General features: G+C 43.2%; 2 protein-coding genes, 1 long non-coding RNA gene and 2 pseudogenes across 10 annotated transcripts; 1 reads left to right on the top strand and 4 right to left on the bottom strand.

The window, feature by feature from the left end:
• Nucleotides 1-62869: 62869 nt before the first annotated feature.
• LOC131405028 (phosphatidylinositol N-acetylglucosaminyltransferase subunit P-like) lies at nt 62870-63881 on the bottom strand (annotated as a pseudogene).
• A 16551-nt stretch (nt 63882-80432) lies between these two features.
• PATJ (PATJ crumbs cell polarity complex component) lies at nt 80433-388087 on the bottom strand. 8 transcript variants are annotated; one of them, XM_058538171.1, is made up of 45 exons: nt 388041-388087; nt 376820-376876; nt 376551-376717; nt 374491-374685; nt 372797-372936; nt 368178-368373; nt 366052-366180; nt 359494-359712; nt 357584-357686; nt 355121-355212; nt 353509-353650; nt 350488-350634; nt 347438-347514; nt 345367-345423; nt 334697-334831; nt 329982-330143; nt 325972-326103; nt 300713-300922; nt 296845-296964; nt 294834-295229; nt 291408-291531; nt 286813-286987; nt 277714-277785; nt 275373-275550; nt 272288-272398; nt 268509-268586; nt 258678-258777; nt 216618-216814; nt 192440-192531; nt 173394-173466; nt 162785-162877; nt 146251-146325; nt 142007-142124; nt 138800-138933; nt 119401-119484; nt 114595-114788; nt 111616-111763; nt 110245-110331; nt 106747-106861; nt 105992-106029; nt 102604-102726; nt 101765-101869; nt 88656-88762; nt 84945-85068; nt 80433-80742 (listed from the first exon to the last, which is right to left on the bottom strand). In XM_058538171.1, exons 2-45 carry the CDS (start codon nt 376839-376841, stop codon nt 80596-80598), a joined length of 5733 nt encoding a protein of 1910 aa, XP_058394154.1. In that variant the 5' UTR covers nt 376842-376876; nt 388041-388087; the 3' UTR covers nt 80433-80595. The 8 variants fall into 8 exon arrangements, with proteins under 8 accessions (XP_058394154.1, XP_058394155.1, XP_058394156.1 ...); XM_058538172.1 differs by lacking the exon at nt 388041-388087 and having other exon boundaries at nt 353530-353650; XM_058538173.1 differs by lacking the exons at nt 146251-146325; nt 388041-388087.
• Nucleotides 211454-216256, bottom strand: LOC131404017 (protein orai-2-like; annotated as a pseudogene).
• Nucleotides 388088-394609: 6522 nt separating the features above from the next.
• TM2D1 (TM2 domain containing 1) lies at nt 394610-441251 on the top strand. The gene is made up of 7 exons (XM_058538170.1): nt 394610-394777; nt 396269-396342; nt 406135-406243; nt 411796-411887; nt 419898-419971; nt 439079-439208; nt 440923-441251. The coding sequence occupies exons 1-6, from the start codon at nt 394617-394619 to the stop codon at nt 439187-439189; spliced, it is 621 nt and encodes a 206-aa protein (XP_058394153.1). The 5' UTR covers nt 394610-394616; the 3' UTR covers nt 439190-439208; nt 440923-441251.
• An 85534-nt stretch (nt 441252-526785) lies between these two features.
• Nucleotides 526786-536713, bottom strand: LOC131402043 (uncharacterized). Its single transcript, XR_009218212.1, has 3 exons — nt 536257-536713; nt 527394-527952; nt 526786-526981 (listed from the first exon to the last, which is right to left on the bottom strand). It is a non-coding gene; the product is annotated as an uncharacterized LOC131402043 (long non-coding RNA).
• Nucleotides 536714-556936: the final 20223 nt, after the last annotated feature.

The raw sequence follows: 556936 nt of genomic DNA, 5'->3' as shown, positions 1-556936 counted from the left end.
GAAGCCATTGGGTCATTATCAAGAAGACTTTGTCCATCTTTTCTGAGATTTTTAATAAGTTTCTTTTAATCTTGAGTTGGGAACGTGAGCACGTGATCCCATCGGTAATAACTATTCCGTTGAGCCCGGAGGATGGTAAGATGAACAGCCTGCATCCCTCGTTGTCCTCTAGAATTCAGTCAACAAATAGCCAGCACTGGCTTTTAGAAAGCAGCTGTGGCCCCTCTACAAAAACAGTGTCTAAGGGTACTGTGATCCCAAACCTGGGCTTTCAGGACCCTAAGCCACAGCTCCACTGATGAACACATCTGTCAAGCGCCTGACAACACAGCCTCCAGGCAACATAAATCAGGCTTACTGGGGACAGGGATTAAATCCAGGCCTGGGGAGAGACCCACAGGTATTTTAGCCCCCTCACTGCCCTCCTGGAGTGTACAAGCTGCTTGTGGAAGACAGGACTCGTGTGCCGATAGTAAGGAATGAGACTGGGCAACAGTGCATCCCACAGACGTTTCTGGAACGCCCACTGTGTGCAGGCGCTGGGCTCACCTTAGATATATCATAGTGACACGGTTCAGACTGCCATCTCACCATCTGTTTGGGAAAACAGAATGGTGAGAAAGAGGTCCAGAATACCACAGAGGTACCAATAAAGAGCACTCGAGCTGGTCTCAGGAAGTCGAGGGGGGCTTCCTGGAAGAAGAGGTATCTGAATTGCAAACTGAAAGATTAGTGGATGTTAGCCAGAAAAGGAAGAGGGGTGAGAGGTGAAAATGTGCCAGGCAGAGGGACCAGACTGCCGAGGCTGAGAGGTGGGAGAGCAGGCATTTGGGGACCTTCATTCAGTTCAATAGGACTGTCATGTAGAGTTGAGTGAGATGCTGAGGTCAGAGGGTGGATCTGGAAGAGATGAGACTGAAAATACATGGGGATCGGGTCATAAAGTGCCCTACAGCCGTGGTAAGGCTTTGTTCTAAAGGCAGTGAAAGCTATTGGAAACCAGATTCATGATTGAAAAATTCATTCATCTAACTCTCATTTAACACAGACTTATTAGGTCCCTACTTACCTCCAAGTACTGTGCGTGGGGCTGGGGACATACTGGGGGGCAAGGTGGACGCAGAACCTAGGTTTAGCCAGGGAGGAAGACACAAGGCACTTTGGGTCAGTATGGGGCTTGTCGTGACTGGGAAAGACGAGGTGCTCTGGGGATACCTGGGGGAGCCTCAGCCTGTCTGGGTGTGGAGAGGGGTTCCGAAGTCTTCCTGAGGGATATTCAAGCTAGCTGAAGGATGAGTTGGCCTTAGCCAGGCAAAGAGAGCTGAGGAAGAAGCACGTATAAAGCCTCAAGACGAGGGGAGCACTGACACGGGGCGTGGAAAGATCCTCAGGGCTCCTGGACTGGAAACACAAGCCACTGCCAGAGGTTCAGACCCGAAGGAAACAGGAAGGCAGGGACACTCAGACCTACGTCTAGAGAGAGCGCGCCCACGTTCCAGGCACGAGTGGACAAACATTGGTGGACTGTCTCCTCTGGGTCCTGCGCTCCAGGTTCGTGGTTTGGAGGAGAGACGTTGGCTGACGGTGATGTGTGATGGCGGTCTGCACGGTGCTGTGGACACCAACTCGGCCTCAGGGCGTCAGGCAGTCCTCACAGGAGGCGGCTTTTGAGTCAAGTCATGAGGAAGTGTAGGAGTTTGCTAGGCATTCCAGGTGGAACGCAAGCGTAGAGACCTGGAATGTGCCTGCCTGGGAGACGGGGAGAATCTGGGACTGACTTCTGCTCAGTTACGTGAGGAAAGTGCTGGAGAGGAGATCTGGGGGGATGTCAGCAGACACGTCTCGCTCGTGTGTTCAGAGAAGGAATTTGGACTTCAGCCTGGAATTGAGGGGGAACCACAGGCCCCTTTGAGAATCTGAAGCCCTCTTCAGAAAAATGCACACGTGCAAAATTTGCATGTAATTTCAGGGATTCAGAAATCTGTGGTTAAAACTGTACTGCTCTGGGCGGGGTGGGGGGTGAGGGGGGAGCCATCGCAGAATTTCTAAACAGTGAGCCACATGGTCAGTTTTGCCCCTTAGAATGATCACAGCAGGAGGCTGGAGAGAGAGGGACTGGAGGCAAGGGACCAGCTAGGAGGTTCTTGTGGGACCCTGGGGCTGGAGCTGCGAGGCCCGGACCATGGTGGCATCCGTGGGATGAAGGATAGAGCCCCGTGGGAAGGCATCAGGAATAGGGATGTGCCAGGACATGACGACAAATGGGATGGTGGAGGGGGCAAAGATGAGTGATGGGAAAATGGTGATGCCACTGTCGCCAACACCCACTCTTCCCTCCTCCTTAGTAATAGACTCCGCAACTTTCAGTGTGCACGTGGCCACCCAGGGTAGAGACTCCATCTCCCAGGCCTTCTTGCAGCTTGATGTGGCCTCATAATTAGGTTCTATGGGATTTGAGGCAAGTGATGTGAGCAAACTGTGGCTCCTGCATTCCAAGGAAAGGGAGATGCACTTCCCATTCCCACTGGCTGAAATGTGGTCAAGACCCATCTGGATCCATGAAGATGAGGCCAACACCCCAGGGACCACAGAACAGCAAGTCAGAAGGGGCTCAGGTAGCCAACACCATAAAGCCATCACATCTGCTCTGGACTGTTTATCCCCCACTTCCTATGTGAGCAAGAAATAACCTCTACCACGTGTAAGCCGCTGTACATCTGAGTCTCTGCTCTCTGGGAATTGGACCAATGCGCTCAGCATCCCTTGGCCGTCTCACGGGATCTCAGGGAGGAAAAGGAGGAAGGCTCTGGGAAGGAGCATCCTTTTGGTGGCCAGGTACAATGGCTCTCCTTATGGCACCACCCCTCCTCTACGCCCACACAGAATCACCCAGCCACAGCCGAGAAGAAGGGGGGCCTTGTGTCACCCTAGCTGGTTCCTGAACACAGGCTCTGGGCCACAAGGCAGCCAGTCTGTAAGCGAAACAGTGCCTATGAGCTGGCCTGGTGTGGAAGTAGGGGCAGGACGGTTGAATCATCTGAGAAATTTGAATGAAGAAACATGTAGAGTTTCAGGCAGTAGCGATGGGTTACGGTTCAGGAGTGAGAAGCACGAAGGGAGGAGGAGAGGGGTGGGATCTGCGTGCATGGAGGTGAAGAAGCGTAGAAAGTATGAGGAAAAGGTGGAGAGTAAAGAGAAGAAGCCCGTCGACTAGACACCTCTGGACTGTCTGACAGGTCCTCCTGTCCTAGGAACCCCCCTCTCCAGCCCCATCCAGCACCCACATGACTGCACAGGACCTGCCACGTTCCTAGGAGAAAATGTGGCCCCGGCCATCAAAGGATGGTCACCGGACACTTCCTGGGCCAACTGGGCCCTCCCCCAGGAATTCTGGAGCTGGGATTAGAAAGAGGGAGATTCAGTCCCTTCTGGGTGGCTGGGTTCAGAAGCTGCTAGTGGTCAGATTCAGCCTGCGGACAGAGGAGCAGAAAGACTGAAGTCGACCCCTGGCTTCACCAGACAAGCCTTGTTCCTTCCCTCTGGCCCCAGTAGCAGCTACCCTTCAATTCCATAAACACCCTATTGTTTTCTCTTCCAATCTCTCTCTGGGTTGTGTAGCATAGGGGAGGCAACGAAGGGCATGGGGTCTGGAATCGACTGTCCCAGGAGTCGAGTCCCAGCTGGACCGCTGGGCCACACAGGCTCTTGATCTGTAAACTGGGGGACAATGGTTCCTCCTCTGTTCTTGTAAGCAGTTCATCAGGAAGGCACCACAGAGTCCTCAGCCCCTACGACAGAGCTCAGTATACAGAAGAGCACTTCCCCTCTCCCCTGGAGATTTAATCCTTTTCCCTTGACCTGGCCCCATAACAATAGCAGCTTGCCTTCACTGAGTGCTTAGAACTACCCAGGCATGAGTCTTAAGGGCGTTGTATGAAATCATTTACTCCTCATAATCACCCTAAGAGGTAGGTGCTAATATTATCCCTGTTGTACATCTGAAGAAACTGAAGCACAGAGAGGTTGAGGAACTCACCCAAGGCCACACAGCTAGTAAACAGCAGGTCTGGGATTTCAACCAGGAGATCTGGCTCTGTGACTACACTCCACTGCCTGCCGTACATCCGGGGCTCTTCTTGCTCCCTTGAGTGACCCAGGCTGGGAGGGGTCCCCCGCAGCAGGGGGTGGACACTGCTGAGAACACAGCAGCTCAGGGACTGGCACTAAGTCAGCGGCTGACCTTCAGGTGGCCCAGCACAGAGGAGACAAACAGGCAGAGTGTCTGGGGCTGGAACAGCTGAGAGGTCGGGACCGCCTGTGCTCAGGATTCCTGGGGAAGAAAGCGCCTCTGTCCAGGGCACAGATGGTCTGAGCCCACACTGCCTCCGCTGCCCCCTCAGGGGGGAATTCCTTGCAGTTCCAGATCAGTTCCTTCACCCCCTCTCCCATCCCGGGGAGAAGGGCCTGGAACAGAGGGAGCCCAGCGGTGTCTGGGGGCCCCGCCTGACTTCCCCTCTGCCCGTCTCCGCCCGCTGCACCCCTCCCGAACTCCATCCCGCTCCCCGCCCCGCACCCCGTCCCTCTCCCGGTCCCGCACTCGGTCCCGCACCCCGTCCCGCACCCCGCACCCCATCTCGCTCCCCGTCCCGCTCCCCGTCCCTCTCCCGGTCCCGCACTCGGTCCCGCACTCGGTCCCGCTCCCCGTCCCTCTCCCGGTCCCGCACTGGGTCCCGCACTCGGTCCCGCTCCCCGTCCCTCTCCCGGTCCCGCACTGGGTCCCGCACTCGGTCCCGCTCCCCGTCCCTCTCCCGGTCCCGCACTCGGTCCCGCACCCCGTCCCGCACCCCGCACCCCATCTCGCTCCCCGTCCCGCTCCCCGTCCCTCTCCCGGTCCCGCACTGGGTCCCGCACTCTGTCCCGCTCCCCGTCCCTCTCCCGGTCCCGCACTGGGTCCCGCACCCCGTCCCGCTCCCCGTCCCTCTCCCGGTCCCGCACTGGGTCCCGCACTCGGTCCCGCTCCCCGTCCCTCTCCCGGTCCCGCACTGGGTCCCGCACTCTGTCCCGCTCCCCGTCCCTCTCCCGGTCCCGCACTCGGTCCCGCACCCCGTCCCGCTCCCCGTCCCTCTCCCGGTCCCGCACTCTGTCCCGCTCCCCGTCCCTCTCCCGGTCCCGCACTGGGTCCCGCACTCGGTCCCGCACCCCGTCCCGCTCCCCGTCCCGCACTGGGTCCCGCACTCGGTCCCGCTCCCCGTCCCTCTCCCGGTCCCGCACTGGGTCCCGCACTCTGTCCCGCTCCCCGTCCCTCTCCCGGTCCCGCACTCGGTCCCGCACCCCGTCCCGCTCCCCGTCCCTCTCCCGGTCCCGCACTCTGTCCCGCTCCCCGTCCCTCTCCCGGTCCCGCACTGGGTCCCGCACTCGGTCCCGCACCCCGTCCCGCTCCCCGTCCCGCACTGGGTCCCGCACTCGGTCCCGCTCCCCGTCCCTCTCCCGGTCCCGCACTCGGTCCCGCACTCTGTCCCGCTCCCCGTCCCTCTCCCGGTCCCGCACTCGGTCCCGCACCCCGTCCCGCTCCCCGTCCCTCTCCCGGTCCCGCACTCTGTCCCGCTCCCCGTCCCTCTCCCGGTCCCGCACTCGGTCCCGCACCCCGTCCCGCTCCCCGTCCCGCACTGGGTCCCGCACTCGGTCCCGCTCCCCGTCCCTCTCCCGGTCCCGCACTCGGTCCCGCACCCCGTCCCGCTCCCCGTCCCGCACTGGGTCCCGCACTCGGTCCCGCTCCCCGTCCCTCTCCCGGTCCCGCACTCGGTCCCGCTCCCCGTCCCGCACCCCGCACCCCATCCCGCTCCCCGTCCCGCACTGGGTCCCGCACCCGGGTGCGGGAGGCGCCCTCCCGTCCTCGCGGGGCCGCAGACGTGCGCACATTTGCACGCCTCTCCCGGAAGGGCAAGTTGAGGGAGGACACCGCCCTTCGACGCCTCGCCCACTGCCCAGCGGTCAGACCCCGAGCAGGAAGCCAGCGGCCGGCCCTGCGTGTTCCGCCCGCCCAAGGAGAGGACGCCCCGGGTCTGCCCTGCACCCCGGGCGGCTCCGCGGGCCAGGCCCAGCTCCGGGGCCCTGAGACGCCGACCCCCAGTTCCGGGGGGGTCCCCACAGCCCAGGAGTGCTCTGAAGCCAGCGGGGTGTCCTGCAGTGCAGCTCGGTTCTCACACCACCTGCCCAGAGACAGCGTCAGATCCCCCCCTTCAGCCCAGTCACCAGGCCAGGTCGCCCGTCGTCCGTGCCCCCGACCCACTGGCTGTCCACCCCGACATCTTTTGTCTTAGCTGCAGACGCCATTGAAGGTGGTGGCGTGGCCGCGTCAGCGAGTCACTCGGTTTTCCTGGGTCTCTCCCATGTACGCAGGAGGTATACCTGTTGTTAAACTTCTGTCTGTTTTTCTTCTCTTAATCTTTTGTGTGTGTGTGAGGAAAATAGGCCCTGAGCGAACATCTGCCAATCCTCCTCTCTAGCCTCCTCTCTTTCGCTGAGGAAGACTGGCCCTGGGCGAACATCCATGCCCATCTTCTTGTACTTTATATGGGACGCCGCCACAGCGTGGCCTGACAAGCGGTGCCACATGCGTGCAGGGTATCCCAATGGTTGAACCCCCGCCTCCGCAGCGCAGCGTGCTCACTTAACCGCTCGCGCCACCCGGCGGTCCCTTAATCTGTCTTTTAATTACAGAGGTGTCTCAGCCAAGAATCTAGAAGGGTAGAGGGAAAATTATTTTGAAACAAATAAAATAAAAAATAAAGTAAAATAAAATATTATTAAAAGAAATACAGGGGCCGGCCTGTGGCTTAGCGGTTAAGTGCGCACGCTCCACTGCTGGCGGCCCGGGTTGGGATCCGGGTGCGCACCCACGCACTGCTTCTCTGGCCATGCTGAGGCCACGTCCCACATACAGCAACTAGAAGGGTGTGCAACTATGACATACAACTATCTACTGGGGCTTTGGGGGAAAAAATATGCATCTCAACAACAAAAAAAACTACCAACCCAATTAAAAAATGGGCAAAAGACCTGAATAGACATTTCTCCAAAGAAGATATACAGATGGCCAACAGACACATGAAAAGATGTTCAAAATCACTAACTATCAGGGAAATGCAAATTAAAACTACAATGAGATATCACCTCACGCCCGTCAGAATGGCTATAATTAACAAGACAGGAAACAACATGTGTTGGAGAGGATGTGGAGAGAAGGGAACTCTCATACACTGCTGGTGGGAGTGCAAACTGGTACAGCCACTATGGAAAACAGTATGGAGATTCCTCAAAAAATCAAGGATAGAACTACCATATGATCCAGCTATTCCACTGTTGGGTATTTATCCAAAGAACTTGAAAACACCAACGCATCAAGATACATGCACCCCTGTGTTCATTGCAGCATTATTCACAATAGCCAAGACTTGGAAGCAACCTAAGTGCCCATCAAGGGACGAATGGATAAAGAAGATGTGGTATATATACACAATGGAATACTACTCAGCCATAAGAAACGATGAAATCCAGGCATTTGTGACAACATGGATGGACATTGAGGGTATAATGCAAAGTGAAATAAGTCAGAGGGAGAAGGTCAAATACCGTGTGATTTCCTTCATTAAGTAGTAGATAATAACAACAATAAACAAACACATAGGGACAGAGATTGGATTGGTGGTTACCAGAGGGGAAGGGGGGAGGGAGGAGGGTGAAAGGGATAATTCGGTACATGTGTGTGGTGATGGGTTGTAATTAGCATTTTGGTGGTGAACATGATGTAGTCCATGCAGAAATAGAAGTACAATGATGTACACCTGAAATTTTTACAATGTTATAAACCAATAAAAAAAAAAAAGGAAGGGGTTCAAAAATAAATAAATAAATAAATAAATAAAAAACAAATACAATGATATTTTTACAAAAGTCTGGTCTGCAATGGATTTGGAGGGGAAATTTTTTTTTTTTTTTGGTGAGGAAGACTGGTCCTGGGCTAACATCCATGCCCATCTTCCTCCACTTTATTCTTGTTTGTTTTTTGTTTTTTTGGTGGGGAAGATCAGCCCTGAGCTAACATCCAATGCCAATCCTCTTTTTTTTTTTTGCCGAGGAAGATTGGCCCTGAGCTAACATCTGTGCCCATCTTCCTCTACTTTATGTGGGATGCCGCCACAGCACAGCTTGACAAGTAGTGCGTCGATGCACGCCTGGGCTCCGAACCTGTGAAGCCCAGGCTGCCACAGCGGACCGCACGCACTTAACCACTTGCGCCACTGGGCCAGCCCCTGGAAATTGGTTTTTAACCACAAATTATTTAAGAAGCACTTCTGTATATAACGTCATTGCACATAACACATCGTGTTTTATCTGTTTTGATTTCTCTCTCCCCCACTAAGCTGCGGACTGAGGGCAGGCAGGGAGACCTCAAATTTCTTCAGCTTTTAATTCCCACTGCCTGGCTTCTGACCTGACAAATGGTAGACATAATAAATCAAATTAACATGCAGGCCCAGCCCAGATCACCTAGGGCCATGTGTGTTGAACATGACACTAAGGCCTTTATCCTGCTGGACGAGTCCTTCTAACCCAAATCCCCTTTGTCCACAGTCAGGACAGGCTCCAGAACTGGGGAGAGGCTGAGATGACAGGTGAGATCGTGGAATGCTGCCTTCCCCACAACACCCCCTTAACACCCTGTGATCAGAGGAGGCCGGGTTCTCAGTCAGAGTGAGTCTCAGCGGTGTCACGTGGAGGGAGTATCTACGAGGTTTTGGAGTCTGGTATAAGCAGGTCTTCCAGTGCCGGCTTGACCAGGACCGGGTAAGGACCACAATGGGGATCAGGATTGGTGGCACAGCCAGGGGACCATTTTTAAGGCGAGGGGCTCAGAGTCTTGAGGAGTAAACTGTCATTTGATGTTTTCAGGTGAAGAGTCGAACCATTTGATGATCATTTAAATAGTTTTTTGGAAACTTCTAGGAATAAACTATAGTTATTTCAACTTTCCTCTTCTGGGCCAGTTTCCTGAAATAGTGAATTTATGTTGATGAAGACAGCAGAATGGGAAAGTTGTGTTAACGTAGACGGTAGCTGTGTGGTGTGGATGGTTTCAGTTCTCAGGGCTCAGGTGACCTGACCAAGGGAGGAGAGGGCCAGGGAGGCTTGGGCTGGTGGACCCAGACACCAATCACTGTGTATCAGGACACCTGTTAATTGCTAAAAAATAACCCCGCAGCGGGAATCTCCTGTCCCTCAGACCACAATGCCACTTCAGTGCACAGTCACTGTTCTCTTGACACCGACTTTTGTCACTGGCCCCATGGGAAGCCATTTGTTCTTTCTCCTACACCTTCCCTCTCCCTGTGGCCCTGGTTTAGCCTCAAGCCAATCATCGGGCCAGAAGAGGTACCTAAGATCTGACTGGGCTTCCCCTTCCTCCCAGAGCCCTCCACGGTTTGTGCGAGTATATGCCGGGCAAGTCACATATGCCTGCACCGGTGACCTTTACCACGAGCCTCCCGGTCTGTCTGCACGTGCCTTGGGGTCTGTGCGCAGTCTGGAAGTGGGAGGCCTGCCCTGCAGCCTCCAGAGCGATTATCCTGCTGCAGACATCTGGCACAACGAGCAGACCCAGCGGGAGTGAATGCTGATGACAGTGGAAAGGTCAGTCAGTGCAGGCGGGAGCTGGCGGCCTCTGGTTGGGAGAGCGAAGCATCTGGCCCCGACGAGAAGACCTAATCTAACTTTTAGGCCGGAAGAGCACAGCTCCCTGTGACGGACACCAGGCCTGATGTGCCCAGAAATCGCTGGGTGTGGCGGGTGGGGGTGACTAACGTTTATTGAGGGCCTGCAAGGCATTTTTTACATATTTCAGGGGAAAGCTCAGCATATCCACAATCTTTGTAAATTGAATAATATTTTCGATACCCTAGAAGAGACGTGTTTAAAGGAAACTTGTAGGAAACCGTCTCTCAAGTGAAGGAGACGTTCCCTGTTTTTGTTCTTTTCATCTAGTTGACCTCTCTTGGACGAAATCTGTTATCCGAGAGAAGGCACCAGTCAATATTTTCCATTGAAGACGTGCTACATGCTAGGAAAGGTGAAATTTGACCTCCCAGTCCCAACACCAGCAACAACAGTTCTCTAATATATATATTTGTGTGTGTGTGTGTGTGTGTGTGAGGAAGATCGGTCCTGAGCCAACATCTGCCCATCCTCCTCTCTTTGCCGAGGAAGACAGGCCCTGGGCTAACATCCGTAGCCATCTTCCTCCACTCCACATGGGACTCCGCCACAGCATGGATTGCCTAGCAGTGCATTGGTGCGCGCCCGGGGTCCGAACCGGCGAACCCCAGGCCGCCACAGCCGAGCGCACGCACCCAACCACTTGCGCCACCGGCCCAGCCCCCTACAGTTCTCTAATATTTTGCTTGTTAATTTGAATAAAATGAAAAGATCTGAAGGGGTGAAGAGCCCATTCTTCCCAGGACTTCCCAGGACCTACGTCCCCTCCATGCTTCCGCTCTGCTCCGTGACACTCACGTGCTCGTCAGCACGGGGCCTGCGGGAGCCTCCAGAAAGGGGTCCTCACCAGCCTCCCCCTCCTCACCTTCTTTCCCTCCTCCATCCACCCCAGCTCTGTCCCTCCGCTCCCGTGACTCTGCTCTCTGGTCTCCTCCTCGGGTCTGAGGCTCCTCTCTGCATTCCTTTTCTGACTCTCCTCCTCCCTCCTCTCCCATAAAGCCCCAGCACTTCCGAGGTTACTTTCATCCACAGCACCTCCACTCCCACCGCTCTGCCCCGGCCCTCCGCAGCTCCACTCATCCCGCCCGACTGAGCAGAGCTCGCAGGGGGCCGGCCGTCCCGCCCTGTCCACTGCCTCTGAAGCCCGGTCCCGGCTCATGCCTGAAGCCCTCTGAGCTCCTGGTGCCCTGCCCTAAACAAAACCCGTGGAAGCTCCCCGCTGCCTGCGGAAAGTCTCCACATTCTAGCCTTGGGTTCAAGGTCCAGGGGTCTGGCTTCCAGACAGCTGACGACACCTCCATCCCTTCCCTGCCTCTGAGCACTTGCTGACAGTGGTTCCTCTGCTGTCAGGATCTTCTCGTGCCCAGTCTCTGCGTACTCACATCTCACCCAGAGGTCTCATCTAGTCCTCTAGGTTTAAGGCACCAAAATACGCTGGAAAGGAAGTAAATCCCAAAAGGCCATCTCCAGTGGGGGTGATATCCTGGAAGGCCAACAGGTGGCGCATATCCGCTCCCTCGGAGGAAAATCCGGTTATAGTGCTGCCATTACAGAAAAAATACACGGACTCACCTATTTCAAGAAGTTAGAAAAACAATAAACCCAAAGAAAGTACAATAAAGGAAACAATAAAGTTAAAATCAGAAATTAATGATTAAGAAAACAAAAAAGTTGAACGTATAAATCTAAAACCTGGATCGCTGAACAATGTGGGTGTCAGGAGCCTAAAGAACAAAAGGAGAAAGCAGAAAAACCCAAAACTAGGATAAAGACAGACGTGCCCCATAGACAGAGGGAAGGCAGGAGGGAGGCTGTCACAGCTGCAATCCAATCCCTCTGAAAACCGGGGTAAGACTATGACCTTCTATGGAAATAGGTATTACCAAAATCGGACTGGAAAGAGATGAAAACTTAAACAAATTAATAACATGGAGAAATTAAGAAAATTCTCCTCAAACACTCTAGTCCCAGATCATTTCACATGTGAATCTTTCAAATACTGAATGAACAGATATTTTTGATGATGTTTAAATTATTCAAGAGCATAGAGAAATAAAGGAAATAATTCATTTTACAAAATCAGCAAATCACTAATCTAAGAATCTAATAAAGACAAAACTACAGGGCCGGCCCTGTGGCTTAGCGGTTAAGTGCGCACGCTCCGCTGCTGGCGGCCCGGGTTCGGATCCCGGGCGTGCACTGACGCACCGCTTCTCCGGCCATACTGAGGCGGCGTCCCACATACAGCAACTAGAAGGATGTGCAGCTATGACATACAACTATCTACTGGGGCTTTGGGGGGAAAATAAATAAATAAAATTAAAAAAAAAAAAAAGACAAAATTACAGACCAATTTTACTTGTGAATAGAGACGAAAAAGAAAAATGTTGTATAAATATATATACACATATATACAAACCACATATGAATTGTATATATCAAATCAAACCAGCAATACATTAGAAGAATAACACACCAAGACCAAGTAGGGTTCATTCCAGGAACCAAGGAATCAAGGATGGCTCCATATTAGGAAATTTAGTAATATAAAGTAATTTTAAATGAGTTAAAAGAGAGAAACCATGTGATTACCTTTATTAATGTTTAAAATGCATTTAATAAAATTTATACACCCATTCCTCATAAACCTCTTAATAAAATGAAAACGTAGGGGTATTTCCTTATCTTAATGAAAGCATATTTCTCAAAAGCAAAGCCAGGGTGTGTTTAATGCTAAAACACTAGAAGCATTTCTGGTAAAGTTAGGTACAAGAGAGGGCCTGACAGTACCACTATTATTGAATATTGTTCTAGAAGTTCCTGCCAAGGCAATTAGAGACAAGGACTGAATCAAAGTGTATAATTAGTAGAGAGGAGGTTGCAAAATTGTCACTACTTACAGATCATATGATTGCACATCTAAAAAAACCCAGAATCTGCTTAATTCTACCAGAAAAATGAGAGGTGAGTAAAGAGATTATTTACAAAATTAATATAAAAAAAAATTTTTTTTTTTTGGTGAGGAAGATTAGCCCTGAGCTAACATCTGTTGCCAATCCTCCTCTTTTTGCTGAGGAAGATTGGCCCCGGGCTAACATCTGTGCCCATCTTCCTCTACTTTATATGTGGGATGCCGCCATAGCATGGCTTGACAAGCAGTGCATAGGTCTGCACACGGGATCTGAACCTGTGAACCCTGGGCTGCCGAAGCAGAGCCCTCGAACTTAACCACTACTCCACCCAGCTGGCCCCAACCCCCCCCCAAAATCAATATTTTACTAAAAATAACTTCTAGTTAAAAATTTAGGTCAAGATGTACAGTAGACTGGGCACCTTCTAAAACACTAGCTTCCATGCCTAGTACATAGAAATGCTAGATAGAATATTATTTACAATATTTGAGTATTAAAATATTTTAAGAGTACATGTCTCAAAGGCAAGAAAAGGGGACTCCATAGGCATCAGATATATAGAGCAGTAGGCGAGGTTGTCCAGCCCATGGAAGGACCGGGGACAGATACAGGCTATAGGGGCCAGGGTAAAATGCCCACAGGCCTGGCATTTAAAGAGGAGCTGGAACCAGAGCCAGGATCAAGCTGCCCGTCCACAAATGGGAATCTGAGTGTCCAAGTTCTGAGCTAGAAGATGGAGTCAGCCCTCCTACGCTGGAACCCTGAAATTGGAATCCCGAGTCTGCGTCACACACACGTGGGACTTGCATGCTCAAGGTGGCAAGAGCCTAGCCAATCCACGAACACAAAAAATTATCCAGACTCAGAGAACCCAAAGTAGGACCTGAGCAGAGGCAACCAGTGGAGTGCCCCAATGGAGACAAGTCACCTGAGGAGAATCTGAGCAAGAATTACAACACGTGTGAGGAAGCCCAGTGCCATTGAAGTACAATCTACATACTTAAACAGGAGAACTTGCTCATGAAGAAGCAGAGCTACTAGAACAATCTAAAAGAGAATTAAAATAGATACACTTACAATGTTTGAATAAGGAAGGATAGTACCAAGAAGCGCGAACAGAAGGTGGTGTTCCACCAGCCTGACTCAGGCTTCCAGCCTTAGCCACTTGCCCTGCCAGCACCTGTTCTCCCTGACAATCCCTGAGCCGAGGCCCCGTGGACCCACCTCCACGGCCCCCATCCTGCTGCAAACATGTGCTGTGATTCCCCTGTGGATCCCTGGATGTCCAGGCGCCACGGCCCACTCCAACAGCGCTTCTTACGCATGAATGTTAATAGAAGGGGTTGAGGAGGGGCCTCAATCCATTCCTACTAGAAGGTCCTCATTGCCCTAGGTCACTCTGCCACCTCCATCCAGAGCCCAGCATCGGAAGGGACATCAGGAAGGGGCAGCAGCCTTAATGGACACAGAAAAAGCTCTGTTACACCCTTCCCTCAAGGCTGCCCACAGCCTTCTCCAGGGGGACTTACTTCTGGGTTTTTCTGTTGTTTTAAAATTCCAACTCAACAGCCATCCCTTACATTTCGTACATAAATCCATATACGACTCAGCATGCAGAATAATTTGCATGTGTGAGATTATTTGATTTGGGTACACATTTGCAAGTACCAGGGACTAGGAAGACACAAACTTATTTTAATGTTCTAGAAGAACACACAATGGTAAACCTACTGCCTAAAAGCTAAGAGACTGCCTTCTGAAATCAAGAAGAATGACGTGGTGTTGTCCGCTGACCTGGGGGAGCCACGGCTCTGCTCCAGACGGCACGATGAACTGGCCAAGCGACCTGGGTGGGCCCAAGCCCACTGTGCCGAAGCGCTTTCCCATCCTGTATAACCTGCAGCCAGGCAGAGCTGCCTCCACTGCAAGTGTACCAAACCGGGTTCTTTCTGCTGGAAAATAGTTCATTCAAGCCCGAGGTGTCCAGGGCTCCCACATGACGTGTGCGCTGCGGGGCCAGCGTGGCCTCTCCAGCCTCAGCATTCGCCCCCGCCAGGCCTGCTGGCTCCCTGACGAGCGGCAGGTCTGGGCAAGGTTGCCAGCGTCCTCGCCTGCAGCTGCCTCCTGGGCACATGCGAGCACGCAGACACTCTGCTGGGACGCTCCACTTGGAGCTGGTCTGATTTTAGTTTCTTGTCTTGGCTCCGCAAGACAGAGACAGGGAGTCAAGGCTGAGCAGGGAAGGGGAGGGAGAGGGGCAAAGACACAGGGAAGCCAGGAGGGGACCACACAGTCTCCTGGGTCAGGGAAAAAGTCATTGCCCATAAAACTGAGCACTCCCCAGAAACCTCAGACACTTAGAGTTTTTTCCATGTGGAACTTGGAGAAATCAGATTGGGAGTGCAGTGCAAGTGTGGCCTTCCCATTTTTGCGATCTAATTTTTTAAGTGCTTGTCTAGGAAACTAGTAGCTTGTCACTCTCAGACCCCCTTGGCTGGTGGGCTTTTGGTGGGGACAACTGACTCTCAGCAACTGGCCAGGCTGGGGCCAATCCTACCCTCAGCGCTTAGGAAGGTCCAGCCCAGGACCCTGCTGTCTGTCTGCAAGGGACCTCAATATTCCAGGGCTCGCCAACGTGGTCCAGAGCGCCTACCTGCCTCGGCCTGGGGCTCAAGGAGGGAAAGGGCCTGTTGTCTGGGCACTGAGCTAGCCTGGGGCATCAGAGACAGCCTCCTGACAGCTAAGTGGAAGGAATTTCCAAGTGACACTGGGAGAAGGGCTCAGCGTGTAGTGGGAACAGCACGGGGGCAGGCAGAGGAGTGGGCACAGGACATCCAGGGAACTGCCAGCCCAGGGAGGCTGGCTGGCGAAGTGTGAAGAGGAAAGGGGGAAACCCCTCAGTCTCTTCAAGATCTTTGTTGCCTTGACTTAATTTGTAAACTTGTTTTGGCTGTCTCTTGAGCACATACAATTTTTTAAATTAAAATTTCCCCAATTAGAATATAAATTATGTTTTTTAAATTTTATTTATTTATTTATTTATTCCCCCAAAGCCCCAGTAGATAGCTGTATGTCATAGCTGCACATCCTTCTAGTTGCTGTATGTGGGACGCGGCCTCAGCACAGCTGGAGGTCGGTGCGCGCCCGGGATCCGAACCCGGGCCTCCAGCAGCGGCGCACACACACCCAACCCCTAAGCCTCGGGCCAGCCCATAGAATATAAATTCTTGAATGGCGGAGTTTGTCATGTATCTTTCTTCCCAGCAGAGCCCTATCCTAGTCTGGAGAGACCAACCGCCTGGCAGCCACGCCCAAATCTGGAATCACTGCAAGTGTGGACGGATAATGATTAACGTCTGAAGACCCACAAGATTTCTGCCCCTGGTGCACCCGGCTCTCCTCAGAGCAGAGGCTTCTATTTCGAAGGCCCTGGCAGAGGTGAGGGGCTCTGGGGCTGGAGGGGGCAGAACCCCACACCCTCACCCTGGGTGCCGCAGCAAGGATCTTTCTTTTGAGACTCACGCTTCTGGCATCAAGTTGTTGCTGTGTTAATTTCTTGACAATTTGCTAGCAGAGTTCAGAATTTTTCAAACGATGGATTTTGGGGAGTCCACGTGTTCTCAGGGACAATTTAATTTTGTGTTTTAATTTGGAGAGGATGAGAAAAAAGCTTGAGATAAGCCTCTTCTAGGTGTCTGCCTCACAGCGTCAGAGCGGCTTCTGTCTTGGCACGACAAGGGAAGGAGGGCTTCCCAGTTGGTGAAGAGAAATGCCCCTCGAGTGGGAGGTCTCCCGAAGAGGGCAGAATTCAAGAGCCGTTCTGGAGTGGGTGGGACCACACTCACGCTGTGAGCAACTATTAAATTCCAGAAAAACAATATCCTGGATAAGGTTATATTAATGGTTTTAATTTCGTTGGCTTTGCAACTTGGTGGTTCAGATGTAAGTCTGTTTCCATTTTACAGTTGTATAGGAGCTGTGAGCCCAAGGAGTTTAAATATGCACAAAGGTTGGCATAATAACTTCATAACAAAACATTTTATAACAAAATCTTTTTCTTTAAAAGAAGTCGGGCAGATCTGTGAGGTCTTTGGCCTTCAAGGAGGCAGGTTTGCTGCTGCTGGGACCTCAGGACACCCGGTTGGTTTTGGGGCCTGAGACCTGGCAGCCGCTTGGCCCACTGGCGTTACTTCCATGGGGCCACTCCCCTCGACTGGGGTGTCTGGCCCACCCATTAGTGCGTCCCAGAGACCACTGCTTCCACGGTCTTATTCCTTTACAGCCTGTCCCCAACCGGAGGAGGAGGTGGGCTGCCAATGGTTATCTCCATCACAGGCAACTCAGAGTTTCATATCTAAAGACATTCTGGTAGGCACCCCCTCTCTTCTAAGAAGACCTGGAAACTGTGGCCCCTCTCTCTGACCTGCACAAGTTTTGTTTGGATGGTGTGTAGAGGGAGGGAGAGACCGCTGCCGATCTCACTATTAGCTGCTGATGGGACAGGGCAGCTTTACCGGATGAGCTGTATGTGGACGATTCAGGCGTTTTAGGAAATCATTCACCACCTGTTTTCATTGGACAAAAGACTGAAGAAACCATGAAGGCCAGAAATTTCAGAGAAGTGATGCAGGATTGCCGGTATCCACATGAATGTTCAAAGAATAAGCAGGTTTATTCTAAAACCTGCGGAGCAGAGAGGAGGGCTGCTAACTTAGAGGCGGGTCTATCTGAGGGTGTTCTGACCAATCCTGACGGTCGTCTGGGCGGGCTTGAAACTTCCCTTGCACCTATCAGGTGACAGCCGGGCTTGCTTGTTTCTAGTGTGTTATGGAGCACTCTTATTTTATTCTTGAATCATCTGGTCACCAAACAAGAAAGAATGCTTCACAAGATCTCCACTTCTGGATTGTTTTATTATCTCAAACGTTTAAATAAGATGATCACTGCTGTTGTTCTAGCCGTCCAGGGTATCGGCACTTCCCCTGGGGTGCTTGCAGGGGTGAGGGACTTTCTCAGACCTTCTGCAGGAATTAAGGGTGTCATGACTGAGTGAACAGTAGACTGAGACAAGCTTCATGTGATAATGTCAGGATTTTTTCTATGTCTTTAGCTTTGACGATTAAAAAAACAATTCTGTTTAAAACCAAAAAGGAGGAGGAAGAGGAACAGGAGGAGGAGGAGGAACAGGAGGAGGAGGAGGAGAAGACTTGCAGCACCTTAATCAAGCCTGAGAAACCCCGGGGCAGGAAATCTATCTATCAGGTCAGGGCCCCAAGGTTTCCGGATTTCTGCGGAAGAACTCAAGCTGACACGTTCTGTGGCTCCGACATCATGGACCCAAATAGTCTTTCTTGTCTCCACCTTGGGGCAGCACGTGCCGCAAATCTGTGTGGCTCCTCAAGACTTCCCTGGATCTGGAGCCATCAGCTGGAGCTAAGAAGTTTGGCCTTTGCCCTCAAGATGGAAACCTTAGAAGAAATGCCGGTATGAAGGATCCAGCCAGACGGAGAGGCCTCTCCAGATGTCTTAGACTCGCGTGCGTTTCTTGGCTGGTAGCTCTTTGGGTGGGAGACAGACTCACTCCAGAGACTCTGGAAAGGGCAGTGGGGAGTGGCCAGCAGCCCGAGTCCATCCAACTGACCCACTGAGGGAATCTGTCCCACATGACACCCTGGAGATGGTTGTTTGCCAAACTATCTTAAAGTATCTCAAGTTGCCAAAACAGAGCACAGGGATCACCCAGCTCTACTGAGGCGGCCCCAGCAAAGCAGAGGCAGGTCTCGTGGCAGTGATGTGATCCTGATTACAAACGCTCTGAAGACTGCCTCTTCAGTCTCATTTCACACCCAGGAGAGATAGCAAAGAGACTCTATTATTCTACATTTTGTTTTGGACTTGCATTCTCCCCAGGTCTGGGAGATGCTATTTTCCAAGGCCCAAGGATGAAAAATGTCTCTGGAGGCTGATATGGGAAGTGTGTGCCCATGTTGGGCCCCTCCGAGTGAAGCCACAGTGGGGATCTTGGAGTGGATGGCCTGAGACCCATGGTCTCCTTGAAGCCGGAACCCTGGAAAAGCAGAACCCGACCACACAGAGGGCGGCCCGCACACTGCACCTGATTTCAACTCCATGGTGTTTGTTGGTGAAATAGCTGATAATGGTTTAGTTATAAGCAGCCTAACCTTGAGCAATGATGGAGTCATGGAGACCCCCGAGTCAGGGTCTAATCTTCCGGGATTTGACTATGGGAGAAAAGCCATTTCCCCTTAGAAATAGACCCCTTCTTCTGCAGTTATCTACATTCTGCCGGCTGTCTTCAGTGTTCGCCCTCCTCCCCCATCTGCCCTCGGAAATATTTTAGCATAGAAGCCCTGTAGGTGCAGACTTAGTCCCTCCCAACAGCGGTAGTTTTCTGGTGAATAGGGAAGAGAGTCTTGGGCATCGCAGCCCTCACCCTGTGGGCCTCGGGGGGCAGATCTGGGGCTGGGGACAAGGAAGGCAGCTGGCAAGGAGGCGCACTGGCTCTCTCAGGAGCAACTTGCAACAACTCGCTGCGGCGGACCCCAAGTAGCTGTGGTGAGCGGCACACTAGCTCTCTACCCGCCGAAGGATCACCGACAGCGGTCGTGTGTTTGCTGTGAGAGCCAAGGGCCTTTCTCCTGTTCCCAAAAGATTTTCTGTACTTTGCATCACTGATGAGACAAACTCAAAATCTGGCTAATATCTACCCTCCCCGATGCTGTGTACTAAGTCCTTCCTTATGTCAGCCTCAACCCTGTTGGGTCAGGTCACGCCGTGGCTCGGGGAAAAGCTGGGTAGGTGGTGGATTGACCTCCAGCAAATGAGGACGCTCCACAGTGCAGTACCTTGAGGCCTTCTGCTGTCCTAACTCTATGTTGGTTAAACTTTTTTTTTTTTTACCATTTTCACATCAAAAAATGTTTTTATTGTGATATAATTGACATATAACATTGTGTTTATAGATGTACATCATTTTGTCTTCTTAACCTTTAAATGTCTACCTTTGTTTTTATTCTCGTTTTACCTCTAACTAAAGGTAAAAATAATTTAATTTAATTAAAGGTAAAAAGAGTTTGTATCCTTTTTATGGAGTTGTCTTCTTCCCCTTAAGTTTTAACTATCTCCTTCTTCATCCTGATATCTTCTCATTTAATTCCATTTAAAAAAAAATTCACCACCCAAGTCTTTGAGCATAGCTTTGATTACATTCTCCTGAACTTAACTCTTTGAAAGCCCCCAGGTTCCAGGAAATCAGATAGGCCCACCCCTAACTCTGCAGCAGGAGTACAAACGGAGGCCTACATGTCCCACCTCAACACGGAAAAATTACACACCTAACAAGCTACTAACAATGTGCCTTCATGAGGACAGAGAATGCAAGTTCACATTTGGAATTCTCAGACCCTCTGAGCTCCGCACTAGACCACGGAGACGGAGTCTCCTCTGGCCCACAGCCTGTCCCCACCTCTTCCTACCCACTGGTTGTGCTCCAACTTGGAGGGTTCTCGGAATACACAGGTGGACATCCAGACCTCGTCCACACCTCTCCCCAGGCAGCCACGCCCAATCAGTCAGCCCTCAGCCCCCTGTAGGACCCAGGGGTGCTCGTCCCACTGTCTCTCCTCAGAGGCTGGGGGGCTAAGAGGTGCTGGAACACCCCAGCGTGGGCTCCAAGTTGTCTGGCCAGGAAATTCTGGGAGCTTGGCTGGAAGGTGGCGGAGGGCAGGCTCTCTTGTGGGCTCCTCGCTCAGCTCCCTGGTCTCCTTTTTTGGGGGGAAGAATCCAAGAGGGGAGGGGTTTTGGAGAGCCCAAGTTTTAAGTTTTTAATCAGCATAAATACAAAGATAGAAATTTTTATGGATCAGACAGTTTCCTCTGGTCAGCCCTCCCCCTTCCCCACAGATCCAGGACAATCTGCAGGATTTGGGATTGGGACTGGGATTAGGGTGAGTTTAAGGGCAGTGGTGGCCTCCACGTTTGCTTGTGACCCACCGGGTCCTCACCTACTCCTCCCCTAGGGACCTGCTCTCGCCAGCCCTTGCTCCAAACTCAAAAATGGAAGAGCGAGGGCACACAGACACAACTCCAAAGTGAGGCTACCAGTGAAGAAGTGACTTTAACACGTAAGAATAAGAAGAGGGTAAATATTGGTAAAAGAAACAAAATTTAAAAATAAGTACAAGAAAGTCCCAGGAGATATGATAAAGGATATTTAATTGAAACGATCCAAAGGCTCAAAGTAGTGCAAGAAGCTAAAAACATGAAACTCGAGGGATAAAGGCGGAGTGGGTAGAAAGACGAGCCTGGGGCCCAGGTCTTCAGGCCGGCAAGGAGAGGTGAGATGAAGGGCACTCAGAGACCTAAAACAAAACACACTATCTACACGCAGATGGGTGCAGGGCAGGACACAATCCCTGGGGGGATAATGCAAACGGGGGGGGGGGGGTTGTCGTCTCACAGAAGTCAACACGGAGCCATACAAGAGACCACTTTTTTCCTATTAAAATGTGCTTTTAATCATACCCTTCCATAGCCGCCAGAGGCGAGGAGCTGGCCCTCAGTTGAGGCAGCCTAAATTGCTAACACTGTTTTTGAAAGCAATATGGGTAATATTTAGCAAAAGCCATAAAATGACCATGCTCTTTGATCCATCAATTCCAGAACTGCGGACTGTCCTCTGGGGCGGTCCTGTGCGGAAAGGGGGCAGGGCCAACCAAAGGAAACAGTCCTATCCATGAAAGTTTCTATCTTTGTATTTATGCTGATTAGAAACTTAACCAAAATGTCCAAAGGTAGGGGACAGATTTAACAAATTATGGTACATTTATGTGAGGAATTATGCAGCAATTAAAATGATGGTTACAAACCCTTTTAATGAAAAGATACCAGTTCTTAAGGGACATATACGGAAAGTTTCAGTGTGCTCTAAAATTGTACAAGGTATACAAATCATTCTTTTAAAAATCGGTGGTCTACCAGCTATGGTGTTTCAGTGGTAAATTATGGGTAATTCCCCGTCCCTTCCCTGCCACATTTATGACACAGGTACACTCATCTCTAAATCATCATCCTTTGATTCTGCTTCTGAGTCACCGTCCTTAGGCTTAGAAAACATCCTTCTGTCACCCTGGTGTGTCAGGGAGGCTGCGCCCTCCAGCTCAGAGACTTGAGGCAACAAAGATCAAATTGGCCACTTTTAGCAGCTTGAATTGTTTACTCTTCAGATTCAAGTGGAGTATCTGCACTAATGTGAACCTAAAAACTGACTAAAGTAAAACATTTTCTTATTCTTGTGCAAATTAAGCAAAAAATGGAAACGTGTCTCCTGTTTGATTCCACAATTGGGTGTGGCTGTTACATATGTCTACATTTCTAGACTTCACATCTCACCTTAAGTGTATTTCCTCAGATAAACCTTCTGAGGCTCCTCAGTCTCCTTCCTACAGTATTTCCCCTTTTGTGTAACTCACAATTAAACTCTGTGGGGTCAAGGACTGTCTCTCTCAGCATAAAGAAGGTGCTCGGACCCTCAGCATTGAGTTAACATCCTCCCTGTTGCAGAGAAAAGAGAGATGGACATCACAGCTTCTAAAAGCCTGGCGCTGGCTGTCAGCCTGGGGGAGGTGACCACATGAAAAGTGTAAATGTCTGCATACTCCCAAAGGAAAACTAACAATTAAATAGAAAGTCAGAAATGTGGATTTTTATAAGGTCGCTAAGCCCCAGCCACACTGAAGGAACAAGAATTCTCTGCGTGAGGCAAGTCCTCTCATCTCCAGGTTTTTCCAGGCTTCTCCAACTACCTGGAAACCCTTCTTCCTGTCTTTGCCCAACTAACTCCCAGGACCCTTCAGTGCCTGGTGTGGGTATCACCTCCTTAAAGTCTTCTTTGACTCCCCAGACTGTGCAAATTTACAGGAAGCAGTTAATTTCTGCGAATGGATGCAAACCATCCAATGATGCTCAGAAGCAGAGAATTTGTTGATTCACAGGTACCTCCTAACTCTCTTCACGTGCTGCCTCTAAAGACAAGGATGCCATGCGGCGGGGATTTAGTCCCAAGGTGTTCATATTTCTTTAAAAACCTAGAGGCAGTTGAGAATGTAAAATGGTGCAGCCACTATGTAAAACAGTATCAAGCTTCCTGAAAAAATTAAAAATAGAATTACAATATGATCTAGCAATCCCACTTCTAAGTAGATATCCAAACAAATTCAAAGCAGGATTTCAGAGAGATTTACACCACATGTTCATTGTAGCATTATTCACAATAACCAAGAGGTATAAACAACCCAAATGTCCATCGACAGATTGATAAAGAATATGCGGCATATACGTGTAATGGAATACTATGCAGCCTTAAAAAAACAGATCCTGTCACATGTTACAATATGGATGAACTTCAAGGATTAATACTAAATGAAATAAGCCAGTCACAAAATGACAAATACTGATGATTGCCACTTATCTGAGGGATCTAAAGGAGTCAAAATTGTAGAGACAGAAAGTGGAAAGGTGTTGCTGGGGCAGGAGGAGGGGGAATTAATGGGCATACAGTTTCAAGTTTTGCAAGATGAAAAACTTCTAGAGATCTGTTGCATTATTCACTTAACCCTATTTAACTGTACACTTAAAAATGTTAAAGATGGTGGATTGGAAGAATCAACATAGTTAAAACGTCCATACTTCCTAAAGCAATCTACAGATGCAATGCAATCCCTATCAAAGTTCCAAGAACATTTTTCAAAGAAATAGAACAAAGAATCCTAAAATTTATATGGAACAACAAAGACCCCAAGTAGCCAAAGGAATCCTGAGAAAAAAGAACAAAGCTGGAGATTGCTGGGAAGATGGTGGCGAAGAAGGACTCTGAACTCACCTCCTCCCACAGATACAACAAATTTACAACTACCCTCGGAACAATTACCCCTGAGAGAGAACTGGAAACTGGATAAAAAGAACCCCCACGACAAGAGACAGTGCTGACTGGTGTGGAAGAGGCAGAAACTGCTCAGGAAAAAGCCACATTCTAGTCACGGAGCTTCATGGCCGGGAGCAATCCTAAGGTGCGAAGCCTTCCCTGGAGCAGTGGGGGATCTGAGCGGGAAAGCTATGCCACAATAAGCAACTTTTCAACTCAGCACAACTGAGATGGGTGTCATAATATCCGGCTTTGCTGGCTATTAACAACAACGGAGAATACCCCCAGAAAAGTCACTGAACGTAAGGGAAAGAAAAAGCGTGCTCTTAAAGGGCACATGCACAATTCCACCCTTTTCAGAAAGCAACCTAAAATCACCAGAAAGAAAGGTGCACAGTCCTTTGGTGAAAAAAGACTCACTTGATAGGCTCTGGGTGCATCCTGGTAAGAAGTGAGACCTCCCCAGAGACTGAGACATAGGCAGCAGCCATTACTGTGACCTAGTGCAGGCGTGGTGACACAGATGCTGGCAGACACCATTGGGGTTCTTCCCCTGGGCTGTTAGCGCAGGGGTCTCCCCACCTGCTACAGCACCGATTTAATCCAGCTCAGCCAGGGCAGGCAGCCTGCCCTAGGGACTGGCCCCAGTCAACAGCAAGCCCTTGGGCAACTTGTGGGCCTGCACAGCCAAGGTGTGTGGGACTGTGCAGGGGGGCATGCGCCAGGGATGGGCCTGTGATGGTGGAGTGTGTGGGGCCTCCGCAGGGGGTGAGTGGGTCCACTTCAGTGGGTCGGGGCGTGCACACAGGCAGGACTGTTGAGGGGGTGTGTGGGCCTGCGGGTGGTGGGGCTTGTCAGCTGCAGCAGACTTGTGCTTCTCAAACAGCCACATAATGGGGGTCAGCCTGGTGGCACAAGTGGTTAAGTGTGCGTGCTCCGCTGCGGCGGCCCAGGGTTCACTGGTTCAGATCCAGGGCGCGCACCGACGCACCACTTGTTAAGCCATGCTGTGGCTGTGTCCCATATAAAGTGGAGGAAGATTGGCCCTGAGCTAACGTCCATGCTCATCTTGCTCAGCAAAAAGAGGAGGATTGGCATCAGATGTTAGCTCAGTGCTGATCTTCCTCACCAAACAAAACCAAAAACCAGCCACATAAGGGATCAGCCCCACCTTCCAACGCCTGAAACAATTGTGCGCTGCCACGCCTGGGGCTGGCCCCACCCAGCTGCACTACTGAGACCTGACAACAGCCTTGCAGGCCAGAGGCCCACAGCAATTGTGAGCCCCTGAGCCTAGCAACCAGCCATGCTGGGGGCCTACTCACTTAACAGAAAAACTGCAGCAGGAATGTGCTATTAGACCTTGCAGCCAATTGTGCTGGGGCTTCCCACGCCCGATAAAGTGACTGAACGGTCCACAGCAGCCGTATGCAGCTGAGCATTACAACCAGCCAGCCAGGGGGACAGCCTAGCTTCCCTGGGCACCTGCAGCAAGAGCAACCCTCCCACAACAGGACACACATAGCCCACACAAGGAACACTCCTGGAACCCTTAGAACTGGTGATGAGAGGGAAACCACTGCTGGGCCTCATGAGGCATCTCTTACATAATGCCACCTCTCCAAGAACAGGAGACGTAGCTGACCTGCCTAATACATAGATATAAGCACAGAGAAAGAGACAAAATGAGGAGAGGAGACACAGGAACAAATTCCAAGTGAGGGAACAGGACAAATCCTCAGAAAAGACCTCAACGAAACAGAGATAAGCAATCTACCTGATAAAGAGTACAAACTAATAGTCATAAGGATGCTCACTGATCTTGGGAGAATGGATGAACTCAGTGAGAACTTCAACAAAGAACTGGAAAATATAAAAAAGAATGAATCAGAAATGAAGAATACAGTAATGGAAATGAAAAATTCACTAGAGGGACTCAATGGCAGGGTAGATGATACAGAAGAATGGATCAGCGAGCTAGATGAAAGACTAGAGGAAATCAGCCAAGCTAAACAGATGAAAAAGAATTAAAAAGAACGAGGACAATCTAAGGGACCTCTGGGACAACATCAAGTGCACTAATATCCATGTTATAGGCAGCCCAGAAGGAGAAGAGAGAGACAAAGGGGCAGAGAATTTATTTGAAGAAATAATAGCTGAAAACTTTCCTAACCTAAGGAAGGAAACAGACATCCAGGTACAGGAAGCATAGAGAGCACCAAAGAAGATAAACCCAAAGAGGCCCACACCAAGACACATCATAATTAAAATGTCAAGAATTAAAGATAGGGCCGGCCCCATGGCTTAGCGGTTAAGTGCTCGCGCTCCACTACTGGCGGCCTGGGTTCAGATCCCGAGCGCGCACCGACACACCGCGTTCTCTGGCCATGCTGAGGCCACGTCCCACATACAGCAACTAGAAGGATGTGCAACTATGACATACAACTATCTACTGGGGCTTTGTGGGGGGGGGGGGAAGGAGGAGGATTGGCAATAGACGTTAGCTCAGAGCCAGTCTTCCTCAGCAAAAAGAGGAGGATTAGCATGGATGTTAGCTCAGGGCTGATCTTCCTCACAAAAAAAAAAAAAAAAAAAGAATTAAAGAGAGAATCCTAAAAGCCGCAAGAGAAAGGCAACAAGTTACACATAAAGGAAACTGCATAAGGCTATTAGCTGACTTCTCAGCAGAAACCTTACAAGCTAGAAGGGAGTGGCATGATATATTTAAAGCGCTGAAAGGAAAAAACCTACAGCCAAGAATACCCTACCCGGCAAGGTTATCACTCAGAATGGAAGGAGAGAACCAGTTTTCCAGACAAGCAAAAAAAGGAGTTTATCATTAAGAAACCAGTCTTACAAGAAATGCTAAAGGGACTTATTTAAATGGAAAAGAAAAGACCACAAATAGGAATAAGAAAATTACCAAAAAAAACACAAAAAACCAATAAAATCACTGGTAAAGGCAAATATACAATCAAGGTAGCAGATCAACCAGCTATGAAGCTAATATGAAGGTCAAAAGACAAAAGTACTAAAATTATCTATTTCCATGATAAGAGAGTAATGGATACACATGCACAAAAAAGAGGTTAAATATGATATCAAAAACATAAAATGTAGGAGGAAGGGAGCAAATAGTAGAGCTTTTAGGAAGAGGTCAAACTTAAGAGATCATCAACTTAATATAGATTACTATATACGTAGGTTATTATAGATGAACCTCATGGTAATCACAAACCAGAAATCTATAATAAATATGCAAAAAATTAAGAGAAAGGAACCCAAACATAATACTAAAGAAAGCCATCAAACCGCAAGGGAAGAGAGCAAGAGAGGAAGAAAGGAACAGAGAAGAACTACTAAAACATCCAGAAAAAAAGTAACAAAATGGCAATAAGTACATACTTATCAATAATTACTTTAAATGTCAATGGACTAAATGCTCCAATCAAAAGACAGAGGGTGGCTGATTGCATAAAAAAACAAGACCCATATATATGCTGCATACAAGAGACACTCTTCAGACCTAAAGACACTCAAAAACTGAAAGTGAAAGGATGGAAAAAGATAGTCCATACAAACGGCAATGAAAAGAAAGCTGGAGTAGCAATACGTATATCAGAAAAAATAGACTTTAAAACAAAAACTGTAACAAGAGACAAAGAAGGGCACTACATAATGATAAAGGGAACAATCCAACAAGAGGATATAACACTCATAAATACCTATGCATCCAACATAGGAGCACCTAAATATACAAAGCAATTACTAACAAACATAAAAGGAGAAATAGACAGCAACACAATAATAGGAGGGGTCTTTAACACTCCACTTACATCAGTGGAGAGATCACCCAAACAGAAGATCAACAGGGAAACATCGGCCTTAAATGACACATTAGACCAGATGGACTTAGTAGATATATACAGAACATTCCATCCAAAAACTGCAGAATACACATTCTTTTTGAATGCACATGGAACATTCTCCAAGATTGATCACATATTAGGCCACAAAACAAGTCTCCATAAATTTAAGAAGATTGAAATAATACCAAGCATCTTTTCTGACCCCAACAATATGAAACTAGAAATCAACTACAGGAAGAAAATTGGAAAAGCCACAATTACATGGAGATTAAACAAAATGCTACTGAACAATGATTGGGTCAACGGAGAAATCAAAAAATACCTGGAGACAAATGAAAATGAAAATACGACGTGCCAAAATTTATGGGATACAGCAAAAGCAGTTCTAAGAGGGAAGTTTATAGCAATACAAGCCTACCTCAACAAACAAGAAAAATCTCAAATAAACAGTCTAACAGTGCACCTAAAGGAACTGGAAAAAGAGGAACAAACAAAGCCCCAAATCAATAGAAATAAGGAAATAATAAAAATCAGAGGAGAAATAAATGAAATAGAGACTAAAAAAAAAAAAAGAAAGAAAAAAAATCAATGAAACTAAGAGTTGGTTCTTTGAAAAGATAAACAAAATTGACAAACTTGTAGCTAGACTCACCAACAAAAAAAGAGAGAAGGCTCAAATAAATAAAATCAGGAATGAAAGATGAGAAGTTACAACAGACCATTCAGAAATACAAAATATTATAAGAGACTACTACAAAAAGCTATATGCCAACAAATTGGACAATGTAGAATAAATAGATAAATTCTTAGAATCATACTTCCAAAACTAAGTCAAGAAGAAATAGAGTATTTGAATAGACCAATCACCAGTAAGGAGATCAAAACAGTAATTAAAAACCTTCCAAAAAATAAAAGTCCAGGACCAGACAGCTTCCTTGGTGAATTCTACCAAACATTCGAAGAAGACTTAATAGCTATCCTTCTCAAACTCTTCCAAAAAATTGAAGAGGAGGGGAAGCTTCTCAACTCATTCTACAAAGCCGACATTACCCTGATACGAAAACCAGCCACGGACAACACAAAAAAAGAAAATTACAGGCCAATATCACTGATGAACATCAATGCAAAAATCCTCAACAAAATACTAACAAATAGAATACAACACATTAAAAAGATCATACACCATGATCAGGTGGGATTTATTCCAGGGATGCAGGGATGATTCAACATTCACAAATCAATCAACGTCATACACCACATTAACAAACTGAAGAATAAAAATCACATGATGATGTCAATAGATGCAGAGAAAGCATTTGACAAGATACAGCATCCAATTATGATAAAAACTCTGAATAAAATGGATATAGAAGGAAAGTACCTCAATATAATAAAGGTCATATATGACAAACCCACAGATAATATCATCTTCAATGGTGAACAACTGAAAGATATCCCTCTAAGAACAAGAACCAGACAAGGATGCCTACTTTCAGCACTCTTATTTAACTTTGTATTGGAAGTCCTAGCCAGAGCAATCAGGCAAGAAAAAGAAACAAAGGGATCCAAATTGGAAGGGAAGAAGTGAAACTGTCACTATTTGCAGATGACATGATTTTCTATATAGAAAACCCCAAAGAATCCACCAAAAAACCCAGCAGTGGCAGGCCTCTCCTCAAGAAGGCACAATTAGAGATTTGTTTTTATTTTTCATTATGTATAAAATTTTATATTTTTTGCCTCATGGCAAAAAGAAAAAGACTGGAGCCCATGCTGCCTCTGCCTCCCTCATAGCGCTGGTCCAGGGGACTCGGCCCATAGCCCTTACAGCCTGAAACCCCTTTACCACTTATCATACTTCAAATCATTGGATTTCTTTCTCTCTGGGAAAAAGTGGAAATTATAAACTTCAGAAAAACAGGTCACAGCACAGAATAGAGAACTTAGAAACAGATTTTAAAAAATACAGTCAGAAAAACTGGCTTACTATTTGGCAATAAATAAAGCTGGATTCCTGCCCTAAACCATACACGAAAATGGCTTCTAGATGGACTAGAGAATGTGAACGAGGAAAACGTAAAGCCACACCCAAGGCTGATGAGAGTGCGGAGCAACTGGAATCTCACACCCCATTGGTGGGAAGGCAGACGCTACAGCTACTCTGGAAACCAGTTTAGTACACACTTACCATACAACCCAGCAATCCCACTTCTGGTATACACCCAAGTGAAATCAAAACCCGTGTTCACACAAAAACCTACAAACATTTATGGCAGCTTTATATGAAATCGCCAAAAACTGTCCTTCAACTTGGAAATGGATTAACAAACTGTGATACAACCGTACAACAGAATACCACTCAGTGATAAAGGAATGAACTACTGATACAAGTGACAAGTGTGTTATGCTAAGGGAAACAGGCCATACTCAAAAGGGGGGATTTTAGGGGCTGATGGAACAATTCTATATCTTGATTGTGGTGGTGATTATATACCTGTATCTGTTTATTAAAACTTGCAGCATTGTACACAAAATGGGTGAATTTTACTCTATGTAAATTATGCGTTAATTTAAAAAATGGAAAAAATGTAAAGCAAAAAAAATGAATAGGAGACTGTTTGATGGTAGGGTAGGAAAGGAATTCTAAAAATAAGACTTTAAAAGCACAAACCATAAGGCAAAAACAATTATGGGTTTGAATACATCAAATATTAAGAATTTCTGTTAAAAGAAGATACAATAGACAAAATTAACAAACGAGTAATAATCTGGGAGAAGATATTTGCACTGTTTAAACACAATAAGAGTTTTCTATCCAGATATAAAAAGAACTTTCGTAAATCAGCAAAAACAAGAAAAGAGACGGTTTTTTTAATTGATGAGAGAGCAAAATATATGAATCAGCAATTCACAGATGGTGAACTCTAAATGACTAAAAAATATACAGAGAGATTCTCTACTTCACTAATTAGAGAAGTAGAAATGAAAACAATGGGATACTTACATCCATCATGTTGGTAAACATTAGACAGTGAGTGAGGATGTAAGGAAACAGGAACCCCAGTTGAATATACAAATGACAACAGCCAAACCATATACAACAACAGAACTCTGACCAATAACTTCTGTAGCAATTAGCCCGGGAAGCCAAATCACAACCTTTGCAGTATCTGGCCCAGAAAGGTTAGACTAGGTCAACGACAACCAACTTCCCTACCTTTGATAGTTTCCAACTCAGGACCCACGAGAGAAAGCCAAATATTCTCCCAAACCCATCACGAGATGCCCTGCTTCTGGTTGGCTTCCCCGGGCCAACCACCTCCAATCCAGGCACACCCGAATCTTCTAGTCTATTCCACAATAAAGCTTTCCCATCCTGACTGCCTTCGAGTCTCTGCCAGATACTAGCGATGGCTGGCGGACTCGTTTGCTGTAGCAAAGCCTGAAACAATGATTTGTTTGTTCTCATTTGGGTGGTCTTCGTTTATTTTCACAATACTAGAACCACTCCGAAGAACAAAGTGGCAACATTCAGCGGAATGAAGCATAAGCTTGCTTTAGGAGCCAGCAGAGCCCCCCGCCCCACCCCGACCCTAGGGGACAGGGATGAGGATGTTTAAGAGCAGCATTGTTTATAGTGGTGGGAAGCTGGAGGTAGCTTGGTGTCCACCACTAGACAAAATGATAAATAAAATACAGTAGATGCATACTGTGAAATTCAATTTAGAAACAACGTATTACATGCGCACCAACAAAAGGACATATTTTAGAAAAGCACACATATCCAAGGACTTACACAGCACCTATGACAGTGGGTATCAACCCACTGTCGATACTGGGGGAGGGGAAGCATGCACAAGGACGGGATGGAAGGGAAAAATCAAGGACCTTGTGCAGACTTGATGACAGAGCAGCAGGGACTGAAGAATGTCATCAACTCTGTCTGCTTTCTGCCCTAGAGATTCTCTTCCCCTCCCCCAGCCTTGGGAAAAAGCAGCTTAATTACTACACCCAAGTAAATCTCACGAGAGGGTCTTGACTTCGTGTACATATGTCACGTACTCATCTGTGTCGGAGGATACTGCAGAAGCGCAGGCTTGTCTCGCAGTCTTGTCACTGTAAATAAATCAGTGTCAGCAGAATCCTGTTGCTTGAGATCCTCTAACCCTCCACCCCTGTATCTCTGCACAGATGGGTTATTAGTCCAGGGGACAGCAGTGCTTGGGGGCTGAATTGGGTTCACGACCACTATATGAGGTTTCCTGGGGTTGCTATAACCAAGTAACATACACTAGGTGGCTTAAAACTAGGAACATATTCTCTTACAATTCTGGAGGCTGGAGGTCCTTAGTTGTTTGTTTACTTATTTGAGGACGATCAGCCCTGAACTAACATCCATGCCAATACTCCTCTTCTTGCTGAGGAAGACTGGCCCTGAGCTAACATCTATTGCCAATCTTCCTTTTTTTTCCCTTTTTCTCCCCAAAGCCCCAGTAGATAGTTGTATGTCATAGCTGCACATCCTTCTAGTTGCTGTATGTGGGACGCCGCCTCAGCATGGTCGGACAAGCGGTGCGTCAGTGCACGCCCGGGATCCGAACCTGGGCTGCCAGTAGCAGAGCACACACACTTAACCTCCAAGCCATGGGGCCGGGCCCTGGAAGTCTTCAATCAAGGTATTAGCATGATCATGCTCACGCCAAAGGATCTAGGGAAGAATGCTTCCACGTCTCTTCAGCTTCTAGTGGTGACCAGGAATACGTGCTCTTCCTTGGCTTGTGGATGCCTCCCTGCCATCTCTGCCTTGTCCCCCGTGTGTGTGTGCACTCTTTCCTTTCTTACACAGACACCAGTCATTAGATTAGGGCCCACTGTGATCCAGTTTTGACCTCATCTTAATTTACCTAATTACAACTGCAGTCCCCGTTTCCAGAGGTCACATTCTGAGAGTCCACACGGACAGGAATTTATTCAACCCAGTAAAACCCTCCAGTCCCCTGCAGCTGTACAGGGAGGCGATAGGGAAGAGTGCGGAGAGGGGCCTTGTCAACGCTCCATTTGGCAGTTCTCACAGCAAGAGTTTCCAGTCTCTACCTCCCCTCCACTCCAGGCCCCTTGGGGGGGGGGTGGTAGTCATTCCACCACCTCCCATGGCATCTCTCTCCATCTTTTGCTTCCAGCTACTAGAGATACGGTCATTTGTCTAGTGGTTTCCTAGTAAGTAGTTAATTGGCTCTCAAAAAAAAAAGCACACCCATTTGTAGCATTTCTATGGTAAATACCCCCAGTATGGCCAATTTCAAGGTACCAATGTGGATTTATTGAATGCGGAGCAGGGATGAGGTGTGCCCAAGTCCACCTCAGCCAGTGTGAGCAGCCCAGGTTCCCTTCATTCACCCTCAGCAGTTTCCTCTGGAAGCTCTAAGACCTTGGCCAAAGCCTTATCAAGAAATACTGGACACCTATGGAGACCGAAATGGTCCTCACTTCTTCCTGGGGTAGTGTCATTACCTGGGAGCTAGGGAGACAAGAAAGGGCTTCAATAACCTCAAACTAACAATTAAAATCTCAAGGCATAAAGCGAGTTTAGAAAGCCAATCTCAAAAGGTTACATACTGTTTGACTCCATTTATGTAACATTCTTGAAATGACAGAACTAAATGGAGAACTAGTTCTTGCCAGGGGTTAGGGGCCAGGCACAACCAGGAGCCAGAGTGGCATCTGGGAGCTCCTTGGTGATGAATTGTTCTGATCTTGAGTGTGGTTCCATAAATCTATCCAGGAGATAAAATCACAGAGAACTATACACACATATACATGAGTGTATACTAATGCCTGGAGAGTCTTAGCAAGGCCTGTGGTCTGGTGTGGTGGGCTAAGTAATAGCCCCCCCAAGATATCAAGTCCTAATCTCAGGAACCTTTGCATGTTACCTTATATACGGCAAAAGGGAGTTTGCAGATGCAACCAAGTCAAGGACCTCGAGAGGGGCAGATTCTCCTGGATCCTCTGGGTGGGCTCTAAATGCAGTAATAAGCATCTTTATAAGAGAGAAGCAGAGGGAGATTTCACCAAAGAGAAAAGGCAATGTTACCAGAGGCAGATTGGAGTGATGGAGCCACGAGCCAAGGCAGGCCAGAGCCACCAGAAGCTGAAGAGGCGAGGACGGCTTCTCCCCTAGGGCCTCTGCAGGGAGCACGGCTCTGCCGACACCTTGATTTCAGACCAGTGAAGAGACTTTAGATTTCTGGTCCCCATAACTGGGAGAAAATAAACTCATTTTTCTTAAGCCATCAAGTTTGTGGGAATTTATTATAGTGGCCACATAAACCTAAAACATCTGGTAATGGTATTGTATCAATGTCAATTTCCTGATTTTGAGATTGTGCATAGTTATGTAAGATGTTATCACTGGGGAAGCAGGGTGAAAGGTAAGTGGGACTGCACTGTTTTCTCAAGTTCCTGTATTATTTCACAAGAGCAAAAAGTACTTTTACAAAAGCAAACGGAAAAAAAAAAAACTGGAAAAGAACCACAAACCCTAATAGCAAGGCAGCAGAGTAGAAAGATAATGGGGTAGCTATGATTAATTTCTCCAGGTTTCTAACACACTCACCTCCAACTCATTGCTCATTCTAAAATCTACAACAGTGAGAAGGGCAACAAGCCTTGCTCTGGATCTGTAGGCCAGGAAGCGTACAGTAGATGGATGTCCCATCTACTGAGGATTCTTACATTGAGCACAAACATTACCTCACAGACCCTTTACAAAAAGCCTGTGAGGAAGGAATTACTGAACAAGGAACCTGAGACTCAAGAAGTTAGAACTTGCCTGGGCTCACACAGTGGAATTGGAGCTCAAAGCCAGGTTCTGAGGCCAGGACGTTTAAAGTAGTGATCACTTTGCAGAAGGTCCTTGAAGGCCAGAGTTGGAAGGACTGAATGGAGAACAGGAGAGGCTGGTTTCAAATGCTAGACAGAGATTATATATATTTTTTGTAAACTAAATATACTAAATGAGCCCTTGTAGCAAAAGCCATAAAGTGGTCTCATCATTCTCCCCTCCTTAATTTCTTCTTGGTTATGTATACACTGCAAATAAATTCACTTCATTCTTGAGTAATTAACAATCGAGAACACATTAACGTACAACATTAGGGAAGAGATTTGAGCTCTCCACTGGATAGGTTTATGCAATAAAATGTAAAAGTTATTAACTATATGATGATGAAATACTTTAGAAAATGCAAAACAAAAATATTTAATTAAAATAAGCAAATGAAGCATATTCAAAGGAAAAAGGTTTAATATAAAGATTCAAGATTCACATCATGATAAATGATAAAATTAAATATCCTCCTCTTCATGAGAATTCCACTTTTGCTCTTTTTTCTATTTAACTTATCCCGCCATCTTTTCCCTGTGCTTTTCCATTCCCTTCCCCCACTTCCCCCTCTAACCTTTCTATCGCTGTCTGTTACACTGACGGACTCCCTGCCTCTCCCCAGTAGTTTAGAAAGTTTACTCCTACACAAGCTAGGATGGTTACCATAAAACTTTTTAATATATCTTTAACTTGACCAACATCCAGGTAATATCTTAATCCTCCCGCCCCCATCCCCAAGCACGCTGTTAACTGTCCATCCACCTGGGAAGAAATGCAGCATTTTATTTTCCAGTTTTCCCTGTGGATCTTTGATGTGGAAGAAAAATATATATTGTGCACTTGTGTTTATTATAGTCACCCCAGATTGCTAGAGTATATCCGCCAGTAATTCTTTCAAAGAGGGTATGCAAAAAACAAACTTTCTGAATTCTTCTATATCAAAAAATGCCTTTGTTTTACCCTCAAAATCAAATGCCAGTTTGGCTGGGTATAGGATTCTAGGTTTAAAGCCTTTTGCTTGCAGAACTTGTATGATATTGCTCCATTTACTCCTAGCGTCCAGAGTGTCTAATGATAAATCTGCTGTCAATCTGATCTGTGTTCCTCTGTAGGTTATCTCTTTTCTCTCTCTGGCAGCCATCATGATTTTCTCTCTATCACTGAAATTCCAAAATTTCACCAAGATGTGTCTAGGAGTGAGTCTCTGTTTATCAATCTCACTGGGTACTCGGTAAGCACAGGCAATCTCAAGACTTGACTCTTTCCTTAGCTCTGGAAAGTTTTCTTCAATTATTTCCTTAATTATTTCCTCTGCTCTATTCTCTTTATTATCTTTTTCTGGAATTCCTATCAAACGGATGTTGGAGCTTCTGCATCTATCCTCTATGTATCTTAATCTTTCTTTCTTTATCATCCACTTGGCCATTTCCATTGTATCCTTAGAGAATTCTTCAATTTGATCTTCTAGATGGTTCATTCTCTCTTCAAGTATGTCTACCCTGCTACTCAGAGCATCTACTGAGTTTTTTATTTCCAAGACTTCTGGATGGTAGTTTTTAATATTTCCAATCTCCTCTTGTATCTTTCTGAAGATATTAATTACACTTCTTCTAAAGTTTTCTTCTGTTCCTTGTATTAAGTCTGTTTCTTTAGATGTTAGCTCTTCTGTTTGCAGAGTTCTATGTCTCTCTCTCTCTGTTCTCCCTACAAGTTTGGTAATTCCTGATGGAGTACTCAAATTTGGATGTGCATACTTTCTTTGCTTATCAGAACCTATCTCTAGTGATTTTGTGGGAGAGGCCAAACATAAGGTCGGACAGAGTGTCTCAATTCCTTGATTTCTGGGCAGAGCTGTTTCCTCTTTGTTCTGGGATTTTTGTACCATCTGATGTTTTGTCAACTTTTCCTTCTCAGAGTCCCAAGCCAAATAACTACAGGCAATTTCCTTAAGTGCATGTGAGGCCCTCTTTTTCTCAGTCTGGAAGGTAGTCTTTACCTTTTCTACATCAGAGTCCTTTCCTTCCTCCCATGCTAAGAACATTTCCACTTCCCACTCTGAGCCTTCTTCCTCCTCTGGCTCAGAATCTTCTACCTCTTTAATTAAAAGAACCTCCAAGCCATCACTGGCTATTTCCTCAACTCTAAGTTTTGGATTTACCACAGTATGATGCTGAAAGTTTAAGTCCTCTTCCTCACATACCACTGAGGCCTCTTCTCCCTCCTCCTCCAGCTCTGAGCCCCCTTCCCCCTCCTCCTCCTCCAGCTCTGAGCCCCCTTCCCCCTCCTCCTCCTCCAGCTCTGAGCCCCCTTCCCCCTCCTCCTCCTCCAGCTCTGAGCCCCCTTCCCCCTCCTCCTCCTCCAGCTCTGAGGCCCCTTCCCCCTCCTCCTCCTCCAGCTCTGAGGCCCCTTCCCACTCCTCCTCCTCCAGCTCTGAGGCCCCTTCCCCCTCCTCCTCCCCCTCTGAGGCCCCTTCCCCCTCCTCCTCGCCCTCTGAGGCCCCTTCCCCCTCCTCCTCCCCCTCTGAGGCCCCTTCCCCCTCCTCCTCCAGCTCTGAGGCTCCTTCTCCCTCTTCCTCCAGCTCTGAGGCTCCTTCCCACTCCTCCTGCTCTGAGGCCCCTTCTACCTCCTCTTCCAGCTCTGAGGCCCCTTCCTCCTTGAAGGTTTCTTTTTCTTTCCACTCTGAAGGCTCTTTCTCCTGAGTCTCTAAGTTCTTCACCTCCTCTGGCTCAGCAACCTTCACCTGCTTAATAAATAGAAAACTCAAGCCACCTCTGGTTGCTACCCCAGCTCCATGATTTGAGTCTATTAGAATTTTATCCTGAAAGTTAAAAAAAAAAAAAAAAAAAAAGAGCAAAGTTATTTCTTTAAATCATGTATCTTTTAAAGGAATTAAAGCTTTCCCTCTTAAATTTAATATGACTGTCATTTTGACAATAGCAAATATCTAGAAAATTGTTTAAATACCACTTGTTCTTGAAGGCCTGGGTCCCCAAATAAGCCAACTTTCCCCTATGGTCACCCCGTCAACTCTGTAATTTCTTGGGTAGTACTCGCAAGAAGTTTCTATGAGGTCATAATGTCTGTGTTTCTTCTGTATCCCCAACACTCTGTTCTGTGCATGACCGCCTTTCAATGTTGCCTTGTACTAGTGAATGTCTGCTTACATGCACGACCCTATGGTAAAGAGACCTCGCTATCTAACTTTAAGATGATTACCAAAAACCCCTCAAAATTCACATATACTTTTCCTCAAAAGAAAACAAAAGCAAATTTAATATTTTTTAAAGTTCCCACTTGCAGTTCAAACTCTAGCAATATTACTTAAAAGGAAAACATATTTTGGTTAGGAGAACAGGCTCAACTCAAGAGCTGTTCTAATCCAGCTGCCACATTTGCTACTGGTACCTCAATTTTCCCTCTAAAACAGGTCTGATGATAGCATTACCTCTCACTGTTGTGAGGGTTAAATAAGGTAATAAGGGTGCTGAGCTTCAGGCAATGTCTGCAATATAAACGCTGTTTCCTAATATTTCTTGAAACTCTTTGCTTGCCCCCAAGCTTTTCACTTACTGTTCCCTGTCAGGAAGGACTTTTCTCCACTTATGGCTGGTTGATTGTTATTTGTCCTTTAACCTTCCCAGACCCTCCAGGAGAGGGTAGGTGCCTCATCTGTGTAAATCTCTGGGGAACAGCTCATTTCTGAGATTAAATGCTGATTCTCAAATAAAGAATTTGATGACCCCACTGTATCTTCTAATTCTGGATTCTCATTTTGCACAGAGGTTACACGTGAAAATGCGGGGGGGGGGGGGGCAGCAGAATTAGGTGTTCTTTTGCGAACCTGTCAAAAATACTGGCTTAAGACTTCTGAAGACTCAAATAAATGGAAAGATATTCCATGCTCATGGATCGGAAGAATTGATATTGTTAACAAGTCCATACTACCCAAAGCAATCTACAGATTGAATGCAAGCTCTATCAAAATTCCAACGGCATTTTTCACAGAAATAGAACAAGCAATCCTAAAATTTGTATGGAACCACAAGAGACCCTGAATAGCCAAAGCAATCTTGAGAAAGAAGAACAAAGTGAGAGGTATCACACTTCCTGCTTTCAAACTATCTTACCTAGCTATAGTAATCAAAACAGTATGGTATTGGCACAAAAACAGACACGTATCATTGGAACAGATTTGAGCCCAGAAATAAACTCACCCAGGTATGGTCAATTAATTTATGACAAAGGAGCCAAGAATATAGAATGGGGAAGGATAGTTTCTTCAATACATGGTGTTGGGAAAACTGGACAGTCACATGCAAAAGAATGAAACTGGACCACTATCTTATACCATACACAAACATCAACTCAAAAAAATAAATAAATACATAAAAAGAGAGAGAAAGAGAGAGAATCTCTACAGTATACCAAATTTTAAGATTGGGATAATGAAAAACATTCAGAAAAGAAGATAAAGTGTTTTTAATGAATTGAATAGGTGGGAACATACTCTAATATGATATAAGAAACAAAAACCTTTATACATGGAATGGATAAAAGCTAGATATTAACACTAATCGACAATCTGATGGCTTTAGTAAAATAGTTTTATTTGCATTTCCCTGATTGCTCATAAAGAAGATGTAGCAGGATTACTTTATACATTGAAAATTGAACCTAATTATTTATGCTTGAAATTTTGTTCCTATTCCTATTGCATGCAGGCTTTTAGTTGAATTCATTCAATTCTTTGTTTCTATTCTTCCCTTTAATGATTTAAAAGCCAGTGTTCTAGTGTTTACCCTTAAATATTTAACACAAATTTATTTTTCTATCAATGTCTAGAATGAATATGTACTATCTCCCCTCAAACTCTTAACTCTTTCTCACCTCTCCCAAGCTTCCAACACCATCCATTAAAAAAAAAGCTTTAAATCATTACTTTTAAGGTCATGCTTTTACTTTTAAGGAATTATTTCTTAAAAATTGATTTAATCTTCAAAAAAACTTTCCTATTACTTATACTTTATACATAAGCTCTACATATCTGTATGCTTACCACTTTTTCTTGAATCCCATATTTTCTTCCTCCTTTTTTAATTTTTTCATTTTGTGGGAGTACATCTTTCAGTAATTCTTTCATAAAGGATTTTTGGGTGGTAAATTTGCTGAGGCTTTGCATGTCTGAAAAGGTCCTTATTTCACCATCACATTTAAATGCTAATTTAACTTGGCACAGAAACTTAGGTTCAAAATTGTTTTCCCTCAGAATGTTGAAGATATTACTCCATTGCTTACTAATGTCCAGTGTTGCTGATGAAAAGTCTGCTGCCAATGTGAGTATTGCTCCTTCATCCTCTCTGGCGGTCTTTAGAATTTTGTCTTTAGTCTTGAAGTTTGGAGGGATTTTTTCCTCTCTCATTTCTTTGACTAGTTCATCCTCTCCATTCTCTCTGTTCTCTCCTGTAACTTCTATATGGATGTTGCAGTTTCTACATCTGTGATCTACAATGCTTATGGCTTCTTCCACACTTTCCATGATTTTGTGATTTTGTGATTCATTTTGGGACAATTTCTTACCTTCGTTAGTACTGTACTCTTTAGATTTGTCTAATTTGCTACTTGGCTCATTTATTTCTTTTCTTTTAAAGGTCAAATTTTCAATATCCTCAACTATTTTCGAGTTTTCTCCTTCTATTTTCTCTACCAACCCTGTTTTTTGTGAAGCTAAATGTTTTATTTGTTCCCCCTCTTTTCTGAAACTGGAGTTCTTTGGATTTTTCACGTCAGATATTGTACTTTTTACTCCTAAAATTTCCTTCAGGTTATTTTTAAGAGATTCCCTTATCTCTTCAACCATTAAGTCCAGATTTTCCATCAAGATGTCAAACTTCTTCATAATAACTGCTGACATGTCTTTGTATTTTAAATCCAATATCTGAGCCATCTCCTGGTCAGTTTCAGTCAACTGAATTCTTTCCATATGTGTGATATTTTCCTGTTTCTTTGCAAGTCTAGTGATTTTTGATTGTACACTGGACATTGTGGATATGTTGTCAAGGTTGGATTGTTTTCTTTTCCTGAAGAGCAAGTTTTGTTCTTGCAGGCCTGCTAGACTCCTCAAACTCAAAAATCTTAAAAAATATATCATCTGAAATATAAAAAAAAAAAAAGAAAAATTATTTACTGAAGAATTCTTTATCTTGAGAAACTCAAATCAAGAATGTAGGCTTGGTTATTAAGTAAACTATGCTATGTGTATGGCATAACAATTTAACATAAAGGCCACTAACAAGATGAGTATATGTAAACTAAAACAAAAGGAAAATATCAGAATTCAAAATTCATACAGCATGATCACTAAAACTCCATTCATGTAAAGACTTAAGAATGCAATAAATCAACCAAACAATAGATAAATAATGGTGGAAATTGGCTGATTTTCCACCCTATTAACTTTGCTTTCTATGCTCTCTGTATTAAATAGGTTAATTACAAGAAAATAAACATTATTCTAAAAAGGTGTACCAAATCAAATTTTGAAAGTCTGAGGTGACGTGAGTAGAAACTGCCACAAAATGGAGAAACGGAAGTCCTTGTTTTGATTGCAGAGATGGTTAACATGAACACTTTTTCTCAAAACCAGCTGTCTAGCCAATTCAGAATATCATTTTCCAGAGTGTAAATGTTAAGACACACCCTGAGGGGAGAACTAAACCCCATGCCTCCTCCCACCTCAGGCAGGCCCTAGTTCTGCTTCAGGACACTCACTTAGGGTACTCGCTTTCGGTTTTGGTCACTCCACTATGCTGCTGGCCACCTGAGCTTGCATGGTGGAAAGTGTGAGAACACGCTTTCCCTCATCCCTTAGTTAACAGGGACGAAGGGCGGGAAAGCACAACACACACACTGGACAACTGGAAGGCCGGTTCCAGAATCCTCTCCTCTGCAGAGCCCATAAGTACGTGAGTTTCCCCAGTTGAGTTTACTGTTGATGTGCTAACGATGGTACCACCTGCTGATGCATCACTGTCATGGAGACACAAACTGCTTGAACTGCAGGTCTAAGGAGAACAACTACACCCCTGTTAGGAGGATTCAGTGACTTAAGAGAAGGAGACTAGGGTAAATAATCAAAGCTGGCAGCTATTATGGAAGTAGGCAACAGAGCTCATGAGCACTGTTCCTCATAGCTTCAAGGAACAGAACCAGAAAACCTCCCAAGCAGCTAATGGAAGGAGGATAAAAAACACATAACGTGGTAATAGAAAACCTCCCTGGACTCCAGTCGTCTGATTGAAAAACATCACCAGATCTGGTGCAAGGTTAATAAAAGATGCATTTACACCTACATAAGATCCTGACAAAACTTACAAGGTCCTAGACATTCATATTTACTGAGCACAGACTATATGCTAATTACTGTGCCAAATGCTAACAGAAACAAACGTTGAGCAAAAACAGACATGGAACCTGCCCTCAAGGGGTTAACATCTAGGGAGAAACAAATATCAAACTACAACTGTGCCAGCTTACAAAGGGAGGGTCAAGGGTCATGAGGGCCTACACTAGGCGTTATCTGATGTATTCAGGGAGATCCAGGAAGGCTTCCCTGGGGAAGTGGCTCAAATTGGATCTGAGAAATGAGTAGCAGTTATAGCAAAAAACGGAAGGAAGCACATTCCAGGCAGAGGAAACACTACGTGCAAGGCTGGAGCAAGCATCTGCTGAGGAAAAGGTATATAGAGAGGGAGGAAGTGGGAGGGCTTTGGTGGATCTGTCTTCCCGACTGGATGAATGGTGATGATGGCTATACACCAAAACAGAAAACACCAAGAAAGAACCAGGTTTTAAAGGAAGAGCACAAATTTTGTTTCACTTATCAAGTTTGAGGTGCCCTTGAGATAATCAGAGAATGGGATAAATGAGCCTAGAGCTGAGGCTAGTTTCTGTTCTACAGATATACATTTGTGAATCATCCACTCGTAGGTGGTTAATTCCATCATTAACAAACATTCCAGAAACAAAAATCAAATCAGCATGAGACTCAATAAAATGAGAAGACAAGCCACAGACTGGGAGAAAATATTTGCAAAAGACATATCTGATAAAGGCCTATTATTCAAAATATACAAAGAACTCTTAAAACTCAATAATAAGATAACAAACAACCTGATTTAAAAAATGGAGAAAAGACCCAAACAGACACCTCACCAGAGAAGATATACAGATGGTAATTAAGTAAGCATATGAAAAAGTGCTCCACATCATATGTTATCAGGGAAATCAAATTAAAGCAAAAATGAGACATCACTACACACCTATTAGAATGGCCCAAATCCAAAACACTGGCAACACCAAATGCTCATGAGGATGTGGAACAACAGGAACTGTTGTTCAGTGATGGTGGGAATAAAGATGGTACAGCCACTTTGGAAGACAGCTTGGCAGTTTCTTGCAAAACTGAACATACTCTTAACATACGATCCAGCAATCATGTTACTTGGGTATTTATCCAAAGGAGACGAAAACTTACATCCACACAAAAACCTGCATACCAATGTTTATAGCAGCTTTATTCATAACTGACAAAAGTTGGAAGAACCAAGATGTCCTTCAGTAGGTGAATGGATAAATAAACTGTGGTACATCCAGACAGTGGAATATTATTCAGCCATGAAACAACATGGAGGCACCTAAAATGCATATTAGTAACTGAAAGAAGCCAATCTGAAAAGGCTACATACTGTATTATTCCAACTATATGATATTCTGGAAAAGGCAAAACTATGGAGACAATAAAAAGATCAGTTTTCACAGGGATTGGTGGGGAGAGGGATGAACAGGCAGATCATGGAGGATTTTTAGGATAATGAAACTATTCTGTGTGATACAATGGTGAACATGTGTCACACATTTGTCAAAATTCATAGAATGTACAATGCCAAGAGTGAATCCTAATGTAAACTGTGGACTTTGAGTGATAATCATTTATCAGTGTAGGTTCATTGAGTGTAACAAATGTACCACTCTGGTGGGGGATGTTGATGAGGGATGCTGTGCATGTGTAGGGGCAGGGGGTATATGGGAATTCTCTGTACTTTCCACTGAATTTGCTGTGAACCTAAAAGTGCTCTAAAGAATTAGGTTTATTCATTTAAAAAAAATTAGCATGGGCCATCTTACCTGCAACCCTGAAGTCTAAATATAGAACTTTAGAGACCATTACAAATGACTGTGATGTAAGAATCATACAAGCAGCTAATACATCATTAATGTCAAGGCAAAGAAAGATATATACTTCCAAACAAGAAGTTCAAAAATTTCTCAAATAAAAATACAACCAGGAAAAATTAAGATAGCATAGAATTAAAAGATAAAAATTTCTGTTTGGCAGTTAAATACTAAATGGTACAGTTATTTAAATTCTAAAATAACTCAGTCAAAAACTAAAGGAAATTTGAAAATAACGCCAATAATAACTAGTCATGGTAAAAAGTGAAAGTGGTGTTTTGAAGCAAATTTACAGACTTAAAATATTAGAAAAGTAGAAAGGATGAAAATTGAGTTAAATTGCTAGATAAGAACAAAATGGACACAAAAAATTGGAAACACTGAACCTCTGGTGACACTGACCAAGCTAGAGAGAAAAGGTACAAATAAACGACACTATGAACAAAAAGGGGATACAACTACAGATAAGGAATAGTTCAAAAATGGAACTATTATTAAACTTTCACAATTTAATTTGGACATTGAGAAGCAATTTTTATCTGTGTGTGTGTGTGTGTGTGTGTGTGTGTGTGTGTGTGTGTGTGAGAGGAAGATCAGCCCTGGGCTAACATCCGTGCTAATCCTCCTCTTTCTGCTGAGGAAGACCGGTCCTGAGCTAACATCTATTGCCAATCCTTTTTTTTTTTTTTCCCCCAAAGCCCCAGTAGATAGTTGTATGGTCATAGTTGCACATCCTTCTAGTTGCTGTATGTGGGACGCTGCCTCAGCATGGCCGGAGAAGTGGTGCGTCGGTGCGTGCCTGGGATCCAAACCCGGGCCGCCAGCAGCGGAGCGCGTGCACTTAGCCGCTAAGCCACCGGGCCGGCCCATGATTTTTATCTTAGAGGTACCCAAACTCTTCCAGAACAGCGAAAAGGAAATATTTCAATGCACTCCAGGAGGCTAGATAACTTCAATAACAAACCAGAGGAAAAAGAAAAGTTATTTTCCTCAAACTTATCAATATAGATGCAAAAATCTTAAAGAAAATAGTAGCAAATCAAATCCAACAGTATTTAAAAGGATACAGCAAGATTAAGTTGGTTTATTCAAGAATGCAAGGCTCATGGCTATGGAAAACCATAAGGGGGTTCCTCAAAAAATTAATCATAGAATTACCACATGATCCAACTATTCCTCTTCTGAGTCTATATCCAAAAGAACCGAAAACAGGGACTAGATCATTTGTCCACCTATGTTCACAACAGCATTATTCACAATGGCCAAAAGGTGCAAGCACCCAAGTGTCCTTCAAAGTGAAGTAGCCACTAACCAATAATCATTCTACCGCAAAAGAAGAGAGTTTTATCTGAGCCAAACTGAGGACTATAGCCCAGGAGTCGCAGCCTTCACAAGGTAAGAAAGTGCCCCTGAGAAGAGCATTTTTCAGCACAGTTATATAGCATTTCCAAACAAAGATACATACATCAACACGACAGGGGTACATTCCTTTAAGGGTTCAAGGAGACGTTTGCTACAGATTAGCATGTACACAGCAGGTCTAGAAGACCCTGGTGTCATGGGAAGAGAGACTTATCTTCAAAGAGTACATCATAAGAAGAAATTCTTATCTTCAAAAGAGTACACTCTTTACTTTAGGGTAATGATTAAAGCAGATGGACAATGTATGTTTGACAGGCTGTAAGTCAGGCTTCTTTGGTTCAAACAAAATTCAGGCCAAATCAAGTTCAAAGCGGAATGACTTCCCAATACACTTCAATATAAGAATTTTCTCATGATCATTTTCCCCTTTTGATCAATAACTTTTGATAGAAAGCATCGATGATCAACGTATTATCCCTTGAAGCCAGGGTGGTTGCTTCCTGCCCTGGGACCATCATGTTCCTTGGAGCTGGGCTTTACTCTAATTGATCTGCCCAATTATCCACATTGGGGGGAAATAGCCAGATATAATTGATAACCATAGATGAAGTATTTTTATAGTTTATATATACATTTTCGATTAGGCCGAATTGTCATGCAAACATTGTACATGTGCTCTTGTATGACCTTTTGTGATCACATTGTTTATAACATTTATAGAACAGATATAGCAACAATAATAAGAAACCATCCAGGGGGGGCTGGTCCTATGGCTTAGCGGTTAAGTGCGCATGCTCTGCTACTGGTGGCCCGGGGTCAGATCCAGGGCGTGCACCGATGCACCGCTTCTCCGGCCATGGTGAGGCCGCGTCCCACATACAGCAACCAGAAGGGTGTAGAACTATGACATACAACTACCTACGGGGCTTTGGGGGGGAAAAAAAAAAAGGAGGAGGATTTGCAATAGATGTTAGCTCAGAGCTGGTCTTCCTCAGCAACAAAAGGAAGATTGGCACGGATGCTAGCTCAGGGCTGATCTTCCTCCAAAAAAAAAAAAAAAAAGAAAGAAAAGAAAAAAAAGAAACCATACAATAATATTTGAAGTAGCCAATGTGGAGTAGGCACAGATTTAAAGAGACAAGAGAAGGGGCCGGCCCAGTGGCGCAAGTGGTTAAGTGCGCACACTCTACTGCAGCGGCCTGGGGTTCCCTGGTTCGGATCCCGGGTGTGCACCAATGCACTGCTTGGCAAGCCATGCTGTGGCGGCGTCCCATATAAAGTGGAGGAAGAGGGGCACGGATGTTAGCCCAGGGCCAGTCTTCCTCAGCAAAAAAAAAAAAAAAAAAAAAGAGGAGGATTGGCAGTGTTAGCACAGGGCTGATGTCCTCACAAAAAAAAAAAATAGACAAGAGAAGAAGCCTAAGAATCCGTCACAGGTATTTTGGTCATTTTATACTAATTTAAGTATTTGTCTCCTTTGTCCACTGTTATGTGTATTTTATGATAAATTTGGGCAGACTGGATTAATACAGTAGTAAGATCTTCAGTTGCCACTTGTAAAGATTTTTCAGGCAGTTAGGTTCCATTGAAATTACATCTCATGGTGGGTGCAGTTCCAATTCCCAAAACATTTGATCATCAATATCATTATTAGTATAAGTCTTACTATCTTTAGGTCGTGCTATTGGACTAGCAAAGCCAGTGTTACACCATATAGCAGTAAACTTATGATAAAAAGTACTTTGATTACAATATAGGTCAGAAAGTATCACAGAGGTATTTTGTAAACCTTCTCAACAAAATTTTTCTTTATCCATATACCACATATTTGTTTGCATGGGTGTGGTTGTTATAGGTCAAGCAGAAATAAATTCAGGATTCCATTGCTGTTCAGAGCACAGCCACATAACTTGTCAGTATTTGCAAATTTGAGTGGATATAAGGGTCCAGTAAGCATTATTTGATAATAAGGCCCATCTTCCCCTAACAGGGAGAATTCTAGAAGAATTTAAAACGGTCCCTATTCCTACTAATTGAACAACATACGTGTAGTTTGGTGCAAGTTTCAGTACTACAGCTGTGATCACTTATGTGAATTGTAGGGTCCTTTAAAAAATTTCCATAAATTAGGTGGTCTATATAATTTCCAAAGAAGTACATTTTGGGCTTCTGCTGCAAATAAAGACCATTGGTCCATCACTACTTCAGATTCCATTTGAATTAACATCTCTAAAAGCCCTTGTTGGGTTCAAGTACATGCTCTTTCCCATTGTTGGGTATGGACATTTTCTGCCATAACACACTCAGTTTGTCCCAACCATTTTATTAATGCTTGATTATCAGCCCAAGCAGACTTCCATCCTTTACCTTCTCCTTGAAATAATAATCCTCCTAATTTACCTTTTTGTATTAGAATATTTTTTTCTTCTGAATGTCTTTCTTCATTAAAGGCAAACTCAACTTGTCTAAGAATACCGAACCTGATCCTATAGGCCCTAAAGCTTGCTTTTTCCTTTGGGGCCAGTGCTGATTAATCCACCAAATGTGTTGTTGCCAATGCAGGCTAACAGCCTTGGTACAATTAGGATGAAGGTTTTGGACCCAAAAGTGTTGAGTTCCCTAGACTGAAGTTAAATGAGTAGTAATAACATCTGAGTATAACTTTGTTTGGTATGCCACAAAGCTTCCCATAATCTTCCTGGTCTTACAGTAAGGTGAAATTTAGGAGGGGGTTGAACCCACCAGGTCACCTATAAGGTGGAATTTTCAAGAGATATCCATTGTTTTGTTTTGTTTCAGGCCATTTCATCCACAGAAACATGGTTTATGAGTGCAATGGATCTTTTGCCATACTGGGCAAGCAGCCACTAAATTTCTTCCCATCATACCCAGGAACTTTTCTTAATAATTGATCTGCTAGGTTTATAGATACACAGTGTCAGTTTGTTGGGTATTATATACGATGCAAGTTAGATCTGAATTAGGTAACGGTTCTTGAAAAGTTCTCCCTAATGATGGCCCCTCGTAACACGCATATCCCAAAATAGGTTCCAAGGGGCAAGGTAATATTAGGGTATGTCCAAGAGTCAAAACATCTTATCTAAGTCATCACCATAATATAAAACTAAGGTTGTGTTTGGGGTTATATTCATTAGATTGGTGGGCAGCCATGATATTTCTTTGGGATGTAATAGACGGGAATGGGAGACAAATAAGTGAGTCCAATATTGTCCAAAGTGGCAGATGTAATAAAATGGAGGAAAAGTAAGAACAGAGGCCTGGTCCTGAGTCTTGGGAGGAGCTATCTACCCTGATGTCACCTCCTTCTCACGCTGGCTTGGTAGTGCTTGTCTTAGCCAAATGAAGCTGGGTGTCAGAAACAGGAGTTGAAGTCCACTCAGGTGGAGGGGCCTTTTTTAAATGAGAAATGTGAATCCATGAGTTTATGCCTTTTAATTTTGCAGTGCATGGATTAGTCAATAATACCTGATATCGTCCTTTCCATTGGGATTTCAAGGTGTGTTTTATTTGATGTCTTTTCCAATAAACAAAATCCCCAGGTTGTACTCCATGATCCTTGAGGTCTTTGTCTCCTGGGAATTCATTGTGAACGGAACTAGTTACCAACTTTTCATTTTTTTTTTTTTTTTGTGTGAGGAAGATCAGCCCTGAGCTAACATCTGTGCTAATCCTCCTCTTGTTGCTGAGGAAGACCGGCTCTGAACTAACATCTATTGCCAACCCTCCTCCTTTTTTTTCCCCCAAAGCCCCAGTAGATAGTTGTACGTCATAGTTGCACATCCTTCTAGTTGCTGTATGTGGGACGCGGCCTCAGCATGGCCGTAGAAGCAGTGCATCAGTGCGCGCCTGGGATCCGAACCCGGGCCGCCAGTAGCAGAGCGCGTGCACTTAACCGCTAAGCCACCGGGCCGGCCCAACTTTTCATTTTCTGTAAGTGCCTTAATAAGACCCTGACAATAGGGTCTTGAGTCAAGTTGGTTCATACATTCCTTCATCTCATCACACAGGTTGTCTTGTTATTTCAACAGGAGACAGCCGATGTCTACCAAAAGATTGAGATGGACTAGTGGAAGAGCTTTTGGCCATGAGATATGAAATACTTCTGAACGTTTTGCCAATTGAGTTTTGATTGTGCCATTAGTTTTTCCACCAATCCTGAGGAATGTGGATGATAAGCACAGTGAAAGTGCTGCATTAATGCATTAATGGCCAAATGTCACAAATAGATTTAATTATTTGTCCAATAAAATGAGTTCCCCGGTCATGATGTAATATGGAAGGGATACCCCAAACATAATTATCCTCTCCAATAACAATTTACCTACTGGCAAAGCTGTTGCTCTTCTGCAAGGAAAGGCTTCAATCCACGTGAAAACATACAAAACATTACCAAGATATATTTATATCCTTGAGATGGTGGCATTTGAATGAAGTCCAATTGCCATACCTCAAAAGGTCCTGTAAGAAGGGGAAAGTGGACTTGTGACCTGTGGAGTGGTTCTCAGAATTATATTTAGGGCATATAGTATAACAAGAAGACTTTATAAGCCACTATGGGAGAAAGTTTCCAAAAATATTGTTTCCCCCATAAAATCATCTTTTCAGGTGCCCAATGAGTAACAGCAATTGTGCTCCAACAGGCACTATGGATTTTTTATCAGGTCCAAACCACGTTTGTGTGACGGAGTCAAAAATGCCCCCCTTTTGTTGCCACATTTCTTTTCCTTTTTCAGTAGAAATTTCTTGAGCCAGTGGAAGGAAATCCTTTACTGGGTTAGCAGGGTTAGTAGAGAGCAGTGGGCATTCTTGAGGCTGGACAGGATGAGTACTTAAAGCTGGCTGATTGGCAGCAATGTCAGCAAGTTGATTTCCCTTAGCTTCCATAATGTCAGACTTGGAACGTCCTGGTATTTTCATTATTGTTAATTGCTTTGGCAGTTTGTATAGCATCTAATAACTCTGCAATCTGTTTTCCATTCTTTATAGGTTGCCCTGAGGAGGTTAAGAACCCTCATTGTTTCCAGAGCATTGCAAAGTTTTGTGCCACTCCAAAGGTATAACGTCTATCAGTATAAATGTTTGCTATTTGGTCTTTAGCTAGTTGACAAGCTCGGGTTAAAGCAATTAATTCAGCTTGCTGTGCTCATTTTATCTGTGATAAATAAGGAATTTCAATGATGCCCACTGTGGATGTTACTGCATATCCAACTCGGTAATGTCCTTGCTCATCTTTTAAATTGGACCCATCTGTAAACCAAATTAGATCAGCATTAATCAATAGGAGTCTCTTGTAAGTCATTCCTAGGTGCAAGAAGATGATCTGTTAATATAATACAGTCACAGTCATTTTCCTCCTGTGGTGCTGGAAGCAAGGTTCCAGGGTTAAGACTATTACATTGAGATAAGGTAATACTAGGTGCAGAAAGCAACAGTACTTCAGAAGCGGCTAACCAGTTAACAGAGTAGTGCTGAGTATAATGAGAATTTAGAAGAGATTCAACTGAGTGTGGGATGTAAAAAGTTAAGGGAGACTCCATTACCATTTCTTCAGTAGCCTCACATAAAAGAGCCATTGCCAAAATATCCCTCATACAAGGCAGAAGTCCTTTTGCCACCAGGTCTAATTGTTGACTATAATATCCTATAGGTCGACATTGATCACCATGTTTTTGAGTTAATACACCTAAGGCATTTCTTTTTTCGTGCATAAAGAGGAAAAATGGCAAGGTGTAGTTAGGGTGACCTAAAGCTGGAGTTTGAGCAAGATGGATTTTAAGGTGCTTCCGGCTTTTTCTCCTTCTGGAGTCCATTCAATTTGGTCAGGCCAGTTGGACTAAATAATGCATATAAAGGTTGAGCAGTGAGTGAAAAGTTAGGCACCCAGTTCCTTACAGTATCCAGTTAGTCCTAAAAATCCCCTCAGTTGTTTTTTTGTTTTGGGGAGAGAAAAGGCCAAAATTCCTTTAATCCTTTCAGGATCAATCAATAGCCCATCCTTAGATATTAAGTGCCCCAAATATTTTACAACAGGTAAACAAAATTGGAGTCTACATTTGGACACCTTGTGTCCTTTAGATGCTAGTTGTTGTAATAGGTAGATGGTGTCCTTTTGGGAATCTAATTCAGTTTTAGAGCATAAAAGCAAGTCATCTACATATTGAATTAAAGGGGAGGCATTAGGAAAATCTACATTAGCTAAATCAGCCTTAAGTATTTGAGAAAAGTAAGTGGGACTTGCAGTATAGCCCTGTGGCATGGGTGTCCAGGTATGCTGGTGACCTTCCCATGTAAAGGCAAAAAGATATTGACTGTCTTTTTCTACTGGGACACCAAAAAAGGTGCTGCATAAACCAATTACTGAAAAACAGCAGCTATCAGCTGGAATGGCTGAGAGCAGAGCGTGGATTTGGGACCACAGCATGTTTAAGAATCATAATATTCTTTATAGCTCTCAGATCTTGAACAAATCTCCAGCCCCTTTTCCATCTGGCCTCCTTACTGGTAAGATAGGTGTATTGCAAGGACTAGTACAAGGAATTGTAAGTCCCTCCTCAAGATATTCCTGAACAATAGGTCTTATTCCATTTAATGCCTCTGGTTTACGTGGATATTGTCAAATATTAGGTAGAGCCTTAGCACTGTCAACAGTCACCTTAATAGGAGCAGCTGATTCAATCTTTCTGATGTCAGAAGATGACCACAATTCTTTAGGCACTTGTGATAACAAGTCACCAATTTTTCCTTGATCTATCTGAACCACTGATTTTATAACCATCAACTTTTCGGTAACTAGATTTTGGTCAACATCCAAATCTTATAAATCTAGAAGCATTTCACTCTTGTGAAAAGGCAATCTGAGCGTTATATGCTTCTAAAAGGCCTCATCCTACCAAATGAATTGGGGACAATTTACCAGGAGAAACACGTTTCCCTGTGATACTTCCCAATTGAAAGGTTACTGGCTCAGATTAAAAATTTGCATCGGTAAATTGGAAGACCCTACCATGTGAATTGATTGGGGCAATTCGAGGGAGAGGGCAACAAACATGGTAGGGTTAAGAATGGATAATGTAGCCCCGATATCTACAAGGGCCTTTGATGTTTCCCCTCTGAAAGTTATCTCAATTTCTCCTAAGGTACTGGTGAGAAGGAGAGGAAATGCCCTCTTGTGATGCTCAGAGGACCCCTACCCCTGTTCCCTTTTGATTTTGTCATGTTCTAAATCCCACTTGAGTTTACGGCAATCTCATGTGAAATGACCAGATCTTTTGCAATAGTAGCAAGTGTGGTCATCTCATCTTTGAACAGGTTTTGAAAAAGGTGACTTAATTGGGCCACTAGGCTGTTGCAGTTGCAAATTCATAACCCTAGTGGCCCCTTCTTTTGCAAGGTCTTAGATAGCTGATCTAAGAGAGAGACAAGCATATTAGTGTGTCATGTTGCCCAGCCCAAAACATATCTTTTTACTATTAGTGCCAATTCCTCATCTAATCTTTCTAGAAAGGTCGAATTTAAGAATGGATCATTTTGATGATCTTGCAAGTTTTCAGGGGCCATTCTGGAGTGCTGTTTAAAAGTCTTTTCAAATCTTTCAAAATAATCAGAAATAGTTTCTCTGGGCTTTTGTTTGCACTGTTGTTTTTGTCCAATCCATTTTTCTAGGAAAAACGCAGGGAATGGTTTTGTATAATTTATGAGCAATTTCTCTACATTTGTTAAGATCAGCAGACTCATGTTTAGGAAAATCTTCCTGGCGTGCTTTCCATTCTGCTTTATTCATCCATTCCCTCGCTTTGCTTTCAGATACCAGCAAGTGTACAAGCTGAGATAAATCTGGGAATCCCAGGTTATATGTTCTAACACTTGGATCAAATTCTTGAGCAAACTCTAAAGGGTCTTGTAAAGGGTCTGGAAAGTCTTTAGCTAAATTCACAAGTTCATTTCTAGTCCAAGGAGTACACGTAAGCGCAGGCTTACCCCTCCCAGTCACAAGTTTTTCCTTAAAGGGAGCCATAATGATATTTGGACTTTCAATATTTGTTTCCTGGGATGCAGTTAATGTTTCCTTTGGGGATGGAGGAGAAAGAGGCAGAGCAGACAAGTTGAGGCACAGAAGTTCAGAAAGGAGAGGAGACAAAGGCACTGAAGGAGGAGGAGCTAGTGGAGAAGTGGGGGCATCTTCTCGGAGCTTTTTTCTAATTTAGCAATAGATTCTAACAAATTTCAGTTAATTTCCTGTAAAGCTGTCATTTTATTGTTACCATACTTCAAAGCCTCTAAATACAAATTAAAATGTTTCCCATTTTGCTTATTTTATAGCTGGCTTTTTCCAGTTGTGCACACAAATAAACTAATTTTGGTAAACCAAATGTCCCCATTTTGGCCACCTAAGACCCAAGTTTGACAATTTTCCCATTTTGTTAAGTACTTGGAAGTAAAGGCTCTGTATGTATTACACATGAAGCCAGCCGGAGTTCCAGTGGATGGCTGCCTATCGGGGAGCTTGTCAGCTTTAGAAGCACAATTTCCCATTTTCTTTTGGTTTTGATTTAATATAAAGTCTGAACAATTCCTAAGGGCAGTGTAATGGGTTGTGAGAGCACCTCCTAAGAGGCTGTGAACACTCTTACGTGTCTCGGTTTCTCCTGCCAGAAGTCCAAAACTACCGAGGGGGCTCAGAGCACCGGATGACCACACTTATGTGTGCATCCCCAAAGGAGCCATTAATTGATTAACGTGAACGATGGAGAGGAGTCCCTATGGGACGGCTGCACACAAGGAGGATTGACCTCACACTCTTCCACTAGGTTCTCAGTCACCTGAGAACGCCTTGCGGCTAGAAGGAGCAAGTGTCTCTTTTCTTGAGAGCTAAATGAGTTCAGCCCTCCAGTCTGCTATCACACAAGTTGTTCAGACTTTATAAACATAAATCTTTTCAAATTTAAAGCCAAATTAAAAAGGTCAGCCAACCCAGTTCACTCCAAATTTCCGCCTAGGTTCCCCTTACCTAGGAAAAGTACCAGTACGCCTTTAAGACGTTAAGTCCTAAGACCTAAAACAGCTCAAATAAAAGTCAGGACCATCAATTTAAATCAGGAGGCCCAGATTTCAGGAGAACTAACCTAAAGACCTGAAGAGTACAGTGAAGCCAGGGTGGGGGGCACAAGGGGCCCGTGCTGGTACCAAGCACCAGCTCAAGGTAGGCTCCAGGTGGTCTCAGGTGGGTTTCTCGGAAATCCTGCTAGCTTGCCAAGAAATGTCAATGCAAATAACCAATAATCTTTCTATTGTAACAGAAAAGAAGCGAGTTTTATCTGAGCCAAACTGAGGACTACAGCCTGGGGGGGGGGGGGTTGGGGGGGGGTGATGCAGCCTTTACAAGGGAAGAAAGTGCTCCAGGGAACAGCAATTTCCAGCAGGGTTATATACCATTTCCAAACAAAGATACATACATCAACACGACAGGCGTACATTCCTAAAGGGTTCAAGGAGACGTTTGTTACAGATGAGCATGTACACAGCAGGTCAGCGTGACCCTGGCGTCATGGGAAGAGAGACTTACCTTCAAAAAGTACTAGCACCCTAAGAAGGGAGATCTTCAAAAGAGTACATTCTTTACTTCAGGGTAATGATAAAGCAGATGGACACGTATATTGACAGGCCGTAAGTCAGGCTTCTTTGGTTCAAATAAAATTCAGGCCAAATCAAGTTCAAACTGCAATGACTTCTCCATACACTTCAATATATAAACACCCTTACATCAGAAGGATGAACGGATAAACAAAATGTGGTACACACATACAATGCATTATTCAGCCTTAAAAGGAAGGAAAATCTGACACAGGCTACAACACAGATGAGCCTTGAAGACATGATGCCAAGTGAAATAAGCCAGTCATAAAAGTATTGTCTGATTCCACTTATATGAGGAACCTAAAAGAGTCAAATTCACAGAGAAAGAAAGGAGGATGGTGTTGCCAGGGGCTGGGGGGAGGGGGAATAGGGAGATAGCATTTAATGGGTAGTTTCACTTTGGAAAGACGAAAAAGTTGTGGAAATGGAAGATGGTGACAGTTATACAACAGTGTGATGTACCTAATGCCACTCAACTGTCCACTTAAAGAGAGTTATGGTACATTTTGTTATGTGTATTTTACCACATAAAAAAATGCATGAGCTTAAAAGCAAATAATTTATAAACAATTTGCTACATTAACACTAAAAAAACCCCATGATAGTTGCAAAAAATCTTAAATTTAGAATTCATTGATGATAAAATAACTCAGTGACAGGAGGTGAAGGGAAAAAATGTATACTAAAGATTTCAAGTCAGAGGAGAGGTCAGAAGAGGAAACATAAAATGACTACTAATAAAAGAAGTGATCAGCATTAGTCACACACACACTTCATCCCTCTTCGTGAGATAAACTCAAAACCCCAGCACCAGTTGTTCCTGAAGCTAGCCAAGCAGGCTATGAGGAAGCAACCAGAAAAGTCCCCGGGCAGGACCTTCTGCAGGGCTTCAATTCCTCAGTGACACGGGGTGAGGGGCCTGCTCACGCTCAGGAGACCGAGAGAACGGCGTGCCCCTCATCTGGATCCTGGTTTGAACGAATCAGTTGTAGAAGAGCAGGAAATTTTGTATATGGACTAAGTATTAAATGACATCAAGAAAGAGGAATTTTATTAGCTGTGATAATATTGTGGTTATTTAAGAAAACATCCTCATTTTTTAAGAGCTTGATACTGAGGTTCTGAAGGGTGAAATGACATGAGGTCTGGGATTTACTTTATAATACTTCAGCAAGAAAGGAAAAAGGGGTAGATGAGGCAAACAGGGGAGATGCTCGTTCTTGAATCTGGGTGAGGGGTGTGAGGGTTTGTTCTTTTGTTATACTTGAAAGTGCTCCTAACATTGTAAAAATGGAAAGTTGTTAAGGAAAACCATGGAGCTCTCCTAACCGAAAACAGATGGCTATGTCCTATGAAAGACACTATTAAAGCAAAATGCCAAATAAAACTGAAACTAAGGGCAAAATTGTACAGATAAATGCAGACAAAATGAAAGCACACAAAAAGGCAATAGTGACCAGATAAACACAACTCAGGTCAAATGAGGAAACGGAGCAAAGGCACTTTCCAGTTACAGCAATCCACAAACAAATAGCTTTCTGCCCCAAGCAACATGGCTAAATCAGGACCAGGGAAGGAAAGATAGAGGCTGAGACAAAAGGAGAAATCTGAAAGAAAAGTGTGATGAATAAAACCAAGGACAAGAGGGCCCGCCCCGGGGCTTGGCCGTCAAGTGCGCGCGCTCCGCTGCTGGTGGCCCGGGTTCGGATCCAGGGCGTGCACCGACACACCACTTCTCCTGCCATCCTGAGGCCATGTCCCACATACAGCAACTAGAAGGATGTGCAGCTATGACATACAACTATCTACTGGGGCTTTGGGGGAAAAATAAATAAACAAAATCTTTAAAAAAAAAAAAAACCAAAGACAAGAAAGAATTTTCCTTAAAGAGAAAAAAAAACAATGTGCAAAATTAAGCCTGAGAAAGGACCCAGTGCAAGGTTTAGAAGACGGGTTGCAAATGTACAGGAATAAAGAAAAAAGTCAGGTGACATAAATGCCACCTAGCAAAGCTTCAAATAATCAAACATTGATCCAAAAAGCAAAAACAAAAACACAAAGCCCTCATCAGATCTGTACGACAAAGGAAAACCAATAAAACAACGTTCAACATTTTAAAAGGTTCCATGTCCAGAAGTTTCCATTTACTATATGGAACAATTTTCATTAAATACTTCTTAATTGCAAAAAAGCTAAAACAGGTAAGTAGTTCACAGAAGAGGGAATAACAATTAAATTCTAAACCACCTGGGGCTGGCCCAGTGGTGTAGTATTTAAGTTCAGGCACTCCTCTGCGGCAGCCTGGGGTTCACAGGTTCAGATCCTGGGTGCGCACCGATGCACCACTTGTCAAGCCATGTTGTGGCAGCGTCCCATATAAAGTAGAGGAAGACGGGCACGGATGTTAGCCCAGGGCCAATCTTCCTCAGCAAAAAGAGGAGGATTTGCAACGGATATTAGCTCAAGGCTCATCTTCCTCACCCAAAAAATAAAAAATAAAGGGAAAAGGGCATTCTGACCCTCTTGTCTCTGTCCCCTCTGAAGGCAGGAAATAACTCTCCTGTGTGAAAGGTGCTCTCCCTGCATCTTATCACTAGAGCTGGGGAAGTCAGGGCCCAGAAGCCTGTATAAACAAGTTTTACTAATTTACTACCTCAAGCTGAAACTCTGCTTAAATTGCTCCCTAATTACAAACCTCAAATCTAAGTTTCTTTGTTCTGTCATTCCTCAGAAATTTATCATTTCTTTGTGTAAAAGATACATGTACTGTCTGCTTTGTTCACTCTCTGAGCATCATTTCCCTAGGATCTCCAATATGTATGTATTAAGCTGGGTTTTTCTCTTGTTAATCTGGTCTTTTGTCAATTTTATTATTAGTCCAGCCATGAGAACACAAGAAGGGTAGAAAGGGGATTTTCCCCTGCCCTGACACCAGCAATTGTTTGAGCCGTCAGCAGTGAGCAGGAGAGCGGCCCTCCTGATCACAGACTGAGACTGTGGACTTTCTGAAGATAGAATCAACAGTCAATCAATGTTTAGCCAAGACTAGCTCTCTGCCTCCAACTTCAATTAACAATCTTTGTAATAAAACCTCTCTTCTTTGCCTTTAAAAGCCCCTGACTTTTACTCCCTAGTGGAACACTATTTGGGTTTCTACCTGAATCTGTGTTGCCCAAATTGCAACTCTTTGATTCCAAATAAACGCTGTTCCTCTTAAACTGGTTTCTGGTTTTGCAGGCTGACAGACTGACGCAGTGAAGGTCTATGTACCCTGTGGAACTAGAGGCAACTGGCAGAGAGCACGTAGATTAGAGACACTGTACATTGGTTAGGGCTGTCCTTGAGACAGTGAGGGAAAAACAACTTGCAGGAAACGTAACGAGTCTGATCCATTATTGTGAATACACACAAAACCACAAAAATGAGAATGCACAGGAAACATGAAAATACACTCGGTGCTATTAGTCAGGGGAATGCAAACCAAACAGATTCCAGTGTTTGAAAAAGCTGATTACAGACAGCACTGGGGCAAACACGTGTCCTCTCCAGCTTGAAAGGAACACTAGAAAGTGTTAGAACCTTTTGGGCAATTAAAATGTGAAAAGTATAATGCCACTTAAAAAAAGGATGCTAAACTTAATGTTTTCCTTTATTCTCCTCCCCTGCACTCAGAAAAACCCACCTAGTGGAGAGATGCCACACCCAACCCTGGTGGCCACAGAGGGTGAGGTGGGGAGTAGTAACTGGTCTTCCTCTAGCTAAAAGGAGTCCACAATAGCGCCAGGAAATGCAGAAAAACAGAGCAGGCTGCCTATTTTGTAGTTAATCCACCATACAGGAAATTTAAGTAGATGATAAACATATGAAAGGATGGCATCACCAGCCAAGGAAATGCAAATCAGAACAAGCTTTTTTCCATCCATGAGATTAAGGGGAAATTTAGCTACCCTTCCAACCCCCAATGCCTTGGGCGTGTGAACTGCTAAATGTTTCCGGCCCTTCCTAACTGGTTCCCACCTCCAGCGTTGGCTCTCCTCTTGTATGTTGTTACAGTAAATTCCTCAAAACAAGAATCAGAACGCACGGTCACGCGGATTAAGAGCCTCCGGAGTCTCCCTCTGCTAACCCCCTATGACAGCCGTCAAGCCTGACCTGCAACTCGCCAGGTTTGCCCCACTTGATTAGGGATTCTGAACCCAGAGTGGATCCATATCAGAGGTCTAGGATCTTGGGTGGGAATGAGACCACGTATTTATTTTCATTAATCTGACTGGAATTTAGCATTTGATACAGTTATCAAAATAATAACTTGGAGACATAGAATAACGTGAGCTTCTTAACCTATTATTTAACAAGACTGAGTGGCAGGTCTAAACTACTTGCTAATTCTGACATGACACCGGCAACAACTATAATGTGACATGAAAATACCTGTTTTCTAGCGGTGACAAAGTCGCAGATTCTGCTGACAAGGTCAGACTACCAGAGCTCCGGGCTGAGGATCCCCGCCCTGGATTACCTGCTGCAGGACTCAGGCCCTCACTCCAAAAGGTCAACGCCCTCATCCACTCTAAGCAGGCGCACCTGATGCGCACGCTCGCCCACCGCCCAGCCTCACCGCTTACCCACTGGTCCTTCCCTGGGGGCGGCTCTCTGCAGAGCGGGACTGGTCTCCCGAACAGCGGCGTCCCGGTGCCTGGGTCCAGGCCAGCTCCCTGAGACAGAATCAAAGTTGAAGGCTTAATACGTAGAAAAAGTACCCCATTTTGTACACAGAAAAAAAGGTACTTCTCTAGCTCTGTTTGCCTCAATTTATATGATCGTAGAAATAAGTATGAAGACACTAAGTTATCGGCAGAGGGCCTGGGAGTGGACGTGAGGAGGGGGCCGCAGGGAGGGGGGGACCGACCTAGAGCCGCAACTGCGGAGCAGGAGCCCCGAGAAGAGGGTGGGCTGTGCTAGCTGGGGTCCATTTTCTAAGGCATTGTGGCAGTAAACATGCATGCCTTTTGTGGTCTGAAAAACAGTTTCTCTAATAATGACGGAAAAGCAGAAAAAGTTACTACTTCCGAATCTATTTCCCACTCACACAGAGACACTTGAAGGAACAGGCCGGAGATGGGGCTCAAGGCCTCACACGTGGGGACCGGGGAGACAGAACGCACCCCGGGTCCCCTCCCGAGCTCTCACCGCCCGCTGCTCCCCAAGACGGCGCGACGCCCCCTCCCCGGCCTCCGTCAAAGCTGGTTCTCGAGTACCGCCTGGCCCCGACTCCACCGCGCCCTGCGGCCCCGCTGTGCGAACGGCCCACTTTCGGGGAAGGGCCGGTGGGCGCCAGAGCCGGCTGCAAAGCCGGGGGCCCGGGCGCCTGCACCTGGGCCAGCCTCACCTGGACAGGGTCCGGCCCCACCTGGACAGGGTCCGGCCTCACCTGGACAGGGTCCGGCCCCACCTGGACAGGGTCCGGCCCCACCTGGACAGGGTCCGGCCTCACCTGGACAGAGTCCGGCGCGAGCGGCGGACGCGGAGAGGGAGGAAGGAGGCCGAGGCCGACTCCGCACCTTCAGCGGGCTCCTCCCCTCCTCTTGAGGGCTCTGAAAGCTCCTAGGTCCAATCGCCTCTCAACCCACACTCCCTCCCCCATCCCGAAGCAATCCCCGGCTTCCCATTGCGGGCCCCACCTGCGCTCCGGCTCCAGCCAGCCTCCTCGGCCCTCGGGCTGGGCGTGCCCCTCCCCGCCCACCCCACCCTCCGCACCCGCCCCACGGGTCCCCACACCCGGCTCACGCCTCAATCAGGCACCACTCCTCGCCTCCTTACGCAGCCCATAACCCCAGGGCTCACCCCTGAGTCCCCTGTTTTCTTCAATCCCCGCATTTAATCATCACAAGCCCTTGAATTTGTCCACTTCTCTCCTCCTCTATGGCTCCAGCCCAGTCTAAGACCCTAGTCTCTCACTGGTCTCCTGGCCTCCCCTATGGCCCCTCTGCAATCCTTCCCACTCACCCCTTTCAGTGGCTTCTCATTTCCGGTAAAGTAAAATTATACCTCCTCATGGCATCCTGACTCCCCTTTAACACTGTCTTGGTAACAATCCCGGTAACAGAAACCCTCTCCTTTCTGCTCCTCAGAAAATACTGACATTCCTGGGCCTTTCCACCAGCTGTTTCCTCCAGGAGTTACTTTCCCTTCACAGCTGACTTCCCATTCTCAGCTCTCAGGTCAAATGCTGACTCCTCTAAGAGGCCTCCCAGACCACCCTTTCCTTTCTAAAGGAACCACACGTGCCATCCCATTCCTCTCTCTCACATCACCCTCTTTGTTTGGTTTCCACTTACCAGAATCAGAACTTATCCATTTAATTCAGTTGTTTCCTTATTATGTCTCTCTTCCACTTCCCCACTGGAATGTGGAACAGAACCCCATGTGGGCAAGAATCTTATCTTTCTTGTTCTCTGATTTCTCTACTGTGCCCAGACTTCTGACTAGGACAGGCTAGGCCCTCGTGTTCAATGCAGGGACAAGTGAGGGAGCAAACTCCTCGCCACATCAGAGTACTAGGGGGGTACCCGTTGTACCCCTAAATGCTTCCCAGACTTCCTCTAGAGTTAGGAAAGGCGGGCCAGGCAGCTCAGGAAGCTGCCTGAGACGGAGGTTCTGGGGTCCTGGGTGGTCAGGCTCCCCGGAACCGGCCGACAAGGCTCCAATGGAGGTTGACTTGATCAGGGTTATGCAGCCAATAAGAGTGAAGCCTCGATATCAGGTGGGTGTCCCGTCAATGTATATGGAATACGAGAAGAATATTTAGTCTTTTTCTAGAATCCCTTCTACCTCTCTGGAATTATTAATAAAAATCACTTGAATGAAAAAAAAATCAAACGGCAGTATCAAGTGGCAGAGAAAAAAACATCAGCCTTGCCTGTGAGTGACAGTTTAGTGGGAATACATCAGTCCTTACAAACAGGACATTCTCGTTTTTACTGACTTCTTGGAATGCTGGTGGTTTGGTCCAGTTTGCAAGATAAGACATTCAAGGCAATTCCTCTGAAACAGCTGCTCAAGCCCTATTTTAATAGGGCTCCACTCATGTCATCTTCCACAAATCTTTTAATCATTAAAAGAGACCGAAACGACGTATCAATTACATGAATCAAATGCAGCGTGTGTGGGGCCTATTTGAATCCTGACTCAAACACAGAAGAAACGGGGACAAAAGGCAAAGAGATTGGAGCCTAGGCTCTGGGGATGACCTGCCAATGACTGCCTATTTGTTGTAAGAAATGGAGTTGCTGGTGGTCCCGACAGCAAAAGTCTTCCAACTGGAGCCTGTGGGGATTGGAGACCTCCCCGAGGGCAAGCGGGTGTGGGAGATCAAAATTTGGCCACCCTGAAATATATCTCTTTACCTTGATTGTTTTCTCTGAAGGACATTTGACCTCCCCCACTAACTGCCTAAAGAATTTGACATGGTGGCTCCTTCCTGGAACAGATCTTCCATCTGATGGCTGTAATATAATGTAAAATAGATGTTAGAATAGAAAAAGCACCAACAAGCCCTTCTTATCAGAAGTTCTGTCTCTGGCCACATTCTTTGGATGGCCCTGCAAGGAGTTGCCAGACAGACATTTACATTTATAGGGGAAATCTCCATTTGTAAAGGTATCTCCCTCTCTGTTTGGAGAAGAGAGGGGGATGAGCTCATTTCTAGTGACTTATCAATGTGGAAGGTGATGACTTAAATCTGCATAATAACCTTACTCTTGTTTACTGTGCTTTAGTGGTAATCTCCTGTAACTGACTCCCCCCCCCAACATCCTCTGTCATTAGCTGAACATGGTATTTAAGACGAGAATTTCTGCTATTGTGTAGAGAAACGCAGTGTCCCTGCTTTCTCCCATGTATACATGTTATTAAACTTGGTATTATTTTCTCCTGCTAACCTGTCTTGTTGATTATTTGGCCAGCCAGAAGAACCTTAAGGGAAAGGGCAGAGGGAGATTCTCCCTCTTCCCCTGACACGGGCCTGCACAGTTGGGGATTTTTTATGGTAACGTAGTACTTGATTTATTCCATCCTGTAGGAACTAATATTTGAGAACATTTACAATATTAATGGAACTTAATCTAAGAGAAGTTCAATTTACGTTTTGTTTTACATCTCAATACAAAGAGAGACAGTCAAGATAATTATGGTCAAAATTATGTCAAAAACTTATAAATGCTTACTGTTCGTATGTCTACATTCAGTTTTTGTTGTGAAGTTACTTGGCTGTAAGAAAGAACATTTGGTTCACTCCACTGGTAGGAATATCTCTCAATGCTGGAACGGCTTTTTCTTGGGGTTTCTTCTGTGACTACAAATGGAGCTGAGAGCAGAGGTCCCCATCACTATCAGGGGAATTCCAGAAAAGAATACAGCCGGTTACCAGAGTTACAAGGAGGTAAACAGGTAATTCAGCTGCTCGATATTTTTGAGGCCAATGGGTTAAGCCTAAGAAGTTTAGCCAAAACTCAGGAATAAAGGCCCACACGAGAGATACAGTATGAAGCCAAATTGGAGGGCTAAGAAAAGAAGAGAGGGCGACGGTCAGTCTTCCACCATTTCCCCTGTGGCTGTGGACGGTCTCCTCACTGAGTCCTCTTTCCAGGCACCCAGCAGGAGAGCGAGAGGAAAAACCGAGGGAAAGGCCCTGGTCCCATGGCCCCCAATCCGTGATCAGCAGTGCTTGAATAGTTTTAAGGGGCTTGGTTTCCACAATTGCAGCTTCCATATGTATCTATTCTAAAAGCTGTCTGCCTGAGAAGGTGCCTGAGGAATGCCTTTCTTACCTTCCCTTTCTCTTCCTCAATCTTTCTTTTCTCACTTTACAAAATGATTACTGGACTCACTATGGGGGCATCCCTCCCCCCCCCTTCCCACCCCAGTATAAAAATCTGGTTGAGAGTGCCTACTTCTGAGTAGGAATTCCTAACATGCCCAGCCTGGAGGCTTCCATGAGAAATATTGAAACGAGAAGTACTTCATCTCATCCAGGCAACAAGGCTCTCCATCCATCCACCCGCCTATCCATCCCATCCATCTATCCATCCTCCTACCCACCCACCCACCCATCTATCCATCCATCCACCTACCCATCCATCCATCTATCCATCCAACTATCCATCCACCTACCCACCCACCCACCCGTCTATCCATCCATCCACCAACCCATCCATCCACTTACCCATCCATCCATCATCCATGCCTCCATGCATGCGTGCATCTATCCATCTATCTATCCCTTCATCTATCCATGCACACTTCCCTCTGTTCCTACCTTCCTCCCTCCCTCCCCCCCCATCTCTATTGGATTGAGAATCAGAAGTGAGAGAGATGTCCCCAGGGTATACTTAACACCATTATTTGAACTGAAATGTGAAGTCCAAATTTTCCTGACAGAAAGTATGATTTGTCTGATGGGACTGGCTTTGCCAACTAGGTTATATGGAGAACACTTTCCATAAACTGATTGAACTAAAATCTGTTTTTGACAAAAAAAAAAATACTTAAGGTGTGTTCACAATATAAAAAAACACTAGAAAATATATCCTTTGAAACTATTTAAACTTATGATTTGAAAATTTTGGATGTCAACCTAAAGATGTATTTTGCAAGGACTATGAGCAAAAGTATTTGAAAACCGCTGTCCCTTAGGCTCTACGTGGTCCCAAATGACCCCAGGGAGCAGCCGGGAAGCAGAGGACGAGCCATCCGGGAGGCTCAGGCCGAGCCTCGCAGGGGGCTCCTCGCCTGACACCAGTTTGTCTTGGAGTCTGCCCAGCTCTTCAGAATTGTCTGGCCTGTCGGAATAGAAGATTTTACCTGGGTCCAGTTTGACTGTCAAGTTGACACCCCTGCCACCTGCCAGGACACCCTGCACCCGAGAGGGGAGGCAGTGCTGGACTTGAAGCAGCACAACGATGAAGGGCCAGCATGGAGCCCCGGCTGAGACACACTCTGACGCTCGTTCTGCCTCACCCCAGTTCTACCCTGCCTGCTGGGTTCGTAACTCCTCTGTCGAATATTCATTGTGCACAGTATGTGGCAGGCTCCGTTCTTTCAAAGTTCTGCCTTCACGCCTCCTCCAAGAAGAAGCCTTGTTTGATTCTCTAGCCTGAATTAGGAACTCGTCTGAGCTCCCAGCATCCTGGGACTTCTGCTGTTAAGGTGCTCATCACTCTGCATAGTCATTGTTTCCCTGGAATGCAACAGTGCACACTCATAAGAGAGCTGGCTCCAGATTCAGGCTGTTGGGTTGAAACCACCACTTTACAAGCTGTGTGACCTTGAATAAGTTAGCTAACCTCTCTGTGCTTCCTATTTTTTTGTGTGTGTGTGTGAGGAAGATCAGCCCTGAGCTAACATCTGTTGCCAATCCTCCTCTTTTGCTGAGGAAGACTGGCCCTGGGCTAACATCCATGCCCATCTTCCTCTACTTTATATGGGATGCCGCCACAGCATGGCTTGACAAGCAGTGCATCGGTGTGTGCCCGGGATCCGAACCTGTGAACCCCAGGCCACCGGCGTGGAGTGCACGCATTTAACGGCTGCGCCACTGGGCCGGCCCCTGTGCTTCCATTTTTTAAATCTATAAAGCAGGCAAAATAGTACCTACTTCCTGGTGTTGGGAGAACCTGAGATAACTGAGTTCAAGTGCCTTTCACGGTGCTCGAACTTGAGCACTACATGCACATTGCAACCAGTCTGCTAAATACAAGGAAGCACAAAGAAGCAAAGATTACTCCAACAATCTGAGGCGCAGTCTTTCAGATATTTTCTATGCACATATGTACTTACATAAAATATGAACCTCTTACATCATGAACTTTCCCTCTCTGAGCATCCTGAAGAGATTTCAGTTAAATATAAAAAACAGTTGGGGAAGAATTATTTATTATTCAAGCTTTCCAGCGATGAAGATGAGATCTCATCAGGCAGGTCACTTAACCTCTTTGTACCTGCTTCCTGTAAAATAAGAAACGTTGATGAAATGGAGTAAAACACGGGAAAGTGCTCACTCACAACAGTGCCCAGAGCACGGAGCCTCCTACAACTGTTTGCTTTCGTGTTGTTAATATCAGCATCTGTTTAAACTTCTGGCAGTGTCAACACAAAATAACCAATACCCATTCTATAGACAAGAAAAATAAGGTGAGGGGCCTGCTGGTGGCGCAGCGGTTAAGTGCACTCGCTCCACTGTGGTGGGTGGGGGGGTTGGGGGCGTGATTTGCAGGGGTTCGCAGGTTCTGATCCCGGGCGCACCAATGCACCGCCTGTCAAGCCACGCTGTGGCGGCGTCCCATATAAGGGAGAGGAAGATGGGCACAGATGTTAGCCCAGGGCCAATCTTCCTCGGCAAAAAAAGAGGAGGATTGGCATCGGATGTTAGCTCAGGGCTGATCTTCCTCACCAAAAAAAAAAAAAAGAGAGAAATAAGGTGAGTTTACTTGAGCCAGAGTGAGGATTACAACATGGGAAGGCCTTGGAAAGCGTTCTGGAGAAGCATGGTTTTCAGTAGTCTTATATCTTTTTAGAGCAAAGAACACACATTCAACACACCCAGGATACACACCCAGGATACATTCTCATCAAACATATTCAGTTGCAAATTAGCAGGTCACCGTGACCTGATGTCAGCAAAGAGACTAATCCCATGTTACCATAGGGCGTAGGAGGGGAAGCACGCATTCTTATCTTAAGAGAGTGCATTCTTTAATGGTTAAGCAGATGGACGATGTATGTCTGATAGGCCATGAGTCAGGCTTTTTAGTTTAAGGCGAACCAGTTTTGAACCCAAACAGTTACCCCATATACCTCAATATGTGAGAATCTCTTGTCACCTGGGAGATGCTAGGCATCTACACATCAGCAATAGATAGGGGAAAAAATATCATTCACAATAGCAGTGAAAACTATTACTCAGGAATAATATTAACCAAAAAAAAAAAAAAATGAGTGAGACTTATTGAGGAAAAAAACCTGCTGACAAGAGATTTTCAAAGTTCTGCCTTGATGACACCTTCTCCAGGAAGAAGCCTTGTTTGATTCTCTAGCTTGAATTAGGAACTGCCTGACTCTCCCCCAGTGGAGTGCCAAGGCGGTGGGCTCTGCCTGCAGCCCCTGCTGATGCCAGGGCTCAAAGTAGAAGCGAAGAAAGAGACCTGCCAGGTGCAGTCAGCGGGCAAGGGAGCCTGCTGCACCCACGTCTCCACTGGGCCTGGAGACCTCTCCCCTCCCTTCCCGCTGCTGCTCCTGAATTCCACAGAGACCTGCCTGTCCTAAGAGGTGGCCCTGACTTTGCAGCCGAGGTCAGACGGGAGGGTTAGAGCTTTCCTTCCGGGTGTCCCGCTGCTCCAGCCCAGAGGAATATCCCGTCTACCCATCTTTCTCTAGACAAGAGCGGCTTCTGTGGAGACGGGACGCCTCCTCCCACCCGATATTCAAGATTCTAACCGCCCTATCCCATCACAGTTTTGGAGTGGGGATGCTCCTCTGGATTTCTGTAATGAGACCAAGCACTTTCTTTAGAAGAGGACTTCCTCGTAAGGACACAGGGACCAGGTAAATGGGAAACCTGCGCCATCTCCTGGCCACGAGCGTGAGAAGCGTTCTTAAGACCCATTGTTGGTTAATAAATAATAAAAGCACGGGCTTTTCTCTTCCTTCTCTGCTAGATCTGAGGCTCTGCGATCTTCAGCGTGCTGCAGTGAAGACTCACCTGAGGAGCCAGGTTAAAATGCAGATTCTAATTCCTAAGTGTGCACCTGCCCGCCCCAGGATTCAGATGTCCACTCTTCCTGGACCACACGCTGAGAAACAGCAACAAAATGTGAAACGAATAATGGGCTTTTAAAAATCGTTTTATGATTAAAAAAGAAAACATTTTCATTAAAGTGTAAACGTTTGGGGAGTACAGAAATATTAAAGATGAAAATCAAAATCACATGTAATCCCAGAGAAAAGCACCATTTTATAATCTTGTTTATATGTCTTTTTAGTCTTGTTTTTAGTCTTGTGTCCCCAGTACAAAAATTTCTTAGCTGCATCATTTTCCTCTGGGTGGCGCTGTGCCGTGGGGTATTAATGGTCCCCACGCGGGTTCCGAGAGCACCCTTATGCCATTTTCACTATTATAAATAATAGTGTGGTATTGGTATGATCATCCGCTTACAATAATCTTCGTGTACGACTTGATTATTTCCTTAGGATGTAATGGTAACGATTATGGCACAGATCGATTCTTGATAACATTGCCAGTTCATTGTTTCTCATTTTAATACATTTAATATGTTAGCCAGAACTTCCAAAACATGGAATTGCATAGATGAAAGGAGTCCATTCCTCTACAAACATAACAGTCTCTAGTCAGAATAATAAAGACTATCGTTCCAAACATTTGATGGAATTTTGCAACCCAAGAGATATTTCCTCTCCAGGTGTACCATCCTGCTCCTGCTCTGTTTTGCTTTCTCCTTTTCCCCAAGGTAAAAAAAAAGATCTTGGATTTTGATGATTTGTTATTCATTATTAGCCTAATTTTAATGAAGAGGTTGGAATATTAGGAGTGTGGTAAGAAACTGAGATAACATACATTTTTCATAACTGAATGTTATGTAGTACACCAAGTTCAGCCCGACGCTTAGAGTGCTGACTTGGCTGGGAATGCGTTTGACCCCACGGGCATGAAGCAAGCAATGATCGGATCCATGACCCAGCGAGTGAGCAAGGTATGAAAATCATCCCAAAGAGAAGTGATGCACGCACTAAAGCAAGGTACAGTCCTAACAGCCAATTTCACTCCGCTTTTACACATGTATTAACTCATTCAGTCGTCCTGTGTTATGTTAGCCTATGAAGTGGGTATTATTCTTATCATCATCCTCACTTTACAGATGAGGAGGCTAAGGCACAGAGTAACTTGCGCAGAGTCCCAAGAGCCAGGATTTGAACCTCGGGGTTCCTGCTCCAGAGTCCACGCACATAACTACTAAACAATAACATCTCTCTGTACTACCCAGGAGGGAAGGATTATGACTCTAGAGGATCAAGAAGGATTTAAAAAAATTAATATTTTCGGGCCGGCCCTGTGGCTTATTGGTTAAGTGTGCGCGCTCTGCTGCTGGCAGCCCAGGTTAGGATCCCGCGCACGCACCGACGCACCGACGCACCGCTTCTCTGGCCATGCTGGGGCCGTGTCCCACATACAGCAACTGGAGGGTTGTGCAGCTGTGACATACAACTATCTACTGGGGCTGTGGGGCAAAAAAATAAATAAATAAAAATTTTTAAAAAATTAATATTTTCAATTAATGTTAATTGAGCATCTACCAATTGGCAAGCAATGTGCAAGGAGCTGGATACTCAGTGGTGAAAATGACAGTCACGGTGCCCAAGAGATATTCCCTCTGCAGGTGTACTGTCCAAACTTCTTCATTAAGTGTGTGATCTAGCAGGGGAGCCAGAGAGTAAACAAATAAAAACACAAATGAATACATAATTACATGCTGTAAAAGTGTAACGAAGGCAAAGAACTTAGTACTAATATAAAAATAGTAACAACAGGACGAGGAGGGGCTATTAGATTATGGTGGCATCATGAATGGCCTCTCTGAGGAAGTGACATTCAAATCTGGAGTTAAGGCATGAGGAGGAGTTAGCCAGGTCCTGGGGGCAGGGGCTTGGGGCAAGAGGAACTGAAGGAGAGGTTGCAACAGCAAGGGAGACGTAAGAAAAGATCATTCTGGGCCATGTTCAAGAAATGGATTTACTCCAAGGTCCAGGAAGGCTTTGACGCAGGGGTGAAGAGGAGGTTACATGGTCCTATTAACATCTCAAGATCATTTGATTGCATGGAGTATGAATTGAGGGTTGAGAAAGTGAAAACTGGGAGAGCAGTTAGAAGTAGCTTCAGGCACGAAATGATGGTGGTCTGGCCCAGGCTGGTGGCTCTGGTGATGAAGAAAAGTGGACATCCCACAGACATGCATTATTAGGAGTATAGCCAGCAATTCTGGTGGGTGGCTTAGATGTTGGGGGTGACTTTAAGGTTTTGACTTGGCCAGTTAGGTAGATGTGAAGCTGTTTATTAAGATGGAGAAGACTGGTGGTGAACAGACTTTGAGGGGAGCACAGAAGATCTCTCAAAAATCCAGCTCCCAGAAATGAGTGTCCACCAGAGTTCAACCAGCTTAAATCACATTCCTTTTTTCAGCATAATTCACAGTGCCCTCTCAACTCATCCTCTCTCCCATCTCTAAAAGCAATCATGGGGCCGGCCTGGTGGCGTAGCGGTTAGGTGCACATGCTCTGCTTCAACGGCCTGGGGTTCGAAGGTTCAGATCCCAGGCCCACACCAATGCGCCGTTTGTCAAGCCATGCTGTGGTGGCATCCCACAAAAAGTAGAGGAAGATGGGCATGGATGTTAGCCCAGGGCCAATCTTCCTCAGCAAAAGGAGGAGGATTGGCAACAGATGTTAGCTCAGGGCTAATCTTCCTCACAAAAATAAAATAAAATAAAAGCAATCATACTAGCCTCACAATAATAAGCAATGTGACCTGTGGTCTTGAGAAGTGGGAGGGGTGAGCTCCCAAGCAGGCTCCTTGGCCCTCGCCCATTGGTCTTCCCTTCCTCTTGTAGGTTCTTGCACTGTGACTGTGGAATAGGAACTCTGCGAGGTCAGAGGTCTTATCTGGCTGGTTCATCACTGTGTCCCTTTTCTGAGGGAGCTATTATGATTTCAATCTTACTCCCTGGAGAATTCCCAGCCAGCCCTCCCCATTCACAATTAGTAGGTCTATCACCCTCTACACCCATTTTATTTTTGAATCAATTTCAAAGGGAAGTGCAGGAATAATTTGAACATTGGTGCAGGTATCTGACATCTTCCAGCCCCAGAAATCTTGTTCTTACTCTATTACAGTGATTTCTTTAAAGGGCAAATCTGACCACAAAACCCCACAGATTAAATGATCTCAATGCTGGAAGGGTAATTCCAGGCTCTGTCAGGTGGCCTAGAGGGGTGTCCTGACTTGGACCCTGTCTGCCCAGTCACATCTCTTTGCACTTGTCTTCTCACATCTTACCTTCCAGTCACACTTGAGTCTCGGAAGTTTAGGGAACTCACCATTCTCGATTCTCACTTTGAAAATGTTGCTGTTCTCCCTGGACCCCAAGCCATTCCAGGCCCATCACCCCTTCACCTGGCCACCCTGCTCACTCTCACTGCTCTGCAGCCTCTCCCACAGCGCCCTGTGCTTCCCTCTATCATGACATCTGCTCCCTCATCATCGCATCAGTCTCCCTCCGGCGTAGCACCGTCTCCCTCTATGGCAATCAGTTTCCTTATCCGCCTCCGCTTTCCACTAAGCAAGTCAGGGGCTGTGTCCTCCTCACTTCCGTATCTCCTCAACCCAACATGCTCTTTCTTAGTAAGTGTTACGCGAGTAACTGAAACAGTATTATCGTACCTCATATACGTTTAAATCAATTTTAATGACTGCTAAACCTTCTGGCACTCTCTAAGTGCATCCTACAGTAGCCCTTTTATTGAAAACGCACAGTAAAATGACAAACTCCGGCAACAAGATTCCTCCAGAGCGCGGGTCCTGGAAGGGGGCAGGATGGGGGGGGCCCTAAGGTCTGAAATGCACACGCTGGCCCTGGCACGCTCCCATCTCTAAGTCGTTGCTCATTGTCAAGCGCCAGGCAAACGGATGCGATTTGCTTAACAGAAAAGCGGAGACTGCAAGACAAGAGAAGACGGCCAGAGTCAGGACGCACCCCCGAGGGCTGTGAGGACGCAGCCCACTTGCAGCAGGTGACCGCGCCCGCGGCGCCCGCCCGCACCGCGCGCCCGCCCGCACCGCGCGCCCGCCCGCACCGCGCGCCCGCCCGCACCGCGCGCCCGCCCGCACCGCGCGCCCGCCCGCACCGGGCCCTGCAGGCTCCGCCCGCCGCCCTCCCGGGCCTCAGCCCCCCCACGTGACCTCCCGAGTGCCGCCCCCGGCCCCTCCCATCTCCCCCGGCCCGCCCCCCTCGGTCCCCCCCCGCCCCGGCCCGGGCCCCGCGCGTCCCTCGGGCGCCCCCGCGCGGCCGTCTGCGCCGTCGCGGCCGCGGCCCCGAGTCCTCCCCGAGCCGGCCGGGGCGCGGCCCCGACCCGGATCCGGGTCCATCCTGTGCCGGCAGGACGCGGCGCCCGGCGGGCCGCGGCGGGGCTGGGCGCCGTGACTGCGTCTCGTCCCGGACAGGGGCTCCGGCTGTCCCCGTCCCGCCGGCGGCCACACGTGACGGCCCCGCGCAGCCGCCGGGGGTCCCAGCCCGCCCCCCGCAGCGCCCCAGACGGGTCAGGGACACGGGTCATGACCGGGCGCCTGGCCGGGTCGCATCCTCCCTGCGGCCGAGGACACCTCCGCCCGGGGACCGCGGGCGGGGGTCCGATCCTGTGTCCCCTTCTGTGAACGACGGGACGACTGGGAACAACGCTGTCCCGAAGGGCTGTTGTGAAGACTCCTTGTTCCCCCCGGTGTTTTATTATGCAGAATTGCAATACAGTTTGTAAAAACCTGGATCCGCACAGTGCCTGGCCACGTATTTCAGTGCAGCCAATATCTGAACATTCACGGTGCGCCGGGCACTGTGCCGGGTGCTGGGGGTGCGAGGGTGAGAGACGGTCTCCCTCCTGCAGATGCTCAGAACGTGGCCGGAACAGGAGACCCGTTAACAGACACCCCCTCTCCCACTGTCTAGTTGGCGTGATGGGGGAGCTTGGGGTGACCCGAAGCAGAGGACAGCAGCTTACCCTGCGGGGGTCTGTGGGGTCAGGGAAGGCTTCCCGGAGGAAGTGAGGTTTCAGAGGAGACTGTATTATAGTCTCTATAAATACTGTAATACACATAGTGCGATGTGCACGTGAACTGGCTTCACCCAGCACCCCAGGGGTTGAGAGTTAACTGCAGGTGTACCCAGGAAGGAATCTATGTCCAAAGATGGATAATTAGCAACTGAAGGACCATATGGATGGCTTCAAACATCATCATCCAAAGCGACACTGAAGGGTGCATTAATTACCTTAAGGGGACTTTTTAAATTAGTGAAACGAAATTGTTCAAGATCTGTCCTTGGGAGAAAGATGGGCCAGTACCTGTACGGCAGGTGAGGGACCTGCTTGCTTAAACAGGGCCTAAGGAACCACCAACTCCAGGAGCTTTCCAGGTCTGAACTCTCAGTTCTGCTCCCCCTGCCCCAGCCTCTTCAGGAAGAGTATGTTGTCTGATGGGACAGGTCTGCAAATTGCTGCACTTTCCTGGGTGTGAACCTTTTCAAGCCAGGTGTTTGTGGGAGGACCTCAAACAATGTTCTTAACTCTGGCCCACACTGGAATCTCCTGGGGAGCTTAAAAAAAATTCTTGGCTCTCCCCCTCCTTCCCCCTAATTAGTAGCCTGGGCACTGGGCATTTAAAATACCCCCAGGTGATTTTAATGGACGGCCAAGGTTGAGAACCACGGGCCTAGAGAGAGAGTGGGCAGCGGGCAGAGCTTTCTGGACAGGCGGGGCTGGGGGTTGTGCCTGCTGGATAATAAATGTTGATACAGGCGGCCAGCTGGGTCAGACTTGCTCTCAGTGTAACAGACCTCAGGTAGCAAGGCAGTGGGGGAGCAGGCCTGTATTCCCATCTGTCTCGAGCCACGGGAGGCAGAGGACACAGGTGTTCTCCAAAAAGAACGTGGCAATTGTAGATGACCACAGACCAAAGGAAGAGGAGGAGGCTGCTCTAGCCTAGTGCTTCTCTACCTTTAGTGTGCATCAGAATCAGCTGGAGAGCCTGATTCTCCATTAAAACACAGCTTTCTGGGCTCCAGCCCAGAGATTCTGAGTCAGTTGGTGTGGGGCAGAGCACACGTTTGCTTCTCCCAGGTGACGCTGCTGATGCCTGACTGTGGTTATACCCTCTGTGCCAATGAACAGTGTGTGCAGAGGCCTAAGGCGAGGGAGCTTGGCTTGTCCAGGGCAGCATCTGGTGACACCAGTGTAATACTCCTGCTGGAGACATAGGCGGGAGCTAAATCATGAAGTGCCTGCCACAGAGACATGCTGAGTGTGGGCTTCACCCTTAGTGCAAGGAGAGGCCACCTAATTAGGTATACAAATACCTAGGGGTCCCTGGTGGTGGGAGGGCAGAGGCGAGACCTCAAGCCGTCTGCTCCTGGGGGTCTGGGGAGGTAGTAGTGGTGATGGTGGCTGCACCACAGCTGTGGACACGGGGGAGGGGCGTGGGGGAGCAGGGGGCTGCAAACAGGTTGAGAACAAGGACAGAGAACACTTCTGTGCTTACCCTACAGCAAGGCCATCCCTAGAGGAGTTGCAGTTCCAAGTCCCATGATGTCTGTGATGGTTACTGTTATGTGTTAACTTTGAGGATGTTTTTGGATGAGATTAACATTTAAATCAGTAGACTTTGAGTAAGCAGATTGTCCTCCATGATGTGGGTGGGTCTCATCCAGTCAGTTGAAGACATGAACAGAACAGAAAAGACCAGCCTCCATGAGCAAGAGGGAATTCTCCAGCAGACAGTCTTACAGCCTTCATCTGCACCATTGACTCTCCTGGGTCATGAGACTGCCAGCCCACACTACAGATGTGGGACTTGCCAGCTTCCATAATTGCATGAGCCAATTCCTTATAATATTTATGTACACACACATCCTATTGGTTCTGTTCTCTGGAGAATCCTGGCTAATACAATTCAGACAGGAAATCTCTATCCCCAACCTTTATTTTTATTTTATTTTTTTTTGTGAGGAAGATCAGCCCTGAGCTAACATCCGTGCCAATCCTCCTCTTTTTGCTGAGGAAGACCGGCTTTGAGCTAACATCCATTGCCAATCCTCCTCCTTTTTTTTTTTTCCCCAAAGCCCCAGTAGATAGTTGTATGTCATAGTTGTACATCCTTCTAGTTGCTGTATGTGGGACGCGGCCTGAGCATGGCCGGACAAGTGGTGCATCAGTGCACGCCGGGATCCGAACCCGGGCCGCCAGTAGCGGAGCGCGCGCACTTAACCGCTAAGGCACGGGGCTGGTCCCACTACCCCCAACCTTTAAAAATAAGCAAACCCTATCCCTCAGGGTCTGGGGGCCATTGGGGCCTGTTTTCAGGCAGCTATCCTGACGTTCCCAGGAAGATGAGACATGGCTCTGGAGCTGAGCGGAGCTGAATGGCTGGTACCTTTTATGCCGTCACCATTTCTCCTCTCTCCCACGAGAGCTGGGCACCTGCCGCGTCAAGACATGGGGCAGGAGGAGCAGTTCTCGCACCTGTCAGCAGCTACGGCTACCTCGAGAAGAACACGTAACCAGGAGGGAATCCTGGATGTCCTGCCCTGGGAATTCTTCCCAGAATGTAGAGATGAATGGGGAGTTGATAGACCAGGCCTTCTCTGTCAACATCCAAAAAATGTCAGATTTTCTTTGTTTTCTGGCCTTTATGTTTATCTTGTAAGTGCTTTGTTTGGGGAGCTAAGTTAGGGAGAACTGAGACAAGCTTTTGAAAATTCAGGCTAATTTAGAAGCCACGCGTGGATGCTCTACAGTAGTTTGCTAAGTTGATGAATTTCCACCGAGGTTTATTGAAGACTCCTCTGCTTGCAGATTAGCTGAGCGACTGGGCAGGCCACTCACTCCCCTGGGCAGGTGTCTCCCTCCTGAGAAATGGGGGTGGGGTGGCGGGTGGGACAGACTCCAATGCTGAGGCTGCCACCATTTCTAAAAATCTGATTCTAGAAAGAGGATCAAAGAAATGTTTGCTCCTGTATGGCTCTGCCCAGCATGGGTCCTGACACTTGACAGCGAATCTCAGGGACCCAGGACCAAAGCAGCTTACGTGCTCTGTAAAGTGACCAGAAATGGAAGCACTGCCCAGAACAGGTGTAGCTGAAAGTCTTTTACACACTGTCTCTCACACACACACACACACACGCACACACTGCTCCTCCACATTTCAGTTTATCTCAGTATTGTGCAGTTAGTAAAATGTTTCTTTTTTTGTCTTGACTTAAAGAGATTCTGAAGATTGCGAGTCAAGCTGTCAAAAACTCAACGTTTGCACTAGGGTGACATAAAACTGGAACTATTACCTAAATTTAAAATTTTGTGTCCAAAAATTCTCACTATTCTGATTGACTTTAACAGAAAACTATAAATATTAAATTGGGGGGGAAATTGGGGCAAAAAGCGTCAGTTGCTTATAAAGTTTGGAAACCAACGCTGTGAGGAAAGGCAGGCGATGCTGTGTGACCTCCCGTGACAAGATGGTGGAGGTTCTAATCCTGATAAAGTGAGTACCTGAGAAGGGAGGTCCTTCGTAAGCCCCCCGGGCGGGGGTGGCTGCGGGCAGGGGTGCGGGAAGGACTGAGGCAAATGGGCTGTCAATTCCCGAAGCGGAGAAACCAAGGAGCTTACCGGTATAGTGCTGGTACAGTGCTTTTTAACGTGTAAAATGCTTACAGAAAATCACATCACCACACTGTGAGGAACTGGTTCCCATTAGCATCTTAAACCCTGTTGATTAGATCAAGATAAAGGTCTCTTGCTTCTGTCCATGAAGAATTAAGTGCTACGGGAATTGCCCTCCCGCTGTAGTCAACAACTAGGAAAGAGGACGTAATATATGAAGCAACAGTTTTCACACACCAGGCAAGAGGCAGCCCTGGATTTTGATCCCTAAAAGAAGGGAAACAAGGCAAGGTCTACATTGCCCCAGTTTACTGCCAGGAGGCGGTGTCCAGGCCACAGCTCAGGAAGGGGGAACCAAACAGACCCCATGAGTAGAGGAGACACATCAAAGCTCAGGGAGGCCAAGACAGCCCTTGTGAGGCAGAGGACTGGACAGGAGGGGGCTGCCCAGAGAGCGGCCTGTGGAGACCTGCGCAGGGGCCCCTGCAGTCTGGGGTGGGATGCTAACTGAACATGTGTGAGAGAGAACTCAAGCCAGGAGAGAGCCACCTGGAGCTGAGGCAGGGCCGTGAAGAGTGTCCAACTGCCAGAGCGGCAAGACTCATAACATACAGGCATCGGGTAGAATTCTCAGAATAATGCCGTAAAAGTGGGGCAAAATTAGCCCTAAACTAAAGGCTGCATTAGATCCACCCTAATAAGCCTAAAAACAAGACTCAAAAGGATCAAACTGATCACAAGTAACTTAACTGCACGCACGAACTGTCTACTGCTATTTAACAGAACACAACAGAATCCACCACCCAACAATACAAATTTTACAATGCTTGGCATCCAACAAAAAATTACCAGGCATGCAAAGAAGCAGAAAAATAAGATCCATCCAAAATTAGGAAAGATAAATCAATCAACAGAAACATCCCAAGGAATGTCAAAGATGATGGAATACTATAGCAGACAAGGATCTTAAACTACTACTATAAGTCTTACAATATATTCCGGTCTATAATGCACAAGGTATAGCCTGTGGGCCAAATTTGGCCCCTTGCCTGTGTTTGTAAATAAAGCTTTATTGGAACACAGCCAAGCTCATTCATTTATGCATTGTCCATTGCTGCTCCCATGCCACAATGACAAAGTTGAGTAGCTGTGACAAAGATTGCAAAGGGCTGCAAAGCTGAAAATATTTATTATTTGGTTCTTCACACCAAAGAGGTCTTCACACTGACCTCTGATGTAAAGGAAAACATGAACATGAGCAGGGAGATGGAAGATATAAAAACAGGCCCAAATAAAACTTCTAAGGATAGGACATACAGTATTTGAAAAGCATACTGGATGGAATTAACATGAAGATGAATCTGACTTAATCTCTGTTTTCAAAGCTTATCATCTTGTTGGGGGAGGTTGAACTGACAGCAGATGGGTGTGAAGAAGGGAAGTGTGGCTGGGTTAAAAACCCAGCAGTTTGCAGTTCCAAATTCCTGGAATCAAGGTCCATACCAGGTTAAAATTCCTTGCCAAACGGTTGATGGTAACTGAAGCGCCTTGCCTGGTTCCAGAGGTAGGAGGGTGGGCACTTGGCATTGGCATTACTCCCTACCCCAGGGGCACGGCTGACAAAGGAAGCCCCGGTTTCAGCTCAGCTGTGGCCCTTTGATGGCACAGGCTCTAGTTCCTCAAGCCCACATCTTTATAATCAGCTACACAAGTTGCCACCTGATTCTGGGCAACAGTTCAGAGCTAAGCCACCCTTAGAAATATTTTTTTAAAAGGTCCTTACTGATTGAAACCATGAATCAGCAGCCTAAGTGTCTAATTTCAGGCCATCTCCATGAATGGGGTAAGAGGTTTACTACTACTGTTTATTTATGTCCGACTTACTAGGAGCCAGGCACTAGACTAAGGGTTCTACTTGGATTTTACTCCTTATAGTGCTTAGAACTCCCCAACCCCCACCCCTTTCTAACTGAAGAAACTAGAGCAAAGGGTGATTAAATACCTTGACAAGTCACATGGCTAGTAAGTCCGGCTTCAGACTCAGGTGGTGTGATGCCAAGACGCGCCCCTGGACCACTACACTGGCTCCTCTGTACAGCATCTATTCTAACACCAGACAACACAGTTGGCAATTAATATATGAGACAGCTATTAATGGACCTCAGACTTTAATAGGACACTGGAAAACTTGGTGAAAGCTTGGATTTTTTTTTTCTATTAGGGAACAAAATGTCTAAAGGAAAAACGAAATCAGATCCAGAAATTAAACTTTTTCTTATATAACAAGACTCCATTTGCTCCTTAGGCAACTACATTTATTTAGAATCTTTGGAAACATCTTATACATACAAACATTCAGCAGTTTCATTTTTCCTGGTTTACTTCCCTCTCATGTTAACTCCAGTTAGTGACACCATTACTATACATAAATGGCCCGAACGAGGCCAAAATGATATGCGTGGCTATGAGAGAACCACTCCTTTCACGTATTCCCATCTTCACATCCTCGTAGCTTGTCAGAAAGTTCTGATGCAAAAAAGTGTTTTTGGCAAGGCAATTATTCATGCAAGCAGAGACACAACCAGTTATGAGAAGCACTAGTTCTGTCAATTTATGGCAGCAAGGAATATAAAGCATCACAATTTCTTATCAATAGGCTTTTAGTAGCATGACCTAAAAGGATAATGTGTAAAGAAACACAACAACAATGTATTATTTCAAAATGTGTATTTAATGGCCATTCCGTCAAAATCAAGCAGAATCACATTGCAAAAGTATTTTATATATATATGTATTTTAAGGTGCATTTTCAAGTTTTATTTAGGCTTCATTTCTTCTTGGCTGCCTGAGGTGTTCTTGCAGATACAATTGATATAGAATGTTCTGAGGTTGATAGCTTCTCATGTGTTGAGAGACAAGATCCTAACAACACCGCATATCTTGGATACATTAGAAATCCCAAAAGCCATGTGTAATTTCAGAAAACTTAATACCAGTCATGAAAGACGTTTTCAACACAAAATTTAGGCACTCTAAACTTTGGAACAGCCACAAAATATTCCAACAAGAGTTAATGCACTTCATGATTACATCTACTCAAAGATAATTCTCAATTAAAATCTATTCTGCCCATTACATTTTGATAATTACTGTGCACCATTTGCAGCATTGTGTTTTAGTTAAATAATGCCAAACTACTTCTATTATTGATCCTGGTACTCATCCTTCATGGTACGTTTTTTACAGAAGAGCCTATAGCATTCACAGATAAGCGTCTCCCTCCTTTTCCTGCGAGTACCTGAATAAGAATGCCCCTAACCAACTTTATTCTTGTATTTTCTGCTGTAGTTGCTTTCTTAGCATGCAAAACTTCAACAAATGGGATGCTCCCTGGAGACCAGGAAACGTTATCTAAGTGTTTCCAGCGCTGATTCCTAGGCTCAGTTCATCTGCTCAGTCACTTTGTGGCTAGCACGTCACTCCATCTACGTTCCTGCAGTCTGTGCTGCTAGGCTGATGGGTATGGAGCCAAGGGGAAGCATGCTCAAATTTGTCACTCTACTCTGCACAAGGCCAAGGCCACCTAGACCTCGTCTGACTTGAGGCAAAACTTGCTGATCTCCGGAGCTTCCACCCCGTCGTCTGAAGACCCAGGGGTGGGAATGATGCTTGCCTACTGAGACGCCATCCGCTCCAGGTGAACTTCTTGGAATGGAACATAATTTAGCATTGTCAGAATTCAGAACATGTTCCTGTTGAGAATAAGGTGCATTTCCCAGTGGTATGCATTTATGTAGCTAAGAAAACAATTAGGAAGCCTTTCAGAATTTTTAGATTACAGTCTGCAAATTGACTCATCATAATCACCAATGACTAACGTATAAAGATCTATTCAGAGAAACGAATTTGAGCCTTATTTGACTATAAGTCGTACAGAAGCGAGCACAGTAATTTCCCATAGGCGAATCTGGTATTTCATCACAAGGGTCACTGGTAAGTTAATTACACTGCTAATGTTTCTGGTGTACTTGAGGAGACAATTAGCATAAGTAAATCATGAGCGAGATGACAAGTTGCTTAACATTTTTCTGTTCGCTGCACGAGACTGAGGCTGTCGTTAAGCCTGCATATGAGTAGGGATGAGGAGGGAACGGCATGAGGAACGAGAGGTGGTTAACTTCAGTTTCAGCAAATATAATCAGAACCAATGACTGCTAGTTGATAAACATCGATGTTAAACGCAAAACAGATAAGACTCATTCAAGTTTCAGAAATTACCCTCACCAAGAGGAGACAGAAGCTGGGAAATATTGACTTGGGAAATTTACGTGAAACCTCAGCCATCCCTCCTGAGGAGAGAGGAAGGACGGTAACAAGGAAGGTGGACTTGAGCTGAGGCTGCTTTTCGTCCTCGTTCAGAACTTCATCCTCCTAGGGCTAGTCTACAACATCATCTACCTCGTGATCGGGACCCCGGACTCACGACAGCACAGTTAAGATCACAGTCCCTCTCTGGCGTTTTAGAATGGCCACCGCTTGCTCATGAGTTACACCTTCCAGAGTCTCGCCATTAACAGCTAAAACCTGATCACCCCGCTTCAGCTGGCCGTCGTCTGCAGCTGCTCCCTACAAACAAGAAACATTCCAGTTTAACCCAGGGCGAATCAATTTATATTCAAATAAATATTAAAACCTCTAACCTGTGTCTGGTGTGCATGCTAAAAGAGTAACTTTAAAAGCTACCAACGAAAGTTACTCTAGGCAATGTTTTTAAATTAAGAAAATTAAGAAAAAAGTGGGATGTTATTTGAAAATGGCTGAATGGTAACCATAATTATGCATCGTTTCAACAACAAACTAGTAGAAAAGAAGGGACATTCACTTTTCTTTTAACAAGCAGGACCTTATTTCAATATTCAGTCCTGAATGGAACTTGACTGTCCTATGATGTCACAATCATGACGTCACATTCATGAACATGTAATACACAAAGGCAGGACCGAGTCTGGTGCTAGTCTTACTGGCCAACCCCATCAGTATCTCGGGTTCCCATTGCGCTAGTAAGCCGTCAGCACTGTGGTGGTCTGTCAAAAAGCAGTGCAGCCTCTAGAGGGTGAATTGTATGGCTTGTGAATTATATCTCAATAAAGCTGTTCTCTATATGAACACATAAAAGTGTAGCATCTCTGAAATTTTGCATATCATATTCAAAAACTCCAACTTTATTTATCTTTGATCATCTAAGTAGGTTTCTAAACGACTACTTTCACTCTACACTCAGTCACACATGGCTCCTCAAAAAGCACAAAGCAAGTGAGACTCGGGCTTTTTGTTCCTAAAGCTGAGCATCTAAAAATGCTGTGATATACTAGAAATATTTTGGACCGGTAAGGGAAGACAAGACCTAGAAAATGATTCACAGTCGGCTTTCTCCATCTGTTGGGGTAACTGTGAAAATCCCTTGAAAAGTTAGTGCCAGAGGGTCCTTTAAGTGACGCCCAACTAGAGGGGACACTAAGGCGCACAGGCACCGAGTCCCTGAGGGACTCGCTCAGAGGTGGGGAGAAGAGGTGCTGATGCTCCGGGGACCTGTGTCCCCGCAGTGGGAGGTCCTGCAGTGGCGGGAGAATTATCTAGAATTCCTCTACAGAAGTGTAGTAAAGAATATTCAAAACCATGTCTATACTGGGGGAAAACAGCAAAATTAAATAACTTGCAACTTGACTCAAATCTTCTTTCTTTTAGGAAAGTGTGTTAACTGCACTAAATCAGGACTAAACAACTAACTCTAATGGATAGAATCAGAATCACTAGGTAACTGGATTTTAGTAGACATTTTATACTAAGATTTAAGGGCTTCAGTAAACCTCAGTTATCCGTGGAGTTTTTTTAAAAAGAATGTTAAGCTCTTCAAGTTTTCATTTTCAGTAATGCAAACGCGGATGCTTTTTTCACTTTCTAAGACTCATGCTCTAGCTCAGGCATTGCCGCGCTTATTGACAACGACCTGCCTGTTCTCTCCCGTTTTCTCAACGTGGCATTTGTGGACTACGCAAGGGAAGGAAGAAACAGATGGTTCACAGACAGGCCTCCAACTAACTCGGAAACATGGCCTTGCGCACACCTGCCGTGTGTCCCAGCTTGTCCCTTAGCCTTCCCTGATGCTGTCAAGTAGGCATCTACCATCCGCTTTGCCCGTGCTAAGGATGAACGTACGACAGCAGGTGTTTACTCGGTGATGGGGGTGGTACAGTGAATGAAGCTCCAGGGATGCTCAGACCCGTGCTTCCAGACGTAGAGGCTCTGCAAGACTCGCTAAACTTCCAGGGTGGTTGAGGTCTGGAGGCCAATCTCTTGTTGGCTTATGGTAAAATTTGGCTGCTGAAGGACTAAGAGCTATGGTTCACATTGATTTTGAAGTTTCCAACTAAATACCTGAAAGAAAATGGGAGGTCCTGACATCCTGTTAATCAGATCAACTAAGTCTCGCAAACCCGCACAACCCTAAGTGCCGGGATGTTTCATATTCTGGGGGAAAAACACTGTGATGGGCCAAGTTAACTTCTTCGTTGAGCAAGAGAATTATTAAAGGTTTAGGACACCAAAAAGGTCACATAAAAATCCACACCTGTGGACATCTGAGATCCAGAAATCTGAACAAATATTTTTAAGAATATATTCAGGGTTAAAAAATGTGAAACACACGCACCTACAGTTCTTAGATCTTCAAAGTTCCTATGGGGGAACTGTGTAGCTTAGTGTCAGAATTTGTTTTAGAAAGACTTCACCATTAAAAAAGAAAAATCTCATTTGCTAGTTTTTGGTTTACTGATTCTCTACAGAAAACCTTTAAATTTGGATATATTGGTTTACTCAAACAAAAAAAGAGGGAGCAAAAGTCATCAAACTAAATCTTATTATAATAAACTCTACAGAAATATCTAAATTATAATAATGGTAATAATTATTTGCCTTGGAATATTCCTTTATTGAGACAACTAAGTGGGGCACTAGGTGGGGCTTTAGAACATTTTCTTTTGTTAATTCAGGGCTTTTCATTTTTAGGTGTCCATTCCTTAAAAAAGGTCCATTCCTTAAAAAAGAAAACATCCCAAGGATATTCAGCATTTATGACCATGTTACTACTTACACAGGTGCTTCCTGTGTGAGCACTTCCAGTGGGGACCTTTGCAGAGAGCATGCGGAGTGAGCCGCAGTCCATTCACTACCCCACCGCTCGGGCCCCACTGGGATGTGATGGTGATTTCTTTTCAAAAATCCACCAGCCATGCATGGCCATTTCACTCCCAGCTGTGTGATCTGGCACCCCGACAAAAGGGGCCTAACTCTGGCCCCCCGTCTACATGAACGTGTAGCCAGGTACAGCTGGGCAGCCTGCTGAACTCTGGGCCCCAGGTCAAAAGGCCTCGGGAGCCAATGGGTCCTCTCTCTGGACGGCAGCTGCTCAACCCGCAGTTGTGAAGTGAGCAGTGACTACAAACACTCTGGAGGGGCTTTCCAGGGGCAAAGGCCAGCAGGCAGAACTTGCTAAATCATGGGGGCTGAGTTTGCAGCCTTTCCACTATCCTTACTACATGGCTGCCTCTTTTAAAAGCACAGTCTAATAATGCCCCAATGAATGATCATCACAACTCCTTATGGTGTCGTCTTGGGAAGGGGAGAGTCTGTAGGTGGTTTACCCACCTCGAGAATACAGACGGGCAGCACCACCATCCGGAGTATTCCAGTCTGCCCGCCCACTCCCCGTTAGCCTACCACCGGGTCAGCAGGTGCGTACTGGGATAACGTGCCCTTCTCGCAGGCACCCTTGCAGCACGGACACAGGCGGGCGATCTCAGGGCTCTAACGTGCTCTGAAAGCACATGTGACCCAGGGATCATGTCGGGTCACGGGCAGGCCTGACTGATAGGCGATGGGATCTGCTCAGTAAGAGCCAACTTGTGTGCAGGGTACAGTATGGCTTTCTAGAAAGAGACAGAGTCTATCTTACTTCTTTTGAAGACCTGCATTTCTCTAGGAAAATAAAGCACTAGGAGGCAATTGGGTCAAGAATAAATGACTGTGATAAAACCAATAAGGAATAAAGGTGTAATATCAATACTAGTACTTTTCAGAGATCTTCAAAATGTATAATAAAATTAAATTCCAACTTTAAAAATCACAATGAAGTTAAAAATAATTTATCTAAGAGCCATCTAGAGGCAGCAGTAGGAATGCACACTGTGATCTGGGTATTAATTACATAGGATATACGGAAACGTTTAATTCCTAAAAAACACTCTATCATCCATTGTTAGTGTAGCCTATTGGGCTGATCCTAATGCACTTGGCAGTTCTGGAAAGGAGAAACGGCCGTGAGCTCAACAGCGCCCTGAGGTTTTGGTGCTGGGTGGCCCAGTGCTGCACTGAGCTGGGGCTCGGTCAAAGCTCCACACCACAGCCCTCTGGTGTCTGTTCTCTAAGGAGGCCGCATCTCTGGTCTGGCCCAGGACAAGACTCCCAAGGCCAGTTTCCCAAGAGCTTGGCACTGCTCCTTATACTGTGTTGCCGAAAGAAGACACTCCTTAAGATCCCTTAGCATCTACTTGTGTTATGGGCTCCGAAGAAAATTACACTTCTGCGACTCCACTATTATAAAGCAACAATTCCTTCAGTGTCTGGTGCGGGAATTTCCTAGAAGATTCAAATCAAGTAAGCATACATGCACACACCCAGGTACAGCCAAGGAAAGCACAGCAAAGCACTTTAAAAAAACCTCACCTAGGTTTGATTAAAAAAAAAAAGTACAGTAAAAAGGAAAAAGATACCTTTGCAAATATAGTCTTGACATAAATTGGCAGGTCTCCATGGGGACTTCCATAACCCCCTACAATACTAAACCCCAATCCTTCAGAGCCTTTCTCCAAAGTAATAATCTTAGGTGGAGGTGTTCTGAAAACACAATGCACGCTGTTTAATTCAGGAAGTGATACTGCAGGGAATTTCATTTTAATGGAAGAACACAGATTTGAGAGAGACTTTCATACTGCGAAACTATGGAGGTCACTTTATCAAATCAAACTCTCAGAGAGCAATCTAGAAACTTATTTGTAAATTTCCCATATCACGCTGGACTAATGACCAATATTCATGAAATTTTAGGAGTTTCTCTTTCATAACTTATTGTTTTTTAATTAAAAATAAAGTCATGATGCTGAAATTGTCAAAGCACCCTTCTATATGCTTAGTTTCTAACCTTTTTTTTTTTTGCTTGAAGAAGATTTGCGCTGAGCTAACATCTGTGCCAATCTTCCTCTACTCTGCTCGTGAGCTGCTGTCACAGCACCGCCACTGATAGACGAGTGGTGTAGGTCCGTGCTCAGGAACCAAACCCGGCCGCTGAAGGGGAGCATGCCGAACTTCACCACTAGGCCACGGGGCTGGCCCTAGTTTTTAACCCTTAAGCTTACTGTTTAAAGCTGAGTGAAACTGTCCTGACCGCCTAGAAGGATGTGCATGGAGACAGAGGGGCATGCCATCACCTGAGCTTGGTGCAGACCATCAGTCTGCAGGTGGCCTTCTGTCCACAACAGGCAATGGCAGCCTGACAGCGCAGTAAACTGCTGCTCCTTTTCTGCCCGGATGCCCTCACCACACCTGGGGTGGAACTCCCTCTTTTTTTTTTTTTTTTTTGTGAGGAAGATTGGCCCTGAGCTAACATCTGCCAATCCTCCTCTTTTTGCTGAGGAAGACTGGCCGTGGGCTAACATCCATGCCCATCTTCCTCGACGTTATATGGGATGCCACCACAGCACGGCCTGCCAAGCGGCGTGTCGGTGCGCACCCGGGATCCGAACCGGCGAACCCCGGGCCGCCGCAGCGGAGCACGTGCACTTAACTGCTTGCGCCACTGGGCCAGCCCCTGGAACTCCCTCTTTTAAGCCCCCATCCAATAAGATGCTTTCCTGACCCCCTGGAGAGTGGGCCACATTGTCCTCTGTGCTCCCTGTGCCCCAGGTCCCTATTTCCTTATGGCACTCTCATGGCGTCTCGGGATTGCTGAGCCATCTTTCTCCTCTCCTGGACTAGGGACCCCTCAAATCTCAGCCATCTGAGCATTCCCAGCGCTGTGCCTGTCACAAACTCAGGATCATGACTGTGTAAGGAGAGCTGAAGTCCCGGAGGGAAGAGAGAAACCAAGGTGAGGCAAAATGGATAAAAACCATTGTTCCAAACGTGGAATTTGGATTTTCAGAGCTTCGTCCAGTGTGGAAGTCTTCTCTCTCAGAAACAACATGGCTAAAACGTAAATCACCTACGTGGGCTCAAGTAGTTAGCCTAAGGTCAGCTAAGGCAGAGTCTCATCCAGGTGTGGCTGTCCAAAGGGTGAGGACCTAGGGGAGCTCGGTGCCCCTGACCCTGTCGTCCACGTGTAGGCGGGGGTTCGCGTCTGGGCCTGGCAGACCCCTGGTTGTCTGGCAGCCTGCACATCCGAGGAGCAGAGCCTCCGATATGCACTCATGGTCATGGATTTAGAGAAATTTGCAAAACTGGGACACGAGCAACCCCTGAAGATGCGGTGCTGTCTGACTAGAATATTCCTCACGCCGCCTCCCGCCAGTTTGGCCTGGTGCATTTCAGGCTTGGTTTTCAGCTGGTTCACAGCGGCACCACCTGCCTGACGATGGACTCACCGGCTGTCGAGAGCAGGCACTCACGGCAATCGCTGAATGTCTATGCCATATAAATTCTTAACTGTTTAGAAGCCGCCCTTGCTTTTCCCAATTATTTGAAAACTCAGCGTAGGCACTGGTGCCCCCAGGTACACCCCCTAGTGAGGCGTGCCCCCTCCACGGCCCACAGGCCCTGTGCCTCCTCAGCTCTCAAGAACCTGGCTCTCCTGTACGTATCGACTCTCAGACCGTGGACTGATGGCTCTGTTTCTAGCGCTCTGGCGTTCCCTGAGGACTGGGGCAACGCCTTCACCTACGTCTCTAAGTCTGAATCCTCAGAACCCTGCGGTGCACAGTGTCCAGGCTTCAGAAGGCACTCAGTAAATACCTGCTGACGTAATGAGGAATTGACCCTACAGCGGAGTGGTAATGGCGGCCAGAACGGGCTCTGCCTCTCACCACTTCCTGGCCATGTAAACACTCTCGGTGCTGCCCCGCTGGCTGGACCTGAACTTGATCGTGTTTCCTCTTTCAAACACAACCCCCGTTTCCCAGGATATTGAAATGGGGACCTAGATGTCCAAAGCCCTTGTTGTGGAGCCCCTGGGGGCCACAAACCATGAGACGGTCCCATTGCGCCTGTTCACGGTTAGAGACCTGCTCTCGGGGGAGGGAGGAATGCAGCTCCACCTCAACTGAAGACATGAGATGAAGCTGCCCCACTTATCTCACATTTTCAGTTGGGTTTAATTTACTTTGATACAGAGGACTAGCGAAAAATATATCTCCAAATGTTAACATTTGGATAATAAGTGATTTTTCAATTTTTTATGCTAGTGGTTCCCAACCTGCCAGGAGCTGTGGAATCACAGCAAAGGAACCAGGATTACAAGGGCATCTCTGTATCCCATGGGCACCTCATAGGACGCCAAACATACCCTCTCTTCCTATAAGGGCCCTGAGTTTTTTAAGGGAAGGGCCATTGTGATTTGAAAATGTTATACTTTCATGTATTTGTCATATTTTAATAGCATGCATTCCTTACTTTTATAATTAGAAAAAAGTAAAATGAGCTTAGTTTAACATTCTGCCCTCAAGAAAAACAAACTCAAAGATGTCATTTAAGTTGATGAACTTGCAGGAAAAAGTTGGGACTGGCTGTGATCATCAGATCCTCCAATAAACCCTTCAGATCTGTCACCAAGCATTTACTGAGCACCTACTGGTGACCAGGCCCTGGTGGTACCGAGAGGAATAACTTCAGGCTGCCTTTCTCGCAGGATGCATCCTCTGCCTGTCTGCAGCAAAACTTCCCTGGAGGATCCGCTGTAGACCACCCATCAGAATCTCTGAGAATGGGGCCAGGGGAATCAGCATTTTTAAATATGCTGTTTACATTATTCTCATGCACATTCTAGTTTGAGACACTCTGCTTGAATGAGCAACTTGAACTGCACTGACTGGTCTTAATGAAGAATGCCAGCAAGTTTAACAAGGTTTAACCTCAGAACAAGATTTTGGCTTATAAAACTGAGGAAACCTGGTTCCCTGCATAATAAAGCGGGGTGTCCCTGGGCTCTAAATGTGGGGTTTCTTAGGGGAGAAGTCACAGGCACCGTGTCAGAGTGACCAGATGCAGCGTGTGCAGGCCCTGTGGCAACAGTCTGTCCAGAACTCACACGAGGAACAAAGCCTCGTGAGAAATACGGAAACCCTGGTGCTTTCCTGGGGATCCTCTCGGCATCAGAAGAGGTAATGTGCGCTGTCCCACTCCTCTCCCTCAGAGAGCACACTCCAGGATCTGGAAGAGGGCTCCCTGAGCTTTGCCCACACACGTAACAGGCACCCTGCATCGAGGATACTCACTCTGTGTCTTCCGGATGCTGCTCAGCACTGGGTGAGCTGAGGTGGTAGCCTGTGGATATATTTTCAAGTTGAGTTGCTATGGCGCTTATATTGGTATCTGCTACAACCTGGGGAAGCACAAGACAACGCATCGTAAGTCAGGGGAGAATCCGAGAAACCACGCTGTCTCCAGTGGTCAGTTCAGCTCATCTTATTCGACCATCTGCAGCGTGTGACACACGGGCTACTCCTCTCTTCAACTGTTTCTTCGTTTGGCTTCTGGGACACCACACTAATAAAGCCACAGCTCTCAGCCCTTGAGCTTATCTTCTCCATGTGAACATATCCCCTTGGTCACCTCATCTCACGAATTTAAACACCATCTGTGTAATGATAATTCCTGAATCTGTATCTCCAGCACCACCGCTTACTTAACTCCAGATCCATATGTCCAATCACCAACTTGACGCCTCTACTTGGATGTCCTGTAGGTATCTTGAACCTAACACGTCCCACACTGAGCCCTCCTCCGGCCTTCACTCTGTAGCCTTCCTGACTTCATTCTTTCCGTTTCAGCACATACCTTGGTGTCATCCTCGACTACTTCCACTCACAACCCAGTCAGTCCTTGTAGACTCTGTTGGTCTTTCTACAAAATCTCTTCTTGCCTGGACTTGCACATTAGCCTGCTCCCTGGTCTCCTTGCTTCAGCCCCTGCCCCCCGCAGTCTACAGCAGCTAGAACGGTCCTGCTGAAAGACGGCAGATTATTTCACTGCTCTGCCTAAAACCGCCCAAAGGAACCCCCACTCCTTGGATCACAAGCTGAGTCCTCACTGTGAGCTGCAGGGTCACCCGTAGGTGATCCGCCCCGTCGTGTCTCTGCCTCATCTCCTGGCATCCTCTTGTGTTCTCGCTGTTCCTAACACGCCAAACACCCCTACCTCAGCGCTGTGCCTTCTGCCTGGAAAGCTCTGCTCGGCCAGCTACTCTACTCCCTCAGGTCTTCAGTCACCTTCCCCGGCCACTCTAACTAAAACTGCCACACCAACACGCCGGCCCAACAGCTCACCTCCCCTCCGCCTTCTGTTTCCTTCCTCCTGCCACTACTAAGAGACTGTACGCAGGTCACCCTATTTGTCTCATTTACTGTCTATCACTTCCTCCTGGAATGTGAGGGCAGGCGGTCTGTCTGTCTGTTCACTACGGTACCCCCATCACGCATGCAGAACAGTGCCTGGCATACAGCAGGCATTCAGTAAACATTTGGTGAATGAAAGAATGAATGAATCTCTCTGACTCCCTCTGATTTGCCTTTTTGATGGTCCCAAACAAAAGTATAGTAGAATAATGACATTTAAACATTCACCTTATGTTGATTTTCTGCAAATAACATCTCAAAGCATTCAGAAGAAACATGGTATAGCTCTAACAGCCCAAACTATGACACGGTATGGAGATCTGGAGTTCGGGTTCTGCCACCGAAATGACACCGTGCCTGTTTTGGCTTCCTCCTCTGTTAAGGGCATCATAAAAGCCCGCCTCGCCTGCTCACGCTGGGTTGTCTTCCACCTCAACTAGTGATCAGAGCTCCTTTCTCAAGAGCTCCTGGGACCCCCGCTCTGATCAAGGTGGTAACACTCAGTTACAGGGACAGAGTAGAGGGACTTGCTGCACAGCAGAGCAGAGAGCCTGATCTGACTGCACTTTCAGAACTAGCCAACAGAGGGGGCGGCTGCCTAGACTGCTGGGCTCAGTTGCATCTTTACTGAGTGTTTAGAACAAGGAAAGCAACAGGCCGCCCTGCTGGGTCAGAACACATTTTGGGTGAAGGACCCTGTTCTGGGGGAAAACATCGCTATGCACAAGTTATAGGATCTTCTGGAAATACCATTGTATAAAGAATGACTGAACGAGTTGGGGGAATACTTAGATAAGAAACAAAGAGGAAGGACTGGTTCTCCCTGACTCCAGAGCCTTCCACTTACACAGCTCTCTGCCCTGCCTCATAGCAAGCCTACTAGAGCTGTCTCTGCATGCGACCTCTGTAAGCCTACCCACTGTTGATGCAGAGCGGCCTCATAAACCCACTCCAGCCCAGCTCCCATCCCCATCCCCCGCCTGGAGTTCCAGAACCACACGTTCCTGCTTTCCTCCTGCGGCTGGGGCCCACTTCCCACTTGCACATGGAGGGTCTAGGTGACAGCACATACATTCCCATAGCTTTAAATCCCAACAACATGCTGACATGTCCCAACCTAGTCTGTTATATCCAACTGCCAACTTAACATCTGCACTCTAGTATCTCAAAGGTTTATTAAAATCAACACACCAAACCCTTGATCAAATAACCAAGTCCCTTCGATTCATTTTTCCTCCTCTTAGTGGATGGCACCTCCAGCTGCCTAATTAGAAATCTACTAGGTGTAACATTGAAAATACTTGATTGCTGGCTGGCGACTGTCCAACTGGAAAGGATGCTAGGACGCTAACTGTACAGGTGCTTCCTCTCTGCATATCGACCCAATGCCTCCCTCCCTCCCTCACCTGCTACATGGACTCCACCACCAAGTCCTCCAGATCCCACCTCCAAAACACCTCTCACATCTGTTCACTTCTCATCTCCATGGTGACTGTCCTCATTCGATCCATCCTCATCAGCTGCCCTTTACCTGCAATCCCCTCACCCTCTTCAGTGTCTCTTCTACACAACAGCCAGGTATCTTCATAAATATACAATGGACAATGGCACTTCTCTGCTTAAAACCTTTCAGTGGTCTCTCTTTGTTCTTGGAATGAAATTCAGACTCCCTAATTATACACACACAGGTCCTTCCCTAGGCCAGCCCTCTAACCCCATCTACTCCTCCCCTTCACCCCACGTCCCACAGCTCTCTCTGCCTGGAAGCTCCTCCCACACACCAGTCGGCCTGGTGTCACCTGAGAGTCACTTCCCTTACACGAGCCTTCTTTAACTGCCCATGTTGAAATTAACTTTTCCTGTTTTCCTCTCTGTAGCATTCTCAAAGTTTTTCTCACAAACTGTGACGATACCCATTTGTGTGACTGTTAACTGTCTCTCCCTCCCAGTCACAGGATTCATGAGGATAAGGACTCTCCTCAGTGTTAACGTGCCTGGCACAACACTTGCCTAATGAGTATTTGCGGAGCGAATGAATGAATCTAAAACCTTCCTAAGGAATAGGGATTACGGGACTCAACCTCCTGAATTTCCACAGAACAGAGTGAGACAGATAGAGGTTACAAGGAGATTGGTCGTGGGGTCCTTTCAAGGAAAAAAAAAAATCTAATAACTCAGGTAGGTACAGAACGGCATGGCACAGCTCGTTAGGACGTGAGCACCCAGCAAAAGTGGCGTCCAGAGACTCAAAACCTGTCAGCTTGGGACGTGGGGAAGGGGTTCCTACATGTGGTGGGGATTTGGACACGCACTCTCAGCCGACCGTGGAATAGACCATCCACTATGGGGTTGGGGAAGAAAGTCAGTAAAATATTGCTTCATCTCAGGTACCTTCAAAAGCCAAGATCTGGGGCCGGCCTGGTGGCGCAGCAGTTAAGTGCACATGCTCTACTTTGGCGGCCCGGGGTTCGCAGGTTCGGATCCTGGGGGCACACTGACACACCACTTGTCAAGCCATGCTGTGGCAGCGTCCCATATAAAGTAGAGGAAGATGGGCACAGATGTTAGCCCAGGGCCAATCTTCCTCAGCAAAAAAGAGGAGGATTGGCATCGGATGTTAGCTCAGGGCTGATCTTCCTCACAACAAACAAACAAACAAACAAAAAAGCCAAGATCTGATGGCAACCTGCTCCTTCCTTCACTCCCTCATTTACTCAACGTGTAACAGTGTCACAACCACTGAACAGATGCTGAGCACTCTCCTGGGTCCCTACAGAGGAGGGACCATTATTATTCCCACACTGCAGATGGAGGAACCTGGAGCACGGAGGTTAAGTAACTTTCTCCGAGTCAGCTAAGGAGTGACGGCTGGATTCAAGTCCATGCCGGTCCACTGCAGAACCGTATGTGGTGTGTGGCAGATGGTGCGGTGTGAAGGTATAGACCTGGCGCCTGGTGAGCACAGAGCTTGCAGTCCAGACGTGGAGCAGGGGAGGCAGAGGGGCAGAGAAAGTGAACAAGCAGCCGCGAATAGAGCAGGAGGCGTGTGCTTGGCAACCGGTGGGAAACCTGCCCCTGCCCCTGCCCTCGCCCCCGTATGGTACTAGGAGGAGAGGACCCGGGCGGTGGGAGGTGCACACCCACCGATGTTCTAGGAGGAAAGCTTTTAACGTTTAGAAAGAGAACATATTTTCAAGAGTCCATGAAATCAGCCATATAAGTTGTGAAACCAGTCCAACCTCAATTTGGATGAAAATTAAATTTTTTTAATCTAACTAGAAAAATATAAAAACACTTCTACAGCACTATCTTACAGAAAAACTCACATCTCTCCAAAATACGCCTCTTGCTCACCCCTAACCTTGAAATAAAAAGGGCCTCCCAACCATTGATAATATTAAATCCTAGAGACCCACCTAGGATCCTTGGAGTTGTCCAGGCCCAGGCCCAGGCCCATTTGTAGGAATGGAACCCAAGGGTCAGATGAGAACAGTGATGGATTTTTACCGACAGCTTGGTCTTTTGCAGGAAGACAAGGAGAGCACAAATCTGCCACTCCAGGATGACTTTACAGCCCAAAGGCATTTGTATCAACCATCTTGGTCTCAGGGTTGACTAGTCTCCCAGGGATTGACAGGGGATAATCTGATCTTGGAAGGGTGTGTATGTTCAGCTGGATACAAGTTCAAGGAGATGTGATCTCCGAGTCTTGGCCCCACCTTGCATCTGAGGACTCTCCCCCATCAACACCAGGGACTGAAATGACATGGAGGGAGGGCTGGGAGAGGTCTATTTGTGTGTTTGGAAGAAGAGGGCAGGCAAAAAGGCTAATGAAATGTTCATTCATTTTTTTTAAAGTAAATGAATGCCTGGGCACAGACTTCTGTGGTGGGCTTTGAGGATACAGATGGGAGTAGAGGAAACCAAGGGAAAGACATGTGGTCCCTGCCCTCCAACCAACAGGCTTGCAGCCCACGTCATCCAGTGTAGGGGGCAGATGTGGACACACGTCCTGCAAAGTGGAGGGGTGGGGGACAGGGATTCCCGGGGAAGGCGGGAGGCTTTGAGGTCCTCAGATGATGGCTGTTGATGTCTGTGGAATGTGAACGAGTAGTTCAAGAGCTGGGGTGTCTGGGGTCCTCAGAGCTGGCTGGGACCAGTGCCAGCTCTTAAGGTCTGCAGCCTGTGGTCTGGCTTTTGACATTACTCAGATCAGCAACCTCTCCTCTCATCCCTCATCCCCGGGGACCTGGAGATGTGGCTGATGTCCTCCTTGCTAATGCTCACCCTTCCAAACCACTAACTGGGTTCAAAACCTGCAGGTCCTTCAGATTTATGTTCCTCCTTATTGTTGCACATAGTGCTGCTACAGAATCTTGAGAGTGGTGCTTCAAGGTAGATAACTAGAAATGGAACTGCTGGGTGATGGGTATGTATATATTAAATTTAACAGATCTTCCTCAGCTGCCAAGTGGTTGCACCAGTTTCAACTCGCACCAGGCATTTAATGAAAGTACTTTGTTTCCACACATCCTCCCCAAACCTGCTATGATCAAACATTTAATAAGTGCCTGCCTGAGGAGAGGGAGGCCACTGACCTGAAGGAAGAGGAGGAGGAAATCCATGTTCCTCTGCCTGAGGAGGGGCAGGCATGTGAAGTGAAGGATGCGGAGGAAGCCTACCCGCCGAGCTAAGGAACAGGCAGAGCGCTTTCACCCAGTGGGAGAGAAGAACCGCAAGCAGGTCTCTCCTCACTCTGTGCTCCCCTCTCCGAGAGGGTTTCCCCTTCAATATCCATTTCCTTCTCCAATCTTGTCTGCTCCTCAAACTGCCTGACCGTAGTAAGGTATTCATTGTGATGCACTCTCGCAAGCCTTGGCTCTCTTGTGGCTGTTAATAATTTATGTTAAAAGCAAAAATATAATTCACATTCAGTCAGAATTATATGTTCTATATTAGAACAATGTATGTTTAATAAACTTTCTGAGTAATAAAGCACAGGTCTTTACCGCACGGACCCTAGAGCGACTACCTTTCCTTAAAAACAGGCTCGGGGGATTATGTTTTGGAGAGTTGAAAAGTCAAAATATTTTCCAGATAAGTAGGATATTACCATGCACAAAAGCTTGAGCTCCTCGCTTAGAACTTTCCAGAGCTGCTGACCCTGTAAAGGAGAAAGACTAGCCCTTAGATTTGTTAGGACCCAAATCCTGCGGTACAAAATACAAACTCAGCACTCACAGCCAGCCTGGGCCCTAGATCCCTGGTTCAGACACGCTGAAGACAGGCAGGAAGGCGGTCAAGTTAAGGGGACCCCTGAGAAAGCTGCGTCTTAAGCCAGGGGCACCTCACAGAAGAACAATCAAGAAAGCTTGCCTTGTCCCAGGCCTGGCATTTGGTGTAACCTAATGAAGTAGGAAGCACATCTGCTTAAAGTTTTTATTTAGAATCCAGCGACACTGATTCTAGGGTCATCAGAATATATCAGTTTTAATGTGCCCCCCCCCTTTTTTTTTTTGAGGAAGACCGGCCCTGAGCTGACATCTGTGCCCATCCTCCTCCACTTTATGTGGGACGCCGCCACAGCATGGCCTGACAAGGGGTGCCTTGCTGCGTGCCCGGGATCCGAACCCGGGCCACCAGCAGCTGAGTGCACGCACTTAACCGCTATGCCACGGGGCCGGGCCCCTTAATGTGCCTGTTTTTAAAATACAATGCCTGCAGTGTCAACTGTTTTAAGTTGGGAGTCAATTAAGAAGGGGCAGAGTGACCACTGCCACATTGCCATCTAAGGGCACAGACCTCAAATGCCGCCTGGGATACCACGCCCCCTCCAGGATTGTAAAGGGACTTTTAGCAACCTCTCTCTTCAAGCCTGTTATTACAATGAAAGTAATAAAATACCGTGTATTTAACGCTTACCATTTGCAGCCCACTGTTTTTATTAAACACTACACCTCATTTAATCCTCACAGCAACCGTGGAAGGAGCTATGACCTTATCTAGGGGAAACTGAAGAGTTAAGTAAGAGGATTCAGAATGCACGGCTCTCTGGCAATAAGCCGCCCTGTCCTACAGAACTTCCACTAGATCTTCATTTCAACTTCCGAACCTTCAGCTCTTTAGGGAGTTCACCACCCCCTTCCTGCACCACGTGGCTCTCTCTCCATCATGAACCCCGCAGAGCAGCTGGTCTTACTCCTTGGCTACATAGTAGAGTCACCCGGGAAGCTTTAAAACCTCCCATGGCCATGCCACATCCCAGACCATTTGAATCTCCGGGCTGAGACCCAGGAATGGTTAAGGGAATCAGAGATTTTACTGTGCAGCTGGGTCGAGGACGACTCACAATCATCCCTTTAGTGATACTCACAGGTGCCTTCAGACGCTTGCCCTGCATCCTCTACCACATGTCCTTACAATTCCCAGCCCAATCCTTCCTTCTCCTCCACCGGCGTTTTTCTGGACCAAACTGGTGGCTGTGCTGATTTGCTCTCTATAAGGTCATGTCCTTCAACTTGATCAGCATGGCTCAGCAACCCTCTCAACGTGCCAACACTCACGAGGCATCTGCTCTGGGCCAGGCCCTGTGCTAGAAGCACTGACACCGTCTTAGCTTTGGATAAATTCATGTGGGGGTGGGGGGGAACTGACCCCAGGCACTCTCTGTTCCTGGTTGGAGAGTTTCCAAACAAAGGATTTCACAAGATTTACTCATCAACCTTTACTCATCCCTAAATAATGCACTACTCCAGTGGTCGCAGGTCTCTCTGAACTAGCCGCTTCAGCAGCACCTGGGAGCTTGTCATAAATGCAGATTCTTGGATCCCCCTCCGTCCTACAGAGTCAGAGTCTCGGTGGGGGACACCCCGCAACCTCGTTTAACGAGCCCTCCAGGTGATTCGGGAGCATGCTCAAGTTTGAGAAGCACTTCTCCCAAATATCAAAATCTTTACTTTTTCTTAGAAAATGATCATCCTAGAAGGGAAGCCGCCAGACTCAAACTCCCCTGTAAAATTTCTTTTCTTCTTTTTCAGAGGTAACACCATCCCTACCTTTTCTTCTGTCCCCTTTGCTCCCAACTACTCCCTTGCTCTCTACTGCCTTGCCACCAATGCTGAAAGAAAGAAATCAGTTCAAGATTGCCAGCGATTTATCTGCCAGTTTAGTGACTTGTCCACAGCTCATTGATAAATGTGCTATTCTTGAAATTCTTTTCTCCTTTAGTGTCTAGGGCCTATATTCTTGACTCCTGGTTCTTTTCTATTTTATTTTATTTTTCTAGGCTATTTCTTTTTGTGTGCACATGATAAAAAATTAAATAGTACAGTACATGATAAAAAATTCAACACTCTTACTCCCTAGAGACACACTAAACTTTTCCCTTCTCAATTCTAGAGGTATAAGCTGAGCAATATGCTTATAAGCCTATTTTTTTTTTTTGAGGAAGATTGGCCCTGTGCTAACATCTGTTGCCAATCTTCCTCTTTTTCTTTTTTCCCCCCAAGGCCCCCACCACCCAGTTGTGTATCACAGCTGTAGAGTTGTCGCTCTTCTATGTGGGACGCCGCCTCAGCGTGGCTTGAGGAGCGGTGCGTAGGTCTGCACTGGTGAACCCCGGGCCACCGCCAAAGCAGAGCGCGCGCACTCAACTGCTACACCACCGGGCCCGCCCCCTTGTAGGCCTATTTTGAAATTTACCATCTTCATGATGTCTATCGACTCGCTATTATTCCAACAGATGAAGTTGAGCTTGTCAAACTCTTCCACTTAACTGTTATATTATTGTTAAATTCTACCTGTTTGCTATGTTTCTTTACATACATTTAAACCGCTGTAGTTCTCACAATTTCCAACCACCTCTTTTCTTATTTCAACTTTAAAGATTTAATTCTCTTACATTTTCCTCTCCACTAACACACCCCAAACCCCCATGCTACTAATATTTCATGCATCCTGATGTTTGGTTGTATTGGTTTTATCATTATGACTTATACTGTTTATATAAATGTTATTCATATTGAGCCAAATACTTTACTATAATTGCATTTCCTTTTTTTTGTATAAGTTATATTCCCCAAGGTTAATAATGATCTCATTTTATTTAATTTTTATATACTTAGCACTAATTCAGCCCCAAACTTTCCAAATTGATCTCAAACTTCCAGTTCAGTTAAACATACGAGATCATCTTTCTGTTCCTCTTTTTCCTCTTGAATTCAGAAGCATCTCCCTGGAGCCCTCTTCTCCTCCTGCCCCAGTTTGGACGACAGTTCTCTGTGTCTGCTCCACAGCTGTCCTGGGCTCCCACGTTCTTCAGCATGGGATCTGCTGGCTTCCCTCTTTCTTACTTTGCTCTTTGTTGGAGTACATCCTAAAGTAATTTTCTCAGAAATACATTGCTGAAAAAAAGTCAGGTGCCATTTGAATCTCCTGTTCTTTTGTAAAGTCGTTTATACTTTTCTCTTTGAAAGTTTTAGACTGTATGTAGGTATTATTCATGTTTTATTTATCCTGATCACTGATTAATGGACCTTTAAACTAAATTTATTTCATTCCTTTGTTATTTTTCTGTTTTTGTTTTTGCAACTCCTATTTGCTGGATATTGGATCTCCTGAAGTAATCCCATGTCTTACTTCTTTTTCTCTATATTATCTTAAGAAGTATGACACGCCTCTCTCTTCTATCCAGCATCCGGGCCCTCTTCTATCAGTTTTTTGTGCCCTGGAGGATGCCCTCACAAGGCCTCCCAAACTACAGACCCTTCATTCTCTCCCTGACTGCAGACTCTCTTTTCTGCCCTACACACTTGCAGCTGACCCCAGGTCTTTGTCCCCTGTCTGTGTCTCCACTGTTTTCATCTGTTATTCAACCAATATCATGAAGCGTGACGTGCCAGCAATGGGACGTCAACACCGGAAAGCCTTCGATGGCTCTCTTTACCCCGTTTCCACACGAAGGCTCCCTGAGCACGGGCGGCACACCTCCTCTGCCTGCTGGACTTCTCCACCTGGGCGCCCCGGATGACACCGTCCTCTCCCCTCCCAACACACTCCCCGACATTCCCTAGCTGAGTTAATGTTACCTCAATCCTCTGTTCTCCTATGCTCTAGAATGTTTGGAAAATCTCTTAATGGACCCAGAACAAGACCCACAAGTTCCTGTGGTGATAAAAAATAAAAAATCCCTGATACACTCTTTTTGTCTTGATGTTCTCAAAGAAAGATGTAAAAACAACAACAAAATTTTCTAGCAGAGAGTCTGGGTTGCCTGATTTTGTCCAAAAAAGGTTTTACGATAATTCCATAGACAAAAGAGCTGAACCAGGCAAACTATTAAACTACAGAGGCATATATAATTGGGAACATTTAAATGACCCCAATAGCCAAATCAATCTCCACTGACCAATCTGTAACTGGGAATAAGAAATTTAACCTTATTACACCTAGCGATAGCAATTTAAACTGTGGAGAGAAGCTTCCAGAAGTTTTGTTTGTCTCTTCCACTCTCTTCTCCTTGTCCACCCTGCAGTCTGCTGATCCAGACCTTAATTTTCCCTGTGCAATCTGCAGTTGCTGACTGCCTCACATGATACACCGACAATAAGTCTTTTCCGCATCATCAGACACAATTATCTGACCTTCCCTACTACTCTGCCAATGGGCTGGCTCACCTGATAATAAAAATAATTACCTAATGACAAGTCGGCTGTGATCATTGGATAGCTGGTACTACCCCAGGCACATTGTTGTAATTAAAGCAAATACTCTACGCAACTGAAAGGCTTTTTTTTTTTTTTTTTTTTTTGTGAGGAGATCAGCCCTGAGCTAACATCCGCCAATCCTCCTCTTTTTTTTTGCTGAGGAAGACGGCCCTGGGCTAACATCTGTGCCCATCTTCCTCCACTTCACATGGGACGCCGCCACAGCATGGCTTACCAAGCAGTGCGTTGGTGCGCGCCCGGGATCCGAACCAGCGAACCCCGGGCCGCCGCAGCGGAGCGCGCGCACTTAACCGCTTGCGCCACCGGGCCAGCCCCAACTGAAAGGCTTTTGATGCAGGATATAAGAGTTTCCCGGGGTTTGTGTCTAAAGCCTTTGGCAGCGCACATGTTCCATACCCACAACTGTGTAGGTTACAACTGTCAAAATCCCAGAGGATTCCATTAAGCTTTTAAAAGCGTGTGTTAGAAAATAACACCACCAACTAACATGATTAATGCAAAAGAACATTTTGAAAGGAAATATCATTTTTTTCTTAAAATACAGAAATAGGAAAAACAAGAAACTCCTTCAAAAGTATGTTAATAGTGGCAATTTGGCTGAATGAAGTGTTAATTCAGCATGGGAGAGCATGAGTTCATTTTCGTCTAAGGTATTTTTTTTTTTTTTTTTTGGTGCGGAAGTTGGTCTCTGGGCTAACATCTGTGCCAATCTTCCTCTATTTGTATGTGGGATGCTGCCACAGCAGGGCTTGATGAGTGGTGTGTAGGTCTGTGCCTGGGATCCAAACCCGCAAACCCCAGGCTGCCGAAGCGGAGCACGCGCATTTCACCAGCACGCCACCGGGCGGGCCCCAAGGTACTTTTCATGTCTAGTTCATGTTACACTTTTACACCGTGTCTTCTCATTTTTTGTGAAGAAGGCGGAGCTGAACAAATTATACCCACGTATGAGAACAGCAATAATGCCAGATTTTGCTCAGGGTCACACCTTTTTTCTTGACATGGTTATCATCTGGAATAACTTCCTCTTACAACTTGGTGCAACTGACGGTCCGCGGCTCTGAGACGGAAGAGCTGCATTTGCAGGGCCTCCAGGGGTCACGCGCAGCGCGCGAGAGAAAGGGGGGGCGGGCTCCGGAGACGCTGCAGGAGGCTGGAGGAGGGATGAGGGGCACGGACGTGTCCACTCGAGAGGAGGGGCAGGCCCAGGAAGCCCACCCGCTGCCAGTCCACACGGGGTTTCGGTTTGTGTGCAACAGAAACTCGGGGACCCAAATCACTGAACAATGCGTGGCCTTTCACACAAACTGTCTTGAATCTACTTACAGAATTTTCACGACCCCTCCATTCACGCTGAAAGCCACTCACGTTTTAAATGCCTATCGGGCACTTTGTACCTATCCCTTGAGACGTCAGCCTCAGGCACCGCAAACTGCTTCTTCCAAATGTAACGGGTTTTCGATTCGAACTTAGTATTTTAAGGCTGGAACGATCTGAGGGGCTGGCTAGCCCTCTCTCTAACAAGGTACTAACTGGTGGGTTTTATTTTTTTACCTACAAGCCATTTTACTACCTCTGCAGAAGTAGGGTGGTTATAATCAGACATTTTTGGGGAAACAGGAATGAAACGCACTGCCAGCAGGCTGCCCCTCCCTCGCTGCACGGTCTCAACCTCAGGGACACCTGAAGTGCTGAGATATAAGGAGAGTAATTACGGCACACCTCGTCTTACTCCTGCTACACCTCCCCGTGCCTCTGGACAATACTCCTGGGGACCACAGCCCATAAATAAGTGTCTGCCTTAGTTGACGACCACTCTGCAGCGAGAATTTACCAGTGTTGGCAATCATTTATGCCACAGGAAAAAGAGCGTTGTATTTTTCCCTTCCTTTAAAGGGGGTGGAAGAAACAGCACTTGGGCAGTTCAGTAGCAGTTTTGGGCATAAGAAAAGAAATCATTTCCTATTCCTTGGAAATTTTGATTTACAAAAGAAGGCTGGAAGCTAAAAGCCTTGTTGATTTATCATGTGAAGCAAAGAATAATTTTTCTCCCCTTGTTATGCTTTCATATAATCATGCTCACTGCCTGTATGGGTGGCATTAAAGAATTTCTGAATAAAAATAATAATTTCTTGCTTTCAACCTTCATAATTCACATCAGCGAGCGCCCTGAAGGGCGGTGATGGCTACTGCCAGCGACGCTCAATCTGCTTTGCACAACCCTTATCTGCCTCGCGCAGCTGTGCGTCCCATTGACCACGGTACCTGCAGGATAACGCGCCCGTAGGCGTTCTTCAGCAGACCAACCACATCCGCATGCGACAGCCCATCCAAAGGCTGCCCATTAATGCTGACAATCCGATCTCCAACCTGGAAGTACAAAAGTGGTGGAAAATCGCTATCATTAAGAAAAATTAAATTTGAGAAGAATGCTTAAAATTCTTTGTAAGTCACATTTACCATTTGTGGCCATTGTGACGGTTCTGTGTCTCTACTGTGCATGCATGTTCCAGAAGCATGAGGAATTTTTATGGCTTTCCCCAAATACAGACCAATCAGAGAAACAAGAAGGGGGTCGGATTTGATTATTAAAAGGCACAGCAGGCCACTGTTGTATTTTGGTAATGGTGGTGTTTCATACCTCCAGCACCAGTCATAGTGGGGTTTACAAATTAACTGTTCAATAAAGCTCTGATGAGCAAGCCAATATTTTCTGCTTTAATTCTCTAGCTGAGTTAAGATTAAGGGGCAATGGGGAAAAAATCTTAAGATCGTTGATTCTTTTGGTTGAAGGAAGAGTCTAAGGTCAAATCTCTGAGGTGAAAATCAATTTTGGGTAGAATGAGGGGCTAAAAACGCTATGGGAGGCTTTGCAATTGAGCAGCAATTTCTGCTTCCATTGAGAAGCTCGGATACAAACAATAATATTTTTACATGCCCAGGGACGTAATGCATTTCAGGTGTAAGGTTTCTCCAGTGAAGTTTGCCCTCTGCGGGGCCTCTGATGGCCACTGGAATTCCAACCTTAAACAAGGTGCCCACGGCGGCACCTCTCTCCCACCCCGCCACGTGCTGTCAGTGCCTCGCCGTCCCCTCCTGCTCACCTTTAGCTTCTGTGTACGCGCAGCTACACCGCTGGCCTGAATCATGGCAATGAATATTGGGATGTCTCCCAAGGGACTGCCTTTTCCTCCAGCAATGCTGATTCCCAGGGCATCACTGAGCTCCTGAAGAAGCAGGGAACACAACGCTTACATATCTAACAAAGAGCCACAACCAGTTGTTCCCAGACAGCCATGGAACAGAACCCGCCCGTGACACAGGAGGCCGCGGTGACGGGGGGCCGAGTGCAGCACCTCCACAGTCCGAGATCCTTGACCAGCCGGGGGTCTCGGGGAAGTTCCATCTCTACACATAAAGCGGGAAGAACATCACGAGCTCAGTGCTGGTCTGGGGATTAAATGAGGTGATACAGGGCAGTCCCGGCCGACAGAAAAGCCCAATAAAAGGCAACAGCAGGAGTGAAGACCCCCAAACCCTACGTTCCCGCTCTGATTGGTGGCCGATTATGAGGCAGACTTGGTAGGTCTGTTCTCACATGGTGTTTATGATTAAACTGCCACCACAGCACGCTCCTGTGGGTGTGAACACACACACTCGGCTCTGAGAGAGCCGCACGCCTGCGTGAACACAGAGGATCTCGGAGGACACCCCGAGTGACAACAGAGTCTGGAGAGAGAAGGAAATGTGACCGATTATTAGGTGAGGAACGTGGTTCACTCGGCCCCTAGTGGGGGGACTCTGGCTCTAGTCCAGGTTTCCCCACATTTATGGCCCCAGGTTAATATTCTGAAAATCACTACAAGAGCAAATGACAAGTTCCACTCCAGCGTGGCAGCACACGCATGCTACAGCGCTGCCCTCCTGCTGATTCACACGGAGAACTCCCGTCAAGATGCAAAAACCACCACCCGAGGCTTCTGAAAAGTCAAGAAACTCAAGTTGTGAAGAAAAGCCAGAACTTGGAGAAACGACAGCAGGGGTGAACGTCCCAGCTTTGTCCCGAGGGCGAGACCCGGTCGAGGAGCTGTGAGGGTGGCACATGCTGCTCCAACTTGGGTAGAAACTCCCATCCTTCAGGCCAGGGACCAGGAGGAGGAGCCCCTGGTGGCGGAGGATGAAGGAAGAAAACCAGAGCAGAGAGAGCCGGAGAAGGGCTCCTCTAACTCCCGAGTGAGCCCACAGAATTCGCAGGCTCAGTTCTAAGCTGCACCCGTGCAGGACAGACCCAAACCAGAGAACCAAACTGGGATCTGAACCACTGCTCACAAAGGTGAGACGGACTGTGGGGTCTGGACCTGACTGCGTTGACAGCCTGCTAGAACACCAACATTCTCCAGGGTCTACACAGCACAACACTCACTAGGTCCAGGATAAAATCCTAAATCACTCGACATGTGAAGAACCAGGGAAATGTGACTGATTTTCTTCCTAAGTTCTTTTAAATACGTAGGATAGTCGAAAGCACACATTGTACCACTGTTTGGTGGCTTCTCAATTTATGCAGACATAAATGCCACAGCTGTGGCGGGAACGCCAGTGGCGTGGCTGTGGGGAAGGGACCTGTATGGTTGCGGGGCTTCTACAGTTGAAATCGATCATTTAAAAACACACACAGCTTAGCGTGCTTCAGTTTTACCTCAATAAAGTTGGAAAAAGGAAAAAGAGCAAAATGACAACAAAAACCCCCTGTGAAAGAACTTTAAAACCTTGTGTCACATAAGTGTGACAAATTATTCCCTATTATTAATATGATTACAGTGCTGCCATGTCATGCCTATAAGACAGAATGATGCAAGGCTGACCTCTCCAGGCTCAGGGAGCTTGCATCGTGTTCTCCCAAGTATTTGTGTCCAGCGTATATTCTCTGAATGCATCAACAGTAAAGCCCTGTGTGCAAAATGGCAAGACGTGTTTCATTACAAAGTTCCTGCTGGGACCACGTGTGGAAGAAAAGGGTGGGTAGCAGCAGGCCTTTTTACAAAAGCCTGTAAAAACAAGTGGCTGAAATGACTAAGGAAAGACAAAATGATATTATTTTATAAATCTTGGAATGAGGAGAAATTTATGGAATAATTTGGCTTTGTTAAAATCCACCATGTTGTTTCCTTCATTTATCCATAACTATGCACATGTTGGTACATTTCACTTCCCCATCACAGGGGCATCAGAGTTGCCACTCTGGTGGGGAGATACGGGGAACAGATAAGGCAGATGTAGTCAGAGCTGCAGCCAGTAATAATGATGCCACCCCCGGGCATTCATGACGCACTTGGTACACTACACGCATTACCTCATTTAATCCACAGGATTTGCCTTGTGAGGTAAACAGTGTTGTCACGCCCATTCTACAGATGAGAAAGTTGAGGTTGAGTCACTTGTCAAAGGTCATAGGGCTATAAATGGTGGAGCACCTTTAGACATGACCGACTCCAGAGCACTGAGCAATGCTGGACATCCCTCTACTGCAGTCGAACTATGAGACAACAAGCTCAGATCTTTTTTTCACTACTTCTTGAATCCCAAATATAATGGTCCAAGTGATCACAAGAGAAGTCTACTTTCCAATATTTCGGATATCAGACAGGAGTCTGAAAATCGGGTTGACAAACTTATGAACTGAACTGCATCTTACACAATCTCCTCAGGAGGGCAATTTCACAGCACGTATAAGAGGCCTTAAACAACAAGTGTGGCTTTTGATTCAACAACTTCATTTCTAGGAATTAATCCTCAGGAAATCATCCATGATGTGGGCAGAAAAGAAAATACAAAGATATTTTACTAGAAAATATAGCAGAAGTTGAGAAAGAGGCTAATTGTTTGGTAAGAGGAAGCTGGTTAACAAAGTTGCAGCACATTCACAGGAGCGAATACAATGCAACCAACCAGAATCATGCCAAATGCCGTCAAAAAAATACTCATTGACATGGCAAAAAGTTCATGCTTTTTTCTTTTTTTTAAATTTTATTTATTTTTTCCCCCAAAGCCCCAGTAGATAGTTGTATGTCATAGTTGCACATCCTTCTAGTTGCTGTATGTGGGACACGGCCTCAGCATGGCCGGAGAAGCGGTGCGTCGGTGTGCGCCCGGGATCCGAACCCGGGCCGCCAGCAGCGGAGCGCGCACACCTAACCACTAAGCCACGGGGCCGGCCCAAAAAGTTCATGCTTTAAAGTGAAAAAGATGAGGTACGAAAGCGTCTGATATGACACCAATGCACAAGATGCAGTATATGGGAGGTACCAAAAATCCACAGTGCTCATCTACGCGCTTGACTCTCTTTCTCTAAATCTATGTCCCATAGACCATATACTTACCTCAGTAACTTAAAAGAGCACACTAACAATCCAACAAATTGTATTAAGGGGAAAACATACATTTTATGCAAATCCAACACAAACCAGAAAAATAACAAAATAACTGACTTACCCTGATTATCTCAACGGTCCTGGGTCCCGTATCTGCGCCTATAAATAAAGAAGCAACACAATTAACTTTTCAAAATTAAGAGATAATATATGTAGGCTATAATATTGTCTCATGAGAATGGTATCACTTCCTGGGACTTTAAGAGAGAAAGTGAAGCCATCACCTTTCTCAACATCCAGACCTGTAGCCACTGATCAGGGCTGTGTCCCCTGTTCCAAAGAAATCCTCTCTGTCTGAGACAGACGCGGCCCCAACCACTGGGTCTGACAGAAGCTGCTGGATGGGAGCGGGAGCTGCTGGACTATGCGATCGATCGGATGGCGTGGACGGGGAGCCATTTGCGTTTCAGTGTACATCTTTCTGCCTCGATCAAAGAACCCGCTACCCAAGGAAAGACCTGAAAAGCCCCCATGCCCCCCCAGCCAGAAGTGCATATGCACTTCTGACCTTCCTCGAGTGGCCCGCAATGTTTTAATTTTCTCTTTGTAAATGGTTTTACTTTTGGAAGCACTTTAGACTTCTGCTTTTCTGTTTTTCACGTAATTTGTGTCAAGTTAAAGGCGCATTTCAAAGATGAAGCTCTGTGGCTTTCCTTCCTTCAGAACAGGGCTTTCACGAAGCTTGGGCTTATGTAGCCAAGTTCAAAGAACAAAAAATATTTTAACTGAAGGCAAAAGGATTGTTTTTTAAAAATATTAATACTAAAAAAAATTAGGTAACGGGATGGTTTTCCTGGAGGTGTGCCCAGGTCCTACCTGAGTCCTGGGGGGGAGGATCAGAGGCTCTTTTCGTGCCAACCAGGCCTTGCAGGCTGGTGAGGACAGGAGCCAGGGACGGGTGACAGCTGCTGTGCGTGCTGTGCTGAGCCCCCTGAAAGGAAACTCCTGGTCAGTGGCCGGGACACCGGCGCGTCTTAGAGGTTCAGACTGATGGTCAGTATTGCAACTACTGAAGTGACCATGACCACATAACAGAAGATTCTGAAGACTAAAACACAAGGCTCACCGTACCCACTCTCTCACCACCCTAACACTATCCCCCTTCACATTTCCTCCATTTACGTGCTTTCATACATGGTTTCAGTCGTCAAGGTGGAAAACACCCAATCACTTAAGCTTTCCTTAGTCCACGTGAACTCAAAGACATTGTCCTGGGCTGTCACCTAGTGTTTATATAGGATCTGCTAGCGGCACTACGTGTCATTTGGGGCCACAGTCAACAGTTATTCCTTTATTACCCAAACTATATGACCTATTTTGCTAAAACAAGTATAATAAAGTCTTGATTAACAGAAACTTGACCAAACGGAACCCTCAATTATAGCAGAAAACAGAAAATATCAAAAGAATATGTTGTTTTAGGAATATGTTACATTTTTTTTCTCAAAGATTTTCCTAGAGTCAGTAATAATTCAGCCCAATCTGCTATGCCTCCATTAGTGTCCTTTCATTCATTTAAATAAATATTTGAGGTCTACAATGTACAGTCACGGATGGCTAGTGGCCATTCAATGCAAATCATATACATACAGAAGGACCTTTCCAATGTAGAAAACAACGTCACCAATAATGAATAAAGATTTTTTTCCACCAAACTATCAAGGTTACGCCTCATTGCCTCAAAATTTTAAGCTAAACCTAAGATCACATTATCACCTGATAAATTATCATTTGATCCATTTCCTTAATTCTACGATGTAAGTTGTTCGATATTTTAACATTCCTTAAATATGAAAATTTTCAAATATACAGAAAAGTTAAATTATACAGAAAATATCCATATGTACACCACCTATACTCCACAATTGATATTTTGCTATATTTTCTTTATTACATATCTACTTCTCTATTCCTCAATTTGTCTTTTTAAAAAAATTGATTTCAAAGTAAGTTACAGACATCAATACCCTTTACAATGGATACATACATTTAAAGGAGTGTTTTTATATTTTCCCTGAAAGGACATGATTTAAGTCATTGAGAAGTACAGCATATTATAAATTTTGCCTAAAAAAAAATCTCAGATTGGTATGTTTGCCAGGGCCTTTATAAATATGGACTTTGCCTGGCAGCATTCCCTCAGTTGTCTGAGGAAAAGAATTCTTAGGAGTTATTTCCATTAAACACTTTCCTCTGCAGAGTAGAGAGCTCTTTCCTGGTTGGTAGGAAAAGACATTTTACAAGAAGAGGCTTGGTGGCCCCAAGGCTAGAAGATCTCTCTTAATGAACCCACTTGCTCTAGGCCAAGTCAACAAGTTACAGTTCTCGTTGGCCCTCAAAAGCAGGCATCCATCTCCCTACCTTATAACTGCTCAGAAAGAAATCTGTGCTCCTACAGGCTCCTGACTCTGCTTTAAACAGGTCTGGAGCGGACAAGCTGGGAGACGGAAGCCCTCTTCTCTCCATCTGGGTCATGGGCTGGTCTCAACTCACGATGACGGAGGACATATCTTTTTCAGAGCCAACTAGAAGCTTGCTTCCAATCAGCCAATATCAGTGCAGACTCTCACATCATCTCAGCCATAATTTTAGGGACAAAGTAAGGATAAAATATATTTATCGCTTTTCTTAAAATTGAATTAAACTTCTACCCTCTGAAATAAAAATTCTGTGCAAGAAGGTTAGATAAAAGTATTTGATACTTTGTCCCAGGTTTCCAAAATATGACAACTCACATTTACATACAAGATAAATGGTAATGGTGGGTTTTTTTGACATTTAATGATAGGGCTTGTAAGTTTGTTAGCTCTGTATTTAAGCTGAGTGTGAACTCTATTAATCACTGAGACGCTCAGGTACATTCCTCAAGGATGGACATCCAGTTTCGCCCACCACTCACCTGTCAGTCCACACTCTTCCGAAAACACTGGAGCTCCCAGTACCTCTTTGTGCCTTTGCATACGCCACTCCCTCTGTCTGGGAGGCTTTCTCCCTCTTCCCAACCCATCAAACTCCTTTTGGAGTGAGATCCAGTGGAACCTCCTCTGTGTAGCCTTCCCGTACTCTCCAGGAAGAAAAATTTCATCTCCAGGATTGTTCATTCTGCATTCTACCCTCCTGTGTACAATGAGGCTTTAATGAAATCATTCAACAAGTGAATCTTCCATTAAGGAAGAAGCTGAGACAACTATTTTACATCTCAAGTTCCCACTGTTGATACAAGTCTGGTCAGAACCGTCATCATTTACTCCTGAATCTCACTGAGCACTGCATCTTAGTACACGCGACACTTGCTGCCCATTACAGACACCAGAAATGAAAAAAAAAAAAAAAAAAAAGTGCAAACGTGACATGATGTTTACTGGGTTTGACTGCTTTGAAGATTCGCTAAGACAGGCCAGCTGCGATCCTATCTGAACAATTGCATTTTTCTTCACCCATTTTCTAACACCCATGAGGCAAAGGAGCAGCTAACAGCATTCCAGAAGCACCCATGTGCTAATCACAACACCAGAACATCTTCTGAACAAAGGCCTTGGAGAGGCTTTAAGCCTAAGGCAACCAGAGACAGGACCAAAAGTCATGCTTTTAACCTCAAAACAAAGGCCCATCTATAACCCACAAAGGGGATTATGGGGTCACATGTAAGTTTCCATAGTTTCAATATGTACCACATGGGACTAAACATATAGTCCACCATCTTGATTTTGTCAGCCACTCCAATGAAAAAAAAAATACAGTGAAATATACTTTGTTAAAAAAAGGAAGTAGCACTTACATCAGCCTTGCAAATAAACATAAGATGTTTGCTAACCCACAAAATATCACCCATTAAGGCCTCCCTCCCACAGGAGAAACTCCCACACTTCGCTCTCCTAGGAATATACCATTAATTGCCCTCAGCATGTGTGAGCGGCTATTCACAAGTTAACTTTATAGTAATATTTAATTAAATGAATAGAACAATGTTGTGCTAATGAGGGTCAAATTGCCACCAGATGTTGCTTCTTTCTATTTTTTTTTAAATAAACACAGCTGTGCACATGTATGCACAGGCAATACAGAACTAATAGTGGGAGAGAAAAGTCGTTCTAAGAAAACATTTGCAGGCAATAAAGGAAAGAAAAATCTAGGGATTAATGAATTTCCATCCCACCTTTCATTTTTATTTCAAGCACATTAAAATACACTGAAATTGGTGTTGTGAATATGCTGTATATTACACATTATTTCCAAGCAATCATTTACGAAAGGGGGAGCTTTCTCCCAGTGAGGACAGTGAGTGAGTCAGCCTGATGGGAAGCCAACAACAACCTGACTGATCTGTGATGTCTTCCTCGAGGAGGTCCAGGAGCCAGCTCGGAGTCTTCCAATCTCTAGCTGCACAAGCCCCTGTGCACACTTGGGAAGACAAGAAAAGAAGAGAGGTGAAAAACAGTAGTACTTATGTTCTAAATTGTCATGGCAGGGCCTCCACTCATCTGGGCAGCCAAGAGTTGTAAATGGGTGATGAAGGCACCAGGCAAAAAGGAGATTCAGTAATCAAAACACCACACAAAATAACAAAAACTTATCAATTCAACAGTATTCATCTCACACTTCATGACCTCTTTAAACAAGTAAAAAGGATGACATTTCAATTCACCTCTTTTCTCTTCCTCTTCTCTTCTGATGAAAGTATTAACGAGCAGTGAAATAATTAAGAAGTGGCGAAAAGGAAGACAGAAAAATCAAACATAGACGTAATCCACAAATACAAACCCTCTCCAGTAGTAACCGATGGTATAAGGATTCTAAAATGAACAAAATTCATCTGTCTTTGCAAAAGCTTCCACAGGTATTTGTGAAAAGAATAAGATGCACCTGGTTATAGTTGAATGGAAATTTACAAGAACTTTTATTAACCACTTTCTCCCAAGGGAGGTAGGGTCCATGTGGCAGAGATACTCGGAAGGGAATTCTGAACCTCAGCATCTCTACAGCGTCAGTGAGAGGCAGCGTGGGTGACAGGAAAGCCACTCCAGCAGAGCTCTGTGATCTTGGGCACGCCATGCGACTCTTTCAAGCTTCATCTGTGAAATGGAGGAACTGGTCTAGATAATCTTTAATGTTCCTTCAAGCAATAAAACTTGGATTTGATGAATTCACAATAACACAGCCCTGGAGGGAGGAGGATGCATGTTGCGACTCCAGGAGAACCTAGCCCATCAAATGCCTTTAGAGGACAACTGTGGATTCTCACAAGTATGAAAAACAAGCTTAGAAATCCCCAAACAGGGTTCCTTTCAATGCTGTTAGTGAAATAACAGCTTTCTTTTATTATTATTATTATTATAATTTTGGTGAGAAAGATTCACCCTGAGCTAACATCTGTGGCCAGTCTTCCTCTATTTTGCATGTGGGTTGCCGCCTCAGCATGGCTGACAAGAGGTTTTGGTCCTCGCCTGGGATCCAAACCTGGGAAGCTGAAGTGGAGCGTGTGAACCTAACCACTACGCCATGGGGCCGGGCCCAGCAGCTTTCTTTTAAAGCTATTCCCGATTGGTTAAAACAAGCAGAGATTAGATCTTTAGTAAAAACCACAGTCAACATAAAATCCAACCCATTTTATCATCGAGCTAGATTAGAACCGTTCCCACTGGCCTTCAGTTATCCCAGCCGGGCAGACGCAGCCTGGGGACTCACCTTGAGGACAGTGGCCACTGTCTCCTGTGAGGCACTTCTCATGTCCTCCCCATTCACAGATAGGATCTGGTCTCCCTGAATCAACCTCCCGTCCAGGGCTGCAGCTCCACCTTTCACGATGTCAGAAATAAACACTCCGTTTCCACTTCTGTGAATACCATAAAGCAGTGGGTAATGGCACAACCTAACAATTCTTTATTAAATCTGAGATTACTCACATTCTATATAGATTCACTAAATTCTAAAACTTGGAAGAAGGGTCCTATAGCCCCATCTAATCCAATAATAATCCACTAACTTCCCACATGATAAACCTCAGAGTGCGTGCCTTTTAAATAATTTATGCCTATTTATGCTGCCTATTGTGATATTCATTTTCATTGGCCCAAGGGCATAATTTCTGCAAGAGGATAATTTTAGTGAAATGAAATGGAAATTCACTTTAAAAAGTAGAGAGAAGTACACTTTAAAAAAAATTATTTTATTTTTATTTATTTATTTTTTTGTGAGGAAGATCAGCTCTGAGCTAACATCCATTGCCAATCCTCCTCCTTTTTTTCCCCCAAAGCCCCCCAGTAGATAGTTGTACGTCATAGTTGCACATCCTTCTAGTTGCTGTATGTGGGACGCGGCATCAGCATGGCCGGAGAAACGGTGCGGCAGTGCACGCCCGGGATCCGAACCCAGGCTGCTAGCAGCGGAGCACGCGCACTCAACCGCTAAGCCACAGGGCCGGCCCATAGAGTTAAGTACTCTTAAAATGTACAGGTTATTTCCTTAGAAGTCTGTTTAATTATTACATCTGATCTATTTCTAGTCTCCTTCTTTCACTCTTTTTCCTGACTTTATTACTTTAAGGTTTCAATTATATTTATTCATTTGATGAATAAATAAATGTATGTCTCAAAGTTCAGGAGGTTAAAAAGAGGGGACCTTGAAAAGTCTCCCTCTCACCTCTCTTCCCCATGCCCAAGTCCCTCTCAGAGGCAGCCAAGGTTACCCGTTTCTCGGGTGTCTCAGTGTCTCCAGGAGATATTCTGTGTGGACATAAGCAAATGCCTGTGTGTGTATGCACACACACTCCTTTTCTTTTTCTCTAGTTTTGTTTTAACTTTGCTTTTTTCCACTTAATACTCCTTGAGAACTGGTCTTTATTAGCCCCTAGAGCTTCCTTATTGTTCCTTATGGCTGCATACTATTCTATGGATGTTCCTTACTTTCACTTATCAATAAACTATTGATGGCCATATAGGTTATTTCCATTCTTTAGCTACTGCAGACAATGTGCAATGAATAACATATCTACGAGCACATCATTAGGATAAATTCCTAGTCATGGAATTGCTAGCCAAAGAGTTGTGAATTTTGAGAGCTGACATCTCTGATCCTTTACAATGGAACTTTTTGTGCTAAGCAATATAAATGTTCCTTACAAACTCAATCTGAAATACTGGTGTCATGTGAGGATTATTTCATCAATCCACGATGAGACAATAAAGTAACACTCACTACCCTGAGTGGAATCTCTCCAGGCACATGTACGTGTCTCAGCAAGCAGGCAAGCTTCAACATGGTTTCTGCCAGTGGCTCTGCACCCAGATGTGTGTTAGGTTTGTTTAGAAATTCGAGTCCAGCTTTTCTGTTTCGTAATGCATTTTCAGATTGATGGTTTTATGGTGCTGAAGTAAAAAATGAGATCATGACAGCACAGTACTTGGCACAAAATCAGTCTCAAAAATGGTAGCTAATATTTTTATTTTAATAACAGCTTGGACTGCTGGAAAGAAGCACTATGCTAGTCATCAGAGGGCTGTGAGGGTGCATGACATAATATATATAAAACCAACTTCGATTCTTCCTAAGACACCATTTAAGGCCACATTGGGGCATCACCTGAAAATCCTGCGGTGTTGTTAGAAGCAATACACACTAGACATCTAAAGCCAATGAACCACGGAAGCTAGAATTGCAGTTTCAAGATATTACTTCCTTCTCTAATGTATAACATTGTTTTGGAACACTTGCTGTAATTCCCATCACATGGGTAAGCAGCACGGACTTCAAAAGAGCAGCCTAGGGCCGGCCACTTGGCTTAGCGGTTAAGTGTGCGGAGCTCCGCTACTGGCGGCCCGGGGTCGGATCCCAGGCGTGCACCGATGCACCCCTTCTCCGGCCATGCTGAGGCTGCGTCCCACATACAGCAACTAGAAGGATGTGCAACTATGACATACAACTATCTACTGGGGCTTTGGAGAAAAGAAAAAAAAAAAGAAGGAGGATTGGCAACAGATGTTAGCTCAGAGCCAGTCTTCCTCAGCAAAAAGAGGAGGATTAGCAAGGATGTTAGCTCAGGGCTGATCTTCCTCACAAAAAAAAAAAAAAATAAAGAAAACTGTTTAAAAAAGAGAAAAACTTAAAAAAAAAAAGAGCAGCCTAGCCTCCAGGATCTACCTACGTTTTTGGCGCAGGCTATTATTTTGGGGACAACTTTCTCAAGAGAAAACTACTGTCATGAAGAATTTATGTCTGTCTCTCAACTGTGTCTCCTCAGCTAGTTTTAGTTAACACAGTAGGACATTAACAAGGCACTCCATGGCGGAGTGATTTTCTTAACCCAGCACCATCGTATAGTCCCTCTTGATGTTAGCCGTTTCTCGATGGTAGCCGTTCTTCTACAAGCCTCAGATCTGAGGACTCCAAGTTGAAAGACTCTTGTTGACTGTTCTTACTCTATGTGAGAAGAAGTCCGAAGAGTCTGGGTTGATTTGGCTTAGAGGTCTATCTTCATATGACACGTTTTTGGCTAAGATCTTGCTCAGAAATATGATCTATGTCGTTCAGATATTCAAAAATATGTTAATTTCAGAAATCATATCATCAGTTTACACTAGGTTTTATCTTTTAGTGTTGAGAGGCCTTAGTCCCTAGGACTCTGAAGGAAAAGGCCGATCAGCCCTGACTTGCACAGCATTTCTTTACCGTTTCCCGACGATGCTCAGGCCCAGTCCTCGGCCAGCCTTCTTCTGCAGATCCACAGGGAAAATCTCCAAGTTCTCCTCATCCCTGTAGTGTGCCTCGTCTCTGTACACCACCAGCCGTACCTGCTGGGGGGTCTGCCTCAGGGCTGTGATGGCTTCCTCGTGGCTGGCACTCCTCAGGTCCACCCCGTTAACCTGGAACAAGGGGCATCTGAGATGGGCTGCAACAGCAGAGGCCTCTCTGCCTGCTCTGTCTGCTGAGCTCCTTGATCCAACCAGGGAAAAACCTCTAGAAACTTCCAGCCATTCCCAAAGCTCACAGGTAGTGACCACTAGCAGTGGTAGCTGCTTCAAACATAAAGGAGGGAACCCTTACATTCCCCGTGAGCAGAGCAGGTGGGTTAGTACACGTGACAATGCAATTTCACGTAGCTGTGAACTTCACGATGGAATCAACATGAGAGAGTGTGCAGGGACTAACTGGCTCATTTAATTGAGGTCAAAAGGGAAACAAGAGGTAGCGTTTGGTCAGGATTTTTAGACTCAGTTTGCTTCCTGAATTTGACATCCTCACTCCTAAACGGTGACATGACAACTACTTCAGAACAAGCCAGAAGGAAATGAGGGACTAGTATTTCCAACAGTGTCAAAGGCTGCTGAAGCCCACTCATTTGATTCTGGATCTGAGTGAGCACAGATAGGACCACGCATCAGATGGCAAACTGTCCTGGAAACAGCACTGAGTAAGCCACGGCTCTGCTTCTGCCAAGTCAGGGGAATCTGGGCAAGTTGTGTAACTTCTGTGAGCCTGCTTCCTTGTCTGTTCAAGGGACAGCACAGTCAACTTAGTTCTTTTTACTTAACAAATGCTTGTGTACTAGCCCTTTGTGAATAGTTACTCACTTGACCCTCATACTAACTCTCTGAAATAGACACTATTACCATTTTACAAATGAGGAAACTGAGGCATAGGGAGGTTAAGTGACCAAGGTTACACATCTAGCAGGTGGAGGCCATGACTTGAACCCAGACTATCTTTCCAGCCTGAGTCTTTATACCATGCTGCCTTAACTTACTCTCAGAATGGGTCACTGCAGCCCCTGCCACAGAGAAAGTCAAGTACTGATGCTGGCTGGTGAATCTGAAACAGGGAGAAATTGAGGGGCAGAGCATCCTGGGACTCAAAGGAAGGGAGTCATGGGTCACTCCTTCAAGGTCACAGCCAGGGAAGAGCCATACGAAGGGAAGGAAGGGCCCTGGCCATGGCCTGTGGATGGCAGAATGGAAGAGTTCCCTCAGACGTTGGTTCCACTCTGCATTCTCGTCCATTCCTGGTGTCCTGGGCAGGTCAAGCCGGGCACGTCCAGACCTCTATTCCTTCATCTGTATGGGGAGGGGCTGATATGAGGCTTTCCCAGTTCTAACATTCCAAAGACTAAGGACTCGTGGCATAAAGAACGGTCACAGAGAAGGGAGAGAAGAGGAATGAGCCCTTCTTGGAGAAGGCGACTTTTGAGCTATTATTTAAAGCTCATTCTATGGGCCAAGAAAACGTTTAAAAGCCTAATTGTCAAGCTGCTTTTCTTTTCTGGTGTATCTTGGTGAGTTTGTGGACTCACTTAGGTAACAGGGTGGGGGATGGGTTTTAGATACAGACAGACTTCACCGTGAGTGCTGATTCCAACTTACTGAATGTGAAAACTTACATAAGTTACTCAAGCTTAACTGTGTCATCTACAGATTGGAGAGAATAATAATAACAACAATAGCTACTTGGTGTTGTGAGGATTAAACGACATAAACCCTGACGTGCGTTTGGCACAGGGGTCGGCTCAAGTTAAGCTCGAGGTAAGTTAGGAGTCGGCGTTTTACAGGGAACTGAACCAGCCGCAGTCAGAGCTGTTTTCTCTCAGCGCCAGATCCACTGTTAGTTTGGGCCCAGGAACACATTCTCATTGTTGGTGCGGTAAATCCACAGAACAAAGGGGAAAACTGTCTCTAGAAAATGTGTTCTGAGCTGAGTATCTGCTTGTATTCCAACAGATGGCACACAAGACCACTTCTGTCACTCAGTTGAAAAAAAAGTTACCTCCATGGGTGGAAGGTGAATTCTCTAAGTCTCTAAAATACCTTTTGAAAGGCCCTAACAATTATACTTTTAACTAAGAGCGTTGTCATTAAACTCTAATATTACAAAAGCAACATATAGTAAATTCCAGCATCAAGATGTCTGCTCGAATAAAAATGATCTGCTCTCAGTTCACAGTTTCGTTTCCTCCTCTGCTTATCAAGAGACACCACTAAATGCACCAACAATCATAAGAGAAGCATCGCCATGTGGCTAGAATATTGTGGAGTGATTTATTACCTTAAGAGCCTTACAGAGGCACCTAATGCATTATTTAGAACCTGAGTGCAGAGGAGTGGTAACACAGGGCTCCCTGTTTGGGAAGAAGGGCCCAAAAAGGCCTGTTGTCAGTGGGGGTGTATCACGCCCTGGGGTAGGACGGGCAGGTGAGAAAGCAGGTGACTATCCCTTTGGAAGGAAAGAGGAGCCTGCCTGGGGCAGCAGCTCCTCACTGTTTTATCCCACGGGGAAAACCAGGCAGTAGCCCTCTGCTCGTCTGCTCCTACTTGCACACAAATTGAAGGGGAGAATGGGAGTAGGGATAGGGTAAGAGGAGGGTCTAATCCTCAAAGGAGAACCAGAAAGAGGGCAGTCCATGTTAATCATAGAATCATAAATCTTGCCATGCTAAAACATTATTTGATTCTATCTTTGAAAGCAAAATCTAGCTTGTCCCAATTTTAACATGAGGAGCATTAAGACCACAGAAGGCCAGCTTGCACAATGCAGAGACTCGCGTGAGCAGGAAGGCCGCTGTTTGGAAAGCACTAATGCACAGCTGCCTTGTTCCCTGGTCCCAGAATGTACCACCAAAGCCGGCCCGTGCTCTTCTCCAGGCAACCTGCAGGCATGGGCTGATCACGCAACAGCACGCATCTGCACGCAGCGACCACAACAAGAACAAGTCCAAATGTGGGGTCTCATGCCACTCAGAAAGGAAACGTTACCTGACCCAACTGAGAGCTCTGTTTCTTAACTAAACACACCATCTGCCCTTGTGGACTAGATCCTGTCTGGGGCAAAAGAAGAGCCTGTCCTGACATCTCAAACGAGAAGTGTAGACCATCCATCCACATTGGGTAAGAGAACTCGGCTAGATGCCAGAAAATGGTTCACTTGACCTTTCAAATTCTCCTTCCACTTAAAACAAACCTGCTCTCTTCATGCTAACCTGTCCTGAGTGTTCACTTGTACATGAATATGCTTATGGAAGAGAGCAGCTACAGCTCAGGATCTATCCAATACAAATGAATACAGTTTAAAAAATTTTTATTGAGGTATAACTGCTATGAAATAAACCACACATATTTAAAGAGTACATTTTATACTGTGAATTTATATGAACTTAAACCTATGTGAACATCGCCACAAACAAGATAACGCACATACCTAAATCTGGTATCATTATGGGATAATTTGTGGTCTTACAAATCATGTCAATATCAAGGCATGTGTGCATCTGTACTCTTCTGAATACTCAATCTACTCATCTTAAAGTCAATTATGGTAACACCAGTTAATTAGAAAATCCAGGGAGAAAACCTCCAAACTCCTGACCATAAAAAATGGCGCTGTTGCCACGGCAGGCAGGCCAGTTCCCAGAGGGGCCTCGCTTGCTTTTCTAACCTCACACACTTGTACCCTAATGAACGTACTGGGAATATGTCCTAATCCAATGATGCAGCACAGTCAAGGCCAGCAGAAAACCCCATAACTTGCCCCGAATTTAATTTGCAGTCAGCCTGGCCTCTCCTTTAACTCCTTCTTGCCTATACTTTCTGCACTTAATTATATCTCTGATTTCATCTTGGGATGCAGACTTGAATGACCAAAGGGAAAAATAAAATGCTATGATGTCATTCATAATGTGCTATATTAAAGCTGCAAAGGAAAAATGCACATGCCCACCATAAAATGTTAACTATTCAATTAAATTCATCCAATGAAAGAAATAAATGTTGCCTAAAGGCTTCACACCATCGAAAAAGCTCTTTAGTTCCACCTACCAGATCGCCTGGCACTGCCTTTCCCTCCATTGTTCCCCAGTTCAGACACCACTTGCCTCGGCACTTTTTAAAAGGCTTCAATGCCTTTGCTAAATGAGAGCCCATTTGAAAGAGGCAAGTTAAGCATTTCCATTTTTAACAAGTACTATATACCACCTAAAGGGAGAAGATTCTACATTTTCATCAACTAGAAAACAAAGGGGCCGAGGCACGAACTTCCATCTGACATAACGATTCATCAGGAATAAGAAGATAATACGAGAGCTGCGAAGAAGTCTTTAAACTACCAGGTGTGCATATTTCTGTGTCCATATGCCTGTGTTTTAGGAGGGAACTGAGTAAGATACGATGGAGAGGCAAAACACTCAAACTGCAAAACCATACAGTCTCATTTGATGTTGCGATTATAGAACCATAAGTTGTACTTTTCCTTTTAATTAAAAAAAGTTTTCACAGACAGATTTAGATTGATAATCTGTCATGATTCTAATGACAGGGATTCAACGTACATTAAAAAAGAAAAAAGAACAAGGTGCGTGTTTCGTTAAGGGGGCGAGAAATAAGTGAGGCTGTGGCTGAGGAGAAGATGGTGGAGAGAGAAATGGATCTAGTGGACAGGGGTCAGTGAAGGAACCGTATTCACTGGCACGAAACTGAATCCTCATGCGTGTACCTCCAGTATCTGGTCGCCCGCCCACAGTCGTCCGTCTCTGGCCGCTGCTCCTTCCTCGTAGACTTCGTGTATCACGATAGCATCCTATAAAAACAAACACTCATTGATTTTCAACAACCACCAGTACTTCCTTAAGCAAACAACCAAACCATAGGCAGCAACTCATAATTTGCTATTTGCTAATAACGTCATATTTCATTTGACCTAAAGATAAACAAAAAAGATAGTTATGATATATTCAGAGGTACAATTAATTTTTCCTAGGCTTATTATTTCATTCCTTTAGGACTAGCTTTGCCTAATATTTCAAGTCAAAGTTCCCCCACGTGTTCTCCTGTTAACCCCGTACATCACTGCTGTGTATGAACTTGAGGGGAACCATGTGTCATTCTTATTTACATTATATGGTGTATATAGTTTGAAACATGGTTTTAGGTATTTATTGGTATTTAAGGAATAGATGTGTGGCCCGAAGAAGGGGATGTGTTAGGCCTTGGTACTTGGGCAACGAAAGAATAGAACTTGGTGGAATGAACGGGCCCTGGGGACAAAGCACGGAGCAGGGGAAGAGCATTCGTGGGCCTCAGTGTAAGGCAGCTGTGGGTTCGAATCCCGACTCTGCCGTTGTGTCCTCCTAGGCACATTCACTCCTGAACTCAGCATTCTGAGCCATAAAATCAGGACAATATCTAAGGTAGGCAAACTTTGGTTGAGGAAAGTGTTTCTGGTTAATGAATTTAAAAAATAATTTATATCTCTTCAAATGAATACCCTTAAATTTTTTATCATAAAAATAACATGTACCAACGTAAAGGACTTGAGCAAGACCACAGGGCATGGCAGACACGGATGGAAACCGCCTCCCGCACGGGCCCTCAGTGACTCCCCCACAGACACCACCATCGTCAGTTTCCTAAGGTCCTTCCAGACAATTTCCATAAACTCAAATTTCATACCTTTTGGTGAGACCATTTTAAAAATATTCAATTGAGTTTGTTTACACAATTTTCCCCCTTTCCCCTCACGTTGGGCAAGTAGTCAAGCTTTGCAGTTCCTTGCCTCAGGGGTTTTGTGGAGCTGAAAACTGAAGCAACCAGAAGCCCCTGGTTGTTCCTGTTGTTTATAAAACGGAAGGGCATGTTGCGTGGACTATCCCAGGTGTCCTGGAGGCTGCTGGAGAGGAAAAGAGCTTCTGAGTGGAGACTGGACACGGAGATCTGCGGGTCCCATGAGAAGTGAGGACTTGAGGCCCACACTGCCCCGTGCCCTTCCATTCCTATCCCTCCAGCACACACAGGTGGCAAGACTCTGCAGGCAACGGTCCGGGGGCGGACTCTAGGCATGATGACTCCCCTTGAAGGAAGCCCTGGGTCCCAAGCACTGGGGCCTGGAGGCAGCAGGACTTATGGACTTGAGGAGATCGTGTAAGTAGGGGCTTGATGACGACCAGGGTGCACTGGTGACAATGACTGGGGCCTGCCAGTGTCTGGGAGCTTTCTGCAGAAACTGGAACCCTGAGCGTTCATGAGCCACCAAGACGACCAAGGTTGAATGCTGATGGTCCAGAAGCATGGGGCCTCAGGCCTTAATTGACATTAAGTAAAGAAAGAAAATATTTTTTGCAAAAATATAACAAATAAGATAGAAAAAAAATCCAAACCAAACATAATTCCTTAAAAGAAAAGGTGCCTACACAATTTCTGGAGTAGAGAAGCAACAAAAGAAAATCAGAGGTCTACACCAGACAACCCACCTGGATTCCGATGTCTTTACAGTATTAAACATTCTCATTTTAGCACCACACAGTTCTGAAAACATTCTTTACTATAGCACTTAGAGGGGCAGCCCCCAAGAGCCAGGAAAGGTTCCTCGATCCAGACAATTTATACTTCGGATTCTGTACCAGCAATAGCTTTAGACCTTTCTTCGTTTTAACTCTGACCTATGAAAGTTCCAGACCCAAGGAGCATTTACACTGCCAAGAGATTGTTACTCTGAACTGTTTCAGGGGAATGATTTTGAGGAAACTTGCTGGGTCAGTGGCTGGAGGCGATCCCAGCCACACGGCAGAGATGACCCCCAGGGCCACTTTCCCGCAGGACGTGCAGGGAGAAACTCACACAAGCTCGCAGAACTCCCTGTATAACGATGCTGGTGTGCAGAGTCCGGCGGCCAAACACCCCACTTCACTGGATTGGGAGAATCAGACTGGACTCCGACCACACCTGGTTTTTACAGAGCTTAATTTTCAGCATAAACTCTGTTGATCTTGGAACAATACAAAAGTCAAATGGGAAATTTCTCCTTTCATGCTCCAAAGGAAGAAAAAGCCTCATGGAGTTTTTATTCCATAAAAGTCGCCTCAACCCAAAACTCTTAGCTACTTTCTGGGTGCCAGTGAACTATCATACATAAAAGAAATATATTGTTAATAGTCTCAAATAAATGTCGAACTTACGGCAAAAGATCTGTTTTTGGTCCAGGAGTCTCTGTGTATGAAAAACTCTCCATTTATTTTTTTCCTTTTGCTTCACTACTGCTATAATTTCTCTTAAAGTTATCAGCGAAAATACGAGAAAACATGAGACACTCTGACCTGACATAGAAGAGGCCACATTTCCTACCACGTGCCCTTGTGTGCTGGAAGTGTCCTATGAGGCTGCAGTTCTGCACAGTGGTGTTAACCGGGGTGACAGAGGTGAGAGGTGGGGACCGACAGTTAAATTAGAAATGTGCACTAGTGAATGAAAAGAAAAATGGATTTGATTTGTTTTTCAAAACTAATGTAGTTCATAGGGTAGGAAAGAATAGTAAAAAAGGTACTGGATTGGGATATACTAAGCACCTATTTGATACGGCTCCATTAAAAATTGACTTCTTTCTTGCTTTGAAAAAATTGTGATTAGAGGAAACAATGGGTCATTAATGAAAGACTTATTAAATAAAAAATTTGGAGTTGATGATACGCATGATTCTTATCTCCTCATTGTGTGTTCTCCTAAGTTTTCATGCTCAGGAGCTGTTCAAGCTGAACTGCTTGTTGGCACAACTGAGTGCCTTCTCCCCACGAGCCCACCTGCCCATCTCTGTGTATTAAATAACACTCCTTCACCCCAGAAGACCTCCGTGACTCTGTCTATCAACACCAACGACTTCTAAAGCTCGTTGATTCCAGAAGCAGACTATTCATCATTTCCCTGTGGGTGGGTTGCTGGCTTACGCAGAGCAGAGGCTGTGAGACAAATGATCACGAACGAGGTGGTGGAGGCAGACTTCTTGGTCCAAATCCCTGTTCTGCTACTTCTGGCCAGGGGCCTTGGGAACCTCACTGTTAACCTCTCCAGGCCTTAGTGTCCCCATTTTTATATGGTTTTAACAATATTATCTACACACGAGGCTTTATGCCCAGTGCCAACACACAGGAAGGAAGCAATAACCTCTCATTTATTCAACATCTAGGTGCCAAAGATGCCACACTTCCCCCTTGTGCCATTTAGTTCACATACCAACTAAGCAAGTTCAGCATTATTAGTCTCGTTTACAGCTGGGGAAACAGAGGCTCAGAAGGGTTCACACTTGACCAGGTCTTTGTGGCTTCTAAGTAGGAGAGAAGAAATTCCAGCTCGGGACTGTTTTAACACCAGAGCCTGTGTTCCCATCGCTACAGCAAGCTTCTCATCGGTTTTGAATATTTTATTTTGCACTTGTACAAAAGCCAACTTGTGGGCCGGCCCCGTGGCTTAGCGGTTAAGTGTGCATGTCAGCTAATGGCGGCCCGGGTTCGGATCCCGGACGCGCACTGACATACCGCTTCTCCAGCCATGCTGAGGCCGCGTCCCCCATACAGCAACTAGAAGGATGTAAAACTATGTCCTATGTCATACAACTATCTACCGGGGCTTTGGGGGAAAAAAAGGAGGAAGATTGGCAATAGATGTTAGCTCAGAGCCGGTCTTCCTCAGCAAAAAGAGGAGGATTAGCACGGATGTTAGCTCAGGGCTGATTTTCCTCACACACACACACACACAAAAGCCAACTTGGGATTTTCCATACGGCATCAATTCTCTTGAAATATTGTCTCCTCAACTCCACAGCAAAATCCTTGAAGATATGAGCTGATCTTTTTTTTTTTTAATTTTTGTGAGGAAGATCAGCCCTGAGCTAATATCCACGCCAACCCTCCCCTTTTTGCTGATGAAGACTGGTCCTGAGCTAACATCCATGCGCATCTTCCTCCACCTTATGTGGGACACTGCCACAGCATGGCCTGACAAGTGGTGTGTCAGTGCGCACCAGGGATCCGAACTTGGGCTGCCAGCAGCGGAGCGCGAGCACTTAACTGCTACACCACGGGGCCGGCCCCATGAGCTGATCATTTTATAGAGAATAAACGGACGACTTGTGGAAGTGGACCTTGCAGCCCTTGGCTGAGTGAGGTGGGTTGATGATCCTTGGACCTCCCCTGCTAGTGTCGGTACCTGATCAGGGCTTTGCACTCCACACAGGGGATGGGCAGGCCCTCTCCCCACTGTCTTGACATGAGTGCAGCCATGTTTGGCCACTCCATTGACCTACAGCCACCAGCACACAAAGAAATATAAAGCTGTTTTCTGTGTGGTGGGAACTGGCCTTTTTCCCAGGAACTGGCCTTTCTCCCACGGAGATAGTTGCCATTTGTAAGAATTTCAAGGTCCTTTGGGCATCACAGCCTGGTGGGGCAGACTGGCCATCTGTGCCAGGCTGGGACGATAACCAGAGAAAACAATGCACGTACACAACTGCTGGGCTGGGACGATAGCCAGGAGGCTCAGTGCACGTACGCCACTGATAACCATTTGTGCATGGGAACACTGAATGCCTGCTCTGTAAACTCTGTAACTGCTGATGCTATATAAACTGCTGGAAACCGAGGCCTGGTGAGAGTCTCACCTGTGGAGGGGACGCCTGGCCCAGGACCTCTGATGATCGGATTCCCGCCCAGCTGTGTCAATTGAAGGGACTCTCCTGGCAGTGGGGCGTGGATGTTGTGAGTAACCGATCTGATGTGTTCTCTTTTTGGTCAACCTGGTGTTTCTCTTTCCGGTTGATTTGCGTTATTTCCCTTCAGTCGATGTGGATGTTTTCCCTTTCCAGTCAAGCTGATGTTTTTCCCTCTTATTATATGATCTATTCAAATCTGTTGTGATCTCAGTCGATGTGGATGTTTTCCCTTTCCAGTCGAGCTGATGTTTTCCCCTCTTAATATTTGACCTATTCGGATATGTTTGCAGACTATCGCCTTTACTATCCTCTATATAATAAAATATACCTTCAGTCCATTTATTTGGAGTGGAAAGTTTCTTTTATGTCTCCAATCGAATCCCCGAACCTCTCACAACACCCACCCAACACAGGCTCTCTCTTAATTCCATCCATTATTCTTGTCTCTTTCCTTCTTCCTTCCTTTCATCTTTTCAGTCCTGTTTCTCTGCACCCATGTTATTTATTGAATGATTTTTTTCTACAGGAGCAAATATAAAAAATTATAATAGATACAAGTGATAAATTGATGTTTAAAATAAAAAGTTGTTCAGTCCAAGAAAACAGATTTCTCTGAATTAATGGCATAGACTCGAGAACCATTTATAGATGACCAAGACTGACATACAATCAAAACTAGTTTCCTCTTGGCAGTTGTGTGATTTTCACTGGCACAACAGAAATTTAAATAAGATGTTCTGTTTACTGACTGCCTGAGACAAGACCAACAATTTCCCTCTGGACACTCTAAGCCACTCATTTGACTTGCCAGCTCTAGACCCAGGGAAGAATTTGATCAGTGAGTGGCAGAATCTCTCACGTCTTGGGTTTTCCCTAATCAGAAGGGTCAGGCAGGATTTCAGAGATGTAGAAAAGTCTGCTTAAAAAATTCTTCCTCACCAGCCGACATCTGAAACACGTTTAACTGAAGAAAATTGCCTTATTCCACAATTAGAGACAACATTAAACAAAATGGACACCCAGGAAGAAGCAGCTGACTAGCAAACTCATCATACTGTTTAAGGGACCACCGTCTTAATGTCTCCATTCCTAGAAGAAGTATTTCTTTATTTTAAATATAGAAAACACATGCACACACTACTAGACTCAGAAGAGTCTACACTGAGAACTCTCTCGCCCACATCTGTCCCTCAGCCACCTGGCTCCTGAACTAGAAACAGCAGCACTACATTTCTTGTGTATTTTTACAGAGATATTCTCTTTATCTTTGGAAAGTATGAAGGGCACCAAATGCTTGAAGGTCACGCCCTCTTTTATCCACTACCTCCTTTGTTTCATGAAATTCTACTGCAGTCAGCCAAGCGCCACCTCTTCCACGAAACCCTGTCTGGCCCTCTCCCCAGGTGAAGTTGGTCAGCCCTTCTGTGGGTCACTGCTCCGTCTCCCGGTGTCACTGAACTTATCACAGCACCACAAGAGCTTGTTCATGGATCTAGGTCCTGCACAAACTCCCGCCCTCAGCGGAACCCTTGTGGACGGGGGCTGCTTGCAACTCCTCTGTGCATCCTGGTGCCGAGCCCAGAGCAGGCACTGAGTAAACGCCCGCTAAATAATGACCAAAAATTTGGTTAGAGAAAGAAAAAGGCATAAAATGACCCAGAAAGAGAAGGCTGGTGGGGTTAGTACGTCATCATCTTACCCTAGCCCAACCAAGCTTCTGAGGGTAAAGTATTAGTGATATACAACCCAAATACCCATCACACACGGACGTTCAATCCTTCTGAATTTCCAGAGGATTTACTATAGTTCAGAGAGCAACTTAAAGGAGCCAAGTATGAGGGACTTAATTATCACTGAGCCCCACAAAAATCACAAACTCCTCCAGGGGGATTTAAACTCTGAACTGCTGGGAAGGAATTTCACAACATGCAGTCATGTATCCTCAGACCGAGGCAAAGTCATCACACACTTCAGCCCATCATTTTCTTTACTGCCCAAGCTGCCAACAAGTAGATAAAGTAACTCATAAACACACCAATCATTCAGCAAGAGGCAATTTTATTGCTGTCACAATAGGCCCATAACACTAAAGAAGCCATGTGTTAGGAAAATTAACCAAGGGTCTCCTGTGGACTGAGGATATCAATGAGCACCCTGTGTGGGTGAACTATTTCCACAGAATCAGATTTTATAGTTTTACACATTTCTAGATATTCAGTAGATTGTTTTAACAAGCATTTTAGGACAAAACTTTGATAAAGAATTATATGGTAGATATTACTATAAAGGACTATGCATAACATGACTTAATTTTACTGCTTGTAGGCATGTTTTACTTAATTTGGATCACTCTGGAATTAAACCCAATCTTGGGCATACTCATAAAAGTCCCCATGGCACTCTTCACAAAAAAATCCTAAGGGACGTTTTAACTACAGAAAAGTTACACATTCAATTTCACATTTAGGTGGAAATCATACTTACCAGCGACCCAAAAAGATTGTTATATCTTATTTCCCTGCTTTACGGGAAAAATCCCTCATAACAAGAAAAGCTTGAGGACCAAAAGAAGTATTAAAAATACTGTATATAAAATGGCATCATTTTTTCCTCTGGAAGGAACCATGGTTCAGATCTGTGGCCTTGGAGGAGTAATGCTATTTTGAAACATCATTTAATAGTATTCCCCTCCGCGGCCATCACTGTTCAGAAATCCTCGAGTCTTGCCTTCTACACAGCAGACGACTTTCTCATGAGGGGCGATGATACAGGCGGGTAGTAAAGTCCTCAGTCTAAGGTGCAAACCAAAACCACACTCAGCTCCAAACCGAAAATCACGCAGACGAATTAAGTTCCTGCTTGTGATGTCAACTACAATTACAGAGTCAAAAAGAAAGTGCTGGGTTAAAACTGTAGAAGTACATCTCACTTTGAGCAAAGCTGAGAGGCTCAAACTGTGTTTATATAAATAAAGGGATGAGGGTCTGAGGACATGATTCTTTTCTGTCCCAAATCCCTCGTGACCTAATTCCTTAAAAACCAAGCTTCCCTATTATATTTCAATTAGAATGCGATCTGAAAATCAGGTGCAGTACGGCGTGGAAGAAGGACCCAGGACGGGAGGGAGAGGAGTTCAATGTCCTGGCAGCTCTGCAGGGGACCAGCTTCCCAAATGGTTCTGCACGGACCACTGTGCTCATGACACCGAACATCATCAGTAAAGCGCAGAGCTATCTGACTTGTAAAGCCATCCCAGCTCTAAAATTTCAGACGTCTATGAACCCATAAATGGTGCAAAGTGGAGCAGAGAGAGCCACTGTTTTACACAGACGCTTAGGCCCTGCCTAGGAATAAGACCCTCTGAACGGCATACCAGAAGAATCTCAACTCCCAGGGGCTGAGAGAGATCAGAAAGATACCGGGGCTGGTCAGACCCTGTATTAGTATCTTTTGCTGCAAAACTTTGTGGCTGAAAACAAAAACTAGCCATTTGTTTGCTCATAGTTCTGTGGGTTGGCAGCGGGGCAGTTCTTCTGCTCCACATGGTTTGGATGGGAGTCTGCAGTCAGGTGAGCTGGGCTGGTTGTATCCTGGACGGCCTTACTCTCACGTCTGGGGCCTCGGCTGGGACGGTCAGGCACTCTCTCCTCGTGGTGTGTCATCCTCCAGGCGGCCAGCCAGGCTTGCTTGCCAGGTGGCGGTGTTTCACGAGGCCAAGAGCTGAAGCACAAGGCCCCTCCACGCCAGAGCCTGGAGGTCCCACAAAGCCACTTTCCCTACTACGGGTCAGAGCACGTCAACAGGCCAGCTCACATTCAAGCAATCGGGAAGGGAGCTGCACAAAATTTATGGTCAATTTCAATCCACTACAGACTCGAGCAAGTCGGCCAGAGGAACTTTCCGGCCTGTAAACAATGGGAGGCAGCGATGTGGGGTGGGAGAATACTGGCTGTGGCCACATACACCTGTGTTCGGATTTTGGCTCTACCACTTACTGTAGCTTTGTGATAATTCTATTATTCAACCTTCCCAAGCCAATGTTTCTAAATTTATTAAAACAGAACTAATAAATCCTACCTTTTAAGGTTTGAGGATGAAATGAGATTATGTATGTAATGTCAAGCTAAGTGTCAGCCAAACAGATGTTGAATAATTGCTAATGAGGGCTCCTAATACATATACATCTAAGGTTTAAGAGGCATATCTGGTACACAAAGGAAGGAATACACATGTGTCAGAGTGATCAAAATTCATGATTCTGAGGATGAATGACACCAGTCTTGGTCCATTTCTTTTTTTTTTTTTTTTAAAGATTTTATTTTATTTATTTTCCCCCCCAAAGCCCCAGTAGATAGTTGTATGTCATAGCTGCACATCCTTCTAGTTGCTGTATGTGGGACTTGGCCTCAGGATGGACGGAGAAGTGGTGCCTCGGTGCGCACCCGGGATCCGAACCCGGGCCACCAGCATCAGAGCGCGCGCACTTATTGGTCCATTTCTTAATTTCTAATTTTCCTGTTGTCATGGTCATCCCAGAATATAAGCAATTGCTTCTGCTACAAGGATATTTTAGATTATTCCTTCTCAAGTCATGGACCACTCAGGGCTAAGTCTAAGGGACCATCTGAACACCAATAAGACCCAAACCAGACTACAGGAGTCCTGTCCCCAGAGATTCTGATTTTTCCGTTTTGGCCAAGTACAGTCAATCTTCATTGTTTGTGGATTCCATATCTGCGAATTCACCTACTCCCCTAAATCAACGCTCTTGGTGCTTTCGTGTCATTTGCAGATATGTGCCGAGTGGTAAAAAACTTAAGTTGCCCGATTCACTTGTTCTCAGCTGAGGTAGAACAAGGTGACATTGTTGCCTCTCGTTTCAGCTCTCATACTGTAAACAAGCGTCCTTCTCGTGGTCAATTTAGTGCTACGTGTTTTGCATTTCCATGCTTTTTGTTGGTGATTTTACTGTTTAAAATGGCCCCTAAGCACAGGGCTGAAGTGCTAATGTTCCTAAGCACAAGAGGGCTGTGATATGCCTTAGAGAAAATCCGTGTTAGACAAGCTTCCTTCAGTTATGAGTTACAGTGCTGCTGGCTGTGAGTTCAACATTAATGAATCAACAATACATAGTAAATAAAGTATCTCTAAAGAGAAACACACGTAAAACAAGATTATGTATTTATCGGCTGTTGAAAATGTGACCAGGGGCTCGGAGTAATCTACTCTGCATTTCCCCAGGATGCAACGGTTCGGCATGCACTAACCTGGGTTTGTTGTGACTCCATGGAACAGAACCACAGGAACATCAAGGACTGGACGTCCCCCTACTGCTCTTCCCGGGTGATGTTTCACTCCACAGAACCGGGAACCCTCATGCGAAAGGTGGTCAAGGTGAAACGCAGGCAGATGCTACCTACGGTACAGCCGGCAGGACTCACGTCGACAGGGACAGAGCCGTTGCCCTCGCCACAGCGGCTTGGCGGGTTGATTAACCCAAGGATGGAAAACTTAAAGCATTCTCCTTACGCTGTGGCATGACTTGCTATGTATATGCTCAACGTGTTTTGTGGATCTATATTTTTTTAACTAATTACAAAGGTAAAATGCAAAGATGATCTGCGACAAGCTGCAAAGTTGCTGATCTTCCCCACCTTCAGACCAGGAACTTCTCTTCTTTGGTGCACAAGGGACGTGGCACAGCCTCACTGATTCACAGGGATCAAAACGTTAAGAGGCTACTTACTTTCAGTATCTCACAAGAACATGTAGGACCTGAGGCAGAATGCAGCCATAAATACCACATTTCCTTTATTCTAAGAGGATTTTTTTCTCATTTCACAACTTTGTGATCTGGATGAGTCTCCTGGTCAAGTGTATGTTTAATGTACCGCTTTCCCACCACGGAGACAATAAAAGATTATTACTTTAGAAGAAATACAAACATATGTCAAACTGATATAGTTTTGCTTGCCAACTCCACAGGTTGAATCCATAATCGCTTCTGTTCAGACACCTGCAGGGGCTATAGCTGTACAGGGACGTCAGCAAGGGTCAGAGGAACTTATTGATCAGACTTGGAATCACAGTTTTTAAAATCTGGATATTCTACCCTGCTCACTAATAAAGTGGGGTTCACTCACAGACTTTCTAAGAATCTCAGAACACAGTCGAGCCTCCAATTAATCCCCATAAAACTCTGCTACAAAGGAACAGAGAGCGAGTCTACATGTCCTAGTCTCAGCTTATCCATCTGTTCTGACGTGCTGGGGAGGGTACGAAGACCCGCACCTACCAACTCTGCAAACAGAAAGGGTGGGGCTCAATGTGCAGTACCTGTTATTCTGGAATCCTGAACCATTCCCAGGTAATAAACTATAGACAAATAAATGAGTACTAAACCAGCAAGAGATGTAGAGGCTCTTTTGACATAAAAGTAAAAGTAAGACTAAATGATCAGTCACATAGGAAGAAATAACAACAATCTGTGTGCATGTGTGTGTGTGTGTGTATGTGCACGTGTGTGCAGGCAATGGACCATGTAAGCTATCCTAAAACAAACTCAGGGACTGTAAACTCTTGCACACTATTTACAGGTAACTAAAATGTGGAATGAAAATCACAGTAATAAAATGGGTAATATAAGAATTGCTGTGAATATATAAAAACGTTTCACATTCTAAGACTCTGAAAAGCTTTCTTTTCTCAAGCCCAAAAAATAAACTATTTTATATTTACTTAAAATGGAGTTCTCTTTCCAAGTCTGATTTAACAAAAAGTTGATGCTCATCAATATGAATACAATTTTTCATACTGAAATACAGATTTACTTCAAGGAAATGGGACAATATTTGCGTTATGTTTTATAAGTCCCTATAGTTCCATCTGGTCCTTATTTATCTAAATTTTACACAGCTTGCATAATATTTTTGCTAACAATCATATGCTTTAAGATTAGAAATGCCCAAATTTGGAAATACAGAGGTACTATTCGTTAACATTCTTTCAGTGTGATTCATAAACTTTTTGCAAACTCCGCTTTGATTTTAAAATAAAACTAAGGTAATAAGATGTTTTATGTAAAAATATATGACTTAAGCAATAACGATAAAAGGAGCCTGGCTTTGGGGGATTACATGCCAAAACAAACTACACTCCTCATGAAACAGACTGTGCAGAGTTCATTTGAAGGGGAACAGCAAAATAAAACACTTACTCAAATGTAAAATAGCTTTCCATCCTGCTCACTTTATTTATTTTTTTTTTTTTTGTGAGGAGATCAGCCCTGTGCTAACATCCGCCAATCCTCCTCTCTTTTTGCTGAGGAAGACGGCCCTAGGCTAACATCTGTGCCCATCTTCCTCCACTTTATATGGGACGCCGCCACAGCATGGCTTGCCAAGCAGTGCGTCGGTGCGCGCCTGGGATCCGAACCAGCGAACCCCGGGCCGCCGCAGCGGAGCGCGCGCACTTAACCGCTTGCGCCACCGGGCCGGCCCCCCATCCTGCTCACTTTAAAAACACCTAGTGGCTTGAATTGCTGCAGTCCTACATCTAAACGGTCAAAAGCAGTCATGGCTGCACCCAGCATGGAACACGGTGAAGAGTTAAATAAGGTCACTCCAGAACCGGACGTACGGTTACAGCTAAGAGACAGGTATTCTGAACTTCAGTTTCTGGATGGACGAACTTTGTCACATACCATTCAACTGGGAGAGTCCTACCTTGATGCTTCTTGCTACCTGCCCTATAGAACTTCTATTTAATAAGAACGAATTAAATTGGTCTGAAATCAGGTGGTGAAAAAAATAGAGGTCTGAAATTTGAAGAGAAATGACAAGATTCTGAAGCTGACATTCTCAGGCCTTTTTCATATTAAGAACATCTAAGTTTTGCAGTCTATCCTGGGAATCCCCTGACCTCATTTACCATCGGATGGTGCCAAGAACACGAGGACAAACAAAAGCCCTAGTCTAACTGTTTCCTCCTGCAAAGAGACACGCCTCCTCCAGACCCAGAACAAGTACAGCAACTAGGGCTTAGATTGATAACCTTTCCTTTCTAAAAGCGATAACAGTTACTAGAGCAAAACAAAACAAAAAACAATAATTAGGGCTTCTTCTCTACTTAAAAAAACTCAAGACTTTGAAGTTTTAAGAAATTTGTGAGATGGGAATGCAGAGCGAGAATGAGTTTTCTTATAGCATCATCAAATCGAAGAAGAGAGTTATAAACGTAAATGTTCCTCCCCAATTAAAAGACAAAGCCTAATAACAGGATCCTTGCAGGGCGGCTTCCTGCCTTCATCAAAATATTTCTCTAGATGGGCACGGACTCTCCCCAGGCAGATCCTTCCACCTCTGGTCAGCTGATGCCTAGAAAGTTTTTCCTTATAATAACGTGAAATCTGTTTTTCACTGAGCCCCTTGGGAGTGGCTGAATTGTTCTTATCCTCCGTCCTCAAGAAGATAACCTTACATGTTTGCAGAAAGTCATGACGGTCCTTTCTGGTCTTGCCATTTCCAAATTGTTCAACTCTTCCTCAAACGACATGGTTTCAACAATGTTCTTGTCAGTCACATAGTCACACCCAGAGATGAAGGGGACACTCTAGGTACAGTTAATACTGACCCGAGACGCACTCCAGACAGCTCCAACAGCACGTGCATCGGGTGGGAACAGGCTCACCAGAGGAACTGCATGAGGCCACCGTGGCTGGAGTTCAGAGTGGCGCAAGGAGGCTGGACAGAGAGGCACAGTTTTACCTGTGCAAGGCGCTCTACGGGGGCACTAGAGACACAAAATAAAATAAAACAGGTCTGTTCTCGGGGAGCTCAGGGTCTGGTGGGTGGGATGGATAACTCCCTTTTACACGTGAAGATTGATGACACATAATGGTAACGCCAGAAAAGGGGACCAAATAGTGTGGCTTTGGAGTCAGAGTGTCTGATTAAAGCCCAGCTGGACCCACTGCTAGTGTTATGTCCTTGGAGAAGTTACCTAACTTATCCGTGCCTCAGTTTCCTCATCGTAAAGTGGGGATACTGCCACTTCCTCCCCTATAGGGTTGTCGTGAGGATTAGATTAAATTAAATACTAGTTACACATTAAGAAGAGTGTCTGAATCACTTTTTAAAAGTTTGATGCTGGAAAAAAATCTATCTAGAAACAAAGTCATGTTTTTCAGTGTACAGGTAATATACCAAAGACACACAGATGAAGGGAGCTAAGGATCTACTTTAATTTGAATGTTTAATAATAGTAAACATTCGAAAGTGAACTCAGTATAGACAGGAGCTGGGAAAAGTTTATCGTAATTAATCCACACACAATCTGAAGAGGTCGATTCTGTCATCACCACTATCGGATCAAGGAAGAAAGGAGCAGATTTAACTTAGACGGGTTCAGTCGCTTGTCCGAGGCCCCACAGTTAAGGATCCGGGGTTCTGATGCCATAGGATCAGCATCACCACTCTGTTAGGAACACGGTGTCTACAGTCTGGGACCTCTGGCAACAGTACCCAGAGAAAGGGAGATGCATAGGTGAGGGTCCTGGGGAAGCTTTCCCCATTCTTTCTCCACTTCATTTGCTCAATTCCAAGAACAGTTCATGACTGCTGATATTCTAAGATAAAATACCTATTTTTTAAGTTTTTCTTTCTCTTCTCTAGAATTCCCAAGGCTGATAATAAAATAACCCCAATAGATGACCCTGGAGAGCTATATTTCACGTCTTCTGAGGACACCAGAGATAAAACTTCTAAACAGCAAGCAAACATTTCTGAGAAGGGGACACTGAGGGGTTAGGGGAGAGGCTTAAGGAGCATGCTGCAAGCATCAGAAGAGGTAAGAGTCCTTGGTCTTTTACTTGGCAGACTATGCCGAGTCCTCTGAGCTGTAAGATTTCATGTAAATTACCACTCCAAGACCAAAGGGAGGGGGGAGACAGGATGAAAGGATGGATGGATGGAATGAAACAAAAGACATGTATTAATATACTTTCTTTTGTATGCAACATGCCTTATCTGGTTTCCTGGCTGTGTGTCCCCCTCAAATTCATGTTTAAATCCTAATCCCAATGTGATGGTTATTAGGGAGTGATTAGGTCATGAGGGTGGATGAGATCATCGCTCTTACAAAAGAGGCTCCCTGGGGCTCCCTTGCTCCTTTAACCACGTGAAGACACGGGGAGAAGTCTGCAGCTCAGGAGAGGCCCTCATCTGACCATGCTGGCACCCTGATCTGGACTTGAGCCTCCAGAACTGTGAGAAATCAATTTCTGTCGTTTATAAGCCACTCAGTCTGGGTATTTTGTTATAGCAGCCCAAACGGCTTATGAAAAACATATAAAAAGTAGCCAGTATTAATTTAGTCTAGAAAGTGTGTATTACAGCTCTACTTTTTTCTACTTTCCAGAGAAAGTCCTATTTTAATGGTCCCTATTATAATTTTTCATTGGTCGATCTCCCACACTAGACTGCAAACATTAAAGGCAGTAGAATCACCTTGAATGAATGTGTGAGCACTCTGAGGACAGGGTTATTTCACCCAATTTTGTATCCCCCAAGCAAAGGGCAGCCTCTGAGCAAACATATGCAACCTATCACAGAAAAGCCATATGCGCCAAGAGCAGCCCTGGGAGCACATCACCAGACGAGAACAACAGAGACAGAAGTTTGCCCCTGGGGCCAGGGCCGGTGTGCTCATAAACCTCCCGAGAGGCTCACTAGCACCATCACCATCATCTCGGTATCTTAACAGGTCTGTTTAGGTGACCGGTTGCGAATACGACGGGACGTTAGGGGAGCGCTCCCTCTGAGATCTCAGAACCATCCGTGGCTCCAGAGACACTATTTACAGCAGGTAGGACTGACGTGGTGTCAAGACCGAGTCCCAGAAGCTTAGTTCCTCTAAAGACGACAAAAACATCTGCTGGACACACAACAGAAAGGCCCAGAAACCCTGACGGGGAGGGTCACCAGCACTCAGGACGCCCTCTCCCGCCACCAGAGCTGAAGGAAGCCTGCGCCCCATAACCAAACGTGCAGAGCCAAGTGCAAAGGAACCTGGCCGGGCTCCCACCGCTGTCCACTACCCTTTCAGATGCTCTCAGCTCTGTTTACTAACTTCCTCTGGTGGAGCAGTCCCAAGACCTGACTGGACAGGTGACCTGGAGTGTCAGTTAGGCTGCATGCTCCTTGTCGAAACTTGGAGGGAAAAAAGGAGGATCTTCATCGTGGTCAACAATGTTTCCATTGTTCAAGCACCTTCCACCCCTGCTGTTCGCCTCACCCAATGACGTGCCCGTGTGTTAACTTACAGCTCCCAATGAGGGACCTGAGGTTAGGACACACAAGCTGTGTCCCACCTCTTTTTAAGTGGTGCTTATGCTTCCAAGGACAATGGGATTTACAGTCCCAAGAGGCAGAGCTATATTACGCACCTCAAGATGCTCTTCAAGCATGTTTTTGGCTGCCTTATGGTGGCAGAAGCTGAGCACAGTCTTCAGCAAAGAGCCTCACGCCCAGGAGGCAGGAGGTGATGGTCGGGCAGTGCAGGTGCCCAGGCCAGCGGCCGGCAGCATGGACGCTGGCAATATTGGAGCAGCGTGGGCACATCTTATTCAGGTTTCCAACACACACACAAAGCAAAACCAGATTAGCAACAACAAAAGCAAAAAAAATCAACTAACAGACTCATTCGGCTAGGCCAGACATGCTGATTCAACTCTTCTGACTTCCTCTGGGAAATCTTGTTCTGCCTTATTTTAAGCAGTATAAAGAGACTTACATTTACAGAAAACAAATCAGAGAGTTATTGTCTCTTTATAAAAGAATTCACTAGAGAATTTCCTTAAAATGTAATTTCTCTGGTTCATTTCAAACGTAGCTTTATTTATATAAACTCCATTTATTTAACATTCAGGAATGTCTCTTTGGGAAAAGGAGGAAACAGGCCCAGGGAGGGAGACACACCCAAAGCTCAGGGTCAACCAGTAGTTTCTGAAAACAACCCCAATAGCCTCAGTGTAACAACTACATACACGTGTGTGTGTATATATAATGTCCCACTGTTTATGGAGTCTGATTTTACCATCACCAGTGAGTCAGGATTATTAATGCTGTACATCTGGAAACGGAGGCTTGGGGAAGGTACGTGTCACGAGCAGTTTCTTACTCTGTCTGGGACGAGGCCAAGCACTGTAGTCAGGTCACCTCACTGACCCTCCTAGTCACTCTACCAGGTATGACTGTTCCTGTCACCAGGTTGAGGAACCTGCCCCAAGTGGTGAACGGGAGAGAGAAAGTAAGACTGAGAGCTGAGAGAGGAACCGCCGACCACCTGCTCCACATCCCGCCCAGAAGAGATCATGGAGCTGGAGAAGCCAGGGAAGATGCCCTCAGAGGGGGTTGAGGAGGCACAGAATCGTGATGGGGGGCCAGAAAGAGAGCAGCACTTGGGGAGGGGAGCAGAGTCTGAGAGGCTGGAACACCCATGAGTCTGGGTGACAGTGGTCTGGTCTGGTCCTCTGTGGGGGCTGTGTTTCCTCCTCAGACAGCAGGGGCTGGCTGGACGGGTGGCCAGAGTGTTTCTATGAACTGCTCAAAGACCAGATCACATATAACTAGAAGGCATTATTAAAAATACGATTTAAAAATACAGCCTAGACCAAACCACTTGAAGGGAAACTTCTAAGGAAGAGTTTGCCCCTTTCCTCAATGACGAAAACTGAACAGATAGCATTCCAAGCCAGATCACGAGAGATGCAGAAAAGTTCCCGGACCTTAGGGAGGCAAAGACCCAGGCGAGAGCTGGGAGCTAACACCGGCTGCTGAGCCCATTAACTCCAGGTGTCCCCAGTTCCACCAAGCTGATGACAACATCACAGTGTGTGCGGGAAACCACACACAGTCCCTGCCTGCACAGGCCAAAGGAGAGTAATCTAGGAAGTAAATTATCCTGAACTCCGGAGAAAAGTTTCACCAGAATTTGAATCTAGCTGAAGAAGATCAAATCCTCTAATAAATAAATAGCAGCCTCTGAGCACATTCGGTTTCAGTGGTTCCTAATAGGCTGGAACTCAACACCAGGATTCTCTCGATCAGGCCAGGCAGGAGAGAGAAGGACCATGACCAGGAGCCGTGTGGAGGGCACAGACCCAGGTTCTGCAGCAAACGCTGTTCCTGAGCTGCCTGCCATGTCGGGGATTAACATTTATTACAGAAAAACAGAACAGGACTTCCCTGCCCCCAACGGTACTAACAGAAATGTGACATTCCTGCCCAAAAAGGAAAAAATCATTTTACTGATCATATTGTACTTGTTTTACCTGTAAATCTGGCAAATACAATTTATTCCTTACTAAATATATTCATTTATATATGAATATGAATTAACATTTGTATTAATAAGAGTGACTGTCTCTAGGGAAAGGCCTGGGGTGGGGGTGAGGATGGGGGTGGGTGGAGGGCAGAGCAGGGCAAAAAGGTAGGAGGAGGGAGGTTTATTTATCACTTTATATCCTTTCGTGTCAATTTAACTGTGAATAATATGCATGTATGACCCATTCAGATTTTTTTTTTGGTGAGGAAGATTGGCCCTGAGCTGACACCTGTTGCCAATCTTCCTCTTTCTGCTTGAGGAAGATTGTTGCTAAGCTAACATCTGTGCCCATCCTCCTCTATTTTGTATGTGAGATGCTGCCACAGCAGGGCTTGATGAGTGACATGTAGGGCCGTGCCCAGGATCCAAACCCGAGAACTCTGGGCTCCCGAAGCGGATCACACAAACTTAACCACTACACCACCGGGCCAGCCCCACCATTCAAATATTTATGCACTGATTAATCCCATTTTGAGTAAATCAAAACCCAGGAAGTTTTACATTTTAATGGCACTATTGATTAGTGACAATCAAAATGTACAGATAATCAAAGATCCGTCATCCAAGCAAAAACTAACGTTCTAGACGAATTCTAAAAAAGATTATGAGTGGACGTGAACGTGGTCAGAACAAAGCAACACCTAAATTGTTGGGCTGGAATAGCTGATGTCAGGATACTTTTAGGTAGCGTTCCACTAAATGATGATGATGATAATAGTTCAGACTTATTTTACACTCGGCATGTGCCAGGCACCATCCCAAATCCTGCTGTGATATTTCTAAATGCTGCTATGATGTTGTTGGTCTAATCACCAGCTATAAGAGGGAGAAAACCCTGGTGAATATAAACCCTGAGAAACACCTGAGAGCCAGCCAGAATATGGACGCACGTCTATTTATACTTATGTTTTCTCCATACCATGAAAAAGCCAAGTCTTCCGTAGACGCGACACAGGCCACAATGAGGCTCAACAACTAACTGTTAATGACTAAATAACTAAGTGACAGTGGATACACTTCACTTCTGGAAACTTACCAAGGGGGTGTCTTTTCCTCCCACGATGCTGAGACCCAGCCCTGAACGTCCCTTGGATATTTCTATAATCATCTCCTGGCCGGGGACAATGGGACACGTGGCAGGGTCCACTGACAGAGGAGCCTGGAAACTGCCTGGAGAAGGAGGGAACAGAGTGAGCGTCAGGCAGGAGGCGCAGCTCAGCTCGCACACCCAGAACTTAACGGAGGGCAGGGTCTGCACATGTGTACCATTTCAGTCTTCCCGCCGAGCACCGTGACGGAAATGCTGGATCGTCACTCTCATCCACCCAGGGATAAAATATGTCACTCCCACCCCTCTCTCGGGATTAAAACAATAAACTGCTCCCCTTTCCAAAATCATCCATTTTAGGTCTAGTTGAAATTTTTTTTAAATCTTAAAATACACCATGAAAAGTGGTATGGAAAAGTTTAAGATGATTAAATGATTAAGTACATATAGGCACATGTTACAACGAAAATAAAGACTATATGACAGAAGATTCTGAGTTATAGCTATAAAATACCAGACAAGAAACAGTGCTTCAACACTTTCAGTTAGAGCCTGTCACATGAATTCAGATGTATAAAGGATTTAATCAATAAAGCCTGATGTAACTGGAAATAACAATTACCTAAAAGTTATCCCTTAATACACACAGTAAAAACACTGTGTTATAAACGTACAACCTTCAAGAATTAATTGCTGGGTCCATAACTGAAAAGCTGCTGTTTTATAAAGGTTTACTTTTTTAAAATCATTGTTTTAGACTGAAAACTCAGTCTTACTGAGTTTTACTAAAAACTGGGAAAAAATATTTACAGGCTAAGAAAGATGTTTAATAATACCCATTTAGCATAAATTCTACATATGTGCATTTTCCAGATAACTGAACCTAACCATTAAAAAATCAAAACATTCCGAACATCAGTTTCAGGAGACTCTTGTTTAATAACGTCTCCAGAGAACGTCATCTTTCTGGTAACTGAGTTTGATCACCACATGTTCTGATTCCGACACTGTAACGTAATTCAGACAAGGGCTGAGCACAGAGGGCGCCACCTGCTGTCAGCTGCAGCGAGTGCACGGGCCACGCTGAGCCTCAGGAAGCTCACGAGACCCAGCACAAGGAGGGCCGGCCCACCAGCCAGGAATGGTTTTTACATTTGCAAAAAAATCAAAAGACAAATAGCATTTAAAGATGTGAAAATTATATGCAATTCCAACCTCAATGTCCATAAATAAAATCGTATTGGAACACAGCCCCGCTAATCCATTTACATCTAGTCTACGGCTGCCATCGCCACAGATGGCAGAGGTGAGCAGGGGCAACAGAGACCATACGGCCCGCTAGCCTTAAATATTTACTCTCTGGCCGTTTACAGAAAAAGTCTGCCAATCCCTGGTATAAAACAAAGGGAAACGGGCTCCAGGTCAGCCTGTGGGGGTCCTGCTCTGACTCAGCAATAATATGGTTTTCGTGACAAAGGGCACAGGTTTTGGAGCGGTGCAGAAGTGGCTTTGAGTTCCCAAGAAGGAAGTGAAAAGGTGGGGGAAACCAAGCTCACTTCTCAGAGGAAAATTCACGTGACCCTATCTGACAGGCTGTAGAGGAGTTCAGTGAAGGACGTGTTGTGAGGTCCCCAGCCCAGGGTCCGGCACAGTGTATGCATCTGTGCAGCTGCTCATCTGACCACATGGAATTTATTAATCTGGTGGCCTCCTGGTCAGGATAAGAAATGTACTGACAACCTCAGTAACAATTAAAAATGTCACATTAGAAGTGGAATATTAAATTGCAAACCTAATTTGTCTCTAGATATTTTTGCAGCATATGTATTTCATGCTACATTTTTCATCATTTACAGTAAAAACAATGTACAATAGTGGCAGAATTTCATGGGTGCTTTAAAAAGTTGATCCTCCTTTTGTAAATGACTAGTTTAGTCTTGAGCGTGGGGACAGAACAACGGTAAGAGATACTGGAGATGGCTTTCTCTCCCTCCTCCTCTTCCGCCTCACCCTAGCCAGTCCTGAGTCAGGGATTTATTTCTCTCACAGAATCCAGCCCAAGCCCCCAGTAAACGTCTGGTGAGTGGATGACTGAACGAATGAAATTGCCACAGATTAAATTGTAAGAGGATGAATTTGTTATCGAGGTATAAATATGTGATATATATTATCAAAACTCAGTTAGTCGACATTGAGGCCAGTAAGCTTTTTTGGTAAAAGGCAGGTAGTAAATATTTTGGGCTTTACAGGCCATACGGTCTCTGTTGCAACTACTCAATTCTATCATTACAGTGTGAAAGTAAGCAAATGAATATCCCAATAAAACCTTATTTATGGACACTGAAACTTGACTTTCACATAATCTTCATTAAATATTCTTTTGATTTTTTTCAACCTTTTAAAAATGAAAACTAGTTTTAGCTTGCAGACCATATGAAAACAGATGGCAGATCAAATTTGACCCAGGGGTCAAAGTGTGCTGACCACATTCACCAAGTATTTTAGTAAAAATCCAGTGCTTTAGAACAATACTTGCTTGCTAAAATTTTTATGAATATTTATGAAAAAATACGTAAAAGACCATACCCTAAAGGTGTCAGGCTTGCTAAATTCATGCAGGGTTATGCTTTGCCATTGGTGAGCATGGTGTTTTAAATAGTACTTTTTTTTTAAAACTAACTTATATTGCATAAAAGAAAAATGGAAAAACTCATTATTCATTTTGAAGTTCTATTTTCAACCACCTGTCAGCATAATTCAAGCCAGGAATTCAAACAGAGAAAGTGAATACCAATTTCTTCAAGCAGTGAAAATTAACAGTGTTCAAATGGTTTACATCAATATGTGCAAAGCTAACAATTTGGTTCAATATGATTTCTAAGAGATATTACTTATGAACTAAACACAATCCTTGGAGAGATTAGAGAATAATTTGTAAGCCTCAGATTCAAACAGCATTTACTGAGGCCTTTTTTGTGCTGGCTCTTTTCTATTCAATAAGCACTAGGCGATCCCACTGGTGCCGACAAGGAAAATGATGTAGGGAGTGGCACCCTGGCCAGGCCCCAAAGCCAAGGGCGTGATGTGAGCCAGGCTCCCTGACCCCTGGTCCAGCGTTCTTTTCAGAACATCACCATCCCTTCTTTCTCTAAGGTTTGATGAGCCAAGTCAACTCAGCCAGAGAAAGAATCATACCATAGCCTGGGAAGTCGGCGTCTGTGGAATGGTACGATGGCGCTGGTGCTAAAGGCATGTCTTGTGAACCGAAGGAGACTTGCGTCGAATACTTTTGCTGTTTCATCTGACTGACAGCCTACAAAAGGAAGGAAAATTAGATGCATGTCAAAGAGGAGGAAGGTAACAAGAGAAGGCTTTAAAATTGGCATCTTGCTACCAAAACAATGGTGCCCTCCAATCACGTCTTTTGAGAAGTTAGAGTGGGAAAGGTGGCAACAGGAGTTCGGGAGATTTTTGCCCATTCCTCACGCTTCTCTATTTAACTTCACGTCTAAAATGCTTCGGTGAAGGATGGATCAAGGATGGGAAGAAGGATAAAAGCCGAAGATACTCTATCACTGTGCTCTGTAGGTGAAGCTCGGGCTGGGAAGCAGAACAGAATTTTACAATTTCTACTCATTCGGATGAAATCAACGTGAAGTCCAGATGTCTGTGCTGTGTCCACTGGAAAACAATCTGTGCTGCACATGTTCTGAGCATACAGCACCGCCCGTCTCTTCTGGACACATTCATAATAGTCAAAGATGCAGGAAGGAGTCAACTGAGCAACATGGGGGCAGGAGCAACAAACATGTACTGAAGCCCTACGAAGTGCCAGGATACCAGGTACATTTATTTCACCTAAAAGCACTGTCCCTCATTCACCTTTGAGTCCTGGTGCCTGGAACACAGTAGGACCTCAATAGATGTTTGATAAATGAATGAATGAGTAAGTGAAGGAATGACTACGGAAGAGCAAAACAGAAAACACGAAAACTCAGAGGAGAAAATGAATTGTGATTCAACGAAGGTGCAGAGACCTCTGCCGTGTGCGCTTCTGAAAATTAACTTGTAATTCTGGATTTCTGTTGGTAATGCCTCCAGTGAATGTTAGTATTAGAAACCTAAGAAAAATGAAAAGGACTCCATGTTTGCTTAACAGGCAGTTAAGAAATAGTAGTAGTGACCTGGCCTGCCTTCTGGATCTGCAATTAGCCAGGGAACCCATCCCCAGCTGGAGAGTCTGGTGGAGGCAGTGAGGCACCAGGCTGTCCCTCGAGTGCAGAAATAGGATCAAGGCAACTGCTCCAGAACAATAACATTCAAGATTCTGTCAGCAGGAGGCCGTGCCTCAATCTAAGGCACCACCACCCGCTGTTCATCTGTGCTGTGCTTCCTAGCCTTCAAAACACCTTCACATCCATGAATTCATTTAATCACAAGAACAACCTTGCGAGTTAGACAATACTGCTCTCTTTTCCAGATAAAGAGACCAAGACACAAATGTCAACTGACATATCTGAAATCACACAGCTCATCAGAGAGGTAAGACACAAGTCAGGAGCTGAAGAATGCTACAAGTTTAGTGTTTATCAAACAGCTGCTAGCAATGACTCTATGGACATTCATTTTTTTCCTGTAGTTTTTCCATCACCGTCATTTAATAATGACCATATGCTTACTTAAAAAGACTTATTCAAATACATATTTTCAGTGATTTTAAAAAGAGGGAAGTAGAAAATGACAAATAAGGGGTTACTACCAGAAAACCGAACAATGGAACCACCTAGATGTCCAATTACTCTAAGGACCACATTTTCCAGCCTCCTCAAAGCTAGATGGGTCCACAGACTAAGTTCTGGTCCATGGGATGTGAACAGACATGAACTGTACAATTTTCAAGTCATTCTCCCAAGGGGAAGGATCCTGCCTTCCCTTCTCCCTCGCTGGAATGCAGATGGGATGGTAATAACTGGAGTGGTCATCTTAGACCAAACAACGGATGCCATGTTCTGAAGATGACAGAGTAATCAAATAAGAATGGTGCAGTAATCAGAGAAGAGGTGCCTGGGTCCGTGACACCGTGGATACCATATCGTCCTCAGACTGATCACACCCAGACTGAAAAGGAGAAACTTCTTGCAACAACTGAGTCTAATCTTAACTCATACAGTACTTAGGTCCAACTTTTGTTTGCATCATCTCAAGAAAGAACATCGATAACAAACCTGAATGCAAGCCACAGAGTCCTTTTATGAAAAAATCATGTGAATTTTAAAACAGGAAAGCACAAGAGACAGCACTCACTACATTATGACTTCTATAGTAGCAGGGAATGTTGGTTGCCCATCTTTATATCCAGTTCCATGCAGCATCCCATTCCACTGTGCATGAGAGGTTTCCAACAGATATTGGTAGAATTGAGCTCAATGAAAAAATAAGGAAACGGTCCACAGAAACCAAGTGAGACATCCAAACACACACTTAGAAGCAGACCTCTTTTTGGCAGGTGCGGTGACAGAGGCACATGCTCCTGTGACTCATCCACTGGCACAAAACCAAACTACTGAGAACGAAAGACCAAAAAGACTGGACATGCTGTTGAATGTACTATATTCATATGAGAGCAGATTGGACATTACAGGTCATCCAACCTAACTCATCCAGTGGGTCTCAACCCTGTCTTCACAACTGGAACTGCTGGAGAGCCTTTAAAATTTATGGATGCTGGGACCTCCAACCTAGACCAAATAAATTGGCACCTAGGGGTGTGAAGCCCAGGCAAGTGTTTTTTTTTTTTTGTAATTGAGACATTTCTTAAAGTTAAGCCATGGATTGTTTTTTTCTTTGTGAGGAAGATCAGCCCCGAGTTAACATCCATGCCAATCCTCCTCTTTTTGCTGAGGAAGACTGGCCCTGGGCTAACATCCATGCCCATCTTCCTCCACTTTATATGGGATGCCGGCACAGCATGGCCTGACAAGCAGTGCATCGATGTGCGCCGGGGATCCGAACCCGGGCTGCCAGCAGCAGAGTGCGTGCACTTAACCGCTACGCCACCAGGCCAGCCCCAAGCCATGGATTCTTAATCCACGGTAAATGAGTTTCCATGAGATTCACAGAGGGAATTCTGGGAACTATAAAATCTTTGTGGTTATATCAAAATCATACTTAGCGTTCTTCTGGGAAAAGGTCTACACCTCATCAGGTCTTCATGACAGGAAAAAAACCACTACCCAAAAGAAGGTATGAATTGCTGAGTTTGCTGCCACCAAGGAGCTGTGTGACCACAGGCAAGTCACTTCACCCCCTCACACCTCAACGTCCTCGTCTGTAACTCGGTGGTGGTACCTCTGTACCTTGCAAGGTTGTTGTGAATATTAGAGAGAAAAGCACATCAACAAGCCTATCACTGTGCCAGGAACAACTGAGGAGTTCAATTAATAACAGCTATTAATGTTTTATGTCCCTTGAGAACATATTCATAAAGGATCGGCCAGCTCCTGAGTGAGAACCTTCAGGGATGGAAAACTCCATGTCCACAGGAAGCTCATCTCATTCTGGAACAGCGCAGACTTTTCCATTCTGGAAAGTTCTGAGCTGACACAGCTTCACTGCAGAGGTTGCCTATTGATCTCTGGGCTGTTTCTCTTCTGCAGCCACAGAGAAGGGTTATATGCACTTTCCCACAGGAGAATGCTTTAGATATATAAGTGCTCATTTTTCAGCAGGAAAAGAAAGGCCATAATTGCTTACAGGTTTTCAGTTAACTGAATTTGTTATTTTTAAGGTTCTTCCTACACCTACTTTATTTAGCATATTATTTTGGCGACTTTTCAAAGGCATTTTCTTTGGCAATGTTTGAAATATCACATATTTCCTGTGAGCTCCATAATCTACAGTTCCTTAAACATAAAAATAGTTAATAGAGTAATAATGTAAATTTTAGCAGCACAAAAGTATAAACTAGTACATAGAAATGAGAATCAGGACTTCAAAAAAAAACCTCAACAGCAACAAGTACAAAAATTTGACAGACAGAAGTTTATAATTTTTTAAGACAAGTGAAACTCAAAATGCAAGGAACATTAAAGTTATTGCATTTACATGTTTATGGAACTACAAATTCTCCCATTTAGAATCTTTATGTATGACATCCTGTAAGGCACGGCACTCTCAGAATTGAAGGGCAAGTGTGTTTTTGGGATGCCCGACCTGAGACACTGCTTAGGGTATCAGCACAGGAAGATGACCGAGGACATTTTCTCAGTCTTGCCCAGGATCAGTGACACCGTGTGGGCTGACTTCAGGTTCAAGACACACCATAACCTCCCGCCAAGTAACAGAGGGTCTGATTTCACTGCAATCACCCCTGCCCTCCTGGAACCCATCTGTAACGCACACCATCCCAGCAGAGCAAACTTCGAGTGCGAGACACGGACCTCGTCAGCTGGGCACTCCAGCACCTTCTGCTGACCTGCCACCACTCCTTGACCGACCACCTGGGAGATGTCTTCCTGAAACGTACAAGACACAACCAGTTAACGACAGCGCAGACTCGACTCCCCAACATCAGCAGTCAGACACCAGTGAACGGGGCTTCGGTCTACTACAAAAATGACCAACACGCCAGGCATAAAAGTTCTATCCATCATCTAGACTAATTCTAGAAATGAACGCAGGCTTCTCATCTCCAAATGCTTTTTCTGGCCCCTTCAGATCAATCAGGCTTTAAGCCTCTCAGGTTTTGACCATCCTTTGATGGTCATTTCAGCCAGAGTTTTTTCTTCTTCTGTCACACCAGTAATCCCTATGTCTGTATTTATACCGAATTTTAAATCATTTCAGGGCTCAGATCCTGATACTAGCACTCTTTTTCCCCTTAAGATTTTCAATTAGAGGCAAAAAAGTACATTCACTGAAGACACTGGGAGATACAAAGATAATCAGTCCTGAATCCCATGGTGAGGTGCAAAGTCCAGACTTAGGAGAGAAGCAAACTACTAAATCACATGGAAACTGATGCCTAGCTAAAGGGCGGTTCATCGAAATAAATGATGACACCAATCAACTGACCAGAATGTTTATGTCTGCCGCCAAACACAGCCCATCCTTCCTCACAGGCAATTTACAGGGGAATCATCACCTGGCGGTCTACTCTAAGGCAGGCACTCCTGCATCTGGACTGGGACACCACCTTGGACAGGAGAAAGGATGGGTTTATGCTGGCCTTGGTACACATCTGAGACACCCAGGTGGCAGGTTTAGGACACAGACGGCAGGAAGGTAAGCTACCTGGAGATGAGAGGAGAGGGGTGACTCATCTAGTGAGGTGTTGGGAGTTTGTGACCCTAGTTCCTAGATCTAAGAGTTCTGCAACCCTGAGCAGTAATCTGACACCTCCAAGCCTTAGTTTCCTCATCTATAAAATGTGAAAAAATAAGAGTAGTTACGCTATAGGGATGTGTAATACATGAAAAGCACTTAGCATGGTATCTGGAAAATAACAAATATTTAATAGAGATGCTAATGATGATAGTAAATGGAATTGGGCTGAGATAACCCACATTCCTGACTGCACTATAGGGTCGGTGGAAACAATCTCTTGGACAGGACACTTTCTCCCCTGGGGGATGCTGGAGTACTATCTGACACCCCCTGCCCTCACCCCAGTTTCTTTCTGGGCACACTGACACAGGCTTCTTCAACAGGCTTCCTACCGATTTGTAATAATACAACAGATAATGATCAGGTTATAACCAGCCGTTCATTATTAATAGATTAGGTTACAATCTCATCCTGCCTCATCAATTCCCTGTTGGTTTACAACCTGAGAGCCTTACCCCACCACCAATTTCTGGACTGCAGCCTAGGTCCCTGGATGACTGTCACTACCCTTAGCTGCCTACTTGCAACTTATGTTCTAGGATCAGAACTCTCTCTCATTTAGATTTAGACTCTCTCTAATTTCTCCCACATGGGAGAAAGATCCTAGAACTACCCCCAACCTGGCCTTTTTTTTACAAAAAACTTTGCTCCTAAACAGATTATATGACATACAATAAACTAGTTGTCAGCAGAGGTAAACCCAGCACGTGCCTGCTGAGTGTCTCCTCTGTGCCAGCAGCAACAGAGACTAGCAGAGGCCCGCACTTATGACACGTGCATACCTGGTGAGACAGACACTAGAGAGCAAATGGGGAGACTCTGCCTCACAACTGAATGACACACATAGGAAGATGCGTGGCGGAGCGCAGGTGTCTGAGAAGGGTAGTTTCCTGCCTTTCTCTTATTTGTCCTCAAAAACGTGGATGGGGAGATGAGGAAATCAGAGCTCGGAAAAGCATCTGGTCCAGCACGGCCTGCTTTCTTATACTGACCACCCTAAACCCCCGGGGCACGGGGCAGGCCATACCCGGCGGTGGTAGTAATGACGACGGATGACACTCACCGAGCACTGACGGCGCCAGCGATGGCGGGAGGGACGTTACAGGTCGGGGACGCCAATGCGCACAGCAGACCCCGAGTCAGGTCCCAGCATCGCCCTCGCTCTTGAGCTGGCCCAACTCAGGCGCAGAGAGGCTGAGGCAGTTGCTGGGCCAGGACTGCCCGAGGCACATTCTGCTCCAGAGGCCCCGCCCTCACTGAGGAGTAAACCACAGGGAAAGGGATGTGCTGCTCCCCTCTTCCTACGACGCACGCGGGGTCCTAGGGGTCAGCTCCCCACGCTGGGTCAGAACAAGCCACACCTGCTGATTCTGAGCCTGGGCGGGAAAACATGTCACGGAACTAGCCACTGCGGGGGCCTTGGGTGAGCCACTTTCCTCCGTGTTTTGTGTTTAAACATAAATTTAGAACTTGCTTTTCTCCCAACTACTGCACCAAGGGAGCTCTCAGTGCCGTCAAAGCTGAGGTTCTGGGACCTTCTAAGGTGCTGACTTTGCACAGGGGACCCCTAAACAAGAAGACTGTGGAAAGATCACCTCGTCTCATCAGCAAACAGATATGACATTCTGTGTGCACCATGTTATCCTCAGCACAGAAGATGAGCTCCTGAGAGAAAACGCTTTGTGGGCCTGGCCAATTACTCTGATCAAGAGAAGTGGCTTCTGATGGGTGGACATACAAGGCAACACTGGGAATGTTCTATATAGTAGATAATAATGGGAGCGACACCCAGTTTATAGTCACCAAAGCTGGGTGACTTCTGTCCCAAACCTGGGTAATCAACAGGCGCTGGCTATCTGGCCACAGTAACTGGTCCACGGGTGGACACCTGCACCACACAAGAGCATCCTGCAGATTTTCCAAAGTGGAGCCAGGGGCAGAGCGTCAGCCCTTCTGGAGGGAGGCTCAGGGCTTTGGCAACCGTGCTCCCACCACACGGAGGAAGCGAGTCTGCAGGAGAGTCAGAAAGACAGCAGAGACACCTCCAAGGCACCCAGCCCCTAGTTCCCACTGCCCCGGAGGCTATCGACCTGCCTTCCCGCAGCGATGTAACAAGGGGGACCTGCAGCCTCTCAGTAAGTTTCCCCTTTGTCTACAGGTCAGGTTGAGGTTTTATCACCGGCAACCCAGAGAATCCTGATTAAAACAAGGTGGAGCCCAGAAAAGAGCTATCAGGATGATGGACTCACAGGGGTCAGGCCCTCAGGTAGCCAATCGGAGATGAGTATAAGACAGCAAACTGCAGAGAGCTGCTCAGCCTAAAAGAAGCCAAAGTCGAGTATGCAAATTCAACAATTTTTAAAACATGCCTGTCACACACACAACAAACAAACACAAGTTGTCTACTGTTGACTTTCGTCCTTGGACTTCCACTTGGTAGCCTTTGATGACTCTAGAAAAAGACCACCATTGCCTGGATCAACTCCAGCCTGACTCCCACCTGGATCAGGTGAGATCACATTAGCAAGAGCCCCACTGTAACTTTCCCTCCGTGGGCCTCAGGACACTAAGACCACTTATTTAAAGTGGGCTTCAGATCCTGGCTGGGACACCTGAGTGTCTCTGTGCCTCGGTTTCCTTATCTGTAAAATGAGGATAACGATAGGCTCGATCTCACACAAGAGATGAATTAATACACAGAACGGTGCCTTCTGGAGTGCCTAGTAAATACTATGAGAGCGTGAGCTGCCATTATTCTCGCTTGGTCCTTCTGTCTGTTGAGTTTTAGACGTCTCTGTAAGACAGGAGACCATTGCTGCACCAGGCACTTTAAAATGTTGTCTCATTTATCCTGACAAAGCAGTAGTAGTAATAACAACAATGCCATCTACCATTTACGGAGCCCTTACTCCTCGTTAGGAACTGCACTGAGTGTGCTGTCTCCGTCCTCCCGGTAATGAAGGCCTCATTCCCTCCACTTCGCAGACGAGGAACCTGAACGTTCCAGAAGGTGACCCGCTCGCCCCGAGGCCTAGGGCAGTAAATGCCACGGACGGATTCAGAGCTGTGTGTGTGTGACCTGCGTGCCTGATCGTGCCAGCTGCCTCTCCAAGAGACAGTTGGGCTCGACCCACAAAGAAGTGAAGTTTAGAGAAGTCTGGTTTGTGGGAGAGCACATAACCGCCAGGTGGAAAAACCAGGACATGAACGGCTGTCAGACGCCAAAGTCCAGGCTTTCTCCCCTGTGCAGACGACACTAACGCGTCACTGATCAGACAGTCTGGGTCCGTGACAGTTTCCACTGATCTGAGGAAATGAGAAAAATAATAACCCCGTGGAGTTCTTCATAAAGCTAAATCTGTTTAGTTTAAAGGACTGCGCCCACCTAAGTTCTTAGTGTTACGGCGGCTCTTCCTGGGTGACATTACGGTGACACTGTGTGGCGGTAGTGGGAGGAGAGGACCTTAATAGGTTGAACCCTCTGAAATCACTGATATCAACTATTTCTTGACTTTCAAAATGGCAAATTCAGATGCTCCAACCTAATATTTCTCTGGGCTTAATTACTTGGCAAAAAAAAAAGGTGGGGGAAGACTCTGTATCCTCACAGTTCTTTTGAAAATTTTCTGGTCTGTGAAATCCCAGAGTCTGAGAAAAATCTACTTTGCTTATATTGTGTCCCTAGAATCAAGGGGACTTTGCAAATGATTAGACGAAAGCAGGCAAGGGGAGAGATTAGTGAAAGCTGACGGTGGTTTTAAACCTGGGGAAGGAGGAGGCTGATATTGTCATTAATTAAAAAAAAAAAATTAAAAAAGAACATGAAAAAAACAGATTTGTAGGAGAAGATAATGAATTCAGCGTGGAATTTTAACTTTTAAGGGAATAATACGCCATGTGATTTCTGATACAAGTTCAGTTTATCAATTTTGACTGCTGTGCATGTTAAATATTATTCTTGAGTGTTTTTAAAATGCTGGCATGCAAGTTTGGAAAAATAGCTTAAAATGTGTTTCTAACGATTATAGGCTTCTTGTTAAGTCTTCCTTCCAGGGTGGAATTGTCGGAAGCATATCCTGCTCATTTTTTAATACAAGGTCCTGGATGTGTGCTTAAAATCCATTTTCACCCCCAATTTATAGCCCATCAAGAACTGCAGGATCTACTTTGGCTGTGGGAGCAGAAGTCACTGTTTGGATCTTATTTCCTGTTTCAGATTCAGTATGAAAACTGCATCTATAGCCAGAGTCTAGGAATTCGCTGTAAGGGGCAGGAGAGAACTTGTCTGCCTCAGCATCGGCCTGCCCCTTGTGACTGTATGCAAATTGCCAATGGCAGAGTTCAAGTGCGTTCAAATATGTGGCATTTTTCACAGCTCATTGTGCTTTATATCTTGTATTTCTGAAAATCACTTGAGATTTGCCTACTTGATAAATTTCGCTTTCCTGGTCATAAAAAAAGACAGTAGATTTAGTCAAGTCTATTTCCTTCACGAGAGAAAAGCTTCTGACTTCTTCCTCCATTCTCTTCCCATCTGCACCGTAAATGAAGATAAAGTAGAAACTTGAGGGTAACAGGTAAAGTAACCTTGTGAACTCAGAGACGAAGAAATATAGGTCACGTTTTTAACACAAATTCGCATCTTGGACGTCTGCTCCTTGCTTTCACTCCCAACACTTTAGCTGGTCCGCTGTGGAGACTTGCTTTTCAACTTGAAATTTGACTTGCCTGGAAGGAAGCTATTGCTTATCAGATTTATCTAAATGGAGCAATTAATCTTACAATTATTAGCACTGAAGACCCGGAGAAGGAAAATGTCATGATGGCTTAGAGCCCAGAGCTCAGACTGTCTCACCTGTGTCTAGAGCTCTGTCTTCTGAATCCAGAGCTGCTCAGAAACCTGGTGCTGCTCAGGCCTCGTCTGCTGACATACTTTTGAGATCCTGTGATCTAAAACCTATCTTGAGGGGCTGGCCCAGTGGCAAAGTGGTTACGTGAGCGTACTCAGCTGTGGCTGCCCGAGGTTCACAGGTTCGGATCCCGGGCATGCACTGATGCACTGCTTGTCAAGCCATGCTGTGGCGGCGTCCCATATAAAGTAGAGGAAGACGGGCACTGATGTTAGCTCAGGGCCAATCTTCCTCAGCAAAAAGAGGAGGATTGGAGACAGGTGTTAGCTCAGGGCTGATCTTCCTCACCAAAAAAATAAAATAAAACCTATGTTGATCATCTTATCTTTCCAAGGGGGCAGAAATTAAGCAAGTTTGTACTGAAGGCCTGTTATGTCCCAGGCGCTGTGCTAGATGTAGGGCCCATCGCAGTGACCAAGACGTGGACCTCACAGTGAGGGAGCTTTCAGAACCGCAGAGAAGAGTGGCGCTGAGCTTTCACAGCATTTACATGTGGTGTCATTCTAAGTGTATTAATTCATATCTTGTGTGAGATCAAGCCTATCGTTATTCTCATTTTACAGATAAGGAAACTGAGGCACAGAGACACTCAAGTGTCCCCGCCAGGATCTGAAGCCCACTTTAAATAAGTGATCTTAGTGTCCTGAGGCCCAAGGAGGGAAAGTTACAGTGGGGGCTCTTGCTAATGTGATCTTACCCGATCCAGGTGGTTAGATGAGTACATGGGAGTCAGGCTGGGGCTGATCCAGGCAACGGTGGTCTTTTTCTAGAGTTATCAAAGGCTACCAAGTGGAAGTCCAAGGATGAAAATCAACAGTAGACAACTTGTGTTTGTTTGTTGTGTGCCTGACAGGCATGTTTTAAAAATCGTTGAATTTGCATACTCTTGACTTTGAATGTGGCTACTCTTAGGAAACAGCTCTCTCCAGTTTGCTGTCTTATACTCAGTTCATGTCATTCCTCTTTCCCCACAATCTGCTCCTCCTCCTGCTTCTCTTCTCAGTAAATGGACGGCATCAACCATCTGAGACGCAGCTGAGAGTCATTCTTGCCTCCCCTCCCCACCTCCAACTCTGACATTCGCACCATCACTAAGTCCTACCAGTTCTAACTCTCGCATATCTCCTGAACATCTGTCCTTACTGCCAGACCCCAGCTCAGGTCACTGTAACTTGCACCTCAGTTACTCCGTCAGTGTTCTCTCTCCCAGTCTTCAGTTTTGACATTTTCTAAGGGATGCTTCACAGGGCATTCAGAAGGATCTTCACAAAAGGCTAATCTCATCATTACAATCCCCTGTTAGAAACCACTTGGAGGCTTCTCTTGGTATAAAGACCCTTCTTTTGGTCCACAAGGCCCCGACCACCAGCCCCTGGCTACTTCTTGGCTGTCACCTCCTGCCTCTCCACCCACATGGCAGCAGCTCTGTCTCCAGTATCAGACCAAGGATGTGGGCTCAGGTACCTGGGTGAGGGGAGCAGGCTGGGAAGGAGAAGAGTGGAAAGGCAGGGACTGAAATAAACTGGAAGCCCATTAACTGGTTAAAGGGCCAGCTTGAGTAGAAAATGGAAACCAGGATTTTTATGTAAAATCTCCTGATTTATAAAAATTAGCTCAAACATCTTAAGAACATGTTGGAGGCTAAATGAAACCTGGATCCGACTCCTGAAAACAGGTTTGTGAGCTCTGCTTGGACCTGCTGTGGTGTACCCCCGGGCGAAAGATGTCTTATCTTTGCATCCCTGGAGCGGGACACATCACAGGTGCTAAGGACATGTGTCCTGGAAACCAAGAGTTCCGGCACACCCAGATCACATAAGGGCACAACCTGAAGTTCCAACAGACACGTTCACCAAGACCTTGCCGGGTGCCAGCCACCGTGCTCAGAGTCTCACCCGTACAATCACACCGGATCCTCACAACAAAGAGGAGGTCCTCCTCCCCTCCATTTTTGGATGAAGAAATGAAGACAGGATGGGTCGCTTTTCCAGGTGAGAGCCAGGGAGTGGCGGAGATGACATCCAAGTCTGTTCAGACTTCAGAGCCCACGGTTTGCGTCTGACTGCCTTTTTCATCCGAGAAAGCAAGTACGACCAGGCCACTTGGAGATATGGGTATTGATTATAACACTCGATACTGAGTTTTCAATAAGTATGGCTGGAAATTTTACATGGATCAAGTGTATCAAGGTAGAGAGTAACAAGTGTTCCTGCAACGTTGGCATTGTGGCTGCCGGGGACTCTGACATGGGGACACACGTCAGCTGCGGTGTGAATTTCCATGTCACAGCCCATCTAGGATAGTGACAGTTGCTTCAGAAACAACTCATGCTTCCCCAGCCTTCTTGCTACCGCGTAAATTCTAAAATCCCCACAAAGAAACCACAGGTTGAATGCCACCTTGAGCTGCCTGCAATACTCTCAGTTTTTAATTCTTGCTCTAAGAGTCAGAAATTATATTTCACAACGAAAGACAACAGAAAAGACAAACACTGCAGGTAGTTTGAAAAATCTAAACATTTTGAAAAATTTTGAAAAATCTAAACTGTTATTGAAGCTGCGGCAAGTGAACCAGGTCTGTTAACGACAAGGATCACTTGACACGTGGAGGGCATGGTGGCTCAGCAGGTTCATAAAACGGGGAAAGACGCCGGCACATCTGTCGGGGGCATTTCCTAGGAGGGCTGTCGTGGGCTGCTGGCCAAGCCCTGGGATGATGCCTGTTGTCAGGACCCAGATGGTGCAGAACCGCCATTTAAAAGCTCTCAACCTGCACCCAGAGGAAAGAGCACATACAGCAGAAGGTTTGCAAACTGGCGGGAAGAAGGTAAATCCTTGTACTGGCAACTCTGTGGAACTCACCTGGTAAACACACGTTACCTTGCTGTTCATTCTACCAGGACCTTTGCCAAGACAGAACGTGAGAATACACTGCTGCTGCCACCTCGCACAGACAGCCGTTGCTGCTAAACTCCCAACTAGCCGATCAGCACCCACACGGGCCCCTGTGCAATCTGACCACCACATATGGCTACAGTTTGGAGTCACCTCCTAAAGCCCCCCATGCCTCCCACCACTGTCAGCGCAGAGACCACCTCGTTAACGTGGCCTGGCTCCCGTCAACCACCCCAGATTAGTTTCTGTCTCCCCAGCTCTGGCCACCCTAACTTCCAGTGCTTTCTATTCACCAGACTCCCCGAGGCTCCAAGGCCGCCTACCACGCTCCTTTGTTTCTTTGTCCCATTCCCAGGTAGCGCTGGCTTCTCCTTCAGATCTCAGTTCAACCTCCCCTGGGGACGCCCCCCCACAAGGTCAAATCCCCCTACTCTCTTAGTAGCAAGCCCCTCTAGTTCTTAGCTTCGATCAAGGTTGAGATTTCAGTTCCATGTGTGACATTATTTGAAGGACTTCGTTCTCCTACGAAGACAGTAAACAACACAGGAAGAGAGACTGGCTGTTTGCCTTCAGCAATATCTGGCTACATCTGGCAGAGAGTAGTAAGAACAGAATGCAAGAATTCATAAGATAAAGCCTGGCGTTAACTTTGATGGACAAAGAAATGCGGCCTTTTCTACTGGGGTACAGATTATTGAACGCTTGCAAAATGTTCCCAAAGGTGGAGAGACTACCCTAAACGCTCCACGCAGAGGACCATGTCACAGTCATGTAGCAGAATCACAGCATGTCCAGTCTAGAGGCCACCTCAGCACTTCCGCTTTGATTTCAGTCTGTGGATGATCTACATTCTTTCCTCCCCTCTTTCCTCCTCCTGTTCTTTTCTTTTCAACATCTTTATTGGGATATAACTAACATACCATAAAATTCGCCCATCTAAAGCGTATAATTCAATGGTTTACCATTCAGAGCTATGCAAACATATCACAATGTGAGTTTAAAACATCTTCATAATCTCAAAAAGAAACCCTGTACCCCTCAGCGTCACTCGCCAGTCTCCTCGCCACCCCCAGCTGTAGGCAACCACTAATTTACTTTCTGTCTGTGTAGATCTGCCTATTCTGGAATTTCACACACACAGCACCATACCATACGTGGTTGTAGCATCATGTATCAGTACTCCACTATTTTTAATTGCTAAACAACATTCCACTGTATGGATACACCACACTTTATTTATTCATTCATCAGTTGTGGACATTTGGGCTGTTTCCATTTTTTGGCTGTTATGACTAATGCTGCTAGGAACATTTGCGTACAAGTCTGTGTGTGGATGTACCTTTTCATTTCTCTTGGGTATATACCTAGGAGCGGAATCGCTGGGTCATGTGCTGACTATGTCTAATACTTTGAGGAACTGCAAACTGTTTTCCACCCCAGCTGCACCGCTTTATGTTCCCACCAGCAGCGTGTGAGGGCACCAGTTCCTCCACACCTTGCCGGCACTGTCACTGTCTTTGATTCCAGTCACCCTGGCAGGTGTGAAGTGGCATCTCATGTGGTTTTGATGTGCTTCTCTAATGGTTAACGAGCCTGAGCGTCTTTTCCTGTGCTTATTGGCCATTTGCGTCTCTTTGGAGAAATGCCTATTTATTTATTTACTTTTTTTGAGGAAGATTGGCCCTGTATAACATCTGTTGCCAATCTTCCTCTTTTTCTTTTTCCTCCCCAAAGCCCCAGAACATAGTTGTATGTCATAGTTGTAGAGTTGTAGCTCTTCTATGTGGGACGCCATCCCAGCATGGCTTGATGAGTGGTGAGTAGGTCCGCGCCCAGGATCCGAACCAGTGAACCCTGGGTCGCTGAAGCTGAACGTTCGAACTTACCCGCTACGCCACCGAGCCAGCCCCCAAAAAATGCCTATTTAGATCCTTACCCATTTTTTGCTTGAGTTAGTTGTCTTTTTATTATACTGTTGCAAGCCAGATGCTTTTGAATTATTTTACTATTAGTATCTATAACAGCATGGAAAAGGAGATTGACAAGAACAGATGAAAAAGTGCACTGGCTTCACATCAAAGCAGAAAATCTCAGAACTGGCCAGGGTGAGGGATCCAAGGGCAGCAGCAGAACAAAGGTCGGCGGCTCACAAGAAGAGAACAGCACTCTCTCTCCCTTTCCTCTCTGCTTCCTCCTTCCCGATAACCACTGAGCCTGTGAAGACAGCACGCTGATGTGAACATGCCCTCCAACACGAACATTTCCAGCCCTTCACAGAGCTCTGCCGGGTCTGCTCAGCAGGAATCCCCGCACACAGCACGGTCTGACAGGTGAGAGACACCGATTAACATTTGCTGTTTGCACAAATGGATCGCACAGGGGTATTTCTGGTATTCAAGAAAAGCTATCGAAGCGAACTTCCCAGTGAAGAGAAGATGGCGTAGGAGGCAAAGAGGACCGGGTCTGAGTCCAGCCACGCCTCCTGGCAGCTGGGGGATTTCAGGAGCAGACCTCCTTCTCGATAATGTGCATCACCAAGTTAAAGAAGACACCCAGTATGAAAACACCGGGCACCGCCCAGCTTCTGGAAAAATTTTAGTTCCTTCATTCACGAAACATCTGTTTGGAGGGCTATAAATCAATGTAAAAGGTTACTTTCAGAATCTTTAACTGTCTGTTTCTTTTCCCTAATTTTCTATGTTGGAAAAGACTGAGACAAAAGGGAATGAGAATCACAAAGTTCAGATCCCAGTGTCATCTTTTCGCTGGTCTCGGACTTCGGTTTTGTTCGATGTCTGTATCTCTCGGAGAGGCGGTTCTGCCCAGAGGGTTAGAGTGCAGCCTCCAGCCTCCGAGTGCATGGATCTGGATCCAGGTTTCACGGGGAGATTTTAAGCAACTTACCCAACAGTTCAGTGTCTCAGTTTCCTCATCTCCTAAACTGGCCTCACAGGACTATTATGTAAATGAGTTAGTGTAGATGAAGAGCTTAGAGTAGTGCCAGCACTAGGCAGTCAACAAAGGTTGGCTATCATTATTAACAATTGCGTCTTTGGGGGGTTGAAAAATTCACTTCAATTTTCAATTAAGTTACACCTAATCTAATTACACCTAATTCAATTAAGTTACACCTAAACCTTTCAATTAAGTTACACCTCACTCAGAATAGCTAATCCTTACAAGGCTAACCCTTAATGCTTTCACCAGAACAACAACATCGTCATCATTAATAACAACGCACCCCGAGGCAGTGATTCCAGTGTATCCAGCCTGGTTCTACGTTCTACCTAGGACTTCATAGACACTATCTCCTTTAATTCTCACGACAACCTTTGTTTCATCCCCTCATTTCACAGACGCAGAAACTGGGGCACAGGGAGGGCAGTCATGGCCTAAGGTTATGTGGGGGATCAGAACTGGCCACCCCAAAATGTGTCTCTTTGGCATAAGGATTATTTTGGGAGAAGCTCTGAAAAGTAGAAGTTATCCTTTGTAAGAGATGTTTACATTTGTAAGGGAAATCTCCATTTGTAAAGATATATCCCTCTCTGTACCAGGAAGAAGGGGGATGACCTCATCTCTGGAAACTCTTATCAATGAGAAGGCAAGGACTTAAATCTGCATAGCAACCTTACTCTTGTTTACTGTGCTTTCTGGTAATCTCCCATAACTCACTCCCCTCACCCCCAACATCCTCCTTTGTCTTTACCTGAAGATGGTATTTAAGGTGGTGACCCCAGCCATTTTGGTGAGTTGCTCAGTTTTTCTGAGTTTCTCCCAGGTATACATGTTATAAAGCTTTCTTTGATTTTCTCCTGTCATTCTGTCTTACATCAATTTAATTCGTACCCCAGCCAGAAGGACCTAGAGTGGGTAGAGGAATTGTCTTCCTCCCCAACATTATATTGCTAGTTCATGGCAGAACCAGGATTTGAATCCAGTAGTCTGGATCCAGTGTTTGCACTCTTAACAATCTGTTATACTGCCTCAAAAGAGTATATTATACTAACAGAGATATTCTCAACATGATAAAAACATAGGTTTATACCCAAAAGATTAAAATAACCATTTTAGGGACTCATGATCTTCTATGTCAAGATACTCAGGAATCAAGGACCCTCTAGGATGAATTCCAGCTCCTCCAATTTATAGTTTTATGATCTTTCACCAAGCAGATTAAGGTTTCATCTATAAGTCTGGGATAGATAATTCCTGCCCTACTTTTTACATAAGGTTATTTTGGGGTTAACGTTGAATAAGATCACAAACAAACTAAATACCACATTTTAGAAAAAATTTAGATACTAAAAAAATTAAGCTAATGACATAATAGATGAGACTTTGTTTTGCAAATTGCAAAGCTCTGTGCAGTTTTTTTAAAGTTCCTTTCCAAAGTCTTAAGAAATAGTCTTAACAGGCTCGCATCTCACTTCTGAAATAGATTCCAGACACCTCCCTGCCTCCAGCCTCTCACAACTGGAATCTCTGCCTCACAAACCATCTTCTGATCAGTTGTCTAAAAACAAGTTTTTATCCCTTTAAAAATACCTTTGAGAAATCTATTCCCTACTGGAGTTATATACACTCCTTGCTGTGTATCTGGGGACCACAGCAACCATAATGAACAGTGGAAATAGCCCTGGAGCAGGTGTGGACGCACGCCCTGGTCTTAGCTCTGAAAACACGTAATCCTGGAGAAGGAACTCAACAGCTCTTTGGGTGCTGCTCCCCATCGGCAGCACCTCATGTGGACGTGTTATCACCCAGCTGTGGAAACATTTACTGAGCACTGAGCATGAAAAGATGAATAAACAGATCTACAATTCATAGCATACAGTCCCTTCAGTGTTGTGATTCTACGTTCACATTGTTGCCCCACAAAAGCCCAACCCTTCCTGGCTACTCCCGAACTCACGCTCCGATTCACCTGGTAAGCCTTCTCCTACTCATGCCAACCTCAGCAGCCAACTGCCTTCTCATCTTTAAAGCTTCACCCTGGGGCCGGCCCCGTGGTGTAGCAGTTAAGTGCGCGTGCTCTGCTGCTGGTGGCCCGGGGTTCGGTTCCTGGGAGCGCACCAACGCACCGCTTGTTACGCCATGCTGAGGTGGCATCCCACATAAAGTGGAGGAAGATGGGCACGGATGTTAGCTCAGGGCCAGTCTTCCTCAGCAAAAAGAAGAGGATCAGCATGGATGTTAGCTCAGGGCTGATGTTCCTCACCAAAAAAAAAAAAAAAAAAAAAAGAAAAAGAAAGAAAATAAAAGAAAAAGGAAAAAAAAAAAGAGATGTGCTGAGACTTCCTTTGGGACATAGCCCACTGTCAGTGGTAGTAAACGTTCCATGTATTTGAAAAATAAATAAATAAATAAAGGTTCACCCTAAAGGCCACAATTGTAAGAAACCTTCCCTAATCCCCGAATGAGATGGTTTTCCCTCCACTTGCGAACTCCTACAACACTTCGTTTTTCTTCTCTAATATGCTTCTGCCTGGTATGATTTTCCAGATACAAATTCTATTATCTTCACTGATGCTAGAGGGTTAGAGCAACTTCTGGAGGGTTAGAGTCGACTGTTTCCAACTATCTTGACATAAACTAAGTAACAGAGTCCAGGCCCACACAGATCGCAGGCATCCTCTGACACGCTGCACCCAGCAACGACCCCAGGATGTGCGGCAATGCAGGGTGGCTGGCACCCACCTCACAGCAGAAACGGTCAGACAATGACTCGTGATGACAAACTGCTGTTAAGACTATAACAAGACAATGCTCACGAATACGTTAGGTTGATCCCTATGAAATTTTTACCTACAAAAACAGTGGTTTCACATGACTCAATCCAATATTTGCTAATTTGTGTATTGTCTATCTCCCTGCCCCGCCGCCCTGGAGCGAGGCCCGGTGCACCTCTGCACGTCCTGCTCACTGCTGTCTCCCGGGCCGGGCACGTCGTGGCGTTTGGCACAGGTCTGCTAAAATAATGAACGAGCTCACCGTGCGCCAGCTGCCTGCCTCACACCCACCACAGGACTGATTTGTTTCCTCACCACGTCCTGATGACTGCTGTTCTCCGGACGGGGGAACCGAGGCCTGGTGAGGCCAAGAAACTGATCCCAAACCACAGTCTTGACCAATACTTCCTGTTGGGCCGCTTACACTTATGCTGTAAAAGTTGTTCAAATTCAGGCTATCTTTCTGCAGTCGACTAGGCCATGCAGATGCCACTGGAAATGTGAGGAAGAAACTGCAGAACGCCAGAAAGAGAGGGAGGCGGCGGGGACAAAGGGGAGACAGAGCCACAGTCTCGGGGGCTGGGGAAGGCTTCATTCTTGGTGAAAAGCAGGATGAAACAATATCTGAAAATCACCCGCGGTGCCTCGGTCCTCTGCCTGAGGGCCCTTCACTCCCTGATGCCTGGAGCCCCGTCACTGGGCTGCATTCTTGGGATGGACGGCTTTGGCTGCAGCCCACAGTGAGGCTCTGGGGCTACCAGACTCTCCACAAGCACGGGAGGGCTCTCACTCTTTCTACTATTTCCTCTGTGGATGACTGGGGGCCCTACTTACAAAAAAACCCTGTTGCTTTAAAAGACTTTCTCCTAACCTATCTATGAAAAAGAGTGCCAAAAACCCAAGTTAATAGTATTTTTAAACGAAGGAGCTTAGAGTTTGAAATTTGTTGATGTTACTCATTCCCCTGCAGTGCGAATACGCAGTTTATCTTCCAGAGAGGGAACAGGGTAGCCTTGGAACATCTTGTTCAAGAGCGCTGGTGATAATCTGTCAGTCCCAGAATCTCGACATTCAGGGTCTCGGGTCCCACGTGGGGTTTGTCAAAAGTGGCCCATTACTATTTCCACCCTTGCTGAAATGTCCTTTCCCTTCAGCCTGAAAGAATCCATTCACTTTATAGGACATGGAATCTAAGCCAGTCCCAATACAAATTTTCTAAAAGTTGAAATAAGATAAATGGATGACTTCAAACTCCCTTAAGTAAAATGAAGAACTCGGTGCTGTCATAAAATCAGGGTGACCCTCCTAAGTAATTAATTCTTTGATGTTTATAAGACATTTTGAAACACAGGGAAAAAAACCCCACAGTGCTTTCTAGAACTTGTAGTATAAGCCTGGACATGTGAGGCTGCGAACAGAAAGGGAGACTATGAGCAACGGCATGGGATCAGCCCCCAGGCCTCGACAGACCAGTGAGTGGCCTCTAAACGTCAGTGAACATCTCCAGCCCTCAGTTTCTTCACATTTAAGAGAAAAATATTGCCACCTACACTACACGGATAGGAAACCAATGTCAAACACAGCAGTGCTGGGTACACAGTACAAGTTCAATAAATGTTAAATAACAAAATCTCAAACGTTAGGACATGTAAGGAGGGAGAGTTCTCTAACACTGCCTCTCTCTCCTGACACTTCTACCTCCGAGTGACTTCAAGTATCTTTTACCAGGAATCAACGGAATAAATTGAACCTCTCTTTCTGTGCTGCTAGGACGAACTCAGCACAGCCTTAGGCTCACAGAAACCCAGTATTAACAAGATTTAAGAAAGCGGTTACTTCTCAGTCCCAGACAGCACGATGCGGGGGTAAGGAAAGCAGAACATGCCGTCATTGGAGTGAACGGGCCATTTGCTGTGGGGATCAGCTTCCCTGTCTCAGGGACCAAGACCCCTGGAGACGCCGACCCCGCAGCTGATCCTTTCCACGGTGGAACAAGATACAAATGCACATCCCTAAAGAGAACATTGGACGAAAAACACCTAGGAGTCTCACCAGGTTGGAGCTTCCACTTTCAGGCAACTGTTTAACACCAACTTTGAGACTGCCGTCTTCCTCACCACTAACAGGCTCGGTGCAGCTCTGACCCTACCGGGACAGTAAACAGAATACGGTGACGCCGTCCTTCGCTGCACCGCCCAGAGCTGCACAGACGCTCAGTCACAGCTGCCTGTTCTACCGCTGTGTGGATACACTTTCCACTCCAGAAGTCTTCCCTATTTTCTTCCTTTCCAGAAGAAGGTCATTTTATCCCCAGGGATCCATCCCTATAGCTACAGACGAGCCTCAGAGAAAGCTGATCCCTACTCTCTGTTCCAAGATCAGGCCTGATGGCCCTGAAGTTAATCTCACTCTTTTTGCCAATGATTTTGTCAGGGATGGGTATGTGATTCAGTTCTGGTCAGTGAGACACAAAGAGAGGTCTGCTTAAGACTTCCGGAAAAGCTCTTCTTTGATCTTAAAAGAACCAGAAGATGTCCCCACACCTCCCAAATTAACAAGAAAGCATGAAGCTCAAATTGCAACAGGCAGCCATCCCACAGCCATGAGGAAACTAGCCTTAGGATGAAGCCTACACCGTGAGTGACAGAGCAAAGATAGAGATGGAAAGAACTGGTTCTCTGATGGCAAAACTGGGCCACTAGATCAACCGGACCTGAAACCCGTCCTTATCCTTAGCAGTCTCCTAGTAAGAGCTAATATATTTACCTACTGGTTCAGCCGGTTTAAGTTAGCTACTCTGTTCCCTCCAGCCAAAACTTCCTGAGACACTTGTTTATCTCTGCACAAGACTAAACTGTTTGAGATAAGAGACTGTCTTTATCTTGTTTATTTCTGAAACTCAAGTACCTAACACTCTGCCTGGACATGGAAAACACTCGACAAATACTGGTGGAACCAAGGAATGAACTGAGTACTCATTTTCCTGATGATTTTTTCTGCAGAATCCTAAAAATATTTATTTAACGTAAACAAGACATCTGCTAATAATAAGCCCCATTAAAATCCAAAACACATTAGGCATCTCCTCAGTTGAATTATGACATATTAAATGTTACAGTTAATTAACCAGCAGTTTCTCTACTTCCTGAGGGTGCACAGGGCAGAATAAGGATGATAAGTAGAGTGTCTACATTGTATTCATCTGGATTTTTATTTCAAAACACCACTATCCTGGGATAACTACAAATTCAGGTGAGATAGTTTTGATTTTGGGACATTCCACCTCACTTATAACTTAAGAGATGCAAAGATGTAGCATCCTTTCATCTCCCAAACAGACGAGAGAATAGAAAGAACATCCAGATTTCATAACGTTGTGGGGAAACAGGAATTTTTACATACCACTGAAGAACGTAAATTAGGACAATTTTTTCATAAAAATATACATAATACATATATAGAGAGAGATGTAGATACATATATGGGGAAAATATCTGTAAGCATACAGAACAAATTTTTAAAATTGCTTATTCTGGGGATTAGGGATCAGGGGAATTTCTGCATTAGTTATACCTTTACTGTTTGATTATGGGGGAATTAGTGTGTACTATTCCATATTTACAAAGAAATAAAGAAGAGCTATGAGAAATATCTAAAAGAAAAAAATACAAGAAAGTAGCATGGACTTTAGCACTGGTTAGATTTGGGTTTGAATCTCAACTTTGCCACTTAGAATTGTGTGATTTTTAGGAAGTTACTTTCTAAATCTGAATACTTGTTTTTCAAGTACAGATAAAAATACCAGACTAAAAACACCGCCCCCTCAGGTCGCCTTGAAGATCATGCACTAATGTGTACAACGTCTGAGTGTGGCACTGGGTATGGTTAATTCCTGTTTCTAGCTTTTTGTTGAGACAGGTTCTTCATCCATGCCCTCTTCGGTGTCGTCTTCCTAACACCCCTATATGAGTATGCACCACTGGGATCCCAGGTCCCAGATGAGAAAAATGATCCATTTTAGACAACTTGCAGAAGAACTCGTGGCCAGCGAGAGGGCCACCAGGATTCAGAGCTGGTGCGACCGCGGCTGGGGCCAGGCTTGCGGTGACCGCACTCCAGGCCTCGAGTAAATGATGCTCTCATTCTCCTTCTTCCTTCTCAGTACTGAGTGTTGATAACTAGTCTCATGGAATTCAGGATTCACAAACTTAAAAAAGGTTATTGTCACTAGACAACGGATTAAAAAAAAAGAAGTGTTTTAGCATTTGTTAACCAGAAAACTGCATTACGTAGAACACTTTCCTCTCAGTGAATTTTGGGTAATCAAGAAGTTACCATATAAAATAAACACACCAAGTTAAGAAACAAAGCTTGAAAATATATAGATTTTCAACACTTTAGAGAGGGGGTAAGTTCTAGAGACAGAAAAATTCTGAAGAAATTTTCAAAAACCAGTACTTAATCCTGGAAAACCTTAATGCCCCAATTACTTAGTGCGCCAGGTTCTTAAGCTGTGGGGGCCCTGGAGAGGCCCTGGTGGGCTATGCTGTCCAAGTGGAGCTCAAGACTGTCAATGTTTGTAACTGCAGCACATTCAATGGCAGGGTAGAACCAACCAGCAGGCAGCTCCTTGAGAAACTCTGCAAATGGCCACCTCCTCTGTCCCAGAGGAGAGGAGACTGTCACCAGCACAGCGCTCAGCTGATGCCGTTCATCTAACTGTGCACATGTCTTCTGGGGGAAGGGAAAGCGTTCTTTAAATAAATCAGAGGAACCATTTACATTTCTCAGCAATGTTCATATAGAAGATGAGATTTTGTTGGTCTTTATAAAATTAACACTAAAGTGGAGGAGAAGGGACCGGCCCCGTGGCTTAGCGGTTAAGTGCGTGCGCTCCGCTGCTGGCGGCCTGGGTTCGGATCCCGGGTGCGCACCGACGCACCCCTTCTCTGGCCATGCTGAGGCTGTGTCCCACATACAGCAACTAGAAGGCTGTGCAACTATGACATACAACTATCTACTGGGGCTTTGGGGAAAAAAAATAAATAAATAAATAAAGTGGAGGAGAAAACAGCTGTTTGATGCTTCAACTTAGAAAATCTAAGAGGGCCGGTCCCGTGGCTTAGCGGTCGGGTGCGCGCACTCCGCTACTGGCGGTGCAGGTTCGGATCCCCGGCTCTCACCGACGCACCGCTTCTCCGGCCATGCTGAAGCCGAGTCCCACATGCAGCGACCGGAAGGATGTGCAACTATGACTTGCAGCTTGCTACTGGGGCCTTGGGGGACAAAAAGGGAGGAGGATTGGCGGTGGATGTTGGCTCGGGGCCGGTCCTCCTCGGCAGGGAGAGGAGGATTAGCATGGATGTTAGCTCAGGGCTGATCTTCCTCACACAAAAACAATTTAAAAATAAAATAAAATAAAAAAAATAAAATCTGGATTTCTCTTAAAAAAAAAAGAAAATCTAAGAAAACATGCACAGCAGTCGAGGCTGAAAATGGTCCACATAGCCTTTAAGACTTGAATAAAAACAGAAAAGGATACCCTTTCCATCCCCACAGACTTCTGTGTCTAGTTACTAGTTTAGTTTGAGATGGCTCCACACATCTCTGTGTGGTCTGAATGGGGAGGAGAGTCAGGTGAAAAGGAAGTGGGAACTGAGAGAGGTTAGCAAGGAAGCACTTACTTTCCTGGGGACCTCAAGTGTACAGAAAGTTTCCTGCTCAGATGAGGCACAGAACACAACCATGGGGTTCTGCCTGGAGAACACAACGGCTCACATGTGCTAAGGAGCCTTCAAAATACCCCACTGACCAGGAGCTCAGAAAACAGGCCTCAGTCAGAGACGGGAAGGGAAAATAGGTTAGCAAGTATGGCTTCCAGAGCATAGTTGTATCCGGTGGTGTGAAGACCATCTGGCCGATGGACGGCCACCCACTGACACCCAGGATGAGTCAGCTAATCTGATGGCGGGGTGCTCCCTTCCTCTCCTGCTCATTTTCAAGCCACCTGTCCAAAGCCGCCCGCTCAGCCCAGGCTGCCCAAGGAGAACAGCCTTTCCCCACGAAGACCACACGGTGAATTGTGCTTTACAGACAAACGATAGGAAAAGGCAAGGCTCATGACTGTACGTTTAACACAGCCTTTACCAAAAAGGAGGAAAAAAAGACTGATAAGAAATGCTGTTCAACCCCCAGAGAAGCCTCTTCCAAACCTTGGGACACTCTGAACTCCCCCCACCCCGAGCTCCTCTAAAATCTACATGAATTGATGATGTCTTATTTTGTTTTTATACTACTTTATTTTTTCATGCCCATATGTGTCTATAGTTTCCCCCAACTAGACCATGAGCACCTTGAGAGCAGGAATGTGTGTTTCATTTGAGAGTAAATCAGTTAAGGCTGTTACTGAGGAGTGGAGAACCACACCTTCTGTTCTGAGGAATGAACAACCCACAGTGTTGTTCCCCACCTGCCTTCCTCATTTAAAGTGACAAAAACATAGATTAGCATACACAACTGTTTTCTGTTTAATTGATTTAAGATTTTACTAAGCAATTAAAAAAACCCCAGCAACTATACCTCCCTGATATAACTGAAAGTTCTTTTTTAAAAATAAACCTGATGTTGGTTTACATTTTATCATCCCCATATCTCCTAAATCCAGTGCCCTCTTCAAAAAACCACAAAATGATTTATCAGTCTCATTGCAGCCTAAAATCACAAATACTCATTTCTGCAAGGTCATGCTTACTGGGACAAACTAAATCTCTTTCTTATACCCCCATCACGAGCATCTTTTCTAGCCTACTCAGAATTCCAGAGAGGCAGTGCACGATTAAGATAAAATGGAAATTATGCTGATGGGACTCTCAGGGTAATGAACCTCTTCATTCTTTATGAGGCCTGCTCCATCTCACTTAGTATTCAAAAAAGCACCACTTCTGAGGAAAAAGGAAAAATGAAGGTTCTTGCTTCTATGAAGACATTCTAAAAGACTCAGCTGCCTTGTCAGGAAGGGGGTAAATACCTTGCAGCCAAGCACACTGGAGCCCCCAGTCCCTCTGATGAGACAACAGTAGTAGCTTCCTAACTGGGTTTCCTTCTTCCAGACATTTTTGACGTTGCTGTTAGACCAATCCACCGGCCGTAGAGCCCTGATCAGACCATTCATCATTCAAAATGCCTTCAATGGCTCCAAGGCCTAACGCGTGAAATTCAAACCTTCTGAGATTTAAATTCAAGCCTCTCTCATTCGACCTCAACTAAATTTTCCAACCTCATCTTATACCTCTCCCTCTCACACACCCCTACACTCTTCTCCCCATTCTACACCCTGCTTTTTCTTACCTCGCTGTTTTTGTCTGTACTGTTCCTACATTCCTATTTGACCATATTCATATTTCAAGGTCCAATCTATCCATCAGAAATAGCTGTTTTCCTACCGGGAAATATTATTCTTCTTCTCTGAACTCCTCCTAAAGCTTTATCTCCTAGGGCACCTTGTTTTAGTAACATACATGTCTTGTTTTCCCTATAAGACTATAAGTTCTTTGAGGGTGGAGACTCTGCATAATTAATCTTTATATGCTCTACAACGTAGATATCTGGTAAATAGCAGCAGAACGAATTGAATCAATAAGAAGTAAGAATTCAACACTGAAATGAAAAATCAAGGATACAGTGGAAAAGCCAAAATACGGCTCCTGCCACTCACTTACTCCACAAGCACTTATTAAGCGAGTACCTTGTGCTGGCACCGAGCAGCCAGCGTGAGGAAGACAAGAAGCCCGTCCCCGCAGCTCACATGCAGTGCGGTGCCTACAGTGCCACGTTCTCACAACACCGAGACAAGGAGGGAAGGGCAAGTCACAGACCCTCGTTGAGAGACCCAGTTAGAAATGGGTCTCTTCTTCTATACAGCCCAGGGGACCCACACGAAGGACAAAGGGTACCTTCTACTTTTAAATGAATCAAGAGTGACATTTCCCCGTGAAGAGAGTCAAGACTCCTGAAGAGAACAGGGGGACGGAGTTGGTCGTGAGAACAGTATCCCACATTCGGGCACTTACTATATTCCAGGGTTCAGCTCATTACTCTCTGCACATGATTTTATTCATTTGAGTCACAGGAAACTTGGAGAAGTCTTCCCAAAAGCAATCCTTCAAGGAATTAGGGTTGTGAATTAATAAAGGGGAAGTGGGCAGGCATCCTAGGTGGAAGAAAGAACAGGAACAAAGACAGGAGGGTTGGAGAGACCCTGACGTGCGGAGGACCGACAGATCCACGAGACGCCAGCGCTCTACCTGCTCTTCTGAGAAGAGAAGGGTGATTGGTAGAGTGTGTGGAGGTAAATACCAAGCCTCGATTCTAACCTCGAAACGAAGGTTTGGTCTGATAAGAAAGAAGGAGGTAGTTAAGATTTTTGAGGAAGAGGACAAATATAGTAAATACATAAGAAAAGAAATCCTGCCTTGTATGCAACTGTTGAAAATGGAACATGCGGGGGGCTGGGAGTTCTGCTCAGGGCTGTAACAAAATAAGTATAATCACAACTGAAACGAATGCTCACTGTGTGTCAAGAACAAGGCTAAGCATTTTATAACATCATTCAACTCCTCCACAAATCCCTAGAATTAATCATTATCATCAAAGCCCTTTTGAACTTGAGGAAATGGAAGCTTGTAGAGCTTCACTGGCCCAAGCTGACCCTGCTGGTCAAAGCAGAACAAAGACTAGGACTTGGACCTGTCTCACTTCCCAGCTTGAGTTCTTAATCACTGTGCCCGCAGCCGCCCAAGAACAGGACAATTACCAAGAGGACAGCAGTAGAAATGCTAGCAGTCCCTTATATGTGTACATGGCTGCACGGATTACAAAACACTGTCACCTCCTTTTGTACTTGCTCCTCATAAGGACCTGTCCTCACAGGCAGGGGAGGCTATGAACCTGGCCTCACAGAAAACGGCAGACTCTGAGGGTTAACCGCCTTTACCAAGGGCAGATGCCCCACAGTAACCGGTGGAGCGAGAGGAGGAACCCACACCTTCAAGCTTCTTCTTGTGTTCTATCAGCACTCCCGTTCACTCACTAGCACACAGCCCCACAGAGCGATCCTGTTCTCTGCTGTCCCTTGGTCTCTAGAACAGCGCCTGACACACAATAAGGGCCCCATAAAGGAATGAATATGAATCCCATTAGCGTATAACACCAGTGCTATTCAACATGCTGAGTTATTATTATCAGGTCCAACAATTAAGTAATTAAACGATACGGCGATATTTCGTCTATTTGGTTTCGATTTAAACAGGCTAGCTCTCTTAGCAATACGTCAGATATGAGTCATGCTTACGTACTTACTAGAAACAGCTGAGGGGGAAAAGGCACGGCGAAGGGGCCACACAAGCGAACGGGAAGGGACAAAGAAGGACGTGGACCAGAGCACACTCTACACTTCCCACGCCACCGCAGGAGGGTGTCTCTGCTCACGTGGTGGCGGTTATCGGAGGCTAATAGTCTAGAGAGAGACTAAAAAACTCTCTTTATAATTCAATTCATACATATTATAATAAAATTTATTTTTCACAGGTGACTAATGATTAGAACCATTTCTGTGGTTAGCACAATTGAAAAAATGAAAACAGTAGCTAATACTGTATAATATACTTAAAAATTGAGTTAAATATACTTAAATATTTGAATAAATAGAACAAATAGTTTGCATTTATTGACATTTCCTTTGCACCATGAGCTGTACTGAATGCTTTATATACATCACTTCCTTTACTTGTTACAAGGCTAGGAAGGTTTGGTGGTAACACCCCTAGGTATAGAAGAGGAAGATGATGCTGAACAACACCTCTGCCTCTGGGCACACGGATGTGCTATTCAGCCTCTCTAGCCCCAGACTCTTCTTTTGTAAAGTGGAAATAATAATACTGTCTCAGAGGTCTAGATGTAAGTGGGACATGGGACAACATATGGAAAGCATCTAAGATAGTGTTCCACATAGTGGACACTGGATTCAATCATCCCCTTAAAATTTAGTTCCAAAGGAATGATATTTTGATGGGAACATTCATAACCAACAAGACTATAGAAAAAATTATTTTAAAATGTGACTCCCCTTATTCCCTCTCACCTCTTCAAAAGATTTATATGACATTCTATAAATACAAAAGAATTCAGAATTAAGTACTAACCTTTACTGAGCAGCTACCATGTGGCAGGTACAAGATATATATGTCTTATTTAATCTTTTTTTAAAATTTTTATTTATTTATTTTCCCCAAAGCCCCAGTAGATAGTTGTATGTCATAGTTGCACATCCTTCTAGTTGCTGTATGTGGGACGCGGCCTCAGCATGGCCGGAGAAGCGGTGCGTCGGTGCATGCCCGGGATCCAAACCCGGGCCGCCAGCAGCGGACCACGTGCACTTAACCGCTAAGCCACAGGGCCAGCCCATGTCTTATTTAATCTTAACAACACTATGAGGTGGAAACTATTGTTATCTCCCTATAGATAAGGGAGTGAGGACAGAAGAGGTGGTTGTAAGGACCCAAGGCCACATGTCCAGAGCATGGCTGTGCTAGGGTTTGACCTGAATGCAGTGTGGCTCTGGCGCCCCTCCTTCCCACCATGTGCTAACCACCTACCCTGGTCTGAATTAGAATGAAAACACCCAGTGCTGGCAAAGCTGTGGCTAAATGGCTATCAGTGAGGAGTCAATATCTATCACTACAATCTTTTCAGATAGTAATTGGTCAAATAGATTAAAATTTTGAACTTGTATAGCCTTTGGCTCAGCAACTGTACACTGGGGGGGATCTACGCTACAGAAATAAAAGCACTAGCATCTAATGATGCACACAGATGCACACACACACACAGACGCTTATATTGGCCTTCTTTTACTGGCAAAACATTGGAAGATCATCTGAATATCTGTCAATTGGAAAAAATTATAACAGAGCATATTAAAATATGGTCATTAAATTAAGCAAAAAAAAAGCAAGGTTTTTCTTTTTAATGCATAGAGTCTATACCAGAAGGATGTATAATATGCATCTCAAACTTTAACTACCTAAATCTCTGCCTCTCTGTTGAAGAATAGCTACTCTTCAAAAATGCCACCATTGTCCACCTAGTTGCTCAAGTCAAAAATCTGGGTTTATCCATGATTCTCTAGTTCCCCTCAGCTCCCACATTTATTCAATCACATTTGAGTCAACATTCAAGACACCAAGAATCAGCTCACTTTCCTTTGCTTCCAACACCAGCCAGTAATCCTCGTCTAACTGCAGTCGGGTCTCACCTGGGCTTCTGCCCTCCTGCACGTGGCTCTTACCTTCCTGTAGTCTGCTCTCTACCTAGGACTCTGTCCATCATGTTACCACACTCCCCTGTTAAAACCTTCTGGTGGCTTCTACTGCCCATAGAAAAGAACCCAAGCTTCCTACTCTGACGCACGAAGCACCCCCCCACCCCATCTCACAGGCCACTACTCTCCAGGCTCCCAACACCCTCCAGCCACATTCATTCCTCAAACCCCCCAGCTCATTCTCACTTGAGAGCTATTTTTGTCCCCTCTGCAGAAAAGGCTCTTCTCCTTTATTTCTGCCTGTCTGGCTCCTTCTTATCATTTTGATCTTGTTTAAATTTCACCTTGCCCAAGAGGCCTTCCCCATGACCAGTCAAGATGGTCACCTGTTTTAATTCGCTGCAAGGCACGACCACTACTGATAATTCTCTTGGTTTATTTATCTGTCAGTTAATTTCCTCATTAGGATGCAAGATGAATCACAGCAGGAGCCTCCTCTATTTTACTCACATCTGTATCTCTAACACCCAGCACAGTGCCTGACACATAAAATGGACTCACTCAACACTTGCTGAATGAAAGCAATGTGTGTTACATGACCACATTCATACTAAAAGAGACGCTATTCATATATAGCTGTTTACTTTTGTTGTGGAAGCAAAGGAAAAAGTATGGAAAGATACTAAACAGTGAATATTAACTTCGTTGGGGAAGTGGAGAAGGGAAAGTTAACCTTTTCTTCTAAGAACTCTGCATTGTTTGATTAGTTACAATAAGTGTGTGATAAATAAGAAACGTGAAGAGAATGCAATATTCCTCAGCTGGAGAGACACACTGATTACATAGCTAATTAGCTATCTATCTATCTTTCTAATGTCTGTCTGTCTAACTCTAGGAGCAGACTGATATGACAGCAATCTTGTTGACTAGTAATTTCTCCACTAGTAGATGAAAATAATTATTTAAAGGTACCTGTGATCATAGGTATTAAAGTCTTTTGCAACCATAAAGAAAGAGGCACGATTTAGTCACTAAAAAAGAGAAATTTTCTAATAAATTCTGAAATGTCCAATTAGGACAAATTATATATCTAGAAGAAACCTTAAGAAACTTTGAGGAAGGTAATATCCACATGGTTAAGCTCTAATGTGTTTGTTTAACGTTATTTTATATTACTTTATAATCATACCTCAAATACTTTCTATTTTAATTAGGGAAATTCCCTAGTTAATAAATTCTACGAGTTTGGAATACAAGATACTGAAAATCAAAAATGTTAGCTTTGGGAAAAATGATCACGACAAATCCATGTAACTCACTTGAGCTAATTAGGGGCCATCTTACCTCAACAGAAGATGGAGGAGTGGACGGTAACGGAAAGGGAGTAACAGCCATCTGGTGGACCGCATCTTCATTTCTGTGGACGTTAAAATAGGCAGAATCAGTACAGAGTAAATGCTAAGTTCCTGGCTCAAATTACAATCATTTCTGCAACTGTCAGTTGAAAATGCATGCACGGCACCTCAGAATGAAAAACATACATAAATATGTACTGGTTTCAAGCATACAAAGCTACTAGGCACAAAAAGAGATGTGCTCAAGGGATCCTGAGATATAATTACTAGTGACAAAGAATGACGATGCGAGGCGTCAGCCAAATCCTGCTTAGTACGTCAGGTGCTGTGGGGGAAAACTCAGGAAAGGCATCAACTCTTTCAGCACAGTGGAGCACGCATTTTTCAAATGGGCGTATGTAAACTTTAGGACCCATTAACGTCTAGAGCATTTTGTTCTTTGAACTAGAAAGGTTCCCAGGCTCCTCACTTGGCTTCTAACTTTGTTCTGCCGAATGAAGGAGGATGGGGTGGATACGGCAGGCCTGCGTGGGTGGATAGGGTGAGGAGGAGTGATGGCTGGGGACAGCAGAGGTCCAGACAGTGCTTTGTGGGTGAGGTCACTTCTCCTCCTCGTACCCTAACTGGAGCAGAGAAGGTGGGAACTGACCTTTCATCACACAGTGACAGGCATAGAACAGCTCCTAGAACACCAGCTCTGATCATCTGGACTTATTTCCACTATGTTACTAGCAAATGGTAGGCGGTAGTTCTGTGTGAGATCTATCCTTTACTTTCTGTCATTCATGATGCACGACCAATATAATTGTCTCATGATTTATGCGAAGTCTGACTTAGGTTTCATAATATAACCCCAGGAGGAAGCTCACAAAAATGCTTCTTACTGGTATGCAAAGATCTAAGACTGTTCACAGATCTCTCTCCAAATGACCAGTGCATGTGGGACAGCCACTACCTAACCTGGGAGGGCACTCAAAATCCAGCCCCAGTTTATTTTTTACTTCTCACCAACTGGAAAAGATCCATTGGTCCAAGTCATTCCTGCTCTGGTGCTTTAATCATATCACTGCCTCTACCTGAAATGCCTTTCTTTATTAAACTTATAACCCACCCATCCTTCTCCTCCAGTGTGAGTTTAATAACCTCAACTAGGTGAATTAATCCCTTAAGTTCAAAGACTATCTATATCTTGATGTCTTCCACATTCACAGTTAGCCCAGATCTTTTTCTGAGCTTAGGATCTGCATGTCCAGCTTCTGCTTTACTATCTCCACCAGATACCTTCAAGCATCTCAAACAGAATAGAGCTCTTTGTCCCACTCAGTCCCCAGGGCTTCCACAATCAACCCTCTTCACCTGAGTAAATGCCGACATTCTCCACCCAGAAACCTAGGAATCATTCTTAAAACCTCTCACCCTCGGGGCTGGCCCGGTGGCTTAGTGGTTAAGGTCACGCGTTCCCCTTTGGCAGGCTGGGGTTCGCAGGCTCGGATCCTGGGCATGGACCTATGCACTGCTCATCAAGCCATGCTGTAGCAGCATCCCACACAGAAGAACTAGAAGGAGGTACAACTAGCATATAGAAGTATGCATTGGGACTTTGGGGAGGACAAAGGAAAACAAAAAGAGGAAGATTGGCAACAGATGTTAACTCAGGGCCAATCTTCCTCAAAAATAAATAAATAAATAAATAAAAAACAAAAAGCAAAAAACCTCTCACCCTCAAGTGTATATCCAACCCATCCAGAAGTTCTGTTGATTCTACCTTCAAAATGTATCTGGAGTCTTTCCACTTCTTTCCACCCTATCCTAGAGCCATCATCATGACTCATCTGAGTTAACGGAAGAGCATCCTATTTGGTCTCTCTACTTACACTCGTCATTCTCTCTCCAACCCATTCTTCACTCAGCAGAGTTATTATGGTCTAACATATAAATCAGATTATATTTCTATCCTCTGCTTAAAATCTTCCGATAGCTTCTTATTGCAATTAGGATCAAGTCCAGAATTGTTGGGGAGGCCATAAGGCCTCGAGCAACCTGCCCCAGCCCCCATCTCCGGCCCCTCGTGTTCTCTCTTCTCCTTGCTCACTTTGTTCCTGTTTGGCTCCAGAGGCTTTCTGTCCACCTCTCAGCTGAGCCAAGCTCCATCCACTTCAGGGCCTCTCTCACCTATTCTCTTCTGCTCTGCATGCCTGTCAACCAATCCTTTGTCTGATTCATTCCTGTTTCTTCTTCATAGCTCACCCTAAATGTCATTTCTTGAAACAAGCCTTCCGGAACCTCCACTATATGCTCATAGCATCCTATACAATGATCCTAGTTGTATCTTTATAATTTACCTAACTGATTTGTACAAACATTTGCTTCAAATCTGTCTTCCCCTAGATGGCAAGCACTCCAGGGATGGGACTCATGTCCTTCCTTCTATTACATCCTCCGGGGCAAACACACTGCTGGGCAAAGAGTTTGCACTGAACATAGCTATCCAAAAAAAAAAACCCAGAAGTCGTGATCACTCACTCAATAAGGAGACAGAGGCAGGAGTGTCAGTTCCAGCAGCACCACTAACCAGCTGTGCGATTTGGGGGAAATCACTGTTAAGAGCCTCAGTTTCCTGATCTCTTAAGTACATGGGCCGAACCTAAGAATCCTAAGCTGATGTAAAGTCTTTGTGGAATGAGGCAGAGTACAAAGAGATGAAGTCTAGGTGCCATTTCTTGCTCTAATCTTCTCAGATTCTTGGATTATCTAGCACATGAGCCAAACCAGAGCAAAAGGGAGAAAAACTAAAATCCGCAAGTGACACAGCACATGAAGAATACATCTATTTTTCCTGACAGCATCACAGATGCCTTGAGTCTGCACTATTATGAGAAGAGATGGCCATTGTTTTTCCAGGAGCATAATCCGTCCCTCAGCAGTCTGCTCATGCACAGAAGTGAGCAGCCACCGCTGGGTAAGTAACGGCATTCTCCCGGTGGTAATTCCCTTTCCCATCAGTTTCCCCCATCGAATAACACGACAGAGCTCAGCTCCAGCTGAGAGCTGGACGCCAACAGGACACGTCTGCTCCAGACTCAGAGCTCACGGGGCGGAGCACATTTGGCAGTAATTAAGCAGATGGCTTTCATATCTCTCTCAAAGGTTACCAGCATTAAAAATACGGCTGCACATAAATTCTTACTTAGAAATCATGATTAACTGGACCAAGTTAGTGCAAATCAGCCAAGTTATCCCTTTATAATTGAATGATTTTCCCCAAATTACTATGACTTTAGTGGCCTTTAGTCCATATTCAGTTTTTTAAACCTCATGCGAGAACAGGAAACCTGCAACTACTCTCAGTGGAGAGAAGAAAGCTGCCATAAGTTACAGTCCATAATCCTTTATAATCCACTTACTCGTGAGTGTTCACACACCTCAGCATCACGGAGGCGGAGACCTGACACGGCAGCAAGTTTGCGGAGAAAGAGGCAGGAAGAGGAAGAAAACAAAGGAGGGCAGTTACACTCAAACAAGCAGTTAACCCGAACGACTCCGGGGACCTCCAGCCCCTCATATCCTATGATTCTCATAAGGAACGAAATCTGCTTGCTTTATAATTAACCTTTCCTTTCCAATATAATTAACGTAAGTTTCTTAGGCCCGGGTGCCCCATATAGGACACAGTGAAGAACTGTAATTGTCTGTTGGTGTGTTTACAATTATCTTTCACAGCTGTTGCGAGAGAGATAACAGTTCTGACACGGATGAGAACAGTGTTCCAGGGCTCAGAGCCCTGCGTGCGTCTGTCCGTATCGCTATCCTGCCGTCCTCGATTATGATTTGTGCTGTTCCTTCTCCCTCTCCAAGCACAGGGGCGGGACCTTAGCTCTCCGCACCCAGCCTGCAGCAGAGTACCTGACAGACAGCAGGTGCACCACAAATGTCTGTTCAACAAACGGGAACTTAACAAGCAGGAGAAAGACACGGAAGCAGAACTATCCAAACTACGCCCTGTGCTTTCCAAGTTGCCTCGACGAGTTAATGACCACGTGCTGCCTGTCGTCAGCCAGCTCCGTTTTGACCACGTTAATGGATGTTTCTTGGGGTATCTGCCCAGCTCACAGCGATTCCTGGATGGTAGCAATGTCCATACTGTGTATCACTGACAGCCTGCCCCAGCCTCAGTGGGTGGAGGGGTAGGCGCCTGCCTCAGCTCGGGCCAATCAGATTCTCTCTCCCAGGGACTCAAAGTCGAGAACAGACACGTGGAGGTCAGGGTGGCAGTCGCCAGATACACCAACGGGCATGCTCAGGGCTAACCCGGGGTCAGAACTCCCTCTGCTGACACCTCCAGAGTCACTCGGCCCTTTCTCTTCCGAGTCTTAGCTGCATGGCTCCTTCTTAAGAGTCCACGAGACACCCCCGCATTCTCACATTCTCCTCCTAACTGAAGCTGCTCCAGTTCACTTTAACTGGTTGAAACTCAACAAGAGAGCTCTGATTTTGTTTTAAATATATACATTAGTTTATCTAACAAATAATGTATACTATGGATACAAAGACAAAGAAAACATGATTCTTCCCTTTGATATTAGCCGTTAGTGAGGAAGTCAGCCAAGTCAACAGACAGCCACCATACTGGCATTACCACCCAGGGCCTGTCAGTTTACTTCTGCTCCAAAAGGATGCTAGGAACACGCCTGAACTCAGTTTCTTGTTTGTAGAATACATTTATATTTATGACAAACACACATTCTGGATCCTGATTTCATTTTTTTTTTTTATTATTAAAGGTTTTTTTTTTTTACTAATTTATTTATTTTTCCCCCAAAGCCCCAGTAGATAGTTGTATGTCATAGTTGCACATCCTTCTAGTTGCTGTATGTGGGAAGCGGCCTCAGCATGGCTGGAGAGGCAGTGTGTCGGTACGCGCCCGGGATCCGAACCTGGGCCGCCAGCAGCGGAGCGAGCGCACTTAACCGCTAAGCCACGGGGCCGGCCCCGGATCCTGATTTCAATTCTATTTTGTTATAAAAATATACTCATGTTGGCAAAAATTATGCAACTTGTGTTAGGCAGAATTTTAAGAAGGCTCCCAAGATTCCTGACGCCTGGTTTACAGAAGGGAACAGGATGAGCTTCACTTCCATGACTAGCATTATCCGGCACAGCTGACTTTAAGATAAAGGGGGATTATCAGGTTGGGTGTGACCTAACCACGCGGGCCCTTTGCGTCTGGAGATTCTGCTTCTCAGAGCCTGTGTCCTGATCTACAAATTAGGAGGTTGGTTTACATGAATCCTAAGGAATGCCTGGAGGTCAGAGATCAGAAGCACCATTGCTGGCTTGAAGATGGAGGGGGCCGTGTGGCACTGAAGGTGAAGGGCCTCTGCAGCTGCGAGCAGGCCCCATCTGAGATCCAGCAAGGACACAGGCGTCAACGAGAATGAGTCTGCAAGTCGAACGTTCCCCACGGCTCCAGCAGAGAACTCGGCCTGGCCAGCACTCGATTTCTGCCCTGTGTGCCCTGAGCAGAGCCCAGCCAAGCCCAGCAGACCTCTGACCTACACAACTGGGAGCTGACCAATGGGTGTGGATTTGAGCCATTGAATCTGTGGCACTTTGTTACACAGCAAGAGAAAACTAAAATACAGCAAAACTCGTGTGTGTGGAAGACATGGTCACCAGAAACACATTTGAGTTCCTACAGTACCACTGCTCTGAATGCTTCTCACAGGTTAACTCGTTTGACCTTCGGAACAACTCTATGTGGCAGTTACAACCATTGTCTTCAGCTTACACAGAGGCTAAGCCACCTGACCAAACTCACAAACCTCATAAGTAGCAGAGGTGAGATTCAAACCCGCCAGTTTGGTTTCAAAACCTACTCTTTTAACTACTACACCACAGTGTGCCCGTCCCAGAGTCACATAAGTCTTCCTCTCTCTGATACCCAGCCGAATATGCCCAGACCTACCTTGGGGAAAAGTTCTCCGAGGTCACGAATTACTCTTAAAGCTATTTGTAATTTTCCTTAGGGTAAGATGCAGGCACTGTAACTCTACCCACTTCTCATGCATAGGTTCTGAGTGTCATATCAACATCACCCATCCCTTAGACATACAATGACTGTAAAATGCTTTAATACATCCACTGTGCTTGGTAGTGCAGGCAGAGTGGTGACAACGCAGTGGAGTGTCAGTCCCTCCGGACCCGTCTGGGATGGTCATGGGATGTCCCTAAATGCTCTGGCCTGTGCTTTTCCTCCCCTGTCAAGTTGGGCCAGCACTTGATGATCTACGTTTCCTTTTCCTGCCCTGATCATCACAGGAACACACATTGAGATGGAATCATGTTCCCTGGGTACCTGAGGGACCATGGTGAGAGAGGCCCCTCGCTGAGCCCTGATGGCCACGTAACAGGAGAAAAAAAGAAACTTTTGCTGTTGTAAGCCCCTGAGATTTGGGGCTGTTAGTTACCGAAGCACAACCGAGTCTATCTTGACTCAAACATGCTCTGAACAAGTTTATTCCATAATACATATGTTCTTTAAAGTCACGCTTATGCCTTACTCAGAATAGCTAAAAACTGGAAACAACCCAAATGTCCACCTACAGGGAGCAGACCAACAAACTGTGGCATATTCACAGATTGGAATATTACTCAGTAATTAAAGGAACAAACTATTAATACATATAACAACATGGATAAATATTAAAAAATATGTAAAATGAAAAAACCCAGACCACACAAGCATAAATACTGTTTGATTCTACTTACATGAAGTTCAAGAACAGTTAAAACTAATCACTGGTGACAGAAATCAGGAAGTGTTGGCTCTGGGGGAAGGAGGCACTGACTGGAGAGCAGACCCGCAAACCTGGGGAGAAGGAATGTTCTGTATTTTTGTTTTGAGTGATGGTTACACAGGAATATGTTTTGTATTATCAAATCCAACAAACCTAACACTTAAAATCTGAGTGTAAATTACACCACAGTTAAAAAGTAAATTCATGATTATATGTAGTGTAAGACAACTAGGCTATTCTGGAAAGAAATCTAGACCAAGGCAGACCTAGGCAAAGGTACCGAATCTATCACTGATAAGATACTAAACATTTTTTTTGTGTGTGTGAGGAAGATCAGCCCTGAGCTAACATCCAATGTCAATTCTCCTCTTTGTTTGCTGAGGAAGATCAGCCCTGAGCTAACGTCTGTTGTCAATCCTCCTCTATTTTTGCTGAGGAAGATTGGCCCTGGGCTAACATCTGTGCCCATCTTCCTCTACTTTATATGGGACACCACCACAGCACGGCTTGACAAGCAGTCTGTCAGTGCACGCCCGGGATCCGAACCTGTGAACCCCAGGCCACTGAAGTGGAGTGCGCACACTTAACCACTATGCCACCGGGCTGGCTCCTAAACAATTTTTTTAAATCGTGATTTTTTAATCTACAAAATTGGGATATCTTTTAATAGAATTGTTGTGAGATGATGTAAATGTCAAAGCACAATAACAATAATTAACATTTAGTGTTTTATGGTTTGATGATATTCAGTCTCAGATGCTTAAATTTCCATGGGCTAACTCCTCAGTTACTTTTAATTCATTTATCCATCAACCCTTAGATCCAAGGAAATCACCAAGTCTAATGGTTTCATTCTAAAGACTTTATCCTTTCTTCTCGTCCCATGGTCTCCATCCTCGTTCATGCTTTTCACATTGTCTGTGCTATGACCAAGTGTTCCTACTGGTTTCCCTGTTTTGCTTTTTGTGTGTCTCAATCAATCCAAATCACTCCCCTCTCAACTGTGACAACCACTCCCTGGAACCACACCTGTTACCCCGTCACAGAGCTCCCTCTGTTGAAGCCTGTTTTGCCCATCATATAATTAACTGTGTGTATGCCTTACAAGTTTTTGGAGAACTTCTTACTTAATCCTGTGGTCTTATATAGCATCTGACATACTGAAGGTACTTAATAAATGCTTGAATTAAATTTGTTCATGCAGCTGGGACTCAATTCCTTCCCATGTAAGTCTACCCAGGTAGCATTAACCAGCTTTTGCTGTACTCACTTCTTTAATAGTAAACTCGCTCTCTTCTGAGTTTCTAAACTATGTACATGGCTTTTCTCAGCAACTTCTATTCTTCTAAGAATAGGTCACTGCATTCTTGGAAGCCCATACATGTCATATACAGGGATTTTGTTGATAAAACCCTACATGTTTATTCTTTATCCATCAAAGTTATAACCATAATTCAAATTGTAATAAGAGATTTCATTAACATGTTATTTGAAGCACCAATCCAACAACTATTGACTAACTCCTTAGGATAAATATGGGATACTTTCTCCAATATAAACTCGAAAAGAACACTACAAATTGTGGTCAAAATAAAGATTAGTGGGCTATGAGGAGAACATACTTACCCTTCAGGAAAGCACAATGAGCCCATGACAACAATTTCTTTTTTTTTTTAATATTATTTATTTTTTCCCCCAAAGCCCCAGTAGATAGTTGTATGTCATAGCTGCACTTCCTTCTAGTTGCTGTATGTGGGACGCGGCCTCAGCATGGCTGGAGAAGCAGTGTGTCGGTGCGCGCCCGGGATCCGAACCCGGGCCGCCAGCAGGAGAGCACGCGCACTTAACCACTAAGCCATGGGGCCAGCCCAACAATTTCTGAATGAGGAGAAAAAAAGCCATATCTGATGTAATGTGTGGAATGTGTGTGTGTTTGTAGAATGCCTTAACTTCATTTCAGTCTGAGATACCTCCAAGTAGCATTTCTACTTCTTTTTAAAGCGAAAGTGTGTTCCATCTAAAATTCATATGGAATCACAAAGGATCTTGACTAGCCAAGCAATCCTGAAAAAGAAGAAGGTTGGAGGTCTCACCCTTCCCGATTTCAAAACTTACTACAAAGCTACAGTAATCAAAACAGCGTGGTACTGGCATAAAGACAGACATATAAACCAATGGAATAAAATAGAGAGCTCTGAAATAAAGTGTCACATACATGGTGAAATGATTTTCAACAAGAGTGCCAAGACCATTCAATGGGGGAAAAGATGATCTTTTCAACAAATGGTGCTGGGAAAACTGGATATCCACATGTAAAAGAATGAAGTTGGATCCTTCTCTTACACTATATACAAAAATTAACACTAGGGGCCAGCCCGGTAGCATAGTGGTTAAGTTCACACACTCCACTTTGGCAGCCCGGGGTTCACAGGTTTGTATCCTGGGCATGGACCTACACACTACTTATCAAGCCATGCTGTGGTGGCATCCCACATATAAAGTAGAGGAAGATTAGCCCAGGGCCAATCTTCCTCAGCAAAAAGAGGAGGATTGGCAACGGATGTTAGCTCCGAGCTAATTTTCCTCACCAAAAAAATAAAAATAAAAAACTCTAAATGGATCAAAAACCTAAACATAAAACTAAAACTATAAACTCTTAGAAGAAAACATAGAGAAAAAGCTTTGTGACATTGTATTTGGCAATGACTTCTTGGATACAACATCAAAAGCACAACAACAACAAAAATGGATAAATGGGACTACATCAAAACAAAAAACTTCTGTGCATCAAAAGACACAATCAACAAAGTAAAAAGACAACCTATGGTCTGGGAGAAAATATTTGCAAATCATATATCTGATAAGGGTTTAATATCCAGACTATACAAAGAATTCCTACAACTCATTAACAACAAAACAACCAACCTGATTTAAAAATAGGCAAAGGATTTGAAATTTCTCCAAAGAAGATATACAAATGGCCAATAAACATATGAAAAGACGCTTAACATCACTAATCATCAGAGAAATGCAAATCAAAATCCACCTCACACCCAATAGGATGGCTACTATCCAAAAAACAGAAAATAACAAATGTTGGTGAGGTTGTGAAGAAATTGGAACCCTTGTCCACTGTTGGTAGGAAGGCAATATGGTACAGCTGGAAAATAATATGACGGTCCCTCAAAAAATTAAAAATAGAACTACCATACGATTCAGCAATTTCATTTCTGGGTATATAGCCAAAAGAATTGAGAGTAGAGTCTCAAAAAGACATCTGTACACTCATGTTCACAGCAGCATTATTCACAATAGTCAAAAGGTTGAAGCAACCCAAATGTCCCTTGACAGATGAATGAATAAATAAATGTGGTCCACTCATACACCAGAATATTATTCAGCCTTAAAACGGAAGGAAATTCTGACACCTACTTACAACCTTGAAAATATCATGGTAAGTGAAACAACCCAGTAACAAGAGGACAAATGCTGTGTGATTCCACTTTCATGACGTATCTAGTACAGCTAAATTCAGAGATAGAAAGTAGAATGGTGGTTGCTAGGGGCTGGTGGGGAGGGAGAATGAGGAGTTATTTTTTAACAGGTACAGATAGAGTCTCAGTTTTGCAAGGTGTAATGAGTTCTGGAGACAGACTATGGTGGTGGTTATAAAACAATGTGAATACACTTAATGCCACTGAACTGAATACTTAAAAATGGTTGAGATAGTAGATTTTATGTTATGCATATTTCACCACGATTTAAAAAAACTAACTAAGCAAGACAAGAAAAAGTACAAGTGTGATGAGATTATATCTGAACTATTTAGTTATCACTTAAAATCATTGTCTTCAGGACTGCTCTGGTCCTGCCACGTGGAAATTCACTAAGCCCATAGGATTTTATTTTATGCCAACAAAATAGCATTATGTCAAAAGCAGAAGTTGTGTGTCTGAATTCAGCCTGGAATCCCAAGTAGGCTGACTTAATTTTTTTGCAACCTGCTCTAAAATGATCACAACTACAATCGAGTGCCCAGCACATTGCTAGGTACACACACAAGGTGAGTACACAGGGAGCACACGAACACAGCTACGCAGGCCTAGAGACTATGTTCTGATGGCACCAAACAGAGTGATGTGAGACACCTGAGGACAAACACACCAACTTAACGTTTGCTACATTAACTGGAATCAGACATTGAATTAACATTCAGCCAGGAAAGCTCCATGTGAATGAACCAGAAGTAACACACAAAACAAAGCAAATCTCAGTGGGAAGAAGAGATTCCAGTAGATATTTCTAACTATCTGAACAGACTGAATAGTTTCCCATTTCCAACTGGAAGAAAACACCAAAATAGCTGACTATGCTGAATCTGAAGTGAACGTCCAGGGACGGTGGAATTGTGAACTTTATTCACTCGGCCTTCCAAACAATGTCACCACTAATGAGGACCATTGGAGTCACACAACACCCAGATGGTCAAAGATGGCCCAAGTACAAAGATGGCCCAGGCACAAAGATGGTCCAGGCCAGTTCTGAAGGATTGCTGCCAGCTGCGGAGAGGAAAAGGTGGCTCCTAAAATATCTGGCAGTGCAGGCCGGTGGGGGCGTGATACAGGGAGCTCAGGACTGGATGGGACGGATGACTTAGCCTAATAAGTTTCTCACAGAGGTTCTTTCTAAAAGATAGTGTGGTAGACACTCTCAGCCATGCCCGTCTTCATCCTGGCTGGCAAAGCCCAAATGTTGTCCAGATATCCAGCCCTCACCATAAGGCTATGTGCTGGCAAAGGTGACCCCACCCCTCAGGCATCAATCCGGGATAAATCCTGCCTGATTCCTCTGAGATAGTCACGGTAAGCTCGTTTCAAGAGCCAGTGATGGTTTGGCAATGGTACGTGTCACACTGCAGGGCTCAGAAGAGGCTTGCTCAGGGTCTGAAGGGTAACAACTTCCCAGAATCAAGGCTAAAAGCCTACATGTGACAAGAAAATGTGCAGAAGACACCAAATACCTCACTCTGGTTGCTCGTCATTTGTTCGGATTGCTCACTTTTATCACCCTTCCCATCCATTAGGATTCTCTGGCAGACAGCAACAGAAATGAATTCCAGCCAACCTAAGCAAGAGGGAATTTATTCAAGGGATACTGGGATCTCACAAAACACCGGCAGGCTACACGATCAGACTGGGGACAGAAGGAACTAAGAGACCTCCACAGAACAGAGAGGCAGGAAGCAGAATGATGCCATATAAGGAACCTCTTATCAGGGCCCGAGGGCTCCCTGAATAAACACCATTCATAGGAATCACTTGCCTTACTTGCCTCCTGTTCTAAGCCGAATGGATCATATTGCCTGAGCTTAGGTCACCTGACCACCACTGGCCACACTTCGCCAGTGAGAGAAAGATCTGGATCCTCCAGCTTCTACAGAGAGAGAGGAGCATCTAGGTTTACTGTTTCTACTGCTCCACCATACTACATACAGCATGTGTGTGCGTGTGTGTGAGTGCCTATGTGTGAGTGCCTGTGTGTGAGTGCCTGTGTGTGTGTGAGTGCCTGTGTGTATGTGCCTGTGTGTGTGTGTGTGTGCGTGCCTGTGTGTGTGTGCCTGTGTGTGTGCCTGTGTGTGTGTGTGTGTGTGTGTGTGAGTGCCTGTGTGTGCGTGTGTGTTTTGGGAAGGGAGTCTCCTTATGGAAATGGGCATTCTACAGGGAAAAGAGTGTAAATATTGACCGGCAAAAAAAAAAAAGAAAGAAAGGAAGAGAGGAAAAGAGGGGAGGGAGGGGGGAAGGAAGAGAAATGCCCACGCCATCCCTGTGACCATCACAATCAGGCATTTCTGAGGGCCAAAAGAAGTAAACAAATGCCACCATAATTCCCACCAGCTGGTACTACGTCACGGAAAGGGAACAGCAAAGAAAAAACTACCAATTCTATCCATGAAATAACAAAGTTGGTTTTCAAAGACACTGTACAAGTCATAACAAGAAAGAGGGGCTCGTCTTTTGGTAGCAACATGTTACCTAATTCACTGAATTCACCGAATTCATGAATGGCCCTGCAAAATTTTTGGTCGCTTCAGATTGATTAACTACAGCCAACCTCAAAAAAGTAAAATTTATGGCTATTGTGGATATTCAAAAGAATATGCCATAGGCTTTCAAGACGATTCCAGAAATTTATGACCCAATGGGATCATAACTGGATTAAATGTATGGCTTCTAAAGGTTCCCATAATAAGTCAAAGGGAACAATGCTTCTTATTTGGATACATAAATTCCAGTGTCTTTGAGAAAAGATCAAAACACTCCAAATCTACCGTGTCCTTGAACTAAAAGGCTTATAAACTCTACTTACAAATATAAAATTAATAAATAATTAGAATTACTATTTAAAATGGATAGTACAGGAAGAAGTACTGAAGAAATGAAGCAAGAGTCAGTGTCTCAGAGGCCCTGAGAGACTCCAATGGGTCTACCATACAGGCCAGCTGGACAGAGAGACAGAAGCGCCGGAATTGCAGGGGACTCTCTACTCCTTCCTCCCCGCAGCTCCCAACAGAGCTCAGTGCTCACGACAGGCCTCTCCCCCAGAACTTCCTGTCACACATCTGTGGGTGATATTTTACTGTGCACTTGAAAAGGGCATTGCATTCTTCACTGGTCCATGAGAGCCAGAAAGACACTTCTTACAGAATTCAGAACAAACAATGCACACAGCTGTACTCACCCCATGGTAACTTCCTAAAGAAGGGCTGCTTTTCTCCCACAAGGAAAGGTCCTGGGACACTGGGCATAACACCCATTCCAGAAACCTTTGGGCCTCTGTACATCCTGACTTTGCTTACTTATCCTTCAGGTCTGAGCTTAAGCACCTTTCTTGGTGACACCTTCCCGGAGCTCCAAAGAGTAGGTTAGGTGTGTCTCCTATGTGTTCCTACAGCACATCCTATAGTGATCACAGCACCTCTGTCCTGGATAAGGCCCCAGACTGCTCACTCTCTGCCTTGTCCTCTAAGGCAGGGACTGTATTCTCAGCATCACTGATCCACAGCACCAGCACAAGGAGGCATTCAGCAAATACTTATTGGACAAATGCGTGAATATTTCTTTATGAAAGTAAAACTCATGCTTGTTCCTCAATCATTTTTCCCTCCTATTTATCAAAGCTCAATATAAAGAATCAAGAGCACAGTAAGGATTTTAAAGACAGGCATTCCATTTGCTTCTCTAGATGAGCTCCTCCCAGAGACGACCCTGGCACTCACACGGATTTCAAGTCAATATCATCTTTCAGGCATATGGCCAGAGGATAATGGGCCACACCGTATTTTTAACTACAGAAACAAGACGTATGTTTAATCGATACAGTAGGGGGATCCCATGGCGAGTCCACTCTCACCTGGCAGGGCTGGACAGCCGGCACTAAATCCTTCCCAGGGTTTCAGTTTCGTTCGGCCCCCCTTAGCCCCAAGAGATTTTACACAGTATGAGTGTTCCACACGTCGTTAAGTAATGGAGAGAGAGTTGTTACACGTGACATTTAATTTTCCACAGTGGGGGAGGTACGACAAGAGCTGCAGGCAAGATCATTCATCTCCTTGGATCCCTGCACAGCCGAACATAGCAATTCATTCTCCACCCTGTTAACACAGCTTTCCTTCTGTTCATAAACTGGGGTGCTGGTGTAGAGGGGGTGATGGCGAACACGAGAAAGCACAGGACTGAACCTGTGGTATGTGGTCAGAACCCAGATCGTCATATACATCTGGATGATCCAGAGTAGAATAGTTTAGTTTATCCAAGTCCGTATGTGCCATAGGGCACAATTACACAATTACAGGATTGTCCAAAATCTAATGAGGTGGGAAAAAACGAGGAAGAGTGACTATGTAAGTCACGTACACATAGCGGCAACTTGCTAATTTTCACCAATGACTCACAGACCCCTTGTGACTTATGGATCAATTAGTCTATGAATAAATACAAGTGTTAAACGAATATGACAAGCACACGATCACACACAAGCGTACATCACTGCAAGAGGCCCTGTTAATTCAGACGTCGCCAGTGGCATATTTTAACAGCTTTCAGAGATTACTTCCCTGCTCATCACACTCCCAGACCTGCGGCCAGTCCCCATTTTTATCTCAATTGTCAATAAATTTGAAAAAGAGCTGCCAAGGTATAAAAGCCAAAAATTTCTGTACAATGGAACTGCACGGAGAAGCAATAATTTCAACTAAGGAGGAAATATTGCCAAATAGAAGCACTAACTGCAAAGAGATACAATTTATAAAAATCAGTTTTTAAAGTAACATTATATAATACACACAAGTTATGCAGTTTTAAAGAAAAGTATAATTGCATCTGTTGTGCTGAGGTGATTTAAGAGTTAACTTCCTGAAACTTGATACCAAATCAATATTTAATTGCTTCGGGATTTGGTTCCAAAATAGGAGGATTAGGGTTCTCCTAACAAAGGTCTGAAAGAGGTAATATAAAAGCAGAGGCTGAAAGATGCACCTGAATGAGTGATGAACCAGACAAGCAGCGAGAGAGAGAGGAGGGCGTGCTGCACGGCTCCTGCACAGGCACACACCTGAAGAGGACGCCACTCCGCCACCGCACCTGGGCATGCACAGCGCTGGCGAGCAGTTACATATTCTTTTTTGGTTTTCTTAAGTGCTTTAAATTCTGACACTTATCTCAGTTAACTCTATTATACTACATTTTATTGACGTGGGATTAACTCATGGTAATTAGATTTCTCTTTATACATCTCTCAATTAAGCAGTGTTCTACTCCTTGTTAGAATATCAGGTCACCATGAAGAAAGCAGCAGCAGCAGCTGCTGACAGAACTAAGAGGTGTTTCAGGCTGTGCCCACGTCTCTTATTCTAACATTTACCAGAAATGGTTTTATACACTGTCTGTAGCGCTCTCTCCCAGGTTTTAATCATTATGATGTTAATTAAAGCATTCTTAAACTGCAAATGTGCTTCACTTAAAAAGTATTCAAGATTCTTCAATTAGACAAAGTATATACGAGCAGTTCTTCTTTTTCCTCTTCTTTCCTTCTCCCCGACTTCTTTCTTTTTCCTTTACCTCTTTCCTCCATCCACCTTTCAACCTTTTTCTTTTTTTTTCTTGTGAGGAAGATCAGCCCTGAGCTAACATCCGTGCTAATCCTCCTCTTTTTGCTGAGGAAGACCGGCTCTGAGCTAACATCTATTGCCAATCCTCCTCTTCTTTTCCCCTAAAGCCCCAGTAGATAGTTGTATGTCATAGTTGCACATCCTTCTAGTTGCTGTGTGTGGGACGCGGCCTCAGCATGGCCGGAGAAGCGGTGCATCGGTGCACGCCCGGGATCCGAACCCCGGGCCACCAGTAGCGGAGCATGCGCACTTAACCGCTAAGCCACGGGGCTGGCCCTCAACCTTTTTCTGCCATCAACAATCATCTTCATCGTCCTCTTCATCATCTTCATCATCATCTTCATCATCATCTTCTTCATCATCTTCATCCTCCTCCTCCTCATCTTCATTATCAATATCACTGTCATCTTCATCATTATCATCTTCATCAGATGATGATGAAGGTGATCATCATTCATCAGGCAGGGTGAACCCAGAGTTCCTTCTTTTAATCACTAAATCTTATAGTGCAGTCATTCTTTAGAAAGAATTCATCATTTAGGCAAGAGTTCTCAGTCAGATGAACAGTTCCTTCCCTTACAGAAAATGAAGCATTAATTAATAAATAAAATGTTGGCACACAGATCACCAGATATATATGTACTGACTCAAACAAAAGGTGTCAGCATCTCTCTTGATTCGAGTTAAGCTTGTTTTCCTTCTCACAGTCTAGAAGTGGGTACGACAGTAGATTGTTCAGAATCTTCTAGAAAAGAAGACATAGAAAATCTTCCTAACTTAGACTATTTGGGAAAGTAGTGGGGAAAGGGACTAAAGTATGAGGAATTTTGTAAAATAATGAGTTATATACTATGTGTACTTTTAAATCCACCAAATAAGTCAAACTAACTTACTGTGATCATTGCCTCTGGAGAACAAATAATCTAGAATCACATAGTAGGAGCTGAAGGGAATTTATTCAATAAATCTTTCTGAATGCCCACTACGTGCCAGGCATTATAATTTAGCGACCATGCAGAAAGGTGCATAATTAGATGACATATTTTGAATGTACATTGATATTTCTTTTTTTTTTTTTAAGACCTGATTCTTTTTTTTTTTTTTTTAAGATTTTATTTATTCACTTTTTCCCCCCAAAGCCCCAGTAGATAGTTGCATGTCATAGGTTCACATCCTTCTAGTTGCTGTATGTGGGACTCGGCCTCGGGTTGGACGGAGAAGTGGTGCCTCAGGGCGCGCCCGGGATCCGAACCCAGGCCGCCAGCATCAGAGCGCGCGCACTTAACCGCCAAGCCACGGAGCCGGCCCATACATTGATATTTCTAAATTGCTTAAAATCGTGTCCAGTGAATCAGTGTTCAGCAGCACCCTCATCTTGCTCACACCGTTAATTCACCGAACAACTCCTTTCCTTGATTCTGATCCCTTCTGAACAATCAAAATTGAAACCATCAGACACAAAATTAATGGGGCGTTATTACACTCTACTCAGCTTTCTCTTCTGTATTCTAAATAATATCAAATCACTGAACCTCTCTTCATTGAAGGAGGGTCCTATTTCCCAACTACTTCATTGCATTCAACGGTTTCTTTTGGATCCTACTCCATGTTCTTTTCACTCTCTTTAAATGGGGCGGCACAGTAGGGGGGTGATGGCCCCACGAATGCTGAAGAGGGAGCAGGAATGGTGACGTCGGTGCCCGTGGCCGCAGCCACCCTGTGCTGAGCACGCGGTGCAGACGCTGTTCAGTGCTCTGTGCGTTTTCTCACGTGATCCTCACACAACTTGACACACAGTTTCAAGCCACATGCACTTCTTGTGTGGACTTCTCTCGAGGGGCAACATCCTGAACTCTCTCGTGGCTGACCCTTCCTCAAGTCTGTTCCTGTTTTCATCATCTGACTGGAATGTTGTGACCTCTGGCCGCAGGAAGGGCAGAGAAACCCAGAAAGGAGGTCGGTGTCTGGTCGAGGTTTCAGGGGAGTAAGCTGGAGTGGGCTGTCTCAGCACAAAGACACATGAGCAGGGAAGGCTTCCCTCTCTGGAAGCAAGAGCGAAAAACTGGAAAGCCAGAAAGTGCTCCTGAGTGGACAGAAAAGGCACCAGCGTGGGATTTCTTCAGGAGCAGGAGTATTTCATCACCTGCTAGTGCCCATATCTGGGAATAAAACTGCCCCTGAATCCCACGGCCCCCTGCGAACGCACAGCCTTGCTGACAGGTAAGTAAGGAGAAGGAGAAAATAACAACAACCATCACCATCACTAAACCCCAGCTGACACCCTATCAGCCATCACTCTGCGAGACACTGTGCTGAGCACTTCAAATTCTGAAATAGCACAACAAGTGAGGTACGTGCTTTATTCTCCCCATTTCACAGATGATAACGGAGGTTCAGAGGGAAAAGACACAGAGCAACAGTGGACACACTGTTAGCTACATCACCTAAAATAATTCCCATTCACCTGTCATTGCCATTCATTAACAGAAAATCAAGCCTCACTCCATGGCTGACGTGGCGACGATGGCCAACACCAATGAGGATCCCAGTTCTGATTCACTCATGGAAGAGGCTCCGTCAGCCAGCAGGCGAGGGGCGGGTGAATGTGGGGCCCCAAACCCACCACAGGCTCTAGACAGCAGGCCTCCATCTCCCCCCTCTGGATTTCTCACCAGCACTGTTAACACGAAGCTCCTAACCTTTCCCCGAGTTCTGCCTTCCTGCCTGCTCTTTGGTGAGGACGTTAATGAGTCAGCAAATGGACCGAATGATGGCCACAGGAGGAGACACGGACGGTTCCATTCTATTCACAGACAGGATAATCAGATCAAGAAGGAAAGAGTTTTTTTAAACTGAAATATAAATGCCAGCCTCAACTACTAATTCTATCAACAAGAAAACTTCATAATCAAACAATCTATACTTTTCTTAGTGACAGTTACAAATGGAAAATGTATTTTTAGAATACAGTAATCTGGTTAGACAGATAAAATACAAGAGATAAAATACAAAATATAATAACATCTCCAGAAGAGATCTCAGATTTTAGAAAACCAGACATCTCCATCTCACCTGATGAAAACCAGCTTGACCTTCGACGGGGCAGTCTTAATAATGGCAGATGCATTTTGGTGACTTCTTCCATACAGGATCTGATTGTTTATCTGATTGGGAAAAAATAAAATGCACTTGTAAAATGCAAAATATATATCTATACACGTAAACAAGTATATATGTATATCTTTGGAATTAAACAATGAAGTCCATTCATTTTCAAGTGGATACATGTAGGACACTAATGCTAAAAATCTTAATATTCTTTGTATTATGGATTCAAACACTAAACAGCTATTAAAATCTCTTAAGTTCAGTTTTGAGTGTAGTTAATAAAGAACAGACAGTCCTTAACCCTTTTCTAAACTTCAAGAGAGCAGTGATTAAGCTGGATGCAAAAACTTTATGATAGATTTTCATTTCATACAACTTTTCCAGATTCCTACACAATGTAGAAAACAGACACACTGTGGTACTTGCCAGAGCTCTGGAGGGCCCATTAGACACGACTCTGTAAACATGTCAGGGTTCGGGGCCGGCCCCGTGGCGTAGCGGTTAAGTGCGCGCGCTCCGCTGCTGGCGGCCCGGGTTCGGATCCCGGGCGTGCACCGACGCAGCGCTCCTCCGGCCATGCTGAGGCCGTGTCCCACATACAGCAACTAGAAGGATGTGCAACTATGACATACAACTATCTACTGGGGCTTTGTGGGAAAAATAAAAAAAAAAAAAAAAAAAAAAAACATGTCAGGGTTATTACATGGCATAAATTTTGTTACCATAGAGGAGGTAAATGTTTTGTCCCTGTTTTAAGTCAAATTTTAGATCAATTGCACAGAAAGATTTTCCTGTACACATCTGCTCTTATCCAAGATGTGGTGGGGTTTTTAACTTGATTAAATGCATCTAAATATGATCTAAAAACATTTACATTCTAAATTTTTTCACTCCAGATTTTCCCACTGATAAAACTATGATGATGGCCATAATCAACCTTTTATTTTATTTCATCCAAATGATAACAACAGCTGGCAGAGTTTTGGCTTTTTCCCCTGTCTCTTTCATAAGTAGTTAATGATCTACACTAGTACCCCTGTTTAACTGAGGCCTGGATAATTTCTACTGTTTAAGGGAGAGTATAGTACACTATATAAGGGATATTAAAAATGGATTTATGCTTTTCGTAATGAGCATCTAATTTGTCCTTAAGCTCTCCAAAATTTTGCATTTGAAGACACACCTGAAAAAGGTATCCTGTTTGACATCCCAGTTACAATGAGAAAGCATATGGAAGCGAATACTTCAAAGGATGGAATGAGCATATAGTATTATTGACTGCCTAAACGAAGCTGGTCTATCACCTGACGTGGTGGAGCGGCATTCATACCCAAGGCTGTGGCAGAGACTGAACTCGAGCTGCCCCCCAACTATGCCTCTCGTTCTAGCAGCTCTTGTTCTTCACCAGGATAACCAATCGCACTGAAATCCACTGATCTCCACGCTGTCATTTCTCTGATCCTGTTTCTTCTTCTCTAAAAGGAACCTAAGCACCCACTTCACAAAACTGTTGTCAGAATTAAGAGTTAACGCCTGTAAACTTGATTCATAGTAATCTTGATACCCGAAAGATTTTTAATTTTTGCGTGTTCAGAACTACCCATGTTTTCTGTTAAGAGTCTGTCCCTTTACCAGCATGTATATAAACTACGCCCGCCCTCCGCATGACGCTACAGTGATGGCTGCTGCTGTCAGATCTTCGTCCAAACCCATGGAACGTGCAGCTCCAAGAGTGAGCCCTGACATAAACCTTGGACTCCGGGTGAGGTGATGTGTCAGTGAGGGTCCACCCTCCGGTGGGGCTGTTGATAACCAGGGAGACTGTGCCTGTGTGGAGACAGGGGAGATGAGAAATCTCCCTGCCTCCTCTCAATTTTGCTGCTCTAAAAAAACAAAGTATTGAAAGAAAAAAAAATGCCCACCCTCTAGACTATATATTTTCTCCTAATACTTTCATGGTCTTTTTTTCTTATGTTTACATCTTCTTACCTAACTTATAAGGGAAATAGTTATATAAATCATGTAGTCATTCAGAGTAATGTGGAGAAGCGCACTTAATGACACAGTAAACGTCCAAAATGTATTATGTGGCAAAACCTGGTAATAAAATAGTATGTCTAGCATAACCACTTTTTTTTTTTAAAGGACTCTTTATTTATTTATTTATTTTGTGAGGAAGATTAGCCCTGAGCTAACATCCGTGCTAATCCTCCTCTTTTTGCTGAGGAAGACCGGCTCTGAGCTAACATCTATTGCCAATCCTCCTCCTTTCCACACTCTCCCGCCCCAAAGCCCCAGTAGATAGCTGTATGTCATAGCTGCACATCCTTCTAGTTGCTGTATGTGGGACGCGGCCTCAGCATGGCCGGGAGAAGTGGTGCGTCAGGGTGCGCCCGGGATCCGAACCCCGACCGCCAGTAGCCGAGCGTGCGCACTTAACCGCTAAGCCACGGGGCCGGCCCCTGTAACCACTTTTTTTGCTAACCAGATTTTTCAATCTCTTTAGTTTATAATGAACTACAAATAAGGATCTTTAAATCACAATTTTAAAATGAGATAATGCGTGGAATATGCTTGATTCAATGCCTGGCATTCAGGTAATTATTCACGAACGTCTTCCCCGCCGCGCTTGGCCTCTGCTTTCAGAAAGTCTTTCCTAAACCACGACCTGTCAAACCTTCCTGCCTTTGAATTCCACGGCACCAGGTTTATACAATCTCTCACTGCACTCACACCCCACCGGACACGGCAAAGGCGGTCCTTGCTGGGGGCGAGCACCAGTGCAGGGCCCGCATTTACTGAGCTGAGATCAACTCCGGGGGGCAGGAGCCGGTGTCCCCCGGCATCCCCAGCTTGTCCTGCACAGCCTGCACACAGTGGCGCTCAATGAGGATAACCGCAGAGCCCTGAACGGAAGTGGCACTTCCATTAATAACTGCTAGTGCGCCTTCTCTGAGGTGGGCTCCAGCCTTCAAAGTGACTGAGCTTAAAGAAAAATGGTTTTTTTGATTAGCTAAAGCTTGAGCGTATAAAATTGAGCTGTTGGGTGTTTATGGATACACCTGCTTTTTAGCTGCAATCCTCCATTTTGATAGAATAGACTACATGGTACTATTATTCTAAGAGGGAAAAATTACAGCACAAATGAAGAAAGCAGGTCACTAACTGTAATTTACTCAGAGTGAATCTACAGTGATGTCTTTGGGGGAGCCGTTTCTGAACAGGCAGAGGCTTCGGCCCGGAAGGCGAGCAGCCTGCTGGCTCTGGGTGCTGTTCCAGTGCCAACAACTGTGGGCTTTGTTAAGGCAGCTGCTCCCCGCCAACGTTCAGAGGCATCTGGAGAAAGTCCCCCAGTCAGCGGAAGACTGGGAACAGAACAAGACCTCTAGAAGGAGCAGAACCTGCTTTAACTGGATTAAATCTAAAAGGAAAACGCAGATCTCTGGATGAAAAAATCCGTGACAAAGCCTCTTTTCTGGCCTCAGAAATGACACATGAGCAGCCACTGAGTTTCAGGAGAGGAAGATCTCTTTCGTGTTAGATCTTCTTTAACACAAAACAACTTCACTATTTACATGAAAGGTACATAGCTTCCAACTATGTAAGCAGTTTTTATATTTCTTTATCACTAAAGGAAATATATTCCAGAGAAAATTCAGTAGATAATTAGAAAGAATATGATGCATTTTATGCACAATTAACTTGAGACTGTCACTTATTCTATTTCTGAGAAGCCTGGAAGTCTTTCAGGTTAACTCTAAAGAGTGAAGCTACCAGTTACCGAGCGCTTACCCCGCGCCCAACACTCGGCTGAGCTCTCTGTGCACAGTATCTCACTGAAATCTCAGAACCACCGGCATCACGTGCTTGCACCAGATGACAAACCTGGAGCTCCAAAAGCTTGAGGAATTTGCCCACGCTGATTTAGCTGTTAGTTTAAAAGCCTGTAATCCTAAGGCACACCTAGAGGTCACCTCATCTGTAAGGTGCACACAAAAATCAGAGGATTTCTAAAGGTCATCTTTATAAAGATGTCTATTAAGTAAACTCTGAGCAGGCACCGCAGGATGCTAGTCACTACTCTTAGTTCCTGGAGTCTTGGGATACAGAGGTCAGAATCAAGCACTTCACCACAGCACGTAGAAGAAATGTCCAATTGTTGACTGTGGGGCTTTTGAAGTCCCAAATGCAGTATGCAGTCCCATAAGACTGTGTCTCTTTGTGCAAAAAAACTGCACCCTGAACAATAATATACACTTATTACACTTTTTTTTCAATGTATGAATATACATAGATCGACTACCCTTTTAATTTTTCTGACCCAAACCAAAAGAAAACAATTAAAATATTTCATTTTAGGGCAAATACTGCTCCCATCCTTTCAGAATATGAGTGATCACTTAGATTATCTAGAAACTGGAAAAATATTATTATTTTCCATTTACTTTCAGTAAACTGAGAAGTAGAGAAACTCAGTACCTTTCCCAGTTTCTCCTTTCAGAGGTGACTCGATATATGGAAAGAATAATAAATTTAGATATGCCCTTATCTTTGATCTTATCTCACAACGGTAGGAAGAACTATCTTTAGTCCTGATTTGGTATTCCCACTCCACCCAAATAATCTATTATCTTAAAATCTGAGCTCTAGAACTCTTCTGTTCAAGGGCAACCATATATCCTAATTCTTCTGGAACAGTCCAGTTTGTGCATTTTTCCCCAATTATTAACAGTGCTCCCTCTCAAAGTAACCCAGTTTACTTTGAGAGTAACCCAGTTTATATCTTTATCCCACATTCATCAAGCATGACTATGGGAAATGTATTTCATGCCATTCCACCTCGATTTCCATACCACTAAATGAGAAAGCCAGACCAGACAGGGGATGTAGTAGAGACTTTGGGGATCTCTGCCAGCACACAACCACTTCTCTTTGCAAGGGATGGTCCTTCAAACCTTCCCATCACAAACACCATCCACAATGATGGGCAGCCAAGTTTGTGTCGCTAATCATGCCACTCCAGGCCGAAGCTGGGGGACATATCACACAGGCTGGGACATCAAGAGTTTCTCTTTTGGGGGTTTTCAGCTGGGGTTGAGACACAGGTAAGGATTCTCTACATCTCTGAGCTTGGTCATACTCTGCCATGAGGAAGAAGGGGCATGAAAACCCATCACTTCCTGAGGCCCCCACGCATCCTGATCTTCAGGCTCCAGGAGGGACACCTATACCAGTAGAGTGAATTCTTTTTTGGTTAAATTACCTTGAACTAATTGCTGTTTTTTGCCTTTGAAAAATCTCTGCCGATATAGTAACTGGGGCCCCTTCCAACTTTAAATATTAATTAATACGTCCAAGCGCCACACGTCTCTCTCTCTCTCTCCTGGGCTTATGCTTGCTCAGACACTCAGTAATTTACCATTTGGCATTCAAAAAGAAAAAGACAAAGGAAGGCTGTCTGTGCAAAGGAGCTTTCTAGGCTCTTGCTGTACGATTCTGGTTTTCTTATCTGTGTTTGGCTTCCTCTTCTGATTACTGAAAAAGGGCCTTCAGAGTCAGTAACTTCTAGCTCAGCTCCCTGACCCTTGGTCCCAGAAAGTCACTAATACCTTAAGTATTAGGTAAGTACACAGCTAAGTTAGCTCATCTTCTCCTACCTTCTGAATTTCCAGTTCAATTAAATGTCATTCAAGAGCAAATTATAGCCACTCTAGATACCGAAGACAATAGCACCAAATGAGAAACATCTGTATTTGTAAAATTTATGTCACATTTTAATGAGTTTTCAGTGTGATTCATATTCCTCCTCATGGGTTGGTTTCTCCTACTGTAGTGGAAAAAAATATATACACTTATTTGAGGCAAACCCTTTATATTTAGGTTCCAGAGATACTTAATTGCAATATTTTATAATTTGTAGAAGAAGCAGAATTAGGGTTAATCCAACAAAGATTCAGCGAAAGTAAACGGATGTAAATACTTTTGTTATACTACATAAACTTTCACTTTAGAGGTCTTTAATGAGATTTGTTTCAATAAAATTAATTATTCAGAAATATCATCAAGAAATAGGTTTTCAATTACTCTTAATTTTCCATAGTACAACTGAACGTGAATATAAATTTATGCTGGAGAGCAGGGCAATTAAGCCCATTCAAAAGACTTACCAAATTAGAAGTAAAAGTTAATTAACTTAAGCTCAGATTAGAAATATTAATTATATAAAAATTAAAATTTAGTTCAAGCAACAGATTTGCCTGAGGTTTGAATGTTATAATATATTATACTCAACAACACTCCCTCTGCCCATGCCTTTATTAAAGTAGAAGAATTTATTATAAACAGTGACAAATTATTATTAAAGAACTGAGTTGGAATTCAGGTAACTGGAATTACTGATAATGAAATCTGAGAGTCCTCCCTACTTCACTTTCAAATATATCCTAAATTTTACATTTCAAGACTTTAGAATCTATAGGGTAACTTTTTTTCTTTAATAAACTCTTTTTATTGAGTATAGCACACATGCAGAAAAAAAGAACAAATCATAAATGTTTATAATTTGATGAATCTATTTATAGGTTAATTTTTAATCTAACAATTCCATTTCTAAGAATTTATCCTGAAAACATTAAAAACCTGGGTGTCAAATAAGCGGTTAATATCCAAAATATATTAAGAACTCATACAACTCAACAACAAAAAAAACCAAACAACCTGATCAAAAAATGGGTAGAGGATCTGAATAGACATTTTTCTAAAGAAGATACACAGATGGCCAACAGGTACATGAAAAGATGTTCAACATTACTAATTCTTAGGGAAATGCAAATCAAAACGGCAAATGAGATATCAACGTACATCTGTCAGAATGGCTATAATTAACAAGACAAGAAATAAGGGTTGGAAAGGATGTGGAGAAAAGAGAACTCGCATACACTGCTGGTGGGAGTGCAAACTGGTGAAGCCAGTAGGCAAACAGTATGCAGATGCCTCAAAAAATTAAGAATAGAACCACCATATGATCCGGCAATTCTACTTCTGGGTATTTACCCAAAGAACATGAAAACAGAGATTTGAAAAGATGTATGAACCCCCATGTTCACTTGCAGCATTGTTCACAATAGCCAAGACTTGGAAACAACCTAGGTGCTTACCAACAGATGAACGGATAAAGAAGATGTGATACACACACACACACACACACACACACACACACACACACACGCACACTCACCATGGAATACTACTCAGCCACAAAAAGATGGAATCTTGCCATTTGTGACAACATGGATGGACCTTGAGGGTATTATGCTAAGTGAAATAAGTCAGACAGAGAAAGCCAAATACTGTATGATCTCACTCATATGTGGAAGGTAAACAAACAAACACACAGATACAGAGAACAGATTGGTGGTTACCAGAGGGGAAGGGGATGGTGGGAGGGTGAAAGGGGTAAAGGGGCACATGTGTATGATGATGGATGGCAACTAGACTTTAGTGGTGAACATGATGCAGCCAACACAGAAATCAAAATATAATGATGTACACCTGAAATTTATATAATATTATAAACCAGTGTTACCTCAAAAAAAACCAAAAAACAAAAAAACTCAGGTGTCAAAACATCTATCATGGCCATACTCATAACAGAGAAAAAATGGAAAAAACTATACATTCATCAACAAAAGGTTTATCATCTTTGTCATCATACATTAATAAATGGAAAACTGTGCCATTAAAAGGTGAAGGAGGATGATATAGATCTAGATTCATTGTCATAAAAAGATAACATTATTGAGTGAAAAAACTAAATGACAAAGTATCATGCAATCTATTTATCACATTATTTTCATTCCTGAGAAGTTTCTGAGTCTAAAGAAAGCTCTGAGTATCTCTACTTTATGTCAACAATGATGGCATCTCTGAGGGTGGGATTTAAGGTGATTTCCAGTTTGTTTTTCTATATTGATATTTTTACAACTACTCTGGAATAATACCATTTAATAACACACAAGGCACATGCACACACACACACATGCCTTAAATACATTATTTAAGTTGCACACAAACCAGTAGAGGGTGATTATTTCATTATACAGATGGAGAAACTGAGGCTTAGAGAACTTAATGAATTTGACCAATATAACATATCCAGAGCCAGTACTTATAGCCAAATTTGAGTTGAAAAGCCTGTCCTGGGGCCGGCCCGGTGGCGCAAGCGGTTAGGTGCGCGCGCTCCGCTGCGGCGGCCTGGGGTTCGCTGGCCTGGATCCCGGGCGCGCACCGGCGCACTGCTTGGCAAGCCATGCTGTGGCGGCATCCCATATAAAGTGGAGGAAGATGGGCACGGATGTTAGCCTAGGGCCGTCTTCCTCAGCAAAAAAAGAGGAGGATTGGCGGATGTTAGCACAGGGCTGATCTCCTCACAAAAAAAAAAAAAAAAAAGCCTGTCCTGTTAATAATTAGAAAACATTCCTAAGAGTATTTATCTGGGGTACCCATAGGATAAATAACTCATTTTTAATCCTAGGGACTTTTAAATCCAATTAACAGGCCTCACAAAATAGAAGCCCCAGACGAAGAAATATTCCAATAAAAGCATAATAGATGTGTGTTATATCCATCCATTTATTCACTCACTCAACAGTGGTCATGCAAGCGATGAGGATACAGAAATTTTCATTACCACCATCCCCACAGCTAGCCCGCGCTGAGCACTAGGTAAGTTTCAGATACCAGATTCTCTGAAAGTCTCTTTGTAGGAATGATTTTACTCAGTCAGAGATGGTCCCTGTCCTCAAGCATCTGGTAGTCTAGTAATCATCACTGCCAACTGATGTCTGTGGGCATAAAGCAAGAAGATCACCTCTTCTTGGAGCTGAGGGTTGGTCTGGAGGAGGAGACAGAAGCTTGGCAGGCGCAGGGGGACTGAGCAGCACGTGGACACCAGGACTGGGGAAAAGCATGTGACAAGACCCGCAGGATGAACCTGCCCAGCTCTTTCTAGGAACCACAGGAACCTCAGTAGGGCTCTGTCAGTAGGAAGTGGACTAACAGAGAAGACAGGTAACCAGGTCCTGTTCAAAGAAGACCCATGTACTGTGGCGTATTTTCCCTCTCTCAAATCTTGGGCACCAGCCCCCACAAAGAATGACCCTCACTTTCCAAACACGGCTTCAGATTTGCAGACTGGAGAACTTGGGGTGGAGGGGTACCAAGGACACGGATGGAACAGGAGGAGGACTAAAACTCACAGGAAAACACAGTCTTGCTGTAATGAAAAAAATGTTTCTGAATAAATAAGCACATTAATCTTTTCTCAAAAACACAAAATAATATACATCAAGCTCCAATATGTTAATACTTTGGGCAAAGGCGCAGGTTTTAAGGACTCAGTTAACGGACGCAGTGCTGAAATGAGCTCTTCTGCAACTTCGATTTGATCTATTTCCTGTGAAGTACAATGTTCCCAAAGGAACACGTTCATTCAAAAGGCTTAAGTGTGCGAGACTTATTTCCTCTCAAACAAACTAATTAAATTGAAATACTTTCTAAAGGCAAAGTAACAGTAACATGTAGCTTACATCTTTCTAAATTTGATATATTAGGAAAGAAGTAAGATATTCTTTTGAATCCTAAATGCTGACAATTTTGAAAAATACTGACTTCAAGGAAGGGAGCAGAGAAATATGCTTATGTGTTGCTCTGATTTTTGGTGTTTCTGTAGAACCCGCCCCAGTTGCTATAGGTTCGTTCACTTGCTGAGATGAAGTAGGTGCTTGCAGATAAATTCCTATTACCTTCAGGGTGTGGGAAGGAACAAGTGAATGGGGGCACAAGTATAATTGACCTCCTAACAGTTCGTAAAGACTGCAGAGGAACACGTTTGCCTAGGAGGCTGAGGCACGACAGCCTGACTGTTAGCTGTATTGTCAGTCACCTAAGTAAACAGGACTCAGTGACAGTGACCCGGAATTCCTCCTTCCAAGAACATCAGTCCATCAGTCAAGACTTCCCCCAAACTAACGCCCAGCTTAGTGTTTGCCTCTTTCATGCAGATGATCTGATTAGAGCTCTGCTCTAATTCCCTCTGTTACTAGAAGTTTCTCTTGCCTTCAAAATATTCTCCTTGCTGCTTCTACAGACATAGCCACAAACCCAATCAATCATCAAAGGACTCATCAGTCCCCACCTCCCCTCCTTCCAACCCCAGTATCGTTCTTTTTCTAAACACTAATCTTGCAGGTGACTCAGTCCTGAAGAGGCAAGATTACATCCTGTGCATTTAATAGCTTCTCAAGTCCGTCTCACACAGAGTCTGACATGGCCACACTGCTCAGCACAACACAGGGGAGGCAGATGCTCCCGCATCTTTGTAATGAGGACACTGAGATTCACAAACTCCGGGACTTGTATGCAGATTCGAGGTAAGTTAGTGGAGAATCAGAATCCAAACCCAAGTCTCCCCATCCCAAAGCCTCTCTCCTGTAGGCGTGGGGCCTTGGGAACGGGGGACACATACATTCAACTTGATGCCATGGAACTCCTGCTACTTCACTTAATATTCTTTCTAATCACCCAATCCCATCCCCAACCACCTCCCTCCCTCTCTAAAACATCCCCCAGCATCCAATTCTCATTCCAAACTCCGTACAGTGGTTAAGTGAGAGAAAAATCCAATTCAAGCATCAACTTTAAAAACTGCCTCACCAGAGTACAGCACCAACTTCTCGGTCACGTCCTGTGTGTACGTGTGTGAAGACATTTTTTCAGTGAAAAGAGTGTGCCTGTCAGGTTGGCTAAGGTCTGATAATACCCAGGGTTTGCTAGCTTTGGGGGGAACAGCATCTCTCACATACTGTTAGCGGGGTGGGAAATTGGTTATAACACTAAAGAAAGATAATTTGATATAATTTATGCCACAGATTTATTCAAACAAGTACACAAAGGCATATATACCAGTTTGTTATAGTATTATTTCTTCTGACATGGAAAATGATATATCATTCAATAAAAAAGGTATGTACCACATGATTCTGTTTGTGTGTATGAATTGTAAAATCTATGTCTGCACAGACGCACACATGACTACATGTGAGACCACTAGGAGGGACGGTGAGTTGACAGTGGTTACTTCTGGAACAGCAATATTACTCACTTTCATGGACTGCAGTGCTAAAAGAAGGGACAGTACTACTTTTACCTGTATAATTAAAATTTTTTATGATTACATGTTACTTTAATATGTAAAAAAGGCATAATCTATAAGTTAAAAAGAGAAAAACAGCAAGCAGCAGCAACACCTTTACGATAACTCAGCATCTTAGGGAATCAATCAGAATTAAAACCTATTTGCTAACCTAATACTTTTGTATCATGGCAGGAAACATAAATAAGGATGGACAATAAAATTTAGAGTCAAAATAATTTTAAATTGTGATATTTTGAGCCTTTAGCTGAGAAATCATCCTGTCCTCCTGCCCCATTTTTCCAGCCACAGCCCCTGCGTCTAGATCAACCCCACTCTCTTGGCATTTAGAAGAGACAGATGGAGACAGAGACCCACGATGAAGAGAAAGCAGTACTAAGGAGCATGCAAGGATCTCTGCTTTGCCCTCCGTGGGTTCAAGGACACATTCACGATCCTTGCATTGGTTGTCAAAATTGCTCATTTTATCACCGAACACACCATTTTACTTCATGCAATTGTTGTGTAATCTGAACTGAACAGCAAATGTTTGTATCTTCCGCAATCAGGTTACAGAGGTTCCTGGCACTTTTGTCAATGTTCTTCTATGACAAGAGCAAAAATTCACATCTAGACACCTGATGAGATTTATTGTGTATATCAACCAGGTAACTTGCACAAAGCATACCTAGGCTCCACCTTCAGAGATGGCAGGGGTGAAGCTGTCCTATGATTCTGATACACAGCCTTGGTTGAGAGCAACTTATATGGCTAAATAGATTTATTTGGTAAAATTTTTGAGAAAGGATTTATAGATTTTCTGTTCCCCAGAGTAGAGATCAGAAATGCTGAAGTTTGAGAAGCAAAAATTTAGACCCCAGAATCAAAAACACTTAAGTTTGAAAGGTTCTTCAAGATATTTTTGACTTTTCTTCCATTTTACAGTTAAGAGGTGACCAGAGTAAGGGACTTATCCAAGAAAAATAGTTAATTAAAAATACATCTGGTATTAGAAGCCATCTCTCTTATAAAAAATAGTACATTTTCAACAAATAAAAACTAACAATACTTGTTTTTTTATTCTGTCATCCTTACCTTTGAATTTCAAGTCAATTACCTAGAGTTAACAAACATTTCAAAAAATCTATACGAAGAAGAGATACCAGATCTAAATAAGAATTTTTATTTAGGATAATAACAAAAATAATGTCATGAACTTGTGCCAAAACAGTTGAGCTAGGTCTTAAAGACACCTGCAGAAGTGGACTGAATAAAATACCTGGGCAAAGAATGGAATCAGGGAAATGCACGTCTACACTGAGGTCTTATTCAAGTGTTCAACATGGCAGGATCACAGGGAGAACGGGAGAAGCAGTGGCAGAAGCTGGAAAGGTAATTAAGGACATCTTTTAAAGGACCTTGAATATTATGATAAGGAGGGATTTTTTTGTTTGTTTGTTTGTTTTGTGAGGAAGATTAGCCCTGGGCTAACACCCATTGCCAAACCTCCTCTCTTTGCTGAGGAAGATTGGCCCTGGGCTAACATCCATGCCCATCTCCCTCTACTTTACATGGGATGCTGCCACAGCATGGCTTGATGAGTGGTGTGCCAGTCCATGCCTGGGATCCAAACCTGCAAACTCCAGGCCACCGAAGTGGAGCACACGAACTTAACCACGACACCACTGGGCTGGCCCCATGATGAGGAGTTTTGACTACCCCATAAGTCAGTGTCCTTTTGTGTTATATTTAAATTTCATTTAGGGCTGGCCCCGTGGCTTAGCGGTTAAGTGCACGTGCTCTGCTGCTGGTGGCCTGAGTTCGGATTCCGGGCATGCATCGACACACCGCTTCTCCGGCCATGCTGAGGCTGCGTCCCACGTACAGCAACTAGAAGGATGTGCATCTATGATGTACAACTATCTACTTGGACTTTGGGGGAAAAAAATAAATAAATAAAATTAAAAAAAAAATTTCATTTAAAAACATACATGGATAACCTAAACAGGTGCAGAAAAAGCATCTGACAAAATACAATGTCAAATTTGATTTTTAAAAAAAAGCCTCATCAAATTAAAAATATAAGCAAACTTTCTCATTTTGATAAAGGCCACTGATGAAAAACCTACGGGCTAAGATCTTATCTAATCATCTAACACTAAACGCCTTCCATCTGAGATTAGGGACAAAAAACAGAAAAAGAGAGGTGGAGGGGAAGAAAGGAGGAAGGAAGGATAAAAAGTCCTAAAGATTGAAAAGGAAGAAATAAAATTCCCTAGACACAGATGAAATGATTGTTTACCTCTAGAAAATGCTAAGGAATCAACAGAAAACAACTAGAACCAAAAAGTTAGTTTAGCATGATTATAGGATACAAGATCAATATATAAATACATAAAAATCAATTGTATTTCTATATACTAGCAGCAAAAAAGAATAAAATATTTTAAAATTCCACTTAAAAGAGCATTGAAAAATATAAAATACAGAGGAATACACTTAACTGAAAATGCAAAAGTTCTACAGTGGAAATCATGAAACAATGCAGATGAATAATTAAATGGAGAGAATCACGTTCATAAGTTGGACTCAATATTGTGAGGACATGCCCTCTTAAAATTAAACTATAGATTCAATACAATCTCAACCAAAATATCAGCAGGCTTTTTTCAAAAATAGCAATTTGCAAGTTGGTTCTAAGAGTCACATGGAAATTCAAAGGACCTAGAATAGCCAAAACAATTTTGAAAAATAAGAATAAAATCAGGACTTGGCACGATCTGAATTCAAGGGTTGCTATAACGACATGGTAATCAAGGCATAAAGGACAAACAGAGGAATAGAAGAGAACTGAGAGTCTGAAAATAGACGCGCAGTTATGTGGTCATTTGACTTTTTACAAAGGTGCAAAGGAATTCAACGGGAAAGAAGAGTCTCTTCAACAAATGGTGCTGGAACAACTGGCTATCCACATGGAAAAAAGAAACCTCAACCCCTACCTCACACCACACACAAAATTAATCCAAGATAGATCCTAGAACTAAACATAAAAGCTAAAACTATAAAGTTTTTAGAAGAAAAAATAGGACAATATTGTCGTGACCTGAGGTAGGCAAAGATTCCTAGCTAGGACAATAACTATGAAAGAAAAAATGAATAAATAAGATTTCATCAAAACTAAGAACATCTGTACATAAAAAGATACGATTAAGAAAACAGACAAGCGGGCCTGGCCGGTGGTGTAGTGGTTAAGTTCGTGTGCTCCGCTTTGGTGGCCTGGGGTTCGCAGGTTCAGATTCTGGGCATGACCCTACACACCGGTCATCAAGTCATGCTGTGGCGGCATCCCACATACAAAAGATAGAGGAAGGTTGGTACAGACGTTAGCTCAGGGACAATCTTCCTCACCAAAAAAAAAAAAGCAAAAAAAAAAGCCAGACAAGCCACAGATTGATGGAAAAGATCCATAAATCATATATCTGATAAAGAACTAGTATCCAGAATACATAAAGAACTCCTGCATTCAATTCAATTACAAAAAGACAAACAACCTAATTAAAAACGGGGAAGGACTTGAATACATACTCTATAAAAGAATATATCTGAATGGCTACTAAACACAAGAAAAATGTTCAACATCATCAGTCATCAGGAAAATGCAAATTAAAGCCACAGTGAGGAACCACTACCCACCACCAGAGCAGCTAAGGATGGGAGACAACCAAAACACTCATACTCTGCTGGTGGGAATGTTTAATTGCCAATCACTTGGGGAAAAGGGTTAGCAAATTCTTTTTAAGTTAAACACACAACTACCCTGTGTCCCAGTAATTTACCATGAATATTCACCCAAGAGAAAGGAAAATATTTGTCTTCAAAAAGACCTGTCACATAAATGTTCATAGCAGCTTTATTTATTATAGTCAAAACTCTGGAAAAAATTCAAACGTTCATCCATAGGTAAACTGATAAACAGACTGTGGTACAGTTATACAAGGGAATGCTATTCAGCAACAGAAAGGAACGAACCACTCATACATGCAACTACTAATACATGCCACGAACTACTAAGACACGCCGAGTCAACGAGGCTGGACTCAAAGAAGTACATACTGCACGCCCCATTTACAGGATGTTCTACATCAGGAAACACTAATCAAAGGTGAAAACAAAACAATCAGTGGAGCGGTTGCCTCCCAGGATGGGGTTGGAGGCTCCAACGGGAAAGGACACGAGAAGATTTCTGGGAAAGGGGGGATGATAGCGTCTGGGTTATACAGGTGTATACAGTTGTCAAAATCGCACAGGTAAGATCTGTGCACCTCATTTTATGTACATTTTACCACACACAAGACTATAGAAATAACAATAACCGAGGCAGGGTAGGTGTATGGAGGGACAGATGATGTGCAAATGGCAGCGTGTGGGTAACTGTTGGACTGTGTGACAGCCACACAAAAGGATTTCAGTACATTATTCTGTTTACTTGGTAGACGTCAAAAATTAACCATAATAAAAGCTTTTTTAAAAGGAAGAAAAAACAGATATGGGTAATCCATCCCCAGATGAGGTTTCCCTGAGAGAACAGTTTTTGATTTTTAATACATGTTCATACTTCATAAGGTCTACATATCCTCTCAATACAATATTTTTCAGTAAATGTTTATACAGGAAACATTTACATCCATATCCCCAATACAAAGTAAAACATTCTAAACAAAACACTGTGAGGGAAAGTCCCGAGCTGCGTTCAAACACAGAAGCACAGGGAGACATCCTGAACCGCAAACCCAGTGTCCACAAGGAGGAGGTGCAGCGGACGCCAGGGCGCCACCAGAGACCATGTCACTGACGCAAAGCAACTGTGCGTCAGCAGTCACACTACCTGGTGATTCTGATGCAATATCAGACACTTTGCATCTTAACATGATTCTGTGCTACCGATATACAATTATTTGTACTGTATTTAGCCATATTTTAGGAAATTGGGGGCGGGGGTCGGTTTGGGATTGACATGTAATGCACAATTTTTCCTGACTTAAAATAATGAGAAATAGGCTAACAGTTAGTGTTTTGGGTAGAACATCTGATTTTCAGATTAGATTACTGATTTTAGGCCTACTTAAAGACTATAATTAAAACACATACACAACCTCATTTTTGATGAGTTTAAGCAGCTGTTTGATATTGTTAGTCAAATTTGGAATAAGAATTCATTAACACTTTTCTTTCAGACTTCGTCCCTTAAGATTGTATAGTGACCTTAAGAAATTTCTCTTGTGTAAATAAAGCAAAACACAAAAATAAATTATATGTTGAGGGTGATATAAGAAAACCCTTCTCCGTGACCTAAGAGCATATCTTCCCAGACTGTATTCCAGTTCGGTCACGACGACACATGAGAAGGATGGAAAGGAAGTGGGGGAACCTGGAGAGAGGAGGGAACGAGGCCGGAGAACCCACCCAACACATCCCGTAAGACGGAGGAAAACTGCAGGCGAGTCTCTAGAGGCTCTGCTGAAAACCAGCTATTCTTCCCAAACAACAAGTCTCTTCCCCAGCACACCTTCCTATCCCTATTTGTATATTTCTTCCTCGTAATCTAAGTTTCTCCAATCGTCTCCTTGGTTTACCTTCTGCTTTTGTGGCACTTTCTCTCCATGATTTTAAGATAACGTGTCTCACTGTAGCGATCTCACATAAAACTTCTGTAGAGCAAAAATAAAATGGAATGACTGTTCTCCCTCTAAGAGATCAGGAAGAACACAGATTTTTAGCCTAAATATTTCAGTGGCATAAGGACAGGAAGTGTGACTAAATAATTCAAAACTCTTCCACAACAGGCCAGAGACAGAAACAAAACTGCAGAAAGAGAGTCCAGAGACTCCACTGCAGGCAACACAGAAAAGAAGGAGGCAACCCCAAAACGAGCTGGGTTTACACAACATTTCCTGCAGCCTGAAAATAAAACTCAACTCTGTAATGGTACTGAGGGGGAAAGCTCTTAAACTATGAAATTCAGAGAAGCTCTCAAATTGGGCAAAATCAACCTCAAAAGAAGATTATTTCTCTTCTTTGCTTCTTGAGAGATGGGTATAATTTTACTGACTGCATTCTTCTCTTTAAATTTTAAGATAACAAAAAGAGTAACATGGTATTGCATTGTGAGAAACTCTCTCAGATATTTTAAACTAGTACTGGATTAACTGCATTAATCTACATCTATCAAAACTACAAAATGATGAGAGTCACTTATTATCTTCTAGAATCATTGTTAATCCAGAACTAAATACCTTCAGAACACAGCCTTTACGGTCAGAAAAGCCAGTGTCTGTATCTTGATTCTGCCCCTTTATGCCTCCGTTTCCTTATGTGAAATGGGGATGAAAACAGCATCGCTTTCAGAGGGTTGTTGTGAAAGTTGAGAGAGAGAATGCACGTGAGGAATTTAGCACTGCCTTGCAAATAGTAAGTATTCAATGTTGGCTCAATTCCCAATACAGTTCCCCCACCCCCAAGGTTCTCTTAACCAGCACGTCTTTTTGTAAGTCAAATTGGATATAACACAATGGATTACTAGGGAAGATGATCTAGCAAGACTCAGAGAGCCACCGGTTACAGTGCTGCTAGGACGAGGGGACCGCACTGTGAAGGAAGGAAAACGCTGCACACACAGCAGAGGCGCCACCACCGTGTCTCGAGTGAGGCTGCCCACTCAGCCAGCACCGCCTCATTCTGCTGACTCTCAGAGCCGCACGCTAGGCTGCAGACTAGCGTAAGAGGCACAAAATGGGGTGCCTTCAGCTTTGCATATGGGAAGGTCATATTCAGGACCTGCCTACAGAATTTATATTTGTCAGGTTTGATCAACCAATTTTTTAACAGCCTTATTGAGACATAATAGACATACAATAAATCACATATTTAAAATGTAAAATTTGATATGTTTTGACACTCCTGAAACCATTGCCATAATAAAAAAGTTGATCGATCAATTTATTTTCACATTTTAAGCTACCATAAATCTATAGCTGGTAATAAAACTGTAGGAAAAAGTAATTTTATTGCAATTTTGAAATCCTTACTCTTCTCTCTGTTCCTCAAACTAGTGTTCCTACAAGGGGACATTTTATTCTGTGAGGCCTCCTAGGGCGTACTTAGCACATTAAGAAGTACACTTGACAAAATTACATCCTCGTATGGTAATCATCTAACGTGCCAACCTGAGATGACAGAAGCTTTCGACTGCAAATCAGAAAGAATCTTATCTATGGAGGCACAAAAGCTAGTAATTTATTGACTGCTGCACTGTGCTTCTAAAACACATCTAAGTCGTCCAAAAGATTTCAACAATGATTCACTGGCAACAAGCAGAATGTGAAGGATCAGCTGTCGGGGCTAGTGCAGTGGAAAGGGCCCTCAGGCAGGAGTTTTGGCATGAAGCAGCTACGTGTATCTGGGTCAGCCATTTAACTTTTAGGGTTTGGTTTTTTTCTCTTATAAAATAACTATCACCAGACAGTAAGATCTGAGTTTACCTGTAGTTCTATATCTTATTCCCTGGCAAACATGGGAAGTATTCACGCCATTTATTATTAGTTCTTAAATAAACATATTATACGCGTGCAAAAATAACAAGTTTAATCTGGGTTATCCTGCAGGTAAACGTTACAAAGGGAATGGACTTCTTCTCTCTGGAAGGAGGTGGGAGCCAGACAAGACACAGCTCTTAAAAGCAGCCCAATCAACTGTGCACTTCTTGTGCACCCACAATGTTGTACCCACAATGTTCCTTCCGGCTGCTTCTGTAACCTGACAGATCACTCCAGCTCCCCACACAGCACTATCAGCTCTCTTCCCACACTTGCACCACCGGGAAGATTATAAATAAATCCTATATTCATGTGACAGCACCATGCCCATGACCAGGTCTGTGTATTTTCTGGGACTAATTGCTTAGGGAAAGTGCAAGTCTCATTCCAGTCTACATGGTAATTATATGCTAATACCTTCTGAAATTAATTCAGCACCCCCACACCAGCACTGCAGTAACAGGTGAAGGAGCTGAGATTTAATCACGCTGTCTTCCGGGGACTTGATGTAAGATTTCTTTTATACGTGAACTGGGCCATCGACCAAGAGAACTTGCTGACTGCTCTTTCAGGGTAACAGTGCAGTCCCACGGCTACAACACTGCTGGGAAGGTCGTGCCAGAAATCAGTCACGGACACGGCTCTACAGAGCAGAACTTCTGACTTCAAAGAAGACACAACGTACATCTGAACATTCTCTTTACTGCTTCCTGTAAGTTAGCCTCATCTTAGGGCCTAAAAGAAGTCAGATCAACTATTAATAAAAGGAGGCGGTGAGCAAAGTAATAACATAACAGTAACAACAAAGCAATAATGAGAAATAACGAGCAAACAGTAGAGTTGTAGAAATAATCAAGACACGATAACTTTACCTCGGTTGAGGAGAGAAACCACAAAATTAAATGGCCTGTGGGTGAGTGAGCAAACGCACGAGACGTGCTCTGGCCCAGAGACCTAGTGGGTGTCACGTCGAAGCCCACAGTAAAAGCCACCCATGTAACGCAGTGTCCTGCTACCCTCGAGCACCCGCAATACCCAGGGGCAGGGGCTGTAACGCTGGCCATTAGCTCTCCTGGTTCTCATCACTAAGTCAATTTTCTATGCTCAGTTCAAAAGCACCCTGGATGTGACATTATGCTACATACAAACTCCTCACACATCAGCTACAAAAACTAACCTCAGCTCCTCTGCTATGAAAAGTAACGGGGAAATGTTCCCCACACATTTTTTTTCCCCTGTCACCCCTGACCTAGAGCCAAAGTCACATGAGAAGAAGAGGGGTTATAACCGCTTAGGAAGCCACTACGCACATCTTCCCATTCTCTCAGCTTTTCAGGGTGCTGCACGGAGCTACAGAGGAAGAAGAAGATGGTCACCCTCTGGGACATGCTTTCAGAGACAAATGCGTTACTATAGGCAAACTAAAGAGAACTGAAATACACAAATCCACATGAAAATATTATTTTACAAACAATATCAGCTGAAATGTATTACGGCATTACTACGTGCCAGATACTGTGGCAAAACTTGACATATCTTTCTCACTGATTCTCATAACAACACTGTCTGAGGTTGATGCTGTACATCACTAGACTGTACGGTCTATGAGAGCAGGCACCACGGATCTCGTCCACCCCAGTAAGACCAGCACCCTGTTCACAGACTCCTCCTCCATGACAGATGCACGTGTGATGCTTGCTGAATGAATAAATAATTTCCGTTGACAAAGGAAGTAACCGAGGGTCAGAGAAGATAAATAACTAGCCAAGGATTTACAACGCTAGAATGTGTTCCAACATACTTTCATTTACCTTTTTTTTTTAAAGAAGAGACTCAGCGGGGCGTGGAGGGAGATTAACTCACTGCCATGTTTAACCTTCTTGCTCTTCCCATCTTGGAATGAAGATCCAGTTGCTGAATAGCCACAAAAGGGCCAAAGTCAAAGGCAGGAACAGGAGGGTCCCCTGTGGCGAGAAGTCAGTATCCCTTCTTGCCCCAGGGGGCTCTTCCGCCTCAGCCTGGCAAACACACACCCAACGTTCCTGTCTGCGAGGGAGGAAGGTGACTTAACCAACACTCAGCTCTGTGCCAGGCAGCGTTAAGCCCCTTCTGAAATGCAGCTAATGACTGAAAGAACTGGGAGAAGTTAAAGTAGGAGTTACAAGCCCAGTGCTCATGCCCCGTACACAGTGTTGACTTCTGCCTACAGCCTGTACAACACTCATTCCTCTGCAGCCTCAGCTCATCTGTCACCCGTATCCAATAAAACGTCAGACAAAGAAATAAAACACCAATGCTCCTGCTAGTCTGGGTCCCACAGGCCTTCCACCTTGAGTCATTTTTTTTCCTTGTAATTAAAGATTTCCATTTTCTAAGAGAAAATGATCTAGGTTTTACAATGCTAAGACAGAAGTAAAACTCTGGTCTTGATCTATCTGGCAGAGTCTACGCAGCCTCTTTAGAAATTTGCATTTTTGAAATTCTCCAAAATGCAGGTGATTTGTGCTCGGCTCCCGGCCAAGGTGGCCTTAGCCCTCAGGACCGCACCTCACACGACCTGCAGGTTGTGCTCATGCCTGTCCTGCTGCACCTTGAGCTTGTGTAGCTCCTCGACCTCACGGTTGTGCCACTCAGTTTTGTGGTGCAAACTCGGATGGTGAAGACCACGAAGATGAGGCCCATGGGCACCATGACGATGGTAGACACGAGGGCAGCCTGCCTGGGGCCTGCTGGGTGGCCGGGCTGGTGGCGCGCGTCCACCGGCAGGAACTTGATCCAGCAGAGCAGCGCCACCTAGGCCAGGAAGAGCAGGGTGCCCAGCACAATAGAGAAGCCTCAGGCCAGCTCGACGTAGGGGTGCGTGAGCTCGTGCGGCGACTCGCTGATGGAGTTGAGGTTGTGGATGCTGCTCACGGCCTCCACGTTGGGCAGGATACAGGTGCTGATGAGCAGGGTGAAGAGGTGCACGGCCATCAGCACCATGGTGCAGGCGCTGAAGGCGATGAGCAGCGGCCACGGGTACTGGTACTACATCCTCAGCTACATCTCCACCATGGCCACCATGGCGAAGCCCGGGAGGAGAGCAGGGGTCTGGCTAGAGGCCTTCAGCTTGGCCCTGCTCAGGTAGAGCTTCCTCCAGGAGAGGGCCTGCACGGAGCCATGGCTGGAGGTGACCAGTTCCAGGTAACTGCGGTGGACCCGGTCCTGGTAATCCATGCCCTTGTGGTAGGGTGCAGAGCAGGCAGGAGTGGAGGGGTACACAGACACATTGAGCTCGGTGCTCATGGTGGGAGCTAGGCGAGCTGCTCTGCCTGCCCTGCCCTGCCTGGCTTGGGCTCCAGCTCGCGGCAGGGGGCACTGGCGTGGCCGTGTGGCCTGGTGGCCCTGTGGCCGGGCTGGGGCGCCAAGTACGGACCCCTCCCTCTTTCCACCCGGCCCTCGGGGTCCCCCCGGCCCACCTTGAGTCTTAATTAGGTTGAGAGAACAGAACTAGAATCTTCACGCTCCCAATTAGAGCCTTTGGAACGTGTCCATATACCACGCAAGACAGGAAGTCTGTGTCTAGGTACATGTACACAACAGAGTGACTTAACATACATGATTCCCTAAAGATCAGAGCATCATAAATCCGGATTCTCATGGATCTGCACAAACGGGGTTTGGCTGAAGTACCACAGGGAACACAGCACACTTCAGTGCTTAGAGCATGGATCTAGGGGTCAGGCAAGCCTGGGTTCTTATTGCGACCTAGTAACTTAGTTCTGTAGTATTAGGCAAGCTACTCACACAGTTTTCTTATCCAAAAAATGAGGATAACAACACTACTTACTATACAGGGCTCCTAAGAACATTGAATACAAATGTGTGAGTGCATAGGCACAGCGCTGGTAATAACTCAGTAAATTAGTTTTACTTTCATCGTTATCACCACCACCACCACCTCAGTCTCATCTCTGAAGAAGCTTCTAAACACCAACCAAAGGAAATAAACTTGAAGTAATGAATTTCATTGGTTAATACATACCGTCACCTTTGATTTTTATTTATTTAACGACTATGCTGGTCAGCGCTATACCCAATGTGGGTCCCTTTCTTGATGCCATTTCACAAAAGAACAAGACAAGAAAAGTAATTCCAAAAGTGACTTCTTTGTGGAAACAGGTTCTAGATGGGGAGAAGCTGCCAGGGCTTGGAGGAGAGGTGGGCACTAATGGTCTTGCATTGTGTCTGACAAGCTTTGGCTGTGGGTATTATTAGGTCAGACTATGGAGGATTGTGAATTCTAATCTGAGTCCAAGTCTGAAGAGGAAATCGTAAAATGCAACATCAGTGAGCTCTCACTTTAAGGGAGCAGTCTGATACTCGGGGGCCTCCGCGACTCAGCTCCCCCAAACCTCCAGTGTTGGAGCATTTTATCCAAGAGGCCTTAGAGCACACTGGTTAACACACAGCCGAAAAGTCAAATGCCTGACGTTGACTCCTATGTACTCTGGGACCTCACCTGTGAGAGAGGCTGCTGTGTTTGATATCGAGTACATAATAGCTGTTATGATTATTATAATATTTTTCATTTTGTAGTACAACAATCTCTTCATGTCTGTTTTCTTCCTCTAGACTGTGAGCTATCAGAATGAAGGGTCTGGATGTATTCATGTCTGTTCTGCATCCAGTCCTAAGAGACACTCAAAAAATGTTAGCGGAATGAATGAGTGAGTGAACAAGAAAACGAAAATCAAACTAAGATAAACTCAGAACAGAAACTCTGACTTGAAGTTTAGGAAGATAAGAATAGCCTTTTCAGATTATTGATGAAACCTAGAGAGGAATCAGCAGAGGATCAGTCATCTCCTCAGCTTCTCTTATCTCTAGCCTGTTCCTCAGTAAGTAACCTATGTGGCCACATCACCTACTTCACAGATACTAACCAATCCTTGACAACCAATTCACAAAGTTTTGCTGGTTCTAACACCTTCCCAAAAAACTATACAACAACAACAAAAAATGTCATACTTATGGTTAATTCAAAACCCAAAGAGAATTTTGATAAACACTAACAATTTTAGATTAACACACAAATTAGTTTTGAACCTTTTGGAATTTATATTAAAAACAAGCCCTATTCTTTTAGTATGTTTCCATGAGCTTTTACTTAAGGGCTCCTAAATTATTTTGTGAGACTAGTTTTTACTCAAGGAGCAAATAGCATTTGCAAGCAACAATGTGATTTTTGTTCTTGCTTTGGAAAATGATTTTAAATAGTTTAAGAAAATATAATTTGTAACATCCTTCCCCTTCACCTCATTTTCCCCTGCACCCTTTCACCTCACCAAAAGAGAAATTAAAAATGTACGCCTCTCACCTCTAAGAGTTCATCTCCAATACGCATTCGTCCGTCCGTGGCAGCAGGTCCTTCTGGGTTAATTCCCACCACAAAGATGCTCAGGCGTGACCTGTCTCTATTACCAGCAAGGCTGAGTCCAAGTCCATTCTTATCCTTTTCAAGTTCAATAATGTGCAATTCTCCAGGCAGGTCTGCATATCTTTGTCTGATTTTTTCTATTAAAAAAAAAAAAGGAAAAAAATTTTAAATAGAACAGCAGAATCTATATTACAGAGACATCAGCATTTCCCCATCCTTACTGTGATTCCTCTACAATGAACAGTCCCTTTTTGAGAACGAAGTACTTGAGGTCCCTAACAGCCTTATGCACAGGTTACAATCAGAAATTACTGTATTTCCATCTAAGAAGGTTGGCTCCCCCAGCAAGCCTTCTCCAATTGTCCAGGGTCACACTGGCCTAGACTGGCCATGCATCACGTTCTTACCTAAGACAGTCAACACAATGTAGTGGAAACCCCGGCCTCACTGCCCCCCTCCAAAAACCAGAGCGGGTGTGGGACAGGGAGCATTTAATGAGCACAAGCCAAGTGTTTAGTCCTGGAGATATCACGTTGAACAAAACCAACATGGATCCTGTTCTCACGGACGTGCAGTCCAGTAGGAAAGAAAATCAATAATTAATTCTAAATAATTACATTTCTTTAATGTATACAAAGGTACAAAATAATATTGGGTGTTATGTGACTAAAAACAAGGAGAATTGAGGATGTTGGTTTGGCTCTCAGATCTGAATTCCATACACAAATCTGCCACTTACTCAATGTCCAATAATTAATACATTATTTTATCTCTGTGGAATTCCACTTCTTCATCTGCAAAATGGGCATAATACTTACTTCACAGATGTTGGGAAAATGAAATAAAATACACGTTAAAGGACTTAATGGCCCATGGCTTATAAATGTTCTATAATTCTTTTATTTGATCTCCTGTCTCACCTTGCTACCTCCACTTTATGGTCTAAATTACCGATTTCAGGATTTGGCTGACAATGCTTCACTTATATTGATTCTGTGCAACAAAACCACAGTGGCGGGTGGATGTGGAAAACAACACTGCTTTAAACACGTCTTGAACCCCCACGGCACCAGCTCAGGCCTGGCGTGCTGCCAGGGCCCAAAGGCATGTGACGACAGCTGCGGGGTGACACAATCGTCCTAGCAGCAGAGTGACAAGTCAGCCCCTCGTGACCGTCCTGGCACTCTCCACGCTCAATCTGCTGCTTGACTCAGGCTCGCTGTCCTTAGAGGGAACCTTGCAGACTGAAAGCTTAACTCAAATAACTAATCTTAAGTGGGAGGGGGAGGAAGACAGCTTAGTGCATTGTATGGCTTTACCAGACTCAACAAACACAGGCTTATAGGAGAGCAGCTAAATTTAAACTTGTAAAAACTACTTTATGCATAAATTTACATTAAAAGAATTAACCATAAATGGCTGCTTATTTTAGAAACAGAATAAATCTGTTTTACAAGGAGTTTGAAGAGAAACTTAAAGAACTTTCACTCATCAAGCTTATTATTAATAATAAAGGACACATTTAGCAAAATATAGTAAAATAAAGAACTTGCAATGTAACAAAACTGTCCTCTACATAGGAAAAAAATTAAGTCATATTAACATTGAAGTAAATAAACTCAAAGTATTTTTGTTGTTCAACAGCAAGAACAAGACACTAAGCAGGTACTTTAATGAATAGAGACCTACAGACATGCATTTCCCTCAAGATACTTACACAGCACAACAGGGCAGGCAAACATTATGACAGAAAATATCAAACAACTACAATCACTTAAACAGAAGTTCTGACCACAAGTGCTGGTCACCGAATAAACAGTAATTTATTAGCAAATCAGGTCAGTGAATAAACACTAAATGAATTGTGCTAGCAAGCATTGGTTTCACGGTCCTAAATACTGATATGGCTAGAAGGGACTGCTTGGAAGAAGCAGAATTTGAGCAGGCTTTGAGCAAGGCACAGAATTTGGTTATGCGAGGAAGAGTCCAGTAGGGGCACTGGCAAGTGGACAAGCAGATATGCAGGTGGGTGAGGAAGAGGATGGGAGGGTCCATTTGGCTGTGAATTTAAAGTTCTCTGGGTTAGTGGGTGTGTGATAAGAAATAAGTATACGGTTAAAAGGTTAATTGATACATTGTTTACAGAAATAATATCCCAATTCAGGGACTCTGCAGAGGGGCCTGGGGTCACCCAGGGATGGGGCCTTGAGAGGACACAGGGTTTAAGAATTCTTCTCCCAGACTCAACCAGAGCAATCATGGTTTCATCTGCTTTGTTTATTGGATTACAGGGTAAGATGGCTAAGAAATGATACCACAGCTAAGAAAAAAAAAAAAAGACAAAAATGTTAACACATCCCTCTCAGAATAAAGCAGAAAAAGATTTTTAAAAAAGATACTGAAGGGTCGACCCGGTGGCTTAGCAGTTAAGTGCGCGTGCTTCGCTGCTGGCGGCCCGGTTTCGGATCCCTGGCACGCACCGACGTACCGCTTCTCCGGCCATGCTGAGGCCGCATCCCACATACAGCAACTAGAAGGATGTGCAACTATGAGATACAACTATCTAATGGGGCTTTGGGGGAAAAAATAAATAAAATTATAAAAAAATAAAAAAAATAAAGATACTAAAGACTTTAGCAACATAATAAGCTCAAAGTATTAGAGATAAGAGAACTCCACATCTGACAGACAGAAAGTACACAGAACCATTACGTAAACAGACTGTGATTTGGGCCATAAAAGAAACTTCAGTAACTCTCAAAGAGCCAATGTCATTAACGCTGTGTCTTTGAATACAGTGTAATAAGACTATGAAAAACTATGAATTAACAACAAAAAATAACTTTAAAATTCCCTTGTGTTTAGAAATAAATTAATGTTAGTTAAAAGCCCAAGATTTAAAAGAGAATTAATAAAGGAAATTAAGAAATACAGTATTGACAATTGAATAAAAATTATAATTCTAGATGTCAAACTTGAGACACACAGCTAAAGCAGAACTTAGAGGGCTATTTATAATTTTGAATAATTTGTTCAGAAAATAAGTTAAAAAATAATAATTTAAGCATTATAACCAATAAATTAGAAAAAGAGTTACCTAGTAAGTGCAAAGAAACAAGAAGAGAGAAAATAGGAAAGATAAGGGCATCTGTTAATGAAAAGAGAACAATCACCACCAGTCAAAACTAAACCACACACAGAACAAAAACACTACAATAAAGATCAATGAAATTAAAACCTAGTTCTTTGAAAACATTAATAAGACAGACACCACAAAAACTGATCAAGGCAAAAAACAGACGATACAAATCAATCCCAGAACTAGAAAGGGGAAATAACTACAGACAGATTTTTAAAATAAGATTATTATGGACAGTATATCATATGAACTAAATGCAGGCACATTTTAAAATCTAGATGACAAAGATAAATTTCTCAAAATTTAAAATACCACATTTAGTGCAGAACAAATGTAAAACTGCAACACACTTCTAATAAAAAAAATGAAATGATAGTCAAGGATATTCCTTTCAAAAAAAAAACAACACAGTCCTAGATATCTTGACATTTGAATTCAATCAAATCTCAAACTTTCATGAATTTTTATCCTAAATAAGTTGTTCCAGAACATGGGAAATGTAAAAAAATAAAAATAAAAAAAAATAAAAAGCTATCCATCTCATTGTTTCGGGCTGGCATACTCCTGATTCTGATTCCAAAAATAGATAGAGACAAATCAAGAAAAGAAAATTATATTCTTATTTAACTTATTATCATAAATGTAAAAATATTTTTTAAAAGAGATAAATTTAATCAACAGTGTGTTAAAAACATTCAATTTGACATTTATGAAATAGCCAGTATTTGACCATTTTTTGACCTAAGAAATAGCAATTTCATATGATGCAATCTAAGAATACATTATGAAGAAGGGTGTATCCCAGGAATGCAAGAATCATTAAATAACAGAAATTTCTCCAAGGAAAATCACCCCATTAATAAACTAATGCACAAAAGCTGAAAGATTATGTTAATAGATGGAGAAAAGCATTTGAGAAGGTACAACATTTGTTTAAGATTTTTTTAAATACCCCCTAAACCGTTGACAAACTAGAAGATTCTTTCTGAACTTAAATTTATAAATAGAAAACATAACAGGAAAAGATATTTGCAGTATCTAAAACCAACAGGGAATTAATATACAGAGAACTTCTACAAATCAAGCAGAAAAAGACAGCAACCCCAACAGAAATCTGGTCAAAAGATACACAAGTCAAAAGGCTCACAGACATGTGAAGAAACGCTCAAATTCATTAGTAAAGATGGAAATATGAGTAAAATGAGATATCAGTTTAAACTACTGAACTGGCAACCATCTGAAATCTGGACCATTGAGCCTTCTCAGAGATATGAGAATATTAGAATCCTCATCCACTGCAGTTGGGAGTGCTGAATGGTGCAGCCATTCTGGAGAGCAGTCTGGCACCACCTCATCAAATAAGCATACACATCCTCTATAAACCAGCAATTCCACACTCGGGTATGTACATCCTAACAAATTCTTATAGTCTCAAGGAGACAACTGACAGATGTGTATTACAATGTTATTTGAAATAGCACGGAGCTGGAGGTAATCTGGGTGTCCACCACTGGGAGAGAAGATGGATGAAATGTGTTGGATGGACATCACAGGGTACTATCAGCAGTTAGAAGCAATTAACTGGAAGTAGTAACATAAAAAGATTTTTAATACAGTGCTGAATGAAAAGGAGGAAAAACAGAATGGAGTCAATACCATTTACATAATACCATTTATGAAAATTAAGATTACTGCACAAAAACCACAATACATATTTTGGAAGTGCATATACAAAGAAAAATATTGAGCACATTAGAATAGTTCATCATAGTGGATAGAAAGGAATAAGAATAAAAGGGAGCAAAGAAAACCAGACACGGCCCCAGCAGACCAGCGATGGTAACGTGACATGAAGAAAGGGTTATATCTAAGCCCCTGAGGTCTGAAAAAAAAAATGATGCTGAGAAAGGCTTTAGTGTTGTATTAATACAAAAAGACTTGCAGGTTCAAAACTTGTCTGACCTGTTCAACCTTCAGAGAAAAAAATAACCTTCATAGTCATTAATTATATATTCAACCACTTAGACATGCAGACAATTAATGACAAGAGGGATCCTCCTTGGTAAAATAGGCTTCATCACAACTGATGAAACACTCAGATTAACTGTGCTGCGAATGGTGCGTCTCCCATCAGCATGTTCTTGTCGCAGAGCAGAAAGAGCGAGGGATAAGGGTCGGAAGTTAGTTTGAATCCTAGCTGAGGCACTTAACACCACTGGTTTCTTGGACCAATCACTGAACCTCCATGAATCGCAGAGTTCTTATTTGTAAAACGGGGTTGTTACCTTAAAAATGGGTATTACCTAAAAATGCCTGGGACATATGAGTCCAAACAAGGTTATGGAGGAAAAAACCCTTCATTTTGTTTCCATGATTTAGTTGTATTGAGGTTTTACGTTAGTCTTAAATTGGTGGCGAAGCTATTCTTTTCTTCTTTAACTTTGTCTATCTTGAGGAAAATTGAGACTTGAGAAAGGAAGCAATGGTTCCCCCAGGATGGCATGATGGAAGCAGGCACACAGTCCTCCAGTGGGAACTACTGCAGAAGGGGACTGGCTCCATTCTCCCCCGGAGAGTCACCCATAGGTAGGAGTCCCCGGGACAACTTTGCAAGTGCAGAGAAATAACATCACTGGATCAGTGTTTGTCCCCATGGCATATAGGCCACTGAGGTGGCTTTAAAACTGTGTGCTAGTCAGGTATGGAATTAAAACCCTTTCTAGAGCTTCAACTGGAGAAGATGAAAAAGTTCTGGGGATGGATGGTGGTCACGGTTGCACAATGATGTGAATGTACTAATGCCACTGAACTCCACACTTAAAAATGGTTAAAATGGTAACTTTGTTATGTATATTTTACCACACACACACACACACAAAACCTATTTATATACTTAATAGACTCTTCAAAAAATTGGTTCCCTTATCAGGATCCCACCAAGGGGCTAAGTCATACATGTATTATTCTGAATTTTTGAAACCAGCAGCTCTATTTTTCTGTCCAATGTTTTGTTCTGACACTACTATAATCCCATTTAGTCAATTAACCAATATTGATTGAATCCAAATTCATGTCAGGCTTGTGATACAAAGGGAACTCTATGGAATTTGTTTTCAAGGGTCTTAAAATCTATCATTAGAGACAAACATACATATATATATAACTGATTATAATTCAGAGAGATAAGAGTGATGAGAGAAACACCAGCAGTTGAAGTCACCCATCTATTTTACAGAGTCGTCAGGAAAACCAACTAATATCTGCAGACTACACTGACTATTACAGATGTTCCAGCCAACTCGCAATCTGTCAGTCAGACAAACCCTCTACTGCATCGTGCCCAAACCTCATTTTAGCTGACATTTCCAGTAATCCCGCATTCAACTTCTTCCCACTTTGTTTGCCTAAACACTCACAAATGAGTCATTCAGCTTTCCTTGACTTCTTTTTATTAGCATTATTTTTATAGGAAAAGGCAGTAAGCTCAACAGAATAAAGCTCTGCAACAAAGCAAATCCTGGAGCGATCAGGAGCTGCGCATGCCTGAATGGTGATGAAGTTTTGTTCATAATTTATTGGGGACCTGCTAAGTTGCAGAAACTATGCTAAATCTTTCAATAAATTTTTTCCTTTCATGCTAAAAACTACTCTATCAGGTAAGAATTATCATCTCTGCATTCTAGATGTGGGAAAAACGACTCTGAGACGTTAAATAATTTGCCAAAGGTCACCCAGTTAGTAACCGATATAATAAGCCTGCAAACCCAGTGTTGTCTGTCTGGTCTTCACACTACAGCTTTCTACTTCCCTATCCTAGAATATAAACTCCATGGGGCTCCTTGTCTGTCTAGCTCACTGCTGTCTTCTCACCTAAGACAGTGCTTGGCATGTATTAGGTGGTTAATATTGCAATACATGCCTGTCGAAAGCATGAACAGACAGTTTCTAAGGTCTTCTTCAATGGCTACGGGGTGCTGCTCTGCCAGCACCCCAAACAATACAACATAAAAGTGATTTGAGACCTAAAAGCATTAGACACATATAATTTTTTTTGAAGACAATGCATTCTTTTAGTTAAAGGAAGTAGAAGAAAATTGTTTCTTCTTTAGATTTATATTCAAAAGTAATAAAATCCATTAGGACTACTACAAAAACAAATTACTATGTGTATATTATCTTTTAAAATCCACTCTATTAAACTGAAGACACTTGAAAAGCAAAAAGGTTTACAGTTTATCATTTTTCTCAGAGCATCATAAAACAGGAAGAGTACTAAGACAGTGAAAGCGCCAAACGTGCTGTGACACATATGCGCTTTAATCCTCAGTCAAACGTTTATTGTTGAGATCTTCAGGCTCTACAATGTGGGTTATCTTACAATTTTTATTTAGACCCATAACTGTAAGGGGCTTAAAAGACGACAGGTTCAACTCTTCAGGCAAATTAAATGCTATGTTTTCACCACATCATGGAATCAGGGACTTTTAATTCAGGCAAAACAAGCTAAGAATCATATAAAGCTACCTTCTCTTATAGCAACGCCCCCACCCTGACTCCATTTTATAAATAAAGAAATAAGACAGGAAATGAAGATCTTGTATAAGGCTATGAAGCTGATTTATAGCTAGAAACTCAAGTCTTCTAGTATGTAGTTCAATTCTTTCTCTACCAAATCATGATAAATTTCTCTGATGACATTTTAATGAAAAAAAAAAAATGAGTTCAAACTTGTCCCTCAGTTGAAGAGCTATCTTTAGAATCCTCATATTATCATAATATTTCCGTACGTGAAAGAAACACTGCGCGGTCCACCAGGTCATCGAGGCCTCCCCACACCGTTGTAAACACCTCCGTTTGCAGGTGAGCAGACTGATACCCAGAGAGGCACGGTGATCTAGCCAGTGTTCAGGCCAGGTCTACTAAATCAAAGGCTGTGCCCTCTTCGTCCCACCACAGCCCTCTCCGAGTCTGGTAGAGTTTTAAATAAGAGGCTCCCTTAAGGGAGCTCAAACAGTGGTTCCCAGGTCTTGTCTCCTTAGATTATCTGTCAGGCTGGCTACCTAAGAATCACCCTTACAGCCTATAAAACAGAATCAGGACTGGGCTCCGCCAGCTGAGATTCTGAGCCAGTGAGTCTGAGGTCAAGTTTAGGAATGCAGTAAAGTTCTCTTTGTAACAAGGTCCTTAGATGATTCTCATTGGCAGCTAGGTTTGTAAATAACTAACAGACTAATATCCCATGCAATGCAAAAATTTTGTCTACAGGGATCATGACAGTCAACCATAAAGTTCACAGATACCAAAATTTAAGGCAGCCTTTAAACATGCCCTTCACAAGACTAATCTAATATGGAGACTCTCTCTGGCTCCACAGTCATGCCGCAGGATTAAACGAGAGATTTGTTTTGACTATACATAACTATACAGTAGATGACTTTAGAATCTCAATCTCTTTCTCCCTCTGTCTCCCACCCCACCCCCACCCTCTCAAATCTCAGCTGTTTCCTGTCATTTCCATTACCAATTGCCTCTACTCAGTAGGTATAATAAAAGTGAACTAGAATTTCAAAAGGGGAGAAGGAAAATAAAATTAGTGGGTGTGGGGGGGAAGCAGAACTGAACTCTCATTTTTGAAAAACCAAGACACAGCCTGCCAGTTTATCTGTTGACTCAGAATTGAAGAGGTATCGCAGTGCAGATCTCCGGGCTACAGCTGAGCCAGCGCTCACTGCTCTGCAGCATCAGATGCGGCTCCGCCACAGGGGAACCCCACTGCCTGGCGTTTGCTCTAAGGGGTATAGGAGTCGTTTCCACGGCAACCAGTGGGTGGGGAAGCGGATAAGTGGGAAGAGACTGTATACAGAGAATGGTTTTCTTAAAACTTGTTTCAATTTCACTAAAAACATATTAAAGAGATGGAGTAAAGAGTATTATTTCATTCGAAGCCAATGGGGTTCTCCCCTAAAGTTAAGGAAAAAATTCAAAGAACCCGTACTTTATTTCCTGTACACACGCACACACACATACACACCCACATATTATATAAGTACTAGCTTTTAGCAACAAAATATTAAAAGTGTTATAGTGATCCAGGATCTTATTATACCTGTTACTGGTATTTCCTGGAAATATTGTAATAAACAGCCAGTGTTTATACTCATTTTCATTGATTTTCGCAATGTCTAGTCAGTGGCAGTAGTTCCTATCTCAAATAACCTGGATGCCCCTTCTATTTCTAAATAAAAACCAGAGATTAGGATATGAGTAACCTCCCCTCTTTGGCCCTAGGCTTTACCCAAGGACCCTGAGTGAGCATCAGGCTAGAATAACTGGGGAGGGGGAACAGTCTTCTGACTCAGCTGATCAGTCACGCTTGTCTTAAACATGGATTTTCTAGCCTCACGACAATGTTATCTGAAGAAAGGAATCTCAAGTTGCTCATAATTCTGTATCAAATCATCATTGCCTTTTCCTTGTCCAAGAAAGCCAATAAGATTGCCCAGTATGGTCTCAAGGTGTAATATCATCATAGGATATTAGGCGTTGCTAAGTAACAGAGCCTTTCTCCCAAGAAAGAAACTTAATCCGAGTCACTGTCCAGTATTTTAAAAGAAAATGTTCAACACACTAGAATAATGACCCAATACAACTTCAGAAGCATTTAGTTACTGGGCCTGTTTCCAAATAACGAAGAATAATATAATATAAAGAAAACATTTAAACACATTTTTCCTATACATTAAATACAATAATCCCACTTTTAAATAATCAGGTTATGAGAAACATCTCAATCTAATTTTCTTATGCAGTAATCAACTTTAAATCTCTGAGAGTCAGTTAGTACATGCAGATTTGAGAAGTAAAAATATATGAAAGAAAACCATAACTAATCAGAAGAAACAGCACATGAACTCCAGTAAGGAGCAAATCTCAAGTGAAAGTCCAGACATAAAAAAATAATGAAAACATGTCAGTGTAAAGAAACTATATTTGACGTGACAGAAAATAAAAACTTTCTTCTTAAAGGTAGTAGATATTTTTGCCAGAACGTAAACTTGACAATATCTTATGGACCTATAGATAGAAATTAACTATTGAAACACAAAAACATGAGTACAGTTAAGCATAATAACAGCAGCTAGACATTGTTCTAAAGCACTATACTATAGTTCAAATCATTTAATCTGTAACAAAACTCTACAAGTAGGTATTATTGTCCCCAATTTCACAGATGGCATAGAGAGGATGGGTGACTTGCACAGTGACACAGACAGAGAATGGAAAACTCTGTGAACCCAGAGAGTTTGGCTCTGGAGGCCATGATCTTAGGTGAAAGTCAAAGCTGGAATTAAAAAGTATTATACACAGAAGTCAGAAGAAAAACATAGAGAAGTTAAACCACTTCCTTTCTTTCACTCACAAAAATTCAGTCCATATTAGATACAAGAATGGAAAAGAAAATCCACCACAAATTTAAAGTGACAAAATTCAGACAGTCAACTAGAACCAGAATCATTAAGATAATTTCCTTAAGAGACCACAGAGTGAGGGAAAAAAGTCTCAACTAATGGTGAAAATCTAAAATTTTTCCTTTAGATGAATCAAAATTCAAACCAATCAATATGCAATAAGCAACTTTTAAACACAAGGCATTGTATTAACATTAATTGAACTTTCGGTGTTAGATGCTATGCTGATCCCTGTGCATATTTGGTATTATGAAATATAATCCTCAGGATGTCCGTTTATAGTAGAGCGGATAAACAAACTGGGGCATATTCACGCAATGAAACTTTATTCAACAATGAAAACAAACAACTACTGCTATAGGCAACAGGTGTGAATATCAGAAACATAGTCGAGTGAAGGAAACCAGGTCAGAGAGGTGTATACACTACATGATTCCACTCGTATCAAGCTCAAAGACACGCAAAGCTCATCTCTGGTTTCAGAAGTCAGGACAGCGCTGACCTTTGGAGAAGAAACAGTGAATCAGAGGGGGTGAGACGTGACTTCTGGGAGGTAGTAATGTTCTAGTTCACGCCCTGGACGGCAGGTGAAAATCCATCAAACTGCAGTTCAGTTTTCTGTTTGTATCTATTTCAATAAGCTTATTTTTTAAAAAGAGACTTAACAAAATAAAGTATTAACATGAGGAACTTGTTTGAATTCTGATTTGAAGAAACCAACTGTAAAAATACATTTTGAGACAATAAAGATTTTGATTATGGATTATATATTAGATAAAACTAAAGAATTACTGTTAGCTACATTAATGATATTAGAGTTGTATTTTTAGAGATGCCTATGTATGGATGAAATAACATGATATCTGGCAATGGTTTTAAAATATTTCAGCAAAGAAAAATAAGGAATAGGTGACACAAATACAGCAAAGCCTTGGTAATTATTGAATCTGGAAGAATAACATACGGGAATTCACTGACTACTCTCTCCACGTTTGCAAATGTTCGAAAATTTTCACAACTAAAACAAAAACAAAAGAGAACTCTCCTAAGAATCCTATAAGGTATGATCATTCCATTTTATAGACGATGAAACGGAGGCTCATGGAGTTTATGGAACTTGCCCACACTCGCACTTAGTGACTGGTGGACCTGGGGTTCCAATTCAGGTCTGCGCCACTCCAGATCCGTACACTCGCTCCCATGCAAGGAAGACGAAGAGGCGTGTTGTGCTCACATCTGCTACAGTGGCAGAAGGGAAGTCGAAATCTGCCTCAGTTCTTTTGGAATTTACTATTTAGGGCGAGAGATGGAACACAGACAGGCAATCTCCAGAGCCCAGCCTCCGGGTGTTTCAATTGGCAGCAGTACACATAGGATGGCTTGAAGAGGGGAGACAGAGGAGAGAGGAAAACGAAGACAATAAAAATCGAATGGTGGACAATACAGAGGCAAAGCCAGCATGTTGGTAGGAAAGAATTTGACAGACAAAATCAACAAGGCCTGTGGACTGTTTGGAGGTCTGAGGTAAAGGCAGGGGAAGTGTAACGAGGAAACCAAGGTCTGATCCCTAGAGACAAGGAGTGAGGCCCAAGGAGGTGACGATTTAGCTTGAATGGGCTGGCTTGTGGTATCAATAACAGAGAGCTGCTGAATGCAGCCAGGAGCTCAAGAATGAAGGAGAAGATGAGCCTGGAGCTGCTGCTGGATGAGGCAGAGATGGAAGAAACACTCTGAACAACGTCTGAGGATGTTACCACTCAACAGTGGGGAGGACGGCTCAGAGGAAGAGAACAGGGGACCTGACCACGTAGGAGGCCATGACTATGCACCCAAGAGCGATGGGAGATGGATACAAACTGGGTTAAGGTGTCAACTGGCACAGAAAAAAGAACTCAAGGAGTCAGAGAAAGGAGTAATAGCTGACTTCACTCCATTTATTCACACAAAAAAATTACTAACACTTGCTCTGGGCCAGGCATTATGCTACTTGCTAAGGAGATAAGGGTGAATTAAAAGAGAGGAATAAAGGTTCAATTAGGTATATCAAAGCATAAGAAATTCCAAATATGACTGGGCTCTTTCTTTCAGTCACATGACAGCAGACAAAGAAAGATTCAGCTTCTGTCATCAGCACCTAAACTCCTGAGAATCACATTCAGTTTGAACGGGGAAGAAACCAGTCCAGGGGGTTCACAGTCAAGGACACCAAAGGTCATAGAGGTTAATCGCAAACTACCAGGAACAGAACCCAGAAGTCCTCATTAACTCGGCCAGTTTCACTACCCTAAGTCTCAGATGTTGGGGCAGGTAGGCCAGGCCTAAACTGAAGTCACAGGTGGGCTATCTTCATCTCTCATTTTCACAAATCTCATCCCAATTCCTTCTTTATTTCATACCGTGAGAAAACCGACCACTCTGCCAAATCCCTGTGATAATGAGGGATGCGGGGTAAGGCAATCATTCAGTGGGGGAGATGCAGCTGGCAAATGATCTGTCTACAAAGATGAAGTACAAGTCCATTGACCACCTTTAGGCTAACAACATAAAATGAAATTAGTTTAGTACGGAGGAAAGTTTATCCACCCTAATTAGGGACAATGGTCCCATGTGCACCCATGCTCAAACACACAGGGTCACACTGTCCTAGATGGATACGTCTAGGGAGGCCTTTCTCTAAGAGCACCATTACACCCAAACGAGTGGTTCCCTATGTGTGGTGCACGGAGTGCCTGAGCTAGTTCTGTATAAAATGCAGCTGTCTGGGCTCCACGTCACATCTGCAAAATCTAAATCTTGGGGCGCAGTCAAGGAGTCACCATCTTTTTTTCTTTTTAATAAACAGATCTCTAAGTAATTCTTAAACACATTAAGGAATACCATCTAAGAACCTAAGATAAGTCCCTATCCAAGCTCAAAATGCCTTTATGGCCCTTAGAGATGCCTGAAAACAAGGTATTAAAAAGGGTTTGATTATCGTCGACCTCAAATTTTTATTAAGTCTTGAGAGAAACCAGTAAAAACATTTTGATTTTGAAAACAGCACTGAGAAAAGCCAAAAGTAATTTTAAAAACACTCTCTACAATCATTTGTTGTACATTTTCAATATTAGGAGAACACAGAATACGGCTCTTTAATCCCTACAAAGCATTGGGTTGCAAGCTCACTATGGTTATAGCAGAGCAGAAACGTGTTGAGGGGGGTGCGATTTTGCTTCCTTCTGGTCATTAGCCAGTCAGGCGATAACGCTCAACACAAGCCCCACACTGCACCAGATCACAGGATCAGCAGTGGCACTGACAGCATTAAGGTGTTTAACTATATTTTCTGGAGGGAAACAAATGGCAGTTTCCAAAAACTAAAGGGAACTGTGGCAGAATGTTGAAAAAGGAATATAACATGACATTTGCCAAGTCCACCTGGTCCCCTGGGTGCACACCTCCTCAGGCAACCATCTGCCTATATGTGCCCAGGGCCTGTGCATACGTATTAGTTCCAATAACCAGAGCAAGACTCAGGGGAGAAGGAGAATTCCAGCTGGGGTCTGACAATATTTTGTGCAGGGGTCTTCAGTTTATTGCTCGTGTCCCCACTATCACAAGGGAAGAAACTGCCTCTGTTTTCTCTAGTTAGAGTCCCTGGCCCAGAGCAGGTACAGCAGAAATACACGAATAAACTTCAGAAACACAAACTTACAAATTCTTCATTATTTGAATTGGCCAAGGAACAGGTTATTTAGGTTAATCAAAATTTCTAATTAATACAGAGTTTTACTTTCCCTAACAACTATATTACAATAACAGACTTCAAGATTAAACTGAGAGGAACATATTTGCTGGGTAATTCAGATGTTTCACCACTATTAGAAACACTGTCTTTTAGGTCTGTTAAACCAGAGTCAATCAGAAAAAAGTGCAGGAGCTTTAGAGTCGGAAAAGTCTTCACTAAAAGGCACACGGTGAGGGGAAAAGATCTACTATCCAAGTTCCACTGATGCCACGTTGTATGTGTGAGTTACTTAACCTCACACTCCCATCTTCAAAAAAAGAACAATAAGCTTTCCTGTCCTGAATCTGAGAAGACAGAATCAAAGAACATGAAGTGTTCACCCTAACGCCTAGCACACAGCAGCTTTACGTACCTGAGGCTTGTTCCCTAACCGGCCAAAACTCTCTTCCTTTATCTCCTGCAGCTGGAGAGCTCCTTAAAGTACCACATAAACCAGTTTTAATTACATAGCATTGCTTTCTAAAACTGTTATCATCTTTTATTTTATTTATTTATTTATTTTTTTTGTGAGGAAGATCAGCCCTGAGCTAACTTCTGTGCTAATCCTCCTCTTTTTTTTTGGTGAGCAAGACCGGCTCTGAGCTAACATCTATTGCCAATCCTCCTCCTTTTTTCCCCCAAAGCCCCAGTAGATAGTTGTATGTCACAGTTGCACATCCTTCTAGTTGCTGTATGTGGGACGCGGCCTCAGCATGGCCGGAGAAGCGGTGCATCGGTGCGTGCCCGGGATCCGAACCCCGGGCCGCCAGTAGCGGAGCGTGCACACTTAACCGCTAAGCCACAGGCTGGCCCATATCATCTTTTATTTTAAAAATGAGGAAACAGGCTAAGAGAGTTTAACAGGCCTGGGGTTAGGAACCTGGACTCGACTCTACTTTCTAGCCATGAAATCTTGGGCAAACGGCTTATCTTCATCCAGCCCCAGTCTGGTCACGGGTTAAATGAAAATAATCTTGCCTGCCTTAACTGTCCCATAGGATTTTTTAAATGATAAAATACAGAGTTCTGGTGAAATTACTGTAAAAGCTGTCATCCTCTAAAACAACGTAAAGGAGCTAGAAATCTTCTAAAATAACGTTTTTGGTTTTGAAGCTTTTGTTAATAAAAATTTACTGAGAGAAAGGGAACATCATCCTGATTAAGTTTCTACTTCAATGGCTACTAAACCAGGTGACTGAAAAATCTCAGAGGTATCTCATAGTTCTGCAATTTGGGCACTGAATACTTAGATAGTGGTATCTTCTGAATAGTTCAAAATTTTAATTTAAAGTTAACTCCTTAAGGGGGAGGGTGAGATGAATATGCAGAGCACAGAGGATCTTTAGGGCAGTGAAGCTACTCTGTATGATACTATAATGGCAGATACCTGCCATCACACATTTGTCAAAACACAAGAACGTAAAACACCAAGAGTGAACCCTAATATAAACTACAGACTCTGGGTGAAAAGGACGTGTCAAGGTAGGTTCATCAATTATAACAAATATACCACTCTGGTGCGGGACATTGATAGTGGGGGAAGTTGTGTGTGTTGGGGGCAGGAGGTACATGGGAACTTTGCATATGTTCTGCTTAATTTTGCTGTGCATCTAAAACTGCTCTGAAAAATCAACTTTAAAATAAATAAGCAAATAAATACATAAAAAGTATATTATTAAAAACTATAAAATTCCTAGAAGAAAACACAGGAGAAAAGCTTTACAACATTGGATTTGGCAATGATGTCTTGGATATGACACCAAAAGCAGAGGCAAAAATAGACAAATAGAACTACATCAAACTTAAAAACTTTTGTTCATCAAAGGACACAATCAACAGAGTGAAAAAGCAACCTATGGAATGGGAGAAAATATCTGCAAATCATATATCTGATAAGGGGTTAACATCCAGAATATATAAAGGACTCCTAGAACTCAACAACAAAATATTAAATAACCCAGTTAAAAAATGGACAAAGGACTTGAATAGACATTTCTCCAAACACAATATACAAATGGGCAACAAGCATATGAAAAGATGCTCAACATCACTAATCATCAGAGAAATGCAAATCAAAACTACAGTGAGATATCACCTCACATCCATTAGGATGGTTACTAACAAAAAAACAGCAAATAAGTGGGGATGTGGCGAAGTTGGAACCCTTGTCCACTGTTGGTGAGAATGAAAAATGGTGCAGCCACTATGGAAAACAGTATGGAGGTTCCTCAAAAAATTAAAAATAGAACCACCCTATGATCCAGCACTCCCACTTCTGAGTAATTATCCAGAAGGATTTAATGCAGGGTCTTGAAGAGATATTTGCACACTCATGTTCACAGCAGCATTATTCACAATAGTTTTCTACCACAATAAAAATAAATAAATAAAATAGAGTCTATTAAAAAAAAGTTAACCCTTGAAAACTTATTTAAGGTCATGTTGTGATCTAGATCTGCATTTGCCAAAAGGACAACTGAGAGTCGGGAGGGAGACCACATACATATTCTACAGAAAAGCTGCTGAATGAAAGGAAGCATCTGTCCCATACACCCAAAGAGGCCAACAAAAAAGATTAAGTTCTAAAAAACTAGTAGCTGAGACCATTATAGTACAGACACAGAAAAGATACCAGAGACTCAAAATAAACTGACAACACTCATCATTCATCTCCTTCCCACAGAGGGACAGAGACTTATTTTCTCTCTGCTGTTGCTATTTTTGCACCGTTTAATACTTTACCCCGTGGGCTTGAATATCTTTTTGGCTTTTTTTCAGGCAGTCAAGAGGAGAACATGAAAAAGGAATTATTCCCGGCCTGGTAGCCAGTCTTCTCATGTGTCCTGTCTTTAGACTGACCACACTCTGAAAGCAGCTGGCAGCAAAACCTGGACAGGATCTGGCACATCAGCGACCAACTGCTGTCTCACAAGACAAAAGCAAAGACAAATGAGAGGGGCTGGCCCTGAGAGGAAGAAGCAAGCACAACAGAGAGGCGAAAGGAGCAGCAGAGGAGAAGAGCAAGCAGGAGCGCCTGCTGGGGAGTCCCCTCTCCCGGGCAGTGCAGAACTCGAATCCACAACAACGACAGACGCCGCCTTTTAGTGACAATTGCCTTCGAACAAATGACTTCATCTGATACTTCGACAGCCTCTTCTGGAAAGAAGAAACACTGAGCCCGGGAAGGATTAGATGAACTGCCCAGAACATGAGCTAGTAAAGGGCAGAGTCGATATTGTAACATACATCACTGTCTCCCTTATGAATTATAAACCACAGGTATTTCTTTAAAAGGTAATGTGAAACTATTTTCAGCACGCTTCTGATCTTTCTTCTAATATGCAGTCAAGTCAGTCCTGTGAAGAGCGGGTACTGAATACTTGTTAAAGGCATCTTGCCTCGAACAGAAGTTCAACTCTTAAAGAGATAATTTAAGGTAAAATTGGTAAAATAAAAGTATTGAAAGCAAGTTTAGAAAAAAATATTTTAGGAAGAAAAGGAGAGTTCTTATTGTAGTATGGCCAAATAAAAATAAAATCAATGCTTATGTTTTCGAGAGGCTTATATGTCCATAACACTCCTTGCTCCGTGCCACACGCACGACAGTGTTCAGTAGTAAATGCTTCCTGTAGCTCCATCTCTGCCGTGCTCCCTTGCGTGGTGCTCTCTAGCCACATCACCATGTCACAGTTCTGTTTCTCCATGTCTTAGTGACTCTGCAATGCTCACAGGGGAACACAGGACCCCTCAGGAGGATTCGGAGTCCTCTCTCTTACTCCAAGGTACCCTGAGAGCCTTCCTCTACCTTCTCTCTCTTCCTCGTAGGATGGGGGCTCTTGAGAACAGACCTGGGTCTTGCTCATTGTGTATCCTCAGCACCTATCGTGGTACCCGGCAGACAGTAAGCACTCAAATGATACTTGATTTGCAGCCCCAAGAAGTGAAGGATGAAAGACTGAATATTTTTTCAGGTTCACCTTTCCTGGCAATTCACTTTTGCTTAAATTTTGATGGAATTCTATGGCTCTAACAGATTACCATTCAAAAATAACGATGAGGGGGCACTGGCAGAAGAAAAGCCAAGGTACCTGTCCAAAGGGCACCCGAAGTCCACTTTAAATCCTATATGACAGCTTCCTGGATGGATTCCCTGCTGAGTCTCCTGGAGAGCCTGATCCTCCTGTCTCCCTCTCTCAGCCTCTCCTGGTACAAACCCCTTGTCCTCTGAGCATCCACAGCAACACCTCCTCAGTCAAACTGGCAATAAGACCTGGTGACTAAGCATGGGGCTCTGGAGTCAGACTGGGGGTTCAAATTCTACTTCTGCACCTGCAGCTGAGAGACCTGGGTTGACTGATCTCCTTCTTTCCTCCGTTGCCTCATGTGTAAAGTGAAACCAACGACAGTAATTACACATTGAGTTGTCTACGGACACATGCGAGGCAGTGCATTTGAAGCACAACACAACCCAGGCTCAGGCTACTTCCTCTCCTCTGCAGAAGCCCAGAGCTCCAAGCTGCCCTTTCCCCACGTGAGAATCACCCCACAGCCCACAGACTGCTGTGCCTTCTCCAGTCCTCGCCTTCTGCCCTTGTCACTGGTTTACTCTGTCCCTGGTCAACTGAACTGCTTAACTCCCTGGTCCCTTCTTCTACAGCATGAGATCAAAGAATAAAAATAAAAAATGTTCCTTTGATTAACAGTGGGGTTAATGATTAGCATTGAGAACCACCGTGTCCATTAAACGATTATATAACTTTTAGCTTAGAAATGTCAAAAGTTACAAGGTGAATGCAGAATATATTAAATAATTATATTCAAATGCAAAGAGCATCTATTGAGAATGAGTTTTATATCAGGCACTGCACCAGGCTCTGTCATACATCTTTTTCTCATTTAATCCTCAAATTAACACTCGAGGCAGGCATTAGCGATATCTACTGGAGATGAATAAACTGAAGCCCTGCGAGCTCACGTGGCTTGACTGAGATTGCACAACTAGAAAGTGACTGAGCTGAAATTTGAATACAGATTTTTGACTCTACACACAAAGGCTCATTTGACTACACTATACGGGTTATTTTAATTCTAAAGATAAGAATGAGTTACATTTACGTATTTTTCATCAGGAACAGTAACGTGAATGTGAACTTTGCTTAGCTCTGCAGTATGAAGTATGAAGGCAGCAAATCATGCTTTCTCATTCCCTCCCTCAAAACGGTTTTAGTGATACTCATCCTGCGACAAGCACGGTGCCAGGTGCTCCCGGGCACTGGAGACCTGGCCCTGGAAGAGACAGAATTCATCTAATAATCGCAAGGTGAACTCAGATGAAAGGTGTCAAGAAAAAGCACCACAGGCTATGTATAGAAAAAGCATCTGCATGTGAACTGGGCACCGAGGGGGTCTTCCTTAAGGAAGTGAGGTTTGAGTTAAGAGAGCTGAGAGGGAGTAGTGCTAGGCAGGGGAAAGTGTGCGCAAAGGCTGGAGGCAAGGGGGAGGATGGGAAGGTGGAGAGACTGCCACCTCAGATGCGCACAGAGGGCGAGGGGCGAGGAGACACCGAGGGACGTGGAGAGAGATCCTGGGGCCACCCCTGAGAGCCTTAGACAACTACAGTGGGAAGCTAGTGAGTGCGGGGCAGGGACTGCCAACAAAACAGGACGAAAGACTTATCTGCAAAGGTATGCAAATGAACAACCATGTCATAAGAGAAAGTTAAAGCTTTCTTAAGTATGTATATTACATGTATATTACACGTATACTATACCTATATAATTAAATTAAAATTTAAAACCACTACAACATTAACTTCCAAAGAAGCAGGCAAACATAGATTTTGCAGCAAAGAAAAAAAAATCACCAACACAGCACATTTTAATACTTCAGGCATCGATATAAAATCCTATTCATACATGCAACCACAGATTGGGGGTCTTTAAAATTTTTTGAGTTATAAAATTAAGTTTTCTAATATCCTTTTCATTTTTATACTTTTCCAAGCATAAATAACCAAATGATCAGGTAGTATAGTATGTAAGCATGGTACTTATACATGATTTGCTTTTAGCTCTAACTTACAAACTCCATTAAGAGTAAATGCTGCCTTATTTTCTTTTCAAAATACATCTTAGGCAGAATTTAAATACCTTTTCTCTATGTCAAAGAAATCTCCTCTGAAAGCTTTAATCTGTCAATCCACCACATTTTTATTTAACCGGTTATTTTAAGAATAAAGAACACATAAGAAATTATATTGCTTTTAGATATACCTTAATATAAATTATAATAAATAATAACAGAATACATACTACCTTCTAGAAATCATCATACTACAATAAACAACATTTAACTAAAATCATAAACCTTTAAAAATAACTCCAGGAGAATCAAAATACTATACAGGCCAAAACTTCCACTCTCTCCTGGTTTGGACAGATAAGCACAAGCAAACACATAAAACAGGGATGAGTATGCTGCCTTTTACTCCATCCTTCCACAGAGTGCTCAAGGTACTGGAGGTACACTTTGGTCTCTTTCCAAAAACACAAGAACGTGTACCTCAGAACAGAGAAAACATAATATTATACCACGGGTTCCTCCCTACTCTGGTGCCCAAGTTTTAAATCTACGACATAAACATGAAAAGATGGCACGGCAGGAACTGAAGGAAAAGATGTTAACATTCTAGGCTGAGGGGCAGAAGGGTGAGGACCGTGCTCCTTCTCATGTGGACACAGGCCCAAGGCCCCGGCCCTCCTGTGAAATTCCAAGAGGCGCTCTTCTCCTTCCCTGAGGTCACACGCCCACCTCTCCCGCCATCTTCACACCGCTCTTAAAGGTTTCTTCTGATGTTCCTGGGGTTTGTACCAGACTGCACATGCTCTCCTGGATGATCACACCAGCTCTCACAGCTTTCATCACCGACTCTCCCCCGCTGACTCCCTTTACATCTAGAACCACCCCCGGTTCTCAGGACAACACCCAATAAATGCTGGCTGAATGAATGAATGAATAAATGTATATCTTCTTTTCTAAGAAAAGTTCTACTTATATTAGCTTATGGCCTTCTCTCCACGTTTCCTACAATATTAAAAAACGCACCATTGGAAACGCTGTTAATTTGTTCTCTGACATCCAACCTATCTTTCTTCTTGAGTAACAGAAACAAATATTTCTAGCTGGGCATGTGTCTGCGCAGAAGGAAAATAACATTTCTCAGCCTCCCTTGTAGCCAGTTGTATAACTAAACTCTGGACAATAGAATTTACGCTAAAAAGTTATGTGCAACTTTCCAGAAATATCCTTAAGAGGAGGAAGCTTGCCCTCCCCGTTTTTCCTTCCTGGCAGCTGGAATGCAGCCCTGAGGGCTGGCACGAGCGTCCTCTGTACGCTGAGGTGATGTAGGGAGTGGAGGTCACGCACTGAAGGGCAGCAATATGGAAGGAGCCTGGGCCCTAGACACTGCAGCACCCACTTCCAGACTCACACCTGCAAGAAAAATAAATTCCTGTCCCCAAAATAACTATTGTTTTGGGGTTTCTTCACTTACGGTTGGAACTTAATCCTAACTGACACGTCTTCACAGCTCTATCTCCTCCCCTTGTCATCTACCCACACATTCACTCTCCTTTAAGATCATGGTCAGAAGATGACTCCCCTGCCTCAGTAGTTTAATAGTCCTTACTGACAACAAGAACACGTCTCTCCTCATTCAAAACCCTGCCACGTCACACTGCAACCCTGTCCAAACGCTCCACACATCTGGGTGGAGGTGCCTTAGGCCTGTCTTGTCAACTATAAAGCTGTTTGGTACAAATAACTCAAACACCAAACTCCGGACAGGGTACTTGACATGAATATTTCAGGAAGAAAAGGTATCAAGAAACAGAACACAGTCAATGCCCAAACCCCTGCTCACGTGCCCGCTGCGTCATTTCACACATCCTGATGGTCACCCACTCTCCCATTCGTTTACTGTTATCGAGTGTGTCTGCTGTACAAGGCATAAACAAGATGTGCTGAAGTAAAATGAAGCAAGACACACACTTCCCACAAAGCTCTAAATGTAATGGGTAACTACAATATCACGGTAGGCCGTGCAAGTCAAAGGGAACCAAGAGAAGAACCAGCAGAAAGAGTTACAGGAGACACCACCTTCACCTGAGACACTCGGGAAAGGCCACCCAGCAAGAAGAAAGGGTGGGAGGGTTCGAGCTTTGGTCCCAAGGGCTGCTCGCCTGTGCGACCACACAGAGGCTGCCGTATCCACACTTCTCGTGTCTGCTTGACGTAGTTTTCTACCCCTATTTTGCTGTCAGGTTGATACTTTTCATTTGTGGATCCTGCAGTCAGCAGCCCTGCCTAAAGTGTCTTTGTCAAAGAGTTTTTGTTTTATCCTACGTGAAGGTAAAATATGATAAATTATGAATGAAAAATTTATTTGCAAATTGGTAGCTAACAAGATCTAGTCAGGGATTCATGTTTGAGCAAAGTAAATGAGCTATGAGTACAAACGTAGTCATATTTATTTTGGCCCCTGGAAACTTCTCATCATTTCTTTCACGGCTTTGTGCTTAGGCTAGGAACAGTCAGGCTGTCAGAAAGCTGGGTTTCAGAAGATTTAGTAACACAGCCATCCAGGTTTGGTTGTGCAGTATGAGCACTGCACAAGGGTGCCTGGCTGATAGCGAGTGGAGGCTGATATCCAATTCAGGTACCACTCAGGAGCTCTCACCCTTGTGAGAGACTGTGTCTAAAGGATAAAGGGGTTCCTATTTCCTTTGCTCAAAGGCCTTCACCTTGCTAAGTCATCTGTGTGCTTCTAAGTCAATGTCTTTCCAAAGGAGGTGGCTGTTTCCAATTCACACAAAGGCATAGTTGCAGATACTCCACAGAATTAATGGTAGTAAAGAGAAGAGAACTTTAGATTTACTTCTTCTCAGGCTATTTTTAGAGCTTAACCATATTTTTGGACCAGGGTCTCTCTCTCCATCTTTAAAAGGGGCAGCCTCTTTCTTCCCCATCTGAATGTTGAGGTATTGTTACAAGCTATCAATTCTTCCATCTTTAACTCGGCCCTTTCAGTGAAGATGCACCTTGCTAAAACCAAGGCATCAGAAATCAGTGTTTTCCCCTATCTGGAACTGAATGAAACCATGAACATCGAGAAAAATGCTCAGTAAAATGATCTTTTCCAGAGTACTAACTGACATTAAGATAATGGAAAATGTCTTAAGAATCAAGGGGAGTTTTAAATGATCTCCGTGAAAATTACACTTCATTCAAAGGTAAAACAATTTTTATGATGAGTTTAGATCTATATAACAGGAAGGCATGAGGGAAAGGATGGTCGTGACAATAAACTTCCACGTGCGGAGGACCTGCTCCGTGCAGGTAGGATGTGTGCGCTTTACGCGCCCGTCACCCAGCCCTCTCAACAAGCCAGTGAGGAGGTGCCTTCACCTCCACTTCATAGCTAAGGAAAGAGTTTCAGAGGGATTAATAAAGAGATGACCTGGGACTAAAATTATGTGACTCCAAATCCCAAGCTCTCAGCCACTAAATTATGAGTTATAAATTTATATACGGTCAGACAGTAGACTTTCGTCAGAACAACATGCAACTAATATTGATACTGAATAAATAACTTCAAAACATTATTTATTCCTTCATACGACAGTAAGCAATTATCAAGCACAAAGGGCTGTGCTGGGACGCAAGCGACAGAACCATTCTAAGAGCAGTGGCAGAGTGTTTCACATAAGTGGAAATCATTATTTCTTCAAGTTTGAAAATTCATCTATTTAGTTTTCATAAGTAATATTGCAGCTTAGACCAATTCTTGGAGATAAAATGTTACATGTATTTGTCATCTGCTGTGTAATCGTTGGTCCCATACTCATGTCTTTCAAAAGTCGTGTTGTGTGGACTGGATAGTTCTATTTGGCCTGTTCTGATCTGAAGTGTCCTCTATTCACCCATCCCTGATGATTTTTACAGGTGTAGAACAGTGCTGTTTTACCTGGCTGGGGCCCTGGGTTTCATGGACAACATAATAAAGATAAGAACTACCTCTTATTTCTCCCAGAAAACATATATTCCAAACTTACATAGAAAATTCAAGGGACTGACAGTCATCTCTGGACTCCTTATGGGCTGATGGACCCCCGGTTAAAAAGCCCAAATTTAGGCTCTTAACATTAATTGAAAACAGGTATCTTCAAGGTTTTGTCTACCCTAAGCAAGCAGAATATCCACTTCCCCCTAAAAGTCAAGCAACTAGAGGGAATCTTAAGGATGATCTAGTCTAACACTCATTTAGAGATTAAGAAAGCAAGGCTCCAGAGAGTCAGTGATGTGCCACAAATTAACAAGAGGCAAAGCCTTGATTTCCGGGCCTCACTCTTTCCACTGTATCGAGGATACTAGGTAATCACTCTGGACCACAGTTTCTCCTCTATGCTCCTTGAGGAAAATGAGACTCTCACAAATTTGAGGCCAGAGGTACAATTGGTGATTCATACAAGGATAGAATAATTTGTCAAACAAACCAGAAAACACTGCTTAAATCTTGGGGAAGTCTTCAAAGTAAATATGATTTTCACGGGGCCGGCCGGGTGGTGTAGTGGTTAAGTTCATGTGCTCTGCTTTGGTGGCCTGGGGTTCGCGGGTTGGGATCCTGGGCACGAACTTATACATCACTCAACAAGCCATGCTGCGGCAGCCTCCCACATAACATACAGGCAGAAGGGCAGGGATGTTAGCTCAGCAACAGTCTTTCTCAAGCAATAAGAGGAGGATTGGCAACAGATGTTACCTCAGTGCGAATCTTCCTCACACCCACACAAAATACATATAAATATGATTTTCATATCATAGAGAACTTTAAGCATTGAGGACTTTAGGTCTATAAATATTTTCCAAACATTAAACAAGTATATAGGGAATAATAAAATATAATGATATTTTATATTAAAATATTCTGATCAGTAAAAAAAAAAAAATCTGACTAAATTGATTCCATATTTGATACCACCATTTGCCAGAAAAACTAGGGTCATGTTTTAACTACAAGTTAATTTAAGGTTTGGACAGCTGACTTTTTACAACATGGAAAAACCTAAATAACTAGCCTTGTTGATAAAATTTATGCCACCAAAGTACAGAGAGTTAGAAATAGTGAGTATATCACCAACTGTAGCTATAAGATAAATAAACATGCCAACAAATTATTTCACAGTAAGAGTGTACCACAACAAAGTTAACTTTCAATCTTGCATGAAGGAAAAATAATATACCAACTAATATATGTATTTTTGTATACAGCTAACCTTTTCAGAGTGCTTACCATTAAAATATCAACATATTAAATATTTTCTGCCATTTAATCGCTAAGAAAAACTTATGAGGTAGGTGGTATTATTCCCATTTAGAGAAAAAGAAATCAACAGTCGGACAATTTTGCAATAAAGTAATTTGCTCGAGGCTACACACGTAGCAAGCCATAAGGCAGGATTTGAACCCACACCTGATTCAAAGCTTTAGCTTCTTTGGTATAACTCATGGGTTGGCAAACTTTCTGGAGAGTTAGACAGAACATATTTTAGGCTTTTTGGGCCATATGTTCTCTGTTGCAACTAATCAACTCCGCGGGTTTTTTTGTAGCTCGAAAGCACTAGAGACAATATGTAAATGAATGGGTGTGGCTGTGTTCCAATAAAACTTTATTTACAGAAACATGCAGCAGGCCACACCTGGCCCACAGGCCGCAGTTTACTGAATCCTGGAATAAATGATTAATTTTAAATTAGCTCACCCTGCACCAAAGGTTTTCTGGTTACAAAATGGAAAAGCTCCTACTTTTTCCTACTTGACCAAGAAAGCATCTTGTTACTTCCCTGAACTTGTCACAATGCATCCATCACATCACAGAGTCCTTCAGTGACCACCGAAGAAGCAAACTGGTGGATTGATCAATTAAAAAAAAAGACCGAGAACAGGCAAATAAACTCGTGTGCCCGTGGTCCTACTCGCACCCTCCCCAGGTGCACCGATTCCTCAGAAGAACTTCTTCACGATCACGGGAGAAACATTCTTCAAGAAAAACCACTGTCCACTGGGAGAAAATGTGCTCTCCTTAGATACTATCACTGCACTGTGTAGCCCACAAAGAGCCTTCTAAGTAACACATGTGGATGGTAGGAGATTCCACCTTCCCTAGGGAGCCACTGTTCCAAGAGAATGCCCACTTTACGAATTGAACAGATTTTGCCATTTTCTCATGAACATTCATTAGGTTACATGCAAAAATGGCTTTTTCTACCTCACTTCAAAGAACACTTATTGAAATCTACAATGACCTAAGAGAGTAACACTAGACACCTCATCTCAGCCCAGCATCGAAAGTGCATTAAGAGCCATATTCACACAGGGGAAGGGATTATTTAAGCACAAACTGAAAGAAAGAAGAACACGGACATATGATGAAAGTTACAGACTCCACAGGGACTGAAGAATGGGAAGCTAGCTAGTTTTCCTAAGTTCTGAGATCTGTGAAAACACAGGTTATCTATCTGCCAAAATGATTCCTCTTGAAGAACAATCAAAACAGTGGACTAAACAACTTGCAAGTTACTATATAAATGTGCCCTGGCAATCAGTCACATCTCATGTCTGTCACTTGAGGAACCAAAGCATTTAACTTAACGTTGCGCAGGAGCAGAGAGCTGTTTCCAGAGATGTCGCGTGGCACAGATGAGCAGCCATAACCAATACAATTACAGTTCTGTTTGTTGTTAGACTATCACTATGTGTGTAATCAAAACATTTCCAAGAAACATCAGACGTAGTCAAGCAAACACTGAGAGGGGAAGCTAGTCAACTGCCCCCAGATAGAAATTTCTTCTCTTTTTAACCTCTCACACCTCATGATCTTTTGCTTTATGAAGCTGAAAGGTGCTGCCTTCTCACTCCCAGCATCTCTTATACCTGTAATGGCTTCTGAAATACTCAAGAGAGCAGACACTGAAAACTTGAAGCAGGTACAGGCAACACTGAGCCAAAACCCAAACACAACTCAAAACGTTCACCCAAACGCCAACACACCTCCATCTCACCTGGGATGAACACAGAAACACTGAGCGACTCAACACCTACACGTCTGATTCACCTCAGATACTCACCCATTCCCTTCTGGTTAGCATCAGGAGACTTGCGATTTCTTCTCCAAATGCAGAAATTTTCCAGAAATGCAAGAGAAATTTGTTTACGCTGAGAAGCCTGATCCATGCTGTGTGTGTGATGCCACAGTGCGGTGTACCCTGAAGACTAATGGCTCGCCTCCATCACTGTATTTTTCCCCAATTCAGCTTCATTGGGTTTTTGACTTTTTCTTTTAAATTGGAACTTTCAATGTTAAAAATGTGGTTTGCTAAAGAATACAATGAACGTTTTTCAGAATTTGGAACTTCAGTATGCCTTTCTCTTTTTTTGGAATCTAAGTACATGTCTATTTGCCCAATTACTGAAAAGGTGGATAGTAATCAATCTGTCTTTGCGAATGGAATGGATTGCTCGAGAAGGTCCTTGAAAATATGTAAAGTCAAAACTTGTTACAAGTATAGGCTTTGGAGCCATCTAGACGTCATCTAGAAAATAATGAGACTTTAAAATAAAGAAACTCATAAAATTATACGGATTGAAGAAAATAATGTATGCAAAGCCTTTAGCACAGTGCTTAGAATATAAGTTCTCAAAAAAGGTAGAGAAACTGTAAGTTCTATTTCAACGTTCTGAAATGCAGTCTCGATGGTTAGCTCCCACTGTAACTTCCATTTCAGAAAATAACATATTCTTGGGCTTTAAGTTTTAGAATTCTCGTTGCTCTAAATCTGATCTTACTCTGTCCGTGCTACTTTCCCGCTGTATCTCGCCCGCGTCCCCTCTGACTACAGACCATCGTTGTCCCTCCATCCTACACCCCTGCCGACACCCTTTGCCTCCTTTCAGTGGACTCTCGAGTCTGGAACTGCCATGCTCCTGTCAGTCTACCAACTTCTCAAGCTCAGTCTCTGCTAGAGGGCCTTCCAGTGCACTTGTTTCTACACCTACACGCATTTTCTCTCCTTAGGAAGACGACAAACTTCTTGAGGGCAGAGAACACATTAGTGTTTCTTCCCTTAGGCTCAGGAACTTTTTAGGCCCCAAAACTTTTTAATGTTATATCATCATAGTAACTGAGGTTATGTCACACTTCCACCAACTCATGGGTAAACCATCCCAAGCTTTCTATAAAAAGAATTTTACTATTTATAAAATGGGCATAAGACAATTAACTAACTTGGGACAGATATATTCAGAATATACAATATGAATCCTTCATACTATGCAAGTATCTTAGAGTCTTGGCATATCATAAATGTAAAGGAAAAGAGATAAATGTGAATTTTTTTTAAAATACATAATATCTAAATAAGAAAATATAATAGAAGCCTAGGAGTAATATTTCTTACCTTCTCTCCCCATTGTAATTACCAAAAAGGAGGCAGTCTCTGTAATAATTTTAAATGCTACTTAATTTTTGATACACTACCTTCCTAATTCAAATTGCAATATTCTCTTTGTTCAGCATTCAACATTGGCTCAATTAAAATGATGAATGTTTAATAACCTATATTTACATATGCAAACTTGAAATATTTAAAGCAACATAAAACCACTGATATCGAAGCAGCATAAACCCATTTAAAATAACAGGTTTCCAAGCAAGGACAAAAGAAAAAGTAAATTCTCTGAAGACTGAGGCCTCATCCTTTATCTATCATCCTATGTATAACTTTTTGTAAAATATGCCAAAAAAAGACATGAAATAGAAAGATGCTTTTAAAATTAACTGAATGCAGAGCAGTAAACATAATATAAAGACTATTACAAAGATTAAAATACTTTGGAGTTAAATGTGTACAAATAGAAACCTTTAATAAATGCTAAATATATTCATTATGAAAATTAGTCCTGAGCAGAGACACTGCAAAAGTAACTTATATATAACACACAAATATGTGTCTGCTATGAGACACATTTATAGCTAAGAACACTTTTTAAAAACCACGTTCATATATTATTTGAATAAAATACCAAAGAAACAGAAATTCTTACTGACAAGATTTACTCTCTTCAATTTCTGGAAAACCCACTGGGAGGATTCCTGAGGGTTCTCCTGGGGGGTTGAGGCCCAGAGAGGGGCAACTTCAAGATGGTGAGACAGAGATTAAGGAAATGATCAAGGATGGCAGTTACACTGAGGAGACTAAAGCAGTGTGCATTCTTAGTCTGGAGAAGTAGATTTTAAAATCAAGAAACTTCCTAAAACAAAAGGAACATGAACAAACCACTTAAGGGAGTCTGAGGAAAAGCAGGTAGGGTCCACAAATATTCAGGATCATTCCACAGTGCCTTGTCAATACGCGTTTGAGAAGTAGCACTGAAAAGATGACATTTAGACCATGGAAAGCAGTTCCAACTACAGAATGGAGAGACGCACAGCACGGACATTTGTCACTACGGGAATCTGTGACGCATCCATTTAAGAGCTATGACATTTCCTCCAAATCAAAATCACAAAACTTGAGACTAGACAGCTCAGGACTCCAATACTAAGATCTTCAGAAATTATATCTTAGGCAAAAGAAAAGTTCTTGCTCAATTATTTTGACAGCACAGCCAGGAATAAGGTTTGCTCGCTTAAATCAGGAATGCAGCATACATCCTGCTGTTGCAGTAGAAATAACCTAATTTGCGTGTGTGCTGCTGAAAATACAAAGAAAAGCTGTAATGTGATGTCTAATCTCTGAGTTTACAATTGCCTCCCTTAGGCAGTAATGCTTAGGCAAGAAGACCTCTATTATGTCCAAATGTTCCATATCTCACTTAGATAAAAAAGAAGCTCTGATCAATTAATTTTTTAAACGTCAGGCAAAAGCATCCACTAAAAGAGTATTTTATTGCACAGAATTAAATATTACCAACCTAGCAATGATTTCAAGAACCAGATGTTACAAGAGGTCCCTGAGAGTACTTCCAAGCACTGAGCCCCCACCCCTAACGAACCTGAATTTGTAGGTCAAGATGAATGGGACCTCAACCACAATTAGCAAATATTTCAGTTGCTGTTCTACAGTTTAGAGAAGGCGGGCTTCTGTTTACCACTACAACTCCTTACCGATATTCTGCTTTCAGCTACAACAAAACGCTGAATGGGCAGTTTTTAAAATGAATCAGAATAACCTTGTGTTAATGTAAACCATCTTCCCTTTTCATTACGGTGAAATCACAAATAACAACAATCATAATAAACGTCCAGGAGATCTACTTCTCAGTGACGATCCTGAAAGGAGAGGACACTGCAGGAACACTGTTAAGAATTTTGGCACTGAAACTACTAGTAGATTCTTGACAGTCTGATAAACTGCTCTACTCTTCAAAAACATTATGGGGATGATTCCAGCTACAATACACATGAAAGGAAATTTTTAAAGGTTTGTTTCTAACGCACTATCGCCTTGCACATGCAGAGGTATCCTCACTCTTTCACTAAAGATAAATGCCTCAGCTTACTATTGTTCAAATCTTTAAAACAACATTCTGCATCATCACTGAGACAGCTTAAGACTGCATGCCGAAAGGACCACAGAGCACAGAGGCACAGATGTCTTACCTGGGAAACCCCCTTGGACCATTGCTGTGCCAGCGTTCCCTTCAGGGTATCTGCATCCCTGATCAACATTCAGTGCTGGATGCAGCTCAGATCCTCACCACAGACTCTGTCCTCTCTCTTCTGTTGACCTTGGGCCTATTCTTTTGCCCCTCAGATCTTATTCTCCTTAAGGGCAAGTTGTCAGTCTATTTCTATCACGAGAAGCAATCAATTAAGCTGCTCCTCGAGCTAACAGTCACATCTGCCAGTAGGTGAAAGCTGCACGGAAAAGTATGCCGGGAGAAGCAAAAGCCTTGGTTCCCACATCTAACCCTCGGGTGCCTCTCGCTGCCGACTGAGGCACTCAGTCACCCTGCGTCAGGACGCCAGCTCTGCTCCAGGACGGGAGGAGGATAAACACAACCACTTATTTTGTGGTCAGCTTCAATTAATATCATTTTAATGACCCAGTTTTCCTGCTGAGAAAGAGTTCATCCCATCAGTTGCATTTTTCGGGTGCAGACTAAAAGGAAACAGCAGTTGATTCCAGCCTGTCCGGAGTGAGTGGACCAGCATCCACTTGGTCTTTCCTTACTGCTCTCAGCTCTGAATCATTTTTATAACAAAGGAGCTGACAAACCACACTGAACACGAGGTGTCCCCTAGTGGGATGCATTTGTGTCTCAGTAACATTCTAAACGTGCAGTAAAGATTCTATCAAAGCAGTCAAGCCTTCAAGTTAGCTTTTTGGGGGAAAAAAATGAAAAAAACCAGAAGCTTCAGAAAAATCACTAGAGAAATGGTTGAGGTTTCTTAAACTTCACTTAAAATGCTACATTGCAGCCCCACCCCCAGCACACCTGAATACAATCATATAACCAACTGCAATTACTTCAGAATTATCTTTCTATCAATTACTGCAGTATCTTCCGACCTTTCTTTGTAAAATGTAGAGTAAGAAGTCATCTATCTGATAATTGATCATATGGATGAGTAAAATAGCCTGAACATCATTTAAATGCTGCTCAAAAGATCTTAAACAGTACAATTTTTTATTTATAGTTACAGTGAATGCATCCAAATTATACCAAGAGCTGAAGCCTCAGAAGTTTTCAGAATAAAAAACCCACTAAAATAAAAAGCAATGTTCACCAGTCTCCAATTATGGGGCTAGAACAAGAATTCCACTTATTTGACTTAATTATAAAGATGAAGGGTCCAGAAAAGGACGATGAACAATAGGAAACGAGAAAAATAATTTACATAAAACTAAAAAATTAAATTTTAGCCTTTATTTCTTAATCTTCCCCCTCCTATTCTGCATTGTCAAAATTAAAAAACAGAAAAAGGAGAAAGCAAATAAATTCATATATTTAGTAAAAAAGAACATGGAAATGCCGCTAGAAGCCACTATTGACACTAATGAATGCTGTTGGCTTATTTGAGGTGAACATTCTGGCATTCTCTAAATCCTGGGTAATAACTACTGTTGACTGCAGTGACATCTATTGGCAAGGCAGAGATCAACTACAGAGCCCACAATGAAACAAAAACAAACAAAATTTTAAACCAAAAAAACTACTAGTTGCTCACAAACCTTCCCTGATCATGAGTCTACTGCATGTTAAAAACTGGCCTGGCACACACAGGCAGGGAGGGCCTGAATGTGGCCCAGGACACTAATGAGACCCAGGTTCCAGTCCAGACCTCAACAATGACTAATTCTGTGACTTTGGGCAAACTAATCGCTCTGGGTCTTAGGATTCTTGATTATAAAATTAGACTAGGTGAGCTTCAAGGATCTCAAATCCCATCACTCTCAAGGACGACATTAAGATACTTTTATTCCCTTTTTTAAAGGAATTTGCTATTCCATCACCCTCCTCCTTTAACATAAACCTTCTCATAGTTAATGTTCTAACTATTCCTTACAAATGTGGTTCTTTATTTATTTATTTATTCCCCCTGCCAAAGCCCCAGTAGATAGCTGTATGTCATAGCTGCACATCCTCCTAGTTGCTGTATGTGGGACGTGGCCTCAGCATGGCCCGAGAAGCAGTGCGTCGGTGCGCGCCCGGGATCTGAACCCAGGCCACCAGCAGCGGAGTGCGCGCATTTAACCGCTAGGCCATGGGGCCGGCCCCTGTGGTTCTTTAAAATGATATTTAGCTTTGAAATAATCTTAACAGCTTTATTTAGCATAATTTACACAACATAAAATTCACCCGTTGCATGCACACAATTCAATGATTTTCAGTAAATTTATAGAGGTATGCAACCATCACTGCCATCCAGTTTCAGAACATTTCCAACACCCCCAAATATTCCATCAAGCCCAAATTCAATCCCAACTCCAGGCAACCACTGACCTGCTTGCTATCTCTATTAACTTGCTTTTTATGGACATTCTATATAAATGGAATCACAAGCATGTAGTCTTTTGCATCAGGCTTCCTTTTCTTAGCATAATGAGCATATATCAGTATTTTGCTCCTTTTCATTGGTGAATAGTATTCCACTCTATGGATATAGAACATTTTGTTTATCCATTTACCAGTTATGGACATTTGGCTTTTCCAGTTTCTGGCTATTATAAATAATGCTGCTATGAACATTCACGTAGGAGTCTTTGTGTGGACACATGTTTCCATTTCCCTTGGATATATACCTAGAAGTAGAACTGGTGGGCTGTATGGAAAATTTACATTTAATTTTTTGAGAAACTACTAAACTGTTTTCCAAAGTGGCTGTACCATTTTACATTCCCACCAGCAGTGTATGAAGGTTCTGGCTGTATGCCTGTCTTTTTACTAAAATCATTCTAGTAGACATTTAGTGGTTTTAATGTGCATTTCTCTAATAATTAATGATGTTGAACATTTTCATATGCTTATTAGCCATTTACATATCTTCTTTGGCGAAATGGCATTTCAAGTTTTGCCCATTTTTAAAAATTGGGTTGCTTTTCTTATTATTGAGTTGTAAGACAATGCTTTTTTGTTCCAAATAAACATACGTTGTTATACAAAATTCAAGTGGATTAAATAAAGTTGAAAGGAGAAGTTTCTTCTCAAAATTCTCCTCTCAAAGCAGTTTGGTGTACATCCTTCTGCACTTTTTTCAATTAAAAAAATACTAGGGATTCTGCAAAGCTCAGCTTTGGCCTCACACTTTGGCTAAAAGACCTGAAAGACACTGGGACATCGTTCAGGCACCTCTGACCCACGCAGGATCAATGATCCTGGGACAGCATGGATTAACAATAAAAACTGTGTATTAATGGCAATAATTCAAACAAGGCTGACATTTCCATTTACTGTTACTACCTAAATTAGAATTCCTGACATAACTTGAAGTGAAATATTTCTTTATGTGCTTGATATGTTGAAATTCTATCAGTTAGTTGAAGCATAAATGTTTATTTATTATTACAAGAGCAAAATACTACAAAATAAATAAGATGAGGATGGAGGCTGCTAATTTTTTATACTAAAAATCATTAAAATTTTTAAAAGGTTAAATAGGAAAACATATCCACAGTTAAGGTGAATATTAAGAGAATTAACTCTACAAAGTGCTCCCTGAAAACCTGAAAACCCCTGAAAAGGGGTTTGGGACAGGTTCCCCACCCCACTCCACGGGAACACATGAGGAGTATGTATAAAGTCTTTTTAAAAATGAAAATATAGGGCTGGCCCCGTGGCTTAGCAGTTAAGTGCGCGTGCTCCGCTACTGGCGGCCCGGGTGCGGATCCCAGGCGTGCACCGACGCACCGCTTCTCCGGCCATGCTGAAGCCGCGTCCCACATACAGCAACTAGAAGGACGTGCAGCTATGACATACAACTATCTACTGGGGCTTTGGGGGAAAAAAAAAAAAGGAGGAGGATTGGCAATAGATGTTAGCTCAGAGCCGCTCTTTCTCAGCAAAAAGAGGAGGATTAGCATGGATGTTAGCTCAGGGCTGATCTTCCTCACAAAAAAAAAAAAGGAAAATAGATGTGTGTATATTTTATACACGAATATAAAGAATTTTTGAATAAATAGAGTATAGTGACTGCTAAAGAGCAGGGCTTTTTAGGGGAGAGGCGATGAAAATGTTCTAAATATTCTAAAATTGATAGTGGTGATGGTTGAACAATTCTGTAAATATACTAAAAGCCACTGAATGGCACACTTTAAGAAGATGAATTATATGATAATGTGGATTATATCTCAATAAACTTGTTATTTTTTAAAAAAGTCATCTCTTCTAAACTTATGAATAGTGTGACTCAGCAATTTGGTAATAAATCACATTTCAGAAGGTCTTAGCTAGTATCCTATACTTTAAGAAAATTGAAACAAAACAATAAGAATTAAAGTAAAACACAAAGATTTGTATTCTAATTTTTATTCGTGTGGTACAGCTCACAGGTTAATTTTATTATGTTTCATAATCCAGATATACTCTCTATACCAAATATTACATTATGATGTACAATTTGAGGGGAAGGGAACCTGAGCAAAAGACCATAAAAATGTATCACAGCCAATAATTAAACCAGATCCTTTCTGAGAAAAAAAAACACCTAAGGAGAGGAAGCTCTTCTAGAACTAAAGGATGAAGAAAGGGCTTTGAGATGCCTTGCGCTTGGTTCCACTCATGTCTCATACCACTCAAGAGCCAAGTGTCAAACAAGTCAAGCATATATGTCTGAATTTCTAGGACTAATATGTTATCAAGAGAGGTGTCTTCTGCACGACTCTCACTGCTTCTTTATGATCACTCCCTCATATGTTATGAAAGGTCATTCCAAACCTTCTGCTCCCTGCAGTTTAAAAACGTGGTTGAAAGAATGAATGCCAACAGGTCAGAAAGACCGGACTAATGCGAAAGCATTTAGCCTCTGGGATCAAAACGGAACAAAGCAGGACTTTCTGGAGATGGTGGCTTCTCTCCCTGGGCATGGAAACCTTTAGATAAGGGGAGGGCAGCATACTGGGAAAGAGAAGTCAGCTGTGCTGGACGGAAGGCTCTGAAACCAGACGGAGGGTACAGCGCAGTAGGAAGGGGATCCCGCACCGCTGGATTTTCACCCAGCTCCACTGTGACTGTGCACGCCTCTACCCTCATCATTAATTTGCCCCAAATACTGAGGCACCAGGCCAAAACAGAGAGGGTCACCAGCCTCACGGAACTTAAAGGTTTAGTAGAGTAGATAGATATTAACCTAACGATTACACAAATAACACATTTTGTTAAGAGCTATAAAAGAAAAATACAGGAATATATATTAGAATAAGGAGTCAGGCAAGGTTTTCCAAAGAAGGTGATGTGAAGCTGAAGGCAGCAGAAGAGACAATATTTCCTTTCAAAGGCTCTTTTGTGGATCAGATGAGAACGCATCAAAGAGCTGGGGAGAACACGCGGCACACGGTGGGTACGAGATAAATCGTGACAACTACCACATAGTCACTCAAGTTGTGGGAAAAAAAATGCAAAGGAAACTACAAATGCGAGAGAGGTGGGAACGAGGATTCATCCACATCTGTTGATCCGCTGTCAGAAAGAGAGACAACAAACAGAAGAGAGGTTTCAGTCAGAAATCGAGAACAGAGGTAAAAGGGCAGCTGTGGGGGAAGAAATGAGCTTTGTTTGGGAAAGGGACTTCAAGGCTAGTGGAAAAAAGATGTGGCATCTTTCCAACAGCCAAGTGAACACGGGGTCAAGACGGCAGAGCAAGGTCGAGGCTGGAAACAGAGACTTGAAGTCCCCACGTGACAGTGAACTGAGGGTCCCCTCAGGCCCTCAGCGATCCTGGGCCTCAACAAGACAGTCTGGTGTTAAATTTAGGTTTTAGAGACTATTACCATACAGCCAAGTCAACGGTTCTGCACCATCGACACCATCCTTTGACAAGTCCCGCAGGTGTGGTAACAGCAGTTCTGTCAACACCTAAGCATTTATGTGGATACTGTTTCTTAATTCTTAATTGTTTTACAATTCTTAATTAAAATTCAAGCAATTTTCTTTCAGTTGATGGTTATAAGACTTCTTATGACATCAGAATGGCATGAAATATGTTGAACTATGCAAGATAAGTGATCTATGATATAAATGCCTATTATGTACCATACTTTCTATATTGGTTGTAACATTTAATTCTCACAACAATCTGAACACTAATTACTTTGCTTATTTTACCAAGTACCGTCTCTTTCTTCTTCCTTATCTTTTTTTTTTTTTTTGGCAGGGAAGGATTTGTGCTGAGCTAACATCTGTTGACAATCTTCCTCTTTTTTTTCCCCCCTCCCCAAAGCCCCAGTGTATAGTTGTATAATCTAGTTGTAAGTCCTTCTAGTTCTCCTAGAAGAACCACTTCTAGTTCTCCACGCCACCACGGCATGGCTACTGACAGACGAGTGGTGTGGTCCCATGCCCCGGAATGGAGCCCGGGCTGCCAAAGTAGAGATCACCAAACTCTAACCAATAGGCCATCAGGGCTGGTCCTTCCTTGTCAACTCTATGTCGCTAAGGTCAACGGTTACTTCCATGTCTCCAGCCTCCTCAAGCTCTCAGCATCACTCCACGGTTGAGCACTATGTTCAGTGACAGAAACTTTCTTGAAACACGTTCTTCACTTAAACTACCCAATTCCATAATCTCCTGGAAGTGTTCTTCGGCTAGGTAAGCAGCTCCTTTGCTGGCTTATGAGGAATGTGCAGGGTTCACTGCTTGCTACTCTCTACAGACTGCTCCTCAGTAAATTCACTGGCTCCCATGACTTTTAACACCACCTAGATCAGGTTTTCAGAATATAGTCCCTGGATCAGAAAAATCAATCTCACCTGGGAACTAATTACAAATGTAAATTATCAGGTCCTCCCAGATGTAAGGAATCAGAAACTGGGGGTGAGCCTAACAATTAGTGTTTTAACAAGCTCTCCAGGCACTTCTGATGCACAATAACGTCTGAAAACCACTGATCTAGATTAGCGTTTTTCATACTGCAGGTTGCAACTCATTAGTTGGTCAAGAAATAAATTGAGCTGCAAACAGTATTTTAAAAAATTAAATGGAGTAGAACAGAAAAAGAATAAAGTTCTTCATATGTTATAAAGGTAAGTAATATTTCGTGAAACTTTCGATTCAATTATATATACATTTTTGTGTGCATACCTGCTTATACTTGGTTGATAAGTAAAATATATGTTACTGTGCATCGAGTCTGAAAAAAATGTCTGATCTACATGATGACTATATAAGCCAGCTCTCTGCATGTCTCTAATTAATGACTGTAGAAGCCAGCTCTCTGCATAGATCTATATGATGACTGTAGGGCCAGCTCTCTGCATGCATCTACATGACAACTGTAGAAGCCAGCTCTCTGCATGGATCTACATGATGACTGTAGAGCCAGCTCTCTGCAGTGATCCGCATGATGACTGACGAAGCCAGCTCTCTGCATGGATCTACACAATGACTGTAGAAGCCAGCTGTCTGCACTGATCCACATGACGACTGTGGAAGCCAGCTCTCTATATGGATCTACATGACGACTGTAGAAGCCAGCTCTCTGCATGGATCTATATGAAGACTGTAGAAGCCAGCTCTCTGCATGGATCTATATGATGACTGTAGAAGCCAGCTCTCTGCATGCATCTACATGATGACTGTAGAGCCAGCTCTCTACATGGATCTACATGACAACTGTAGAAGCCAGCTCTCTGCATGGATCTACATGATGACTGTAGAGCCAGCTCTCTGCATGGATCTATATGATGACTGTAGAAGCCAGCTCTCTGCATGCATCTACATGATGACTGTAGAGCCAGCTCTCCACATGGATCTACATGACAACTGTAGAAGCCAGCTCTCTGCATGGATCTACATGACAACTGTAGAAGCCAGCTCTCTGCATGGATCTACATGACGACTGTAGAAGCCAGCTCTCTGCACGGATCTACACTATGACTGGAGAAGCCAGCTCTCTACATGGATCTACAGGACAACTGCGGAAGCCAGCTCTCTGCATGTCTGGTTCCTTCTTGTCATTCAGGAGTTATCTTGGCCTTTCATATCCATTCTATTTAATGTTGCCTCCTCTGAGGCATTTGTTCTCACACTACCTTGTTTTATTTTAGTTACTTATACTATTCATCAATATTTAAACTATCTTATTGTTCATGATCTTTCTCCCCTAATAGAATATAAGCTAATGAGAGGAGAAATCTTTTTCCCTGCTGTGTTCCCAACAGCCTGAACAGTGTCTGCCCACCTCTAATATCCACTCAATAAACATTTCTGGGCAAGATGAACTTTATGAATAATTAACTTGCCAAAGCTCACCTGAGTGAGATTTCGCCACACTTTAAAATCACGGGTATGTCATGTGTGTGATCTGTCTGATACAATCCTGGTGGGCCTAACGCTTGGGTTCTGCTGTCCACTACATAGTCCTGGACCACAGGAGAGTGATGTAATCATACTCTCACCACTGCAAAAAGAAATGCTTAGTTTGGGGACAATGAGAATTTGATGAAACAGTGAGCCAATTTATTTTTAGTTTTGGACGGATGAGCAGAGTAGTCATTTAATAAGAATTAAGGAAGAAAAAAAAGCCAAGGGATCCATTTCAAAAAGAAATAGAGGAAAGCTAGAGGCTTCAGCGTCACCTATATTAAATGTGGAACATCTGATACCACCCCCATATAGTTCAAACTCTTCTGGAGAAGGCTAACAGTAAATTCAATGGGAAAGGAAACATAGTGGGAAGGAAAAAATTGGGGAGCAAAAGAAATGGAGAGAAAAATCATATTCACAGCCCAAACAGGTGTGCTGGAAAACCTGTGAAATGCTATGGCTAGAAGACAACTTAGATATTTTAAATCTTTTTCTGCATTCGGTGTAAATTGCTGTCCTTCCTGAACCCCACTAATGCCATCAAGGTGTCTGTGCACGTGTGAACACACATGTATGCATGATCTTGGAACTCTGGGGAGGGTGCTGCTGCTCTGCCTACCTTATGGCATCAAAGTGATATTCACTAGATACCCCCAGTCACTTTGTACCTACTCCTGCCATGGAAAGGTGTTTAAGTAACGGGACGTGCAGACGACAGTGCAGGCTCTGGAGGCACAGGGCCCGGGTTTAAACTCCACTTCCACTATGCACTCGCTGTGTAACTTTGGACGTATTCCTTAATTCCTCTGAGCCTCAGTTTCTTTATTTGTATACTTAGAGACCTCACAAAGTGGACATGCTGACTGACTTGATAACCCATGTGAAGGCCTGGCACACAGAGAGCAGAGCGTTTACGAGGCGTCACGATCCTTATCCTGAGCTTTCTCCCCTAATTTTCACAACTCTATGAAACAGGTTATTATAAGACATCCTGGCCCCACTTACAGAGGAGCAGATGTGAGCCATGGGGAGGTTAAGTAACTTGTCCATGAATTCACAACTAAGTAGAACTCGGATGAAAATGTAGTCTTAGTCACAAGCCTAAACCAGGTTTCCTAACAACTGTGCAAACGTGGGCGTTCCAGCACCCCAGAAATTATGAATAATCAACAAGCTATCTTCACTCTGCGGCAGCTCTCCTAATATCTGTATCAGAACAAGGGCTCACATCACACATGTGCACACCATCACGGTAGCTCTCCAAAAGAGACCAGGAACCGAGGCACCACAGTACATTTATCACATTTTGTTCCCATGCCCTTATATCCTCCCCTGCAGGCTGGGGACCCCACCAAGAGAAAAGGAGCTACGTTTTATTCATTTCATAGCAAACTCACTTAACACTGTTAGTAAAAAGCAGTTGGCTTTCAACAAAGATTTGTTGAATAAATGAAGAAAATACTGCATGAGAAAGGGCTCCTTAAAATCGCAAAGCACAAACCAAGCTTTTATAAAGTCAACTAAATTATTACAAACTTATATTTACTTATATATTATCATATTTAGAAAAATATAAAGTTATGGGGTCAACTTAATAATAATTATTATTAATAATAAGAGCTATAAAACTTGAGGATTCACTGCATGGCAGGCTAAAGGTCTTATCGCCTTATTTTCATCTTTGCCACAACCCTGAGAAGTAAGGACCATTATTTTGGTAGAAGAGGGCACGCTTAAGGCCACACGCTAGGAGAAGCCAGAGCCAGAGTTTTCACTCTTTCAGTTTCTATATCAAACTCCTTTTCTGCACTGCAGAAGGAAAAACATTATTTTTTTAAAGATACATATTTCACAAACCATAAAATTCACCCATGTAAATATATAATCCTGTGGGTTTTAGTATATTCACAAATTGTGCAACCATCATCACAATCTAATTTTAGAATATTTTCATCACACCCAAAAGAAATTCTACACACAATAGCTATCAGATGTAACTACAAATACTTTACATGCACAAAAGAAATACAAATTTTTTAATTAAAGCCTCCATTAAACATATGTATGAATGTATATTTGATACAGCTAATGCAAAAGAAAATCATGAAAGGAATTCTAAAGGAGAAAATATGACGTGGTGGGCCTTCTGTAATTTTGCATCAGCAACATCACCCTCCGTCTGAGCAGGGCAAGTTATCAACAGCTCACGTCCACATCCCACTCAGGTGATGCAGGTCAAACTGCAATTTCAAGGACTTCTTAGCATTTTTGTATTCACAACCAAATCGTAAGACCAGGAGGGAATGTAGATCAAATAGCGTACCGCCCAGCTGCCTTCGCTATTCACTCAAATATTACATTAACGTCAAAGACAGAACCTTAGAGAAATAGTCACAAAAGTTAGAGAGAGGTAGATTTTCTTTTTCAGCATATGTTCCTGTACCTCTCCTAAGAACCCACAGCATTGCATTTGATAATTTACAACAATCATTAAAGCACAATTTAATAAATTCTGCATCCACTTCAAATAATGAAAAGGAACTCACTGTTGGTAAATGCGTCTTCATCTTCCTCTCCATCGCTGTCACCACATGGAGCTTTATAAGGAGGCGGCAGCTTCATTGGAGGTGGGGCAGTTCCTCGCCTCTGAAGATGAAAAATTTGAGAAAAGGGTTTACAGCCTTTGCACAATCCTCTTCCTCAATGACTAACAGGGTAGAAAGGGAATCTGTAAATATTTTGACTGTATCCAACTTCAGTCACATCATGAGGGTTGTAAAACAAGTACAATTGATTCTCCTATGTTTATGCTTTTACGTAAAAGGGACTCTGTGATGTAAACACACCAATACAAAAACAGGAATTCAAAAGCACAGCTTTTAAGGCTGTTGAATTACCCAGAAGAATGCATTCCTTTCCCCAATGAGAAAGCCAATTATATGTATTTTCTTTATACTGTTAAAGTTTAATTTTCTTTGGTACTAACCAAATAATTCAAATGAGACATTTCAAAAATAAATCTATATATAAAAACTATCCCCTGTATTAATTCTACATTTAAACTTTTTATTCAATTGTAGAAGGTACAGATTTCATTCCTAAAAAAATACTTGAAACGACATATCAAGATTTTCTAACTGAAAAGGTATTCATCTATAATTTGTAGATAGTCAACACACATTTTAATGTTTTAAAAAAGAAAGAAATCTTTATGATGAATACCTTTTGTATTTCTGTGTAAGTATTCTTTAAATTTATACAACAAATGATACAGCACATCAACATCTGGTTCAAATAGACTTACTTAAAGTAGAACAAAACACTATGATCAGATTACCTTCACGCAATGTAGACATTTTCTTGAACGCCGGGAAAAATAAAACATGCCAAACTTTAGTGAGATCCAAGCTTCTAAAAAGAATAAGAGCCGATACACCCAAGCACTCCACCAATACCAAAATAATGGGATTAAGATTTGTTTTGCTACAGCATTTCAATAAAGTACATTCAATTATGCTTTACACGACAAAACCACTAATGGCAGGATACACTTCAGTAAATGGACAACGACTGGTCCATTACAGAAAACAGGGGTGTAATAAATGTCTCCAAAGTAGAAAACACTATTTGAGATCCATAAAGGAAAACACACATCCAAATGTATTTAAGATAACGTTTAACCAAAGCAGTATTTCATATATACGTAGAAAATCCAAAAATCGACAAAATGCAAGTGATGAAGGAAGAGAAGACGCCAAATACAAAATGCTAATTAAGCAATAAAAGGATTCAGAAATGTGATCACAGTGTCGCTTTAGTTCTTGCTTGAAAAAACTTAAAAGTGAGTTAAATGAAGAGTAAAAAGGCAAATAAATTCTTTTCAGTAAACCTTTTCCTCAGAGCCAGATCATTCTAGGTCAAGACAGTACTCAGAACAAAGACAGCCAGCTTTTAAAATAATATTAAGAGATACAAATTCTCTTTAATAGCACTTCTTTTATATTTAAGGGGAAATTGTTTATGCAGCCTACTATTTAACTAACTTCTACCAACAGTCTTGAAAAGAGAAGACAAGATAAGCATGTCTTGGTCTCCCTCAAGTCTGAATGTGGGGTGCCAGATACGTGGGGCATCCTTCTACTACACCTGAGAGAACGGTGTAGGCAGAGCAGGCTCTCCCTGTAGCAGTGAAGGCTGGAGCAGGGGACACACAAGGAGGCCAGGTGAATACAGTCTCCTTGAGCGCTGAGAACACAGATGGTGTGGTATCCTCCGCTCCGAGAACAGTGCCTGGTACAGGGGAGGCCTCCCTTAACTATTTGCTGAATGAGTAAACAACTGGTTGTCACTCACGCTTTTCAGGTTCCCTGACATATTAACTTTGCGAAAAATGACAGTGACGCAAATGGTTTTTGCCCAATAGTGTTGCATATTAATTTTGTCTGGTAGAGATGCAAATTATTTTAGTTCTATAGAAAGGATAACTCCAAAGGTTACAGCTTTATTGCCCTGTAAGACATTAATCAGTTTTGTGTCTAAATTTGAGTATTCCTTGAGCATTCTTTCATTCAACAATTATAAATACTTCCCTCTCTCCAGTTCTCTCTGAACCAGGCTAACCATCTGGTTAGTTCCCTCGTTAATAAGTTAAATAGATACATGGTACCTGCACATTTTGCATAATTTTATAGGTCATATTTTTATTTTTTCTTAAATTATACTTTGTCAGTTTTGGAGGTCCCATTGAGATGTTCAAGTAGACTCACCTTCCAGAACCAACTGAATTGTGACGCTTGAGATGTGCAATCAGGAGCTGTTTAAGCCCATATACGTGATTTCTCAGCTCCCACAGTAAATCCCTGGTGGCAACAGAACTTTGTCTTTTTGACTCTGCTTCTCTATTTTTTATTTCCAATTCTATGTTTTTGTTTCTGATACTAGGCCAAGTTGGGTTTTGATTTGTACTTGGGCATTAAGTTATTTCCCATTAGTAGCAGTAATAAATGGAGTTTGGTTTTGTGGTTCTGACAATTTAGTGATACTTGCTGGGACGATGAGAATCTATTATATATTGGTTCCATAGGGATCTATTGGTTAGATGTATTGAATCTAACCAATAGATCAATCTACTCAATAGACTATTGGTTCTATAGAGATCTATTCTCTACCACTTGAGAGACAACAGCGAATGTATTTGTTAGTCTCTGTTTGCCTGTTGGTGCTTTTGTACAAGAACATGTCTTGGGTCCACTGGAAAGAACACTTTTTGACATGCAGACCAGCAGGTTTTTGCATTTCTGCGTCTACCTCTGACATAAGGCTAAAGCTGGGGGACAGGCCGAGAGCACTCTGTGTCTGCAATTGAGAAAAGGCCTCACCTCTCATGGTGAGTGTGAAATATCTTCATGCCTTCAGAGGGTATTAACAGATTAGATGTAAGTCTCCTAAAGAATCTCTTTCTGATTGACTTACAGAGACCAATAAGCATTATTTAAACCTAATATTCCCTAAATTCTAATAAACTTTAAATAAGTTAATAAACTCTAAAACTCTAAATTCTATTATTCGCAATGTCAGAGTGTTCCAGAAAATAGTGGAACTAAACTTCTATTACTTTAGATGTGCCAGCCTTTTAATTAAAAAAAAAAGAAAAAACTCTTTTCACAGAAACCAATAACTCCAAAGCATTTTTATACAAGAACCCAGATTCACAAAATCAAAGTGATTTGGTAATTTTAATTTAGAAACAGCTATACTTTCTCCCTGATCTCCTTGGTCTTATTGTGTGGAGTAAAAAAAAGGTGTATATGACTATAAAAACCTTTATACCGGGGCCATCCCAGCGGCATAGTGGTTAAGTGCACATGCTCCGCTTCAGTGGCCCGGGGTTTGCAGGTTCGGATCCCAGGCGTGCACTGATGCACCGCTTGTCAAGACATGCTGTGGCGGCATCCCATATAAAGTAGAGGAAGATGGACACCAACGTTAGCCCAGGGCCAATCTTCCTCAGCAAAAAGAGGAGGATCGACAACAGACGTTAGCTCAGGGCTAATCTTCCTCGCAAGAAAAAAAAAATTTATACCAACGTTGCATGATACTCACATGTCTATATGCTACGTATGTATACAAACATATACATATATTGATGCATATAAGAACATCACAAATATTTACACGTTAACCTGAGCATTATCAGCCAACTTGAAGGCCCAGCACAATGTGGAATATCACTGATGGAGCACTGTACTATCTGCTGCTGTTAAGAATGACCAGACAGCGTGCACCCTGTAGCCCTCTCAGTGCCATCAGGAGGTTCACAAGGTCACTCGGATCTCTGGAAAACGCCTCCATGAGGTCCCCATAGTCCCAGAGTCTAGCACGTACAGGTTTTTCACTGGGAATAGATGTAGGTCTTGAACACCAAACTATTGAGGCACACTTTACACATAATAAAGTGACTCACTTGAAGCACTCACTTGGAATAGACACACTTTTATAAGTTTAACACAGACTATATTTTTAGGGACTATTATGTTTGGTGGCAGACAGCATCTTCATTGGGTAATACACAAAAAGAAAAGGAAGATAACAGAAGATGACGACTTCTCTCCTAGGTAACACCTCCCAGTTGTGACCAGTGTCCACAAGTCCCTCAGGAGAAAGAGTGTGAAGTAACACTGAAGAGAAATTGAGAGAGAAAATACCACGGAGCTGCTATGAACCCACAGTTAATACTAGTGTCTCTATGAATCCTGACTGCCTCCTGTTTCACAGTCTGCATGACGAGAACAGGTCAGAAAAGACGGACCTGAGAAAACAAAGCAAGAAAAAACCAGGCATTTACTCAAGGCCTGCTCATTGTTTGTTTTTGTTTTGTTTTTTTTTTTTAATCTTTTAGTCACTCTCTTTTTTTTAATGTGAATGGTCTCAACCCAAAATTTAGATTTCTAGCCTAGACCTCGAGTAGTAATGAGTTTCAGGTGATTTTTATTGTCTCACCTTGGATTGTCGGTAATTCTAGAGAACATGTACCCCTTCTGTATTAAAGAGGAAACAATGCCTAAGGGGAATCACTTCTAATGACGATAACTTTTACAGAGATGGCGTAGTCATCATCTGACCTCCCAGCTCCGGGAAGCCTCCCCGCTTGTGCCCCTACAGCAGCCCGGGCGTGTTCCTATCATACTACCTACACTTGTGTTTATTCACCACATGTCACTTCATCTATGCGCCTCTTGGAGTGAAGTGCTCTGTCATTCCAGAACGTAGTCTAATGCCTGGCACATAGGACGTAATTTCAGAGAGGAGCAATAGAGTAAAGTACATCTTGCAACTACTGAAACAGAATCCTGTCACGGAGACGTGGATTCCAGGACGACTTCTCCTGCTGCCATGTTAGCTCAGTGGTTAGCTGCTCTCTACACCACAGAGCTCAGCTGGATAGACTTACACTGACTTTTGGGTGTACTGGGCTCTTACTGTATTTTTTTTATTCAGATGCAAATATCCTTCCAATGTATTGAAGTTCAGTTTGGTTTAATGGAACAGGCCAAAGTTGATAAGAATCATACATTTATCTTTTTCCTTCTTTGGATCCTACGTGGAATTTTCCTGAATCAATTACATTACCCTGTCCCCCAGAGTAATTAAATTAGTAATCAGTTTATTCATCTATGTGTGTTTATTGTCTGCGGCCCCACACACCGATCCCTGTCTGTTTCCTCTCTGATGTTCTATCACCAGACGCCGAACAGTATCTGGCGCACGACGGGCTTGCAATGAACAGACGAGGAAACTTCAGATCTTAGAATCAACGTGAGAATTGATGAAATTCCAGCGATAGAATAGACTAAATATTCTGAGAAACTCTACTTAACCACATAAAAATGACAGATAAAATTTCTAAAATGTGTTTTTGTAACATGTGACTGAGGCCAGAAACAACCATAAATCCCAAATCAGAAGGTGCAGGGGCCTGGGAGCCCTGGAAGGGGGCTGCCCAGGGGACAGGTGGGAATCCCTGGTGACAGACCAGAGAGCCTGTTTTGTTGTCTCCAGGATTCTTTACTCACTCATCGAGTATGTACTGTGTGCCTGTTACGTCCAGGCTGAGTTCCGGGCACTGGGGACAGGGTGGTTGTGAGACAGAAGAGACCCTGCCCTTACGGGCTCACATTCCGGCCCTTTCCATATGTCACGTTCTGTGGTCTTCTGTCTTGCCCCCAGTTGCATTAAAGCAGCAGTCGCTGAGTTCTATGAGGTTTGCTTTGCCCGACTAGAACGCAAGCTCCAGGGGCAGGGAGTCTCTGTTTGTCTTTAAAAGCTTCACTGCAGGATACTGACAGTATCCTGTCATAGAAGGATAGACATAGAAAAACTGCACACATTTTAAAGCATACAGTCTGAATCCATCACCCCAATCAAGATGGTGAACAGAACCATCGCTCCAAAGTTTCCTCGTGCCTCTTTTTAACTCCTTCCTGGCACCCCGTTCTCCGCAACTACTAATCTACTCTTTGTCACTACAGGATGTATCTTCTAGACATTTATATAAATGTAACCACGTAGTCTCCACTTGTTTTATCTAGCGAGGGCGAGGGATTTAACTAGGCCCAAAGCCTCCACTGGAGGTCCAGTTAGGCAGGAGGTGGAACCAAAGACATCACCTCCCAGCCCAGTCCCTGCAAACGAAGCCGGCACCTCCGACAGGCTGAGAAGAACTCTGCAGTAACGACCTACAGTCTGCACACACCAACACCTCTACGAGCAGTGCCACGGTCTTCCCGAGTCCACACATTATGTGTTTAGTAACAGCTGCCAAAAACAAACCACAGAATCCTGAACAGCCAGTACATGCTACTGCTACTCTTTACTCTTAATCTCTGGATTAGGGTCGGGACTCAGAGAAGGTGGCAACCAGGTAGAAAGAGACGGTCAGCAGCCCTCTGCTCCTTTCCCCTTCCAAGAACCTTCCCCAGTGCCCAAGGCCCCACGTACATGTTTGTCAACAAAGTTCTCGCAAGCGTCCACTTCAATTACAGCTTTTTATTTTTCTTTAACAATGTGAAACCTGCAATGAGTGAAGTAAAAACAAACAAACCAAAATCCTGATCACAGAAGACAGCAGAGTACCTCCTGGCCTTGGGCTTGGCTGGAGGCAGAAGAAAGAAAGAAACAAGAACAACGGTGTTCCCTGAGAATTCCTCACAAGCCCCGACTCACCCAGGGTGGAGAGCTGAATGCATTCCACGTGGCTCAAATATTTCCAAGCCAAAATACCTGGCAAATACAAAGAGAGAGCTGGCATCGTTTCAGTGATGTTAGATCAAATAGATGTGAAGGCGTTACTAAAGAATGCCACACATTAATAAAGGGGTCAATTCCCTAGGAAGATATAAAAATTTTAAGCTTGTAGACACCTAACAAATTAACTTGAAAAAATGTAAAATAAAAACTGAAAAACTACATGAAAAATAGACTAATTTGACCGTCAAAATGGGAGATTATTAGATCACCCTGACAAAAAAAGAATCAGTTTGTACAAAGAATATCTGAATAACTCAATTAATTAATTTGCCCGAATGACTTTGTATAAAAACCTGTACCAAATATTACTAGATGGTAGCTATTTTAAATCATAAATAGACATTTACAATAACTGACAATGTGCTCGGCCATAGAGAAGTCTTAACCAAAGTAAAAGAATATTACAGAAACTGCAATCTCTGATTAGAACTGAAGTATGTTAGAAAACAGTAACAATAAGTTTTTTAAAAATATTCATATAGAAATTTAAACATACATTTCTAAATAAACTTGGGTAAAAAAGAAACCATAATGGGAGCTAAAAAAAAAAAAAAATTTAGTGCCAAACCATAGAAATTCAACCTAAAATCTTGAGATGCAGGTAAAGAGGAACTTAGAAGGAAATTTATGGTCTTAAATGATTATTTTAGAAAAGAAGAATGGCTAAAAATTAATAAACCCTACAACTAGCTACAGATTACTAGGGGGAAAAAGGAGAATAAACCCCAACAAAGAAGCAAAGCTACATCAAGATGAGACAAAACTAAGTAAGCAAAATAAAGACACACAGAGGAGACTAACACAATTCGAAACTTAATTCTTCAAAAAGACAAGTTAAATGGAAAATTACATTCCAGATTAATTAAGAAAAAGAAAAATTAAAATAATAAATTATATTCAGAATGAAAAACAACTACTCTGGCTTGAGCACAGATAATACCGGTGAAGAGAACACACAACAACTTTACGCCAACAAATGTGAGAGACTAGGCAATGTCGATACTCCTAGAAAGGAGTCAGCAACCAAAACTGACTCTGGGAGAAACAGGAAATCTGAATAGTTCACTAACTGTTCAAGAACTGAATCACTATTTTAGATTTTTCCCACATAGAAAACACAGGCCCACGACGGCTTCATAGGCTAGTTTGACCAAACATTTAAGGAATAGATAATTATCATTTTACACAAACTTTCAAGAGAACTAAAAAGAAGAGATACTCCCACTATTCAGTTCAGTAGTCTCGTATAACCAAACCCAATCTCATTCATGACCACAGATGCAAAATCCTAAAAGAAATAATACCAGCAACGAGCAAAAAAGATCATGACCAAATTCAGTTTAATCCAAGAATTCAAGATTGGCTCAGCATGACAAAATCTGTTAACATAATTTACCACATTAGCGGATGCAAGGAGAAAAAAAAATTTATACACACACAATTATTTCAGTGAATGCAGATAATACATTTGCTAAAATTCAATACCAATGCCATTCATGATAAAAATTCTTAGCAAAATAAGAATGAAAGGGAATACTTCCTTAACCTGAAGGATTATCTATAAACATAGCACACGTCATATTCAATGGTGAAATACTAAAAGCAATTTTTCAAATATTAGAAGGAAATATGACAAGAATGTTACCTATCATTACTTCTATCAAACATGGCGGAGGTCTTAGCAGATATAATAAAACAGAAAGAAGAAAGATTGGAAGGAAAAAACAAAACTGCCTTTATCCAAAGTGGTTATTATGATCTATATAGAAAATCCAGAAATAAAGGTCTACATACATAGTATTAGAATTTGAGATTCATATTCTTATTAAAAATATTCCTGTATATTGATGGATCACCTACACAAAGACACTAGAAGGCTCTACATGAAATATTCAATAAGTTTATCTTCAGGTGGCAGGTTTATGAAAGATTTTAATTTTTTTATTTCAGCATTTTGGTTTTCCCAGTGTTCTGCACTGGATTTTTTTATTTTATAAAAGAATAAGAGAATAATGTTACAAGATTTCAAATAAACAAATAAAAGTCAATTTTATGTCTACACACTAGCAACACACAGAAAATACAATTTAAAAATATTTAAAAGCAACACAAAATATACGAATAGCTAGGAATAAACCAAAGATTTATAATACTTTTTTCAAAAAAAGTATAAAAATTGAAAGACATAAAAGAAGAATCTAATAAATTCTAAATGGTATCTAAAAAGATACACCATGTTAATGGCTAAGTAGGTTCAAGATCATAAAAATGTAACTTTTTTCCAAATTAATCTATAGATTCGACTCAATTCCAATCAAAATCCCCAAAGAGTTTTTTGTGGAACTTGACAAGCTAATTCTAAAATTTATACGAAAAAGAAAAAGGACACAAATAGGTGAGACACGTGTGAAACAAGGTTCACTACGAGGCCTCCGGGTTATGGTGGTGCAGCATTTGTGCCGGGAGGGAGTCACGGCACACAGAGCTCAGACACCAATGACCCCGACAGCCTGAGCCAGGACAGAGGGTGTGCTGCAAATTAGTTATCTTTATGGGAAAAAATGAAAATTCGCCCCTACCTGACATCATATCCTAAAACAAATTTTAGATCAACTGATTCTACTAGAATAGAGGTGGGGAAGCAGAAATGGGGGATTAATTCTGACTGACGGTAAGGAAGGTTTTCTCAGTAGATACCACCTTTGACCTGCCCCATGAAGGATGAAAAGGAAGAGCCACGTGGGCATGGACGTCCAGGCTGAGAGAACAGTGAGATCAGTCGCAGAAACTCCTGTGTGTGAGAGGCGTTTGCTGGGAATGGACAGACAACCAGCCCGCTGAACAGAGAGGAGGATGGCGACGGCTGACGGCGCTTTGTAACATTTCACACTGCGCTCCACGAGGTTTCTGGCCATCTGCCTGGCCAGAACCAGTTATGTTCACGGAAAGGAAATACTACAAACACAGTACCTCTACCCTGAGACTCATCAAAACACCACTCAGTAATTGCCACTCAGATATGCAAAAAGAAACCAAAAACATTTTTGAAAAGCTTCAGAGGTTCAAGTTACCTTTTCTTTTTTGTCTTGGGTGTCCTGGTCCTGGTTATTAGCGATTTTGTTGGCCTTGTTATGCACACTAGGAATGACCTACCACCCCAGAAAGGGGCGGGGGAGGAGGGAGGAAAACATTTAAATGTCACACTCATTACATTTCTTAATGTAGTTTTTTACATAGTTAAAATCTTATGTAACTAACTCTCTGACTTCACTATAAAGTAAAGACATGAAGTCCAACTCAAGGAACAATATAACTTGGGAAATCTGACAAGCTATACGCCTCGAAATATTGTGTGTGTGTGTGTGTGTGGATCCAGAAAGTGAAGATGAAGAAGACTAAAAAGAAGGTCACGATACGGACTGTCACCCAAACATCTCATTTGGAAAATCTGGTTTTGGGGCAACCTAAGTTAATTTGTAGAATGTAGGCTGCCCCATTTATTTGACAGACCTACCTTATTCCTCATTGTACTCCAGTTCCAGCAGGCTATCTGGCGCACTGTGCACACTCAATGAGCATCTCCCTTCACTGTTAGCATCAACATGAATTACAATCCACGACACCACAGGACAAAGGCTCCGTGAGGGTTGGAATTTATCACCATCACCCTGGTGCTCAGACAGAGCCCAACACACAGGGGCCTCAATAATGTCTACACATGAATGAGACAGTTCAATTTCATAGAAATAATCTTAATTCTTAATAGTGCCAACAGCATAGATTACTTTTGACTCATTTCTTTTTGTAAAACTATGAAACATCTTAAGAATATATGAAATTTTGAGGGATTTTTTTAAAGTCTCCTCAAATAGTTACAAATGACCTTGGCATAAAATCTGACAACAAACATAAAGATTGAAAGAAAAAACAGATCTCTTTTCTCAGAAAATTAAAAGAACTGCCTGCCTAGGGAAAATTTAAAAAACAAAACCCAAAAATGCTTCTCTCTAAATGTAATTTAAGATTACTTTTTTTCACTTTTAATATAGAGTCTAAAGAAATAAATTATTTTTGGAATAAATGAGAAAGTCTCAGAAACGTTTCATTTAAGTAAAAAACAATAGCAATGATATATCAATATATATTCAGTGCTTCCTATGTGAATAGACACAATGCCTAGCGCTTAATATTTACTTCTCTATTTAATACACATGGCAACTTAAGGTAGAGTTAAAAAACGGATAGGTCTACAGGCATGTTTCTTGTCCTGAAGAATCTTAGAAGAGAACACTGCCTCCCTGACAAGTCTGAACGTCTGCCGACACTGGACCTGCTTTCTCCCAGGGAAACACCAGCTGCAGCTGAACAACACAAGCTCTTGGTTGGGCCAGAATGTCAGTTGCCATTCAAAAGGTTTACACTGTTTGTTTTTCGAACAGCAGAGAAATATATTTCCGTACACATAGTGTTAGCAAAATTTGGAAGACAAAAGTCTCACCAAGAAGACTGTGTCTTTAAGAAAAGTAGAAGAAAGGGTATTTCTTGTGAAAGTAACAAATAGATTTGTATATGCTTAATATGCAAAATGTACATGTGTCAAGAAAAATTAGACACTATTATGAAACAGTGGTATTAGGGAAGTAAAAATGAAACATAGAAAAAGAAACAACACGTGATAATAAATTTAATGAACCAAAGGGATGACCCCAATTCCAAAAGGGTTTGTTTTTGAATATGAAAAAAAATACGTGATGTTGCTGTGAAATGTAGTTATGTTATTAAGTGGAAAAAATTACCTTGGCATAGAAACTATAGAGGAGTCAGTATAAATCATGGGTTCTGCTCTCAAATTAGCATTTGCCAAGTAAATCTAAGAAGATACACACATTTCGTTCTAGCATGCTGAAAATACAGTTGAGAAATTCAGGAGAAAAAGCTTAAAAAGGTAATGTATTGGTGGTATTCCTAAAACATCTGTTAAAAGCACAAATATAAAAAAAATAATAAAATACCACTTAAAGAAAAAAAGTACAAATATAAACACTACCACTCAATTCATGGTGTTGATGAGAATTTCCATGCGACCAAGGCATGTTTACACATAAGGCCTTTGATGAGCCCAATGTTAGATGATGACTTTGGCAGTTTTATGGAAAGTCTCAAAGTCGAATGTAAACTGGTCAAAAATGATTAAACGTTTGGCTATATTTTCTCCTCCTGTGATGATCAATACTACTTGCAACAAGAAGTAAGCTGAGGAGAGCACCCCTTTGCAAAGATACGAAACTTGATTCCTTTCAACGCTGCACTCAGCAGGAATCACTTTGTGCTAAAAAGCGGAACAAGCCATGGACACAGTAATGAACGCCATCGCCTGGACGTGCTCTCCTGGCTGGAACCACCGATAGTCCAGCGCCTGATGAGTGGATGCACCAGGTGGCAGTCTCTCATGCTACGTGGGGGTCCGTGACTGAACATGGCATGATGCTGAGATTTTCTTTTATAGAACAGTTGAAATAAATTGCACTGTTTATATTATCCAAGCAAAAATTTCCTCCTCAGCTCACCAGCAAAGGCTGGACTGAAAGCCTGGCCTTTTTGGTTGACTTTATAACCTATTTAAACACTTTGAATGTTTTTTGGCAGGGCATTCACAAGTGGCCGCATAAATGTATAATTTGATTGGCTCATTCTAGCTGAGAACTGTTTCTTTGGAAGTATCATTTGGCAAGGAGTAATCCGGCCAGTTTTCCTACTGAGCTGAGCTTCCAGTGATGGCCTCAACTACCTTCTCAATATTATAAGAGTTAAAAAGGGAATTCCAAAAAATCTTGAATTTCAAACAGCATGAAAATGAGAAGACTTTATTCAGGTCACCTCTCTCCACTAGTCTGGGTGGTGTAAGCACAGCGCTAAGACTGGAGGGGACCATACTGCAATGCAGTGCACCACAGCAACCGCGCTAGTGGGTGAGGCTGCAGCCCACTGCGTGCAGGCAGGCCACAAGTGTGTGGAATAGCATGGCGATGCCCCTGCCCTCGGGGCAGCCAAACATCTGTTTGCCTAGTTTTCCACACAAATACTATTTTCCATATGGCTTGACGTATAAAAGGTTGAAAAGCACTGTAGTACTGTATTTAAAAGCCAATTTTTTTAAATATGCAGAGTTTTTCTACTGGTCAAACTATGTTTTGAACAGCTGTCTTCCATTATAAAATAAAGAAAAATAAACATTGCTTCCAGTTACAAGACTTAAGGGTGACATTTCTGCTGTACATGGCAATATAAAATACATATCCCGCCACTGACATCTGCATATCAGAGTTCTAATTCCATACCAAAAAAGTAATTTATTACAGGAAAAAATTTTATGATTAGATATTGCTATTTTTGAATTTGAAATCTCCAGCAGAACATACAATACAACATGTTTGTATTTTTACACGCTTTAACAAATATACAGAACATTCGCTAGTACCTCTAGAATGTCTGTATCCCTGACCCTCTTCATGTTCAAAGTGTTTTATAAACAAAGTAACTGGTCATAAAAGTGAAGTAGCTTGTCCCCAGGTTAGCAAAGCTGGTAATTAGGGACGCAGGGAATGGAGAGCAGGTCTGTTTGACTCCACAGCCTGTGACTTAAACCAGTGCACACGGGAGCGACTCAGATTTGACTAGGCGCTCAAAAATCAGAGAAAAAAGGGGAAATTGAAGTTCATAACCCAATTCTTACGAAGCTAATGCTTTTTATAGGTAATAGTAGAGTAACAGTGAGAATACATGGAAAAATACTTGGATGCAGATATAGAGAACATTTTTAAACTTTTTGAAAATAGGAACTAAAGCTTACTCTCGGAGTGGATGACAAGCTCTGAACGACGAACACCACAGGGTTTCCTGCATTCTTAATGGCCTCGACTGCTTCTCTGTGCGAGGCATTCTGCAAATCTACTCCAGACACCTAAAACGCAGAAGGAATTTATTTCAGTTAGAAAGCAGTCGATGCTGTGGATAGGTTAATTCAAAGTTCACATGTATTATCTAGCTCTGAGAACACGTGTAAAGTGAGGATGGATAAGTGAGAGAACACTTTATTTATATTCAACCGACAGCAGAGAAAGATGAGGGGAAAAAACAAAACCAAAATTCAAAAAGATAAAACCATGAACGAGCCAATTAGAAAACGAGCAGAAGATGCGCAAACATCTCACTGAAGAGGATACAGATGGCCGTGAAGCACATGCAAGTCCTTCATCATCAGCCATGAGGGAAACACAAAATGAAACACTGAGAGATCACTGTACACCTATCAGAATGGCTAAAACGAAAAACAGTGACAACACCAAATGTTGGTGAGGATGCAGAGAAACCGGATCATTCCAACATGCTGGTGGGAATGTAAGATGGTGCAGCCACTCCGGAAAAGACTTTGACAGTTCCTCAAAACTAAAAATGGACTTACCATCAACCCAGTAATTGCACTCTTGGCCATTTATTCCAGAGAAACAAAGACTTACTTTCACTCAGGAACTTGTATACAGATGTTTATAGGAGCTTTATTCACAATAGCCAAGAAGTGGAAACTACCCAAATGTCTTTCAGTGGGTGAATGGTTAAACTGTGGTACCTCCATACCATGGAACACTACTCAGCCATAAAAAGGAATGAACTGTTGACAGACACAACAAATTGAACGAACTTCAACAAAATTATGCTAAGTGAAAAAAACCAATCTCAAAAAGACACATATTGCATAAGTCCATTTATGTGACAATTGTGAAATAACATAATTACAGACATGGAGAAACAGATTCGTGATTGCCAGAGGTGAGGGATGGGGGAGGGGAGAGGAGTGGCTGTAGAGAGGCAACATAGGGAGTCTTGTGGAGACGAGATAGCTGAGTTTCCTGATTGTGGTGGTGATTATGCAAGGGACACAGGTGATGAGACTGTGTGGAGGTATAAATACATACACCAACGAGTGCACGCATAACTGGGGGAATCCGAACGAGGTCTATGAATTGTGCCCATGCAGGTATTTTGGTTTTGCTGTTGTACTCTAGCTTATAAGACGTTAGTTAAGACTGGGGGAGGCTGAGGGAAGGGTACACGGGACTTTCTAGTATATTTCTTTGCAATTTCCTATGACTCTATAATTATTTCTAAATAGTTAACGAAAAAAAGATAAAACAAAATACAAAATATACATTTAAAAATTGGGTCAGCCCCGCAGCGTAGTGGTTGAGTTTGGCACGCTCTGCTTTGGCAGCCTGGGTTCGCAGGTTCGGATCCCAGGTGCAGACTTACACCACTTGTCAAGCCATGCTGAGGCAGCAACCCACATACAAAATAGAGGAAGACTGGCACAGATGTTAGCTCAGGGTGACTCTTCCTCAGGAAAAAAGAAAAAAAAAAGTTCGAATATATCAGTAATCAAAATAAAAACAACTAATGTCACTTATTTACTAGATGAGATTATCAATTTAGATTTAAAAAAGCAAAATCCAGCTACATGTTGTTCACAAAAAATACAACACAAAATCACTAATAAGCGTGAAAATGAAGAAATGAAAACAACAACATGCCACATAAATGCTGAATAAAGGAAACCAGGCCTGCCTCTGCAGCCAGAATTAACGTGTATATGCTCATAATTCTCTAACGGATTCTCACCGTGCTCAGAGTCGAGGACCTTCCAGGCTCCTCTTGATGGGGCTTCCCATCACCTCTCAGACCCTTTCTCTCCCCCACCTCGTTCACTCCACCCACTAGCAGTGCTGACTTCCCTCTGTTCCCTCCGCACACCCAGGCAAGCCCCAACCTCACAGCTTTCCCACTGGAGTTCTCTCTGCCTGGAGCCTTCTTCCCCCATAGAGGCAGAGGGCTCACTCTCACTTCCCATATTTGTCCCAGGATCATCTTCCATAACAAATGTATTCATTGCAACCACCAGCTTCACCCCGCTATCATTCCTAGCCTCCTCCCTGTTATTTTTCCCATTAGCTACTTATTACAATCTAACATTCTACACATTACTTATTTTGTGTATTGTCCATCTCCCTCACTATCATGATTTCTGGTTGTTTTCTTCACAGCCATATCCCCAGCATGTTTAAAATGTTTGCCTTTTTTTTTATTTCATAAATATAACCTAAAATTTGCATATACAGAGCAGTTTTATGCAATTCTTTGATTTAATCCTCATTATGATGCTATGGGTTTTGAATTCTCATTTCCATTTTATTTGGAAACTGAGAATAAGGTGGGTTTAATAATCTGTCCCAGAACAAATAGAAAATAAACAGGACAATCTCGATTTCAACCCACGACCTCCAGAGCTCTTTTCACTCTGTCAGAGCTAAAACACCACAGCTGACGTTCAGCATCGTAAAGTATGAATCAATAACCAGCAGATTCTGGGACTGAAGATATTCAATATTGCGTCATCCAATAAACCCGATGCAAAGACATGTATCCGATTCAGACCTCAGGACATTCTCAGTGTCTGGATGTGCCCTAAACCTCCGCTCTGCAAAGCCTACGACATGCGAACGATGGATTCACCCCTCCCCCAATGGGGTCTTCCACTTCCAGGGTCAACTCTGGGAGGACGAGCATGGCTGTCCCACCAACACATACCTACAAAATTCAGAGCTTGTTAAAGATCAGGAAAAGCACGAGGCCCACCACCTGCCTCATTCTGTTAAACTGTAAAACCGCTTTTTCAGTCACCTGAGGCTTTTTGTTTTATATGCTACCACCTCGACTTCAGACTCTCATAACATCGTGCAAACGACTCACAAACTAAGGCACCCAAATAAAACACACCCATGTGCACACATACACCCCAACGATGCAGAAAGGACTTCTGGCTAAATGATTGTTTTACTCTTACAGCACATTTCAAACAGAAACAGAATTTTAACATCATTTACCTCAAGTATTTTATCTCCAGTTTTAAGAGCGTTTGTTTTCCCTGCCGGGCTGTCTTCTAGAACTTGCTTGATAAATATTCCTTTAAGCTCCTCTCCATTCTTCAGGCGTTTTATAACGGTTTGTCCACCGACAATACTAATACCAAGAGACACGTTGGGTTCTCTGAAAATCTCAACACTGTAAAAAGAAAAAACAAAATTCACTCACAAACAAGTTAACTTAATTTGCTGGACTGTCGTTAAGTGTTCAATTTGTACCATATCCTTGTGACTCATTTTATATAAATGTATTCTCTAAACGTACTTTTATAAATGTCACAGAAATTTTACCTAGTTCCAAAATTATATTTTCAAAAATTCATGGCATGGGGCCGGCCCCGTGGCGCAAGCGGTTGGGTGCGCGTGCTCCGCTGCGGCGGCCCGGGGTTCGCTGGTTTGGATCCCGGGCGCGCACCGACGCACTGCTTGGTAAGCCATGCTGTGGCGGCGTCCCATATAAAGTGGAGGAAGATGGGCACCGATGTTAGCCCAGGGCCGTCTTCCTCAGTAAAAAAAAAGAGGAGGATTGGTGGATGTTAGCTCAGGGCTGATCTCCTCACAAAAAAAAAAAAAAAAATTCATGGCATATGTAAAAGTTTAAATTCTGAAAAAGACAGATTACTAAAACAGTAAATACAACTCTCAGTATTCAGAGATTTCACTGGGCCCCATGTTCCCACCTCTGACCATCACACACTTTCTGTTATGAGGCCTCTTCATCTACACCCGTAACATTATAGAAGAATGGATTAAGGAAACAACAAATGAGTGAAACATCAAGAAAGTCACATATATCATTTTGGGAAAAAGCACAGACTCTCAGAACAGAATAAATTTGCCACGGGGAGGCCCGCTGCCCAAGCTGCTTTCCCAGTCAGCAGGTTCCAGCTGTGGGTCTATGAGCGCAGGACAGATTTTATCCGCTCCTAAGGCTGAAAGGCTTTCTTTTCTTCCTTCCTCCACATTGTTTTTAAAAAGAAAGCATGGAATAAAACTTGCCCCTCAAAATGTTAAGAATTTTGCTCAGGGGGCCGACCCCGTGGCTTAGCGGTTGAGTGCGCGTGCTCCGCTACTGGTGGCCCAGGTTCGGATCCCGGGCGCGCACCGACGCACTGCTTGTCTGGCCATGCTGAGGCCACGTCCCACATACAGCAACTAGAGGGATGTGCAACTATGACATACAGCTATCTACTGGGGCTTTGGGGAGAAAAAGGGAGAAAAAAAAGGAGGAGGATTGGCAATAGATGTTGGCTTGGGGCTGGTCTTCCTCAGCAAAAAGAGGAGGATTGGCATGGATGTTAGCTCAGGGCTGATCTTCCTCACAAAAAAAAAAAAAAAAGAATTTTGCTCAAACTGCACAGATGTGGCCAATAATTAAAAGTAGCCCAGACAGTAGCTCCCAAGAGTTTTTAAGACAAAACTCAGAATTGCATGAAAAATCAGACAATTTTGGTGGGCATGGTGGAATTAATAATGCATGAAGAACAGAGAGAGCAGCTAAAGGAAGACTTTCATAATCTTAATAAAGTGCAGCCTGGTGACAACTTAAAACCACAAGAGTATCCAAGGTGAGTGGGCCCAGCATGTTCTGTCAGCTCTAAGGAGGCACAACTAGACTAACACAGGGGAGGAGGGGAGAGAAACTCACACACAACAGAAGCCTCAACTACTGCCGTTGTTCATTAAAAAAAAGAAGCTTTCCGAGCCAGCCTTGATGGCCTAGTGGCTAAAGTTCGGCACTCTCTCTGCTTCAGCGGCCTGGGTTCATTTCTCGGTCTCGGAAGCACACCACCCATCTGTCAGTTGCCATGCTGAAGCAGCGGTTCACACAGAAGAACTAGAAGGACTTACAACTAGGATATACAACCAAGCACTGGGGCTTTGGGGAGAAGAAAAAAAAAGAGGAAGACTGCCAACAGATGTTCGAGTTAGCTTAGGGCAAATCTCCCCCCCACCCACACACACAAAAAGCAGTTTTCCTACATTCAGGGCAGCCCCGTCTGCCCTGCTGAGTGATGAGTGACAAGCTAGATTTAGCCCATCAGTTACTGTTCTAGATCGACATTCGTGAATTGCTCTCTCTGAAAGAATATGATACAGGTTTTCCTAATATCGGTTATAGTCATTTTGCCGGCTAAAAAGCTCTCGATAAGACAAAATGGCACTAAAATTTAGGCCAGCCTACATGTGAATTGTGACAATTTCTCAATCATTAGCAAGGACTGAATGACGCTACTATGCTAAAGCAAAGAGCAGCTGATCGGTTCCCCTGATGAGAACAACAACGATGCCAAAAACGTACATTCTTGGTGGACCCCAGTGGCTGAAGTTTGGCGTTTCTTCTCCTTCACCTTCTTCTCTCTCAGGTAACTCACTGAGGTGGGAGAAAGGAAAAAAGTACACACGTATAAGACACACTCTTGTTACCAAAAGTTATTCGAAAGTTTTGAAATTGCACAATCTCTATGTAGACAGTTCTTAATTCTTAAGCTCTAAATACTTACATCAATGGTTCACTGTCCATACAAAGCAAACATATGTTGTTTTAATATTCAACTCAACATATATTCAGCACCAGAGAATCACAGAATTATCATAGACAATTTTATTGGTGACACTCTAGATGCTATTTTCTAAAAATCTGTTTTGATTTGTACAATTTCACACTTGCTTCTCCATCAATATATAAAATATTATAAAATATGTTCCTTAAAACTTGGTAATGACTGACCAGCTAAGAGAACAGTCCAGTATAAAACAACATAAATAGCTGACGTGGCTAAACAGTTAGTAAACATGGTCCCTCTTTCTAGGTTTTTCTGTCACTCTAACCCTGTCATTTGTATCCCCTGAATATTTGTATAATTATAAAGCACTTTTCAGTTTACACAGAAATTTACTCTGTTATTTGATCCTCCCACCTGCTACCACCATACGTTACCCACCAAGTTCTGTTAGTGTGTGGAAGTGCTTAACTGGGTGACATAAAATGCTGAGTTACAGAGCGGTTAGTCATAAAAGTAACGCTGTCTAACGGGGTAGAGACATTACCATACATTAGCTGGAGGAGGAGTCAGGAGGTCTAGGCTCCTGTGTAACCTGCACCATGAAATAGGCACGTGACCACGTGACCGGACCACCAAATGAAACAATGTGTCTGGTACTGTAAATCGTATTACTCTACACACATGGGTACGTACCACCTCTAATGCTCCATTCTCACAAAGCCCTGTGTGGGGAGCACAGCAGGTCAGACTGTTCCATTTTCCACAGGAGGAGCCGAGGCTCGGGGAAGGCACAGACATACCGCACAACCTCTCCACAGTCTCCAAATCTGTTTCAGCACTAAGTCTCAATGCTTCATTTTCCTCTGAACCCTCAAATAAATCCTGTAAAAAGCAGCAATACTCTCCCTACTTGCCACCCTACAGACTTTTTAGGACATAACGGGTTAAGGCTGAGTGAAGGGGAGAAAGCTGAGAGCATCCGGATAATCCAAAAACCAGTCAAGAAATTGGGACCACCAGGGACCATTAACATCTCACCACTACCAGATGGCTTTCTTGCCTTGGCAAGTCTGCTCCTTATGACTAACAGCCTCACAGCGTTCAGGGAAAGACAGCCTGGCTGGTTACTAATGTCCTCTCTCTTCCTCCTTACCAACATAACCTTTGATTCCAGGTGGCACTATGCCCAGCTTTGAAAAAATACACTTTCTGGACTTCCTTTCAGCCAATGGTAACTGTGTGCCATAGTTCTGATTAGGGATATGGAAGCACAAGTCCCTGGATGAGATTTCCAGGAAAACTCATTAAGTGGAGAGAGAAGCCATGGGCAGGAGCCTTCCGCTCCATGCCCTTCCCTTCCTCTTGCCTGGAAGGCAGAGATGCTACTGGTGGGGAAGCATCCGTCCTGAACCCACAAGAAACTGTGAGGACTAAAGCAGCGCATGAGGACAGCAGAGCAGAGAGGAGGTGTTTAATCCCGACAGACCACCTTCTTCAGTTTTTACATGAAGAACATTAAGCCCCTGTTTGGGGAAGCCACACTAAGTGGGGGTTTCTGTTTATGAGCAGCTGACTGCAATCCCTAAACGACACACCAAGACTCCACCAATGTAAGTGAGGTCTTCCCCTTATCCTATCACATTACCATTTTTGCATACGTGCTTATGTTTATTGGCTAGCTGTAATTACAACGTAAACTTTCATATTTTGATTATCCTATGTAACAGTAACAAGGATTAAATAAGATATGACTGGCATTTAACTGAGGCTCAACCAACATTCGTTTCCTTCACAATTTTTTTACTTGAATTTGTATCAAAATTTTCCTTGCATATTATCACAATCTTCATCAGTTTTTACTTAATAACATCTTAATAGCCCATGGTATTGATGTAATTTATCTGCTATCCCACATATGATGCACTTAGATCATACCCTGTTTTTTGAAATATGGACATTGCTGCAAGGAACATCTTCATGCTCTGCTGTATTTCACAATTCCCCTTTAAATAAATATTAACTGAAGTAAGACTGAAAACTAAAAACCAAAGCAACACTGACGCCTTCCTCCTCTCCATTTTCCACTTTCCTGTACCCCAAATTGTGACAGGCATGATAATAAGAAATAAATCTTTGGTCTTTGTCCCTGGTTCCTGACACAGAGCTTCTAAAACCCTTGGAATCTCCCAAGTGATGGACTGACAGGAGCATCCTGTGAGTCATAACAAGCCCCTTTCAACCATACCTGAGTTTATGCAGGAGGCCCTGGGTGGGTCTCAAGATGCTCCAGGATGGGAGCTGGTGCCAGAGGAACCAAACATGCGATTAGAGGGTAGAACTTTCAGCCCCACCCCCACTCCACCTCTGGGAAGGGGAGGGGCTGGAGATTGAGTTCGGTCGCCAATGACCCATGACAGGATCAATCATGTGGAGGTAATGAAGCCTCCATAAAAACGCCTGAACAACGGGGTTCAGGGAGCCTCCAGGCTGGAGAATACATCAAGGCATTGATGTGCTGGCTGGGAGGGTGATGTGCCTGGAGAAGGCACAGAAGCTCTGTGAGTCCCCCACATCCTCGCCATACCCTGCCCTGTGCATCTCTTCCGTTTGGCTATTCCTGAGTTGTATCCTTGATAATAAACCAGTAACAGTAAGTAAAGCACTTTCCTGAGTTCTGAGAGCCATCCCAGCAAATTACTGAACTTGAGGAAGAGGTCGTGGGAACTCCCAATTTATAGGTGGTTGAGCAGAAGCACAGTTGGCAGCCTGGGACTCTCGACTGGCATCCAAAGTCAGGGTAGTCTTGTGGGACTGAGCCCTAACACTGTGGGGTCTGCACCAACTCCGGGTAGTCAGTGTCAGAATGGAACTGACTGCAGGACACCCAGTTAGGGTCCACAGAATTGGATGTAGGGTGGAGGAAAAAACTCACATTTAGTGTCAGAAGTGTTGTGAGCAAAATCAGTTCATAATAGGCATTAAGAAAAAAATATATGTATTTTTATTATGGTACATGTATACCATTGTTACAGGAATTAAATTCTTCAATTTAAAAAAACCTAGAATGTGGGGCCAGCCTGGTGGCGTAGCGGTTAAGCTCTCACGCTCCGCTTCGGTGGCCCGAGGGTTTGCAGGTTCAGATCCCGGGCGCGCACCGACGCACTTGTCAAGCCATGCTATGGCGGCGTCCCATATAAAGTAGGGGAAGATGGGCACGGATGTTAGCCCAGGGCCAACATCTTCCTCAGCAAAAAGGGGAGGATTGGCATTGGATGTTAGCTCAGGGCTGATCTTCCTCACACACACTAAAAAATGAAAAAACCTAGAACAGAATGGAAACTAAGCTTTAACATTAGTATGGGCCATTCGTTTTTCTATTTAAGAAAATGAAAACCAAAAATTTCCTAAACTGCTGGCTTTCACATACAACTTAAGGGAAGTGGGAAAAAAGCTCACTGTATGGAAATTTTTAGTTTTCTTAGATAAAGAGTGTAGCAAGAGGATTATTCTGTTGGAAGAGACTCACTGACTTTTTCAAAGCATACTGTCTTTCTTCAGGAAGTTGGCATACACATATTTGATTCAGATTATTTCATACTTAGAGAGAGAAAACTTGCAAAAGCTTATCCAGATAGTGTGATGGGTTTTGGAAACACTGTCACAGGAGATGAGCAACTACACAAATTCATGGAGTCACTTCACACTGGTGAAGGCACATACCTTTTAACCCAAAGAAAATTTAACTGAGAAAGTAAAACACTTTTACTGCACATATTAAGATGTAAATGTGCACAAACGTATTTAAAACCTTAATGAGACTTCTAACTTCAAATTTTATAATTTGCACTGTGATTAAATACAGTCAGTAGCTCAATCAGTTAGAATCTCAAATCTTAAAATAAGTGAAATTTGCCTCTTACATTTAACCACAGTTTTATAACCAATTTTTCCTCAGAGGAATTAACCACCCAAAAGAAACAATGCTTTTTATTTCAGACCTTCATTACAGATGCCCGAAGTTATCATTCTTTACAGATTTGGGAGGAAAGACGGGGCGCCCCATCAGTGATCCACAGTGTGACTTGATCATGATACACAATCTCTTTGCAAATAAAATTTTCAACACCACACAAAAATCAGATGAATCCAGAGAGACCTTTCCTTTTCAATGTACCTTTTTCATATAAAATTTCCATCTACTAAGCCATGTGAGAGTCAAGTAAACTCAGCATCCTAAAATGGCCTAAGCAGGGAGAATCCTGGTTGAGACTAAGTCACCTCAAGATGTCTTTTTCCTCTTTAAACATGGATTCTATGTGGCAATCTTCTGTGCCACATCATAGGGACTATGGCGTTTGGAACCAGGGAGAAGGGGCTTCTCCAAATTAGCAGGTTCTCATACGGATGTTACACCCTGGTTTGAAGTTGCAAAGCAAATGTCCACCCGACACCAGCAAGCATGAAGAATTAGGCATTCCCTCACATTAAAGTTTAGAGCGACACAGGCGTGATGTTGAGCGAAAGAAGCCGGATGCAAGGAAGTAAGTACTGTCTGCTGACATTTACATGAGTTCTAGAACAGGGAGAATAATTTACAGTGTTAGAGGTCAGATCAGGAGTTCCTGGGGCAAGACACTGCTAAGGGGCACAGGGGACTTGCTGGGAACTTTCTGGGGTCATGGAGATGTTCAATACCTCCACTGGGCCACCGGGAACACGAATGTGTACATTTACCAAAATTAAACAAACCATCCCTTAAAATTTGTGCATTTTATTAATATGTACAATTGTGTGTAAGAGTTTTGTTAAGAAACAAAAGCTCAAGCCATAAAGGGTAAGTTGCTTCCTCAGGTCAACTTTACTTCTCTTCTGGCCTTCGGTAGACCCTGGATTAGAATCAAAGATCTAACTATGTTTTCAAAGGCATTAGTGTAATATTCCCGGGTAGTTCTTGTACTGATTTCTCACATTCGTCCTCACCTGCAGCGTGGACCACAGCTGCACAGCATTATACCGGAAACCTCCCCTTTTTGCTCCCAACTCAAATATTCCAGAGGAGTCCTTTCTCAATCGCACATATTTACTCTCTCCCTCATCCTCAGCCTCCCACCAATGTCCTGAATTGACACATAAGTTTTGGCAGTTTGTCTCAAAGGTAAACCTGTTAGACATCCACCATTTATTTACAAGGCACCAAATGCCAGGCACCATAGTGGGGGCTCAAAATATAACATTAACTCATTTAAGACTTTCCCCAACTATGACACCCTGCCTCCTCCCTCACCTCCCACATTCACATCCAATACATGAAAGCCTTTCTTTGCATTTGCATCCTATTATATCTATAACATGATGTTTTTTTTCAATTTTAAATATAAGTCTTTCATCTCAAGTTCATCTTCCTCCCAGGCTTTAGCCTCTGACACCTTGTTTTACTTACTGTGAGTTGATCTTATTTTATTACCAAAAAACCCAAAACTACAATCTCCTTGGGTGTTTTAATGAACTCAGCAACAATGAATACTACCCTAGACACACCCCAGAGCCCAAGAGTCTATCTTCATCATCTAGCATTATTGCCAACTTTTCATTAAACGTTTACTGTGTTCAAGGCATTGTATGAAGCCCTTATAGTCACTCTTAATTAACCTGTAGAACTTCCTACTTTGTAAGTGAGGAAATGCAGACACAGGGAAACTTTCCCAGGGTCACGAAGCTATAAATAACAGTATAACTGTGATGGGCACCACAATATCTACATCTATACTGCAGATCTGCTGTTGGTCTGAGAAACGGGCATGTCCTCCATCAGGGGCACCCACATGGCTTTGGGCAGCAGGTGACAACAAGACGAGTTGGAAAACACTGAAACCAGGTGCATTCTGAAGACAAGATATCAAGTGACCCTATGGAAAGCAGGAACTCAGAACAGAATCACTTGGACCCCTTCCGAGTTACCACACCCTGTCTGCCCGCAGTCTCCTTCCGAGAGATCTCCACTTCCAAGGTGTGTTTGACCTCTTAAAACCAGTCCTGCCTCCAAAGGCAGGGAGAAGTTGGTTGATGCAAATGCATGGTGTGCATTAAATAACTCTGCTGGGTCCCACACGAGATTAATGCAAAAAGAAACTCTAAACTACCCTTTAGTGCTTCATGACACGTCGTCTTCCAAAAGAATCTATGCATTACTCAGGAAGGCTCCTGAGTGGCAATAAATATTCACCTCTGAACCTAACTCCACGGGGCACACTGAGAGATTAAAAGGGAGAATATGGTCTACAGGAACTCTTCTGGAACCTGCTGAGATTTGAATATACCATGACAGCAAGCCAAAAAACAATACTCAAATGCAAGACTGGTCTCCCAGGACAAAAGTTAGGTTGGAGCCCTTAAATGCCTGTGCCCACATAAGAAATCAGCTGGACAAAGTTTTCACTTGGGGAGAAAAAGCCTTGGGAGAGAGTAAAGCGTATCTTCCCACTCTGGAGCTGGGAGAATTGAGTAAGACACAGCTGAGGCTACATTTCGTCTTTCATGTAAGGGGTGGGCTTGGAAATTTGTTTAGATCTTTTCCAATTCTACAGCTGTAGAGAAGCAGCCCCATTTCTGAATTCTCTGGCCAGATTCAATTATTAACACCAAGCACAAGAGAAAGTTAAAGAACAAAGGTGTCTCATTTGAAAAGCAATTTGACCACATAAAAAGTCATAAAATGTATTCCTGACTCTTCCCAGACTTCCACTCCAGGCACCTCTCCTAGAGAAACCACCACTGCTTGTTCAACACCATGAGCTCCTCCGGGAGCCAATTATATCGCTCGCTCACAAGGACACCAGCCCGTCAGCACCTCCCCTCTGCACCGCTCCAGCTCTGCTGAATGAAAAGCCAGCAGTTTCCTCCAGGCGGTGGGGCCTACCTGAGTCTTTCCTTTCCACTCAGAGATGGGCTATTCAGAAGCACAGAGAACAACTTTGATGACGTTTCTATCTAAAACTCTAGGCAAAGGACACAGGCTGCGAACAGAGAAGTGGTATCATTCTAAGACACTTCATGTACCAACACAAAATCATTCTTGGCTAAGGTTTAATAAAAACATGAAGGCTGCTAAGACCCACCCTATCTCATCCTGTGGCGCTTTGCCAACACCAACCACTCCGTTGCTCACGTCTCCTCTCCTGTGCTCAGTGCTACGCTGCTCTGGTTTCTCTGCAGATACTGCTCGAGTTCCACGATCACCCCCAAGGCCCCCCCAGCCAACTACCCAGTACAATCCTCGGAATCTCCTCCAAACGTAAAGAAACCATCCCACACCCTAACCTCTTCACTGAATGTTCTCTCAGCAGCTTCTGGTTCTCTGCCACAGATACCACCCTCAAGTGGGTGGTGCCCATTCTCTCACGCTGCGAAGGTGGAAGAGGGCCGATATTTTTCTAAACTCCCTTCCACCACGAAGCCATCACTCTCCTATCCTTGTTTCAAAAGCTAATCTCTACTCTGACATCCCTCCTTTTAATGCCCACTTTACTAGCACCCCATCACTCTTAGTAAATAACCTTCCCTCTACATGACAGAAAAAAATCAAGATCATGGGCAAGAATGTCCTTGGCTTCCTGCCCCTGAGGTGCATAGAGTACCAGAGAGCACTTTCCTGTCTCTGGAGGAGGGGAGCTCCTCCTGTCTCTCTAGCTGTGCAGCATCCTCCTCTCCCTCCATGGATAGGTTTAATCACCCCTTGCTAGCACCTACATAGTCCTTTCCTGGATCTTTCCTAGAAAGAAACACACACAATACACGTAGTTTTATATACATACACATAAAACTCCCCCCGTACCTCAATCCAACAATACCCTCCAGTCGTCCAGGTAACACGCATTCTATCCGCCTCTTTCATGACCAGGATTCTCAAAACATGGGTCTGTGCATACTACATCCTGTTTGAGACCTGTTCAATTCTCAACCTACTACCATCAAATTTCCTCTACTGAAACTGCTCTCTGCTCACCAAGGGCACCCATGTGACTGACCCCACGAAAACTCTTCCGTCTTATCTACCTCGACCTCTCTGCAGCATGTAATGACGGCCTGTGATGATCCTTTATTAAAATGTTCTCTTCCCTTGGTTTCCATGCCAACCTCTACTTCAGCAATTTCCTTCTACATTTCGTTCCGTCACCACGGTCTTCCTCCAGTCATACCTTTAATTGCTGCTTTGCAGGACTCCAAGTTGGGACCTACGACCTTCTCATTATTTGAGCTTCCCCTGGATGACCATTCAAATCCAGAAGTTTCTCCTACACTTGATCTTGCCCCCGATTATCCTTGTCGGGATAGACTCCACATTAATCCCAGGATTATGTATCTACTAGACTCCACTTCACTCTGCTGTCCTGTGGATATCTGAGCCCTCAACATGTCCCAAGCTGAATGTTTCATTTTCTCTTCTGACCTGGTCATGCTTCTACAAACTTGTATCAAAGAATTAGTGGTCCCACTATCCATCTAGTTTCCCAGTCCAGAAACCCAAGTCATCCCCAACTACTTCCTCTCACCCCCAAACACGTTATCAGTCACCAATTCTGACAGATTCTCGAACTCTTAAATCCATTCGCTCCTTGTCTTCAAGTATGTCTGCTTAAGTTGTTACAATAAACTCTTAACTAACCTCCCATTCTCTATGTAAACCATTTTGCACACAACTGCAAGAACACAAATTGTATATATGGTTCAATTTTGAGTATGTGAAATTCTCATAGTAATTGTCTAACATGGTAGATTTTATTCATAATATTCTTTGTATTTTCCAAATGTTCCACCATAATCATGCCTTTTTTAATATATAGAAGTAAAAAGAAGACTATTTTATAATGTGAAAGCAAAGATAAATGATCTCATACCATGTATCAGTGGCATATCTAGAAGATAACATTCCTGTGTACACTGAGGCCTTGGAAACACCTCGGGTCCCGGGGAGTTGGTATAAAGGCAGATCTTCCTGATCCCTTCTTTGAGCCACAGCAGGAAGTTCAAGGAGCAAGCTAGGACCCTGGACATCCTTCGGAATCACCATGCCTAAAGACGAAGCCCAGATGACAGTGAACACAAGATGCTCTCATGCACCCTTCATCCCACCAACAAACAGCTACGGGCACCCACTGCGGGCAGGCCCCTTCCAGGCAGGAGCCTGATTCATATTTAACCAACAAGTAAAATATTTAATATGTCCGAGGGTGACAAGTACTATGGTGAAAAATGAAGCAAGGAAGGGGGATAGGCACTGCTCAGTAGAAGAGAGTTACAATTTTAAGTATGGCCTCACTGAAAAGATGACATTTTGGCAACACGAATATTTATTGAAAGAATCCCCTTTATTGAAAGAATTAGATGGTATTCTAATCTTACTACAGATTTTCCTTTATCAACCTAAACTGTTGTAATTACAGCACTCCAACATTTCACTGATTTAAAAAAATAATTCTACAGATTAACAAATAACCAAATAAAAACACTTACCTCTTTTTTTTTTTTTTTTTCCCCCAAAGCCCCAGGAGATAGTTGTATGTCATAGGTGCACATCCTTCTAGCTGCTGTATGTGGGACGCGGCCTCAGCATGGCTGGAGAAGTGGTGCGTCGGTGTGCGCCCAGCATCCGAACCCGGGCCGCCAGCAGCGGAGCGCACGCACTTAACCGCTAAGCCACCGGGCCGGCCCAAAACACTTACCTCTTTAAAGGAGCTTTGTTTATAAATTTTAGAATTCTCTGACATTTGTTATCTCATTTAATTCTGACATCAAGCTATGAATCGGAGAGAAAAGATACTAGCAACTGTATTTTATAGATGAGGAAATGCAGGCTAAGGAGTTTTGTCAATTAGAATGTGCAAATTTACCTGACATGCCACGTGTGTCCTTTCCCCATGCACTGAAAAAAGAACCACCAGGGCAGAGCCGTGCACAGGGTCCTGCGGCACACGCTCAGGGATGGCACCCGCTCGGGCAGACCGCAGCCCGTTGACCCCTCTGAGACACGCCCCAGTATCCATTACATCCAATCCATTTAAATCCCCAGCCAATCTTCCCTCATCATGTTATACAAATATGATGAATTGTGCATCAAATGCCTGCCTTAAATCCACGCATTTATAGTATATTTTGGGGATGTGGCTTATCAGAAAATTAGAAATGATCTCTGACTAAGAGATACAGATCCTCTTCTAAAACTTTTCCTATAAGCATCACCTAACTCTCCATTTCTTCACATTGAAGAGACTTCCTAGTAAACTCACCACTACTTCTGCCCTTATCTTGTCTAAGGACTTTGGAATCAGAACCTAATCAGCTGGCAACGCAGCAGAGCGTCTGGAGTGAAAATCACGGTGATGCTCAGGTGGCCTCACAGTCAGTCTCACCAGCCTTCCTGTCCCCAGAGGCCCCTCCCTGCCACCCGCCGGGCCCTCGTTCCTGCAAAGCCATCGAATCCGTGTCCCTGCCCCCTGCTCGAGCTTTGCCGGTCTGCCTCCTCCCACTGAGGAGGGGGGAGGCTGGGATCGAGATCTGGCAGGAATGGCCTGAAACCAGCAAGAACAGGGAACTGGCTGTCCCTGCAGAGCTGCTTCCCTCCGGCGTTGCTGGCAGCAGAAGCTGGCACGTGATAGCGCTGGGTCACAGGCTGCTGTGGTTAGTTTACAACGTGCCACCACCTGCTCCCACAAGGCTGCCCGGAGCCTCGGCCGCTCCTCCTCCTGGACCCCCCGAGGTGCTCAGGCGCCATTTCCCGTCTCTCCAGAGCCTGACACCTCTCGAGCTGCTTGCCAAGGGCACCACCGCACCCAGGAGCCCAGGTGACAAACCTGGGCCTCAAAGGCCGTGCGGTGTGGGGTATCAGCCATAAAAGGGGCACAAGGCTAGAAAAGCAGGGATGTTAGAAAAACGTTCCTGGATAAACGGAAGTCAACGCTCACAGGAGAGGAATGGGGGAACTTTCGAAAGGGTTATTCTTGGTGAAGGGCAAGAACAGAAGAGTAAATGAGATAAAGGCAAGAAGCACAGGAGCAGAGAGGAGAGTGGGTTCCTACACATTCAGCAACTGAAAAAAAAGACAGTAGGGAATTGATGCGCTGTTGGATGACCACCGTGAGCACCCTGTCACTTTCCCACTCAAACAACACTTCATGGGCACCTACTACGGCAACATCAGCAGGTACGAGCCTTGCCTTCCAGAAGCTCAGTTTATGGTCAATGACAGGCGTGCAAATGAGCGTGTGTGCCTGAGTGGGTGCAATGACAGCAATGCACTGGGGTCAGGAGGCACATTCTGGCAGGGGCAGGCAAAGACTGGGGACAGAACCACTTTCTGTCTGGAATCTTCTGAACTCTTGTAACACAAGATGTATCACTGATCTGGAATTTATCTTGTATGCTGTGGTCATGAATGCTTTTCTAGTGAGGACAAATCTGAGGGATACAAGTGTAGCTTAATTCCCAAAGCTATAACTTCTAAAAATAAATTCCCAGGGCCTTGAAAAATATCAGATTAAGGTAGACACGGTAGAATGGTGGCCCCCTAAAAGATATATTCACGCCACAGAACCTATGAATGTGACTCTATTTGGAAAAAAGGTCTTTGCCGAGGTAACTAAATCAAGTGTCTTGAGATGAGACCATCCTGGAATCCCCAAGCGGGCCCTACATCAGTGACAGGTGTCCTTATAAGAGACAGAGGAGAAGACACGGACAGGGAGAAGAGGAGTCCCCGGGAAGACGGAGGCAGAGACTGGAGTGATGCAGCCACAAGCCACGGAACGCTGTAGCCACCAGGAGCTGGGAAAGGCCAAGAACAGCTTCTCCCTGGAGCCTTCAGGGAGCACAGCACGTTAACTCAGGGCTCCGGGCCTCCAGGGCAGCAAGAGAATTAGTTTGTTATTTTCAGCCACCAAGTTCGCAGCAATTTGCTACAGCAGCCACAGGAAACTCACTCAGGCAGCAGAAGGCAGAGGGAACAGCTGGAGTCACTCAGACGACACAGTGAGCAGGGCTCAGAGGGCACCGGATCATCCCATGAGAAGATCCCCTTTTCCACCTTCTCCCCAGCTCCACTGCCCATCCCCACACCCCACACGTCTTGTCTGCTCCAGAGAGTGGTCCGCATGGAGGGGCAGTGTTGCCCCCAGGGCACACGTGGCCATGTCTGGAGACGTTCTGACTTGGACCATGACTGGGAGTGGGGTTATGGCATCTAGGGTTGGGGGCAGGGCAGCTGCTAACTGTTCTACCCTGCACAGGCCAGCCCTCCACAGCAAAGAATGATCTGGTCCAAAACAGAGCTGACATTGCTATAAAGCATCCACGGTAATCAAACGGGTATGGGCCATTAACTCACTTATTCATTCATTTTTGCCGAAAATCTTCTCCAAGTATTCAGTAGTCAGAGGACTATAGAAACGCAGTGGATTAAAAAACCGTATACTGGGTGAGTTTTGGTGAAAAAAAAATCCCATTTTTCTCCTAGTCACAATCAGTTACACAGCATGAAAAATTGGATAGACTCACCTAATCTTAGATATTCAAAATTAACTACCCTAAATAAAAATTTTAAAAAACTTAACTATCCATGCTGTTTCCACCTGCAGAATTGACAATTGTTATCATCTCTTAGGTGCCTTCCATCTTTAACCATTAAGGATTCCATTCTTTAGATTTTACTTAACAGAATGCTGAATTCATATAAAACTTACATAACTTTCCATAGCTCTCTCTCCCCGTATAACATATTACCATATACTACGAGACATGCCCACAGAGAAAGACTTTTCCTCTAGGTACAGTCATAACAGATGAAGGACAGCATAAATCCCAGACAGCGGCTCCATTAATCCCAGGCTATGAAAGAATTAACAGCCTCACCCAGGGATCTGAATGTTATAATGACATTCGATATTTCAGTGTTGGATGAAGGAAAATTATTTTTTAACATCAACTTTTCAAAAATATATAAGAATCAATATTGGGGGGAGGCAGAGAGAAGCACTATACTTTTAGAATTCTTTAATGGAAACTGAGTTATTAATGTATCAAAATTGAGCATAATGTATGGCTATAAAAATGCTTCATAAATGTTTAAAATATGCCTATCTTTATTAATATTTAACAATCCCATTCAATGAGCTAACAGTAACACTTAATAGCATCAGACATTTTAATATATATTAGTAGAGACTTATTTCAGACTCAGCGTAAGTCCATACTGCTAATAAAATCAAAACGAGGCAGAGCAAATGCAGCTCTCTCAGAAATCAGAATCTGAAAGTTCTAGGTTGAAATATGAGCCACGTTATTCTTCCAGATATTTTTAAGCAGATTAATTAATTAGCAGATTTAAATTCAAAACAACATAATGAACGAAAATGTGACAGTAAAACTCATCATAAACAAAAATAAAACTGAAAGATCGCAAAATAATGTAACATATTTATGAGAAACAAAAACCACAAACCTAAATCCAGACTGCTTTTTGTTAATGAATTAAGATTTTCCAGACCATCAAATCTGCCTTGTTGACTGCTCCCTTCAGTTGAGGGCATGGAGGGTGGGGAATCGATGCCAAAATTTTCTTTCATCTTGAGAGGAAGAAAAACAGGAATGCATTAGTACTTTATGATAAAATGGGGAACACGATAATGTTGCTCAAACCAGATAATAAAAATAGTGGAAACTGCCCTGCCACGGGCCTCCTCAGTCACAGTTTATACTGTGGGGGTAGTAACTTAATATCTGCTGGAATACAGGCTGGTAAAACCTGTTTTTTCCAAATACTGGATTTTTTAAAGCAAAAAACCTGTTTTATAAACATTAATGGGCGGATTTAAATAAACATTCACCAAAGTAGAGGAATAAAAGATCTACCGAGCCAAGCAAGGTCAACGGTTGGTACCCACTGCCTCCTGGATCATGCTGGATCACAGCTCAAATAGCTTCACTGCTGTGTGGATTTTCACAGATTTACCTTGCTGCGCCTTCCCTAGAGCTCTGATCTGCAGTGAACAGCCAGTTACCCAAAGTAAAACCTGCAGATAAGCAGTCAGTAACTTACTGCACTTCCCTTGTCTTCTGTTTATACACGTCTTTTATGGTTTTCCAAAGTTAAATCTTCTAGAATGTACCATTTTCACAGAAGTATTTTATTATGATATTTAAAAAAATTTTATAAGCATAAAATTAAATGATGGCATGATGGCCACCACAGGGATGTACTTTAATTCATTTAGCACAACATATTCATTTAGAATAACTGTGTTATTCTCCATTGTTGGAAATTCAGGTTGCTCAAAACAAAAATGTGAATTATATCTTTTACAACGGTCCATGTTTTTTCACTAAGTTATACTGGTCAAACTTTAATGGTAAGAGAAGGACCTCTCATAACCTGATGTACCAAATACTGCTAGATTTTTCCAAACAGATTACAAATATAGCCAAGTATATAACTATATCAGATACCTAATAGAGGCCCATCCTGATCCTGTGGGTGTAATTGTTACAGGGGATCAGAACATTCTACCCAGAAACATGTCACTTTGACACAAGGATTATTTTGAGCCAAAGACAACTGAGAAAGAGCAGACTCAAGGAAGCTCTCTATCCTCCCGATTCTCAATCACAGAGACGACTCTAGACGCTCCTTGGCTCAGAGATGGCCCTAAGAGGAATGTACAACAAACCTTACTCAAACAACCCTTATACTCCACCAACTTCCCCCAGATGTTTCCTTTCCACAGTTTCTTGACCCAGAAGCCTAAACCCCTTTTCCTTCGTCTCGTCACTTCTCTACAAATTTATTCTTTGTTGAGATGCTCTATAAGCCTGAGTTCTAACCACCCCTCAGAGTCACTCATCACTGAGTTTCCCCTGTATGCGCACTGCAGGTGTTAATAGATTGTTTTCCTTTTGTTAATCTGTCTTTTGTCAGTTTAATTTCCAGGGCTTGGCCAGAGCACCTAGGAGGATGGAGGAAAAGATTCCTTCCTCCCCTACACTGTCATCACTGTGGGGTGTGGGAAGGGAGGAAGAGTTGATGCCCAAAGCAAGAACATATAATTCTTTAAAGGAAATAAAATACTGTGTAGGCAAGACACATTAGGGTTGAAGAAATCGTAATCAGTGCCAGTTTAGGGAACCTACAGAGTTCACCTCACAGAAACAGAAAGCTGGGAAATTCAACACCGAGTTCCTAAGGAAGATGCATGTCCTTCACTGTGAGCACTGGACGCTGTTATAAACAAGCTTTCTAAAGAACATTTTAACAAACAATAGAGTAAGTGGTTACAACTTATAAGAGGAATTTTTTAAGAATCTAATATTATGCAAATGAGTACCTAAGATAGGATGACATTTTGACTGACAGTATGGATTTAAAACTTACTGTCTCTCAAACAACCTAGATGGAAATGAAGACAGTACGTGGGAAACTGTGTTAAATGCTCAAAAAGTGACTCTAGTGATAATGTAGATACTGACATTATAAACACGCATTGAAAGAATTTGAATAAAATGATATCATTAAATGTGAGAAGAGGCAAAAAATGAATATTTGACAGGTTTTAAGATATGAATGTTCAACTAAGTTTATAAAGTAAATATTGTGAATATACATTTGACTATTTCATCTATATCCTAGAAGTTTCTACATTAAAATGGGCCTATATTTCAGGTTGCCTTATATTTGGGTAAATAGAAAATTTTCTTTTTATAGAAGAAAACAGTCACAACAAGGGAGCATTTATGAACATTCACTAATCTGTGAATAGAATTTGCTCCATATAACTAAATATTCTGTTTGTGGTCAAGCACTTCCAGATACAGGAGTGGGACTGGCTAAGACAGAAAGCACCAATGCCCATGGCAGCACACAGGCGCTTCTGTGTCACCTCTTCCCACACACAGGCATTATTCACACAATCCCCAAACATCGGTTCTCCGGTAGACTTCCCAGAGTCCTCCATCATGGGAACCCTCTGGGGTTCCACCGATACAGCTAGTACAGAGCCCAGCAGAGCAGAGGGACCTGCACGCATCTGCAGAAGCGAAAAGGGAGCAAAGGTCTAAGGGAAGCAAAGGAAACCCAGCCCCAGCCGCCCTGAGGGAGAGAGGAGGAGGGCGGACGTGGCACACCACTGCACGAGTTGACCCCCAGCGAGGGGAGCCCACGCCGTGCCTGCACAAACTGCCGTATACCCCCAGAAAGTACGCTTCTTTTCATTTGCCTGGAAGTTAATTTGGGGCAGGAACTAAACAAACAAAAATAAAACATTAGAAACATCCCTAATGAAAGATTCCGATTGGTGGCCAGTTAATTCTAACTTTATAAAAAATAAACTTTATTATTGCTGATTTAACAGCAAGGGCAAACCTATTAAAATATAATGCTTTCCTGCCAAGTTGTCAATAGGCAATATCACTAATGCAAGGATAATTTTCTAGAGTTCACTGACTTTCTATTTAGTATCACATATAATTCAGAGAACAGTCTGGATAAGCAAGACATAAACAACAAAATACCTTCAATCAATTTTACCCTGATTTTCCCTGACAAATAGACTACGTGAGAAATACACAGCTGTGTCTCCCTGAGGGAATAAAAAAATCACCAACGCCTAAAGACCTCTTTCCTGAAATGGTTCGTGAGGAGGAAAACATCGCTAACATCTCAAGGCAGCTGCAGCCCACCGACCCCGCCAGGAGCCACGTAACACAGAGAAGACGAGCTCTCATGACAGCAGTTCCCGTGTGCTGGGTCTTGGGAAAATGATTAACTATGAAAAGATCCATTACATTTGGTTTGTTTTTTGATGGATGACTTAGGGACAAGGGACAGCGAGGGGAGGAGACAGGAGGACGTGGAGGATGTGTCCCTGTCCCTTACCAGGTCTTCGGTGCCACAGCCACACTGCTGCGCCTCCTGGGAGTACATGCTCATCGCAGACCTTGCTTCTCGAGGCTCAGGAGGCTCACCATCAAGTAACCACTGCGCACCGAAGTGAAGCTCCTCCACCGCCGGAACCGGAGCGGCCTCCTGGACGTGCGGCGAGGAATACGACTCCACGGACTGACGGCCAGCCTGATACAGCTCGTACTGGTCATCTACAAGCATTTCCCTCTCCTCACCCATTTCCTGCAGTCCAGGAGTCAGAAATTCCTGCATTTCCCAGGCCTCCTTGCTGTTGTCGATCTCTTTCTGTTGGGACTGGAAAGACTTTCCCAAATCTAGAAATGGTTCGTCCACAAGTTCTTCTTTAAAATAGGGCTCATCTCTAAATCCCTGTAAATAAAAGTTGCAAAAAATTTTCAGCTACACCTGTTTTAAAGCTGCACTCTGCACGTTAACTGGAAAATGAACCGCTGGCATAACTATCCTCCATGCCAGTGCATGGTTCACAGGAACAGCTCTCCACTGCAAACAGGAGAAATGCAAGCTCACCACCACACAGCCCTCAGCCCAGGAAGGGGAGAAACAATAAAGTAAGAGGCAGAAATCTGCCCTGGGCAAGGTGAGTGGCTGTTCTAGAAGGTTCATTATACATTAACCACCTGAAAATTCTCAGTCAGAAACAAGGATTTTGTTAAACTGCTACACTGAATACTTAACTCATGCATCTTATAGAAAAAGCAGTAAGTAAGTACATCAATACAGATACACTTCATACTATTACTTAACGCAAAGACTTAAAAGGCCAGGATTTTCAAGCTTACGTAACAAAAGAAATCATGGCTATTCAAATGTTCAAAAAACATTCTCTATAAACTAAAGACATGGGGGTTATGTCTCCACTACTTTGAGTACGACTCTTTTCTAATATATCATATAATACAAAGAGATTTTTTCATCTGCCTTGAAAATATATGACAAAAAGGTATGAACACAGGAGGCTTTTAAATTAATTTATATTTCACTAATCAGAAGAGCAAGTACATACAACTGAAGCTAAACAGTCATCCACGTGCAAACACTCCACTGAGTTCCCAGGTAAGGCCTGGGGAACGTGTGGACCTGCTGAGAGGCACCTCGGGGTGCTGCAGGGCACAGGGAGGCCCAATGCCTTCTAAGGGATCGACGACATCGCCTATTTTAAGTCCTACTCATGAAGTATCACCAGGTGCAAATTCCTGAAAGGCACCTACTCCTTCCATTGCTTCCTCACTTGCAGCTAAACGTCACTGTGGCGAAGCTTTTAAATTAATACAATACACGAAATACTGCACCTACTTAAAAAAAAAAAAAGAAAGAAAAGTTGCGTTGAGAGGATATATTTGAACACGTCACATGGTTATGAAATTTTAACAAAAAATGTCTACACTAAAAAAATATAATGGACATTACAGGACTACATATCAGCTTGAGACACTGTCAACAAATCATATACAGAATATCAGAAGACAGTTGTTATCAAGTAAAGCAAAACCCCACTCCAACTGCAAAGAGCAAAATAAGCACAATTCATTTTAAGAATAAAAAAGGAAAAGCTTCAAAATAGACTTTCTAAAATTAAAGCATAAAGTAGGGTTTGACTAAATAACTCTTATCTAGACGGCATTCAGTAAGAAGTTCTCTTGTGTAGCTCTGTTTTCTGAAGCATTTTAAATTCAGGTCTATTTTCAAAAAGATTGTCTACCCTCAAAATTTTAAGAATATTTTAGTGATGTAAAATAGGCTATGTTTGTTCTTTGAAAATGCCTCACATCTGGCCTATGCCATTTACGCAAGCAATGTGATACAAGAGGGAAAAGATTTCAGTTTAAAAAAAATAAAAAAGAGAGAGGGGGGATTATTTACTTTGTATCTATTTAGCCAAGACAGTGGGGACAAGCTTTTATCCTCTTTATGGAAACTTCAGCTCACAGCAAACATTCCAATGAGTAATAAATTTACTAAATACCTTGGGTGCTTCAAGTATTAAAGATGAATTTATATCATGAATTGTTCCTGAAATATCAGTCTCGTCTTCATGATTGTTTGACTGTAAAATATAATGACTTTCTTCCTCTTTATCATCTTCCTGAAAACAAAAGCAGTTATTTTTTATTTTTTTTTAGGATGACTGAGGAAATGTCGTCAACCACAAAGATATTTTTTATTGAGATATAATTAACATATAACATTATATTAGTTTTAGGTGTACAACATAATGATTTGATATATGTATACACTACAAAGTGATCACCATAATTAGTTAACATCTGCAACTTTCAAATATACAATACAGCAGTGTTAACTACGGTCGCCATGCTGTACATACATCCCAGGGCTTATTTATCTTAGAGCTGGAAGTTTGTACCTTTTGCCCACCCCCGACCCCCACCTATGGCAACCACAGGAGCACTTTTATAAAGAAAATACCTAGTTTCAAAATCTCTTCAGATTAATTTTCATCTTTTCATTAAATGCAAGCACACAAGAAAATTTATGCAAGTTGTTTTATTAGAACAAACTTTTCTCTCATAATTAAAAAGAAAGTCATATTCAGGTCAAAGCTTCTCAAACTGTTTCTTCTTTATAGGTATTCCCTAAAGAAAAAAATCACTTTCTCAGGAACAGACCTTGATATTAAGAAATGTATAAATACTTACAGGGTGATATTTAACATATTTAACAACGGTGCTGTGGAGTCACTCTCCACCGGAAAAGGGACAGCCACCCTGGTGCTTACCAGGTCAGTGCCGCCCCAGGGAGTGACACAGCCGCTCCTTACCGAGTCCTGGCTACATGTCACCATCTACAGGAAACACCCGTGTATGCTTCGTCTCAGCTTAATCTTTACCACAATCCTATAAGGTCAGGATTTTATATCGGATATTCACATAAAATAACAGCAAACACACACATCTCTCTCTCTCTCTCACAGGCTCAGCACTTTAGACACATCAACTCATTTAACACATTAATATACACTCTAAGAAGCAGGTGCTCTGATTAACCCCATTTTACAGATGAGTAAATGAGGCAGAGGAATTTGCCTGAAATTACATAACTAGCCAGTTACAGAACACTGGCTTCCGGGTTCTGCAGCCCGTGGTCTCAACCTCCAGGCCACGCACCCCGTCTCACAATGAGGAGGTGGGAGCCGGTGAGGTTATATAACTGGCCCAGGGACACGGCCTCGCACATCCAGAACTAAGCAAAAGCCCACAGCGGTCTGGCTCAAGAACTCCACTGCCACCTCTGTCTTGTCACTTCTGAAGATACAATGCAGTTTTTAAAGTCAGTTCACTCATTTTTTGGATCTGGTACATCTGAGGTGAGTTTGTAGAAAAGAGAAGGTAAGTCACATTTGTGGTTAATGTGAAAATATATAGATAATATGTATCTCTATATTATATAATATATATTTGTATCTCAAAATTATATAATATCTATAAATATATAGACAATACATATCTATATGATACAAGACTTAATAAAAAATGATTTTGTTCTCCTAACTGTGGTATATTCACAGTCTTTCTGCCCCAGCCTGACTGTGGACCTTCTTATTCACACTTGATCCCCTTATGCTGAGGACTGAGCCAATGCTCAGTAAACAACTGGCTCAGTAAACACGAGGTGATAAGTGGCCACCAGGTGGCCCATGAGAGAGAGACAGAGACCTCAGAGAAGATCCACGCATCACTCTCACAGCTCCCGAGCAGACAGATCTGCTACAAGAACCCAGAGGTTAAAGAAGGAATTATAATTTTTTAACGTCTTGAAAGTGACCTTTCTCTCAACCCTTTACTGGCTCCCACTCCCAAGGATCCCTGAGCCTTCTTGTCCCCTAGGGAAGCCCAGCAAAGGTCCACCTCACAATCGCTACCTTCCAAAACCCTCAGATGAGGCTCAAGGCCCGAGGTTTCTGCCGTCCACCTCTGTAGAAACAGCTCAGGACTCCACACCTGGCTGGCTCTAAGTTCCATTTTTTACACTGAGTCTTCCTTAACTGCTTCAAAGTCAAGTCTTGCTGTTTAAGTCCTATAGGCCATAAATAGCTTGGGATTTTCTCTGGCAGCCCAAATAATCAGGCAAATAATCATCAGGGAAAATCTAGACAAAGTTCCTGCCACAATCCCTAACACCAAGGAGAGGAGAGCCCCACAAAAAGATCAAGTTTCCCCTCCTTAATTTGTCCAGAAATCAAACTGGCATCTCATGGTATATATTGGCTATGGCAACACCAGCACACCAAATACACAATATAAAGTCAAAAACCTGACTTAGCTAGGTACTATAACCCATTCTGAAACGGTTAAAGTGTCTGACACGTATAATACACAGGCATCTTTATGTGCAATACATGAAGAATGAAAAGGGCATAGATGAAGGGCATGTTGAGGTTCCCCAGTGCAAAAATGCAACGTGTAATACATGAATCTATCTATGTCTATACCTACATACCTACAAATGAACATATCTATCTATATGAACACTTGTAGTATGTTAATAAATTCCATACAATAAAAGAATTTTAGAGTTAAGATCTTAGGAGTCCTCTAATCTTGTCCAGTCTTTCCAGAAATGAAAAAATAGGCTCAGAGAAGAAAAGTGGTATATCTATAATCAAATTACTAGTATACTGTTTCTCAAAGTGCAAAATTCTGCATCAGAATTACACAGGTGATTCACTGAAGAGGCAGGCTCTTGAACAGCACATCAGAATTACTAAACCAGAACCCCTGCGGGTAGGACCTGGGAAACTGCATTTTAACCATCTCCCAGTGATTCGATCACTTATCTCTGAGTTTGAAACCCCCTGGGCGAACTCGCAGCAAAGTTAGAAACGGGGCCCAGATATCCTAACTCCAGCCCAACACTCTACCACGGCCACGCTCCCTGTTTCAGACACACTGCACGCAAACGAAACCAGCGACAACAGACCACAGCAGGAATATACACCAGGCGGCCAAGAGCACAGGGTCAAAGCCACCCTGCTGAGTTTACACTCCAACTCTGCCCCTTATCCACCTCGGATAAGTTCTCAACTCCCTGTGTCTTGACTGACTCATCTGTAAGGGGGTAAGAAGAGGAATAAAGCTGCGTGAGGATTAAACTAGTCGATACACGTAAAGGGCTTAAAATAGTGACTGACGCAGAGTAAGCACTCAATAGTACTTTAATGCTGCTTGAAAATTATCGTCAAGTATTTTTCTGCACCAGGGAACCTCGAAAGCACCGTAACTGTAATGTGGTCTTGGGTCCTAACAGTAATCTGACTCAGTACATGAGATTAAGCAGTAAGACGACTTTAAGATGGCTTGACCAGATAGGAGTCTCGATGCTGGGGTTACAAGGCACCTTGACGGTCAGAAAAGCTTATTAAAATCTCATAGCCATATGGTTAAAATGGTATGGTGAGCTGGATTTCAACTGATCATGCCACCTCGACATCATTCCCAAAAGAAGGTTAAAACGCATAAATAGACATTTTAATTTACGTCATAAGGAATGTGATGAGAACTTAGAAGTCTGTACCAAAAGCATGAAGATAAAATTAGCAGTGTGAGTGGTGGCAGCAGGACTAGGAAGGTTGGCAGCCAGCATTTATGTAATAACGTGTAAGCACCGAATGAACATCAGCTTTACTCCCCAAGGCCCTGTGAGTAGACATTATTTTTTCTGATTCTGTAAGTCAAGGACACTAAGAAACTTGCACAAGGATACATATAGTGAGCAGTGGAACAGGGATACGAGGCCGGGTGTATCTGTCTTCAAAATCCATGATCTTAACTCCTACACTATTGTCACTCTCTACATTAACAAAATTCAACACTTACCACCAAAGGCTTACAGATGCCAAGGCGCACCGTGCCTGGCGGCACAGCTTTCAACACCTCCACAGCTTCAGCAAGGGTGCTGTTGTCCAAACTGTGTTCGTTGACCGAGACCAGGCGGTCTCCAGGCAGTAGTTCCCCACCTCTGTCTGCGACGCCGTCCACCACCAGGGAGCGGATCACAATCACTGATCTCGTGGGATCCAAGGGGTCCTGGGGATCAAGCCAAGAAGAGACGAGTCAGTTCCCTGAAAACAAATACAGCCTTCAGACAGTGTGTGTCTACTCTTGAATCTCATCTGACTATCTACTTTGTGTGTCCAGCATTCTGGTGACAGAGGACAAAACCTATTAAAATATCACTCTACGTATCTACACAAATACCAGCTCGTATCAAGGTGAAGACACAACCCGAACAACTTCAACTGCATGCCTGAGTGCTCGATACACATAAATTTCTATTTTAAACTTTGGCGACTGATATTTTGTTGGACCACAAGAGGTCCAGGGACAGTTAGGAAAGATTCTCTGACATCCTCAAGCACAGTCACACTACGGACCCAAGAGAGGCCCATCTATTACTGCTCGTGGGCCATCAGTGGGCTCCAGGAGAAGGGTACTGTGGGAAATGACACTCCCTCCTGAGGCATCCCACCAGCAGAGCATCCTCCTGCTCAGTCACTTAAGTTCAAAACATGGAATACTCCACTCCACTAAAAAGTATGTTTAAAAATAACCTAACCTAAAACTATGACAACGTATAGGTGCCCCATGATGAGAACCATTCCAATACATAGAAAATGAGTGTCAATTGATGAACAAAACCAACATGCAAATACCTCTCATCTGCTGAGAGGGCCCCACATTTCTTTTCATTAAGCACTGAAGATAACCAAATCTATTTCTTGAACGTCAACATTAACAAAAATCAATTTCCAACCCCACTATTATTATTTATTTTATTCAACAAACACTGATATATAGCACTTACTGCATGTCAGGCTCTGTTCTAAGTGCTTGACAATCATTAATTCATCTAATCCTTACAGCTCCAGTATGTGAGTAGATTTATGGTTTGTATTTTTACAGATGAGGAAACTGAGCCTCAGAAACTTAAGGAAACTTGCCAAGATCACCCACAGAACCAGGATTCAAACCCAACCAGTCTGACTCCTAAGTCCTTACTCCAGACCACCACACTCTGGCACTCGCTCCACCAAAATAACAGTCGGAAGAAACTGGAAACAAAGAGTTGTGACATACTCACTTGGAAATCTTATGTTTGAGTAGAATATCTTAATTGTCCTAATGGCGGAGCTATATGGTACTATTACTAAACCTCAAACTTAGTAGGGGAGAGAAGAAAACAATTCAATCCAAATCATAACATTTCCTTTGGTTTGCCTATTTTGCTCCTGTGGTTTCATGACGCACACACTGTTCCATAAGGGCAAGACGGAGTAACACGAGATCCTACTACCGTTAGTTTCTGTTAAACCCTTCCTGAGAAAGTGCAGACAAACTGCCCCATTTTGTGTTGGAATTCTGTGACTTTGGAATCAGCAAAGTGAGAATTTGCTGAGTTCCAGGCTTTGTTGGTTTGAAGTAGCTGATTGGTCTTTTGAGGTTTTCTGATCTGGTTTCGTACACCTTCGTGTTTCAGACATCAAGGTGCATTTTCAAGTACTGCATGGAATTTTAACCAAATACATCTATTTAAGTCAACAAAGTCTACCCAGCTAATTCCTTAAAAAATGCCTTCAAACATAACTCCTCTTACTTTCCTTAACCATGCCTGCCTTTCCGGCTCGCAGGGCGAGAGATTCTGGTAAATTTCTAACACCCTCTGAGGCATAACACCACATATTCATGAAGAGGACTGAAAGTAAAAGTAGTCATGGGTGTTCATTAATAACGTACACATTGTTAAACTATCATTACACCAATATTTTCAAGTAGAGGGAGCTATTGCACAGGAAGAGAACAGAAAAGAACCAAAACGCGCAGTGGGCCATCAGCAGGCACTCGGAGCAGCAATATAAAGGAGCTGTCTATTTTGTCACCGGCAGCCATGAATCACAACACACTTTCCATTCTGAAATATGAAACCATTACGTTTTAAGTTTGACACACTAATAAATAAGCTGTACAATTACGCCCTTCATTTGGGATGTCAGTTTTTGATGAAAGGCTTTTTTATTGGGGGGGAAGGGAAACTACATAATAGCTTATTCCCCTCATGAAATGCACAGAGAGCAGCTAGCATTACTTCACATTAATAATTACTTGACTTTCTTAGAGAAAACTGTAACAGTAAAATATACCAAAAGCAAATAAATGATTTCACCAGGATGGTGAGAGCAATCTCTGCAGTTTCATATAATGCCGAATCAAAAAGTACTATTTTTAACGTAAATAGGTGAATAGGTTTTCAAAACACAACCAGTTGAAATGACAATTAGAAACATTTCAAAGGAAGAGTCACCAGGAAATAACAGAACCAGAAAGGTGAATAGATTTCCCTCACTCTAGAAGAGTCGTGGGGGCACATTCACACACAGCACAGTCTTCCTTAGACCTGGAACTCGCGCCAGGCGTGCCGGCTCACGAAGGTACTCAGGCTCAGACCCCCAGTTATTCTCCATGCTAAGTCGAATCTCCACCCCTTCTCCTGGAGGAGAGAGCCCCACGGCAGCTTCTTTGTCCCTTAAAAAAAGACGAACAGCTCCCTTCTGAAGATGCCCCATCGGGGATAATCACAGCCCTGTCTTTTAGGATGACTTCTGACTCTGGTTTCCCATGTGCCTGAATGAAGCTGTTCTGATGAGCAACAGTCGTTTCCTGTCATGGCGGCCACACGGAGCAGCCACCCTACGGAAAACAGCAGGTGCCACTGCCCATAGGGGCGGCCACTGTTCTTGAGGTTTTGCTGCATAAAGAATGCTTAAGAACCAGCCTGATTCAGCCTGCTTCTCATCAGGAAAGTCTGTTTTCTGAAAATCCAGTCCACAATATCATACCGATGTTATATCAAACAAAACCTTATAAAGATATTTCTCAAGACCCCACCCAACTCCTAGACCTCATGCCAATTTTTAAAGTTCCTATCAGTTTTTATCATCTTCATCATAATTTTTAAAATCTCTAATTTTTCTTGTTTCGGTAAATAACACTGCAAGGAACATTGTATTCAAGAATCAAGATTTTGTTTTAGACCCAACAGCCAACAGAGGGCACTGAAGACCAACCACAGCACCAGAAACAGCATATTCTCCTGTGTAAGCCCTTCTCCTCTTCTGCAGGACTGTTTTCCTCTCTATTCAGAAGCCTTGTATTACTATATATGTTCTAACAGTATCCCATTCGCTTACTTCAACTCAACCATTTATGAAAGTTGTACCCTATAGTTCTTAAAAATATTATCAAATTCCTACCATCGATTAAAACAGCCAACTTTCCTCAGAATACCAGACGAAGACAGGAGATCTGCCCCCAATCCCCCTCAGTACTCAGCTCTGAAATCCCGAGAGGACCCCCTACCCGCTGTCTCACTGCCCCTGCCTGACGGAAAGTGGTGTTGGGACTTCTGAGGTCTCTGGAAGTGATGCTCATGTTTGATGATTATTATAAACATGGGGTGTCTCCACTTGGGGAAACCCCGGGTGACAGACAGACTCCTCTCCCTCCGTGTCCCCGACGGCACTCCACCCCCGCACTCACTCCTCCTACCCCTCCCTGAGTGCTAGTAGGGAGTCTATCTGATCGTCCCTCTTCTACTCGACCCATCCCTCAATCTCTGCTGCCATTGCCTCGGTTCAGCTTCTCATTATTTCTCGTACCCCCAATAGGTCTACCTGTCGCGAATCTTTGCCTTTTTTTTCTACAGAGACAAAATAATGATCTTCAAAAATAAAACTGTGATCACAATTCCTTCAGGATGAAGTCCTGACTGCTTGTGGAGAAATTCCTTCAGATCTGCACTGTCTCAGCTCCTCTCGCCCTCCCCATTTGCCCCACAGCACCCCAAGTACAGAACTGCTGAGATTCAGGGACCGTGAACCACTCTGGCATGCTTCGCAACGCCCTACAAACATCCCATCTGCCAGGAGTGCCTGCCCTGCCCCTACCCCTTATCGACATCTTTGCCGCCAGGGTCAGCTCACGTGTCTCCTCCGAGCAGCTGTCCCCGACTCCCCGAAGACAACTCAGGCACCTCCTGCTCTGTGACATCCCTAAACCTAAAAAGACCTTCATTACAACTTTGTAATAACATATTGTCCTCGCTGTTTTGAACTCCTAGGATAAGCCAGGTCCCCCTATAGATGTGCCCACAGCACCTGGGCTGTGTTTACATACTTGCTGCTTTATTTCCAGGGCCTACTATCATGCCTGCCACACAGAAGGGACTAAAGAGCAGCTTATACAGCAAATGCCTGAATCTACTGAATCTCTCTCCTCACTGGACCCTCAGAACACCAAAGGAGAAGGCCGTATCCCATCATCTGAGAACAACTGCTAACACCACCAAGCTGTTCCACACACACACTGAGAATCTCACTCACGCGAACCTATTTAATCCTCACACCAACATGAGGTAGGTGCCACTATTATCCCCACTTTCCAGATGAGAAAACCAAGGCAGAGGAAAATTAAACAACTAAACCAAAATACACAGCTGATACATGGTGGAACGAGAATTTAAACCAGCCATCAAGTCCCAGAGCTTATGCTCCTGGCCACCAAGTGATGCAGTTTCTCTCTCTCAAGGTGAGTATGAAAGAAGGCAAATAGGCCGGCCCCGTGGCTTAGCGGTTAAGTGCGCGCGCTCCGCTGCTGGTGGCCCGGGTTCGGATCCCGGGCGCGCACAGACGCACCGCTTCTCTGGCCATGCTGAGGCCGCGTCCCACATACAGCAACTAGAAGGATGTGCAGCTATGACATACAACTATCTACTGGGGCTTTGGGGAAAAAAAAAAAAGAGGAGGATTGGCAATAGATGTTAGCTCAGAGCCGGTCTTCCTCAGCAAAAAGAGGAGGATTAGCATGGATGTTAGCTCAGGGCTGATCTTCCTCACAAAAAAAGAAAGAAGAAAGAAGGCAAATTGTTGGAAGATATATTCTTACCTTGCCAGAGGGCATAAAACTGAGCCCCTTAAATATCACATTTGGCCACTGGGGGTTTATATTTCAGTACCCAGCTGATGGAAAGGCGGAAAGGCAGAGAGCACAGAACGCACAGCGTGCCTGCCTGTACAGGGAAGATATGCACTTGTTTGCCAAACTTTAATTTCCATTTACCTTCTCAGAAATTCATTCATTTGGTGAGCTAGGAACACCTTTACATGAACAGATGCAAACGCGTGACAATCACTAGGCCCAAACGGAAGGGATTTGAAGTTTCTTAAGTGTCTGTAAAATGTATTAAATGCATATTTGTGTATGTTCCCCCAGATCGAAGAGACCAGAGTTCACACAAACTACGGCACAGAGCAGGCCGCCAGCTGGCGGGAGGTGGTCCACTGCGATGTGGGCTCCATTAGACATAGACTCAGCTGGAAGACACGGCGAGCTCCAGGGACGACGCTGCCCAGAACTGGAACCACAGAGCAGGTGGGTGGGCTCAGCGGGAAGGCACGGAGCAGGGAACGTTACGCACAGAGGAGACAGAGAAATGAAAAGAAGAAAAGTGGTCACATTTAATGAAATGGCCAATGCATCGGTGAGGCATTTCTGAAAATAAGAGGGACGTGAGACACACGCCAAGGACTCCGCCGGCCTTTGTCATGTGTGTGCTCCTCGGTGTTACTCCAACGAAGGAGACAAAGCCAAAGTATGACAGTGACTCACCCACATGGATTCAAAATAAAGAATAACTTTTGGGTTCTCCTTTTTTTTTAAAAAAAAATCTATTCTGTATCCAAAACAAATTTTAAAAACATTAAGTAACACAACACGAATTTAGAGGCCACAGTGGGATGGCAAAGAGACAGACCACAGTTTATTTCAGATAAAAATTTGTGTATAAATTATTTTGCCATTCGATAATTTGACACTTATTGTCAACTGAGTATATTAATATATAAAACTGGTCTTGAATAACTCATGAGAGGAAATAGTGTTGATTCATATAGTCTCAATTCTATGTCACTAAAATTCTGCACTGCTGCATAGTCACCACACCAAAACACCTGCTCTCCTGCATCACAGGAGTCTCACCAGAAGGAAACAGTTCCAGGGAATGACTAGAAAAACACCTTCAAACAACCATGCAACAGAAAATGCTCTGCAAATGAACAGCTCTCCTAACCCATGACCTCAGTGTGGCGGTGGACGTTATTACAGCATCAGGGTCCTGAGCTTCATTCCACAAATGTTTATTCATGGAAGTGTGAGGAAGTGCGTTCCAAAGATAACTGCAAAGGATCTACGTACATTAATGTCTGGACAACATGAGGTGGCTGGCTACTTAATATTTAATGAGAGAAATGACCACTCAATATAGGTCAACTGCAAGAAAACTAAGACAGCAGCAAGTAGTCAAATTTTCAGTCCTTGAAACGCACATCCTTAAATGTGGCCATTATTATTTGAACTAAAGAGCAATGAGTTAAAATCTAAATAAATTAATAGTTAAGTAAATTTTCAAAATAAGATCTCAAGGAAGTTACAAAAATGAAGGTTACAGAAAGAAACCATTAAATTTAAAAGAGAGACAGCTAGGCAGAAGAAAGAATTGGGTACAAAGAAAGGCAAAGGAAAGATTCTTTTGCGCACACACGCACGCGCGCGTGCACACACACACGCGCGCGTGCACACACACACACATGGATCTACATCCTAAGGAAGAAACAGTGATCTGCAGACGCGCTGGTGTACAGCTGCACTGAATTAAAATTTCCATTGTGAGCAACGTCAGTCAGGAAATAGGAATCCAAAGATTTTTTTTTTAAAGGAGAAAATACACATAGGAGAGAGACAGGAAGGACAGCTATTCAACTCTCTCATGCTGGGATGGGTGTAGCCTGGAAGCCAAAACTTACGCTGTGAGCCCAGCCCGGCCAGCCTGGCTGTGTCGAGTTTCACAAGTCCTTCACTTCTCCTAGTCGGTTTCCCCAGTTGTAAGATGAGAAACTCGGATATATGACAGTTACGATCTGTTCCCCCAACTCCACCATCCCATAACTAGATTTGACAGAGTATCCTGAGTCAAATTTGTCATTAATTTCCACTAAAACATCCACAAAACCACTATAAAAAGAAGGGCATGATGGAAGTTAATTCAAAACACAGCATCCGTAAGGAAAAAGATGTACTCTATGGCTACAAATATGGTATAATTTTAGTTAGTGCCGTCTTTTAAGAACTCATAAAAAGGCCGCTGACTACACAAGATCTACCTTCCGGGTGACTCTACCATCAAAACAAAAGATATGACAAAATATACACTACACGTGCCCTTTTTCTATAAGCTGAATCTTAAAACAACTCTTTTTTCCTTTGCCATTTTTAGATAGCAACAAAAGACAAGTCAGCGACTATCAGTTGAATTAGAATCACTAGGACAGCTCTGGTTTAAGACAGTGGGACGTAATTAATTACATACAAGAGCTTCTTCTCATCTGACCAACATGCTGAGCATCTACTTGTAGGAAAGAGAAATAAATGTATTTTTAGTGAATGCAAGGCAATAACTAAATGATCCTAATGAGTAATGAGCAAGCTATCTTATCAGAATCTAACCCTATTTTTAACTACTTTATAAAACAGCCAAGTATTACACTAACCATACCAATTACCACAACACCTCATGTTCAAAGTAAGTTCCCACAAAATACATTCAGTGCACTCAAGATAGATTAACCTGATATGGCTCCTGGCTCCTTGTGCCTTATTACTTCCTCAATACTATGAAGCATTAAGAATAGATTTTTCCACTCATCACAGGTGGAAGTATGCAGTCCCTGAGCAGCACGGCAGGCACAGACGGTAACGCAGTTAGAAGTAGCAGAAGAGAAGTGGACAGAGAAACTTGCTAGAAGTCCACAACATATTCTAAAGAGGAAAAAAATACACAAGCTTGCACATAATCTTATTCTGTATAGCTTAGTACTTTAAAAGTCTATTTTAAGCACCCGAATTAAAATGGTTCAAGCAGGAGCCCCATGGAAATCACTTCCTGAAGATGACTGCTTCCTTTTATCCCCCCTGGTCTCCTACTAGGTATCTTCCTTGGATATTAAATATGTTCCTTGGATGTTTCATCTCTTGAAAAATTTATGTCGTGCCGTAACTGTTTACACGTTTACCATTCATTCCTGGCCCGGGACTTTTGCTAGTTGTTAAGGAAAACGAAACAAAACCAACCACACAACTGTCTCTTATCTATAAGTCCCACCATCTGGTTGCAGTGGCTGGGGTTCCACCAGGCAGAGAGCACCACCCAAGTACTAAGTCACACCCTCTGTTAAAATTACATTAGTTAAAATGTGAATATGCTTAACACTACTGAACCATACACTTAAAAATGGTTAAGATGGTAAATCTTATGTTATGTGTATTTCACCCAAAAGTTTTTTAAGTAGAAAATGAATTTATAAATAAGAAATACCCCAATATTTTCCAGAAAAAAAAAAAAACTACATTAGTTAAAACTTGCTATGATGCAGGGAAAGTATAGATAAAACTTTTAAAAGCCTTTTTAATATTAGTTTTGGAATTTATTTTAAGTTTCCAACTCTCAATCTAAACACTTAGAAATACCAGCTGAGTGATACTGTTCAAGTTGTTTGATCTCTGAAACCCGGGTTTCTCATTTGTAAGTGGAAATAAGAACCGTACAGATTTCACAGAGTCGTTAGAAGCTTTAAATAAGGCTTGCGAAGTGCTCATCAGCCGGCAGTAACCACTTCCTAAGTGCCATTACTACTACTACCATCATGAAGATGTTGATGGAGAGGAAGTCTAGGATAAATGGGTCTGTGGAGTCAACAACTACCATCTCACCTACTGCCTTCTAAATTCAACCAAGCACGTGTGACTTGGACCAACAGTGCTATGAACTGCTAAACCATTCACAATATCACACTTCCATGTTAACACATGAAAATAAAGGGTTGACCCTATACTCCAGACCTGTAGACCTCTGCACTGGAACAGAGGCTCAGAACAGCATGGCGTCCTCAGTCCCCATTCTCCCGTACAGCAGACACTGCAAGACGGGTGCCATCTCCAGGCTGGGATGTTCTGTGACAACCACTGCCACATCAAGGACACATTCTTTAGAAAAGATTCTGCAGTTTTTTTTTTTAATCCTTGAAAGCGCAACCGATTCTCTGTGCTATGTAGCACACAACGTGCAGAATACAACTTTGCCAACCTGGAAACTGCACAGGAAAAGGGCCAAGGAGTCCTGCTGGGAAATCTAAGATCAGACACACACAGTTTCTCTCTGCAGTGGAAAAACCATTAGGTCTCGAAAGAGCTTTGTCCAGGTGGAGGAGGAAAGGCAAGGGGCCATCAGGATTCAGGAATAATCTGAGGTAAATCTTCTGGAACCGCAATAAGTATGTCTCTCTGGAAAGACAATTGGAAAATTTTTATCATCTTTCATTTGAGCCACAATTATGAAGAATCAGTGTTGCTTCTGGTCCAAAGACTGCACTTTCACTGCTAGACCACAGACGGGGGGGCCCAGCTCCACCGCTTCCTAACTGGGAGATCTCGAGCAGATTCCTTAACCTCTGTCATCAGTTTCCTCACTCAGAAGATGAGGATGATTACAGGACCCACCTCATGGGGTTGTGGAGACGATTAATCAGTTTATGAATATATATAAAGGCTTTAATGGCGCCTGACACAGAGTAAGCAGTACATATTACTGGCTCTTATTACCACATGAAATGGCGGTCATGTTTTCCTAATAAAAAACTAGAATACAAAGTTTCTCAAAGGATTTTTCATTAAAAGGAATAAAATTTGAAAGTTTAGCTAGAAATTAAACAGCCCACAGTTACTAAAGAAAACAAAGGCATGAAATCAGGACCAATGTATCAATTCCAGGCCATTGCTGTCTGTCTCCAAGGCCTGCCTTGGGTCCCTGGGAGGCCTCTCTGGATCCTAAGAAACAATCATGTCTCTTCTCTTACTTCCACCATTGCTAAAATCATAACATGTTGTAGTGAGTTGCTCCCAGTCTGTCTCCTTTATTATATTTTCACATATGTTTATTCATCAACTCTCTCCACTCGCAATTGAATTTAACCTCCACGAGGACATGAAGTCTGTCCCCGACTGGGTTCCTTGCTGTATTCCCAGCGTCCTGAACAGTGCCTGGCACAGGAGATGCTCAATACGCATTTGTTAAATATAAGGTCTTTAAAGGGAGCATAACTTCTCATCTTTACATCCCCCATACTAGCGCATATTAAGTGAACAATAACTTTTTTGGAAGGAGAGAATGAATAACAGGTGTGGCAAATCTGTGCTCAGATTCTATTTTTAAAAATCTTCATTACATCATCATCATCATTTTTCAGTAACTAGTAACACATTATTTTATGCCTAGAAAAGTGTGGGCATTTACATACATCTTTTATGTAGTCTTCCCAACTGTGTAAGGCAAACATTATTTCTATTTTAGGGATTACTGTTTTAGTAAACAGAGAATAGGAAAGACTAACAAGCTTGTCCAAAGTCCCAGCAGGGTGTCATAGGCCAGAATGCAAATCCTAGTCCTTTCTGACATGTCAGCCAGTGCTCTCAACCATCCCCTGTGTTCACAGTGGCGTACCGGTGGATGTAACATCTGATTAAAGTAAGGGGAGGATCAGGCAGCCAAGCCCCCTTCATGCATCATTAACCAATTAGGCCATTGGGCCCAGAAGGAGGCAGCACCGCTCCCTGGCCCTTGCTGGGAAGAGCATGACTGCTCATATGCACATGAACATGCTATGTTCCCAGTGTTTGGGTCACTGCCTGGCTCCAAATGACAATGGCAAACAGGGCAGGGCAGCCACACCACCACGCCTGTTAGCAGATTTGAATCAGACTTTCTGCTACACCCCAGGAAGCACTATGACTGTTGTCTCCTAGCACAGTTCTCAATGCTGACATCAGAATCAAGTGGGAACTTCCAGAACACACCCACACTTAGAGCTGGTGATGAAACACCTTTGGAGATCAAGATTCTTCTTTAGACCAACTTTTTTTTTTTTTGTAGTTATTGTTCTGTTTTTAATTACATGGGAGACACAGAGGCACAGCCAGACTGATATCCACCAACTTCCTGGAAAATTCCGAGCATTTCAGAGGAGAGATGTAATTACCAGGTACTGCAGTAAATCTGAGAATTTTTAAGCCTATATTTTAGCTCTCCATGGTCTTTTCATAACACTAATATTTACAGCTTGGCCACTTCTGAAATACTCACTAAAGGTAATACAACAGATCTATCATTTCAGGACCTCCTACTCCTCAGCAATGCCTCCTGGTGTGATTCAGAAACATCTGTTGAAAGGAGACTGCCCTACGAGAGAGCACCATCCCGCTGACTGCATTTGTTGCCTGCCCTCTATTCTCTCCCCCGTTAGACACAAAGGGATTTTTTTACCAAATTCTTATTCCAGAGGAGCCATGAAATTCCCGCAAAGTTCAACATCGGGCCTGACTTGAGATCTCCGAGGCCTCCTGCTAACTCCATCCCCCGCAGCTGCCCAGCGAAGGCGAGCTTTTGATCTCACTATCTGGATTCCAGGCTGACGTACACACAGCCTCTCTGATCTCTGATTAAGTGGCTTCTGGTTTCCTGATGCCTTTGGTCCTGCTGCAGGGAGGTTTTGGAAGTCAGTCACCACCCCGAGCACACTGCAACCTCCACACAACAGGAGCAGGCTCCCTTCATTCAGCCACTTCCTACGCTTGAAAAGCAACCTTCAAGCCACGAGAGAATTGCCCCAGTAGCCACAATCAAACCGCTCCATGAACACACTACTAAGAATTATTTTTCAAATGAAGCAGCTTAAAATGATTTAAAGGATACAGAACTTTCCCATGGAGGGAAAGGAAGCAAATCCTCTGTGAAAAGAAATCTCCAGCCCAGTTGGCACTGCAGCTTACAGCACTTTGATGCTAATAAAAATAAATGTGGATAGAAATCAGGATGGACAAGAGTAGCCTTTATCAGCTCCCCGAGTTCCATTAAGCAAAAGCAACCTTCCATGCAGCTGTGTGACCTGGTCAACAGTGAGCTATGCGATGGATTTGCAAGAACACGGAGACTGCCGTTAGCAGCACACTGACTGCAAGTTGCTTAGCACCAATATCTTAATCCTACATGGGCGAACTGGACCCAAAGGCTCCTAAAACAACAACAACAACAACAAAAGTGGAAAAAAAACAACAGATACTGGTGGCCATGTTATGAGATCCCTTGAGCATTGAAGAGCAACTACATAATAACTTACAATACGTTACTGACCTCTGCATCTTAGATTCTGGAAACAGTAAAGGTTTGTATCAGACTCTTGAATGTTACTAATATACGTAGTATCGCATGTTAAAATTATGTCAATACTTATAAAATTTTGTATCTCAGATTCCATAAACTAATCATCTGATATGAATGTACAATACTGGGCTTCCACGTGCTACTGAATACTATGTACTGAGAGTAACATTCACCCAAAACCTCAAATCTTGCAGCAAAAATTAAAGTCCTTAATTTCTTCCCTTTTTAAACTCAATTTTCTGATAAACAAGATTAAAACTGGTAGAAGATATAGGAAAAGATTTGGGGGCACTAATATCATAGTCTGAATATAAATAGTTTACGCCCTCTTAGCTACAAAAGTCAATAAATTAATTACCACCAATATAAAGTGGAAACAAAATTGATGGTTATCTACTGAAATCACTTAATCTGTCCATATCATGGAAAACCATTAGCAAATTCATGAATTACACACCCACTTACACTTTACTTTCCAGGAGAATAAAGAAATGACTCTACTTGAGAAAGCATCAATTTCAAGATGCCTAAACACATGCAAGTCTCACAAACAGTTATGTTCAAGCAATTTGGTAAAAATGTACCAAACTTTAAAAGATATATGCTCTTTTGATGAGGAATACCACTTCTATGAATTTATCACAAGATTTATTCTCATCTTTTTACAAGAGTATGACAAGGATATCCATTACAGCCTCATTTGAAGTACGCACCAACTGAGAGCAGGAGATTGGTTAAATAAGTTATTGTACGTCGACAATAACACACCATGCAGTCATTACAAAGAATCAGGTTGGTCTATAAGCACCAAAATGAAAGAACATATAATTGAGAAAAAAAGCAATGTGCTTCAAGTGTGTATGACATATTCCATTTATGTGTAAAAAAACAAAAAACATTAAGCAACAAAAAAACACTGTGATATAACCACAGTTTACAGTATGTATAAACTATCTCTAGGAGGGAGGACAAGAAAAACAGGAGTTTTTACGGGAGCAGAAGTGAGGGATTACAGTCAGAGGTAGATTTACCTGTCATGGGATACCTTTACGTACCTCTGAATTTTTATGCCATGAGTATGTATTACCTATTTTTAAAGCATTTCTAATGTGCTCAGAAAGTCTGTCTGTTGCACATATAAGAAAAAAGCCAAGCTAAAGGCACACACATGACATTTATACAATCCCTTCCTACAACTTTCAAAAATCTTTTTTAGAGAGTATTCCACCTAATAGAGCTGGTAGTCAGCACAAAACTGCACACTAAGTTTTTCTCATAAATACTAGAGCACACCATATCCAAGACTCAGCAACACTGCCGTATTTATATCCATACTGTTTGGGTTTTACCTTCTCCTTCTTCCATTAAGGAAAATGAATCACTGTTAATTTTTATAGGGAGGAATATTTTCACTACTCTTGTTAAAGAGCCATCATTTGCCTTTGGTCTTCCAAACAAATTTCAGGTGTTACCGGCAGTACTTACGTACCCACCACCTCTAGGTGGCTGTGCTACTGCACTTTCTGTTTTTATCTCTCTCAGGGTCCAAGATAAACCCAAAGTCTTTCAAAAATACCTGCTTTGGCAAAAATTGATTCCGTCTATACCAGGAGGGGAGAGAATAAGGAATGGGATGTGGGAGGGAGGCGAATTACTGGTTAATAAATTTTACCTTCTAGATCACTGAAATCCAAAAGTACCAAGAATGGCAATATCATGGCTAATGTTCAAAAAGTGGCTAATGTCAAACATTTTCAGTGAATTATAATCATGAGGGGTTATTCAAAGTTCAACATAAATCAAAACACCAGAAAATATCCACTTGCCATGTTTAATTTATAAGGTCAACTGAAGGTAAAATCTACATGGTTCTAAATTTATTTCAAGCTTTTTGGTAGGAAATACAAATTACAGACTCGCAGACTACCTAGTAACTGCTTCATTACTGAACATTAACCCACAACAAATTACTTGCACTAATTTAGGATTCTTAAATTTGTAATTATTTTCTTTTAAAGCAATAAACACTAGCTCTTACACAATGCATATGAGCACACACATAGTGTTAATTTTTAATACTTACTAAACTTTCATATAAGCATTAAAAATGAGAATACTATATAGCAGTTTGTCTTTAAGAAATGAAATTTTTTTGCAAGCTGGAAAAACAGGAAGATCTGCTGTAATAAATTTCTTACAGGGATCCCCTATAATAAAACACACATGGAAACACCACTCACAAGGAAAGGGGCAGTACAGTGTGGTGGGTAAAAGCATAGGCGCTGGGAGCCAACTGCTTGAGTTCCAATTCCAGTGCTGCCTCATAGGAGCTGTGTGAGCTTGGACTAGTTACTTAACCTCTCTGCGCCTCAGGCTCCTCACTTCTAAAATGAGGATAATAATAGTGCCTACTTCACACGGTTCTTGTGAGGAATACATAAAGCAATTAGAACAGTGCCTAGCAAATAGTAAACACTCAATAAAGGTTAGCTATTATTGTTGGATTTGTATTAATTTTATTGTACTAGTATTAGGATTAATATTAGTAGGAGTGTTAGTATTATCCTGAGGAATAAAGATGTTACACATAGGGGGCCAGCCCCGCGGCTTAGCGGTTAAGTGTGCGCACTCCGCTACTGGTGGCTCGGGTTCGGATCCCGGGCGCGCACTGACGCACTGCTTGTCCGGCCATGCTTAGGTGGCGTCCCACATACAGCAACTAGAGGGATGTGTAACTATGACATACAACTATCTACTGGGGCTTTGGGGAGAAAAGGGGAAAAAAAAAAGAGAGGAGGATTGGCAATAGAGGTTAGCTCAGGGCCGGTCTTCCTCAGCAAAAAGAGGTGGATTGGCATGGATGTTAGCTCAGGGCTGATCTTCCTCACACACACACACAAAAAAGATGTTACACATAAATACTGTGGAATTGAGACACAGGTACCTAAAGCATAGTATGTAAACCACACCCGGAAACCGGTACCTATAAAAGCTAAAACCAAATTTCTGAAGATTTATGTTGCTTAGAAACAGAGTGCATAGTTAAGCCATAATAGTCATGCTCTTGACAAATTATGCACTTTGCTGTTTTCCACGACACAGTCCCAAGACGCATGACGTTACAGTAACCGCTGACCCTTCTAACATGGTTCGCACACAAGCTGGGACCTGAACTAGCCAACACCTGGAGTAGTGCCTAGGCATATTAGGGAGTAACAAATACTCTACCTCCATTCAAATCACAGCCAACAAGGCTAATATCACTTTACCCTAATGTCTAATGAGGAGACTCACAACCTGAATCATATTTACTGTCTTCCCTGTTGCTTTCTCCTTTTCCTTTGCCCCGATCTATTTAAGATGGCTTTCATGAAAGTGAATTTCCACACTTTGCTCTTCGGCCATATGACTGAGCTGTAGAACTGTGCATCAGTTTCAGCTCCTTCCATTCAGCTATAAAGGCAGGCTTCTTTCCTCTCTCAGATACACAACTTCCATCAATGATGAGTCACTGAATCACCTGTCCAGACAGCCAGCCCAGGGTTCCATGGCCAATTCAAGATGCTTTATCTGCTCACTCTTCTCCTAAGGTTCAGCTCAATTTATGTAAAAAGCAAATTTCTGGCCAATAATCCACAATTGGGTAATTCACACATGGCTCATCAAGAGTTGGCTGCATTGTAGAATGTAATTTTATAATAAATTTCGACTTCACTAAACACAGGCATCTACTTATTAATTTTCCTAATCTAACTAGATAGTTAAAAATTGATAGAGTACAAACATATTGTAGAATGGCTCCATCTTTGAGGATAATATCAAAATTTTTGTGCTTATTTTCTAAATTGGATGATTATTAATAATACTCACATTTCCATAATAAGGTAACATTTCCCACATCTTTATACATTAATTTACTTAATACACAACAATCCTTTGAGCTAGACATTATTATCCCCATTTTACAGATGAAGAAATTGCATAAGCACCAATGAAATAGATGTTGTATATAATTTTGTCAGGCTCTTGAGGAAGTTCTTATTATTCTAGAGAAAAACCCATTAGCAATAAAAGTGGTTAACTGAAACTGATATTCCAAAGGAAATTTTCAATCTCTTCAATACTGCTAATGCTGGTCCTTTACAACCTGGAAGCTCTCCCACTCCACTAAAACTTTCTCCCTGTGGCTAAGACGTTTCTATAGTTCTTCTCTTATTCAAAATATGCTAAGCCTGGGGGTGGTGATTTGGCCCTATGCAGCCACCCAATAAATTCATACAGGACGCATCAAACACAATAATAACCAGGAACATGGCCTTCCACGGCTTTTGCTAAACCTTCACCTGGCCTTGCAAAAAATATTTTTGAACTTTAGAATTTATTGCCTAATTAGAAGAGGGGATGGTATAGACAATTAATTAACTTGCCCAAAACCAAATTTTAAATTGTGTTAACGTGTCATCTAAATGTCACAGAGAATAACAGTTCTACACACCACTCACGAACAGTGAAATGCGCTGCACACAAGCGTACTTAAGATTGACTACAGAACAACATTCAGTTGAAGATTGTGTTTTTTCTTCCAAGGTTTAGCTACAGAAGTAAAAGAGCTGAGCCCTTTAACGTGAATCACAGCAGCATTTAGAAAATGAAGTCTTTTTCTATCAGGTCTCTGAGAAGCACAAAAAGAATATCTAACACTTCCTTTGCAGCAAAATTACTTTATATAATTTGTGCAGAAATAAACATCAGTATGTATAATGATTTTGAGGAAGATGAGAGGGGGGAAAAACCCTAGAATTTTCTAAATAAAAATAAAATTCCGAAAAACCAAAGGTACATTATAATGCACACCTATAGCAATGGAGTGAAGAAAAAGCCATTCAATATTTAGAACTGACTATATATTTTCTTAAACAGTGTAGAGCTCAGCACTGATAGAGGAATGTTTCTAACTAAGGATTCAACTGTTAAGGATGACCAACTTTTTCTTTCCTTCTTTTACTGAAGTTGGTTGTGTTTTTGTTTTTTAATTTCTGAAGCACGTCTCTGCTTTGACATGTGCATCAGTCAAAATATAACACTTGCAGACGATGACATTCAAGAGGGCAGGAGCGACCATTATGACGTCTTCATCACAGAAGATTGCAAATTTCCAAGGATTCCACGATAATGGAAATGGAACTGAGTATCTAAGTCCACAACCAAAAGATGTTTTCCAAACTAAATCCTAGTTATCAAAATGGTTAACAAAAAAATCCCAGTGTTCATTTAGTCCCAGTTAATTTTGGCTAACCTAACTTTATTCAATCATTCTACAAACGTTTATTAGTCCCCTGCCCCATGCGAGGTAACAGGGCTACACTGGGGAGGAGAAAATGAGATTGTACCTGCCATTTGTTTCATATGCCCTAATATTAACCAATATATAAACTTCCAGAATCTTACAGTATTGATATTTCTTGATAAAAACATTTCCCAAAATATGCATTATTTGGAATCAACAACTCATAATTCAATAATATTCCAAAGAGAAGTTCTAATAATAGAAAGGGTGTCTGGCACAGAAATAACGCCAGCAAAAACAAAATAGGTATAATCTATTTCCATAATCTTAAATCACACTGCCAAAACATGGAATTGAATGTTCTTACATAATACTCAAAGTACTTTTCTTTTAATCTGTTTCCTATTGCTTTACTATATTAAAAAAAAAGAACTGATTTTCATATCACTTGGCATTTTATGTGTTTTGATAGAGTACGTTTCGCTTTATTAAACCACAATGTGTTTAGGCAGCACTAATGTATTAAAACATGCATCTTAAAAGTGAAGAGAGTTTTTGCTAACCGTTTTAATTCCCTATGATAATCAGAAGATCTAGAACTATAAACCGGTAAACTGGTATAAACATAGATGTCGTATTGTGACCTTTCACATCCCCCCCGCCCCCCCCCCCCCCCCCCCCCCGCCAAATGCATCAGTAACTTTACCCTAGTTACAACTAGGTTACATATAAATACATAAACATTCTGTGTTCTATATTAAATATAATATACAACTTCGCCAAGAACATTTCTACTTAATTAAACTCATCAAGATTACTAGGTAAGCAAAACTAAAAACATTCACGTGAAGGCGAAGGAGAGCAGTGAGAATTGAGAAGGACAGTTAATACGTACAGGGTTTCTTTTTCGGGTGATGAAAATATTCTAAAATTAGACTGTGGTGATGGTTGCAGAACTCTGAATATATGAAAAACAACCAAACTGTACACTTTCAATGGGTGAATTTTATGGTATGTAAAATATATCTCAATAAAGCTGGGGAAAAAGACCCTCGATATAAAAAAATTCATCAAGAGTGACGTCAGCATCATGGCGGAGTGAGCTTTCCCGTGAATTCTTCCCCCACAAGATACAACAAAAGTAACAGCCACAGACCAACAACGGAATCCCAGACAGTGAAAAGCTAGAGCGGAGGGATCCACACTGCCGCACATCTGAGAGCTGAACATGCTGGGCCCCCGGAGGAAGTGGGGAGAGGTAAGGAGAACTCCGCTCCCTCCCCATCAGATCAGCGATCCGGTCCGAGCGGCTCCCAGAGAGGGGGGAGGGGCGGCCCTCGGCGGGAAACTGTAGCTCTTCGGGCTCTCTCAGCCAGTGGGAAACTCCCGCACAGAGGGCTCAGAGGAGCCACAGGGCTACCATCAACATCTGAGCAACCCAGAGAGCGGATAAAGAGGGGCAAACGAGAAGCCTCCCACGTCAGGGACCCAGAGGGCAAAAAAGAGAGCTCCCCCCTCCCCGCAACCCGGAGTCTGCAGCTCGACCAGATCTAGCGGTCCGAGGCAGACCTGAATAAACTGGACTGGACCCGTGGATCGCAGTGGGGAAAAAAAACAAAAGAAAACAAAACAAAACTGCGGATCACAGCAGAAAAACTGGGGCAGAGCGCAGGGGGCTTAGACTACACAGCCCTTTACCACCAGACAGTGGCGGCAGGTGGAAATTGCAACCAGAGACTTCCAGGATGAGGAAAATCAAAACCAACACAGGAACCACAATGCAAAAATATATGAAATCACCAGACCAGAAACAAAATGACAAGCACCCAGAAATCAACCCCGAAGACACAGAAATCCATAAACTAAATGACAGAGATTTCAAAATAGCTATCATAAAAACACTCAACGAAATACGAGACAACACAGACAAACAATTAAATGAGATTAGGAGTTTCTTCACAAAAGAGATTGAAATCATAAAGAAAAACCTATCAGTGCTGATGGAGATGAAGAACACAATGGAGGAGATAAAGGAGAATCTGGAATCTTTAAAGAACAGAGCTGACAATATGGAGGAAAGAATTAGTACTTTAGAGGATAGGAATACAGATATACTCCAGATGGAAGAAGAGAGAGAACTAAGACTAAAAAGAAATGAAGAAAGACTCCGAGAAATATCGGACTCTATTAGAAAATGTAACATAAGAATTATAGGTATTCCTGAGGGAGAGGAGAGGGAAAGAGGAACAGAGAGCCTATTCAAGGAAATAATAGCTGAAAATTTCCCAAATCTGGGGAAGGAGCAGGAAATACCAGTAAGCGAAGCCAACAGGACGCCTATATATATTAACAGACAAAGGCCTTCACCACGACACCTAGTGGTAAGGCTAGCCAGGGTCAACGACAAAGAAACAATATTAAGGCAGCTAGACAAAAACAAAAAATAATGTACAAAGGAACTCCCATCAGGCTCTCAGCGGATTTCTCAACAGAAACTTTTCAGGCTAGAAGAGACTGGAATGATATATTCAAAATACTAAAAGACAAAAACTTTCAGCCAAGAATACTCTATCCAGCAAAAATATCCTTCAAATATGATGGAGAAATAGTAACTCTCCCAGATAAACAAAAGCTAAGGGAGTTCATGGCCACGAGACCGCCACTACAAGAAATACTCAAGAAGGCCCTCAGGCCTGAAAACAAGAAGAGAAAGGGAACACAAAGCTTGGAGTAAGGAGAAAAGTAGGTAGACAAAATCAGAGAAATAGTAGATCTTTACCGGAATAGGTTAGCAACCACTTAAATACTAAACTCAAAGATCAAAGGAAGAAATTCACCAAAAATAAATTTAACCTCATCACTGTAAACACACAGCCACAACACAAGATAGAATAAGGTATAACAAGAGCAACTTAGAAGGGGAAGAGGAAAGTGACTGAATTGACTTAGTATAAGGAAATAGGAGGCTATCAGATAATGGACTATCTCATACAGAAGATTTTTCGCCCAAACCTCAAGGTAACCACTAAACAAATAATCAAATTAAAACCACATATGATAAACAAAGAGAAAACTAGAAGAATCATAAGACAGAACAACCAAACTGAATTGTCAGTCCAAAACAAATGGGACAAGAAACAAAGGAAATGCAAAAGAACCAGAAAATAAGTGACAAAACAGCAACATTCAACCCTCATATTTCAATAATTACCCTAAATGTAAATGGATTGAACTCTCCAATCAAAAGATACAGAGTGGCAGGATGGATTAAAAAGCAAGACCCAACAATATGCTGCCTTCAGGAAACACATCTTAGCACTAAAGACAAGCACAGGCTCAGAGTGAAAGGATGGAAGACAATACTCCAAGCTAATGGCAAACAAAAGAAAGCAGGTGTTGCCATACTCATATCAGACAAAGTAGACTTCAAGATAAAACAGGTTAAGAAAGACAAAGAAGGGAAATATATAATGATAAAAGGGACACTCCATCAAGAAGACATATCACTTATAAATATATATGCACCCAACATAGGAGCACCAATGTACATAAAACAACTATTAACAAACCTAAAAGGAGAAATCAACAACAACACAATAATAGTAGGGGATCTTAACACCCCACTTACAGCAATGGATAGATCATCCAGACAAAAAGTTAATAAAGAAATATTAGACTTAAATGAAAAACTGGACGAGATGGACCTAGTAGACATATACAGAGCACTCCACCCAAAAACAGCTGACTACACATTCTTCTCAAGCGCGCATGGAACATTCTCTAGGATAGACCATATGTTGGGAAACAAAGCAAGCCTCAATAAATTTAAGAAGATTGAAATCATAACAAGCATCTTTTCAGACCATAAGGCTATGAAACTGGAAATGAACCAGGAAAAAAAAACGGGGAAAGTGACAAAAATGTGGAGATTAAACAACATGCTACTGAACAACCAATGGATCATTGATGAAATTAAAGGAGAAATCAAAAACTATCTGGAAACAAACGAAAATGATAACATGCCATATCAAACCATATGGGACGCAGCAAAAGCAGTCCTGAGAGGGAAACTCATAGCGATACAAGCCCACCTTAACAAACAAGAAAAAGCCCTAATAGGCAACCTTAAATTACACCTAACAGAACTAGAAAAAGAAGAACAAACAAAGCCCAAAGCCAGCAGAAGGAGAGAAATAATAAAAATCAGAGCAGAAATAAATGATATTGAGACCAAAAAAACAGTAGAAAGGATTAATGAAACAAAGAGTTCTTCGAGAAGATAAACAAAATAGACAAACCCTTAGCCAGGCTAACTAAGAAAAAAAGAGAAAAGGCTCAAGTAAATAAAATTAGAAATGAAAGAGGAGAAATTACAACGGATACCATGGAAATACAGAGGATTATAAGAGAATACTATGAGAAATTATATGCCAACAAATTGGACAATCTAGAAGAAATGGATAAATTCTTAGACTTATACAACCTCCCAAAATTGAACCAAGAAGAAATGGAGAATCTGAATAGACCAATCACAAGTAAAGAGATTGAAATAGTAATCAAAAACCTCCCAAAAAATAAAAGTCCAGGACCAGATGGCTTCTCCAGTGAATTTTACCAAACATTCAAAGAAGATTTAATACCCATCCTCCTCAAACTATTCCAAAAAATAGAGGAAGATGGAACACTTCCTGAATCATTCTATGAGGCCAACATCACCCTGATACCAAAACCAGACAAAGACAATACAAAGAAAGAAAATTACAGGCCAATATCACTGATGAACATTGATGCAAAAATCCTCAACAAAATATTGGCAAACCGAATACAACAATATATTAAAAAGATCATACACCATGATCAAGTGGGATTTATACCAGAGACGCAGGGATGGTTCAACATCCGCAAATCAATCAACGTGATACATCACATCAACAAAACAAAGAATAAAAACCACATGATCGTCTCAATAGACGCAGAGAAGGCATTTGACAAGATACAACATCCATTTATGATAAAAACTCTCAATAAAATGGGAATAGAAGGAAAGTACCTCAACATAATAAAGGCCATATATGACAAACCCACAGCTAACATCATACTCAACGGGGAAAGACTGAAAGCCATTCCTCTGAGAACAGGAACGAGGCAGGGCTGCCCACTCTCACCACTCCTGTTCAACATAGTACTGGAGGTTTTGGTCAGAGCAATTAGGCAAGAAAAAGGAATAAAAGGAATCCAAATAGGTAACGAAGAAGTGAAACTCTCACTATTTGCAGATGACATGATTGTATATATAGAAAACCCTAAAGAATCTGTTGGAAAACAGTTAGAAACAATCAACAACTACAGCAAAGTTGCAGGGTACAAAATCAATCTACAAAAATCAGTTGCATTTCTATATGCTAATAATGAACTAACAGAAAGAGAGCTCAAAAAGATAATACCATTTACAATTGCATCAAAAAGAATAAAATACCTAGGAATAAATCTTACCAAGGAGGTGAAGGACCTATACAATGAGAACTACAAGACATTATTGAGGGAAATCTACGATGACATAAAGAAATGGAAAGATATCCCATGCACGTGGATTGGAAGAATAAACATAGTTAAAATGTCTATATTACCTAAAGCAATCTACAGATTCAATGCAATCCCAATCAGAATCCCAATGACATTCTTCACAGAAATAGAAAAAAGAATACTAAAATTTATATGGGGCAACAAAAGACCCCGAATAGCTAAAGAAATCCTAAAGAAAAAGAACAAAGCAGGAGGCATCACAATTCCTGACTTCAAAACATACTACAAAGCAATAGTAATCAAAACAGCATGGTACTGGTACAAAAACAGACACACAGATCAATGGAACAGAATTGAAAGCCCAGAAATAAAACCACACATATACGGACAGCTAATTTTCGACAAAGGTGCTAAGGACATGCAATGGAGAAAGGAAAGTCTCTTCAATAAATGGTGTTGGGAAAACTGGACAGCCACATGCAAAAGAATGAAAGTGGACCATGTGCTATCGCCATTCACAAAAATTAACTCAAAATGGATCAAAGACCTGAAGGTGAGACCTGAAACTATAAAACTCATAGAAGAAAATATAGGCAACACACTATTTGACATTGGGTTTAAAGGAATCTTTTCGGATGACATGCCTACCCAGACTAGGGAAACTAAAGAAAAAATAAACAAGTGGGACTTTATCAGACTAAAGAGCTTTTATAAGACAAATGAAACCAGAATCAAGATGAACAAACAACCAACCAGCTGGGAGAGAATATTTGCAAAACATACATCTGACAAGGGGTTGATCTCCATAATATATAAAGAACTCACACAATTGAACAACAAAAAAACAAACAACCCGATCAAAAAATGGGCAGAGGAAATGAACAGACACTTCTCCAAGGAAGATATACAGATGGCCAATAGGCACATGAAAAGATGCTCAACATCACTAATCATCAGGGAAATGCAAATCAAAACAACACTAAGATACCACCTCACGCCCGTTAGAATGGCTATAATCACCAAGACAAAAAACAACAAATGTTGGAGAGGATGTGGAGAAACAGGAACCCTCATACACAGCTGGTGGGAATGCAAATTGGTGCAGCCTCTATGGAAAACGGTATGGAGATTCCTCAAAGAATTAAAAATAGAGATGCCCTATGATCCAGCCATCCCACTACTGGGAATCTATCCAACGCACCTGAAATCAACAATCCAAAGAGGCTTATGCACCCCTATGTTCATTGCAGCATTATTCACCATAGCCAAGAAGTGGAAGCAACCTAAGTGTCCCTCGACTGACGATTGGATTAAGAAAATGTGGTATATATATACAATGGAATACTACTCAGCCATAAAAAAAGACAAAATCGTCCCATTTGCAACAACATGGATGGGCCTGGAGCGTATTATGTTAAGTGAAATAAGCCAGAAAGAGAAAGACAAACACTGTATGATCTCACTCATATGTGGAATATAAACCAACACATGGACAGAGAAAACTGGACTGTGGTTACCCGGGAAGTGGGGGTGGGGGGTGGGCACAAGGGGTGAAGGGAGTCATATATGGGGTGATGGACAAACAAAAATGTACAACCCAAAATTTCACAATGTTAGAAACCATTAAAATATCAATAAAAATCAAAAAAAAAAATATCAATTAAAAAAAAAAAAAATTCATCAAGTTCCAGTCTCTAAAAGCATCCATGGGTATAAAACTATTGCTTCCCTTATTGTCCAGTTACTATATCATCCATCATTTTATTCACTAAGGGAGCTATCAATTGGAAAAGTAACAACGGAAATCAGAAGCCCACCTTTGGACAGCAGCATATACATCAAACCATTCAGCTTTGCCTAAATCAGTGGGTGCCTTAAACAATTACTACCTCACATAACTTTAATACAAACTAATCACTCCAAAAAACTCTACATAGGTTCTTATACCTGGTAATCCAGAATGCTGAATCCCAAGCCTTTATGATCTTTTACTAGTTCCACAATCTTGACTTCAGGAGACCACAGTGCTAATTCCCCGTCATCGTCGTCTTCAAGATTCACGTCTATATTGTGGTCAGCCTAAAATACCAAAGGACACAAATGCTTCAAAACACTGTCTTTCCAATTCTGGAAAGAATTAACATATCAGAGATCTCATAGCTTCTTCTCAAACTGGGGATTCTCTTTGGCATGCGTAGTTTTCCTTTTTAATCTTTTCAAAAGGAGCATGCACTGGGGCACATATACTCTAGTATAAGATCTTCATGAAAATTCAAGCACTTGAAAATGCAGACTGTTCATACAGGTTTTTTAAATGTAAAGTACCTGTTTCATTCAAAGTATTAACACTGACCTCTTATACTTCAATGAGTTCTGTCATCCCTTTAGAAGCATAAAAGGAAAAATATGCAATTTAAGCAAAAATAAAAACATTATATAAAGTCACAACTCATAAGACACTTAAGTAGCACTGACTTCATAATTACAGTGAGAGAGAGAAAGATGCCAACGCAGAGAGAGGCCAGGGCAGGACACAGAGAAAACACTTCTGTTGACTCCTGGAAGTTTTCGAGAAAACCATACTAGAAAAAAAAGTTGGGAAAAACTCATGTCTTTGGGAATCATGTAAGTCTAAAAACAGGTAAAAATGACTGAGTTAAAATAAGGAAAATCTGATCTTGGAGGAAGTAGGTCAGCACAACTACCCAGCACACAGGTCCTTGGTTATCCTCCCTGCCTTCACACCCCAGGTCCCCCTCCTGTCAGAGAAGAGTCACTGCCACACGGAATTAAAGGAAGCCAAGTGACGGAGGGTCAATGAATCGACTGTGCAGGAGGCTAGCTGCTCCAACCTTCTGTTTTTATACCACTAACAGCACTGAACTGTTGTTTTAACACAATTTCTCTTCCCCCAGATGCTCTGAACATCAATCTGAAACTCAAGAATTATCTTCGTTTTCTTTGTAGCCCTAACAACTAACAAAATGCCTGGCTCCCAGACTAGAACGGAAACTCTGTGCGGGCTGCCCGAGTCTACCCCGGTCATCCACTCAACCCACAGCAGTGCCTCGCACACAGTGGGCACTGGATAAATATTCGTTCAATACATCAATGAATCATCCATCTCTGAGTGGGTTTCCCTTGAAACTCTTTTTTAATAAAGCTACAGACTAATAATTTTTTTTTTTTTTGAGGAGATCAGCCCTGTGCTAACATCTGCCAATCCTCCTCTTTTTTTGCTGAGGAAGACTGGCCCTGGGCTAACATCCATGCCCATCTTCTTCCACTTTATATGGGACGCCGCCACAGCATGGCTTGCCAAGCAGTGCAATGGTGTGCGCCCAGGATCCGAACCGGTGAAGCCTGGGCCACCGCAGCGGAGCACATGCACTTAACCGCCTGCACCACCGGGCAGGCCCCACAGACTAATAATTTTTAAAAGCAGACTTCTTAAAACTTTGGGTGATCCTAGCAAATAAAATGAAAGTGCATCATTCCTACGAACATGATTTTGAGTGACATGTGTAAAAGGTCAGAGTGTGGGGGGGACCCCTCCAACACGGAAGAGTAAGGCACCATCGCTAATACAAAAACACTTTTTTTTAAATTTTATTTATTTATTTATTTTTCCCCCCAAAGCCCCAGTAGATAGTTGTATGTCATAGTTGCACAGTCTTCTAGTTGCTGTACGTGGGACGCGGCCTCAGCATGGCCAGAGAAGCGGTGCGTCAGTGCGCGCCCGGGATCCGAACCCAGGCCACCAGCAGCGGAGCGCGCGCACTTAACTGCTAAGTGACGGGGCCGGCCCCAAAAACATTTTTAAATTAGAGTTGGTCCAGATCTCAAAATGTCCCTGAAGGACATGGAAAGTCAATACTGAATCCAAGGAGGATGGAATCTAAACATGGGAACAATTTCTTGGTTCTTGAATTACAAAACTTGAAATTAGTGGGAACATTCTGGATCAATAACCTCTGTATATATCAGCCTGATGGGAGAAAATGATACACTTGAAAACAAAACACTTATACCTTCCAATAAAAAGTAAAGGTCCGATGGCTAATACAAAATGATTGATGTTTTACTGGGGCATTTAATACCCTCACTGATTAATGAGCATTAGAATTTTGGCTGAGCTGCCTCACCAGATAGGGTTTAAGAACCTAAGACGGTTTGGGATAAATGAAAAAGGAGACAGATGGAAAAGAGAGCCTGGATTGTAAGAAACCACATATAACCAACTATAAAACCCAAGTTTATAGAAATCTCAAGGCATCCAAGGTATACAAGATATTATGCTCCAACCTAAAATACATCACTTTGATACGATCAATTCCGCATAACTCTTATATTTACAGAATGGAAAGCAATCAACTAATGGGCAGCCAGGTTGACTTTAGCATAATTCAAAGCTGTTGCTCACCCATTGTGGTAAAGTATGACAGATGAGAGCCAGGTCGGTGATTTACACACTCTGTAAGATTAGATTAAAGGCATTTTTATCAACCTTTAGAGGTAAGCCATCAGCTACATTTAATTTTAGTAAAGATAGTAAGAATCACAAAAGTGTGGCATTCGAGTCCGTTCCTTGAAATACGTTTTACCCAAGATAAACATTAAAAACCAAAGATTCCCAATCAATAATCAACAATTTACTAAGCACTTCTTATATGCCCAGTACAGAATAAAAACACTATGAGATACAAAACAGTGTTAAGACATGGCCTCTGCCCACAGAGAGCCAACAGCTGTCTTGTAAAAACAAGCTTAACCACACGAAAGTATCTGCGACTACAAGACAGGGTTGGCCTCCCATGTACTTCAAGAAACAGGAAAACAGAGACGGGAGGAGTGAAGAACAGTGCGAGTCAACTTCTACTGAGCACTTTCCACGTGCAGGCATTGAGCTAAGGACCCTGCACGTGTTACCCCATTCCCTTCTCACATAAACTGATGAGGTGGGGAAGCACTTTCCAGAGAAGAATATGAACAGGAAGTCAAGTTATTTGCTTAAAGATTCACAACCATTAGTAGTAGAGGCAGGATTAGGGTCCACGTATCTCGGAATTCCGGCCACAGACAGGTAAAAGGAAAGGCCCATGTATCTAAACTGATGATCATGGAATTCTAATGTAAAAGAGTCTGGAATGGGAGAAAGCGGCATAAAAGATGAGGTTACAAACAGCATAAGCTGGCAAAGCCTGTGCTCGCTACGGTTTTCACAGTCACAACGCTCTTAAAAAAGACGACAGAGAGCCCAGAACGTGTTCTGTATTCTCTGACCTTCTGAAGGCTTTACAGCAATTTTTAGACTTGCTTTGAAATTGGTCATAGATCTTCGTATTTTTAAGGCTCTGAAAAAGGGAAGTCCATTAGATATTCAACACTCACCAACATCTTAAACTTATTAAGATGAACTGAGTTGAACTGGGAGACAAAAGTAATGAGCCCAGGCAATTTCTAAAAAAGGTTCTCTAGGGCCGGCCCCCTGGCTTAGCGGTTAAGTGCGCGCTCTGATGCTGGCGGCCCGGGTTCGGATCCCGGGCGCGCCCCGAGGCACCGCTTCTCCGTCCAACCCGGGGCCGGGTCCCACGTACAGCAACTAGAAGGATGTGAGCCTATGACATGCAGCTGTCTGCTGGGGCTTTGGGGGGAAAAAAAATGAATAAATAAAATCTTTAAAAAAAAAAAAAAGTCTATACTTTATAAAAAAAGGTTCTCTAAAACCAAAGTGCATGCACATTAATGTCACCAACAATTCAAGTAAAAAAGAAAAAAAAGAAAAGTTTTATGATGTTAAATGAAAAGTAACAATTTGAAGAGCTACACATGGTTGCCTTTGAGAGCTACTGCAGTCAAACAAAAGAGGGAGGAAGTCTCTCCCCTCCCTTCATATCGCAATACACCCTCGTGTCGTCCCTGGTGACTGGGGCCGAGTAAGCGTGTTCACTCAGTACCTGCGTCTTGGGAGGAGAGGCTTCGGGGGCCCTCGGTTCATCCACAGAGGCTTCATCGTCAAACAGCCGCCGACAGCAGACCAAGACAAAGGGGGGCGGCACTTCTTTAAGGAAGGAGACTGCTTCTCGGCGAGATTTCCCGTAGAGCTGCACACCGTTGACCTGGGAAGACAAGGCAGAGTCAGAACCAAGGAGGCCCAGCGAGAAAACAGAATCTCTGGCTGCATCAATCTATCAACATGAAAACAGGATGTCATTTTATTTTCCCTGGAGACAAAGGGCCTACATGTAAATCATATTTTTAGTAGTAACTAAACATTGGAAATCCTTAAAATTTATAAAAATTAAGCCTAGACCTTCACTGAACTTTGAAGAAGTACAAAATATGTACAGTGGGGAAGCTATCTGCCTGATTTTCCCATCTCCATGGTCTCTGCTTCCTACCCTCCAATGCTGTCTTCTCTCATCCGCCTCCACCCAGCTCTCCTTTAACACACGCAATACTATTTACAGCCTCCTAAGACCGCGCCCTTTTGCTTTTCCATCTCACAAGAACATCACTATAGATATTAACACTAACTTAAGGCTGTTAAAAACCACTCAACAATGTATAGGTAACAAAATCTAGGATACTCGGCTGTCAAAATTTAGCATCAGTTCACAATTTTCTTTCACATCCCATAAACTCTTAATATCATCCTAGAAAAACCACTTCTATAGAAAAACACATATAACTCTGCATCAGTTCCATTCTTACATGCTCTGCTGACACGGCCGTCAAGTGTAGGAAGTGTTACTTTTTAAATTATCTTACTCGTGTCCCATATGTTTAAAAGAACAAAAAGATAACCAACTATTCCTTATTAATGACCAATGCTTATCAACACAAAAATTTCTAAATTTCCTTTTTTTTTTTGGTGAGGGAGATCAGCCCTGAGCTAACATCTATGCCAATCCTCCTTTTTTTTTTTTTTTTGCTGAAGACTGACCCTGAGTTAACGTCCGTGCCCATCTTCTTCCACTTTATGTGGGACGCCGCCATAGCACGGCCCGACAAGTGGTGTGTTGGTGCACGCCCAGGATCCGAAACCGGGCCGCCAGCAGCAGAGCGTGCGCACTTAACCGCTACGCCACGGGGCTGGCCCATAAATTTCCTTTTATTCTTGGTGCACAATAACAATATTTCGCACCAATGATTTAGGAAGATAAGTCTGTCCTAATTTTTCATACATATGACTTTACTTCAAGGAGCACTCTCACTTCTGACTAAAAATCAGTAAAAGCTGATCTGTCTGCTGCTCCCAAAAAGCTGAGGTATGAACACAATCCAGGCCACAGACAGCCTTTCACGCCTGACTCCCACCTTCCCAGGAAGGTTCATTATTAGTTTTAAATGTACTTCTGGTCTGGCATTCATCTCTGACAGGCACAGTGCTGGTGCCCAGCTACCTGGCAGAGCTGACTTTCCTGGGAGGAACCTCCCACAAACTGTCATTGCTCAGAGAGCAGGAGCAGAGTGGGCTATCGGAACGGTCCCATCAGCCGCTGTCTGAGCCCTGAGTCAGCCGTCCCTGGGAACCACTCTCAGGCCTGTAACACCAAGCCCTTAGCCCTCAGGCCAGTTAACTATTTACCAAGGAATCACCACACCGTAGAGACCCAGGTGTGCTCCAGGGAGCGAGCCCTAGCGGAGAGGTCAACATCCTCTCCCGGCACTGTGACTCAGGAAGCTTCCAAGGACAGCAAGTCTGCAGCAGAGGAAGGGTGTTCCTTGGAAGCAAGTCAATCTTCACACAAAAATGGGCAAGGAGGCACTATCACTGGTCACACCACGTCCACGGTGCCAGCCGGTGCCACCGGCATGGAAAGCTCTAAAGTCAACCAGATGGGTGGTAACCTAGGCTGCAGAGAAAGCACCAGACACGGTTCACGCAGGAGCTCTACCCGCACACAAGGATCAGCGTGTGCTTCACATACTTCAACAAACTAGAAAATCACTTTTCAGGTTTTTATCTTGCAGTAGACTTAAATATTTATTCAGCTCATTATTTATTCATTTGAGTTGTCTCCAATTATTGTAGCCATGCCTGGTAGTCCCTCTCCCTGCTCTCCATCGCTAAAGGGATTGACCACATTTCCCATCACCAGCCCCCATCTGGGGGATTTCACGGCTGCTGTAAACAGCTGCTCTGGCTGAGACTGGGCGCAGTGCTCTGACCCCAAACCTATTTGTGTTTCTGGTTTTAAGCTCTAAGGAGTACATCACACACACACACACTTTAAGTGCAGGAATTTAGTTGGCTAACTTTACAGAGATTTTTTATTTCTATATTCGGTTACTCAGAAGAAGCCAAGTTTTATTTTAAAGTTCACAATATTTCTCTAGGCCCTTCAACCCTCTGACGTGCCATCAAGTCTCACTTATTCAGACTTTGTGATTAGAAAGCGCACGCACATGCTCATCCAGAGTCCATGATGCTGTACAAGCACTGTCTCACTACATCACTTCGTTCAGTCAGATTCGTCCTGTCCTATAAGACTGTTTATGCCTTTTCACAGTGATCATACTGCCAATATCTCACAGTGAGATAATGCTTTACAGTTTACAGGGACGATATTCCACTTGATCCTCACAAACACATAGTGAAGTAGGCATTTATTAATGAAGAAACTGATTCTCAAAGTTAAGTGGCATGCCCAGGGACACAGTTAGGCTGTGGCAAATTCAGAACCAAAAGCAGCTCCTCTGACTTGCACACCTGTGCTTCTCTCTGGGTCCCACGTTTCTTCACCAGACATCTGTGCTTACGAAATTCACCACGTCTTCAGGCTGCTGCTTACACCACACTCTCATCCAGGCCCAAGGGATTCTGACCCTGGCTGAGGCCCAGAGGACGCTGTTGCTGGCTGGGCTCACCTATAGCCAACATCTCTCTATCACCCACCATGTACTAGTAGTTAATTATACTGAATGCCACTGAATTGGTCACTAAAAATGCTTAAAATGGTAAAGTATATGTTATGTATATTTTGCCACATAGATATGAACTAAACCAGTTTTCACTCATATTTCCATATCTCCCATACAAATATGTCTCATTTCTCAATACTTAACAACTACATATTTTAGAAATGGTCTCCAACCTACAGATTATTATGTGTGAGACCCACAAAGCTATGCCATGTGCCCTGCAAATGAGAGGAGAAAGACACGAAAGCACCATAAAAACCATAAATGATGGAGTAAAATCTAGGGCATTAATCTGCAATAAGCATCGCAATATCCTTCTTTGAACACCTCTAAAAATAATCAACTTACTACATCTTAAAACAGGACTCCAACACCCTCCCCTCCCGTGCTTATGACAGAATTTGACAACTAGTTAGAGCACTTTTCCTTCTGACCTCGAAATTCAACCCAGATTTCTCAACACACTCCTCTAGGTGGCCGGACACTGTTAAAAAAAAATGCAGTTGCATCCAACAGAAAACTTATTTGCTATCCTTGTCTCTCCACTTTGAGCAAACATAAATTTTACAAAGAAATCTCTATCATCAAGGCCCATGGGATTCCAATCTTGGCTACAAAGTTGATTCTATCAAGCCAACCCGGGGCTTCTTGTGGATCCTAACTCTCGGCAGAGCCCTAGTCTACACAGCCTTCTCTAGGTTTGACCATTCTCCACATCATTTTTTTAGGAGCTTAGGAGGTAATGTGTATATTTGAAAAAACAGTGAAATGGGAGTTAGAAAACATGAACTAAAGCCATTCTTCTACCAGGGTATAAAGTTGGGGGAAATCAGTGCTTTATTTTCTCATGTGTAAGATTAGGGGTTCCAACGTTGTTTGGTTGGTTTGTTGTGTTAGCTGTAGAACATTCCAATCTACAAATCTCTCAAGGCCATGTAAAAACAGAAGTGCTCTAGAACCGCTCTGACTGAAGAGAGGCTGGGGGCCTGAGTGGGCCCAGTGGAGGCTGCTGTGTTGGGGGAGGGAGCCCCAGGGAGACAGCTGAAAACCAGTCACCGGGACACAAGCCTGCGGGTGTCCAGCTCCAACCCTTACTAGAAATGCTCAACAAAACCTGCAGATAAAAGCGACTGTGTGTTGCAAACAAGGGTCAGGATTAGATTCTTAAAAATAATTTTCCTAAAAAAAACCAATTATGCTATCAAACTGAAACAGGACATCAGCTTTTTTCTTAGTCAATCATTTAAATAAGCACTCACAGGGACCTCTCAGGAGTCCCAAAAGATGGGGAAAACGAACTAAAAGCATAGAATCTGCTTTCTTTGTCATTACAGAGGCTGCTAGTATTTTTCTTTGCCTTTATTTATTTTACTTATTTTTGGCAGCTTCATTGAGATATAATTGACATAAAACATTGTGTAAGTTTAAGGAGTACAAGGTGATGATTTGATTTTACATACATAGTGTGAAACGATTATGACACTAAGGTTAGTGAGCACATCCATCATCTTACATAGTCACCATCTGTGTCGGGGGGAGTGCGAACATTTAAGATCTACTCTCTTAGCAACTTTCAAGTATACAATACAGTATTGTTAACTATAGTCACAAGCATTTTTCAATCTAAATAGCTCACATTACACTGGCACTGGTGTCAGTGTAACTCAGTGGATTTCTGGTGAGAATACATTTACCTAGAACTTAAAAATTCCCGCCCTGTGACTTTTTTCCTCATAAATGTTACCTCGAGAAGCTCATCCTCTGGCTGTAGGAGGTTCAGCGTATCAACAGGACCACCTGGCGCAATCGAAGAGATGTAATGGTGTCCATCAAAGGAATCCACTTCCATGCCAAGCCTCAAGGTGTGGATGGGCAGCAGCTGTAGCAATAATACCAAAAAACGACAAGGACACGTCCAACTGTCAATCCTCCATCAGGAATTATTTTGACATGAAAGCCCCACCTCTTGAATCCAATGACCAAAATCCCCAGAGGACAATGGCCAGAAAACGAGCCTCAAGTAAGACACGAAGTCACTTGTCTTCCTGTTCTCACTCCTCTTTTCCTCTCAGATTCCCCAGGAATGGAGACACAGATGTGCAAAGTCCTGCCTTCAATTCTAAGCAACAGGCACCCCACACTTCCTATAGTCCCCAATATGTATTCTCTATTTCATTTTTCTGCAGGCTTCCCACGCCCCAGAACATTCTAGCTCCTCTTTACTATCTAACTTACTTCCACTCACACTTCAATACCAAGGCAGGGTCACTTCCAGGAAGCCCTTCCTGATATCTGAGTTGATGCACCTCCACCTGGGGCACAAGAGCGCCCCGTGCACCCCTCTATCACAGCTCACAACATACTGTGCTTAAAATTCCAACTTTCTTGACAGCTCCTCTGCTTGAGTGCAGTCTGTATCTTTTCTCTCCATAACCTCAGGTCCTAGAACAGTACCAGGCACTAAAAATGGCTCATTAAATGTTATCTGAACTAATCTATGAAAGATGGTACCTCACTCAAGATGTCCTTTTCCACGTCACCAACTTAAGTGAGAACAATTTCCAATCTGGGGGCAGGCAGGGGTGTGTAATAAGGAAGGCAATCATTATTCCACTCTAGGATTGATGCTGTTGGTTAAAAGGATTCACATGAGCTCAGATATGAGTTAAGGGTTAAGAATCTCTAGCCAATGTCAATGTAAAGAGACAAGCGTCTTAGTGTTGTTGGCTGTAAAGGTCAAAGGCGTGCACCAAACTCCGTTCTCTTTTACAGATAGAGCTCATGGTTTCTCACTGTGGCTGTATAAACTCAAATATGTAAGTGGTGCTAATATAACTTATATTTCCTGTATCAACAGTCTGTTCATCTATCTGTATACTTGATAAGAAGAAAGCCCTACCCACAGTGGCAACGCCTCCACAACATGGTTATTTCCTATTCTCTGTGATCGCATCTCTCCGAGTCGTCACCTCCCCTTCGTCATCTGCTCTGAGTCCCTCGAATCCCACAGGCCTTGCTTCAGACACCACCCGGGGCTTGTTTCCGTCCCCCCACAGACACACAGACAACTGTGAAGTGGCAAGCAGTCCAGCTGACTAAGACCTCAGTGACCTAACACGGGCCTGAGGCACCTCTGGTCCTGGGCTAATCTTCCAACAATGATCACTCTTGACCTCCAGGCTCTTCAGGTCTACAGCCGTCTCTGTAGAAGGCTAGGGGCTAGGAGCCCCAGTGGTAAGCAAGGTGAAATCTGTTTCCACTCTCGTTCCCTCCCTGTGACGTCTTTACTTCTCGCTGCCCCCATCTCATTCTGCCGTCTGGTCGTTGTACCAAATCATGGACCTTGAGCCAGGAGGAGACACTGGGGTCACTCTCTCCAGTAATAAAGGGTGACTCAAAACTCACAGGGAAATGTTTCTGTGATAACTTTCCCCGCCCGCCTCTGCCAACTCTCCTCCTTCCTTTGTTTGTGAGCCCAACACCAGGGCAGAGAGTGGTCAGTGGGTCCACCTGCAGGTCATCTCCAGCGGTGCACTGGCGCCTGCTTATGAGAGCAGATAGTTCAATTCTCAGGGATTTTGCAAGCCAGTTCTTAAATATAGCCATTACAAAAAACTAAATTATACAGTTACAATTAAATAAATAGTATTAAAAATAAATGTAATAAGTACTCAAAATCCATCACTTTCTAATTATTTTCACCACATGTTATGTATGTTCTTGAAATGACTTCTATCTGTCATATAGGTATGGTGGAAATACTCCCTAAGAACTTAGAGAATCCCAAAGGGGTGGGCACCTGAGAGAGACAGATGAGACGGTTGATTTATTTAGCTGCTAAACGAGCTGGGCTGGCGATTAAGCTGTCCTGCTCCCGTGCAGAAACCTGCAACAGTGAAGTGCTTTGTGAATCGCTTCCCAACTCAAGAGTCCGGTGACGTCACTTTGGTAGCTTGAAGCCTACCGTGCAGGGACTATTACACCACAGAGATCTGCGAATGCTACAGATTGGGGCTGCTCTTTTTTTTGAGAGCTAGACACTTACCAGCATACCGCTGATCTACAGCCTCGTCTGGACATCATATCCAGCATGTGTTTATGGGTGTAAACTACGTGCACGGATTTGAGTCATGAGCTGGAATTATAGGGTGAATTAAAGAAACGGTCTCAATCCCCATGGCACTAACATCTAGAGTGGCGGATAGGCAATAAGCAAGCAAGAGAGCAAGCAGATCCAAGCAAACGAGTAAACAATCCACCAACAGTTGTGAAAAACAAAGTTACAACTGTGACGAGTGCTATGAAGGAACCGAGCAGGGTCATGATCTCAGACACACCCAGGGATGCCATCTAGAGAGCTGGTCAGGGTAGGTTCTGCAGAGATGGGGACATTTAAGGTGAGACTGAAGGATACGAATGCGTTGGCCCTAGAAGAGTCTACTAGGAAACTGCTTGTGGAAAGTGAGTGAAAAGCAGCATTGCTCAAGTTTTGGTTTGAGCGACTGGGTAGACGGTGGTAGCAATTTCTGCATAGAAATAAGTGTCCAAATTAAAACGAAGACATTGCTGTGCAGAGAGAGATCTTCGTGACTTAGATAGTAACATGCCCTATAAAAAATGAAAGGACCAAGGAGGAAACTGATTCCAGTCTGCCTTCCAGCACCCCTCGATAACCCTGCAGGGTAGACCCCGTTCCCACATCCAAGGAACAGCTGAAGTTAGGAGAGGCTGGAGCACGGAGGGGCAGCAGAACCCACCCGTGGACTCCCCCCACCGGATACGGCACTGTGCCCTTCCAGGGTCTCCCCCCAGATATCTGTAAACATCACACGCTCCCCGGAAACTCAAACCTCGAACAGAACACCCATACCCCATCTCCAATCACGCTCGACAAATAAACCAGAAACGATGTTTACGAAACCTGTCAATCTGAAAGGCCCACCTAATATCAGTTCTGGATCTTGATTTAGATATCAATCTAAATCAGATTGCAGCTGGGTTTCTGAGACTTCACGTTAACATGGCTACAGGCTTCTCCACGGGGGCAGGACTGTTTAATTACCTGTCCCAGCTGCATTTAGCAGCTAAACAAATCAGCCGTCTCACCTGCGCTCTCAGCCCTCCACCCCTTCGGGGTTCTGAGTTCTTAGGGAGGGAGCAGAGTGCTAAAACGACAAGAGCAGGGGCAACAGAGAGATGACTGACGCCTTCACACGCACATTGCATGTGATGCTCAGTCAACGCACTTTGCAAGGGGTCCTATTTAAGGTGACAAAGTTAATGAGCAGCAGAATTTTCATGATCCTGATATGACAAGTGAAAATACAAGAAAATGAATCCAAGGACAATGCGACCACTGTGTGATTTACTGTCAGAGCTAAAATGATGGAGATCAAATGACACCAAGAACCAGCGGCCTCCAACGCGTGAGGGGGACACCTGTCACGAAGCAAACCACAGCTCATTCGTTTCGTTACAAGCTTTACTTTAGGATCCAAAAACAAGATATCAAAATGCTCGAGTGGGAACATAAATGATGTTGCTTCGGGGGGAAGAAAAACTTCTGGAAAAGAATAGATATGTCCATGGGATGGGGAGGATGCTCCAAGAAAGCTGAACTAAAAACAGAACAGAATGAACCCCACAATCGGTTCTCATAACCCACACCTGCATGCGCTTGCCATGGGTTATGAGAACTACACACACACACACAGTCGGAAGATATTAAAGAGCCATTTATGTTTTAAGATTTGGGGAAGAGTTACTAAATTTACCACAAATAAAAAACAAACTTTGCAAAAATGAGGCTCTAGCTTTTAAACTAATGGTGAAACACAGTATAATGGCCTCCAAAGTCAGGTGTATTCACTCAGAGGTTATGAAGACAATCAATCAACCCATTACAGCTTGATTTATGTTAGTTTTTCTCATCCATCTAAAATTTTAATTCTGAATGTTCAAACACTACACACTACATACTCTCCTGTGCAGAAATATACTGAAGGTTCTCTTCAGTTACCCGACACCCAGGTCAGGTATCAGCAGCCGTTCATTTTAGATATCACTCATGTCACCTGTCTGGCCCACCTGAGATTTGAGCTTTTGACACCGGATGTCACACTTTGCACAGATGACCCTTTCTCTACCTTGCTCATGGCATTTCCTCCCCCTAGAACACCACTGCTCTTATTTCTCCAAACCCAGTCTTCAGAGTGTATTCAAACGCCATCCTCCCAGTGAGCCCTGCTCCTCTGTCTGGAGGAAGTCACACCTCCTCCCATGAATACACAGAAGGCACGGTGGCAAGACCCGAACAAGAATTCCCCGTGGAGGGAGGCAAGACAGGGACCACAATTTCCTTTAGGGACCTCACCCCAAACCTACAGGATCAGAATATTGGTCAGGAGGAACAGAACAGGGCACGTGTATTTTGAAAAAGCTCCTCTGATGTTTCTGTGGGCCACCTGCCCTAGCAGGTAACCACTGTTAACTGCAATTATCTGATTCTGTGTGTTCTTCACTCAAAAAGAGATCAGCAAAATGTGCAATTACACACTTGGGAACTGGTGACAGTGGTGGGTGCCTCTGGGAGCAGAACAGGGGGCACGATGGGAGGGAAGCTTATTTTTTGCAGTTCATACTTCTTCGGCTTTCATTTTGTCTTTCCACATATTATCTATTCAAAAGAAAAAACAAAAGAGCAAAGAATGGCACAGACTCAGAAGCCAGAGAACCTCTGACCTGTTTCCTAATTTACGAGCTGCATATGATCTTCGGCAAGTCACCTCACCTGCCCGACACTCAGTTTCCACCTATTGAAAGTAGAAAGGAGGCAACAGCGGCTGGCCAATAGGGTGACTGTGAGAAATAAAGAAGATGTATTTAAAGCAAAGAATTGAGGGCCGGCCCCGTGGCTTAGCGGTTAAGTGTACGCGCTCCGCTACCGGCGGCCTGGGTTCGGATCCCAGGCGCACACCAACGCACCGCCTCTCCGGCCATGCTGAGGCTGCATCTCACATACAGCAACTAGAAGGATGTGCAACCATGACATACAACTATCTACTGGGGCTTTGGGGGGAAAAAAGGAGGAGGATTGGCAATAGATGTTAGCTCAGAGCCGGTCTTCCTCAGCAAAAAGAGGAGGATTAGCGTGGATGTTAGCTCAGGGCTGATCTTCCTCACAAAAAAAAAAAAAAAAAAGAATTGACCTGTTAACCCGGTGATCCAGCTCTTGCAGGGCCCAGGGCAACCCTCCACTTTAAAAATTATATTTGCTCATCAGAGTGAGGGGGAAACTCACATTATAACACCCTCTGGTTCAGAGAATATCACCCAGAAGGAAATAAAGTGACATCTGTGCGTCGCGCTTGTCAAATCCAGAGAACAGGAGCTGGTGTTTTTGTTTCCCAGGCCAGGGATATTGCTAACGCTCACCCCAGACCCGCTGATGGCCAGCAGAAAGGTCACTGGACTGAGCTTAACGCTCCTCCCTCATGGTGTGTGATTATCTTGAGCAAGCGCCTGCCAAGAGAGCCATCCCTCCCTGAAGCGCATCTCCCCAGATATTCCTGTGTCGTGATCACCAGCCTCCGAGAAACCGCACAGCCAATGCTCAAGCCACTGTCCCACCTCCCTCTCTCCTCACAACTCCACCCACCTCAAAGGAAAGCCTCATCCAGAACATCGGCCCGGAATATAGGAAGATGCTTCTTGAATCATAACCCCTTCAAGAGTGGTGGCTATGGGTGGTAATCCAGAGTGGCCATCTAAAGACAGCCAGACCCTTAGGAACACCAGCTGTAGCAGTGAAACACAAGTTTCCCAACTAGAAAGCTGACAGGACAGAGGAGAACCCCTCAGCCTTGACCTCAGATCGTGACACCACCCCACCTAAAACCTTCTGCTGGTGTCCCTGGACCGAGGATACAGCCTGTGCTCATTGCCAGGGAGCTCAAGGCTGGTAGCACCTGGTCTTCCTCACCAGCCTCATCTAACAACATGTACTCCGCACTTATCTGACCCAGACACTGCTGCACCTGCCGCTCACCTGTTTCTCAGCTCCCCTCGCTCTTATCCTTCAAGCCTGAGCTCGAGGCCTTCGCAGTGGCCCCCATTAGCTCTCATCATGCTGTTGTCCCTTTGCATCACCTCTTAGAATCTACAGCTATCTTATCAAGTTCTATTTACTGGTTTATTATCATGCTCCTACCCAGTTCAGAATTCAAGCTTGACGAGAGCATGGGCCTCTTCCACTTTGCTCCCCACAGCTAGTGGCCCAGCGTCCTGCAGAGAGTAGGAGCTCAGGAACATTTCAGGAGTGAAGGGATGCGCTCTAAGCTGCAACCTGCCCCCACTACTACCTGGCTGTATAATCTGAGGTGAGTCATTCAACCTGGGAAAACCTTAGTATCCTCATCTGTGAAATGAGTTTTGCTAGGTTAAAGTCTCCTCTACATATTGTACGGAGAAATGAGAAACTACTGAATTAAGAAGTAACTCCCGGGCCGGCCCTGTGGCTTAGCGGTTAAGTGTGCGCACTCCGCTGCTGGCGGCCCGGGTTCAGATCCCAGGCGTGCACCGACGCACCGATTCTATGGCCATGCTGAGGCCGCGTCCCACATACAGCAACTAGAAGGATGTGCAGCTATGACATACAACTATCTACTGGGGCTTTGGGGAAAAAAATAAATAAAATTATAAAAAAAAGAAAAAAAAAGAAGTAACTCCCAATTACAAGGGGATTTAAAAAATTACGGCTCATCAAAATAAAGAAATAATCTGTGGGCATTTATAATTAAGAAATCAATGTAGAAGAAAGTAAATAGGTGTGATAACATTATGTGGGAAAAGCACAGCCCCTTCTCTCTCATGTCTGTGACACAGGAGGATGGCGCACCCACAACAAGCACGTGATACGGGAGGATGGTGCACCCATAAGCACCTGACACGGGAGGATGGAGCACCCACGACAAGCACGTGACATGGGAGGATGGCACACCCACGACAAGCATGTGACACGGGAGGATGGCACACCCACGACAAGCATGTGACACGGGAGGATGGCACACCCACGACAAGCATGTGACACGGGAGGATGGAGCACCTACAACAAGCACGTGACACGGGAGGATGGAGCACCTGACAAGCATGTGACATGGAAGGATGGCACGCCCACAACAAGCATGTGACATGGGAGGATGGCGCACCCACGACAAGCACATGATCATCAACAGCCAACAACTGAACATGAAGAGAGATGGTGCAGTTACGGGCGACTCTTCCAGTGCAAAAACGTTTTGCCGTAACAAAACTTCAATTAAGTAATTAAATGGTTCAAAATAGCTTATTTTTTTAAAAAAGGAGCCTTTAAAAGGTCAGAGACTAAAGGTACTAGAAGCATACAACCGGGAAACAAAACCACCACTTACAAACCAGTCTTATATGTTGGCGTGGAGCTACATTAATTAGGGCCTATATTATACGTACATTCAATCATCTACAACAGACGTATTATTGCTCGTCTACGCAGAAGAAACATTAGGCTGCTTACTTCACCTCCTAAAGTATTTCCTCAAATGTCGCCTTCTCAATGAGGCCTTCCCTGGTCAACCTCTCTAAAAGTGCAAATGCACTCCCTCCTGAATTCCTTACCCATCTTCCCTGCCTTAACATTCTGCATGGCACATGTCACCCAGACTACACTAATCACTTACTTATTTCTATCTCCCCCACTAAAACATAAGTTCTACAGGGCAGGGCTTTTTCCTGCTTCGCTGTCTTCTGAAACCCCAGCACCCAGCAGAGGACCTAGCACAGAGTAAATACTACCAAATATTTGCTGGATAACGAATGAATGATGAATGACTGAATGAATGAACAGCCGAATGCACTGGTGAGTTTCTGCGAGGCGGTTCTGGAAGTCTGTTCCACTCACAGCCTTTCCACGCCTCCATCCCCGAGTTACTGAGCACACATAGACACACACGGCATAGGGGTGATCAGGAAAGGTGGAATGCGCAAGACCGTGGCGGGAAGCTAGGGGTGGAGGTGAGAGAGAACACCTGCCCCGAGAAAGACAACGCCCGTCTTTAAGACACACACGCAGTGCAGTTATCGTCCTTGTTCACTTACTGTAGAGTGTGAGGACACAGGGGCCTACGGCTCTGAACACAGGAGAGACGGGTACAGCTGAGCCACACAGAGAACTGAGCCTGAGCTGCAGCGTGTCCCCCGGGACGTCTTGAGTTCTGATGCTACACGGGGAAGGAGGCGCAAAGCCAATCAGGAAACCTCTGAAGAGCAAAGCGAAGATTTCAGCAGCCCCAAAGTACCAAGGAGACAGGAGTGGAGTTCAGGTCCCACCAGGGAGAGGGGACTGGTAAACACCCCAGACTCACGTGGAATACCAGTAAGGCTGGGTCCTAGGAGGAAAAGCAGACCTGCAAGACTGAACCAGAACTGGACCTCTGCCTAGTCTCAGAGATGATCACCCACCCCCCACCACATGCACGCGCGCGCGCGCGCACGCACACACTGTCTCCTTATTAGAAGAAAGAGTGAGTCCTCTGGACAGACATAACAGCACCTGAATCCTTTTGTAGCCAGCATACATAACGTCTGATATTCTATGGCATGAGAGATACAACCAAACAACCACAACTAGAGAAAATATCAAACACATCTAAAGTTGATCCAGATATTGGAATTAATTATTTAAAGTCCTTATAAGCTATGATTAACACGTTCAAGAAATGGAGAAAAAGATGGCAAATACAGATTTCTTTCTTATTGAGAATTCCACCAAGAGAATCATGATTCTTTTATTCTAAAAAGGAATAAAACAGAAACTCTACAATAGAAAAATATAACAACTGAAATTAAGGACTCAGTAGATGGGGTTTAGCAGACCAGGCACAGGAACTCTAGTAAGCTGGAAAATAGTCAACAGAAAATACCCAAGATCTAAGAGTTTGGTGTAAATTACAGTACAGTGTTAGGGAAAAGCATCATTGATCTATATGCATGATAATTAAAATAATAACAATAGCCTACAATGTGCTCGCAACTACCCTGGGCACATTACATTTAATCCCTACAGAATCTGTGAGGTAGGTACCAATTAACATCTCCCCTTCACACACAACAAAACTGAGACACAGGGTTTAGATAATTTTACAAGCTACTGAGTGGATAAGCCAGAATTTGAACTCAGGCATTTGGCTCCAGAGTCCATGTAATCAGTAAACTATACTGCAGTAATTAATAACATGGAAGTTTGGTGAGGTATTTATATTTCTTACTCTGATTTTGAATTAAATCCTTCTCAACATATTTAGATTAAGCAGTAATTAGTGACTACTCTAATGTAAAAATTATTTTGTAAATAATTTTAAATTGACTACAAGCCATGCCATGCTGCTTTCACACTGCACGTGAGGAAGCTCGGTCAGGTGGCCCACACAGACACAGCACGAAAGTGATTCTAAACGCAGGCTGGCTTAGAAGGAAAGAAACACTCTCCAGTGTCAGCCCTGAAAATTCAAACCCATAAAATTACAGCACATATTACATAAAATTATGGAAGAGAAGTATTCACCACAAATACTCAAAGCAGGAAATAGTAGCACTCTCTAAAGAGATAACCTCTCAGCAAACCCACGTGGGACAGAGAAGACTCAATTTGAACACCGCCCTCGACAGCAGAATTCAGGCTGAGCTCGGCTCTCAGACCCCGAGACAGATTGTCGACAGCGCGACTTCTGAAACTCCTCTGACAAGAAAACCTCTCCTTTCTCATCATTTGCTGAGAAAGCCACCTAGAAGGTTTCTCTAAGCTTCAATTACCCTGGCTTTTGATTACCAGAACAGGAACCATAAAATTAATTTGTGGTGAGAGGACACTAAAATGTTGGGAAAAACTGTAAAAGTTACCTTCTGGCATTTTGCCGTGAGAAATAAAGCTCTCACTATAAAATTTTTTAAATTCAGGAGAAAATCTTGCCTGTACTCGGAAGATAAACCACTTTTCTATCCTCAAACATCTGGACCTAAAGGATTTTTTCAAGTCTATGCTTATGGTCTTGATTTTCAGGAACCCTATTAAGCGGCCTTCTTGAGGAACCGGAAAGGCTGAGGCATGCTGTGCACAAGCTTACTCCCTGTAGCACCCCGAAGGTGGGCAAAGCAGCCCACCCCGAGTTCCTGGCTTCTGGAGGTGGCACGGGGGACCAGGTTCTCCCCAGGCACATCTGACCATCACCTTCCACCACAGCGAGAACTCATCACATTTCCAGGAAACATCCAAGACTAAATTCTGGAAACAGGTCACAGTGCTAATTTTGTTCTTTGACAAGAACTTAGAGAAAGTTCTTCAAATAATAAAAAACTGGTAACATTTTTAAAAATACTGCTTACCTTTGAATATTTCTGTAACTCAGCATCATCTGCAATCTGTGTGTCCAAGGTAGCAACCTAAATTTGCAAGAAAAAAATACTTTCAATATTTGCAAAAGCATAACTTTATTTCTTCCTAGATTTTTCTTCCGGAAAAAAATCTGTAAAAGCTATATATTGATAACTCCACCTGACCTGCATTCTAACCTCTTTTCTATATTTCTAAAATCCATAATATAACACATGTAAAATTTCAGAGAATATTTGCTTTTTTGTTGTTATTGTTCTCCACAGCAATCTTTTTTTCTTAAATTATTCAAAAGTTGAACCAGAAGGTGATGGGCAAATACATATATTATTTGTAAAAATCCACCATCCCTAAAATTTTAATATAATTCTCCATTATACTGAATTCATAAAAATTTCATTCTTTTGACAAAGCCAAGAGTATGGTCATTTTTATTTTTAAATTCAGACCTTAAAACAAAGTTTGCGAGCTCAGTGAAGTCAGACGGGTTTGGAAAAACTGAAGCACCTGACTTCCACAGCAAGCCCAAACCATTTCCCGAGGAGCAGCAGCTGGCGAGGACACAGACAGGAAGACCTGGACGGAAGAAGCTCACGGACACTTAGAGCTTTGAATCCTGGCCTGAAACTCGTGTTCTGAGCTTCAGTGGTGGATGTCCACAGAAGTGAATCCCTTGCAAGCGAAATACTTTACTGATGACCTGCATCTGTAAGCTGTTAAGAAAATGGGGCACATCTGGAGGGAGGGATGAGTTCAACAATGACCCAACTAAAGTTTTTAAAAGTACTGCACTGCAGATAAGTAGGTTCTGGAAGAAAATAAAACAAGAAACACTGGAGACATGCACACATTCATCTTGCCTTGCTTCTCCTTTCTGGTCCTCCTTCCGCAGAACAAGTTACAACTCCAGTGACTAAGCTGTCACTTTAAATTTCCAACTTTAAATTCTGTCCCCTCTGTCTAGCCTCTCTGTTATGACCTCAAGACGTGATCAATGAAATTTGGAAGGGCAGTTATAAGGAAGATAAAATTTTAACAAAAACAGCCCATCACGAAACTGGCCATTTATAAACACTGGTTCACTAAATTACTTTGACTATCAAACCACTACGGATAGCAGAAAAGGCCATCCACCAGGTGACAGACAATTCTCTAAGGTCACAGCCTAGTAACAAATCAGCACCCGACATCTAGGAAGTCCAGAAGCAGCAGCGCATGAGGACACGCAAGTACAAAACTAGCAAGGAGAGCGAGAATGGGCTGTCGTGACTCATCCAAATGACAGTGGAAGATTTCTGACAATAGATAGAGGCTGTCTACTCTAAACCAAGAGGAAAAATCTCCAACCAGCCAAGTACTAACGACAAACATATGTAAGAAAATGTGAATGACAACAGAAATTTAATAGAATATTTTATTGCTAACGCATTGAGTGAACACTGTAGAGGCTTTTCTAAGCACAGCTTTCTGCTTTCATGGGATTCATACAGGAAAACGTGACCATTCCGACTCGATGACTCTAATAACAGGTGAGAGGAGGCCTAATGGACCACTGGCTCTCTAAACTTGTGCCCGACCTCAATCACTTCCTGTTCTCCCAGACACATTTGAGAATCAGTCTTTCATTTTTCTCATAAAACCGTAAGATTCTTTGTGAAACATAGGACTAATATCCACAGCCCTTTCAGTGTACAATAAAACAAACAGATCAGAAAAGCAATCATAAAAATGCCAGCAATTTTAAGCAGCTGATACAGGTTATAAATTTAAAGGCTGGCCCTCTCTCTCTTCACATTTTTCTGCCTATTGTCGCCTTAAATGGTTTCAACATGAACTCGAGTGTCTCCTAATTGTAACTGAAACTGGTATGCAGTCCTTAACTGTTCTTACAGCCTAAAATGCTTTAAAAAAAAAAATCGATTGATTGATCCAATAAGAAGAAAGGCAGGAGGAAAAAATAAAGGCAGGCTGATTCTTCGACTTTCCCATTTCTTTTCATTGTAGTGTTAGGAGCTTGACATGAAAAGAGACATGAGCGTTTTTTATCAGAAGATTTTAACATACCATTACTTCATAATCAGGGCCCAATAGGTTTTCCCATCTGGATTTCAGCTCATTTTCTGGCAAGTCTGGGACTCTTTCTGGATTAAAAAAAGAGAGAATGTTGAAGCTACTGTGAGCCAAACACACTTAACTACTAAATTCTTCAATAAGAGACCAGTTTCAGTAAGTAAAAGGGAAATGAATAAAAAGGAAAGTGCATTAACTGAGGTCTACCAGGTAGAGTAAATCAGAGGTGACTTATAAGACGAACGTAAAAGTAAAGACCAGCTGTGCCCAAATTGTGAAGGGGCTTTTGTTGGTAAAGATATTTTAAAGGGAAGAGGAAATAATGAGCTATAAGTGAAATTTGAATTACATACAGTTTATATGTAAACATCCTGTTTACAAGTAAAATGCCTCTGGCTTTGCTTTATATGTTAGGACAAACAAGGATTTAATTTAAATGTTAATCACTTCCTTAAGCAGCACCTTCCGCTCACCCAGGGAAAGCAGAAGCTCATCAAGGTCTCTTTCCTATCGCCTAGGCACGTCACACGGCCACTGGGACTTCTCCCTGACCACGTAAAGGCTGGTCTGCTCTAACGCAACCAGTGAGCGCCTTCCGCTTCACCAGGACGGCAGCTTTGACTCTACTCTGGTCTTTCGTGGCTGCTCGGTCATCACATCTTTACGATTTCCTCACGTGAGAGTAAGATAATTTTAAAGAGCGAGGACAGATTTTAGATGTCCTGCCTGTCCTCCACATGGTCCCAGCCAGAAGCTCAGTGCAGTCCACAGTCTGAACAATGCCTAATAGGCCAAAGTCAAAGAACTGAAACTATAATGTCAACTTACATCCATGGTAGTAGCAGAAAATCAACCTCCACCTTTTCTCTTTAAGTTAAAGAGAAACTCTCTCCACTTTGTCACAAGCTTGGACAAGTCACAGAATACTTATCACAACTGACATAAGCACCTGTCTAAAATCAAATACCACTTACAATAGCAGCTCTTTCCGTCTTCAGCACAACAGCTCATCTTGGATGTATATAATGCTTAATTGCACAATTCAATCATCAAGTAATCAGGCTAACCTCAGGAATCTGAGACTAAGACTAATGAACACTAGAGATCTTAAATTACCAGATTTACAAAAGAAGATCCATGAAATAACTGCACTAACTGATACGCTAGATCACATTTTGGGAATAATTAGCCAGAGGTCCCAGTAAAAACAAAGTATCGTTCACGTGGGCTCTGCACGTTTGCACCGCCTCCCGTTAACATTTCTGTAAGAAATTACACGAAGAGTTCTACCATCTCACCTGTCACATTTCTTCTGGGCAGCAGTTTCTTATCTGGGAAGCTAATTTAAACAAAATTTGCAATGTATTGTTGAATTGTAAGCTTAAAAACATATTTAAAGATGATATTTCATACACATGTATAATAATGCTGACATTCTGCCTGTAATTCTTTTGACGATATTTTTACCTTTCCGTCACACCATGAAAGCACAGACAGCCATGAGTTTGAAAGCACAGCACAAAAGCCTCAGTACCAGAGGAAACAGGTTAATTTACTTTCAGCAGCTCGATAAACCCTGGGCTACAAAAAACGATCAAAAAACGAATAGTATGATGATCTGAAAGAAGTATTCCAATGGCAATGAAGGGGAGCAGAATACGCCACCCCAAAATACACAACTTTGGCACATGGATTATCTTGGGTCTTGAAGACAATCAAGACGCAGCAGACTGAGGAAAAGCTTTTACTTCTCCCTTAACTATCTAAAAGGATTTAGAAAGAGGGCCTGTACCAGAAAACAACTATCACCAGAGACGACATTTCATCTGAAAGACCCATCTGCACGGGGAGCAAACATCTGCTCTTCTTATCATCCTGTGAACCACCCTGCTCCCCTGAGGCCCCGGACCCCTATCCCATTCCTCAGCCCAGGATGGCAGACAAGCCTCAGTGGCCGGACTTGCCCTTGGGTCTCATATTTTTATGGAGCTCCTGTATGTAACTAAATTTGTTTTTCCCCTGTTAATCTGTCTTATGCCAATTTAATTATTAGACCAGCCAAAGAACCTAGAAGGGAAGAAGGGAAATTTTTTCCTCCTCGACAACAAAAAAAAGAGAGCTAACTTCATAGCAGTCAGAAGATTTTGGTCTTACTCTCAAGCTGAGATCACACATACTCATGAAAAAAAAAAATACATAGTGAGGTTGCTCCAAAAAGAGCAGATAAAACATTTCTAAAGATATTTCTAACTTCAGAATGTATTTGATTTTCACCTATTAGTTCACTGAAAATCCATCTGGGCTCACTTGAATTTAAACAGCAAAGATTAACTGCCATCTACGTGAATGGAAAAGAACAAGGTGAACTGCCAAATCACAGGAAATGTTTTAACCTGAATGAGGGGTCACTCGGTCCCTAGGCCATTCTTTCCTCAGACAAGACAGTCAAAACCGAAAGCCAAAACTTCTCTGGACACGCATGGTGTCGAGCACTCCATTTCACTCACTGGCAGGGCTTCCCTGAGCACCTCTGCAGGGAATTGTGACCCTGCTACGAACCTGCCTGCAGAACAGTCAACTATAGCAGCCGAGGTATCAAAACACAAAGAAAAGGGACAAAGGTGTACACCGATTAAGAAGAAAATTAAAGGATAAATATACGGCAACCTGGCAGTTTGATGAAACATATAACGATATATACATTATTAACTTTTATGGTGAAAAAGAAACACCGGCATATGTAGACAGACAGCTATATCGATACAGCTATATCAGTGATAACATACGAGCTGAAGTGCGTGGTAATTAAAAATGCTGACGAGATTAAAAAATAGCCATCACATGGTGCTAAAAAGGCACTCAAAATTAATATAACTAAACAAAGATTAGCAACAATACGCTTGATCCCCAACTTCCACAAGTGTTAGGACGCTGATATTAAGAATATCGTATTTTATATCTCCAAAATTCCTCACATTTATAGAAAGAAAATGGTTAACAAACGAGAAAGACAAATTATTCTGAACTGAATGCTCTGTGCCTACCCCATCTCTTTAAGGCTTGTACGTTGTCATTTCTTAGATTACCTATTCTCTCTTCAGTTTCCTCATCTTCACCGTCCAAATTAGTTTCCGTTTCCACTGCTCCAGAGAGAAAGAGGGCTGGTGTTTTCGGTGGTTCTAAAACAGCTCCTAAAATAAGAATTGCTACCTTGAATCACTGTGCTGATGACCATATTAAGTGAGCTCCCTCCACTCCTGTCTCCCATCTCACAACCTCAGGACAAACGTCTCAGATAACTTACATACAGGGTTCCTTGATTTAAAACGCCATGTGATAACCACTCAATTCCTAAAAAAATCAGCTTGCTGGTAGTATTGAAAAGAATAAGGGACTAGGCAATGGGAGGAGAAAAGCAAATTAAAGTCAATGACAAAGCAGGCACAGATAAGTTCCACACGGCCTGGAAAGGAAAAGAACACAAGGGTCTGGTGCTCTTGCTGCCGCCGTGGGTAGAGAGCAAGACGTTAAGATACAAGTGAGCGGAAGCCGGGCCCACTGCTCTGGGCCCTCCTGGGTTCTGCACGACCTCATCCAGAGTTTGACGAACAAGTCCACAGAGGCAGCCTCCTGCACTGGGAGGGACCAGGAGAGAACGGCCTGGGTGCAGAGGTCCCTCCCTCAGCTAAACTGAGCCAAGTAAAGTAACAGGATACCCAAAGCTTTCAACCTCAAGCGTGCAAGTCTCTATGTATCTCTTAAACACAAGAGAGGCTGAGCAAGAGTCATTTTAGGTTATTTTTAAATAGTCACATGTGACTTATAAAGTATCCTTACCAAAAACATTTCACCTGAACCTACCTGAGACCTAGATCTAGCTTCCAGCTCCCAGGAGACACAGCGGAGAGAGAAACAAGTTAAATGACACCACAAGGAAGCAATCAAATTCAAGATGAGGCATTCTAGTGACAAATGGACAAAAAGTCTACACTATGGGGGCCAGGGTGGCGATTCTTCTAGGTTAAGCAACCAAAGTAACCTAACACATGCAACAAGGGCAACGCCTGGCTGGATCTTGATTTTATGGGGGTTTTTTTGGGGAGAGCGGGAGAGGGAAAAGAAGCTACAAAAGACATTCAGGGGCAATTGGGGACATTTAGGTACGTGCAGGGTACTGGGTATCAGGAAATTACTGCTGCACTTCTCTGGTGTGATAAGGACGCCCCAGCCACGTAAGAGAACAGCCTTGTTTTCAGCAGCTGCAGACTGAAGCACGCAGGGCTGCAGCGTTGTGAGGTCTGTGCTCACAATTAAGCACTTAAGGAGAAAAGATCAACTGACGAAGCAAACGTGGCAAAACGTGAGCCGATGAATCTAAACGGCGGGTTTGCGGATATTCGTTACATCAATTTTCAATGCTTCTGTGTTTGAAAATGTTTACAATAAAAAAATGAAAAATGTAACCAGCTAAAAGTTCCTACGATCTTAACATGAGATTTGAAGACACACATAGGATTTTTTAGATCATTAATCTACTGACACACACTAAAAGCACAGCCCAGGGCTAGCAAAAGAAACACTAGCCAGGGCCGCTGGCAGAGCTGCGGAGAAGAGTCTGTGGGACAGAGCAGCACGTGACGCCGCTGTGTGCTACAAGTGGTATACAACTCGGTACGGGAGCAAGTACATACAAGGTGTGCAAAGGGCAGGAGTTGAGAGGAGAAAAAGTGAGATGCAGAACAGGAGAGGAAGGTGTTGGGCAAGAGCTGGAAGCTGTGCAGTTTGTTTCAGTAAAACAGACAAATGCTGACTATGTGACGTGTGACGTGGGGCAGGGGACAAAGGCATCCCCGTTCCCCTACAGCACCTCGGCCACACACAGAACAGGTGAGCACACCAGAGCGTGACGAACACTACAGTGGAGTGGGAGAGCTCTTCACAGAAGCTGCTGAGACACAGAGGGAGGACGCCCGAAGCCCGGAAGAGATGCAGGTTCAAAGTCAACACTTATCCCAGCACGAACGTAAGATGAGGCGTGCCCGTAGAGAACTGCGAATTCAGACGACACATTTCATCTGATGCAGCACACTAGAGCCACAGGCTCTATCACAGCTATTCAAAACCACTGTATCAATATAAATTTTTCTGTAAACCTTTTAAGGTCAACATAGCATCTGCTCAATGTGCACTATTCAGGCGATTTTAAATTTCACACACAGTGAGATTGACAGGGATCTGTTTCTCAGCAGCAGAATTTCCATGATCACATAAAACCTACGAAGTTGCAATGTAAATACAAACCAATATCACATGAGAGCAAAGGCTCTCAGGCTTATCATATTTTCAGAGGAGGGGAAAAATGTATTCATCTTCTGACACATTCTAATGGAATTCTTTCTTACTCACTAGTTATATAACTAGTCATTCATTTAACCTGAATATGTGTTCCCATGATTGTCAAATTTTGTTGATCTACACATTCATCAGTTGATAATTAAAAACTGGCATGCATACAATTACATATTTGTTCCATAATGAAAATTAACTATTTTCATAATCAAAATACCAAATATTATTTTACAAATAAAAATGTTCTTGATAAAAATCCGGGTTTTATTTTCTCTCACTATATTTCAAAAAGTAAATCAAGAAACATTAGAATCAAATATTTCGATAAAAGTAATATGAAACTTGAAGTTTGCAAAATGTCAAAGCATTAGATGAATGAGAGCCCTTGGAACAAAAGATGTCAAAGCTTTATTATTCAAATATAAGTAAGAAATGAAATTTGGAAGCTTTTTGGGACAATGATTTCCATCTCCATTTAGAGAAGCTCTCAGAGCTTAATGTATGTCAGGCAGGGTTCATGTTCTAACATGTGGACGGCACATTATAATAGGCAGAGGAAACTCTTCGCTGCACAAATGAGCTGATTCATTTCTCCATCGCTGCATTACACAAGGTGGGCAGTTTCTCCTTCCCAGACTCACAGAACAGCTTCCATAAAGGAGCTATTCTTCCAAACCCAGACTACAAGGTGGGAGAGGGACAGTGGCATTAATCACCTCTGTCTGAGGGCCACTCACGTGGAGCAGCAGACCAGGGCGTCTTCCTTCGAGCTAGAGTCAGACGCACCACCTGCCCTGCACTTCGTAACACCTCGACGACATCCTGGTTGGCAAAACCCTGAATATTCATACCGTCGACCTACAACATTAAGAAACACATTCAAGAGAGGTTCCAAGTTTGCTGCTATTTTTAATGCTGGCAAGGCATAATAAAATGAGGCAATTCATTTTATTCCAAAAATAATTTGTATTACACCTAAGAAAGTATCCTTGAATAAAGATGCAAAGTTAGTAGTAAAACATGCAGACGAACTTCCTGAAAAACTAGAAAGCAAATTCAAACCTGTACCCCTAAGGCACACATTTTAACTGAACGCTGAGAGGTGAAAGGTCGTAGTCCCTGATGCTATTCACATTCAAAGTGCTGTGAAAGGTGGTGGTTGTTACACACAGCTTTCAAGATGTACTAACATAAGCCGTTACTATCAAAGCTGAGGCGGTCATCCAACACTTCACCCTCTGTCACGTCACTGCAATTTCCAGTGAGGAAACACGCTGCTCTCCCTCCATTAGGTTTCCTAGCATTCTGACAAAGTACCTGCAGGAAAGGCACTTCCTCCTCTCTCAACCCCCTCAGGCTACAAACCTCTCCTCCAGCTTTCCCACAAGCCCCTTCCCACAGCGCCCACTGCTGGCTGCTGCTCCCCACACCCTGCACGTCAGAAGGCCCTGACCAGCCCGCAACGGAAGAGCCGACGGTTGCGAAGGGACCTCCTTAGACGGATTCACGTTGTACCAACAAACGTTTGTTTTTACGTAAATCACTAAATTAAATGTGCGTGTGTGTTTACTTCAAAAATATTATTCACGGGGCTTGCCCCGTGGCTTAGCGGTTAAGTGCGTGCACTCTGTTGCTGGCGACCCAGGTTCGGAACCCCGGGCGCACACAGACGCACCGCTTGTCAGGCCATGCTGTGGCAGCGTCCCATATAAAGTGGAGGAAGATGGGCACAGATGTTGACCAGAGCCAGTCTTCCTCAGCAAAAAGAGGCGGATTGGCATGGATGTTAGCTCAGGGCTGATCTTCCTCAAAAAAAAAAAAAATTATTCAAATAACTGTAAAATTTAATTTCTATTAAATGGAGGAACGAGCAGTCTGAATTAATAAAAGGTAACTATTATATTCTCCACTATATAAAACATCTCAATTTTGTATGTACTCAAAATGACTGTTAGTAGAAAAATTACCTTCATGAAGAGATGACAAGGAGCTGGTTAGTGGCCTGTTAATTGTGTTAAAATGGTGAATTTTGAAGAACACAGAGGTCCTGGAAATGCTCTCTGGGAGAAGCTAGACTATCTTCCAAATACATATATATAACTGTTTTCCTACCAATATGGTTAGTGACCCCTTTTTTCACAGACAGTAAATAAAAATCAAATTTAGGACCATAAGAGTCCAAATTAATGAGATTTCACCATACTAACAAACTTGATTTCTTAAAACACTATGAGACTATACTAAGCCAGTCCCCTCTCATACACATTATAATGAAGATAACTTTTTCCCCAACTCAAGTCAACTCTAAAACAGAGGGCAGTTACTTACAGCCACTATTCTGTCGTTCACTTGAATCTGGCCATTGTGGTACGCTGCGCTGCCAGGTATGATACTTTTCACATAAATCCCTGAGGCTTCCCCTAAGGTGCACAAAACACACGGAAAAAAGAAGACAGCTCTAATTAGGTCTTGATTGCAAAATTCATATTAAAAGGCTCATTAGCTAAAGGGCTGACTGGAGGCTTGATAAATACTATTTTGAACGCAAGCACAGAAATTGATGGATTATTTCAAACTGTCACCATCACAAGTGACCCGAATTTGAAATGATTTGACTGATGACTATTTCTGGAAAAATGATCAGTAATGAAACCTTGATGAAATGATCTCTAGTAGAAACTGGGATTCAGGAGAGCCCAGGGTAAGGAGGACCCTCTTCTCACCGCTGAACCAGCAGAAGCCTTCCTCAGTCTCCACCAACACTCCAGGTCTCCTAACAGGTCCTCCTGCCTATACCCAGCTCATGCTACGTTAGCTTCCCAAACACAGAGAAGTACACACAGCCGTGAAAAACCAGAATTAATATCGCAACATGGAATAACCCTTATTATAAAATAAAACATTTAAATAGAAATAAACGGCTGTTTAAAAATTACAACTATACAAAAACTGTGCATGTCTATGGGCAAAGACTGGACGGGAAATTGGAAAATGAAAAACTACAGCTCTGGATGATTTTATATTTTTATTTTTTAATTTCAAATGAGCTTAAAATATTGTCTATAGAAGAAAAGTAAACATTAATGGATTCTAAAGCCTACATAATAAAGTGTGAATTTCACAGAATCATATTCAAGGACCTCCATAATCCACGCCCAATTTTTTTTACTTCATCTTCCAACTGCTCTCCCTCCAACAAGACAAAAGTCCAGGCACACAGACTCTTGATATTCCACCAAAACAAGTATGTTCATGATTTTCTCTCTCTTCTCACTTCATTTTCTCTTCCTGTCAACCTCCCCCTTCTATGAAAACCCTCCCCGTTTCCCGTGCCCCGTACACACGGCTCTTCGTGAAGTCTCCATTTCCCTGTTAAAGTGAATCTGTCATCTGATCCATGTGATGACGGTTTGCTGCTGTCTCTGCTAAAACATAATATCTCATTTATCCTTGAACAATTGAGAGTTATTTACAAGTCTGTCTCCCTGAATAGACTTTTTATATCCATTTTTCTACCCCTTTCCAGAATAAAGTAAAGTAACTGCTCACAAGTTCCAATGAATGGAATAAAGAGAAAATTATTTTGAAAGACTACATGTTAAAAAGCATATTGAGTTTTAAAATGTTCTAGCTTTTGCATTCACCACTGCCCCCTACCCAGTCCCAAAAACTTCTTTTGAGGGTAAAGAAGTAAAATGATCCTTTTCTTTATTCAGTAACATAATCATCAAATGTCCTCAATTTTCTATCAGTTACTCACTTTCATTTTACTCCGCATGTTTGTCACTAGGTTTACAAGAACACCTTGAGAACTTATATAACAAAGGTTCATATGCCACAAGATGAGGAACTAAGCCGTGATTCCTACCCAGACAGCATATTAGGAGCTACTCAATATAGTTTTTTTGCAACATTATTATACTACCCATACTTACCTCTTTTGGAACTCATTTAAATTCTGAACCTAAAAAAGGTAGCATTTAGAAAAATCTAACAGTCTGAAAGCAGTTATTTCATTAGGCTAAAATAGCACGAGGTGGTCTGATGTGAATTTCACTCAGGACTCGGAATATATTAGCACTCTTAATCTTTCCACCTGCTGTAAATATGCAAAATAATATTTTTTTTTTTAAAAAAATCACTCTCTAATTTTGTTATTTTTTAAAAACTAGAACATTTCATAGCTGGATTTTCATGTTAGTAGCAGATATTTGTGAAAAAGTTTTATTTTTTCTTAGTTTAATGATTCTCTTATAATAATAGGGTACAGTGAAAGTTACCAAAGCTTTGCATGTGGGAGTTGAGGGAGTGTTATTCAAAGATACATGGGCCACGTATTTACTCTTACAATATATTCCCTGTATATGAAAGGAAAATAATTCTAATTAAAGTATTTGTTTTATCCTATTTTTTCAGGGATTAAACATAATAGTAATACTTTTTTGACATTCACAATATGAAATATATTCAGTAATCATTTTAGTACATGTAAAATGTCATAATGTAATAGTCACAATATTCAAAATATATCTATCTTAGAAGAGGAGGTTCAAGTGTCATACAATGAGTTGGACAATTAAATTCTTTTGTTAATGACTATCAAGCCAGCTATAAAACCATTGCGATAAAACTGATTCTCTGACCACTGAAAAGTAACTGGTTGCTCTTACAGATTCACGGTTTTATTGTTCATGTTCAAAATAAAATTTGCAGATATTTAATTTTACTGTCTAGAAACCTTAACATCTTTTATAATTATTTCCAAATATAAAATAGAAATGATTCATTTACCTGTATTTGGGGTTCCAACATAGCCAACAATTCTAATTCCAAGACTCTGTCCATCTTTTTTAATGAGTTCAACATTATAAGTTTCAAAAAGAGTAGAATTGTCCTAAAAGGAAACAATAATTTTAACTATATATAACGTTTAGTTACGTAACTGTGTGCACATAGTCAATTGGTGTGTGGTTTGTCAAGTATTTTCCTAGCACCTGTGGTAGGCAGAATTCTAAGATGCTCCCCATGACTTCTGGTCCCTGGCACTAGTCTTGTGTTTATGTTACATCACATGGCAAGAGGGAGGCTATCCTGGCGAGCCTAATCTGATCAGGAATGCTTCAAAAGCAGAAGTCTTCTGCTGGTGGCAGAAAAAGATCTGAAGCATGAGGACTGGACTTGTAGTTTGAAGATGGAGGGGTCACAGGAGAAGGAATACAGGGGGCTTTGAGAAGCTGAAAGGGGTCCTGAGCTAACCGCCAGCAAAGAAAAGAGACTTCAGTCCTGCAGCCGCGAGGAACTGTACTCTGCTGACAGTCAGAATGAGCTGGGAAGTGGACTATCCCCAGAGCATCCAGATAAGGACTCAGCCAAGCCTTGTAAGAATCTAAGCAGAGAGCCCAGCCAAGCCCACCAGACTTCCGACCTACAGAACCGTGGACTAACAAAGCATGTTGTTTTAAGTCACTGTTTGTGGTAACTTGTCCTACAACAATAGAAACTGACGCAGCCACTTAGAACAACTCAGGATGAGGCTGTATCTGAAAGAACTAAATGTAAAGAAAAATTTAGAAACACATGGTAAGACTAATTATTGTGAGTAATAATTATTGTGAGCAAAAAATATTGACCTAAAACTTATTTTCATTACTTGTCTTCTAAGTTTAAATATTTCTGTAAAAGAGTAAGGTTAGTGTCTAAAAACATAATACCTGTCTTTCAATTCAAAACATTAACATTAGACAGTACATAACTGCATCAAATTCTTGCTTAGCACACAGCCTCACTGGCCTCTCACTGCCAGCAGAAGGCTCCAGAGAACTAGGGTAGTGGAGAGAGAAGAAGACGCTGTAGCCACAGTTGAGAGAGGAAAACAAAACCGACTCTAGTGTCTCAGACAGAAAACTTCCACTCAGATGGCTCCACGTCGGAAAGGCGAGATGAGCGGAGGTCTCCCGCCCCTTCCCACCACAACCACTTCCCCTCTCCATCCTCTTCCTCCTGCCCCTACTCCCAAAAATGATTTCTTTCCTTTTGTCTTATTATCTCTTGATAATAAGATAATAAGAGCCTGTGGGGTAGCTGGAAAGAGCTTGGAATGGAGCAAAAAGATATGAATTCTTCATAGGTCTTAGATTAGATTTCCTTAGCTAAGAAAACTAGTAAGACCTTAGTAACACCTGTCTTGACGATAGGATGATAAGACCGATCTTGCAGCATTCCCATGAGGACTTCAGATGACCTGGACAATTCCAGGTGCTTGATAACAATTAACAGTAATGATTACTATTATACAATCACAATGATTGTTGTTCATAATAAATATTATTATTAACATCTGTTCCCTTGGCCAGTCTGTTCCATCAGCAATAACTCTCCTACAGTGACCAGTATTTACAGCTCCCTCACTGTCTGGAAGTCTCTTCCCCACTCTAATGAAATAGAAATGGCAAGTATTATTATTCTCCAATTTCCAGATGAGCAGCTGAGGCTCAGAGAGGTTAAATGACAAAACCCTGAAAAACAGCAAAAAAGAAAATCAAACTTGTCCATTGTCTCCAAATTGGGCTCTCCTCTGCTTCCCTGGTGAGCACTGAGAATGGGGACCACTCACGCCAATGGCGACCTCGAGCCGAAGGCATTTCTAATCTTGCAGCGTACCACGCCAGTATTTAAGATGAACGAATGATCTGTATACTCACAGAGCTCGGACTGCTGTTGGCGACGGCAGACAGGGCAACAGGCGAGGTGGCAGGGATGGGAGGGGTTACAAAGACTTCATCGACTGGGTCTCTGGCAACAAGCATTCTGACCGAGTCCCCACAATTCCTGAGCACTTGTGCAACCTGCTCACTCGTCATGCCCTGCACGTCAGTGCCGCCAATCTTCAGGATGTGGTCCCCTGTCTGGAGTCTTCCATCCTTTAGTCCAAGAACAAAACAAAATTATTCTGAGAAATCAATGATCTAACCTCAGTAGTTAATAATTATTCATCAGACTTTCAATTCTGGCAAAATGGCTAACAAAGAAGCCATCTGTAAATGCTGAATAAAAGATAATATTTTTAATGAATGGCTGAATTGGCAACAGAGAAAAGGAAGCCCTTATAAAACAAAAAAAGATTGGGGAGGGGGGTGTTCAAAGGAGAAGAGTAACCAGAATTCTACAACGGGCATGTGTGTGAGGGTATCCCTTCACGCCTAGCAGCCTAGAGCCAGGGCAGCAATGGCCACATGTGCAAGGAAGAGACCAGAGAGCCCTGGGCCTCAGGGGAGGAGGAGGTCAGATCAGGGGCCCCCAGCATAAAGCTGGGAACTCTACACGCCAACAAGGTCAGGGGCACCTTTAAGGAACAACAGGAAGTCAGTGTGGCTGGAAGAGAAGGAGCAAAGATGCGATGAGAGCGTTGGCGGCGTCAGCAGTGTAGAGCATTTGCTCAAGCGAGTGGGAAGGGAAGTCACTGGAGGGTCAGGAACAGAGAAGGACATTATCTGACATACTCTTGACAAGATCACTCAAGCTTCTGTGCTGAAAATAGACTACAGGAGAGGAAACAATAGAGCAGAGACACCAGCTGGGAGGCTAAAGCAATAATCTAGAAAAAGATAACAGCTTGGACTAGGTTAGCAGTCGGGGTGCTGAGAAGTGAGATCCTAGGCGTATATTTATAAACTGTCAACGGGCTCTGCTGGTAGCTTCCACATGGGGTATGAGGGGAAAAGGAATCAAAACTCCCAGTTTTTAGCCTGAGCAACTGGAAAGAGGTAAAGAAGACCACAGAGGGACAGATGGGTGGGCGTGGAAGCCAGGAGTCGGTTTCAGAGACGCCTCGTCTGAGATGCCTATTAGGCACCCAAGTGGAGGTACCAGCCGTGTAGCTGGATATACAAATCTGGAGTTCAGTGAAGTCCAGACTACACACTTAAATATGGGAGTCATGAGCATACAGAAGGTATTTAAAGTCATGATTCTGGATGAGTTTAGAGTTTAGAGAAAGGATATGTAACAGGGAGAAAGGATATGTAATAATATTGTTATTATTTAAAATGTTCTATTCCTTAAACTGGGCGGTACATACATTGGTGATTATTATTATTATTTAAAATGAGTACAGACATTATAAACACTTACTTGTATGTATACTTCATATACAAAAAAGTTTAAAACATAATTTATCAAAAAGTATGTCGGTTCAAAATGTTTATCACTTCCATTCTATCTTCATTCTATCCATAAATTCCCCTGAAATTTCTTTTTTTTTTTGGGAGGAAGATCAGCCGTGAGCTAACATCTGCCAATCCTCCTCTTTTCTCTGAGGAAGACTGGCCCTGGGCTAACATCTGTGCCCATCCTCCTCTACTTTATATGGGACGCCGCCACAGCATGGCTCGACAAGCAGTGCGTCAGTGCATGCCTGGGATCCGAACAAGCAAACCCCAGGCCGCCGCAGCGGAGCGTGCGCACTTAGCTGCTTGCGCCACCGGGGTGGCCTCAAATTCCCCTGAAATTTCTGAAACAGCTGATCCATCTGCTTTTTCACTAAATTTGTTTCATCAGAAATTCTGAATTCTCTTTATTTATCTTTCTACAATGTATTAAAGACACCAGAATGTAAACATAGCTGTTCACAAAAAATTACACCTGCAGACCACTTTACAAGTTGAAAATCACTTTTCATGTATCATTTCATTCAGAGAAGGATAACTTTCAAATGAGAAAACTGAGATTCAAAAAGGTTGACTGTCCTGACCAAGGTCACAGAGCTAATAAGTGGCAGAACCAAAGTTCAACACCAGTTGTCCCACTGAAGACCCGTCCTCATGTGGTCACTTGTCTTATACTTTGATATCTCCAGAGTAACATCAGCAGACAGTAAATTCACTGTTTTCCTATTCTCCAAGAAATTGCCACAACTGTCAAAAAACTTAAATAAAGCGAAGATGAAAAACAGACATTCTGCAACTGGGAGAGGAGGACAGCCTGAGGTTAGAGCGATGACCACTGACTGGGCTAATGCAGTTGCAAGCTCCATCTTCCTGGCTCCAGGAGGCACCAGCTATATAAGTTGTAGATGAAATTCAGAAGAAAAAAGTGAAAGAAAAAAAAAGCCATAAGACTAAAAAGTCTACTCCTCATCCTTCCTTTTCTCCAGTTTTGCAGAAACCTGAATGAAGGAAGGTGTTAGATCAAAATATTAAGTAGAAAGCTAAGTGCTTTGTTGTGAACTCTGCAGAAGGCACCAGAAGCGACTGGAAGTGCAGAGGAGCAGGGAAACAGAAACGCAACCCCATCCAGAAACATGTGGAAAGACTTAGAGGAAAAAAATAGACGCAAGGAGGAAATCATCACGGAAAGGGTAAGGAATTGCTGGATCTCTGCTTTAAGCACTGAATATTTGATATTCTATTTCTATCGAGGCAACAAACTTGAAATAAAACAAGAACCTACTTAAGAGAAAGTCAGGGGTCATGATGAAAAACAAGAGTAAAGCTGCCTCTGTGAATCGAACCATCCTTGAACAGAATTATGGCCTGACCAAAGAATACAGAATACGTCAAATAAGTGTTTTCATACTTGGGTTGGCCCAAAAAAGGGCATTTCGCCATAAGTACACATTTAGTCACTTCTTAGGTACTATTTTTTCCCTATTTTACCTCAACTCAATTTAAAATGATGTAGATAATTTGCAGCTGTCACTGAAAGTCAAACATTTTCCTCTTCCAGAAAAACAGGTGTTCTAAAGAATTCATAAGTGCAAAAACAATCACAGTCAGATTGACAGGAAAGACACCAAAATGACAGCTACCTGCAGTGATAAATGGTATGATGGTCCATTTTATGTGTCACCTTGGCTGGGCTATGGTGCCCAGGTGTTTGGTCAAACACTAGTCCAGATATTACTGTGAAGGTATTTTGCAGATGTGATTAACAGCACAATCAGTTGACTATAAGTAAAGGACATTACCCTCAATAACATGGGTGGGCTCCAACTAATCAGTTGAAGACTTTAAGAACAAAATCTGAGGTTTCCTGGAGAAGGAATTCTGCCCTAAGACTGTAACAGAAATCCTGCCAACCTGCCCTATAGATGTCTGAGTCCCCATACTGCAGCATCCACTCTTGCCAGAGTTTCCAGCCTGCTGACCTGCCCCACAGATTTCAGAGTTGCCAGTAAACATGTCAACATTTATTAAACTGTATACTTTATATACGCACAATTTGTCGTATGTCAATTATGCCTCAAAAATTACTGAGAATCTCAAAGAGCTCTGGTTTACGTGCTTCTCTACATGGATATCTCTGTTGATATCTACTGAATTAGAAAATAGCAGTGAGAAATTTTTTAAATATTTATATAGTGATATACATGCTTTTTATTTTAAAAAGTTATATTTTCTAAAACCAAAAAAAAATAGTGAGAAGAGTGGTATCTTAAAATATATTTGTAAATCTCTTTAAAGCCTGGCTTTAAAGAAGAGAGATGGATTTTCACATTGGCTTCAGCATTCACTATGTTGTGATACGTTGTTTGGGTGAAGGATATAAAGAAAATATGGCCTCAATCAGATACACAGACGGAAAACGGAGGATATTTTAACCCCCTTTGAGCCCATTCTTCGTTGATAACACACCAAAACTTGACCAGTGGTGGTTTCTTAAACATCAATTGCAACGTGGAATCTGAAACTACATCAACAAACTTTCAGATATTGTTTCATTAAAATCTATTGATCAATCTTGAATTTTGAACGGATTTTTTTGGTGTGTGTGTGAGGAAGATCAGCCCTGAGCTAACATCCGCTGCCAATCCTCCTCTTTTTTTGCTGAGGAAGGCTAGCCCTGGGCTAACATCCATGCCCATCTTCCTCTACTTTATATGGGACGCCACCACAGCATGGCTTAACAAATGGTGCATCGGTGCGCGCCTGGGATCCGAACCTACGAATCCCGGGCCGCTGCAGTAGAGCATGTACACTTAACCACTGTGCCACCGGGCCGGTCCCTTGAATGGATTTTTTTTACCAATATATTATTTTGTCATATCACACATTGGTCTTCAGAAAATACTGATTCACAGAGTTATGCAGATCTTCCAAATACTGACATATTTCATTATATAATATCAAAAAATCATGTTCATTAATATCACCAACAATCTGATCAAAAGTCTTTAAATGTTGGGAAATTTCAAGGTCATGGTAAAACACAAATTTTTGTTAGAAGCAAAATTCTAATTAGAAGCAAAATTCTAATTTTTGCTTGAAAGTTCAAATCTTATCATCAGTAAATGCTGTCAGTTGTTTTTCTTGAAGTAACAGGCTCACTTCATTCATTTTCAAGAAAACGTCTGCCAAATACTCAAGCCTGAATAATCATAATTACTCTGTCAGTTATTCTTTCAAAAATAAAAATGCTGGTCCAGATTAGTGGTTGTCAGAGGCATGGTTTGGGGGGTGGGCCAAATGGGTGAAGGGAGGTCAGCACTAAAATAAATAAGGTGTGGGGATGTGATGTACAGTATGGTGACTACAGTTAATAATACTGTACTGTACATTTGAAAGTTGCTGAGAGTAAATCTTAAAAGTTCTGATCACAAGGAAAAAATAACTTGTAACTGCGCAGTGTTGGGTCTTGACTTATTGTGATGATCATTTCACAATATTATACCTATATCAAATCATGCACACCTGAAACTAATACAACCTTGTATGTCAATTATATTTCAAAAACTTTTTCGAGTAAGAGAAAAAATAAAATAAATTTTTAAAAAATGCCGTTCCATATTGAAAAGTGGCTAGTTGGTCTCACAAATGTTCTTCCTCAGGACAAACACCCTTCAGCACATGGCAGAAGTGCTGGAGGGCACATCCCATTTTGTCACACAATATTAAAAAGACATGCAGCTAAAGGTCAAAAGTTACTAAAACCGGTAATTTTTACTGCACTTTCTTAGGTGACACTGGCATTTTCCTTCTCTTTTCGTGGCAAGCACACAGCAGAGAAGAAGGCACCGGGTACAGCATCGTCTGACACCACCACGTGTTTCACACCAGGGCACCAGCAGTTTAGTCTACCACCACGTCTGCACCATAGGTGCAGATGTCCACCTAGTGAGAGGGCTCATCACGTCCTGCTACTCTTACAGAACCTGCTGTGAGCTTAGAGAACCCCTGCAGGAGACTCAGGGACCCTCAGGGTCCAGAGACAAAACTCCGAGAGCGGCTGCTGTGAATAAACACACTTGGATGCTGCAGGGATAACAGGAACACGAGAGGCTCCACAACTTGTACGAGGTGCAGCGGTGCTGGTTAGAAATGAGGAGCCAAGGGACATGTCTCAAAGCTGCGTTTGCACATCAAGCTCATTCTTACCTTATGTGTTTATTAGAAGGGATAAATTTATACGTAACTGGACATTAATCAGTGAAATTTACGTACTATTCTGATTCTCACGGACAGTCTATATAACATGAGCTCATTACTAAGTGACTTCATAACCAAATTTCTAAACCACTTTCTAAAAACTAAATGTAGTATTTAACATTTTCTTCAATGTAAAACTAAGCCAAAACAGTTGATATGTTTAAATATGGCCCACTTTCAGTTTAAACACAGCTAAATAATGAAGTGTTGTCATCTGATTTATAACACTAGAAAACTGTAATTCAAGTGAAATTTACCACGTACAATATTGGGACAAATGTTTACAATCACTGTGCCATCTGATTTTAACATTTAGGCCCTTGAAAGACACACTGGGAGAGAACAATATAGACATTCAGAATGCAATACCTATTAATGATTCTTTTCAATAAAAAATACTGTCCTCTAATATAAACTAACACATGGACAAAGAAAACAGTTTGGTGGTTACCAGGGGGAAGGGAGTTGGGGGATGGGAACGGGGGTGAAGGGGTGCATTTACATGGTGACTGACAAATAATAATGTACAACTGGAACCTCACAATGTTATAAACTATTATGACATCAATAAAAAAAAGAAAAACATACTGTCCTCTGACGGAATCAAGAAGACCATCAATCGCAGGCAAAAAAACCACCAAAAATGTTGCTTTAGGAAATGTTTAAAATAAAGCAGAATGAGTGTACATTAACACTTATAGAAAAAAACATTTTTAGCTCTACTTAAATTCTAGTTGTGGAATCATATATCCTCGTAACCCACGTTATGAAATCACATTTCAAGCCATACAATTTAAATTGTATAAAACCCAATGAAAACAAAGAAGGTCAACTTACTCGATCTGCTAATCCTCCAGGAACTATAGTCCTCACGACCACACCACTTGATTTTCCTCCAACTATTCCAAAACCTAATCCAGAGCCGTCATTAATGAGCTCAACATCTTCAATATGGCCCCAGCGAACCTACAAATTCACGGCAAGAGCCAAAGTGTTAGTAACACAGATTCTTAGCTTCCCAATACGGTGATCACTACGGTAACAGAGACACAACAAACTGAACACTCATACAATTAATCAAGGCAGCTTTCTAGAGGCTAAGGGATATGTGAGGATGATCATATGGTCCCTGCCCTAAGGATCTTACAGTCCAGTAGAGAGATAACCTACAACACAAATAATTAAAATACAGGACAGAATATTGGATCATCAGACACTGTGGCTCTAAGAGGACAAAAACACGTCTCATTTCCCCGTCTATGCCCAATATCTGGCACAGGGCCCAGCACATAGTAAGAACCAATAAATACATTTTATCTGAATTGAAAGAGAACCACAAAATATTATAAAGGTGGAGGGGTAGAGACAAGAAGTCAAATCCAGTGAAGAACTACAGACAGCGTCCAGGAGAAGGTGGCATTTTAACTGCTCTGCAGAGAAAAAGGACATTCCAGCAAAAGAGACTGTTGGAGCAGAGCTGGCTGGGATGAGAGAGCGCGAAGAACAGGTGGTGTGAGAAGAGGGAGCGAGGGGACACAGCAGCCATTCAGGAGGTTGACCTGGCAGCAACGTGAAGTATGGATGGTGCCGAGACTGATGTAGGAGACTCCTACCAGGGAGAGGAAAGCAGGCCCGACTGAAGATACTGGCAATAGGACTACACAAATTAGAAAAGAGATACGTGCCTCTTCCCTCTAACTAGCAGGCTTCCATCAGAAACGGGCACTAAATTCACACACTCCAACTGCAGCACAAAACTTTCCCTCTCAGATCATGAGGGCATATTTATTCCTTAGTTTTTCTGTGATACTAACTTGGAAAGTTACTGTACAAAGTTAAAATGACCAAGAATATTGGGAATATTTAATAAATCCACGTGGGGAACAATATCTGGTATCTGGGCAGCAACAACATTTGCTCAAGTCTGCCTGAATTGGGGAGAGCAGCTAATATTCACGGCACCAGGCGCCGTGCTGAGCTCTTCACATGCGTTCTCGTCAGTCCTCACGACATCTCTGTGCAGCAGACACTGTTCTTGGTTCCAGGTAACAGACGAAGGAACTGAGGCGAGGAGGAGTCAGAGAACCAGCCCAGTACGGCACGGCTGGGAGTGGACGAACTGGACTCGACCCCTCCCGAGCCTGCTGCAGGCCCTGGGTCTCAGCCAGGACACAAAGCATCTTCCCACTCTGTTCCTTCTACTTATTACATTAATTGTGCCGTATGAATATTACTGATTACAACAGGGAAAATGTCTATACATTAATTTGTGTTGTTGTGACCTTGTACTGTACCCAGTCTATTTTTTTCTTTTGTCCCAATGAATAAAAATTAAATATATCAGCTAGCACTTACTGTTATAAGAAAATAAGATTTATTAGTTTGCATTCTGAAGATGCAGGCCAAAATCTGTAAAATGTTGTAAAGCAAGTTTAAAGATTCCCAAAAGAGACATATACTTTTATTCTTTTAAATTGCTCAGCGTACATCCTTACATGAAAAAAAAGAAAAACGTCTATAATTTTGCAGTATCAATAATCTAGTCATAAACACTCAATATAATTTACAAAAATAATGTTTTTGAAATAAACAACCAAATCTTACTTAAGATACTCAACAGTAAATCTCTAATAAAAACTCTCATCTTAGTTAATTAACTGGCTACATCATCAAGAAACACAAGACTCCTTCTATCACCGAATAAATTACACCTAATACTACAATTTGTCCTCTATATTAAATAATAATCTTAAACAAGGAGAACCATAGCACACTGAAAAAACAAACCCCCCCAAAAAAACCCTCCATGAAATATCTTGTTTAATATGCTAATGCTGCATTTGGACATATGATCATCTTTTTTAAACTATGACAAGTAAAATGACACCTTCTAAATGTGTTCACACTCCTTAAAATCAATAGCACAATTCAAAATTGAGTATTCTCCCAAACTTGCAACGCACCGTTCCCGGCAGGGTTGTATCGGGTAGGCTGGTGGAAGTACCACTTTTTGTGTGGACTGGCTCCCTCGCCACGACCAGACGCAAAGGTCCAGTGGTTTGCTGTAATAATGCGATTGCCTGCTGGTGAGAAATGCTCTGGTCCAGTGGTGTGTGATTAATAGCCAATATTTGGTCATTTTCCTTTAACCTTTGATCCCTGAATGAAATAAGAAAAGAAAATATTGTTGTGATACAACAGTCTGATTTTAAAACATCTACCACTCGAGCAGTTTATTTCGTCCGGTGCTATGTCACTTAGGACATTTATTTCAATACTTATTTAATTCTATAACAGAGCTCCTCAGAGTGTTTGCCATCAAAGCACCCATTAGCTAATTAGCCAAGTAAGTGCATCCCTACACACACACACACACACACACACACACACACGCATACATTTTAAAAGTCACTTGTCTAGAAAAATAAGCAACAACCATGTCTAGGGCCCCACTGCCAAGGTGTTGCAAGTATGCACACTGCACGTGCGCTGTGTCCCTGAACCCTTTCCGCTCTGCGGTCAGCACACCACCCTGGGGTTACTCGACTCTCAGATTCACCAGTGACCTCCTCCCTGGCAGATGCATCCCATCCCGCTGTCCTTCACCTCCCCAACATCTGTCAACAGAGGCCAAGCTCTCCCTGAAAATCGACAGAGATTACTTCCAAATCCACGTCTGAGCCCTGCTCTCTGCCCAATCACCAATCTCCCAACTGCTAACCCAGGTAAAAGGAACCATTTTTAGAAGAAATTAGCAAAATCTTACAAAAAAAAAAGGTAGTATTCTAGCTCATATTGACTGAGCACTTACGACGAGCCGGGTACTTTGCCAAATGCTCCACAGGCATGATCTCATTTCATCTTCACAGTCACCCTTTAACGTGCTCAGTTAAATTTTACACACGAGAAATTGAAGCCTGGGCAAGCTCAGCATCCTATCTAGGTAGCCTGACCCCAAAGCACACCCTTCAGCTTCTCACAGTGCACCCGCACCGGGAGCAGCACTTGCTCTGGCTTCTGTATTCAACTCCACTCTCCCAGAACCACTCCTCCTCTTCCCCTTTCCACCCTGCTATCACCACAGTTCTTCCTTATCCTTCTTTATCTCTCTTGCATCCACCCATCTCCTCCTTTCCATTCCCAACGTCAACCATCCAGTTGAGACTCCTTATCTAATACCTAAAACCTAACTTGCAAAATTCCTCAAGGTTTACTTTTCTAGGCTCTCTTCATGCTAGTATTTCCCCACTCAAAAGGTATAATTATCTGTGGTTGTTGACCAATAAGGAAAGAAAACAAACTCTTGTTAGGATTGTTTCATAAAAGAACATTTTTAAACTTCAAAATACAAAATCTCTCTGAGAAGGGATTAATCTCTGAACAGAGAGTTCTAATTCACAAATTTAGAATTATGAAAATTCCATTATATTGCCCTTCTTTTTCTCAGGTCACAGCAGACTCAGCAAAACTTCCGGTCCATAGACCGGAATTTGTAACTTCTGACCTCTAAGACAAGGGTAAACTTGGTGGGCATTCAAAGACCACTACATTTGGCCTCAAAGTACTCTTCCGACCTAGCTTCCTCCCTCACAAACCCCTTTTCCAACTACTCTGAACTACTCTTTCCCTCTCAGACACGTCTAGCATGCCCTGTTCCTGTGTAAATGGTTCCCTCCATTTCTAACGCCCTTCCACTCTGCTCAGCCAAAGTCAATCCACCCTCCACCATCCAGCAGAGTCTCTCTCTCTCACTTACCTCATTGTCACGGTGCTTAGAACCACTCCTTTACCACTCACTGAATGTTCATTTATACTAAGGATGCTGTCCACAGAGCTAGCATAATCCTTCCCTGTTAGATGTTAAGTTTTCTGAGGACAGGGACTCATACATTTTAGATTCTCCTTTGAAACTAGCAAGTTGGATATTTCAATTAGGGGCCAAAATTGTGGGTGGCTCTCACAATAGATCAAGTAGCATTAAAAATGTTGCTTATACATTCTCTTATTAATATTAGGAAAGGCTTATGTTATATTAAGAGATAAGAATAAGACATAAAATTGTATATACTCTGTGACCTTGTCTTTCTACAAAGAAAACGTTCTAATGTATTTCCTAGTTGTCTCAGGTGGTCAAAGTCCAAGAGGTTTTTGGGGTTTTTTTCCTTTCTTCTTATATTTCTCTATTTTATAATTTTCTATTTTATGCATGTATTACTTTCATAATGATTTTCATAACTTTGAAATATATATTTTAAAAATTGAGAATCTTGCTTATGAACTTTTCCCTAGTCCTAAAGAAACATTTATTTTTAAATGTGACCACTACAGGACAGTATCCAGGAATCACTTCCATTTTCTTATCTCCAATGTCCTCCTTTCTCTAACTTCTTTGCCTAAATTCGTATTCACAGCTCGTTCATTAAGGAAAAGTTCTTAATTAATCCCAAATGAATGAGTTCCTCTGGAATCTTTTCAATCCTGATGAAACTCATTTTGCGTAAGTCTGTCCTTCATTTACTCACACTCAGATTTTCCATTTTCTGGAAACGGATCTATTTTAATCCACCTTTCCCTCTCTCAAGACACTTCCAGGACAGCTTGTGTCTCTGCAGTTAGTATGTGCTCAAGGAATATAAACTCAGCCTAAGATCAACAGGCTGCGGAGGAGAAGTCTCCTAGAAAACACGATTTTGATGTATTCTAAAATTGAACAGAATTAGTCTTACTGCCACTATTATTTACTATTTAACTCCGCCACACTATTTGTATATATATATATGTAATTGAATTCACACTTTCCCTTCAAGGGGAGACCAGTTCTTGTCTCTCCAGCCCAACATTCAGAAATAATGGATTTCCATGACTTTGAGAGCCAACAGGTCTTGCGCGAGCTCCTAAAATGACACGGCTCTATGTGCAAAGTCCTCAGAAGGAAGGAATAGCTGATCACGAAGAGCACTTAGCATGATGGAGAAGGTCCCGCGTGGCTGGCCCATACCTCTCCCCAGCCCCTCTCTCGCCACCCTGCGCTGAGCTTCCACACCAGACCAGCACCAGCCACACCCCCAGGACATGAGCTGTGTCCCCCTCTCCATAGGGCTCCTGGTCAAGAGAGTCTATTCCTCTCCCCAGCAACACTGCTCTCTGCAGACCCCACTCTCTCCTCTCCATTCCCGTCAAGCACCACTGCCTCTGGGAAGCCACCTGACTCCCTAGCCTCGGTCGAGGTTCTTTACACATGTCCAAACATCAAACTCCTCTTTTTGGAGATGCTCACCCCAACCTGTAATTACAGACTTATTAGTACAGAGTAACTGAGATATAAGGATGGACCACAAAAAGGTTGCACAATACTGAAAACACACTAAAAATTACTGAATTGTACACTTTAAAATAGTGACGTTTATGTTATGTGAATTATATCCCAATAATAATTTTTTAAAAGTTAAAAAAATTTAAAAGTTGGGCCAAAGTTAAACAGGCTTTTGGTCAAGGGACTTCACAGCCTTAAGAAAGCTAACATTAAGCGATGCTAGGTCCAGGTTTACCCTGGATTGTCCAGGTTGCCAGAATCGTCCTGGTTTATACCCGCTGTCTCAGAGTCATTAGTAATAGCACACCTTCTCACTCCCAAAACTACCCCACCTGGACAATAAACCATATGATGACCCTAACTATGTACACTCAATCACCAAGAACAGGACAGAGGTCCTCAGATATATCTGACCACTGCTCTGGTTCCTCAGAACATACTCGAGGAGATGCTGCATTAGATGGCAGAATAAAGATGCAAAGTCACGGAAATCCATTATTTCTGAATCCATTATTTTCAGCTGGGGAGACCAGAACTGACCCCCCATGAGTGGAGAATGTGAATTCAAAAATATACTATTGACCGAGAATTTTTTAATAATCATATTGCTACTATTGCTATTATTCTAACAGGCAGTAGTAATGTAATGAATAATGTGCTTGCTAAACGAAAAATAAACTAAAGACCTGAAATCAAATAGAAACAAAACATAAGGCTTGCACATACCCCTTAAAAAAGTAAAACCAAGACACAAGTGCAATGGGGGGATCACACAGACTTGAGGGGGCTTTTAATTGACGTAAGTGAAATAATCAATAGTGTCATACGATCACCAAAAAGGTGTTATAATCTTACGTTTAATGAACAATACAGCATATAGAATGCAGATTCCCATATTCCCATCGTTCTGATCAGCACCACAGGACACAACATCACACTCCATCGTGAGAGCGGTGCAGGAGAAAGAGCACCGGCTCTGCAGCCAGGCCATCCTGGGATCAACTCCCAGTTCCAGCATTAACAGCTCTGTGACTCGAGGCGAACTACTGACCCTCTCTGAGCTCAGTGTCTTCATCTGTAAGAGGCAGTAACGACACCACTATGGGACTGCAGCCCAGAGTGCACGCGAGCGTGTCTGCAGAGGCCTCACAAGCGCCGGGGGAGGGACAGGAAGCACCAGCTGCTGCTCTGCTTTGATTCCCAGTTTCTATTCTCTTTACAGCAGTGTTTTCAGAATGGTCAGACAAAACTGACAAAGATCTGCCTCACCTGTCCACCACACTCCCCGGCTGCACCTCCTTCACAAAGATGTCCACTGCTGCCAGAGGCTGACTCCTCACGGCCACCACACTGAACCCCAGGCCTCCCTCGGAGGGCCGTTCTATCTCGATGTACTCGACTTGCCGGCCCTAAGGAAGGGGGATGAAGAAAAGGCAACGGAGTACATTTAACTGACATACCGTTTCCAAAGAACTGAAATTGCTATTTTGTGAATAGAACAAAAACAGCTTCTCCTAAGTCTTCTCCATAAAACCAAATACACTCAGCATTTCAGTAATAAACCATTTCTGGAAACACTCTCACTTGATTATTTTCAGCAGAACATAAGAGGAATGTGCTGTGTTCTGCAGCCTCGGGGAATCGGAGAGGTATTTTCACACTTCATTCGCATTACAAGATGAATCCGAAGCTGTACGAAAATTCCTGAGGAAAATGTCCTTTCCCACAGTACATTCTAAATCACTTTTTACACTGAACTTCTCTAAATTCTCTTGATGAAAAATGTATTTTTAAATGGAAATCAAATTAGATATATCAAAAATATGCTTTTTGTTTAGCGGTCAGCCTAAGTCAGAACTACCTGCATTTTTTAGGGTTCTGTTTTTAGTTCTATTGCGATGCATTAATATTCCACTGCAAAAGACTATGGAAAGACCACCAGCCATTCCAATGGGTTCTACCTGTGACAGACAAGCATTTTACTGCTTTAGCTAATAGATGCATTTATAACATGAGAAATTCATAAATGTAATCAACCAACAAAAGCATGGCATAAAAATAATTATCAGTCAAATTAAGGGGATAGAGTTATAAAGTCAAAAAAGGAATTTGGTATAGAACATTATTTAACTATCACACCTTAAACAGAGTCTTTTTAACTTTCAAACTCAAGATTCATTTTTTTTTTTTGTGAGGAGATCAGCCCTGTGCTAACATCTGCCAATCCTCCTCTTTTTTTGCTGAGGAAGACTGGCCCTGGGCCAACATCCGTGCCCATCTTCCTCCACTTTATATGGGACACCGCCACAGCATGGCCTGCCAAGCAGTGCATCGGTGAGGCGCCCATCCCGAACCAGCGAACCCTGGGCCGCCGCAGTGGAGCGCGCGCACTTAACCGCTTGCACCGCCAGGCCGGCCCCAAGATTCATTTTTTAAGACACTTAGAAGGAGAGGTGCACAAACACAGAACGGACATGTCCACAACTCAACATCTGTCCTTTAACTTGGAACACGCATCAGGGATGAAACTGGGTGACTCTTTCAAATGTTTCCCCAGATTTTCCAAATTACATTAGTTCTAACTCCCATTAATTCTGTTCTGACATAAAATTAAAAACAGCTTCAGAGGAGTTTTGTCACTTCTGGTAGACATGTTAATTTTCCTTCTATGATCAAAACCGTAAGTCTCTTTCTTACAAGAGTAGAGACGTGTCAAATTGGAGTGACCATCTAAAAACTCTCCTCACCACACAAATGGATATTTCCTTACATAACTTTAAGCCAATAAATTTCCAACACACAGGTCAGAAAATAGTATCAATTCCTCCTAACAATATAAACACACAAGCAAACAAAACACAGAGTAACATATTTTAAGGCAAAAAGAGTAAGTCTAGGTTCCTTTTTTAACCTATAACAGGAGAAATAAAGCTAAATTTTCTCAGAACAAGACAGAACTTTACCTGAGCCATCTGCTGAATAATTGAGTTAAAGTCTTCATTTCCTGACTTAGGGGTCCAAGGAAATAACCCAGACACAGTCAAGTTATTAGAGGACCTGTGGGCATTCCCGTTCGTAATGGCACCATCCGTGAACACTAATAAACCTTTCCTAGAAAAATCAAAGTTGGCTGAACAATCTGAGGGTATATGGCTGAGCTGTTGGAGAGAAAAACAAAAGAAAGTCATCAACAGAAACCTAGAGAAAAGAAATTATTTCTACTTAGTAAAATATATTTTGCCCATCATGTGTTAAATTTATACATGTGAAAGAAATAAGATACAGATGCATGAATCTGTGAGTTTACAAGGCTGTAGTTTATTTAGTATTATACAAAATGCTTAATAGCTTCAAGTGTGTTCTTGTTTCCTGCCTGCCACTATCACCTCCAGCTAACAGCATGGAGAACAGCTCAACACACTCCCCACACATCCTGTCACTAACACACATCTGAGACACTGAGTCCTTCTGCATTTATCCGTGCACTTCCATGTGGGAGCCACAAGAGACTCGCAGCTGGTGTATAACAACAACAACAATATTGGTACTTATTGGGGGCTTGCTATGAGCAAGGTACTAAACCCAAACTCACATATTATCTCATTTAATCCTTCCAACAGCCCTATGAGACATCAGTCTTCCACCTGTGAAAATGAAAAGCAAGGCTCACAGGGGCTAAGTAACTTGCCCAAGATTAGTAGCAAATGAGTCGAGGACCCACTTAAACATTAGTAATAAAGGGGAGACTCCTGTAATTACGAGGAACAGGAAAACCGAGGTTAATTTTTAAAATATCATTGGCTGATACAAGTGCCAACACAGTGGAATAAAGGTAACATCAAGAACAAATGTCAAAAGGACCTCACAGAAAAAATCGCCACCCACAGAAACTCTACACAAACACTCACAGGAGAAAAATCACAGGGGTTTACAGTTGAGTGGATAAAATATGATATGCACATAACTGCAAACTATATAAACATAAAAGACTGTCATTATGATGGAGTGGTGGGTTAAGTCCCCTCTTAGTCCAGTAAGAGTGACAGATCTGGGGTAATCTTTCCCAATTTCTATTGCTACCAGTAGCATTCACTGTTGCAACATGGGACTCATTCCACGACCACAGACCAAAGAAAGCTAACCTTCAACATGGGGAGTGCTAAAATTATGACATAAATTCTGATCTAGAGAAAGACATATGTGCAGAGTTTAATCCTTAATTAGTTATAAAAAAAAATCACTCACTAAATATGGGCAGGCATTTTGGTTTATCAGTAAAAACATTCTTTCCCAAATGTTCTTAATCTTCACTTAACAACTCTACTACATTATCTCCAACTACATTTAAAATTCTGCCCAAATTTATGTATAGGATAGCTACTACACAAGCTCAGCTTCTAGACTAGATGGTTTAAAATCAATTTGCCATCCCTGACCCCAAAACACAGCAACCAAGAGCACAGTTAAAACTACTAATTTACATCACCGTAAGCAAGGTGCCATGTGTCCTGTGGTTCAACAGCCACGTATTTAGAGCCTGCAAGAGTCCAGGTACCACGTCACACGTGGTGGAGGAAACAGAGATAACACCAGGTACACTGCTTCCAATGGCTATCTAATCAGAATATTCACGACATTCGATAGTCATTTGATTAATTATTGAGAGGTATAAATCATGTGCTACAAGGGCATGGCCAGTGCTTCTTAGAAAAAAGACTTCGTGAGGAAACTATATGTAAGCTAAACACTATTTCATAATTTTGAAGAAAATGTTGAGAATTCTCAAAGCATCTGACCTTTACATATTTAAATAATTTAAGTACCAAAACCATATTCCAAAGCCAAACACAAAATTTACAGTCAACACTTAAACTGTCCGTGCCAATGCTCCCCACGGGTCACAAGCGCCAGGACAGTCTCGCTGCTGAACTGAGAGTTCAGAGACAGCCCACCTGCCCCTCTCTCCTCCTCTCTCTTTGCTGGTTTGAACATGTCGACAGGCAGCTCCCTGATGGCCACGTACCTGCCCCTTCAGCTGCTTGATGGACTGCTGAAGCGTGAGTATCTGGTTGAAGGCAGGACTCCTCAGTGTCTCATAAAACACAGACAGCTGCTCGTTCTGCGATGTGTCGCCCTTCTCCTGCAACTTCGTTGTCAGGCGATCGAGAACCTGCAGGACCTGCAGTTTATCTTGTTGGAAGAAGGATCATCAGAGCACAAGTTAAATCCCATCCCATATTCTGTTTCTGAATTGTTAACTAATTTAGTGACAGAAGTATATATCTAGAATACCTGTAGCAGGATTTTCAGGCATTTTGAATTACTGTCTTCAACTACTTGTAAAGAAACCTAAAGGAAAAATTTAAAATACAAAAGGTGGTTTTCCATTAGTGTATACACGACTATAGAATGATTAAAGAAAAATTAAATGTACAAAAATTAAAGAAAACCTCAAGAACATTCTTCATCAAAAGACTTCACTCAGGAAAGTCAAATTAAAACCACAATGAGGTGCCACCACACACCCACTAAGATGGCTAAAACTAGAAAACAACACAGCAGACAACACTAAGTGTCGACAAAGAGGTGAAGCAATGGAGCTCTCACACGTTGCTAGCAGGAATGTAAAATGGCACAGTTTGGAAAATTGTTTGGCAGTTTCTTATAAAGTAAAAAATACACTTACTATATGACCCAGCACTTCCACTCCTAAATACTTACCCAAGATAAATTAAAATATATGCCTACAAAAGACCTATGCAAAGGACCATACAAGTGTTCACAGCATTTTTATTTATAAAAGCCCAAAACTAAAAAAACCCAAATGTCTAATAACAGATGAACACACCAATTATGGTATGTAAACATAATAGAATACTCAGAAATAAAAAGGCAAAAATTACTGATACACACACAGATTAATCTCAAAAATAGTATACTGAGGGAAAGAAACCAGATAAAAAAGGATACAAACCTTATGATTCCATTCATATGAGGTTCAACCTCTAGTCACAGGTGAGTTTGCCTGGGCAGGGTGGGAAGGAGTTGACTGGGAAGGGATTTGAGGGGCTTTTCGGGGTGATGGAAATGTTCTACGTTTTGAATGGGGTACTGTTCACACAGATACGTTTGACAAAATTCATTGAACTATATATTTTAAATTGGATATTTTATTGTATGTAAATTATTCTTTAATAAAGTTGATTTTTTAAAAAGGATCCTGGGCTAGAAAAGAACATCCAAATTAAGGGATCAAGAAGATTTTAGAGAGATCAGAAAAAAAATCCTCAAGATGCAAAAAGGATCCTAGACTCTTCCTAGTCATCTGAGAGTCTCCAAAAGGTAACCACCCCATACGGCATTTTCTAGGGATAATGTTTTTAATTCCAGTGATTTGCTTAAACCAGCCCAAAACGTAATGTAATCAAAACTCAAAAAGCTAGCAAACGCTTTATTATGACCTAAATGTCACTTTCACAGTGCTCATTTTTACTAGTGGTACACTGTTGTAATGAACCAAAGAAATATGAGTATCACAGTCAAAATTTTCCTACATCAACCCTGGATACAGTTGCTGAATGAGATCTTCATCTTCTGCGTCAAGGTCATTAAGGAAGAAGCGTATTAAAAACCAGTGAGGGATGCCATTGGCATTGATAAAAGGTCCATGTATTCCATCCAACATTCACCAGATTCAACGAGAACTACCAAAAGCCCTACTGGACAGAGCATCGCAGAAACACTGTGACGTGCTCCGCGTGACAACTTTGCAGGCCTTGCGACCACCCACCGACAGAACTGGATCACAGGAGGGCAGTCCCAACAGCGCTGTCCTCTTCTACAGAAGGATCGTCAAGCGCAGCTCTGTGGTCATTAATACGTCAACCTCTCTAAATCAAAGAATGCAAGCTGAAACTACGAGATGCTATTTTTTACTCTCAGATTGGCATTTTTTAAAAATTAATAACAGCCTGTACTCTCGATGTCATGGAAAAACAGGTGGGAACATAAATTGGCACAATCTTTTAGGAGAGCAATTTAGCAATATCTATCAATCTACAGTCTCTTTTGCTTAGAATGTGTACTTCTGTCTCCCCTAACAATGTACTTGTGAAGGGCACACAGATGTGTGTACGTGTATACTTACTGCTTGTTTTTTTGTGTGTGTGTGAGGAAGATCAGCCCTGAGCTAACATCCACGCTAATCCTCCTCTTTTTGCTGAGGAAGACCGGCTCTGAGCTAACATCTATTGCCAATCCTCCTCCTTTTTTTTTTCGCCCCCAAAGCCCCAGTAGATAGTTGTATGTCATAGCTGCACATCCTTCTAGTTGCTGTATGTGGGACGCGGCCTCAGCATGGCCAGAGAAGCGGTGCGTTGGTGCGCGCCCAGGATCCGACCCCGGGCCGCCAGTAGCGGAGTGCACGCACTTAACCGCTAAACCACGGGGCCAGCCCACTGCTTGTTTTTAATAACAAAACTCCTGGGAAAATTAAACTATGAAGAGCAATCAGTCATTAAAGCAATGAAGGAGATCTGAACGTACTGAAGCGGCAGCAGGAGGAAATGGTTAACACCAGCCCGGGGCTCATTGAGCAGCTGGAGACTCCAGCTTGATACCCAACCCCTCGCAAAGGACGCCAAAGGTTTTTAATAGATAACAGAGTCCCTCATTTTAAAATGTCAGGAAATACCTGATCCGTCTTAATTGCTTTTTGTAAATAATCTGAGAATGTATGGATTTAGGGGGCATGGCTGGCTGGAAGATGCGAGATAATCACACAGACATTCTCTGTTTGTGTAACTAATGGACGATAAAATTCGGGATTCCCCAAACAGAAAAGGCTTCCTTTGAGCAAAACATTTCTGTATATATTATTCAGAACTTGTCTGGTAACCGCAAAACAAGAAAATGTGTCCTAAGGTTTAATTTTACTCCTGCAAACAAATTAAAAATTCCAGTAAAAGTCTGTCAGAAATACATTTATAAATGACAACGTCAATCTACACGTAACGAGGTATTTTAAGCATGTTGATAATGTCCTGATATGGAAGAAAGTGACATTCTGTGGAAGCTGTGCCCACTGGCTGGCTCCTCCAGCAAGGAATGTCTGCGCCTGGCTCCTGTGCCCGCCGCCCACCTGCAACCCCAGAGTCGTAAGTAAGGTCTGATGCTGGCTAAGATGGTTCATTCACAGGAGCTGCTTTGACAACTAACCCGGGCCCGTTGCCTAACGCACACAACTGAAGAGGGAAACCAGAAAGTTTCAGGATGTGTGCATTGTTTTCTCCTTTTTGTAAGAAAAAAAATACATATTTGTGTTTGTGTAGGTTTCTAGATGTAGAAAGATAATCAATTTAGTGATTACTTCTAGAAAGTAGAAGTGGCGATGGGGAGATAAATTAGACTTTTACTTGACAGATTTTAGTTTGAATGTTATTTAAAAAGCATGTATTAATTTTATAACTTAAAAAACAAAAGGGACAAAGAGATAATGGCTAAGACGGCCTCATGAGAGCACAATGGAGGCGACAGCCAGGGTGATTCTACTGTAAGGAGCATGCACACACTAGCCGAGTGTGTCCCCCAAGCTGGGAGGCAGTGAAGAGAGCGTGGCTCACCCTGCCTGTGCCAGGGGAGCATCAGCACTTTCCCAAGAGAAAAAGAGGGTGTAAAGAAGAGGGACTGTGTGTCCTCACTGGCCTAGATGGTCAGACTACGCAGCATCACGGCTGATGGACAGAGCTCCATTTCACCCTCAACAGAGGCCCCGTCTGAATGGCAGACAGGGCTGCCCTTGGTCAGCGGTTCTCAAATTTGAGCATGCGCCAGAATCGCCATGAAGGGCTTGTTCACGCACAAATGGCTGGGCCACCCCCAGAATTTCTGACTCTGTAGGCCTCAGGTGAGCCAGAGAACCTGCACGCTCACCACGTTCCCATGGGATTCTGATGCGGCCAGCCTGGAGGCCAAATTTGAGAACTCCTGCGGACAGGTGTAAAAAGGCGAGGCTTTCTGTGAGAATAGCAACTAGTTCTAAGTGACCTAGTGTGAAGTTTCTAAAACCAGCAGAAAGGGCAAAAAAGTAGTTTAGACCGGTGTTACTGCAAGTGTGGACTGTGCACTGACGCCTGGCCCCCAAGGAGACAAGGTCCAAAACTGGGAATAAGCATTTAGACACCATGCCATGTGGCACAGTAACTTAGATCCATGAAATTTAGTAATAAAAAAACTTGACTTACCTTGTATTTTTTTAATTTCATTTTCCTAACAATTCATTTTTCTAATAATTTATTTTAGAAAAACAGCAGTCCTTAAAAGACTGGTGGGGAGCCCTGATCTTTCACCACTGATGGTTTGAGAAGCACTGGTTTAGAGAGATTACTTTGAGTGGTTCCTTGTAAACAATGCTGAGTAGACTGGTCTTGATCCTGGAAGCAACAGGAAGTAAGTAGGGGCTTTTAGGAGAGAAGTATTGAATCCAGACTTCTATTCAAAAAGGTAATTCTGGTAAAAGGATAGATTAGTGGTCTTCAAACTTTTTTTAACACACATTCCCAACAGTAAAAATGTGCTGACCACTCGCCTTGGTTTATTTTTTATAATTATAAACATACTACTATATTTAGACGTCATACATGTTTTAAAACACATATAAAATAGAAACATCATTAGGTAAAAACCAAAAGGCAAGGTTCAACTGTCAACTTCCTACCCTCCCAAAGGATCAGCCTGCACATCCTGGAAACCGTGGAGGAAGACTATCCCTCATCAAGGGTTAAGGGAAGAAACCGGCTGGCCATCCAACCCTCTGACTCATGTTTAATAAAGGCTAGGCCATGTCCAAAAGCAGGCCTGGAAAATTACTACAATTCCGTGGTGTTCGGTGATATCTGGGGAAGGGAACGAGAGCCCTGAGAGTATGTGAGGACAGAAGGAAGAAACGCAGCGCGTCCACAGCGGAACACCCCGCCAGCACAGGCAGGCTACACAGAACTCATTTTGTGGTCGTGGGAAGTCTTCAAACAACTCTGACCTACCTGGCTAAGAAATGAACAGTGCTTACAGCAAGGAATTTCAAGTCTGTGTAAACATGGTAAAGCCGAGTCACCAGGCTACCTACAATCAGTCACAGCCTGGACATTAAACAGCCACCACTGTCCCCGTAGCCGCACAGTCTCCAGAGACCCGGGAGTCTGTTATGCTCAGCAGCTTCTACTCCATCATTGATCAGGAGGGTCTGTGACATGAATTTTTCATGTCTGGTTCACTGTAAGATTTGATTGAAGGAAACTATTATAAAATTGTGGTTTTTAAATATCCATGCCCTTAGCCATCACCAATTAATGGAATATTTGAAAAAAGCTGGTGCAGAGATAGAAATGTAATTTGATTTAAATTTCTAGGTGGAGGAAACTTACTGAAAAGATTTATTGACCTCCTCAGTTCAAGAATATAGGCGAATTAAGGACTCCGAGGAACAAACTTTTTGGACTCCCAATAGCACCAAAGAATGTAACTCCCCAAGACATCTTATACTCCTATCTTGAACCTAATGAGACAACTTATACTTATGCAAGATAAGTATACTTACACTTATCTTGAAAATTTGGGAGAAAAAGATCTGTGGCAATGTGTTTGGGACTGCAGGTGTGCACTGAGCAGATCACCATCAGACCCAACAAACTCCTCAATGGGATTCCCCAGAGCTCGAGGGAACCAGGGAGTTTGAACCACGTAAGAGCTATTAACTGTAAATGAAGTCATAATGTCAGAAGTTATTCCAAAATTGAAGTCCATGAACAACTTTCAGTTTCTACTGCTTCCTTTGGGGTGCAAAGCTCAGGATGTGTCTAATTATCACGCCTTTGACTCAAAACTCAGCATTTATGAAGCACTGTTTAAATGAAAAACAAACTCTTAGCCAAAGAGCAATGGCGGCTCTTCACTGGAACTACAAATAAACTCATCTGCTGCCATGCTAGTGCAGATTCAGGACAGGTGTCCTAGCCTTGTGTCCCTACCAAATGACAAGGCCTTTTCCAAACTCCTTAGACGTAAAAATTACTATATTTTTGGCTGCTGCCAAAACACTATTCCTGGAATTTTGGAAACAGATACATAAATACCAGAATGATCCTGATATTTTGGGGCCATATGCCTAAGGCAAAGACAATGTTTAAGTCCACTAAACACTGGACATTCAGGACATGTTAAAATCAAAGCTGAAAGATACTATGTTAAACTCAGAATCAGAACTGAAAGTCAAGTCAGTTCTTCAGAATAATTCAGCTGGTTAAATACTAATCTTCTCATTGAACTATTCAAAGTTAATGCACATGAATATTCTGCCTGTAACTCTGCCGCTGTGTAAGAACAAAGTTAAACTGTTTAATGGCATGCTTTTGTATTCCTGTTGGTGGCGGTTTTCTCCAATGATGACAAAAAAACAAATCTGGGCAATTTTCACACCTACGGACCTCTGATCCTGTAGCCAGTCCCTCCCTGAAAAGACCCAGGCATTCACACTCCTCACTAAGGTTAGCTCCCACCTCAAATACTCGGTTCAGTTCACCCCACACTGCGGACAGTGCGTCTGAACTCCTCTCCAGAAATACGGTCACGCTGTTTTTGGCCTGCTTGGGAGATTCAAAACAATGCCAGCAAACTGTGAAACACACCAAACCAGGCTTCAGACACCCTTCCCACCAGTGCTCCTCCGTCTTCCTCCTCCTGCCTTTTCCCAAAAACCATATTACCTGTCATTAAGTCAAGTAACTAGCTTTTTGGTGCCTACCACGTACAATGCAAGGTCATTCTGTATAACATCTCATTTATCTTCTTAACAATGTACTATCATCTCCATTTTGCAAATGCAGAAAACTTGCTATAATTCCAAAACACCAGGGGGAAAGCACTTTGAAAGTGGTAACAACAGAGGAAGACAGCATAGATGCCACTAAAGGGAGTTAATTTTACCTTGCAGGGAGGGAAGGTCAACTGTCAATGACTTCAATTACTTTAAAAATGAGATTCAGGGGCTGGCCTGGTGGTGTAGTGGTTAAGTTTTCGCACTCCGCTTCAGAGGCCCGGAGTTCAGGGGTTCAGATCCCAGGCACGGACCACACACCGCTCATCAAGCCACACTGTGGCAGCATCCCACATACAAAAATAGAGGAAGACTGGCACAGATGTTAGCTCAGCGACAATCTTCCTCACCAAAAAAAAAAAAAATGAGATTCAGATATTTCATATTTTCAATGGAGAGGGAATGTTTGTCAACCTGACCCTCCACATCCACTTAACTCATCTCCCTCTCCTACCACACTCTGTCCTGGAGCTTTGAAGCTTCAGAAAGTAACCCCAAAGGAGACTGCTTTTCTCAAGGCAGAAGCCCTTCCCAGCCCCTATTACCAAAGCCACGCCCATCAATTAGGAGCTAAACTAAATGAAAACTGGTCTGCTCCTCAAAGGCTGCAAACCTGGGCCCTGAAAGCTATCTACCAACCAGGCCATGTGTGCAGAGCAACAAAGCCAGGGCAGGACTTTGGTCTGGTTCTGCTTCGTTTAAGAGGAAGACCAACACCAGAGAATGCTCGTTGCACAGAGATTTACTAACTTCTTTTAACCACGAGGCAGCTTCACAAACGCATGCAATCAATATAGACAGAATTCAAATCCTAATTTCTTAAAACACACACTATCTTCGTGCACAAGATTATTGTTTGGCAGGTTTTTAAACTACATAAATGGTAATCGTACTGTATATTTATCCTCCAGCAATTAGCTTTTTTAGCTCGACTTTACATGTTTAAGGTTTCGTCATGAGGACATACATAGCTCCTCTTCCCTCACCTCGACCACTCAACAGGATTCCACCGCAGGAATACACGATTTACCCACCCAGTCTCCCGTTGATAGCATTTGGTTGTTTCCTATTAGTCACTGATACAAAAACAGGATTGGAACTAAAGATCTACTTCAATAAGCGACTTTTTTCCAGGTGATTCAAAAACCAATTCTTGAAATATGGGAGAATCCATAGCCTGTGAGCTTTGAAATCAGAGACCCAGGTTCTACTCCTGGGACCAGCTCTGCATTCTTGTGGCCAATTGTTTAAATCTCCCTACACCTCAGCTTCCTCATTTGTAAAATAGAGTTAATAAAAATTACTAAATATTTACAGTTGAAAGGACTAAATGAGATATTGTAAAGCACAGTGCACATTCAATAAATGGTAGCAACTATTATTATTAACATCTCTTTTCAATAAAAAAAACTGAAGATATTTTGGGGGCTTCAAAAAAGCTAATAATTATTTTAGCTGAGATTTTGCTGTGTAATCAATAATTATTTCTCAGAAGATTGCACAAAAACTTTCATCAATGCAGTGAATACAAGGGAGGGAGATGTGAGGCAGCCTACAACTTGGGAGTTAAAAAATCAGTTTATAAATACGAATGTAAGTGCTTCAGTAAACTAAACCCTCTTAAGGATAAGCATACTCATACTGAATCCTAACCCACTTCTGCTCAACGGAAATATAATGTGAGCCACACATACAAAATTTTAATTTTTCTAGTAGCCACATGAAAAGGGTAAAAAAAACCAGGCAGGGGCCGGCCCCGTGGCTTAGCGGTTAAGTGCGCGCGCTCCGCTGCTGGCGGCCCGGGGTTCGGATCCCGGGCGCGCACCAACACACCGCTTCTCCGGCCATGCTGAGGCCACGTCCCACATACAGCAACTAGAAGGATGTGCAACTGTGACATACAACTATCTACTGGGGCTTTGGGGGGAAAATAAACAAATAAATAAAATCTTTAAAAAAAAACAGGCAAAATTAATTTTAATAATATATTTTACTTAACCCAATGTATATAAATTATCATTTCAATCTATAAGTAATATAAAAAATTAATGAGGTATTTTAGACTTTTTTACAGTAAATCCTCAAAATCTGATGTGTATCTTACATTTACAGCACATCTCAGTTCCACCTAGCCCCATTTCAAATGCCCAGTAGTCACATGTGCAAGCAGCTAACCATGTTGACAGTGCAGTTTTGTTTTCTTTCTTTTTTTTTTTTTTTGAGGAGGATTAGCCCTGAGCTAACATCCAGTGCCAATCCTCCTGTTTTTGCAGGGGAAGATTGGCCCTGGGCTAACACTAGTGCCCATCTTCCTCTACTTTATATGGGACACCGCCACAGCATGGCTTAACAAGCGGTGCGTCAGTGCGCACCCTGGATCCGAACCTGCGAACTCCGGGCCACCGAGGCAGAGCGCGAGCACTTAACCACTATGCCACCAGGCCGGCTGCAACAGTGCAGTTTTAACTATGACTTTTCAGAAAGATCCCTGCACAGCGTTTTAACAAAGGCTTTGTTCATCAGCTAATAGGTCTCTCTGCCTTTTATCAAAGTAACTGAGTGAGAACACTCACAAACTTGAGTTCTACTCAATAAAAATAGCACAACTCCATAATTTTATCAGAATTAAACATCACAGTGGAGGAGCAAAAAGTGGGAGAATGATGGCTTAGAGTTTACAAGACACATTCTTGAACATACTTCATTTCAACCTCCCCGAAACTCAGTGAGGTAGATTGTTTACAAATGGGAAAACAGAGGTCCAGAGTCAAGTCACTTGCCAAGACGGACTTACATGGCCAGTGGGCCCAACTCCACATCTCCAAACTCCACAGACTGCACAGCTGTGCAAACACAAACACTAAGTGGGCTCGACATCTTCAGCAGGGCCCTATGCCGATGACTAAAGGAAGGGCACTGACAGGCTCTAAACACCTCTCTATTTGCTCCAGACCCTACGATAAGGGCTTTTATAAAGCCCTCCAAATCTACACAACATCTGAGTATGAAAAAAGCACAGCAATGGTCAATTAATCTCAAATATTAAGGTGGACTAGTCCTGTGTCTCAAAAGATTGACTCTACTCTCAAGATGAGCAAAGTCTTAAGTAAACAAACAAACCCCCATTTTGGCTTCCCCAACCTAAAGTTTTTTGTTAAATATTTAACAAAGAAAGTAAATCCACACTGCTTGGTTGTGTAGCTTAAGGATAATTATTATATGCTTTTAAGTAAAAATGCAATTACAAGGATTACTAACGCTGAACCACCATCTCAGAATCACAAGGTTCTGAAGGTGAACTCACAAGGGACAACATACAGATATTTCTTAAGAACACTGACGGCAAGACAATATACGCCAATTTTATTTGTGGTTATTTTCAAGAGTAGGTGGGTTTGTGTGTGCTTTTAGTTCCTTTTCTGAAAATTCTCTCCAATTTTTCTACAATGAATGTATGTTACCTTTATAGTCATAAAAATAATAATAAATACAAGGCTTGAACTTATTAAGGCATCTCTAAACAGACGACAGCTAGGCCGACCCTGTGGCTTAGCGGTTGGGTGCGTGCGCTCCGCTGCTGGCGGCCCGGGGGTTCAGATCCCGGGCATGCACCAACACACCGCTTCTCCGGCCATGCTGAGGCGGCGTCCCACATACAACAACTAGAAGGATGTGCAGCTATGACCTACAACTATCTACTGGGGCTTTGGGGGAAAAATAAATAAAAAAAAATAAACAAACAGATGAGGGCTTACTACAATTTCTTTCCAACTTTAAACAAAACTATTTTGATGCCAAGATCTGTTAGCAAGGCCAAATCTCTTCAGAACTCAGTTTACAAATTCTGTCCACAAAGTTCCTTCCAGCTCTGACATTTATTAACTTTCAAATTATGTTAAATTTTTCATAGTCCTTATAAACGCCGTTAGGGGCCTAGAAACATCAAGCTCATTTTAGTTAGAAGTCATGACCTCACCTAACTTGTTCTGATGCTGCAGAATGACCCCATCCGAGCTGTACCCCACCCCGCCTAGCTCTCCTTCAAGCAAGGCGTGCGCGAAGGGACTGGCGTTAGCGGAGCCCAGACAGCCCGGGAGGTGGTGTTTCCTCCGGTGTGCCCAGGTTTCTTTTTCTGCTGGGCTCGGGAAGGCTCCTCCCTCCGTGGGGAGGCCCTGGACTGTTCGCACCCACCGGGGCCCCCTGAGTGCAGTCGGGGGCGCCCGCTCCCTCGGGCACCCGGGTCAGCGGCTGCGCCGGGCCCAGGACAGGGGCAGCGGAGGCCGGGCGGGGGGCCAGCCGAGACCGAGCGGCGAGCCGGCCTGGAGGGCAGGCGCCGAGGGGCTGGAAACGCCTCCCGACGCAGTGCCCCCGGCCGGAGAAGAGCCTGCGCTGGGCCGTGCCCGGGAGCGGGGCCCGGGCCTGAGCGCCGCGACCCCCGAGGCCGCCGTGACCATCGTGACCGCCGGGCCCGAGGCCGGCCAGCGTCCCCGCTCCGTCCGGCTCCGGGCGGCCAGGCCCCGACCTGTGCAGACGCGCGGGCGCGGACAGAAGTGGGCCGAGCGGGCCGAGCTGGGCACCGAGGTGCGCCCGGCGCCCGCGTCCCCCGAGCCCCCTCCCTCCCCCGGGCGCCCGGCCCCGCTTTACCTGGTCCGGCGGGCGGCGGCGGCGGCGGCGGCCCCAGTCACCTGGGCGGAAGTGCCGGGCCGCCGCCTCACCTGAGGCCCTCCCCCGCCGCGTCCCTCCCTGCCCCTCCCCTCTCCCCTCCCATCCCGTCCCCTCCCCCTGTCCTCCGCTGTCCTCCTCCTCCCTGTCCCCTCCCTCCCCTCCCCGCGCTCCGTCCCTCCCCCCCTCCGCCTTCCCCTCCCCCTCCTTGTCCCCTCCCTCCTCTCCCCTCCCCTTCACCCCTCCCTCCCTCCGCCGTCCCTCCCCGTCCCCTCCCTCCCCTCCGTCGTCCCCTCCCCCGCCCCGTCCCCTCCCCCGCCCCTCCCCCTTGACCTCTCCCTCCCCTCCCCCTTCACCCCTCCCTCCCTTCCGCCGACCCCTCTCCCTCCCCGTCCCCTCCCCCCTCCCCTCCGTCGTCCCCTCCCCTCCCCTGGGCTGGGCGGGCTCTTGGTCCTAGGCCCGCGCAGGTGGCGGCGGGCTGCGGGCTGGGAGATGCGGCAGGTAGAGCGCCAGGCGGAGGGGGGCCGGCTGCCCAGGTGTGAGGGTCGCCGGGAGAGCGAGCGCCAGGCCTGGAGAGGGAAGGGGGGCGCGTGGTCCCGTACCCCCTCGGTTCCTGTACCCGCGGACCCACCTGAAGATCTACGAAGTGTCACAGGGGTGTTGTTGCCTTCCCATTTCGCCGAGCAGGTGAAGATGGTCCAGCTGCAGTGACCTCGCTCTGCCCGGCCAGTTGGTGCACGGCCTCGTCCACTGGGAAGAAGCCGCGCACCTGGTAGGTTAAAGGATTTGCCCAGAGTTTGCGACCCACACGGATCTTCTGACCCTAGGTCCAGTATTGACTTCACTCTGCATTTTAACATTTTTACTCTTGATATCCTAACTTGACTTGGAGAAAGATCTGTGTAAAACCTACAATGGCATTGTTCCACTCTCTTTAATGTAACGAGAATTTTGATGACAGGCGGTTTACTTTGTCTAATACAGTGCACACATTAATGATAAAGAGAATCAATCTTCAAGTATGTACTCACTGAATAAATGCAGTGTGTGTTAAGCACTGTGATTGACTAAAATGTTAAAAATGGGAAGACGAGGCATGTATACAAAACAACTACAACATGAGGACATCAGCTGTAAGATCATACACTTGGCACTTTGTAGTGTTATTGTTGGTTCCCTTGTTTTAAACGAAACATCACTTGTTAGGCTGGTAAAAAGATACACAATTTCAGCACAGTCCTGCTTCTCAGGAACTAACAAACTATTGAGGGAAATAAACTTATAAAATAACTTAAATTACTAAATAGAATAAAGCTAAACTTTCAGAAAATAGAGATCTGTTATGCTTGTTGACAGCATCTATTAGGACTTAAAGAGGTCTTAACAGGTGTGTGGGATTTGCTTAACATAAAATGGGGAACGAAATGCTTCCCAGGTCAGGGGGCAGCACATAGGTGGAGACCAATGATCTCAAAGCATCACCTTCAAACACTGGGTCTCTTCTTACTTTGACATTTCATGATGGTTATGAACAGATTCCCCCTTCCTCAAAAAATAGTGTGATTTTGAACTGACCATGAAACAAAGTTCAAACTCCTTTCCTTAGTATTCAAGGCCCTCTAAACTCACCCCTTCTTGCTGACTCTTCAACCTCATCTGCCACTTCACCTCTCCAGGATCTGACTTTGGCCACACAGGTCTGCTCCATGTCCTAGGAATCACCACACCATGCTGTCCCCTTTTCAGTGCCTGGGATGTCCTGGAAGGCCTGCCCTGCCTCCTGGGCTAGACTCAAGTCTCCCTTCTTGAGAGAAGGTGCCCCCCTGACCACCCCAGCAGACACCTCTCTCCACCACATTTCATCTGATTTTCTCCACATCATTGTGTTGTTAATTTTATGTGAGCTTTCCTTTGGCTCTTACCTAGAATTTAAAATTTTTTTTGTCATTCAAAACATTTTTTTAAGATAAAGCTTACTCTGAGAATGTTTACCTCTAAGAAACCTCAAGAGTGCCTTATTCATAGAATGATGAAGATGAACAAAATTTTTAAGAACACATCTCTGAAGTCAGAAGATCTGAGCTTGAATCCTGAATCCACCGTTTCCTGAAATACGTGACTTTGGCAAGTGACTTAACCCTTGTAATTCTCAGTAGTGAAACTGGGAACAGTGCTCACTTCACAGGGTAGTTTTGAAGGTTAAATGCAGGAATATGTGTACTGCACATACCTGGCACAGAGAAAGTCCTCAATAAATGAAGCAGCACATAGAGGGAAGGAGCGTGACAGATACTGGTGACAACAAGGGGACAGTCAAGAGAAGCAGTAAATAAGGTGAGGCCAGGGCAGATGGTAGAGGCCTGAGAATACACAGAGATGACTAGGTTCTGAGCCTTTATCCTTCACATCTGAGAAATTAAAGAACCACTGAAAATGTATGAATAGGATTTTCATTTTGGGTTTTTTAAACATGTAATGATTAGCGTTTATTTATTTTTAAAAATACTTTATTTTTGTAGAGTAGTTTCAGGGTCACAGCAAAATTGAGAGGAAGGTACAGAGATTTCCCTTACACCCCTTGCCCCCACATGCATAGCCTCCCCCTTTATCAACATCCCCACCAGAGTGGGACATCTGTTACAGTCGACGAACCTAGAGGACACATCGTTATTGCCCAGAGTCCATAGTTTACGTTAGGATTCACTCTTGCTGTTGTACATTCTGTGGGTTTGGACAAATATTTAATGACATGTATCCACCATTATAGTATCATACAGAGTAGTTTTACTGCCCTAAAAATCCTCTGTGCTCCAACTATTCATCCCTGGCAACCACTGATCTTTTTACTGTCTCCAGTTTTGCCTTTTCCAGAATGTCATACCACTGGAATCATACAGTATGTAGCCTTTTCAGATTGGCTTCTTTCACTTAGTAATATGCACTTGAGATTCCTCCATGTCTTCTCATGGCTTGAGAGCTCATTTCTTTTAGCACTGAATAATATTCCATTGTCTGGACGTACCACAGTTTATGTATCCTTTTACCTACTGAAGGACATCTTGGTTGCTTCCAAGTTTTGGCAATTAGGAGTAAAGCTGCTATAAACATTCATGTGCAGGTTTGTGTGTGGACATAGTTTTCAACTCCTTTGGGTAAATACCAAGGAGCTTAAATAGGATTTTGAGTAAGATTTTGAATATGATATAGATTGGGTGTTTTTTTTTAACGAAAGATTAATGTGGAAGCAGTGTGAAAAATGGATTGACAAAGTTGGGGAGAGGGCCTAGAATCAAAAAGTGGAAGGAAGCAGCCGCTATGGCAAGGTACAGAGGAAATGATGAATACCTGCAATAGCGTGAAGATACAGGATAAAAAAACGAACACTTAAAAATATCAGTTGCTTCCTGATTGGAAAAAGGGATTCAAGAACAAGGAGAAAACAGAAGGGCAAAGATGAGTCTCGGTTTTGAACCTGATAAAAGGACTATGGTGGTGAAACTGAGAAAAGCCAATTTATTCTGTTTTGTTTTTCTGAGAAGCAGGACTGTGATAGTTTTAGATCCTACATTTGACAATCAGGATGAAATCTACTTGGCACAGAGTGGGCCTCATGAAGTGATGGGTCAAACAGTTTAATTGGACTTTGGCAGTTAGGCTGGTGCACCAAGGAGAGGACACATCCGAAATGCTTGCGAGTCAACAGCATGGATGTAGTAGAATTCCCTATGTGCAGAAGACCAACAAACATCTGCCAGAGCCCTGATATTGCGAATTTATCACCAGAGAAAAAATTGCTCATCGCAGTCAAATAAAAAAGAAATTTTTGGAGGGTAACAATCTTTTATCTCTTAATGTTTCTGCCCTAACCAAACAAGAGTCAGGTTGGTTTCCCCAGAAAGCTTTGCTGTAGGCAAAACCATCTGTTAATGTAATTAGGCGTATGCGGGAATTTTAGGAACGGAAAGATCCAACGTGCAGAGCCATCGAATCCCAGAGGAAGCTCTGCTTTAGGCTCCACTGGTAATCCTCACCCCTAATGTTTCTACACAGTAGTTTCCTTATTGGGTTGTGCTACCCCTGTCCTTTGCTTTCTATAGAATTTCTATAGAATTTTTATGTGACAAAGAAATCTGGCATTGAAAACACATCTAGGATTGAGATTTAAGAACTCTTACTAAATTAAACAATGTAGTGATCATGTGATCAGAGATTATGCTTGCAAAGAAATAAAGTAATATATTTTACTGAACCATGAGAAAATAGATTAAGGGGCCATCAGAAGAGAAAGTAAATTTTTAATATGCCGTCAGTGTAAGAGTCAAAAATCTTGTGTTGTTTCTTTTTTTTTTTTATTCATTTTATTTTTTTCCCCCCAAAGCCCCAGTAGATAGTTGTATGTCATAGCCACACATCCTTCTAGTTGCTGTATGTGGGACGCGGCCTCAGCATGGCTGGACAAGCGGTGTGTCGGTGCACGCCCGGAATCCGAACCCGGGCCGCCGGCAGCAGAGCGCGCTCACTTAACCGCTAAGCCACTGGGCCGGCCCTTGTGTTGTTTCTTTACTTTTATGAGGAGACTCTCTTGTTCTTTTCAGTTTATACATTGTAAGACAGAATGAAGATAATCACTAGAACCATAAAAACAGATTTTGCAATGGGAGTAATTAGCAAAGCATAAGCATTTTCAAAGAGTTAATTGTTAAAAAATCTGTATGAAAAAATGACACAAATACAAGGAGCAGCAATATTCCTACAGTCAGCAGGAAAATATCTAATTTTGTCATAATTTCAGTAAACTAGAAAGTTTCTTCCTTTCACTTTCTGACTTGCTTTAGACTGTATTTTGAAAACCAAACCAAAACATTTCGAAAGTGTCAAAATGGTAATTAAAATGCAAAGTTACTGTCTTTTATTACCAGATAATATGTGCAACAGATATTCTGATCCTTACCCCTAGACTATACCTAATCCTTGGGCCCTATCCCCTTCCTAAATTTCATCTCAGGATGAGGCTGAGAGATGGTGTTGAGCTGTATATTATACACAGTACGGGTACTTTATTTCACTTAAAGTTAATGGTTAGTTTTCTAGGCTGTACATTTTTAGGTAGTCATGTGTCCTATGAAGATACAACTTTGTTCTTCTCATTTGTCCTGAATTTTGAATTATTCTGATGCTAGTGACAAAATATTGTGTTCCCAGTACTGTTGGGGGAATATCCTAAAAGCCTTACTTGTCCTACTGCAGTAACTAGTACTTGCTTCTACTGTAACAGTTATCAAATAGTATTTTAACTATTTGTCTTTTCTGCTGTCAAACATAAAGTGCTTAATTACTGGATTCTTGTCTCTTCAGTTTTTCACTCTGTAGGGTCTCACCTAATGTTGGGTATGTAGTAAATGCTTGAAAATATTTTTATGGAATGTAAGGAAGAGAGAAAAGAAAAAAGGAAGGAAGGGATAGAGGGAGGAAAGAGGGGAAAAAAGGATAGAGAGAAGGAAGACGTCCACTTAAAAGAGGAAGTTTAAAAATTGAACTAGTCAATTTCCAATTTCCTATCACTTAAACCTTTAATTAAGCATGTTTTAATTTAAAAATGGCATAGTAATGCTGCAAAATTGGCTTAAGAAAAATTTTAAATGTAGTTACAATACTAAAATATTACTGCAATTAGTTTCAAGTCCTCCTATTCCAAAATGATGGGATCTCCAAGTGTGGTCTTGGGACCAGCAATACCAGCATCCCTTGGGAACTCGTTAGAAGTGCCAATTATCCTTCTGCATCCTAGACCCTCAGAATCAGAAACTGCGGGTGGGCCCATCCTTCTGCGTTTTAAGAACCCGTAGGTGACTCGGATGCTCCCTGAAGTTTGAGAACCACTGCACACACAATTCTGCAACATCAGTGCCGCTGTGGAGCAAGAGGAGCATTCACGTTCAAGTATCTTGACGTTAGAGGAAAAGGACGCAACTCTCACTGCAAGAGGACACATTCTGCTCAGCAGACAAGACCCCCAGCGAGAACTTGTAGCACACACGGCAGTGAAGGAGGGAGACAGGGAGACCCCCAGCGTCCCCTCCACAGGCCCGCTCCCCCATCGTGCAGTACAGATGCACGGCCGTGAGGCCCGTCTCCGGGGAGCCCGCCCGCAGCTCCCCCCTCGAGTACCGGGCTGCCCCGGGCGGGAAGGGCAGAGTCCGGCCCGGCCGCGTCCCTTCGCCTCGGCGCGGCGGTATCCTGGGACCCGGCCCCGCCGCACCACGCACACAAGGTCGTAAGGCGTCCCTCAGGTCGCTCCCGCGGACCGAGTGAGCGGAGGGCCGGGGGCGGCCGACCCTCCCGGAGCCCCCTCCCCGCGCGGTTCTCAGAGACGCCCCCGCGTCCCCGCTGACTCCCGCCCGTAGGGAGGAGCCTGCCTCCAGCCGGCGCGGGCCCTTTAAGAGCTGTCCTCCCACCCCACCCCACCCCACCCCACCCCACCCCACCCCACCCCACCCTACCCTACCCTCGCCCTCGCCCGGCGCAGCGGAACCGGAAGTGCGGCCCGCCGCTCCCAGCATGGCGGCCGCCGGGGCCTCCGGACCGGTTGCTCCCGCCACTGTGGCCGCCCGGATGCTGGGGGTCCTGTGGCTCGTGTCCGTCACCGCGGGGTCTGGGGGCGCCGCCGCCGCCGCCGGGAGCGAGGACACGCTCAAGTGCGAGGACCTCAGAGTGGGACAATATCCTGAGGGGCCGCCGTGGGGCGGCGGGCGGGGTCCGGGGGACGGGGTCCCGCGGGCTCTGGCGACCCGGGCCGGAGGCGCGGGGGGCGGGGCGGGAGAGCAGGGGACAGGCCGCCTCTCGGCGGTCGGCGCGGCCCCGGCGTCCGCCTGTGTCCGGGGCCCGCAGGTCCTGTTCCGGGACCGGGAGTGCGGGCGGACAGGCTCCCCGGAAGTGCGGCGGCCGGGGGCGGACAGGTCAGGGCTGAGGCCGGGGGTCGGCGGTCTGCCCACTGTGACAGCGCTGGTCAAGGGAGGAACGGTGGGAGTTACAGTCCAAGTACAATGGCTACCCTGTACTGAGTTAGACGGTTGTGTACAAATTGTAGATCAGAAAAGTGAATAGCAGAAGCCAGAGATGTAAGAAAGGTCCTATGAGAGAAAGTCTTAAAATTAACAGAATTCCACCGTATAGATTTTTATGTGGGGGGGAGAGGCAGCCGTTATTGGATTTTTACGGAATAGCCCTGATTTGCCGAGGACCACTACGTTTGGAGTCTGAGAATCACTGACCTGGTACGTTACGCCCTTTGTCGGCAGAAACGTCACGGTGATTCTCAGGAAGTAACTGGGCGTTGAGAGGACCTGTGCTCCTCGAGCCCTGGAGACAGGTGGCCGGGGGACAGGACTGCGGGATGAGCGTAACTGGAGAGTGTCTGTGACTCCCGGCGACTAGGCGAGGTCTCCAGCAGTGAGTCAGAAACCCTGAGCAGGGGTCAGGCGCTATCTCCAGAGACGTCTTGTGGGAACCTTACTTATCCCATTTTAGTGTCAAAATGTTGAGGAAACAAAAGCCCCTGTCCCCCCCAAGTATATTAAACGTCTGTTAGAGGATAGTTTTATATCTGTTTCCAGAAGCTTAAAATCCCGTTGGGGAGACCATGCAGACCACCTGAAACAACCGCCTTCCCGGCATCCTGATGGTCAGTGCCCCAGCTTGGAGTCGGGAAGCCGGACTCTACAACCTGTCCCTTACACAGCTCTGGACGAGTGGCTCCGACTTGAGCCTCGGTCTGGGCCTCTATAACGTGGCAAGAGTAGGGTGACTTGTGTTACATGAAGTCACGTATATGACAGTACTTGCGCCCCGTAAATTACTCCATCAGATCTCTGGACACTGATTTTTTTTTAACCTAAAGCTCTCGTAATAATTTGGTAAAGATTTTTATTTTCATTTTTTCTGTGTGCTTTGTGCTTAAACCCTAACTGATGTTCTTTAAGGATGGCGTTCTCTACTAGAGCTTTTAATATGTATTAAGTTAATAAATATGCTTTTCCTGTAATAAATTAATGTTCAGGTGTTTAGTGACACTACAGGTATGTTTGTGCTTGTGACTTGGACAAACAGCCTCTTTCCATGTGAATATGAATATGAGTATATAGTATGAGATACTAAAGACAAAATAGTGTTTTGTGTTGGAATGTAGTTTATATTTCCTTAACTTTTCTTACATATATTTGTAAAGATCCAAAAATAAATGATGCTACACAAGAACCAGTTAACTGTACAAACTACACAGCTCATGGTAAGACTGCCAGAAACGTCTTTAAAAATAATTTTTAAAACACTCTTTCATAGATTAATGTATGATCACTGAAAGTAGTTAATAAAGGTGTGTTTTTTCCTTGAGTTATAACTGTTAACTGTTATAATTGTTCAGTTTCCACAACAACTTAAAATTGGGGAACTGGCTAGGGATTGTTAATATTTAATTTAAACAAGAATCTTTTTCTCTTAATTATATAAACTGGGAAGTTTTATGTTTTTGTTCATTTTTTTAAACCTTTGAAATCAGTTTCTGTAGCTTTCTCGATGTCCTTTATTCACCAAGCTATGTTATGCAAAGGTGCTTCTTTAGTTAGTTTTGTAATAACTTGAAAAGAACTTGAAATGAGACTGAGTTCAATAAGGTACAGTGAGGAGCTATATCACCCATATTATGCACTTGTCATAATATGGGTGATATAGCTGTGTAAGGATTTTAAGTATGTATGAGTATTTTCCTAGAGAGATGTTTTGATAATGATTTTGGGGAGCTTCTATTGTTCTAAAATATGTGTAATGCCAGATAAAAATTAATAAATTGTTTAGTTTTTTCTTCTAAAAGGGTGTATGTTGGAAGGGAGGCAGGTAGATGTTGGAGCTATTTAGCATTCTCGTTTGGCATGGTACATAATGATGGCAATTACGTAGTATTATTTTGAGAAAAGAGCACCTATTGACTATATACTGATTGTTTTATGTATTAGACAGGAAATAAGCTGATAATTGGTGTTTTCTTTATAAGTAAAAGCTATTCAGATTCATTATATAAATGAGGTTAAAGGAATTATTTTTGTTACAGCAAAAAACTTCATTTTTCAAAAGTATCTTATATTCAAATATTTGACCTCTTGATTATGAATTTGTATGTATTTTAAAAAGCAGATATCCTTTTATCTTGTTATATCTTTATCTTTTGGCACACTGCTAGCCCAATTCTAGTAGGCAGAGATATTTGAAAGTAAGTTGTGTTCAACTTTTACAATTGACGTTTTGCTACTATTCTGAAGTAGTGAAAATTTACTATATAAACAGTAATAGTTTATATATATATGATTTGTATAGTAGATATTGCTTATTTTGTATACATATATTTAATTTAGATGTATTAAACTTAAAAGAACTTTGCAAGGAATGTCCTCCTTTTTTAATTAATTCATAAGTATACTCTGATTTGCCTGTTTCACAGTTCAGTCTTTTATATTGTGCTTTTGGAACACAGAGAATAGAGTTAACACGCATAAAGAAGAATCAGCTTTCAAATATTCAACCGTTATATGAAAGATGTTGGAAATCTCTGAATACTGTTGTGACTCAGGTATCTAACTTTAAACTGGGAAGCAGGCAGCCAGCTATCTCAAAAAGGCATTTTCTAGCCTCTAGGGTTCTTTGCAGTTATGAGGATTTTGAAGGAAACTGTATAACTAAAAAGAATAATTTCTGCCCCAAAACAGCTCTGCCCTCCAGTTAGGTGTCTCTTTTGTGTAAAATAAGTTTGAATCTACTTAAGCAATTATTGATAAATAAGTTTATAAACATATACAAAATCCAGTGATCAGACTGCTAGGAAGTGTAAAGGACGTGGAGGGATTAGGGTGCATCGTGGCCTGTCAGGTGAGTGCTCAGGCGATGTAGGTGGAGAGCTACCGGAAGAGAAAAGGAAGGCTTTCTATAGAAGGGAATGATAGGATTATTCATTTGGAGAGAATAAACCAAGTGCCTCACTGAATGTGGGAACGTATATAAAATGTTGTAGATTAACAAATAAATGACTTTAAGTCATTATCATGATTTTAAAAAGAAAGTAAAGTTTCTGAGACAAATCTGAGTCACAGGTCTTCTGCATATGGATGTACAGTTTGTGGGTGACACAAGGGTGTCCAGACGAGAGCTGGGAGAGGTTCTGCCAGCCCAGCACTCATGAGGCTATGACTTTCCACGGGAGGTTTTTTTAAGTTGCCCCTTTTAAGTTTTATTTATTTATTTATTTATTTTCCCCCAAAGCCCCAGTAGATAGTTGTATGTCATAGCTGCACTTCCTTCTAGTTGCTGTATATGGGACTCGGCCTCAGCATGGCCGGAGAAGCAGTGTGTCAGTGCGAGCCCGGGATCGAACCTGGGCCGCCAGCAGCGGAGTGCACGCACCCAACTGCTAAGCCACGGGGCCGGCCCTAAGTTGCCCCTTTTAAAACACACAGAAGCTAGTGGAGTGGCCGTGGTGAATCACTTCCAAGTCTGATCAGAAAGGACATCAGAATCACCCTTGAGGGGCCAGCCCAGTGCTGTTGCAGTTGAGTTTGCACGCTCTGCTTCGGCAGCCTAGGGTTTGCTGGTTCGGATCCTGGGCGCGGACCTACACACTGCTCAGCAAGCCATGCTGGTGCAGCGTCTCACATAGAGCAACTAGAGGGATGTACAGCTATGACGTACAACTATGTACTGGGGCTGTGGGGAGCAAAAAGGAGGAAGATTGGCAACAGATATTAGCTCAGGGCCAATCTTCCTCAAAAAAAAAAATTACCTTTGAAACATGCTTTTTGGTCTTGATGTAGAATTGATTAACAGGAGAAAAATATTAGTTGTGAAAAGTGTGAGTTAAATAATCTCTCTCATTCCTCCAGCCAGAATTTTTCTTCCTCTGTTTTTTCACTGTGTATATGAAGGACTATTGCAGAATCCTCAAACTAAGTTTAATTTTCTTAAGCTATACTTTTTGGGTAGGGATGAATGGGAGGACTGGTTCACAAAGAGGGGAGTTGGGGAGTTAGGGAGTAGGAATTGAGACTGAGACAAAGGAAATTTGACTACAACAGTAAATTGATGTGATCTTAAAATGGTTCCTGGGGCCGGCCTGGTGGCACAGCGGTTAAGTGTGTGCACTCCACTGCAGCAGCCCCAGGTTTTGCAGGTTCGGATCCCTGGTGCACACCGACTCACCGCTTGTCAGGCCATGCTGTGGCGGCGTCCCATATGAAGTAGAGGAAATTGGGCACGGATGTTAGCCCAGGGCCAATCTTCCTCAGCAAAAAGAGAAGGATTGGCATCGGATGTTAGCTCAGGGCTGATCTTCCTCACCAAAAAAAAAAAACAAAAAAACCCTGTTTCTGGTTAGCCCAGTGCGAATTAACAGGCATATTCGTTTATTGAGAAATCATTTGTAATAAATAACTTAATAACTAAATGGATGAAAATAAATGAATGGATCAAATCAATTAATGAAAATTATATAGTAAAATGTTTGTTATTTATTGAGAAATTATTTAATTTAGTTATTGAGAAATTGTTACATGGCAGGCTTCTGCTGGGTGGTATACATGATATACAAAAGAAGACAATCTCTGCCCTCAAGGAGTGTTCTGTCTAGATTATATCGACATACGTAAGCAAGTGTTTTCAATTTTCCAATCAGTGAAATACAAAAGTATTTAGACTCCACCTCCAGAAAATTTTGCTCTAGTCCTTTGGCAAAAGGTTTTTTTTATTTTCTTTAGTTCTCATTAAAATATATTTACAGAAAAGTACACATAACTCAAATGAGTTTTCACTCATTTGAACTGATTTCACTCATTTCTCTCAACAATACGCCTGTGAATGCCTCCCAATCAAGAAACAACATGATCAACGTGCCAGAAGCCCCCTCATGCTCTCTTAGAGTCACTACCCTGCCTTGAGGGGTACCCTTATCCTAACTTATAACTGCATAAATTAGTTACGCAAGGAGTGTGTTATTTTAAACATTTTATTTGGAGATAATCTCAAGCTTACAGAAAAGTTGCAAGAATAAGAGTAGTACAAAGAACACCCACATACCTTCACCCAGATTCACTGATTGTTAATACATTATCCTTGCTTTATCATTGTGTGCTCATGCATGCTCTCTGTCTCTCTGAATTTGGATATATATATTTTGCCCCTAATTATGTTTGTGTGTTTTTCCTAAGAATAGAGGTATTCTAACATAACCACAGTTCATTTGTAAACTTTAGTAAATTTAATGTTAATACACATACTTTACCATCCATATTCTAATTTTATCAAATGACCCAAATAATGCCTTTATCGCATCTTCCCCCAGTGTAGGATCCTAAGGTCAGGTTTTGCCTTTAGTCTTCTTTAAACTGGGACATTGCCACAGCTTTCTTTGTCTTTAATGAAATTGACATGTTTGAAGACTACAGTCCCCTTTATTTTAATAGAATGTTACTCATTTGGGACTGTCTCATATTTCCTTATGATTAGATTTAGGAGATACATTCCAGGCTGGAAAACTACGTAAGTGATGGGGTGTCCTCAGCATCTGGCATCTGAGGTACATGGTATCCATCTGTCTGTCATTGGTGATGTTATTTGTTAAATGTTGATCACTATTTTTCCACTTTACGGTTAATATTTTTTCCTTTGCAAGTAATAAACAGTCTTTGGGAAGAATTATTAAGATGATGCAAATATCCTATTCCTCATCAAAAATTTCCCCTAGACTTACCACTCATGGTGATTCTGGCCCGAACCATTCTTTACTATGATAGTTGCAAAATGGTGATTTTCCAACTCCAGTGCTCCCAAAGGAAAGCTAGCTTTTAGTGCTGGAAATATGAAGATGGAGTTGGCTCTTGCCAACTTTATTTTTTGCTTTCACCTGAATCCTAGATTGACACATTTAATTATCTGATCATTATGCAGTGTAACCTGTTACAGAGCTCACATCAAGTCTGACCCTTTTTTTGCGTGTGTGAGGAAGATCAGCCCTGAGCTAGCATCCATGCCAATCCTCCACCAGCAGCGGAGTGCGCGCACTTAACCGCTATGCCACGAGGCTGGCCTCAAGTCTGACCCTTTTATTTGGCGGATCGAGACTAGAGTCTAGAGGCATGATGTTAACTGGAGTAGGCTCCCAAACCACCTACTCACTAGCTCAGTCCTTTTTACTGTTAATGAAACTTCATTGATGACTTTGTTTCTACTTTAGCTTTTTTGTATTTAAAAAACAGCACTGCTTTTTATAATTGAGAAATACTGGGTGTTTATTGGCTTAAATTGATGCCATCTAAACCCTAGACATTGGCCAGAGCCAAACTTTTTGCAAGAAAACTGCAAATTGAACTGCAAGTTTTCAGGCTTGTAGCATGTTGCTTAATTTTGTCTACTAGTTAACATTTATTGGTAACTGGCTTCCTTAGTCTCATCTTATTGATTTGTTTATTTTTGCTTGTTCCTGAAATCACTGTAAGCATGAAATTATCATGGTATAATGGGAAAAGTATTGATTAAGAGTAATGAATGATAGTCTAGGACTTACAGAATATTACCTACTTATGAGACTTTGGTCAACTCATTTAATTTCTTAGAACCTCAGTTTTCCTGTTTTTAAAAGGAAAAAAAGAAAAAGGAACATATTACTAGTTTTGCCTACTTAACAGGTTGTTTTTTTTTTTAAATAAAGGTCAAATGAAATCATTATAAAGTATGTATAAATGAATAAATTCAGGGTTGTAGGCTTCTTTTGAATCAATTAGTTTCATTTCACAAAATCTTGCATTAATTTTACAGCCACTCACATTGTTATGTTTATTCTCCGTGCCAGGTTCATTCTCTTAGTCTTCTCAGTGTTGAAGTTCTCTAGTTTTCTAGAGTGGGGACCCTAACCTTTGTTGAGCACTTTCCCTAACCAAGCTTGACACACCATGTGCCTTTAATACGTAGGTAACGTTACAAGGGTGTTATCTCCATTTCACAGGTTACAGAACAAGTTTTGTTAACTTGCTCAAAGGAACGTGATAGTTAAGTGACAGTTTGGACTTAAATTTCATCCAGTTCTAAAGTCCTGCTCTTTGGAGTTCTCTACCAATTCAGACAAATCTGATCAGTCTGTATGTTTCTCTTATTCATTATTTTCTCGTGTCATCTCTATATACGTGGAGCAGCAGCTCATCCTTCCTCACTACCATATGTAATTTTCATCCCTTGAAATAATTGGTTCAGACCTCTGCCAGACTTCTCTAGAATCATGGTAGCAGTGTGGTTTCCCTTCACTCTGGTACCTCTTTCCAGTAGTTACATCTTTCCTGAGGTTCTAAGCCTGGAGCGTTGGGCATTTTTCTCTCTTTCCTCTATCTCGTATTGAATACAAATCATTTCTTGTAATAGAAATGAAAAAATATCATTGAAAACTAAAATTGCCAAAATATGGGAGTTTGAATAATTAATAGTATCTAACTGAAATAGGTATGATTTCTTAGTTTTTAATATTTTTATAATGCATTTTTACAACTCACCTATAAATGTTTGATCTTTTAAAATTTTGTACAGGAACCTGTCATCTCAAAAATAATGCGTTTCTGTTAGGCAAGGTATATTGGACAATAATGCCAAGTAGAATCATAATTATAGTGTTCTGTGTTGCAACTATCTCTTTAAATTCTGATTTTAGATAGTCTGCAAGAAGATCTAACAAAGCTGTAAGACAAGAAAGTGACAGCTTCAAACTGAGCAAGTGCAAGGTAATACATTTGGAGAAAAATTATCCAAAATTTGGTAATAGAATTCTGTTTTATGGTACCATTCTCCAATCCAGAACTTACTACTTTGAGGATTTGAAAAAATTTAAAGATGCTTTTCGAGGAAAAATTTGTGTTTATCTATAGATGTTCTTGCAGGTTACTTCTTTGTGGAGGTGGAATGGTCCTCATCAAAGCAAAAAACTTGAACTTTTTAAACCAGACATCTCTTTGACTGACTTACATGCCTGATGCCTGAACTCTTAGTCTTCAAGCTGGAATATATGTACTCCTGGGGGTAGGCGGAGCTTCCCAGAGGTAAACAGGTAGAGACGTTGAATTAGTTTCCTAGGGCTCTGTTATAACAGAGTATTACAAACTGGGTGCCCTAAAACAGCAGACATTTACTGTATCAGTTCTGAAGTCTAGCACTCTGGAATCGGGGTATTCCAGAGGCCACGTTCCCTCTCAAACTCTGGGTAGAATCTTACCTTACCTCTGCTGCTTCTGGTGGTAGCCTGCAATCCTTGGCATTCCCTGGCTTGCAACCAACCGCATCAGTCCAGTCTCTGCCTCTGTCTTCACGTGGCATTCTCCCTGTATGTCTCCACATCATCTTCTTCCTGTGTGTGTGTGGGTTCAATTTCTTCTTTTTATAAAGACGCCAGTCTTATTCGATTAGGGCCCACCCTAATGACCTCATCTTAACTTGGTTAAATCTGCAAAGACCCTCTTTCCAAGTAAGGTCACATTCTGAGATACTGAAGGTTAGAACTTCAACATGTCTTTTTTAGGGGACACGATTCAGCCCATAACAGATGCCTTATAATGGAATCAATTTCCAGACCCTCAGCTTTAAATGTGTACTTTTTCCTAAAATTGATGTAAAATTTCTGAGTTTTAAAGAGCTCTTTCATATCTCTTCTCTGTTGGGTCATGATGGCTATCGAATTGCTGTGGTGTTTAGATTCCATTTAAAAGAGTGCTATAATATTTAAATTTCAATGGCAGTATTTACAATGTGCTGGAAATTATATTTTTTTCAACCACTTAAAACCATGATGAAAAATTTTAGATGTCAACTTAAAAATGTGTGAGAGAGTACATAGTTCTAAAAAATTGTTTTTAGAGGCTGTGTGAGCAAAATTTTTTGAAGACCACTGATTTAGAGCAGGGTTTCTCAACCTCGGTACTATTAATGTTTTGGACTAGATAATTCTTTGTTGTGAGGAGGCTGTCTTGTGCGTCGTAGGATGTTTAGGAGCATCCCTGACCTCTCCCCACTAGAGGCGAGTAGCAGCTCCCCAGTGGTGACAAGCAAAAATGTCTCAGACATTGCCAAGTGTCCCCTGGGGAGCAAAATTGCTCCCAGTTGGAATAGAGCTTATTGATCTCCATTCGGTTGGTAACATGAATTTATATTAGCATTTCAGACATTTGCAAGTCTCAATTTTGAGTTGTCTACTATATAGCTCTGGTCAAAAGCATGACCTAAGAGGGCAGCTTTTCAAGACATATAATCTAACGGACATGATAATAATTTGTTCACAAAAGTCAATAAATTTTATCTCTGTATCAAGACAGGTGGCCAAACAGCTGCATATAAACCGTCTGATAACTTTTGCCCTGTCTCTGTAGCTGCTGACATGATAAGCCCTTGCTTAAATGTGGAATCAGTGTAAGAAGTGGCTACGTGGAAGCCTCTGTTCGGTAAAGGGTCTCACTGAGGACCTTCTCTGTTGCATTCTCTTTCCCTTATGTCATGACCAGACCAAGTTCCCCAGTAGTTGAGAGGTGGATTGGTATGCCTTCTTTCACATATATCACAATAGCTCGGTTGCCGTAACCGCCAGGAAGCCCTGAGCTAAATTTGTGGCTCAATTACAGTGTCTTCCCTTAGTTGTTTCCTAGTATAATTATTTCTTCACTCTCCCTCTTCCCTTCATTTTATTACTCTTTTTCTTGTTTAAATGATTCTCAGTTGAATTGAATCTGTGCCTTTCACTGTAAGCACTTCCTTGTTTGGAAATTTAAATACATTAAGTACATGCATACGTAAATAAAATTTGTGGGGTGATGTAGTTTGAACTATCAGTAACCCAAAAAAGAGTGTAAAGTCATTATGGGTTTTTCTTCTGGCATCATTTTCTGAGTGGCCTAAAAAGGGACAATGATTTGTTGGAAATCTTAAGATAATTGTAGACAGAAAATAAATACCATTTTCCTCTCATAATAAAACTCTGGGGTTTCTGTGGGTTTTTTTTTACACTATTATATGAAGTTCTATTTTCATTTTCTCAAAAAAAAATCTGTAATTATTGATGCTAAACAGAGAGATAAGCATTTACTGAAACTATCCCAAAAACGTTAGTAGCTTTTAGTCAGCAGTGGTGAAGGAGGTAAAGGCACTGACGTTCACTGAAGACCTACTGTGTGCTACGCCTTGTGCTAGGTGCCTACAGCGTGTTTAATCCCCCCAGTGGTCCTCCAACACAGGCAGTCTTACTGCTGTTTTTGTGTACGCGGAATCAAGGTTCTGGAAAGGCCAGTGCCCAGTAGGCAGTCTCGTTCAGAGTCCTTGCTCTTTACACCGTGAGGCTGTAAAGCCTTCAGGACAGTGCCTGTCTAGCACACAGTAAGCTCCACGAGTGTGCCTTCCTCTTCTTACCCTGTCATCTGGGGTATGAGTAAAGATCGAAACTGCTAAATGCTGAAATAACATGCTACATCAAGGCCTAGAGGGAATAGAAAAACAAATACATTTAGAATAAATAAAAAGAATCTATTCAGAATAGATAAAAAGAATCTTAGTTTATGGCAGCCATCATCTATAAGAGTTGATATAAACTGAAAATGCAAACACAGATTATGTTAAATTAAATGAATTACCCAGTGGGTTGCCAACAAAAATTCAAGAAGTATTCTTTATCCTAGAGATGAAGTAAAGAGCAGTAATCTTGTGCAGTTCTTCCCTTGTCCGCTTTGGCAGAGGCAGGAGATTGAACTAGATGGGTCATGCATCTAACGCAGTGTGGCAACTCTTATATTTTTGTGTTGAGACCACTATATCATTATTATCTTTATCTTGTATATGAATATACGTGTTTATGTATATAAAGTGTGGCTTTTCCTATCTAAAAGTCTCTTGTCAGATGTTATATTGGGAGGTGGTTTGTTATAACCTTATATTTTCTTGAGTGCTTTGCTAGTTTTAAAAAACACAGTTACATACCTTTCCTACAGAACAAAAATAATGGTTTCTTGCCTCTTTCTGCCTTTAGTTCCATGTTTTCCAGCACCCAACATAACTTGTAAGGATTTTGGTGGCAATGAAACACATTTTACTGGAAACGAAGTTGGTTTTCTGAAGCCCATATCTTGCCGAAATGTGTAAGTACCTCACTAAAGCTAAGTTTTCAAATTACTTGCTTATGTTGTATCTTGATTGCATGGAATGAAGAGATAAAGAGCCAATTTATAGGGAAACTCCTGCACCAATATAACTTGTATCTTTTTGCTTGTGTCAGAAACCCTCTATTTTAAGTGTGCATGTCATTTTATAAATGCATTTACCAACCACGCAAAGCTCAGGACTTCACTCTGTGGGGTGAAGAAGGACTATGAATGGCCTCTTGTCATGTCAGTTCAGTCGGTTTATATTACCAAGTGAGTTATGGGAAAATTCTGTTTTCAAAATTTGGGGGATTTCTAGAGTACAAATAAGGGATTATGTACCTGTAGTAATAAAAGAATGCTAATTATTAATGGTTTGCATATTAAGGGCATTTTGAAACTTGGTTTCATTCTTTGTAATAGGTATGAATGATGAATGGTAATGTTGAACAGAACACAAAAATTCGTTTGCGATATTAAGACAAATGGCTTTATTTTGTTAGGGATGTCCTTTGTTTAAAGGACTTTTAAGTTTGCTTTTTATTTTTGCTACAGTAAAGCTAATATTTTATTCTTGTATTTCTGCTTTGTACTAAAAACATTTAGTTTTACCCATTTTTATTAATTGCTGGCACTATATTTTTACCTTTCAAATGTACATTGCTGCATTTTATATGATGGCACCTGTTTGCAGTTGTTCAAGAAATAACCACTGTTGGGCTGTTTCTACAAGTTCTGTTAGAGTTCTTAGAAATTACTACTAGAGTATTTTTTTTCTTTTGACCCTACTTCACTGAGTTAATGAGGGGCTTTAGAGTCTATCTTGCTGTGTAATGCTAAGTCGATCACTTAAGCTTCTCAAGTTCCAATATTTCTCATTAGTAAAGTAAAAATTCTTAAAACGAATTATTTCCAAAGTACTTAGATATGGTTTAGTCAATTTTAAAATTTATAGATTGATATTTCTACCTTAAACATTCCAAATGACCAATAATTTATTAAGTGTTGGTCCAAGATATCATAGATTATAACGTAATGACTAAGAAAAGCATCTGCTGAGAACAGCTAACTGCTCAGGTTGGACCTTACAGGTTCGTATTACCCGTCATGGTAGCACCGCACTGTTAGTTTCCAAGTTAACTCTTATTTTTCTTTCAGTGTCTCTGGGTAGATTCGGCTCAATGCGACTGAGCTGCACGAATCATGCTCACAAGACACTGATGTCAATTATGATAAGGCACAGAACTCTCAAGGAAACTAGATACTCTAAGTCTGCTGGCCAACTTATTCCCCTCCTATGGTAGAATCTACAATTCCAAAATAGAATTTGTTTGATGAGCATTGAATCCGAACAAGGGGAGTTAGATTGATGGATAATTTTAATGATAAGTCACAAAATTAAGATAACCTGATATATCATTTTCCTTTATCGGGACATTCAGTACATGCCTACCGAAGAGCCCGCTGCTGGTCAGCTGCTAAATAAAGACTGACAAATTCTTATTCATTGAGTGTCCCTTTTCCAGCTTACAAATTTTCCTTCTACTTCTGTTAACATATTCTTTTTCGAACTGTATGTCTTATTGATACTTGAGTAAAACTCCATATTAATGTTGCAGACATAGCCATTCTACAGTGTGCTCTTCAGCAGCGGAAGTCTAGTAACCATGTCTGACTGATTACCAAGCCACACACCTGTTTATACCAGCCATCCATGTTAGGTGGAGCAGGCTAACTGCTGCAACAAATGTCTTTAGAATTTCAGTGTCTTAACACATAGAAGTTATTTCTCACTCACATCATAGTCCACTCCGTGTTGGGGTGGAGGTCTGGGTGAGGTGAGGGGAGTTGCTCCATGCAGTCATGCAGGGGCCCTGCTCCTTTCATCTTGTGGCTTTGCTTCCTCTAGTGCTTAGAGTCCCTTCCTTTCAGCCAGCAGATGGGAAAGAGGAGAGGGAGCCCCCTGTAGGACTGTTTCATGGAACACCTAGAAATGGCATGCATCAGTTCTGTCCCGTTCCATTGGCCAAAATTCAGTTATGGCTGCACTTAACTGCAAGGTGGGCTAGAATATGTAGTTTAGCTGTATGTCCATGAGAAAAAGAGAAATGGTTTGGTGAACAATTAGACAATCTTTGCTGCACGCCCAGTTTTCAGATTATTCTTTAGGGTGATTTACTTATTTAGAAAATTGCTTATCTAATTTCATTCCCCTTCCCAGCTAAGCTATTTGAAAGACTCTTTTCTATAATACTTGTCTTTTGTGAATTTTTCTGTCTAATACAGTATGGCTTTTGACCGTGCTGAAATTCACCAGCCGTATCTGTTGCTATATTGAATGGATATTTATAGTCCATATCTTAATCTTTCTGTAGTATTTGGCATTCCCTTCTCTTAAAATACTTTCTTTCCTTGACTTCTAGTATAAAACACTCTTCTATTTCCTTTGATTCCTCTTCCTTTCCTTCTTCCTTAAATCTTGATATCCCCAAGATTATATCCGTGGTCCTTTCCTCTTTTCGTTCACCCACCCCTCTGGCTCCTCGCTCCATCTTTACATATGTTAAGGTCCCAAACTGAATCTGTCATCTTTTCCTTCATTCGTTTCCTCCCTTGTCTTAGAGAATGGCACCTGTTCTACCCAGTTTCTTAGGCAGAGACTTTGGAGTCGTTCTTGGCTTCTCTTTTTCCCTCTTTCCCCACATGTAGTCTGGTTGCTTCTGCCTTCTTAATGTTTCCCAGTTTTGTTCACTTTTCTCTGCCCAGTAGTTGATAGCTTGAGTTTCTGCAAAGCCTTCTAGTTTATTTCTCTACTTTGTCTGGTGCCCCATTCCAATATAGATGGGGCACCACTGCCCTCTGCATAAGATCTGATATCTGTGTAATAATAGATGCATAAACAGGATCTCTGGACTGTTGACCATCTCCCCCAACTCCCCGAAAATGTCCTAATTGTGAGTGCAATGCAAAAAACGTAGGATTGTAAGCAGGAGACGGACATGATCAGATCTGACTTTAAAATAACTCCAGCTACCTCTCTATTTCTTTACTCCGCTTTGCAGCAAAACTCCTCAAAAGAGTTGTCTAATACTTCCTTTCTTAAATTTTTTTCCTTCCAGTCTTGAACCCACTCTATTCTGTCTTGCTCTCACCATGTCACCAGAATTGGCCTTGCTGAGGTCACTAATGATCTCCTCCTGGTTAAATTTATTGGTAAATGCTCAGCCATTATCTTATGTGACCCGTCATTCACATAAGCACAGTTGATCCCTCTGATCTCCTTAACACACCATCTTCACTTGACTTCCAAGATACCATGCTCTTTGGGTTTTACTTCTTCTCACTGTTAGTCTCCTTTCTGGTTCTTCTCTTCTTCTTTTTTTTTTTTTTTTGTGAGGAGATCAGCCCTGAGCTAACATCCATGCCAATCCTCCTCTTTTTGTTGAGGAAGACTGACCCTGGGCTAACATCTGTGCCTGTCTTCCTCCACTTTATATGGGACGCCGCCACAGCCGGGCCTGACAAGCAGTGCATCGGTGCGCACCCGGGATCCGAACCCGGGCCGCCAGCAGTGGAGTGCGCGCACTTAACCACTACGCCAGGGAGCCGGCCCCTGGTTCTTCTCTTCTTGATCTCTTCATATTAGAGCATCGCAGGGCCCAGTCGTTGAGTCTCTTCTTTTGTCTGTCTACACTCACATGGCAATCTCTGGCTTTAAATACTTCCTATATGCTTCTAACTCCCTGATTTATATCTGCAGCCCAGACTTCTCTCCCTAACTCCAGACTTGTAAATCCAGCTGTCTTTTGGATAACTCCACTTGGATGTCTGATAAACCTCTCAAACTCACATGTCCCAAACTGAAATCCTGATCATCCTTCCCAGGTCTGGTCCATCCTCAGCCTTCCCCACCTCACTTAATGGTAGTTCATCCCTCTAGTAACTTAGGATGAAATCTTTAGCATTATTCTTACTCCTTTCTTTCTTTTTTTTTTTTTTTTAAAGATTTTATTTATTTATTTTTTACCCCCAAAGCCCCAGTAGGTAGTTGTATGTCATAGCTGCACATCCTTCCAGTTGCTGTATGTGGGACGCGGCCCCAGCATAGCCGGAGAAGCGGTGCGCACCCGGGATCCGAACCGGGCTGCCAGCAGCAGAGCGCGTGCACTTAACCGCTAAGCCACGGGGCCGGCCCGACTCCTTTCTTTTTTTATACCCTAAATCTAATACATCAGGAACTCCAGTTGGCTGTACTTCAGAATATATCCAGAATCTGATCATTTCTCACTGTTCCTTTGCTGTTACTCCAGGTCAAGCCACTATTAATTCTCACCTGGATTACTGTGCAATAGCCTTCAAACTCCTTTGTCTCTGTGGTGGTTTGAATTTATTCAGCAAAGTTATCCCTCTCAGTCCCTGCTAACTGGGCAGTGTACTTCCCACTCTATTGATTTGGGGTTTGACCATGTGGTTTGATTTGGCGTATGTTAATGTTAGCAGGGATGAAACAAGCAGAGACTTAAATGTGCTTGTGGGTCTTAGCTCTCGTCTTGTACTGTGGTGATGTGTCCTGGTAAGAATTTGCCCCAAGTAGCTGCTGCACCTTCAGCCTGGGCCCTGGAAAAACTGAGGTGGAACTGATTTGAACTGAATCCACAGCCTGGGTTCAAACTCAGCCACACTGCTGCCTGAAGCAGCGTCATTGGCTGAACCCAGCATAGATGAGCTTAACCACAGCCGATCACAGTCTATGAGTATGAGAATAATTGCTTGTTGTTGGAAGCCACTGAGTTCTGGGGTGGTTTGTTGTACAACGTTACTGTGACAGTAGCTCACAAATACTCTTGTACAGTCTGTTTTCAGCACAGCAGCTAGAGGATTATTTTAAAATCTAACTCAGATCATATCACACCTCTACTTAAAGTCCTGCAGTAGCTTCCCATAGCTCTGAGAGTCAAAGCCAGGGTCTTTACAGTGGTGTTCAAGTCCTACTGTTCTTCCTTCTCTCCCTCCACTCCTGCCACACTGGCCTCCTTAATAGACCTCAATCCTGTCAGGTGTGCTGCCTCTGCAACAGCAGTTCCTTTTGCCTGGGACGCTCCTCCCTCAGAGGCGTGGCGTGGCTGCCTCCCTCCCTCCCTCAGGTCTTTGCTCAAATGTCACCTCCTCAAGGAGGTCACCCTATCCCCCCATTTCAGTGGACCACGTCTGAACACCCGGCATTCTGGAGTCCCTAAACCTCTGCTTCACTTCATTTTTTCATAGCGTTTATGACTTTCTAACATGATATGTGATTCACTTTTTAAATATGTTTTATGTTTATTGCTTGCTGCCGCTAGATTGCAGGCTCTTTAGGGCCACATTCATTAATGTATCCCAATAGCCTGGAATAGTGCCTGGCACGCAGGAGCCACCTGAAAAGCATTAATTGAATGAATGAATGGGTGAATGAACCAATTAACAAACATAATAATTAACGGTGTTGTTTCATAAAATGTTTACATGTTGGAAATGTATGAGTGTGACGCTCAGGTTCTAATTTTGTGCAGAAATGGCTATTCATACAAAGTGGCAGTTGCACTGTCTCTTTTTCTTGGCTGGTTGGGAGCAGATCGATTTTACCTTGGATACCCTGCCTTGGGTGAGTACATTTCGTTATAAAAAAGTCCTGGTGAAACCGCTGTTGTAGGTAAAGCACCTATTCTTATAGATTAAGTCTCTGCATACTGTGAATAGTTACAGTTATATGTAACTGGAGTTGAGTAGCCAGTGTTCTTCTGTGAGTATGGAGCCAGCAGGTAGCTCTGTAGCTCAGCTTGGGTAAGAAATGCGGACTTTTCTTGTATTTTCATCTTTAGGAAAACACACTCGAGATAGTGTAGGCACTGACTTAGGACAGTAGACTTGAGCTGTCCTTGCTGGTGCTGGGCACACAGTGAACATTCAATAAATGTTCGACAAATAGATGCATATCTCTCCCTGTCCCTCCAAAAAACATTTGCCTTCTCCCTGAACCTCTGTCAGTGTTGCCTTGGGAATAGAAATTACTTCTTTCAGGGGAAGTTGGGATTGGAACTATGGCCACCAGCGTGAGCCGGTGCGGAGCCTGACTTGCATTCCCGTAGCATCCCTCCTCTCCCTCCTCCCAGCTGTAGTCTGCACATCTACCATGGTTACTAATGCTGATGAGGACTGTTGACATTCAACGATAGCTTGTGTTTAAACAAGACTTTCACGTGCCTGCCCTTATTTAAGCCTTACAACTCTCTGAGTTTACCACCCTCTTTAAATCTTCTTTAACAGGTAGAGAAATTGTCACCAGAGAGGTTAAGGGATTTACTGACTCTAGAGGCCTTGCTTTATTCTGTGACATATTTGTTGTTATCATCCTTGTTTTATGGATACAGAAATTGTCACAGATTAAGAGATTTACCCAAGGACACTCAGCTAGTGACCTGAATTTGAACCCAAATTTTCTGGCTCAAGAGATCATGCTTTATTTACTATAGTATTCTGCTTCTGTATTAGCCCTTCACTGAGCAAATTTAAAGTTTCTGAATGCTCTGCTTTCCAGCTAGCAAAGCTAATCTTATTCTTTCCATGTTGCTACCCACCAGAGATCAAAGAGGAATCTTTACTGTGGGGCTGGTGGGAAGTATGTTTCTGACAGCCTTACCTGGTACTCAGTGTTGTAAGGTCATAAATAGAAGTCAAAGTTTAAAATTAAATACATGAATTTATGCAGTTAATAAACATTTATTCAACGTTTACTACCTGTTAAGTAAGTAATTAAGTGCTCTGAAAATAATATTGAAGATCACAGTTCATACTAGTTAAAAAGAAAATAAATATGTTGGTGGGACAATTTATGATATTACAGAACCATGACAGTTCTACGAGAGCGCACAAGACGGACTGATGTAGTCGGCCTTGGGTGTGAGGGAGGACTTCTTAGATGAGGTGACATTTGAACTAGGTTCTGAAGGATGAACAGATTACGGAGATTTAGGGTGTTACGGGGAACAGCACATGTGAAGGCACAGGGTGTGAAAGAGCATGTGTGCGTGTTGAGAGCATGGTGGATCATTTAGTGTACATGTAGGGAGAACAATGGTAGGAGATGGAAAGTGACTGCAGAGCCAGCCTGCAGTCAGATTGGAAAAGGCTTTGTGTATTCCTGTGGAGTTTGGACTTTACCCTTCAAACATCCGAAGGCATAAAAGTTTTTAAGCAGAGGGGTGTCATGGTCAGATTTGTATTTCAGGACGATGATACTGGAAGAATGTGGGAAATGGCTTAGAACAGAGACCGGCTGGTGGCAGAGTAAGCTGCAGGGAGCTGGATGCAGTGGTCCTGGCCTGAGGTTGGTGTAACTGCACTCTGATGCCAGTTGTTAGGGCAGCCATGCCTTTCCATAACATGGCTGAAAACGATATACTGTGCACAGAAGGCCTCTGGGTTGCCAGAATAAAAATCATTTAGTCTAACTCTCTTTTGGAAGGAAGGGGGCGGGGGGGAGGACTAGGTTTATAGTGAGAAAGTAAAATGACATGATGATGGTTGGACTACGTCCAAAGCCGCCTTCCTTAGTCCTTCCATTTTCCTATATGTTCTCTTTAAGATGAAAGAATCATAGATGTTTTTTGGAAAGATATCTAACTTTTAGAAAGTTTTTAAAAGGTTAGGAGGAAAGGAGAAACGCTATTTTTTAGAACAGTTTATTCTATGATGATTTGGAGTAGTAAATATATTTTAAATATTTGGCTTAATGAGTGACTTTTAGCTTCTTTTGTGGTGTGTGTCGGAGGAGCTGTCATGTCATATAGTGTAAGTTAATGTTTTTGACTTACTGAAACACATAATATGTTGGTATGTATGTTGTGAATTTTTTCTCATGTGAAATAAAACTCTAGGTGATAAGCTCTGTATGAAGCTCTGGTTAGTGGCTCTGGTTAGTGAACGTTAGTTTCCTGCCAGGAGCTGCCTTTCTCTGGCCGCTGCTGCTCCCGTCTCTTATTGGCTTCCTCAAAGAGAACCTTTCTGCTTGGGGCTGAGATTCCATAAACGTGCAGATGTAATTTTAACATTTGACTTGATGCTTCAGCATAAAGGTTTTTTTTTAATCTTTAAATGACTTTATTATCACAACCACCTTTGGATGTTCGTTAATTCAACGAGTGTTTTGACCCTTGGCTTCGAACACAACTGTTTGAAGATTGTTAAGTCTGTCACTTCTTGTTCATCTGCTTTACACCTTCTGAGTTTTTGTTGCTATTGTCTTATCTTCCATTCTCTTTATTCTATTGGGTTTGTGACTTTAAAAATTGCTTTACCATCTTTTAGTGCGGTCTTGGAGTGAGAGGAGCTAAGTAGGCATGGCACATTCTTTAACTGAAAATCCTCTTATCTCTTTAAGCATTCAAATAGTTTTATCCGTATCATACTTGCATTTAGGCTATCTTAATGTTAAGGATTTTGATGTTTTATCAACTAATCTAATCTAATATATAAAATTAACAATGTAAATTTTAAAAGTTTAAATGTTTTTGCTTTAATTTTTACTAAGAATCTGAGATTAGGGAATTTTCATATTTTCAACTAAAATAATTACTGCCATTTAAGAAAAATTCTTAACTGGATAATACAATGTTGACTGGTATGAAAATGGTTATAGATACAATCTAAAATTCTGTTTTTTTATAATCTTATTTTGTCTTTCTTCGTGGTTATGAAAAGCAGTGGTAGTATTTATAGATAGCTTTTTAAAATACTTCCTTAATACCGTTTATGATCATTGGAATTTTCCAAGATCAAGAACAGAATAAATAAATCATGCAGATATGAAATTTGCTCTTTTTAGGTAATTTACTGTTGAAAGTGATACTTCATTATATAAATTTTACTTCAGGTTTAAACAAGAGAAATTTGTTGGGGAGGGTGAGATTGAATAAAATTTGATAATTTCTAAAAATTCCTTTAACAAAATTTTTCTTTCTAGCAAATTCCTTTTTTAGCTCACGACTGTGACTTTATGTATGGCTTTATTTTCTTTAGTTGATTTATTCCTCAATATACCAGTGCTGCTTTAACTGGAAGCCTTTTTTCACCACAAAGCCTTATTTTTCTAATAATATTCTGTCTTTTTATGTTTAACTGTGTTAACATCTGTGATTTTTTTAAATATGCAATAACTAGCGTATTTTGTTTTGCCCATCTGTAGCATTAAAAGATGATGGATCCTCAAAGATAATAGCTCTTTTGGAGCACTTAACTGGAGAGATACTCTTTTCGTAGTGGTATTCCTTTTAAAATGTAAATATTTTCTTATTATGAGAATAGTAAAGTGTTGTATGTTTTTAAGCCCAAATCTTTAAAATCTTTGATTATATTATTCCTTTTTTTTTTTTTTAAGTTTGAAGTTACCAATTTGTTCTAGTATATAATATCCCCAGACGGTAGGACAAATAAAGGGATTTGTAGATTAAGCTTTTCTAAGGTTTGAAAGCTCTCCCTTGTAGGTACAGACACAGAATAGTGATAACTACCGAATCGTAGAATATGTGGGTGTGGCAGACAGTGAGTTCAGTGTGAGATCATCTGTGTTCTCTAGAGCAGTTATGCAGACAGGAGAGTATTTGCAGGACTCAACCTGTAATAAAACAAAAAAATACCACAAATTAATCGTTCTTTTTATTTTATACCCAAAGAAACCCTTTTGTTGAATTTGTTTTTATTTATTTTTTATAATTTTATTTATTTATTTTTGTCCCCAAAGCCCCAGTAGATAGTTGTATGTCATAGCTGCACATCCTTCTAGTTGCTGTATGTGGGATGCGGCCACAGCATGGCCGGAGAAGCGGTGCGTCGGTGCGCGCCTGGGATCGAACCCGCGCCGCCAGCAGCAGAGCGCGTGCACTTAACCGCTAAGCCACGGGGCCAGCCCTGAATTTGTGTTTTTAAAGTGTAAAGTTTGTTACTAGAGTATAAATAAAGTACCCTCAAAACATGACCTTTATTAATGACACCTGGCAGCATAATCTTTTTGAGAGAATATATCTGCAGTAGTAATGGTTCAGGATAAAAATGGATCCTTCTTGATTACAAATACTTTCATTTGGAATTTTAAAACAGTTTTTAAAATCTAAATCTGATATTCCTTTTCACAATAAGAAGTTAGTAAATAGGGTCTGTACAAAAAGATCTAACATTTTTTTGATTGGAAAAGAAGTCAGTCTGCTTGTGGTACTTCACAAATACCTCATCTTTTAAAAAACTGGTATTGATGCTCAAAATAATGAAATCTATAAGAGTAATGGTTTGTATTGGTTTTAATAAATGTTGTTTAGAATGTATGCTACCTTGTGTTGTTCAAGTTGATCAGTGTTTGTTTACAAATATGGTAATTTTCTGTTGATATAGTTTGTTCCTTCAGTAGTCGCATTGACTAGGCATGGGAGTGACGCAGCCCTGACTTCAGGTTGCTCACGGAAGGGTGGGGAAGACAGACAAAGAAATGTGTAATAAATCATGCCGTGGGGTATGTGCTATGCTGAAAGTGAAGGGCAGCGTGCAGGGGAGAATCTAGGAATGGCATTAGAGAAGACTTTCCAGAAGTTTTGAAAGGCTCTTAGGGTTGGCTAGATGATTGGGAACAGAGGAGGAGGCAAGGCAGAGCACAGCGTAGCACTTAGAAATCCAGAGATCGATGGGGAGGCGTGCGAGCTCGGCACAAGGCAGGTGGTTTGTTTGGCTGTAACCAAGGCAGGAGGAATCTGCGAGAGAAGAGACTAGGTTAGATGGTGCTGCTGTCAAGAATGTGGATTTATGCTGTCTGAATTTCTCAGTTATAATAATAATGGTAGTAGTAGAAATAGTGGTAACACAAGTAGCAGCTGGGCTAGCGTTTATCGAATGCTTACCATGTGCCATGTACTGTTCTAAGTTTTTAGTTTGTCTCTTTATCTCTTCTAATCCTTAGTGTTCTTCCTATCTTATTTTCATAAAGTATTTTTAGATTTGAAAAGCTAAAACAAGTTTAAGATAGCAGTATTAGTAGTTGTTATTAGTAAAGTCATCCTTCGTCTTAAATTTGTTGAAATAGATGGACCATAGTTAACATCACAGGTTTAAAGTGAGAGTCACTCTAAACAGACAGTCACCACTTTCTGTCACTATAGATTGGTTGGCAGATCCCTTAAATGCTTAAATGTCATCTTGGATCTGTTCTATGGTTTCTTTAAATGTGTTCCTCCAGGAGTAGATAACATTTACCAAAATTCCAAACACACATATCGTTCCCTTATCTAATATTTTATCTGAACAGGAACCTCTCATGTTCATTTTTCTGAAGCACTCTTAAGGAGGGGTTCATCAGGAGAATATCTGGATTTTAATGCACTCATTATCTTTTTCTGTTTTGAATGTTATCACATTACTTTGCCAGTGAGTATACTTCTGTATCATTGTTTTAAACGGCTGCATATGGGCCAGCTCCGTGGCTTTAGCAGTTAAGTGCGCGCGCTCCACTACTGGTGGCCAGGGTTCGGATCCCAGACGTGTACCAATGCACCGCTTCTCCAGCCATGCTGAGGCCGCATCCCACATACAGCAACTAGTGCAACTATGACATACAACTGTCTACTGGGGCTTTGGGGAAAGAAAAAAAAAAAGGCTGCATAGTGTTCTCTTTTACTGTTAGTTGCACCTTAATTTTTTGAGACAATTCCTCTCTGTTAGACATTTAGATTGTTTCTAGTTTTTTGATAGTCATACAACAAATATTTATCAAACTCAAACTGTCAGGTACTGTTCTGACTTGAACAAGACAGATAAGGACCCTGCCTTTAGGAATTTACATGGCAGAGGAAGACGGAGAGTGAGTGAACAGACCAACGGATGAGGCTGTGACAGATTTCTAGTGAGCACCATGGAGGAAATGAATGGGTGAGACGTGGTGGAGCGCTTGGGCTGTGGGTGAGCAGCATGCTGCTTTGGATAGGCAGGTTAGGAAGACTTTTCGGCAGAAGTTGCCTGAGAGAGGAGAATATCTTTGGAAGGAGGCATGACAAGGGCAAAGGCTCTGACATGAGTACGTTTTCTTCGTAGAGTAGCAGTTAATTAAAGACAAACTTTTGTTGGACCATTCTTAATATTCTTTTTATAAACAAATTGAAGGAAGGGAAACTCAGTGATATTTCCAGATTTACCCTAAAATGCTATGTGAAGAGGGATACGTTTCAGAAATACAATGGGTGAGTGAATGGATATAATATACCAAGTGAGTGAATCAAGTTCCGTGGGCAACTATAATAAAATGCAACTAGTGAAAAAAATAATTAAAGGAATTGTTATATAAGATAATGGATAGAAAATTAGGGGTCTTAGGGAAACAGAAAAGCTGAGAAAATTTATCCATTTATTCAACAAATATTGAGCATCTACCATGTGCCAGGCCGGGTGGTAAGGACTAAGAACATAGGAGAAAACAGCACAGATAAAAGACCCTCCCCTAATGGGGCTTCCATGAGACAGATGGTAAACAAATAGAAATATTAGGGAGATAATAAGTGTTTTGAAGAAAACTAAAGGCATAATTTTACATAGTCTCTATATTTTGATTGTTTTTAAATTATTTCCAACATATGTTATCCCAGTACTTACATTATTCTGCTAGATGTCTAATACTTATTAGTGTTAAAAAAAAATCATCTAGTGTACCACATATTTCAGTCTTATTTGTGTATTTCCAAATTGTATGCAGGAGGTGACCTCATCCCCTCTTGCAATTTTAGCTGGCATCTATTTGTAGTTGATACTTAGAACTACCTTTTCACAAAGAGTCTTGTTTCATACCATTTTTATATCTCAGATGGGATGTCTGGAAAGCAACTCAAGTTTAAATATAGAAGAGAGATTCCTCATCCCCCCACCCCCAACCCACCTCTCCTGATTTTATCGTCACGTTTGTGTTATATCCTTGTACATGTCCTAGACTCCCTGCTTTATTCTTATCTGTTATAGTACCTTAGCTCTAAGGTTGGCAAGGACAGAGATATATATAGTGCACGGAATTGTTGATTTTGACTATAGAGCTAATAAACAGGAGATGCTTAGGAAGAAAAGTATAGGATAAATTCAAGATAATTGGGTTACTAATAAAATTTTGTAATTTAACTATAAGATCAATGTTTTTTCCTGATTATTTTTTTATGTGCCTTGACAGTCTTTATTTATTTGAACTTTCTATTGTAAATGTATACTAAAATTGGGATCACGTAATGTATTAAGTCTAAGTAAATAAGGATTTTAGGACTAAAAGATGCTCTATAACTATGGTGTACTGAAATTTAAAGATTTATTTCCTTAGGCCTTTTCTCTTAAGAAATTCTGTAAGAATACATTGAGTTTTTATTTCAGTTCATAATATTTATTTATTAAGTGAATTATTAAATTTTTTGGTGACTTTTCTATATAGAGAGTCCTTTAAACTTTTCTCATATTTTCAGATAAAGATTTGTTTTTTTAAAGTGTTAATTTTATATTCTTGATATAAAGAGTTTGTAGTATATATAATAGTTTATTGGGAAATGGAAAAGTTTGTTAATATTTATAAGACTTTCCAGATTGCAAATGACTTTACCTTCTTTTCTAGGTTTGTTGAAGTTTTGCACTGTGGGCTTTTGTGGAATTGGGAGCCTAATTGATTTCATTCTTATTGCAATGCAGGTAAGTTAGTTTCAGTCTAGAAGATGAGCTACTTTTACATTAAAATTTGAGTTCTGTGATCTCCTGGTATATTTTATTTTATTTTATTTTTTTTGTGAGGAAGATCAGCCCTGAGCTAACATCCATGCTAATCCTCCTCTTATTTTGCTGAGGAAGACGAGCACTGAGCTAACATCTATTGCCAATCCTCCTCCTTTTTTTTCCCCAAAGTTCCAGTAGATAGTTGTATGTTATAGTTGTACATCCTTCTAGTTGCTGTATGTGGGATGCGGCCTCAACATGGCCAGAGAAGCGGTGCGTCAGTGCACGCCCGGGATCCGAACCTGGGCCACCAGTAGCAGAGCGAGAGCACTTAACCGCTAAGCCATGGGGCTGGCCCTCCTGGTATATTTTAAACCTATTAGAAAGTAGTTAGAAATGCTTTTTCAGTTTTTCTTCACGTGCTGGATCTAAGCGATCACGACCGTTTCCAAGTAGCATTTCTCAACCTGCGCTTGACCAAGTAGTCGTTCTAAAAAGCATAAGAACGTCGTTTAAAAAAAGGGATTCTATGCTCCAATATGATTTGTAAATGTGAGTTTAACTGATTTAGAGATTTCTTCACTAGATCACTTCTTAGAATCTTTATAATTTGTATTATGAATCTCTAAGAGTGATTCTCAAATTTGTTGTTTCTTTTCCTGATAGTCACAGCCATACTGTCAATTTGACTCTAGTAGAATATTGGTAGGAATCTGATATTTACATATGAACATATGGAGGCAGAAACAAGATTTTCTTTTGCACTGGACAGCACTCGATACTGGTATTCTCTTGGTTGCAAATTGAAATCCAGCTAGCTTAAGCCAAAAAGAAAAAAGGAATGTCTGCGCTTGTGGCAAATCTAGGAGTGGGGCTGGGCTCGGGCAGGACAGATCCATGTAATCCAGGAATGTGTTCCGGACCCGCCTGCAATCACCTTGCTTTCTCCTGCTGCAGTGGTGTTAGGCAGGTGTAGTGTGTGAGTCTGCCTGATGTCTTCTATTAAATTGTACTCCACTGGTTGTGGTTAACTCCTGAGGATTCTCAAATTAGAGAAAGAGATGAATTTATCACAACAAATGTGACAAAGCAGCATTTCGGTAAACATTTATGGAGCACCCAGTGTCTTCAGCAAGTGGGTCAATATGTATTTAGATCATCACCAGTTTTGCTCTTCTTTTTCGTACAGTATTTCCACTCCTCAATTCTGTCTGCTTGATGTTATCCTTATGCTTCAAAAGAAAGTCAAAATCTAGGAGATTTTTGGTAGCGTACTGTGAGGAGGGTACCATACTGTGAGGAGGAGGCAGCATATGGACCAATAAGATACCAGAATTAAACAAGGAAAATATTTGGTTTTTAAAGTTGGAATTTTCCTGTCTTTATTCATAAACATATGCCTAACCGAATATCCTGCCTTCTTTGATTGTGGGACAGGCAAGCAGGCATGAAGAGGCTGAGGCACTTGTGCACATATGCTTGGAAATGGGTTTCTCATTTTAAATGAGAATCCACAGAATTAATGTATTATTGGAATTCTTTAAGATATCCAGAATTTAATGTCTTTGAAACCCAACCATTGAGTTAATATTTTCACACGAGTTTCTTTCTTTGGTGATATTGCTTTGTAGCTTTATTTATATCCAATGATAGAGTTTATTTGATTCAGCCACTGCTTTCTGGTGTGTGTATGCCTGAACTTTAAGAAAATAGTTCTTTTCTTAAAGATCTGGAGTTGAACTATCACATTAAGAAATTATTGAGGTAGAATTAGAGTGTTTGAATTCTGCAGTAAATTTCCCTAAATAAGACATTTTAATAGGCATGGCCACTTTAGACTGCTTTCAGATTGGGGGAAAATAAATCAGTTTTCAAATGTAGCCAAATAAGACATGTAGCCTCATTCTACATGTCATTTAATATACTTAACATGTAATGTTGACTACATTAGTTTTAGAGAATTATTTTTTCAGCAAAGCAAGTTTTTACTATAAATATCAATAAGCTATGTTAATATTTTTGTCCCAAATATATTTTTTCCAATTTCTCATAGACCTTTTACATTTTGTCCATCATCTTTTTATTTATTCTTCTTTCCTCCCTCATTCTCTCCAGCCTCAATTTCTTTTTCTTTTTGCCATTAAATATTGTTCCCCAGTGAAAAGCAATGTTTTTCTATTGGGCTGTGATCCCAGAAACATATTGTGCATGAACTCAAGACCTATAAAAACATACTTTGCTTCACAGTGTTTGTAACAAAAATCCAGGAAAATCCTCTTTAAAAAAGAAGTCTAGTTATTTCATCTTTTTGCCAAAACAATATAAAGTATAATGCACATATTGCTTTACATGTTGCTATATTTACTGAAAATACTTTTATGAGTTTATCTATTTGTTAATAAACTTTTGAAGTTTCTATTTTTTTGTCCTTAAAAATATGCAGATGGCACTTTGTGAATGGTATGAAACAGTATGTAGAATTAATTCAGGTCTTTTGTGCATTCAACAAAAATCTAAATCAGTGGTACGTGTGTAGTACACAGTCTTTCAATTATAGGTAACTATTTTGTATAACTACTATATATATAGTTATTCATAAGGCAGTTCTGAAGATTTTAAAACACTCATTCCTTTGTGCTTGATATTTTTATAAGCATCATGAAGGATAGTTTAGACAATTTAAGTTTTTTTATCAGAAAAAAATATGAGAATTTTTTAATTTCATTTAAACCTCTTTTCTCACTTACACAAGACACACCAGACAATCTCAATCACAGCAGACAATCTGGACTTTTTTTTTTTTTTTGTGAGGAAGATCAGCCCTGAGCTAACATCCATGCTAATCTTCTTCTTTTTGCTGAGGAAGACCAGCTCTGAGCTAATATCTATTGCCAATCCTCCTCCTTTTTTTCCCCAAAGCCCCAGTAGATAGTTGTATGTCATAGCTGCACATCCTTCTAGTTGCTGTATGTGGGACGCGGCCTCAGCGTGGCCGGAGAAGCGGTTCGTCGGTGCGCGCCCGGGATCCGAACCTGGGCCGCCAGGAGCGGAGCGCACGCACTTAACCTCTAAGCCACAGGCTGGCCCATGACATTTTTAATTATACCAAAACTACTGATGTGTATTCCACCAAACAAAAAGAAAAGAAAATTTCTTCTGTTAAGTGGAGACAAGACAACCCTAAATCAGAAATAGGAAGACAGATAGAGGGAAAATGGGATGTGAGTTGGAATGTAGCAAGTTGTTAGAAGGAAGTATGTTGGGGTTCTTTGTGACAGTTTTAAAAAGTTCTGTGCATCATGGAAGAAATTACTTTCATTTTCATTCCTGTTAACATCACAGAGTAGATATCCTTAAAGGACTAATAATTATATAAGCAGCAGAAGTTCACAAAAGCAGCATAATTTCTAATACATTTATGAATTTTGTAAATAAATTTATCAGATTTATAAAATATCTCATTAGTTTGGCATTTAATATGTATAACTCATTTTAGCACTGCTAAAATTATATAAAAGTATATAGGATTATATACTGCTTTTATATTGTTTTTTAACTTTTACACACCAGGTTTGACTTTTCACGCATAAATTTCTTGAGGAAAAAAAGACTTTTATTAATTCCCTGTAGCACTAGTAGTATGCTAAACATAGAGTATGCCTTCAGAAATTTTTGCTGATTTGAACTGAATGCAGTAAACTTTGTGAAAACTGTGGCTTTGTGCCAATTACAGGGAACATGAGAAGCTAAAAATGGTCATTTCTAAAAAGTGATTGCTTTTCTTGGGGACCTTAAAGTTCTAAATTTCATAGTGTCACTTGAGAGGTATTGAATAAAAATAAAATTTGGTATGACAAACTGTAAATAGTAGGTTTTATGCCATCAATGAAAATGGGTTTAGTGAGCACCAATTAAGTATAATAAGTTGGGGTCCTTGCCGTAAAGGAATTTACAATCTATTCCAAGAGTGGTCTGATAATAAGATTTCACTTATCAGAAATAAAATCTTTCCTTGGGAACTGCAGGTTTAAAATAAAAATGAGTTATCTTGATTTAATCTTGTTTAAATTCTTTGAATTTTACTAAAACTTTTAAAAGCCTCCTGTTTTCACTTTAGAGCATAAATAAGGCTCTCGTTCAGGGTTCACTTCTGTGTGAGCCAGTTTGTTTTGTCAGAGACATAGCCCCCACCCCTGCCCATGACATCCACGCTGTTGATGACAAGAGGACTAAACCTGTGATTGCCCTAAATCTGTTACCAGTCCTGGGGGGGTTGGTCGGAGTCCTTGATAGTTCCCTAGAGGTGGGACAGCAATGTATAAAACCAGTGGATATTTTATAGACATCGGGTCTTTCAAATAGCTCTCTGCTTTATTTATTTAACACTGGTGTGATTTGTTGGGGAAATAAACTGGAAAACTGAAGAGACTGATAATTTGTGTAGCCTCTGCCCTGTCATGTGACCTTAATTACGTGGATTTCACTTAGTTCACGTATCCTGGGGGCAGATTTTTATTTAGTGAATGAAAGGAATGTTCAAAAAACTGAGAGTATCTTAAACTGCTTCTGAGACTAATCTCAAAGCTGTGTTTTCCTCAGGAGATATAATGGTGAATCTTACTCATTCCTTGAGGAATGATGTTTCTCTTGTTCCTTTAGCATTAATACTAACCAGTCTTCAAATCAGCTGGAGTCGGGGGTTCTGGAGGCATGACTCCGGCACTGTGTAGGAATTTTGAGGCTTAACTGAAATGTGACTAATCAGATGGGTTTAGTGGCCTCATCTGAAAATTAACCACACACACAGAAGTCAGCTATGGGCACAAAAATGGAATTTGACTTCTAAGAGAATACAAATTTACTTCTTTGGGGGAATTGGGTTGGACACAGGTTGCATCATTATCCTCTAATTGCAGACAGCTGAGTCATTTCATGTTTTCACCAGGTTAATAGGTCTTTAGGAGGTGATTTGATCTGCCAGTGCTAATATTTGCATTCTTTATTTGGAGAAACTCAGAAGCGGGTTATACAGGAAAAAGCCTCATTGATAGAGTTGCATAAAGTGTTCTCATTTCTTTCTTTTCACTCCTTAATTCATTCAACATTTTAAATTTAAAATTGATAAAATATTTGAGTTACCTAAGCAGTATGACTTCAAGGACACTGCAAAGCCCTTAAATGAGGGATCATATCTGTTGCTCAAGTTTAGGTGTTAAAGTACTTGTTGGTAACCACATTTTTTTTCTTTTAATTAATTTACTTTTATTAGAATGCTTCTTAAATATATACAAACAAAAATATATTTTCTACTAGCAAAATCAGAAGTTTATAAATTACACACAAAACTGTAACATCAATAAAGTTCAAATAAAGTAAAGCTCTTTTTTGTGTGGTAAAATATATATATAAAATTTGCCATTTTATTTATTTATTTATTTTTAATTTTTTGTGTGTGTGTGAGGAAGATCAGCCCTGAGCTAACATCCAATGCCAGTCCTCCTCTTTTTTTGCCGAGGAACATTGGCCCTGGGCTAACATCTGTGTCCATCTTCCTCTACCTTTTTATATGGGACACCGCCACAGCATGGCTTGACAAGCGGCTTGTCGGTGCGCGCCAGGGATCTGAACCCACGAACCCTCTGGCCGATGAAGCGGCGTGCGAGCACTTAACCGCTACGCCACTGGGCCGGCCCCTAAAATTTGCCATTTTAAACCTTTTTCGATATATAGTTCAGTAGTATTAATTACATTCAGAATGTTGTGCAACCATCACCACTATTTCCAAAACTTTTTCATCACCCCAAACAGAAACTCTGTGCCCATTAAGCAGTAACTCCCCGTTCCCGCCTCCCCCCAGTCTTTAGTAACCTCTAATCTACTTTCTATCTCTATCTAGATATTTCCTATAAGAGGAATCATACAGTATTTGTCCTTTTATGTCTGGCTTATTTTACTTCCTGTATTTTCAAGGTTCATTGGTATTGTGGCGTGTATCAGAGCTTCATTCCTTTTTATGGCTGAGTAATATTCTATTTTATGTATAGACCACATTTTGTTCACCTCTGCATCTGTTGATGGGCACTTGGGTTGTTTCTACGTTTTGGCTATTGTGAATAATGCTGCTATGAATATTTGTGTACAAGAATCTGTTGAAGTCCTTGTTTAATTCTTTTGGGTATATACCAAGGAGAAGATTTATATATAAAGCTAATTGAAGAGAATATCTTCATGACCTTAGCTGTATTAAGCCTTCTTAAACAGGATCCCCCAAACATAAACCATAAAGAAAAAAAAATGAATTTGATTACATTAAAATTGAGAAATTCTGTTTTAGAAAGGCTACCACAGATTAAGTTAACAGTTAATAGACTGAGTAAAAGGATGCTAGCAACAGGAATTGATATGTGGAATATACAAATAATTTCTGCAAATCAAGAAGAAAATGATAGGGAGTCTAGCAGTTAAATGAGCACAGTAAACTAACAGGTGATGCACAGAATCACCCAAATAACTCATATGTAAATAGAGAGATATTTCTGGGCATTTACCCCAGAAGACTCATGCTCCTGCCCACAAGGGGACATGTACAGAGATGTCTCTGGTGTCAGGAAGTTGGCATCAGCCTCGATGTGCACACTGATAGGGGGATGGATGCATCCTCTGTGACACAGACAGCAGTTACAAGCACTTACCTGTGTGTGCACACAGCTACGTGGAAGTGTCTTACAGTCATAGTGCACTGTGAAAATAGTCTAAAACTCAATAAAGATCTTCAACAATCTTATTCAAATAAATTAAAAATACATATTTATTCAAAGAACATCATGTTTTTTTGTTTTGTTTTTTTTGTATGTGAGGAAGATCAGCCCTGAGCTAACATCTGCCAGTCCTCCTCTTTTTGCTGAGGAGGACTGGCTCTGGGCTAACATCCATGCCCATCTTCCTCCACTCTATATGGGATGCCACCACAGCATGGCCTGACAAGCGGTGCATCAGTGCGCCCCCAGGATCCGAACTGGCGAACTCTGGGCTTCTGCAGCGGAGTGCGCGCACTTAACGGCTTGCGCCACCAGGCCAGCCCCAGCATCATGTGTTTTTTAAGATAATCCAAGTCGTATACCGAATTCAGTATATGACCATTATTTGTGTGGGTGCCCATGGGTGGGTGGGTATGTGGAGGTTGTAGAGAATTAGAGTGGAAATCAAAGATAAAGAATAGAAAAACAACAGGAAATTTGGTGACCACTTCTTAATATTCTTGACTTTAATATATATTTCTAAAGTTTCCATATTTACTCTTCTTGCTATAGACTTTGCACCTATAGAAGAGTCTACTCCTTTAAGTAAACAATTCAAGGTTTTTTTTTCTCTGTCTTTTTTTTATTTAATTGATGTTTTAATAGTTTTTAACATTGTGAAATTTTAGGTTGTACATTTTTGTTTGTCCATCACCATATATATGTCTCCCTTCACCCCTTGTGCCCACCCCTCACCCCCACCCCCATAGCCCCTGGTAACCACAATACAGTTTTCTCTGTCCATGTGTTGGTTTATATTCCACACATGAGTGAGATCATACAGTGTTTGTCTTTCTCCTTCTGGCTTACTTCACTTAATATAATACCCTCCAGGCCCATCCATGTTGTTGCAAATGGGATGATTTTGTCTTTTTTTATGGCTGAGTAGTATTCCATTGTATATATATACCACATCTTCTTGATCCAATCATCAGTCAAGGGACACTTAGGTTGCTTCCACTTCTTGGTTATGGTAAATAATGCTGCAGTGAACATAGGGGTGCATAAGCCTCTTTGGATTGTTGATTTCAGGTTCGTTGGATAGATTCCCAGTAGTTGGATGGCTGGATCATAGGGCATCTCTATTTTTAATTCTTTGAGGAATCTCCATACCGTTTTCCATAGAGGCTGCACCAGTTTGCATTCCTACCAGCTGTATATGAGGGTTCCTGTTTCTCCACATCCTCTCCAACATTTGTTGTTTTTTGTCTTGGTGATTATAGCCATTCTAATGGGTGTGAGGTGATATCTTAGTGTTGTTTTCATTTGCGTTTCCCTGATTAATGATGTTGAACATCTTTTCATGTGCCTATTGGCCATCTGTATATCTTCTTTGGAGAAGTGTCTGTTCATTTCCTCTGCCCATTTTTTTTTTTTAAAGATTTTATTTATTCATTTTTTTCCCCCCAAAGCCCCAGTAGATAGTTGTATGTCATAGGTTCACATCCTTCTAGTTGCTGTACCTGGGACTCGGCCTCGCGTTGGACGGAGAAGTGGTGCCTTGGAGCATGCCCGGGATCCGAACCCCAGGCCGCCAGCATCAGAGCGTGCGCACTTAACCGCTAAGCCACGGAGCCGGCCCTCTCTGCCCATTTTTTGATTGGATTGTTTGTTTTTTTGTTGTTCAGTTGTGTGAGTTCTTTATATATTATGGAGATCAACCCCTTATCAGATGTATGTTTTGCAAATATTCACTCCCAGCTGGTGGGTTGTCTGTTCATCTTGATTCTGGTTTCGTTTGTCTTGTAGAAGCTCTTTAATCTGATAAAGTCCCACTTGTTTATTTTTTCTTTAGTTTCCCTAGTCTGGGTAGGCATGTCATCCGAAAAGATTCCTTTATGACCAATGTCAAATAGTGTGTTGCCTATATTTTCTTCTATGAGTTTTATAGTTTCAGGTCTCACCTTCAGATCTTTGATCCATTTTGAGTTAGTTTTTGTGAATGGCAGTAGCAGATGGTCCACTTTCATTCTTTTGCATGTGGCTGTCCAGTTTTCCCAACACCATTTATTGAAGAGACTTTCCTTTCTCCATTGCACGTTCTTAGTACCTTTGTCGAAAATTAGCTGTCCGTAGATGTGTGGTTTTATTTCTGGGCTTTCAGTTCTGTTCCATTGATCTGTGTGTCTGTTTTTGTACCAGTACCATGCTGTTTTGATTATTGTTGCTTTGTAGTATGTTTTGAAGTCAGGGATTGTGATGCCTCCTGCTTTGTTCTTTTTTCTTAGGATTGCTTTAGCTATTCGGGGTCTTTTGTTGCCCCATATAAATTTTAGTATTCTTTTTTCTATTTCCGTGAAGAATGTCATTGGGATTCTGATTGGGATTGCATTGAATCTGTAGATTGCTTTAGGTAATATAGACATTTTAACTATGTTTATTCTTCCAATCCACGTGCATGGGATATCTTTCCATTTCTTTATGTCATCATTGATTTCTTTCAATAATGTCTTGTAGTTCTCATTGTATAGGTCATTCACCTCCTTGGTAAGATTTATTCCTAGATATTTTATTCTTTTTGATGAAATTGTAAATGGTATTATCTTTTTGAGCTCTCTTTCTGTTGGTTCATTATTAGCATACAGAAATGCAACTGATTTTTGTAGATTAATTTTGTACCCTGCAACTTTGCTGTAGTTGTTGATTATTTCTAATAGTTTTCCAATGGATTCTTTAGGGTTTTCTATATATAAAATCATGTCATCTGCAAATAGTGAGAGTTTCACTTCTTCGTTACCTATTTGAATTCCTTTTATTCCTTTTTCTTGCCTAATTGCTCTAGCCAAAACCTCTAGTACTATGTTGAACAGGAGTGGTGAGAGTGAGCAACCCTGCCTCATTCCTGTTCTCCGAGGAATGGCTTTCAGTCTTTCCCCGTTGAGTATGATGTTGGCTGTGGGTTTGTCATAAATAGCCTTTATTATGTTGAGGTACTTTCCTTCTCTTCCCATTTTGTTGAGAGTTTTTATCATAAATGGATGTTGTATCTTGTCAAATGCCTTCTCTGCGTCTATTGAGATGACCATGTGGTTTTTATTCTTTGTTTTGTTGATGTGATGTATCATATTGATTGATTTGCAGATGTTGAACCATCCCTGCCTCCCTGGTATAAATCCCACTTGATCATGGTGTATGATCTTTTTAATGTATTGCTGTATTTGGTTTGCCAAAATTTTGTTGAGTATTTTTGCCTCAATGTTCATCAGCGATATTGGCCTGTAATTTTCTTTCTTTGTATTGTCTTTGTCTGGCTTTGGTATCAGGGTGATGTTGGCCTCCTAGAATGATTTAGGAAATGTTCCATCTTCCTCTATTTTTTGGAATAGTTTGAGAAGGATGGGTATTAAATCTTCCTTGAATGTTTGGTAAAATTCACCGGAGAATGCATCTGGTCCTGGACTTTTATTTTTTGGGAGGTTTTTGATTACTATTTCAATCTCTTTACTTGTGATTGGTCTATTCAGATTCTCCATTTCTTCTTGGTTCGGTTTTGGGAGGTTGTATGAGTCTAAGAGTTTATCCATTTCTTCTAGATTGTCCAATTTGTTGGCATATAATTTCTCATAGTATTCTCTTATAATCCTCTGTATTTCTGTGGTATCCATTGTAGTTTCTCCTGTTTCATTTCTAATTTTATTTACTTGAGCCTTTTCTCTTTTTTTCTTAGTAAGCCTGGCTAAGGGTTTGTTGATTTTGTTTATCTTCTCAAAGAACCAACTCTTTGTTTCATTAATCCTTTCTACTGTTTTTTTTGGTCTCAATTTCATTTATTTCTGCTCTGATTTTTATTATTTCTCTCCTTCTGCTGATTTTGGGCTTTGTTTGTTCTTCCTTTTATAGTTCTGTTAGGTGTAATTTAAGGTTGCTTATTTGGGTTTTTTCTTGTTTGTTAAGGTGGGCTTCTATCGCTATGAGTTTCCCTCTCAGGACTGCTTTTGCTGCATCCCGTATGGTTTGGTATGGCATATTTTCATTTTCGTTTGTTTCCAGATAGTTTTTGATTTCTCCTTTAATTTCATCAGTGATCCATTGGTTGTTCAGTAGCATGTTATTTAATCTCTACATTTTTGTCACTTTCCCAGTTTTTTTTTCATGGTTCATTTCCAGTTTTATAGCATTATGGTCTGAAAAGACGCTTGTTATGATTTCAATCTTCTTAAATTTATTGAGGCTTGCTTTGTTTCCCAACATATGGTCTATCCTAGAGAATGTTCCATGTGTGCTTGAGAAGAATGTGTAGTCAGCTGTGTTTGGATGGAGTGCTCTGTATATGTCTACTAGGTCCATCTTGTCCAGTTTTTCATTTAAGTCTACTATTTCTTTATTGACTTTTTGTCTGGATGATCTATCCATTGATGTAAGTGGGGTATTAAGATCCTCTACTATTATTGTGTTGTTGTTAATGTCTCCTTTTAGGTTTGTTAATAGTTGCTTTATGTACATTGGTGCTCCTATGTTGGGTGCATATATATTTAAAAGTGATATGTCTTCTTGGTGGAGTGTCCCTTTTATCATTATATATTTCCCTTCTTTGTCTTTCTTCACCTGTTTTATCTTGAAGTCTACTTTGTCTGATATGAGTATGGCAACATCTGCTTTCTTTTGTTTGCCATTAGCTTGGAGTATTTTCTTCCGTCCTTTCACTCTGAGTCTGTGCTTGTCTTTAGAGCTGAGATGTGTTTCCTGGAGGCGGCATATTGTTGGGTCCTGCTTTTTAATCCATCCTGCCATTCTGTATCTTTTGATTGGAGAGTTCAATCCATTTACATTTAGGGTAATTATTGATATATGAGGGCTTAATGTTGCTGTTTTGTCACTTATTTTCTGGTCCTTTTGTGTTTCCTTTGTTTCTTGTCCCATTTGTTTCAGATTGCCAATTCAGTTTGGTTGTTCTGTCTTATGACTCTTCTAGTTTTCTCTTTGTTTATCATATGTGATTTTGTTTTGATCATTTTTTTAGTGATTACCTTGAGGTTTGTGTAAGAAATCTTGTGTATGAGATAGTCTATTATCTGATGGCCTCCTATTTCCTTATACTAAGTCAATTCAGTCACTTTCCTCTTCCCCTTCTAAGTCATTCTTGTTATACCTTATTCTATCTTGTGTTGTGGCTGTGTGTTTACAGTGATGAGGTTAAATTTATTTTTGGTGAATTCCTTGCTTTGATCTTTGATTTTGGTATTTAAGTGGTTGCTAATCTATTCCGGTAAAGATCTGTTCTTTTTCTGAGTTTTCTACCTATTTTTCTCCTTGCTCCAAGCTTTGTATTCCCTTTCTCTTCTTTTTTTCAGGCCTGAGGGCCTTCTTGAGTATTTCTTGTAGTGGGGGGTCTCATGCCCGTGAACTCCCTTAGCTTTTGTTTATCTGGGAGAGTTACTCTTTCTCCATCATATTTGAAGGATATTTTTGCTGGATAGAGTATTCTTGGCTGAAAGTTTTTGTCTTTCAGTATTTTGAATATATCATTCCAGTCTCTCCTAGCCTGTAAAGTTTCTGTTGAGAAATCCACTGAGAGCCTGATGGGAGTTCCTTTGTACGTTATTTTTTGTTTTTGTCTAGCTGGCCTTAATATTGTTTCTTTGTCATTGACTCTGGCCAGCCTTACCACTAGGTGTCGTGGAGAGGGCCTTTGCCTGTTGACATGTTTAGGTGACCTGTTGGCTTTGCTTACTGGTATTTCCTGCTCCTTCCTCAGATTTGGGAAGTTCTCAGCTATTATTTCCTTGAATAGGCTGTCTGTTCCTCTTTCCCTCTCTTTTCCCTCAGGAATACCTATAATTCTTATGTTACATTTCCTAATAGAGTCAGATATTTCTTGGAGACTTTCTTCATTTCTTTTTAGTCTTAGTTCTCTCTCCTCTTCCATCTGGAGCATATCTGTATTCCTGTCCTCTATAATGCTAATGCTTTCCTCCATATTGTCAGCTCTGTTCTTTAGAGATTCCAGATTCTCCTTTATCTCCTCCATTGTGTTCTTCATCTCCATCAGCACTGATTGGTTTTTCTTTATGATTTCAATCTCTTTTGTGAAGAAACTCCTAATCTCATTGAATTGTTTGTCTGTGTTGTCTCGTATTTCATTGAGTGTTTTTATGATAGCTATTTTGAAATCTCTGCCATTTAGGTTATGGATTTCTGTGTCTTTAGGGTTGGTTTCTGGGTGCTTGTCATTTTCCTTCTGGTCTGGTGTTTTCATGTATCTTTGCATTGTGGTTCCTGTGTTGGCTTTGTTTTTCCTCATCCTGGAAATCTCTGGTTGCAATTTCCACCCGCTGCCACTGTGTGGGGGTAAAGGGCTGTGTAATCTGAGCCCCCTGCGCTCTCTCCCGGCTGTTCGCTGCAATCCACGGTCCCTTGGTCTGGTCTGGTCGGCTGAGCTGCAGGGTCCGGTTTGTGGGGGGGCCGGCGCTCTCTCTTTTGCTGGCTGGGTCCCTGGCGTGGGGGACTTCTTGTTCGCCCCTCGTTATTTGCTCTCTGGGGCGCTCAGAGGTTGATGGTACCCTGTAGCAATTCTGAGTCCTCTGTGTGGGAGTTTCCCACTGGCTGAGAGAGCCCGAAGAGCTACGGTTTCCCCGCAGAGGGCCGCCCCTCCCGCCTCTCTGGGAGCCTCGCGGACCAGGATCACTGATCTGATGGGGAGGGAGAGGAGTTCTCCTTACCTCTCCCCACTTCCTCCGGGGCCCAGCACGTTCCACTCTCAGGTGTGTGGCAGTGTGGATCCCTCCGCTCTAGCTTTTCACTGTCTGGGATTCCGTTGTTGGTCTGTGACTGTTCCTTTTGTTGTATCTTATGGGGGAAGAGTTTATGGGAAAGCTCACTCCGCCATGACACTGACGTCACTATCCAATTCAAGATTTTTTGCATTTAAGTTGCAAATAAAATTTCTTGGGGAAAATGATCAGAAATGGCATGAAAGAAGAAATTAAATTCCACCCAGTTCCTCCAAACCATCACCAACCATCTCTGTAGAAGGAGGGTGTGGTAGAACCGAAGATCCCCATGACAAATCCCTGGAACCTATGAATATTACCTTATTTGGAAAAAGGGTTTTTGCAAATGTGATTAAGTTAAGGATATTAATATGAAGAGATCATCCTGGATTATCTGGGTGGGCCCTAAATCCAATGAAAAGTGTCCTCACAGGAGACAGAAGAGGAAAAGACACAGACACCCGGAAAAGATGGCGGGTGAAGACAAAGGCAGAGATTGGAGTGCTGTGGCCACAAGCCACAGAAGCCACCGAGTGCTGATTACACCAGAAGCTAGAAGAGGCTTAGAGCTGATTTTCCTCTAGAGACTCTGTAGGGCTTCGGCTGTGCCAATACCTGCATTTTCGACTTCTGGGCTCCAGAACTGTGAGAGAGTAAATTTCCATTGTTTTAATCCACTAAACTTGTGGTGATTTGTTACAGTAGTCACAGGAAATAATATAGAGGGATATGAAGTTGCTTTCTTGTGGGTTTAGGGCTTCTCACACAAGGGACGTTGACATCCATTGTACAAAATAGCTTCCCAGAGTGTAGTGGCCCTCCTGTTTCCCCTCTTGTAAGATGAAGACCTGTAGCAACCTCTTCGTCCATTAATTGGAGTGAAGTTTTTCCTTCTCCTCATAGATTTCAGAAATCTGCCCCAGCTTAGTGAATGGAAATACTTCACGCTGTAGAATGCGGCTTCAGGCTATTTCTTAGCAGAGAAATAAACTCATCATTTTAGGTTTCATACTCTGTTGTTAATGAACAAATGAACATAGGCATATTTAACTGAGTAAAAAGTTTCCCAGTAGGGGATATTTTTAAAGATTTGTAATTTTATAATCAACAATACAATAATATACTCATAATGAATTTATAATTGGCACATGTACATAAGTGTATATAAGATGCTTAAAAACAGGTTTAATTTTTATTTTTGATGAAGAAATAGGGATTTGAGTAATTGAAATCTTTGCAGCTGATAGTTTTCTTACAAGTTAAAGAGGGAGAACAATTTCTTCTTTGATGGGATAGTTCATGGAAAAGTATATTGACGATACCTTATAGAGGTGTTTACATTTAAATGTCATGGTCATGTAAGATATAGAACTTGAAAGGTACCATGTACATCAGCTTCTTCTATTCCTGTTTTATGGATTATCCAGAGAGGATTAATCCTACAGCCGCATGTTGACAGCTTTCTCTTCAGTCCAGTGCTTTACTGCACTGACTTAATTTGGTTGTTTTGGGGGCAGCTCTGCAAATTCTTCTAGCAGAGGATAGCAAGGAGTGCTGTGCTCTGGTGATCTGGCAGTGTGTGTAGGAGGCATTGAAGACAAGCCCGTAACAGAAACCTCCATTTAAATTGGCTTTAATAATGTGTCTAGAGATAAGGTAGTTCTGAAATTTGTTACTTTAGAGCCAGAGGGCGTAATGAAGGACCGGAATCCATCCTCCCTCCCCCTCCCTCCCTTGTTTCTTCCCTCCTTCCTTCTTTCTCTTGCCATCTTCAGTCCCTTTGGTTAGCATCACTTCCTTATATAGTTACTTCCAGAGGCAGGAAAAGACCTGTTTCCTCTCACACATGTCTTCTTAAGGCAGATAAGCCCCCAGTGGATAGTCTCATAGCGATTAGCCAGAATTCCATTCCACGCCCAGGCTGAACCAGTCTTTGGAAAGATGTTTGGAGTTAGCATGATAGAGCTGGTTGTGGAGGAGCCAGCATTACATAGTTTGAGGGGAGAGAAACGCTGTAATAAGATTGCTAGATTAGACGCAAAACTGGATCATGTATTACCAGGTAATAAAACTAAGCTTTGGGGCTACCTTATCTACAGGACAGGAAATAAAACAGAACACAAAAACACCTTATCGTTTTCCTTTTTTTTTTTTTTTTTGCGAGGAGATCAGCCTTGTGCTAACATCTGCCAGTCCTCCTCTTTTTTTGCTGAGGAAGACTGGCCCTGGGCTAACATCCGTGCCCATCTTCCTCCACTTTATATGGGACGCCGCCACAGCATGACTTGCCAAGCAGTGCGTGGGTGCGCACCCCGATCCAAACCGGCCAACGCCGGGCCACCGCAGCAGAGCGCGCACACTTAACCGCTTGCGCCACCAGGCTGGCCCCACCTTATCGTTTTTCTACACGTTAGCTGCTAACTTGACAAGATTGTAAAACATCTGGGCCCTAATCAGTTTTTAGTTAGTTACATTTCCTTGAGAGTCACCTGAGCCTCAGGTGGGCTTATTAGAAAAGCATGATATTGGGGTGGGTCCCGTGGCTTAGCGGTTAAGTGCACACGCTCCGCTACTGGCGGCCCGGGTTTGGATCCCGGGCGTGCACCGACACACCGCTTGTCTGGCCATGCTGAGGCGGTGTCCTACATACAGCAACTAGAAGGATGTGCAACTATGACATACAACTATCTACTGGGGCTTTGGGGAGAAAAGGGAAAAAAAAAGGAGGAGGATTGGCAATAGATGTTAGCTCAGGGCCGGTCTTCCTCAGCAAAAAGAGGAAGATTGGCATAGATGTTAGCTCAGGGCTGATCTTCCTCACAAAAAAAAAAAAAAAAACAGAAAAGCATGATATTAAAAGGTCCCTTAGGGGCCGGCCCCGTGGCTTAACGGTTAAGTGTGTGCGCTCTACTGCTGGCAGCCCAGGTTCGGATCCTGGGCGCACACCACGCACTGCTTCTCCGGCCATGCTGAGGCCGCGTCCCACATACGGCAACTAGAAGGATGTGCAACTATGACATACAACTATCTACTGGGGCTTTGGGGAAAAATAAATAAATAAATAACATTATTAAAAAAATAATAATTAAAAAAATAAAAGGTCCCTCAGTCGTATATTTTCCTTGTTTCCAACTTCTGAATACTTTTTTTCAACAGGAATAAGTGAGATTGTCAAGGGAGACGGCGTAGGAAGAAAACGGTAATAGGACAGAAGGCCCATTTCCAATCTGTGCACATTTTATTAGGCAGTTTTTTACCATAAGATTTAACCTATTTCTACTGGCCAGGCTTTACTTTTTCTTTGTTTCCCTCCTACAGTCTCAAAACATGTTGTAACTTCTAGTCACCCATTCTCTTTTTCTTGGCTTCATGCTCACAGCAGTTTCCTCTGTGACCTTGGCCACTGAAAAGGTTTTAATTTTTACTTAAAATCATAAATAACATTCATAAATGTCAACAAGCCAAATCAATTTAATCTTTAGAAAGTAAGTCAACATGCATGAGAACATCTGGCATGCTATCTAGCATGTAAGTGTTATTTGAACGTTAACATTCACGGTCAGCTAGAGTAGCTCCCTGCTGGCAGAGCTTGCGTCTTACTCCTTGTGATGTGTGTAGTGCCCAGTACAGTGCCTGGAATGTCTCAGGAATCAAGTCTTTATTAAATAGTTTTTAAAACCAAATTCATGGGCCGGCCCGGTGGCATAGCAGTTAAGTGTGCGCGCTCTGCTTTGACGGCCCAGGGTTTGAAGGTTTGGATACCGGGTGCGCACCGATGCACCGCTTGTCAAGCCATTCTGTGGCGGTGTCCCATATACAGTCAAGGAAAATGGGCACGGATGTTAGCCCAGGGCCAATCTTCCTCAGCAAAAAGAGGAGGATTGGCAACAGATGTTAGCTCAGGGCTAATCTTCCTCACACACACAAAAAAAAAACAGAAACCAAATTCATTTTAAAAACAAAGACTGCTCTACAGCAGTGTTCTTCAAACTCAGATTGTATAATCCCTAAAGGAATTTTTAAAAAAATCCCTGCCCTCCACACTTTTTTAAGTTGACATTTAAGTTTTCCATCGTAAGTTTAGATAGTTGGAAAGGATATAATTTCTAGTTTGCAAATATTGATATATTTAAATAAAACTGTTACATCAATTTTTAAATGTATCCAACAGAATATAAATACCATAGAATGTTAAATATCATTCACTTTAAAAGGACATGAATGAACCCTAATAATTCATTAGGGTTCACTAATAATTTTTAGGTTGTTTCTTTTTCTCCTTGAATTTTTATTTCTATTCCCATTCTCCCACAGAATTTTATCCTAATGTAATATATTTTTATGCTTGAAAATCTACTGATCATCTTATTTATTAACATTAAAAGATTTTTAAATTTTCTGTGCCTTCTGGATTGAGTTGTCGTTATAATTATTAAATAATGATATACAATTGATCAAAACAGCATAAACATGTTACAAATTTTAGCAAATTATTTTTAAGCAAAAATATGTAAAATTTTATCAGAAATGCATCTTTTGAACAAGATGTGGCAAAGCATAGGACTCAATTAAAGGAGACGTCCTGATCTCTAGTATTTTGAATGATCCCTTTGGCACATCAGAGGTCTTTATCCTCACGGCAGCGTGCCATCATAAGACTTGGGTGCGCTTCGATGGGAGGTGTGCTGTATGCTGTCAAGCTGAGAAAGACCACAGTGAAGGGGAGGCGGGAGGGGGACTAGCATGATGCCTCCACTGTAGTGGTATCAGGTGGGTCAGCTTTACAAAGAGTATTTATGGGAGTTAAGATCCCAGAATTGATTCTCTTAGCACTCTCTGGGCTCACATACATCTGGGTAAGTCTTTGTGTAGCCCTAAGGCTACAGGGTGAAGACTGCTACCTTAAAGGATATCTTGTAGAAGTTCTGTTAACTGGATTGTCACAAATGTGATTAAGTGGACAAGAGGATTGTAATGAGCATGTATTGTTTTTTTTCTGTCTCTCTCCTCTTTTTCCATTCCATGTGGTTCTGGTAGGACTGGTAGTCATACTCGCTCATCTCCCACGGGGAGCCTGGCCTGGCCGTCATATCATCCTATTCCCTTGGATGCAGTAATTTGTCCAGCAATAGGCATGAAAACCAAGCAGAGCAGTCCAAGTCCTTCCCTGGAGTTGGTATACAAACACTGAGGAAGGACGTTTTATTTTCTTTCTTTTGGGAGCTGCTGAGCTTCGAGGCTGTGCATCTGGAGCTGTTGGCAGCCCCCTGGGAGCACCTCTCTGCGGAGTGAGGCAAGCAGAGCTCAGCAAGGAGGCAGGGAGGCTGCACCAAGGGCCGCACAGGGCCCGGCCTTTCAGTCCCGAGGCCTGGCTTCCTGCAGCTCTGCTGACCCTGTGAGCTTCCCCAGTATCCTTTCAGCTACCTGAGCCACTAAATTACTTTTTTTTGCTTGAGTTAGTTTGAGCTGTGTTTTTGGTGCTACTGAAATAATTTTATTAACAACTGAGAAAAGTAAACTCAAAGTATTGTGAAAATATCTTTTGTAAAATGAGTAATTTTGAAAATTTTCTCTTCTAGATTGTTGGACCTTCAGATGGAAGTAGTTACATTATAGATTATTATGGAACCAGACTTACAAGACTGAGTATTACTAATGAGACATTTAGAAAAACGCAGTTATATCCATAAATGTTTTCTAAAAGAAACGGTAAGTGATATGTATGTGTAATCTTAACTATAGTATATTATCTGTATAAAATTATGAGAATTTGAGAACCACAGGAAATTTAAGAGATCGTCTAGTGTTGTAAACCTGTCATTTGGCTTATCGAGAAAACAGGTGTACATATGCCTAGAACGTCTCTCATCTTCTGTAAACCATTTTTATGTATGCTCATTGCTCCTGCAGTTTTCAGTTCAGACTCTCTCTCTTTGCAGTGAATATGGTTAAAGGACAAAATTCACAAGAAAAAAATCACTTCAAAGCAAAAAGATGTTCCACAGTATTATATGATGGTTCTCATGGAAGTGCGTGTTGTAGATAGTTCCATTCAGCACATCTTTTCTGCTATCCATCTCTCCTGGGTCAATATGACCCTTAAACCTCTTTCTTCTCCTTCCCTAAACCTGAAAGTTGATAGAGTCCCAAACCTGAACTACTATAAGTATTTATTCTAACCCAAAGTTTGGCTCTGCCCATGAGAGTTATTAATTGGCCTCAGCTTCAATAGGTAATACACCTGGAGAAGTCAGAGACACTATCAGTCTTCCTGGTTCAGCTCTCTATTCTGCTACCATAAGGTTTTTATTTCCATGACAGAACATTAGTCTATTCTAGTAAATAATCTCCCAATAATGCTAGATTGTTCTCAGGATTTTGGTAGATTGTCAGGAAAACAATTCCCTGGTAGAATCATTCTCTGCAGTGGAGAAGTCCTGTATAACGTGGAGTCCAGGGTACTTCTTAGGTGGTAGTTCACTGTCAGAGAGAAAGACAGGCTAGCTGTTTGGGCCACAGCCGTAGTTCTAGGGTTTTCAGTTGATTCTGACTCAGAGAGTGCTTCTAGAGGCCAGGAAGGGAATAGACGTTTATTTTGTATGTTGTAGTGTATAAATAGGATATGAAGGATAATTTTGTCCTTAAGGTAGATTTTTTCTTTTCTCACAGTAAAATTGTGAGATATGCTTTACAGTTACTGTCTTGAGAGTTGAACAGTGGCAGACCCTGTCAAGATCTGAGGAATTTATTCAACTGATCGTCCAAAAAGGTTTTCAAATCTTGTCTTGTAAACTATAAGTCTTTGGGTTTGAAATGGAAATGAAGCTTGGAGATCCATCTGCCTCTTCTTACCAGGGAACAAATTGAGACCTAAAGAAGTTGGACTGAGACACACAACTGATCAGTGCAAAACTGAGTGTCGACTACGTCTTCTGTGCATTCCACTGGTGGTTCTCCAGCCCTCCCATCCCCACCAACTGTATCATTCTGTACTCAGCATCTTCTTTTTGGAAATTGTTATCCTACTTTATGAGAAAGGTTGTGTAGTTTCACATAACCTTATTTTCATACTCTAAATTGTTGTGTCTCTTTCAAAAGTATATAGATTGTTTTTAAACCATAATGTGTAAAAATTAAGCAAATGCAATTTAAAAAGCAATTCCATTCTCTGTAGCCTATTATATAAACATTTAATTGGAATTCCAGACTCAAATTTGAAATTAACACTGAAGGGCCCGTTGAGAAGGCAGCTCTCTGCACTGTCATTCATATGAGCTCTCTACAGTACGTAGAGAAGTGCTCCGAGAGTAGGAAAAAGTGTCTTGAGTAAACGAGCCACTAATATGTGCCTCCACATTGGACCAATAACCTCATTGGACTCTTAAAATACTGTATTTTAACGTATTTCTTTTTTCTGTTTTAGGATTTGGGCCTCCTTGATTTTAATAGAGAACTCTCAGTATGTGGATTTCCGGATTTTCCTTTTTCCTTCTTCACGTACCACTTTATGGATTCTATATAATTTTTTGTCATTGTTGATGTTCTTCTTCTGTTGTTTTAGTTAAAAGCATGTTATTCTGAGATTTATTTAATAGGACTTTCTTGAGATCTGTATGATAGTGGAGTCTCTCTTAGGCTACTGTCTCTATGAGATAGACAGCTTATTACCTCCGTATTCTTTAATGTCTTTTCCAAAGACAGTTGCCACTTGTCATTTATGCTTCTGAAAAATAAAAGTATGACTTACTCACATTTTTCAGTGCTTTATTATTGAGAAGACCTTAAATGTTGAATGTGGCTGTCTCCTGCATTTTGATCCTTGAAGCAGTTAATCCATGGTGTGAACAAATACATTTATATTGCCTGGGGCTGCAGGCTTGTGTGTGACAACCTACCTGTTTTTCTGCGGCTTTCAGATCTGCCTTTGCCTTGGTGTCCGGGGAGCTCAAGATCCTCAGGAGTCTGAAACCTGGAGGCAATGTGGATGCCTCTGGCATGGATTCAGGCCTCTGGAGTGTGAGCACCTTCCTTTTTTCTTTGGGAGTGATACACTGGCTCCTGGAAGGCCAGATGCTGACTCATCTAGCTCAGTGCAGTTACAGCTGAAGCTGTCTGGACAAGGTGGGAACACCGAACAGACGATTAATGTCTGCCATCTGTTAGCACCGCCAGCAGAGCCCGGCAGCGGTGCCTTCAGTGATGCACGGAGTCTGAAGGGAGCCGCGCTTGTCCAAGAGCACTGGTTCTTCTCACCGCGTGTAGAAGGGTGTCAAGAAGTTGGAAATACACGACATGTTATGTCCCCGTAACACTGTCGTCCTCTTTAGTAACAGGTGTACCAACTTCAAAATTACTGGGGTCTGGGCTCCACAAAAGTAAAAACCATTTTACTCAAAAGTGTACAGAATAGTACAGTTGGCTTCATAATGTTAGTCATTCAGTCACAGCTTCTCCAGTTGGTGGGAGATTATTAAGTATTGATATAGGAAGTGAATTTGGATTGACTCCTAATATACACCGGGAGTGGTGTCCTTAATTCTTTCATTCATGAAAATACTGAGCGTCGACCACGTGGGAGGCAGTGTTTTGTACCCCATGCTTGGGATACAGAGGGGGACAAACACAGCGTCCCTGCCCTGCAGAGCTTGTGTTCTCTCAAGTCCACTTTGTCACAGTGATAATATTTCTGGCTGCAGTTAAGCTGGTGGATGCCCAGCTTAACTTTAATTTTCTAGTATTTTAATTTAATTTTCTAGTATTTTAATTTTCTAGTATTTCCTGGTTCCTTTAGGTTGCAGACAGTGCTTTGAATTTTACTTCAGGATCACCTAAGCCCAGATTTTGAGTCTTAAAGTTTCTACAGTTATGTAAATTCAGTGATATAAAAATGCCTGCAGTCAAATCTTGAAAAGTAATCTTGATTCTCACGTAATTGTTACAGTTATTAACTTGGCCTGTTGGGAAGTCTGTTTCAAAGCAGGTGCTTCTCAGTCTTTGTTTAAATAGGCTGCGTTCCGAAAGAGTTGTTGGTGGAATCCAGAAATGAAGTCCCTTCACAAATACTCGTAAACCTTGAGACTTTATTTTCATTATAACTTCCTAAGTTTTCACAAGAGACATCAGTGTTTCCAGTTTGCCTAATTCCCTGTTGCCTAAACTACGTAATTCTTTAACAAATGGTTTTCTGTGTTTTATTAATGATTATTATTATTTTTTTTAATGTGAATGCGGTTTTTTGCTTCCGTGGAGCACTGTTTCATCACGGCTGCGTGGTGGTGGTGTGTGCGAGGACACGTGTGTGAATACCCTGTGTGGGTGTCGTCTAGGGTGAGCCTGCTTTCAGAGCAGGGGCCAGGGCTCTGGGGTGGATGAACCCAGTCACCCTGGGGGACTCCTGACCGCTCGAGGCTGGGATGGAATGATTCCTTCAGTCCCACAGGAGTTAGTGTTTCCATGGAGACATTTACAAATGGTACTGTAGCCTGAAAGGATTAATACAATTTCCAGAAGTACCTCTGTACCCGGAAAGATTTCGTACCTACATTATATTAAACTAAAGGACCTCGTTAAGACTTCAAAGATTCTGCTATGTCTACGCCAGCATCTGTTCATGGGACCGCCAGGACTACAGAAAACATTACTTTGGAAGTATGTTTTGTTTTGCAAAATATTTATCTTTTTCCCTTATTTTAACCTAGATGCTTAAGGTTAAGTATTATAATACTCGTAGACAGCGAGGAAACTAAAATAGATCTAACAGCAAGAAGCTGGCAAGATGAAACATGAGTTCTTAAAAAGTACGTACAAGTCTAAGATGTTGGTTCCTCTTTCTCATTCAGACACGTGAAATGTAGATATTCCCCTGAGTTCTGGCACCTTCCCCCTTCCTTTCTCTCATTGAATCAGCATCTGTTTTGCTTTTTACTATTTACAGAATTAATACAAGCTTAATGCAGAAATTTTGGGAAAGCACCAAAAAGTGCAAAGAAAAAAACCTCATTCCACAGCCCAAAGATAACAATGTAAATGTTTTTGTATATGTCCTTCCCGTAGTTCTTCCAAGCATGTAGGTACATTTTTCTTCACAAAAATATATTATCCATACTGTTTCATAGCCTGCTTCTTTACATTGTAAAGATTTTTCTATTTCAATAAATATTCTTCTACAAAATTATTTTTAATGGCTGCAGAATATTCCATGTCTATATCATAATTTTTTTGTGCAATTCCTTGTTGTTTGGTATTTAAGTTATTTCAATGAACGAACAATGTACGTTTCTGATTTTTTCCTCCAGAATTATCATTCTTAGTCAAAAAGGAATCATTTATTAAAGTTTTTGATACATTCCTACAGTCCCAGTTCACCAGGGTAATGGAGAAAGAATGAAGTCAGCCCCAAACCCAACTTCAAACAAAACCGCAGTCGACTCTCAGTCGTGGTGGTGCAGATGGACTGTAGATAAGACACTGCAGGGGCCTGCACGACTGACCCCTGCTCTGATCAGACCACTGCATTTCACTGCAGAGGCTGCTCCTCGCGGCCCTGGGGCTGCAGAAGAGGAGCAACCATTCACGCAGGAGAGCTGCTGGAGAAAGGTGCTGGTGATGAGGATGGGGATGACAGCAACTCTGTCACTGGGCTCAGGATGCCAAATAGTTGACTGGATTATCTAACTCCTTCCAGAAAGCTTCAAGATAAGAGGGGAGAAGAGCTTTAAGGAGTAAGTGGGAAGCTCCTTCATGGTGGTCTTGATTCTCCCCTGCTGAGAGGGAAAGGGAGGTGGGTAAATTTGGAAAATGAGAAAAGTTACTAATTAGGAATGAATAAAAGAATTCTGAACAACACTGAGAACCCAACTGAGCCCTGGAATATGCATTTGTAGTTGACTTAATCAGCATGATAAAAGTTACTCATTCCTATTTCTTTTACAATAGAGCTAATATCTTAATTCTTAGTAAATGTAGCAGTGCTCTTGCTAAGTCATTGTCTGATGGAGAAAGAATGTTATTGACTTTCCTAGAAAAGGTATTTGAAGAAAGAATATTTACAAAAAATATTAAGGCTTAAAGTCTTAAAATTTTAGCGTGGATGTCAAACCTTTGGTATCATGTGTTAGATCTGCCTTGAAGATTTTAAAAGTTCCTTTTACTGCTCTCCATGTGTAAGATGTTATGCTAAGCTCATTACATACTTTAAATGATTTAATCCTCACAGCATTTCTGTAGAGTCCTCCTAAAGAGTCAGTATCATTATCCCCACTTTACAGATAAGTAAATTGAGTCCCACAAAGACTGAATGACTTACCCAAGGTCATGACATAAGTGCTGAAGCCAGGATTTAAACCCAGGTCCAGTAATTGCTATCCTGCCTGCAGTATGATGGTTACATCTATCTAATTCTAAGAAATACACCACTAATGATTGCTTAACAAGAGATTTTTCTTAATATGTTGTTTAATGTTTTCAGTAAAGATGGAATTATCTGCCTATACTGAGCCTTTTTGCTTAACAGGGAGTTTCCTGGTTAAAAAAAAAAAAAAGCTTATTCAGTATTCTCAAATTTACATCACGCAAATGCCAAAATGTTTTGTGACTTTCAAAATGAGACTATGATAGAGCAGTGATTATTGTCAAAAACCCGAAAATTTTTCTGCTGCTGCCTCATCTAACATATGCATCACTTTCTGGACCAAAAGCCTGATTGTGTTTATATAGACAAGAGGAGAGATGTTAGGTAGGACCACACCATCACGCTTTGCTTAGTCTTGCTAGAGACATCGGTAGGTGAGGGAATTGCATGTGATTTTTATATGTTAGTTTTTCTTTTGTCTTATTTGAATTTTCTAATTTTTACACAATAAACATGCATTATTGGCATGCGTGTGTTTGACACAATACATAATAGCATGTGTAAATTAGAACAAAGAACCCAAGAAAATCTTGTTCTCTTCTTCCCCTCCTCCTTCCTCCTCAAGATACACTTACCCTGATTTCTGACTGTGATTCTGAATTCAAAGGGTAGATACATTGAAGAGAAAAAGGCAGATCTAACACATGATACCAAAGGTTTGACATCCACGCAGCACAGTTTGATGGGAAAAGCACAGACTTTGGAATCAGCCCTGAGTTTGTATCCTGTCTTTGTCACCTGTTCTGTGACTGTGTATGTAACAGTTCTGAGCCCCTCTGTCTTCATATAAATAGGGATAATAATATCAATCAGGTAATGTTGAGAGATTAAGATGACATAGGTAATAGTCACCATTTATTGAACATACTTTAAAGGAATGAAATGATGACATTAGGCGTTGGTGAGGTCCATCTGGAATTTGCAAGGAGTTCCTCATACTTGGGCTATACTGTGGTCATACCTTGAACAAAATACCAGTGGACTCAAAAGTTCCTTTTACAAAAATAAACAAATGGGACTACAACAAGCTAAAAAGCTTCTGCATGGCAAAAGAAACCATCAACAAAAAGAAAAGACAGCCTACCAATTTGGAGAAGAGATTCACAAATCACCTATCTGATAAGGGGTTAACATCCAAAAAATATAAAGAACTCATACAACTCAACAACAAAAAGACAACCCAATTAAAAAATGGGCAGAGGATCTGAACAGACATTTTTCCAAAGAAGATATACAGATGGCCAACAGACACATGAAAAGATATTCAACATCACTAATTATTAGCAAAATGAAAATGAAAATCACAATGAGCTATCACCTCATGCCCATCAGAATGGCTATAATTAACAAGACAAGAAATAACAAGTGTTGAAAGAGGCTATGGAGAAAAGGGAACCCTCATACACTGCTGGTGGGAATGTAAACTTGTGCAGCCACTATGGAAAACAGTACGGAGATTCCTCAAAAAATCAAAAATAGAAATACCATATAATCCGGCAATTCCACTTCTGGGTATTTATCCAAAGAACACGAAAACACTAACTCAAAAAGGTATATGCACCCCCGTGTTTATTGCAGCATTATTCCCAATAGCCAAGACATGGAAACAACCTAACTGCCCATCAATGGATGCATGGATAAAGAAGATGCAGTATATGTATACACAATGGAATGCTCCTCAGCCATAAAGAAGATGAAGTCTTGCCATTTGTGGTAACATGGACGGACCTTGAAGGTGTTATGCTAAGCGAAACAATTCAGATGGAGAAAGCCAAATACCATATGATTTCTCTCGTAAGCAGAAGATAAAAACAACGACAAACAAACGCATAGATACAGAGAATAGATTGGTGGTTACCAGAGGGGAAGAGAGGAGGGAGGAGGATGTGTGTGGTGATGGATGGTAATTAGTCTCTGGGTGGTGAACATGATGTAGTCTACATAGAAATCAAAATATAATGATGGACACCTGAAATTTATATAATGTTATAAACCAGTGTGACCTCAAGAATTTTTTAAAAAGGCTTATAGAGCCAGACATAGAATTAAAACCTGGATTTTAATTTTAAGAACAGTTCCTTTTACAGAAAGGAGCTAAGACTTTTCTTTGGACACCATTTACCTACATTTTTCTTATCTCCATTATCATTATCGTCGACTGCAGCTACTCTGTGTAAAAAACGCCAAGAATATCTTTTTTCTCAAGAAAGTGGCCTTATGGGCAGCTTCCCTGCTTTAAGACTCTCCTTCCGTAAGGGAAGGCTGCAGCGTTGCAGATTTTGTTTCTGTTGCTTTTTAATTTGAAGTTCTCTGGAGATATTTATCTAATAAATTTAGAAATGTTGCTATGAGGCAGCTGATCACTCTCCTTTCAGCCTAAATTAAGGTTAATTGCAGGCAATTGCTATGCATACAACAGAATGTTGCTTTTAACCTGTCACTGTTATCAGAATATGCCAAGCATGTGGAGATTAAAACTGGAAAAATGATTAAGGTTAGAGCTATTTGGACTGCATGTGCCAGAGAAAAACGTTTTACCAGAACACTTTAGAAAGTGTGCCGTGTTTGGAACTTTTAATCGTGTGAGCTAATTTTATATTTCAGAGGCTATGATTATGCAGGCGTGCGGTCCCATCTTTGACTTTCAGGCTAATCTCACAATTTGACTACTGATTGGAATGCATGATGAGGTTCGTTGTTTATTGTGACATGAGGGACTTGAGGAAGAACGGCGTGTCTCCTTTACACGCTCTGTGATGAGGAGAACTGCTGGAATGAAGTGGTCTGCGACAGGGCACAAATTGCTTTAAATAAGGAAGGCAAGTCTTTAAAAAGGAGTTCAAAAGAAATGAATTTATTGTTTATTAATTCTCAACTACTTGTTGAACTGATTTGCACCCCTTCTGCTTTTGCCCTCCTAACACCTTCTCCACACCACAGCCCAATGATAACAGTCGAGGAGAACCTGGCACGTCTCTGCCGGTTCTCCAGGGGCTTCCTTCCAACACGCCCAGTTGGTTCTGATGGATAAATGACACGCGATAGGGCATACTGGAGTATACGAGGAAGCCATTCGGTGTAAAACTAATTCGACCTGACCTTGTTTTTCCAAAAGGGCCTGACGTGGCCTGTTGAGCATGCATTGTACATCTGCTTTAACCATTTACTATGTCCCAAAGACAAGAATGATGCCCTTAAAGACAGGGATGTAGCTTTCCCCTACCCCATATCGGCATTTCCTTAAGGATAAGCATCCCTTCCTAGAAACTAAGGATTAATTACTGACCTGCTGTGCCCACCTTGTGACCACTACCTGCTGTGCCAGCTAAGCGCCTCATGACTGTAGTAAAAGAGAGATTCCTGTCGTATATGATGTATGCTCTTTTTTCCAAGATGATACAGAACCACTCTGTACACCCCAGTTCTTTGGTGCCCTTCCTTCCTTGGGGAAGGAAGCCCCCCGGGCTATAGTCCTCAGACCTGGCTCATAGTAAACTCACCCCAAATTTTGATTTACAGATTGATTATGGATTATTTGCATCCACAGTTCCCACCTCAAGGTTCTCATCCTGGCTCTTCCCTTTGCCTGGAGAGTCTTTCCCGGGTCTGTGCATGGCTTGCTTTCTCACTCATTTAGATTTCTGCTCAATTATCCCTGGGCATCCTCCCTAAAATCCTACCCCAGTCCTCCACCAGCCACTCTCTGAGTCCTTATCCTGCCTCATTTCTCCTCACAGTACTGACTGCTACCTGAAAGTACGTGTGTATATATTTTCCCTTTGTCTCCCCTACCAGAGCATAAGCTTGGTGAGGGCAGGGACTTTGTCCTAGATGTCACTGTGTCGCCAGTGCTTAGAACAGCGCCTGGAGCATAGTAGGTGCTTGAAAGATAACTCCCACTCGCATGGGTTCATAGGAATGTGAATCAATCTGAGATTAATAACCTTCAGCTTTGGTTAATTTACTTTAGGAGCTGGCATCCAAGCATGATTCCAACCCTAATTACTGTCTACAGGAGGTGGGTGAGGAGATGAGGCTATGCTGGTTTGTTCAAGTCCTGGGTGGTCCCAGAGCTTAGAACAGTGCCTGCCTGGTATAGCACAAGAACTGCATCAAGACTGAATCCTTACCTTGGAATGGCTGATTTTGGGAGGTGGTTCTCAGGGGAGAGAAAGACCAGCAAGTAGATTAGAAACAATAGGAGGGAGGTGGGGGCGGGGGTGTACTAAATCACCTAAGATGTGTCATACAGTTATGTGTCGTTCTGTACTTTCCTGCCCTGATCATCTCAGCTAATCCTCACATTCACCCTGTTAGGCAGGGTAATTAGCCTCCCTTCCAGTGATAAAGGTCTTTTATGCTTTCAGTATAGATTGCTAGCCTTTAAGGTGTTAACCAGAAGCTTTAGCTAAATGTTGTGCTCTCTGCAGAACTTGGGCCAATTTCTGACTCAACTTTTCACTATCCACCCACATCCAATTATACCAATGGCTTCATAGGGTAATGCTTAAGCTCATGGACTTTAGGATTAGACAAATCTGCCACTTGTCATGGACAAGCTCTTAGATTCTTAGTTTCAGGGCCGGCCCGGTGGCATAGCGGTTAAGTTTGCACACTCCACTTCGGTGGCCCAGGGGTCACAGGTTTGGATCCCTGGTGTGGACCTGTGCACTGTTCATTAAGCCACGCTGTGGCAGGCGTCCCACATAAAATAGAGGAAGATGGGCACAGATGTTAGCTCAGGGCTGGTCTTCCTCACCAAAAAAAAAAGAATCTCAGTTTCTCGTTATTAAAATGGAAATATCATCTTCCTCATGTGGTTGTTGTAGGGTTAAATAAAATAATGTATTTCATAGGATATATTTAATAAATGATAGATGATTGTTTTTAATCACTACTCTCTACTACCTCCCCATTAAGCCTCGTGTGAGTAGACAATTGGCCACAGATCTATCTCACTCTTTATAACTGCCCCATTGGAGGTGTTTTATCACAAAGAAGAAACAAAATTACAAGGGCCTAATGACTTCGTTTTTAATAGAATATTCTATTGAGGCATACATAAAATACCCAAATCTTAAGTGTAAAACTTGATGAATTTTCACATGTATATACACCCATTTAACCATCACCCAGTGCAAGATGAAGAACATTTCTAGCAGTCCAGAAGGTTCCCTGGACTCCTTCCCGTCAGTACTGACCCCTCTGAGATAACCCCTCTTCTGTGATTCCATCACCATAGATGAGTTTTGCCGGGTTTTGAACTCCATATGAACGGAATCATTTGGAATGCTCTCTTTTGTGATCGGCTTCTTTCACTCACCATTATTATTGTATGAATACGCCAAAGAGTGTTTATTTATCCTACTGCTGTCAGACATTTAGTTTGTTTCCTGTTTGGCATTATCATGAATGAGCTGCTGTGAACACTCTTACACATGTCTTTTGTTAGACATATGTTAAGAATAATAGGCCCTTATTTTTCTTGTGTAGGTATACAGGAGTGGAGTCTTTGGATTATGGTGCAGGCATATCTTCAACTGTGGTAGACACTATCTAGCAATTTTCCAAAGTGATTGTACCAGTCGACACTCCCATCAGCACAACATAGGAACTCCAGTTGCTCCACATCCTCACCGACACTTGGTACTGGACATCTTTTTTACATTAGCTGGCTTCCATTTTTCAAGAAGATGGACTGTAGCTATCAGTGTGGCTTAAAGATGGACTGTAGCTATCAGACCAAGGGGTAGAGGGTGGAGAATAATTTCAGTTCCGCACAGAAGATCTCTCTTATCGCTAGATGGCCCATAAAATAGAATAGGTTCTCTCTCTGCCACCCAGAAGACTTAAGCAGAGGCTGGAGGTCCATTTGTTGTGGTCAGTTTGGAGGTGGTTCTCTGGCATCAAGGAAATTTGGTTTATAAGACTTCTGTGGGCCCATCCAGAGACTATTCTGACTCTGAGCTTGGACTAGCAAAACTCTTGAGCTGGAAGAAACCTCTAAGTCAGCCTTCTTCCCCATTTTATAGAATTTATTGATGCTAGCCCTGTACTCTTTCCGTAATACCCACCACTGACTAGAAAGGCTGTTGTTTTTTCCTATAAAGAGTTTATACAGAGTTTCCTTTGAGAGGTAGTAGTGACCTGCTTTGCCTCACTGATTCCCAGATTAGCCTCCTGTGGAAAGATTGGTTTGTGGTTTCCTAAAGGGAGTTATTTCATGTTCTGAGTTGTATATATATGGTGTTATTTGATTTATTTGTTTGTTGTTTTGCTGTTGCTCAAATTAATTTGTTATGGACTTTTCCCCACACTAGGCTTTTCCATAGAGTCTGTAAGAATATCTGACAAGTGTCCCTTTCAGATTTTCCCCATCTCTATCCATTCACTTTGACTTTAGGAGTATTAGCCCCTGCCTGCTTCTGCTGCCTATAATAAGAACTGCCATTTGCAGGTCCAACACCATCCAAACCCTGGGCCAATACAAACCAGACCTGAAAGACATGATAGGGTGAAGCCTCACCCTAAGAAACAGTGGCATCTGGAAATGTTCACTATTTACATCCCCAGGGAACACTGGTCCTTAGGAAGGGTTTAGTTCAGGACTATCTGCTGAAACATCAGACTCCAGCTTTCTTACCGAGCCTCTATTTTGAAAGGATCATTGTCTGCCTACCTTTTCTGCCTAGAGTCTTGTGGTATCCAGCATAATAGCCCCTCAAAGATGTCCATGTCCTAATCCCCAGAACCCAGGAATATGTTACCTTATATGACAACAAGGACTTTGCATGTGTGATTAAATTAAGGATCTGAAAATGGGGAGATTATCCTGGATTATCTGGGTGGGTTTAATGCAACCATAAGGTCCTTATAAGGGAAAGAGGGAGGCAGGAGAGCTGAAGAAGAGATGACTCAAGCAGAGGTCGGAGAGGAAAGATATTTGAAGATTCTACATCACTGGCTTTGAAGATGGAGGAAAGGGCCATGAGCCAAGGAATGTAAGTGGACTCTAGAAAAGAAAGGAATGGAATTCTCCCTTAGAGCCTCCAGAGGAACGTGACTCTGCTGAGACCTTGATTGTAGCCAAGTAGGACCCATTTCAGACTAATAACCTCCAGAACTGTAAGATTATAAATGTGGGCTGTTTTAAGCCACTAAGTTTATGGTAATTTGTTGCAGCAGCAATAGGAAACTAACACAGTTGTTATGTTCAAAGTGAGTTACTCACAGACAGCGTATTGTTGGGTCATCCTTTTCTTCCATTCTGCTAATCTCTGTCTTTTAATTGGTATATTTAGACTGTTTGCATTTAAATTAATTATTAATATGTTAGGGCTTAAGTCTCCCATTTTATTACTTGTTTTCTGTTTTCTCCCTCTGTTTCTCATTCTGTTTCTCTTTTTTCCCTCCTAGGCATTACCTGAACATTTTTTAAGAAATTGATTTTCCTTTATTTGCAATGTTCTGCATGATTATCTTTAATGGTTGCTCTTGACATCGCAATATACATACATACGTTCTACAGGCTACCGGTGTCAGCATCCTACCCTTTGAGTGAGGCATTGAAAGCTCACTTCCGTTTAGGCCCTTTCACATTTTCCACTTTTAAATGGTACAGCAGGAAGGGGAAATAAGACGGGCCTCAAAACCTCATTTAACACATGGCTACCGTGTGGGCCTGAGAGTTAAACTTCCTGCACTAAGTGCAGTTCTACTCTCTGCACTTAATGTGCTGTGTGACCTTGGGCAAGACACTTCACCCCTTTAAGCCTCTAAGATCTATAAATTGGGGATGAAGTAATAATACCAAACTACCCATGAAAACATTTGTCCCTATATGTCCTCAGGACCTATAAGCAACATTTTCAAAATTATTCTCATCTTTTTTTTTTTTTTTAAGATAGGCTTTATTTTTTAGAGCAGTTTTAGGTTCACAGCAAAATTGAGAGGACGGTACAGAGATTTCCCGTACACCTCCTGCCTCCCCACACATGCAGGCTCTCCCATTATCAACATACCCCACCAGAGAGGGCCATCTGTTACAATTGATGAACCTGCATGGACACCTCATTATCACCCAAAGTCTGTAATTTAATTAGGGGTCACTCTTGGTCTTGTGCATTCTATAGGTTTGGACAAATGTATAATGACATGTATCTACCATTGTAGTATCATCCAGAGTACTTTCATTACCCTGAAAATCCTCTGTGCTCTGCCTGTTCATCCTTCCCTTTCCCCTAACCCCTGTCAACCACTGGTCTTTTTGCTGTCTCCATAGTTTTGCCTTTTCCAGAATGTCATATCATTGGAATCATACAGTATGTACTCTTTTCAGATTGGCTTCTTCTTCTTTTTTTTTTTTTTGATGAAGATTAGCCCTGAGCTAACATCTGTTGCCAATCATCCTCTTTTTTTGCTGAGGAAGATTGGCCCTGGGCTAACATCCGTGCCCATCTTCCTCTACTTTATATGGGATGCCACCACAGCGTGGCTTGATAAGTGGTGCATAGATCCGCACCAGGGATCCAAACATGTGAACCCCGGGCCACCAAAGCGGAGTGCTCAAACTTAACTGCTATGCCACCTGGCCAGCCCCCAGATTGGCTTCTTTCACTTAGTAATATGCACTTAAGGTTCCTGCGTGAATTTTCATGGCTTGATAGCTCATTTCTTTTTAGCACTATATAGTATTCCACGGTCTGGTTGGACCACAGTTTATTTATCATATACCTACTGAAGGACATCTTGGTTGCTTCCAAGTTTTGGCAATTATGAATAAACCTGCTATAAAGATCCATGTGCAGGTTTTTGTGTGGACATAAGTTTTAAACTCCTTTGACAAAATACCAAGGAGCATGATTGCTAGACTGTGTGGTAAGTGTATGTTTAGTCTTATAAGAAATCGTTAAACTCTCTTCCAAAGTGGCTGTGCCATTGTGCATTCCCACCAGCCATGCATGAGAGCTCAGTTTGCTCCACATCCTCTCCAGCATTTGGTGTTGTCAGTGTTTTGGATTTTGGCCATTCTAATAGGTGTGTAGTGGTATTTAATTATTGTTCTAATTTGCATTTCCCTGATGATATATGATGTGAAACATCTTTTCATATGCTTACTTGCCATCTGTATATCTTCTTTGTTGAGGTATCTGTTAAGGTGTTTGGCCCATTTTTAATTGGATTGTTTGTTTTCTTATTGTTGAGTTTTAAGAGTTCCTTGTTTACCTTGGATAACAATCCTTTCTTAGACATGTCGTTTGCAAATATTTTCTCCCAGTCTGTGGCTTTCTTCTCATTCTCTTGACATTGCCTTTAGCAGAGCAGAAATTTTTAATTTTAATGAAGTCCAACTTATCAATTCTTTCTTTCACGGATCATACCTTTGGTGTTGTAGCTAAAAAGTCCTTGCCAAACCCAAGGTCATCTAGATTTTTTCCTAGGTCATCTTCTAGGAGTTTTATAGTTTTGCCTTTTACGTTTAGCTCTGTGATCCATTTTGAGTTAATTTTTGTAATAGGCATAAAGCCTGTGTCAAGATGCATTTTTTTTGCATGTGGATTTTCAATTGTTCCAGCACCATTTGTAGAAAACTCACCTTCATTTTAAACTTACTTTTCCAGCGTTCCTTATGGTGGGTCATAGCAGCCCATCTCCAAGAAAGAAACTGAGGAATTGTCTTTGATGCTGTCTTCTCCCTATATCTGATGGATCACCAAGCTTTTAAATTCCTCCCTATAAGCACTCTGAAATCATTACTTCCTCTGCACTGCAACTCTATTATTTCAGGCCCTGAACGTTTCTCATCTGGATCCCGTGATAAACTCTTGCCTGGTCTACCTGGCCAAGTCCCACCTTCCTCTCAGTTCTCCTTTCCTACTCACCAGGATGATCTTTCTGAGAAGCAAATCTGATCATCTCTGTACTGCTTAAAACTCTCCAGAAGCTCCCTATTTCATCTGAGATAAAATTCAAGGTCCTTTTCCTGGCTTACACGGCTTATCCTGATTGAGTCCCAGCCACCGCTGATTGCCCCCCTCTCCCTTCACAGTCTGGACTGGGGAGCTGATCCAAGAGGTTACAGGAAGGTGCTCTGATTTCCTTCACCCTGACACCTGCCTACTGCTGCTCCTTGTTCTGAAACACTTCTAAGTATCCTTACAGGTTCTTGAAGACATGGCTGGAGGACAGAAGTCCACTCAGGTCTCACTGGGCTACAGTGGAAGTATCCGCACGGATGTGTCCCATCGGGGGCTGGAGGGGAGAACCAGCTTCTCTTTAGGTTGGGTTAGATGCCCCTCTCTGTCCTGTAGTCCCCTATGCTTCCCTCTGGCATGGCACTGAGATTTATTATTGTGATGACCTCTTAAAAACAACAATCATACTGCCTAAATTCATTGATTTTGGCCGTATTGGGATACAAGCAAACTAAAACGGAGAAAAGTGGTGTAACGGGCACCCATGTGCTCAGCACTGGGATTAAATATGTGTTAGTAACTTGCCATGTGTGTTTCGGATTTCTCTTTTTTCTCTCATGAAATGGAAGGTTGTGACATAACTGAAGTTCCGCCCTCCCAAACCTTTCTGCACCTTCCCTCCCTGCAGGTAAACGCTAACCTGAGTTGGGGTGGACGTCTTTTTGCTCATCTGTGTCCCTCTCTGAGCAGTCGGCACCGTGAGGGAGGCGGCGAGGACCTGTCATCTAGCTGCGATCTCTCCATCGCCAGAGCTCAGCGTGGGCTGGTCCGTAAATGCTCCTGAACGACCGCTGGTAGGACCGGCCGCGGCCTGACTGCCTCTCCTGACACCTTCTGAAGCCGCTGTCCGGTTTCTTAGACAGCTCTGCCTGTCCTTCTGGCTTGATGGAAATTTGCTCCTTCTCAGAGAAGGGCTGAGATTATCGTGGGGCAAAAAGAAACAAAGGACAGAGCGTGAATTTTGGAATCAGACTTACTGGGTATGTGACTTTCAGCAGTCACTTAATCTCTCTGGATGTTTAATTTCCTCTTTTGTAAAAATGAGGCTAATAATACTCACTTAGCAGAGGTTTTGTGAGGGTTAAAGAAAATAACAAATGTGAATATTCCCTTTATGGTGGGACCGGTGCTCAGGAAATGTTACTATTCCCATAAAAATAATTAAGTATTTTATCTTCTTTTTTTTTCTTTCTAGGATTCTTCCCCCTCGGGTTTTTTACTTTCTTTCCCCATTTTCACGCTCATTTACAGCACTGTTCCTCCTCTTCTTCCGTTTGCCCAGCTGGAGGGGAGGGAGGCCCGCGATGCACCGCCCGTCCGTAGCTCCGTCCAGTCCTGAATGTTCCAGTTTCCTCCTCGTCTTCTGCACTCAGCGTAGGCCACAGATCCCTCGGCGTCTGTGACACGCCCCCTCTAACACGCGTCTATGGAGCGGTCCCTCCCGTTCTGTCTGGGAGCTCCCTGACGGCCAGGACCGGGTCTGTAGTGCTCTGGTCTTTGTCTCACTTCTCAGCGCTAGTGTGGAGACGTGACCCGTGGGCTCAGACAGACACTCGCCCCAGTTCAAATCCTTGCTCTGCCGCTTGCTATGTGAGCTTGATAAGGTAACAGCTTTTCTAGGCCTCGGTTTCCTTACCTGTAAATTGGGAGTAATAATAACACCTACCTTATGATGCAGTCCTGAGAATTAGTAAAATATAACTGTAGTGCATCTTGTACTGTGCTTCTCTCCAAGTGCTCAAAAAGTGGCTGTCACTAGGATTATTACCCACTAAATGATACAGTGTTATCTGTCAATTATATCTCAGTAAAAAAAGACTTGTTGTGTGGCTTATTGGCGTCAACGCTAATATATTAGTTTCCTATTGCAATTGTAACAAATTACCACAAGCTTCTGGCTTAAAACAATGCACGTTTATTATCTTGCAGTTCTGGAGGTTAGAAGTCCAAACTGGATCTCACTGGGTGGAAATGGAAGTGTCAGAGGACCCTTGTGATAATCCAGGATAATCTCCCGTCCCCAGAATTTTTTTTTTTTTTTTTTGCTGTGGAAGATTCGCCCTGAGCTAACATCTGTTGCCAATCTTCCTCTATTTTATATGTGGCTCGCTGCCACAGCATGGCTGCTGACCTACACTGAGTGGTGTAGATCCACACCTGGGAACCAAACCCAGGCTGCCAAAGTGGAGCATACCAAACTTAACCACTAGGCCACCGGGCCAGCCCCTCCCATCCCAAAATTCTTAATTTAACCACATCTGCAAAGTCCCTTCTGCCATGTAAGATATATTCAGAGATTCTGGGAATTACCATGTAGACATCTTTGGGGGGCATTTCTTCTGCCTACCACACCAAGATAGTAAAACTCATTCATTCATTCAACAAACAGTTACTCATCACCTACATTATACCAGGCCTTGTTTTAGTCCCCGGGATTGCAAACACAAATAAAAATATCTGCCCCTTACATAGCCAGCCCTGGTGGTCTAGTGGTTAACACTTGGTGCTCTGGCTGCCTCAGCCTGGGTTCATTTCCCGGTCAGGGAACAACACCACCTGTCTGTCAGTTGTCATACTGTGGTGGCTGTGTGTTGCTATGTTGCTGAAAGTACTATCTTATGATAGGACTTCCCAAAATGTGGAGGGGAAATGAGAGTATCTCATATTTAACAGCTACCCAAAGCTTACTGCCATTTTGATTGTTGGAGAAGCAGGCAATGGATGCATCACAGTGCTCATTAGGTCATGGAAACCCCAGACTTAGGTTTGTGGGTACACGTCAATTAAGTTGAGGTATTCTTAAAATTGCTCTCCCAGTGAGAAACCAGACACACAATTTTCAAGTGAGAAAGAGAATGTGGAGGGACAATATTGCCTTTTATTTTCTATTTGGCACCAAGGTCATGTGTGCGCATTGCCAGGACCAGGGAGAAAGGTTACTTTGGGCATTATCCACCCAACAGAGTAAGCTGAGTTCGTTTGCTTTCTCACCTACTAGAGTAAAGACACCAAATTTTTTGTTTTTGTTTTTATTTTTTTCACATCTTGCTTTCAATTATTGATTGCCAGGATGATCAGGGGCATCATCACATCCCATTCACAGGAATAGAAAACGGAAGAAAGAGCGCAGGAATGCGGAGTACCTGCCAGAACTCTTAGAGAAGAGATGGGCCTTGGTTGGCGAGGCAAAATCCAGGAAAAGAGAACAAACTAAAAATAACATTTCCAAGTGTCAAGTCAATCATGTCTTTATTTCTATTCCCTTCTCAGAAGGGAACAGAACTCCCCCTCTCTAGACCCCATATTTTCTATCTAATAATTCTCCTGACTCCTTTGAACCCAGACTTTCCCTCTACACTTCCTTTCTTCTCCACGGTCTTCCTCCTCTGACTGCTGAGAGTGGGCTGGTGACACCAGAGGACAGAAAGTTTGTCCTTCTTTCCAGTACTTGACGACGTGCCAGGTTTTTTGTTGCTTGGGGCCTGGGCTTGTTTGTGCCTTGTCTTCTTTAGCTCTGAAAGGACCTTAAATGGCTGGAGTGGCCTTCTTAAAATGCAGGAAGTTCACTCAAGCTGCCCTTTTGTTTATTCATTATTCCAGAAGGTGAGATGTTTTGAGTCACTTTGGTTTGTAGATCACACAGCCCATTTTGTGAAGGTTACACCGACATTCTCTTATTCAACAGATCCGTGCTGGGTACCTGATGTGTGAAAGAGAGATGCGGCAGGACGTGGGGAAGGGAATCTGAATCTACCGAGCGTCAGTGTGCGCACACTGTGACTCTTGATGCTTATCTATTTCCCTGAGAAGTAGAAGTCACGATACTCGGCGGGTGGGTCTCCTCTTCCGTGCCAGCTCCAGTAGTCCTCTCTAGAAGACAACAATGTGGAGAAGGCGTGGGGGGCTGAGCTCAAGCGTGATGGGAAAGTGTGGTGAGACCAATGAGGAATGTCTGCTGTAAGTGTGAGAGGGAGACGGGGGACACATGTGCCATGTACACTCCCATTTACTCACTAAACTCTTACTGAATACCGACCACGTGCTGAGCTCCCTGAAGGCATATGTGGATGCAAATGCAATACAGGGCACCATGTGACCAACGCGGATGGATGACCACAAACACATTGTACCACCGAAATGTAGAGGAATGGCTCTGGGATGATCAAGAAGTCATCAAGGGGGGCCGGCCCCGTGGCGTAGTGGTTAAGTGCTCGCGCTCCGCTGCTGGTGGGTCGGGTTCGGATCCCGGGTGCACACAATGCACTGCTTCTCAGGCCATGCTGTGGCGGCGTCCCATATAAAGTGGAGGAAGATGGGCACAGATGTTAGCCCAGGGCCAATCTTCCTCAGCAAAAAGAGGAGGATTGGCAGATGTTAGCTCAGGGCTGATCTTCCTCACACACACACAAAAAGTCATCAAGGAACTGCTGGTACATGAACTGAGCCTTGTGTGTCAGTCAAGGTTTCATCCGAGAAGCAGAACCACTATAAGTGTTAGGGAATAAGGGATTTATTATGGCAATTAATCATCACATCATTGTAGGAGGGTCTGGGGAAGTAAGATCTAAAAGGGGAGCTGGAGGATCAGAAATAAAATCACTAACCAGCCCTCCTGCAACACTGGCCCTGGCAGATAAGGAGGGCTTCGCAAGGGAAATCTGGGAAGCCAGGTGTATCTAGCTGCTGAGAAGGGACCACCGAGGGGAGCTGATGGAGAAGGCTGGGGAAGGTTGTTGACTCTGCATCTGGTGGGGGCTGGAGGAGCTGGTGGTCATCAGGACCAGCAGTTGGGAAGAAGTGCTGGTCATGGAGCAGCGGAGAGCTAGGGCAAGTTTGAACCTGCTAGCGCCTCTGTTTTTTGTCTCTCACCACATCTAATCAAGATTTTAACCTTTCAGAACTCTTGCAAATTCCTCTTTTGGTCAACTCTAACCTAGAATCATATGGGAAAAGAGATCCTGGGGGCCGGCCCAGTGGCACAAGCGGTCAAGTGCGCCCGCTCCACTGCGGCAGCCCGGGGTTGGCCAGTTTGGAACCCCGGGCGCGCACCAGCGCACTGCTTGGCGAGCCATGCTGTGGCGGCATCCCATATGAAGTGGAGGAAGACAGGAACGGATGTTGGCCCAGGGCCAGTCTTCCTTAACAAAAAAAGAGAAGGATTGGCAGATGTTGGCACAGGGCTGATCTCCTCACAAAAGAAAAAAAAAAGACAGATTCTGGGAAATGTAGTTCCAGCTTCGCCGAGATGACACAGTTCAAAACATCACTCTTGGGCCAGCCCCGTGGCTTAGCGATTAAGTGCGCGCGCTCCACTGCTAGGGGCCGGTTCGGATCCCGGGCGTGCACCTACGCACTGCTTCTCCGGCCATGCTGAAGCCACGTCCCACACACAGCAACTAGAAGGATGTGCAGCTATGACATACAACTATCTACTGGGGCTTTGGGGGGAAAAATAAATAAATAAAAATCTTTAAAAAAAAAATCACTTCAAAAAGTGGGACAAATTTGCATAAGTGAAGAAAGAGTGAAGGTAGCATGTGCGGAAGGCTTGTGAGCAAAGGTTTGGGGTAGGAGTGAGTAAGACAGTGTTTAGGGAACCATGAGTAGGTCAGCCTGGTGTAGTGAAGGCTCTTGGTGGAAGATAAGGTTAGAAACCAAGGTTGGGATCATTTATTAATGAATTAATTATCTAATTCAGCCATTATTTATTGAGCATATACTACCTACCAGGCACTGTACTAGGTGCAAGGAGTATAGTGATGAAGGGAAGAGCCAGATTTTGGAAGGATTTGAATGTTAGACTACAATGTTTATTCAAGTTTTGATCCATCTCTTGACAAATGGTACACTCATCCAGTTGGAACAACTGGTCAGCTGAATTTCTGCCCTTACTTCAACTCAACCAATACTAATTCAATTCAACCAACGTTTAAGTTCCTTCTCTGTGCAAACTCCTCTCAGGCACACTGTCATTGTCCTCTCAAACTGTGAAGCTTGGCTGCACCTGATAATATTGGTCAGCGTGTAAGGACTGAGTCACTTCTTCCCCTGGTAATTTTCTAGAATGATATGTGCTCACATTTTATTTTATGCCATGATGTCCTTATTCCAAAGAAAAGGTACTTCATTAGGTGCTTAAGTGAGACAAACAACATACAGATTAAATTGCCAGAAACCCCCGCATTTTTGTTGAAATAAATGTTACTTCAGAATTCTGTAAGAATATTGATGCGTAATTCGTATTAGCCTATCTGGGCTTGTACGTGAGCTCTGTGCTAGTAAAGTGTAGCACAGCTTAGCATGGTGCCTCTTGTGTGGCATTTGTGACCTAGAGGGCAGGTACTTTTATTGACCCGATTTTGTGGAATAGGAAAGCAAGACTTAATGAGATTAAGCACCTTTCCTAGAATTATATAACTGGTAAGGGAGTGAGCTAGGAATCCTCTCCTCTTAACCACTCCACAGCCAATAAATGAACCACAAACTACTCTATAGTTTGGCAACTGTTGACCTCAAGACTCCTCCGGGTGACTCAGGAGGAGTATTTTACAGGCAGGAAAACTGTCCAAGAAATATCGCTTATAGTCTTAATAGATACGAGTTGAGGATAAGACATCTGTGGAAGGAAATCTGCACAGAGCAAAGTGAGACCTTTGAAGTCGTTAGGCTGCGCTCCAACGTGCAAGTTGGCACATGAGCATTGCCTCTAGTTTTCAAGATGCCGGCACCTGCATGTCAATCCCCTCCTGTGTTCTTCGGCTAGCTCTGAGCATTGCGTGATGGGTAACTTTCCCTTACAACTAGCCCCTAAACTTGTTACTAGCTGATGTGGATATGCTGCCACTTCTGCTAAGTCAGCAGTGTGATGAGGATCTCATTGCATGGTGAGTGTGTGAGAAGGAGCATCAAGTCTTTACAGAGTGACCAAGGATGACATCTGACCCATGAAGTTTTCGCCACAGAGCCAGTAGCATTTCCTTCTTTTCATTGCTGTGTTGCCACTCTCTGCTGCCCGAGATCCTCACTGCAGTGTTTCTGTCAGCTTGACGGACCCTCCACACTCCTTGACACAGAGCCCGTTATCCTCACTCTGCTGCATCTAGTAGATTTATACATTACTTTGTAGGTCAACAAGCAGACTTGCATTTAACCCTCATAACAGCTTAGTGAGGTAGACAAGGCTAATGCTACTCTTTCCACTGTACAGAAGAGGAAACTGAGGCCAAGAGAGATGAAAAGACTTGCTCAGCTAGTTAATGGCAGAACCAAGACTAGTCCCTGCTTTTTCTGCTCTGCCATGTAAATGATGTCAGTCCTGGGAAGGAGAGCACCATAGTTATGAGTCAGATTTTTTATTTTTAAATCAAATTTTCACATGCTGACATCCTATTTTCTTTTGGACCCATTTAAAATTAATTTGTGGATGGGGACATGAGGCTGTGTTGTTGAGGGGCAGGAGTGGACAGGAGCCCGAAGCCCACAGGCCTATGACCAGCGGGCTGCCTTCTTTACAGCACAGACCCTCCAAACCGAATGTGACAAATGGGCAGAGTCTCATAAGCATTCCAGCTCTTCCCTTCCCTTGTTTGATTACATTGTACCGGGTGGCATTTAGAACTCGGTTCAGGGTGCATATAGCTGAATTATGCAATTTGCTGATATGCAATTAACTGGAGTAGCAACACATTCAGTCTAATGGGGGCCAGACAGAGACTGCATAGTTCTCAGGAGCTCAAACTGATTACGCAGTTAAGTGATATGCACTTAAGAGAAGTGCACCACATCTATCTGATCCCATCTCTTCCAGTAGACTGTTCATGGCACTTTGCTCCAGCCTTTCTGCTTTTGTGGTCAAACATATTCTAACCTGCATCCACTGGAAATGAGAACCTGACAGTCCATGTGCAGATCTGGGATTCACTTCTTTTAAAAAATCAACCTTTAAAAATCTTAACTCTTGCATGCAAAGAGGGATGGGCATATGAGAAAGGAGAGGGGCGAATCTGGGGCTCAGTACGTCTGGTTTTAGAAACAGGGAACAATACCTGAATTGTACAATTTAGGATGCTTCGTTTTCAGTTTCTTTCTCTTTTTTTCCTTGGTTAGGAAGTTGTGTTTCAAATGCAAACGTGAGGTGCATGAAAAGATTTCTTTTTAAAAGCAAAGGGCTTTGCAGTCAGTATTTTTTTTAACTTGAAAATGGATATTGTAGAAAGGGGCCCTTTTACGAGAAACTCCAATTAAATGACAGCTCATTGAGTATAGCCAGTTTTAAGTTACTCTGATGATGATGGATTGTTAATTTAATTTGGCAGGTTTTCCTGGTTTACTGTATGCTTCCTATATGCCCTGGATTGACCTAAATCCTTTAGGGGACCCCCAGAAGTATAAAATATGGCTGCCTGTCTTCAGCCTCCTTGGGAGGTCATGACTCATGCATACAAAGTAAGTGAGGAACAATAAAACACGGCATATGATTAGGCGTCCAAAAATGGTTGTTAAAGAGAGTGCAAGATAAAAGAAATCGGAGAAGGGAGAAAATGAACTGGGCTGGAGTTTTTCTTCACTAGAGGGAGACAGAGGGAGAAGACAGAGGGTCAGTTCTTCCCACAGAATAGATGAATCAAAACAACTCTGTAAAGGTATTAGTATCCCCAATTTACAGACAAAGACACTGAGGCTCAGGGAGGTTCAGGAACCTGCCCGTGATCAACAGGTGGTAGAAACAGGGTGAGAATTTAGAATCAGGTCTGTCTGATTCCTTTTTGAAGATTTTATTTATTTATTTTTCCCCCAAAGCCCCAGTAGATAGTTGTCTGTCATAGCTGCACATCCTTCTAGTTGCCATATGTGGGACGCGGGACGCGGCCTCAGCATGGCCGGAGAAGCGGTGCGTCGGTGTGCACCCGGGATCCGACCCCGGGCCGCCGGCAGCAGAGCGCGCGCACTCAACCGCTAAGCCACGGGGCCGGCCCTGTCTGATTCCTTTTTGGAGGTGTTCGAGCAGGACGCCAAGGCAGACAGGCTGAGGAGGATTCAGACTCTGCTGGGAGAATTAACTGCATGACCACCATGATCTGTCCCAATCCTGGGGTTCTGTGGTCCGGACGGACTTCAAGGAGCAGGTGGGAGTTGTGGTCTCAGTTTTAGAACTCCTCATCCCTATAGCAGAAGAGATGCCAGCTTTATAGATACAGCTTTTCTGAGTGAAATAAGTTTCTGCAAGTTCAGCAAAACCAAACATAGTGATTGAGCAAAGAACAGAGTCACTTGGCATTTGGGACTCTTGTAGCAGGCAAAGAAGAGAGAATGACAAAGATTAATCGTTATGTTATCATCGAATCTCCTTTCCCCAAAGAAGCAGCTGCTCACGGCCCAGGAATGGAGAGCCTTTAGGTTTGTATCAACAGTGCGTCAGGGCTTTGTGCTACTCAATGATTTACCCTTCCCCTGTGCAGTCCTGTGTCGCTTGAGATGGGGATCCATTCTGAGAAGTGCATTGTAGGTGATTTTTTCATTGTGGGAACATCACAGAGTGCACTTACACAAGCCTAGATGGCACACCCTCGTACACACCCAGGCTGTGTGGTGCTGATCTTATGGGACTGCTGTCATATATGCGGTCCGTCATTGATCAAAACATCATTGTGTGGCACGTGACTGTATTAGTTTTCTACTGCTGTGTAACAAATTATCATAAACTCAGTGGCTTGAAACAACACCCGTTTGTCATCTCACAGTTTCTGTGGGTATGGAGTGTATGCATGGGTTAGCTGGTTCCCTTGCTCAGGATCTCACAAGACTGCCATCAAGGTGTCATCCAGGGCTGCGTTCTCATCTGGAGGCCCGACGAGGGAAGAATGTGCGTCCAAGCTCATTCAGGTTGTTGGCAGAATTCAGCTCCTCGCAGCTACAGGACTCAGGGCAGCTGCTTTCTTCAGTGTCACTTTGCTTTTGGAGAGCACTTTGTAGTTTGCAAATACTTTTTCATTCTAAAATTAACCACAAATATGCTCCTTGCATTCTCAGCTAAGGACTCATCCAAAACTGATTATGGTGGTGGTTACATGAATTTGTTACTTTGTCAAAACCCATGGATATGTACAGTTAAAATGGATGCATTTTACTATATGTACTCCGCCTCAATAAAGTTGATTTAGAGAAATAAGAATCAAGAGAAACTGACAATTTAGATAACTCACACTTGGCAGTACCTGGTAACAGTGATTTTTCCTTTAATACCCATCATCTAAGGAAACAGAAAAAAAATTCCTCTGTTGCACAGATATTCCAGTTAGAGGTCTTAGCCACTCCGTGGAGTGAGATGGGGTTGGATGTGCTTTCATGGTTTGGGAAGGAGAACATGTGTTGTCTCCCGCCGGCTCTGTTCCCTTGTCCGGAGGGTGTGGGGTGTTAGAGCACTTTATAGCCTTCTCAGGTCTGGCCCACCCCTTTCACTCCCCCCACTGTCTCCTCCTCCTTTTCTTCCTTTCTGTGTATTTCTTTGCCTGCTCAGTTCTGTGAGGTTCTGAATTGCAGAAAAACAGATTACCTCACCTGAACTGAAAAGCCAGGTTCAGGACAGGAGAAGTCAGCAAGAAAATTTCAGGCCCTTGTCTCAAGATAATCCAGGACACAGTTCTGCTTGTCACCCTGTTCTCACAGTAATCTGGGCTTCTCTGCCTGAGTAACAAGGCTAATTCTTCATTACCCTGCTCCTCTGTGCCTGTGGAGAAACCCCATGAGATCCTGGATGTTTGGAATCAGAGGATCAGCAAAAATGCTCACAAAATATAGAGGCAATTTGGGATTAGTTGTAGCAAACAAATGTTTAAAAGATATTATAAAAAATTGTCATTGTAAAAGGCCCAGAAATAACCATGTTAACTCTTTGGTGAACATTTTTCTTATTTATTTTCTGTATTTTTGTTTCTTATGTTTTTAACATAAATATGCCAATCTATACGTATGGTTCTGCAACCTGCTTTTTTCAGTTTCCAATATATTTAGAAATTTTTCATGTGTGTACATATATTAAGTTGAGCCATATGAAACTGCTATTTCTGTAGACCTAAACAGGAAAGAATTGTCAGCTTCACATAGCTAGCCTCATACATCTACCACAATATATCAACGGCTACATAGTACTGCATTGTATGGTTGTGCCTGAATTTTTAAAACTCATTCCCCTATTGATGGACACTTAGGTTGTTTCCATTTTATTTTGCTAATCCAAACAGAACTGTAATGAACGCACACACACACATCTTTGTGTGTATATATATATATATATCTTTTTGTATATATATCTTTGTGCATATATATCTTTGCATATAAATGTATATATGTCTTTGTGTGTGTCTATATACACACACATATATATATCTTAGTATATATATGTACATTTTTTATGTGTGTGTACACAAATCTTTGTATATGTGTGTCAGTATTTCTGTGGAATAAATGGATTAGATTCCTAGATGTGTAACTGTGGCCAAGGGATTCACACATTTCACATTTTGATAATTATTGCCAAAGTGTCCCCTCTAATGATGGTCACAATTGATACCCCAGAGTGTCCTTTTCCCTCCATACGCTCAATCATCTGATGGGGGAATTGGTTTTTGAAACATTTTGAAATTAGTTATTTTATTCAGCACAAGATATACAAAAGACCTACTGTATGCCCAGCTTTGTGCTAGGCCTGAGAAGTAAATATGTGCAACTAATGGTCACAGTGTGTGTGTTCTGACTGGTGAAACAAGACTGACGAGCACACACACACACACACACAGTGGCAACGATGTCACTCTCCTAATTAGCAGTCATCTCCAGCAAGACTGACTGAAAACGCCTACACTGAGGCTCCAGAAGAGTCAGACAGCAAGTGTCATTCCAGTCCCTCCATGCAGTGTCTCCTGACCCCAAGTTTCTTTATTTGTAAAATGGGGATAGGAATAGTGATGTCCTCATAGGGCGGTTGTGAGGATTAAACGTACAGCGCCAACAAGGGCCTGGCCCTCAGGAAGGACTCCATGGTGTTAGCCTCTGCCACTTGCCTTCATTTCCAGAGTGCATACCAGCTACACGTGCCTTTGTTATTCCTTTTATAATGGGGCATTAAGTACTGAATAAAAATTATTTCTTACGTGGTGTGTGCAGCCCTGAGGAGAGAGGGACTACTGCTCCCCTCATTCTGAACATTGTACTTCTATTATTAGTACAACCTACTTGTTAAGGTTTCTGCTCTCAAGTTATTATTTTCAAAGAACTTTAAACATTGTCTGCAGCCTCAAATAGGGAGATTGCTCACTGCTATTTTACAAAACCCTGATTCTTGATTGAGGGGGGCCATTTCACTCACCGTTCCATTACCCAGTGTATTTTAGAAGGAAGATGGTAAGGGGCAACACTGTAGATATTTTTAACTAAAATAGAATGGTGCGAGGTAAGCCATGCAGATGCTTACCCATAACAGACAAATTTCCTGCATTTATTATTAATGTTTCAGAAAATACTGTTTTCTTCTAGGTATGCAAATTTTGTGTTCACTGTGGTAGCATAAGCAGGTGGGTGGAAAGCCTGTGGTCCATTATGCACGAGCACGGAAGCACTGTAGTCCATAGACGCACAGCTTCCTTCTCCAGCACGTTTATGAATCTGCTCCAGTTAATTGCCTGTCCGAGGCTCAGGGGGCTGCAGCAAGTGCTGCTCATCGGAAACCGTGAGAAAAGATCAGAGCAATGTAAACAATCGACAGTCCAAGGAGAGGCCTTGTCCCCACGGGAAACTCATTAAGAGGAAGGACTCTGGTGCACATGAATAGCCTGCGGAAGGAGGCGTCTCCACCGGCTGCTAAGGAGACCCTGACGGCCAGGACAGGTCTGGAGGGATAAGGAGCAGCAAGAAAGCGCTCAAATGCCGCTTAGAAGCAGGCTGAACCCTTCCCGGCTCACCCAGACCCGGGTTTTCCGTGCTGAGAGGCCAGCGGCATAATTATGTATAACCAATAGGTGGTTCATAGGCCGCCGGGAACGGAGGGTCTTAACCCATCAGGCACCGAACCCCTTTGACCGTCTGATGGAGGTCCCTCCCAGTCCCTTTCCCGGGAAGACAGCCCCACACGTGCGCGCCGGGACTTGACGTCCTCTCAGGGCTGCAGATCCGAGGGCTCCGGGGGCCCTGGGTTGGGAAGCCCTGTTTGTGCTGCTCCCGCCCTCTCGGCCCCGCCCTGCAGCGACGGTGGGGACCACGTGTGCTGGTCCCTGCGCCCACCGACTTCGCCCCCTGGCGCCCCGGGGTAGCCACGCCTCTCAGGGCGCGCTGTGCTGTGACCGCTGGGCACGTGGAGGGGGACCGTCCTTCAGGTCAGTCACACCTCGGACGTCCTGGGCCGTCGCAACCGTGCGTCTCTCCAGCCCCTCAACACGCATGTAGTGAGCGCCTACTGCATACCAGGCACAGTGGACGATTCCTGTGCCGAGGTCGGGACCCCGCGACCCCGGAGGCCAGGCCCAGCGCCCACCCAGGCTCTGCCGTCCTGGCTTGTCCCCCCGGGCCGGTTCAGGGCTCCGCCTCGGCCCCCTCCGCTGTCTGAAGGCGTCTGCCCCGTGTCCTGTGTTCTCCTCCAGGGCCGGGCCCTGGGAGGGTGAGACCCAGCCAGCGCTGCTGACCCTCGGCTTTCTGTGCCCCCCCAGACACCGTGCTCCACCCGAGGCACTCCTCCTCCTTTATGTGCAGATCCCATCGGCCCAAACCTCACTTCCAAAGGAAAGCCTGTTTTATTCCCAGATGAGGTTGGGCCCCCTCCCCAAACGCTCCCAACCGGCTGTGAGGGTCCGCTAACGTTGCGCTTGACTGTAATTCCTTGGTTACTGTGCACACTCGTTGCCAGGATGTCGGCCTCATTAGGGCAGGGCCGGGCGGTCTGTCCTTCCTCCGTGCAGCGAAGGACCACGCCCTGGAGGGTCCCTGCTGCTCAGAGGCGGCTCACCGCTGGCAGCACCCCAGGAGCCCGCTAGAAATGCGGAGTCTCAGGCCTCCCCCGACCTGCGGAGTCGGAACCCCCAGTGATTTCACACGTTCAGGTTTGGGGAGCGGTGGTCTAGCACACACGCATTCAGCAGACATATGGATGAATAAGTGTTGAACTGAACAAAATGCAGCCGCTTCAGCCCTGGTGCCCCTACTGTCTGCACAGGCCTGCTCACAGGATGCTCCCAGTGGTGTCCTCCACTGGCCGCGTTCATTGTGTTTTCTTCAACTAGCTATAAGCCCCGCTTTGGGGCCGGGTCCTCTTCGGCCTTTTCTCTTCCCTCCGCGACTTCTCACTCTGCACCGGCAGCGGAAGGTGCTCAGTCAAGACTTGGAGCCAACCTGACACTTCAGTCGAGGGATGTGCTGCCCGGCATCCTGGATCCAAGCAAGCTGGCTACACCTGTGGGGTGTGTGAGGCGCTTCCACCAGGACATTTCCGGTTGTCCAGAGACCCTCACTCTGAGAACTGTGGGGGACACCAAAATGGAGAGCCCTTAGCAACCAGGACTTTGATTTCTGGTTTCCAGCCTTTTTTCAGGACACTGTTTGGTTTGAAGAGGCCTAATTATGCCACTTACACAAGCAAAAACAGTGAAACAGACCCTTCTGAGTAGTATGTTTTACTATAATTGCCTCTTCCAGATTTTCTCAAGGGAAAAACATTTGCTTTTTGGCATTTGGTCTTCGTATTAGGACAACTTACAGACTGTGGGCAAAGGCTTTGTGAAAACAGGCATATTGATGCATAAGGTTAGGCTTTTTTTTTTTTTTTAAATAGGTGAAAGTAAAATTTAGATTTAAAAATCACATTAATGCACTTAGTGAATACTCTTGATGTTGGGGGACGTTGCACTGAGGTAGACTCAGCAGAAACTTCTCCAGCACCTCCTGCGTTTGGTGCCGCTGATTGAATCTCTGACCTGGAGGAGATCAGGTTTCGAGAGCTGATTGTGTGCTGATTTCTTTTTTAAAGTCTGCATATTAGAATGTCAAAATCTAAGAGATTGCGGCAAGAATTTATGTTTCTTTAAAGCTGTGGGATTTTAGAGAGAAGAATTGGAACCCTGGAATCCTGGAGACTTTGACCTTTAAATTGTAGATCACAAACTTTCCAAAAGAGTTTAAAGATTGACCTGAGAAGGAGAGAGTCACACAGAATCACAGGGATCGTCATCTAAGTCCCCCAAAGTCTCTCTGACTCTTCCCTTGCTTGCTTGGTGAGAATTTCCACCATCTCAATTCCTTTCAGAACGTCCTGGAAGTTTTCAAGGAAGTTCTCGTGTGGACTCCGCCTACTGGTCCTTGGCTACTTGGCGGTGGCCACCATTTTGGTCTGATCCTTCTCTAGCTTCTTGAAATGAATCTTCTTTCGTGACAAAAGCTGGTGCCCTGCACCACCAAAGACACTCTTGTTGCAGGCCCACCAAAGGCCCACTATGGCTGCTGGTGTGGCTGTGTGTCTGGCCACGCCTCTGTCAGCACCTCCACCAATTCTGGTCGTGCCTCCCACTTCGTCTTGGGACACAGTCGACACCGTTCCTCTCCTTCCTTGCCTGTGGCCTAAAGGCGCTAAAAACAAAACCAGACACACCTGGATCCAGTTAGCAGTCTGCTCAGAAGCCAAGTAAACAGGAACTTCTGAGTCACAGCCTTTCGATCCCCACTTCACGTCTTCTGCTTGCTCCCTCATCAGCAGGACATAAGAAGCTCCATCTTGGCTTCAGGTGGCCCAGACGGTGTCCCAGGTTTGCTCTCATTTACCATCCCCTTGGGAAGAACAGATTTCACTCCAAATAGATTTAGGGAAACTGTTGTGTAGGTGTGTCTGTAATAGTTAGGGCATAGGCCTGTGCTCCCCACACCCCCAAAATTAGCCCAGAGATACACTCCCTTTCTCCCTGCAGTCATCTGCCCAAGAGAAGCAGATTTCCTGAGGCCGTTTGTCCTAGACCTTCCTATTCCCAGCGGAATCTGGGCTGTCTTGTTTTGCTGCCTGCCTTAGAAGGGAGAACAGTCTGGTTTGGTCAAGAGATTAAGAATCTCAACCAGGTTCCCAGCACACAAAGCAGTTAGGAGCACAGCCTTCAGTCGCCAGGTCCTGACTCTGCCACTTCCTGTCCACTCTAAGACTGTCGCCCTGTCTGTGACATGGGCAATCCTTGTGACAGTGGGGAGCATTGAGTGAGGTTATTTATATTGTGTTTAGCTTAGATCCTGAATCACAATAATCACTCAGTTATTGGTCACTACTAATAATAACAAAAATAGCTAAGTGGGTTTTTTTTAATAGTAAGATTTATGGCAATAGTTTTATGTCTTTCTGTCTCCAGCTCCTTCTCTGCAGGCCATTTTCATTCAGCTGTTAGATTCATCTCCCTAGAACATTTTGATCCTATCACTCCCTTATGTGAAAATGTTAGATGGCTTCCCATTACTTACAAATAAAGTCTGAAGTCCTTCCCTTTGCACTCAAGGCTCTTGGATCTGACCCCCAAGAAATATTACCTCCTTTTCCCCACTGTTCATTTTCACACCTCCTCCACTCCAATGAAAATAAAGCAGCATTCCTCATGTACACCCACACCCTGCGCACTGTTTTTGTTCTTTTATCCAGGATCCAGATCTCATCTCTTCTCTGTGCCTGGCTCCAGTGCCACCTCCTCCACCAAGCCTTCTCCAGCCGGTAGCAAACCCCACAGCTCTTTATGGACCTCAGGGCACTTACTCCTTGCCACCACACAGGTATTAAAATGTATACGTACATCTCTGTCAGAGGATAGATGATGACATCCATCTCGTTCATCTTCATATTCCTAAACCGGGGTTCTCTATCTCAGCTCTGTTGACATTTGGGCTGAATAATTCTCATTATGGTGGCTTGTCACGTGTATTGTAGGATAGTTAGCAGCATCCCTGGCCTCTCCTCGCTAAATGCCAGTAGCATCCCCCACCCACCGTTGTGACAACCAAAAATGCCTCCAGAGGTTGCCGAATGTCCCCTGGAGGACAGACTCACCCTAGCTGAGAACCACTGCCCTAGACCAAGCTTGGAGGTTTGGACATGGACGGTTCTCAGTAAATGCTTATGAAAGGAAGGAAGGAGTTAGTCTTAGGCCCTTTAAGTGTAAGCAATGGTGGAATATATAATTAATGATATTCTTTCAGTAACTGGAAGTGAAAGTGTAGAGTTCCCATGAGAACTCAGAGCTAGAGATAGAGATTTGATGCCACCAGCATAGAGTCAGCCAATAAGTATTTACCTTGTAACTGTTTAGGAGTCTGGAGTCAGATAAGAGTTGGGTTCCAATACTGGCCTCATCGTTGTAAGCTGTCACCATAGGGGAGTGTCTTAACCTCTCTGAGCTTTGTTCTCTCCTTCTGTAAGTGGGCATAATAATTGTTACCCACATGGGGTTGTTGTGAGGATAAATTAGATAATGCACGTAAAGTGGTTAGCAGAGAGCCTGGCATGTAGTAAGCTCTTAATAATAGTTCAAAGCTATTGTTAATATTGTGATCATCATCATAGTAACAATTCATTTCTAATCGTTTCAGAGGTCGTGACAGTATTATTTCCGTTTTATAGATGAGTTGTGGTTGGAATCGGGATCTTCTGTTGGCCAGCTTTCACTGGATCACACGCATCTGACATAATGCGAACGGAGTCTCGTTCACAAAGGACCTTCACTTTTTTGTTTGGAAACTGAGTGCTAACTGCCTACAGCAAAAATTCTTTTTCAGTTGGTAAACACCGTTGTCATCTGTACTCTCACCTGGAAACTCAGTAAGTGCTTCTTCTGCACTTTGGGTAAGTAGATGTGCTGGATGTCGGTTATGACACCTGTGTTGTTAAAACAAAGCACCTGCCTGTAGCTTACAAACCCGCAAGCTCAAAAATGCTGTCCTTTAGGCTTTAAGAAATGAATTCATAAGTTTAGCAACCAGTTGGCTTCAGCTCCAGGCAGCATTTGATTTTTGGAGTGAAGCAGCCTGAGCAGCTGCCTTGGCCCAGAGCAGGAGCTGGGACAGAAGCTGGGATGGGACAACAGGTAGGCAGGGAGGCCAGCTTCCTCTGGAGAGAGCCAGCCAGCTGAGCGGATCCATAAGGCCCGACTACAGGAAGGCGGATAATTCTTTTGTCTTAGAAAACAAACACCAGGGAGAAGATCAGGAAAAGTTAGCCCCAAACTAGTTCCATCACCAACAAGCTGGGTGACGTGGGGGACAAGCCTCTCCACGCCTCCATTTACTCCTCTGCAGCATAAGGGGATCAGATGACGTTAGGTTCTTAGGTGGTGCCACCCTGCTGGGAGGTGGAGCACGGGACCAGTCCAGATGGTGTCGCACTGTTACAGCTATCACTAGCCGGTGACAGTGCCTGACAACTCATAAACACACCTAGGCAACAAAGGGGCTTTGTTTTGATCACACTGGGTCTCTGTCGTTCAATAGAGCAGGTTATCCAGTGGGCTAGGTTCATCTGTTGTTCGTTCATTCGTTCAACAGTTGAGCACACAGTGTGTGCTGGGCCCTACTGGGACCACATACTGCCTGTGCCCTCAAATGGGGCTTCCATTCAACCAGTTAGATCAATGCATAGGTTACAGGAGGAGACACGATGTCTTTCTCCTCCAAACACGAATCCCTGTGCGGAATCTGACATGCCTCTCTTGATCTGGAGAGGGAGGTCCCTATCTCCCAACTTCCCACCGCCTGTTCCTGCTGGCCAGGAGATTCTCCTGGCAGTTGTCAGAGTCCCCAACCCCCCCTGGTTTCTGAGGAGCAAAGGGATCTGCTATGTTTGCCTTCTGATTCCTGTAGATGGAGCCAAACCCCCTGGCTGAGGGGCTATGGGCCTCCTCTCAAGTGATGCCTTCTCTCTGTCCCCTTCCTTCTCCCCCACTTCGCTCTCTCCTCTTCCTTCTCCCCGCTTCCCTTGCCCCTTTTCCTCCCTCCCCCCAAATTCCCTCCCCGTTCCCTCCCCCCCCTCGTTCCCTCTCCCCCTTCCCTCTCCTCTTCTCTCCCCCCTTCCCTTGCCCTGTTCCCTGCCCCCGTTCCCTCTCCCCCCCCATCCTGTTCCCTCTCCCTCCTTCCCTCTCCCCTCTTCCCTCTCCCCCCTTCCCTCTCCCCCCCTTCCCTCTCCCCCCTTCTTTCTCTCCCCTTCCCTGGGGTGGGCTCAGTGTGTGTCTGAGGTGAAATTGTGCCAGACTTGGAGCCGGCTGCCAGGTTTCTCTCCAGTCTTGGCTTAACAAAGGAAAGCAAATTACAAAAATGGAAATTTTCAAACCAGCGTGCAGTGGTATTGGGGTGGCACGCAGGCACAGACCGTGTTTGTGCTATTTTGTGATTAAAATGATACCGAAAATGCCGCCCTGCTTCGGTTCCTCCTCTGCAACGACCTGTTTCTTTCCGGAGTGGCATCTCCGTTCCTTGGGGGCGGCCAACCCCCAGCCGCTCTAGAATCGCTGACTCTGGATCAGCGTCGTCGGAATCCCCTCTGCTGACTCCTCTAAGGAGCTGAACTCTAACAATGCCTGGAGAAATGCAGATGAAGGGGTTTCCAGGCACTTTACCAGACGGTTCTGTGTGAGGGGCGGCAAGCCCTGTGACTGTTCATCGGGAGGAGAAGGCGGGTGCCTCGCAGAAACACAGGTGGCCTTGTGCTCCCCTCGGCCTGGACTGCGTGCTCTGTCTCATCCTTTTAAAAATGGTGTTAACGTGGCCGTTGAGTCTTGAATGATTTTACTTGACGTGAAGTAAAAAAAAAAAAGGCTGACCACATCCTCCTTGCTAATTTTTGTGGTTGCTGGACAGGCACTGCCCCCGGTGGGTTTGTGAGAACGGCCCTCCCATAGTTTCTTCCCGCCCCCAGATGGCACCATGTCTGTCCTTGGAAGCTTGGACGTCTTTGTACACAGCTGTGTTTGCAGGGCCTGGACACAGTGGGGGAGAGCCTCCAGGCTGAAGCCGCCAGCTCCCTCTCTAAGGACTGTCGGAACAGCTATTAAAATTTAGAGATTGAGCACACACATTTTTGGGGGGAGTGGTGGTCCCTCACTGTGCCTGACTGTTTGCTGTACAAGGGCAGCGTTACCAACTGCCAGACTGAGACTAAATGTCACAGTCGTTCTGCTGTCTGCATTCTCCGGCCACAGGAGCATCGCCTTGGGCCACTGCCACATCTTCCTAGGCACCTTAGAAAGCTGGGTCCTGTGGCCTTGGCCACGCTGTGGGACTGACTATGAACCGTGGAGAGAGGACTGCCCATCTCAATAGGTAGACTCAAAGCACTCCTGGACACGGCAGTGTTCAGGCAGTAGTCACAGGAAGAGGTCTTTGCTGAGTTGGGCCCACACAAAGTAGAATTCTCTACCTGGGTCAAGCGAGAGCAGATACAGCAGCCCAGACTGGTAGTGTTTCCAGACTCTGGAAGGGCAGGACGACTCATCCAGTCTGGAGTCAGACACTCACGGCCTCTCGCTGACGGCTCTGGCCCCGAGTAGCCAGGGCTCCTGTGCCCCCTCACGCCTTGGCTTGTGCTGTTTCCTCGTCTTGGAATTTCGCCCCATCCTCTTTCCTGCTCCACAAACTCTTGTTTGTCTTTCCAGACTTGTCTTAACTGCAGGCTCTCTGAAGTCTGTCATTGTCAGGCCCGTGGGCCTCCCCCCTGCAGAATTAATAATCCTGTCGTCTGTCACATATACCTCTATTCTGGATCTGTATGACACACCACACTGTGTTAGGCATATCTTTTATGCCTCTTTCCCTCTATAGAATATACTCTTTGCCAACGCAGGGAACACATCTTATTTACCTCTTACCTCTTACACTAAAAACACTCAGGAGAAATCTGTTGAATAAATAAAGAAACATGCTTGCTTTTTGAACATTTTCAAAGGGGCAATTTGTTTTCTCTTAGGTTCTCATAGTTCACCTGCCAGACATCTATGACCATGTCTGTAGAGCTGAGAGTAAAAATTTAAAGTTTATGTTAAAGTCTGATTTTCATAGCTCAGAGATGTTCTTCTGCTTATGGTAAGGAAGGTTTGATGTGCATGTAGGTGGGAAATGCCTATACCCCCAGCACTGATTAATGCCTCTGTTCCCACAAAATCCGGTGAGAGCAGTATCTCTCTGCAGACACAGGAGCTGGAGAGAGATGTGGTTCTCCCACTGCTTTGGTGTCGCCTTAGAGTTATATTAACAGGTTGTTACTTATTAGACTTTATTCATTAAGTTGCTCAAGCTAGAAACCTGGAAATGTCCTTGGAACCTCCCTCTCCCTCACTTCCATGTCCAGTTGTCACCACATCATGTCACTTCATCTCCAAAATGTCTCTCAGATTTGTCCACTGTCCCACAGCTCTGCCATTGCCCTGTTCCAAGCTGCTGTCACTTCCCACCTGGACAATTGCCAAGCCCTCCTACTCAGTCTTTCTGCTTCTTGTCTTGCCTGCCTCCCATCATGTCCCTCCCTGGCCCACTGCCTTTCAGTGGCTGCACTTAGCAGAATTCTTTACTCAGCCTTGTGTGGTCTGGCTCCCGCCTATCTTTTTAGCCTTTTTTCTCACTGCCTTCAGGTGCTTGAACTTGACAAAGTCTTGCCTACTTCAAGGCTTATCCACGTGCCTACTTCTCCTGAGAACACACAATTCACTCTCTTGGATCACTTCTCATCTTTCAGAAATCAATTCCAATGGCACTTCCTTGGAGATGTGTTCCCTGCGTCTCCTCTCCACTCCTCTCCTGGGCAAAGCAGATCCCCACTATTGTCCCTCCTGATGCCCTATTTTGCCTTCATGTTAATTATCACAGGTCGCAATTTTAAAAAATCGATGTTGTCATTCGTTTTATATCTGTCTCCCCTTCCATCGCAGGCCACATGAAGGCGGGGATCATATCTCTTTGTTTGAAAGAGCTTACCCATCTACCCGGTGCCTAATGTAGTAGGTTGGCAGGACGTACTCTTTGGATGGTGCTGCAGGGCGAAATGCTAGCGGGTCATGCGTAACAGGCCTGTGGCATGAAAATAGTTTCATGCAAAAAAAATAAATGGTAATCTGAAATGAGACTCAAAGATGTTTATGCACATGGAGGAAGAAGGGGAAGACTTGAGTTATGATATGATGGCCCACAGCCTTTCTCCACTGCTATTTGAAAAATAAGAAGAGAACAAGAACAAAAATATTTGTTTTACAGCTCTACCAAGGTTCAGCCCTCCCCTCTCTCTCCTCTTTCCATCAAGTACATCCTGTACTTTTGGCAACATGTTGACTGGATATTTAAAAGCTGTGAACTGTTCTGAAAATTTCACATACTGGGTTATGGGCCATGTGTGTTTGATCAAAATTCAATTACTACACTGTACCATACTTGGAAACCTATCATCCCGAGTTATGAAGTATGACGAAATGGGCGAACCTAATTGGTTCAGTATGGGAACAGTATCAACCAGGCTTGTTATGATAAATAGCTTCCTGTGTTAGAGGTTCTCTAGAGCTTACAAGTATCTGGGCTCCCCTCCTTCAGTGGAGTAGGAATACTGCTCCCAGGGACCCCGCCATCACTGTCCCTCCGACGCACCAGCGGTTCAGAGCTTTCTTCAACTTACTACCCCTGAAAGAGAAAAATGCTGTCTAATTTTTCTTCATCTTTCTCATTTCTTCATTTCGAATTTAAGCACCTGGTAACTTCTTTGGCTTTTTTTTTCCTTAGAAAAACAATTTTAAAAAGTAAGAAGCATTCCAAATACAGAAAAACAGACAAAACATCAGACATCCTTGTATCTACCACTGGAATCAACAAATAATAATTTTTTCCTATTTCCACCAGATCTTTTGTCTTTATTTCTCATGTGTCCTTTCTCCTGCTTCTTGGGACCAAATATGGACCACCACTTATTAAACCACATATTTATGAGATTTATAAATTATGTCCCAAGGAACCTTAACACGCTTGAATCAGGAGGACGTGCGTCTCATTACAGAGAAGAGCCTGTAAGGTGGGGTCTGCTCCGGTGTTGAAGTGGACTCAGTGAGAACCCCGGGTCTCTGCCACACGTGAGGTTACAAGGATCCAGAGAGGAGGAGGTCGTTGGAGGTGTAGGGAGAGAGATCAAGAAATCGTCTTAACAGTTCAGAAAGGATAAAGAGTAAAATAAAACAAAATACTTTCACGCTTTGTGGCCATCACAGGCACGTGTACAGTACACAATTCTTCCTTAGAAGTGGCCTTTTGGGTTGGGTTAGGAGTATTTCCTTATCGTGGTCTCGGTAGATCAGTTGGGTGACTGCCGTTTTAGCTTCGGAAAGCTGTCAGCAGTCCTGGCATTTTCCGCAGACGGCAGCTTGAAGGCCAGGAAAATCGGCGGAGCTTTACCCTCATTCCAGTTGGCCGTTGCTGCTGCTTTCCCTGGTTTGCCCGTTGCATTCACCACTTGTGTCAGACCATCCTCCTAACCCGTTAACAAAAATGCATAACGCTACGTCTGCCTTTCTCCCCTGGAAGAAATTTTGCGTTCCACAAAATGTTTCCATAAAAAGCAAGAGACTCACCTTGTCCTTGACGATAACTCATGGATCATGGTGCTGCAACACCCAACCTGGATGCAGAGAGAGCCTCCAGGCCACTGAGGGTGCCGGCCCCACGAGGCAGAGAGGCCGCACCCTGAGGGTCAGCAGGGTGAGGTCACCTGTGGCCAAGGTCAGATTAGAGACATTCTTCTCGTCCCCGGCGCCACCAGTAGGTTTACTTTAGAGACTGCGATGAGCTGAACAGTTGTGGTTTCTGAAGTGCCCACGTGCCATCTTGTCCTCCATCGGGTGGGTGCTGGTGTGGGAATCCCTCCGTAAGTGTTAAAGAGGAGTTTCCAACAGGAAGTGCTCCTGAGAGCGTCAGCTTCAAAAAACAGACTATGACTATAGGCACATGTGCTAATAAGTGCCTCCATGATTTTTTCACTTAACAAATGTCTGATTTTAGCAAATTAGGTTTTTTGTGTGTGTTGAATCTTGCCTGATTGGATAACATGGGAACTGCCAGACTAAATGCTATTTTCTATGTACAGTAACTAAGGAAATAGTGCTGTCTCTCTAACAGGAACGGGGCTCTGCCTGCCTGTGATCAAGTTAAATGATAAAGAATTTCTGGAGTGTAGCAAAAAATAAAGGGAAGCCAGTTACTAGCATGTGGCGATTCCAGACAAACAGTAGATAAAATGGAGTGATGCATTTTATAGAGAGTATATAAAGAGTGTATAGAGAGTTGATAGAGAAGAAGTTAAATAACAAAAATATATCAATTTTTCTAATTTAATGAAATAATTATTTCAGCAAAAGAAACTCTTCAGTTTCTCTCTTTGGGAAGAGTTGAGGTTTCCTTCATAAACTTCAGTGTATTATTGTAAAACATAGCTTCAGCAAACAGGTCAAACCCCTCCATAGTAAACATCAGTTTTAAGACAACGATTCTCTCTGTAATCACAATAAACAATTTACTGCAATAGAAATAGTACCAAGCTTTAGAAAAGGCCACGTCACATCATTTTGAAATGGATTGGGGTGCCCCTGTGGGGACCCAGTCTCACCCTCCTCTCTCTGTGTCTTTATCTGTCTTGGCTACTGTGTCTCTTGTTTCAAACATGGCAAAGAGGAGCCTGAGGGCACTGGCAGGTTTTGGGGTAAACCTCACCACGGAGCCATGAACTATGAGGAAAACAGTCTTCTTCAGAAGACACTGAAGTGAAGAGGTGGTTGTCTGCCAAGGAAGGAGGCAGTGCTGTCATAACCACGGTCCTAAAAATCACTGTGTTCTGTACTTTGGAAGATGCAGGGGTCGGCAGACTCTTCCTGTAAAGGGCCAGACTGAATATTCTCAGCTTTGCAAGCCACACGTTCTCTGACACAACTACTCAACTCTGCTGTCGTGCACAAAACACTGCAGACAACGTGTAAATGCACGAGCGGGCTGTGTTCCAATAAAACTTTATTTATAAACTCTGAAATTTGAATTTATTACATTTTTCAGGTATCATAACATATTATTCTTCTCTTATGTTTTTAAGAATGTGAAACCCATTCTTCGTCCATGGGCCATACAAGATCAGGGGGCAGGTGGGGTTTGGCCCACAGCTGTAGTTTGCTGACTTCTAACCTAGTTGCTCATAATTTTTTTCACTTAACAAATGTTTGTTAAGTACCTACTTAGACCAAAATATTTTTCAAGCATTTTGATAAATACTAAAATGTAGAAGACATTCAACACTTATCTACTATGTCCCAGGCACAGGCTTGGTGCTGGAGATACGATGGGGAGCAACACAGACCCTGCCCTGCTCTCAAGTCTTTGTTAAAATGGGGCATGAGAAGTGCTCCAGCCCGGTCATTACAGGATTGTGGTAGCACATGCTGGATGTAACCTGACTTCCAGTAGCTTTTTTTGTTTGTTGGTTTGGTTTTTTTGAGAAAGATTAACCCTGAGCTAACATCCGATGCCAATCTTCCTCTTTTTGCTGAGGAAGATTGGCCCTGGGCTAACATCCGTGCTCATCTTCCTTTACTTTATATGGGATGCCACCACAGCATGGTTTGATAAACGGTGCATTGGTGCACGCCCGGGATCTGAACCTGCGAACCCCGGGCTGCCAAAGCAGAGTGTGCTCACTTAACCACTGCGCCACCAGGCTGGCCCCAGCTTTTGTTTTTTTTATGGTACTTTGTACTTGATCTTCCTATCTCTAATCCCTGCCCTGTAGATCACTATCTGATTATTCCTCTTAAGGCAGAGGAAGGCATGACACTTCCCTGCAGGCAGGGAAGTAGATCCATACCTAGAACAAATTTCTGTTCTAGTGAGGACAAATTGCTGCCGCCTCCATTATGGAAGTGGTCCAATTAATCTGCCAGCAGGTGGCTTTCTGATCTCACCAGGGTATTGTGTCTTAGGGGCTAAGCTTGGGTCTCTGCTGTGGGAGGGTGAGCACTCAGCAGCAATGCCATCCAGATCCAACAAGATGAGGAGAAAAGTGTTTCTGTTGTTGAACCATATGTAACAGCCATCTCCACCACTATGGCCACTTATACTATATCCATGAATGCACTAAGCCAGCTCTGGCCTTACCTGGAGAGATGCTGACTGACATTCACAGGTCAGATCACCTTTTCCCACTGTCACCGAGAGCCTCGCCTGCAGTGCGTGCTCTCTGATGAGCATTCACACAGGACACAAATATTCTCACCATGAGCTCCATCCTTACAACTCTCTCCTGTTCATCCTTGTTACCAACCCTCCAGTTTTGTTCCTCCCAAGTCTAGGACCGTCTGGCTAAGCCATTCAGCACTACTCACAAATCTGGTAGATCCGTACCTCTTCTATTTCCCTCCAGGCAAAGGAACAACCACCTGTACTGCTTGAGGTTCTGCCTCTGAAAGAGTTACCTTTCCTTCTGTCCTTCCGGGTCACTCCTAAGTAGGGCATATGCTCCCACAGTCCACTTTTAGTTGGTGCATATTCCTGCAGAGTTTTCTGCTTCCTCAAGTCACTTTTCATAAGCAACTCCCCACCAAGCTATTAGAATGACTTGAAGAAGAGGTGGCGGGACCTCTGGCGTCAGTGCATTGGGAGAGTGAATGACCTGCCCGTGTGGCTCACCACTGCCTTTACCACCTGCCTGAGTACAATCTCCTATTTAACACTTCCACTTGATTTTGGAGTGTCACTGTGCATGCCCAATTTTATGGCTTGATGGATTAGATGATACACAGTTGATAATGGGCAGCTCAGGGCACGTGGTCCCTTGGTATCTCATGGCCAAACATTCAGTCTCTACCAACCAGAAGATGTTTCTCAAAAAGAGACTGTTTGTGGACGAGTGTGTGGCTTTGCTCCAAACCCTAGGGGCTTGTATTCTGATTCTGCTATTGGAGCTGTCTGTCTAGTATCCTCATCAGTCGTACACACTTTGAGCACCATGATTCTGCTTGATCATACGACCAAGCTGCTTGCTCTGCATCTTGGACCAGCTGAAGAATCATCCCTTGCTCTGGGACCTAATCAAAGTTGACAGTCCTTGGGTGTTATTTGGTAAATGTGTCCAGTAGTTTATCCAAATGTGGTATGAGTTGCCTCCAGAACCCTGAGAGGCCTTCTGAGCATCTACGTGTCACTGTGCATGCCCAATTTTATGGCTTAATGGATTAGATACTACACAGTTGATAAGGGTGGCAGAGGTACTGAGGTGCCAGAGCCCTGAATTTTTGTGAGATTTATATCACATCCTTTCATGCACATATGGTTTATCAAGGGGTCTAGGATTACAGCTGCTTCTCATTTGCTATGTCTTAAGAATACGACGTCATCAATGTACTGAACTACCATGATGTCCTGAGGGATGGTAAGGCGATCAATGGCCTGTTGACTCAGTTTTGACAGAGAGCCAGAGCTGCTGTAGCCCTGAGGGAAAACAGCACAGGTGAACTGCTTTCCTGCCAGATGAAAGCAAACTCCTCTGGTATTCTCTGCTTAATAGGAGAGAGAACAAAACATTTATCAGATCGATAACTGCATACCATGTGCCAGGGTCTGTGTTGATCTGTTGGAGTACAGAGACCATGTTTGAAAAAGCAGTTGTAATTGAAGTGCTGCCTTGTGACTAAATTTAAGAGAATCCATTGTCATTCTCCAAACCCACACATCTTCAGCCAGGGCCACAGTGGCGAATTAAATGGAGCTATGATAAAAATCACCACCCCAGCGTCTTTCAAGTCTTTCATTTTTTAAATTATTTTTTTAATAGCTTGGTGAATTACTTTAAGGTGAACATCCTTGTGACCAATACATGAATCAAGAAATAGAACTTAGCCCATCACCCCAGATGTGGGTGCCAGTGCCAATCACAGCCCTCTCCTCCTTCAAAAGTAACAACTATCCTGACTTCTGTATAGTGATCACTGCCTTGATTTTTTATGCTTTTTCACCTAAGTGTGCATTCTTAAATATTCCAGTTTAATCATGCCCATTTTAAAGTGTATGTTTTTCCAGTTGCTTTTAATCTAAGGTTCCTTCCCCATTCCCCCTTTTATCCTTATAATTTATCCCAGCCCGTTGGAACTGTAGAGTTTCCCAAAGTCTGGATTTTTTGTTGTGTACTCACGGAGCAATGCAAGGTGCTCCTTTTCCTTGTGTTCCCTGCAGATTGGCAGCTGGATCCAGACGCCCGAGTGGACTCAGGGACAGCTCCTTTGACACTGCTATAGGTGACGCTGTGTTCTTTCATTAGAAGACACACTATCTGTCTGATTTTCACTCTTTTTATGATTTCAACAGCTGGTGATGGTCAAGGCCCAGACCCATTTATTTATTGGAGGTTTCAAATTGTGATATTCTATCATTTTGTTTCATGTTAGCTGGAATAATTTTATAAAGGGACACTTCCCCTTATCTATTATGGTTAGCCAGTTCACATAGAATAGGCAAGATAAATGCTTGATTCTTTCGTTTAGTTTAGTTAGTTCTCAAGGAAGTGAATTGAGTTCCTTTTTATCCTCAGAAGGTGACCAATAAGTTGCTTTCTCTTTTAATATTATAATCTCATGGATTTAAACATATTTGATGAGTTTCAATCTATTACAATTTTTGTTGAAGCTGACATTGTCCCATCTTTGGCCCATAGGAGCCTCTTCAGGTAGGCTCCCGAATCTTTCTAACATGACACCAGTGACCTTTGAATGGCTTCCTTGCCACCAGACCTAGAACCAGCCATTTCTCCCAAATCCCTGGTTTCTTTTAATGAGAAAGGTATTTCAAAACCACAATCTGGGCTCCAGGGAGCTCATTATTACTGGGTCTGTCATGGGTTCTAGTTCATACTGATATTTGCAATTTAAATTCAGGCTACAGGCTTTTTTACTTAACCTCCTCTATAATACATCTGTCTCTCCTTTCTTCCACACCAAGAATCCTGGTTCTTAAGACGTGACAGAATCAGAATACCCCCTAGTTATTAATTTGTTTTGTCCCACATACACATATAGTAGTCTCAGAATGGCAGTCCTGATACTACACCATCAATTATGATTACTGAAAATGTAATTTAACAATATTTTTATTTTGCATATGCTATTTCCATCTCCCCCATTTTTAATGATTTTACTCTATCTAGATTGTCAAATTATGCAGCTATTATGTACTATAATCTCTCCCTTTTAGCCCTCATTTGGTTTTAGTTACTCAATTAAGTATATATTTAATACCCATCATCAGCCTTTATGTCAGTGATTTCCAGTCATTTTGATTAAAGCTCATTGGCTAAGACAGAGCTATCCCATAAAACTTTCTGTGATGATGGGAGTGTCCTATAGCTGCACTATTCAATATGACAGCCACTAGCACATATAGTTCTTGAGCATGTGAGATGTAGCTGGTTTCAGTGAAGAGTTGAATTTTTAATTTTACTTCACTTAATTCATCAATATTTAAATTTAAATAGCCACATGTAGCTAGTGGCTGCCATATTGGTCAGCTCAGCTCTAGCAGATTTCTTAGCAAGGGCTCATGGGAACAAAGAACTCCTTGAATTCTTGCATGTTGATAATAGTTTGTCTGCACCTTTTATATTTATAGATCAGTTTTGTTGTATATAAAATTCCTGGTTCACATTTTCTTTCTTTGAGCATCTTAAGAATATTACTCCATTTTCTTCTGGCATAAAATGTTGCTGTTGAAAAGTCTGATGATAATTTTTTTCCTTGTTAAGTCATGTGTGCTTTTTGCCTAGATGCCTGAAAGTTTTTTTTCTTTCCTTAAACCTCAGTAATTTTACTAGAGTATGTCTCAGTGCTTCTGTAGATGCTTTATCGTGATCAACCCCAGATGATAATTTCATCATCGTGACTGCCACTGCATGCTGTGGGTTACCTGGCACCCCATTGTCCACTGCAGGGAGGTCAACACTTTGTTCCAGACCAAGGACGTGACCCAGTCAATCCTCGAATCCAGTCTTTGAGGTCTTCAAGGGCCTGTTTCCGGGGACCACTCCTGGTACAAATTCCTGTGTCAGTGTCCAGTCACGAGACAATAATTAGGACAGAGAGAATTTACTATAAAAGAGAGACAATAACTTTATAAATGGCGTGACCTTTTTAGATATCTTTTCTCAGACACACAGTATGCTCTTTCAATATGTAATTTCGAATACTTTTATTTTTTATTTCAGGAAAGATTTTAGTATTTGGTCTGTTCCTCTGCTTTGGATTTCTTCAGGGACTCCTATTATCTATGTGTTGGATTTTCTTTGCCTATCTTCAAGATTTGTCACTTTCTTTTTTGTTTTTTCTCATTTCTTTTTGAATTAAAACATTTTCCTTCTTTTTACCCTCCATATTTTTAGGCATTACGTATATTTGTTTGCTGTTATCTTCCTCCTACAGTAATCTTCACTTTTTAAAAACATATTTTTTTCTTTTTATTGGTGATTCTTCCTTGAGTTCTGTCACATCACCTCTGAGCTTTCCCAATTCTGATTTATGTTATTTTTCCAAATATTGTAGTATCTTCCAGCTCATTTGAGACAGTGTGTTGCAGTTTGGCCTGTCTCTGAGTGTCTTTCAAGTATTCTCTTTGTAGGAAGACTATGCTGCTCCTTTTTCTGTTTTTCAATAGTAAACTTTTATGGGATTTGATCTTGACACTTGTGTTTGCCACTCATTTTAATGTGAATTTGGTTTTATTGAAATTTTAAAAGGAGCTTGTTTCAGACAGATTTTCTAACTTTGCAGAGCTCCCTCTTGTGTTGTTTTCACATAGTGTTAAAGAACATGGCGGCTTTCTGAGGTTTTCCAGCTCTATCCCCTCCCACACTTTGATATAGACTTTTCCATTTGCTCTGTGCTCCCAGCCTGCTCAAGTTTATTCCTACTCCCGAAGTTTCTCCTGTGGGGTTCCACCATGGGAGAGAGCCTGGTCAGGTCTGTCTCAAGAGTTCAGCGAGATGGGAGGCTCCAGCCCGTTAGGCCTTCCCCTGGCCCCCGATGCTGGTCCACTACTGGAGTTTCTGCTGTCCTCTCCCCTGGCCTGCTGCACTGTTGGTCAGTGTCTGTTGCCTTCTGAGGGATTTTCAGTCCATCAGTTGCGTTGCTGTCTTCTCTGATTTCTCCAACGTGGATGCCTTGTTGGAGAGGCAACATGCAGATCTTGTTTCTGTTGGTGTTTTTTCCCCACACACTGCTATTATGGGGTTTGTGGGGATACCTTATCATCTAGTTCTGTTGGAAATATTGGTCATATTTGTTCTTGTATCAATTTTCCTGTATCTTTTTATGTGAGGATTCAATGAGATCCAAAATTATGCTGCCACTATCGTCTCCTCTCAAGTCTTTGATGGCGACATTAATATGTAATTCCCTCAGGGACGTGGTACTGTTTTTGATTCAGTATTTGGTTCCCTTCGCTTGTCCCTTCCCTTCATGATAAGGAATGAAAGGGGAGACTCTACCCCTTGCCAAATGTCATTACAACTTTGTCTTCTGGAGCGGGAAAATGACCACAGACGGGTTCATGGGCTTTCTTGGCCCATTGCAAGATGGATTCTGGACGCACAGCATGTATCACTCGATGTTCCTAAGTTCTTACTCTTACTAGTGGATCCCAGTTGCCTTTTATGTCCCTAAGGATTCATGCTAGCTAAGAACCAGCATCCAGTAATACCCTCAAAGTCTGAGTATTTCCCTTTTCGCTGTGCACATTACTCTGGCAAACGGCTTTGGTTTCTTTAAGGAGACAAAGAGGAAGTTTACAATTCACTCCTGGGACAGTGCCATGGGGTCCTTCCTCATGGGTAACTGGCTTCTTTATTCAGTGGGCTCACACTGTCAAGTTTCTGGGAATTTGACTTTCCTCTGAGGCAACTCAAATCAGTCCCTCATTTTCCAGATTTTTTTTTTCTTGACTTTTTGGCTGACCATCTGCTTCAATCCTAGGAATCTCATGATAAATAATCTCATTCTGATTACCCCTGTATTCCTGCTGCTTATATGGTAACCAGTTATTGCGACTGCATGGCCTCTGCCACTCCAGAATCCTATCATCACTGAACTCAGAAAGCCCATTTCAATAGCAGCAGCTCCCACACAGGGCAGCCACTATGGTGCTTTAGAGGATAGTGGTGCTTCAGCCACAGATGTGTTCCTTGGTGTCTCAGTGAAGGGAGCATTCTTGAGGCCTCTTGGCAAACATAGTTAGATGGTGAATGAGCAGATCATACATAATCATTCCATTTCAACCTTATTATCTCCCAAAGTCTTTGTTTTTTCCCCTCTACATATATCAAGGAATCTTGACATTTAAATCTCAGTTGGAGTAGGTGTAGGTTTCAGTTATCACCTGGCAAACAGAAGCATTCTCTTGAATTAGATCACTGAATTAAAAAGCTCTTGTACATGCCGTGGAGTCGGAGACCCTGTGGACAGCAGAGCAGAACCCTGCCCACTCTTTCCGGGCCATCCTCTCACCTTCTGGCGCTGTATTAGAACAATGCTCCGCTGCGATTCACACGGTTTTCACGGCCAGTTTTCTTGGAAGTGGGTGGCCAGGTCCTTCTTCCTAGTCTATCTTAGTCTGGAAGCTCCCCGATACCTGTCCACCATGGGTGACCCTGCTGGTGTTTGAAATCCCAGTGGCATAGCCTAGCTTTCAGCATCACAGCAACACACAGCCACCACAGTATGACAACCGACAGACGGGTGGTGTGGTTCCCTGATGGGGACAGGGACCTGGGCTGTGGTGGTGAGAGCACCGAATCTTAACCACTAGACCTGCAGGGCAGGTTGTAAATGCACACATGTTGATACTTACTTCTCATTGATCTAGCCCTTCCCCCACCTGAATCCGTTATCACACATATTCCCTGGGCTTCTACAGATATCAGTAAGCAGGAAATTACAAACATTTAAATAGTAAACTCGCTTTACTTCTCTCCCTGAGACATAATGGGATTTGACTTTTTTTATAGGTCTACAAACAATGAAAACTGTTGTGGGGGAACATGAGGCTCACTGACATCCTCTTGATACCTCAGATACCTCAGGAAAGGCTCTTGCAAGGTGTCCACACAAGGCAGAACCAGCTTTATCGGATGGGAGGAAGGACTGCTTCTTCTGGAAAGTGAGGCTCAGTGGATACTGGGGGCTCCAGGGACTCATTATATTCATCTGAATTTACCCAAATGTTCTCCTCTCAGTTCTCAGGGTTCCACTCTTTCTTAATCAAAGTCTATCCTGACCATAAAAGACTTGGAGAAGCTGCGAATTCAGTTTAATTTGTAACTCAAAACTCACACGATCAGCCTTGGCATCGTACTTTTGGACCTGTCATCCCATTCGCTTTAAGAGATTAGAGATTGTTTGATGGCAATTACAGGAACTCTCCAATCCTCTAATTTTGCCTAGAGCTTAGAATTTAAAGAAATGTAAAGGCCTGAGCTTACAGCTTAAAGAAAGCTGTCCAGGGCTTCAGAAGTGTCCCGCGTGCCCTATAGTCCTGTCTGCCCCCTTCCTACCATACTAAGCCACCAGGAGGCTTGCCTTCGATAGACATTTAATTTAAGTCCTCCAAAAATGGGATAGCTTAAGTAACTCTATTTGCCTGTGCCATGGACTGCCAGTTACCATTTTCAGTGGGAACCGAGTCACCTCTGCCTTTAAATCTGACCAAATCAGGTGTCCCGACCCAAGTCCTTGTTGAGTCTGTTGTCTAAAACCACGTGGAGTTTCACAAACTGTATTGGTCAGGACTCCGTATAGGAGAGAAAAAACACTCTAGGTATTTTAAACACGAAGGGTTTTATATAGAAAATTGGGTGCTGTGAAAATGGGTGGAAATGCTCGAGTAGCATGAATCAGGAGACGACCACTGACACCGTGAAGTTCAGTGCTCATCATCGTGGATGCTGCTCAGAGATCAGGGAGTTGGGGTCAGGAAGCCACATCCTCTGTCATCATTGAAACTTTCTTAACAGCCATCAGGTGTTGCCCAGCACTGAGTCTGGTCATCCTTGGCCCTCACCTGCTTTTTCACATCCATGTTTTCTTGGGCTTGCTTGTTAGCAGAAATAGCAACAGGGCGATACCTCTGGTCCATATTTGTGCTCCAACACTTTTGTGAGTGTACTAATTGGCAGAACCTAGGTTGCATACAGACCCTAGCTGCAAGACAGTCTGGGAGATGTAGTTTTTAACTTTCTAGGCTCTCCAAGGAGGTGTGAATGGATCTCTCCAGTATATGGAAAAATTAAATGCTTGTTTTTTTGGCTTATGTTAGTCAGTTTCTGTTGCTTCATGCAAAATGGGAGATAAACTGTAGTGACGTGAAGAGTCAGTGGAAATGAGACTATATAAACAGCAAAAATGCTAGGCTCTTTTAAAGAAGTTTGTATATGAAGAGGAGAGGGATGAGATGGTAATTAGTGGGAGAATTCAGCAGAAGGGGACAGTTTCTATTTAAGCATTTTTATGGACTGGGGGGCAGGAAAGAGAAGAGAAGAAGAGGTTGGTTGAAGATTTAGGGCAGCAGGGGCTGTTGATCATGCAAGGTCTGGAGAAGGTGGGCAGGGGAGGAATCGAGGCTACAGGCGCCAGAGTTGGCAAGAGGAGCAGCTGCACTCCACGGAGGGTCCTGCCAGGACCTTGAACACACGTCCGGACCCTGGCGACGTGAGAAATCAGGGCGCAGGACCACAGGCGCGCGTGCCCGCGGCAGCCACTCAAGAGCAGTTTGTGAAGAGCAGATGCCTAGATGTGCGTGTTCTTCCAGCCTGCTCAAATGCAGGGCTTATTCTGGAGCATCTCATTTTCCAATACTTTAAACTGCTTGTTGTCAGATGTTTACTTAGGACAGATAAAGTGTTACCTGTATCGTGTGAAATACGCACACTGTCCACAACCCTCCGAGAGCATGTTCTTCTCTCTTGTAAGTGTGGGAACCTGACCAACGCTGGATTAATGAATGACCAGTCAGGACTCCCCACTGCTCTGCTCACGCCTGCTTCTTACAGAGTCCCCCGTTTCTGCCAGCCTGCAGATCTCCTAATTTAACCCTAGCCATGGCTGATATGGCCCTTTGTAAGCCCATGACAAAAAAGTTAGCTTTGGTTGGGAAAAATAATACAACCATGAGGTTATATCCACTATGGAAATGTCTACTCTTAGGAGTGAATGTGATACAAACAGAAATTTTGAAGCAGGTTCCACAAAAACACCCAGAGTGAGTGATGAGGGTAGAATGCAACCTGCCTTCTCCTCTGTCTTTTGCTGGGTTGCTAGGTTTAAAGGCCCCCCTCGGGGGCATCTGTGTGGCAGGGAAGGTGGGGAGCAGGACGGGTCCATTCTGACTCTGCTGGGTGGATGTGGAGCGGACTGCCTGACGGGAGTGGTGATTGGGTGGGGGGAGCTTTCCGAGGGAGAGGCAGAGCGTTTCCAGTGTCCCTTTTCCTCTTCTTTGGGCAGCCTTGGTGTCAAGAGGTCATGCGGGTGGGCCGCAAACTGTCCCATAGAATCTCACCCTCACCCCCCACATGTCCATCATCCTCAACAAACCTACAATCCAGTTAAGAGGGGTTCGTGCAAATGTGCCCCTAGGACAGCCCTGAGCTACCCTCTAGCCGGTGCTTGCCCACACCCTCCCTGTGTAGACAGCCTGGAGCTGCGAGTCTTTGATCACATAAGCATGTTCCAATGCTTTGTTCTGAAAACAAAGTTGAAAAACACTTCCTACAATGCTTCAAGTTTTGTCTGTGATTCTTCCTTCTCCCTCATCAACCCCCACAGGCTGAGTGCCTCTCACTCTCTCTATTTGCTAACATCTCCAATTCTCTTACCCACCCAAACCTAGGGCCCTTTCTCCCCATCTTTTGAAATGAATCCTACCTGTGTCCCTTTTTCTCAGGCTCTGCAAGGTGACTGGCTAGCAAATTTAATTAACTAATGCACAATAAAGTCCCGTTGGCTTCAGGCATTGCTCTTTGAGGGTAACATTTGCATTTTAAATGAAACTTCTTAGACTGTCAAACTCAGCAAGCAGCTTGTAGATCATCAGGACAAATGCGCTGATTTCACAGAGGAGGCCACCGAGGCTCCAGGCTCCGAGGGCTTGCAGGGCTTGCTAGAGGCTTCAGGCCAGTAAGGGGCAGAGCCGGGACTGGAACTGGTTTGGGGTCGAGTGCACCTTGCACTGTTTGCACAAGCTCTCACGACATGACTAGTTAAGAAAATATTTTCAGGTACTAAAGGAGAAAAATAGTTTGAATTGTGTATTTATTTAATATCCAACATACGTTTACATACAAAGTTATCACTCTTTACCTAGAATTCCTATTCTCACGTGTTTATCTCGGTGGTGTGCTTAGCACAGAAAGCTGCAATTGTTTCTACCTGTGTGTCTCCCCAGCTGGACTCTGAGCCCCCAACGACAGGGACTGGGCTTCACTTGTCGTTGTATCCCAGCACCCAGGCCAAGGTAGGGCAGGATGGGCATTCCACATGTGCTGCTGAAGGAATGAGTAGACACGTGAATGATGGTCAGGCACGGGATAGAACCTGGGGCACCACACTTACGTGGTTCTGAACAAAGTTACTGCATTGCTGAGGCATCTTTCCTAACATTCCTCATGTTACCACCCAAAAAGGGGGTTGGTCTGCCTGCCGCAAGACATGCCAATAGTCTAGAGGCAAGGAGGTGGGAGAGAAAGGACTTTACTACAGCTGCTAGCAAGGGGGAAGATGGCCGACTCATGTCCAAAAGAACCATCTAACAGAACAAAGACTACAGGCCAGTTATATATGGGGCTGGTCTCCAGGTGGGGGAGGCATCTGGTCTCAGGGTGGGGGCATCCATCTGGTCTTAGTTCCTGGCAGTCCTTTGTTTTACTGGACATGCATCAAAGGCTGGAGCAATGCCCTCTACCCTGACCTTTCAGTTGTCTTTGATGATGGCTATCAGCATAGACTCTCTGCCTGGGGGGTCATCACATTCCTAAGGAACTCAAAAGAACAAAGTTATCAATTTATAGCAGCCGGGAGGGGCCATAAAGTCCAGAGTTAGTCAGAGGTCATCCAAAGTTATGGTATGGTTTCTTTTCTACAATATGGCTTCCCTCATGTCAATCTTGACTTGAGCCAGTATCACTCACATCACATCAGACACTCACCTTCCTCCTCTGTTTCCTCTGTTGACACAAAATAACCAATCACCATTCTATAGATAAGAGAACTAAGGTGAGTTTACTTGAGCCAGAGTGAGGATTATAACCTGGGAAGGCCTTAGAAAGTGTTCCAGAGAAGCATGGTTTTCAGTACAGTCTTATATCTTTTTAGAACAAAGAACATACATTCAACACACCCAGGATACATTTTCATCAAAATTTCAAAGAGGTATTCAATTACAAATTGTCAGGTCGACGTGACCATGATGTCAGGAAAGGGACTGATCCCGGCGTTACCAATAGGGCGTTACCAATAGGGTGTAGGAGGGGAAGCACACATTCTTATCTTAAGAGAGTGCGTTCTTGAATGGTTAAGCAGATGGACAATGTATGTTTGATAGGCCATGAGTCAGGCTTTTTAGTTCACGCCGAATCAGTTTTGAACCCAAATGGTTACCCCATATACCTCAGTATGTGAGAATCTCTTGTCACCTCTTAAGGCTAGTGGCTGATTTCAATAACTGTTACTTTGTGTCCTCTGACTGCCTCGCTCTGATCCTGTTACCTCTCTGGTTTCTTCCACTCCAGGAGATCTCTCTTCCTCATGAGGTAATCAGCGTCCTTTTGCAAGGTTGAGAAATGACATACTTAAAGAACACCAGATTAATCTGTTCCGTTTTTGTTTGTTTTTTTTCCTCAGCTAGGGATTAAAAAAGACCCTTTTGAAGAGCCTTTAAATCAACAGTAATTTCAAATTTTCACAACATGAAGAGGCAGAGTGCAAAGTGGATTTGACACTTTGAAGACGGTGTCAGCCTCCCAACAGACGGTGCACGTGCTGCCTCTTCACGATGCTGGTCTCATGCGCATCCAAAAACGTCCATGTCAGAGGCGCTGCGTAATTAATATTAACCTACTGAGAAAGCGCTTATTTTCTACATGGTGGATTTCCAGTGGGGAGACTAATTAAATATTAAAGACCACGGGAGTTGTTTTCCGTAATCACAGTAGCTGTGTTTATGAATGATGTGTCTACAGGCAGAGTTGAAATAATAATATGGTATTAATCCATTTTTATTCCCATACAGAATATATAGCTGTTTTTCAGTCTGGACCTTCTCTGCTCAAGCCTGTCTATAGTTGCTTATTACCCTGGACAGCTGCCCTCATAGACTCTTTCCTTCCTATTTCCACCATGATCTGAAGGACTACTCTTCCACATTTTTATGCCTCTCTGCTTTCTGGCTCTTACCCTTAGTCATCTTGAGTTATTTCTGTCAATTCCTACTGCTTATGCTATTTATAGAATAAACACATTTTGTGTCATCAATATGACCCATACTCAGTTAGTTGAGTGCTTAGATCTTGGGGTTTGTGGGAACCACATCTCGTAAATGCTTATGTAATCCCAGAGGTATCTGGGGCATCCTTGCCCCTCCGTGTCTTCCCAAGATTAACCTGAACTACATCCCACACCCCGTGGAAATTCTATTGCCCTCCCCAGCACTTGTGCAAATTCTCAGGGACCTTAATTTCTTCTTCTTTAAAAAAAATTGAGGTATATTTGACATATAACATTATATTAGTTTCAGGTGTACAATGTAATGATTCGATATTTGTATATATATTGCAAAATGATCCTTAATTTCTTATTGTCATCTCTGAATCCAGTCTCGTATTTCTACCCAATTCTTATTCTCCATTCTGTCTTTTTGTGGCTGGTCATTTTTCTTCTTCACTTTGGCATAGACCCCAAAAGAATTCAAATACACTTTTCCACACACATGCATATACACATGTACATGATATATACACGTATACTTGTACATGTGTGTGTTTGGTGAGACACTTGGGAGACACAGCACTGTAGAGAGATTCAAAGGACACTTAGACTTCTCCTTGAAAGTTCCTCCAGCCGCCATCTGCCTGCTCACCGTTTCTTTCTCCACCCCTTCTCGCTCCTCTGCCTCCTTCCTCTCAGGAACAAAAAGACTTTCTCAAATTCTTCCCAATGTCTATGTCCCAATCTAATCCTTTCCACCCTATTCCAACCCCCTACAATGCCTGGCTTTTCTTTGTAAATGCAAGAACTCTCCCAAAGCTTCAAAATTACTGTGTGTAGGAGCCCACACCACTGCGTTCTTTGACGATCCTCCCCATTCTCTGCTGGGAGATGGTCATGGCTGGTTTTGGCTCTTTCATTACACTTAATTTTCAAACAGAAACCATCAGATACTTCCAGACTTTGCTAACCACTCATGAATAGGGCAGTTCTAATTTTTCCTTTTATTTTTCTTTATGTACTTATCTTTTCCTGTAAAACTATATCACTCTTTCAGTGATTTTAGATTTTTGACCTTAAGAAATAATTGAAAGGAAAAATTTCAGAAGCATCCTTGCTGACCTTGCTAAATATTTATATGAGTTAAATGGATTCAAGCAGGATTGTTTCTGATGCAAAGAACCTTGAACTGTTTTTAGTGTATAAAATGCTATGACTTTCACGTGTATGTTGAAAGAGGATAATATTTGCTGTGCTTAAAAATGAAGAAATAACTTTGAATAGGACATTTACTCTATATGGAGAAAACATTTCAAAATCAAATCAAATTTATCCATTAAAAAAAAAGAAACCAACCTTTATTCTCCAAAAACCAAGGAAGGGGATGAATCTACTAATGGGCTAGAAGCCCTGCTTCCTTCCATTCGAGGCAGAGTCCTCAGTAGCTACACACTCTTGGACTCACCCAGTAGATTCCTGCAGGAAGGGAAACCTCTCCTCAGACTCGTTTACCCGCTGTCACAGGCTGAAGTACACTTCAGTCAAGGCTCCTTCTACCAAGTCCAATGTCAGATGAGAGCTCCTAAATCTTTTTGTTCAGTGAATTGGACCAGGCATGACGGCTTTTCTGATAAGAGCCTTCCTAACTTTAGGTTCATTTAACACTTAAACTAGGAAAATAAGAATACAGCCTGAAGTCTTTCCAAGTGTTTACAGATTAATAGGCATTTTAGGTACTTGCTAATGAGGCAAATATTGTTTAAGGAGAAACCCCATGTAGACAGGGGTGGTGTGGCCTCTGTATCAAGATGCAAGAAGTGGGTGCTCTGTTGATGAACAGCAGAAATGCAGCAGTTCTGAGGGCAGAAGGGATTCACTTTACACAGAGGTGACTCCTAACCCTTTGCTAAGTTATTTGTTCATCCACATAACACGTTTCTGTTGAGTCCTATGTGCCAGTTACTGTGATTCAGGGGGCACACAAATTCCAAACATGTATTAGTCAGGATTCTTGGTTGCAAGTATCAGAATGTAACCCAAATACTTTAAGCCCAAACAGGAGTTTATTGGCTTATATGACTGGGAAGTGCAGAATGAGTTTGCTTCTCATATACTAGAGCCAGGGGCTAATTTCTGTTATTGGGCTCTATTTCCATGTTCATAACTGTGTGTCCCTCTCTAGGGTTAGCTTAAGTCCGTGGACATGCTCCCTTCATGAGATGGGTAAGATAACTGTTGGTGGTCCAAGGCCTCTACCATTCAATCCAAAAGAAAACGAGGGACCTTCTTTTTCCAGGACCCATGTATTAACATCATGGAAAGACTGTCCAGTCCCATGCCTGTACTTAGATAAGTCATTGTTGTCGAGAGGATACGGTACCAGGATTTGCCTGGATCACATAGCCTGCTGCAAGCAGGTAGACAGGGCGCTGTGATAAACAGTCTCAGCAGAACCACATGGGTAGGGAGTGGTACTTCCCTAATAGAAAGAGTGGTCCTCAGCAGATAAATATAGCTGATGCCCACAATAAGGACATAGTGCCTTCCTCCAGAACTCTGAGTGTGGTGAAGGGGAGGGCTGCCATAGTTAGATGAGTGCTAACACAGACCAGAGAAGCACCATGTGAACAGGGTGGGGACCTGTAGCTCAGACTGGGGAGATCATGATGGTTTCCTGGATGGTACACACCTTGGTTGAGTCTTGATGGACAAAGTCTTGATGGGTTCTCAGGTGAATAGGGAAGTGCAGAATAGATTTTGGGCAGTAGAAACAGCACAACAAAAGCAGGGAGAGGACAGAGGGAAAGGGCCATTTGAGGAACTAAATAGTTTGAAATGACTGGAATGCAGCATGTTCCTGGGGAGTTTTAGGAGAAAAAGCTAAATAAGTGTACAGGGCTAGCTACATGACTCAAAGGATCTAAAGTATTTAAAGTCGGAGAGGGATTTGACCAAGTTCTATTTTAGGGCAGCACATGGAGCAGAGTTTAGATGGCGTGTGGACTGGAGGGAGAGACCTATTGCAGGAATCCAGGTGAGAAATGGTGAAGACCTAAATTAAGTAATGCACTTGATAACTGATTTGGTGTCGTCAGAGAGAGAAAGAGAGAAGTCTAAGACAATCATTAGTTTTCCAGCTCTGGTAACTGGGTAGAGGGTGCCATAATTCACCAACATAGAGAAGCAGAAGGAGTTTTTGGTGGAAGATCATGAATTTAGGTTTGGACAATCATCTTTATGATGCGAACCTGAAGCATCCTAGAAGCTGAATGGCTTCATGGGAAATAATGCAGAGAACATTCCATCTGCAGTAGAGGCAGGGACAAGACGACTGACTTCTCATGACCCTTTTTTCCCAGCCCAGTAACAAGTCCATCTCTAATTTACCTTCCTGCTCTCAGAAGCTCCTGTGACTTCTGTTAGGTCTGATGCAGCGTTGATACAGAAAGGAGGGAATTTCAATACTTATGCCTTATTGATTTAGTCTTCATAATTTAGGGATGGCAGCCTAGTGACATAAAACGTGGAGTGGAGCTTAATCATTTCCTGCACAAACAGGGTAGGGACAAGAATGGAATCAAAGGCTATCTTTATTATTATTTTTTTTCAGTAGGCAATTGCTACATTCATAGTTTTTCTTCATAATGATCACCTTAGACACTTCAAAGCCTCCAAGACAGAGTCTAAGCTCCCTTGTCTGACCCACAGGGCCATGAACAACCTGGTGACCATCTCTGCAGCCCCATTTCCTACCACCCCCAATGCAGACATTCCCCTCTGATCAAGGGAGTCTGACCTTCCACATGGCACTGTGACAAAGTGCCTGGCACATATTGGCACTTAAAGACTTACTGAATTTTTTGAAAGAAAAATTAGGGGGAATCAAGTGCCTCTCCTTCCCTCTTTTTGAAATTATTGTGTTTTTTCTGATTAAATAATGTTTTCATGGTAAAAATTAAAATGCACAAAAATATAAAGAATAAAAAAATTACTTATAATGTTATCACCCAAGGTTAACCTTTGATCGTTTCTTTCCAATTTCTTATAAGTTTGTAGAAAAATGTGTATGTGTTTATACATATATATGCACACACAGGCACACACATGCACACATGAATCTCATTATATAAATGCTGAATTCTGTTCTTCTCACATAACATTTATCCAAACTTTCCCCTTTTTAAATTATCTATGAAATATCTATTAATTGAGTATATACTTTACTTAACATTCTTTTGTAATTAGATATTTAGGGTGTTTCTAGTTTTTGTAAATTACGACTATCTTATAATAAACATCCTTGTAGGCAAATTTTATCAGCATTTTTGATTACTTCTTTAGATAAATTTTTAAAAGTAAAATTTTGGATCAAAATATATCGATATTTAAACCAATCCTTGATTCACATAGCCAAATTGTTTTCTAGAATAAATTTATTAACTTATACTCTCATTAAGTTATATGAGAATAATTATCATCAAATTGCATGAGAATGATTAACTTTCAGGATATTTCAGCATATGTCAGCTTAAAAACTGTACTGGTGGGGTTTTTTGGTAACTTTATCAAACATCTAGATAAGTCGGAGGATAATTTATATTTTAATGATATTTAAACTTCTGACAGACTATATCGCTCCACTTATTCCAGTGCTATTTTCCGTCCTTTAAATTTTCAAAGTTTTCATCGATGGTAAGTTACACACATTTCTTGTTAAGTTTATCCCTAGGTATTGTAATTTCCACTGATATTGAAAATGCTTGTTTTCCCATTGTTCTTTCTAATTAGCTACCTCTGCTACATAAGAAAGCTACTGATTTTAAAATGTTTATTTTTTTAATCTCCTTCTATCTTGTGAAGGAAAGGAAAAAAGGAAGCGATGCTTTGACTGTCTTTCAAACATGCCTTGCAATTTACTCTCCTCTAAATTTTGTTCATGTGGTTGGCCCGTTGGCTTCCCATTAGCTGGCGGACTGCCAGTGGTAAGAACTGGAGGCAGGCTGGGAGACGGAAGGAAGAAGAAGGGACTTCTATTTCTACCATTCGTGTCACTAAAGCAAAACAGCAACAGGGATCTATAAATCTAACCTATTGTTTGAAAACTCTTCAATGACCCCCATTCATTCATTTGCTCAGTAATGAATTCATTCACTCAAAGAATTGCTCAGGTCGACAACTTTGTAGTTGAAGAAGACTCTTTTCCTCACAGACATTGAGTCCTGTGGGCACCAGCTTCAAAATATATTCTGAATTTGACCACTTCTCAACAATTCCACTTCATTACCCTGGTCTGAGGCATCATTATGCCTCATGGGGACCAGTGAAATAGTCCTGCATCTGGTCCTCATTTTCTCTATTGCTTCTCTACTGTCCTTTCTCCACAAGGTCACTAGAATAATTGTTTTTAAAGTGTAAATCAGATCATATTTCTACAGAAAATGAAATGTGACAACAATTTAATGATTGGGGAAGAATATTCCAGATAGAGGGAATAGCAAGTTCAAAGGCCCTGTGTTGGGAGCACCTTTGGAGCGTTTGAGGAACGCTCTTCCTGCTGGCCCTCCCCTGCCCCACCCCCAGCTTGCTCTCCAGTTTCTGACTCCTACAGTGTATGAGCAAGGGAGGGGAGGAGAGAGAAAGGTCAGGAAAAGCCTTACTTGAATTGGTTCTATCATAGGCTGAGAGAGGTTTCAAGCTGTCTCTTTCTCCAGTGGAGTGCTTTCCAGGGCTCTTCCGGAGGTTTCCAGTCAGGCCCTCCAATTCAAATTCAGTGCACGTTTTCCTTTGGCTTGACTGTTCTCCTTTCTGCAGACCCTGGCTCAACAGGGGCCACTCTCTGCGGGATCACACTTGTTGGAGTCCCCTCACCCAGGAGCTTCAGTTGGACAGAACTTAAGAGGTCTGCAGCTCAGCCCTCTCTTCAGCATTGCCAATATCTGATCCATGGGAAATACTCATTTCTTGTCCCATCAAACTAAGGGTGTGCAAGACTTTCCCCAACTCAGCAGCCCTCTCCTGACTCCACCATCAATGTGACCAGTCATCCCATTGCTCAACTTCTAGAATTCCCAGCAGGAGTCAGAATACAGGCCATGGTTGTATTTGCCAACATGTTGCTCTCCCCATGTGGCCCAATGGAAGCCCCCTTCACTTGTCTTGAAATAAAGAAGGTAAATCCCTCCATCAGCAACTCCCCATCTTTCACCAACTCACACATACACCCCTTGATAGGAAGGTATAGGAACTCAAAACACTGTCCAAAAAATTCTAGATTATACACGCCAATTATAAAAGGTGAGGGTGTTGATTTTAAAGTCACTGGGTATACTTTCTACTTAGTTGTTTCAAGGTTACGAAGAATCACTTTTCCAATTAGTGGGGACATGAGACAGTGACAGCTCTTTTCTAAAATGGTGAAAAGGATGATGCTGGGAAAATAGTTCTGACCCTAATTTAAGAGAGGTGCTATTAAAATAATGAGTCAGTATTTCAAATGGCACATCAGTCGCACAGCTTTTGTCCCTAAGAGGGACCTCTGTAACACAGACCACAGGACTAGTGAAGTGCAAGAACAGAGGGTCCCTTGCCCACGGTCACCAGGGAAACTTCTTGGTCAGAGAAGTGTTAGATGGAAGAATGGCAGAGGTTCCTCAGCAGTTATTGTTGTTTCCCCTGTGTGAATAAAGAACATTTATTTACTCAGATATTTTTTGAGCAGCCCCACGTGTTAGGAGCTGAAGGGAGAAGAGTAAAGGAGATGCTAAGAAGGGGCTTATTATAATCCAGTAGGAGATAGAAAAGCTGCTGATTTTAGTGTTACCTTGATGTTTGAATTAGCCAAACAAGATGCCTGAAGAAACCTGCCGCAGGATCTGTAGTATTTCTCAGAGAAACTTGCCCTGAGGGACAGCGATTTTGTATTTTACTACTTAATATACAGGCTACCAGACATTCTGAATTCAAAAGCCAGGGGAAAATGGAAGAAAAAATAGAAAGAAATAGGAATCGCTAGGAATAAACATGAGATTTAGTAATAATGCCAAAATTATAATTGTTATAATAATTTTTATAAGTAACATTTATTGAGCACTTACTGTCAGACCCTATGCCAAGCACTTCCATGGACTATGTTATTTAATTTTCATAACAACACTTTTAAATAAGTGTATGATCCCCATTTTACAGATGTGGGATTCGAGGCACAGCTAGCAGGTGTCGGGTTTGAAGATGGAGGTCTGAGTCTGCACCACCGCTGCCCCGACTCTGGTGAAAACCCGCGCAGACGCCCGGGTCGTGAACTCTCAACCGGAGTCAGCTGTAAATGGGATCAGTGCTCAGGGGAGGAGCGCGGATGGCCCTTGGTTTCTTGGTCAAGGGAAAGGCTCCTGGCACCCGACTCTATTTTGCGATTTGTCATGTGTGTAGATAATAAGAATCTACTGGATTTTCCCCTAGAACATATTATTCCACTAATGTTATCACCCTCATCTGCTTTGCGCTGTGGAAATCAGACACCCTGCCGGAAGCCTCCGTCTCGCTTGTCGCAATGAAATCGTGCCGAGGGAAGTAGGGCGTGTGGGAGCCGGGAGCTCCAGGGACTCGTCGGGCATCTCAAGGCCCGAGAGGGGCGCTCGCCGCCGCGGGACACGTGAGCCCGGACGCGCCCTGCTCCCCGCGGAACCGGGCCCTCCGGGGCGCTTCTCCACGCGGGCCAGCTCCCACCGCGCTCTGTCGCCGCTTCTGGGACCTCTCCTTCCAGGAGCGAAAGCAGCCCGGGGTCCAGGGCGAGGCGGCGAGCACCCCGAGCTGCGCGCTGGGCCGCGTGGGTCGAGTTTCAGGAAGCCCTGCCGCAAACGAGGAGCGGGGCCTCACGCGGAGAAGGCGCCCGGGGAGCCGGCTGCCTGGGAAACAACCGGATGCCGCGTTGTCTTGACCACAGTTTCCACAGGCCAAAAGAAGTTGTTTATGAAGCAAAAGCCGCGCACGATTTGGAATGGTAACGTGGTTTAGAATTCTGTTTGCGCACAGCGGAAGTGGGGCCGATGTGGTCACGGGACACTGGAGCCAGTGCTGTGACCGCGAAGCACCTCTCCTAAACGCGCCTCGGAGTCGCCCGGCCCGGCCCGGCGCGGCGGCCCGCTCTGCCTGGCTCCGCGCAGGGACCTTCCGGACGACGCGCTCCACGGCCCACAGAGGCCCCGCCCGGCGCTCTCCGCGCTTCCAGCCCGGGGGTGCCTCACGGCCATCGACTCCTGGACAGCGTCGTGGCACGCGGCCCCGCCCTCTCCAGCACCAAGACGTCAAGGGGAGGCACCCCTCTCCTTCGCAGTTCTTGGGCTCCCAGCGAGAGACGCCAAGGGAAACAGCCAACTTTCCTGATGTTTTGAGCCAGGTCATGTGAAAACTAAAGAAAATCCATGTTTGCTGGCTTTGAGAACAGGAGTCCCAAACTGCTTTTTAAGCACAAAAGAAGCAACTGACAAAAGGGCCAGACTCAGGGTGGGAACATAAACCGTGCAGGAATTCCATGAAGATCAGGGCAATGAGGGACCTCCTGTTGGCTATCTTCATTTTCCATATCACTAGAATAATTTATTTTCCTTCTTCCTGCCCTTCTGTGGCAAAAAATTAAATTTAGTGCTGCAAGCAAAAATTTGGGGGAAAAGATTTCTTATATTTTGGAGACTATTGAATCATAGAAATATTTGGATAGTTTTTATACATATATTTTCCTAGGAAAATGAAAAACAGATACTTGATTTGTTTGGCTCATTCAGTGGCGTGTGACTCAGGGGTGGACAGAAACAGACAAGGCTCCTGCCCTCAGGAGCTCACATGTCATAAGTGGGGGAGAGAGACAGTAAATTTGTAAACTCAGAACTACCTCACGTACCTTGTGACAGTGATGATGCTGTGAGGGCTCATAAAGCAGGGTGAGGAGACAGGAAGTGAACAGGCCGGGTATCAGAGAAGGCCCCTAGGATGAGAAGGTAATTGAGCAGGACCTGAAGGACTGGAAGGAGGGAGCCATGCACTGTTCTAAAGGAAGGGCGTTCCAAGAAGGTGGGTGGCCAAGCTGAGCACAGGAGAGAAGGTGGGAATCCCTGAGATTGGAAAGGTGGGCAGAGGCCAGGGCATGTGGGCTCCTGTTTACTATGACAAGGAATATAGATTTTATTCCAAGTGTTATGGGAAGCCTTTGAGGGACTTGGTTTCCTGTCAGCTTTTCTCTACCTGGTTCCAAAAAGAGATGGAAAGAATTTCTTCCATTCATTCGACAGTTATTTATTAACACTAACCATCTATCCGGCTGGGTCCAGCGGTAGAAAAATTGTGACCTCTGTCACCAAATGAGGGGACAAGAAAATAACGTGAACAAACAGAAAAGCAGAATGAAGAAAGTTCCAGAAGAGAGAGGAAACGCTACTACTAATAATGTAACAAGAACACAAATTACAAATATTAATGCTGACTAATTACTACTAATGCCGAGCGCTAGGTACTATCTGTGTATTTCTTCACAGTGGACAATTATTATCATTCCCTGTAAACGAGGAGACTCAGGTCAGAAAAGCAAGTAACACCCCAGGCCAGAAAGCGATCACGCTGTGAGGCAGGACTCGACTCCAGTTTCTCTGATCCTGAGAGCGGGCCGCCCGAGTCAGAGAGGGGCTGGGGGGACAAGCCGGGCGGATAGCTCGGGACCCACGGCTGGTGCTTCCAGGAATCCGATGCCTGATGCACCGGACCTGGGCCACACTGGTTTCCACATGTATCCCGAAGTCCACCAAGTATGGCATGGTCATACTTGTGTGTGTGTGTCTGTTCGGGGGGGTATTAAGATCTAAAAAAACAGTTCCAAAACACTGCAAGGAGAACAGCCTACAGATTGTTTCCTTCATAGCACAGGTGACAATGTGCAACAACAGTGTTCTCATTGTCGTTCCTGTTTTTCCTGTCTCCCCTACTGCATCGGGCGAAAACCATGTCTGACTGGTCACCGCTTTATCTGCAGAGCCCAGCCCGGCTCCTGGAGTGCAGTAGGGGCTCAACTAATATTCGTGGAATGAATGAATTAATTGAACTTCATTTCTTTTCTTTCCGGGGCTGCCTTCACTGCCATGTAGCACTCCAGACAGCAAGCAGAGCTGGCGCAGAGTGTAATGTACATCGAAGGTATTTTGCAATTCATGGCTGACCCATGCCCACCCTTTATTTAATTAAATCTTTCACTTGTGAATGAATCATTTCTTCCATTAATTAAAATAGGATACACATATGTCTCTGTAAAGCATGTGTCAAAAGAAAGCATTTCACCTAAAATATACGGGAGGCGCTGACCCCCGGCGAGTCATCCGTCATAATCTGCTGAAGGATGGGCTCTGGAATTAGAGCCGGGCGTCTCTTACGGCCTCAGCACTGCTGGCTGCAGCTTCTCAGCCACGCGGACAGCTCCCGGGTTCATGCCGGGAGGAACGGCAGGGTGAAGCCCTAGGAGAACCATTGACTTGGGAGGGCAGAGCGCGCGGCCGGGAACCCCACCGTCCCCCAGAGCTGCTTGGGGCCCGAGCTCTCAGGAGGCCGTGTCCTGACTGTCAGGGCTGGAAGGCAGGGGACCGCACGGCGCAAGGCTCAAAACTTGCTCCTTCGATTCCTCCGGAAGCCAAAAATTAGCTGCAAGAAAACCGGCCATGCTGCTCAAGTGACAAAGCAAGTGTGTGTTTCCGTTCACCCTACAGTCTCCCCGGAAGAAACGGGGTGCAGAAATTCATCTGCAATCTTCATCTCCAGGAAACAGTGAGCATATCAAGCCATCGTCTAGGGTATTTTGCCTCGGAGTAAAGTACTCACTGCCCAAACTCCACAGACCTGGGTTAAGTACCCAAACATGTTTCAAGATCACACCGGGGCCTCTCCAGGCAAGGTGAAGAGGGAGGAGGGGTAGAGCATGGAGTAACTCAGCTTGAAAGTGCGTCAGCTTCTCTAAAACAAGTTTAAATATCCCGCAAGATTCCAAATGCAGCAATTTTTGAAAAAGTAGGAAATCGTAAGGCCTGTTCTCTCAGTGAAGTGTCGGGCTCGTGGGAACGGGGGTGATAGACACCCCCACATGTCCAGGAGGTTGTTGCAGAACAGGCCGAGGGATTGCAAACCAGTCGTGGCAATTCAACGTGTGTTATTACCTTACTTTTATGTCGAATACGAACTGCTCTTTTATTTTTCCTTCAAAGGAATCCTGTAAGGCAAGCACAAACGTGTCGTAGGAAAGGTCAGGACTTTTGTGATCGTCGGGGCTATTTCCAGTGGTGGAACGAGGGACCCTAAAGGTGAAGGGATTGTCCAAGCCCAGGGGCAGGTCAGGGGCAGAGCCGGGCCTCCCAACTGTCTCTCCCATTTCGTAGTCCCAGGCTCCTTCCCCTGTGTCTATACTGAGGGCGGTGTCACGGCATTTATTCCCTCTGGGAGGGTGCTAGGTACACTGCCATTGGATTGATTGATGTGCTGATTCCAATAAAGTAAGAGATTCAGGATTACTTCACAAATCTCTCAAGTACTCAGGAAAAAAAATCAATAGCTTTTCTTAGACTTCAAGTCCAAGTTATTTGGGTTATTTCAGAAGTTAGGCTCAGTCACTATTATCTTTAAATTTCTCGGTACTTTTCTCCTGCCTTCAACACTTCTCTGACACTCATTGGCTTATCTCTTGTGTCAAGATATGTAAAAATGAAAAGAAGAGGCATGTAAGAGATTTAACAGTCGAAATGGACAGCGACGTTGGAGAATTAATTGTTTACCTGGTACGGAGTAGTGATTAAGACCCAGACTCTGGAGTCAGGGTGCCCTGGGTTCTAATGCTATCTTTGACATTTAGAAGATGTGTAGTTCAAGATCACTATCTTGGGCTTTTTAAATCACTGAGCCTCAGTGTTTTCCTCTGTAAAATGGGAATTACAGTACCTACTTTACAGGACTGTGACAAGGATAAATTTAAAAATCTGAGATTATTCTTAGAGGTCCCACTTATGTGTGTCATTTAATGACATATATACATATTCAAACAGTAATATTAGAAAGTGAGCAATGAAAAAATCAGATTATTGAATTTGCTTTATATTGGTTGAAGCCCTAATGACGGGTCATTTTTCAGAGAAGAACATCCTGTGCTATGTGCTGATGCTGCTTCCTGTCTTTCTCTGCCCCCAGCCCAGCCCAGCCCAGTGTAGATGCCCAGTGCCCCTGTCTGCACAGTTGCAGTAGCCTCCTCTCTGCTGTCCTCCCTTTCTCCTTTTCTCTATCTCCAATCTAGTTCTTCCTGAGTAACTCTTTTAAAGCACGTATTTGGCCATATCATGCTCTAGCTTAAAAGCCTTCAGTGAGACCTATAGTTTCTAGGATAAAGCAGTATAGTCTGGTCCCAACCCACTGCAACTCATTCCCACCAGCATCATCCCCACATGGCTACATTCTAACCAAACAGGACTTCTCCCCAATCCCCCAACACCCCACCTACTTATTCACCTCTGTGCTTTGCTCATGATATGTTCTTGGCCTGAAATCTTCTTTCCTGCTTCATCACCTACTGAATTCTTAGTCATCCATCAGGGCCTGGCTACAACCCCACCTCTTCTGTTAACCCTTTCCTTACTGCACTCCCCTCTTGGCAATATTAATGACTCCTTGCTTTGTTCTTATTTCACAAATAGCACTTACCACATTAAATTATATTTTGTTGTATATGTGTCTGTCCCCAGCTAAACCTGGTTGACAAAAAATTCAAAACCATTTCTTCTTTCCATGCCTATGACTCTCTTCCCCACTAAGATCAAATGCTGCCTAGAATTGTTTTTAACCAGTGCTCTGGGCAGCCCCTCTAAATCCATCAGAGTTGACACCAGAGTGAAACATTTGCTGATCTGATAACTGTGTCTTAATTATCTCTCCACCTCTAGTACCTAATGCAATACCTAATACGTAAAGAAGTTTGTTAAATACACAAGGCAAAGTACAATAGCACTGAACTATTAGACATGAACTCTAAGGAACAATTCTGGGCACCGAGAGTATAGAGTGAGACCTAGACTGTTAATACTTGACACCACACTTCACATCCCAGACTCTGGGATATGGAAATGCAAATTCTGATTGTAAAAGGAGCTCAGATTTGGGAAATTGTTGCAAAGTAACTCAAACCTGTTTTGTGCACACATACACACAGAGAGGCTTGCTTGGTAAAAAATATACTTCCCACACACAAGAAACTTTTAATATCATATGGAACGTATCAGCCATGTGGTAGGATGTTAATCTTCTTCATCCTTTTTCACCAAATATTTCCAAATAAGTCTTTATATCCAGTTTTATAGGAGAAATATATCCAGTTTTATAATGTAATTTAACAGGATTATGAGTCATTTTACAGAAATTAAAATTATGGTTAATAATAGCAAACACTTGTTGGATCCTCACTAGGTACTAGGCATTGTTTTAGCTGCTTGGTATGTGTTATCTCATTTGGTCTACACAACATGCTATGAGGTTGGTACAGTGATTATCTCCATTTTGCAGATGACAAAATTGAGTATCAGTGAGATTAAGTAAATTGCATAACATTTCACATCTAGCAAATAACAGAAGTGAGACACAAAACAAGATGTACCAAATTTCAGAAACAATATTCTTAACCATCATGTTATAGCTCATGAGAACACACACTGAATCCTGTATTAGTCAGCTTTCTCACAATAATGCTGTGTATCAATCACCTCAAAACTCAGTGGCTGAGGAGTGACGTCAGCATCATGATGGACTGAGTTGTTCCCTTGTCTCTCTCCTTCAAGTTACAACCAGATGGACATCCATTGACCAACAGAGGATTCCCTACACAGCACAAAAGGATGCCTGAGAGATCCATGCAGCTATACATCTGAAGATGGGTAGACTGGACCCCCAGGAAGCAGTGGAACAAGGTGACCCCAGAAGCAGCAGAAGTGCTCACAGCCTGGTGATGGCCGTGGCATCACCAGAGACTGCAGTGACATCTAAGCAGCAAGGCACCAGCAACCCCAGAGGCACAAGTGGCACAAGAAAGGCACTGATGACGCTTCAGGCAGAGGCAGTGGGAAGGAGGAGGGTGGAAAGTGCAGGCTCTGAGAAGCAGCTCAGAACCAAAGTAACCAAAACCATACCCTAGTGAGAAAGGTGGTTACTACCCCAAATGTGCCGGCAGAGGATCAATTCATCAAACACCATGAAGAACTGCAGTAACATGGCAGAACAGAAGGAAAATGACAAATCTCCGGAAACCAAACCTGAAGTCACAGAAGATTACAATCTGACAGAGAATTCAAAATAGTTGTCATAAAGAAACTCAGCACGTTACAAGAAAACTCAGAAAGTCAGTTCAATGAGCTCAGGAGCAACATTAATGAACAGAAGGAATACTTCACCAAAGAGATTGAAGCACTAAAAAAAAAGAAATTCTGGATATGAAGAACAAAATTAATGAGATGAAAAATAATGTTGAAAGCATTAAAAATAGAGCAGACCTTATGGAAGAGAAAACTAGTGAGCTTGAAAATAGAAACCTAGAAATGGTTCAGGTGGAGGAAGAGAGAGAACTTAGACTTTTAAAAAGTAAGGAAATTCTTTGAGAAATATCCAACTCAATTAGGAAAAGTAACATAATGATTATAGGTATCCCCAGAGGGAGAAGAGAGAGAGAAAGAAGCAGAAGTCTTATTCAAAGGAATAATAGCTGAGAACTCCCTAAACCTGGGGAAAGAACTGGGACATACAAGTACATGAAGCTAATAGAACTCCTAATTACGTCACTGCAAAAAGACCTTCTCCAAGGCATATATTAAAACTGGCAAAAGTCAATGACAAAGAAAAACTATTAAGGGCAGCAAGAGAGAAGAAAATAACCTACAAAAAACCCCCATCAGACTTTCAGAGGATTTCTCAGCAGAAACCTTACAGGCTGGAGAGGGTGGAATAATATATTCAAAATTCTGAAGGATGAAAACTATCAGCCAAGAATACGCTATCTAGTGAAATTATCCTTCAGATATGATGGATAAATAAAATCTGTCCCAGATAAACAAAAGCTGAGGGAGTTTATCGCCACTAGGCCTACCTTACAAGAAATGATAAAGGGTGCCTCCTACCTGAAGCAAAAAGGTAAAGGATTACAAAGCTTTGAGCAAGGTGATAAAAAGACAGACAGACTCAGAAAATTGCAGCTCTATATCAGAATAGGTTAGCAAACACTTAATTATAACATAAAGGATAAAGGGAAAGAAGGCATCAAAAATAAATATAAACACTTCAATTTGGTCACAAACTCACAACACAAAAAAGGATAATTTGTGACAACAAAAACAAAGAAGGGGTAGAGGAAAAGGATGGAAACTGCATAGGCTAATGGAGATAAGAGGCTATCAGAAAATGGACTATCTCATCTATGAAATATTTTATACAAACCTCATGCTAACCACAAAACAAAAAATCAGAGCAGTCACAAATCATAAAGAGAAAAGTGAGGAAAATATTACAGAAAACCACCAAACTGAAATGGCAGTCAGAAATACAAGGGAAAAGAAACAGAAATATAGGACAACCAGAAAACAAGAGAAAAAAATGGCAGTATTAAGCCCTCATATAGCAATAATCACTCTAAATGTAAATGCACTGAATTCACCAATCAAAAGACAGAGTGGCTGGATGGATTAAAAAACAAGACCAAACAATATTCTGCCTCCAGGAAAAACATCTCAGCTCTAAAGACAAACATAGGTTCAGAGCCAAGGGATGGAAGACAATACTCCAAGCAAACAAAAGAAGGCAGGTCTAGCCATACTTATATGAGACAAAAGATAAAAACGATAATGAGAGACAAAGATGGGAATTATATAATGATAAAAGGAACATTCCACCAAGAAGACATAACATTTATTAATGTATATATGCACCTAACACAGGAGCACCAAAGTATACAAAGCAACTATTAATAGAACTAAAGGGAGAAGTGACACCAACGCAATAATAGTAGGAGACCTTAACACCCCACTTATGTCAATGGATAGATCATCCAGACAGAAAGTCAACAAGGAAGCAATGGCCTTAAATGAAACAATAGACCAGATGGACTTAATAGATATATATAGAATATTCCATCCAAAAAAAGCAAAATATATATTCTTCTCAAGTGCACATGGAACATTCTCAAAGATAGACCATATGTTGGGAAACAAAGCAAGCCTCAATAAATTTAAGGAGATTGAAATCATGTCAAACATCTTTTCTGACCACGATACTACAAAACTAGAAATCAACTATAAGAAAAAAGCTGGGAATGTCACAAATATATGGAGACTAAACAACATGCTACTGAAGAACTATTGGATCAATGAAGAAATCAAAGGAGAAATCAAAAAATACCTGGAGACAAATGATAATGAAAACACAGCATACCAAAACCTATGGGATGCAGGAAAAGCAGTGCTAAGAGGGAAATTTATACCAATATAGGTCTACCTCAACAAAGAAGAAAAATCTCAAATAAACAAGCTTACACTATACCAAAAAGAGCTAGAAAAAGAAGAACAAACAAAGCCCAAAGTCAGTAGAAGGAAGATAATAATAAAAATCAGAGCAGAAATAAATGAAATAGAGACTAAGAAAACAATAGAAAGGATCAAGGAAACCAAGAACTGGTTCTTTCAGAAGCTAAACAAAATTGACAAACCCTTAGCCAGACTCATTAAGAAAAAAAGAGAGAAGACTCAAATTAAATAAAATCAGAAATGAAAGAGGAGAAATTACAATGGACACCACAGAAATTCGAAAGATTATAAGAGAGTGCTATGAAAAGCTAGATGCCAACAAACTTAATCTAGAAGAAATGGATAAATTCATAGAATCATACAACCTCCTAAAACTGAATCAAGAAGAAATAATCTGAATTGACCAATCACAAGTAAAGAGATTGAAACAGTAATCAAAAACCTCCCAAAAAACAAAAGTCCAGGATGAGACAGATTCTCTGGTGAATTCTGTGAAGCATTCAAAGAAGATTTAATTCCTATCTTTCTCAAACTATTCCAAAAAATTGAAGAGCCTGGGGTGCTTCCTAACTCATTTTACGAAGCCAACATCACCCTGATACCAAAACCAAACAAGGACAACACAAGAAACGAAAATTACAGGCCAATATCGCTGATGAACATAGATGCAAAAATCCTCAACAAAATATTAGCAAATCGAATACAATGATACCTTAAAAGGATCATACAGCATGATCAAGTGGGATTTATTCCAGGGATGCAGGGATGGTTCAACATTCATAAATCAATCAATGTGCTACACCACACGAACAAAATGAAGAATGAAAATAACACGATCATCTCAATAGATGCAAAGAAAGCATTTTACAAGATACAGCATCCATTTATGATAAAAACTGAATAAAATGGGTATGGAAGGAAAGTGCCTCAACATAATAAAGGCCATATATGACAAACCCACAGCCAATATCACACTCAACAGAGAAAAACTGAAAGCCATCCCTCTGAGAACAGGAACAAGACAAGGGTGCCCACTCTTGCCATTCTTATTCAACAGCTGCTGGAAGTTTTAGCCAGAGCAATTAGGCAAGATAAAGAAGTAAAAGGGATCCAAATTGGAAAGGAAGAAGTAAAATTCTCACTTTTTGTGGATGACAAGATTCTATACATAAAAAAACCCTAAAGAATCCACCAAAAACTATTAGAAATAATCAACAAATACAGTGAAGTTGCAGGATATAAAATAAACATACAAAAATCAGTTGCATTTCTATACACTAATTACAAACTAGCAGAAAGAGAAGTCAAGACTGCAATCCCATTTACAATTGCAACAAAAAGAATAAAATACTAGGAATAAATTTAACCAAGAAGGTGAAAGACCTATACACTGAAAACTATAAGACATTATTGAAAGAAATCAAAGAAAACATAAAGAAATGGAAGGATATTCCAAGCTCATGGACTGGAAGAATGAACATAGTTAAAATGTTCATATTTCCTAAAGCAATCTACAGATTCAATGCAATCCCAATCAGAATCCCAATGACATTCTTCATAGAAATAGAACAAAGAATCCTAAAATTTACGTGGAACAGCAGAAGACCCTGATAGCGAAAGCAATCCTGAGAAAAAAGAACAAAGTTGGAAGTATCACACTCCCTGAATTCAAAATAGACTACAAAGCTATAGTAATCAAAACAGCATGGTACCATCAGAAAAGCAGATACACAGAACAATGGAACAGAACTGAGAGCCCAGAAATAAAACACATATATGGACAGTTAATCTTCAACAAAGGAGCTAAGAACATACAATGGAGAAAGGAAAGTCTCTTCAATAAGTGGTTTTGGGAAAACTGGACAGACACATGCAAAAGAATGAAAGTAGACCATTATCTTACACCATACACAAAAATTAACTAAAAATGGATTAAAGACTTGAATGTAATACCTGAAACCATAAAACTCCTAGAAGAAAATATAAGCAGTACACTCTTTGACATGGGTCTTAGCAGTATCTTTTTGAATACCATTTCTCCTCAGGCAAGGGAAACAAAAAATAAACAGATGGGACTACATCAGATTAAAAAGCTTCTGCACAACAAAGGAAACCATCAACAAAATGAAAAGACAACCCACCAACTAGGAGTAAATATTTGCAAATCGTATATCTGACAAGGGGTTAATTTCCAAAATATGTAAAGAACTCATACAACTCAACAGCAAAAAAATGAACCCGATCAAAAAATGAGCAGAGGATATGAACAAATATTTATCCAAAGAAAATATACAGATGGCCAACAGCCACATGAAAAGATGTTCAACATCACTAATTATTGGGGAAATGCAAATAAAAACTACAATGAGATATCACCTCACACGCATCAGAATGGCCATAATTAAAAAGACAAAACATAATAAGCTTTGGAGAGGATGTGGAGAAAAGGGAACCCTCATACACTGCTGGTGGGAATGCAAACTGGTGCAGCCACTATGGAAAACGGTATGGAGATTTCTCAAAAAATTAAAAATGGAAATACTATACGATCCAGCTTCCCACTACTGGTTATTTACCCAAAGAACATGAAATCAATAACTCAAAGAGATTTATGTATCATTATTATTCACAATAATGATATGTATCAGCATTATTCACAATAGCCAAGATATGGAAGCAACCCAAGTAGTCATCAATGGATGAATGGATAAAGAAGATGTAGTATTTATACAGAGTAGAATACTACTCAGCCATAAAAAGGACAAAATCATGCCATTTGCAACAACATGGATGGACCTTGAGTGTATTATGCTAAGTGAAATAAGTCAGACAGAGGAAGACAAGTACCGTATGATTTTGCTCATATGCAGAAGATAAACAAACACATGGATAAATAGAACAGATTAGTGGTTACCAGAGGGGCACGGGGTGGAGGAGTGGGTGAAAGGGGTAAAGGGGCACACATGTGTGGTGACGGATAAAAACTAGACTATTGGTGGTGAACACAATGCGGTCTATACAGAACACCTGAAATTTATACAACGTTATAAGCCAACACGACCTCAGTAAAAAAAAAAAAACCACTCAGTGGCTTTAAAGGGCAGGCATCTATTCTCATGTAACTCAGCTGAGTTGGGCTGAGCTCAGTGGAGAGGGTCTATGGAATCAGTTTATATTTGCTCCACACATTCTATTTTGGAGTCCAGGTTAAAGGGACAGGAGTGACCCAGGGCATCTCATGGCAGGTGACAGTGCATGAGACGGAAGCTAACCTGAGAAAGGATGTTTAAGGTATGTGTCATGTCCACAAACATTTCATTGGCCAAAGCAAATTGCATGGCCGAACCCAATATCAATGGGAGAGGGAGGTGAAGGCCACTGATGGGACAAGGAAGGGAGTAAATATTTACTAAATAATAACACAAAGTATCACGTGGTTCATTAATTAATTAATTTAATTAATTTAAAAGTCTAGGATACTTAATCCTTTGCGTTTAGGCAGGTATTATTTCCTTTTTTGCCCCTGTACAAAGATGCAGAATTCCAAAGCTGTTGCTGAAGATTCCAGCCCTTGCAGCCCTTGTGTGGTTCTGCGCTGAGAACTAACATGCGGCTCTCGAACTCTTCAGAACGGTACCATCGTGGGCAGACCGCAAACCCACACTGCTCTTCACCCGATTCCTTGCCACGTTCATACAGGTGTTTATATTTTTTTAAAAACCTTGCACTAAAACTTCGGTTTCCTCAAGAGCAATGCATTTTCAGAAACCCAGAAGTTCTTGTGAACGACTCTTACAAAGAATCAGAGAATGAGGTCCTGCAGTTTTAGAGCAGCCTTCAAGGGCATGAGTTCAACCTCCTCATTTTACAGATGAGGAAACAAACAGTTTCAGTTTCAAACTTCCAGTTATTGCATAAAGTGGATTACATTTTTTTTTCTTGTGTAAGAAAAGCAATGAGAAAAAAATCTGGGGCAACTTTTACACGTCTTACTGTAGCTGTAACTCTAGCGGGGACCTCTGCGTAGTTTATTTTAGGAGAAGCTTCCTATGACCTGCAAACTTTGTCACTACAACCAAAAGCCACGACTGCCTATGAAAAACAAAAATTAAGTCTTCCCCTTGTGATGTTGAGGGTCTTCTGTTAGAGCTGGCAGAATACGCTGAGAGGCCTGGTCACTGGCTCCAGTGTCCTGAGCACGTCTAGGACTGTTTTCCACAAGGAGAGAGAAACAGAGGCACCACACCCAGTTCTCCAGGAAGGGAATTATGAATATCTCTCCAGGCCAAACAGTTTCAATATTTAGCTAATATTTTCCCCTATTAGAACAGTAGACTTAGAATGGAGAGCATGCTGGAGTGAGGGTGGGGGCCAAGATTAGACAAATCTAAGGTGAAAAGTACAATTGATTAAATAAATATCTATTAAATACCTCTTCTGTGCCAGGCCTGGTGCCAGGTCCTAGGGTTATTATGTAAACAAGACAGAAAAAGACCCTGTGCTCATGCTTCCGGTCTGGCCTGGACATGTAGCTGAAGTGTTATCAAGTACAGGGTATCGTGGGAGGGTGTAATGTAGGATTAACCTAGCACAGGGTGGAGGGGCTGAGGGGTGGTCAGAGGAGGTCTCCCTGGAAAGAGGATGCTTTCCTAGTAGAGACTTTGGGGGGCTGAGGAAGAAAGCTCTCCAGGCAGAGGAAGACCATGTGCAAAGGCCTAATGGAACTTAGAAATAGCCAAGGAAGCCCAGGCTTAGCCAGGGAGGGGAGATGAACATGAGACTGGACAGGTGGGCAGGCCCAGACTCTGCGGGGGCTTGTAGAGGAGAGGAGAGCAGGACTTTACTCTAAGGGCAAAGGGAAGACGTTGAAGGCTTCGAAGAAGGGGACTGACACATAGGATTTGCATTTTCACAAGGAAGACTTCGGCTGTGCTGTCAAGAATAAACTGGAGAGGACAAGAAAGAATTGCGGGATGTAAGGAAATTACACAGAGAACCAATAAGCTCTGGAGCTGGTGATTCCAAATGTTCAGCCCAGGTGGGCTGTGGATTGTGCAGACAGCACAGATGGGGTGAGTGTGTGTGCGTGTGTGCACGAGTGTGTGTGCATGTTCGTCGGTTACAGAGCATGTGGAAGGTGCTCTCCTCTCCCTAAACTTACCCACAACTCCCGGACAGCCCAGGAATAGGATCACTCCTTTGAGTTTGAAAATGTCTCCAGAACATGTTGGTTAAAGGACAAGAACGGCTTAGAGGTAAAGCTGGCAAATCGGACACGTATACTGAGCTCTCTTTCTTCCTGAAACCCACTACACAAAAGCAAGGAGAATGGGAAAGGAGCAAACAGCAGAACCTGCGAAGTTGAAATGCTGTGAAAGACGGTGACTGGCCTAGGGACCCAGGCCATGAAGGCACAGGCCAAGTCTGCGGGGGCGAGTGAGGGGGGGACTCCAAAAGTGCCTTGGTTCACATTTAGAGCCGAGATACAAGCGCAGGAATTGGTGGCACCTGGTACCTCTGGACGTGAGCGTGAAGGTGGGGCTGAAACAGCAGGGCTGGTGGAGAGGGTGTAGAAGCGGGTAGATGTCCCTAACCGCCCCCATGCCATGCAGCCACTTGGCTCCTTGTTCACTGCAGTAAATGACGGGAGAGATTTATTTTCGGGAGACAGTAAACGGGGGATTTCTGAGCTGGAGATGCCAGGGAGAGTTGAGGTATGGGAGGAGGCTGTACTGAAAACAGAGGGATTCAAGGAATGTTGATGGGCTGACTGGATATTTGGGCTCCAGCATCTTCCTACACTCAGCTCCCAGAACACAGCAGTCCTGCACATATGCTGAGTGGGGGATTGAGGAGTCTTCTCCGGGCATCTGACCAGTCCAAGAGGAAAGGCCTAAATTGACGGTTCCTGGGGAAACAGCCTAGTCATCTGACCCTCAGGGCCAGGCTGGTGCAGGCCTGAGGGCTCTGGCTGAGATCTCAAGAAGATGAAATCAACAGTCACTAATGAGTTTGAATGTATTGAGACTTTTGCACAACTGGGCAGAATTTGGATTTGATTAGTGATAAGTTCATTAAAAACCAGCAAGTGAAAAAACAAGCCAATTATTCACTCCAGGTGGAAAAAATGTGCAGGAAAGGAAAAGTACTCTTGGCATCTATCGCAACTTAGCTATCTATAGCGTTTACATAGTCATGGTGACATGAATATTGGATATTGATCTGATCAAATCACCACATCACTGTCTTCGGCAGATGGCATACTAGGGGGTCTGTGTGTGTGTGTGTGTGTGTGTGTGTGTGTGTGTGTGTGTTTTAGGGGTGGAGTGGGACCTGTAGAGAGCTAAGTCCCCATCTTCCATGTTGGGAAGCCAATAGATAATACCTATAATGGAAAGATCATGTAGCAACATACATCTGTTATTTGGAAATTTACAGTTAAATATTAACAGAATTAGAAGAGCTGAAAGAGGTTGCCTTTGAGAGTATGCAATGGAGGTGGGGAGCACTGCGTGGCTCATTGACTCCTATGTTTCATAATAAGCCTTGTAAAACTGCTTACTCTTTCATATGTGTATGTATAAGGTTAATGAAAATGAACATTAAATTTAAAAAGGAAAAGACAAAAGTGGTTACGTTAACATATCCCATTACTGGCTTTTTTTATACTCCCTCCTGAGTACTACCGCAGTACCAAGTACGAGTAGCTGTTGCTTTACCTGGTGCTGTGGGTTGAATTTTGTCCCCCAAGTGACATTGAAGACCTAACCTTCAGAATCTGACCTTATTTGAAAGTAGAGTCTTTATAGATGTAAGCAAGTTAAAGTAAGGTCATTAGGGTGGGCCCTAATCCAAAATGAGTAGTTCCTTATAAAAATAGGAAATGTAGACTCAGAGACAGCCATGCACAGAGGGAGAATGCAGTGTGAAGATGAGGGTGGAGATCAGGGTGCTGCATCTACAAGCCAAGGAAAAGCACAGATGCCAGCAAACCACCAGAAGCTGGGGGAGCAGCCTGGAACAGAGTTTCCCTCCCAGCCTCGGAGGGAACCAACGCTGCCGACACCTGGATCTTGGACTTGGAGCCTCCAGACTGTGAGACAACAGGCTTCTGTCGTCTGAGCCCCCCAGGCTGTGGTTCTTTGTTATGGCGGCCATAGAGAACTGACACCCACCATGGGACCACTCATTTCCACCCCTCCATGGAGGAGGGGACTAGTCTCTGAATCTTCCTCTGGAGGAAGGAGGAAAGGAAGGGAGGAGAGACGTGGGAGCGGGGAAGAAGAGGAGAGGGATCAGGATGTGCCTAGATCGACCTTGACCCACACAACCTTGACCCCAGCTGGGAAACCTACCTTTGGGCAAGAGGGTTACACTTCTGTCTTGAATTCTTTTATAACCGGAACATGTGTATGTGTTGTGTTTGCAGCTGAAAAATAAATAAATACAAACACTCATACATACCAAAGAAAAGTGGAAAAGAAAATTCTTCTTCCTCAATTCTTCAAAATCTCCAAATGGGAGAAGAACTAATTGGTAATGCTGAAGTTGATACAGGATATTGAGGTTCATACAGGATTAAAAATATTGTCTTTTAATGTGTTTGTTCTTTTTCCCTAACCAAGTAAGATGACTCCATTGGGCGGGCTGGACCCTGTCCTCCTCCCTGGAGCTCAGTTAGGGGGACACGAGCCCGAGTGGTCCTTCTTGGACCTGCTCAGGAGCATCAGAAAGCTTTCCTAAGATTGGCCCTCGATGGTCGCAGGAATAAGGTGATGCTGCCACCTCCACCTGTTGTCCGGGCTCCAGGACGCATGCACAGCCCACACACAGCCTCTCTGTGGCTCACGCGGTAAAAAGTTATTAACTGAAATCAACTGAAATGAAGAGTCACATCTGTCGTGACACACAGTTCACGTCTCCAGACGGGTTTGGCCTGCACTGCAGGGGACACACACACACACACACACACACACTCAGCAGCCCTGGGGGAGAGCAGAGGCAGCTGCAGAAGCCAAAATCCTCCCCAGTCTTAATTAAACCCTCCAAGTTTCCAGGCAACACAGCCGAGGAAAAAATCATTTCCAAGCTGAAGCCTCCAGCCCCCAGCCCGGAAAAGGAAACGGGTCCTTTGGTTTAATCAGCCCACATGCACATTCTCTCTCCCCAGGTTGCCAAGACAGGGCCTGTACCTAGCAGAGGTATTTGTGTAATCAAAGCTTCTGGAACTTTCCCTGCCAAGGCTACCAATGTGAATAGGCTCCTGAGGTAAAAATGTTCCCCCTGCTGGGGACGGCGCCCTTGAAGTCTACATCAAAATCCAGCCAGGGTCACAGCTGTTTCGGCACCCCACAGCGGAAAACTTGCAAGAAATCCTACCTGTACCGCTGCTTTGCCTCAGGACCAGAGGAAACAGGCCTCAGTCGCAAGGGGGGGAGAGAAGAGGTTGTCAAAAAGCCAGCCCTTCCGTCTACCCAGTCCTCCGGGCGCAGGGGCAAAGCCCCCCCTTCACCCTCTCACCCATTCCTCTTATGGGAGCTGGGGTCCCGGGAGCCACAAGGGGTGGGGGGGGGCAGCAGGTTAACTCTTCAAATGCCAGAAGGGGCTCGGAGGTATCAGGAGGTGGGCTTGAAAACTCTGCATCTGGTCACTTCCCTCAAAGGAGAGGAGAAGCAAATGACTTGCTCTGGAAAGGCCCCCGGCTTGCAGCATAGATGCTGGAGGAAATCTATGACGGGATGGTGGCCTGGTCACCGGTTCACACGGTGGCGAGGACAGAGGGAAGGGCAGTCATGTGCTTCAGGCTTCGCGACTTCAGTGATGCTCGGTTCACACGTGGTTCGAGCGACTGAAAGATCCTTTGAGAAATTTATGCTTACGTTCAGTTTATGTCAACAAATACCAAATACAATAGGAAGTGGGTGCCTTCCATTTCCAGGACGGTGCTGGTGGATGGGCCTGCCCTCGGGGACCGGGGGAGACGGGCACTCCAGAGAAGTGTTCTTGCGGTTAACCCCCATGGGTGAGTACAGGGATCGAGGCTCAAATTGGCTGTGAAAGACTTAAGAGAAAATAGGCTTATGAAGATCATTTTACATCGAGCTTCTCCGTTATGGGAAGTCTTATGTCTCTAGGGTTAGCAAGGCCTAAAACTTGGGAGCCGCCAGAAAGAAGGTTGCCAGCAGGGATGAAACATGCCCGCTGTTCAGATGGAACCCCATCAAATCATTGTCACGGAAAACAAGGCATCCTCCCGGGTATTCTAGCCTCTGCAAAGCATCCCCCATTCTGCCTCTTAAACTTCTGTCACAAAATAAAAATACCGTGGTGTTGACTGAGTAGTGGGCTGGAGAGGTGAAATGGGTTTACTTCAGAAAGGAGAGAGGGAGCTACCAGCCACGGGAGGAATAGATTCAGAAAAGGGAGGGGGCTGGGGGTGCAAAGGCAGGTGCTCCTGTAGTTGGGTGAGAGAGTTTGCAGGAATATAGGGAGAAGGAGGAAAGAATCAGGAGGACAGAGCCATACATGTGTGATATATGTGGCTAGAGAGACAGGGAAAGGCAACTGAAAGATGTTTTGCTGTGCATCTGGATTCTCTTCGATATGCTTCAAGAGAGCTCAGTAAAGATTAAATTTGCCTTACAATTATCTTTATTTCTTGCACTGGAAGGCCACTCAAGACACAAGCAAGCCCCATTGGTGGCACCACCCCTTCCCTTTCCCGCTGTCTAGGTTTTAGGACAACACCCAGATTATAATTTCTCTCGGGAAAAGCCATCCTGGGTCTCCAGGAGGTTATACAAAACGTAAGTACTCATTATGCTAGTCCTAGTAGGCAATTTCTCATTCTTGAATGGGCAGCCCCAGAATTTAAATTTTACTCTACAATTTCACCACAAGGAGAGGAAGCATCACAGTAAGAGCACTCTCTGACCAGCCAGTGACTTTGCGTGGTGATATCATGGGGTCACCATGCTTACACTGGCTATATGCAGGGCTAACAGGTCTCAGGTGGCCCACCAGCCCAGCTTCTTCTTCGGGACAAGCACCGTTATGTCTTCGAAGACTTAAATGAGATGGGTCCCGGGTCCTGACCATGCTTGTTTTCCTCCTGCCGGATTCTCCTTACCTCCACCACCCTTTTCCCACCCAACCACGCCTGGTCTGCTCAGCAAATCCTACTCTAATGTGAAGACTGTTGAAATGTCCCGGCCCCTGTGAAACCTGCCCTGACCACTCACCCACAGCCTCTTGTCCCTGAGTCACCCCCTGCTTCTGCAGTGTTGTTTTCCTATCTACCTTCCTATCTAGAGTGAAGACATGAATGAGCTCTGTGTCTTCAGTGCCCAGGACAGGGCCCAGCACACAGTTGATGCTCAATAAGCCATCCGACACAGAGCTGTCATCTGTCTTATCCTTCCATGCGGAGAAAGCCCAGTTTTTGAAAAGCCATCGTTTTCCAAGCACTTAACCCAGAACTGAAACTGCAGTAGGTACAAGGGAATTCATTTACTCATCCCTCTAATCACAACATGTATTTCCCATCCTTCAACTGGCAGTCTCAGAACAAAGCTCACCCAAATTCACAAAGTGGAGGAAAACGTCCCATAAAACAACTTTCCGAGCATCAGAGCTGTATGATTATGGTTTCAAAGCCTTCAGCAATAGAAATTTCTTGCCTGCACTTCTGTTTCTGACATGAAACTTGTACTCTTTAAAAAATGTTTTTTTTTTAATGTAAAAGTACTCCATGCTCATTAAAGAAAATTTGCAAAGTAGAGAAAAGCAGAAAAGAACAAAACCATTTTCAATCAGAGTCTCACTATGTAAATAGTAAGTCTGTAACATTTTGGAGTAGGAGTTACTCTCTTACTTACAGAATTTAATAAAAACCAGAAGACAGCTTGTGCTGTCTGCTAAGATCAGAGCCAGCTTCCACAGAAAACACATCGTGGGTTTCATAGCCAGTCCCTGCAGCACACACTCGGGGAGCGCCTGTTGGCACGCCCTGGTAGGCAACACTGGGTGTGGGGAGATGGGTTAAGGGAAAGGCGGAATTAGTATGGTTGGGCGCCGTGGCTTGATCCTAGGGAGCTTTGTACATTGTGGACCACTCTTCTGTTCTTCAAATCACCGAAGTCATGGCAACCTCAGGCTGCAGTTCCTCCCAGCTCCCATTCATGCAATTACCAGTCAGTCCTCTCAGGCTGCCGGGAGGGCCACGAGGCCCTTCACAAAAACCAGAGGGCCTCCCCAGCAGCCCCATGACCTTCACCACTGTTTCCTTGACTGACCCTGCCTGGAGCTGCCATAATACCTGAACCCCAGCAGCCAATCCTTGGACCCTTAGTGGCAACCCCAGCCCTGTCACTTGTTAGCCTAACGGGACAGACACCTCCCCAGAACTGAAAGATCATGGCAGAAAGATGACACCTTGTTGAAGTAGATAACAGACAGCGGCTGCTTTCAGACGCAGGCGAGCAGACCCTCAGGATGCCCTCATCTGCCTGGGCTGACCTGCCCTGAGTAAAGCATACACTGACTTCTTGACACCGGAATGGATTTTTACTTGTGCATAGATATTTTCTTTATTTAACGTAAAAGACATTTCTGTGCCCAGAGTATGAATCAGCACTGCGACTAAACAAGGTTTCCTGTTCTCATTCCAGGCACTGAGTTCATTGCAGGGGACTCAAAGATCCATACGGCAGCCCAGCCAGGGAGGCAACCATGCCCCTCCGTGGAGGGAAAGGAACTTAATGTTTACGGAATGCTTACTCTGTGCGTGGCATTGTGCTAGGTGTTGTTTAAAATTAACACATTTAATCTCAACAAGGTATGAATTAGTATGATTTCTTTTCATTTTACATTGGAAGAAACTGAGGCTCAGGAAGCCATTTCCTGCCTTAACTCACACTGCTGGAATTTTGAAAAAAACGCAAACCCACATCCGGGTCAGTTTGATAGAGTGGCAGGGAGAAGCGTTTAAGTGTAGGCAGGCAGGGTGTGGGGCATGACGGGTGGCAGTCTGCCTGGCCTCGCTTTCAGAGTCTGCCACGGCTCGGGGGAGTGACACTGTCCACAGACAGGCTGCCCATGTCAGCCGCAGTCAGGCAGGACTATCCCTCTGCCTCGTGGACCTCTAGTTTTCAAGGAGGAGTTTAAATTCTCTGTCCTCCCAGCTGAGCTTCAGTCTTCCCTCCTCCTTCCCTGACAGTGCAAAGAAGGGAATGAATGGTGGGACGAGTCTGAGTGTAGATGCAGAGGGGCCAGTGGTGTGGCCTCAGGTATGTGTCTAGGTATTTTTGAGCTCTGGTTCCTCACCCATGTGATGGCACAAGGGCTCCCGACAGGGTTTTTTGTTTTTTTTTTTTAATTTTTTATTTATTTATTTATTTTTCCCCCCAAAGCCCCAGTAGATAGTTGTATGTCATAGCTGAACATCCTTCTAGTTGCTGTATGTGGGACACGGCCTCAGCACGGCTGGAGAAGTGGTGCGTTGGTGCGCGCCCAGGATCTGAACCCGGGCCACCAGCAGCGGAGCGCATGCACCCAACCGCTAAGCCACGGGGCTGGCCTCCGACAGACTTTTGATTACATTTCTTGAGTTATCAGAAGTGGTGGCTCATACAGCGCATGGAACACTTCCACGATCAATAAACATCAGCTCTTCTCACTTCACTGCTTTCCAAGCTCCACTAGCACAGACCTATATGGTCAGCACTGATCCATGTCTTAAAATACTCTCTATTTTTTCTGCGTGTGTTAATCTTTGTCCTCCCAGCTCATTCCCCTCCCCTGCAAGTTGGCCTTAGTCCTTTGAGGGAAAAGATCATGTCACATATAAACACCTTTCTGAGTGTGCTACCCATAGCAAATATTCAAAAAAAAAAAATTTGATTGATTGATTGATTCTGTCTTGTGGACACCACGTCCTGACTGGTAAGTGATGTGTTAGCAGTGGTGCACTGACGCCAGCTCACATTGGCTTGTGAGAACCAAGTTAAATTTTCAGGAAATTTGTGAGCCAGTTGTCAAACTGAGAGTAGCTTAAATTTTGCTACGGTAGGAGTGTTTACACCACAGAAATTGGCAAACACCACCCATCAGGACTTCACTCCCTCCCCACCCATAAACACACACACAGAACCAGTTGTGGGCTAGGTTTCTTACAGTCTAATTTCTGGTGCATCATCATTTGCACAAAGCTTCCAGATGATATGTAGCTTGATTTCACCAGAGCAGAAGCCTGTAGAGTATCTTAAGGCTCCCTACACTGATAACAGGATTTCCAGCCTTAGAACTGGAAATGCAAAGATCTCACTTACTTTAACCATTTCAAATGTAGAAGCTGCTTCTTTCACATCCTGACGATGCCCATCTGGCCTACAAGGAACACTCTGAAGGGAAGGGAACTCATTTATTGTCTTCCAGGCAGTTTTTCCAAAGGAGAGCTCCAAGATTATTTGAAGATTCTTCTTCATAGTGATCTGTTCCAACCTTTCCTATTAGTACCACCAGTTGTTCTTAGATCTGCCTGGTTTTGTAGCAAAGCAGAATGTCTACACTCTGTGTAGTGACAACGTTGAGCACAGCTTCATGTCACTCTCAGAGCTCCTCTCTGTCAGGCTGCATGGCCTTCGTTTTCCAACTGTTAAGACCCCCTCACCATTGTGGTTATCCAGGAACTGAATGAAATAGTCTAGATTTGATCAGGTTAGTACAATAAAGTGAGACTACTAGTTCCTATAATATTTTCCACAAGCATATTACACATTTAGTTTGTGTTGTACTTTAAAAAAAATTAATTCTTTTCCTTGACATTATTTTCAGGCTGGGCCATGTTAGTGCTATACCTAGACAATTCATTTTATGAACTCAATACTTTACATTTATGGTAGTTGTATGTCATATTCTCACTATTCATGTATTATTTTTTGAGTATTAATTTTGATATCCATCATATTAATTTAATTAATTTTTCAGTTTTATGACCTCTCCTACGGGCCTTCCTATAACAGATTTTTCAAGACTGAACACAAATATTCAACCAGTTGTGACTTTTATGTAATTACTATTGTCCAACACAACTTTCTAAAATCTGGCTACAGGGAGGCCATGAGAAGTTTTGTCCAATAGTTGGCTGAATTCAGCCATGTTTATGTAATTCCCTAGATCTGTCAGTCCAGTCAATCAAAAATGGAGTGAACTGATGTGGTATGGCTTGTTTTTAATGAACTTAGCCAGTGTCCTGTAATCATCTACTTGTTTCCTAATTTGCTTATAAATGTTGTATTTAATAATCGATTCCAGAATTTTGTCCTGAGAAAAGACTTACCAATCAGCAGTTTCTGAGAGCCACCTTTTCCTGTTTGCTGAGATCAGGGTGACATTTTCTTAATACTTCTTTCGATGCCGCTCCTGTTCACTCGATGTCGCATGGACTCCCAGTCGTGGGAATCTCGCAAGTCCTCGTCACAGCCTATGATGTCTTTTGCTTTTTTTTTTTTTTTTTTTGTGAGGAGATCAGCCCTGTGCTAACATCCGCCAATCCTCCTCTCTTTTTTTGCTGAGGAAGACGGCCCTGGGCCAACATCTGTGCCCATCTTCCTCCACTTTATATGGGACGCCGCCACAGCATGGCTTGCCAAGCAGTGCGTCGGTGCGCGCCCGGGATCCGAACCAGCGAACCCCGGGCCGCCGCAGCGGAGCGCGCGCACTTAACCGCTTGCGCCACCGGGCCGGCCCCCTATGATGTCTTTTGTCTGCCCCTCCAGTCACGGCCGTCCGACAGAAAGGTGACGCAAATCACAAAGGCAAGCCACTCGCATAATGTACAAATTCCTGGTAGCCACATTGCAAAGGTAAAAAGAAACAGGTGAAACTAACTTTAACCCTACATCTTGAAATTATTATTCCAACATATAATCTATATAAAAATTATTAAGAAGGTATTTTACATTTTTATACTAAGTCTTCCAAATCTAGTGTGTGTTTTACACTAACAGCAGATCCTGATATGCACAGGCCACATTGCAAGTGCACGAAAGCCACTTGTAGCGAGCAGGTATCATACCGAATCGTGCAGTTATAGACTTACACTCGTTTCAAGTGCCTGGACATTATTGTTACCACTATCGTTATGTATTCTTTCGTCTTGCACTTCACGCCCACTTTCATGGTCTTTATTGTCTCCTCCTTTTCAGCATGAAAGTCTCACTCACCGTCCAGAAGGTGGGAGCAGAACAGGGGCCGATGGCCTTGCTTTCTCTCTGTCTATTAATATTAACGAGGGCACCTTTTACAGTGAAAAACCATAAAGAAAGCTCGTTAAGGGCAGCGACAGCCCCGGCACACAGCTCTCCCTAGAACCACAAAACGGGCCTGTTACAGAGGCCCGGGAGCTAATTCTCTCCAGATGTTTGCAAAGCGAGCAAGACAGAAGGTGGGAGCAGAAATTACTGAGCACTCCATGAGGAGCTGAGGGAGCAGGGCCCCAGGCTTGGATCGGCAATAAGTGAACACAGAGACCTTGTTTGTTCAGAGGAACTTCAAAGCCACTATAAAATCCCAGGAAAGGTAAGAGGCAAAAACACTACAGAATCCAGCATTCCTGCAAAGTCAGGCTGGAGACGAACTTGAGGTGCTTCCCCCGGTGCTTAAGAAGACGACAGAGGGGCAGGTCTGGCGAGCAGATGTCTGGCTTTTGTTTATGCCTGTTCTTATACGCAGTACGTGCATGCCGCATAGATGTGTTTCTCTAGCCAGGCCAAAGAGGACACACCAATTACAGTCGTGCATCACTTGATGCCAGGGCACCTTCTGGGAAATGCATCATTAGGCGACCTCGTCGTTGTGCGACATCACAGAGTGCGCTTACGGCCACCTACATGGTACAGCCCGCCACACACCTGGGCTGTACGGTACTAATCTGACGGGACCACCATCGTATATGCAGTCCATCATTGACCGAAATGTGGTTATACGGCACCTGACGGTAAACACTTAGATAAAAAAAAAAAGAAAGAGAAAATGCCTTTTCTGTACTATTACTCTACACCAAAACCATAAAATTGCTAATGAGACATAGCAGGTCCAAATAAAGTTGGTTATATTTATCTTCATTTTTTTCCTTCCTTCTCTCTCTTTAAAAGTGAGACAAACAGCATGGAGTTATGGCTAAAATCATAATTAAAGAGGAGGAAGAAAGACTAATTAATCAGCTGAAAGTCTGATAAGTTATCTCTCTGGTCGCCAGATACCTGGTGGGATACAGGCTTCCAGGATCCAACCCTGTAGCTATGTTTTTTCCATCGCTAATTACTGTGACCTGCCAGGTATGTGCTGTTTGCCTCTTCTATCTTTCTCTGGGGTTCAAAGGAAGAATGAAACAATGGCAGCCGAAAAGGAAGACAAGAAAATTGATCAAAAGTGACCACATTACCCAAGCGAAATAGCTGCCACAGAGGAGGGCAGAGAATGACCCACAACATAGTTACTACTTGAGAGAAGCAGACAGTCCTGGTGTCATGAGAAACTGAGGCAAAACCTCATCTCCTCCTCAGAGAATCAGAACATATGGGTCCATATCTTTTTCTTTGGAGCAGACTTATGTAGCATTATGCTCAGAAATAACGGTTAGTTAAATGCATGGTCTCTTGGGACTGAGGCTGTGTTCCCGGCTGAACGGCTTACAGGGTGACTAAACTTCAGGTTGTTTAACTGCTCTTGGATTTCTGTTTTCTCCTCTACAAACAGCAGGAGAACAGGACCTTTCCAGGCCTGTTGTGAGGATTACTGAGGTGTGCCGGCAAAATGCTTACCTTGTCCAGCCGGGCCCCTGGCCCAAGGTCAGAGATAACCGAGGATGCTCAAGGTGAGACCCCCTTCTCATTCGCCCGGCTCTGTCCAGCTCTCTTCCTGCAGGTGTTAGCAGCGCTTGGAAGACGGCAGACTTGCAGGCAGGTCCTTTTTCTTCTTAACCTCCACAGGGCAGGGTCATCCAAGTGGTTCCCTTGCTGGTTCTCTTCATACAGAAAAGGGACAGTCTCAGCAGAGTCAAGGACACAGTGACTTTCTAGACTCTAAGCCTTTGCTGGAAGAGGGGGTCTCAAAAATGGTTTTCTGAGTTGGATCATTGGCCAAGGAGCCACGTGTCGCCCTGTACCCAAGCCTCCCTCAGTTCCCCTTCTGAGCACTTTTGTGCATATGATCAATCACTGTAATAAAGCATTTCAGAAAGTCATGATTTGACAAGAAAAAGATAAATGTAAACACTGCACAAACACTGTGAGGAGAAACATCTGGACGTCCACTGCCTGTTTCCTGCTGAGAGAGTTTGGGAACTTGGGGATTTTAGCAGTTGGACAGGCTAATTTTGGAAATGACTTCACGTTTGTACAAAAAAGAAAAGCACACATTTATTACGCTTCACTCACCAGATGAGGGAAGTTGGCGGTCGACGTCCCGGCCTCTCAAGAACAGAAGGGACGGAGCTGGGGCCGCGCACAGGGTTTTCCTCCCTTCCCGCTCTCTCACCCCCGGGGCCCCCTGTCCCTCGGCAGGACTTCAGTTTCCTTGATTTCTTCTTTCCTTCTTACACTCAGTCTCCTCTTGGGTTCCAGAAATCTCAACTGTGAATTTGGGCTTTGCCGCTGACCAGCTAGTTGCTCTTAGAGAGATCTCTCAATCTGCCAAAGCCTCAGTTTCCTCTTTTGAAAATAAAATTAATAATCATAGCGATAGTAATAACAAGTATTCACCCTCGAATTTCACAGGATGGATGGAGTCTCCTCTCCTCCTTCCTCTTCCCACAGCAGTTCACGTTCTTTCCTGCTTCCACACCTTTCAGTACAAGGTTTCCCTTTGTCTCTCCCTGGGCAACTGTGACTCATCCTTTCAGACGCAGCCCACACATCACTCATGCTGGAGAGTCTTTGTGTCTCTCTCACAGGTATTCACATAACATTTCAAGGCACGTAGTAGCATGGGACAGACCTTTAAGTAAGAAAAAGCAAGTTATAAAATAATACAATCCAATTTGTTAAAACATTATATGTATACATATTTAAGTTTATTTAGCAGGATGATAAATGAGATTCTTCTTGTCTTGGACTCCAGCCCACAGCTGCAGAGTTAAAAGAACCCTCACATTCTAGAGAGCAGATGCCAGGCACATACCTGCAGATGCCATAGAAAGGTAGACCAGAGAGTCTTGCAACACCCACCACCCAATCGGCCTGCGTGAGAAAAGACAAGAGTCTCAAACTCCGTTTGCTTAAATAGGAACTTCATACTAATGAGTTGTTATCTGAATAGGGACTCTTGTATCATCCTTTCCCCATGAGTTCCCCACTTCTCAGGCCAAATGACAGTGGCTCTAAGAGAACACTTCCGAGAAACTGGGGCTTCCTGCAAGGAGGTGACCCTGGCTGCTCACTCCTCTCTGGACGCCGGCTGAGTTATGGACCCTCCCAGGCCCGTGGAGGTGCTGCCTCCCCAGCAGGGTAAAGTGAGAAAGTTCTTGGGAGCTTGACACACGCTCCCTTCCCTAGAGGCAGGGGGCACACGTGAACCCAGGGGTTGTGCCTACTTCTTGTCTGAGCACCCCGAAGGTGGGAGGCGGGAGGAGCAGTTGGCAACAGCAGGGCACAGAGAAAAAGCAGCAGAGGAGCAGTCTGACTCCACCGTTCGGCATGGAAGTGGTGCCTGAGTTCTCCACAGGCCAAGAGGATATTTTGGAAGGCAAGTGGATTTAAAGCTCCGTGAAGGTCACCCCGGTGAGGATGGAAGTAGGGTAACTGCAGAAGCTAGGAGTGGAGGATGGCAAGACATCAGATGGAGTGGGTGTCACTCATGCTGATGTCAGAGGGTTGTGCAGTGTGTGGTCCTCCGGGTGCCTCCAGGTAACCCACACATCCAACCCACGAGAGACCCAGGTATGGAAGCCTCCGATGGGAGACAGGCTGTGTTAGCTGAGGGAGACCTAAAACAGCAGCTGCAGCAGCTAAGAAAGGATGTTTCTCTCTCTTCCTCTTCCTCCCTTCCACCCCGACTTTGGAGCCGGATCCAGACACGCAGCTCCCACTCCCCACTAACGGCTCCTGACCATGATTCAGGCCTGTGTTGAGGGTTACAAATTGGGTGATGTTGGGGGGAGCAGAAGATTTAAATTGGTAGTGAGATTGAAGCTTTGATTTAGACTCAATGGAAATTGGCACCCTAACTGAAAGTGACGTTCTCCTTGTGGATCCATTTTGCTCTCAAGATCCCGTTCATGATGATGGAGGGAAACCTCAGACTTGCCAATGAGAGATGAGGCAGCCTTTCCCCACTTACCCAGAGAGGGGTCCATATGGCGTTGTTCTGGGTTCTTGTCGTAACTTAAAGGGAAGCTTTCACAATGTCCAGAGCCCTTGATTTCCTACAGATGAAGGAGGAGGATGTCCTCAAGTTCCTTGCAGGAGCCCACTTGGGTGGCACCAACCTTGGCTTCCAAATGAAACAGCACATCTACGAAAGGAAAAGTGATGGCATCCACATCATCAATCTGAAGAGGACCTGGGAGAACCTTCTCCTGGGGGCTTGTGCCCTCGTCACCACTGAAAACTCAGCTGATGTCAGTGTCCTATCCTCCAAGAACACTGGGCAGAGGGCTGTGCTGAAGTTTGCTGCTGCCACTGGGGCCACTCCTATTGCCGGCGGCTTCACTCCTAGAACCTTCACTGAGCAGATCCAGGCAACCTTCCAGGAGCCACACCGTCTGGTGGTTACTGATCCCGGGGCTGCCCAGCAGCCTCTCACGTGGGCGTCCTGTGTTAACCTGCCCACCTTCGCTCTGTGTAACTCTCCTCAGTGCCACGTGGACATTGTCACCCTGTGCAACAACCGGGGAGCTCGCTCAGTGGGTCTGCTGTGGCGGACGCTGGCCCGGGAGGTTCTGCGCATGCGTGGTCCATACCTCGTGAGCACCAAGGGAGGTCACACCTGATCTCCACTTCTACAGAGATCCTGAAGAGAGGGAAAAGGAGGAGCAGGCCCCTGCTGGAAAGGCCACGACCAAGGAGGAATTTCAGGGTGGATGGACCGCTCCAGCTCCCAAATTGACTGTCCTCAACCCAAGGTCACAGACCAGTCTAAGGCTCAGGTGCCCTCTGCGCCTGCGCAGCAGCTCCTACTGCAGACTGCAGCCCTCAGCCTCTGCTGAAGACTGGTGTGCAGCTCCCACTGCTGAGGCCACTGAGTGGGCAGGAACAATACTCAGTGGTCTTAAGCTGTTCTTCCATAGACTTCTAAGCAGAACATGGAAATAAGATTGATGGAAAATAAATAGTTTCTAAAAGAAAGAAAGAAAAGAAAGGTAATTCTGTCTCTAGGTTTAAAACTTCCAGGTAAACATCCAGTGGATTCCAAGAGGGCCATCAGGTCTGCATCTTCCTGCTCAAGTCATTTCCCCTTTTCTTCCTTATTTTTGTGACGGTGTCTGAGCTTAGGCAGAAGCTTACATATCCTCTTCGCAGTGGGAGGAGAAGTCTCTAATCCATGTACCATGTCCTCACTTTCCAGATGAGAAAGCAGAGGGTGAGTAGCCTGTTAGGGCACAGAGCTAGTGGCAGCAGAACCACCTCTGAGTGTGAGCAGAGGCTGATATACATAAACTCAGACCACCGTGAATGCATTAGGAGACTGACTGTCATCTTAGAAGAACGAGGAGCACGCTGGCTGGGTTGGGGGGCCGAGGTGCCGGTTCTCAACACGCTTGTCAGGACACTCTCAGACGCGTATAAGCCACACCAACCTAATACAATTGAGTGGCTCCTATTATTTCTGAAAAATGAACATGGTCCAGCAAAGGACATTGGATTTCACAAGTTTCAAATTATGATCGGCACTATTTGTTCCATTCACTTCTTCCTCCTCGTTCATTTACTACATATCAGTTTGGTGTGTTTACAAATGAGGCAATGTTCTAGGCACCAGGGATAAAGAACTTAAATGAGACAGACATCTCTGTGCTTAGGGAAGTTTTCTTCTGAAAATGAAGGGAAAGAATAAAAACTAATTACTAACAAAAACTAATAATTCATGCCTTATTATAATTTTTGATAAGTGCTACGATGGAGAAATTTAGGGTCCCATGAGATCATAAAATGAGGGCATTATCTATATGGTGGGACAGAGGGTCTTTTCTTGAGGGAACGGCATTTGAGCTAAGCTATAAAAGCTGAACAGAGGCTAGCCAAGGGGAAGGGGAGAGTTATAAGAATGTTCCAGATGCACATGCGCTATTCCTATTGAGATGGAGCCTGGCTCGGCCACAGACACGAAAAAGAGCTGGGATGGCTGGACATTGGTGAGGTCAGTTGTACGATGTTCCAATTAAGTAGGTACTGGATTCAGTCCGGGGTCCAGCAGGCGGTGTATGGGGGAGACCCACGACCTTACTGGGAGCTCACCGGGAGAATCCCGGAATTGGAAGAGGCAGCTGAAACGTAGCTTGTCATTTTGGTGTGCTTTCAATATGCGGTAACAGAAAATCCAAATAACAGTGCTTAAAACTGAAGTTAGCAAACGTTCTCTATAGAGAGCCAGAAAGTAAATATTTTAGGCTTTGCAGGCCAGGCTGTCTCTGTTGCAATTAGTCACCTCTGCAGGTGCAGCACGAAAGTAGCCACAGACAATACGTGAACAAGCGAGCATGGCTGTGCTTTACTTCTCAGCCCACGGGTTAAGGTTTGTTGATCCCTGGCATAAAACAGGATATTTAAGGTTCCCTTAGCCAGAAGTCTGGCGGTGGTGGTTTCAGAGTTGGCTCAGCGACGTCGTGAGGTGAGGCAGCTGCAGAATCAGCAGTGTTTAATTCTTGTGGTCATGTGAGCAAATAGAACAAAGACACTGGGTTATTATTTTTTTAATACAAGTTTATGAAGTTAACAGTCGATGAGCCATGTATCAGTGAAGAAATTCACTGAGAAGTTTCTTGAGGGGGAGAAGTCAGGGGTTTGTAAGTGCTGAACGAGAAGCAGTGGTTCACAGGGGTGAGGCTAACTAAGGATTGAAGACTAGTCTCTGGAGAGAGCAGGGTAAGTTCACCGGCCTGTCCAGAACTGGTCAAAACCAGTCTCAACGTTCACTGGTCAGCAAAGGGTCTTCGTGCGCTCTAGAGGTATCTGATTCTGGGGGTCCCTCAAAGTCCATGGTCCTCATCGAGTGCCACGGCTTGGAGCCAGCTGTGACGAGACATAGCAGTGAACTCCGACCCCTCCTAGGCAAGTGCTGGTGTGAGGGGAAATTTCACCCCGTACAATTCCGAGATGGCACTGAAATTCCACGCATCATGTGTTTAAGGGACAGTGTCCCATCGGGAGGGAGGGCACAGCCAGAGGGGCATCTGCCCCCAGCATTCCCTCTCACGTCAGGAAGACATTTCACAGAAGCCTACTGCCCACTGCTGCCATCTCACCCTTATGTCCCATGGGCTAGGACCAGGTCACACGTCCACCTCCACACCTCTCACTGGAAGGAGGATGGGGACAACCACGGCCCCCCCCACCGCGCCCACCTGCCTGACACCCGAGCAACACTGGGGGTCTGTAGCAAGGAGGAAGGTCTTGATGGTCATCGGGAAGGCCATCAACTGTGTCCCTCAACATACTGGCCTTCTTCCTTATTAACAGAAAATGCAGAGACAACAGGAGACAGGCACTGCTGAAGAGCTGGAGACAGAGCAATGGAAAAGAGTTCTGCGAGAACTCGGTGGCTCTTTAGAGCGCAGCCCCTGACAGGATCTTCGGTAGCGCTGGCCGCTAGCGAGAATAATCGTGTCTGGTCTGCTGGAGATCTGGATTTTGTTTTTCATTAGAATGCTCTAAGGGGAACACCCTCCGTGCAACCCCTCTTCCTAGGGACACACAGAACCCATCTAAGGACAAAGCTTGAGGACAGGAAACTCCAGTTTATCTATAAAACAAACATACTTGTAGTTTAAATAATCAGCCGTAGGTTTTTGGATTTCTTCTCTTTATGTATACACCACTTTTATGAGAAACTGGCAAAGTATATATACACACACCAACGTTAGAGATTTAGTAAGAAAAGCCATTTCCAGGGTATGTTATAATTAAAGTCATACTAATTCAGCCCAATCCTTAAACACCTACCCCACCTCGGTCTGCTCTGTGGGCTAATGATATAATTATAACCCTGACGCATCGCAGGACACGGGAGAAAGAATGAGCTCTTCTTTTCAAGTTGTTACGTAAATTGCATGTTACTGTTGTCTAATTATTTCTCAGGGGAAGGCAATGAAGAATGATGAGAAAAGCAGGGGTTTTGCAGCTGGCGCTCCTGGGGTCAAATCCCAGCTCCGCCACTCAGTAACTGCCTCAGCGTCCTCATCTATGCGACAAGAGTTGCTGGTGTCCTCAGGCAGTTTTACTGCACAGAAAGATTACTCAGAGGTTTAGTTTTGTTTTTAAAATTATCTTCTTTTATTAAAGTTACAAATTGAAAAGTTGACTTCTTCCTTAGGCTTTTAAGTTCGGCTTCAAATCTTATTAATCCATTTATAAGTCTAGCAAATTTTACACTCACTTTTGAGGGGGGCTATGACTGATGTTTGGTTTCATTCACAAACTGTGTTACTCGAACATCTTCAAATGTTTTAAAGTGCATTTATACGTTTAATGTATTTGATTCCTTTCTTAAAGATTTCAATTGTCTGACAACAAATAAAACTTCCTTAGTATTCAGAAAAAACCTTATAAGTCTAATAAATTACATCTATAAATACGGGAAACTGTAGTTTCCTTACATACACTTATTGAGACCTCAAGTTAAAATCACAAGTTTAATCCGGTATTCCATTACATAATTTCAGTTGGAGTTACAAGACTGTCACTCTGTCACATGGTCAAATTCATGTAACATTAGAAACATGTGACACTTGCATAGATTCCTCAGGCTGAAATATTAATACTGAACGTTGTATATTTGCCTATACAAATCCCATTGAAAGTCACCGAGGCTATTTCAACTGAGAGACGTGGTGCTTCAGCCACCTGGAGTGACAACTCTCACACCTCCCCTAGAAAACTGGGGCGTCTTCCCAAGTAACCGGTGGGTTGGCTTCCTGAGTTTACTTCCAAGGTTACTAAAGACTGGAGATTTCAGCCCGGATGCTGACTGGGTTCTTGTTGTTCACTCTGCTTGGAGGTGTGAATGATATTTATAGTCACAGATCAATTTCCAGAGGTCGCTGTTTGTGTCGCCTGTCGCTGGAGTCCGTGTATACACATTTCTGTGTGTACACTCCGGGACGCTGTAACTCCTGCCCCTGTCAGTCTCTTGGTTGGGTTTTGTCTTTCCTTGGCAAAACCTTAAGATCTGTAAGCGCTTCCCTGCTTCTTCCACTTTCCTAGAGTCACATAACACTTGTTATTAATATTGAATATATGCGTTGTATGTTGGACATTGAGGTGAAAACTGATTGCATTTCATATCTCTCATGGCTTCATTTGTGGTCACAGTATGTGAGGTCAGTCTATCAGCAGTCTATAAATTTGGAATCACAGTACCCACCCTGCGGTTGTTGTGAAGCAGCACTACAGAATGCAGAGTGCCTACCCCAGCAATGGTACGTCGTAGGCACCCAGTCAGCCACGGCCACTATTACTATTTTTACAACCCACTCATCCTAACGCATTTTCTTAATAACTTGCCCTGCTCGTTTCCTCACTTCCCTCATTGGCCAGCGTAAATTTCATGGCTAATTACAATATCATCACACCCTTGCATAAACCCTCAATTGTCTCGCCCTTTTCTTTCCTCATCATGCTACTGTGTAAACCCATCTCTCCACCTGCTCCGTGCCTGCTCCCACACAGCTGAACATGGCCCGAGAAAACCACACCACCGTGTTCATTGGGCTCCTCTAAATTCTTGTTCACTCACTTCAATGCTGCCTGGCAATCATAGTGTATTTTCCTAATCCACTCTCCCACTCTCCTCAACAACTATTTTATTCCTCAAATTGCCACCTTACTCTGAGCCCTTCTTGCTTCTAATGTCACAAAGAAAATATCACCTCTCAGATGATAGCGTTTACATACTCCATCTCCAAATGCAACCACCTGCCTCTGTCCACACCCATTTCTCTTGGATGAGCCCCTAGAAAGGCCAACCCCTCTATTGTGCATTAGATCTCATCTTGCGTCTGTTTGAGGGCACTGCTCTAGCAATCTCTCCTCTCTCTCCAGAATTATCAAATTTTTCCTCTCTAGTAGATCTTTCCCATTTGCCTACAAAATTGCTGTTAATTCTCCCATCTCTTTTCCCGCTTTCTCTTGACTCCATTTCTTGCCCAGTACAGCTCCATTCTTTACTTCTTTACAACAAAACTCCTTAAGTGAGTTGTCTCCACTTCTTTTCTCCCATTATCTCTTGAGCACAGTCCAATCAAGCTTTTGGCACACCGCTCCAGGGAAACTGCTCTTATCAGGGTTACAAACGACATCCATTTTCTAAATCCCCTGGTCGGTTCTCAGGCCTCGTCTTGCTTGATCTATCTGCAGAATTTCACACTCTTTCTTCAACATATTTTCCTGTTTTGTTTCGTCTTTTCTGCTACCCTATTGGCAATTCCTTCTCAGTCTACTGTGCTTTTTCTTCTCTTCTCCCTGATCTAGCGTTCAGATGAGAAGCTCAATCCTTAGATCATGGCATCTTTCTCTCTACACTTTCCCCTTGGTGCCATCACAGAGTCTCACGTTTTCAAATGCCATCTATACACCGGTGGCTCCCAAATTTATGTCTCCCTCATGGACCTGTCTACCCAACAGCTCCACTTGGAGGTCTAATGGGCACCCCAAACTTAGCACTGTCCAAAATTGAGGTTCTGTGCTTTCCCCAACAAGGTTACCACAGTCTTCTCCATCCCAGGAAATAGCAGCTCTATCCTTCCGGTTACTTAGGGCAAACACCATGGAGTCATCCTTAACTCCCTTCTTTTTCTTCCAACCTATATCTGATCCATCAGCAAATACTCTCAGCTTCATATAAAAAATATATCCAGAATCCAACCCTTTCTCACCACCTCCACTGCTGCTAGGGTGGTTCAAGCAGCTCTCCTCTCACCTGGGTTTTGAGCAATAGCCTCCCTACTGTTCTTCCTGCTCTTCTCTTGCCCCCTCCCCAGTTTACTCCCAACAACCAAATAGGATGTTTAAAAAAATTCAAGTCAGATCACATTACTCCTCTTCTAATGATGCACATCTCACTTAGAGAAAAAGCCAAAGTCCTTACCATGGTACACAAAGCCCTATATGGTCTGGAAGTCCATCATGTTTCGGATTGCATCTTCTCCTGCCGTTCTCCTCATCTTTGGACTCTAAAACTCCCGGCATATTCCTCCTTTGAGGCCTCAGCACTATTACCCTTACCAGAGGTGCTCCTTCCCAGATGTCCACACATCTTACTCCCCTGCTTCCTTTAGGTCTGCAGTCAACTGTCACCATATCAGATGGAATGCGCTAGGTTACGCCACAGTAACAAGCAACCTCAAAACCTCAGTAGCTTAAAACAAGTCACAGTCCATGTCCATTTGGGGGTGGCTGGGCTCTGCTCCATGTGGTCCTCACTCCAGGTTCCAAGCCGACACAACGGCCACTATTGGAACATTGCTGTGGCAGAGGGAAAGAACGAGCAGGAAGAATCATACAGCAGTTCTGAAAGCGTACATGCCAAAACAGCACATCACTGCCACTCACATTTCATCAGCCAAAGCAAGTCACTGGGCTTCTCCAGTTCCAATGTAGCGAGGAAACGCAATCCTCTCATGTGCCCGGAAGAAGAACCGGAAACGCAGAGGGACAGCATTGTCACAGTAACAGTTATCTCAGCCGTCATCTGAGACCTTCCCCACCCATGGAGTAAAAAAGAACAAGCCCTCCCGACCACTTCCCAATTCCTATTCCACTTACCTGCTTAATTTATCTCGTCAGTACCTTTCCCTATCTACACATACTCTCTATGTGACTTGTTTCTCTTCTTTGTTTTGTATCATTCCCCATTAGAATGTAAACTCCGAGGGAAAAGAGATTTTTGCCTGTTTGATTCAAAGCTGTATTCCCAGCGCCTAGAATAGTAACTGCTACATAGAGGCTTTAGATAAAAATGTGTTGAATAAATGAACGAATGACAAGAAGGAAACAATTAGTGATCCATGTAAAATATACAACAATTTTCAGTTGCTCAGGCTTGGGATTTGCTCTAAACCAGGGTTGGTACCATCCAACAATTCAACAAACTTGAATATATACCTAGTGTATGCAAGGCCGTGTGCATTAAGGAAAACATCCTCATCCTCAAACATATCAGACACGTGGGAACTTATTGCCTTTCTTATTTTACACTACCTCTGCCAATGGAGGACATGGAGCAGCTTGACTTTCATGGAAACAAAAGTAATAATCTTCCTCTTTTCAGCCAGGATCTGGCAGAAATCAAGGTTTCCTGACCAGAAATACTAGAAAGTCTCATATGCGACAGGCACACTGCCTGATTTCTCCAGCCTGCCCATTTGCATTTCATCACATGTGCAGACCACCAGTAAGCAAAACTCCCAGCATCTTAATTTGAAAAGTTGTCATCAGCCTCTGCACGTCATGGTCTTCCTTAATGAAACAACGCACTTCCCGTTTGTAATTAAATAATACCTTAGAAGGCTCTGCCTTCCACAAAAGATTCATGGGGAATTCATTTTCACATAGGGATAATTACACTCAGCACCACTGGTAGACACTGTGGTGTGGGCTATGGATATTCACCAGCTCCTCAAAGACAAATCATAAAGGAACTTAGTACAGAAGCTAAAATAAGGTCTTCGTCAGTAGAAAACCAAGTTAAGACGTAAATGTTGAATCCAAGGTTAGTTTGCTTCCCCACTTAGAGATATTATTGCTGAGTCAATTATTTCCCCCAAGATTTTTTTTTTTTGCGAAGACCACACCCAGTTGTGTAAACTATTGGAGGGAGCAGTAAGTACATTTGCATATGATGTGCACGTAGTTTGTATACGATTACATACCATCTTCAGGAAAACTCCAAATTAGAAGGAACTTAGTGATATTTTCTCTTAGTGTTCCTTAGCATCTGTGCCCCAGTCTTCAGGGCTTCCCACTGCCTACAGGAGAAAAGGCAATGTCCTCTGCCGGGTGCCCAGTCCACCTGTCCTGCCATTGCCTGCTGTCTCTTTCCTATTCCCTACATCCTCTCATGCACCAGTCAGGCAGAATTACACATTATTTTCTAACATGCCATGGGATATCACTCAGCTGACTGTCCACTAGTCATTTTCTCACTTTCTTCCTTCCTAACAGAAGCGTGACCATCTCCCTTCTGGCGTTTGTACACCGTATGCTTCAGGGGGCTCACAAAGCTCCAGGGCGGGGATTTTGATTAGTCTACAGCCAGCCCGGTAGATCCATCCCCCTGGTAAGTGATTGGTTTAGGCATGGTCATGCGATGTAATCCTGGCCAATGAGGAGGAAAGGGAAGCTGCTAGGGGATCTCTTAGAAAGTTTCCTGAGTCTTAAAGGAGGACCCAAGAAAGACAGAGACTCACCTCTTTTCTGCTTCTAGACGGGGCTACGGAAGGAAGTGATGCCTAGAAGAGCTTCAGCGTCATATGACCGAGAGAGTGATGGCACTCGTGAGACAGCAGAGCAGGAAGGGGGAAGGAACCTGGGATCTGGAAGAGGGCATCGTGTCTTGGCTTCAGCAATCATAGTAACAACTTGACGACTTCAGTGTCAGGCACTGCTATGAGCGTGTTATGTATGTTAACTCATTGAATCCGCACCACTGTCATATGGAGTGGATGTTTTTATTATTTCCATTTTACAATTGAGCAAACTGAAGCAGAGAGAGTTCAAGTGCCAAGGTCACTCTCTTATTTGTTTATTTTTTCAGCTTTTTATTATAGAAAATTTAAAGTGTATACTAAAGTAGAGTGTAGTGTAATGAATCCCAGCTTAGACAGTTATCTACTCAGGGCCAGTCTCGACTCACTTATGCCCCCGCCCACTCTTCCTCTGCCCTACATTACTTTGAAGCAAATCCCAGGCCTCATATTATTTCATTCTGGATCACTCCATGCGTGACAAAAACTGAAAACTACTTTCATCTGGGTCTTCTGTTACAACTAAAACTAGTCTCTAAATATTAATAACTTTCTCCTCATAAAAATTTGAAAATGTACTTAAGCTGAAGGCAAAACATAAAAAACCACCTACCGTATGATCACCTAGCAATAACAACCAATAACAACTCAGTGTCTTCCTTTCAGTACTTTGTAGACATTTGCTTTGAATATGAGATGATTGTTTTTTTCCGCTTATTTTGACCTGAGCGTTTTCTATCCTCATTGCAGCCCCATGATCTCTGGGTGCTGGGCCCCCTCCATCCTTTCCTCTTCCAGGACCCTGACCAAGTGCCCGCCTACGCTTTGTACAACCTCCACCACAGCACATCCATGACATGCAGCAACTGCCTCCTCATCTGCCTTTCTGACTAGACCAGCGCACGCTGAGGGCAGGGAGTGTTTCTGAGTTGGACTTGTTTTGTTTTTTTTAATCTCTTGTGTGTATATTGTTATAAGAAACAGGCTGACGAAACTCATTATTACAGGGATGATGTTGAACATGGGTGGCCTGCATCACGCGGTGTCCCCTTTGTGAGGATCCAGCGGGAAACTTTCCTCTCAAAAACCACGTCGCTCCTGAAAAACAGGTGTGTTCTTAGTGGATGCCACGAATGGTTGTCATATTAACGTGCGTGTCCATTGTTGCTTTGGTCACTGGAGAGCTCAGAGCTGAAGTCATGGTTCTAACTTTGGAAAGTGTTTTCAGTTTTTGAGGCATTCACTCTCTCACCAGTTTTACTTCATTTCCCTTCACCATGAATTCTTTATATTTGGAATAATCCTATGGTGTCGTGACAAGACCACTTTTGACCTGTGAATTCGTGAGTTTTCTTCTCTTTCTCCTTCAGTGGAGCAGCTGGCAGGTTCTGTGCGTTTTTGCTTCAGAGGCGGTGAAGTTACGGTTGACTTCCCTTTCTGGATTTGTTTAGAAAAGTCTGCAGTCTTTAAGCAGGTTGGCCCATGTGTCCTGCATGAAGAGAAAGGGCTTCTGAGGAAACTTGGAAAGAGGGGCATTTCCCCCAGAATGACCAAGAGGTTCCAGAGTCTCTTGGGTCTGTGGGTTTAGAGAGCAGAGGGAAGCAGAGCTCACAAAAGTGACAAGACCCCCCCTGGGGAGCAGTGGACAGCCCACCTACCCAGTAGGAACAGGCTCAGATTAGAATTACAGAAAACAAAGAAACATAACATTTCTAGCATACCTGCATTTGCAGGCTGGGATTCATACAGCACTTAGTGAATTTGTGAAAGTCATCCCAAATCCTTTTTGGAATGAGCCAGTGTACAGACAAATGGATAGAGAAGAAAGCCGTCATTATCGTGGAAAGACAGTGAGCTTCGGAGGTATACCTGTCATTACTTTACGTCAGGCCCTTAATTTTTCCCCTTAGATTTCTCCAAACACATCCCCCTGCTCTGGCGGCAGCCGATCTTGCTGCTGCAATGCGTCCTTCCCCAGCCATCACAGTCTTTTTCAAACGCAGGTTGGTCTGGGTCACTCCCCTGCTTAAACTTCTCCGTTAAATCCCATTCGCCCTCAGGATAAAGTTCGGGTCTAGAAGGGCTTTCACCATTTGCTTCTTGCCTACCTTTACAGCCTCATCTGAGAACATCCCTCATTCCTACCCAGACTTGACTCTGCAGCACTGGCGCCCTGCCTGCTGTTCTGCGAGCGTGCCAGCTCCTTCTTCTCTGCTGGTTCTTGCATGTGCTCCTTCCTGCTGCTCAGAGCGCCTTTGCACCGACTAAGTCCCACCTCTTCAGAACTCTGCCCGGGTGTCGCTGCCATCCGGGCAGCCTTCTCCACCTCTGCCCTCTCCACTTGGGTTAAGTGTGCTGTCTCTGCTGTCTGTTCCCAGAGCATCCCAAGGTTACTCTAAGTCACTTACCACAGTGATTGGAACTGCAGGTGTCACAGTAAGAAAGAACACGCAAACTTGTTTACAGCTGGGGTTCTGGTATCTGCAGATGTGTTTGATGCATGGTAAAACGGGGGCAGGATGACATTGCCCAGAGGGTCACTGGGAGTCCAGAGGAAATGAGGAAGAAGTCTGGTGCTGTGGTCCACACTTGGCAACAGGGCCTGGGGGCAAAGTGATTTGGAGCCCAGTGTGACGATGTATCATCTATGCCTGAGGCAGAGACTGCTAGAATCTGCCCCATAGCCATTCTCTTTGTTTTCCTTTTAGTAATAAAAACCCTTCCAGGGTTTCAGGTGGTCCCGTGGTTACCCAGCCAAAGATGACATTTTCCCAGCCTCCTTTGCAGCTGGGAATGGTCATGTGACTACATTCAGGCCAATAGAATGGAAGCAGAAGTGATGTATAGAAACTTCTAAGTCGCCACTCTAAAGACAAAGCTGCTTACTCCAACTTCCTCTTTCCCCTCCTGCAGGCTGAAATGCAGAGATGGATGAAGAAACCTGGATTCCTGAGTGATCCTGTGGGGCAGAGCTGCCCACCTGGGCTGGAGAGCTCACCTGGCTCCTTTCTGCTCCATGAGAATGAAACAAACTTCTGCTATGTTTGGTTAAGGTGACCATATAAGTCATAGATATTTTCCAAGAATTCCATCCAGAAAAAAGAGTTGTGGGATTTACCAATGGGACAGGGAACTCGGGCAGGGTAGAGGATTATGAGAAATCATGCCCGAGTGCCTCCCCCATAGCAGGCCCTGTGCAATGTGAGGCCATGCGGGATCCCATTGAGGCTTCACTCTGAGCCCAGGGGACACTCAGCATTCAGACCTCTGGCTACATGGGCGCTGAATGCCAAGGGGGGAAGGAGCAAACAGCACCACTTCAGTGGAAGCATTTGCCTCCCTCGTCCCCATCCTTCTTTAAGACCTAAAACACTAGAGAAGAAAGGGGAGGGAGGGAGGAAAGTGAGAGAGAAGAGCACACTCCCTCCCACGGGGGACAGTAACTCTCCTGAGTTAGGAGGAAGATCACCAGGTTGGACATGAGTTTGAAGCTTTAAGCTGGATCACTCGTACTACATTGTATTTTTTTATTTCTGAAAATGAGCATAAAGTTTTATCTAAAATGTCATTTAGGGAAGAGGGAGTGAGATTCAACAGAGCTTTTCTAGGGGCAGTCACTGGAAGAAACAGTATTTTTCATGTTTGAACTCTACTGAGTTTAGATCGTTCAATAAACTGGCTACAAACTGAAAAAACAAAACAAATATAGCTAGAATACAACTCTAGCCCTCCTCCCGCCCTGATCTGGCTGCGGCCCTCTACCCTAGAAAAGAACATATGTCTGCACGTGAATGAAAAGGGGACGGAGAGAGGGGTGAACACAGGAGATCTGGACACAGGAACCCCAGCAGCACAGAGGCCATGGGCAGATCAGCAGCACTCTGCAGGGCACCGGAGGGCAAACGCTTCTCCACCACTCCCAATGTTGCTTCGTTGTGGAATGAGCTCAACGAGAGTAGCTCTCTGGCCTCTCTCAGCGCTTCACTCCCTCCCTCCCTCCCAGGACAGCTGGAAGAGCTTCACCGATTGGTGATTTGGGGACGAGTAGAGGGCACAGGCAGCAGAACTCCTCCCTTTCTCCTTCTGAGAGTAAATGCCCCAAGGGCCATATGCTCTGCTCCACGTCTCCACGCACAAGTGGCACAGGACACGGACCCCACCTGGGGGAACCTGCAGTGGCTCAGTGCGCCCTGGGACTGGGTGGCAAAGGAAAGGATTAGCATTATTGGGCCCTCCCAGTCCAACCCAGAGGGCATCAATATGGTCGAGCAGAAAAACAGCACACTCCAGGCAAGAGAAACAACAGCCCGAGGACAGTGGGAGAGAGATGATTAGAAAGCAGCTCAAATTATCTGTGAGACCTTCCGACCCCACCTTGGAACTCCCAGAGAGATGCAGAAAAAGACCTGAGTAAGCCATATGGCAGGTGAGACTGGTAACAGAGAAGGTTCGGGGCAAATCCTTAAAGTGACTTAACCTGGTTCCGTCAATATGGCAATTAAGGGGAGATGTGGGCTGCAATAATCAACTGATACTTGACGACCTCCCGATAGGTAAATCATACTGTTCCCAGTGTTTTATGGAACTTGGGGCACAAGCCATCTAACACCTGATAAGTTTATAGTCTAATACAATTTACTGAAATGTCAGCTTTTCCTCCTGACACAGAAGGAAAAAAAAAACACATTTTCCTTGGAGGTTTCCACTCAAATTCTTTCGAGTTTTACCTCTCCTTGTTTTATTGATTCTGCAGCTTGGTAGAGAAGGTATGAGATTAGATTAGTTTTAAGGAGCCAACCAATGAGATCCAACTGACCCACTCAAATCCCATTGAAGGATGAGAGATTCTCGGGATGTAGCGTTTTGCAGATGTTCATTTCAAATCAATTTTTAAAAAGTAGAAGTGTGGGTAGATATGCTTCACCATTCCTAACTGATTTTTTTCTTGTAGGAGAAAATTCTGAATTCAGCACAATTCTTGTCTAAATAAGTGTTTCATAATGATATTCATACAAGTTCTTGTTATAACACAGCTAACAAGAGCCAGGTTGGTTGTAGTTGAGTTATATTTGCCATTTTGTGGGCTACATTTTTGTGAATCAGCCAGATCATTGCCTTAACTGGGGTCATTTGGGGGTTTCAGGTGGTGCAACAGGGTCACTCCTCCTTACTCCTGTGGTTCATTAGTCATTCCGTGTTCCGAAGTGCAGCGACCACCAGAACGTCAGATCACGTATTCGCTCTGGGAAAAACAGCAGGCTTCCAGAGCATATGACGCTGGAGGTGACTCAAGACGCTGAAACGATTTTTCTTAAACTTGCTGGAGTTCTCTTCTCTGTGAAGTAGAGAGAGCTAACCTCAGGCTGGGGTCGCCTAGAGGGAGGAGAGCCGGCTTGGGAGTCAGGCAGGTCTATGCTCAGAGCTCTGCAACTCAGCTGCTGTCACTCTGGGTAAATTCATTCACCTTCTGATTGGCAGGTTTCTCATCAGCAAAATGGGATCAGAACACTTTGGCTGTGGTGTTAATGCCAGGAGTAACGAGATTGCATACATAAAGGCCTAACGCATGACAAGCACTCAAAACTAGCAGCAAAATAACTTTGATATCAGAGACAAATAACAGAAAATCCAGAGTGATTTGCTAAATCAAAGCAAGAGGAAATGAGCACTTTAGAAAAATGCGTAGTTTTGACAATGTGACGTCACTCGAGTCGGGACATCAGGAGGAATGAACTGAACAAAAGCAGAAACCGTGCGTCCCACGAGGTGCCAGGGCTGCAGATTCTCAGAGACCAGACAGGCCTGGCCTCTTCCAGCAGTTCACCCCATCCTGCTGGATCCATGAGCGCCAAACGCACGCAGACCTGAGACAGCCAGTTCACAGGCGAGGCCAAGCAGCAACGACTCGTCGCCTGCCCTGTAGCTGATGCCCTACAAATGTTTGTCAGGAACGAACAGAGCCTTTCTCTAACCAAGTAATAGATCGTGTGGCTTCAAAGCTTTCGGAATGGAGGAGTAAGAAGCTGGGTAGACCCTCTTCCCAGAAAAACATGTTCACCAGTGAAATTCATAAACAACAATCATCTGAAGTCTGAAAATTGTCCTAAGGGCATACAGCAAATGGAGAAAGATCCTAAATCTTGGGAAGAACAGCGAAGGTCTGCGGCCTCTGAGCCAGAACCCGCCCCTTGGCCCTCCCACAGCTCTACGTTACAGAATCGCTACCCCAGCACGGCAGCCAGGATGACAGGCTCCCTCTCCCTCCAGCCCCCGGTTTGGAGCTACGGATTCATTTGGGGAGGGCAGGCTGCTGTTTCTTACCTTCCCAGCCCCATATTGCAGAAGCTCTGTTCTAGGCAGGCGTGGCCAAAAGGACTGGGTTTCCCCTCCTCACCCAGCTCTGGCTCAGGATGGACGCTCTACTCCAGGCGCAGAGGCTGTGAACACTGGTACCCCATTGCCCCTGTCCCAACTTGCTTGCAGGGTGGACGTTCCATGCCAAGGGGAAAAAGCCAAGGAGATCAGAGGCTACCCCCTCCCCCCCACAGTGCTCACGCCTAAAGTAGGGGTGTCACTCTGGTAAAGCAGGTCTCTGCCCCCGTTCTGGCACAGTGGCACAGGGCCTCTGCCCAGGGCAATGGCCAGCCATGAGGACAGAAGAGCTCACTTAGAACAGAGTGGAGAACTCCCTACCGGAAGCCCCTGTTGAAATCAGTGGAGATCTTGGTGGAGAGGGATTAAGAGGAGGCTGGTGGCTCCATCATACAAGAAAAGTGGCAGAGCAGAAGTTTAGTGGAGAGAAACCAGAGGAGGGGGCAGCTGGGAAGAGCCCATCTGGGATCACGGTCCCTTCTGAGTCAGGAGGGATGTACGCGTGTGCTAGGCTGTGCCCACTCAGGAACAATCAGAGCGCGGTGTGGGCAGCCTGGAGTGGAGAGTGTCTGTCACGCAGCGCACAGAGCTGTCAGCACAGGGCAGTAGCAACACAGGCACAAAGGGCTTAGACGCAACCTCCGACCAACACTGACCGAGAAACAAGCGACTCTGACCCTGTGCCGGCTCCTAGGAAGCCAGGTTTAAAAATGAAATCACACTCACCCCCTGCCATCTGGAAGCCGTGTGAGTGCCCAAGGCTGTGCCCTCTCAGGAGTGACTGGAGAGGGACCTCCACACGACAGTGCCTCGCTGAACGTGGGCAGAAAATGGAAACTGGCTGAGTTGTGACGGAGACCTCCAGGCCACACACGTCCACCATCAGAGGGCAAACGCCTATCTAGTGTCTTGGTTTCTAGCCCAGTGCTTTGTACCCTGTTGTCACCTCTCTGGCCAACCCCTTTGGATGGAGGTTTTATTGGGATTTTGCCCTTGGACATTGTCCTTGGGGTCTCCCTGGGCCTCACACTCGGAAGCGATGGGCTGGTTCCATCCTCCCTGTGGTCTCAGACAGTGAGGACAAGCCCAGGTTACTCCCTAGCAATGGTGTCAGGTCTGGAATGGGGCCTGTAGGGCCGGAAACTCCTTCTCCCCTCCACAGAGAGCTTCCTTGTGATGAGGGAGAGGAACTTATCTTTGCGGTCCCTTGGGCTGTGATGGCATCAACCATCTCAGTTTGAAGTTTGCAATCGACCAGGAGTGGGACCGCCAGCACGCCCAAACCTTCCCTGGAATGTCTCTAGGGTAGCGAGCTGTCAGCGTCGAGCCACCAGGAGCAAAACGTAGAGGAGCCTGGCGTGGTGCCGTCTCTGAAGTTGCAAGATTCTGTCAGTTCAAATGTGGGAATAAGCTCAGGGAGAAACACTGGGTTCCCTGTGAGGAGAGGTTGTGCCCCAGGAGAGGATGGGCAGGGATGAGGGTTGACAGGGAAATGGACAGGGATGGGCAGGCACTACTCAGGCTGAAAACCAATGCTAATGTGTATGGCTATTTTTATTTTTCATCTAATAGCCGACTAGAAGCCAGCCCTGAGGGTCTAGTGGTTAAGATCCGGTGCTCTCACCACCATGACCCATGTTCCTGTCCCATTCAGGGAACCACGCCACCCATCTGTCAGTTGTCACACTGTGGTGGCTGCATGTTGCTGTGATGCTGAAAGCTCTGCCACTGGGATTTCAAATACCAGCAGAGTCACCCATGGTGGACAGGTGTCAGGGAGCTTCCAGACTAAGAGAGACTAGGAAGAAGGACCTGGCCACCCACTTCTGAAAAAACTGGCCATGAACACTCTATGAAAAGCAGTGGAGCACTGATATAGCGCCAGAAGGTGAGGGGATGGCGCAAAAACCCGGGCAGGTCTCCGCTCTGCTAGGCGCAGGGTCACTAGGAGTTGGAAGCCACTCTACGGAGCTAACAACCAAACAGACTAGAAGTAAAAGAAGCAAAGAGAAAGAGAGCACGAGAGCACGGTGGAGGACTGTCAGAGGCAGGTGCCCCGAAATCAGCACAGTGACATCTCTCATTCAGACAGTGAGGAAGTTACGGAGGCCTGCCGAGTTTCTCATTCCACAGGCACGTTTGTTTGAGTGCCTCTCTGTGCCAGCCTCTATCCGGGTCCCCAGGATATATCAATGAACACTCAGTTAAAGATCTCCATCCTCAGAAAGCTCACATTCTAGCAGGTCTCTCGTTGCACAGAAACCCGCGGGTGCATTTGGAGCGTTGGCCTGTGCCTCATGGATTGTGGTAGTCACATCACGGCTCACTCCCTGCAGTAACAATGAGGACAACCATGAAGGGCCATTCTGTGCACACCATGGGCCGGGTGCGCACCCCTGCTTCTGCACATCAGCTTCTCCAGCCCTCACTGACACCCTGAACCAGTCTCTGTGGCAGAGCAGCACGGCGTGCTCTGACGGTGAGGCCCGCTGTCTGGGACAGCCCCCCGTGCCCTCCTCTCCCTACCTCACCCTCGCCTCCTTTGGACTGAAACAAATGTCATTGGTCCCCTCAGAGCCATGTGCATTGAGCAGGGTACTGGACTGCGGTGAGGGCTAGCTCGCCGAAGGAAGTGACGCTGAGTAGACCAATACATCCACCAAGTCACACACGGGCCATCCTAGAAAGGCAGTGACGTCAGCATTCAAAGACCACAATGCAGGAGCGGTGTGGGGCACACAGCAGAAATGGTCCATGAGAACCCCATTTTATAAGTGAGAAGCCAAGGCACAGGGAGGGATGGGACTTGCTCAGGTCCCCACACCCAATAAACGGTGGAGACGAGATTTGGGTCTGCTCTCGAGGCCACGCCTGAATCTCAGCACCATTCCAATAAAGTCATAAAGACAACTTTCATTACCATAGTTCACAGATTCGAAGAAGCCCGTCTTTCCCATTTGAACATCTCTGCATGGGGATGTGTCATATAACAGATGTGACAAGAATACGCAGTATCAGTTTAATTGGCAGCATCTTTTCTTCCTTTGTGGCACATAAAATAATAGTGCATCTCACAAAAAAGTCATGTTAGATGATGAAGTGCTGTGTTCTTTCAACAAATATTGATAATGCTCCTACTCTGGATGGCTGTGCTAGGCTCACTGTGCAGTGGAGTGAGTGACATAGTCAGAGGATCAAGGATGTCCCACAGTGCAACACACAGTGTGCAGTGAGGAGTCATGCCCGGGAGGGCGTGGGAACACGAAAGGGGGCACTGGCCAGAAAGGGAGTTGGGGAGGCCTTTCCAGAGGGTGGAATGTAGGTGGTTGGGGGAGGAGATAAGTATGGTGGGGACAAAAGTGGCTCCATCCTGAGGGAGGATAAAATACTGGCAGAGAGCCATGCAAGATGAGGCTTGAGCATCGTTGATGCGATGACGCATGACTCAGCTGGACCACGAAGGTCCCTGAACCTCACGCTGTTTACACAGCAAGGAATGAGGATCCACTTAATGGATTGTGAAGGCCATGGCTAGGTTCCATGTTGGAAATTTCCCTCTGGGAGCTGGGTGCCTGACGGCTTGAACTGGAGGCTGGTTCAGGGGCTGTGGCCATCGCTCAGATCAGCATGGAGGCAGCCAGCGTCAGGGTGCAGAGGAGGAGGAAGGCTTGAAAGAACTAGAGATGCAATTGGAAGGCTTGGTGAATGGATTCGGGGACGGAAGTGAGAGAGGAGTCAGGGGCGATTTCCAGGTTCTGGACTTGGACAACCGGCTACGTGGTGATGCTACTGCTTAGGGCAGAGAATAAAGAAAAAAGAACAGTTGAGGGAGAAAGACAATGATCGTGTGCATGTTGAGTGTGAGGGTTCTGTAAGAGGAGGAGGTGGCATTTGTGACTTGTGGGGTGTTCAGGTTTGAAGACAGAGTCAGAAGTCAATGACATTGGGAGTTAGTTAAAACTGTGGGCTCCTTGAGGGCAGAGACTCTTTTTCTCTGTTTTCCACCTATTTTTAGTGCCTAGCATGGGAACTGGCACATCGTCAACGCTCGATAAACAGTTGCCATCAGGTAAGTATAATGATCATCATAATCCCTGTGTGTCTATGAGAATGTGTGTGGATGTGTGTCTGTGTGTTAATGTGTGTGTGTGGTTACTGTGCTTTTTATATGCTGGGCACTGCTCCAAGATCTTTTCAGGCATGAACTCTCGTTTACTTCCTAAAATAACACGAGGTATGTACTACTGTTACCCCCACTTCGAAGATTAGGACATTGAGGCAAAGAGAGGCTGACTAACTTGCTGAGGTTTCCAGACCTGGAAGTGGGTTGAGCTGGGATTTAAAGTGGGGTAGTCTGGCTTCTCTATGCCTTTGGTATAGTTTTTTTTTTTTAAATAAAATTTTCCTTCTTTTAGCAAGTGGTAAAGACAAAAGTTTCAGCATGCAAATGGTTAAGCTCCAGTGGTTTGGAAATTTTATTTTATCTTTTTACTTGGCAAATGCACATTCATACGACAAGACTCAGCCTAAGCATCACCACGTTTATGAAACTTTCTTTGGCCCCAAGTCTTTTCTTCCAAAGTTAGGCTTGCCGCCTTCTGGGATCCCCGAGTGTCCTTACGAGGCTGCCTTATTGACCACTTTGTATTGAATCTCTTTTTCTCAACTTGAGTCTTTTCTGAGGATGGAGACTGTGTGTTGTGAGTTTCTGTGTCCTCAGACAGCCAGCACTAGGCATGGCGTGTAGTGAGCACACAATGAGTGTTTGCTGATGGAGTGAACAAAGAAAAATCTTATTCCTTATTTTACTGACGTGTGACAAATCAGGTGTCACTGTCGACAGCACACTCCCTGCTCCCCGAGCTTCCAGTGCGGCTGCAGGGACCGTCTCAGAGGCCGCCTCCGCACTGCGTGTGGAACCTGGGAGCAGGCTGTGTTGTCACAAGTCCTTCCGTCACAGCCCCTCCTCACAGTGACAGCCGGGCCTGGGGCCTCGCTCCTCCGCATCACACCAGTGTCCAGGGAGGAATCCAGGGGTGTCCTGCGATGCCTGTGGAGGGGTATCCACGAGCTCCCCCAAAGCTGGAGCACAGACAACGCGGATGCCAGGTGCCAATATCGGAAATCTGGGAATTCCTTTAATATTCACTATCTCAATTTCTTCTCTTTGATGTAACGGGATCTAGGAAGGCTCAGAACACCCCCTGAAACCCCTATTTTCTAAGCCCCATTTATATTAGTCTTGCTCTGTGTTTATGTAGGAATAAAATCAACATGTGGAATCCTCGTGGCACATGGTTAGTGTTTGCTGCGGGTGGGGCATCCATTTCTCCGTCATGTGGCCAGAGTGCAGCAGCTGTAAGATCTCATTACAGGGCTTCACTTTATTTAATAAAAAAATAGCATTGCTCTACTTAACAAAATTATCCTCATCCCCCACCTGCCCCCAAAACCTGATCTGTGGTTTCGATGCCTCTGCCGTGATAGCTTTGGACGGTCTGCACGTGACATTAGCGAGCTCCAGAGTCTACTGTCAATCCGTCACTTCAGACTGTGTTTTCACTATGAGCCATTAGTCACCAGATGCTGACAAGCATTTGTAAGGATGCCATTTCCCCCTTTGTTTATATGCAAGTGCAGCAACCAAAATGATTTATTTATGCCTTAATTAAAATTTGTGGATAGACCAGTGATTTTTAGCAGTGACTTTTCTAATTTGTGGGTTCCAGAAAGAAAAAAAATCAATAACCTGATACCATTTATGTTTTTATAGTTACCAGGCATTTATAATGCAGACCTGCCACTCACCTGCAGTCTCCTTCGGAGGAGAGTGGTCCCTGCCACATAAATCTCCCCCAGAGGCCGAGAGGGTCCATATTTCAGAGTCACTTCCCTTCTGTTTCAGCTGCAAGTGAGATGTTACATGCTTTCCATGCTCATGGTTCTCATGGCAAGGCACAGGCTAAAATTCATATTGAAAGTCAATTGATGGACTGTAACTGTTGTAATACCTGACCCAATCTGTAACGGCTGCTTAGAATTTTAATAATTTCAGCCCATTGGTTTTGGCTCCCGCATGTCACACTCCACATTGAAAATGTACCCTATAGGGTCTTTGGAAAGAACATACCCCAAATGCTGTGCTTTTATGGGACTTAATATATTCCACATTGCATGTGCATAAATCTCCATGAAATTGCACCAAGTTAATCTATTTACTGATGCACACAATTTAGTAACTACTTTGTAAAAGTCTAAATAAAGATAGATAAGACAGGTAGATGTGGAGAAATAATGAGTAAATGTTCCAGTGTATATTAACAAGATGAGTTAATTGCTTTCGCAAGGCTATCAGCCTCACTGGAAAAGAATTAATTAATTTTCAAGGTGTTTGGGGTAGTTTTAATTGCTGTTTTTCAAAGTCTGGGGAAAATGAACTGTTTTTGCATTTTCTGCCAAACTCAAATTATCCTAGTTCGGCCTGGGAGTGTGTGTGCGGGTTGATGACAGGTTGGGTGGGAAGAGAGATGCTCGCTTTTGCTCACCGCCTGAGATAAAGGCACAAGTAACAAGGAGAAGCTCGTTTTATTCAGCAAGTCCTCTTATGAAGGATCCCACTTGAGTTTCTGCAGCCTCCCTTTCTTCAGAATACGAATACTCGCAGGTCCCTGCAAACACTCACACGCACGTGTCTGACTTTTCCCCTTTCACTCCCTCCTCCCACTTCCCCTAGTTTTTGCAGTTCAGCTCTGGGAACACTCAAGTCAAGTTTTCAAGCAGCATGTTGGAAACATCTGGCCATTCTACGGAAGACCCCCAGCCCTACTTACCTTTGGAAGGCAGAGTTTGTGTCCTTTCCGGGGGGGAGATTGTTTAGTTCATGGAGATAATAGTTTATTTCTTGGGAACTATCTAACTCAAATATATATGTAATTTTAAGCAGCAGAACTCTGTCTTCAGATGAAAGCTTATACAGAAGTTCATTTCCTAAATCAGCTGAGTGTAAAACTGCTGCTCTGGTGGAAATGGTGGTTTTGAAATAGATGATGAAGGAGAGGGACTCGTCTGCCAGCACCTTCCATCCCGACGTGGTCCACGGACATCTTGGGGCTACTTAGAGCAGAGGTGGAGAAGTCACTGAACTAGCACTACTTCAGGGGCAATCACAACATCCACATCCGTGAATGTGAGTGAGCAAGAAATGAAAAAGCCAACCAGACAAATCTTGCCATGGCCTCCCTCCTTCACAAGCAGGTCCCCTCTCCTCTCGGGGCCGCCTCTCTCGCTTTCTGCCTCAGATGGACTGGATGTCTCTCAATTCCTGGAGCCCAGATAACTCTCTCCTACCTCTAGGCTTTCACAAGTTCTTTACTCGGCTTGGAATATGCTCTATCTTATCTCCTACACACCTCAACATCAACTGGCTTACTCCTACCGACACTTTAACTCAGAGCTCTCGCCCTGTGTGAAGCCTTCCCCAACTCCCAGATGCTAGGCTGGGTCTCCCTAGGATGTTCTCCTGTGACATCAAGTTCTTTCACAGCCAGCACATACACTCTGAATTTATAGTCTTCTTGAGTTTCTCTCTGGTCGGTGAACATAGATGCAAAATTTCCAAATGAAATACAGCAAAACCAAATTGGGTGTATTCCAATAAAAATGTTGATAATGGGGCCAGCCCAGTGGCGTAGCGGTTAAGTGCGTGTGCTCTGCTGCAGTTCAGAGCCCAAGTGTGGACCAACATGCCACTTGTCAAGCCACGCTGTGGCGGCATCCCATATAATGTAGAGGAAGGTGAGCAGAGATGTTAGCCCAGAACCAATCTTCCTCAGCAAAAAGAGAAAGATTGGCAATGGATGTTAGCTCAGGGCTTGTCTTCCTCACACACACAAAAAAATGTTGATAAAACCCTATACCCATTTATGATAACAAATGAACAAAAAAACTTAGCGTATTAGAAGTAAGAACATCTTTAGTCACATCAAAGTTGCTTTTTTTTTTTTTAACTCAAAACAACCTAAAGGAGATATAATCAAAGGTGAGCTATTAAAAGCTTCTTCCTGAAAGTGGAAATAAAATGCCTACTATCAACTTTATTCAACATCGTACAGAAGGTCCCAGCCAGTGCAGTAAACAAGAGCCTAAGAGGATAAAGATTGTGAAGGAAGAAAACTGTCATGATTCACAGACAAGTTGACTGTGTACATAGAGTCCAAAAGAACCTAAGATAAACAGAACTGAGGAACTAGTTTAGTGGTTCTCTGGATACAAAGTCAGTATACAAGCATCAGTAGCTGTTTTGCATACCAGCAACAAAAAACTGGAAAACCATATTTCTAAAAGATATCATTTATAATACTTATGAGTATATGTAAAAATATAAATGCAACACCACTATACCATAAAACTTTATTTAGAGAAATCAAAGATGTAAATATACAGAGGGATAGAATACATTTCTGCATTGAAAGAATCAGTATCATATATATATATAAATGTCAATGCTCCCCAACATGATCCAGAGATCCAATGCAACCCTATTGAGAATCCCAGCAAGATTTTTTGGAAATTGACAGTTCTAAAATGTATACCAAAATGTAAATGACCAAAAATAGCTAAAACTATTTTGAAGAACAAAGTTTGAGGACTCGTACAACTGTATATCAAAACTTACCATAAATGTTCAAAGTACCTTTGAAAAGAATGTGTTTTCTGTAATTGTTGATTGTAATGTTCCATATGTATCCATTGGATTAATTTTTTCAATCATGTAATTCATTTCTTTTGTATCTTTTATGATTTTATTTTTGGTCTGGCTATTCTATCATTTACTCAGAGTGTGTGTTAAAATCTCCCACTATGGAATAAATTTAACAAAAGATAAGCAAGACTTGTATTCTGAAAACTATAAAATGTAATTGAAAGAAATTAAAGAAGACTTAAATAAACGGAGAGACATCCCATGTTCATGGATTGGAAAATTTAATATTGTTAGAGTGGCAATACTCTCCCAAATTGTTTATAGAATCAACATAATTACTATCAACATCTCAGATGGCTTTATTTTTCCAGAAACCAGTCTGCTGGTCCTAAAATTCACGTGGAAATGCAAGGACTTCAAACAGCCAAAACAATCTTGAAAAAGAAGAACAAATTGGGAGGACTCATACTCCCCAATTTCAGAACTTACTACAGAACTATAGTAATTAAAGCAGTGTGGTATTGGCAAAAAGATACGTGTATAAACCAATGGCATAGAATTGAAAGTCCAGAAATAAATCCTTACATTTATGGTCCATTAATTTTCAACAAGTGGACCGAGACAATTCCATGGGGGAAAGAACCATCTTCAACAAATGGCGCTCGGACAACTGGATGTCCTCAGCAAAGAATGAAGTTGGATCTCCATCCCACACGATATACAAAAATCGACTCAGAGTGCTTTATAGAACTAGATGTAGGAGCTGAAACTAAAACGCACTTAAAAGAAAACAGAAGTAAATCTCTGTGACCTTGGATTAGGTGATGGTTTTGTAGATATGACAACAAAAGTACAAATGATAAAAGAAAAAAGAGCTAAATCAAAATTACACAGATTTTTAAATAGATTTATCAAAATTAAAAAGTTATGTGCTTCAAAGAGCAGCATCACAAAAGTGAAATTGAAAATCACATATCTGATAGGGGACTTGTTTCCAGAATGTACAAAGTACTCTTAAAACTCAATAATAAAAAGGCAAATAACCCAATTTTAAAATGGGAAAAGTATTTGAATACACGTTTCTCCAAAGAAGATACACGAACAGCCAACAAGCACATGAAAAGATGCTTAACATCGTTAGTCATTAGGGAAATGTAAGTCAAAACCACAATGAGATACCACTTCACACCCACTAAGATGGCTATAATTATGAAAATAAAAACAAAACCAAAAGACCCAGACAATCGCAAATGTTGGCAAAGGTGTGGAGAAATTGGAAGTCTCATAGGTTGCTGGTAGGAATGCAAAATAAGGTAACCACTTTGGAAAACTGCAGTTCTTCAAAAGTTAAATATAGAGTTACTATGTGACCCAGCAGTCCTGCTCTTAGGTATATTGAAAGATATACCTAAGGGGCCGGCCCGGTGGCGCAAGCGGTTAAGTGCGCGCGCTCCGCTGCGGCGGCCCGGGGTTCCCTGGTTCGGATCCCGGGTGTGCACCGACGCACTGCTTGGCAAGCCATGCTGTGGCAGCGTCCCATATAAAGTGGAGGAAGATGGGCACAGATGTTGGCCCAGGGCCGTCTTCCTCAGCAAAAAAAGAGAGGAGGATTGGCGAATGTTAGCACAGGGCTGATCTCTTCACCAAAAAAAAAAAAAAAGATATACCTAAGATAATCGAAAGCATATCTCCACACGGAAACTTGTATAGAGATAGTCATAGGAATGTTATTCAGAAAACCCCAAATTGGAAACAACCCAAATGTTCATCAATTGATGAATGAATAAATAAAATGTAGTATGTTCTTACAATGGAATATTATTTGACCATAAAAAGGAATGAAGTACTGATACATGCTGCACCATAAATGAACATTGAAAACATTATACTACGTGGAAGGCCACATATTGTATGACTCTTTTTATATGAAGAAATATCCAGAATTGGCAAATCCATAGAGAGTAGAGCTTGGCAGAGAGGGGAAAGGGGAATAAATGTTAGTGTGTGTTTGTTTCTTTTGGGGGAGATAAAAATGTTCTGAAATTAGATAGTGGAGGTGGCTGCACAATTGTGTGAATATACTAAAAACCACTGAATTGTACACTTTAAAAGGGTGAATTTTATGAGATGTCAATTATATCTCAATAAATCTTTTATTTAAAAAATCTCCCATTATGATTCTGCATTTGTCTATTCCTCCCTTTTTGGTCCAGCTCTGTTTTGTATATACTGAAAGTATGTTATTAGGAAAAATCTTTTGAATTGTTATGTCTTCCTTGCAGAATGACCCTTTTATTATTACGAAATATCATTCCATCTCCAGTAATACTGTCTGCCTTAAAACCTATTTTGTCTGATGATGGTATATCTACACCCTGTTTGTGTTAGGGTTGCGTTGTCATTTCTTTTCCACACTTTCAGTTTCAGCTCCTTCCTGTGCTATAGTTACATTGTATCTCTTGTAAGCAGCACACTGTATTTTCTCTGTTTGTTTTACCTAGTCTTTGTCCTTTAATGGGAATTTTGTTTGATATATTCAGTCTTTGTATTTTAATTAGAATATTTAGTGCATTTAAATTTAATGTAATTACTGATTTGTTGGGTTGAAATCTACCATTGGGCTGTTTTATTTGCTCCACCTTTTCTATGATGCTTTTTCTCTCCTTTCTTGTCTTCTTTTGTGTTAAGATTTTTTTATTGCTTCATTTTCCCCTCTATTATCTTGTTAAACATTCCTTTATTGTTCCTTTAATGCTTATCCTAGAGATTCTAACGTGCATGCTTGACTTTCACAATCTAATATGATGACCACAATACTGTGATGTAATGTATTATATACCATCACGTGTAATATAACACCACCCAGCAAAAGACACGCAGGAACCTGAGAACATTTCGACTTCGTTTAATACCCTCCCAATCTCTGCTCTGTTGCCATGTGTTTTAACTCTCTATGTGTCTTATACCCCACCAGACATTATTCTAACTGTTTATACAGTCAACACTAATTTGAGTTTCTCTAAAATTTACCTTTTCTGTCACTCTTCTTTCCTTCTGCATCTCTGTGCTTCTGTGAGGGATCGTTTTCCTTCTGCCTAAATGCATCTTTAACGTTTTCTTCAGTGTGCATCTGCTGTCTAAAAAGGTTTTTATTTTGCCTTCGCTTTTGAAATGCATTTTGGATTCTAGGTTGCCAGTTATTGTGTCTCTTCTAATGTATTTTATTTTAA

This window comes from Diceros bicornis, chromosome 4 (genome assembly GCF_020826845.1).
Source record: "Diceros bicornis minor isolate mBicDic1 chromosome 4, mDicBic1.mat.cur, whole genome shotgun sequence".
Lineage (NCBI taxonomy): Eukaryota > Metazoa > Chordata > Mammalia > Perissodactyla > Rhinocerotidae > Diceros > Diceros bicornis.
This window is presented reverse-complemented; position numbering and strand designations above follow the sequence as displayed.

What these genes read in the sequence shown, in the direction of transcription:
- TM2D1 (XM_058538170.1), top strand. Translation starts at nt 394,617, where the DNA reads ATGGCGGCCGCCGGGGCCTCCGGACCGGTTGCTCCCGCCACTGTGGCC. An exon ending in CCTTGGATACCCTGCCTTGG is followed by an intron (nt 411,888 to 419,897) that starts GTGAGTACATTT and finishes CTTCTTTTCTAG; the next exon opens with GTTTGTTGAAGTTTTGCACT. An exon ending in TCATTCTTATTGCAATGCAG is followed by an intron (nt 419,972 to 439,078) that starts GTAAGTTAGTTT and finishes TTTCTCTTCTAG; the next exon opens with ATTGTTGGACCTTCAGATGG.
- PATJ (XM_058538171.1), bottom strand. Translation starts at nt 376,841, where the DNA reads ATGCCTGAAAATCCTGCTACAG. An exon ending in ACAAGCCTTAAAGAGATGGG is followed by an intron (nt 347,515 to 350,487) that starts GTAGGCACAGAG and finishes TTTTTAATCCAG; the next exon opens with AAAGAGTCCCAGACTTGCCA. An exon ending in TCAGCATTCTGGATTACCAG is followed by an intron (nt 300,923 to 325,971) that starts GTATAAGAACCT and finishes CTTGATCCCCAG; the next exon opens with GACCCCTTGGATCCCACGAG.